We start from the raw sequence: 420,783 nt of genomic DNA on the forward strand, positions 1-420,783 counted from the left end.
CAAACGCTGTCGAAGAAATGCCTAGGAGGGTCATGCCCGACAGTGCCAGCATGCCGAGCACAGGCACGGGACGGAATAAGGCGGCTCCGAGGCCACCGACCTGGATGTAGAAGTTCATGTAGAGCAGGCCGTGGGCAGCAAGGAAGGAGGAGCTGGTCCAGCCGAGGGCTCTATGCCAGCGACTGATACGTTCGTGAGATGCGCCCAGAGCTAACGCGATGGGATTGAAGCGTTTTGTGGCCAGTAGGTACTGGATAGGGAATTGGGAGACGCCAATAATGCCGAATCGTCTTGCTAAATGGTGGTAGTCTGTAGGAAATCGTGCCGGTCAGTACATACACAGAACAAGACAAATCAGCATTGTAATGGAAATGTTAAGGCTTACCGCTTCCAGTACGGTGAAGGCACAAGAACAACAGCCAACCTGTCCAGAGAACGCTCAAGACCAACTCGTCTCTCTGGCCAATGCTGGTGCCGAAGCATTTAATGTTTTCGTCCATCCACCATTGGAGGCGGCACAACCTAGCCGACAATCGGGATCGATGAAAATAATGCTTCGGGATACCGGGCGATCTCGGCATCGATTCGGCATCGGACAACGCCCGCCTCGGCACCATCCTCCCCAAGGACTGCAGTGCCAGCCTCAACATCACGGCCAGGAAGAAGAGGATCAGCGCAGAAAGCTGGGCATACAGCCCATACTGGTCAAGGAGCAGGCGACGAGTATGTTGATCCTCCGGAAGAAGCTTCATGAACTGATACACCCAGCCCGTGGCTGCGCCCAGTTGTGACGCCTCATCCGCAGGGCGAACGCCCGGAGTGAAGAAGTGGGAGCATGCTGACAACGGAACACAGCGAAGGGACTCTGAACTAGCCATCTCTGTTTCTCTCTATTCGTTATGGCGACAAAGAGTTTGCAAGCGCGGCAACTAAACTGCCAATATCTGTTGAAATGATATGGTAGAGAATGGCGGATTGGATTGGTCTTGGAACTGGTGCTGACCATGGGCGGTGGAGGGCCCCTTCCTTGGCCGGGTCTTCACTTTAGTGGCCGTCGGACCGAGCGACTCCTCCACCTCGGCCATCTCGGCGTTGGGAAGATTGCGACATGTTTCTTTGTTTGGCAGTTCCGTCGGTCTCTCGGTAATCCTTCCAGGCTCGTTAACGGTAATTCAAGCATCACAGAACTCCTCGGGATCGTCACCGTGACTCTGATGGCCGCGACAGAGCTGGAACTGCGAGACCTGAGTCCAATCCGAGCCAGGACACATATAAGAAATGGACCATGTAGCACCGAAATGACCTGATCTCCAACTTGGGGTCTTCTCTTCCGAGTCACATAGCCGTCTATCTCCTTTAGTGACGCCATCACCAATTCCCTCCGATACTCAACTTTGCCGAAAGCAAACGGTCATCATGCGTTTCACCAGCGGCTTGATCATGGCCTCCATCGCCACCCTGGCGGTTGCTGCTGCCCTCCCTGCTGCCCATATGTGAGTGGCATGACCTCAGTGTTGACGATTTTAGTGTCCATACTAACAAGGGGCAAAGTGCCGATCTGGCTCTTCCAATTCTCAAGCCCCGCGAGGAACTCGTTGCGGACAAGGAGAAATATGAACGAGGTGAAGAGCTCGTTGTTGCGGACAAGGAGAAATATGAACGAGGTGAAGAGCTCGTTGTTGCGGACAAGGAGAAATATGAACGAGGTGAAGAGTTCGTTGTTGCGGACAAGGAGAAATATGAACGAGGTGAAGAGTTCGTCGTTGCGGACAAGGAGAAATATGAATAACGTGAAGAGTTCGTCATTGCGGATAAGGAGGAGTACGATTGACTTCTGTCCGTATGTACGACTCCTGTCCACATGTACGACATCTGTCCGGATCCATTGTTACAAACACTGAGAGGAAGAGAAAGGCGGACGTGTGTTGTGTTTCCTGTTGTCCTGCAAAGCTGAAGCACTTAGTCTTTGGTCTATAGGAGGGACAGGAACCGACTCGGGTTATGCAGGAAATCGGTGTTTTGAGGTAGCGAAAAGGACCTTGCGACGACGCACGCCTTTTTGCAAGGCACTCAATTCTCCCTGTCAAACACTCGTGAGATTTTAGGTATAAAAAATCTGACTCTAGTCGTTCATTACCATCTTCTCATTCATGCCTTAATATACCGTCGCTGTGGCTGGCAACAAATCAAGTCACAACCGGTCCAATCTGATCCGTTAGGCGCCTTATGAGCACCTGTCTTGTTTGTGATTTCGCGTAAGGAGGACTATGGTAGGGGGTAAACCAGGTTGTCACTGTGTTAGCACAGTTCCAAACTTTTGGTACCATACCAATACCGTTCCAAAACGTACCAGGCGTTCCAATGTCTAGCGACCTACGACTTCCAATATTTGGTGACAAAGCCGTACCTACCAAAATAACCAGCTTCTTTTTCATCCTAACAATTGATTAATTACCGTAGTTAACTCTTATTCTGTAATTTTGTGAACTCGTAATTCGAAACTCATAGAATCTTGATTAAAAAAATTCAATTCAATTCAAAATTAATTGGTAGAATAAAATAGAAGAAGGCACGAATTATTTCCCCGCGGGGGGGGGGGGGGGGGTTACTTTGGTACCCTTAGTACGGTCTGGCATGGCTGCGCAACCATACCGATTTTGGTACTGTACTGAGTTTTGGAACTGTGCCAACACCATATCAATACCGTTCCCAGCCCACATACTAGTCTGGTAAGCTTGAGTGTAGCTTTGCAGAGCACTCGACTTTAGTGGGGGTTGGTGGGGCCGTATACCTGAAACACCACTATCCAACCTGCTAGTCACCTAATGCCTCAGCCCCCTAGAGCCTGTAGACTGACTGTCGAGGTGGAGCAAAAGGCTCTGCTTTGTCTGTCACTTCTTAATCCGGGGCTCGGAAACTACCAACAGGTAACGGTCGGACCCGGACCCAGACCCGGACCCGGACTCGGTTTCGGTTTCGGACTTGGAACAGGACCTTTCAGATAAGCACCAAATTCTTGGCACGATCTCTAGCATTCTTTCGGCGTTAAACATTTATAGGCAAGATGCCAACAATTTGCGTCGGTTCCCGCCTTTCTTCTGCCTTAATTTGCGTCTTTCGCCTTTTGCTCGTCCCTTTCTAAGGCGCAGGCAACCAATTACTTTTGTGGAGGCAGGCGACAACCAGAATGCCCATGATGTCCAAGTTCCAGAAGATACCAATATCACCGCATGACGAGGAGAATCACCCCAGCTTTGGAGTAGAAAGCGAAAATCTCCTCCAATACGGGGATGCCGATGGAGACGCCAACACGGAACACGATGGCCTCTCTGACGAGCAATGGAACAGGAAGGGGGACCGTTACACTACGGCAGGAGAGCGTCGCAGACTAGTGCCCAGGCCATCGACGCTACGGGGATGTGCTCTACTTGCTGTTGTAGTAGCATTGGCCTGGGCTCTGGGCGGGACGGTTGGATTCTGGTTCGCGACAGCACAGAAATCGTGCACCGTGCTCGAGTGCGTCAAGATGACTTCGGCCTACTCGCCACTGCTTGAGCAAGTAGAGTATCACGACTACCAGTTCCAGGGGGACTTGAGCGATACGAATGTCTTTAAGGGACACCCGCGGCCAGAACTCGATGCTGCCTGGGACCGAATAGTAAAATGTGTGTACCTTACCCTTCCAGTGCCTTACCTTGCAGGACTCTTTGACACGAGAGACTTACCTTATATTCATCGACGATCCAGTGCACCCCCTTTCCATGCCAGAAGAGCATCGCGTCGAGCTGAACAAGACACACTCTGGCATACTGTACCCTCCGGAAAAGGGCGGAGGCATCATGGTCGAAATCGAAGCCATGCACCAGCTGCACTGCCTCAACCTTATGCGCAAGGTCATCTACGCCGACTACTACTCGAGACCTGAGAACTTGCCCGTCGAGTTCATGGTGTCGGACAAGATGTTCTTCAACCACATCGATCACTGCGTCGACAATCTCCGACAGTTCATCATGTGCAAGGCCGACATGACCCCGGTCCCTTCCAACTGGGTGCACGGCCACCACAGCCCGATCCCGGACTTTAACACGATGCACAAGTGCCGGAATTTCAACCACTTGTTAGACTGGATCGAGAGGCATGATAATGGCGGCGTCCCGCTGCAAACCCCCAATCCCAGCTGGTGGCCTAAGGAAAATCTCGCCAAGACTATCTTTGATTACGAGCCCAATTTCCCCATTCCGCCGCATGGCCCCCACCCGGATTTTGACAGCAATAGATGGGGAAGTAACTGATTTGCAGTTGAATTGGGCCTTTTTGGCATTCAATGACTTCCAATCTGAGACCGACGCCACAGCTCCGGAAACATGTCATATATACCTGCAGTCTTCAGTCACAGTTGTCCCCAAGAAAGTATATGACTAGGTGTGCATATGTATACAAAAGCAACACTTCAGCTAGGTAGTCTAGTAAATTCGGGCAAAACAACAGTTCTTTCAAGACGACCTCAAAACATCTTCGACAAGCCCCTTTTCTCCTTCCTATACTAATTGCCATAACACACCAACTGCCACTGGAGATTTCAGTTGCATTCAGGCATGAAGGAGCGGTTAAGGCGTGATGACTCTTGAGACAATAGTGCGCCGAAACGAGATGAGATCTCTCGAAAGAAAACTAAAGTTTATAGTGAGAGAGGAGTAAAAAGTAAAAGAGGAAATGTTGAGGAGAGCGGAATGGCAGGCACCTCTTATATGGCCAGAGCTAGATAGTAACTCACCATGCATCCTCTGATTTACGTCCAGTAAATCCTTGCGAAGTAATAGTACGTGTTCATGTTGGGGTCCAACCAATGCCTCAAGGTTGTCGTATGCGCCTTGATAATACATCCTCGACTCAGGTAATTTACCTTGATCCCGTAGTAGGGCCCCATATCCCGACGTCGTATTTATTGCTGGCCGGAATGTGGCGATATAGCCAGAAGCATCGCAATCAGGCTCACCGTATCGCCAAAATCCAGAAGTCTGTGCAATGCGCCGAGTTCGCTCGGCCATGGCTGTCAAATATGAGCGAAGCGTAAGTATCACCTAGCTGATACTGCGACGAAGCTAATGGTCGCTTCCCGTGCTTGGCAGCATCGAGGACGTGTCTACTTTTAAAAAGTCATCAATCCCCAGGCCCACTCCCATAAAGCATAGATCTAGCCCTTCTACTCCCGTATGCATTGTACATTTCTAGGTCTCATGCGCTTGTGAAGATACTTCAGTAATTAGTGGCAAATTTACGTTGTACCAGTAGAATTATTGACACTAGTAATAGGTTCGAATTACTGTACAGTATATTGGGTTAGACCTTCACTATCTCACATGTGAACCGGTAACAGTGGAGACCAACACCAGTACACATGTGAGCCCGTGACTCTCTGCACTGGGGCAAGTCGCTGTCACCCCACATATGGATATGGGGTCGGCCTTTATATGCCAATGCGAGATGCTCACGATTTCGCCCCCGCTTCTCGAACTAATGTCTGTTGAAGCAGCACCATCGTCAAATCAGTGGTCGACAGACATACCATGACTACTAAGAACACCGATCTCTCCGTTCCCTCAGAGTTTGATGATGAGGTTGACGACGCTCTCCTTCCTCCCGGGCGCATGTGGGCCTACCCGTGCAAGCTTGCCTCATGTCCTGACTATGGCAAATCATGGCAGTTGCGAAGTAACTTCCTCCTCCATTTGCAGGAGCGAGAGGCACATATAGGAGCGACTACACCTACGGCACGCCGTGCAGTTGAGATAGAATGGCGGTATCCCACCGATCCTGATTTGCCGCCTCGTGCGCCGCCAGAATTCCGCCCTCAAGAAGATGCAGATGAGCAGGCGTGGACATATAGTTTTAAAAATGGTACTGGCAGGGCGATACATGGCACATGCACACAAAGTCAAATGGAAGCGGCTATGGCCTCGCGACGCCGGTAAATAGAGGAGATGTGATGCCTCAATCTTATTTGTAGAGCGCATTACAGGATGTCTTGACGTATCCTACAATCGAAGTAATTGATTTAGGACTCTGCCGATGGAAATTATATAAAGCGTTCTACTTGACCTTTGAACAATCCTTCATTAGTGATGGCTATTACCAAGATTCATTACTGCATTAAGCTGCAGCCAAGGGTTGATTACATACTACTAGCTATTCGCCTCTGTTTATTGCACTTTGTTTTAGTTGAAAGGCGGTCGCCATGAATTATGCCTGGAGTGCCATAAAGTCGAGAAGAAACGTCCCGCAAGTACTGCATTGAGTTTTTATATACCGATATACCTACCAAGTGGTTGTCGGCGAAGAGGCGTCGGCAAACTACACGAAAGCGGTTGTTCCACCAGGTACTTAAATTGGAACTGCTATCCTTATTTGCAACATTTCTTTATCCGTCGCCTTTTACTGTCTTTCCTCGATCCGCGATTCGTTCCGATCGCCTGACACCCTGCGGGTTCTTGGCCTTACACCCAGCTGTCTGGTGTGATCTGGCATTGCGATGCTCTAAAGACGTCAGAAATTGACCGTGGTTATTCAGACGAGTCTGCATACTTTCACGCAATTCCAGCTCACGCTTGATAAGAACGCTGAGGGCTGGGAACGCCCCATCTGGACCAAACTCGGAATCAGAGCTCTCGTCGATGTCTTTAGGCGGAATAGAAGTATTAGTGGCAATAGCCATCTCATTACTACAAAGCTGTCAATTAATGAATGCAACGATAAGAAGAAATAGACAGAGCAACGCACTGTGAATTCGAGAAATCAAGAATCTTTGTAGTTGTTACAAAGGAATTTCTACCATCGTCTCTCATACTAGGCTGCATTGCTATTTTGCTCTATAAAGTCGACAGGTTGATAATGAGAGGAGAAAGAAGAAGTAGAAGAAGAAGAGGAAGATTGAGGAGATGGGTGGAGTTACTACGGGATTCTCTCGCTCTTTTATATTGTGTTGCAAGGCAGAATTAGAATGAAATTAGGTCTGAGCTAGGACTCCCCCGTACAAGGCTCAATGTGCATCTCAGCTTGCCAACCGTGATCCATTCATCGAATAGATCATCACTAAAACGTCGTGGTCATCGTAAGAATAAGTCTCTATCCAATCTTCTTTTCATAAACAGCCCCCCGCCCCCTAACTTGTTTCGAATTGACATCTAAGGTCCTATTCCTAAACATCGGATAATACCTAGAAATAGTCACAAAGGACACCGACATATACGCATTTCGCGGGAACAAATATAACTTAAACAACTCTAAATGCTTTACTGGTGAGATAAACCCGATATGGCCATGGTTTGAAACAAGTCAAGTAACACAGTCCTGACAATAAGTATTGCTAGATGATGTAAGCGATATATGAGTTCCCAACACCTCCCATAACATTTATCATCACTACATCAGTCACTTGAAGTGTCTTCCCGTTAATACCCTCTGTACCTTCGAATAAACCGGACTCGTCGTTCCATGTGACTCTTATAGGAAGCCAGTCCGCATTCGCCCGAATCTCGATGGACAACACATCAGAGAAGGTGAGGAGATATTCTCCATCTACTTCTTCTTTTTGGCTGATAAACGTGCTCTTCCATCGCTGCTTTCGTTTACCACGCTTTGGCTCCATGACATACTCGTGGGTTTCGTCGTTGATTTTCAACCAAGCTCGTGTTGCTCGGATATTAACTTCGTGACCAGTGCGTTGGCGTTTTGAACTAGACTCCAGGCAATTATCTCCACCCCTCTTGATTCCCGAGGAGGGTATCGGTGAAGCCCAGGGAATTGATCTGTAGAAGAGCTCTGCCTCGAGTCGCTTCAAGGAGGCACGGATTTCAGCCAAGTCTTGAGCGATCTGTGATATATGAGAAGTGGCAACGGTAAGGCACTTGACAGCAGCAGTGTCTGTAGACATGTCGGGCTGAAAGTCCCTTAGAAACCCCTAAGCTAGTTCAATATCCGTATCTTCGAACGTGAACATGTCACTGCTGCTGAAACTATTGCTACGAGAACAGACAACGGGCCTAAACGTCTCTGTACTGGGAGCATCTCTATCAAAGGACGTAGTAGCGCTGACTGCATCACTCGCGTCGTCGAGTGCTTCGAATTCAGTAGCAATGGTAAGAGCATTAGGGTTATCGGATGCCGGCGACACACTGGCTGCGTATGTGCTAGTGGAATTTCTGTCACTAAAATCTAGTTCGACGTCTAGAGTGCCTTTGCTGATGTTATAGAGCGTAGCATTATAGTCTTCGTCACCGCTTTCGTCGCTGCTATCATCACTAATGTAGATGATGTCGGGTGAAGAAAGAGGATGGGGGTTGTCTGTGAATCTCGAGATGGCCATAATGAAGGTATTGTGTAGGAAACGATGGAAGAGCGCTAAGATGAGAAGGAAGAAACCACGATGGGGAAATGGGCAGCTGTCCACCCTTTTATATTTTGATTTTATGCTTGGAGGGAGCCGTCGCACCTTGTCCTTGATCTAGGCTTCCTGCGCCGTTGCATAGAGTTCTCTTCCCATGCTATCCAAGGCCCGTTTTTGCCTACTGCTTCGTCATATCACTCAGAGATTATGAACGAGGCCAAGCGTTTAGAGCTAGCACCTCCCGATTGATTAAGGCCGATCCTTAAACACTATGTCTTGATATTACTCTCACTTTTCTCCAGTTTCCCGGCCATCTATTTTAACTCCTTTTGCTCTATCATGTAAGACCTAAGCAGCTCTTCTTCAAAAGCTGTCCACTTCCTAGTTCGGCCCCTGTGTTGGCGGCCTGCTTTCGCAAGCTGCTGTGAAGCATTCGCAGGCGCACTGCCATTTTCGGTGACCGGTGAACCTGATCTGCTGACATCGACGGATGACTTTGAATCAGTGTCCTCTTCACCCGGCGGTAAGTATTGTGGTGCGCCTTCATCGCTTCGACATGGGCTTTTCAATGTCGAAGGCTCCATTTTCCCTTCATTTCTGACAGCTTTCTCCTTGCGTAGGATGAGGCCTAAGGCATAACCGCAAAGCTCTTCGAGGTGAAGCCGTAGCATCAAATCGCTTTTGTCGAATTCGGATAACTTAGTATCAGCATTGATGTTTCGCTTTAGGCGTTGGTTACTTCTGCCACTCCACCACAGCGCCCTTTCCGTCAGTTGTAGAAGGCGTCCAACATCGAAACCGCACGTATTGCAATCGCGCGCCGGCAACTCTGGCTCCAAGTTCAGGCATTGACTTCGGCTAGGCTCAAAAATGGGAGCACTATCCTGGCATAGATCGTGTAATCGTCGCATCGTGTCCATTTCTGGGCCGTTTATTGACTTGTCGCCGATTGTACGTGTAACAGAAGGCAGATTAAACGATAGTACTGTAGAAATCATCTACTCGGGATATCCTCCTAATGAGACTTCTACGCAGTCTTTACCTATAGTGTCGTATTTCGCAAAAGGTAGACCATTAGAGGCAAGCTGTGATCTACGTCGCTTGGCATTCTGTGAACAAACATTATCGTCAAATAAGTTCAAATTTTCTTGGTACCGCCGTTTATTGGTGGAAGGCTCCTGGTTGGCGCCTGCTTGCGGAATGGTGCTGTTTAACGTCAAGTCCCTAGCGTGCGTAGGAGACAAAGTGATAGGCTGTCCAAATGAAGTACCTCTCTCAGGTAAGCGCGGACTGGTAGGGCTGGTTGGAGTGAGTAACTTCTCAGCAGGTTTGGTCGTGGTGATTGTGGTGGAAAGCAAGGGGCTCGGTGCAGTAAGAGTGTCAACCTCCGGTGTATAGACTTCAGCAAAGGGGCTATCTGTACTGCCATCACAATAACTAGATCTTGTGAGAGTTTCAAAGTCATCTGAGACTATTCAGTATATCTTCTTCTACAAATAGTAGACCTTTAGGGTTACCTTGAGTCGAGAGGGGCTCCTGTAGCTCTGCCATTAGTATACCCATTGATCCAAAAATAGCATCAAGATCTTGTTCTTCTGTACTGCTTCGAAGTTCCAGATTATTGTCCTCCTCGGAATCGCAGTGTTTAGTGACATCATTAGTAAGGCTTGCATTTGAATTACCTGAAGACAATCAGCAAGAATCCGGAGAATCATCGTGGCTTGTATACGTACTGGTCATCTGTCTTTCTGCGGAACTATCTTGCATTTGAAGGAAATGTTGCAATGGCTGTAGTTGTGCTGTTCCTAGGCGTGGGTGGTACTCTTGTAGTTCCGACTGTTTTTCCCGCTCGCGCTGTTCACGTTTTTCTTCTTGTGCTGCAAGCTGTTGTCCCATGGACATTACTTCAGCAAATTTGAATTTAAACTTAGCCATTTGAGCAGAAAAGAAAAAGGCAAGTGGCGAGATGACCAAAGACGTTACCACCGATCGAAAGGAAAAAGATTTGACCTTGAAATAAGGTCGAATAAGTTGTTGACTACAAAGCAGCTGAATTTATACACATGGATAAGCAGCTATCCGTAAATAGTAATAGTAACCGAAGATTGGATTTGTCTCCCCCATCGCAGTAGTGGAGAACTTGATCTTCTGACTCCTCAACTCCTTCAAGGATACACCAACTGGTCCTAAATGCCAAAGCCCTGCCCTAGCACTTGTTTCGAAGCCACTATGGTTGCAAGGTTTACCTTATCAAATCATCATTTTTCCTTGCCGCTGGCGCTAGGCTACCAAAAAAAGGATACCGAGATGCACGCCGTTTAAGCGTAAAAACGAATCAGAACCAAGCCTCCAATCGAGGCGTGGCTCCTAGAGATCAACATATGGAGAAACGCGTATAATAGCCTAGGGAGGGAAGCCCACATGGCCATTCTCTCGTATTCTGCCCTGTAAGCCCGCACCTAAACGATAAGTGACAAGGAGACATAGGGTGATAAAGGGTCTGCCTAGCAAATTGCTGAGACATCGAACGGCAGACTGCACCCAGGCGCATAGCGGACAACAAAGTCTCTATGACAACCACCAAATTAGCGGCGATTCAGGCATCGGCAGTCCGCAATCTAGTGGAGACACAGACAACGGCTAATGAGCAACGCTTGTGATACAGGCATAGACAATCCGCAGTTTAGTGGAGGTGCAGACGACGACCAATTTGGCGATGTTGATGGTCTAGGCACGGGTCAAAGCATCAGCAATGCAAAGTCTAGTGATTTTCAATACTCAGCTACGGACGAAAAGACGCCAGTCGCCGAAAACACCTCAGTGGCCCAAACGGCCAACACACCAGTCATCACTGTTAATGCAGGCTGTTTTCACCTCAATGATAACACATACATCCCTTCTGCTTTATTTGGTGCAGAGTTTTTAATGGCTGCCATAAACTTGAACATGCAAACAACCCCGCAGAGCACCTCTCAGCATGCTCATTTCCTTCCTTATACCAATATAGAGTGCGTCGTGCCAACATCTGGGATAATATAACACCAGGGAGTAGAAGACTTGTACGGATTTGGTTAGAATGATTTCATGAATCTGGATTTCCATAATACCAACAATGGCCCTGGCGGTCTTGTATAGCTAGCATTTCTCGTCTGACCAGCTTTCCGGTCCGAACTTCTCTATATACTGCTCCTTCAGATAGCATCGTATCCGCAAGCAAGGCAAACCGTTCTGAGATTCTGCCTTAGCTAATCTTACGTGTTGGTCAAGGTGAACACCTGAGGTAAAGTGGTAGTAAAGTGCTGGCCTTATTGTCTCAGATCGACCATAGTCTCTTTATCCCGCTTGACGATGATGCTAAAACGGGTCCTCGAGTCAAGCAACCCTCCACTTTGAATTAAGAGAGCAGTTGGGACATAATTCAGAACCTTCGGTTCATGCTCCTTGAGCAGAGGGCTCTGCACATGTTAGTGTCTTCCAGACAAAAAAGAGGTTAAACACGTACTGCCTGGCCTACTACTGAGCGACCACACTGTCGAAGTCAGACCGCCAAGGTATCTGGCGGACATCAGGTTGTCCAAGTGGAGACAGTGAGGATTCATTGTGCCTCGACCAGTCAAGGCCCGCGATGATGTCTAGTAGTTCTTCTGTTGTGTTAGGAAGCAAAGCCATGATGAGTAGTGCTTGGTCACTGGGAAATCTTTGAGAAGCGTGTAGAGCGAAAAATGGTGCCTTTTAAAGTCACGACACGAGGATGGTGATTGGCTGTTATACCACTATGGATCGTTGCGAAACTTTCATGCAAAAAAGAGCACAAAGACATTAACGTGTCTGGCCCTGACTTTGAGAAAATGGCGCGGATTAGTATCTTCCCGAGGCCGAGCCTGAGCCAATCATAGTTCGTGACATATCCAAAAGTCTTGAGAATTGTCTGCACCAAAGCATAGAATAGATTGCTCAGGATAAAATACGATAGGAAGCATCCGTATAGACAAAAAAACTCTAATTTTTGATCAAACCCTCGTTTGGGCTCTACCTGTAAGCTTAGACAACTCCGTGAGGCCCATTCTCAGTCTCTGTTTCATCGAGATTAATAATGCCACCACTACTAACTAATTCGCCGCCGCCTCCTCCTCCTACTAGCCCAGCAATAATTGGGCGTGGCTGGGGCTCTTTCATATCAAGCATGTCGATAGGTCGGGATGTTTTTTACTCTGATAGTCTCCTAGCAGTGTGAATGAACCTTCCCAGTTAGCTTTGGTACTTTACCGCGTCAAGTTACCATGAATTTATTCATATACGGCAGTGCGCTCTCTTAGATTCAGTGCGGAGTTCTTGTTCGACACCTTGAACAAGGGCAGTGACCTGTTCTTTGGTGAATTGCCTGTATCGAGTGAGAGGCGCCATACTCAATGCTTCCATGCCCCTGTATGTGATTGCTGCGGTTTGGAAGAATGTTCCGGCCTCCTTAAAACTTTTATCACGGGGCCACGGATGGCATGGGATTTCTTTAATGTTACACCTTATGTCAACGAATCCTGCTTCCTCGAGCCAGGACTTTGGTGATGATTTAAGGCTAATAGGCTGTCCAGCATCTTCGTAAGCCAAGTTGACGTCATTGAACTCTAGCCGGAATTTTGAATCCGATGGTAAACTGTTGTTATCACTCAAGGGTTCCCAATCAATTTCCACGTGCTCGATTACCCCTTCGCCGGGCTTTAAATATCTGCAAGGGGAGTTGTAATTGGGTTAGCATTTGTACAAACATCAGCTTTAGGCAGAAGCAGCGTACTAAAGAGCATTTTTGTATAAGCCACACCAGTCCCGGATACTTCCTGATAACATTCTAATGTGACTGAGATTAACAGAGTCTGACTCCATATCCCATTGGCGCTCTTCGATATTTTGGCGCTTGAACACGGTATTGGGTGGGATGCTTCGCTCAAATCAGCCTTTGGGTGTTTGCACATTCTAAGTCGATTTTGTTTACCTTTCCGGTTGCCAAAAGTTCAAGTCTAGCCCAATGACTTTGCCGTCTGGGTACTTGCTATGTCACTGTCAGCCCTTGATCATAAACACTCGATTTCCACTAAGTTCAATTTACGCAGCCATATCCAGTGCCCAAATTCCGGTGCCGCATCCCAAGTCGAGGATCAATGGTTTTCCTGTATGAAGTCGAGCTTCATATAGGCCGTACGTCGTATCTGGCTTACGCATGATGCAGAAAAGTTCATGCATCATGTCCATTCGATCCTTTTCCTCCTATGTACGGGTCAGTATTAAGAGGTGACCAGCTCTGGGCAAAGAGGAAGGAGTTTCTACTTCGTCTACGGGAAGCATGTTGCGCCCGGTGCAGAAATTTCCATAATACCGGCCGTTTTTCAAAAACCATGGCTTCCGTTCATGTGGTTAAAGGCTTTAATCCGGTAGAGCAGATGCCTTGCTAAGATAAAAATTCCAGTAGCTTAGCACATATCATCACGGCAAAGTTTTGGTGTAGATTTAGCTTACTAGAGTAGGCAGAGAATGTTGTCAGACATCATTCGTATATATGCCGGGAGTACAATGATTTGAGAAAGAAGGTCCAGTTTCAATAAAAGATCAAAGCGACATGAAACCAGAGCTTATAATGTTAATCTAACGTCAAATTTGTAAAAGGATTTGTTAGCTTATAAATAATCTTAGTAATGGAGGAAGAGACTACCACTGGCTAATACAATTTAAACTTAAAGAACACGTTGCATTAGCCTAAACAAGGATATTCAGCTCAGGATTCTTTAAAGTAAGTACATATAGTTTTGTTTTAACCAAGTAATAAGAGGAAGGAGTGAGACTACGACGTTACAACGTGTCGAGATCACCTAGCATGCAACGTCGTTTTACAAGAGAAGATGCAATTTCTTGGTAACACAGAGACCAACGAAAGAGTTACCTGATCGAGTCAAGCCATAAAAACCTTACATAATCAGCAAAATATAGCGGAGATGCTTGTACTAACGTACATATACTAGCCACGGAGTTTACTTAGCGCCTTTAACAATTCAATAGTGCTAGGAAGGGAGTAAGATATTGTCGACACGACTAGCTATGCCAGCTTCTAGCAAGTACTACAACCTCTGTGGTTCCTGCACCAGTCATGCTCTTAATATGAGCTACAAAAAGAATTCCAGCCAGTGAGGGCCTTGGTTTAACGAACTATTCTGTCCAAAGGCCCTATATTACTTTTTTATTCCTCCATCAACCACGTAACGTTAGAAATGCAGTTTGTGCCTCGTGAAGTAGCTAGGTCCGTTACCGTTAGGCTTAGCAGTCCATCAACGTGGTCCAGCCTCTATCTGTCACCGGAAGCATAAAGTGCGAGAGGTAGAGTTCGTAGTACATCAATCATAGCGAGATTGCAGTCGGAGATATCCGGTATGTAAGCTTTAATCTCGGTCAAGGATTCAGAACAGTCTCGTACAGTCTAAAGTCGTGTGGAAGACATCTAACGTTATATTACAGAACGGAAAGACAATCTCGGTGCTAACCCTAGTTAACCGCCCGTCTCCAGAACATCCTTGATCACTACATGTATTTACAATCTCCCTTATAAAACAAGGGTATAGCACCCTCAAATGAATTTATGGGTAACAGTTATTACGTAAAATCGGATAAGAAATCACGATTCGAAAACAACAAAAGCGGTAATAAGAACTTTAAGAACCACCGAGAAAATTAAGAAAGAGAATATACCCGGAACTACCCTACCCGGGAACGCCATTCTCAAAACGGATATTTAACCTCTTATTGAAATAAGAACTCCTTACCCTAGGGAACAGAGAATAATTCGAGAAAAATGCATAAAAACACTTGAATAATAAACTGTTTAAGGTTATATATATATTATATAACGTAATTAGGCGGAAGCACTTAATTCGAAGTAATAATCGGAGGTAAAGTAAAGAGAGTATAAGTAAATGTATCTTATAAGCTTGTTTAAGGAAAGCGTTTAGAGATATCGAGGATATCACTTTATATATACTAAGGAAAATACCTTAGAATAATCTAGAATAATCTTATTAATCCATTGGATTAATAATTACTTAGATTATAAATCGTAGTGGATTTATAATAACTGTAAAAGTAAATAGAACGTAAGAGAACTTTGGTGGCGAAACCATTATAAGGTAGTTTCGCCTAAGTGGGGAAAAGAGTATAAGTGTTGGAATATAGTTATCCGCGGTCTCGCACGACCATATAGTCTAGCTAGTTACCGGCGTACTGACGGCAAGCTACTACAGCCACACCGTGGCTGTCGGCAGCTTACAGCCGTATAGGCCAAACCCCTATCTGTAGATCGCATACGATAGGAAGAATCCCTTCTTCCTTTCGTATAATAGCGCTGAATAGATCTATTTGTCGCCCAAACTGTACGGAAAGAAGTGAATGGAGAAGCCATTCTACAAAAAGGAACATTTAGAGCTCTTACTAACTATATAACGGATAACTCTATGAGTTTTAACCGTATACTACCGGTAAAATATGCATTTAAACGCTAATTTCTCACTTAACAAGATGCCGTGTTAATATTCTTATTACAGTTTTTAACGTAAAACATTTACATTTATATTTTAACTCTTCTAATTAAAATATCTTTATAATTATAAGTTTAATCCGGAATTTAATAAGTCATTCAAAATCATAATAATTAGACTACTTATTTATTAAAATTATAACTTGTTATAATAACGGGAATATTAGTTTCCTAGTAAATCTATATACTTATCCTTTAAAAATTCGTATACCCTTAGTTAATCCTTAGCGCTAGTTTTCTATCACTAAATTTAGATCCGTAAAGGGTATACGGCGTAATATATACTTATAAGGGGAAGGGGGTCTCCTTATCCCGCTAAAGGCTAAAGGATACCCTAATAACTATATACACCCTTCCCGTGTTATCTCTTATAACCGTTCACTTTACGTAAGGACTTAAAAGACTAAGGCGGAATAGCTTAAAACCGATTAGCTGGCCGCTCTCTTTATAACAGCCTTAACTACGCCCTTTATAGTAGAAAGGCAGCCCTAAATGTATGTAGAGAAAAAGTGGTGCGGAACCACCCTCTCGACCAATGCTTTGTCTTGTTCCTTTCGTAATGACTGTCGGCCTTCGTCTTCGACTCAGAACTGTCTTCGTGCTTGTTCTTACGGGGTGATCGCAGCACCTACACTCGAGTCGAATAGTCATCCATTCCATCATGTATATAAGATGCAGTGGGTTTTGTGTACTATCGCTTCTAGTTCCATAGAAAGGCCCAGAATAGCATTAATTAGCGCTAGTCCAAAAATAGATTCAAGTCATTTTTGAGATTAGCATCCAACCACTGTACAGTACAGTACCAACGTTAATTGTCAGTGGACTTTTCAGCAATAACAAGTAATGCAATATACACCCAGGAATGTCACTGGTTGGATGATACTGGGCTATGGCTAATGTACAGTAGCCGTTGGTACTATGGATCAGGAGTAGGAGGAGGCATGGGTTCAGGCTGTGTCGCAGAAGTAGACGGAGTGTAACGACTATGGACACTAGCTGCTATAAGGCTCGCCGATTCTTGCCTGTGTAGAAAGCTGGCGTCTAATTAAATTGTTGGCAACGACAGAGGGAAGTGGTCGCCACACGGCAGCTTCCGTTTCCGTGCTACATCTTTGTTCTTCAGGAAACGGCCACTGAAAAGATGGAAAGGGATAGAATTGCTTTCCCTGAGAGGTACGAATGCGGGCGAATGGCGCTAAGATGCTGCTCGGATCCCTGTGTTCAGCTGCTTGGAAAGGATGCATGTAGCTGAAGAAATAGTACGGGTGGGGTTGAAAGCCACAGCCTCGTCTCGTAATACCTCATCACACCGATCATCGATCAAGGCTATTAACAAATTAATTGGCGCATACCATATATCTCATTTCCGGCACAGTACATATTGAATCGGTGATCTTGCCAATTTGTTCTAGTGGAAGCGTGTAACTCCTGCTTGATCACCCACCACACCGTAGTTAGAGTTTTCGCAATCCTAAGACTGGGCTGAGAAAAGACCAGGGCCTTTGCAGAAAGCTTCTTTTGTACATATAAAGCTAACCGAAACCCTCCGAACCTCTTTTCCCCCCATCCGTCGTTCGTTATACACGCCAATTGCTCCCAGTGCCTGCCTATTTTCATAAGGAAATGGAGAATGCTTCGTTAGTCGACAAACCATCAGAGGCGGAAGGTGTGAACAGAAAATCACATCATGCTAAGCGACAGACACTTGTCCGCCTGAAATTTTTAGCGACCACACTCTTTCTACTGGCATCTATCGTCCTCATTATAATGATGTTCATTGCATTGCCGGCCCGCATTTTCAGTGTAGCTGTACCTGATAGAATATGCACAGATAACATCAACAAGGTGGCCTCAATCTCATTCGCCGCTGCTTACAACGAAACAAACTTTGAAAATGATTCAACTACCGACCAATGGGCAACTGTGATGAGACTCATATTTCAAATGAATCCTTTGAGTATCACAATGGCTTGGGGTCCATTGACATTTCCGAATGCGAAAGCTATCGATACAGTGTGGAATTTGGTTGTCAGCCGTATGGGTCAAATCGTCTTCGGCATCGTGAGTTATAGAGTCATCATCACTTGGCTAATCGAAAGAATGAGATCGCAGAGCGTGCCATATCAATTGGTGAGAGAGACTGCCTCATCTAGAGGTTATTCTATCGTGGTACTTTGGCATCTTATCAACATGAAACGTGGCTTCAAGCTTTGGAAATAGCACAAAGTTCAATTGCTCAGCTTTGCACTTTGTATTTCTTTTGTTTTGATTTATCCCATATTGACAGATGCAATGACGGGCTACAAGGCAGAATCCACGATGTATTGGCGATCATCAAACGGCGATTTGTTGCCTTCAATAACTACTAATCGAACTGCCAGGTTTTATTTTAGTATCGACAACGGGCATCTGCTAGGTCTATCAGACCCGACGTACGTGTGGGCTACGGGCAATGGCCATAAGAGCGGTCTAATGCAACCAGGATCTCCACCGAGACTTACTACCTTTTAAATTCTAGCTTTGCGTACGGAAGTTAATCGATGTAGGTCATCTTAGCGCATACTAGAAATTGGCTAATCAAGGATTAAAGTATACCGCAACTGTACTCAATCTTGCAATGTCTTCCATTGGCCAGATGGCGCCAATGCCACTCTAAACGATGGCGAAGAACTGATTATTCGATATTATGAATCATTCGATGACATGACAGAACCTTGGGTCATTTTTGACGGAGAACCTATCACACTATACGACGCATACATGTACCGTTTGGTTTGTTCGGCACAGGGCTTATACTTGTGGGGGTTTTCATGGCATTTACTATTGCTGTGGTCCATATTGAATGTCCTTCCAGCATCTATTTTGTGGGTGACTTGGTACAGAATGAAGAGTTACACCGGAATCAGAAGATTTTATGGGTTTCATCGCGCTGTAATCGATCTGGCAGATATGACTAGGGACATTATTGGGGGGGGGGGGTATGAATCTTATGACGGAGAGCGAAATAAGAGATGCTCTTGACCGGGCAAGAGCGGGACTAATAACTTCTCAGAACGACGAGGTTATTGCGTCGGTTTGCCAATCCGATGTTAACAACACGCGTAGACGGCGTTAGAGACTATATTTGATGCCAAATGAGAAACGACATATAGCTGGATTTTGTCACGCATGTGGGCAAGGCTCCGAACAACCCAACGAGATCAACGAAGGAGAAAAGAGAGAGAACAGAACACCGGGATTGTCTCGGTGTTATTATAATCGAAAATGTAATTCCACCGGTTTCAAATCAGTATAAATGCGAAGCCCCAAGTTGTTGATACACGTGACTAAGATACCTCTGTTGAACTCGACAGCTATGCACTCCTTTGACCCATGTGCGAGATTGTAGCTCACGCATGCTCGCAAGCAATCTTGCAGAGTATATACCGCAACAGTAAAAAGATCGAGGCTTACACTACTGGGAGTGACGCGCTCGAAGTCGGTACCACAATGCTGGCTGAAAACATATGTTGTATCATTGAAAACAAGAGGCTCAGTCTTGCCGTCCCGGTTTTCACAATCTAGCGCTAACGTGACATCTGCTGTGGGAACATTGAATGGTGCAACCAATGTTCCAGATGCGGTTGGCACAGAGCTTGTTTGTGTGCCGGCTACAACTGTGATCGATGTTATAGTCACAACTTGATACTCGGTTTGGTGGCTATGGTTTAAAGTTACCAGTTTGATTTCCATTAACTGTAATCCATAAGAACGAGTATTGCTTACTGCAAAGCTTGAGTGCTCCCGACTGCACCACCCACTGAAGCGCCAATTACCACGAATGCAATAGTAACGGAAAACGCGACTGTAGACCAAGGAATACCGAACAGCTTTCTTCTTGGCCGAGGCGTGTTGACAAGTGCACCATCAGGATGACTCTGTAGCGGCTGCGACATTGGCATGACCTGAGGTGATTCATGTGGTACGACCTCTATATATCGATCATCTCGATGGTTTAGTTCTGGGAGTTCGCTGTCGATAGTTCTGAACGCCATTTGCACCCAAACATAACGTGATTGTTATTATGACCAAAACTCTGCGATCATAGCCTAGTCCGCAAACTGTGTACCACTACAAACGTCCTAGACTTTGAGGTTAATGTTGTACAGGAACAAGATTCCAACAACGGTGCACTGCTCGAAATTTTTGCCTTAGCCCCAATGTCTCAACCATTTTGGACATCTAATAGCTAGCTACGGGTACTGACACATATTTTCTCAGTTCAAAGCGCAGGCTGTGCCTATTGGATAGGGGAAATGTAGAAAGGTGGACGGCGATCTTTCAATAGAACCTGAGGCGAACAGTTTTGGCTCCGGTCATCCAACCAAATAATGCCACACGGTCATCGGGACTAGCCGCCCGAGGCGCCATTAGGGGGGCAGCCAGGGGCCACCCGGGGAAGGGGGGGGCATTGCAATCCTCGAAAATCCACTTTAGAAACATGCATATCTATTTTTAGGACAAATAGCTGCCACGCCTTCCAGGTAAAAGCGCGATATTTTGTGAGGCTTTCTTAAGGTTGATCGCCGACAATCGTATAGTTTCGTTATTTAATAGCCAAATCGTGTTAAACGAGGCAGCCTGTTTCGAACGAGTTGTGTGGAGATAGCGTGTAAACATGCATATATGGCCAGTCCGACGTCCTGCAATTTTTACTATCAACAAGCCTTACCGGTATCTACACCAAGGACCACTATAACGCTACACATTGTTTGTGGCTTCGCGAATTTCGACACGAGATGATAGCAAGTGGCTTGCTCCCATTGACAGTGCGCCTTTGGACTCTATAGATGCTTTTGGTCGAACTGTTCGTTTTTGGGTGAGGAAAACGGGAGACTCGCAATTGGTGAATGTTATCAAGCATTATACTGATTCAGCATCTGCTCAATGATGCAGAAAATGAAAGTAGAGATTTTAGGCCGGCAACACTGAATGATACCTCAGGCTGGTGTGATGTCTGCCCATTGGATATTTGAGAGATACTGATTACTGTATCTGCATAATCTGTAATAGTGGTGGCTTTTGGATCTGCATGGAATGCTGTGAGTTCGGTGTGCAGTATGCGCCATGAGTGGGAGTTTGGGAAGAGAGAAGAGGAAACATCTTGAAGCCGGCTTGTGTTTTTCTTACCTCTTTAACTCGATCAATAGTATATTACAATTGGTAATGCACATACCCCCTGTGCTATCATTTTGAACTTGGCGCAATAAGCTTGGTATTTCCTCATTAAATTCGAACTGACAATTTACGGAATGGATTCGACCATGCTAGGAACACATATACCTTGTATAAGGATGCATACAAGGTAAGGTCTGGCAAAAAAACAAGCTAGCAAAGGTTTTTACCATAGCGCCTGTTTTTGGTATTGATGCGTAATCCAGCTAAAATAATTACTCTTATTTAGCATAACAAACACGTAGCTATCAGCCTCGATTATGGACAACTAGAATGTGTATCAAAGTAAGTACAGTAGGTGTATGCCTTAGCCAAAATTCTGCCTTCGCATGCAGGTCAAATCTCTACTTCACACCGAAAGTGGCCGCATCCAGGGGTCTGTTTGGCCGTTCATAAGGGCCTGGAAGCTTTGGCATGATTAGCGCTGATTGGCCATGGGGTAGCATAGAGAGGTGTGTCATGGATCCGTGCTGGGTCGTCATTGGCCACGCCCATTCGGCCAATTGTGCTAATGTTTTGCCCCGCGATTAAGCCCTTTGTCATTGAGAATTTCTTACGCATTCGAGAATAGCCTAACGTGTCTCAGCATCATCCACAAATCCGTATTTACCTTTGTCGTAGGATTGCGTTGGAGTCCTCCGTCTCCTAGGTGCGATGCTTGGAGCGTTTTCGATCGACGTTAAGAGTGGAGGCGGTGTTAACGCTTCCCTTCAAGAGCCACGTAACGCTGGAAAGCATCTTGTTTTCAGCTAACAATTGCACGGTCCCATGCGGAAAGTGGTTACGCTAGAGAAAGGTACAGCTCAAAATAGGTTGTTCAAAAGCAAGATGCTGGTACCATGGGGCTGCATTAGGAGCAAAGTTTTGTTGCCTACTGCGCTGCCTCTAGTGAGCCTTGTGCGACTGAACAACAATTGCATGATTGATTGATTGATTGATTGTATTTAACGTGGGGACCGTCCCTTACTAGGGCAAACCACGCCTCCCAGAGCCATACATCGCAGGGTTTTGGAGGTATCAGTATCTACATACATTCCAGCCTGCGCACGTGCCAGTCCACGCTATTGCAGGACCTGAGTGAGAACACTCACTCAGTCCGTCAATTCAAACGGCCCTTCATCTCGGGCATGTCCTTGTGAAAAAGTTACTCCTCTCTACAAAACGCGCCCACTGCGCACTCTTCTCCCCCAAATATTGTGTATAAGCCGCCCTTGGCGTGTGCCTCGGGAGCAGTCGGTGTCCTTGCAATTTCCTACAGAAGAAAATATGCTCTGGTGTCTTTCTCTCTCCGCAACTGCAGTGGTTATTGGAGTCCGTATGCCCGAATCGTTCATGATATGCTGCAAAGTCGCCGTGGCCAGATCTTGCCGCCAGGAGCCTGTGCAGCGTAGCCCTTTTGAATGAGACGAGGTTCTTTGACACCGCCGCATATGAATGCACATCTTCATATCTGGCTTCGTCTTGCGCCGCCCACCAGCGGGCAAAATCGTCTTTTCTCTTTCCTTTGAGATGTCGCCGTACCCATGCAACCGTAGGCAGACTGTCTATCCTCGTCTCGAGCATTGCGCCTTCCTTGGCAAGTTTATCAGCAGCTTCGTTTCCTTCGATGTCTTGATGTCCCGGGATCCACTTGACCGTCACCCCAGGACTGTGCCCTGATGCAAGCTCCTGGAAACGTAGAAAGATGGCTTGCGACGATTCCGGTGGTGATCCATTTAGCCCGTCCACCACGGATGTGTTGTCCAGACAGACAAACAGTCGTTTATTCGGCCCGATCGTCCTCGCCGCTGCGAGTCCCTGCAACGCTCCGTGCACTTCGGCGTCGAAGACCTCTGCCCGGTGCAGCCTGCCTCGGTTTCGGTACACTTCTTCGGTGGTACCGCCTTTCCTAATGGTAAACCCCCAGCCTGTGCGCTTGTGTCCCTTTTCCTGTAACTGCGAGCCGTCCGAGTACACGATCAGCTCTTCTTCCTCATTTCTCTCCCGGAGCCATTCTTTGAGCAGCTCAGCTTCTCCATCCTTGCCTCCCCGATGTGGTGGTTTCTTGAAAGATGGCCGGACCAATTCTGGCCTCGGAAATATGGGGACTAGCTGATGGCATCTCTGGAGTCTTGTGGGGTCCTTTCGCGCTTGTAGTGGCAGCCGCCGCACTAGTGGATGCTCTTTGTCGACCCGCCCAAGCCGGAAACCGTGGCGTCGGCGGATGGACTCTGCCAGTATCTCAGCCGGCGGCATCTGCGACTCGAAATGCAGAATATGGCTTGGGTGCGTTCTCCACACAGGCAGAATGGCTCTCATTGCCGTTCGTAGAACGGACTGCATCTGCTGGAGCTGTTTCTTGACACGGCATGACGAAGTCGTGTTATCCTGCCTCGTCCTTTCCCGTCCTGGGTACCAGACCTCAAGGCCGTGCGTGAGGACCGGGATCACACAGGACGTGACGGCTTTCCTTGTCGACGCTACCGGAAGACCTCTGACGGTGTTGCATAGACTGCGGATGTGGTTCGCCACTCGGCTTGCCTTGCCCGTCCAGTGCTTGACATGGTCTCTGAAAGTCAGTTTCCTGTCGAGGAATACTCCAAGCCAGCGCATCGAAGGCTCTGCCCTCTTTCGGGCGGTGCCATGGGTGACGATAGGATTGTTGGTGTCTCTTTTCCTGGAAAAGTGCATAATCTCGGTCTTGGCAGGGTCAAATTCCACGCCATTGTCTTGTCCCCAGTCGATGAGCTCTCTCAGTTGTTCTGTCGCCTCGACGGCCGTTTCTTGGAGTGTCGTCCCGACGTTGAGGATCCCAATGTCGTCTGCATATCCAAATCGCCGCCGTCTTGTACCCAGTTTTCCGCAGATGGGTTCCGTGTAGAGCATGTACAGTATGGGAGACGTTGGTGAGCCTTGTGGCAGACCGCAGTGGAGCGGTTCGACCTCGGTCAGGGTATCCTCAAACCGCACCCTGGCAGAACGCTCTGTCATAAACGACTCTGTCCATCTGATCAGAAAGTGGGGCCAACCCTGCTCCCTCATCCGCACAACCAGTCGACCCACGAGGGCTGCATCGAAGGCACCTTTGACGTCCGCTGTTACTAGTGTGGCAACTAAGCCTTGGTCGAGAGCTTGTTCAATATCATGGACGAGTGCTGCTACTAGATCGGTCGCTGCACGCTTCGGCAAGGCCCCGAAGTGTTGTGGTGCCAAGATGCCGCGTTCAATCACTGTCCATGCTAGCCTTTTGCCGACTAGTCTTTCAAGCCCCTTCCCAAGACATGATAGGAGAGAGATGGGCCGATAGGTCCTGGGGTCAGAGTAGTCCTTCTTCCCTGGCTTGGGGATCATGACCACCTCGGCTACCTTGAATGGCTTCGGGTGGTACCCGACCATCAAGCACCTTTGAAAGAGGTCCGTTACATGCTTCCCAATGATAGGCCAGCATGCCTTGAGTATCTTCACGGTAAGACCATCCACCCCAGGCGAGGTGCTGCTAACCCCGACCGTGCATGCCTCGGCCTCCTCTAGCGATACGTGCTTTTCGAAGGGGATGGGTGTCCGCTGTCGCACTGGAACTGACCAAGGATTGGGAATGTCGTTTTCCCCGTTGTTTCGCTCTAGCGTGGCCCTTCGCAGTGCGTTCGCCTTGTCTAGCTGTGTCTCAAAGATTCTGTTACCGGTTATGATCGGGGGCGCGCTCAGACCTGCTGTCATCTTGTGCCAGGATATGATTTTGAACAGATCACTCGGGCTTTTGGCTCCGTCAATCACACCCCGCCAATACTCCCTCTTAGCCTTCCTCACAACCTGGCGGAAAACTTTCCTTGCGGTTTTCTTGTCCCCTTGACTCGTATTACTTTTTGCTGCGTTTCTGTATTCTTCAACCGCGGTTCTGCATTCATCATTCCACCAAACCGTAGATCGGAATCGTGACGTCCTCCGACCAGCTATTTTGATGCAGCTAGAGATAATCTCACCCAGGGTCTGAGCGTAGCCGTCTAGCTCCTCCCCAGTATAACCTAGCGATGGAAGTTCGTGCAGCCTGTCATGGACCATTTCCACCAGCTCAGGTATGTTGTCAACTGGTACGGTCCATCTACATGGCCTTGTCACCCGTTCCAGATCCCTAGAAATTGGTACCACGACCCGGAGTGTTTCATGGTCCGACGTCGAGTGGAGTGCCTCGCTGACTGCCGCCTCTGCCATTGGAATGTCGGAGAACACCAGGTCCAATACATGGCCATCGTCGTGCGTCGGCACATCGGGCTCGGAGATCAAGTCTAGGCCATGTGCAGACATGATGTTACCCAGCATCTCCCCTCCATGGTAGTTATGGTTACCCGATTCCCAAGAGGCGTCGCCGGCATTAAAGTCGCCCGCAACGACACATCCAGACGGTGGAATCCACTCTTCCAAAATCCTGTCGACTTGCTGCGGGTCTGTGGTTGACCTGTATACGCTAACAAAAGTAATACCTCGCACCTTGACCCACGTCACGTCCCTGGTCTGGTAAGGCCGGAGCTGTTGGGCTTGAAGGTGCTTCCTCACATAGACCAGCGACCTCGGCCGCGTTGTATCACTGTCCCAGTTATCTACCGGGGAAAACACGTTGTAGTTGGGATGCGCCTTGACCATCATTCTCCTGCCTGGTGGGACGCCGATCCACGGCTCCTGCATCAGAATAATGTCCGCCCTCTCTCCTTCGTAGTCGGCCAGGTTAAGAGCTAGTTCAGTCGGATCAATGCTCCTCTGCCCCCCTGCCGCATTCACGCAGTGCACAACAAGGTGTCCGCGTCGTGTCTGTGTCTGATTCCTAGTTGCATTTACGGGCATACGATAATCGTCTCCTCATTGTTGTCCTGTTGGCTCTCGTGAGCCGTGCCTGTTTCATCTTCGACTTGCATCGCATCAGCGCTCTGCCTGTCATCCCTGGCTTCGGTCCTGCCGCTTCCTGGAGCGACAGTACTCTCTTTTGCAGAGCTAAATGCCTGAGACCTCGCACGGTCGCCTGCCTGCCTTATCTCGCGTAATTGCTCCGCGCCTGGTCTGCGAATAATTCCTTTCACCACTTTCGGCCGTGCCGGGCACTTCTCAAAAGTGGCAGCATGCGGGCCGTGACAGTTGACGCATTTGGGGATTGGCTTGCTACAGTTGCCTTCGTGCACTGGTTTGGCACAGGTTCCGCAAATTATCTTTCCACAACGGTAATTTCTGCCATGAAAGGAGAAGCAATCTCCACACTGGGGAACTCGGGGTTCCCGGCGTAGACGGTACGACGTCATGGAGTGTGCAAAGAGCCTGAATGGCCGATTGATTTCCCCCGTAAAGGAGACGAGCCAGTCTGTCTCTGCGTCACCATCAGATGTATGCTTAGACAAGACACACCTCACAGGCCTTACGCCTGTCTGAAGTTCTGCCTCGTTGGCAACAGCCGTTTCGTCGATCTCGACTGTAAGCCCCTCCGCTGTCATGACTTTTCGTGGACAGCCCCGCAGCTTGTAGTGGTGCCACACGACATGTTCTTCAATTTTCTGTGCTTTGAGAATGTCGATAATCTCGCTCTGGAGGGCCAGGAGTTTTGCCTGGGTTGGCTTGTCCCGTGGGTGCAGCGTAAAGCCGGAAGCGCACCGGGTCACCTCGCGGAGTTCCAGATAGTCGAGTCCGAGTCTTCGCACGAGGGTGGACTTGACGCCATATGGTTCGAGTCGGGAGTTATCCATGCGCACAAATATGCGGTTGTCTTCTTGCTCCTTGCGGCGTGGCCGGTCCGTACGGTCCATGCGGTCCATGCCTCTTTCATCAGCTGCTGTATTTCGCTGAGCTCTGTGCGATGGAGCCGAAGTGTTCTTCGAGGCAGCTACTTGGGCGTAGGATGGTTTGACATGTTCTCCTGTCGGCGCTGCAGCATTGGCCTTCCGCCGTGCCGACCTATGTTCTGTAAGCCAATCATCGAGGCGGTTAGCGAAGAAGGAGCAGAACTCCATTGCATCGAGGTAAAGGTCGGTGCCTGCTTTTTGGAGGACTTGATCAATTGCATGCGCACAGTCCTGAAACAGCTTTATCTTTTCTTGCTGGATGCGCAGGTCGCGTTCAAGAACTGCAGCGACCTGATTCTGACAGTTGCCAGGGCTCGTTCTGCGCTCATCATCGTCGGCAGTGTATCTTCTGTCGTTGACTTCAACGGTGATGTCTTCAATCCGTGGTCGCTTAGCTCCGATGATGCTGTTGATCTTGCCAGTACCGCCTCTGGTGTTGAGGGGGGAGGATGGTGTGTAGTCGGTTTCAGTAACCTGTGACGGGCTGCTAGCAATGTCGCTAAGTAGGACTTGGCGGAGCCTGCTCGGGGTAGTGGGGCCGCATGGCTTCCTTGGGGTGCGAGGGAGAGAGGCTCCATCGCTTATAGTCCCCGGGCTGGAAGCGGGTGTGCCAGGCGGCTGGTCTATAGGGGTTGTCATTCAGGTCAAAAAGAATTTTTCGAATGCCAAGAGATATTAAGGGTGTACTCCAGTGGTGCCACTAAACTAGCGTAGTTGCCTTGTCACGCCCTAACAGCGGGGCGCCAAGAAAAATAGTTGTAAAAGTTCGTTGATAGATGAACAACAATTGCATAATAGCAAAACTACGTATGTCAGTAAGGTTTTCTAATATTATTTCACTACGCCAAATAAATACTGGGGCAGCCTTACTTTTATAGCCTTACTACAAGCTTGACATCTCTTGACCGAGGAAAGAACTTTTATTTACAAGAAATTCGAGTTAATCGATACACCTCGACATATTTACGCTTCGCAGCCTCATGAGCCACACACTACTCATCTGACTTGCCGGCGTCAGCGACAATATTACATATGACAATGTGGTTGCTTAAGGGCGGTATTGGCCACTACCGAAGCCTTTCCACGAAAGCTTAGCAGCGAGCCTCGTAGTTTTAGAGTAAAGATATGTAAACAGGTTACTCTACACAACTCTTCGCTCTATTGTAATTGACGAAAGACTTGCTCGACAACGAAAGCGTCTGGCGAGCATGTCTGCCCCGCGGTCGCGATACTAATATCGCCGACGATATTATCTGAAGATAAGTGATAAAAGGCTGTTATGTACTTTGGCATCACCAATGATTTCTATTTTCCATGATTGTAAGGTAGAGGGCGCAATGGTATGGTGACCGTAGTTTCATGGATGGTACAGAAAGTCTTCGGTGAACGACGCGGAGCGGACAGCCTACCTACCCTAAGAACCAATATGCCTAATCCTCTTTGGGCCTTTTCTGTAGAAAATTTCGGCTCACGCCCCTAACTACTATCAGCCTTTGAACCAAGGTCCAACGGTCTCTAGGCGTCCTGGATCGATATTTTGGAGTATGCTATTACCTTCGAAATAATGGGTACATTTACGCAGATCGATAGTCTTTTCTTGCTCACTTTAAGTCAATTGGGGTCCAGTAATCGAGAATGATAAAAGATGGACATCTTCCATCAATTAAACTTCCATTTATTCTTAGCAGCGTCGATTTACGTGTTCCAAGCCATCGTTAATTCTTGCTGCATTGGCCGAGTCTGTAAACCGACATAACTTCGAATCCATAGCTTTTATCATATTCATCATGTTCTTAGCAAACGGATTTCATATCCAAGCGCCCCTTCTTCCGGAACTCCGGTACGCATCAGTTCGGACTTTTACAACTTGGTGCAAAGTACTCTGTTATCACTTATACACGATTTGGCTTTTCATCTGCAACGATGTATATAATCTGCCTACTGTTGGGGTTCTCTTTGCAATCTTAAATGGGACAGTGGCCCAGGAGCTCTACGGTCACCATCCTTTACCATTTAGAAAAACTTTCCACGCAGTCCCAATCATGATCTTATGGTCCTGGGGTCATCTCTTAGTCTTCAATCTACATAATCAGTTACGGAGCCGCGCAGAAGATGCCATCAACAAGCCATGGAGACCGATACCGAGAGGCAGAATCAGTGAACAACAGACTGTAGAGCTCTTGTACTTCCTCTATCCTCTTATGGTCTGCATGTCCGCATGTGTGGGCGGCTTAAGAGTATCCGTACTAGAGCTCGCTGCGTGCTTGTGGTACAATGAGTTCAAGGGCAGCGCTGACCCACTCCTGAAGAATCTTTTGAACGGAATTGGGATCACATGTTTCATGGCCGGCCCTCTCGAACTGCTTCTACAGGATCCGGCAACAAGCAACAATGGCAGACTTGGTCAATGGATTATCATACTTGCAGGTGCTATAGTCATGACAGTTCATGTTCAAGACTTTCGAGACATGCCTGGTGATGGAGCTGCTGGGCGAGTAACCCTTCCTATTGCAATGGGTGATACCAATGCCAGAATCCTTGCAGCTGTATCAGCTGCTTGCTTCACATATATTTCGTGTTGGCTTTGGGAGGCTAGAATGGTGGATTGTAGTGCTGCACTAGTTACAACAATGATGTTAGACATATCACTCTTTTTACATCGATCTCAGCGGTCAGACGACTTTTTGTGGAAGAAATTATGGTTCGTTTGGATACTGAGTTTGTTTCTGATGCCGGTTCTAAAAGTACACATCTGAGATTTCATTGTTCAGGTGGTGGTATGGTCAATAACTACAAAGAGAATAATCCAATCGCGAACAATACCTTCACAAAGAATACTGCTGTAGATCACCCACAGCAGGTATACACAAGGAGTCTTCGCCTACTTCAGCAGATAGAACTTACATGCGTCCTAATGTATTATTTTTCACCCACTCATTGATAATTCAACACTGTCATTCCTCCACAAGTACATCTATAAAGAGCTTATTAAATTAAAAGCCTAGTTACAGCCCGACGTCTAAATAGCCGTTCTCAGGAGAGATGAACTCCACGTCCTTTCCCAGACGCTAGGAATATACTTCACATTTCTGGAAACTTTCGCTCCATCTTCAAGGCTCATGTTAAGCACTGGACGGGTAGGGCAAGCAAAGTGGCGAACCACATCCGAAGGCTATGCAACACTGTAAGAGGTCTTCCGGTAGGGTCAACAAGCAAGGCCGCCACACCCTGTGTGATTTCGATTCTTACGCACGGCCTTGAGATCTGGTACATAGTGCTAGAGAAGGTCCCCAAGGTTCTACAACCTTACAGCCTCGGCTGGATATGAGCCGTCGCAGATATCCTGACATAGCGACAAGACGAACGGAAGTGTGTCAATGTGATATGACCGGAAGGAGAGGCGGTGCTTTGGACCTGTCCATCTCCAGCCCGGTAGGTGATCCATCTCTATTAGACTAATTATGACAGTTTCTACAGTTGATATAGAGGACTGTTCTAGTGAAGATCTGGTGTGATGCACTGAAAGGAAGAGCCTAAATCTACTAGAGCATAGGATAGTGAATACGGTGCTCGCCTAAGCATAGGATCGTAAGTGTAACGCTCTAAGCGTGAAATGATAGTATAGGTACTGTCAAGTAGTATATAGAAGTCTAAGAGTATAAAAGAGAATATCGGTGTACAGAAAGTGGGCATATACTTTTACCGGCTTAGTCACGTGATCACCACTTCCCAAGTTCGGTGATCCACGAGCTCGTCGCCTTAGTGTACGGAGTGCTCTCCGTACACTGTGGACATCTATAGTCATCCATATTGCCACACTTTAAGTTTAACCTTAAATAAAGCAACTAATTAAACTAAGACTGTTATCTTTCATCCCTTTAATTATAAGCCTCGCGACGAACTCGTTGATTTACTCGTGGACTAATTACTAAGAAATAAATGGAAAGGATAAACTTAGTGAATAAAATAATATTAATTAACGATAACGAGCCATTCTCGTTGTCTTCCGAATACACTGTTATAAAAACTAACAACTTAACTATGCCAAAAGTGAAAAGCATGCCCTAAGAGACCATCTACAAGTTCCATCCCTTAGACCTTATAGTGATCAGGCCGTGAGCAACTCCGACGAAGGTCGTAAGACCCACTTAGCCCCCTTGCTATAATAGTACAGCCAACACTCACTACTTCAGTATATAGCGCAATGCTTACTTATAGGGACAAGACAGTGGTCCTGGTTTAATAACATCTTCACACCCACGACCAGCCATAATAGTGGCCAAATGGGTTACTGTGCGGTATCCTTGCTGGCTTGTAGATGCAAGTATCCGAGGCAGTACTAGTTGATGTTAAAGGTTCGTCCGAGCATACAGGTTCTTTCGCGGTTGAGGAGCAGGCTTTGCACAAGCCATCACTATCGCAATGACATGGTTTATAGTTCTCATTCGGGTAGTCATCGCTCTCGACTTTGAATCCAGATTCATGGCCCCCAACAGGATGTGTCAGCGGCACTGAGGTGTCGTAGACTGTGAAGGGTTCTTCATAGTAGCATATGAACCGACTGGATGGAATTTGCCCCGTTGCGATACTAACTCTATAATCTCTCAAGAGCCATTGATCCACTGCCTTCGTTCGTTGCGTACCTGGAGCCGGTTCCTGTGCGCTTGAGTCCGCCTTAGTTGCCGCTCTTGTGGACAGGCGTGAAATTGTATCTAGTACATTAGATCCACGGTCTGCCAAGACCCTCAGACGATGACCCAGAGATTGGGGAAGCTTTACTTTCTCAATGTGTGATCGACGTTTGATTTCCGATGGTATATGGTATGGGTCTGCACCGTCTTTCATGACTTGAGATTCGCCTTGAAGTAAACCCTCCGCTAATGGATGCTGTAGTGGGGCATCTTGAAGATCAGACACGCAGATGATGGGTTCTTCACCTTCAGACATACTTGCTTCACCCTCATTGTCACACTCCTGAATATCATTCCCAGCTGGCGGTATTTTCCAAGCTCGCAAGGCTAACCAGACAGCGTGGCACCATCCTTTGAGTTCAGGCGAATCTTTATCAATGTAAGCTATTTCGGACGGCTGAGAGGGCATCTCGTAATGTGGTGGAGCCTCAGGTGATGGTGGCGATAGTGAATCCTCGTGTAATATCTCAGGTTGATTCTGAGAAATGACCCCGATACGATTGATTCCAGTCACCAACGATAGAGAAGACAAGTCTTCGAAGCTGGAAAAAGATATTTGGCTTCGTAAGGAGGCTTCAGAAGACTCCTCTGACTGGCTGCACACTGAGCTCCAGCTATTTTGAGATAATTGAGTTGTTGTATATCCGTCTGACTGTAGTGACAAATGTGAACTAGAACTCTCGCTCGTTTCGTCAACTAGAACTTCAGGATCCATTGAGACCTCTAACAGGTCAATTTGCGTTTTCTTTTCAGGTGTGGGTTGTGTTGAAAAACCTGTGTCTCTTCTTTCGGAAGCATCTCTACTGTTTGCCTGGTGGCCGGCTGCAACCTCAAGTGCGGGACCGATGCAGGGATTTTGAACATCTTTATTGCTCGCCCCTGCTGCAGACTCTATCGGAGTCATCGACAACCTGTCATAAGATTCGGGTCCCGTAATCGTAGGTGGTTGTCCTGCAAGTTCTATCGGCGTTGTCGACATTCTGATATAGGGGCAGCACTCTAGAATCGTAGCTGGTTTCTGTGCCGACTCGATATGCGTAACTTCATGAAAGCTTGGGTCTGTTTGAATCTCCTTGATATCCTCTGTAGTGCAAATATTATCTCGCTTCATTTTCTCATTTGACGCAGGTGTGTCGGCGTCTGGGATCTCAATAACCTCAATGAGTATTGCTGAGTCCCCTGGGAGCTTGAGTTCATGATCGATGGCGGTGTCTTCCGAACAGTCCACCAGAGAGGGTTTCTTGTAGTTGGAAACTCTGAGATGCTTGACGGGGTCCTTGTCGCTCACAACGTTGGGCTCTCGTTTGTCTGGGTCGAATAGCACAGTCATGGCCATCTGGTCCGTCTCGTTCATTGTGGCTTGGAAGAGGGTCGGGCTGTCATCCTTGACTCTATCGTGACCAAATAACTCTTCTGTACTCCAATCCTTGGATGCTCTTGAGTCCCATGTCCACGTCGAGGGCTCTGGATGTGGTACAAAAGACGGACTAGTAAATCTTCAGCCGTCTGTGAACCTTCCTATAAAGCTAATACATACCTGGGTGGTGTTTCTGGATCGTCGGATGGCTGCCTAGGGAGCCATGGGTGACCTCTCGCATGCTCAACGGTAAGACGGTCTTTTGGGTGAGGCTCCATCAGCTTGAAAATGAAATCTTGAGCCAACGTTGAAATGTTCGACCTTTCTAGTTCGGCTTTAGGGAACCTTTGACGCCTATAGAAGTATTTGAACAGCTCAGACTCATCCGGGAAAGCAATCGTATTGGTCAAAGCTGTGAAAACCAAAGAGCCGAGGGACCACATGTCGACAGCGAAAGTGTACTCACCGTGAAACATGCTCCTGTATACTTCCGGTGCAGCGAAGCCAGGAGTACCTCGGTTAAGAGTGTTGAAAGCAGTGATGCCTTCTGGCCTACGTTTGCTGATACCAAAGTCAGCGATTTTAACGAACCAGTCAGGGCCTCGCTCTACGACCAGTATATTCTTATGTATTGTCAGCCTTGGTTATCATGGAATGCTTGAGGGCAGTGATCATACCTCTGGTTTGAGGTCTCGATGAGCAAAGCCGTTACCATGCATGTAGGACAAACCTTCAAGAATCTGTGAGGTGATCTCGGCGACTTCCACTTCGGGCAGTGGTGGGAACAAGTAATCATGGAAGCTGCCATGTTCTAGGTATTCCATGGCAATGAAAAGAGTATCATGCCTCTCGAACCAGCCGAATGACTGCACAAAGCAGTGCGAGTACTGTATTGCTCATCAGCCGTAGCTCACAGAACGTATTGGAATATCTGCGGGCGCATTTACTTTCTTGTGAGAGAATTTGGCAACTGCCTCTAGCTCCCGCGCATATTCTCGCCTGTCATGCATCTTTATCTCCTTCACAGCTCGCCGTCGTCGAAAGTCGTCACTTATGCATCTCTCTAGATAGACGGTGCCGTATGTACCGCGTCCGATCCGATCTTGTCGCTGCCATAGTTCTTCCCTCCGGATACGTCGCTCTCTGGCTGATGAGCCGGAATCGTAAAAGACGTGTGTGAACTCATCTCCACGGAATTCAGTTTCGATCCTCGAGTCGCGGACAAGGTCAGATAGCTGACCGAAATCGGACATCGCGGTCAGGGCAGACGGAAACGGAGGGAGTTGGCATCAAAGCGGCACCGTTGCCGATAATTTGCTGGCTTGCCTCTGGAAATCAAATGTGGTTTCTTCAACCAGAATCGGCCAGGAAGTGAAGCAATGGATCAAGTTCAGCCTAATCAACTACGAGTATTCCAAGTGAATTGCACCTCGGCCCTGTGAAAGTGCGGGGGTTGTGTTGGGTGACGAATCATACGCCGTACAGCCTCACAACGAAATATGCATGAATGCCTAAGGTAATGGTCAGATCATCTGGCAGGACTACCAACTATCAGGGCAAGATAGTGCAGTACACTCTCACCTCTTGTCTTCCATATCTCTCGCATAACATAGCGCGATCTATAGGATGTCCGCGGAATTGGTGTTTGCAGTTGTTGGTGGCGCAGATCTCTGTCTCAAGTAGGCGAAAACACTTTTGAACTCAAACATATTTGCTGACTCTACTAGATACGGCAATATTCTCATACAGGCGTACCAGGATCTCAAGAATGCTGATGAAATTGTTTTGAGTAGGGTAGTCTGGCTCGAGGCATTCTGGAGCCGGACCGTAAGTCAGATTGAGTTCGTCAAACGCGTGGCTCAAACGATGGCGCCTGAGCATTGCAGGATTCACATTGAAGTGTTTGAAATCCTCAGAGCAAGACTTACGAATGCGAAATCTCGACTTAAATCACTGATCGAACCCTCACACCAAGGAAACCCTGTGAAGAAGTGGCGAGTACCATTTCTGAGATCATCTCTCGATGACATGCGTGAACAGCTCGAGATGTGGCAACGTCTGTTCGATCCCACATGGTACTTGATCCTAAGGATTGAGAATGAGGTGATAGATAAAGAGTTCTCCAGGAGTCTATCCACAGCTGCGAACACTATCAACACAACTCTTGTACACATAATGTCTAATCAAGCGACGGAGGCGGCAGGGAGCCTGAAATCGATTCAGGGCTTGCGCAATATGCTGAAAAGTGACGCCGGTAGCAGATCCCCTCTGTTTCTACCAGGAAATGGCCTTGACTGGACGAAAGCGGAGACCGTCGCGTATTCGACAACAACGATGGTTCCAAAGATTGGCTCCTCTAGGAAGTACGCTATTGATTCTATCGACTGTCTCTCAAGTGTAGAACTGGCCCAACTCCGAGCTGATACAGAACGACTAGCGCACAAATTGCAGCACGTTGATCCTGATGTTTTTGGCCTCTTGAAGTGTTATGGTCTAGTCAAGAGAAAAAGCCCGCTGACCCGCCAAATCTCGTCAATTGATATGGTATTCACTCTACCTCCACAATCTGGAACACCAATCAGCCTTAGGCAACAGTTATTGCAACCGCAAGTCTTCAGTCTAACACGAGTCCTAGAGCTAGCTCGACAGATCACGAGTGCAGTAAGCTTTGTTCATACCTGTGATTTTGTTCACAAGAACATACGGCCTGAGACAATTCTTTCGTTTGCCTTCAATGGTGCGAACGACGCCAATGCTTCAAGGGTTACGTACTTGCTGGGCTTTGACACATTCCGCAGCGTCAACTTCCATACAATGCGGACTGGGGACAATTTTTGGGAGCGAAATCTGTATCGCCACCCATCGCGCCAAGGTTTAAATGCGCATGACAAGTATACTATGCAACATGACGTGTACAGTATTGGTGTTTGCCTTCTGGAAATTGGCCTATGGTCAAGTTTCGTGGATTATGGAGATGGCACCGAAACGCCCGTCGGAAATACTACGCCATCTAAGGCTTTAGGTTTGAAAACTGAGGATTTCGAACCTAGAGCAATAGGATGGACGGTATCATACGGCCATATAAAGGATCACTTGGTTGACTTGGCCCGGTCTAGCCTGCCCAGGAGAATGGGTGATAAGTTTACTTCTTTGGTCATCACCTGTTTGACATGCTTGGATCATGACAGCGAAGACTTCAAGGATCAAGAGGAAATGCATGACGAGGATGGCGTCCTACTTGGTCTAAAGTTCATCGAAAAAGTAGTGTTCCGCATCAGCGAAGTCTCATTTTAATCCTTTATTCACGAAAAAATATCCCACATACGGGTGATGCCTAAAATTTTCTAGCCAGACGAATCTGCATATAGCTGTCTTAAGCCCGAAGATGAGGATAAGGATTATTGCCATAGAAACTCCAACGCAGATTCGAACGTAAGAGATCAGGGCTCAGGAGGAACCGGTGTATCTGCCGGTAATGCCCCTTTGGTGGGTTACGTATAAGATACCTCCAAAAATCACCCCATGAAAGACTATCGATGCTCTATACAGCCGACTAGCTCGAAATTGCCTGCATTATACAAGATATTGATTGCACTTGTGTGAAATATGTGTGATGAGACACCTCCAATCTATTGTACTGTGCAGTGCAGTACTTTGCTTTCTTTTTCCTTGTCTATGTATTCAGGCCGTAGCATAATCCATAACTCCTCTCGCTAGCTTCAAGTTTCCAGAGTGCAGCCCCCATTGTAAACAATACAATTCTGACAGTCAAACGTACTGTACTTGTTACTATACGTCTGATACAGGTTATAAAGATGTTCTGAACCGTGGGTCTCTGTCCCAAGTATTTATGATACGTATCTAATGCAATAAGAATAAGTTTTAATTTTCCGCTAGCTGTTCAACTTGAAGCATAGTCTCAGTGGCTTTAGGCGATGTCTCTAATCCATGCTCGCGGCCGCATAAATATTTGAAGATTTGGTGGTTCGTTCTGATTATTGTTCAAAGGATACTATTAGCTCGAACCTATCCAAGACTGCTGATTGGCGATTCCACTTACCTGCATTGATGCGTGACAATGCATAGTAGTGCACTGGCGTAAGGGTGGGCTTATAAATGTATGGCTGTGTATACAATGAATACTTCGCTGTACTTCGGGGAGATACACGGTCAATAGGAGCAGACCACAGCGGTCTTGATCGGGTCCGGTAATGTCAGGGTTTCTCCGTACGGACACTTTCTCCAATTGATCTTGCTTATCCCTGTATAGACCACAATATAATCATGATTATGGCTGATCCATCTGTAATCCAGGAGCCTACGAGGCTAATCATTTGTGGATACCATCTCGATTTGTCCCGGGGCTTGTGCCAGCATCATGCAAGCTTAGTGTAGGACGTGATTCCATTTCTATAATATAGCAAGATGATGGTAAGCCAACCTCAAGGTCCTCCAAAGGTGAGGATGTAAGAGAACTCCCAGACTAAGTTGTAAATGTTAGCGACATGCAGTTTATAAGGGAATTAATGCCGGTATCCCGTATCTGTCGTTGTAACATATCCTTGTGAAATCTGTTGTATAGCATCGAAGTTCATGTGATACTGCTTGTCGGCCAATGCAAATCAACTGATTACTAGGGTGGTGATCTCTTGGCTTCCATGGCTGTGCATAGATATCAGGAAGACTTCCATAGTGGCCGTTCATCAGACTTTGGTTTGCATCATGCGAAAGCGGGACACTCACAAACTAAACCTCCCGTCGAGTCCGTGGCTTCCAAACCCATGACAGCGTCGTATCTCATACTCAATTAGGATATTAGCTTGCGTATCTCTCATGATACCAATGCGTGCTGGCTATGTTCTGCACGCCTACAGGTATAATATTTCCTCTATTTCTCGCCGCTACTTCAGCAACAGTAACGCCGGCAGCACTCAAGGCAATTATCGATATAACTTAAGCGTCTACGTTCTTGACACTATTATATCATCTATATATTCGATTTTTGGCATAACTATTCAGCCATTCTGCCCTTAAACGTTTGAATTATTCCAAGATCCAATCACGGCATGCAGACTTGCTATTAGTCAGAATTTAAAGCCGTTATCTTCCCACATCCCTATTCGAGACACGGCTACTCAGTACAATCTCTCGGTAAGGTATACCAGACACACCGCCGTGGTCACTCGAAGTTGACTGATTATTCATCAGCTATAAAATTTTGCCTCGTATTCAAGCAACCATTGCGATCCATTATCTTACGGGTCAGACTACGTAATCTCGACAAGAGACGAAACCTGCTGTTCATCAAGCCAGAGGATACATCAAACGGATTGTCTGGGAGTGCAGGCATATCTACAGGAGACATCCGACCAACCTTAAGTATTATCAAGGGAGCTGTCAAAAATACGCCCAAAGGAGCAATCAAGAAGTAAGATTCTCTCCAAAGTTTGCGCCAGCGGAAATTTGGTGTCACGCTTCGTGGTTCTCTAGCAAGTCACTCGTCTCGGCGTACCATCTACTCGGCAACCCTGCTATAGGCTGCATGGATAAGCAGACCTTGTGCATTCCTTTTGACGGTAATCTAGCTAGTCCTTTCTATTTATTTTTCCAGTCAATCATTTCTTACTAAAGGCTATTAATTAACGAATTATCAATTAGCCGAAGATTACAAAAGGCATTTAGTAAGCGATGCTATCTTAGATAATTGTGTTAGTACGAGTAGCCGCTCGTCATTCACTACATATATTGCTCTGTAATTATTAAACTAGGACCACTGTCTTGTCCTTTAGTTACGGGCCTTACGATAAGCTCGTAAGCTCGCTCTTGGACTGACTAATAAGTAATGAATGGAAAGGGTAAGTTCGACAACTAAAATAATATTAATTAGCGATAACGAGCCATTCTCGTTATCTTCCGAATACATTATTATAAAACGCTAATAACTAATTATATAAAAATGTGAAAAGCATAATAAAGAAAACTATTTATAAGTCTTATCTATCAAACCTTATAATAATTAATCCGAGAATAATTCTAATAAAGGCTATATACCGTACTTAGCTTCCTTATCATAATAATATAATTAACACTAATGTAAAATGGCTTCTCCATTCAATTCTTTCCGTACAGTGTGGGCGACAAATAGATTTATTCAGCGCTGTCATACGAAGGAGAAGAAGGGATTCTTCCCCTCGTACGTGGTCTATAGATAGGGGTTTGGGGTTCACCCGTACGGCTGCTAGCTGCCGACAGCCACATCGTGGCTGTGGTGGCTTACTACCAGCACGCCGGTGACTACCTATACTACGTAGTTAACCGTCGTACGAGACCGCGAATAATATATTCCAACAACTTATTACTTTAATATATAACCGAGTTAAGCGAATTTTGACTAGTTTAAGACATAAAAGATAAAACGATTAGTTTTACCTTTTAAAATGTTAAAGTTATTAATTATTATATAAAATTATATAAATTAAAAGGAAGTTAAAAATGCCTCTTTTCGTGTGCTTCTTTCCCTTCCTGGTCGTCACTCGCTGGCGAAACTAGCTTCATCACTATTATTGAAGTCCTGGCGTCCAATGCCCGAACGGTCGCACATGGCCCTGAAGGTGCCGCCTTTCTCCCACAGCGCAAGGGGTGGGTCAAGCTCCACGATCTTGCCGGCATCCATGACGCAAATCTTGTCGTATCCGATGACGGTTTTCAGCCGGTGAGCGATGCATAGGAGCGTTTTGCCCTTGAAGCTGCGCGCGATAGTCCGCTGGACCCGCTTGTCGGTCTCGAAGTCCACAGACGAGGTTGCCTCATCGCAAACGATAATCTGCGAGCGTCTAACGAGCGCCCTGGCCAGCGCCATCAGTTGGCGCTGACCAAGCGAGAAGTTGGCGCCTTCCTCCTCGACAAGTGCATCGAGGTGGATGCGGCGGCCTTTGGAATTATCCTTCATGTCTCGATCTTGGTCAACCAAGTCAGCCTGGCTGAGGGCGGACCAAAGCTCGGCATCGGTATGCTTATTGAAAGGATCGAGGTTGCTGCGGATGGTCCCCTGGAAGAGAATCGGTTCTTGAGGTATAATAGCAAGACGCGAGCGAAGGTCGTGAAGACCTAACGTTGCGGTGTTTATTCCATCAATAGTAATGGTGCCACCACTTAGCTCGACTATCCGAAAGAGCGCCGATACGATCGAGGATTTACCTGCTCCAGTGCGACCAACGATCCCCACACGTTCACCTGGCGCAACACGTATGTTCAAGCCGTAGAGGATAAGCGGCAGATCTTTCCGGTATCGCATTTGCACGTCATCAAAGACAATCTCACCCCTCTCTGGCCACGTAGAACGCACATTGGCAGTGTGAAGCGGGGCCTCTTCTTCAAGCTTCGTTGCGTAGTAGTGGAGCCGTTCTGTCGAATTCATGTTATTCTCCACTTCAGCGAACTGGCGAACTGAATATTGAAGGTATTGCACGACGGAAATGATGCATGAGAGCACTAGACCGCTGATGCTTGGATTGACCGATAGTCGCGATGTCACGACCAGGATCCCAATGGTAAGAACCATTAGGTTTCCAATGGCGTCTAGGCGGACCGAGAGCCAGCATTGGTTAGCAAATGTCAAGAAATATGCACCGTCCATGTCGTCCAACGCCTTGTTTACCGATGCGGTAAACTCTTGTTCCAGTCCATAGGCCCGAATAGTCGGAATACCAGAGACTGCCTCCCCAAAGCGCGTAAAGACATGGCTTCGTAACAGAGCATCGTGTCTCTTTAGTTCCCTAGCAGAGGATCGGTAATACTGCACCGACAAGAGAAATATAATGGTAAGCGCCGCGAGGGCGACGGCAAAGTAAGGAAAATAAACCATTACCAAGATAAAAACGGCAACAATCTGCCCACTAGAGGTTAAGAAGTTGCGGAGAGTGTCGGAGAGGTTGTTATCCATAATGTCGACGTCTCTAGAGAATCGGTTCGTGATCCGGCCTAAGGGTGTCGTGTCAAAAAAGGACATGGGAGCGCGAAGCACCCGTGTCACTGCTGCTTGTAACATGACTCGAGATGCGCTGGTGCTAGCCCTGGTTAGGTGTATATAAAAAGCTAACGCGGAACAGATCTGAATAAATCCGAGGGCTACGTAGATCCCGATCTAACGATGCGGTCAGTGGCTAATACTCTGAGATGAGGTATAGATGCAAGATGACTAGTAATAACTGCTCCTTACATATGTCCCGAAATGGAAGCCAAACTTGTTCGATGTCCACCACGACAGCCACAGGCTTGTGCTGACATTAGATCCTTGAGCAGCGATAAGCAGGATGATCATCAAAGGCAGGTTGAGGATGGTCCCGGACGCGTGCACGTAGGCCGCATAAACGGACCAGCCTGCGCTCTTGACAACACGCTCTTCGGCCTGCATGAGCGCGGTCGCCGCCTGTGGGTTCTTTTTCATTGTCTTCTGTTTGCTTTTACTTTCCTCGGCTTTGTCCTCGTCTTCCCCTTCATGGCGTTCTCTTTGCCCGTCTTCGTGTACGACAGACGCCATCATACGTTGAAAGGAACTATTGTTTGCCATGAGATGATCGAACGTGCCATCTGCGATGATCCGGCCTTCGGACACGTACACGATTCTGTCACAACGGTGAAGTACGTGAAGCTGATGCGTTGCTAAAATGCGACACTTGTCCTTTAAAAGACCACAAATAGCGTTATCCATAATGTGTCGACCCACATGAGCATCTACCGCAGACAAGGGATCATCCATGAGAATCAAATCAGCATCGCAATAGATCGCCCGGGCGATATTGAGCCGTTGTTTTTGACCGCCCGAAATCGTAATGCCACGCTCGCCGAGCTCAGTTAAGTCCCCGTACGGAAACATATCCAGATCTGGCCGGAGGGCGCAAGCATCGAGGACATCGTTATACCAGCGGCTGTTACTGGCTTGCTCGGACTTGGACGACGTCGAAGTGTCTTTTCTTCCGAAGATGATGTTCTCCTTGACAGATGCATTCTGGATCCACGCAGATTGTGGACAGAATCCCCGAGAGGCCCCAAGCGTGATGGACCCCCCCGTCTTTCTCATATCTCCGGCTAGAGCCGAAAGAAGAGAGCTCTTGCCGGACCCAACAGTACCAATAACAGCAACAAGTTCGTGACGTCCTACAGTGAGGTTGAGATCTCTGAGGCCGAAGGCCTGGTCTTCAGCACCTTCACCTCTGATAGCTTCTTTATCCAGTGCCGAATTGGTCGGCGATTTTCCTGACACCTTTGATTGTTGTCTTTCCCCACCATAGTGCATTGCATGTTCTCCCATCTTCTTGTTCACCTTCTTCTGCTCCGCCGTAGCAGCAGCCTTCTCAGTCGTCGAATCATCAATGTCACTTTCCCTCGTAGCGTTCCGCTCCCAGGTAAAGCTCGCGTTTTCTAGGATGACGGCGTTCTCATTCTCGAACTCCCAGTTCACTGGGTCTTGTGCTTCTTCGGCAAGTAAGAACTCCTCGATTCGGAGGATTGATTGTGCCGCATCGGTGACGTGCCCGAGTATCTGAGGGAACTGGTTCAGGGGCATGCTCAACACGCCGAAGAGTGATAGGGACGAGAAGACGCGGCTTGACGTAAGCTCGTGACCTGAAAGCGTAAAAGTAATGAAGGCCAACATCGTCGCAAAAGTCGACATGGACGTGCCGACCGCGGTAATGACGTGGCGGATAGCAAGCACCACCCGCATACGGCTAATCTCTTGATTTCGAATTCCGGCTAGGCGATCTAGAAAAGCCGACTCCCAGCCAAAATACTTGACAAACTGCACGCCGTGTAGCATCTCTTGTGTAAATGATACTCTCTGGTCTGTGATTGTGTTGATCGTATTGCGCCTTGCAATCATTACCTTAATTGCCCTTGCAAGTAGTGGCACGACGATGATGAGTAATGCAAAGCCTGGCAAGGCACTATAGGTGATGTTCACCAACAGCAGTGCCAAAGCCAGAAGGATGGAGATGGGTGATGTCCAGAGAAAATGAATCATTATCGAGCCCTGGTTGACACGGCTCGTGTCCATAGACATCAAGTTTACGATCCTCCCGTTTGACCAGCCTGGTCGGACCGCGGTGGCGGCCTCGATCCTGCTGATATTCTTTTGCATCCATTCCTTCTCCTCTTCACTTCCCGGCTTCATGCCAGGTGGGGGTATCTCGACGGACACGCCTCCTGCTCTTGCTCGGCCTGACAGCTTAGTGGCCTTGTTAAAGATGAGCGCGATTAGGACTGCGCGCGCTTGACCTCCGACTATCATGCCGCGATAGAGGAAATGATTGAAGCACAGTGTCTGTACAATTTGCAGAAGAGTGATGCCGATAGCCCATGCTATACCGTGGGAGATGGCCGGAGCCTTGGAACCGCCATGAGAGGCCACGTACGCGTCCGTGGCGAACTGAATGAGGTATTGCAGCGTGAAGGGCGAGAGGACCTGCAAGAGCGACGCGATGAAAGAACAGAAGCCACCGAGCAGAAACTCTTTCTGAAACGTATCATAAAGCGCGTTCCTCAAAGGCGTCTTGTCGCCACTCTGCCTTCTTCTCTCGAACGAAGCTAACAGTCTTGTTTGCATCACGGGAACACTTCTCTGCGGATTGACGTCCCAGATGTCGTTCAGCTCGAGTGGTCTCTGATACCCGAGTTGCATGAAAGGGGCCATCCATTGAAATGTGAGGAGGCTGAAGAAACCGGCCTTGTGCTCCGGACTAGGTTGTCTCTCTATCGGCACCGGTGTTTCTTGTCTACTTCTCCTTCTGAAGGGATTTGTAATCTTGGTCCAGCGTCTCTTTTGATCTTCCTTATGACTAACTGTATCATTGACCTCGCCGGTGATAGGGACCGCTGCGTTTACCTGGGTCGAGTTGCTTTGCATTATCCGTATTGATGGCTTTTCCTGCTCTTTGGCTTTCCCAGAGCTATTATTGGTGGACCAGCTGAAACCTTGTGGCGTCCGAGCCTGCTCCGATAGTTCTAGATTAACTGGCGCCGACTCGTCCTGAAGCTGTGATGCTGGTGGCACGCCAATGTTGGTGGCCAAGCCGCTCTCCTCGCCTGACGTAGACATGTTCGGTTGATAGTATGGACAGGCGTGCAGAAGTAAGGAAGAGTCTGGGTGTCGGTGAAATAAGCGTTTGCAAAAATTAGCAGGAGTGTCGTCCAACCTTGATATCTAGAAAGGATTAGAGCGGCCACCCAGTAAAAGAATATTGCCTGCCGTGAGTCTCCCCGTTGTCTGACGGAGGTTTGAAGCATACAGCAAATTGCCCGTCTCAGTGACGTAGACGGTAGAGGGATTAATTGCGTAAGCAGTGTAATACGTGACGTGATGTCAGACCGACCTGTTGGCTACATGCATAATGAGAAGAGCCTGTTGGTTTTCTGGCCGACATGCTGTGAGCCCGTGAGGGACAAAATATACCATTCGCCAGCACATCCGGTCCGAGACAGGGAAATTGCAATGTTTCGAGCAAACCCTGCGGCGTAATATGTTGCATTGCCTGCCTAATCCGCATTCGCCCTCCTGGTGTATGCACGTGTTGATGCATGTGCCGCAATATGTGATTATCGCACGCCGGAGGTCCTAAGGTACTGTACTTAAGTACAGTTGACTTTAGTGTCCTCTTCGTTATATGTTATCTCGGTGGGGGGCGACCGTGCGGAGGTGCAGAACAGGGGAACCCCCATATAGAATAGCATTAAGGTTTAGTGCCCTTTAGGCAAATCGCATTCATTGAAAGCTGCAACCCATATCTCGCTAGTTCATCCTCCTAGCTGCGTTGCATTACGCGCAATCGTCATATTTTTCACTGAGCGCCTGATGCTGCGTGGTCTCGATCCCGAAGTCGACAACAACATCTGGCTCCAATGGACCAACCCCGTGCCTTCAATGACTGCTCTCGCAGTGCAGGGTTCTCAATCGTGGTCACGCGAGATGTCGAAGCACGTCCGCGAGATTCGCGCAAAAGATAAGGACGCCCTGCCTTGGCTCATGATCTACGAAAAGCCCGCGGCCGAGGGCGAACTTCCTTCAGCACTGGTTCCGAACGATGACTATTTTCGCACTGCAAATGGCAAGGCCAGGTACCCGGCTATTGACTTTCTCAATATCGACAAGGTCGGCGGGGCTGTGGATACGAGCAGGACTGTATCATTTGAGATTCTGTTGGATGAGAAGCGTCAAGGTGAGTAGGTAATCACATCGCCATCATCTATCATGATCAGAGAGGAGCTTCCTCCTATTGCAGCAAATGATGTCGTTCGTTGCGTCATGGTCCTACCGCTGATGAATTTACTGGCAGACAGAGGCTTGGGTATCGAAGTTCAACGCTTGATGTGTGATTATATATTCATGACTCTTGGCTATCGTCGTATCGAGCTCAGCGCCGATGCAACAAACGCCAGGGCTTTATAGAGTCTATCGAAAGCTGAGTTTTGCCGAAGAAGGGCGATGACGCAAACGATTCTGGCGTGAGGGCGAGTGGAGGGACGTTGTCGAAATGGCCATGTTGGAGGAAGAATGGTCCAGCTCGGGAAACTTAACGGCCAATGACACGCAGCATACTGGCAGCTAGTTAGACTCTGACTAATGGAAAAGCCCATAGCCCATTTACTATACGTAGCCAAGTCCATAGTCAGCGCAGTAAATCGATTCACACAGTACAGTACAGTACATAGCTGGGCTGGCCCCGCCAAAGATGGATCCCAACCTATATCCAAGCTGCCAAGCACTTTTTGAGTCTGCAAGGCAAGCACCCCGAGACAGTGGCTTAGCTGCCATAATTAACATTTCAAACAGCGCCAAGGCTTTCAAGGGAAGAAGGTGGAAATGTAGAGCCAAAGATAGCTCTTCATGTCCAGGGATCACTTATCAACACGGTACGCGTTTGCTGCTAGAACGAGAATCGGTCTGGGCGAGGGTATGAGGGATGGTTGATCGGGCCATGTCAGCCGATCATTGACAATAGGTACAATGAACGCAGATATATGAAAGGTTGTCTGTCCTCTGCATTTCGATTCTTCGGCAAGCTTGGCTTGCGCAAGAATGTTACTAGGCATATTACCGAAAAATGTGCGACCAAATAGGGTGCGTGATTCATTCGGGTATCACATTATGCACTCTCTGTAAGTCATATATAAGCCTTAATAGACCGAGTGTATTGCAGTAACTGTGTGACGATTGACTGAGGCTCTGCCAAGGAAGCCTAACATACCATGTGGTACTACTAGTATTTAAGTACCAATTTATCAGCCACCTATCTAAATCTATATTCACTTATTCTTGATGAGAGCTACTATTTACACCGTGTAAAACTGCTATTTGCGCTACGTGGTTAGCAACTCCCTTCTTGACATCTCATGCCTCATCTACACAGGCATCTTCGCCCTTTCGTAAGCGGACGGCGAACATGATAACAGTAAAAGCTGCCGATACTAGACCAATGACGAAAAATGGCAGACCAATCCACGTGCCACCTAACGACAAGCCAAAAGTGAAAATTCCGGCCAATACGAGCGAGCCTAACATGCTGCCAATCATCTCTACTATACTAATTATCCTGTATGCCCGAGCAATCTAATGGGATAGTAGTAGAGAACCCAGAAAGCTACGAGTGAGAAGAGTCGTGCCTCGGCCAAGGGCAGCAATAGCCAGCGACACCGCAGCAAAAGTAATCAAAATAATTTAATTTAATTCAATCATTGTTACTGTACTTATATAATATAATTATAATAATTACACGTTATAATTATAAAGGGTTATATGTTAAAAGCTTATTTTAAACCTTATTAAAATATATATTTAACTATATATACATTTTACTTATAAAGATAATAAAAATGAAAGAGGTAATAACCCGTTTAAAAACGTTATAACCTTTACGGGATCTTTTTCGAGAGATAAGCTTAACTCGGGAAATAAGCGAGTAGAAGCATGGCCCGAGCACATTAACCTAAATCATCTTTTATACCTTAGCAAATATGTTAGGTTTAGCGTAGACTAGACTAGACTAGCATCTCGTACTATGTTCTAGCGAGCCTTAGCAACTTTACCCCATATCTCGTTTCGTTCCAAGAAGACAAGAAAGGAGACAGTGGAAAGGGAAGTATGTACGCTGGTGTACGTACGCAATGTAACATTATAGTACGATACCGCGCCCGACGTGCCAAACAACCGATCCGGGCAGGAGCAAAGCTCGCTGCTATATGGCAGCGGCACACCGAGGTGGCATTCCGCGTGCGGAGGCGACGACCAACGACTAACGATCAACGACTAACATGGCTCTTCCATTGTTACCGGCATCGATATTTAGGCTTCTAACCATCGCATACCATTGCTTAATAACCCTATTACCTACACGATATCGTGTCCGGACTTTAATAGTATAGCCTATATCGCTTATGAATTGTGGAGCAATCCTATAACCTTATAATCTCATAGTCTTGTAAGATATTCTTTTATATCTATAACCTTGCAATTTCACAGTATCCTGCGATCCTACGAGGTTATATGGCTTACTTGTACCTACCTTACGCCGATCACAGTAAATGCTCTATATAACAAGTCCTAAGCTGTGGCCTATTGGTTTTTTATTCGAGCACTTAACTCCGTATTAACCAATACCAAAAGAATTAGCCGCGCTAGCTATATAGCCAATCGCTTTCCACGATAGCGTTAAACTCTTTATAACCGTCTAAATCGTCGACAGGATTCTTAACGGCCTTAGTTATGAGAATAACAAGGTTACGGGCGTTATTACTTTACGTTGCCCGGGTTTCATCGCCGTTAAGCCGGAACTGGCGAATCTCGTCTCGCCTTCCTTCGAGGGCGTCAAGCGCTAAGTCGTACCCATATACCCCGTGTTGCTACTAACTAGACCGGGCGGTTTAGCGTGTATACGACTTACCTCGCACCTAGGGCGGCTATTACGCCACGGACGTTAAACACGAAGGAGATCGGCGCGCTTAAGGTCGTCGTTAGCGGCTCTATCGAGCGCGGCGGTGGCAACCATTCCCTCACCTAGGGCGACTAGGTCTGGCTTCTTACCGGAAGGGAGTACAACTTCCGAGCCGAAGAGTCTAGCGCGGTACTATTCACGATTCTGCCATGCGTCGCAGACACCACTAACGTGGGCGAAAAGGTCGGTCTGCTAAATAAGCTTGTCGACGGGACCTTTATCACGCCCCGTGATGCTTATATTAAGGCGTTAGAGATTAAGCTCGACCACCTTGAGTATCACTTTTGAAATGGCTAATAGAGCACGGCGGGCGTCTCGTACAAAGCCTTTCCATTCGCGCTGCGTTTATTCCATGCGGTAAGGGACGCTAACGAGGAACCGGCGCGCTTCTTAACCTGGTTAGTATAAAGGAATAACAAATATACTTTATTTCGCTCCTTTTAAGCTTATTAACAAGTCTTAAAATCTTAATTACTATGCCATTATATTACATTTAATGTTATTAACCCTTAGTTATTCTCTTATTATAAATACTAGCTCTTATATATTATCGCTATTAATTGTTAAAGCCTTTATATTAAATGTCCGGCGCTTTAAATGTTTAAGCCCTTAACTAAGTTATATTTCATTCCATTAATACATTACATTATAAGTATATTTTATTATTATTAGTCTTATAACATAAAGGTAACTTAAAGATTTCTATTATAAAAGAGGTCGTTATATAATCTTACTAGTATACGCTAATTAATGTAAAGGTTAACAATCTTTAATACGATTACTATTTTATAACGACAATGACGAGCGAGTTTCCAAAGCGAAATGTACAGCGTCGAATTACAAAACTTAAAGATGGCTCATTACTAGGCATAATTATTACATATAACCACACAACGCTTTATGTCTTGCCCATTTAATAGACTAACATACACACTTAATTTCTACAATGCCGTTTTGTAAGAACATCCATTTACTATCTTACAATTTTATTACAACGATCTTTAGAGTTCTCCTCGTATCTATCTCAGATTCCCCAGATAGAATGGGAGTCGATGGCTTTAACATCTTAGAAGAGGAGTCACGATACCTAAAGCGAAACTAAAACCTTAAAGGAACTCTTCTCTAACATGTTCCCATCGCTATAATGCAAGGAGGGTACTAAGTTTAGCGTAAGATTCGGACAACAGGTATATAAGATGGCAATCGAAGCTAAAACGTTGTGGAACAGTCTTCATATAACTAGACCCGCTAAATCGAACACTTCTTTAACAATACAAGATCGCTTAGACAGATTACATAATCTACGAGTGTTAGTGCGACTGACGACACTCCGGCATTCGTTTATATCAACAAATCGAGATTGGAACAGCAAAGACGTAATCCCTGTACAGTATTAGGGCCTAAAATGCATCCACAATTATCCCGTCAATCATTTATCTAAGTTGCGATCCAAAAAGCTGGCCCTGAGAGACCTTAACAAAGACCCCTATCTAATGGCAACGATCATTGCACTAGCATAGAACGCAACGCACCAGGGTGTCTTGTTAGAGCCGACGTCTATGACTTGTGGTGTTGCTATTCGAAAATTGACTATGTTAACTGAGAGGAAGGTATTTATTATATCTATGGCCACAGTGACGGCTGTGGTCTTGGGAATTATCGACTAACCATAGAAGGCGCGATTACCCGGTACAAAACTCTAGATCCAACCCGTAGACATCCCTATATGGCCAGCTTTTGGGCACAAAGAGAGGCTGAGCCAGGTTCTTGGACATTGTATGGGGGGCCCTACTGCTCTGAAATCGACTAGACGTGTCTCCGATTGTGAAAGGGAGGCTATGAGTAGTAAGACCCATGTGGCCACGAAGCGTAACCGCGAAGATCTTGGACTAGAAAGCTCGGGTTCAGTTATTACAAATGGCAAAAGGCTATGCGTAATACAATCCCGGTGATAACAATGCAGGCAACTCGTCCAGTCAACGGGACGGACAACAGAGCGAGAGCTTCTAAAGCAGGTTCGAGTAAATAATGGTCTACTTTCCCGACATTTAAAGTTCCGGAAACGACACCCACACTGAGCGAAGACAATACGGCCCCGGCTGCACACTATGTTGCCGGCCGATCAATTCGACTAGGGCTTTGCCATTCAGTAATGGAAGATCAAACCAGTCCGGAAGTGACGGGGTGACCGAAGTAGCCCGAATACTATAGCAGTCACGTCACAGTATGCTTTATAAGGACATATACAAACAGGCGACAAGTCAGCTGCAGAATAGTCCAAGTAGTATTGCCGCTAGTAACTTAATTCTGGTCTTAATTCCCTTATAGAATAGCCGCTGTTTCTGTGGTGTTACGCTTGACTATTTTGGACGAGTATTGGTTATAACGTTAAGTATATTTATAGAAATATGTGATATATAACGTAATGTCTAGATTATGATGTTTATAACGGCGTATATTGAACCAGGACCACTATTTTGTCCCTTGGGTTATGAGCCTCACGACGAACTCGCAGGTTCACTCGTGGACTAATCACTAAGAAATGAATGGAAAGAATGAACTTGGTGACCAAAATAACATTAATTAGCGACAACGAGCCATTCTCGTTGTCTTGCGAATACACTGCTACAAAAACTAGCAACGCGACTCTGTCAAAAGTGTGAAAAAGCATGGCCCATAAGACTATTTACAAGTTCCATCCCTTTGACCTTATACTAATCAGACCCTGAACAACCCCGACGAAGGTCGTACGACCCACTTGGCTCCCTTGTAGTATTAGTATAGCCAACACTCACTACTTCAATATGTCTCGATAAACTAGGTTTAAGTAGTAATTATTATAGCAAATTTATTAGAAGCTTTCTTCTAACAATAAACGGCGGATCCTCTCTCATTATAGCTTTCTTACCTTTACTTTAAACGTATATATTTATTAAAGCCTTTCTTAACATTATAACGTTTCGTTTTCTTGTTAAAACCTAATATTAATATAATTCGAACATAAATAACACGTAGTTATTTATTACAGTACGTGCACGTACTGTAATAAGTGGTACCCCGTACTCGAGCCGAGCCTTTTACCTCCTCACTACGCGTTATAGCCAATAACGAGAGGTACAATTGGCGCGCTGAAATGGCTGCGCGCGTCAATTGGGAGTGTGCAAAGTGACCTAGGTCGGGGTTCGATTCCCCGTGTCGTGTTCGACACCCCGGAGGACCCGGGCTTCTAGCGGGACGCTGGTAATTCTCTATGTGTGGGGGGGCACATGTTACATAAGTGTGACGCCCCTCGGTCATATATAGTGTAATTACGCTATCATGGATAACCTCCGTGATACACACTTTTGGCTCGTTAGCCTAACGGTACGCTAGACGCACACGTACTGTAATATTATTATATTATTAAATATAAATAATAATAAAGCGCGTAACATTAAAGGCCGTTTATTTCATTTTCTTTATAAACGTTTCCAATGTTATTGTTAATTCAATTTATAAGGTGATATAATCTTTATTAGAACTCTTAAAAGTTATAAAGCGTATACGGACTGTAACGAAATCGGCTCCCGCCATTTTCAATAGAAATTTAGTTAAGGAGGTCTAGGTCTAGCGCTTACACAGTGTCATTATTTGCTAATTAACTGTACACTTCCAGTCACTAACGTATATATACTATACATACTTTACTGACTCTGGCAACAATCGCATGGCAGTAAAACCCTAGTACGCTCAATAACAGGTTAACCGATACACCCGGTATCAAGCTTCTCGTGGCCCAGCCAAGTTTTGGTTATGGATTATAGGCGCTGTACTATATGACTAGTAGTTCCCAAATGTTTTCACTTGCCAACCATGCTTAGGATGGGGCATTGCTAACGGTGCTTTATTCTCATTTACTTTGATGAGAGTACAAAAGGCTATTCACTGCAAAATTAACCCACCTAGAGGGATGGGAGCACTAGGGTTTTTGATTAATCCATCCACTGAAGGTCTCAGTGGATTAAAGACTAAATGTGAGCCGTGCATTCGTGCACGTGGCATCTTATCATCTGTGCCAGCCCGAAATCAATCACACTAGGAGGCTTAGACTGGTGGATTGATCAAAACCCTGCCGGGGAGCACGGTAGCAGGGCGATAACAAGCAACGCTTTTCTCCACATGTGTCGCCTCGATGGCTTCACTGCAAAATTAACCCACCCAAAGGGATGGGAGCTCGATAGCAGGGCGACGGCAAGCAACGCTTTGCAAGGTGTGTGGCATTACGGGCAAGGCGGGGTAGTAGTCCAATTTTGGCTGATAATATCTTTCTAGAGCATGACTTCTCTACTCTCTTCCCCGCTTGTTCTAAGCAGCGTGCCTACTCCATTCCTAGCAAACGCTCTCAACATTGATGGCTGAACCAATCGGCACTGCGCTTGGCGCGCTTGGTTTGGCAGGTCTTCTGTCTGTCTGTCTTGATTGCTTCAATCTTATCGACGATGCAGTGTCGGTAGGAAGGGACTTTATGGTATCGGAGTGCCAATTCAGCGCTTACCGAATTCGTCTTTATGCTTGGGGTAAGGCGTGTGGATTCCTGGAGAATGATGGATACGACAGAAGACTAGACCAACTTTCTTGGCGACAACATGTGCAGAAGCAACTAAACTGTATCTCATTGCTGTTTTTAGATGCAGCAAAGCTTATCAAGCGGTATGAGCTCATCGAAAGATACCAGCATCATGCTTATTGGATACCACCCATTGGTAGCTCGGACACTCTTGAAGAAGGATTATACGAGTTCATAAAGAGGCAAAAGCAGACCAAGCGGCAGGCTGGAGTCTGGCGTGCCTTACAGTGGGCTGTAAAAGACAAGAAAGCGTTCCAAGAACTCAACGGACAGTTAAAGGAATGCATTGAGGCTTTGGAATTAGTGTGCAAGAACCTGGATCTCTTCGAAATGCAGAAAAGTGCCGTGCAGTATGAGGTGGACAATGGCTCAGACATTAGCGCCCTTTCGAACATGATATCTTCTTCTCGAATGGTGAAAGAACCAGATATAGTATCCGAGGCATCTAGTCAACGACTAGCCTTACGAGGTGTTGGCTCGATCATAGAGAAATTAACGTTATCCGGTCGCTCACCGCACAGAGAGTCGAGTGATTACACATTTCACACCGCCGCCAGTAGATCGGTACTCACACCGTCAGGGCAGAACTCTTCTGAGCTATCGAGCGATAACCAATTTGAACAGACTGCAATTGCAGAGCTGCAAAAAGATTATATCCTTGGAAATCTGGTAACCCAACTCATATCAGCTGATCTGGAGATATTAACTATATTTGTGTCTTTGGAAGCATCGACTATCCAAAGAGCAGATACGGTGTTGAAAAACGTCTCAAAAACACTGCGATGCCAACCTACAATTTGCGGAGTACTTCATGCGGCGAGCAAATGGAATTTTCCAAGTTTCGATTACGGATTATTGGAAAATATGTTAGCTCGACTTGGTCACCCTTTAGTACAAGCATCATCACACTTGGAATTACCTGCGGGCGGAATAGTCGATCAAATGCATGCCTTTGCGGATGCTATCGATGCAGAAATGGTCAATTTGCGACTGCGTCTCCATAATTTGACTCGGAGAGATGTTACAGCTGAACAGCTATTCAATACTTTGGATGATTCGTTGGAAAGAGTCTACACAAGTGTCCACCGGGGTGGACGGGAATCACCATGGTGCAGCAATCTTGCTACTGGTCAATTATTACTATCCTCAGTGGTATCAGAATTGCACTCAGAACCTACCCAACTTGATTTGTTTCTGAAAAATGAAATTTACGATGGGTTACGCATTCTCGGCATCACATTAAGCAGCGAGAGACAAATAATCACCAAGATCCCTGGATCTTCCGAGCATACAGGAGGGATGTTAGCATCTTTAGAGGCGCCACATCTCCGCCATCCTCAAGCCCCATCGACCAGTCGTGATTTCTTCGCCTATTTATTATCAACTATTGATTACTCCGTTTTGTCAGACCACCGCCATTATTATGGGATCATAATAAAACTGCTCAATCTGATAACAATTACAGTTGTTTGGTCAGGCATAAGTGCACGCCTTGTAGAGAGGCGAAAAGAGGTAGAAAGGGGGACTTTGGAAGCCAAAGCCAAATTTGTTCGAGATGTTAATCCCTTCAGCCTCACTCCGAAACTGGACGACTCCGGATGGGGAAATCGATTGGCGAAACTTCAGCCAGCAGTCAACTTCAACCAGCTGATTCCAAGCTCACACAGGTACATAAAAAGGATATACGGGGACCTCAAGGGCGTCAATGAACATCGGTTCATGACTGTTCTATCTATAGGCCAGTCCGCACTTCAGCCTATCATGGTCGCATTTGAGGGCAGCCCTCAGAGTCCTTATAAAAAGGGGATTTTTCATCTCGAAATCGTCCTCGGGGCAGATTATCCAAGAGTCCCACCCAATTTGCGGCTTCTCACAAAGATCTATCATCCAAATATTGGCACTACTGGGAAGATGTGTCTCTCTTACTTAGAACCGTCTGGGTGGCCAGCTGCACTTCCCATGTGGGCACTTGTCCTATCGATTATTGCTCTTATGGATCAGCCCGACATCGGCGATCCGCTTGTTCCGGAGATTGCCGCTATTTATCTAAGGGATATTCACCAATATTATAAGAATGCACAAATGTATACTGAGAAGTATGCTAAGCTGGATCAACTATTTTCATACGGTTAGTTTGGAGACGGGATAACCAATCCTTACACCAATCCATAGATTTTCCGTCGAACTTTTTGAATTTGGTTATAATCAATAACAATTAAACTTGGACAACATGGTACAAAGAAAAACTAGATGCTACTGTATATATGACAATATAAGACAGCTTAGTTGCTTAACTTCGAACAGCCGAAAAGATGCTCGATCGTCAAAACTCGTTAGACTTTAAGCACAGCCAGGTGTTTGGCATATAAGACGATTGCAATGCATAGAGTACTGTATAACTCGAGTAGGAATACTCAGCTATTCAGCTCTTCATTTATCATATCTTTGCAAAAGAGAGCACCAGAATATCGGTTATATTTATCTTCGAACGTATGACTGTACCTATCATGATAGAAGGTTCTGCAACTTTCTAGAGACACTTCAAAGTGATAATATATACTGCGTACTTACAACAGCTTACTGCTTTGCGTATTATATGCTGCGTTACAAATGTAACAACGACCGAGCAAGCATCATAGAGAAGAAATCCAGGCAAAACAAAGAAAAGGAAATCGCGTTTGACGCACTAGCCTTACATGACACTACTATACTGGCTGACCTGAAGTACCTTATCAGTATTACCCCACATATAGTAGGAGCCCGCACTGTGTAAGCCCAAAGTCCCTAAATTGGCTGTACTACTGTAAGAATACATTCTGCCTCGCAACAGCGGAAGGCGATTTCGTTACTCACTGTAATTAAAAGTAACCAAGATAATCGTTATTATTTAAAGGTTTTACCAATTAAAGAAGATAATTTTAAATATATATTTCAGGTTATATATATATCATTTAACACTAATTAGGCGGAAGCACTTAATTCAAAGTAATACTCGGAGGTAGGATAAAGAGAGTATATGTAAATGTATTTATAAGCTTACTTAAGGGAAGCGTTTAGAGATATCGAGGATATCTCTCTATATATTCTCGACATTTTTTACCCAGTAGTTCTAAGACTTTCCGGCGCCAAAGATGTAGTCATTTGACATCCACGTCCCGACCCTTTCTTTAATACTGCAAAGGACGCCTTCAAGCCACAATCTCTTGGCTATGTCCTGTGGAACTTGAGATTGTAAGAGCACTCGGTGCGCAACGCGGATAGGGAAGAGTAGATAGAAGTTTCCGGGGGGTGACAATTGGAAGTCAACGCTCTTGATTATATGTATGATGGCTGCTGATGTTTGCTCAGATGCTTCTGCCTGCACAATGACATGGACATCACTGCCGGGGAGAAGTGAGAGTGACGAAACAACAAGTTGGTTGATCAGTATGACAACAGCGTCATATAAAGTGGCGACATTTGCAGCCTGGAGAGAAGAAAAATGTATCTTATCCTTGCAAGGATAGGGCGGTGTTGAAGTTTCGATGGCTCTAGACACGCTAAAAAGTTTGAACTTAGGGTTCGAGGCTGTCCAATACGCATCTTGAACGTGAATGTCGTCCCGAAGACTCAGGGAACGACCCAAAAGGGCTTGGACCGATGTTGATGCTTCTCGTCTGTTGATTTCACTGGTGGTTTGTCCGAGTAAGTTCGCGGATTGTCTTGATAAAATTGCATCATGTTCATGATACAGTGCTGGGATTTGTGCTAATGCGTCCAGCAAATAGGCAAGGGCCGACCTATGAGAAGGTGGGAAATAATCGTTTGGTACGCAAATGGCTCTTGCACTCCAGTCTGGTTGTGCCATTAACGATGGGCGGCGGGCATAGAGAGCTGCCACAATCATCATGGGCCGAGTGACCTCAAGTAGGGCGACGGCGAGTGGATTGCTTTTTCTGGATGTGGCCCCATGCATTGAGAAAAGCTGCTCGAGGCCGTCAACATGACGCAGCCAAGAGTGATCGATGCTGTGTGTCGGTGCGATGGCCTAAATCAAGATAGTCAATCGGGATTATTTTGCGCCATATTGAGAGTAATTTACCTCATGAAGACATAGTGCAACTACGGAACTGAGGGTTTCCGAAACTCCTGTGCTGTCACAACCGCTGATGGTTCTGTTGACCATGTTCAGAGCCTGAAGATATAGTCGTCTACCGTGATGTACAACAGGTGGCTGTGAATGAGCAAGTCCATAGAAACTTGTTGCTAGGGCTAGAAAACACTGTTTCCTGGCCATTTGTTCTAGGGAGTCTGCGTGATAGCTTGGTGAGAGCTGACTACGGCATATGGTTTCCATTGGGCCGTCAAGTCTTGCGACAAGGTAGGATATGAATTGAGTTTGTCGCATTGCCACTTCAGAGGGCGCCGACCAAATGGTAGTTGTTTCGTAATCACAGAAAAGACGGGGGCCAGCAGGCTGTGCAAAATGGCCACCGGTCTGGTACTCCTTGGTCACCTCTAACGAGGGAGTCTTATTCCCTAGCACCGACTGAGATGTACAGCCTATCCTTCGTAAGACTTGTGCTTTTGCATCGATAAAAAGCATCTCCCGATAACCCAGACAGACGAAGTTTGACCTGGTGCACCGAAGACATGCCGGGCGCTGTTGATCTGAAGCATGAGAGAAGAATCAGCTGCAAGCTAATCATTGAAGCGTATGGTCATGTACCAGTAGGACTGGCATGACTCTAACCCGTGCATCACCCCCCACCCCTCTATTCTCTTCTTTTTTTCCTTTCTTTCTGCGCTGGACTTACCACACATGACACGGCGCCGCAAGCATGTTATACAAGCCTTAGAACGACCCTTGTTGTTTCCCATCCTTGTAAAAGTAATGAAAGTAGAATATACTTTCAAAGCTGGCAGTTAATTGCTAATGTATGGTGATAGGCAATCGTGGATTAACAATCTATAAATGTGTATAAGTAGAGGTAACGTACTTGACAGGAAAATCCGGGACACATAATCCCTAGTCTGAAAAAGTGTGACATAAGATCACGCTAAGCCCTTCCCTTAAACTCTGTCGGGAAGAGGACCATTTTAGGATTAGCGTCAGCTGTACAGCCCGTTAAGAGCTTATCCGTGTTACTTTTCTTGCCTAACACAATTAGTATATAAAGTGGATTCAACAATTCTTGATATAATGCGAACTTTCCTCGCGAACACCCTCTGCTTTCGGTTAGCAAGATTACTAGTCACAGGCCGATCATCCACGATTGATAAGTTAGCAAGTATCTCTTCAGATGGGAGGTGCTCGCTCAGCCCATAAGGAAAACACTATAAGACTGACCTCGCTTTCTTTACCTTTGCATGCTCAGCTCTCTTCCTTTATCACTATCAACACCATATACCCTGTTATCGCCATACCGTACCAATCAAAAACGGCATTACCTCCATTACAGCAATGAACCTCATTCTGGCCATAAACTTCGCAGTCCTTGCATCAATAGGTACCTGCTATCCAACCAGCTGTCCGGCACCTAATCTGCAAGTCAAGACCGACAGTGGTCTGCTTCATGGTTTTGTCAAGTCATCGGCTCCTCATGTCCGTCAATTTCTGGGCATCCCATTCGCCCACCCACCGACTGGGCCTAGAAGATGGCTTCCCCCTTCGAGACTGCGGTCAAGTACATCGATTAACGCTTCCAGCATTGGACCCGCCTGTCCACAAATAGCCTTTGGCGGTGCAGAGTCTGGGATGAGCGTGTACTCGCCTAGCGGTGGGAATTATACCGAATACTTTCCTCTCAACTCATTCAGCGAAAACTGCTTAACACTCAATGTTTGGGCACCTTCTAGCTCCGAGACGAAATTACCGGTCATCGTATGGTTTTTTGGTGGAGGCTTCGTTCAAGGAGGAACAAATTCCCCATATTTCAACCCTCAAGCCTGGGTACAACGAACACAAAAGCATATCATGGTCACCGTCAACTTCAGATCAAACATATTTGGCTTCCCTAACGCTATGGGCTTGATGAAGCAGAATCTTGGCCTGCTTGACCAGCGTCTCGCTCTTGAATGGGTTCGAGACAATATTGCCAATTTTGGCGGAAACCCAGCGAAAATCGTTGGTTGGGGTGAGAGCGGAGGAGCAGAGGCTGTTGACTATCTTAACTTTGCATATCCTTCCGATCCAATCTACAGCGGCACGATCCTTGATTCTGCCACTGCTCTCTTCCCTCGAGCAGGAGGCCGAACATTCGATACAGCTCAAACAAACTTCACTGCTGTTGCAGCTGCTCTTGGTTGTCATAGCACAAGTTCAGAGATCAACTGCCTGAGGGGTGTAACGTGGCAGGCTATCGAAGCCGTCCTCTCAGCAGATCCAACCCTTAAATTCCTGCCCATTGTCGACAATGTCACCGTTTTTCAAAACTACAGCGACCGCTACGCAATCAATGCCATATCCTCGGTCCCCGCCCTCATCGGCACGAACCTGCATGAATTCAACGAAGGAATCCCCACTCCTCTCAGCCCTACATTCAACCAATCCGCCTCCGATAAGAACACAATTGAGATTTTCCTTTGCACGGCGGCGCTCACATCCCAAGCCCGTCAAAGCCACTCCCTCACCACATACAGATACCGGTATGACGGCAACTTCTCTAATATATCGCCGTCTAAATATTCCGGCGCATATCATGCTGCCGAGCTGCCGCTGATATTCGGGACAGCAGGTGATTTTCATGGAGTATCTACTGCATATGAAAACGCTGTGAGCAGAAGTATGCAAGACCTTTGGCTTGACTTTGCACGAGATCCAGAGTATGGCCTACGCATATCGGGTTGGGGAACCTACGACCAGGGTAAAGCTGTAATACTTGGCGATGAAGATGAGCCGGTTAAGGGTATTGATGTCTCTCAGCTCGATGGAGTTTGTGATATACTTCCAGTTGTTATTTAACTCTAAGTGTCTCGCCGTATAGCTTATATCCCGTAGCCCGCATCTACGGAATGACGGCCAGGTAATACGGTATCATGATCCGTTCGTAGTCAATACCAGTGAGTTGATATATACCTCAATGTTCGCGTACCCAGAGCTGCTGATTTTCATTGCATCGCTTGCATCCTGGTAATCCAGACCATTTGCCTTTTCCCACGCATCGGGGATGCCGTCGCCATCGGTATCGCTTGGTTTGGTGCCACTCATGATATATCCAGGGCCGTTCATAGGGCTGACGGTCTCGTCGCTAATGAGCTCGCCTGTTAATCCCCATGTCTGCACCTCAGAGACGAGGCGATTGTCAATGCCATCACGGGACGGGTAGTTTGTACCGACGTTGTTGAGAACCCAGGTCACGGCATTGGGCGCAGTCAAGAGAGTGGTTGGGCCCGGGTAGTCGTACTTGGTTGTCTGGATGTCAATGTCGGAGTAGCAAGTAGTACTAACACATAAAGCAGAGCCGTCGAGTGCGCCATTCTTGTCGCTATCGTAGTAGTTGCCCGAGACGTCTAGCACCCTTGTCAGCTTCTGCTTTAATAAAGCCCATCGAGTGGGGAAATGGTACGCGATTATCGCAAAACATGTGGTTGGTGGCTGGAGGATGGGGAACTTACAACCGTGGAAGTTTTCATTCCCCCGAGTGAAGGCTGTCACGCTTGTGCTAGGACCAGAGATGAAGTAGTTATTGACGATGTTGGCGTAGCTCTGCCCACTGCTATCGCCTGCAATATAGCCTCCGCCTCCGCCCCAATTGTAGACCACCTGAATATATGTTTAGCTGGTGAAACGAGATGAAACTGAAGCTCCATTTTCTTACGTTGTTCTGGAAGTCATTAATTCCCTTAACCTTGGGATTGCGAGTCTTGTTATCAACGTATAGATTGCGGAACAGACTGACACCGTAATCTGACTGCATGAGTCCGCCACAGGAGTGAGTCTCCAGGCCTTGGCCGATGATTGAGTTCTGGATTGTCACGTTGTATACGTCACCATTGATGCTAAAAGTCTCATCACGGCCCCATGTCACGGAAATATGGTCAAAAATGATGTTCTCACCCTCGGCAATTGTAACGCCATCTGTGCCATGTGTGAAAATTATTCAAATGGGTCAAGTAGACATGACATGTACTCACCTTTTCCAGAATCCCCACCTTTGCCCATGCGAAGCCTGATGTACCGTACGATGGTGTTGTCAGCGTTGGAGAACGATAACCCATTACCGTAGACGGTAATGCCCTAAAACCCTGTGATCAATACGAAATCATTGGCATAATCTCTGAACTGAAAAACATACGCCACCAGGAGCAGTCTGTCCAGCGATGTATATATTCTTTGAGACCACAACTCGGTCCGTAATGTTTATGGTGCCACCAACGTCAAAGACAACGATGCGGTTGTCTGCCGAGACAGCATCACGAAGGGACCCGGCACCAGAATCACTAGCGATGCGTCAATACCATAGATACACATGCACTATCGGCTCTGAAACCTTACGCAAGAGTCGTCACATGGTAAACCGATCCGGTTCGGCCTCCAACTGAGTTTCGACCGAAACCTTCGGCTCCGGGAAACGCTACTAATGCGGTAGCGTTGTGAATGAGTGCCGACACGGCGGCGAAAGACAGCCACTGATAAAGACCCATAGTGAAACGCAGTCTCTGGTTAGGAAAGCACAGGTTTTAGCTAGGGAATAATACGCAGGCAAAATAATGGCATATTATGCTAGATATATAAAACTGCTTTGAGCTGGAGAAGCCTACACATTTAGCGGACACAGGTTCTGGGTTCCGTACGAACTCGTTCCATGACAAAAATTGTTCCGGCCATAGATCGACTACACATCGAACGTCATATCTTGTCTCCGGCAAACATTTGTGCTGGGGATCCCAAGTCGGTGGGAGCTGTGTCATGTTGACCACGGAAACTGGGTCCGGTGTTCGAATTCGGATAGATTAATGGGCAGGGGAGTGAACTGCGGGGCGAAGTGTCTATAGTCAGGGTCGTATTGGAACTGCAATCTCCTACAACCCAGTTGCAATGGCATGTCGATCGTAATCGGGAGTCTCAGGTGTCTGCATTGGTGGGCATATGCCTCCGTGCCAAGCAGTCGGGCCAAATCACATCGCGCAATTGTTAAGTGCGAAAGATATAGCGCTACACTGTCATATGTCAAGGTAGCAATTCATCCCCAGCTGTCGCAGCCAAGTTTCTAGACTTTAAGGATGGATGACGTGGTGTACCGTGCCATGCACACAAAAGAGCAATTGATGGCGGTAAGGGGCATTTTGCGCGCTTACGATACCTCAAGCTTCAATTATGAGCTACGCCTAGTCGCCAGAATCGCATGTCCCGCACGAGCAATCTTTCGGTGCAGATGCATATTTGCATTGATAGATAGAATACACGACAAAAAGCAAAACCAATACCAGTGTCACACCAGGTAGGGAACTTTTGAGTCAAGAAAGACAACCAAACTCCACGATTACTCCGCAATGCGCCAAATTGGGTATCATCAAGACGGAGGACGGAAAACCACTAGCGCTCCTCAGCATCCATGTGGTCTCCCCGTCTCCTCTTTACACCGTTGATATGCTTGCCCTTAAGAACGGCTCCCTTCTTGCCTCGGTCGTTGATCAAATTCTTGATTTCCATCTTGGCATGCCGTTGTGCTTCTTCCACACGAGGCTTGAAGATCATGACCTCGGCCTTGTCTGTTTCGTATTCAACCAGCTTCTTGCCCAGGAAATGCTCGATCCTCAGATAGATCTCGAGGTCGTACTGTGTGACCAAGTTGATGGCGCGACCACTTTTACCAGCACGAGCAGTGCGACCGACTCTGTGAACGTATGTCTTAGAGTCTTGTGGCATGTCGTAGTTGAGCACAAGATCTACACCCTTGATATCTAGACCTCTGGCGGCGACATCGGTGGCGACGAGGATCTCGCGAGCTCCAGCTTTGAACTTGTTAAGAGCACCCAGTCGGGCAGATTGAGAGAGCTGCCCATGGAGGGGGATGGCGCCAAAGCCAAGCATGCGCAGCAGGATAGATATACGCTGGGTTTCGACGATGGTACGAGCGAAAACGATGATGGTGCGTCCGGCGAACTCGTTACATAGGTAGACAAGATAGACATCCTTTTGGACCAGGGGAATGAAGATGTAGTTCTGAATGAGGGTGGAGACAACCTGATGATCGTGGCTGCTGATGCTCACACGGAGAGGATCGCGCAAGGCGGCTCTCTGCAGGCTTTCGAGCTTGGAGGAGATGGTAGCAGAGAACAGGAAGGTGCGGCGCTCTCGAGGGAGACACTTGAGGATCTTCTCAATGATGGGACCAAAGTCCATATCGAGTAGTCTATCGGCTTCGTCCATGACCAGGTACTTGATGGAGCGCAGTGAGAAGCCCTTGGTCTTCTCCAGATGGTCGAATAGACGTCCAGGCGTGGCGACGACAATGTGAGGCTTCTTGCCCAAAGCGATGGACTGAGGGACCATATCGAGACCACCGACGATGACGGCGACGCGGAGTGATATAATGCTTCCCAACGCCTCGAACGATTGGCCGATCTGGTGGGCCAGTTCTCTCGTGGGGGCAAGAACAAGACCGAACAGCGGTTGAGGCTTGTCGAGGAGTGCCTGCAGGATAGGGAGTGCGAACGCGGCAGTCTTTCCACTTCCAGTCTCGGCGAGGCCGATGATATCGCGGTCCTGTAGGGCCAGAGGAATGGACTTCGCTTGAATCGGGGTCGGCTTCTTGTAGCCTAAAGCATCGCAGGCTTCGCATAGTGTGTCGACAACGCCCTGGTAAGAAACGGGATCAGCAGACGAGGCTAGCATGAAGACTCAGTATCAATGTGCATTACTCACGAGCTCTTTGAACGTCTGTGGCAGGTCTTCTGCTGCGGCCTCTTCTCCGTCGACAGCGTTGCCGGCGTCATCGGCCTCTGCAGGCTCTTGATCGCCATCCTCGTCTTCGCTGTCATCCTCTTGGATTTCGGGTTCTTCGGGGAGAGCTTCACTCTCGCTAGAGTTGTCCTCATCTTGCTGGGGTGGTATCTGCCGGCTTTTTTGTCCGGATTGTGGCTTCTTGGCTGGAGCGGAAGCAATAGGTTTGGAGGGTCTGGAAGGTGCAGAAGACACCTTCCTTCGCTTGTTGGCCAGCATCTTGGTGTGTGCAGAGGTGTGATTGCGCCCGTGGAAGCTGTTCGGGATTTTGAACAAGGGATGGAGAGAGAGAGAGAGATTTGAGGTTGTGTATTGTTCGCTTTTGCAGCTCCCGCTGAGTGACTCGACAGTGCCAGTTTCTACCAAGGTTTGAAAGAGCTATGGTACGGCCAACAGAGCAGTCGCTTTGGACAGCCTCTCAAACCAAACACTAGCTAGTCAAGTTGATTCACTGGACGCCGCTGGAAATTTTGACCGCTTTCAAGGTTATCAGCGGGGCAGGGGTGCTTATCGTGTCGCTAAGCTTGGTTCTGCCGCAGCGATAAGACTCTGATAGCGGGACATGCCCAAAAATTTCTTGGAGCTGCGGCGTCAGGATCGAATCAGACCAGATCAGAAGCTGCAGGCGCCAAACTTTTAACGTGTAAAAAAGTAAGTAAACTCGACGCCTAGTAGTTTGCACCCCGTTGCTTCATCTCCATCCGCCTCATAAAGTCCAATTATTACACCCTCAATTCTCTACAAACGCCATCGCCTTCTCTTTCCTGTCGTTCGATCCAACCTCAGACAATGGCCAAGAGGAGAACCAAGAAGCGCACCCATGTCGGCGCAAGCAACCCCGAGTCCAACGCTGTAAGTCTCGGCCATGCCAGCACCAAAGACCCCAAGAGCATGGTCATTCGCATGGGCGCAGGTGAGGTCGGTTCCAGTATCAGTCAATTGGCCAAAGATGTCCGTCTGGTCATGGAGCCTGGAACTGCCAGTCGGTTGAAGGAGCGTCGCGCAAACCGACTACGAGACTATGTCACCATGGCCGGCCCCCTTGGTGTCACACATCTCATGCTCTTCTCCAGATCAGAGTCTGGCAACACCAACCTGCGCGTCGCCGTCGCTCCGAGAGGCCCGACCCTCCATTTCCGCGTCGACAAGTACTCCCTGTGCAAAGACGTGAGGAGGGCGCAGCGCCACCCCCGAGGAGGCGGCAACGAATACCTCACCCCCCCTCTGCTCGTCATGAACAACTTCATCACCCCAGACAACGACTCCTCCTCCAATGTACCCAAGCACCTCGAGTCTCTCACCACCACCGTCTTCCGCTCCCTCTTCCCTCCAATCAACCCTCAACAGACGCCCATCAAGTCCATTCGTAGGGTTCTGCTGCTTAACCGAGAGCCCAAGGAGGACGGCAGCTTCGTCCTCAACTTCCGACACTACGCCATCACGACCAAGGCTGCTGGCCTGTCCAAGCCCTTGAGGAGGCTCAATGCTGCCGAGAAGCTGCTCAACGCCAAGAAGACAAGAAAGGGTGGTGTCCCCAACCTGGGCAAGCTGGAAGATATCGCCGACTATATGATTGGTGGCGAGGATGGTAACGGCTACATGACCGATGGCACGAGCGATGACAGCGAGATGGAGGAAGACAACCAAGTCGAGGTTCTCGACACGGCTACACGAAAGGTCCTCTCACAGAAGGCACGTGCCGCAGCCTTGGAGAACGGCCACGAGGACGGACAAGGCCACGAGAGCAATGTCAGAAGGCGAGCTGTCAAGCTGGTCGAGTTGGGTCCGCGCATGAAGCTGCGCATGACCAAGGTTGAAGAGGGCATCTGTAGTGGAAGAGTCATGTGGCACGAACATATCCACAAGTCCAAGCAAGAGATCCAGGAGCTGGAGAAGCGTTGGGAACAAAAGTCTAGAGAGAAGGAGGCACGCCGGAAACAGCAAAAGGAGAACGTGGATCGTAAGAAGAAGGAGAAGCCTGCCAAAGGCAGCAGCAAGGCAGAAGGCGAGGAGGAGGATGATGAGGACGAGAAGATGGACTACGACGGCTACAACAGTGATCTTTTTGACGACATGATGGAGGAAGACGAGGTCGATAGCGAAGGATTGGCTGGAGATGCAGAGGAGGCTAATGCTGCGCGCAAGGAAATGGAAGAACATGACTGGGAAGATGACGAGTAGTCTCGGGCCAACCTGCATTGGAAGATGGGGGGATGCTGGCTCTCTGCATTACATTTGGCGTTTGGCGTTTAGTTGACCGTGGGCAATGTAGGTTTCTTCATGAATCTACCACCAAGTTCTCAGTACCCTTTCCTGGGTGCGGATTATGATACCCTGTCAATGATACTCTGTCGATACATACAACACATATCAAACTGCTTCTGTTCTATCCTCCTTTTCCTGCTGGTCTGGTGCTTCAGATGAGCCGATTTCGGTGAAGCCCGCGCAGGGTGGACTATCACGCAGCCCTAAGAAACTTGCAACGGCCGCTACTAGTAGCAGTGCTGCACAGAATATAAATACGACGGTCTGGTGCTCGTCTAATGACAACATGAGTCAGTATGAGACGTCGATCAAACGAGTTGCAAGCAATTGATCCATGGAAACTCACCACTATCCTTATTTGTTGTCAAGAGTGCTATGATAACGAACACGAACAGTGGTATGTTCATCAAGCCGTATACGCTAGCTCTACCGGCATCGCTCACAATCTTTCCGCGTTGATACGCAATACCTGGCACGTATAAGCCATTGCACGCCTCGAGTACAAGGAAAGCACCAAAGAGTTGCGTTTCTGTCTTGGCAAGGGCCGCAGTTAGGAAGCTGAGACCGGCAAGCAACAATGCTCCGGAAAGCAGGACAATTGGGAGGAGCGATCTCGCTGAGTTCTCTAGGCCGCTACTCTCGTCCATCAGGATACCGAAAAGAAGAGCGCCTAGGGCCATGGATGCCATGAAGTTCGCGAAGATGACCCCGTACGGCGTTGTAACATCAACATCAGCGCCATCAAGGCTGTGCGCTTCCTGCAACGCACCTGGCCAGTAGAACATGAGGAGAAATATGGTTCCCTCGAAGCAGCATGATACCAGGCTTAGGATCAATATCTTTCTGTTTTGGAATAAGCTGGCGATCTCATGCAGCCACGATTTCTTTTTCATCCAGGTGTCTGCATTGAGTTCCACGCTCGAGGATAACTGAGCACCACAATTCTCGTTCCACGTACACAGCATCAAGACAGCTGCGACAGCATCCAGTATCAAGCCAATCATGAACGGGTCGGTCTTTGAGCCGAGAGCTAGGACCACGCAATGTGCAAACAAACCAGCCAGGATTGCTGTCATGCAGTTGGCCGTTGTCATGATCCCGAACATGGAGCTCATCGGTATTGAGCTCTGTTCTAGCTCACGCGATTTGTGTTCGCTGAGCATCCAGCTCTCAAATGCAGTCCATAGTAGAGAGAGTCCGATGCCTCCCAGCATCCGACCCGGGACAAGGATTTCGATGCGGTCGAAGAGAATGGAGACCGTTGCCAGTGAGTGTATGGCGCAAAAGCACAAGCAGGCTGCTCGTCTTCCGAACCTGTCGGTCAGGTAGCCAGTCCATGGTGCTGACGCCGCGGCGGCGCCATATGTTGCTGTATAGAGAATGGCCACGATGGCAGGAGAAAGATGCTTATCATCTCGAAGTAGGGAGTACATGTAAGGGCCCTGGTGTAGGTTAGGCTTGATTATCAGCTGCTTTCCTCGATCGCCTTACTTGGAGCCATTCTGATCCCATCACCAACAGATACACCTGCAGGAATGTCCATCTAAACGTCTTTGCATCTGCATCCCGTTTTGCATCCATCTCCATGACAGTATTGGGACTTCTGAATGGCCGAAGTACGATGTTACGTCCCCAGAGCAATACGACGCATAATATCAGAACGAAAAGGCTGACCCAATAGATATCCAAAGCCATTTCGAGCATGTCAAGACTTGTTACTGCTAACATTGTTTTAACCAGAGGATGAGGGTTTCAAGAGCATGCATGTCGACGTGCTGTCGATATTACCGCGTCGTCGATGTAAGACATTGGTAGCATTCCTGGTTGTCATTTCTCCCTGGCCGCAATCGTTTACTTTGATTATGACCTTTGACATCCTTCATTCTTCAATTTTTCATGATTTGGGACCCGTGTCTCAACTCTTTCGACTCACGGAATGTCGCCGCAATCTGCGTCCCATTGCAACGATAGGAAAACATGGATTAAGCTGCACTAATACTTTTGCCAAGCATTTTCCTACTTCATACTCCTTTCGAACGAGTTCATTTCATGCTGAATCGTTACCATCTTATTCGTATCAAGGTTTTTATTCATCTAACACATGATTTAAAACAGCCTGTGAGTCCTACTCGTTACGCGACGAGTGCTCGATGAATACCATAGTGCCTCTTATTAGCAAGAGTCAACCCCTCCGTCATGGAAACGGATATGGAAATGGATGTGCAACAGTGTTGGTCAGAACTTCGATGTCAAAACGTTTGACTTGTTCTTTAGGCCTGTTGCATCTACCTGCGCGTTGGTAGACTGTCCTCACATGCTCCTGAATCTCGACGCCGATCGCCGCGGCATGCAGGGATATTACCCCAGGTCATCCAGGGGTGCCCCGACCTGAGCTTCTGGAATGCTGAAATTCTCAACCAATTGCGCTTCATCATGATATAAATTCCGGCAATAAGCTTACAATTCGGCGACAGGCCTGCATTTAGAGGGTCACATCCAAATTTGCCGGCCTTTTGAGAATACTTGCGAGATGGACGATGCATATCAGCGTAGGGGCCCTGGAATGTTAGAGCGGTCGACATGATTGGCAGCACATCTTGCGATGAAGAAAAGTCTAGACCATCTCTACGACAAAGTACTATGAATTACTTGAGTCGCTTGAGCAGAATTACACATGATACCGAGCGGGCCTCTTGGGAGAGCAAGCTGGATTGTTTTACGTTACCGCAACTGAACACGACACATAAGGTAAAAAAGAAAAAAAGGTTTATAAACCGAACAGAGCTGCTTGTATCTGTGCAACAAACAAAATTTCGTAACACTTTTCTTCACAAATCCTGACTTGTTCACCTTGTATCTTGCCCTCCATAATAACAACAGAATGAGACTATCGTATAACCTGCTCAGTGTTGCTTCACTGGTGGGTGATGTGCTGGCCGACGGAGCAGCCATTGCCACTGCGCTCAACACCATCAACTCCGATACGGCATCTCTCAACTCGACCGTAGCTTCATGGTCGGGTGACTTGCTCGGTGCACTACCTATCACTGTCAAGTCCACGTCACTCCTAGTCAATATCAATAACGCCACCAAGACTGCAGACGCTTCTGCGGCACTAACCGATCTTGAGACCTTGAACGTTGCTATCATTACCGCCGGCTTGATCACAGACACCAACTCGACTCTTAGACAAATCGTGGCAGCTAAGCCAAAGTTCGACAAGTTGTTGCTTGGCCCTGTAATTTACTTGACCTTGGCAACGCAGAAGGATGCCAGTCAAAAGTTGAGCGCGGCTATTGCGGACAAGGTACCAAAGACATTCAAGGAAGCGGCAGAAGCTCTGGGCGCACAATTGGATGCGTCTTTCAGTGAGGCACTGGATAACTACTCTCTTCTATAAGGAGGGTACTTTAGCCATCCAAACCAAAAAAAAAAAAAAAAAAAAAAACGCGTGTCTGTGAGAGTTCTAGTTATGTATCAGCATATTAAATATGCTTGGCCTAGTTCAAGACAGCCTCTTTTCGACATATTCATTCCTTCACCCAGAACCATGATACATCAGAATAAATGCACCAAAGAGGACTCCGTACGTTGTGGGTAGCTCTCTGTTCCTAGCTTTGGGTCAAACCCATTGCCCCTCAACTATAAACTGTCCATGTAATTTCGGAAAAGAAAATTTGAAATGATGATATGATATGCTTTGAATTTCTGTCAATACTTGATGCCCTAGTAGCACAGGCAACGAAGCTGTCCCATCCTCAGTGCGGCCTAACTCTTTTGGCATAATTGGCTTCGGCTAGCAGCTGCTCAGAGATATCACCTTGAATGCTTACTATGTGAAGTCCAAATGCAGCTTGTGATGTTCAGATGTTTAAGTCATCAAATCAGTACATCAAGTGAAAAGGTTGCATTAGTCACGCGGATATGGTGAGACAATGCTCATATATTTAGTACCTGGCTAGTAGCTGAAATGATCATTAAGTTCGCTCCAAATCCCGGCCCCATAACTAATAAACTCCGCCACGAATAATGCGGAATACTTCAAATCTAGGTAACTCGAATTCTGGCTGTGACAAAACAACCTGGTAGCGATGTACCAAGGATTCAAGTATGATAGTCTGCTCTACGTTAGGTACCAATTTCAAGGCTCTCTTCATAGCCCAAGGAACGACGCTGGTATGCATCACTAGCTAGACAAACGAAAACTCACGCAGACAGACGTATGAATGCATCCTGAATCACAAATCACAAATCACAAATCTAGACAACACTTAGCAGAAGCCATGAATAACTCTAAAGCGGTCCGCTGGCGACGAATCTTGGCCATTCGCTCTTGTCATCTATTATGGCAGGACTGGAAGGCTACCCCAAGACTCCTTCTTGTGGTATAACTATGACAGATTCTACTGTTGGTATAGAAACCTGCGTGGAGGAAGATAGATCTGATGCACAAAAAAGGAGGTCCTGATTTTACTCGAGCATAAAATAACAAGTGTGGCGCTCTTAGAGCGTGGAATGATAGTATAGGTACTGTCAAGTAGGATATAGAAGTCTAAGTCTACAAAAGAGAATATCGGTGTACAGAAAGTGGGCATACGCCCACTGGCTAAGTCACGTGATCATCCATTCCAAGGGTTAGGTGATCCGAGAGCTCCTCGCTTTACTATGCGGAGTGCTCTCCGTTGACCGTGGCCCTCTATAGTCGTCCATATTGCCACAATAACTCAAATGTCGCTTACCCAGACCCAAGAGCTGGTCATAATTTTAGATATATATATATCTCGCTGCTTTAAGCTTATCACAATGTTAAGAGATTACCCAAAACTACTTGCTATCTGTCCAATGCTCGCCAATGATTGAGGCAATACATAGAACAGGTCGCCGGGATTTTCTAAGGTCGCGGTTGCCTTGAAGAAGCTTAACAGGTCTTCCTCGCACAATCATACACAACAGAAATGTATGAACACATCATCACACACAATGGGAATGTGTAGACACACAATCAGAGACGATGTAACACATTCTTGTTAGTCATAACAAAGAGCCTGGAATCTATAAATTCACCTCTTTCCCCTGATTTCATGGTTAACTTTAGAAACAATCAAGCACCGCTTCTACACTTGACAAACCTAGCTGTTTCCTCAAACGATTGACAGAACTTCTCGCAAACCGTCTAGCAGTCTTAACCGAGGCAGGGCATAATTTTCTTAAAGAAAGATCTATACCGAAACAACCGACTGTTGTAGCATTAGCGTGCTGTTAATGCTGTAAACTAAACTTGTGTATACAGACATCAGCAAAACCGAAAATATCCGCCTGTGAAATTAGAACATTAAAGGACTATCCAGGCTCCACTATGTCCTCAGCTCAGTCGCAAGTTTGGTATCAGTCCTGGCCAATAAGCTTTTACTACACGGCCGAGGACATCCAATTGGTTGATCCTAGTTATGATCTCGAGAAACATTGCTTCTTCAAACTCAACGTCTGCGAGATCTGCAATCAACCGTTAGATGGATCGACGCTGCCGGAGAGAAATCAACGCAAATCATATAATGCTGCAACGGACGCCACCAGCTTCAGACGCCACGAACGCCACGATTGCACCTACAGATGCAATAACTATATCGTGGGGACACATATTGAATACGGTGCAAAATGTATCAACTGTAAAGAGAGGCGTTAAGTGCTGATAGTTCTTATCGGCACAGTTGCGACAAATACACCATGTGGAGCAGCATTTTGACGTGGCGAAAGTATTTAGGTTTCTCACCTAGGTGGAAAGAGAGAGAGTGTGTGGTGGCAAAAAACCTAATTTGAAGACAGTATGTAACATCGAGATAGTACTAATATGGTGCCGGGTAGATAATACAGCTATTAGTTCTCCACTTTCCTAGTCATTATTATAGCTTTCGACGTTTTTAACGGACATATGTGTAAGGACTGGCGCGTCTGGATATAATGCCGGAGACGTCCTTTGCTACTCGTCGGATCTTGTCCTCAACACCGTATTAACCTAGTGCGCTTGTCAATTTGATGTGACAAAAAGGCAAACTCACTTTGGGTAAGGCGACCGTCCACGCTTCTAAGAATGTGTCCAACCGCTAGATATTGACCTCGAGTAATACATAAGTACGAATTTTCTTTTTTTGGAAAATTACAGGACAACGAAGGCGATTCTCATAATGTCGAGATATTTTATTTTTAAAATTAGTCTTAGACTAGCCTTGCGTTATATGTCGAATATTCTCATACGACCGATGCTATTAGACTCACACTCTGGATCTTATACGATACGATGAAGAGTCACTGTGTTATTTACCATTTAATTTCTAGGATGATACTAGTCCTGTAACTTATAAATGTAAAGCGCTATCATATATAGCGCTTAATAACCCATGAGTGAACTCAAGTCCCCTTGATAATAACTTCTCCACCGTACTAACAATGATATATCCGTTGCATGTCATAGTCGACGTAAGTCATGCTTACTGGTATTTGTTCCGTCGTACACGGTCCGGGCAAAGATCTATACTTACAGGACCTTTTTCTCCTTATACTCCTCTATACCTACAATATTCTCGTCTCTTACATTGCCCATTCTCTGTACGCCCACACCCTTTTTATACATTAGTTCTCCGCCAAGAGCAGCACTCAACTCCAGACCTGGAAAGGCCAGTGCAGATAACCAGATACTAGCCCATCCTGGAACGAATTGTGGAACCTTCCACCTCAAGAATATGGCGTACGTGCTTAGTCCGAACGCCATAGCGTTCAATATACCGTAAGCTGCTCCTGTATTAATGCTGCGGTTAATAATATTGTCTCTACTCTTGCCCTGGTTTGTGAGCTTTTTATTCTTGTAGTTAAGTCCATCCTTCTTATACAGCTCCCAGAACTCAACAGCCCCGCTTGTCATAGCTAGGAGAAAGGTAGGACGCAAGGCCGTAGACCATGTCAGGAGAATAGGCGGTGGTAAGGAACATGAGAGAAAAGTGCACGATTGAGGGATGTACTTGATGACTAAAGGATAAAAATTAGTAAATGTTAGAAGCCTTGACTAGGAGTGAGGGACACATCTATTGCAAATTGGCCATTGGAAATCGCTAAGCTCAATGACATTATAAATGTCGCTGACAATGTCCATATTGTAGATTAAACGTCGTAGGCTCTATACCTTCTTACTTGAAGTTTCGTCGCTGCGATCGGGTCGCTGGAAGTTGGCTGGAAAAGAAGCATCGTTTTTATGAAACAGTCGAAATGCCAAAGGTCGCGACGTGCTGTAACTCAGTGACTTATTTCATCGACACAGGAGTAGGTACAAATCAACGCCGGCTTATTGGCTGCGGACGCTCTGACAGCTCAAATACGTGTGACTCGATCGTGACAGAGAACCATCATCTCGGTGTCACACGATGCGAGCTCGGTCCGGTGCATTCAAGGAGCTAAGTATAAGCAGAAGCCATGATTTCCGACTTAGTATTGTTCAATTGTATGCTTAAATTGCTGCAAGGCTGCAGCCACTATGATCTGCAGACGTTGGTACAGAAGCAGGCACAAGTATCTAACCTAGCAAGTTGCTGCAATGGCTAGCGCTAATACTAGCAGATTCCTGTTCCCATGGACATGCACTAGCTTCCACGGTACTTAATTTATGTCCAGTCGCAAGGTGAGCCTCGCCGACACGACAAATAGAAGCAAAGTTGGTAAGGGACCCCGTGCAGATATTCGTGCTTGAGAAAGTAGCCTCAAAATGATGGAAGATGTTGTGTATATTTTTCATGGCTTCTGTCGGACGACTAAATAATTGCCGTGACGATAGGGAGGGTATGTAGGCATGGGCAGAGTTACCCCTGCGACAGTATCTCTCAGGCCACCTCTAGTACCACCATTTTTCAAACTTACGCTAACATGCGGAGCTCTGAACGACGTATGTTATGGAAAGGTCTCTGCTGGCTATTGATGCCGGCTGAATCAATCTCATGCCTGTATTCGGAAATTTCATACGTATGGTGAATGACCTTGCTTGACCGAACCTGGCGGACGGCGGCTGACATGGCCGATTTTCGCCGACATTGTGACCTGGAGTAGATATGGCGTCTTGGTTCATGGACTTATCAAGTCAATATATATGCCAACGTGCATGTGTAGGATGAAGATAGAGTTCGGAACTTCATGGTGTTAACGGAACTGTTGATAAGCTTACAGTATGAGATATTCAACCGACAACTGAAAGCCAGTATTCAGAGGCGGCGGTGTCTAGGACTACGATGAAGCCGAGCATACCCAACTACAAGAGCAGATGCTATAGAGACCCTCACGGTAGTGTTGGGTACAGTGCAGACGTTATCATTGGTCAGTTGCCAAGGTGAGGTGGATCTCTACTGTAGTGCTTGAGGGAATATTACCTTATAGTAACTTGGCAGCGACGGGGTAGTTATAGAGGAGTTGCATAGAAATTGTCAGGTTCAGGGCAAGAGCAGAGGCATTCAGCTAACCGAGAACTGTTGGAAGCTCATGCCCCTTACAAAAAAGCCTCAATGGCTCCTGATGACCAGGTTTTGATTTTCAGTACAATGAGTGGCTATCACCCTCCATATACCTGTCCGGTCCTACAAAGCTATAAGCATAATGGCGAAAGCAGAAAGGGACCACTTCAACTTTCAATTAGTTCTCGCCGAGTGCCCTTTTTCGTCATGACTCGACATAGTTGCAGAATGGTTACATGCAGTCAGGGAGTATGTGGGCCACATGACTGACCCCAGACTATTCAGCGACCTAAGATCGTCGGGCCGCAACAAAAGGTCGCATTGGCCTACGATCCACCAACGAGAGCTTTGACACTTGTCGCTACTCGAACGTCTCGCGACTAAGCATGTGGATAGCTCGGTGGGTCTATTTATATGGAAGCGAGTATATATCGTAGCGATCTGCCAGTAAAAAAAGGAAAAAAAAAAAAGAACAAAAAGAGAGAGCATCAACTAACGGAAGCGCGGCGTTCCTTGTTGTCAATTCGGGAGTCAGTTGAACACATCCAAAATAAAACGCTTCTCGAAGTTCAATTCAACGGTCTGGGTAAATGTCCACCTTCAATCAAGACTAAGAAGACACTGTATTACATCGACCCATCCTGGATGGTATGGTCACTGAGAAGTCATAGAACTTCTCTGCGCCGCCACAAGGTATGCCGAGCCGGAAAGACGCTGTCAATGTCTCAACTTCGAGTCAGTCTTCAGGCCCTGGACTGAGTGGTTGGCCGAAGCGACGCGCAGATTTGGACACCAACACACAAGAGAAGCTAGGTTTCTATACTAGTCTAGTCGAAACCCGGTTCGAGCGACTGTACTCCATGCGACTATGCATCCACTCTCCAGCCAGATTAGGGCACATTATAAAGGTGTAAGACAAAGTCAAGCTATTCCAAATGGGCAAGAATAGAGCTGAAGCACATGCAACAAGAGGTGACAAGAGGTGTTTTAATCCTCCTCATCACCACCTGCTCCGACGACTTCATCCTCGTCGCCTTCGAGATCAGCGACAGGAGCGGCGCCTTTGACTTTAGCCTTCACATGCTCTACGGCATCATCAGCGGCATCGTCATCGTCCTCATCTCCCTCATCATCATCTTCATCGACATCACCATTTTCCTCGAACTCCTCTTCGGGGTCCACCTCTTCTTCGTCATCGACCGCGGGGGCGGTTTCTTTTGAGGCAGGAGCGGTCTTGCGCTTCTTTGAAGGAGGTGCTTTCTCTGCTTTAAGAGACAGGTTAGCTTATGTTCAGGCCTAAAAGCACGAGGCACGTGGTAGAAGATGGAACGTAAAGAGCCCTGGACAATGACGTACGTTCGACACCGTTTTCGCCGTCGGCTTCAGGCTCAGCCTCTTCGTTGTATTCCTCTTCATCCTCTTCATCATCATCAATTTCGTCGTCATCGCCTTCTGAGATATATCTAGAGTCTTATTAGCCGGCACTGTTCCAACCACGCAACCACCATAAGCCAGCAGCACCAGGAACACTATATGCGCCCGATGGCTTTGCGATTGAACAGACATGCTTAATGCGACGAAGCTCGTGTCAATGCGCTCGCATGGTAAGGCCGTCTCGTACCGGCTCGTGGCAACAAGCAGGTTGTGAAACGGCGGTCCGAACCATCACTCGATGGTACGAACCAAGACTGGCTGTGTGAGACTTACTCCTCTTCTTCTTCGCTCTCGTCACTGGGGAGAGCGACGAGCTCTTCAGGCTCTTCTTGCTTTCTCTTACGGGAAGACATGGCGAAATGTGTAAGTTGGGGGACGATTTGACTTGTTTTGAAGGTTTAGAAGGAAACCCGAGCGGGTGTACGTGATGAATTTATAGACTACAGGTCGGTGACATGGGAAGGAGGAACAATGATATGTAGGGGAAAGGGGAAGAACTTGGCTGGTATGAGGGAAGCGTTGGCTACCGCGCCTGGGCAAGGGCTACGGAGGTAGGGAGATAGCTGGGGACGAAGTGGGAGGTAGATGACCGTACGCTGGGACATGGGAGAGCAATCGAGGATCTGAGAGGGGACAAAGAGGGGAGCTCTGAGCCTGCTTGCTGGGAGCTGACCATACCATTGTGCTGACCTCTCACTCATTCGGTGCAAAGAGCCGGGTGCCCGTGCAGTCTGGCGGTGCAAGCTGGGGGTCAATGGAGGATGGTGGGCTGGGCCGAGAGCTCCCTAGGGGTCATTCTGTCATTGTGGACCATTGCAAGAAGCCATCGAAGTCTCACTGCAAGTAATACTACACTCGGACCGCATACTGCACCTGGCTGAACCGGGGGAGCTTGATTGAAAAGAAGGGGAATCTGGGAAAAGACAATGGCTGGTAGGTTTGATGTCGCCATAACCTGAAAGGAAATAGTATGTTAGAGCTCAGACTCTTCTTTCCTCGAGCTTATCCCTGCTTCCCGCAGCTTATGGCCAGCCCTGCCCCGAAAGGGGTTCGCCTAGACAAGGTTCAATGTTCGCATCGCATCGCAAGGCAACGCGTCGCAACGAACCATATCGGTATTCTTTACTACACAGTAATTGCCGAGTCCTCGATCCTCAGATATCGCGACTTGACCCGAGCAGTACTGCTTAGCAGACTATAAACGGCCGACTTGTGCAGGGGAGTGCCTTCTACGCACGAAGTGCAGCCTGACACGAGAGTGCTATGGCAGAGGTCTAGTCTAGACTAGAAGCAATGATTTGTCTCTATAGCCGCCCTGTTGTTCTGCGTACGGCCTTTGCTGAATTGGCCAATACATGTGACCAGGCACGTGTGAAGCGCTGCAATATGTACCCTTTAATTGCAACCGTTCTCAAATCCCCGCAGCCTGAACACACGCCTCCCGTCATCCCAGTGGCAAGTGTTACCCCCGACCGACAAAGCAAACGGCATGCGCGACATCCTTTTTCTCCGTCCCCATTTCTTCTCCGCTCTATCATGTTCGCCAATCGAAGAACGCAATCAGCACATGTGGGCAAATCGAGTGATGGCATACTTATTGCTAGTCTAGAAGCAAAAGTAGAGGTTCTCACATCTTCAAACGGAAACCGATGCAACCGCACATGTATATTAGGTCTTTTGTTCTTCGTTGCGACTGCACACAATGTCTTGAGCTAGAAGAGTGTTGTTCGCGCGTCGGGCTAATGGCTCTTACTACGACCTCAGGCTCCTCAGCTGGAAACGGCTATTACTCAACGATGGAATGATGACCGGTGATGGTTTCCAAATCGTGTTGATGCGTGGTAGTAAACGCCAAATTGCATGTTAAAATCGTGTCAGGAAAGCTAGTCTTGCTGCGTTCTGATTGCTTATCTTCACCGGTCGTGTTTGCGCCTCATACTACATACATCCTGGAGATTGTCCTATACGGATCTAACATGATCAGAGTATAGAAGGAACCAACTACCAGTAAGTGGACACAGCCTTGGCTAGACAAAACGTTCACGTCACTTACATGGAAATAGAAATAGCTGCATGAATTCAAAATTGAGATATTCCTCCGGAGAGTGTTACTTTGATCAACCATTGTAAGTGATCTGAAGAGCCAGCGTGCTGACAGCCTGTGCAACATCATGATTGGTCGTTATCAGCGCGTCCAGTCACAATTCCAAAGTGAACTTGGGAATCAGCTAATCAAGCGAGACACCAGATGAGGTGATTCTAAAAACTAGCCATGACTTGTAAAGAGATCTCGTTGCTCTGGAGAACCAATGCATATCATACTCTCTGCCCGAGGCGTGCTTGTCTTGGCATATCTATTGCTGTAGGAGAGCTGGTGAAGGTGCCTAGTAGGGAAGTCATCAAAGTCGTCGTGGTCGACTTAATGAACCGTGCTTCTTGAGCGGCCGGTGGAGACTATGTATGAAGGCTGGGTGAAGGCTGGATGGGCACATTCGATATATGAATAAATACTCTGCCGACGACGGCCGCGTGCCGTTGAAGCTGATCGACTCTGCCGCAATCCTGATCACTAGAAATCAGTGCATACGGAGAAGCTGCGTGGTAATATGTAGTTCAATGATAAACTCAACGTCAATTGTTTAATCTTTTAGCACTCCCACCCAGACACGCTAGGCGACCGTGAATTATGGAGGAGTTTCTGGAGTAGTCTATGTAAATGACAATCCAACTGCGACGGCGTATCCTTTGCATTTAGAAAACTATATGCACCAGACACGGACAAAATACAGTGGAACCGAAAGGGTGATCAATAGCAGCAAGACAGCATGATCCCCGGCCGCCGGAAATGAACCGAGAACCTTGACACCATCATTGCAACATATCGAAAAGTCTCTTCTTCTATCTCTGTTTGCTTTCCCGCTTTTGTTTTGATTATGTATAGTTGTAGCCAATCAACAGTCGAAAGCAGATCTCACTTCCGACAATGATGCTGGCTATTCAGGCACGCCAAATTGACTTATTAGCATAACTCGGCAGGATTCTTAACGCCCGCAAGGCCAACTCCGGCAGCTTTGGCCAGCGGGAGGGCTCTGCTACGCAATTATGAAATTGCAAAATTGGTGAGGCTCTCAAAGGTGTACATTTGCACATGTCAAGTACAGTATAGGTATTTCGCATTGTGGCTCTTGATTACAATAAACTCGTCCGGGCGATCTCACCTCTACATTATGCGACGTAGCACTCTGCGAAAGAAATTTGTTATCAAGACCAGAGAAATGCATAAACAGCTTTGCGATCAGACATCCATTTATTCCCAAACTAATCGTGAAGCCGGACACTATCCGTGCGGTTGTGCATTTTGTGCCGCTCTCGCCGGGGTACCCAACATCCAAAGGTAATGTGGAGGCAGAGCGTTGAGAGTTTGAAACATAGTTGCTTTTGCTGATGGACATGCAACATACACGGTGGAACCATACTCCTCGATCTTTTCAGTGAAGCCCAAGCCCGAGACAAATCGCCCAATCCCAAAGTTTGCGGCGCACATTCCGTGTCGACCAGTAGCACAAAACTCGAGACATGCATAAAAACCTGCCTTTGGCGGAGGGGGAAGCGTAACCGCAACCTTAGCGTGTCGAAGAGTAACATCCGTGACGGCAGGCTTTTAGCATCAAGATATCTTGAACGTTGAGTGGCTGCTTTTAGGTGAGACCTCATTTGTCTGGGCTGTTTTGGTCTATATAGTTTGCCTGACAGCAATTTCAGTTCTTAGCCAAGGCAAAAGAGGTGTAATCGAGTTGGAATAAGGTAGAATACGGAGTACGGTAGTACAATAATACCATGCCTAGGTTACTATAATGCTTGTCCGCTGCCACGAATCAGGGTGACATTGACAGTGAAGCGGTACTCGATCAGTTCAGCAATTGTGACAATTCATCTTAATCACGGCTAAGGACGGGGTTACCGTGTGGCTCATGACCAAAAGTGATCCTCCTTTTCTTTTCACGAGCGAGAGGGGAGGGTGCGGGGGCCTGCCAGACAAATCAACAACACAAACAAGCCATACTTGCAGAGTTCAGGCCTCTTTGTCAGGGAATTCGCAAACCACGAGGTCGATTGTCAGTGACGGCTCAAGCTGCATGCTGCATCGCATTATAGTGGCTGCATCATATCTGCATTGTGCGACGCCAACGACAATCCACTCAGATATCTTTGTTTTAAAACTCGTCAACGACAAGCCAAGAATAGCGTCGGCTCAAGCTGCAAGCGAGCAAGGTGTACGAGCACGGGCACAGAGGCACAGGCACAGGCAACAAAGTGCAGGCATACAGTACACAAACAGGCATCGAGCTCGGCTCCAGAGATTGGGGAACACCACACAATCAACGTAGTGAGTCCCTCTCTCGGAAGAGTTTACATGGGAGCTGGGAGGGCAGAAAATAAGATTACTGCAGGTCCATTACGATTGGTTATAGATTTAATCAGTCACCTGCAGGTACTGTACAGTCTGTACCTGATTTACGGTGGGCAAGCGCACAACTTGCAGGAGTGACTATAACGAATTTGTGCACTACTGCAGCACGAAAGTCTTTTTTTTCCTGTGCTGCTTGCTGCTTGCTAACTGTCGCCTGAGACTTTTTTTGCCAATTTCCATTCCATTGATTTGATTGTTTGTCATCAGCTTTGGTACTTTGTCCAGTTGACGACGAGTCGAGCCGGAGCAGCAGGCTTTCTCTTCGGATCAGCCGATCTGGAACCGTCCAGCTCGCCTCTGTTGTAGGCGGTCGCACCGCAGGGACGAGAGGATTTGACGGAGATCATTACAGTGGGTTCTCGATTACCTGGCAGTCAGCCGAAGTCCCAAGTTCAGGCGCCCCAAGAACAAAACAATGGCTGCTTTATTTGACGAGAAGAACCAGAACCCTGTGGCCGTTACTAGGCAGTTTGAAATGATAGGGCGCCGTGGGCCTCCGTTAGCGGCGGAGGGGCAGGGCCTACAGGGCTCCCAGCGTCTAGGACACCCCTGTCGCAATTTGCAAGCTGCGACTTTGCCGGGGGCTGTCGAGAGTTTTACGTCTGTTCTCACACCACGCGAGCGGAGCATCAACTTTAGGGAATTTAGGGAGTTTGGACTTTACGCTTCCAAGGCCAAGGCTCATGGTGGGAGCCAGGGCAAGGTCGGAGCCAATTCTCATCATCCTCATCTTGATCCCAGGTTCGAGTTATTATCATCATCGTCAACAATCACGACGACAAAACCCACACCTGTCCCTGTCCCAGTCTCGGTTCCAGTTCCCAGCCCGGTTGCTGGATCCGCTTCCAATCCTTCAGCTTCAGCTTCTTCTCATCATTACCATCGTCGACGCCGTCAACACCACCAGCGAACCTTTGCACGTAATTCTTCTTTCTCTTTTTCTTCAATTGGAGCACAAAGCGACTTTGCTGATTCCGACGACTGGCCTTGTTACGCAACTTCAACTTCGGTCGCTACCAGCACAAACAACCCGGCTTTTCCGCTTCAATCCTCTCGTTTTTCGACAGCTACGGACTGCACCACCAGCTCAATTCCACAGCTGAGATACGGTTCTGATTCGCGGACGCCTTCACCGCCCAGATCACCGACCACACCCATTTCTCCACGATGGGATTCACTAGCTTATAGTTCTACCATCATAGACGATCACCTCAGACAGGAGCACTATCAGCACCAGCATCAGCATGCAAATTCGTCCAAGCACGGTACCTGTACCTCTATTCCTCTAGTTACCCACTTCTCCAGACCTTCGACGCCGACACCCGTCAGAGGACAGCAGCAGCAGCAGCACCCGAAGAGAGTGGATTCATTGGCTGCAGGACTAAACCACAAACTTGCATATTCATCCCCGAGCCCGATCAAGAAAAGAGGCAACAACATGTATTCTCCCGAGCCTGGCTCTGTCGCGGGTGACTCGATGGGAGTGGACAACTTTTCGCGCCCTCGACGACCTAGTATCAAGCATTCGTCCCCGGACTCGTACCGCTATCGTCCCGGATACTCTCCGCCACTGCAGTCAGACTCATTGCAGCATGAGTATTTGAACCACCCAAACCAGTACCTATTGGCCCGTGAGCGAGGACAATCGATTGCTTCAAACAAATCCACTTCGTCTTTTGCCTCATTGCCCGTTCGTCCTTCGCCAGATCTCAACTACCGCGACAGTGTTCGTGGTAGAAGCAGAAATGCACACCCCCCGTTTTCGCGCCAGCCCATGATGTACAGTCGTACCGATAGCAGTGGACATTCATTTCCTCGAGAGCCTTTGCCGCGCATGGCTTCCATGCCCTCAGATGAGCTCAGATCTAGTTACAGGTCACAGTTGTCGGCATCTACGGCGCCCGGTACCTTGCATACGGAACGGAGCAGTGTTTTGACCAAGAGTAGCTCCGTTACCTCCATCTATATACCAGTCGACGATGGTTTCAGCGTAGACGACGTCATGGGAATGTACGAAAAGGGCTTCCGCGACGACTCTCCCGCAGATGGCCATATTGAAGAAGATGACGAGTCGAGACCGCCGACGGGCAAGTCTGAGCTCAGCAGGAGGAAGACAGCTTTGTTGGAGGCCTTCTCAGATTCAATACTTGTACAGCGAGCATTTTCAGGTGGCGAGCGAGAGCTCGAAGAGGACTCGGCCGATGTTGTGCCTGATATCGATGTACAGGCTCCGGTAGTCAGCAAGGCTGAGATGGCCGCAATCCGCGAATCTACTGCCCTGTTTTCGAGCGTCGAGACGGCCGCTCTAGCCGAGGCCATAGTAGAGAACGAAGACTCGGAGAAGCCCACGAACCATGACGAGTTTGGGATGCGGTCGCAACAGTCACAACTACAGCCACAGCCTGCAGAACGTGTGAGCTTTGAGAACACGGACATCACCAGAGACAGATACGGGTTTCGCAAGGGCAACCAGTACGTCACGCAAGAGCAGTATGATAGCTGGAATGCGGGTTATTCGGGCTACCTGGAGCGGAGGAGAAGGAAATGGCAAGTCTTGATGAAAGAGAGCGGCTTGATCACTGATAACCCTATTCGATTTCCTCCGATATCCGCCAAGACAAAGAGATTTGTGCGCAAGGGCATTCCTCCAGAATGGCGAGGTGCTGCGTGGTTCTACTATGCAGGAGGTCCCGCCATTCTGGCCAAGCATGGTGGAGTTTACGATGAGCTTCTGGGTCAGACAGCTAAGGATATCGACAGAGAAGCGATTGAACGAGACCTCCACCGCACTTTTCCAGATAATGTCAAGTTTCGAGCTGCCAATACCTCGCCAACCCCGAACACGGAGAGCCAAGAGACAAGGGGCAGCCAGTCTACTGCCAAAGGACCTCCTGCGCAACCAGGCGAGACCCTCATGATATCATCGCTTCGCCGAGTTCTGCACGCATTTTCCATATACAATCCCAGGATTGGGTATTGCCAATCACTCAATTTCCTCGCTGGACTTCTCCTTCTCTTCTCCGAAACCGAGGAACAGTCTTTCTGGCTACTCAACATCATCACCCGGGTTTACCTGCCGGGCACCCATGAGACGAGTCTGGAAGGCGCAAACGTGGATCTCGGGGTGCTAATGACATCGGTCCAGGAAACCATGCCAGCTGTCTGGGCCAAGATCGGAGGGGAGCTCGACGGAACAGACGCGGTGAAGCCCAAGTCTCGAAGATATAGGAAAGGCACCATCCCCACCCGCCTTCCACCCGTGACGTTGTGCATGACGGCCTGGTTCATGAGCTGCTTCATTGGCACGCTTCCCATTGAGACGACCCTCCGTGTGTGGGATGTTTTCTTCTACGAGGGCTCAAAAACCTTGTTCCGCATGGCGTTGACCATCTTCAAACTGGGGGAGAATGAGATCAAGAGCGTTGGCGACCCTATGGAGATCTTCCAGGTGGTGCAAACCATCCCGAGAAAATTACTTGACGCCAATGCCATGATGGAGGCCTGCTTCAGGCGGCGAAACGGATTTGGTCACATCAGCCAAGATACCATCGAAGAGAGACGAATGGAGCGCAGGAGAAATGTGAAGCTGGAGAAGGAACGTATGGCTGCTGGACTGGCCGAAGATCCTGACAGCTTCAAGCGAAAGAACACGTTTTTTGGTAGGAAATAGAGACCCGTCGACGTGATGGAAGGTCTGATAGTTCACCAGAGCAGGGCGCGTATCGTGGCACACTCGACTCACTTAGCCCTCGCGACAATCACGCGACTACACCCATAAGCACCCGAGTGCCAAGACAGGTGACTGCAGCCGGAGTCTGCTAATCACACCACTATAAACACTATTTTCTTTTGTTATATTTCGTCACCGCCCTGGCAACCGCAACAATGAAGCGAAGTTGTGGGCACATGCCTTCTGGCACTTTGATCCAGAACCAATCACGATTAACGACTTGACGGCCACTTGCATTTATGTATTGGTAATGGAAAAGTTGGGGAGTTTGTCTGAAAACGGCACAACTCCTGGGGAATATTATAATCCGAGGAGATAGGTACTTGCATCTGCTGGCGAATGAGGGACTGGGTTGTCTAGATTCTGCATTTTTGGCGGCATTGTAGCATATGATACACCAGGGGAAAGGGCCTCGGCGGACATTTAGAGAGAACGAGGCAGCATTTGGCGGGAGATGATATAGGGTAGATCAGAAGGAGACAAATGGATACTAGAGCTATTTTCCTTGGGGACCTCTGCGTCTAACGTTGTTGTAATTTCCATGATTACTTGCTCGCGAGGCAAATTTGGTATGATCGTACCTGGATGGCCAGTCACATACCAGGTCTGATCCCGGGCAAAGATGTACAACTGGATGGACGTCCTTGGGCGCTACCTTGGATAGCTCATCATCTGCACACTGTTGACGTCTCTTATGATTCGCACTTTGGGAGTTTAGGAAATGGTATGGGATGCAATGGGCTTCTGTTTGTTCCTCGGGCTGAGTGGCAGCCAAGCCGAGGCTCTTGCGCTGGCAATTGCAACAGAAATCGATCTGAGCAGCACAGGCGCAAAATCATGGCGCTTTTAGCAACCAAAGCAGCCCCTTGATGCTGTCGGTCTTCTTTGGGTTCCCGCTGTCTCAATGGCAGCTTTGTTCTTGGATCATTCGTCTGACAAGGTACAAGCACCCGTTTGCAACAGGTATGGTTGAAAACTTATATGTCGATACAAGCCCACCGCTTTCTCAACTATGTCTGTGGCATGTGATAATAGATGTTTCTTTGATGGCAAAATCCCACGGCCTCACTTTGTATATGATCAAGACATGAACTACTATGACCCAATTACTCCCTATGCAGCGCTGCAATGCTCTTCTCTTCTCTGTACCCTGATTTATGTGAGGTGAGGTATTTGGCGGGGTAGCTCACCTTCAGACTTTAGTCTAGTCTAGACTAGCAGGCGCGAATTACAGTACCCCGCGGCTGTGCCTGATTTGATCTGGTTTGATTTCAGCTGCTGCAGCTGTGATGCGAGACTGATCATCTACGGTGACGTGGCTGGCTATTAACGTAAACCAGTCTAGAAGAAAGAACACTTCAGATTTATGTTCTTATTTATCAATTAGCTGCCTGAATCTGACACGACTGTTGCGACTTGTCTCATTCACCCCAGAACCGGTGCGCAACATTTGACAAAGAACCAACATACTTTAGTCTAGGACGAATGGGAGTGGAACATAGCCGCAAACCAGAGAATTGATCAACTGCTTTTTGAACGCTGTGATCTTGGTTGACAAACTATTGTGTCCACCTGCGTTGGTCGACTCGACTTGTGTGAGCCAAACCACTCCTAACGCTTTATTGGGATCTCCAATCGAGCAGTCTTCACCGAGGCACAACTACACACATACAACGCCACGACATAGCATAGTAGGGCATCTGACAAGTAAGACTTTCAACATGGCATCCAAGCGCATTGTCAAGGTACCGTACCTCATTCCCCGCTTGTCTGCTTTGGCACGGCCTCATGCATGTGCGTGTGAAGTCTCACAGCTAACCTCCATTTTCCTACAGGAGTTGGACGAATGCCAAAAGGCTCCACCGCCTGATACCTCTATCGCATATAATGAGTCCGACATTCACAAGTGGACTGTCACCCTCGCCGGCCCTGAAGGCTCTGTCTACCAAGGAGGCTCCTTTGTTCTCACCCTCAAGCTGCCCACCGACTACCCATTCAAGGCACCCGTTGTCACATTCGATACACGCATCTACCATCCCAATGTCACCAACGACAGCCAGGGCAACATATGCCTGTCCATCTTGAAGAGCGAGAACTGGAAACCCGCCAGCCGCATAAAGGGCGTCCTTGAAGCAATCCGCAATCTGCTCGTCGAACCCAACCCAGACGACCCCCTGGAACAGAGAATCGCCGAAGAGTATAGGAATGACCGCACCAGCTTCGACAAGAATGCGAAGCAATACGTAGAACGCTATGCCAAGGGTGACGCCAAGAAGTGAGGAACTGACTCGAGCAATCTTCCGGGGCTGTACCACCAAACCTCGTCGTTGACAACGAGGTTGAGGTCGAACTCTCAGGTATGTGGACCTTGAGATTGGCAGGACAGGCTACGAGAAGAAGGCTGTAAGAACCCTTGAGTTGCCTACCAATATAAATTCAAAGAGGTGAATGAAGAGCTTGCTCCGTGGCGTCGAGCTCAACAGTCAAGACAGCCCCGGCTCGTCAGATTGCGCTGGTCCATACGGCTCATCATTAGGAATCAGCGCCTTGTAGGATCGAAATAACTGGTTATGTTCTTGTATGTCAGCTGTCGAGGGAACTCTGGTTCGTACAAGTCGCTATCAAAATCCCGCTGGACGCCAGCCCTTATTACGTATTTATACACAGCAACGTGGCAGCATTAATTGTCTGACTCGTTCGTCTGGACCACGGCATATATGTTCCCTGCATGCGTTGGATATGTTCCAGTTAGCTTTACGGTACTTATAAGCAATGACGCCGCGACCCTAAATTTCTAATATGCAACGTGTCCTGTTAAATATGTCACAATCCAGTCGTTCGTGGGCAAAGTTGAGTACATCTCGTCGGGTTTCATTTTGATCACACTGATAATAAATGGTGAAACTGGACAAAGACAGAAATACGTCAACAAACTTTTTGTCATGTTTTCACTGGAGAGAGACACTGACTGTGTACAGGTCGAGCTTCTGCAGTCAGTAACGGCACAGGGTTGTTCACATTGTAGCTCACCATCACTCTAGGCTTGCCCGGATATGTCATCCTGGGCACAAGGTCAAAATAGCTGCGCTCGTTTGGGATCGGTTTGCCTTTTACATGCTCGATCTCCACCCCGACTTGGCCAGAGCCAAATTCAGCGAGGCTGCCCTATCACTTGATGTATCACGTCACTTCTATCGAGTATCACACCATCATGCGTGCTAACTATCAGGACCAGTCAATTGGATCCCACACAACCGGAACCGTTCGCGGTAGTCGGCCTTCGGCGAAAAGCTGACGAGTTACAAATATCCTCGGGGTGTGATAACAATACCATCCTATAGTATACTGCCTCTCGTGTGGCTCCCACCCAAACGGGATACATACCCCACGATGGCGATATCTGGGGTGTGATTGCGCAATTACATTGCACCTCATTGGACAACCCATTTGTGCAATTCCATGATGAGAGTAGAATAGGAGAAAGGCCTTTCAATATAATTACAAGCTGATTGACACTCTTTCGGAGTCCGTCATGTCCAAAGTTATCATCTCTGATTAACAAACTATTTGCAATCGTACACCATGGCCCTTTCGGCAACTGAGACCGCTACGCAAGTGGTGGATAGCGTCAAGGGAAAGGTTACTCCGGCGGTCGAGAAGCCTGCCAAGACGTCTGCTGCAGTGGGTGCCACGGAACTGCATGGAGAGCCTAGACTGGAGACAAACCATAGGGACCCTCTGCAGCTGAGGGGTGTCCTCGATCAATACGAGCAGTTCGATGTCACTCCAGTCATTGGACGAGAGTTCGTTGGTGTCGACCTTGCAGAATGGCTACGTGCACCGAACTCGGATGAGTTGATTCGTGAACTTGCGATCACCAGTAAGTTCTCCGTAGGTGCATCACTCTCGTCACAAGATTTTGACCGTTTGCAGTTTCGCGTAGAGGCGTGGTTTTCTTTCGCAAGCAGGATAACATCACCAACGAGCTGCAGAAGGAGCTAGTACAAAGACTTGGGCAGCTCACTGGCAAACCCGAGTCGTCAGGCCTCCATATCCACCCCGTTGCAAACTCGGGGCGAGACCACGGAGGCAATGACGATGAAATCAGTGTCATCTCCTCGGCGCAGGCCAAGCAGATATACAGCACAATCCTCCAGAAGACGCAGAGCCAGCGGAAGCAGTGGCACTCAGACATCACGTTTGAGCCAGTCCCAAGCGATTACGCATTACTACGTCTCACTCAACTCCCGAAGACGGGAGGAGGTAAGGGCGTCCATAGCTGACACTACATCATACCTATGCTGACATTCGTTCAAAGATACACTCTGGGCGTCGGGCTACGAAGTCTACGACCGTATCTCCAAGCCCCTTCAGGGCTTCCTCGACTCCCTCACGGCTTATTATGCCCAGCCGGGCTTTAACGAAAGCGCCGAGAGGAACGGCTTCAAGCTGTACTCTGGCCCTCGAGGGTCCCCTGAAAACATAGGAGAAGAGCTCGAAGCGAACCACCCAGTCATCCGCACCAACCCTGTCACGGGCTGGAAAAGCGTTTTTGCTGTGGGCAGCCATGTCCAGAAGATTAACGGGCTGACCGAGGAGGAGTCGCGCCACTTCCTTGACTGGTTTGTGCAGTTAATCACCGAAAACCACGATCTTCAGGTCCGCAACCGTTGGCAGAGTGTGAATGACCTTGCCATATGGGACAATAGGAGTGTCTACCATGCTGCGACGCCCGACTACATTGGGGAAGAAGGCCTGGGTGAGCGAAGTGGCTCCAGGGCCGTGAGCATTGGCGAGAAGCCTTACTTTGATCCAGCCAGTGTAAGTCGCAGGCAAGGACTTTCACAGAAGTAAAAAGATTGTGAATCAAGGCCCGGGCAACCAGATCGGATAGCCCATCGTTGCGGATATCACAGTTGACTGATGTCATCGTGTTGAAGTCTAACAGGACGTAGATTACGGTGGTGAATCTCGTAACGAAGAGCGATGGCCTTTGCATCTAATTAATAAAGCCTATATACGGCAATTGGGGTATACTAAAAACAACTCCGTTCATCGTAACAACATGACTCCGCGCTGTCCCTCTCCCTTAAACGTTCTGAGCGATAGCGTCAGTATACAGCATTCCAGCGATAGATGCCGAAGACAGAGTTGCTATGACACCCGCGACCAAAGCACTCACGGCGACGCGGGAGACGTCACCAGCCCTGCCGGGTGCGATCTGGGATAGCACACCGATTTGATTACCAAGAGAACCAATGTTTCCGAAACCCTGGGGCGTAATGTTAGTGTCTTGTTTACCATAAAAATATCGGAGGAACGACTTACACAGCAGGCATAGGTGGCAATGATACGGCCACGAGTGGTGAGGACTGTTTCCGGGTCGGAGAGTGTGTCGAAAGCGACGAATTCGTTGGTAATGATCTTGATACCGATAATTTCTCCCACAGTTCGGAGATCCTGGTTGGGGACACCAAGCAACCAGGCTACGGGGTACAGCAAGTAACCCAAGATCAGCTGCAGCGACAGGGGTGTCTCGATGATGTTCCAGTACGTTCCCCACCAGCCGAGGAAACCGTTGATGAGACCGACAAACGCGATGATACATAACAGTGTAGAAACGATCATGCCAGCGATCTTGAGACCAAGCCAGGCGCCGTTCGCGAATGCGTGGAGAGCATTGGCAGCCTTGTGCTCATCGTCATCAGGCACAACGACACGACCGGAAGTTAAAGTTTCCTCCTCCTCAGGGAATCTCATCTTGGAGATAGCGAGAGAAGCAGGGATGGACATGATACAGGATGAAACCAGGACTTGAGGGTTAAGACCCATCTGAATATAAGAAATCAAGACAGATCCAGCGATGGTGGCGAAACCGCAGCACATGACCTGGTGGAGTTCGGCTTGAGTCAAATGAGGAATAAACGGCCGAATCAACATGGCGGATTCACCCTGTCCAATAAAGGGAGTAGCAGCGGCGACGACAGCCTCGGCGCCAGAGACGCGGAGAGTCCAGTAGAAAAAGTGGGCAAATCTGACGATGAACCACTGCAGGATGCCCGAGTGGTACAGAAGCGACACTAGGGCAACGAAAAAGATGATGGGTGGGATGACACCAGTAAAGAACCAAGGCAGTTTCGGCACAGTATCATCAGTCAAAAAGGTAACACCTTGTGCTGCGAAACCAAGCAGCGTACGCGCCATCTCGGAGATGAACGCAAAGATATCGTAACCGACTTGAGTACGGAGAACGAAGACAGCGATGATGAACTGCGATAACATTCCACCGATGACGGTGTGCCAAGGGATGGCGGATCGGTTGCGGGAAGTAGCATAAAGTCCTGCCAACATGACGACCAGGCCAAACATGGAAATGGCGCGGCTTGCACGGGTGTTTTCGCCAGTCTCCTCGGGAACCATGCTACCGATCAGGAAGACCGCAATAGTGACAACAGCAGCGATGGGTCGGTGGAGCTTCTTCGGCGTCATCTCGTATCCCTTGAACACGGTGTGATCCCATACCCAACGGACAGGCTTCCAGAAGAAAGCCATGGGGACCCATAGAGTAAGAACGCGGATCGTGACGGCGAGGTAGAACAAGAAAGGCTTGAGCCACGAAAAGCCATCCGATCTCTTCCAAACAACAACAGTGACCAATCCATAAATCCACCAACTGTGCGCATTTGTTAGACAAGGGCTCTTGGACGACGACCATGCCAACGAAAAGAAATAGCATGCTCTGGGGGAGAATAGGAACTTACGCGGTGAAAACAAGCCACACAACGATGGGAATGAAGGGCCGAGCCTTACGATACCAGCGGTACGCCATGCGTGAGTGCTTCACCTCCTCCGCATCTTGAATGCCTCCAATATTGCCGCTTTCCTCGTCGACGGACTTCTCGTTGTTCAGGGTAGTGTCCTTGAGCTCATGAGAATTGTAATCCTGGGGAGGAGTATCCAACAGGTCTCGGCCCTTCTCAGTTGTACCTGTGCTGTAAAAAGCATCGTGGTCCTTTTCCTTTTGGTGTGCAGCAGGGCCGTGGTGGTGGGTATGGGCGTGCTCGTGCTCATGCGCATAGTCGAGAGCAGGGTCGGGATTTGGGGCGACTCCCACCTGAGGTGAGGCATTGTGACCCTTAAGCCCCAGGTTTTCCTTACTCGATCTGCTGGAAACCATTGTAAAATCGGCCGGCAAGTTGTCCTAGTCCTTTTTCTTGCTGCAGGTAGACTGACTGGAAAAAGAGACCTCACCGATTGACCCAGTGGCCGGGCGGGAACTAATGCTCACTTAGGGGACGAAAGTGAAAGCAGAGGAAGCCTGACCCGGAGGAATGGTAAGATGGGCAGGACAAGCACCAATTAATAGATATTGCAGACAGCGTCCCCGAAAACGTATGCGACTTCCGCTGGGTGTTGGACCGGCGGTGATCGCGTGGTCTAGACGATGCTGGTAGACCCTAGAGCGTGGAGATTTTCCCACTCTGGAAGGACGCCTATCTATGGCGGCTTGGCCGTCCGAAGCGGGGAGTATGTCCGACTGATGCGGGCAAGGGTAGCTCAACTAGGGTTCGGTAACGACCCAGGCATTTCATTGGAACACATTCGAGATAGAAACATGTAAGCGATACACGTCCTCTGGGGAGGATCGGAAATGAGATACTATTGGATCTTCAAGCAGAAGCTAAGGGCTGGTCGACTGTCATGATAAGGGAGCAAGGTTTCGATTTAACTTCGAGGTCACAGGATTTCTGTAAACGCATGCTGGCATGCTGCAATATTCAGTTATGCTTACTTGTGAAGGCCAAGGGGTAATTGAGGCTAGCCGACACTAGAGGTGCCAATCATGTACCGATACTTGTACTTGTATCCACTTGTTCATGGTATTTATTCTGCTGCTAACACTCTCAAATCTTCATCCAAACGGTGTTTCGTTTCCACCAAGCGAAGAGCAAAGCAAGTCGTAGATCTGGAACATGTTCTCCAGGCCACTGGATGGGGAACCACTGCCCCCCAGGAGGACGCACGCCTTAGCCTGTCGAATCTAAAGAAGATATCGCTTTAGCGCTGTGCGGAGAGCAGTTCGTCTGATTAAGGTAGAGAAGAGCCCCCAGTAAATGCCGACTATAGTGGATAATTAGGGGCTTCGGGCTCTAATCAATGGTCCACAGCCGGCGAAAACCGGCGGCAAACCCATCAAAATAATGCAAATCCTGGTCAAGCCTCTATCGTTACCAAAACTCTAGAATCGACGGATTCCGCTCGGTTATCCAGTCAGGATATGATCATTTGCAACATGTGAACAACTCCAAAACGGTAGTGTATGCGACATGCTTAACGGCTTCGAATTCAATAATTCTTCGCAACATAGGGCCCAGGGAATGTTCTGACACTACACACACTGGCGACGTGTCCTCCACTTTCCAACCAGGTCCATTTCGTGGAAGAAAAAAAAAAAAGAAGAAAAAGGAATTTACTTGCGGGCGTGGCAACGCAATTACGAGTCGTGATTCGTTGGCTGGAGAGGCACACGAACTTCCCGCACTTATAACCACGATTTACGCTAGCCTGCTAACCTGCCCAACATGCAGCCGGTTACACTAGAAGACGTCTAGAAATACCCTGGCTGCCTGGGCTGCCTGGCAGATATGGCCTCGCTGTGCCACCAGATCCTCGGGACACTCAACTTGAAATGATAGGCGTTCCACTGGCTATTGGTCAATCACTACCCCTTCAAGCCGACACCCTCTATCGAATCATGACCAAGAATATTCAAGGTTGCAAAGACCACAAAGCCAAGATCTAAAGATCCAAGCAAAAGATACCAGTGGGGCGAACCCGATAGCAACACCTCTTGTGCTTTCGGTCCGGCGGCATCACCGATTCATGTGGTGTCGCGTGCGCTGTTCCCCTCGTTCCCTTGCGGAACCATGTTGTCGTATGCGAGTCAAAACGGCTAGTTACATGGTATAAGATTGACAGGACATCTGGAAAAAGCACTTGGCGATATGCAGCTGTAACCTCAGGCACTTGTCTCTTGGCGGTATGAACATCAATGCAGCATGAAAACTCAAAGAGCCCACCAGTCTAACAAATAATTGACACATATTGAGAGGTTCAAAATCCTAATGAACCCCATCATGCCTTGTACTGTCAAGCAACACTTCATTGAAACCGGCTTTGATAGCGAACTCCATTTGGACAGAGCTTAATCGATGCCCGCCGGCTTGGCTGATGGAGCAAACGCGTATGCCGCGCTTTTTATCTGCTCCACCGTTTGACCCAGCTGATCGCAGTGGACACATATGAGGCGAAATCGTACAGCATTCCAACGGATAAGCTGACCCCTTCCACCCCTTGGCGATAACCGGAGATCGTCGTATATATTACACCGCGCACGCTGTCATTCACCTCTTCTGGTTTCCTGGCACCAGTTTGACAGCCACGCCTGTATAGCATGTTCAGCGGGCAGGCTCAAGCGTCAGGGCCTACCTACTGGGTATCTGCTGCAGCTGCAGCTCATCATGACCAAAGTGCCAATGAAGCGACTGGAGCATTTGGGAGTAGCCACAGCCCTGTCAAGGGAGCTGAAGAGCTGCAGACGCGCAAGTGCAGATGGGTGTACAGATCTGCGCAGGTTGGAATGCCCGCAAACTCTTGGCACCGTTTTGACCTTCCTAATCAGGTTCATGACTACGCTCGTCCCTGTGCGACCGACATCCGACTTGTGAAGATGCGCCACCGGATCTTGCCGGAGACTTGGCTTTGAGCGATTCGTTGGTCTCCTTGGCGCTTTTTCGAGATCAGAACATCTATTCGGCATGCTACCACTCACCTTGTCATTTTGACTGAATCACAGCCGTGTTAGATTTCGCTTCTTATAATTCAAATTATACCACACAGAGGACCCCGTGTGTTCATAAGTGAGTACCAATAGCGAGTCTGGCATACGTGCTCGACTAGAGTGTGTTCCTTGATAGCCTTCGCACAACTATTTGCATGTGATGGTAACGGGTGTTTACGAATTCTGCTATTGATATGTATTGTCGACAAGAAGAAGTCATTCTCCACGGCCACGCTATCCTATAATTATCGTCATTTCGTACTGCGTGTCACCGCACAGAGACTTCGTCTCGTTGCCTAGTTTGAAAATCCCATAGGTCGCTGGCGGTGCATCGATCTTGACCTGCAGCTCATCCGATGAGGTCATTTCCCACTCAACAGAAAGCAAGCCGGAGGGAGTTTTCACGGTGGCCTTTGCTTGTTTCAGTCCGATAGCCAGACCTGCATCTGGCGAAACTATCCAGTGCGCATAGCCGAAACCGGCAATACCGGCAGCCGGCTGGATGCCAGCGGCCCATTCTGTGAGTACGTAGGTTGCAGCACCTCCCCATGGGTGGGCAAGACTGGTAAATAAACCGAGTCCCGGATCTCCGTTTTGGTCAACGTATTCCCAGCTCGCACCAGAGGCGGTCCCGGGGTTGCTGATCATAGCTCCCCATAGAGATCTGACCAGCGAGACACCGGTTTCCCAGGCCTCCGCCTTGAACAGCGCATCTAGGAGAAATCCATTTGTGTTGGGAGATATGAGAACAGTTGGATCTGACGAGTTGGCCGTCGTCGAGTCTTTGTAGCCGGGCGACAGAGCAAGTTCATCAAGAGCAGCTAGCGTTCTCATCGTCTGGCTTGAGTTTGATACCCCCGATGTGATGCAGAAGGCGATACCAGCCACTGAGAAGTCTGTTTTCGCACTTGCTGACAACGAGAAGACCCCAAGGTCCTCATTCCATAGCTGATTACTGATAGCTTCCGAAAGACCGTCGGCCGCAGTAGTACACCTGGACTGCGTTTCTGTATCACCAATCGCCTCAGCTAGCTCTGAAAATTCACGTAAGCTCTGTACAGCGAGGCATGACACAGCAGAACCAGCGCTGGCAGCACCGAGGAATGCGCTCGGAACATAGATCAAGCCGTCAGTGCTGTTTACTTGTTCGATGATCCATTGTGCCTGCGATTGCCACCTGGGCCAGTTTTCTTCTAGCCAAACCAAATCGTTTGTCTGGCGGACGTAGCTGTACAGCGAGCCAAGCCCTAACATCTGGTAGTCAGAAAGGCCATAGGAGCGGCCTTTAATCGTGAATGGCAAAGTGATCGAGGGATCATAACCCATTGCTGGGCAGATATTAACCTCTCCATCAGCAATCTGCGTCTCCAGGAAGAAATCCAGTGTACCTTTGATCAAGTCGTGACGAGACGTGCTTGCACCAATGATCCTGGCAGTATGGTAGAAATCGCCGAGCCACACAAGTCGATCCCTTTTAGGTCCATCAAGGCATACGGATCCCAAGTTGCCCTGAGTTCCATGCTCTATCAGAACATCTGCAGAAGTCATCGGATTTGTGTAGAGCGTGGTGCCATTGGCAGAATCTGTTACTTCCACGTTGCGAATGTACGCTCCCTGGTCTTGCCATGCTCCAAAACCGAAGCTACCAGTAAACGAGATGGCGGAAGGAGTATAATACTCTGATAATGAAACGTCAATGACCTCCTCATCATTTAGAGTGACGGAAAGTCGGCCATCCGGGGAGAGAACCGTCTTGATAGAATGCCATACACCCTGAGCGACAGCCGACCGAAGTGTGAATGTGTTTAGGTAGTACGACGTCAACGTCGTTTGGTTGACAAAGTCGTAGCCCCATGATAGTAAGATCGAGTTAGCCGGTGTTAGACTATTGTTAACATTGAGGAACGTCGCGTCTTCCGGAAGTTCGCTGACTAGTTGCAAGTGGATGCCTTCACCGCGGCCCATTGGAAAAGCCTAAACCACAATCAGCCAATATGTTATAGAATTACGTTAGGTGAAACTTAAGTCGTACCACAGCCCACCATACACCTCCACGTTCGATCATAGTGTCGAAGGTCAAGGTGTAGTTCTCAAAGGAGGCGCCGGAGATAGCTTGGGATGCTCGCTGTGACCGAATATAAGCACCACTGGTACCATCGATTTCCCAGGTCGTCCTCTGAGTGCCTTCTTCTACGCAAGCAGTCGATGCTGCCGCTCCTCCCAGCTTCCAAATGGCATTGAGTTGTACGTCATCGCACTCGAACTGACCAGGATACTCCGTCGCTTCGGTGGTGTCAACCGTAGCATCGAAACCAACTTCTCCGAATGTGATGGTAGCACCCTCCGACAACAATTGAATCGACTGCCAACGCTGACCGCCTTGTATCAGAGGCGCAACGACTCGACCGGAAGAGGTGATGTTGAAAGTTTCGACGCGGAACGAATTCGACAATCCTGTCGCAAATGTGTATGGCCCATCAGCCCAGGGATGAGAAAGACCAATGAACGCTTCACTGTACTTGACTTCGATTTGGACTGGCTGTACTACATTTGTTATGGAGAAGAATGGGTATCCAGCGCGCTCAGTTCCATAGTCTATAGTAGCCAGTGGCTGGTCATCACTCAGGGTAAAAGCAGTGACATTGCCAGTGTTCATAGAGAGATCCGTCCCTACGCTGAGTCCTCGAGGCAAAAAGACATCTCCTTCAAACAGCCTATGTTGCTGTCAGTGCTTTCTCTAAATTGGCAATGACATTGGGCATACCTCATCCAATATGTGGGCACGGCTGCCGAAGAAGCCAGTGTAGCACTCAACAGGTAGATGCTTACTTTCCAGTCTGACGACCACATCTTTGAGTCGGCAAACCACTGTAGGGATGTCTCAATCAGAAGCATGTGCATAGTCCCATTTTATCGTTTTCTGCTCCATGTGTTTCTCTTGCCAAGAGCGGAACGGCAAGTGGAGGTGACTTCGGTGTAATACCCTGCTAAGCATTCTGATACGGCATCTATCTCGGCATCTGCCAGTAGAAGCCTTCATACCGGAATTTCCGTCATGGCTGGCTCGGCCAATGTGGATATCATATATGCAAGGCTCAGTATGTGATGAGCAGTTGCTAATGTACCCCACAAAGCTTCTCCGCATTTTCACTACCATGCTGCCATGGCAGCATGGTACAGTTTTCCGGTTGCAGGGTGCTCCGCAAATTGACAGGCATGAGATTGTCTTAAGTAATGGATCGATCGGCAGTTGACTCGGTCTAAAATTTAGAACGCCGAGCATAACAGTTGCTGGTTTTTCAGTCAGCCAATTTGTACAATTTGACTCGTACGACATGGTCGCTAATACCTATGGCCAAGGGGCCTCAAACCGTAAGCAGAGGCTATCGCGCACCAAGCAGAGCACGTCTAAATTTGCAAATAGTTCAATTAGGCAGTACTGATCCAGGAAACGTATTTCGGCTCGGTAGCCAAGACTACGGGGCCGCAGCTCGCTACACATTACCCCGGCTATAATACCGCTATAACTGGGCGATATGCCACCGTATAGCGCCGGGCTACAATAGTCTGCACACGAGTGGTCGCGATGAGAACCCGAGAGATCCGACGAACCGAATCTTTGGAACTAAGATACTGATCTTTACAGACTCAAGTGCTATGTATAGAGCGGCCTGGTCTCGGAGTGACTTAGGGATACAATAACATTCTAAATGTAGATGAATATCGTGACAACCTCCTTGTTTTGATATTCCATCGTTTGTATGTGATGTCTTCCGACTGCACGAGTTGTCAACTTCGGAGCGAAGGATGTGTTTACTCGCTGTTTGTCGAGCCCGAGCAGCCATCTGTTTGGTTTCCGTGATAGGGTCGTAGCCATGTGCGTCATACCCTCCAATTCCCAATACCTCAAATCAGGTGACTATTTGCAGTCTAACTGATGCAATAAATGTCCTGTTCTGTCATATCATGCCCATGTCGCAGCACTACCCCATGCAGGCAGCCTTACTGTACGCGCTGGCTATCCCTGCATGTCAGTACGTCAGACTTACCATGCCGAATTACATGAGCTTCTGTCATGCCTCGAGCGAACCGGCCAAATCCAATGAGAAGGTTGAATAAGGATGCTGGTTATGTTAGGCTATTGCATTGATACTCTGTCGGCAAACTGATGATCGGGGCTCTTGCCGGTCAGTTGTTATCATCAATATAGCCATTCATAATGGAAGCGCTTGCATTGGTATGAATATCTGTCAGTTGGTACGTGGGTCCGTGAATGGAGTCCTAGATGAATACCAGTACATCCGGGCCAGTGCTGACAGCCCATCAAGGTGACTGGACCTTTTAAAAGATCAACAATCAATGGAGAAGAGACTGGAGGAGCTTGTTCTTCAACTTGAACAGCTACGACAAGAGGTGGACATGAAGCAACAAAGAATTGAGTACCGTAATACTATGTAGGTGCCAGTGATGGGGCTGTTGTGACATTGTTGTGCTGATTTGTGCCAGTGAGCTATTCCAGGAACCAAAGATTGCGAACGATAAACTTGAGAAGGATGTGAGCGAGATAGAATTTTTGCAAAAAAGAACTATTGACATTGTTTCATTGAATTCAAAGTAGCCTTGAGATTACGGCTACTAATGGGCAGCCAGTGATCATAGGATCATGGTTGACAACGGAGTTGGTGCTACCTGGTCACAGGTTTGGACTGTCGCAATATGATTGTTAGATGGGACCCTATCTTTAACGTTATGCACTGTTACATATTCTGTTGATGTGCCGTCTACCTGAGTACACCGTTAAGGTCAAGGTCCGAGAAGGAGCAGGTATCCCTGGTATGTAATGTATGTGCTCGTCGCAATGATCGGGGATCAAAGTGGAAAGACGACGGCAATCTCGTGGATAATTCCAAGATTCGTACTTTGATCAGTACGGTGGATATGATGTGTTCAAGCGCACTTGTCTCTTGTTCTGTTATGAACAAGGAGCTCAACATTTCACTCATGGATTGCGAGAAGACTGCTCCAATCCTACAACAGATGGACCTAGAGATGAAAGATGCGCCGGTGAACAGAGCCGAGGGAGGTTTTAACTGGCAACTGAGATGGTCGCCCACACTGGCCTGTATATTGACAGGCTTGTGATATAGGATTGGCGCTGGGACTGATGGGCACATGTCGCAAAAGATCAGGAATTCAGGCGTAGTGCATGTATCATCAATGTATGGCTCTATTACGTAGGCGGGGTATCTCTGAGATCTGAAGAAGTCTCTTCTGTAAACGCCACAACTCCTGCCTATGACTGCATCTAGTACCACTCTTCTTCATCACCTTGATCATACTCATCATAGCCTTGATCGTCTGGATAAGGCTCGTTGTCCTCTTCCTCTTCTTCCTCTTCATCATCGCCTGCAGCACCTTCGGCATCCTTAGATTGTGCGCCTGTCTGCTGTTTGGCCTTTACTGGTGCCTGTCGAAGAGTATCATCACCAACTTCGCTCTCTTGATATTCGCTGTCGGCATAGCTGCTCTGCGCAACACTGCCCGGCCCACCTTCACCACTCTCACCGAAAAGGTTCTTGATGGCGTCGAGATTGATACGTGAGCTCATAGCAAACTTCTTCATGGTCGTGACGGCTGCTTCACCTGGTGTACTGGCAGCGCTGGCGCCTTCGCCGATACGAGGCTTCTTGAGGCGATTGCGCTTCTTCTTCTTGGGACCGAGTGCCTCCATCTCCTTCTCGAACAATTTGTTCTGCTGCTTACGCAACCAATCTTTGTTTGTGTTAAGCCAAATCTGTTCCTTGATTTGGATCTCCTCTGGGCCAAGCAGGCAGTTTTGTACCTCAGGGTCGTTAGCGAATTCATCAGGACCGATGACCTCATCCATCTTGGTCTCTTGAACCGGGAGTTGTGAACGGGCCCACGCTGCCTTGACACGAGCGTGCATGGCCGCTGTGGCTAGCGCTTTCCGATGAGTGTCGCTGGCAGGATCGTTGATGACTTCGTCAATCTGTTGCGTGAGCTGGTCTTCCGCCTCCTCCCACTCTTCGTTGAAGGTCAGGAGTGGCTCAGCCTGGGGCCGCTTGACTCGGCGACGACGTCCAGCTGGCGTCTCATCCTCGTTCTCTGCATATTCCTCTGCTAAATGATCGACTGCTGCCTCACCAGTAGGATCGTCTGCATCCACGCCTGCTTCAATGTCTTTGTCTTTGTCATTGTCATCGTCATTGTCATTGTCGTCAGCAGTCGTGACTCGTGGGGCAGGGGCAGGGATATTATCAGGGTCAAAGGCCTCGAGCATGAGCTGGCCTGTCTCGGGATCCTTTGACCTCTCCAGAAACTCAGTGACTTGGGGTAGCTTGGAGGTATCGGGCGGAGGTAAGGGCGGCGGAGGCATCGACTGTGTGGGCCGACGAGGAGGTGGCATGTCGCTGGGCAAGCTGCCGCTGTGATTCTCGTCATCTTCATCGTCGCCAATGTCTTCAATGATTCGTTTCCGCTTGCGACCAGTCTCGAGTTGACGTTGCTCCATCTTTTGAAGATACTCGGCTTGTTTTCTGTAGAACGAGGGTGGATCGTGGCGAGATTCGAGTAACTCTTGCTTCAAGAAATCCTCAATCGTCAGGTCACTGCTTTCGACCACCTTGAACTCGTCCAATCGCTGTTCGATCGTGTGCATGGTGACTTTGACAACATAAACGATCTCTCTGACAGTTCGTCGGAAGCCCCATACTTGGGCAGCCAAGAAGATACAGGCACCACAGATACCCGAAGGGCGTCTGCCCATGACCATCCAGTCAAGGCCCATGCGCTTGCAGAAGCGTGCCGCGAGCTCGGCAACGTCCCTCGTCATGTCGCCAAAGTCGAGCTTATCACAGAAACGATACATGAGATCCTCGGGAATGATGGCCTTGATCTTGTTGTAGCTGAAACTGTAGATGTCGTCAAGTGCTTTGAAGACATGACCGAGTTCGAACACATTGACCTTGACCAAGTCGGCAAAGTCGATGAGCATGACACGACATCTGTCCTGGCGACGACAGGCTGCATAGAGGCAGACAGGAACAACCTTGATCATGCCACGACCCTGGATCCAGTTCATGCTGAGGGCTAGTTTGAAGATCTGGATGCCTTCGTTGATGACAACATCGGACAACTTCAGCTGACTGGCATACTGTGTCATCATGGTCCTGGCTTCTCGAATGACTCGCTCTCGCGAATCGCCTATGACTCCTCCGATGCGACGCATGCCTGGGCCTCCCAGTCGAGCTGCGGCCTGATCTGCGCCCATGTAACTACCTTGGAGGACGGCAGCACCAGATGCACTTTCACCGAACTGGATTTCGTTGACAATGTCGATACTTTCGAGTTGTCGACCACATCCAGTACAGTATCCCTCTTCGATACCGGCTGAAGGATTGGGACATTGTGGGTTGGGACAAGTACGGCGATTACTAGGAACGACATTTGCAGATGCAGAAGAAAGAGGACCGTCTGGTGCCGGGGAGCCTCCAAGGCTGGTCTGGCGATCAAGTCGAGAGACAGCATCCCGGAGATGATTGCTGGTGGCACCTTTGGGCTTGAAGGAGAAGCCGCCCTTCTTGGTCTTGTTGGGTTTGAAAAAGGACATGGCTGCCTGCGGTAGGACAGATGGGACCTGTTGGGGCAGCCAGAGTCAGCAGGAGAGAGGTTAGTGTCCAATTTGGCATGTGTGACTGCCCTGGCGTTGGACGCCGAGTAGATTATATCAAGGCGCCAAGCCGTGTAAGTGATGGTCGCAATAGGAATAGAAGTCAGGACTGGCAATGCTGGGTGAATGGCAAAATGGATGCGGAAATTGGTGGTGGAGAATGGTGTTCAGAAAGTTTTGGCGTAGGTCTGTTGGTGCAGTGGGCAAAGTGGGGGGCTAAACTGCGCAAGTTTGGAACAGCGCTGAACTCTGAAGTTGAGTGAGTCAAATTCATGGCGGGGGGATTGGAGTTCGAATCGTTGGATTGGCTGCTGTCTTTTCACGTTTTCAACGACCATAGGTTTGAGTATTTACCTCAAATTAATCAATCAGCTAATCCCTCTTGTTCTGTGCAGTCAGAACAAGTGCTTGATCGAACGGTTTCCAACGTTCTTTCAATTCGTGACCTACCTTTGAAGCCAATCCGAGGACAATAAGATTGCTGTGGAAGCTCACAGCTGATGAGCAACAGAGCACCGAGTACCCAGTACAGCCAGCCAGCCGCCCCCATTATTTATGTATATAACCATCAGGTTGGTTGGGTTTACGCTGGAGCTGCTCACTGGCTTGCTCTGCTTCCCTGCAAATCTGCTTTAGAGCGATACCGCTCACCAAAATGCATATTCCAGCGCCCGCTTGTAGCATTTCGTCATACATGGTGTAGCTGCAGTAAATGTCGAGAGCTTATTAGCTCCATGCTTGTACACATAGATTGGGATAATCCAAGCATACAAACTACCATACAACCGTTTTATCATCGTTCCTTCTGTGGCGTATGATCGTTTTCATAGCATGGACGGCCTTGACGACTTTGAAAAGTCGCTAGCTGCAGAGAAGGCTCAGCGCGAGCGTGCCGAAGAGCGTAGCAGTCGCAAGCAGAGACACCACCACGGAGATAGGTCTCGCGACCAAGATAGAGACAGAGACAGAGACAGAGACCAAGACCGAGACCGAGGCCGAGAGCCAGACAGCCAAGGCCACCGTCACCGACGTCACAGATCACGAGACCGCGCTCGAGAACGAAGCGATCCTGAAGACGAGCATCGGCACAAACGCTCGCGACACTCCAAGGACAACCAAGATGATCCGGGAGAACACAGACGGCACCACCATCGTCATCGACACCGAGAGCATGGCCGAGACAGTGAAGGAGATGCGAAATTGACTCAGGAGCAGCACGGTCACCTGAAGGCGTCTGACCCAAAGGCAGATCTGCCCCTGCCCGACGAAGAGATCGCTGCCGAGGATGCGCAACCCGGGAAACTGGCCAGAGACGATTGGATGACATATCCATCCGCCCTCGGCATAGACTATACACAGAGAGGTGCAAAGCGCGAAAAGACACCGCCACCGTCGAAAGAACCGACGCGAGCCATACATTCGCGAGAGATCAATGCCGCCGAGCTACAGCATCTCAACCAGGGCAAGGCCTTGGACGAACTCGACAGACCTGCTCAGCATGACGTGGCGTATACTTTTGGGGACCAAGGTAACCATTGGAGGATGACGAAGCTCAAGGCCGTCTACAAGGCTGCCGAACAGACCGGTCGGCCAGTCGACCAGGTAGCAGCGGAGAGGTTTGGCGATTTACGCGCCTTTGACGATGCTAGGGAAGAGCAGATTGAAATGGACAGGCGCGCAACGTACGGCGAAGGCTATGTAGGCAAAGAGAAACCCAGCGGAGAGCTATTCCAGGAGAGGAAGTTGAAGATGGGCTCTCGCGAGGAGAGACAGCGATCAGCAGACCAGAGAGACCTTGACCAGGGCACCGTCATCCCCGACGATGCTATGATTCGATCTGCAACAACTATTGATCAGTCGGCGCTAAACAAGATGCGCGCTCAGATGATGAAGGCCAAACTAAAGAAGGCGCCAGATGCTGCCAAACTAGAGGCAGAGTACAATGAAATAGCGGCAGCTTTTGCAGAACAGGGACCAGGTGCCGTTGTCCTGGGTGTCATGGAGAACCGACTGCTTGCTGGTACCAGGGGCGAAGCCAAGGCTGTCGAAACCAAACGAGGAAGAGAACGGGGTCACATGGAGCAAAATGACGAGATGACGATCGAAGACATGGTGCGAGAAGAGCGGCGAACAAGAGGTCAGCGAGGAGGCGAAGGGTTGCGATTGGCTGAGCGCATCGCCAAGGACGGAAAGTTCGACGACGACCTCGACTACATGGATGAGAATGCAGAGAAGCTTGCTAAACGCATTCAAAAGTCCGAAATCAACCTGAGAAATACGGCTGTCAACGAGTTTCAGAAGATCAACAGCATACTGGACAAGTGTCAGCTCTGCCACCACGAAGACAAGAATCAGCTACCTGTTGCGCCCATGATATCCTTGGCTACCCGGGTATATCTGACCCTGCCTACTGAGCCGGAGCTGGCTGAGGGTGGCGCGGTCATCGTTCCTATTCAACACCGCACCAATCTGCTGGAATGCGACGATGACGAATGGGAGGAGATGCGCAATTTCATGAAGTGCTTGACACGGATGTATCACGACCAAGGTCGTGAGGTTGTCTTCTACGAAAACGCAGCTACTCCCCAACGACACATGCACGCTGCATTACAGGCCGTCCCAATCCCCTATGAGCTTGGCGATACAGCGCCGGCTTTCTTCAAGGAGGCTATGCTTTCTGCGGATGAGGAGTGGTCGCAGCATAAGAAGATCATCGACACAGGCGCCAACGCGAGGAATGGTATGGGAAAACTGGCGTTCCGCCGGTCCATCGCGAAGGAGATGCCCTACTTCCATGCCTGGTTCACATTGGACGGTGGTCTGGGCCACGTAGTCGAGGATGCAAACCGTTGGCCAAAGGGTGATCTCTTCGCGAGGGAAATCTTGGGAGGCATGTTGGACGTTGGGCCAGATGTGATCAAGAGACAAGGCCGGTGGCACAAAGACGACAGCAGAACCGAAGCTTTCAAGAAGAAATGGCGAAAGTTTGACTGGACCAGAGTGCTATCTGATGGTCAGTAGAAAGCATGCTGCATAATACCATCGCTATTACTATCGCAACCACATTTGACACGGGGCATACATCAGGTCCTGCTGAAAGGCAATAGCAAACTTTCAAAGGGGTATGGGTGTCTTGAGCAAATGTTGCTTTTGTAGTACTCCCACCTAATGATCTTGTAATACATAAAACGGATGCTGAAATCATTCCCGCTGTAAGACCACGAGCAGACCCATTATGCCCAGCATGACCGTCTTCAACCACGGGTGCTCACTTAACATGATGGTCACATAGCCCACGAAGGGAATGTAGCCAAACACGCTGCCGATGATGTCCTTCCTCTCCAAATAGTCCTGGCCCACAGCGTACAGTTCCGTGTCGTCGGCGGCATTGTTGTCTCCCTTGGTCAACAGCTTCGCGTGCTCGCCCGTGCCGAACTTGCGCACCACCCTATGCACGATGGGTATATCCTTGTCCCTGACGTTGTAGACGACCACCTCGCCGACGTCGGTCTCGGAAAGGAAGTTGCGGTTCCAGAGGAACAGGAGGTCACCGCGTTGGAATGCGGGCTCCATGGACCCGGAGAGGACAACGACGATGGGGCTGGGTGAGTCGGAGATGATGGAGAGCCCTTTCCACATCTGCACAGAGTATCAGTGTCAGGCGAGCAAAAGACCAAGCAGCGCTTGCGACGAATGGCGACGTGTAAGCCGGCGGCACGTACCATGAATGCCGTAGATAGGATCAGCCCGAAGTTGAGCAGTTGAGCAGCCGCTTGTCGCGGATTCTGTAGGCCGGAGAGCATCTTGGCTGTGTTGCAATCTGTGCAAGAGTCCGTGATGAGTGGGAAAGTCCAATGGGAGGGAAGAAGAAGTCGAATTCGTGGCCGCGCCGAAAGACCAACGTTCGTTCGTCGGAGACAGCTTATTCCAACTTTTGGTTTGGTGAGGTGGCCTCAAAGCTCCAGGGTGTGCACTGCACAGCAGGTATGTAAGCACTTTAGCGATGCAGTACATTAAAAGTAAGCAGACACCGCTCCAGTTGGAGGCTCTGCCACCTGCAGGCACAACTTGTGGTGGAGTTGAGGCTCCACTGGGGGATTGCTTATCGGCGATAGCAGTAGGCCGGCCGGCCGCTATTTCCAATCAGCTGTGCTGTTGCTAGCAAACAAACACCAACCTACTTAACTAGTTAAGTTGTTCGTGTTCGCGAGAGTGTTGACGGCAAAGAAAGTCTCGAATATTTGAATGCCAAATGCGGGTTGTTTTTATGACCTCTATATCGAGAAGATCTCCCATCGTGGTAAAGTCCTGGCGCGTTTCGCAACAGTGGTTCAAAGCTTTCATGACTTTTTCTTTTTGGTCCGAAAACATGTTGTAACATGCATGATAGGTGTGTTAGCTATATTCACATGATTCTGCTATTGCGGCCAGGAGCAGATTTCTATGAGGGCTTAGTAGGCGACATGAATAGAATAATTCAATAACTTTAATGTTCCTTGAATGTCAATTTGTTTAGGCGGGCTCGGTCTAATTGACACGTCGCCGGCCTCATAGAGTACTTACACTATCACCACTATCGGCCTTGCAGCGGACCCTCGGATAGAATGCAGTCACCTGCTTCCATGATACGTTTCCGACCACAACGTCACTCCAACCGCCCATGTGCTCGCATGAGTAGGTAACTAATATGTTCCCTGATTGCGACCGGCTGCCTACTGTGGGCTCAGACACTGGACCTATCCATAGGGGAAGTCGCGATTGTGTAAAGGATACCAGGTGAACACCGCCGCTATGTTGAGATGCCTCACTTGTAGTTTCACGATACATGATTTCTGCGACAACTCAAGCAGCTCTAGGAAGGATCGCGGATCACACAAGTTCGGAAGCTACGCCAACCTCAAAAGTCTCGTTATGGTTGTACACTAAGGCTCAGAAAGCCCTTACTTCGAGCAGTTGTTTCAACTAGTACAAACTATCGCAGTTTCCTTCAATACACTCCAGCCATGATAACGCAATGACTGCGCTATGGCATGTTTCTGCATCCTTTCCAAATCACTCCCCTCAATTGTAAATCCCTCTCCCAGACCATATTCTCAAGTTCAGCTGTCTTCAGGCATTTCATTCCTATAGAGCTCCTCCATGCGTTGTTCTGAACTAGCAATTGCCTAGATTACACTATTATATCCATACCCTTTCTCTTGAGAATCCATCCGGCAATTAGGTGGCCAGTGTCCAGGGAGTCTGGACTCAGCAACCAATCCTCAGCTCAATCGATGGACTATCGCCCTTCCACCCTTGCCACAATGTCAGAGAACACCCCCCTAATGCCGCGCCCAGCAAGCGCACCACAACCAGACAGCCATGTACGTTATGGACCTTCCCCTTCGTGCTTCCTAGGATTGGAGGGTAAAGCCGCCCACTGATACGATCAGCACATCTATCTTCGAGCTTGTCACTCATCATGGCGCTTTATCAGCCCAAAGCTCCTTACGCTTCTCCGTCTTCTGGTCACAGGCTACCTGATCGCAGTCGCCGGTGTCTCTTTGAAGTACAAGCTCGAAACTAAGGACAAACATACCAACTGGAGAATTCCTTTCCAGTTCTCCACGGTGTCATTCCTCACGCTCCTCGCATACAACCTTCAGGCCGCAGTAAGTCGACAACCTAGCCCCAGGACTACCGCTGTCGAACTCGAAGCCACCATGCTGACTCATACTACTAGCTTTGGACACTTATGCATCTGTTGTTACCAGAAGCTCCCCAGCAAGATCCGTCTCAGTGCGAAGGACATGTGATGAGAGCAAAAATCACCAAGGCATTATCACCTCCCGCACAAGCTAGTTGCCCAAAGCGTCGCTTCTTCTACAGCTTGTTCTACACTGTCGCCCATGTTTTCACCTTTACCAACACCATTCTCTACTGGGCTGTGCTTGTCCCATCAGGACATGGTGGTTTCAAAGCTCCGAAGTTGCCGCACATCCATAACCCTGGCACAAACTCAACGTTTTTCTTGTACAATCCAAGTATGTAGACATGCTAGACATCTACACTTATTTTATCCTTGTCCCATCCCGAATTTGGGGATACAAAAGTAACATCTCCTAGATAAAGGTCTCTTTGAAGAGGATGACATCAAGGCCTTCAGCATCATCAACGTCTGGACCATTACCTCGATCATAGGCTTTCTTGAGGTCTTGCTCTTCAACAGTATCAGACGCCAGACAGTAAGTTGTTCTACAGCCTGTCAAATCACATCATCCACTAACACATCACACAATAGCCTGTCGCAAGCCATTCTGTGGGTGTTGTGTTGGCTACTGCGGCATATCTTGCTTGGGCCGGTCTTGGAAAGCTTCTCACTGGCCACGCTGGGCTGTTCTTCTTGGACACCAAGATGATAGGCAGTACCAAGGCCAGTGTTGCTGCAACACTGGGGTTCCTCGCATTGACGCCTGGAAGTAAGTGAAGAGACCCCTTTAATGGCCTTACACCACTGATGACCGCTTGCTTGAACAGTCTTCACCTATCTATATGGGTTGATCGCCATGCGGGAGAGTATGACTGCACGTCAAGCAGCTCAGTGACCAAAATGAGGGATCATGCGCAAGACAACGCAATGCCAAGCAACACCAACGGGACACCTTCTCCTGTGAGTGTTCATTGGGTATAAGAATGTAGGCGCCGGCGTCAGATAGAGATGGCAATCTGCTGTAGCACATGGCATGCAGTATATCATGTGCTCCATGACCATGTTCACGACGTGGAGGCAAGTTAAGCTTAAATTGACCCACGTTCGGTTTTAAGGTTCCAACTTCGGTTTAAGGTTGTTTGGGTCGGGATGTAAGTTGGCAGAGTGTAGAAAGCATTAATTGCACAAAGATTATCAATCATCTTGTCTTCCTGCTGAAACCAATTGCAGTCCGTAGACTGCGCCTCCAGCTGCAGATCCCAGTGTCGCCCAACCGAATACGTGTAGCTAGACCTGCTGACAGCAGTTTCGTGGCTTTCTCATGGACAACAAACGCGAACCCGTCACCGCAATCGAGTGGCGCACGACCGTAGAAGCGTGCGTTTTCATTAGTGCCCAAGCCACCTAGTCTAAGTCGATAAAACTAAGTATTTGCCTAGGAAGGTGTACGGAGTATGTGCTCGCAAAATGTTTGGATATAGACGAGAGCTTGTATGGAGCATGTTCGATACTGTTCCGAGAGGCTCACTGAGAACCCCGCCCATCATCCACAAATCGCTGGCTCCATGTTGGCCCCCAACCACCGCCCGGTCGCCAAGACTTAGCCAGCGCATCCACAACTACGGAGTACTGATAGCGCTGTCGCTCTATTAACTTGTTCTACGATGACGTATTCTATCAAATGCACATCCTTACACAAACCAGACCTAAAATTTGCGTCAATTCAAAGGCGACATGAGTGAATTAAGCTTGTTACAACGCATGCTCTTTGAGTGCTTTGATCAATTCGGTTACCGACGCGCCCAGATCAAGAGGGCAGTGCTTGCTAGCAGTGTGTGAATTGGCCATTCAGAAAGATTCGTCCCAATGTCTAAATACCTAAGGTTAGTGCCACGAAGGTGGCCCAATCGTGCAACTAACTTAGTCTAGACTAGCACTAAAGCGGAGATCTACATATGTAGTTACTTGATGTGCCTCCAATGCCGTTCGCATTCGATCGCTATGTATCTTCTCCGTTCCAAGTGTTCGGTCCAGCGCACACACATTTGCTGCCTCAGTATACCTGACCACGCAGCAGCGACACCGCATCACATGGCTCATGGAAGCACTGTTGGTATGTACTCCATACACACTTGTATCCTTCAAGCTGTTCCCGGGTATAATTGGGCTGCATGTGCCGTCGCACAAGCGCCTCCATCGCAAAGCTCTAGGCCGCATGGAGGCGACCAGCAGGGCTGTTGATGCCTGTCCTAAGAGACAGTTCACCGTGGTTCACCAGGATTCACACAGCAGATAGGCGAAAGGACTAAGTCATGAGTGGCGAATCAACAGGCAGACTTGAAGTTCTTGGCACATGTTGCAGCGCCGCCTACACAGTCACAACAATCATCCTGGTCGCCCAGACCTCCCAGAAATCAGACCCCTGGCTAAATATTGTGACATAAATATCAACAACGTGCCCCTCCATTCTGCTCTCTCTTCCCTTTGCTCTCCCTCCCCACACCACAACCAATTGGGTCGCAAAGTACCAAGGATATCTCCAGTGTCATTCGTTTACCTTCGAACTGTACTCTGGAATATACCGCACGGGCCCGTGTCAATCATTTGTGTGTCAACTCACATTCACTCTCTATAAGGAAACCGGAGTCCTCTCCGAGCCAACAATTATACGCTCTTTTCGTCGCTCTCTCCAACGTCATACCAGAACATAAAAGACAGAAAACAGTCGGTCCTGCTTGATTTCCTGTATTCAAGAGTCTTTTTAGTTTCGGTTTTGTATTATTTCGAATCATCACGTCTTGATTTCTATCACCACTTCAATCAGCTACCACAGTCATGTTCAAGCGCTCGTTCCGGACCCAGGATCGGGTGGAAAAGGCGTCGAAGTTGAAGAAGTCGAACTCGATTCGAAATGATCCCCAGAAGCTGTCGAAATTGCAGCGGTCGCTCGAAGAGAGCATGCCTGTGAAGAAAACTCTCAGCTCACCTATCGTCACTCTAACGGTGGGCCGAGAAGGGCGACTGTTTGCGGCGCATGAGGAAGTTTTGTGCCAGTCGCCGTACTTTGAACGCGTCTGCCAGAATCAACACCTCAATGCGCAGAGTAAGAGGATAACAATTCCCGACGAAGAGCCTGAGGTCTTCTCGGCTGTGCTTGAATACCTTTACAAGGGCGACTACTACCCACGCTTGCTTCACAACAAGCACCGAAACTCTTGGGAACTTGAGGACGCTAGTCCAGCCACGGGAAGATCACCAGTGCCATCAGAAAACGGAGGCGGCCGCGGTGCCGTCGAAGCAACAATTTACATGTCCGGCGAAGGGCAACACCTTCTCAGGGATACCGTCATATATTGCTCAGCAGAGAGGTACGGCTTGGAGGAGCTCAAGCGGCTGGCTCTGCGCAAGCAAGGTCTCCAGAGCGGAATCGATGTCGCCACCATTCTGCGCTCAGCGCAATATTCCTATGACAACACGCCGGACTCGGATTCGCGGCTCCGCGCTCATTATCTCGCCCTGATCATCCGATGTCGCAAGACATTTAAGAGGAGCGGAACCATGCAAGCGGAGATGGAAAGGGGTGGTAAACTTTTCTTCGACCTGTTCGTGGCCATGTGCAACCATCTGGACGACGTCGTGGAGATGAGCAATGCTCGGACACCAAAGTCGATTTAAAGGATGTCAAGCGCTTTGTGTCATTGAACACTGGTCATTCGGGATACTGATTTTATGGGTGTTCTTTTCGCGAGGACTTGAGTTTTGCTACGAGGTATATGATGATTTTCGTTGTCTCTTTCCCCACTCAATCTCTCCCAGATTGCACTCATCAGATTGGAAAACCATTTGGGAGATTTTCATATAAACCTCCACTTCTCCAGAGGTTGGCCGACCTATTTGATGAAAAAGATCTTTCACGGAGAGGGGGCATGAACGTACACGAATTCTCTCATTGCCTACGTCTCTCTCCTATTCTAATGACCCGAATTACAACTCTACATTGTCTTTATCCATGGAATTTTTGGACAGGTTTTTATTTTATTGCACGGAAGGCTTGTACCGGGTTTTGATTTTCCGAAATCGGTTTGCTTGGCGGTAACACGACATCAGTTCAAAGATTGGGAAAGTTTACAACTGAAACTGAAGAAGTCTGTCGTTTAAACTGCGTTGCTTAAAAATTATTTTTTTTGGCGTACGTTGGATTCCACGGAGCGGCTCCTAGCGAGATACTCTTGGAAAATATCGTCGCCTTGGGCAGGCGGGGAGGACGAATGGACCACAGGCTGGCGCGACCTCTTCGCTGCCATGACATCTCCCATGTCAAAGATTGTGTGACATCTAGAACTCTTGTTGTGAGAGGAGGGAAAGATAATCGCTGCATTGGTTCCTGCTGTTGTGAAAGCGGGCAGTATGGATCGAGGATAGTCTAGACGGCTAGCTATAATCCTGCGTCATCCCTAGTGGATGGCTCCCCTGACTTGAACCCTCGTCAGGTTAAGGTAAAGAGAATCCGGCCACCTCAAAATATGTGTCTTCATGTGTCAATGCTCTTGACGTGATTTATCATGAGAAAAATATTCCATAGCGTCGATGGCGATGATTGAGCGATCATTAGGTAGTAGATCATATTGAGTAAGTTCGGCTTGACAACCTGGTCGTCCAATGGGGTCCAGATCACGCTAGATTACGGCACAGCATACCCATTTGGAATGTATATAATGCATCAGTGTGTCTATATAGACGATATCGACATCTCATAGTCATTATCATGTCCAGTAACACTTGATGTAAAGAAAAGAGTGTATTGACTGGCCTGTCTACATTAAAAGAAAACCGCGCAAGGGGCGCAACGTGAGGGGAATTAAATCATACGTCGTAACATCGTAGTTGGTTCACGCGCTAGGCTTTCGAAGTCCCCGGTTCGTCTTCCTCACTAGAAGCCCATCGCGACATTCATTTGTCCTGTATCTCCATTTGAGTAAACGTCCACCCAGCTATCCGCCTTCCAAATTTTCAACTTCATTGGATGCGCCCCATGATCAATTTCCACATCATGCTTAGGTCGAAGGGGAGGTAGGAGTGGTGATGGTAGAGTTGTCCTGGATGATCGAGTACCTGATGTTGTCAAGGGCAGTCGTTCCGACGACATTACCATCGTATTGTGTTGCCAATCGAAGGGTGCTAATGCCAGCACCGAAGGCGCCTTTGAGCACCGCAGGGGCCAAGGCGAATGGAGATGATGTACCAGTGGGGTTAAAGGTGAGGGTCTGGTAAGCGAGGAGCCTGTTAAATGTATCGTAGCCAGCAACTGCGACCCTGCAGCTTACAGCACCAGTGCCATCTGCGTCGGCGCAGCCGAAGAAGAAGGACGACACCCCAAAACTCTGGGTTTTGGATCCTGAGAATCTGGAGGTGATAAAAGGGTTGCTGTTGAGTGTAGTGGTAGCTGCTCCGTATGCAGCAATATTCACCGGTGATCGAGGCTGGAGGGCGGGTAGGAAAGCATTGGTGACAGCGGCTATATTCATTATTAGCTAGTCTGATTTCCTCTAGAAGTAATGTTGGAATACCAACCGAGGCCTTTGAAGAAAAGTCCACCATAGTATCCAAGCTCGGTAATAGTGGTTCCGCTGACATTGAATCTTTCGAAATCCGCAAAACCTGTCAGGTTCGTAACTACACGTGGAGCGATTTCTCGTGCGGCAATATCAACGTCACGCTCGCTGAGTGCAAGGATATCGCGGGCATCAAGCTCAAGGGGGTCAACGAGTGGCGCGCCATTGGCGAGAGCTGCGGCCAAGATGGTGTAAGTTACGATGTTCTTGAACATTTTGAAGGAGCTTTTGGGCTTCTTGGTATGGTTGATAGTGAATAACGAAAGACTTGTCTGGTGGCGAGTAAACTGATCTGCGAGCTTTCTGAATGGCCTTCCTTACTACAGATTGCAGCGCTCCTTTTATACACAATCTTAGGCTTCTACCATCTCATAGATCAAGATAGTAAGCTTGATAATGGTAACGCATCATGCAATGAAATTGCCGCGGGCACCATGCATCTCGAGAGTATTACCCGATGATCTGCACCAAAACGCCTTTCATACAGTTAGCATAATCTGATACTCCATATGGTCGTTGCTCGGGCGTTATACTCTTCGACTAACTTCAGGTCAGCATCCGTCATCACGATGGTATAAATGGTACACGGCATAGCCTCCTTGTAATGTTGCTAAAGTGAGACTTCATGCATTCCAGTCTAGGTGGATGGCCAACAGAAACAGTTGCGACATCCCATCTATTCGTATAAATTCGAAGTTCCCGTGGCATGTGATGGCCAAATAATCTATGATTCGATGCATTGTTCGTCTTGGTTAGACATATCCACATATCCGCATATAGCCACGACGCACATCCCGTGCTAGGAAAGGGTCAAGGTCCATGAATCTCGATGAGAACAGCTTTTCTAAGATTTTGTGGTCGGTCTGATGCCAAGGACCGTGTTCAGATTCGTGTACAAGGTGAATTGGGACGACAGTCATCGAGCGGTGAAGCACCATCATCCAAATTCATGCGGCGGCATTCGTTCTTACATCCACCATTCTACGACAATGGCTGAAATTGAGAATTTGGGCCAGAGACACGACACCAACGTTGGGGCGAGACATTCCCGCTTGTCAAAAACTCAGTCATGGAAAGAAAAGGCGCAGTCGCAACGTTATAAATATTGTTGGCTCGCATAGTGAAGAGGCTGCCTGGGAATTGGATAAAAAGAAATTGGCTGCAGACCAGCCGCGCGAGCTGAAAGCTTGGCAATGTTAGTGCGCCAGTACCCATTGCCACAAACAGCTTGACATTTATTGCCGCTCAACACTCCAGCGCACGACTGAGGAACGGCCGTAACAACTATGTGCTGAGTGCATTTCTCACGCCATACGGTCAGATACACGAACCAGGTCTGTTGCCTTTTGTCTCAATTATCATCTTCCATAGTGCAATCCTCAACAAAGACCACATCGAATCACTGTTAGTGTCAGAAGGGTGGTGACACCTTTGATGCTACAGCTTAACGTCACCCGGACGCCGCCCCGGTCCAATCTACTGTAAGGGCGAGCTCCATTTTTGCCTGCAGAATGCACGGCAAAGCCTCATCCCGAAGCTAAGAAGGGGCATATGTCAGGCAGGAATACTTTTCGAGGTACACCGACAATGACGTGTAAAAACAATATCAGCAGAAACATAGACTCCAATAGAATTAGAATTGGTATGCGAAACACAAATGTTAATGGAAATAGAAATTGCTTGTAGGTAATTAAATCAATTGGCAGTACAGAAGATGATGGACTATGCCGAGTCTGCAGTCACCTATCAAACATACCTGACGATTCAAATCATATTCACTCGTAGGGACTACTTTTTCTGTAATAAAAGCAAATTTCGATGGTTGTTTTGAACTTTAGGTTCAATGGTGAGTATCACACCCAGAGTATCCTTTAAAACATATCCTGAAAGCAGTTCACATTAGCGGTATCATGGCGCCTTCTGGCCTTTTTAAAATTTTTATATCTTTGGAAATACAACATATTTATTGTCGAAAAAGCAAATCCGCTCAGAACATGTCATCATACTCTGATGAAAACGGGAGTGGCTGAGCCACCGAGTCCCTAAGTCCACCGTATTAGCATGAGCTCCTTGTTTAATATCCAGCAAGAGACCCCAGGATACTCTGTTATTAACTTGAGCTTAGACAAAACTAAATATTTCCACAATAAACACGGGACAAAATGGATAGATATTGTCGTTAGGCACGTCCGCACTAGACTGGTAAGCAGGGGATGAAGGTGCAACTGAAAGGAAGCCGGATGTACGGCAAAGAGGAAAAGAAAGCGACACGGATTACAGCGTTCGCTCTCCAAGGTGACTCTTTTTCTCCTTTGGATGGCTGTAACTCATCAAACATCGACGAAATTTAGACTCTAGAAGCCTTCGTAATGGTACAAGGCACCATCAAGCGCCACTGTGAGTGTCAATACTGGCCTCGAGTGCTTCCAATAATAGCCGGTTCTCCTTATTGAATATGTTTGTGGTATTTAAAAATCATATTAGTCTAAATGACACACCGTTGTCCGGGTTTTGTCAATTCATGACCGACTGGAAGCAGGCAACGACAGCCCATACTTGACGGCATGACCACAGCCCGCCAGCCGCTCTAGTCATGCAGTTACCAGGTAATGCACCAAGGCATCCACCGCATCAACATCGCAAACTACCAGTCTCAAATTTAACAGTCACATTGCTAAGTCTTGCAGAGATATAGTGTTTGTTCGAATGTTACAACAATAGACACAGCTCCTACATACTCTTAGATGAGGATCATGTGACGGAGTCTAATAAAAACAAACTGAGCAAATTGCTGCGAATGGATTGTGCAAGGCTGTTCCTAGAACCATAATATACCTTTGATACTAAACGCGTCCTCTTCGTGAAACCCCAATCCCGCTATATCTGCCACTCCACTGCGAGTTACAAATTCGAGCGCGTTAAGAATGTGGTCAATGCCTGGTTATATCCACTATGTCTGTAATCCTCTCACGCATAGGAACTGACGGAATTTTCCACAATGGTGTTTCTTTTGTCTCATCTCACGTTTGTGGCGATAAGAAGCCATCGGGATATAAAGTGATGGGCTAGTAAGCAAACACTTCACTTGTTGCCCAGCTCGACTCCGTACACACTTTGTGCTCTGATTATCGACACCAACGTGACTCAATCGAAGCCAAGATACCCCCATAACTAGCTTGGTGATTCGGCAGTCTTCCGCTGGTTTTTCTCATGCCTATAAAAGACGAAAACTTGTTGGGTCGGCGGCCGTACTTTGAGCGACATGTCACCCGAGCTGGAATGCACACCTCCAACGCCTTTTTCCTCAAGGGAGAGTCTATCCCCCTAAGGTGACTGCATCTGATATTGAAATGACTCGACCATCTCAGCCAAAGTTCGAGGTGATGACGGTCACCTCCGAGAATCTCGTCATTAATTTTTGCCGAGTGGAAATTCCGAAGTGGGTGGATGAAGCCCACCGGGCTTTCCGATGCACTCCGCATTCAAAATTGTCTCCGATGCGGGGACCCCAGTTTGCAGGGATTTATAGTCCACTGTACTCTGCATCGGCTATTGATAAATTTCTCCGCCTCTCTAGCATCTCAACCCCTATTGGTAGCGTTTGCTCTTGATGGCTTGTAGAAGAAAGAGCTTGAGCAAGGGTTCTGGCTGAAGAGTCGTTATGATAGGTCAGACGTCGAACCATCGGATCCTGGCTTCCTCGTCAGGTATTTGGTGGAGCCGGCGACATTGATCGGCTCCGCCAGAACATAAAGATACTGGTATCTGCCTTGTTATATGAATAAGGCCTCTCCCTGGTTGTCTTGCGAACAACCTCGAGATGTGCAGACATCTCTGCATGACAAAGTGATGCATTCCATACTTACTTATGGGGCAGTCGCTGCCATGCTGCCGTGCGTGATCAGCAGCACGGTTAGGACCACGATGTTGGAAGTACCAGCATACCCATTACCCGGGGCACCGATAGTGGGGAAATCTTTCATATCATACTCAATCGAATTCGCTGACTTGGATGACTTTACCGGGAATCGTTCGTTCGTCCACCGAGTCTTATAGACCGTGAGAGTACGTAGTCGGGCTAATAGTTGAAAAGCACTCCGAATCAGCTGTCAGTCAATTTGATCAACAACTTGAAGGACGTCGGCGGATCCTACCCAAACATTCGTGTTGGTGGTACAACTGCCAATTATGCAGTATTCGTGAGCGATCAAGAGGAACCCATTATTCTCCACTACGCGACTCCCGGAGCAGATCAGCCTTACAGTGTAACATGGGGCCCAACATGGCTGGATTACTTTGATGTGCTCCCGGAGGGCATTGAGTATACACTTGGTCTCAGCTTCAATTCTAGCACTTTAGGACAAACTGAGACGATCCAGGAGGCGGCGGAAGCATATTCGGTGTTGAACCGCAGCCTTTATGCTTTTGAAGTTGGGAATGAGTTTGACGGTGACTACCCCTGATTCGTTCTAGAGGTATCGAAACTGATAAGATTGATGCATAGCATACCCAGTGGATCGAGAGACTCAAACATGGAAGTTGCAGACGTACGTGGATCAGTGGCTCGAGCGCACCGATGCAGTAGCGGCGGAAGTCATCGCTGACCAGGACGTCGAGGCAATCTTCCAAGCTGGTGTTTTCGTTGCACCCAACACGGTCAGCAATGATAGCAGTTGGAACCCGAAGGCTGCCTTCGAAGACGGCATTGCCACTACAGGGAAAGTAAAATCCTTCAGTATACATCAGGTTCGTCGGATCGTCTCCACACCTAAACAGATTTATTACATGGCTAACATCTGTACTAGTATTTCGGTGCTGCATGTAGACCAGTAAAACCAACTCTGGCCGATTCCCTGCTCAATCATACGTATTTAACATCGTACATGTCTTATCACGAAGAGATGTCAACCTTCATCACATCGCATGGAGTACGCTATGTGATTGGAGAGACCAACTCGATAGCTGTGAGTAAGCCAAGTGAAATTCCTTTTGCTCATGACTAAGAACATCTCGTAGTGTCAGGGTCTGGCAGGGGTGTCTGACGTGTTTGGCGCTGCTCTATGGTCCATTGACTACGCCCTATATGCAGCCTCGCTCAACGTATCCTCTATGTACTTTCACATGGGGCTCGGGTATCGATATGCAGCGTGGCAACCAGTAGTCAACGGAACCAATCAGGCCGGACCTCGTCCTCTGTACTACGGCAACCTCATTGCCGCATCAACACTCGCGGGCGGCGACAAGCAAGTTCGTGTTCTCGCGAACGAGACATCCTTCACCGCTTATGGGATCTATAAGAAGACTGAGACCACAGTTTTACTGGATAAGATCGTCCTGCTGAATCTGGTCCTGTACAACTCGACAGTAGGAGGTGAGCGGACCAGCCTAAGTGTGCAATTGCCGGAGAGCGTGCTCAATGGTAAGAGTTCTGCCGTTGTTCGACGGTTTACAGCTCCTGGCGCCGAATCGACTCAAGAAGACATTGAATGGGCCGGTAGGAAGGTCTCAGACGATGGGGTGATTGTAGGGCAAGAAGTTGTTGAGCTGCTCAAAGGCGATACAATTCGAATACCAGCGAGTGAAGCGGTCGTTATCTCCTTTCGAAAGATATGTCGGTAGCTTATATATTGTGCACGCTATTCAGCCCCTTCTATGAATGAAGAATTCCAGTTTTGAAGTAGTTATTCTCGAAAGCTACGGTGTTGTCGACTCGACGGAAGTCGCTCGAAGTTGGCTAATGACGAGGAACAGGAAGGGATGAGCATGGTTCATAAGCTTATTGAAATGATGTTGAGCGAACTCCAGCTGTAAACTATAAAAACCACCGCAGAACGGCACCATCAAAAAACGGCGTCGAAAAAAACGCAAGTGAAAGCCACCTAATTTTACTCTATACGATGAAGCCTTCATATAAATGGACGTGTCGACCTCATCGCGGAGGGGTGTCTGCAAACAATGCAAGAGCCATGAAATCAGGCCATTTAGCTCCAGCCGCAGCATTCTCAACCAATCCACGGATGCGTAAAATATCTTCTTGAGTGAGCTCCACAATACTGGCTGCCGTATTTTCTTCAAGGTACTTGATTTTGCTTGTTCTATGTTGCTATTAGTGGACGCTAGCTCAACCCTGCCGTGTACTATGCTTACCCTGGGATCGGGAAAATATCATCTCCCTGGCTAAGCAACCAGGCCAAAGCCAACTGCCCAGCCGTGCAAGACTTGCTCGCAGCAATCTCCTGAAGGACCTTGACTATTTCCAAGTTCTTAGGAAAGTTTTCCTCTGAAAAACGTGGGAAATAGCGGCGAACGTCAGAGGCTTCAAAATGTGCACGACTCTGGATCTGGCCAGTCAGAAGGCCACGCGCCAGTGGGGAGTAAGCGACGACTGCAACACCTAGTTCGCGACAGGCTTCAAGAACACCAATCTTGGGGTCCTCTATGTCAGTTGTGAAGGGACTGTACTCCATTTGAACGGCGCTTATGGGATGGACTGCGCATGCCCGGCGTAAAGTTTCAGCGGATACTTCAGATAGACCCAGGTAGCGGATTTTGCCTTGCCTTGAGGGTACGTCAGATTAAATATCCAATAAGCATCAGCATGTGATGGTGAAGCTTACTGTTTTAATTTGACCATTTCATCAACAATATCTTCTACCGGAGTCGAGCCATCGAGGCGGTGGGGGTAGTATAAATCGATGTAATCGGTCCCAAGTCGCTTCAAGCTTTTATCACAAGCTTCCTGTACATACGCGGCGTCTCCACGGAAAGACCAGTCGTTTGGACCATACCAGATAGCGCCGAACTTAGTGGCAAGGAAAATGTCCGATCGCTTGCCGGTCTGGGCGAACCACTTTCCCAGAAGATCTTCGGAATCCGCCTAAAACCCCCTTCTGTCAGCACCGTAGAGTCCTACATCATGTAACACATACATAAACGTCGCTGCTGTCCCAAAATGTTTCACCGATCTTGTGGGCATGGTCTAGGACAGCAAGTCGCTGCTCATCCGGCCTCGGTGCGCCGTAAGAGTAAGATAGCCCCATGGTGCCGAAGCCGATGCGCGGCACCATGGGCCCGTTCCTACCTAGCGGCCGAGTCGAGACTTCAGGCATGTTGCAGATGAAAGTGTGATAAGTTGTCCTTGATCTGTGTGTGTCGGCGTTTTTAAATTTTAGGCGGACGTGATAGCTAGTGACGAGTCTTGCAATGGAGTGGGACGGTCATCTTTCTGAGAGACAGGTCTCAAGAAATAGCCGCCTTAATCCGGGAGGTTGAGGCTTATATACTGTTCCTCGTGTTGCTTTCAGCGTTGTGAACGGCTTGCGGAGTTGCGGAGTTGCGGACCATATACCGTAGAAGTTGATGTTCGCGGGAATCGCTTCCTTCCGCAATTCTCGATTAACTAGACTCGAGCAGTATGGTTGATTTGACCTTCACTATCTTCCGTTCGAGCGCAGAAAGCTTTCATCTCGCTAACGCCAAAGTAGCTGTTCTAAAAGTCAGCCTCAAAGTTGCAGTCCAAGGCTGTAGAGTACTAACATTGTCAGAAAGAACCGAGCAAAGTCGTCGACGTCTTGTCCCTTGCCAGTCTCCAGAAAGTGATGAAAATTTAGCGCTGAGATGATATAGAATGGTTTATTATTCCAGGCCTGGAAGAAATCGAAAGCATCTTTGGCGTTCCACAAATGAGTTGAGAGTGTCCATCGATGGATTTGGGCCCACACACCCGGATCATCTGTCACGGTCAGCGTCCTTCGGTCCAAGTGATCAAGCAGCCTCACCAGACTTCACGCGACACTTTAATAAGTTCCAGAAAAATATTTGAGCATAACCAAAAATGCAGGTCCTGCGAACACTTTCCGCGAATATCCAGCGCTAGTTGTGCGGATTTAGTCAAGGCGAAACGAGTAAGCTATGGAACTGCGGAGTCTTACCTCCCAAGACTCAGGTGGTCGACTACGGATGATGGAATCTCTCATCCCGCTCTCTTCTTTGAGATTGTCGCGGACTGTGCACAGGTCATCGATCCACGACATAAGGATAGCCACATCGGCATCCGCTTGAGTACCCAAGGTTATGTCACCATCGAACATCCTGATTACCTGGTATAACATCAACGCATGGACTCTAGCTATTTTTTGCTGCGGGACCAGATTTGTGCCACTCGCCGACTCGAGAAGGTTGGTCACGTTCTCGTGTAGAACTCGCAGGACCATGCCTCGATTGGAGCTGTTGACGTGGGTATAAAGCACACAAGTAGAGAAAACTTGAGTGATCCAGGGGCTAACATGGGTTTTATACAGATGCCGGTGGAGGAAAGGTGTAGAGCTTTGATTGGCGAACTGAGTAAGCTGTCAAGATATTTCAGTAAAACAATCCATCTGTAGCATAACGCAGATTCCAAATGAATGATTGTAGTGCAATCTTTGCTTACCAAGTTCTTAATGAACCCCATTCCGAAAGCTGCTTCTGTATTAGGATCACTAAGTTGCCATGGCTCTAGAACAGGTCAGATTAAGCAAATTGCCCATGAACAAAGTACTTGCGGTAGCCGTCCTGAAAAGTCAGCGCAGAAGGGCTTCATAGCAAGTAAAGCAACTTACACATATGTGAGCCATTTTCCAATAGTCCTTGCTAGTCAAGACCATCTCACAATGCTTTGGACCGTCTTGTAAGTTTTCTGTGAACGCGGTATTGTGCCAAAATCCGTTGGGCAAACTGGTTTCGGCTATTGTGTCTAGCAGAGAATCAAACAAAGGCTCAATCTGGATATGTTGGCCATCTAGATCCAAGTTCAAGTCATAGCCTCCTGTGAAATCAGGGAAGCTAGACTCTAAGTGATCTTGGTGCGGACTTGCTGAGGTTGGAGATTCGTCCTCCGCTTGCATTACCGCATTGTTGAGGACTGGTGTATTTCTATTAGGCTGGTTCCTGTAGAGGCATGAAACCCTCTTCTTGATGCATTGAGAGCATGCGGGACTCCGCTGGTCGCAGCGACGCTTACCGCGGACACATGCATCGCAGCTCTTGCGCCTCGAGGTGACAGCGTGGGGAGCCATCGGGTAGAAATGGTGCAACTGCAACGGAAGACCGCGAGTGTGCCTTCGTCAATAGTCTTGATTGCTATACTTAACAGGTATTGCCGCTGTGAAACAGATTCTCCAGTCTTTTACCCACGGTCTGGCTATGTTATCACAGTGAGTAAAGTCAGCAAGCTCGGCGCTCCGCTCCGCATTTGCTGACATTGCGGAGTTTCGGATAAGTCGCTATTATGACTTGCCTTACGAGGACTGCAGAATTAGCACTAGTTAGGCGTTATGGCTGCAACAAATCTTCGACCACTTTTGCAATTCAACCTTGAATAAGCTTGACTATGTTACTCGTCGCATTTATTGCAACCATTGTGTGTATAGTGACATTAAAAACCATGCAGCTGCCTTGCGGCTCGAGTCTCGTAACTCAGTGCTACCGTTCTACTATTGCTGTACGGTACGGTAAATGACCTATTGGGTTAGCTCCATCCACCCTGAGAGTTGTGAGCGGCCTTTATGCAGAACTTTACACACGAAGCCATGTTTAGACGCTTCTAAGATGACTACCGCCAGTCTTACTTGATAAGACCACCTGCATCGCCTAGGTTTTCCGGTTCGTGCTACCTTGAATTTTACAAGACCAGACATACAATGATGTATATAGTCGTGCGTGATGAAGGAATTTGGAGGTCACATTTTCAGGAGCCACCACGATGCCTCAGGTACCGAGGTGACACTGCCAGGACGATAGCCTTACAAACCACGTCTGAGTCTCAGCAGGCACATTGATATTGCGAGATCGTACGGCACATAGACGCCAGTCGTCTTGGTCCTGCCGCCATAATCGCCCTGCCAGTGCACTAGGTGTCTTCAGCAGCTTCGAAGAAAGGGATTCGATAGTGAATATTACGGCGAACACCGGTTACCAAGAAGTTGATGTGTAGGCAATCCGATGCAAAACGCCGAAAAGCTCCAGAATCGCCCCCTCTCACGACTATCGTGCTGTGTTTCCAAGAGTCGTAGCATTTTTTGGACTTTTACTGTGTCTCCGCACACTCACGTACGATGATCCGGACCGACTTGTTACGCCTAACTGGGCGGGCGGTCGTGCGATGAGATCTCTTTGATCGTTCGAGCATATTCATCGTGTTCCACCCTTGGACGCTCCACAATCTCAGTGATGCATAAGCTTGGCCATGTTGCGAGAGAGGAGAGAGCACAGGTACGTGATACAGTTCCCTTGAAATCAAACATCTACGGGAACCCGCTCCGGATAAGCAGGCGCTGCAGTGGAATATATACATGTATTGAATCCTCCAATCTCACACATACAAGAACAGCTAAGCCGTTTCAATTGAGCCAAGCCAGTTCGAACACATGGACACACTGGACCTCGGATCAGCGCTCGGCTATGCTTGGCTACCAACCCGCCTGGCCGCAGCACAACCCCACGATCAGACGATAGACGATCTTCTCCCCGCTAAAACCTCGTCCCATGGGCGGACCAATTTATCAGTACCAAGTACCCTCAGCCCCCTGATCAATGTTTCCAACGCAGGCTAAACAAGCCAATTAGCGGGGCAATTAGGAACATTTCGGGTATCACTTGGGCACATCACTTGAAATGCTTCTTGCGACAGATGCATGTCAATAATAGATTACGGCTAAGGTGGTAAAAGATAATTGGACCTTCGCCGTGCTTTCTGACGAGGGCCTTGAGCTGTACTCATGTTGCAAAAAGCTTATATGCCCGGTGATCGCCTCACTCTCGTTCGATCCCAGGTTAAAGAGACGAATAAAAGTCTAGGCACAGTTTCCGTACTGACCACTCATTTGCACGTCGCATTGTTGTAACTGCATATCGACTGCCCCCGTGAAATTAAGAAAACATCTCCTCGCTACAATGTCCCAGCGATCAGTCCGGCCTTTCTCCACCATTTCGGGTGTTTACCCGGCATATCTGCCCAGTCTACACAGAGCTAGTCGTGTGGAAAAGAAGTTGTACGTTTCTTTCCCATTTACTCCCGCTTGGCATTGCATGTTGCGGTTTTCGAGAAAGTCTTCCAAGTCCGACATGTTGACGTTGAAAAGAGTTCCTGCTGCAGTCGCAACAGTTGGCATTGGTGAGTAGCTCCGCCGGGCGAGAGACTCGGGCGTAATTAACCCCCGAATAGGCTACGGTCTCGCAAAGTACAAACAGACTCGAAGTGAACAACAGCATGCGCAACTACCACAGTCAGCAGCCCAGCGACAGGCAGAGCGACGACAAGAAGAAGATGCAATGTTGACTGCTTATGGAGATCGCTCAAGTTTAGCAGAGCTGGAAGCCGCGCTCGACGCTTATGAGAAACAGCGAACACAGCGCTGATGAGATCGTTAGCGGCGCTTTCAGGCCTCGGTTAACAGCCTGAATGATGGTTGAACGCATTTTCTACTGCAACCAAGAAAGCATTCCATGCTATCTTGTGTATGAGCAATAGACGATTACGTCTCCGCTGCAGGAAACGGCGTTTGGGCCTTATTTGACAGCATGCAAGGAGTTCAGGAGCAATCGAAAAGGATTTCGCACACGAACATGGAGTTAAGGTGCACCGGATTGGGATCCTGTTGGACGGGACATTGAGGAAATGGACTAGGACGATCAAGGTTGATATGCTGGAAATTTCTGTTTGACAGCCTCTTTGGTGTATGGAATGAGCAACATCAGCTTGAGCGGCTGGACACCGGTCATGTGGTGCAATTCCACAAGAGTCGCCTATCCCCAGATCGTGCAGTGGACCACCACTCCAAGTCCACCAGCACGAGGGGCGTCGTACGAATCTACGGTTATGTGCCGAGGCTGGAAAATCTTGTCAGGCGCAGACGGTCCAATCATCTAGATCTGAGGCTCCTTTGGGCCCAATTTCGAACCCATGGAACATGGCTGAATACATGTACTCGCTCCCCGCCCGTTCAGTATCGATGAGTATTTGTATAGACAGCCCCCAACTTATCTTGATACCTGATGAAACACCGCTCGTAGAATCGAAACCAGCTATTTCCACCAAATTACCGCATTCCATCATCCATCTTCATATCCATCACTCAACTAGCGTGATACGGAAGGATGTCAATCGACTTCAAGCCTCCAGGTCCTTGACCAGGACCTCAAAATAAAGATCATCCCTAAGACCTCTCCCGTTGATAAGCGCCAGAAGCTCGTACGGAAACGGCCTCTGTTCCCCAGTCTTCTTGAACCCCCTCCTCTCGTAGTAGGCAATGATATCTGCCCTGGGCCAGATGACCGTCATTTCCATCCTCCGCGCACCCCACTGGCGCTTCGCATAATCCTCCGCATACAACAGGACCTGCTTGCCCACACCACCGCCCTGGCGCTTGGGGTCGACGGCAAACAGGCCGAAATACCCGGCGTCGGCATCGGCGTGCCAGACAACCTCGCAGCACGCGAGCAGGATGTCCTGCTCGTCCGTGACGACCAGCACTACTGAGTCTGGCGTCTCGATCTTCTGCAGCAGACCCGTTGCGTCGATGCGCTCGCCTTCCACCAGGTCTGCCTCGGTGGTCCAACCCGCGCGGCTCTCCTCACCGCGGTAGGCGGAGCGGATGAGCGGGAGGAGTGTTTCCACGTCGTCGCGTGTCGCGGGGCGAAACTTGAGTGCCAGGTCGGGCATGCTTGGGATGATAGATCGAGAGGGTACAAAACTGGACACGATATTCGGGAAGCCGAGTTATGTTAAGGTCGATCTGCAACCTCTCTTTTTGGGGTGTTTTTTTTTTTTTCGTCTTACTCTCTCTCTCTCTCTCTTCTGCTTTTTCCTTTCTTTTGAGCTTCGAGCGTTAGTGGGCACGCGGGCGACAGAAGACAAAGGATGTTTAACTATTGAAGACAGCAACTCAATAATCGCTCTGCCCCTAGGGAGAGAAAATCAGCAAGACTTTATGGAAAAAATGGTGGACCACGGTAGCTTCGCATTATCAAACGTTCGGAATACCAATTCCCACTCATTAGCTCCGGGTGCTCCACAGGCTTGGGATGTCTAGACTTCTAGAATAATCCGCAGCTTTGCCGCCGAGTCAGTCCGAACTCAAGCATGGTTCAATTCGACAACAAGTGGTATGGCATGATCGTGGAGCCTAGGGAGTTACATGTTGTGGGAGCTGGGGCGACATCGGCTTGTCAGATGTGTCGTTGCTAGGGCGCGATAGACAAGTACTTTGACATGGCGCATCTCTCGCAAACCACCTTCTCAAATAGTGTTGTCGACCTTCGATGATGGGAGGGGTTTCGCGTGGCAGCATAACAATATTAGAAAAGAGATCATCACACGCGGCCGAGCTCGATGACATGGGAGCATTGGGTTCAAATACTGTGAGCCGACTGAACACGCTTGGCATCCAGAGCATGATGGGTCTCTCAATCTACTGCAGAGCCGCTACCAACCATGATGCGCTATAGTGTAGATCGACCAGGCGAATCCGAGAGAAAAAGAAAAATAAGCGCAGGGGATGTAGGTCTTTTCCCCCCTCCAACCTCCACATTTTATGCCATCATAGTAGTTCAGGAACCCTATCCATGACAGCTTATTGGCGCGGCAGAGGTTGTGGACAGGATGAGGCAAAATCGCAACTGGGGCATGATGGAGGCATCCGTCTGAAGGAATCGGTACTCGGTCCGAATTGGTCAGTATAGCAAATGGGGAATCTCGGTTTTATTGGCCTATTGATACAGCGAATAGTCCAAGTCGATTGGGTGAGGACCTTGCAGGCGAACAAGCAGACCAGATGCATGGTGGGGGAGGGGCAAGGCAGTTGACCCGCAATGATGACGATGTAAAAAGATTATGCGACATGATGCAGAATCGCCATTTCGCTTGTGGTGGTTGATTTGCGTGTGCCAACACCCCCGCATAAGTTTGTTCGTAATCCCCATTACATTAAGCTGCCTTTGTTCTTGTTCTTTATATCAACTGTTTTCTCCATCTCTTTCTCTTTGTTCGTCTCTGATAGTAAATCAAACTCTCTATATACAATAAGAATACTTTCACAATGGCTCCCGAACACACCAAGAAGACCTACACCCTCGCCTCTGGCGACAAGATGCCCGCCATCGGTCTGGGTACGTGGCAATCACCACAGGACGCAACCTCCAAGGCCGTCAAGGCCGCCATTGACGCTGGATACCGCTACATCGACACCGCCTACGCCTACGGCAACGAGTCTGAGGTTGGCAAGGGTGTTCGCGACGCTGGTGTTCCTCGCGAGCAGCTCTGGATCACTACGAAGCTGGATAACCCATGGCACAAGCGCGTTGCAGAGGGCATTGACGCCTCTCTGAAGAACTTGGGCATGGATTACGTCGACCTCTACCTCATGCATTGGCCCAGCAGCACGCGGCCGGACGATCTGAAGAAGCACTACGATGACTGGAACTTCATTGATACATGGCGTGAGTTGCAGAAGCTGGTGGGCACTGGCAAAGTGCGCAACATTGGTGTTTCCAACTTTGGCATCAAGAACCTCGAGAAATTGTTGAATGACCCTTCTTGCAAGGTACGTTCTGACCCGCGGTTTACATGCCTTCCTCATTGAACATAGGTCACTAACACTTGACCATAGATCAAGCCCGCTGTAAACCAAATTGAATTGCACCCCAATAACCCATCTCCCAAGCTGGTCCAATACTGCAAGGATAAGGGCATCCACGTCACTGGTTACTCGTGCCTGGGTAGCACTAACTCGCCTCTCTACAAGGACGAGACCCTGTTGAAGTTGGCTGAGGCCAAGGGCAAGACGCCACAGCAGTGTATGCTCCAGTGGGGTATTCAGCGCGGTTACGATGTGATTCCCAAGTCGGTGACTGAGGAGCGCATCAAGGGCAACTTTGCTCTCGACGGATGGGAGTTGACAGAAGAGGAGATGCAGAAGCTTTCGAGCCTCCCGGATCGGTTCAAGGTATGCGGCGACGACTGGTTACCTGTCAAGGTCTTCTTCGGCGACGACGAGTAGGCATTACCACGACGGTACTCGAGGGCAGGCCATGGATAGAATGGCTGCCATTTCAGGTCGAGATAGCAGCATAATGAGCCCAGGCGGCTATTCTGGACCGTTGAGGCGGATGTTTGCTCTGAGTGAAGTAATGTTTCTGGTGTGATATTGTGACCATGTCATAGTTTCCCTCTGGCGGCCTCCTCCTGTAAAACTTCCTTGACACACTGCCGTATCTTGGCCGCGAGCTGGACGGCTTCATCATCATCGAGCTCTTCGCGCTGACCTCTTCCAAACATTGTGAAACTATCACGTAGTTTACCGCTCGCTCTGATCTCGGGGCGTGGGATCAGATGGTAGTGAACGTGGTCGACGACTTGGGCAGCGGCTGCGCCATTGTTCTGGACGACGTTCCAATCGCCCACGCCAGTGGCTCGTACCAGAGCCTTGCTAAGGACTCTCAGATGCGAGCCCAGTTCGGCAGCTTCGCTCGCGGTCACGTCGGTCAACTTGGATGCATGCCGCCGCGGGCACAGCAGCAAGTGGCCTGGGGATAAGGGGAGGATATCGAGGAATGCTAACAGCGTTGGTGTCGAGAGAACAATGAAGCTAGTAGGTGCGAGCTTTTCGGGATCTATAAGGGGTGAATCGATCGCAGGGGGTGTTAAGGGGTCGAATGAAGAGTAGGTGGAAGCGATACTGCAGAAAGGGCATGGCGCTGCTGGGGGGAGGACGGTGGGATCGAAAGATTGGGACGACGCCATGATGTTTGTATATGATTCAACCCCCAGCCAGGACCGACCTTGAGAGTGCAGTCAGGCACGGTACGGAATAGTGCAGTCAAGTAGAGTACAGTGTAGTCTAATACAGGTAGGTCGATGCGGTGCTCTCAAAACATCTACCGGGCACGAAATCGCGAGTGGACAACTGCAAGCGCACGCGCGCGTTGTGTAGGCGCTGTTGGATCTGAGTGCGAGGTATCTTCAGGGTGCTGCTATTGCGTCATGGCGAGTTGCAGACTGAGCCGTGTATCGAAGATTGCAAAGGATCTATTCCGTACTCTACAGGATCACCAGTAAAGGGTCTAGAGCTCTAGGTTAGAGGTCTGGTGGTGCTGTGGGATGTTGCACAATGTTCCGAACTGCGCCAAGCTGATGGCGAGAGAGTCCTAGGCAATTTGGTTGACTTGCTGTTGAAACCGGGACAAGAAGATGCTCGACTTTGGCGATAGCTATCGGCTGTCAATTCGCCGGGTGTCAGGTCAGCTACCGAGGTTAGAGCACATAGTTACAGTGATGATGAGTACAAAGCTTGCTTGGCACGGCCGGAATTAGGTACTAAGGTTAGTTAACCCAAGGTTAGTCTACAGTGCAGTGATACACAGTAGTTACCTAACTAGGTTATGTACATAAGGCTGGGAGACGCCAGAACCCCACCAGAACCCCACCAGACAGACTGGTTGGCTGCTTGACTGGCAGCCAAAATTCTGCCACCCGCGGGGCGCCTCACCGCCTCAATTTCTTTGAATGCCCTCTCGAAGAGGGCATGTCATAGCAGCATTCCGGCATCACGAACCCAAACGCCCGCTACGTCAACAGCTTCACTTTCCCCCGAACGACTTGTACAACCTGCGCATCCCACGATCTCAGACTGCCCAAATATACCCCCCACAGCGCATTGTCGTATTTCCATCACCCCCAACATGTCCCGCGAATCCTACCAGATCCCCACCCAGGGTTCCAGCGCGCCCGGCGCTGGCAACGCGGCTGCCGCAAACAACTCCATCTCCACCGAAGGCCTTCCTATGCTCTACATCTGTGGTGACTGCGGCACCAAGTTCCCCCTCAAGCGCGGCGACACCATCCGATGCATTGAGTGCGGCTGCCGTGTGCTCTACAAGGAGCGCACCAAGAGGTGAGTCAAGACGCCGCGTGGCCCCAGGAAAGAAGAAGCTATCAGTAGAGGACTTGAGTGCTAACGATGCATCACAGAATGGTTCAGTTCGAGGCGAGGTGAGGTGGACTGCCATTGTAACCGTATCAGAAACGCACCACCGGGTCCAGCGCAATAGCTCCACGAAAACCCGCGCGCTGTCTTCCACCCGGATTCAAACACTCTGCTCATGACTATGCAATGCACAACTCGGGAGAAGCATTGGAACATCTTGATACCGGGTCGCATAGCGGCATGGGGGCTCGGAGCCAGCACATAGGGGGTGGGTCAAGGAGTTCAGGAGTTCATTTGATGTTGCAACCACAGGGGCTTGGTGGACCAAAGGAAACGAAAAAGAAAATAAAAAGAATCAACAGTGGTATCATTATTACGCCGCCCAAGATTTTCCGCCGTTCTTTCTATGCGAACATGGGCTTTTCTGCTTTTATCATGTTTACTCGTCCGTACAGATTGCCGATTCTGCGCCCGGCCTCCTACTGCTGCCTCTGTGTATGTAGGAACTTGGCAAAGCTCGCATCTGCCGCTGTCGAGTCGGCATTGCCCTGCATGGCTGCCTCATACCTTGCCTGCAGCCCTTCCCTGTCCATCTCATCGTCGTCGCCGATATCGTCGTCGTCGTCGCTGGGTACCAGGACATCATCGTCATCATCTGTTGGTGGTTTGATGACATCCCTTGAAGCGCTCCCTGAGCCAGAATCCATACCCATTCCCTTCATCATCTTCTCCAGTTCCTTCTCTCTGGTCTTGCGCTTGACGTCCTCGCGTTCCGCCCGCTTCCTCTCCAGCTCGGGCTGGTAATCCCGGTTGAATTCCTCCGTCTTCACCTGGACTGCCGCGAAGAAGTCATCCACACCTTGTCCCGTCATGGACGACACTCCCACCACGCTCAGATGTGTATAGAACTCCTCCAGCATCAAGCTCATTGAGTTGAGAAGACTGCTCATGTATCCGCTGCCTCCTCCCTCGCCCTCGACACCGCCAAAGGCGTTGTTTGCCTCATCCTCCTGCAGCGCCTCCGTGAAGGCATCGTAGTCCGTCATCCATTCCTTGACAAACGAGGGATCCTTGACGTCGGCCTTGTTGAAGACCAAGATCATGGGCAGTTTCGTCTTGTAGAGAATCGAGCATGCGTAGAGCATGTTGGACATGAAGGTGCTCGTCGAGGCGGTCCGCGGCGTGTCGATGATATAGGCGATGACGGTCGGGAACGACGAGGCGAGCGACTCGAGGAGGATCTGGCCCGACGCCGACCACACGAAGACCTCGATCTGGCCCGGCGTGTCCACCAAGATGTTCTTGATGGGCTTTTTCCCTTCTTCTGGGTCGGCCCTCTTCTCCAGCAGTCCTACGATCTGGTCCACCTTGGTCGCGAACAGGTTCAGGCTGGTCAGGATGCCACCGTTGGGCCCCAGGTTGTACTGCTTCATGACCTCCTTATAGTTCACCGAGTCGCGGATGTCGATGTTGGACTCAAAGGGCACGTTCAGCACGGCCGGGTCGAGGTTGATGACATATGGCGGCTCCTTCTGTCCGTGCAGATGCGCATTGATCCGTTGCATGAATGTCGTCTTGCCCGAGCCCGCCATGCCGACGCAGACGATGGCGGTGGGCTTTGCGCCGGTTGCAGGCGCGCTCGCACTTGCTGAAGCCATCTCCTGTCGTGTGGGCTGGTCGTCGTAGTCGTAGAGTCGTAGTCGGATCCCGTATATTGGGGAACTACAGGATATTGTGTACGTTCAAGAGTAGTAGCTTGGTGAGATAAGTAAGGTCTGCCTGCGTTTGCGTCTGTTGGTAATGTGATGAGATGAGCTCGACATCGGGGATCGCGGGGCAATCAGAGAAAATCAATTATCAAAGCCCCAGGCGCGGATCAAATTCCGTGCCCCACCATGATAGGGAAAGCGGAGCATTTCCAGTGCACCTATATCCATTTACCGGATGCCACAGCAAAACTATTAGTGTATGTAGACGTAGCCAAGCCGTTCAAGAGCTGCCTATTGGCATCAGTATACGTACAAGCATCCCAGAAGCTCTTTACACTATGCACTTATTTGAAGTCATGCAGAGATGGAACCAGCCCTCCTCCTCCTCAACCACAAGGCGAAGTAGCCAACAATCAGGCTTTCATCGTCATGCCTAGAATTGTCCTAACCCTGGTTCTCACTCCTCAGCAATGAGGATTACTGTTCTTTTGTTTGTTCGTTTTTTTTTTGCCCTCATCTCCGTCCGAACCGACACAACAATGGGTTCCTGCAAACTCGATGGCAATCCTTGGCACAATTTTCACCCTAAATCGGCGGCGTCGAGTTCAATACCACATCTTGACAAAACATGGCCAGCTTGTTCACCTTCCCTACGTGCTGTACACCACAGTTGCTAGTAGCTAATAATATAATCCTATTCATGCCAGCAACAACCAAGGTCAGTATACACATCTATACATTATATACACACATAAATTTGAGTCGCATACGCAAGGCCATTTGTGCGATCATGTGCATGCTCATAATCCTTTGAACGAACCCGCCGTCTTTGCCACCCTTTTTCTCCTTTGCAAATTTATCTGTGAATCGTGGCATTGGCCATGCGACCTGCCGCTACCCTCGAATTGAAAGTGGGTATGAAAAATGGGAAACGGTTGGTGGCTCATGATCAGGAAACTTTACAGGGTACTACACCACGAGGCTCTTGTCAAAATGCCATTCGATGACGAAGTAGTCGTAACAAAGATATAGGTAATGTAGAGAATCATTATTGACTTGTTGCACAGCTATTGTCCGTTCGTTTGTCATGAGAACAAAGGATAAGTTTTCAGTATTATAATTGAGGCAGCAGCTAAAATCTCGGTGTCATCGGGCAGCGATGGGCATACAGAATGAAGTATCACAACACATGTTGTGATGTGGGAATTGCAGCCAGGTCTCAAAGTCATGACCGTATAATTTCCCCGGCCGATGGAATTAGTAGTGAAGTCTCAACTCTTCAAGCGACGGTGTCGGGACCTATCTCGTAGAGCATGAATAATTACTCTGCATCATACGTTTTAGACTTATGGCTAGTTGGATGAAGAATTCTGAGCCTGACCATGTGTAATATAGTAGCTCGCCGTTATCAATGACCAAGGAAGGGGGCCCGCATTCCAACTTGCGACTCGTTGACACTGATCTCGGATGCATCGTACCTTCTTCCATAACTCAGAGTCATGTTGCACTGAGCAACGTCTGGGCACGGACAGCCGCAACAAACATGAAAAGATTTTATCACCTAGTCAACACCCCTTTATGTGGGAGAATACCTTTTGTATCTGCCAAGACGGTGAAGGAAACCGCCACAATAATATTTCACAGATAGGGCAAATATATCACCATGTAAATTTCCCATTGTAGATTAGGTTTGGGAGAATGCGATCTAATCGAGGGAAGAAGGAGCATATTCCCATCATAACCATGGGCTGGGTGGCGCCTGTTGTGGTCGATGGCCTTCTATTGGAACAACCCAACTGGCTTGAACGGTTTCATGGGTCGACGACATGGAACTTCCGGGACCAGGTAAGAGAGTTCGACACAAGCTGCGGAGAAAATACCGACGTGACATACTTGGTACAGACATTTTTCCGGTCTCGCTGGCACGGGTAGCATGTAATCAATGGATATAATTGCGCAAATCATCATCATGTCTTGACTGGGACTCAAGGAACAGCTGAGATGCTGCCACAGAGACAATATGAAACTGCTCGAATCCGGCGGTCGGGGATAACGGGATTCCAGAGAAGAACAGCTAGCATCTGCGTGGGTGTCTAGAGCATGTAGTTTAGCTTTACGCCTTCTCTAACCTCAATGCACCGCTCCTAATTATTCTTGTAACTTCTTACTGTGATAATTAAGATCAAGCTCCTATATAAACATAAGCTTACGATGCATACGGCGTAAGCGCAAAAAAATGACCAAAATGAAGAGATCTATGTAGGTCGACCGATCATGCTCACTTGTACAATATGATGGGGTGCTTCCTGGCGATGCTCTATGTTTGTTTGACAAGGGTGTTGATAAGGACCTGAATATTCATGGCTTTTTTCTAGTCATCTTTTGCTTGGTGGTGGTAAGATGGATATGACTTAGTCCTAGTTGTGCTTATTATTTTACTTGATTTCGAGCAGCCGTAATTAGACCCTAAGAGGCCCTCCTACGAGGCTGTTCAGTCATTCACGGCATCGATGATTATAATCTGTTACGGCATGCATATCTATGGATGTAGGTGATGTGGTGCTGCCGATCTTGTTGAGCTTCTACACTTTAATTACCTTATACGCCCGTGTCTTAGTGACTTGATCATTGAGTGTATCGTATCTTCACTCGATTAGGCGCTATCTATGAAACCCTTCTCATTTCTCCGATCCCACAGAATCTCGAAGGTATCGCAACAAACTCTCCACAAAAATCTTCCTTGGCCCAGCTTGGTCATCGTCGCTCAAGGCGTGGGAAGCGCCAGGTACCACCCCACTGTGCGTTGAATCCCAGAATTGGAATTTACACCCGTGGTTAGTGGCATCCTTCCAGCGCCGCAGGTTCTTCTCTACATCGATCCAATCGGGGACTGATTGGTCCGCCCCTGACGGTGCCACCATCAACTTGCCCTTCAGTAAACCTTGCTTTTCTATAGCCCCGAATGTTTTCGCAAGCTGCTCGTCGCTCAAGTCAGAACTGAAAAGATCGTCCTCTTCGGGCGTGCGTGGGCTGTCAGGACTTGCAAGGCTCATAAATCTTCGACAGCTGATGGGTGTGTCGCCTCCAAAACCAAACACAGAAGTTAAAGATATAGGCAAAATAGTGTCGTAGCACTCATCAAGACTGGCAGCCTTTCTGGCCAGCTCAAGCGCTTTCTCATATGCTGCACTGCATTCGGCTGACGAGTTGTCCCCAATACCATCACGCAGGACAGACTGAACAGCTTCTCTGTCAGAAACAGGAGATTGCATGATTGCTCCGTCAAGTATCGGCCGTTGCTGATGCTCCAGATCGGGATCGAAGCGTGAAGTACTAGTATGAGGATTTGGCCGATGTAAATAATGCAAGACACACTGGCTTCCGGTAGAATGGCCCATCAGTACAATCTTGCAGCCGTTGCCATATTTGCCGGTCTTATACTCCTTGATATATTGTAGACATCGCGCGATCTCGTCCGTATCTCTGTCAAGATGTCCGAGACCCCATGATCGATATGACGACGAGAGATTCAGCGTGAAGAATGACCACGGTGTCGACTGTAAGGCACGTACAACGTCGACCGTGTATGATGATGTTCCCAAACCGTCGCTCAAACCGCCGACAAAGAGGATACTATGAGGTTGATGGGCGCCATGTGACGCATATTCGAACGTGACAAGACTCTCCGTCTACCCGACGGGCACGTTAGACGTTCCACTATCAAAGCAGCAGACCGACAGCTTACATAATGATGCAAAATCCCTGGCAGCCCGCCTTTGGGCCAGAACTTGGAATACATATCTTTCCGAAAGGATAGTTTGATAGCAAGGCAATCGCAATGGTTAATGTCTACCTCGTTCAACATCCCATGAGATCGTATATGTTGTGAGTCCAAGTATCATTACCAGATCGGACATTGGTGGGTTGAGTTCAACATCAATTTTGCTCAATTGGCTATACTCGACATAGGCTTGCGTATTCGTACTACTGAAGCGGTGCCCTGCATGTCTTTGTGGGCTTATATCACATCGGAATTCGATGTTGTCTATGTCTCTCGGAGAAAGCAGTGACAAGATCAGACAAATCGGTGCCGAAAGCATGCGGGAACAGGAAGGTGGATTTACTAGGTCCACTCAAACCACCAATTTCCAATGGTTTCTTGCAAATTTTGTCCTCACCGCAAATCGCGCTGCAAGCTACGGTCATTATGCAGACCCGTATGTCCTTGATCTGGTCCTGTACGAATCCGTATCATTGGCTGGGTCGTGTACAGTAGCGTAGAATCTAGTTCTTGGTCATCAATTCATAATCACGATAATCTAATCAGATGAGATCAGAACCACTGATTGGCTCTCGGTACTCGGCACCGAGGTAATATCCGCCAGAGTTCCGCAGGGCAAGTTCGGGACGATCTTCTGGTCGCTCGGCCTTGCTGGGCTATCTTTGGCTTGTGTCAAAAAGACGATGACCGGACTGTCCCCATTCAGATATCTTCACAGAATTCAAACCAATGATATTTTGGATGTGTCACGCGCAAGCTTGGCTCCCGCGACTCTGATCAAGTCGGACCCACGGCCTTGATTTTAGCCACTATGTATCGATTTCCCAAAACTGAATTCTCGATGTTGTAAAGAGCTAAGGTTAGTGCAGTGCACATGGCGTTGTCGGTGATGTTTAACACGATGGTGGAGCAGAACCGTCGCGCTGGGATTGTCGCCATTGCACTCTAAAAGACAGAAGAGCATGCTATAACTGTCATTCCGATCAAAGTTTGTGGTCCACAATTAAACCCAGTCTTGCAATGCTCTCTCTCTATCTTTGAGCAGGTCTCGATTTGAAGAAAATTCGCTCTTGAGCAAGTTTAAAGATTGGCTGGTGGTCAATCCCAGCCATTATTGCGTACACAGTATGATCATGTGAGTAACACTCGGTGGGCATCTTGTGGAGGTGCGTATGTAAGAAGACGAGTTTCTAGCCATATTATTAAGGAAATGCTGGGTTCGGGTCCAGTCCCACCGGATGCTGCATCCCTCCCAAGCCTCCTACAGTACTTCTTGATTTTATCAGATGGAGTTCACCATTGAAGGATCAAAGTGGGCAGATGGTTTAGCGCAGATCCCACGGACGAGTCTTATGGGCTCTTCGAGACACTTCAATGACTAGACTAGGTTAGGTTAGTTAGTGTAAAGTCCTTGACTAAATACCTTCTCGCATAGCGATCAAGCTTCGATGAATTCGGAACGCCCAGCTTTACATCTACCATAGAATGCCATAATAAGATAGTAGCCGAGCTACTTCTGACATACGCGAACGGCCTTGAGTCTAATTTGCCGTTCTGTCTATTTTTTATAACGGTGCTGAATGAGGTACTGTTGTGTCCATCGCATACTAATCCTCCGTAATTCGAGCGCGACAAGATGGTGTGATCAGGCCGAAGCAAGATCCACTGACTCGATCTTAGTGATTGCTAGCCTCTTGGCAAGACGGATCTGATAACTTTCCTCGTTCTTGGAAGGGAAGGTAGACTCTATCTGTTCTAGCATCTTCACATTTTTTTCTGTCCTCACCACATCTGGCTCTGGTCGGGCGCGCTACCTCGGCTCCGACCTGTCTCTCCCGAATATAATTTGTGTTATTTCATCTGAGGATTTAATTTGAGCAAAGCTAATAGGTGAGTGGTGTAAAGAAAGAAAAATTGGGTCAAAAAATCAGTTCTCAGTGCTATATGCCCACTTAGCATCGCATGGAGGATCGAGACTACTGATTGACGTTGAGCGATCCTAGCCCCTACCCTTGCCATAATTCCAAGCAGCCGAACTCGGAGGACCACCCGGTGGTATGGGTTAGGGTCCCACAAGGCTCATGAGCCTGCATGAGGTTTCTGTTTTTATACACTGATAGCCCCGTTGGCTCCTGGACCTGGGTTCAGCAACATTGACACTCACGAGTCACAACTTCTGTTGCAATGGACACCACTACCGAAGACAAGATTGTCCGTAATGCCGGCGCCAATGAGGCCAACGACGATGAGCCTTACAAACCGGACGCAGAGCTCCCTGACTTGGACGCACAGCGCGGTGTTCAAGATGTAGAGGCTGTAACTTTGAGCTGGTCGAGAAATGCTCTTATTGCAGTTTTTATGAAGTATCTGATCCCTGGATGCCCATTGACTAAGTCGATGTTCGTTCGCTAACCATGTGAAACTTTTAGCATCTGGTTATTATACTTCGTCAATGCGTTTCAGTCCTCGATCCTCTCCAATTTGCTACCATATGTAACGAGCGATTTCGAGACGCATTCACTTCTGAATGTCATTTATATCGTCGCAGATGCTGTCACAGCAGCATGCTACATTCCTCTGTCCAAGATTCTCGATGTCTGGGGCCGTGCTGAAGGCTTTCTCATTATGACATGCTCTGCTACGCTTGGCTTGGTCCTTATGGCAGTGTGTAGGGATCTCCCAACATTCTGCGCCGCATACGTAAGTGCCCTGTGATATACTTTATCTGGCAGGAAGTATAAATTAATCAGACTTGAAACTAATCATGCTCAATCCCAGGTCTTCTACAGCCTTGGTTTCGGAGGCATGACATACTGTGTGGATGTTATCACAGCCGATTCGTCGAAATTGAAGAACCGAGGCTTGGCATATGCTTTCACCTCTTCTCCATATATCATCACGGCTTTCGCAGGCGCCAAGGCCTCGGAAGGCTTCTACTATAACATCAGCTGGCGATGGGGGTTCGGCGCCTTTTCTATCATCTTCCCAGTTGTTGCTGCTCCGCTGTACTTCATCCTTAAGTCCAATCTCAAGAAAGCTGAGAAGCAAGGTACGCTCGTTAGAGAGAAGAGCAACCGGACAATACTTCAGAGTGTTTGGTACTACACTGTACAATTTGATGGTAAGACCAAAAGCACAAGCTTATTATTTACGATGCTAATCCTGGCGCAGCACTTGGAGTTATACTCTTCTCGATTGGCCTCGTTGTTTTCCTGCTTCCGTTCAGCATCGCCGACGCCGCACCTTACGGCTGGTCAACTGGTTATATCATTGCTATGATTGTGATCGGGTTCTGCATGCTCTTTGTTTTCCTCCTCTGGGAGAATTTCTTTGCCCCCGTGCCACTGCTGAACTTCGAACTTCTGAAAAATCGGACTGTAATTGGCGCATGTCTGCTTGACGCAACGTATCAAATCTCATACTACTGCTGGGCCAACTACTACACGTCATTTTTGCAAGTGGTCAACGACCTGACTTTGGCTGAAGCTGGATACGTCAGCAACACTTTCGATGTAGTTTCTGGGTTTCTACTGTTGCTTGTCGGCTACCTGATTCGCAGAACAGGCCGCTTCAAGTGGCTTTTGTACATCGCAGTGCCGCTTTACATCTTCGCACAGGGTCTGATGATCTATTTCCGACGCCCCAACCAGTCGGTCGGCTACCTGGTCATGTGTCAAGTCTTCATCTCTATTGGTGGAAGTATTTTTATTATAATCGAACAGCTCTCCATACTTGCTGCTGTCGATCATCAGCACGTCGCTGCCGTTCTCGCTCTGCTCAATGTTGTCGGTACTGTAGGCGACGCTATGGGTGCTACCATCTCCGGTGCAATCTGGACGAATACGTTCCCCGACGCCCTTGGTTGGTACCTACCCGAGGCGGATCTACCTGATCTAGACACGATCTACGAGGATCTTGACACACAGCTGAGCTACGCTGTTGGAAGCGACGCAAGATTGGCAATCCAGGCCGCGTACGGATACTCTCAGACCAGAATGCTTGCTGCTGGCGTAGGTGTTATGAGTTTGGCCCTCATTTGGATGCTCCTAATTAGGAACATCGACCTGAGAAAGGTGGCCCAAGTCAAGGGCATGGTCTTCTAGACTAATATCTTTGATAATGAAAAGATACAGTAAAAGAAAACTTAGTTTCTAATTAAACTACAATAGCTTTTCACCTAGATGAGAAACCGAAGCCGACAATTGCCTACCAATAGCAGTATTCATTTCTTTGAACGTTGTGAACCATGATCCGGTAATATATGCCATTTTTGTTTGTTTGAGCTTTATCTGGTTGCCACCCCCAGCTCTCATCATAACCATTGAGGTTCTCGGGAGGCTCAAATTTACGGTTCACGGAGATGATTTAGTCGAAACTCGGAAAGATTTTGATAATTTGGTGTTGAACGACATTGTACAATATATTGGCTGTTGTGTTATAAATCTTCTCACGCATGTTCATGCAGGTTTCGTCATGTTATTTGTGGACTTCTGGGCTGACAGGTTGTCGGGCTCAAAAGATGGAGGAGTTTCTGAATCGAGTTTCGTTGAAACTGAGGCTTTCATCGCACTGTCGGCTTCTTGAACCGGGATTAGGGGAGAATCGACAGCTGATAATAACGTCCATTACTAAATGACGTTGTGGAGTTTCGTAATCCTGTCTGCTGACAAGATAGCTCTAAAATAAACGCCGAGGTTATGCAGTAAGCACCATGACGTCCAGGCGTAGTCCATCATGCCGATTCGTACAGAACAGTCTTCGCCCTAACATAACTCTATGTATATGAAAGCGTTGCATCTGGGAGGAATGGTAAACTATATTTGAATAGTAATCAAAATGCTCTCACGAGATATGTTCTACGAGAAGTCTTAGAAATAGCTACAAATATGGATCTTATGTTTTAGATAGACCGGTTTCTTCATCCACTGCCCCTAATAAAATATATTGGAGTCTTCTTTTAACACAATCGTTCAATGAGCAATCCTTCTGTACTGACGCAACTCGAGGCGCTTTCGAAACACTAGATCGTCACTTTGGGCCAATTCACCAGAAAAGCTTATACAGATTTATATCCAGCAAGTGGTCCAAACCGAGCTGAGAACTCACTCAAGGACAAGATAGCAGTTGTGGCTGGCGCCAGACGCGGGATAAGTGCACAAGGTATCACGCCGGCTTTTGTCAGGGCCGGCATCAAGGCTTTGGTTCTCATTGCTACAAATTCTAAAAGACTAGTAGAGGTTGAGCATGAGCTGAATGAAATCAACCCGGATATCGAAGTTCTTTTTCTTGGCGTGGATATCACCTCTGCAGTACAGGTGAATATGCCCTTGGTCAAAAAATGCACCTCAAGTACACCAAAATCGATATCTTAGTCAAGAATGCTGTTGTAAAGAGTAAAGACAGCGATAAGGCCCATGAGAAAGACCCAGACGTCTTCTTCCAGAATTGTTAATTATGACCACGACATCCGTCCAGTTATATCGTAATAGAGACACATTCGTATTTAATCACTTCACATTTAGGAAGCCAACATGAAAGGAACTTATGCGATGACACATCATTTTCTCAAGGCCACAACGCAGTGGCCTACGCCGAAAAATCCTGCAAGGCTGATCAACATGACCAGCTCAAGCACCTGGGGTCTGTGGCCGTTCTTGGCGGCATATTCTAACAGCAAATCTGCCTTAATTCACTACACAGCTACGCTGTCCACATCCTACCCTGGTACGGTACTTGCTTTTGAGGGTAATTCTGGATTGACTGACACGGAGATGGTTTCAAAGACGACTCAAACTGCTGGGTTTAACTTCAACAACCCTGGCTTAACCGGTGCTATCCTGGTGTGGCTGGTAGCGGACCCAATAAGGAGCGAGTTCTTGAGTACAGTGCTAACGGTTGAATGGGATATAGAGGAATTGGTAGAGAGAAAGAATGATATCCTAGGTAATGGTTTGTTGACTATATAATTAAATGCCCAAATAGGCGCGGAAAGTTTTGATAAGTGAAGCTCACTTGGTTGCCAGGAAATAAGACAACAAAGAAGGAGAAAGTGTGAATAGACCCTTAATTCAATGTCACATATGGTCATTCTAGATCACAGTAGATTCATACTTATCAGAACCAATCTGTACTGTTGTTCCGGTACATGGAATTTGCTTTATTACTACTGATAGACTCGTGAAGGAGTCCAGGTACAGTGGCTACTATAGATATCATTAATATATACTCAGTCACAAGGGCACAGTCGAACCACACTTTGTTGATATGACATACTCCTTCCTTGATGCCAATCGTGTGTTCTGAGCCCGGCAGAGGTAGCCTCCAAGTTTCCACCGCACCGTGGTCAGAAGCGCATTGCCTTTCGTCCAAATACAAAGAGTTTCTACATTATCAAGCCGGAACAAAAACCCTCCTCGGAAAAGATCACCACTAAAATGGTTGGCGAGCTGGCTATATCTTTCTACATTTAACACACGGGAAACCTTAGCGTTAACGAGGTGTTCAAGTGAGGTTTTGAAGGTTTCAATTCCAGTCCATCAGAGCTGTAAGGCCGTGTACACACATTATCTGAGGTGATATGGAAGTGCTTAATTAAGTCTACGGTCATCCTTGCCAGGCACCGCCGCTGGAATTCGCATGTGTTCCGTGTTTTCAAGTTCATTGAACTATGACATATACATTGGTATTCGACACACCGATGTTGCTCATCGCGAGATCTGGATGTCGATGGTTGTGGCAGAGAGCGTCATGTGGCCTGGGCAGTCCAGGAATTGCACCATCTTTCCCTCTATATTCATATGCCAAGGTGTTCTGCAAAGTAGCACATGGACAGGAATACAAGGCCGAAAGTATACCTTATAGACTCTAAAGCCGGGGCAGTCCAGTTAGCCCCTATATGTGGGGCTCCATGGTGGATTCCCTTTCCTCAAAAGAACACGGAATAAGAGTGAGCTGGGACGGTGTCGATCCAAACTTGAATATCTCCTCGAGGGAAAAAAAATTTGGAGGATTGTTTTTATCACATCTCTTTGACGCATCGCTTGGTTGGCCCTTATTCAGTGTATGCACTATTTCATTCGGTAAGAACACCTTTTTGCACATGGCAAAGTTAACCGCTAGATTGTGTAAGTAAATGCGGGCCGATTTTGATGTATATACGTCTGGATTCGATTCCAATCAACCTCACAAAAAGATCGCCATCAACATCTCAAGGTTTTATTGGGTTGTGCGGCGATCATGGCCGAATCCGTACAACGTGCCCGTGAACACGTGTAAAATAGTCGGAGATCAACCCCGGTAACCAACGATATGGCCCCTATAAACCAATCGGACGGCAACCTAGACCCTTGTGTAGAATCCTCTGCGGATCCAAGTTTCCACTTCATTGCTTTTGTTCGGTGGAACTTGTCAGGCGACAATGCGCATGCTTTCTACCTTACGCACGATATATGGGTTGTACACAGATCGAACCTTTCGACGGCAGTTTGCGAGCATCACGTGATCTTGCGACAATGCCAAGAATTAACCCGCGGGTGAGCATGGAAAATGTGACGTGGAGTCCGTGGACTAGTAGCAATCAATATCTTCAGTGCTCAAGGAGAAAATCTCGGATTGTCTCGCACAACCTCTTGGCACGATCGAAGTTGCCGCAGCCTTTAGAACTCAATCGGCAGTGGTGAACCAATTATGAAATATGCCGCGCGAGTCAGGCTAGATGATAGTGGGCAGGCATCCTTGGTGAAGTGTTAACCAGAGCTGAGGTTCCTGATCCTGTTCCATGGAACTAACTAGTACGCGCTAAAAACGAATGGTTGAACTCTAAAAGACTTTATCTGTTTCGAACTCGTAGGTTTTCCGTTAAGTAGTGCGTACTCCGCATTTTAGGATAAACATGTGGTTGTCGATGCACTTCAAGTGCTTCGAATCTGTTCACCATATATTTACTGACACGTAAATATCACTAGACAACGAGAGCCTCAGATAAAGCTCACGATGGTAGACGATGATGGCACGCTAGACGTCGTTCTGGTGACCCAGTTACCTCCGGACTCCTGGTGCGAAGGATTCGCAATCCGCCCAAACAATCATGTCTTGGCCGCACGGCTTGACGCGCCAGTGGTTTACGAGATAGATCCAGAAGATCCAGAGGCACAACCTCAAACAGTATTTGAGTTCCCAGGCGTCGCAGCGGCTCTCAACTTAGCGCCTATCCCTGGGCGGCCAGACCAGTATAGTGTCATCACTTCAGAAGTCAGCGACCTCACATCGACTAGGTGGGAGGGGTTCGCAGTATGGCATTTGGATCTCAACACGGGTGGCGAGCCTAAAGCCACGAAGAAGGGCGAGGTGAAAGACATCATTCTCGTTCTTGGGCTCTGTCCGGTGACAGAGAAGTTTATTCTCGTAGCGGATTCCGCACAGAGTTGTATTCAGGTATTGGACGTAACGACGGGCAAGAGCTCAGTACTGCTGTCCGACAAGCAATCGATGGACCCCGAAGGCGAGGATGCTTTCTTCGGTGTCAACCGGATGTGCATCGTGGGCAAATACATCTGGTACTCAAATTACAGCGCTGGCACGATCCACCGGGTGCCTTTTGAGTTGGATAATTCCAATGCTCACGCGCCAGTACGCATTACCGGCTCCGTTGAACGAATAGTGGACGATCTTGGGCATTGTGATGGGTTCCAAGTAAAACCAGACGGAAGTGCTGCATATACTCTGAACTGGAATACCGGAAGCTTAGTTCGAAGCGATCTTACGAAGGCTTTGAGTGGGAGCGCAGCATCGGAGCCGGTCTTAAGCATGCTCGTCAACCCTACCTGCGTTGAACTAGGCCCAGAGATCAATGGCAAACAGAAGCTTTTCGTCGTATGTTGCGGTGAGATCGATGTCGGTTGGATCAACGACACCCCCACTTGGAAGGATATCGCCAATGGTATTGATGCGACAGTCGAGATAGAGGTACACTCCGACCGAGGTTCAGTGATAAGTCGAACGTCTCAGCCAGTCTAGTGCGAATAGAGTATTGTGGGATAAAGGATCGTCACGTGGTTGTGCCAGGTTCCTTTTCTCTTTTCCTTTTTGCGCTTGGTTGGGTGGAATGGCATGATGTCAGACATGTAGAATCAGTTATGAACTTGATGAGCTACAATAGAGAGGCTGTTTTCCATGGTGTTGTTAGGCAGGAATTCCGAGTCTTCGTGTATCCGAATTGCTGCACGGCCCGATGAACTGAACGGTGCATGCAAATGCCCGGTCACTCACCATTATAATCAGCAAATCGGTACATTACGACTTTGCCTTCTGTCAGGAATACATTTATCTTGACCCCTCACTAAATTCACTAAATTAGGGACTCGCAGGGAATTCTCTTCATCAACTGTCACCCGTACAAATCGAGCGAAATGAGCCAAGAGGACCAACAAGCGGCGGTCAGGAAACTTGTACAGCGCCTCACCAGTCCGAAGAGTTTGGCCAAAATGACTGCTCCGAATTGACCCACCGTCAATAGGAAGTTCTGGGTATGAATGCCACTTGATGGGAGCGGCGGCCATTCATTTTAAGGGGCTTGATGTTCATGGATAGGGAAATTTATACGAAGCCCCGTATGAAGCACGACCATGTGTACGAGGCAAAGCCATCCTATAAGTATTCAACACAGGTCAACGGCGTAAACATTCTGATCGTCTACAATCTAGCAAAGACACTAAATCACCTCTCACCCTAGAGCGGGACCAGGGTTCTTGTGGGTCGATGCATTCTGTATCGATCAGTTTGACAACGAATAAAAATCCAGAGTAGTCCTTCGCATGAGGACTATTTACCCAGAAGCGCATCGTGTGATAGCTCGGGGTCCACATTGGAATGGCTCCAAGAACAAAGCCTTTCCATCCATTATCACCAGGATCTCGTATTTCGACGAATGGTACTGGGGTCTCATATATCGAAGACTACTTTTCTAGAATTCCCGTCTTGTACGACCTCTGCAAACTAGCCCAGCGTCCTTGCCTTTGCAGAAGAGATTGGATCAGACAGGACATATTCAGTGTTCAGGACCTTAAACTGCAGTCTGATCAATTTGAGACTGACTAAAGAAGTATGACACAGAGCGAATGTTTGAAATTCCTGAGCTATCTACAGTGGATGTGGATGATCTTCCCCATACGTGGCATGGTCTCAAAGTGTTCTTCGACAACCAACAAAATAGATTAGGAAAGAAAGAAAAATATGGATGGTACGAAAAATACTGACTAAAATTGAGCTGTGACACCACGTGCAACCTTATGACTGTTCTTGTCTGTACACTTTTACTTACAAGCTACAGATGCTCGAGATAAACATTAGCAGCGCCGAGTCTCACCAGCGTCCTTACGAGATATCCTGGTTGTCCCCAACCTGTGAACAAGCAATATCTGCCAGTAGATTACAGCCCGACTCTGACGGGACTGTACGTAACAGTTGTCATGTACCTGTTAGAAAGCATGATGATCATGCCCGTTGCGAGTTTCAGGCCAAGCGTACCAGAACCAGCCATTCCCAGAGGGGCCGTGGTCACACGGGCGGAGAGCTTAGCTCTGCCTCGAAAACCTGGAAAGTCAGTGATTATCGCTTGTAGGACAAACTTCGGCTCGTTGATCAGCGGCTCAACTGTTCAGACTTACAAAGTGTTCGCCCTTCAGAGATCGGAAGAACATAAGGCGGTGGAGTGACCTTGGCGCGTGCGGGCGAAAGCACCGAGCCGGACAAGGCCTGGTGTCCATTACTTCACCTGCACGAGTGCTACGGGTACTCAGTACAGACGCTTGCTTTAATGGAAAACATCGGTCATGGTACAAAACAGTGGCTTCCCATCTGGTGGAAGCAGCCCCATGAACAAAGGTCTGTTACTCAAAACTGTGCATGCACGCGAATGAGTCAGAAGTTGTTCAACAGCCTCATCCATGAATGAATACATGGGCCCTTTGGTACACCTGCGGAGTTGAGATGGAGCCCAAGATTAAGAGTATCAGACCAGACCATGACAAGAACCGCAGTAACCGGGAGGCAAGGATGAGTCGGCGCTTGCGATCTGGTCACATCCTCGGCGTTAGTACACCAAGCGACTTTGGAAGAAGACGAGCTTCTGCAATTAAAGAGTAATTCCAGTACTCATATGCTACGACGCTATGACAACCAATGAAAACTAGACTAGGTGGAACAGCAATGTATCCACTTTAATCAAGTTTCGGGTGGGATGTCAAGGAACAGTATAGTATCTTCAGAGGTCTTCGCGATACAAACTGGGAGATGGCATGACCGGAGGAGAAGTTCAGATTTAAACTTCTAGGCTTGAAAGATTGTCAGATCCACGAGGATAATCTTAAAGGCAAATTTGCAAACTCAGATTCGATGTAGGTGTCGATTACGAGAACCTTCGTCTATTGACTCTACCAAGCGTTTCTGACCTACTCTTGTCAACTCAGCGTCAGATTGGGAGAAGTTCCTTGCAAGAGAACTTCTTAACCGAGAGGCCGCTGTTATATGAGCTCGGTACAGGCTACCCAAGGCAGGAGACAGTGCGGAATGTGGATTGGGGTTGAAATTGTCGATCTGGTTCTCATCAACAACTACGCTGTTCTAGTATTCAGGGTATTCAAACCTTCGTACCCTGATAACCGTGTTATCGGTTGACATGGATGCAACTAGTAAAACGACCTTCGTTGTTACTTGTACTCGGTCAACGCTTAACTGCCACAGAGCAAACGGAAATGGTCTCAACCACTACTTTACAGTTTGTTACTTGTTGTCATAGCACTGAAAGACTAAGTCTTTATCCAAATATCAGCATGCATTCCGTGCTGATCATGTAGGAAGTGGTTTATGCCATTTAGGCTTTCTTCGCCAACATCCTAGCAGCATGCTGGAAACCCAAGACCTTGTACTCGGTCTCATTATAATAAATAGAATTGACATCCCCGAACTGCTCACCAGGGATACTCAAATCATGCGTACCGAACTGCCAGACCTGATCAGCCGCAACCCCGCTCTCATACACGGCGTCCTGCCAGGGCTGATATACTGCGGTGTGGTTTCCCGGGAACGGCGCGCCGTACTCCTCGAGAATAATAGGCTTGCCGATCTTCCTGGCCAGCTGGTCGTGCTGTTCTATCCACTCGCTGCCCCATTCGTACTCGTAGCCCCACGAGTCCGGGTAGAGATGAAAGACGCCGTAGTCCAGCGTCGGGATCTTTAGGTTCGCAACCCAGTCGATGCCCTCGGCGCCGCTGTACGCGTACGAGCCGTCGCCGACACCACTGTCCGGCACCAGCCAGCCCTCGTCGCCAAGGGTGACCAGGTGGTCCGAGTCAAGACTCTTGATGTATTTTGAGACGTCAGTCGCCCACTTGGTGATCACCGAGCTGGGACAGCCATTGCAGCGCGGCTCATTGGCCAGCTCCCAAGCGAAGATGGCCGAGGACTTGCGGTAGCGGGCCACGACGGTCGTGATGTAGTTACGGTAGACCTGCTGCGATGTCGCGTGTGTGTACCACTCGGTGGCGTTGGTGCCAAAAGCCCGGCTGTAGGCGGCGATGCCACCGTAGTCGCCCCAGTTGTTGATGAAGTTCAGAACTAGCTTGACACCGTACTTCTCGGCCGCCGACACGACGTAGTCCAGCCGCTGGATCCCGTCGGCGCCGTAGTTGATGTGCGACCCCGTCGCGTTCAGATACTGGAACCACACCTTGTTCGGGTCTGTGGCCGAGGCATCTGGGATCGTTGTCACATCTCCGAAGCCCCAGACACGGAGAACCTTGTACTTTGTCTATAGTGTGGGTGTTAGAGCTTCACTTTGTTGAGTTCTGAGTAGGGTGACTGAACTGACTTTGGCTACTTCCTTCAACGCGGTATCAACGTCTGAGTTCCTGCTAAGGTGCCCAAGCCACCAAGCGTTGCTTCCTATGAAATATTAGTCCCAAGGTCCAGAGGGATATAACCAAAGGCTGTTCTCTTACCTGCAAAGTAGCCGACTTTGCCGTCAATGTTGAACAGCCTTCCGGCAACCTTCGCGTTGGCATTTTTGGATGTACCGACGGGGTATACAGACACAGCCTGAATGTCCCGTGCAGATTCGGTCGGCAATGCTGCTGTGCTAACGGCCCACGCAGTGGCGAGGGAAACGAGCCCGGCGATCTTCATGGTTACTATCGAAGAATTTGATCCGGCCTCCCACACTTGCGACTTGGAACCTGTAGCTTCATACTGGATCCAACAAGAGGGACATATCGAGGGTATTTATCACAAACCCCACAGCGGTGGCCGTGATGGTCGGTTAGTTCTCATCGAACGCTCCAGCGCTCTAGGCTAAGCGAGGCAACGACGTGATTTTCTTTGTCCCCAACACAGAGCACATGATGCAGTTACATGCCGTCGAGCCGGAATTAGGTACCATGTTTACCCTCGTCTGATCTATTTCACTATTCCCCGCATCAATTGCGTTCTCTGTCATAACTGGCGTGCCGAGGAGAACTACACAAGACCCCTGGTCGGAACATTCCCGCTCCACGAATTGCGGAGAACCATGCAATGGAGAATCCCTGCCTTGGGGCCGGAGTATACGGGAAAGATGCCGTTGCACATGCCGTATACTGGGGAGAGCAAATTCACACTCGCAATGTGAAAGGATCCTAATATCTGCATCGGTTGTCGTGCCGATTTTCTCTGCATGCCCTAACCTAGTAGGTTGCTGCATAGTTGTGTTCAAGTTGTAAGTTCATCGATGCATAGCACCATGGTGCACTAACGAAGCGCGACAACAGTAACGCTCTGCGGCAGATGGCCCAAACCATGCTGTGCTTTCGCATCTCAATGCATATGATGTAGGCTGATGACGAAGACCATGTTTAACAGAGCCCACGTCACAAACACAAGAGGCGATGCGCCATCCACAAGTCTTCTAGATTGCGAATAGGTGCGGCATATGAGTTGCCTCGACCTTGAGGGTTTATACAGAACTCCACCCCATAGTCCTCTTATACCATCTCAGCGTGTCCATACCGGTCTGAACCCTCATGCCTATCCTGGCGTCTAATATGTAGCTTCCCCAGGCTGCGCACTTGTCTAACCAGTTCTGACACTCGTCTGTCTTCTTGCGACGCCACACATCTATATCTGTTTTGTTTGCATTTCTTGATGATGTTGTAGGCCTCCTCAACCCGGGTTGCTCTACTTCTACCCATGCCAAGACGCCCATCTCATAAGCAGCTGCCGGCTGTGCCCAGTCATCGTGGATCTTGCCGTCAAATGCGGATCTATGCGAGAGTCAGTAAACATGATCCAGAGGCATGTGTGCGGGGTAAAGGTGATCGTACTTATCAATGGCGAGCACCGTCTTCAAGAGATCTGTGGCATCGTCCAGTCTCCCTAGCGCTCTGTAGGCCGCAGCTAGACAAACATCCGATACAGCGATCTCATCATTCTCGGCCTTGATCTTCTTGGCAGCTTCTTCCGGTGCAGTCAGGCGAGTCCAGCTTAGCATACCAACAGCACGTTCCAGCTCCACAGGCTGCATCTTCTTGATACCATTCCAGAGATACACCATCTCCTGCAGCGGACTTGTGCCAACAGCATCGACCAGAGATATCTTCATGTCAACACTACGCTTGTCCCATTTCTGAACCTTTCTGCGGACGAACTCCTCAAACGGTAGTGGTCGCGACATGAGTTTCTTCTTACCTGCCAAAGTTGGTGCTTTAAGGAAGAGCTCTTCCGCTTTCGTCTTGTGCAGACGGATCTGTACCTCGTCTTTCGGTTCAGCATGGAATGCATTGCGATAGAGCTCGAGCTCAGCACACCCCGCGAGGAAGAAGTAGAGCGAGTGACTCCAGTCGTTTAACTCAGTGCAGCGGATGAAGTTGTCGCGCATAGCCTCGAACTGGCCGACATACATGGTATCGAGTGAAAGTTCGAAGTTGTTGAGGGCAGTAACCTGCCTCATCTTGGAATCGGTATTTTTGAGCAGGAGTTCGATGGCACCAGGAAGGTTGCGACTGTTCGACAATCCTCGTGCTTCTTCCATGCGCCATAGTCTGGATTCGGGATATGACTTGACCATTCTTGCCAAAAGGTCTCGGCACCGTTGCTTCGGGTATCCCACTATCGCACCCTTTTCCGCCTCATCTTCTGATGGCAATATGTCGGCGAAACCAAGTAGACCGTTGTAGTAGGCTAGTAGCACAAGTCCGGCGACGGCTCCATTGATGTTGTTGAATCGCGAGCTTTGCCATAACATCCTCACGCCACGTTCCCGGTCGCCTCTGAAACCAATGATGCTTAATAGCTTCGCAAAGGATGGCGGAATCATTGAGATCATGAGAAGTAGTATGCCGAAGCACATGTTTGCACCACTGTGGACGAACTCGTCGACTGGATCAGTAAAGATTTCGGCCTCAGGTCCTTCCAGCGGTAGGACCTGTGAAGCAGAGAGGTCTTGTTGCTCCTTCGCTTCGGCCACATTCGACTTTTCGTCAATTGCCAAACCTGCCAGCTTCTTTTCTGCATCATCAGCTCCACTACTCAAATGTCCTTCGTACTGTAATGGCGTCGCTGTCCCAGATTGGTGATCTGGTGCTTCCACAAACTCAAGGTCGGCATCTTCGTCGTCCACTGCAGCTGGCTTTATACCCTCTTGTTCCAATGTTCGGGCTGGCGGCAACTTGTCCTTGCTACCACCTAATTGCAACCCTCTCTTCTTCAAAAACGCCTCTTCAGCTTGCATCATCCTGTCGAGCGTGGCATATGCACCTCGTAATCCCCAAAATCCTTTGGCAGCTTCGAGGTAGCTCTCGTGCAGCACGGCGACCATGGCACTCATGAGCTGGGCCTCTGCATAAACCAGAGCATATTCGCTGCCGGCCGGGTAGATCTTGTCACCTACTCCCGCCTTCTCGGCCTTCTTCTGTTCGTTCCACGAGAGTGTCTCGCATTCGCTCAACTTCTTGCTCGCCTCTGCCATGATCTCCTTCTCGAAACCGAGCACACTGCGCATGAAAGTGGTGATGCCAAGACCGAGGGCATGGAAGGCGGAGCTCCCCTTCCTGAGATCTTCCTCGGCTCCCTCAATGTCATCATTCATGATCTTAGCGGCGCTGGTCATGGCATCCTGCATGAGCGCAATCTCAGCGGCGCGTAGATCAGTCATCGACCCGGCTGGACTGGCATTGAGGCTCGCCTTTGCGCTTGTCTTGGCGCTCGAGCCCCGTAGCCAACCACCGATTCTGCTCATCTTGGCGAGTTTTTGTTCTAAGTCCTGGGGTATCCAGGAAGAAAGAAAAGAAGAGGAAAGAAAAGGGATGATAAAAGACAAGTGTCTCTCTTGCTCTCTCAAACGACTGAAAAGACGAAAGCCCTCACTGCCCTAGACTAATGCCTCCTTTAGTGTAAATTGTGAAATGTAAGGCGTGAAGTGTGAAGTGTAAAGTGGTGGGGCTAGGGGTCCTTCTCGATTCAAGTGTCCGGTAACTCCGCGCGCTTACATCCCGAAAGCGAGATGGAAGGAAATGTTGGGCGCCTGGAATAAAAGTCTGAGATAATGGCCGAAGTATCCGAATCTAGTTTGCCATGGTCAGGGAAAGGAGATGCACACGGGATGATTAGATGACGAAAGCTGTTGCGAAAAGGCTCTACAGCAGGAACTTTGTCTAGTAAGCGGGTGCGGCTCAGCAAACGATGGCGCTGAAACGGTAGGATGACGTCTAGTAGAGATCCGGAACAACGTCCAGCGGACAAGGGCTGTGGGTTTACAGCGGAGTTGGCAGTATCACCGAGTTACGTATATCCATTCGTTTCGATGAGACAGATTGGATTAGAATCAGACTGCCATTTTGAAGAGATCATAGATGTATAGTAAACGAAACAAAGCGGTCAGGCTTGGAAACTGGTCTCGTGCATAAAATGCTGGGGCGGATAAATCGATGAAAGAATGATGGTGCAGGAAACTGACCAACCAATATCTGTGATAAACTGCACAAAGGGGGGGGTGGGGGGCGGCGCAGAAGCCGGGTAACAGCCACAGCTACATACGAGAGAAGGTCTCTAACGGTTTGGAAAGGTGATACACAGCAGTATATTGTATTGTATTGCATACTTTGATACTTGGTACAATACTTTGGTGTGCCAAGGGACGGCAGGTGATCTGTAGAAATCCAACCCCACTCAATCCAATGTTGAAGTTGAATGTGGCTCACAATCGGCGCCCCCATCGACAGGAATCCTTGTCCCCATTTCCGTGAGCTTCCACAGCTACTGTCTGGATCCGTACGGAAGAGGTACATAACTAGGTTAGGTTACTGCAATGTGTGTACGGATTAAGTTACAGCTGGCAGCCTCACCTGCTAAGCAGCCTTGTCCGTCCCACCCCTCGGTCGCAGACAAGCAACTCATTCCGTAATCAAACACCACGCAACCAAATCAAGTCACCGTACGAAAAACATCACGTTAACGCTTCCAGTCAATCAATCTTTGCGCACATCCTGCAATCACAAAGGCAAGCAGCTACACGGGAATAGGCCACTGCACACTCGCCCATCATGGCCAGCGACAAGCCCCAAACCACCAGCGCAGAGAAGCCCGAGCAGGCCCAGACAGCACAAAAGTCGGCCGCCGCGCTGGAGGAAGACGACGAGTTTGAAGATTTCCCCGTCGAGGGTATGTATCCTTGCTGCGCCGTCCCTTTCCTTTTCCTCCTTACCTGAAGCTTCTACCTAAACCTACGACAAGAGCGTGCCCACCACTCCCGCACACGCACCCACCGCAGCTCTCGCACACTGCTTCTCTGACCCATCTCCCTTTTACCGCCTCCCTCACTCCCGCCTCCCCCGCTCCCGTGTCCCCCATGCCTTGGGGAACCAACTGACTGTTCCCCGTAACAGACTGGCCCGAAGACCAAACCGAGAAAGCGGCCCAATCAGCCGCCGCAGCCAGCGAGGGCGAGGGCGGCAAGGACGGCGAGAACCACCTCTGGGAGAAGTCGTGGGACGACGACGACACATCCGATGACTTCAGCGCCCAGCTGCGCGAGGAGCTGAAGAAGGTCGACGCCGCCAAGAGGAGATGAAGGGGGCCCGTAGGCGTCCTGAAACGTGTATATGGGATCAAAGCTTTGGGGGGGGGGTTTAAGGAAGGGGAGGACATCTGAGGACGGGTTTGGAAGTCAGATTCGCAGATGGATACATGGCGTGCATGAAGTTGATGAGGCTTGAGGCATTTGTCTCGTGACCCCGTGATATCACTACTCTTATCACTACTCGGATGAGGAGGCATTGCCTGATTGTTTGAGATGGTAGCTTGCCCCCGGCTGCAAAGATGTGGCTCCCAATCAAATGTTGGTCAGATGTGACCGGCGAGTACGGCCAGCAAACCTGAAATAAACTCGAATGGGGCGCATGATTCATCATCCGCTGTATGAAGTGATGTACACGTAGAGCACACATGGGCACATGAAAGCGTGGGCCTAACATTTGTACGATTCTTTGTTCATTTGTTCTAAGATATGGACATAATCCTTTTCAGTCCGACCTTGTCCATCCAGTCTACCCGTAAACCCGGCCATTTGGCGTATCAGTCATTACCGTTCATGTTTTCATGACGCAGGCGTTCTAGTGTCCGTTGAGGCTATCGTTCTCGCCATGCCTGCCGGGGCTCTGAACTCCTGGGTCGAATTATTTGTCCCAGACTTACTGTCACCTTCACGTTTACTACAGTTTACCTTTTAGAGTCGAACATTTATTTGCTGCTCAGAGCAGTGACACCAGGCAGCTCCTTGCCCTCCAAAAGCTCGAGGGAGGCACCGCCACCAGTTGAGACGTGGCTGCACTTGTCCTCAGCACCATACTTGGCAGCAACAGTAGCGGTATCACCACCACCAATGATGCCGATCTTGCCCTTGGAAACACCCTCGGTGAAGGCATCTAGGGTGGCCTTGGTACCGTTGGCGAACTTCTCAAACTCGAAGACGCCAGCGGGGCCGTTCCAGAGGATGGTCTGGGCATCATCGATGGCAGCCTTGTAGAGCTTGATGGACTCGGGGCCGCAGTCGAGACCCATCCAGCCATCGGGGATGCCGTCCTTGTCGGTAGCGGAGCCAGTGTTGGCGTCCTTGTCAAACTTGTCGGCTGTCACGTAGTCAACGGGAAGAGTGACCTTGACGTTGTTCTTCTTGGCCTTCTCCATCAGCTGACCGACAGTCTTGGAACCAGCCTCGTCGAAGAGGGAGTTGCCAATCTTGACGTTCTCGAGGGTCTTCTTGAAGGTGAAGGCCATACCACCGCAGATGACGAGGCTGTTGACCTTGTCGAGCAGGTTGTCAATGAGCTGGATCTTGTCAGAGACCTTGGCACCACCGAGGATGGCGAGGAAAGGTCGCTTGGGCGACTCGAGGGCCTTGGCAAAGTAGTCGAGTTCCTTCTTCATGAGGAAACCGGCGGCCTTCTGGGGCAAGTCAACACCGACCATGGAGGAGTGGGCACGGTGGGCAGTGCCGAAAGCGTCGTCTACATCCCAAGTCAATAACCGATTTGTGCGGTAGCCAACAAAAAAGAAAAAAAGTGTGCGAGATGCAACTTACTGACGTAGATGTCACCGAGCTTGGTCAGACCCTTCCTGAACTCTTCAACCTTGGCCTTGTCAGCCTTGGTCTTGTTGCCATCGGCGTCCTTGGCCGAGCCCTCCTCCTCAATGTGGAATCGCAGGTTCTCAAGGAGAACAACCTGGCCATTGTCGGCCTTGGAGACAATCTCCTCGACCTCGGACCCAACGCAGTCGGGTGCGAACTGGACGTTCTTGCCCAGAAGCTTCTCGAGCTCGGGCACAACGGGCTTCAGGCTGTACTTCTGGTTGACGGATCCGTTGGGGCGGCCCAAGTGGGACATGAGGATGACAGTCTTGGCACCATTGTCAATGGCGTACTTGATGGTAGGCACAGCGCCGGCGATACGCTGGTTGTTGGTGACCTTCTTGTCGGCGTCGAGGGGCACGTTGAAGTCAACCTGGAGCTCATGTTAGATTCGTCTAGGCAACGAAAGGAAACAAGTAGGAAACCACCCGAAGCTCAATGGCAGAGTAAAAAGGAATCAACACAGGGAGGAAGGAAGAGGAGGAGGGAGGAAGCAGGATAAGCTTGACGACGTGAGCATGAGCCGGTGTTGACTTACACGGATGAGCACCCGCTTGCCCTTCAAGTCGACATCAGTGATGGACAGCTTGCTGGAGAGAGACATGTTGATGATAGCTTTGATTCGTGTATGTTCTCTGTGGCCGAATGTAAAAAGCGAGTTCCTGACTAGCTTCGGGATGATAAGAGATATTCAAGAAGCAGCTTGAGGTTTTTATTCCAAGTTGTTGAGGGTAGCAGGGGGAGAAAAAAACACGCAGATTCTTTGGTTGAATGCTGGGCGCTCTTGGAAGCTTGGTCTCGTTGTGTGTCAGGAAGGAGGGGGGCCTTGGAGGGGCACTCCGATTTGATTGCATGGTGGGGGGGGGGGGGGGGGGGTTGAAAAAGGCCCTTCTTTCGTTCCCTCTCCTTGCCTACCGCATGATGCTGTCGGGCTTTCAGCTTCTGGGGTCCCTCTTTGCGCGGGTTGCTTGGAGCAGTGACGTTCTCGCGCAGCCATTAGCGTCCTTCCCATTGATTTCTGTCGAGCGAATGCATTACAGCTTGCCATAATTGTATGACCGCGGCAGCACTCGGCAACTTAAGTGGTGCTATAGTCGTTCCGCCTATAATTATTTTGTGCTAATGTTCGTCGTTCCTCCGGGACAATACGGAGGTGTAGATGGGACTCCGAGTTTTGCACTCTGCATCTCGCCCGATATTAATCTTACGATATGACATGGCTACTGGTTGTCGCACCATGTCACGAGATGAGGGACCAATACCAAAATGTCTAGCAATGCATGTTTAGAACATAGTCTACATACACAAGAGAAACAAAGCGAAACGCCAACCTATGATCCAACCTGGAAAAGCAGACCGAACGCCATGCCAAACAATTCGCATTACCGAACAAACCTCGCATGGGGACTGCTCAAACCCCACGACCTGACATGCGCGTCTGACTTTTGACATCCGGTTGTACCGAATCTTCTCGTTCGGCCAATTGTCACGTTGTCGTTGTACTGTACATTTTGAACAATAATCTAGGGGAGGCGAATGTCAGGCGAGCGAGGAGCATCGACGGCTTGAGGTACGTTCTCCGATGAGTTGCTCAGTGAGAGGTAGGCAGTCCACGCAATACCGATAGTCGACACAAAAGGCTACAGACACCCCGTTAGCCTACCGACTCGAGAGACAGCTTGTCATCTGCTGGAAACAACTTACCAATTGGAACTGTACGGGCATCAACCGAAAGTTGATCATCTGCACAGCCGGCCAAACCATGAAGTTGGCCTTGAGCGTCGGGATGTACATATCTCTGAGCTTGTGCGTGACAGCTCTCTTACCACCGCCCTCGGCGACCGTCATGACGGTGAAGAAACAAGCGATACCAAAAGGCGCAAAGACAAGCTGATCAAATGCCATCCTCTTCATTGCCGGTCCCATTGAAGCCGTCTTGGTGATCGGGAACGCGCGCGACAGAAACGAGAACCACTTGAACTGCACCGGCGCCATGGCAAAGCCGTAAGCCATGAAGCGGGTAAGGCGTTCAAAGTCGAAAGGCGGCGGCAGAAGTTTCGAGTCGGGGATCAGGTCGCGCTCGTACAGTGGGTTCTTGCGATCGAGCTCGTGGATTTCGACTGCGATGGAGTCGTCCTTTGTGATGCCGCCAGGCTTGCGGAGAGCTCGCTCTCGTACTGAGGTTATGGTCTGGGCGACTGTGTCGGCGATGCCACCGAGCACAGCGTTGGTCACCATCATGGTGAGAACTAGATTGGGACATCAGATATCCCAGCCGTAGAAGTAGTGACGGATACGACGAAGCAATGCATACCTGGTCGTTCGTCATAGTAGGCATTGAACCTCGATACTAGCCTCGCAACGATAGTCATTTCGATGAAGAATATTACAGCGTGGAGTAGAGGCTATATTGATAGAGAGATCAGCAAGTCAGTACAGCCGTAATCAAGTTCGCCTTATGATTTAAGGTTGAGAATTGTGCATGAACCATGCTTGGTAACTTGTGTTGCGATACACAGGCCGCAGGGGGAGGAACCAAAGACACAGAAGGCGGAACTGCGACGTCAGTTCGACGCAACTTACAATACGACCAAAGATGAACTTGCTGTTAACCGCACGGGCGAAGCGACGACGGTTGAGGTCCCAAGTCATTCTGGAAAGAAAAACCGCTTAGGTTATTTTGAATGACAGCTAGAACACTGAAAGATTTTAGGGGTCCCCGTTCTTTGCGACGTAGGTTGAAATGATGAGCGCTCGCGACTCCGCTCAGTCTTGCTCGAGGCTGGGTCGATGACGTTGAAATGGTGCAACTGGTGCCAGATAAGATGCGACAGATCTCGATACTGGTGGCTGTCCGTCGCACAAGCTGGAGAGAGGCCAAATAAAGAATCCGTGCGATGCGCTTGAGCTGTGACCAACGCAAGATTTTAGGCTGCAGTTGTTTTGAAGACCAGCCTCGTTTCTCCAAATTGAATAGATGAAGTAGAAGACGAAGTGCCTCACAACGATGCAGTCTGAGGAGCTTGATAACACTTTGCCTTCGTTGCCGGTGATCAGCATTGCGAATCCTCTCAACTCCACTTACAAGGCAGTGCAAATGTTTCCGGCTAGCCGCCAACCCGCCCAACCCGCCTGAAACGGCGCCGTGAGCGCTTATGGACTCTCTATAGTAGTGTTGATCTTGCTTTTATCCTATTTTCCTCATTTTATTGAATCCCAGTATAACATCATTTTCTGTTACATTTCACTTTTTTTTTTTTCATGACGTCGAAATGCTTCAACCTCTTCTTGTTGCATGAGTGTGCATGTGCTTGATCTGCGTTGGTAGAGCTCTTACCACCATGGTTTGCTCTGCTCCGCTGCATATGTACATCCAGTAAGCAGTTGTGTACGTATGTACTTTGGTCATAAGCCCCACCAAAACACACAGGCACTACAAAACTTCCTCATTCGGCCTCCAGACTATATGTTGCATAGTGTTGCATGTTCAAAGATTTTTGATACCCACTGCTCATTGGTTTGTTATGCTAGTCTTACATAAATCGTTCTAGCCACTATGCGGCATTGACGCGGGCCGAAATCACAGACAGCCATCCCAAGACGGCTGTGACATCTTCCTGCGCTGATTAGGCACGCAGCTGCTCTAACATAGCTAGTTGATATCTTCAGCTCTCTACCAATTCCACCATGCCATCCGTGTGTTCAATCACCAGCGTTTCATCTCGCGCCCGCACGAGCAGCCGTCTTGGATGTTCATAGGGATACAGATCACGTTAACGGAACTGCATATCTCCACGTGCATCTGACTACGTTCAAGATACGCCTGTTTAACATAGGCATCGATAAATATGGTAATGTGCATCAAGTTACTGCGACCCCCTTCTTGATTTTGTGATCTCTGCTCACAAGTGTCTCCTAGCATCGGCCAGGCATAGGCGCATAAGCCGCTTCACCTTGTAGCAAAGACAGGCTGTCGCTTTTCGAGAGTTATATGCATTCTTCGGACGGTTTAGCTACTGATCGAGGAACGGCACACTACCACGGTATTGAGCTGGCTCGCCAGCCTTCTCCTTGACTTTATTTTGACAGTGAACTCGACCACTACAGCACAGCAGAGCTTAAATAGGGATGATACCATACCTCCCCATCAATGTCAAATCTACTGAGCCGAAAATTCAGCTTCAGCTCCCATACATCGCCAATGTCACTTTAGATGAACAGCACGGAAGCCTTGTCAGATAAGTGTGAACAGTCTATCTTGCAGCCCGGGTGAGTGCACGCTTGACCCTGTTCTATTTTATAAATGGCTTGGTTTTATAAGGTTAGCCAAGATAAGTCTGTTGTTATTTACGATTTGAGCCTTATGAATAGATTTGACGGCTATAAGAAGTTAAGATAACTTGAAAAGTTCTTACTAGAGTTATGTGCCAAGGCTAGGAGGAAGAAAGCAAAGTCTTGGCCGGGCTTTTGGCCTGTTATCAATGTAATACTTATATAAATTATATATATATGATTGGCCAAAAGCTCAAGGAACACCTCCTATTCCATTTTATATAAACCTACTTAACAATAACAATAACAACAACAATAATAGCAACAAACAGTACTATGAATGTTGAGATAGGTCCTAACCACTTATATTTCAGGCTTTACTAGCCACCTATTTGTCATATATATCTAATGTGCCACCGTATGAATAGTCACCTACAAATACTTTACCAACTCATGAACCAATTTACTCTTGACACCTCATTTCAATTTGACAAATGTAATTCCAGGGAATTGACGCCGTCATGTTTAAGACAAAAAGTTCGATCCAGATAACCAGGGCTAATTCGAAGTTTAACGTTGGCCAGCTGAAATTGGTTAGAACCAAAGTCCAGCTCAGGATCTGACTAGACGGGAGATACGTCAACAGCAACGGCAAACAACAATAAGCTAAATGGGGCAGTGGCTCAGAGTGTAAGAGACGCTCTTACGACTGTTGCTAATCCATTTGGTAAAACCAATCCTAAATCGGATCATATGTCTGAAAGTCCTCGTATACAGACTGGCTCGCGGGACGAGTTCTTTGGCATCCGCTGTGGTTCCTTCTATTAACCCTTTTACTTCACATATTATCGTGTCCGATACATTCCCAAAGAAAGTTCCGCGACAAGTGGATGAGTAGATAATGACCGACGATCTTAGGGGAAATGCTTGAGTCTCACCTAGGCGATAAGTTAGGTAACAAATACAACCTCGATAGGCAGCGCTCTTGAAAATATAAATTTCCGGGATCTTTGTGAAACAGAAGAAGAGGAAGATGTATATGATTTGGTGGATGCAGTTAAGGAAGAGATCTCAGAATATAAGTCTGGCAACAATAACGACGAAGTATCAGAACCCGGAGAAGAGGATAAATCCACGTGCAACCAGAGGCAGTTGTGGGATTAAGGACATAACAACTTTTCTAAGTACGATCATGGGTATATGGAGGCATACCATACTAACGTACCAAGCTTTTTCAACGAACAGCCTTTGTATATCATATACATTGACGCCAATTGGTTAGCAAGAGCGAGTAGCTTTGACATAGAAAGCGTGCCTCAATATAAGACTAACAACACCTCCTTGTCATATTACTCAATACATTGATTCATAGTTTCTGGCGATGTACAGTATTAAGGCGCATTTTGGAGACAGATTGCGCTAAAACTACATTTACTAATTCGGTAACCTTCCAAACACCTCACCAACACGGAACGTATTAATAGCATTGACAACCCCGCCGATTTACCAGTAGTCTACTTTTTTTTTTTTTTTTGCCTTAGAGCCACCTTGACCAATCTGTCGACAACAGTTGGTTTGCAATGAGTTTGAATGTGCTTAGGAAATTTTACGGTGACCGATCTTCTTCGTTTTGCAGAATTACCGAGTCCTCTTTTTGTTCGTCAATCTTACTAATTTATGGTACGACATCTCATTTACGACGGTGTAAAGACGGCGCCGTTCTTCTTTCAATCACCAGAAAGTCACCGAGATCTTCTCTCTTTTCACCCATTTCACCCTTGACTAGGTTGAAAGTTACAATCCCCACCCTTGGACCGTTAATCCTGACGCTGACGTGGTCGTTTCTCGTCGCAAAGCACCAATTCGTAAGCTGCTGTCTACCTAGCTATTGTATTTTAGCTTATAAGGTGAAAGACTTCTTGGCTTTCGACATCAAGCTAACCAACAGTCTTTAAAACAAGCCACATATGGAATTGATCCAATACCCAACTCGTCCTTTAGCACATCATGGGTTTCGTTGGTGATCTCCTCTACTCTCAATTGTTTGTTACGCCGCCCATTCCTACTCAAAATCTCACAAATCAGGTGGTGATCATCACTGGTGCAAATCGCGGTCTTGGCCTTGAAGCAGCGAAACATTGTGTACGCTTAGGGGCGGAGAAAGTCATTCTCGCTGTCAGAGACACAGCCAAGGGAGAAATCGCCAAATCTTGCATCGATGCCACCTTTCCCGAAAGGAAACACGTTACAGATGTTTGGGCTGTGGATATGTGCTCTCCTCGATCAATACAGGCATTCGCTGATCGGCTCCAAACCCTTGAAAGACTTGATGCAATCATCCTTAACGCTGGAATGACAGTTACAGCATGGGTTGAAGTCGAGGATATGGAGATCACTCTGATGACTAATGTCATTGGGCCGTGTCTTTTGATGCTCCTCACTCTGCCAAAGTTACGTGAGACCGCTGTACACCAAGCAGTAACACCGCGAATCAGCATTGTGGTGAGTGAATCGCATTTTGTGGCTCGATTTGTAGAGCAAGAATCAAATCGTATTATGGACGCACTCAATACGAAGTCCTTGGCAGACATGGACGACAGGTGGGAAATTCACTCAATCACGTCTAATTATCTACCACTGATTGCTCCTAGGTATGCCACCACAAAGTTAATTCAGGTATTCTTCGCCCGCGAACTAGCTCACAGAATTGACGGCTCAGAGAAGCCGAATGTCATAGTCAATTATGTCACTCCAGGTGCTTGCCGTACTGACATTCATCGTGATCTTGGATGGTCAAAAAAAGCAAGCATGGGAATATTGAAATTGGTGATTGGAAGAACAGCGGAAGTCGGTAGCAGAACTCTCTTAGGCGGTATTCTTGCCGGGGAAGAGAGCCATGGACAATATATGGCAGATTGTAAAGTAGCAAGGTACGTAATCAAACATGCGTCCATCCCTCAGATTAATTGCTAATTCATGTGTACCTAAGACCATCTTCACTTGTGGAAAGTAGGGCAGGAACTCAGTTGCAATGCAGACTTTGGCATGAAATTATGGAAAAGCTCGCTGCCATTTGCCCAGAGATCCAGAAATTGCTGTAAAATTCAAGTTCACATACGCATTGAAATCGTTTGTTATAGAAGGCTTTCAAATTTAGTGGATTTCGAGATGCACCAATATTGGCTTAGCTGCTAACGTGTTTTAATACATGATTCTTTGTTCATACCTTATTTTCACTTTTTTGATCTTTTATTCCCTCTCAGCTTTCTTCGATTCTTTGCCCTTTCCCCTTCATAGCTTGACATAATTTCGGCCAACTAAACTCACCTCTCAAAATGGTTCTATCTACACCATGCTTAACACCCTGTGGATCGAACGGATGAGCTAGTCACCCTACTACATCTTCTCGTCCGCAATTAAAATTAGTATTCGTCCGTTTCTCTGTCAATTATTGGTATTCTCTCTTCTGTCTCCTATCTGATAAAAGTCTACACCGGGAATTAAACTCTTCCGACTATTCTGATTTCAAAATGTAGCGGAAGTATCAGGAACTCTTGGAATATACAACGGTTACGTACCGCAGTGGAACAGACTACGTGGTGGCTATATGCTGTAAATTGTCAGTTGGCAAAATGATCTCCTCGTGCAGTTTGATTGATATCTGGGCCCGCACAGTTATAGGAATGTATAGCGGCGACTGTCTTTCTGCAAGCCCTTTTGTTTATTCAAGGGAGTGGAAAGGCAGGAAAGTCGGAATAGTATCACCCACCCATCGGTTAGTAATTGTGTTGACCTGGCCCAAATGGCCTTTTCAGCTTCCCTTGTTGTAAAGCATTACAGTTCCTAATTTGTGGCCTTCAATGTCCGCATCAACTGGACCAACAACATCCATCACAACAACGCCAACGGCACGCTGCTTTGCCTTACCCATCTCCACATAACAATATTCTCCTTCTCGTTGCCTCGAATTGCTAGAGTTTGTTACCTTACTGCATCTAGATATCAGCAACTCACAGGATCTGGCGTTCGATCCAGCGCATGAAACAAGGACTTTACGGGCTGCCCTACACTTTTCGTATCTCGACCACTATACCGTTGCGATCTGTAGTTCAAAATCCTCTACACTCATATTGCCTTCGTATTTCACTAAAGTTCCGTCGAGCTTTAGACTATGCCAATTTTTGTTTTTGTCGTGGTTTAGCTGAAGCTGAGTTATTGGCAAGCACTTGGCCAACAATCTATCACAGAATCTTCTCAGCGTGGAGATGGCCGATTGGCCCAGGTTGGGTTTATCGCAGTTCTTACAGTTAAATATGTGAAAGAAGCCGCAAACGGTGTCAACCGCATATGTGATAACTCAAGGCTATAAGGTTATGACTTGCCGATAAGGTTATAAATTATATTGAAAACCCTATTATTAGAACTCCGGATATCTTATCGATTACCCGTAAGACACCTTAAGAATAGCCAAATCCCTTGAGATTCGAAGGAGGCAGGCTGTAGAGAATTGACCTATCCGCTTACACGTTGCCACTATCACTATAAACCATCCTTGAATCCTTCAATATATTTAAGCTTAAGCAGTTTCCACATTTTACCGCTTGTCAATAAATGTGCATTGCATAACGCGGCCAGATGTACTAGATACGTGCTTCCATTAATTCACAGATGTAAATAATTTATTTATCATACTCACATGTTGGTAAGCGACGAACGTAAGAGGTCAAAGCAGCAAACTCTCACAGAACCATCTACTTTTCGCCCATACAACTGTTCAATTCAATAAATGTTAACCTCAAACTAGTCCTTCTTCCCATTCCTTCTGCTCCTCCTGACACGATCAACGCCATCCTGCAGCAGGTTCCCAGCATCATCTGCGGCATTCTCGCCCCTTTCCTTGAGCTGGTGCTTTTCTGCCTCATCTTGGATGTCCCTGATGACATTCTTACCAACACTTGTCCCGTTAATCCAGTCCAGAATTCCAAAAGCCCCAAAATTGCCTTGCCCTCCACTCGCGTAATGCGTGCCTGTACGGCGCGCAATGCCGCCCATTATGATACCCGGCACGATGCTGTATCCAGACATAGACATTGTCTCCTCAATCGTAGTGAAGATAGTGAACAGGAAATATGTCAACAGATGCGGGCGGATGAACAGCGATGGCAGGTAGACCGGCAGCAAGCGGTGCAGCATCAAAGGCAAGGGGTGGTCCGCATAAAGCATAAGTGAGTACGGCGCGCCGCGGTGGCAGTGTCCGTACCTTGAGTGCAGATTCGTTAACAGACCGCGCGAGTGCAAGAAGTGACGATGGATATAATATGTCAGGAACTCTCGGCTGACGTAGAGCCATCCGATATGCTTGATCATCTGCCAAGGCAGCGGAAGTGTCGTCGATGTCTTGAACAGCGGACCTTTAAGCAGTGTCGTAGCGCCTACTGACAGAGCAGCCTGCACGGCCGAGAACAGCAATAGATTAACGACTGCGAGAAGCAATTGCTTGGCCAAGGTTGTCGCATTGCGCCGGGGTAGCGATGTAGATCCATAGAGTTTGATGGATTCCGAGAGGCTTGGTATCCCCGCATCAAATAGGAGGAACACCAAAGACGGGATCAACCATAGAGCAACGCGTACGGCGAGGGTGCCGACGAGCTCGATCTTCAACGGCGAATAAGACAGGACGAGGGTCATCCATGTCATGTAGAAAAATAATATGTTCAATGAGGTTGACCATGATGTCAGGGCTGGCGCAGCGAAGTAGGACAGTATAGGAAGGGACATGAGAACGTCCAACATGATCAAGGATTTTGCGACTATGTCAAGTCGCAACGAAATTCAATCACTGAATCGGACAGTTTAATATGAAACAAATTTGATGGCCTACAAGCACATATTATTGAAGATAATATTTTGCGATGCGCTTACAGAGCTCGATGATTTTGGTTTGTCCTGCCTTGTTTCATGCTGAGACTTGAATTTTGGTGGGTATGACGTAATTACATCAGACGCTACTACAGTAGTGGTGGGCTGGGAAGGACAAAGACTGTTGAGTCTGAAATGGCTGAATAGCAAGACTTTCCATGGCGAAAAGTATTGCAGTGGACAGGGTTGGCGCGCCAACTCCCGTGTGAGTAAGGACTATAATCGGAAAGTTAAACATCAAATGTTTAAAGCGTCGCATAAACTCAGATTCGCCAATTTTGCGGTCACTTGGGTTGTAGCTTGCACGTGCGGCGACCGATCTATTCAAGATGAATTTCTTTTTCTTTTTCTTTTACCTCGGACGCAACAAGGATTCCCAAGGTTGTGATATACTGTTACTAGAGATCAGTTTAGTTCTCAGAGAATGCCTTACTGGGCTCGCTTCTTCTGGGTTGATGCTATGCCATTGCACAGAAATTAGGAGTCTATGCTATCACGATGGACTTGAACCAAACCAGCACTGATAAGGATAAGACCTACTTATAAGGATAAGACTCAACGAACCAAAACGGAAGAGGCCAGAGCGCCTCAGCAGCTATTCGGGATCAATAATCATGAACCCAACTCAACTGACAGCTATGAGACAGGCCGTTGTCTGAGATCAGAATTGTTAGTCGTGATTTACGGCGAGGACTTTATCCCCCACAAAGCTCTCTAAAGCTCCCAAGATCTGGTCAAGAAGCCTCTTGCCTGTTATGTGCAGCTTGATCATAATAATATAGGAGAATGGTAACATTCGTTGGTGGGGAAATCAACTTGATAATAAGCGTATTCGAAAGATCCGAGTGATGGTACCCACCTGGTTCGGAAGATCTGGAAACCATTAATTAGCTCTGGTCATCACGGCAGCATTGCGAGTTCGACGATGTAACACGACGCGAGTCACTGCAACGCTGCACAGGAGCGATGCGTATCATCTGGCGACGATTTCGAAGTAACAAAATTTAACGGCGAATGCGTCGATAAACTACAGTCTCGCAGTGGGTTCCTCTAGATTACTCCGCAGTGTAAAATGGGAGTGCAGTGCAGGCCGACTACATAACTTACGTCGTTGACATGATCGAAATATTCGCCCTTTGACAACTCGAGTGTGTAACTTACTAATCTGAGTGGCTCAGGGGCTTTGTGTCGGCGAAGATAAAAAAGTAGCGCCGGGATCCAGCAGCCCGGGAGATTGGGGAAATAGATGAAGGCCCCGCTTGGGGACCCGAACAATGACGCTTGGCCATATTCAGAGTCAATTGTTCGCATGGAAAGATTCAGCAGAAAGTATCCCTGGAGAGATGACTGGAATCAAGACGCACAACAGACATGGCCAACCCAGAAGCAATCGATTCGCGAGTGGTTCCTCGAAGGTTGTTCGACTCTCGGTACTCGGTCCTCGCCTGTTGATTGGGAATTCCGCACGGATGTGACAGCTGTGCTGCCTTTGATGTCCGTCGTTGGTCACTACACGTGTAGTCTAATGCCCTGAAAGCTGATATTATAAAATCCTATTTTGTATCCATAGAGCCCACATGGTTCAGTTAGCTTTGACCTTGCACGATCTACAGTCCCCGCTGGCGTGCATGACACCTGCTTTACATTGTATGATTGAATGGAGGGCCGCACCTGCATAATTTGAATTTGTTTCCTCTTTCCCCTGACTTGGAGCATTTCTAGCTGCATATCATTCCCTCGACGCCCAAGCCAAGGCAAATTACACCCTGGATTTGGGGCCTTACACGAAGTCGTACTGGTGTTTCCAAACTCGAATCAAGTATGTAATCTATTATTGCAGCGCGGCGGGTAGATCTGGGAGTTAGCTGTCCGAGCTACTTGCCTTATCCCACCTGCTCTAGCTCTTCTGGGTAGCTGGAGCTGCTGGCCCAGCGCTCATTTAGTCAATCAAGCATTCCTTTCCATTCCCTTCCTTGTTCGTTCGTCTAACCTCAGTACTAACCTAGGTTAACCAACCTAAGCTTGTCCCGTTACAGCCAGCGCCTTGGGCACTGGACACTGGACAACGAAAACTGCAGGACCCCTACAGGCTCGAGGCTCAAGGCTCGCAGGCAGGGCAGGGTCATTTCCGCCCTCAGTAATACATCATTGCACCGCATGTGTTCGTCGGAACTTCCAAAACTCTTTTGCATGCAGGAGACGCGGTCAGGCGTCAGACACGCAGGACTAGTCGGTCGCAATTAGGCAAATTCGGCCGTCGCATGAGCAGAGTTCAGTACGTACATACATACAGTACACTGCAGTCTACGAACTACAAACTACAAACCGGTCAAGCTTGCACAGGTGCTTTACCTGCAACCAGAGCCATGGATTACGCGCCGTCCAGTTCGACTTCCGCCGCCGGCTCTTATGTACCTGCACCCCCTATCCCCCGACAATCCCATCACCGATCAGAACGGAAGCCGTTTCGAGTTGACGCTCGCAGTAATGGTGTCGATGGCGGTCGCACTCATCTCACTCCCGCCTCCCCAGAAGTAATTTCCTCGTTGATCACAAGTTTATCCGTCATCTCCCAACCCGCCAACAACCTCTTCGAGAACCAGAGCCTGGGTGCGCTCTCCTTACCCACTTCGCCTGGGCAAGGAAGCTTCGGCGTTGATTACGGTGCATACAGATCCCCCTCCCTCAGGATCAAGCAGGAAGACATTCCTCTTGACGAACTGGCAGCAAGCCCGCCCATCATCCGCACAGCGCCTCCCCCATCCGGCCTCTCCCCATTGACCGCGCCCAAATCGCCAAGATCCCCGCATCGCGAGTCTTCCGGTGGGCTCAGGTCCCTCTTGCGATCGTCGCGCCCCTCGTCCAGAGGCTCTGCATCTTCGTCCCAGGATGATACGAGGAGCATCGGCAACCTCTCCATCGAAAGGGGACTACCTACACCAGAATTGCAGCGCAAGGGATCACACGATAGCTGGGGCAGGAAGTCGGGTCGCAACTCCAAGGGGCTCATGTACATGAGCTCGAAGGAGAGACTACGTGCAACTGAAGCTGAGCGCAAGCGTTCAAGCTTTGGGGCCGCCGGACCAGGCTTTGACTATTTCGGTGGCGCATTGTCACCACGGCAGGACCCCTCTCTCGTGGATACATCCATTAGCGAAGAACCGGCGAACCTTGATTTGGCCACGAGGGATAAGTTCCCGGAAAGAAGCTCATCTCTCGACCAAAGTCAACAAAGACCAATTCCCGTGCGAGATTCCTCTCTGCGTAAGACGGGATCAAATGCGAAGAGGTCTTCTCACCGATCGACCAAATCGAAGAGGGATAGCGAGAACGGTGTCAACGACAGCATACCAGAGACCGAAGAGCACGATCGGTCTTACGACATGTCTTCATCGGCACGGCGGCAGCCAGTACGGTCCGCCTCGGAAGCCGACACCCGGAAGTTGAGCGAGGGTATTCTACGATCAGAAGCCCGAAACTCGAGCAGACTAAGTGCATCGACCAGCATGGCCTCGCAGCATGCAAAGAGTATGAATGACGGCAAAGACACATTAGAAGAGCTCGACGATGGCGCACCATATCCAGCTGTCGCCTCTAGCAGGCGCAGAAGCACTCGCAGCGCTGAAAGGAGGAAATCAGGGCGTACAACACCCGAACCAGCGGATGCACTCAAGACGAAACGAAGCAGCTCTGGTCTCAAGCGATTATCAGCCGGCCTCAAGATTGCCGAAGAAGAAAGACCGGGTCCATCTCCAGAACCAAGTATTGGTCAGGACAGGCCATTGAGCACTGATTCGGTGGACGATGCAGTCGAGTCTTACCTTTGCTCACCACGTCTGTCTCAGAAGATTAAGCACCCACAAACAGGTAGAGTCATCTCGTTTTCTGAGGTTGGTGATTCGGAGGGGTCAGCTGTGTTCTGCTGTGTCGGCATGGGATTGACGAGGTACATCATGGCATTCTATGACGAGCTTGCTCTGACGCTGAAGCTACGATTGATTACGCCGGATCGTCCTGGTGTAGGTGACAGCGAGCCATATGCAGATGGTACAGCCACTCCTCTGAGTTGGCCTGGTAAGTTGCTCAAATGGATGCCGTGGAACCGTAGGATGCTAATAATTGAAACAGACGATGTTTACGCCATCTGCCAAGCATTGAAGATCACCAAGTTCTCCATACTAGCTCACTCAGCAGGTGCTATCTATGCTCTCGCAACAGCACTGCGCATGCCACAACATATTCGAGGGCGCATCCACCTACTCGCACCGTGGATACCACCATCACAAATGAATGTCTTTGGTGCGTCGCAGGCGACGCCGCCAGCCAACGCTATTCCTACCTCTCAAAGAATCCTTCGCGCGTTACCAACCCCCTTTCTCAAGGCAGCAAACAGCTCGTTTATGACCGCGACAAGCAGCTCCATCACAAGCTCCCTGCCAAAGGACAAGAAGCGATCCAAGAAACGATCATCGGCTGCAACTTCAGGACGTCGCGATGTGACACCCACACCTGACAAAGAGAACATACCCCACGACGTGTTAGAAAATGGCGGCAAGTCAGCGCCTTTGCCAACCGAGAATATGGACCAGATCCGGCCTGAGGGTTCTGATTTCGATCGCTCGCAAAGTGCTGTGGCCAATGCAGGCACAGATGCCTTTGCGGACAAGGAGCGCCAGATGACGTACGATACCCGGCTTACCTACGCAATCTGGGACCTTGCAACAACCGGCGCGAACCCTGCCGTGGACCTTCTGATCTGCCTTGAACGGCGCCATACCATCGGTTTCCGCTATGTGGATATTACACGACCAATTGTGATTCACCACGGAAGCAAGGACAATCGAGTCCCGGTGGAAAATGTAAAATGGCTTGGTAAGACGATGCGCAAGTGTGAAGTCCGTGTGCTCGAAGGCGAAGGCCATGGTCTCATGGCCAGCGCAATGGTCATGGGCAACGTGCTCATGGAGATCTCGAAGGAATGGGAGGATTGGAATAGGGCCACCGGCACTCAACGGGAAAGAGGAAGAAGTTTCCGGGCTGGCGTACGATGAGATGCGACCCTTTTGTTTTTGTCTTTTGCTTATCACTAATTGTATCGGAGCTTATTGGACTAGGCTCTTGGGATGGGAATGGACATGATACCAGCCAGTCGGCAGTTTCTCGAATGTTAATGAAAAGTGGCCTACCTCGGGTGAGGTTGAGGCTACAGGGATGATACCACTTTTCTATTTACGCTCTAATAACAGCAGTCGCTTACTAGATTGTCGTTCGTTTGGACGGGATTGGAATGATAGGATGAAATTCTCAGTTCGCGACACATAATGTATGAATACTAATGACTTAAATAAGACTTTTGCTCTTGGCTATGTCTGGTCTCTATGACATAAGTTAATATGTGCTCTCGAATTGGTGACGGTTTTAGCTATTGATCTTGAGCGAAGTTCTCGTCTCAATTTAATCAGTCTCAATAAAGTACAACAATGAAAAGGCCTCCGGTCATATCACGACATATGCAGGTGATGCTTCATAGACAGGCCGTAGGGATGCACAGATTCGCAAGCAATGCTTGTTCCCGTAGCTAGGCGCCTTACTGACGTCTCATCCGAGCTTCAGACGACTCCATGTTTCATGTATCAGGGTAAATTGAACGAAATCACCGCAGGAAGTCTATACACATCCAAGTTGGGTGGACTGCATCGAGCAGGAATGCCTCGCAAGCGTTGCTGTTCGCTGCTACGAAGCCTGAAAGATGCAAAAATCGGCAATCGAGATAAAAGCTCCGTTGCATACAGCGCAGCGCAGCAACACGAAATACTTTTGGACTATTCTGTAGGTGCTAATCTTTTACGCATCTATAAAAACTTCTACCGTCGCCAAGCCGGTTATGTACATTACTAAGAATTATTCGATGGCCCGCTTTTTATATAACACAAACTATACACAAATAAAAGGCTAGTCTAGTCTAGAGCCTACTTCTGCTCTATAGGCTGATAATGCTAGCTTTTGCGAAAAACGCAACTGGACTAGAAAGGATTACCATTGGTTCTTCCCTCGACAGTGTATAACAATCTCACAACTATTGACATCATGGTCACCGGTTGCAGCTTCGCAGTCATTACGACGGGTGGCCTTTTACTGATATCTCTTGCTTACCTAGCTCACAGGTCAGGTAGCGCAAAAGTTATACAGCATTGTGCCACCATCATTGGGTAGTACTTTGCTCGAATGATCCTCGGTTCTGCTCATCCATTGCCATTAAAACTTCTCGTTGAGCAGAGGTCGTGGGTAACGTACGTAATGTTGTGAGTTATCGTGAAAATCCATCATTGACCCAGTGACGACCCTTTCAACAGCATAATATTCGACCCGACTGTGGGAGACTCAGTACGAAAGCATGGGCACGACCGGCGAAGTGTACCGTAGCACCATGGGGCCAGTTTGCCTCACGAGCTGATCCCATTTCCCAGACGAGGTATCATTCATCTCCAAGTCAAATTCTGGGAACAATAGCCCCGGAATTGCTCAAGACCTAGCCGTCGATTCAGTTATCTACCAGGCTGGAAGAATCAATGCCTTCGACTCAGGAAATGAACATAATTGATATCCACTCGGCCGATGGAATTATGATGCATGGAAAGTACGTCAGCCAGTGAAAAGGCTAGACTGTCGGCATTGATCCTGCCGTCGATGGAGTCATTGAGGCAGTCGGGTTCTCTAGATGGAGAGGTGGGTAGCCTCATCTTTTACAAAGGACAATACCACTCTCGTCGCGTTGTCGATAGAAGCAGGGAATATAATCGCCATGAAAAATTTCAACAAATGACGGCGGGCACCAAGCATCGCTTTATAGCCGTCCTGATGACAGGTAATGTTGAATGCGACGCCGCCATCCTTCGAGATCGTGGACCTATCAACTTCTAGTTTGACGTATCGCCAGATCTCAAGACCATGCTGTTTGATTGAAAACAATCGTAGAGCAGAGACGGGATACAATAACAAGCTTCGCTTTGAAGTTCCTAGATTTGCCACGAAGTAATTTCGCCCAGTGTAGGGACGTGACCGTCACGCTTCTCCAATGCTTAAATCACCAGTCGTCCATGTCTAGCAGCTCTCCTACCTGGGGCTAGATTCCTATAATGGTTACTGCCACCCTGCAGCTCGTAAGTCCTTGTCAAGTCGTTCCTGAATTGTTGTTTTTGCCCTTTTCTTACTTGTCTGTGTAATTTCACATCGTCTCAACCAACGATAGAGCTGAAATACCTTTTTCTGCACTGGTTGAACAAGAAGGCCAAGAGTACCGCCGTCTAATCGGGAAAGGCGTGATTAGGATGTCTTCGCGCTTGCCTATTATTACGAGCGATCCTTCGTCTCCGTGGCTGGTCTTAAAAAACGAGCCAGAGACGCGGCCTATGATATACTGAAGGTAGCTGATGCTTACCATAAGGAATATGGTTAGATATAACAGCTATTCTATGGTCGCCTACCTTTTAAAGAGGGCGCATCACTAAATGCTATCACATCTGATGGGATGGTCTGTTTTAACCGTTCTGTGTGTCGATGGAAAATGTCCGCTTGGGAACAAAAGAAAAATTGGAGAAGCTTCTCGACATGCGGTGCATTTCCAATTAAATGTTTAAAGGGCTTTGATGGCCACACTGCATTATCTATGGCATTATATATGGCATTATCTATGGCATTATCTATGGCAGTAAGAAGTAGGATATATGTTGTGGATCACTTACTGCTGAGAGAAGACGCGCGGATGGACTTTCTAGAGGTGATGACACGAATGTACACCGCCACGCTACACACAGCAGCTACACTAACAAGGCTTCCCACTCGTGTCATTAGCATGAAAACACCCTATTTTCCCGGTTGGACACCAGTCCAACATTTTAGAATGAATGAACATAAAAAGTATATGACCAAATAGCATCGTATCAATAACAAATTCGTAGCCTCAACTGTGTACGGAATAGACAATTAACACTCACTCATCATAGATCTAAGACGTATGTAGACATACGGTGTACCAATAGTAGGGGCTAGGTTAGTGTTTGGCTACCTACTTGACTTATAGTAGTCAGCCTAGGTAAGCATCTAGGTTAAGCCATCCCCACACGACCATCATCTCTCATCTAGTTAGACTAGTTTCGCCAACAAATGTAACTCGTCCTAAACATTTTGAATACAGCTGAAAACGACCGACTAGTCGATCTCGCAGAGTATCATGGCCTGTGGCAGTGGTATGTGATCTATCGACATGAACTACTTGGCTCATCTCGCAATGAGTTGCCTAATGGCATGCCGAGAACGCCCTAATAAATGCCTCGGAAAGAGCCCAACCGCAGCACGTTATATATGACCAATCGCGAAATGAGATCAAGGTATCACATTGCACTGATTGGCGACGGCACATGCAATTGTGCACTTCTACTCAGCCCCTTCAACCTCAGCGTCATTTAGCTCTCTTTCGATATAACGCAATTCCCCCGCCTTTGATTTCGTTATAAAGGCATTGCGGACAAGTAACCCTCAGTCATTACGGATCATGTCAATTGTCCGGCAATGCGCTTTGCGCTAAACGCTGAACTCTTCAAAATCATCTCATTCAAAACGAGATGGAGGTTGTAGGGGCTGCCGCGAGTTTCATTGCCATTGGCCAAGCCCTAGCTAGCATCCCGAAGCTTATCAGCATCATCCAGACTGTGGCTAATACTCGAAAAGAGTTAGCCGAACTTTCGTTCGAGGTGAGTCTGATGTTCATTTCTGTTTGTGGCGCCCGATACTGACTTGTTTATAGCTCAAAGTCCTTACTGCGCTCTCCAACGATGTTCAGAATTGTATTGATATACTGCTTTCAGAGAGCCTGCCGAACGGGATTAGACCCACCGAACCTGCCTACATCCAGCAATCTGAAAGCGAACTTGAGGGACTTTTGCTGGACTTAAAGAAGTTAGCAGCCGATTGCGAAACAGCTTTACGGCAAGATCCTTTCAGAAAGCTGGGGACTAAATTGAAATTGGCATGGCAGAAATCGAAAATCAAAGACCTCTGCAGCAGGGCGCGGCGGATATTCGGGTACCTGGAAAAGGCCATGATAATTCTAGCCATGCGAGCATCAATGTGAGTACGATCATGTATATTTTATGGCATGAGTGCAGCGCCTACCATGACTGGCATTCCAACTTGGGTGACTTGCGACCGAATAGACCGAGCTGTGAAACGGTACTCTCCACAGCATTACACTCATGTCATCGATCATTGTCAGAGATATACTAATTATACTTCTTGTATCTAGATACGAGAAAAATTGGCATACTAAGGTACTGTTCGAAGCTCATGCTATTGCCACCCAGAAATACCCGGTGCCGAGCAAAGCCACCAAGGAACCAAAAGATCTGACCTTGTCCGGAGCTTTTGATCCGCCAAACAGCACCCGCAGGGCCCTTCAAAGCAATCCTCTTGTTTCATGCGGTTGCTACTGCCATTTGGCTTCGAATCGAGCGATGGGAATGCCGTCTTTGTTGTCTAGCTTGATCTTGCCACGAGGTCCATGCTTCTGCAATTGTGCTTTTCGCGCGAGAGGAACAGGTTTCAGTTTTGACATTTCGTATTGGCTGGCAAGACGAAAAGTTCATTTCACCATCTCTTTTGCCACCAGAGGTCTTGAAATATGTCTGAGTGTACCAATTATTTTAGAACGATCAAATGCTTGGAGCATTATCGAGACTGAGTCCGAAGAACTTGCATCAAAATGGTTGATTCGTAATGAGATTTCTCCGAGATATCTAGCCACAGATGGGTGGTCTGTCATTGAGGTGAGTGGCCTATTAATAGTGATCGTATATGTTGAAGTGCTAATTTCGAAGTACGCCGTCCACAAACATCAATGGGAAATTGTACTTTACTGGTTAAATCACCAGAGTAGAATACTCATCGACACACCGATGTTAAGGTCAGTTTAAGCATGCCAAACAGCAACCACTTGTGTAAGTAACACCCAACAGACAAGCAGCACTTCGTGCAAAATTTTTTCAAGGCACAACAAGAACTTTGACTGCGAGAGAGTCGTATACTTGCCAACGAATAATCCAGCTAGCGGGACAAGAGGATGAGATTCCCGCGATTCACCAGGCCCTCCATGACGGGCAGGACCTTCAACTAGCGATTGCGCTTCAACCCACTACAATCAATGAGATCGATGGTGCAGGCGAAGCGCCACTACATATTGCATGCCGTATGTGCGACGTTAGTGCATGCACCGCTCTGATCAGGGCGGGGGCTGATATCAACCGTAAAGATCCAGATGGCGATACACCACTTCACGTAGCTGCATGGTCTGGAGTGCGACATTTGGCTCAACTACTGCTGGATGCAGGCTGTGATATAAATTCTACCAACAAACAGGGACTTACACCACTAGTGGTCGCAGTCGCTTTTAAAAACCCATCCATGGTGTCGTATTTGATACGAAGGGGAGCTTCGATACACTCGGCAGATAACCACCACAGGACGGCATTGCACTATCTCTGTATGGTAGAGCAGACACCGTCCACAGTCGACGGATGTTTCGAAACCCTAATACTCGCCGGCGCAACATTTTACTTAGAAGCCAAGAACATAGACGGCAAAACCCCACTGTTGTTGGCAGTCGAATTCGGAAATCCTGCCATGGTGCGTTTGCTGCTGCAGAAGGATGTCCAGAAGGATGTCATCGATAATTATGGAAACAACATTCTCCATATTGCCGCGCTATATGGCTCTCATGAGTTATTTTCAGTTCTTCTACATGCGAAAATTACCACCCTTGACATAAGGACTCCAAATGACCATGGATGGACGCCATTGAAGAATCTCAGACACGTTATATACACCAGGGACCAAAAACCATTGGTAAAAAATCCTTCAGATGAAGGAAACAGTACATTTGAATATCTCCTCCGAGATATCAGAGACCAGGGTATCAACGCTGAATGTGTTGAGCTCCAGCAGCTCATTTCCATTTTGCGTGGTGGGAAAAAAGACGACGCACGGGCTGTCTTGCGGGAGCTCGTCAAGAGGAAGATACGAGCCAAGATAGGATGGGAGGCAGAAACTTTCAGAGCCATTGAGCTGGATGTGCGGAAAGGAGATCTCGTCCTTGCGATCGAAAGCATTCAAATTTTCATGATGGCATCCAAGGCAAGGCTGGAGTTATCTCCACTCCACGAAGAAAAGCACCCCTACCGTGACAGCGAGTCCGATGGCGACTATTCCGATAGTGATGATGAACAAACGGAGGATGAAGACTATTACAGCGTTCTGAGCGACGACGATGACAAGTGCGAAGGTCGAAAGCGTGGTAATGCAAACGACATTAATAGACATGTGTGCGGCGCTTGAGGTATCCGGTCTAAAACAACTGAAACAATACCTCTGGACTACAATGGGTGAGCAAAAGTCTCCATAGACATGTACTTTCCCCACAAAAAACCTTTCACTTTTATAATGGTATAATATATCATACAAGAAGGGCAAACGTATATACTATTGACTTTTGCAAACTCTTTTAGTATGTGTATCGTTTCCGGGATGGTTTAGTCATATCTTATCTGTTGGAAGCTTTGTATACACATAGCTTTCAGAAAAAGGGATTTTATATTCACTGTGTATACTTTGGCACTATTCGAAAGGCGTTCACTCACACGCTCCACCAGGCGCGTCCCACATCCACTTGGAGTGACTTGATTGACATTCCGCCAAGTATGACTCAACTGACATGCCGCAAGTCGCAAGTATGACTCGCTCAGCTTTCTATAAAAATAGTTTAACTTCCCAGTCTTCTGATATTGGTATTGTTCTTCAAATGTAATTAAAGCGTAGACATGCAACAATCTGATATGGCTGAGGAAAGTGCACAGCGACAAATCATCCTCCATGGATTCTGGACTAGATACTCCAGTAAGTGCAGGATTGCGATACCTCAGCACACGAAGACTAACTTATTCTCACAGGCTGGACGGCTCGAGTCGAACTTGTCCTTGAGCACTTCAGGATTCCATACACGGCGCGATACTACAGCATCTTCAACCCAGCTGACCGGCCACGCGATGAACGCTTCAGGGGTCGCTTGTACCCGATGCTACAGCCCGACGCGCAGGACGCAGACTTCCTCGTCGACGAGTCGCTGGCCATCTGCGAGTATCTCGCCGAGACGTTCCCCGACCGCGAACTCTGGCCGAAGGATGTGAAGCTGAGAGCACTCGCTCGTGGCGCGGCGGCGCAGATGCACGATGGCTTCTCCGAGCTGCGGAACAGTTACGACACCAACTTCATCGCCAGATACACGGGGAAGGTTCCCATCAGTGACGCCGCACGGGTTGAGATATCGAAGATGATCGGCATTTGGGATCGCGCACGATCGCACACTAAGCAGCGGCTCCAGGAGCTCGGACAGGACGATGCTGGCTTCTTGTTCGGCAATTTCAGCATTGCTGATGCATTCTTCTGGCCCGTGCTTTGGGTATGCATTGCAATCCCTCTAGTCCCTCCTTTCAAGCTTTCGTTTGCGCTAACGTGGAGTACGATTAGCGATTCAGAAGTTACCAGCTCCCGCTTGACGGCATCTCGCAGGATGCGCTTCGGTGGATGGCCACAATGTGGAATGATCCGGTCATGAAGGAGCAAGCCGTTTGGTACTTCAAGCAAGCTGAAGACCCTGCAACGTGCACTCCAAAATACGACGACATCTTCAAAGGCAACCCCGATGTCCATTTCGGCCAGTTTGACAAGAACTGGGAGTTTTCGCCATGATGCCGGAACGGACGGAGGGAGGGAGGATACGGACACGGAGCGGCAGTGCACCCATTTAATTGAGTTTAGGTGAGGGCTCTGTAGAAGGCGCTATCGTATTCAGATGTGTCAGCGGATCGTCGGGCTTGGGCTCAGGCTTGGTCTTGGGGGCGGCTCGCCGGGGGTTGGGGAAGAAGTGTTCTAGAACAAAGCACTAACTAACATAGCGTGCCAGGATACATAGCTGTGCATCAGACAGAACAAAAGGCGCCACGTGAGGTTGTACTAGGTTAGGTCAACTGGCTGGAATCTCAAGCTCTCAGACCTTGACTTGTGTCAACTCGTCCAAATAAAACCCGACCAAGAGGTGTCACAGATCAGGTGTGTCTGCATGAAGAGATGAGAGACTTTGCCTACAAGGTTCCCCAGAGTGTCAGCCGTTGGTTGGAGCAGACACAATCAGAGTCGTATCGGTGTCAGTAGCACCCGGACTAATTTCAGGGTCCCTGAACGTGCTAGCCGAAACGAGAGCGTTGTGCCTGACTATCTCGCATTGCCCAATTACACGTACGAACCCCGTGGTCCTGGTCGATCCTCAGGAGAAAACAGGGCCCCTCGATTGGCATGTCCGACATGTCTCGACATGCTCCCATGACGGGATTGAAACTGTCGCGCGTTTTCATTTAGATTCACCTCGTCTTGTTCGGCCGCTATCTCTCGTCTCGTCTCGTACAGCACACTGGTGCCAGGGCAGGGCAGGGCAGTCAGTCGGCGTCTTTCTTTATCGAACCTCCGCCCTTCAGGGGAACACTCACCCATTCACACACACACACACACGCACGCATTCTTAGCATCCATCCATTCACTTACTCACTCATTCACTTATTCGCTCATTCATCCACCGCTGACTTGCTTTATTTTCTCTTCCCATTCATCGCCGACCGTGATCTTATTTTTTCTTGGAGGGGTTAGTGCTAGGTAGAGGTCCGCTTTTCTGTTCTACCATGGGTAGTTTTGCCAGGGCATAATCACACGACAGACAGCCGCACGTAGCCAAAGCGATTGAAACACGAGACACCCTCAGACGAGACACCCTCAGGCGAGGTCACCATCATCAGCTCTGCACTGGATACATACGGAGCCCTCAACTCGATCCTCCAACACCACAGCTTGAAACACATCCAAACTCATCCAGAAGGCCAAGGCCATCTCCCAGCTCCCAGCCAAATCACCGAAAATGTCACCACTCGGTGTGTTCGCACGCGACGACTGCACCAACGCCGGTGGAGGCAACTCGTGCGAAAAGCCATACGTTAACAGTCCCATCACCGGAATCGTACTTGGTAGCATGAGGTAAGTCTCTCTCTCTATTGCGACACGATCATATGGATCCTCGTTGCGCCATGTCCCAAAGCGGCCTTTACTGACTTTGTCCGTAGTGGTGTCCTCCTCGTCTGTCTCGGCATCACACTCTGGATATTCCATCGCCGCAGAACCCGCCGCGACAACGAAGAATGGACTAAGGATCCGCAAGAGTTGGACGACTACGGTGTCGGAACGACGACAACCACGATCAGGGCTGGCAACGTCAAGCCACCGCCCCAGGCACACCACCACGAGCGACCGAACAAGAGCACCGACGAGGGAGGCCTGGGGGTACCAAACAACAGATTATCGGTGGATTCGACACAGTCGCTGGCAAGACAGCTACGGCAACAAGAACACAGAGATAATGACTTTCTCACCAAGACGGCTCAACAGCCCCGGTCATTGGTCTAGAGTCCTAGTGGCACAAGGCTCTCGGTAGTCTACGAGTAGAAGGGAGAGAGCATGTGCATAACGCATCAAGTTGCGGTCAAACATTCGATATCTTTATGTCACGACTCCCCAGTTGCTGAGCATGAGTTTCGCGAATATCTGCAATCTCAAGACGGCACTCTTTGCGAAATGTTATGATTTTCTTAAGTCAGAGGTCGCTGCGACAGTGATCTTTTATGATTGGATGCACAATGCTGTACTCAAGTCCGTTTAGACTAATCAGCAATCAGCATCATCTTTCAAGGCCAGAGCCTGATGGTCGCTTTCCCCACAGCCTGGTGATCTGGATCGCAGGCGTTTTGAGACATAACAATTGACGCCAGCGGCCGCAGGGGATGATTGTGGCGGTGTCAATTACGGAGGATTCGCCCACCCGAGCAGCCATTGGCGAACGTTAGCAGTGCCAAGGCACCGGCGGCAGATCACTGACTTACTAGCCATGCTACTGGAGCTTCAGCTCTGACGGCAAATGCAGCCCTCGTCTAATTCTATACTTGAAACCAGCTGACTGGCGGCGGCGCAGGAATTTTGTGTGATGCTGTGGAACAAATAAACTTTTTTTTATTTTTATATATACAAAAATAGATATATACATATTTTCTCTCAATCTCGTTGTGTTGATCTGTGCTAATTTTCTTGGACTGGATCTTGCATTGCAGTCACTGTCTTGGAGTCAAGATATTCATGTCGAAGATGTATGGTGGTTACGCCCCGCCCCACGGCGCTGAACAAGTCGGCGTGCATCCCATCATCCCGAATTACGAGTACTCAAACACCGACTCTTCCACCTTCTCCGGTGATGCTACAACTACAGGCGCGCCGACTTTCCCCCAACGTGAAGTTCACCCAAAGTCTACTCCACGCACCGTAAGCGCAGCACGGATACTATGGTCCTGGAAATGGGAGATGTCGGCACTTGTCGGCGGTCTGGGCATCTTCGCTGCCATGGTCGCCGTCCTGGCCCGCCAAAATAATCACGCCGACGATGATTGGGTTTTCTTCCTTAACCTCAACTCGCTTATCGCATTATTATCAACGGTCTACCGGGCTGTTATGGTCGCCGTCGCTGCCGAGGTTGTGTCGCAGTCAAAATGGATTTATTTTTGGACTTCCCGGTCGCCCATCTCGTTGTTGCGGCTACAATACTTCGATAGTGCTAGTCGGGGAATATGGGGGGCGGCGAGGTTACTGCCCTATGCAGCGAAACGCAGCCCGGCCACCCTCGCTGCTGCCCTGATCATTGCCGTGTCGTTTGCTGTTGGGCCGTTTTTTCAGCAGTCCATCGGTACCGTCGATAGGAGTTTCGTCTTAGAGGACGGTACGGCATCTGTCCCAATCGCCAGGAACATTAACGGTTCAGACACATGGTACAGAACTCTCGCCGGGCCCGACTACGGCATGTGGGCCTTCAAATACGACGTACGAGCAAGCATCCTTTCAGCTTTATCCAATCCTTTCAGCCAAGACTCAGCGGTCTCGTCGAAATGTACTTCTGGTAACTGTACATTTCCGAGTTGGGAGTCTGGCTTTCCATCACAAAGTGAGCATGACATAACCCTCGCGACTGTAGGTATGTGCAATCAGTGCATTGATGTAGGGTCACTGGTCACGGTATACAACAACAGCCTTAATACTGGCAGTCCATCGTGGAAACTACCGACTGGCTTGAATGTCACGGCCTTCGATGGTGCGAATTGGATGAGCGTGGCAGAAAGCCGAAATCTTACCTGGGCTGAGAGCATAATCCCGTACGAGCAAGCGGCAACTTTCCGCTGGGCATTTGCAAATATTACCATGCTCGTTCTATCAAACTCAAATTCCAGCCAAACCGCCCAGGATTACAGGTATCAGGAGCAGACCCCAAACGCCGTCGTGTGCTCATTGTATCCTTGTTTACGATCCTACTCTGCATCAGTAACCAATGGTAAGCTGGATGAAAAGCTTATAAGCACCCAGCCCATGTATCCAGACCTTATGAGCTACACGGGATCCGATGTTGAGAAGAACATATCAGCTTTCCCCGAGGCAGGTACCTTGCCCGGTGATGAGCCGCACCTTGCAGCGCTTCAATCGCCGTGTTTGGTCAATGAGACCGTGTATACATCTTCGAATTTCTCTGCGTACTCCAACGCGTCTGACGTCCGAATCCTCTCGCCTTCTGCTGTGGCAGATAATTACCCGTCTATTAAAGCGCCGCCGCAATGCCTGTTCAAGTTCAACACCTTCTTCTATTTGATGCTCGCCTCATATCTCCAGGCGGGTGTGTTCTCCGGCAACTGCAAATGGGACAGCCGACAGGGCACCAACGTGTATTGTGCCGACAAGTACTGGCTGGCGCAGTTCTGGGAGTATCGACATGCCAACCTGGAGACCATTACGGGTCGATTTGACAACTTCGCTGAGGCGGTCACGCGCCAGTTTCGGCTCGGACTGGGCCTCGACCAGGCCCAGGACAACGTCGTTCGTGGCAAGTCGTCGAGGACAAAGCCCTTCACGGTCGTCAATTGGAAATGGCTTATCTTCCCTATTGCACTGTTGGCTATCGAAACTGTCTTGCTGATCTGGATGATTGCGCGGAGCTTGATATATCGTGGTGAGGAGATGGTGTGGAAGGGCAACGTGCTGCCATTGCTGTACCATAGGGACAAGTTTGTAGACGCGAATGGTTTACATCTGGGTGATGGGATACCAAGTCACGATCAGGCTGATGGGTTACATGGCGGCCAAAAGCTGATGACGATCGCGGAGATGGAGAACGATGCCAAGGACGTAAGAGTTACGCTCATCAGGAACGGTAATGGGACGAGCGAGATAGGCAATGTGAAGGATGACAAGCAGAGTCTCCGTCGGAGAAGGGATTGGGATCAAGATTCATTGCTTGGGTCATAGTCGGGAACGCGCTGACAGTTAATACCATCACCAGGCCGTTTTTTTTTTTTCAATGGGGACACTCTTCTACTTACTTCCCCAGGCACCAACACGATGAGCCAATCTCCTCGTGTTTTTATGCAAAGCTGGACTAATCCACGTGTACCGTAGAGGTATTACTGCACCCCAACGCCCGGATGGACATCCGCCAACACCGTCTGTAAGATACACCGTAGATTCCCAGCAACGTGCTCAAAGCGCCCGCTGGTATTGGTAAATCACCCGGCTTGCTAGGAGTGGCGTGTTAAATGTATTTTCAGCCTCACTCTAAGCGTCGAACCGATTTCAGGCCGCTGTGATGCTTTTCGCCCCATGTGACAGCATCGAGACTTTTAGGTGTGAGTGATGCTATCTTTGTACCATTTCCATATAGATATGAATAATGATGCAGAGCAAATCGAATTTGCGACACCCAGAGGTTGAGCAAGAATTTGCCGTCGGGGTCGTAATCCGAGCCATGATCAACAGCGATTTACGCGTGCAAGCACAAATGTGTGACCCTGGGAGTAGGCGAGAATGGAGAAGCTAGAACAGCGTCCTTGTTGTGTATCATCTGATATATATAGAGCACGTAGCATCGAAGATCGTCCTCCACGAATAACTGGACTAGGGTTCACGTGAGTGGCCTCCTGCGCTGTCCTGGACAGCAGTTCGATGCTGGACCATGACGGCGGAATGTCTAATGAGAACCCGGCTCTTCCAACGAGGATCGCAATTAGCGGTTAGTTGGAGTTCGAGTCACGTCGACTTGGTCAACATATTTGTTTCCGCGAATTTGATAGGACGGGTGGACACATGAAAATTATTTTAAACTAACTTCGCCTATACTATTTTTGATTTCCTCAACTGGTCATATCTCAGTACACTATTCAATATTACCTGCGAGCCAATCACGCAATCCTCAGGAGTCGTGTATTCCACCGGGTTGTGACTAATACCATCGCGACAAGGCACGAATACCATAGTTGTCGGGAACCGCCGGCTCGTATACACACTGTCGTGCCCCGCTCCGGAGGATATGTCTCGAACCAGATCTTCAGACTTGTCGCCGAAAACATCCACTGTGGCTTCCCTCACACAGCGAATGCAATCCTCATGGAAGACCGTTGCGGCGGTCTCGCTGTCAGTACTCCACGAAACTTGGAAATCATCTCGGCCGCGGGTGCAGTCTGCGTGAAGGCCGCCAATGTCTTTACCTTCCGCCAGAGCAGCGAAGTCGCGTTTTAATTCTTCCTCGACTGCCTTGACTGTCTCAGTGTTTGGGGATCGGACATCGAGCGACAACCTCACGAGGCCCGGAATGGTATTTGTGGAGCCGGGCAGTGCTGTGATGATGCCTGTTGAAGCAAGCGCCGAGTGTTTTGTGGCGACACGGTGCGAATGCAGGATAAACTTGCTTGCGAGAAGCATGGCATCACTACGATTTTCGAATGGTGTCGTACCAGTGTGAGAGTCTTGCCCTTGTATCTCGACGGTGAACCAGTTGTAGGCTTGGACTCCTTGGACGATGCCAACCTTCCTCCTCTCCGCTTCTAGGATAGGGCCCTGCTCGATGTGTAGCTCGAAATGCGCTGCGATCGGCATGCTTTGATAGCTTGCCGGCGTCTCGCCCAAGTAGCCAATACGTCTAAGTTCTGATTTGAGGTCAACCTTCTCGCCAGTGACGGATTTCAGGCCATATGCGACTTCGAGCGGAATCGTCTCGGCCCATACTCCAGAGCCCATCATGCTAATCGGGAATCGAGCGCCCTCCTCGCTAGTGAGATTAGCACACACACTCGCATCACTGGATGGGTAGCACATACTTAGTCCAGTTCACAACACCAACAGGGAACTCAGTCTTGATATCTTTTTCTTTCAAAACCTTGAGCATCTCAATACCAGCTTGGACGCCCAAGATGCCATCGTACCGCCCACCGGTGGGCTGAGTATCCAAGTGCGAGCCCACAACAGTCGCCGGACCATCTCGCTTTCCTGGCCGCACGGCCAAGATGTTGCCAATCGCATCGACGGTAACATTGCACCCGAGGCTTTTAGTGGTTTGGACGAACCAGTCGCGAGCCTCCTTGTCGGCGTCTGATAGCGTGAGTCGCGACATGCCCGTTTCTGTGGGATGGTCACCCCATCGCTTTCCGGGACCCCATTGGCAGGTATCATGTAGTGTATCCATCAAGCGGCTCTGGTTCACTTTCAGTCCTTGGATCTCATGGTCATGTCTGAAGAACGGTGTCGTGCTCAGACTACGCGACACTGATGATGGAAGACCGCGTCGAAAGCCTTTGCTGTGACATCTTGATGACTGATGTAGTAACCTGGCCATCCACTGGCCAGGGATACAATTCATCATGTCCTGACGCAGCGATCTCAGTCTCGAGTAAGCCTCAGGTTCGTAAGTGGTTGTATCCTTTGCCTATTCTCCACGGCCCGCACTGTTATTCGAACGACTGCAATGTCCAACTTCACCTGCGTTTTGCGAACAAACACAAAAGATTGAACTACGCGAAAAAATACTGAAGCATGGGTTAGGACGGTGGTACGAAGACAATATTCAATGGAAGGACTTGCACCTTTTCAATACATTGCTTCATAGATAGTGATGATGTAGCTAGAAGGCGTGACCCCACAGCGGGGATCCCGGCGGAGATAAGGGGTGAGGCATATCGAAGCTTGAGCATGTCTGAAGCTGATGCTATCTATTCCTCATAGAACACAATTTTGTAAAAAGTCACAGATATGGTTCTCATGTCTTATGATCCAAGTATCTCGCGACCAACAAAAAACATGCAGCACAAAAGCAGGCATCAATCTTCAAAGATTGACGGTGTGTAGACAGCAGCACGATAGGCAACGATGGTAATTCAAGGATTTGTTTGCCCGGCGATGAAACTAATGTAATAATTCTATCTTGATAGTCAACCTTTTTTTTTTTTTTTTTAATAAAAATGAAAATTTTAAAGAATGATGACGCAATTCTTACAAGCTCGTTGTTTCTCTTGAGCATCATACTACCCGGCACGGCGCAGATCAGAAAGTCGACATCATGATGCGTCATTCATGAATGCCACCAGACATAAAGACTTCCAAAAGACATACGCTTTGCTACGGACAAAATGTCCGAGTTGTCATCCGGAACACGGGCCAATATTATTTCGGGAAGTCTGCTGGAGCCGGAGCGCTTGCCTTTTGGGCCCATAATATGAAGGATACAGATTTTCTAGAACCCCATTCGGGCAAGTATACCGGGCAAACAATAGAGTTGAACGCAGGTGCACAATTCATGCACGCCTTGATAGCTGCCCATGCCCAGGGCCTTGTGGTGGCAAGCGGACAATGTCAGAGCCTTGCGGTTGCTGGCGGGTTTACTCAAGGCGGCTATTCCCTAATGCCACCAGTGATCGGCCTTAGTGCTGACCAGGTACTTGAATAGATGACCGTCACAGCCACTGGAGAATATCTTGTGGCCACTCCTTTGAATAACCTTGCCTATGCTGGCCCCTATCAGGTGGGGGCAGCGGTGCATATGCGGTGCATTGGGTGGCGGAGAAAACTTATCCAAGTCTTGAGGTAGCCATAGTAAATTTAACTGCACCATAGCTAAGTGTGTCTCACGTGAGGAGCTTTTTTGCTGTCGATAAGACCACTTTGAGATGGCTTCGTGACTGAAGTTGATCCTCAAATCCACCAAGACTGCAGCATAATGACAATGATTTCCATGTCTTTAGGTGTGCTAAATTAATACATCCTTTTGGCGCTGTATCTCCCTCGCCATCAGTAGTCCGGCAGACAGGCCGAGGACGTCTTTAATGTCCTCTCCCATGACGGTCGAACCGAGTACCGTTATAGAGGATAGCATCGTGATAAGGTGTCGGAAATACCATATTACGGTGAGAGGCGACGGGCTACGCCTACTGCGTCCTCACAACGCTTGGCATGATAATCAGATTCACGACATAGTAGTAACAGCATCAACAACGGCCGGTTCAAGCCCGCCGGGGCCAACATAATCTGTACAGCGATGACTTGTATGCCATGGCATAAGGTGAAGTCCGCTGACGGGTGCTCGGTATTTTAGCAAAAGTAGAGAATTAACTTTATAACACCATACAAGTGGAATCTAGCATTGGATCGAATTGGATAAATTATGAAAATGTATGGGCTGTATATAGTACTTGTGTTGCTGGAGGAGCCTACTATTAACTGGCCCAGAAAAGGGCAGTAGGGCTAGTTCTTTCAAATAGAAGTATGACTGGCTCGGGGCTTAAAATCGGGGGGAAACACCCATGTGATCGACTCGGTGCTTGCCCTGTTGCCCTCTCTAAACCCCCATACCATAGTAAGTGAATCACGGCTCAGGAAGATAGGAAACTGTGGGCATGGAGCTAGACTGTTGAATCGTCCGCTACTTAACGCATGCTTCGAATGCTGGCAAAATTATGACGTTATGTCATCTATGTTCGCCTAATGACATACCTAAGCTAAGTAAATTTTGCGATACTGTTATACTCTATACTCCGTGAAAGGAAGATGTCGATCTCAAGTTTAGCGCCCCGGCGGTTAAAGATATGCTTATGTGGAGGATTGTTCCGCGGTAAGTAGCAAGACCTAAGATAGACATGCTTGCCTAATTAGGTCCACCCCCACCGTCTTCTAACCTTAGTCTAGTCTTGCTGTACAAATTTGGTTGACATGAAGTTTCTCTTGTGTCTTTTCCGATGAACTTATACTCTCTTACCTTTAAAGTTCATACGCTTTTGGCCAAGGACACAGAGCGAACGGCATGTAATGCTTCGTCGAGTTTTAAATTGAACGGAGCTTTGAACTCTATCTTTGGATAATTAAGAACGACAGTTCGTTGCGAACGTAGGCACAAATCGGAGCAAAGCCACCTAACACTTCTTACATATTACGCCTAGGAACACGAACTCCTTCATCCGATTGTCAATTCATGAGCCGAAAAATACATTGGTACTTCATGTCGTCACAACCGCGCGTTGATGTTTTGTATGGACTTGCCTCCGAAAATGATTTTGTTATATCACTGGGGCCGTGTTTTAGTACACGAGGTCTATAAAATGTACGCTGTGCGTTCTTATTATATTTCAAAGACATTTCTTTTACCTTTCCAAAGAGATATTTTCCTGGTCTATTGAAATAATAATCTGTGCTCTAAACGCATTGTGAGGAAAAGAATGCACAAAGGTTGTGAAAATAACGCGATATAAAGCGAGGAACTGTAAGCGGTGCATTTGATTTCGAGTTACTGCTCCCAATGTAACAGCTACCACTGTGCTCTAATCAATCACAAACGCGGAGGATGTACCACCGTGTCCTGGTACTATGGTGCTGAGTCATTGGGGTAACGCAGTCTCATGATCTGGATCAACACCGACTTGTTTGGCTGCTTAGGCCGTGCTGACTTGAAGTTTATCTGAGTAATATTGGCTGCGGGTTGAAGTAGCACTTTTCAGTTTATGGGACCGGACTAGTAGTGACACGGATGTTGCTGACTCACGAACGTGACCAGTGGCGCCAAAAGTCAAGGATCAGATATTCTACATCGATGAAGCTATTGTCCCATATACTCTGTGACATATAAGCGGGCGACTGAGAGCAAACCTTTTTAAGCTTAGGAATGGCTCCTGCATAAACCAATATCATGCAAAAGGGTTGTACTACTACGTCTGCAAGCCAATTTCCATCCCCAACCCCTTAAGCCTGGATTGATCCATAGTGGTCTGGAATGTGAAATTCACGCACTTTGGTTGTCGGTAGCCGTCCCCGCGGCTTCCCTCTTCTTCAGCGACATGGGATATTCGTTAAACAAGGACAATAGGGTTACATCCAACGTCAGCTGAATTGCACGAGGCTTACGACCGGCTTAAGCACCTCGTCGAGGTAGCCACATACACAAGAACTATATAAATGATCTACACTCCCACTGATGTGATCAATACACATAGTAAATCACCAACTCCCAGATTCCAGTCAATTACAGTCTTGTTCTCACCATGAAGCTCCTCTCAACTGTCACAGTTTTGTTCGCACTTGCCAGTGCTTCGCCTGTTGATGTTATCGTGAAAGATAACGCAGGGTTACTCGAGAAGCGTGACACAGAGATCGTCTATTTAGCTAACTGCGTCAACGCTGTATCTTGCTGCAGAGACAACATTAACTACTCGCAAATAATTGCAAGTACAATGGCCATTTACGATCCAATAACAGGGCTAATGAGACACCATACAGTATTATCCTGCCAGCGCCGATTCGCAGAATGGTGCTCTTCCCAATAGCAACAACCGGTGTGTAATATCAACGTCCAGGGACCCCAACCTCCACAGATACCGCATTGATCCGTGACCTTTTGTCACGAGCCCCGGGAATTTGGAGCGTAACCTCTGACATATCCACATAGATGCTCTGTTACCAGCAACAACTTCGTAACCTGGGAGGGGTCGTCACGGTCCTGTTCGTTTCCGACCGGTGTGACTTTCACCTCCCACATCGACTCTGGAGCGCAAGGCTACAGTCTTTACGCCAAGTCAGGGTATGCTACCCGATTATTTCCTGTATAGGTCGAAACTAATGTTATGCAAAGAACGGGCAGCAACGGGTTCAAGAACTGGAACTGCTACAAGGACAACCAGAGAACACTCTTCAACCCTTACATGCCCGAGGCTTCGAACGCCTGTAAGAGTATCTATTACTGTCTTCCACAGTAAGTTGGCTGATGAGTGATGGTGTTGTTGTTCGAACGTGCCGCGGACACGAAAGTTAGGGGTTTGAGCATGTTGGTTCATCATGGATCCTTTGTCTAAAATATCGGGGTAATGAGTGAAAGAGTTGCGTATTGTTTGTTACATTCGTTACACTAAGATATTTGAGAAATAAAAGGTATTGTCTTGGCCCAGGCTGTTTGTATGACAGATGTCATGAATCTATATGAGAGGTGCAGATGCGGCACCTTTATATCCTGATGTCTTTCATCACGATCATCTAATGGTCTCAAAATCCCGAATTTTACATTAGTAGAATTATCTTGGACTAGAAATAAACTGACATGACAAGTAATCTGAGAGAACCAGTACCTCCTCGACTTAGTACTGGCGCTGAGCTAGAGTTTGCGGTATACTATGTCATTACCGACATGTTCAGCGACACGCCGAAATTCTTCGACGATGGGTTGCCTGAACCGCTCCAGATACCTTACCCAACTGAGACACCCGATGAATGGGATTTGAAAAAGTATGGACAGCGGCAGGTAGAAGGCTCTATTCGCGGAACGTTGACCAGGGCTGGCTTTCCAACTGGATCCTATGAACTTCGGTGGGCAAGCTCTTTGGTAAGAACCAATGAGAAATTGTCCGAGCATAGACTCGGACGATATCGACAGTGGGATATTGGTGAGGATGAGAGTGTAATGGGACTCCCTCCAAAGGTACAAGGCCACCTAAAAGTCCGATATGCTCGGGTAGAGATTACCACAGCTGTGGAGTGGGAATCGCTGGGTTCCTTCGAAGTTGTCAGGTATGCGGTTAACCTTTTGGCCTCGAAGTACCGCATCGAGGTTAACCCGTCGATGGGCCTGCATGTTCATGTCGGCAATGGTCCAGCTTGGATGCCATATCAATGGGTGAAGAGGATGGCCATGCTACTTTGGGCAGCTGAACGCCTTCTGAACACACTCAATCCGCCATCTAGATCCTATAGTTGGTATTGTCCAGCTATTCGTGACTTTAGCAATCTTGCAAACAACGAACACCGCGAAAATAAAGTACCACATGATGATAAAGAGTCATGGACAATGGCCTTTGTGCGTCGTGATCGGATGTGTGAGCGGTACCTTGCTCGAGACATTCGTGCGGGTGAGAGCTCAATCACGTGGCGCGAGATGCATACCGACTTGACAACAGTGCGTGCATTTGAAAAGACAAGGCAGCCGGGCCACTTAGAGCCTCTTCAAGATGCCACTGCCCCCATGACCGCTGGGCAGGAATTCGATCTAGGTGATGATGCCAGGGTTCTATTAGCCGAGTACGCTCCGAAACCAGGAGCTGTCGCTCCAGCTCCCGTATCATCGGCTGCCAGTACAGCTGCTTGGTCGGCTACGTCATCAGGTAATTTAAGTCCTCACACTACTGATGAAACAACCCCTATTCTGCCTTTGATGACACAAGCTGACCTTGCTCGAGGAATCGCTGAGTTGAAATTGAACCAGGAAATAGGGGGGCTACGAAAGCGATTGAACCATTTCCCGAGAATTGTGCTCCCGAAATGGACTGCTGATGAATTGAGAGAACTCAACGATATAAATGGCATGTACACAGGTTGTCTTATCGAACTTGATGAGATTGCGGAGGACCGTGGGGTCTGGTTTGGCATCGAACAGTTGGCCGAGACTAAAGCGTCGTGCGAGGTCGCACACCTGTTGGCGGCCAGGTACCGTCCAACTTACAACTTTCGGGGGTACGAATGCGGCATTTCTGGTGAGCCTATGCGCAGTACTAAGCGAACTGTTGAATGGAGACAAGGAGCCGCGTCGATGGATGCAAGTTGGGTTACCACGTGGATGAGGATTGTGGCAGGTGTGTCACGCTGGGCAGTGTACGCGCCGGTTGATGAGTTCTTGCGCATATTGAATTGCTGTGACTATGCTGAGAAGGGTGGCTCTTACGATGTCCTTGACTTTCTGGAGGATATTGGACTCGTCGCAGAGGCGCTTGTTGCCGGACAGAGGATTGAGGACTATGGATATGACTGGGGACTGAAATATGAGGGTGGGCTATAGAGAAGGATAAGAAGACCAGACAGAACTAATGTAAGAGGCCCGAGAAGGTTTCTAACATAAAGCTTTAGAGTTACCTACAGAGGTTTATTCATTTCCATTTTCATTCTTTCTTGGCTGGGCCCAGATTTGGCGTTCACTCTGAATTGTGAATGGAAGCAGACTTGCTATTACGGTTGTCAAGGCCGCAGCATTCGTCGGCATGGTTAGAACTAAACTGACCTACACACCAAGGGCGCAGCTGTTGAAGGACCACTAAAATAGACAACGTATGGAATGTGATGAGCATTGCGTGACCCACGAAATGCCTGGCAAATAGGATGGTAGAACAGCTGAAAGCATTTAAACTTACCTGCAGTCCTATGAACCGGGCGTTGGGGCTGAATCTCTTCGTTCTTGGCGAGGCGTTCTCGCAGGGGGGGGGGGGGGGGGGGGGGGAGATTTCCCGAAAAAATTTCACGAGTGGTAAGCGACGTAGCGATACAGATTTGTGGCGGTAGATTTGGCTCAGTAATTTGCGTTGTGCCTTATTGTAGTTTCACAAATTGTTGTTTATTCATCTATTGTACTCTAATAAAGGAACCCAGAGTCTCGGAGCTATTATGACGGCAGTCTCTATTAGTTTAGGTTCATCGTCCGCCCGGCATCAACCTTCATGCGCTCCAATAGCCCGGCTACTGCACCTGGCGATAAGGCCGAAAGCCAATTAAGTCATTGACTGCTGAGCTTAGCGTCCTTCCTCTGATCGATAGTGCAGGGAATAGTGCAAGGGGCGGTGTCTCTATGCTTAAATTTAAGTGAAGTTTAGCGTTGAGGCGTCTGTCTGTTTTAGCGAAAGCAAGCGTGGGGTAAGGGGTCGAGTGCTGATGATAACCCTCCGCCCCCCCAGCGATAGCAACGAGCGCTGATTCTACAATAGACAACCGTAGAAATTCTTTCTCTCAATTACATTTGATTGAAGCTCTCGTCCATAACAAAAGCCGAGCGGGTCACTTGAGCTGGAGCAATCGTGATATTACTACCAGCGATCTCGTATCATCGGAAGATTCGAAGCGCAGCCATATCTGATGCGATGGTAGTTGGAGCGCTGACTTTGGAATCACAAGCCTTTGGAAGACAAAAGGCACAATGGGCGCGGATCAGCAGCAAGTTCTACCGCAGTCGCATTCTCAATACCAACAATACCCTCAGCAATTCCAGCCACCACCGCGAGTAATTCCTTACAGCAAGCCATGGCTGATCACTAAAATCATTTTCTACTCGCTATCCATCATTTTCAGTATTGTTGTCCTCGGCATTTCTATCGCACTGGTTGTCGACCCAGGCATCTACCAGAGCTACCAAATCATTTGGGTAGCTCCTCAAGCCGGTGTCGCACTCGTTTGGGACATCGCGGAACTCATCACGATATGTGCTCGAGGCAAAAAACGCGGCATACATCCAGGGGCGCACGTGGCTCTGCATCTACTACTGTGGTTGGGCTTCTGTGCCGCTGTCGGGCTGTCAGCATGGTTAGTGGCGTTCGAGCTTGAATGTGACTATTACTGCCGGTATTACTACGACTATGAAGACAGCTCTGGATACCTTTCAGTTATGCAGGCTGAATTAGCATTCCTGTCTCTTTTGCTGTAAGTACATGCCTGATACTGTATCATCTGGACGTTACTGTGGTGCTGATTAGTTTCATGAAAGTTTGGTGCATTTCATCCTGTTTGTGCGCGCCTGTGTTGAGACGCATCAACGAAACGCGGTAGCTGGAACAGTGGTTATGGTGCCGCAACAGATGTATTATGCTCAGAATTCGGCGCAATATCCCGTACAAACCATGCCGCTCTTGCAACAAGGATATTCAACACTACCTCAACAGTCAAACTTGTCAGGTCACTACAACCAGCCACGAGAAATCCAGAAGGAATTTACAGGCTCGCCACATGTCTCGCAACCATCTGCGGCTCCCCACATCAGAGAAGATGGGCTGCACCCTCTTTCGCAGCACCCCCGGGTGTAGTAGTAATCAATTGAGGTGGTGTCGGGCCGTCGGGATGGAGGTATATAAATATTGTGTGTGGAAAACATCGACCGTTCGTTTATGTATCAATCCCATTAAAAACCTTTCTTCCGAGTGTTATGCTTGCGGCCTCGAATAGCCTTTGTGAGGCATTTGTGATCTTGACCACTGCGAGCCAAGTCCGCAAGTTGAGCCCAACATCATGGATCAGAAGCGCTTACTACACCAGGGTCTGGACACAGTTGGCACTTATAGCAGTAGTTGCGCTGGCCGCAATGCGTGAAATGAGACATCCTCCACGATATCATGAGGTTGTAAGCTAGAACATCCAAGATTAGCCCTGTTTCCAGTATGTTGCCTTTTTCTTCTTCCTTTCTTTCTATAACCACCACACAATCAAGATGTCGCGACTAGTATATAACGAAACTGGTAAGGAAAAGGGACCACTGAGGCTGAGCAGATACCCTGGAGCTTAGCGGTCTTCCCCTTGCCTTCTCGAATAGTTGTGGATCGAAATTTATCGAGTAATGATGTCTATAGTGTGTGGCAGGATTAAGGCTACATTTGAAACCTAGATGAATCAATTGACTGGGAATGTGTCGATTGCGCTCAGAATGTGCGATATGTCGGTATGGAAAGCTGGACTGAGCTCTGGATGATACGTGGCTGCATGATTATTATAATCACTGTGGTGCCAAGCCTTGCATATATCAGAATCATATTAGTGAGTAACGAGCTGCAGCCGAGAGACTCTACCGGCCGACCTCCCCTATTACGTTGGTGCCACTAACGGCCAGAAAAGACTTATCGAGATCTAGACTTTGACCTAGCACGGGGAGGACGGAAGCGGAATTGTGACATTAGTCTAATTACGATTACAATAGGCTCGCTAAACAGCGGCATCCTTGTTGTTCGCTCTGATAGGATTGGGCAATCTGAGATGCGTTGATATCTCAATATGCAACCTTGTTGCAAACGACTTGTGCTCATCTCATCAAGTTACCATAAGATTCAGAGAAACACCAGCGCGTCTGACCTTGACCCCTCTAGATTGATGGGTTCGAACGTGAAAATAGTTTCCTCAAGCCAACGTTGCCAATGCCGTTGTGAGAAGGTCGGCTAATATTATCATTACTAGGGAAGACTGCGGGTCAGCCAAAAATGCAACGTTGGTGTTGTTGCTTGTATTTCTTGGTCCTGGAAGCTGGCTGCTAGAAACTGCATTATTTGCATGAACGCACGATAGGTCCGAGGTGGCATTGGATCCCGATGCTCGCAATCCCTATACAACCATGAAGGGCCGGACCATGCTACCAGTGGCGTTGTTGATTGCAATGTCCCCTTTCGCTGATGCCAGCCCACCATATTGTTGTGCCATGAATTGACCGTCGGACTAATGCCACGGCGCATGGCGTGTCGCTATTGATATCTGTTGCACTAAAATCTGCAAACTATTTAGTAACTGGTACAAGTGCTTGGTAGGACACAAGAGAAGGCCCCGAGACGTTACTCATGACTTGCAACACAGCATGTACACATGTCTATCTTGATAGCCTGGTGTTAGGCTGGACTAGCATAGGGCTGGCTATCTTTTGGGAGCCCAACGGGTGTCGACCTCCAACTTATTGTCGCATCCCCGGGCGAGGGCGACAATCGTGGCTTCGAACGACCAGGATGTGACCAAATGAAGGCAGCAGCCACGAGGATCCCAGCACTTCAACAGTAGCTCGAAACTATGGATCCATATACAATTCCTTTGGATACTGATGAGGAACTGTCCGAGGTAGACGCATCGCAACGTAAGCGTAGGAGCGAACCTATCCGTAAATGAAGCAATTGGCTGAAGACAATGGACAACCTAAAATTACGCGATAGCGAGGCTGCTCGACATGGACGTGGAGGAACGATTGGTGTTGAAATGGCTCGAAGAAACTGTAGCTCAAGAAAAAGCAGATAAGAAGGAAATGGACATAAACACCTAACCTTAGTTAGAGCTACTCTTTTCCCCAAAAGGGGAGATGTTAGGCTAGACTAACACATAGGGCTGGCCTCAGGCCAGCCATGGCATTGGCTACGCCAACATGCCTAACACTGAGGCAGCTATAGTTCTTGCTGCCTTAAGCAACCTTAACAGCTTGACCATCTTAGCTTAGGCCCTATGACTCCCACATAAGTACTGCATCAGACCTATGAGATATTAAGTATAATGTGGCTTATAAATTAGTTTGATATAATTTGTTCACAGCTTTATGGAATCCTGTCCTTTACCAAGGATATGGAATTGTCTTTCGTAAGAAGTTAGCGATAACATAACGGTAAACAAATTAGTCAACCCTTGCGGCACGAATCGAGTGGTCTATCTATCGAAGATGTTAAGAGCAATGGGTATATCATTTGAGGCACTATCTGTCGCTGACTTGTGAACACTGACCTAATACAGAAGTTCCAGTTCTCTAGAGCATTTCATAGCTACTAGCCGCCTAGATACATCTGCTAAGAAAAATAATGAGAATATCATCGAAATACTAAAGTCTGGTCGAAGTCATGGCGCCTTACTGACTGACGTGTCTAAAGCCTCTATGACACACCTCAGTGGTGGTCTGCGTCAGACCCAAACCTCCCCGCAATGAACGTGCCCAAGAAGATTCCGCTTAAAACTGATAAGAAATAACCTACATTCATCGTCATGACAGCAAGCATTCTGTGTTAGGTGAGCATTAGCGACGTGGTTTAGGCAAAATAATTCAAGACGAGAACATCCAAAGTCATGAGATCACACTCACAATAGGTAACCGATCCCACTAACAACAACTTCAACCAATGCACGAATTGTTTCGTCAGCGACTCGGAAAGGGTGCTGATACCATTCCGACTTCAACTGCTGGGCAACACTTTGCTCAATCTCTGAGTCGTCCACTTTAGACCCTAGCGTTGCGCGTCCACCATGCAACCTTCTATCGAATACGGTACATTTAATCGCGTGGAGGATTCTGTGAATGGTTGCCAGAGCGACAAGAAATACACATGTGCCGGCGTAGGGACCATCGCTGGTGGGAGTCCAGGCGCTAGAGTAAAGAGGCGTTGTAACGGACTGAAAGAATACCATGGCCATTTCTGCCGAAGTCATCGTTGTCGATGAATGGGAGGACATGTCCATACCGTCCATGTTTGTCGAAGCCGACATGGCGCTCGAGGAGGTCATGGTCATGCCGGCCATCATTGTCGATGGGGTCGTTGTCATACCGCTCACATCCATTTTGCGGTCACTGTTATAGGGTCTCTTTTTCTTTTGCAATCAAAGTTTAAGCAGAAGGTGCGGAGTTACAGGATGCAGTAGATAAGAGAGGGAGAAAATGAAGGGTGTCCGTGGGGCAAGAATCACAACTCCAGGTGGTGATCAATCCGTATGAATGCTTGCTACCTGGTTTCCCCTTTTGCCCACAGACCTACTTAGTGATAGCAGGAATTAGGGTGCATGGCCAAGAAATATAAGCTAACCGTCCAGGTCGTTTGATGACAATACAGTCACTTGGATCTAGTTTTCCGTGGGGTGAGCTAGATTTACCAGGTTTGGCTGTACACGGCCCCCGCTCAATATTGCTCATGTACGGCAATTGCGCTGAATATAATGCGCGGATATCTTCACAGGGGTTTGGAAGACCAATCGGAGCACAAGAAAACTTGCGCAAACGTGCGCAGCGAGTGGGTCACAAGTGCGCGTTGGCTCTCCTCATGGCGTATTTGATACTGTAGTTGAACCGCCCGAAACAATGGATTTGTTCGCATGCGCATGGGTAACTATGGGAAGCTATTCAGTCAGCCCGTATAGAGTGATGTTGAGCGGCATGGGTTTTACTTATCTCCAGTGCTCACTCAGCCTGGAAGCGGGCATGTGGAGGCCTTGGTATCCATCTCAGTTGTAACCATCTGGCCACGCAGGAATCCCTCTTCGTTCGCCAACTCGTCCTCATACATAAAGGCCATCGCAAAAATCAGGAACAATTCATCTATAGTCTGAGTCAATCTGAGTATTGGCATAGACCCAGCAATGCATAGCCTCATTGAGCGACGCAAGACCCCATGGCTTGATATGCCATTGGTGTTTTCAGGAAACTACAGAGAATATGAATGCATGCTAGACGAGACCTGGCAGTGCGACTACCAGCAGGGCTACTGGAGATTCTGGTATGCCGAGAGGCAGGTGCAAAACGACTTGATAAATAGAGCTAACACGCTTTACCAGGTACGAAGCCGATCATAGATATGCTCTACCGACAATCGCATTCTTCCTTGCTGTGATCATCGTCTTCACTATAGCATACATCGCGAGCCATGTCTTACCAAAGAGAGTGCTCCGGACGCGACCCATGATCAAGACGAAGGCACTATTCCGATATCTCTCTTACCGAACCATCAGAATCAAACTACTAGATTGGAACTCAGCGCCTATTGGCCTTTTGATGTTAGCAGCTATCGCCATGATATTCTTCTTTAGCATGACTCTTGGCCCAAGACCATACTACTGGCCCGTCACGGCAGATTTTGGATCGTCCCCTCCCATCGCAACCAGAGCAGGATGGATGGGGCTGGCTTGTATGCCGTTCGTCTTTGCCACAGCAGGAAAGGCTAACCTCATAACCTTCTGTACTGGCGTGTCACATGAAAGACTTCAGGTGTTCCATCGTTGGATTTCCTATGTTTTCTTTATCCTTGCGCTAGTTCATACGTTTCCCTTCATCATATACAACTTCCAAATGGGAATGATGTCCGACATGTGGAATGAGACAGTCTTTTACTGGACGGGGGTCGTCGCACTGGTCGCCCAAGCATGGTTGACCTTTGCTTCATTGAGTCCATTGCGGTAAGCAAAAACTGCACCTGAGCGGCTGTTGAATTCCTGCTGATAGCAAAACAGAAACTTGTGTTATGAATGGTTCAAATTTTCTCACTTTTTGGCCGCATTGATATTCATTCTATTCCTTTTCTTCCACTGCGACGCTACATTAACGGCATGGTAGGCTTTTTCTAGCTTCTTCAAACATCCCGAAACAAACTTAAATTGAAAAACAAACCAATAACTAATGGCTTTTAGGGACTATTTTGTTGCCACAGGCGTGTTGTTTGCCCTGTCATGGCTGTATCGTCAGACTCGTATATATTTTGAGCATGGCCTCAACCATCGTGCTGAGTTGAGCCGCACCTCGAACGGCTTCATCCGAGTCAGCATACCCACAAAGGCAACGTGGACAGTGGGCCAGCACTATTTCGTCCGCTTTATGGCACTTGGCATGCATGCTTGGACAATTCATCCTTTCAGCGTGTGCTCTGTCTCTTCACATGATATGAATCTCTCCAAAGAAGGCAATGAATTGTTGTTCTATATCAGGCCTCGTGGTGGATTCACATCTCGTTTGGCCGACTTTGTTGGATCCAATCCGAATATGAAGGTTAGAGTACTTCTGGACGGGCCGTATGGTGGTGTATCGCCCAAAACTATTACAGGTCGCCGGCGTCTGTTAGTTATCGCTGGCGGATCGGGGGCTGGTTGGACATTTCCCTTCATCTTGGATTTCTTGAAGCAGTTACCTAAACGAGAGTCCGTGGTGGATATGGGACCATATATATCTCTTCGAATTATCTTGGCCACACGAGAACTTTCAACCGTGGAGTGGTTCGAGAAAGAAGTTCAGCAAATACTTGACTCGCTGTCGGTGTTTCGAACTCCGGGCCTCGAAGTTGAGATTTATTACACAGGATCTGACGCAATTGAGCAGAGACTGGTAACCGAGCGACTGCCAGCTACACAAAATGATCCTGAGAAGGCTCATGAGCTCCAACGAAATCAAGGAAAGCCGATGTCGAACTCAGATGTGTCAAAACCATATTATGCACAAAACGTCCAGCACGTTCAACAGCATGATTCGAGACCTGATTTAGCGACCATAGTAGCAGAGGAAGCTAGAGCAATCAGTCAAGCCCAAGACTTAAGTGTGTTTGTGTGCGGACCACTGAGCATGCAGAACGACGTCTCCAACATTGTAGCTCAGGAACAGCTGGTTGTGGCAAAGAGAGGCACAGGAGACATCTGTCTTCATTTAGAACATTTCTCCTGGGCATAACTACATGTTTATTGGGTCTTGAAGAGGCTGAATATTTTAAAACGATCGGTCAGGTCCCTTATGTAAATGTTAATAGCGGAGTTATACCTATTGAGTGACTATGTCGAAACCTTTATATTCATAATATCTTGACGATTTATATTCAAGGATGGTCTGCTAGCCGTTTTGCGACTTATTGAGTTCGTCCTGCCTACCTATAGTCTGAGTATTGCTCCGGAGTCCGAGGTGGACATGTTTTATAGAAGCTTTATTTTTCGTAAGATTCACGGTACACGGCCACATGGAGACTGTTTGAGCTCTCATTTTGAAGCCAGAGCTGGAATACGTGATGACTATGTGCACTGGTTACTCTTTGCTCGCTGGAATGGGCAGAATTGCCAGCAGGAATGTTGTGATTAGCAAAGGCAGGGTTTTATTGTGTGAGGGCTTTGGAGCATTCCGAAGAATGTAATGATATTGAAAAAGCACAATGGGATGTTAACCGCCATCTGCGTGCTGGCTCGGGCATCGGTGTTGGCAAGAATAAGACCGACGCACAGGGGTAAAGAGGAAGTTCAGTGCTTCGGCTCAGGTGGACGATCTATCCACTTAGATTAACGGTCTTTCCCTGGCTAGTCTGGATGAAATTACCAACATACCTTCTGATATAAACCGAAATCTTGTTGCGATATTGGATGAAATGACGGCTTTTATGACATTTAGTACATCTTTTCAAGTCCGAGCTCAGCATGCCTAAACTACTGGAATAGTTTCAAACATTATCAAGTGTGCTGACTGGTTTTGATTAATAAGCAATTACTTAGGGGGGACCGAGGAGAGTGCAAGCCTTTTACCCAATCGAAATAGCCCGTCCAGCGCGGAATTGAATGCGAAAAGACGAGATTATTGCAACGCTATTGACCCATTCTGTAGTCTATAATTCAGACTACTGAATACTTCAAAGTTCAGATGATATGTTTCTATGATTTGGTCAACTTTGCGCACGTCTACGTCTTGGCAGAGCAGTACCACGCCTCACCATCAATATATCCTGCTGTAGTGGATGAAATTATTGCTAAGTGTGTAGAACACTTGAGCTGGGGCATGCATCTCGAGAGTTTGACAAGCAGTCATCAAGATGAGTGCCAGGGTCGCGGTCATGAGCGAGAAGAGATATCCCTCGGTACGGACCCAGCTGTCCAGGGCTTTGGCGAAAGTAAGGCGTAGCACAGCGTAATAATACTACTGGAAATACCAGCATACGCGAGTACTCCACAAAAGCAGATGTAAAAAATGAACAAGTGACCCCATAGTGTCTTCCTACAGCATCTAGCAAAAGTTTATTGACCAGATCATGGCACAAGTGGCAATGGGAGAGCGGGTGGATCATGTTGGGTGCCTGCTTCAGCTCTCAGCACGCCAGCCTGAACCTCTTTTTGAACTACGTCATCTCCCTTGACAGGGGAGACGGGTTCATGGCAAATGTGTATGCTGGCAGAGCGGGCGGATTTCGATCTCTGTTTTGACGGTGGAATCCGTTATTACTGTCTGAGGGTCATAGTTTGTCGTTGATTTTTAATTACTGGGTCCCATATATCAATAGAAAACAAAATAGACGATTGAAAGTAAATAGAACGAGCCGAACGAAACGACCTAAGGTCGTTTCGTTCGGCTTCTAAGAAGGTAATACGGGTAATAATCAAATAAAGGGTTGTGCGGGTCCGTATTCAAGTGGTCATTAGCGTTTAGATTTCATAAAATGCTCTCGTCTCGGAGGGATCTATCCACCCCGAGGAACAACAAGAAGAGTAAATCGCACACTCCGTCGCGCAGCCTAGAACAGGCGTAAAAAGCCAGGAAAAGCTAATATCTATCTAGAGGCCGGCTAAGACTTCCGAACGACACCGGGGACGTGGCGTGCAGGGCGCCAAGGAGTCAAGCTGAACCTTTTTTATACTATATAATATATAAGATGAATACAAAATGAGGATGATCGAATGGTTGGTACAGGCTAGGAAACGATCAGACCAATCGTGCTCAGTGAGACTTCCGGATTGGCCCGGGGAGCTTGGCAACCTGTTATACAACACGTCGCGTAGGGACTATCAGTATTGTTAATTTGACCAATGCACGTTGATGCATTACCATTAGCTCTTTGCAAGTGTTTGAGAGCATTCGTAGATAAAAACAAACTGCACCATAATAATGACCTCAAACTTTCTCATGTAATGCCAAGAACATACCCCTAGCCGCAGCACTTGCCGGGACCATTTCAAAATAGCGATGCAATTGGGTCAACCGGAGTGTGTGGAAGAATCTTTGTCCACAAACAACGGGTTTATGAACGAACCGCTATCACCGCCAAAGAGGACCTGATATCAAGCATGCAATAAATGCCTCTGCAATCTGTACAGTAGTGGGAATTTAATTCCGGCCAGAGCCGCGCCACAGTTCTAACCTAGTGCTGTGTAAGGCCACAATGGGATGCCTCAGGTATCCACCTGATCTAGCGCCTTGATACTCCGTATCCGCGTGATGCCTAGAAAAGCAGTGGGGACCGGCATTTTGACAGAGGCACAATCGATTCAAATACACCTGCTTAGAATGTTTGGGACGGATGAAAGGATACGTCCGAAAGAGAAGAAAAAGGAAACGATCAAGCTCAGTTACCCCATCACGAGTGGTTCATATCTCTCATTCCATGTACTGTATCGAGAAGTCAACCCTTCGGTGTCGGATTTGTGTGCTACAACGTAACAATCGACGATTTGGGCAAAATCGGCTAACCTAGTTTATAATGACGGAAAAGGCTTCGTTCAAATGCACCGCGCGACTGAATTCTTGATCTGAATTTTGCACCACCTGTGTCTAAGACAATTCCTTTTTTTTTTTCAAAGTATAAATACAAAGATTCAAACCAGGCTGCTTCACAAGTAAAAAAGAATAAACGGTCTGAAGCATCATGCAATAGACGCAGGATGTCCACAACGACGAAGACCTCTCAACAATGATTTTCCTCATATAATGCACTATTGGTCGCCAGGTTCCCCAACACGAAAGTACCCAGAAACACACCGGCTATAACTGAGAAGAAGTAACCAATGTTCATTGTCATAACAGCAAGCATTCTTCCAGGTGCGGTTAGTGGTCTGTCGGAAGACATCGAAAACACGGACGCTACTCACAGTAGATACCCAGTTATACTTAACAACGTTTCGTAAAGAGCTCGCGATACGCTCGGCTTAAATCTCCAGGGTCGCCACCGCTTTACCATTCCCTGGAGGATGCCATATAAGCCTCCAATTGCTACATCGCCATCTCGTATATGACCATGATGCTTCATATAGTCGATACCCTCGCTGCAATCTTCTTCTGAAAGAAGCATTTCATGTTTCTTTGACTGAAGCTTCCATATCGCGTTCTCTATTACTGGTTTGATGGCTAGCATGCCACGCATAACAGCACCAAGTAGTAAAAGAAAAATGCAAGTGGCGATATAGGAAGCTGTTGTCGATGGTGTCCATGCCTGAGAGAAAAGCGAAGTATTCTGGGAGGAGAAGAATGTCATGGCCATAGGCTCCATTGGCGATATGGTCATATTGCTCATATTACCATCGTCCATCATCATTGGGGCTGATGATGTATTTGTTAGAGCCACAGCCACTTCCGCTGACGTTGTCATAGCGGGGGCCATGATCAGATCCCGAGATAGGAGCTCGACGAAGAGGAAGTACAAAGAGCGCGCCGTGCTCCGCAGCTATGATATCAATCTTTCACAGGACGAGACGCTTTATAAGTCACGAAGGACCACAATCCAGAGATTGGGCTATCGAATATTGAGCATATTAACTCAAAGGCTGATCAGGAGTTGATTGAATACGAAGCACCGAGATTGGAATGCACCCGGCCAGTTACAGAATACGTGTACACTAGTTTAGCGAAATTTTGAATACAAATACGGACTCATAGTCATGTCAAATACTTAATTAAGATTAAAGTATCAGCAAAGAGGCAATTGCTTACTTTCAAAACTTTAGAGTTGTGAACTTGCGCAAAGCTGCTCGTGGTTGTTTTCCCACTTTCGTCGGCCCCCGGCAGGCGGCTTTCTTCCGTCGTGCATCAGCCTACGCAATCCCGCAGCCGTGTACACCTCCCTCAATAATGTCGACAGCTCTTACTGCTTCTTCAAAACAGCCCGATGCTGTGTGCGCTGTCTATGCATCCCAGCTCCTCCCGTCGTGGGCTCTGCGTGGCTCGGAGTTTAGCCTGACGCTCCTTCTTCCCTCATATGGCCTGGCTCGACCACTGGCAGCAGTGATTTTCGTTCCTTCCATAGGCATCTTCAGCAATGATCAGAACTGACTTGATGCCATGCGCATGTCGGTTGCATATCAATGGCTGGTAGTCATATCATGCCTATTACTCGTAATTATGCGTCAACTTCCAAATCCTGAAATAGAGTTCGGTCTACCACTGCTGTCTCTCACTGACTTTATCGCTCTGATTCTGCTTGTTTCCGTAGAGAAACTGGCATTCGTAGCAAGTATGATTGCTCTGGAACGGGACTGGTAGTTGTTATCGCCGATGCACAGCTTGAAGCGAGAAGAGTTTAATGCGTCACTGTGCAGGATTGCCATGGCCTACAAGCTCATCAGTCCGACTATTATAGGGTTCATAGACTCTTCTTCACCTCATTTGGCTATTTCAGGAGTCATGATCTGGAATCTGGCTTCTTTTTTTCGTTGAGAAATGGTGTATTCGTCAAGCGTACAGCATGCGACTTCCAATCGAAGTAGCAATTTTGACAATCAAAAACTCTCGCTAGACTACCTCAACGAGAAAAATAGTTTTCGTCATTCCTGAGAGACGGTTGATGCTAAAATTAATTGCTCGGCGTGAATATACGCGCTCGCCCGCCTTCTTTGCCTCATTCGCTGGTTGCATTCTTTGGTGGGCCGTACTGTACTTCGCCGGCTAACTCATTGCCTACCTAGTCAGTTTCGGTTTCAATTCTTCTCATATTACCGGTTTACGCATGGCTTCCATCGTGGCTGAGTTCGCTAGCACATAGCTCGCACCTTCTCTTATGAAAAGATTCGGACCGTCCAAGACGGGGTTGTACTTCCTTTTATGGCAGGTCCTCTGTGCTACCTTACTTGTCGGGCCCGTCATCGTTTTCAATTGTATCTACGACGTTGACCGCCACTACCTTGGCTATAGGTATCATTTGAAGCTTTTTGGGAATTGGGAATTAGATTTAGTTATCCAATTTATGGTGCAGGAGGGATGCCCTTTTTGCCATCCCGTATCTATTATTACGTGATATCTAATGTAGTAGTAACATATAACGAATGCCGCTTCGAGGTCACGCTTCTCTTCTCCAGAGGTTGCGTGTCAGCAGATATTAGACATAATATCCTGTCAAACGACAGTAGTCTTCTCCCGTCCAGAAAAGTTTTCTGATCCGATAATCATCAGTGACTCTAAATACATAATAGAATTCATAATTCTTATCCAGTGTTCGAGACGTGGCTTCTCGCCAAAGCCTCGTCAGGGTTTGAAGTGGCGATCATGCCAGTTTCTATTTGAGGATCACTGCTTGAATTTGACAAAACAACTAATAAGATTTCCCGATGGTATATATGTTCTAATGTGTCACTTCTACTTTTCTACTCCGTCCCGCGCAGGTCACAATCGGATCGGCTAATGACCTTGACGCCACCACGCCTATGCGTCATCCATGAAAATATGGGCCCAATGTCAGCTAAAAGAAGCCCAATTAACATCATCGCCTTCTTAAATCATCAAGTCATATGGACGTGCCATTATTACCGAGTCGTGTGATGTAGTACACGATGACCCTCCTGGATCTTACCGACGAATGCCGCACCAATGCTCACCCCCCTTCCCATCTTTTGTAACATTTGCAGTTAATGTAACCTAAAATCACACAACTTTCCACTTCTAAATAGAATATTATAAATGCTGCTTAAGTTTGTAAGTTTGGCGTTTGATTCTCATTCAATCGAGGGGTGAAAAATTCACAGACGGTCCAGGGTCGTAGGTGTTGAAAAAGGTTACCAACCACCTACCATATATATAACATGTGTGCTACCGCACACATAGCTACTCACTGATCCTCAACTAACTACTCAATCAACCTGCTCCTCATGACTTCGTCTCATTTTGACAATTGGGATAATATATGGGCGGATCGGCTAATTCACTAAAGCCTGCCGACCTCAAATTTCAGGGACTTTCACCGTTCTTGAGGTGTGCTATGGATATTCAATGGATTTTTCAGGTTATATACGGAGATAGAGCCGTCACCAGCACCATATACATACCTATATGCATGGGCGTGACTGTACCGGCAGATTAGAATTTCATGGTGCATTGCCGTTCATGCATGATTTAAAAAGGTCTTAGGCACTTGTGAGCACCATGCTCAATTACCTTCGTTTACAACAGCTTACTGAGATGATCAAGCAATAACATGCTAAAGCCGATGGTCCCTGTTTCTTACCACATGTGAAGGATTAAATCCATCAGCACGAACCCAAACCTATCGATTCCATTGCTACTTGTATCCATGCCTGGAATTATCCACCAAAGCGCTCACCACTTTGTAACAACAAGCACAACATAGGAAATCCCTCGTGCTTCAGATCATCTTATAAGCTCCTACTGATCTGCGTTCTATAACCTCTTCGATCAGTCGTTGACGACTGTCGCCCCAGAACCTCAGTGGATTTGCTGCAATTCATCACTGAGAACCTTCTGAATGTGGCCGCGCTGGCGACCTTCTTCGCTAAGTGGTCTGCTCTGGCAGACCGAACACAATCACGGAGTACTATTAACACCATTATCACCGCACCGAAAATCTCGTTCATGCGAAGGCCATAACTTGTTTCCATTTTTACCTCTGGCTCGGTCTGTGTTCTCGTTCCATCCATCACCACCCTTACCAAATCGCATCCCGCACGGCTTTCATATCCATCTAGCTCCATCAGAACTATGGTTAGCTGTATTTGAATCAAAAGCAATTTCACCCTCACAATCCAGCCAATACCCATATCGTCGTATGCTTTCTTCTCCACGGAATCTAACAATATGACGTTGGCCGCAACACCCAGACGGTACCTTTCCACCCTTATTGAATTGGGAATGCCGTGGTAAATGGTATGCTGCCATCTGTCAGGATGGTACATCTTAACTAGCTTTTGAAATCGTCTTTTGTTGTATTCTGGGCTTTGAGCCTGGTTGATAATATCATACGGAGTAAGATTTGGCGTTGTTGGCGAACGTGTGATGCCTACGTTAGGTGTACCATCTTCCATTGGGTTTCTACTTTGCTTGCTAAAATTGTTGCATATCCCCTGCACCATGGTGATTCCTTGATGTTCACCGTGTGGAGCTTTATGGTAGGAAAGGATTCAATAAAAGGAGATGACTCATGTCTACGTAGATCAATTATCTTTTAAACGTTACATTTCTTGATAAGAATGAATGTTTCGGTATCATTCCACATAGTCGAAATTTTAAAGAGTATTACCTGTGCCCAGTTGAGCGCGTTCAGAAATTTTGCGGTCAATCGTAGAGAATTGGCGAAAAGAATGTGAGAAACTCTAATCCTGGCTGATGGATATATTTCTATACGAACTATCAGAAACTGCCTGAGGTATTTCTGGTCAAAATTCAAATAAAACAGCTTTTTGTGACTCGCTCATCGCATTTTGCCATGCTTAACTTGGCCAAACTTGTACTGACCTAAAATACTTTACCAGCTTTTGAATTGGATGTTTTTCTCGTTGCACTTTCAATTTCTCTCACCAAGCTTCCCGTCATCTTCTTCGAAATCAACTGATCGCCGCTGAGTACCATCTACGAGCTAGCTCCATCTGCCATATGGTGCTGTAGTATCTAGTCCAGTCATGTGTCAATAAGAGTAACCTAGATCACACTGATCCCAAGTCGTGGTACTTGCAAGTGGTTGTACCTAAATAGATTAGTATATTGCGTTTGTAACGTTGCCAGGACATCTTTTGAGGCATTTAATCTTCTTAGATATGGGTGATCTTTCAAAGCCCTTTCTTTTCTTTCCCGGCCGTGTAACCGACTACAAAAGGATATTATTTCTTGATAGCTCCGTCTTTGCCATTCTGCACATTTCCTACCGGTGTAGAGCATATAATAGGGTACACGGCTATTAACAAGACGTAGTCACAACTTTTGTGTTACAAGAAATTGATATCGAGGTCATGGTCGCTGAAATCTTTTGTCTCTGTTTGAAGTTAAAACACTAGATATACAACATGAGAGTCATGATAGCTTTATGGGAAGGGCTTACTCAGCTAATTCTGCAGACGGGCAATATACATCTTCATACAAGCATGTAATGTGCCAGGCTCTCAACATTTTTCGTAGTTTCTAGCTATGGTAATTCTTTTTAAAAAAGAACTAAGGGAATGAATTGATCTCAACCAGTGGTTAGCCACCATTGAACCTCCCAAAAAGCAGCAGTTTTATTACCGCACCAGTCCTTTAAGACGAGTTTTATATGTACACTAAGGCTATGAGCCTAGTCACAAGCTGAAAATCACCAACTAGCTAAGCTCATAATCTGAATGGGAACTCGAGTCTGACGCTTAACTTCTGGTCCAGCACCAAGTTTGGGATTTGATTTACTTGTCCATGTAATGGCCAAGGCTAATATTGTCAGTCTTCTAATGCTAGCTACCTACAAAATACTGCCCTGATGATTTCAAGGACACGATACAAGCCACTCACTTCACAGATGAACTCATCTACTCCATCAATGAATTCATCCTATGATCCCGAAATGTATGGTGTCCCACTGGCTTGGTGGCGTTTGAATCACACTCCCGGAAGCCATTATAAATATTCTGCTCCGACTGTTTCGTGGGGCCACGGCCTTTGGTATCTAACGTCTCCATGAGCCTAGGCCTCTGTCTCTTCTTCATAGTCATCCTCTTCTTCACATTTGAAACATGTGTTAACTTTCAAAAATTGAGCATCCCCGTCTTCCCTATTTTCGCAAAGCTCGGCGTCGTCAATATTGTCCGCAAAGCTCCGATTGCACGGGATCCATTCTTTGTTTTCTTCGGAAGCTTCCTTGCATTTTCTACACCAAGTCGTCGTCCAGTATATAGTGCACATCTTCTACGTGGTTTGACGGTGGTCGCAGGATTGAGCTCAATATGACGCGATTATTGACTAATTGACTCTATCTGATGTGCTTGAGAGTGAGAGACAGATGCCAGTATATTTTGCGTGTTGTTAATGTGTTTATACCTAAAAAGAATTGGAATTGGTTTATGCGCTCGAGATTCGACTCGCTTTATACTGATATTTGTTGCTTGATACATTGATCGATTAACTGGAACAAAGAAGGAGGGTGAAAGGGTTAGAAGGGATAATCACACGCGTTATCCCACACACCCTTTTCTATGTTTTATTGGCTTATGTGTACTGTCTGTAAAGGAATTTGTTCTTGGAGAATCGACACGTTGCTACCACCAGGCATTGGATCGCATACCTCAAGGCATGCAGTTTTGTTACACATATCCTTTCATGGCAGTAAACAATGCAACAATAACATGTTACACGTTATTCACTTTACAGATTTTCATAAATTGTGAATTTTTACACTCGGCATTCGTTGGAGGTTTTTTGAAGATTTAATGTTGATGGTTTGTTCACTCTTATGTTGACCTTTTAATCGCATGCAGATCCAGCCAGATCCTCACCTCTCCATTTTTGATTGTCTTGATTACACACTTTGTCGCCGGCTATTCTTATAATGGACGACTTTTCTGTTAGACTTGAGTAGTTTGAATTACATGAACAAATGTTTTGGTTTAGCCATCAGATAGCAAAAGATGTTACTCATGTTAACCGAACAATTAGTATGAATAACTAGGCTGAACGTAGCTCTATGCCATGACTATAGTTGTATTATGTATTGCATTACAGATGTCAAACGGCGAGGCGACGTTTGCAAGCTGGCCATGTTGTACAGGACATGGCAAAGGTTACACACAAACGTCACCTGCATAGCCTGAGGCATAATAGGCTTTTCATTTGAATCTGCCTAACTGGTTCCACGAATCAAACGTCTGTAGCAGAGATTACATGCTTTAGATCAAGTCGCCACGTCAGTGAGCCATCGAAGGTATTTATCTAGCGTACGGCTCTACTGTCAAAACTCTCTGGCCATTCCCCGCGCTTCTCGCTCACCATTTCCTTACAATATAATCAGACAAAATCAAGCGGCTAGCCGTGATTTTGCACGCTTATTTTTCATGTAAAATGATGTACAACATACAAAGAGATGAACGAGGCTGATTGAAATTGTATTTTAGTTCTACCACTTCGACAAATCTGCCCGATACTTCAACATGACATCGATTTGCGAGAGCGTCGGGCGCTTTTTTTTTGGGCAGCTTCGAGAAGCAGATGTTCAAGAGAAGGACACGGAAAGAGCTTGGTACCACGACCCCACTAACGAAGAGGTTGCAAACAAAGTTATTTCTGTTTTATTGCAAGTCAAAAGTAGCCGTCAGATCAAGAAAACCGACTTGCTGGACATTGTCGATGGGCAGGGGTGGTCGGAGGATATTGCCAAGTCTATACTCGAACAACTAAGCAAGATCCTGAAAGATGGTGCGGATTTGAGTGAAGAGTTGAAAAGAATATCGGATGCTGCCGAAGAATGCACTCATATGTTTTTCGAGTTCGTTGAAAAGCATCCTGAGGCGGCGACCATCTTCTTCACCCTTGTGGCGATTGGTGTATTATCTTTGCTAATGCCCTGGGTCCTCGAGACGTTGGGGTTCACTCTGGAGGGGCCCCTCGCAGGTAAGACAATAACGGTACATCTATAATCCACTAAGCTGACTATACGTAGACTCATTCGCAGCCTGGTGGCAATCGCGATACCTGGGTTACGTTCCTCGTAATTCCTGGTTTTCATTCTTTCAACAACTGGCAATGAAGCATTGAGAAGCCATATGTACGGGGTTATTTGACTGGCCAGTAGATTGTTTTGACAATGGCTGTGTCGTAAGCTAGAGAATCAAGACATGTCGATCAAGTTGCTTGTAAAAACACCACAGAGGTCCATTTGTAAAATTACCTATGCGCGTATTGACGATATCGATTGCTTTACACCTAAAGACTGGACAAGAGTTAATCATCCTAATTAATGTGACCTGTTCACTCTTTGCTCTTAGATTCAGTGACTCTTACTCTGTCCTCCTGTCGGGGTAAGATGTCATCCTGTCGGTTATGCTCTGAAGTTCCCGACTGACCCAGAACGGTGCCCCGGCTGGAAGGGCAAATTGATTGAAATGTTAATGATTACCCAGCGGTGGCGAATTATGGTTAGTCACTCCTGTGTGTCGTGATGAACGTTTTGAAGAATCATCCTTGATTTGCTTTCAGCTGACAAGTAGTTAGTAACGCTTGTGGCATACAACGTAACGCCACGGAAGCAAGACTGAAACTCAAAGAGGTAGTATCAGACGCCTCTATGAATCTACACCATGAGGCAGCGCATACGTCAAATCGTAAGCTGCCGCATTAGTGACACCAATTCGACACATAAAGTTCTGGAAGAACCATTATTCGAGTGAGCTATCGACGCCAGTTTCAGAAACGTTCGAATCACACGCTACCCAGACCCTGCACTTTTAAGGATATGGATGGCCAGAACTGGCAGGTTCACACAGTGATAGATTTTCACGGCAAAAACAAAAGTAACATCGAGTTGAAGTTCTAACTCACAAGAATTATGTGCCGAAATTGAACTTTCTCCATGGTTAGTCATAGATCAAGCTAGGTAAGTCTATCACAACCACACAAGTCATTACACCCACGTCACTTGTCATATCCACACGTTGCATTGATTAGATGTGAACCTGTGTCATTGAGCGGGATATTCTTTAAAATTGATGTCGAGTTCTTAGGCTGGAGTGACGGAAAAATGCGTACGCATAAGGTTGGCGGTATGAGAGTTGTACTACCTGTCGCAAAAGTTCTCTCGTCACAGCCGTGACTACGTTGAGTCAGGGACCTTCTTTCATGGACGAAAACTGACGGAACGAACACTAATCAGCAATTATTAACGAGGAGAAGCCTCCGCTTTGATCTTTGCTCGGCCCTACCAGGATACAACCAAACGCCTTAAAGGTTGGGTGATCACGTACTAAGAGCTGCTGAGGGATAGTTGACTGCAGGCGCAATGGGTCCTGGGCTGGAATACTTTTTACAGTTGTTCTTTGCTTCGTAATTACAGAGCAAGTATTGGTCATGTTTTGACTTGGATGTCCTCGCAGATCAGCAACAGCACAGAGACCTGACCGTGGAAAATGCTTGACTGCCGCCACTACAACAGAGTCATCGAGATGGATGATTCTTTGTAATCACACGATCAGTTTTAATAGTATGGATTATAAGCCGGGTGAATATTTAATCGTAAGCGGATTCGAAATAAACCTCCGATTGGTCAATTCGAACAGTATTCGTAAGCCGCAATCCGTAAGATTACGTGATTCAACGTTCCATCGCTTGCTGTGCCGCTGCGATTAGTTCCTATACAAGTACAATTTGGCGATCCGAGACATTGGGCCTCCACATATCGACAGTATCAACGCTCTCCCTGATACTACGCGATCTACCAAGATGAAAGTGTTTATCATTTTTGCTCATCCGGAGCCGCAATCCCTGAACGGCGCCCTTCTTCGAGTCACAGTCAATGAACTAGAATCTCAGGGCCATGAGGTTCAGGTTTCTGACCTTTACGCCATGCAATGGAAATCACAAGTTGACCGTGCTGATTTCCCGCAGGTCCCGGCCGATGCCCGTTTAAGGGTGGCAATGTCATCGGGAGAGGCTACTGCGTTGAGCACACTCACGGATGATGTCAAGCAAGAACAAGAGAAGCTCTTATGGGCAGATACCATTATTCTACAATTTCCACTTTGGTGGTACGCAATGCCCGCAATCTTGAAAGGGTGGGTCGACAGAGTTTTCTCGTACGGCTTTGCATACGGCGTTGGGGAACACAGCGATAAACGATGTGGCGACCGATTTGGAGAAGGGAAGCTATTTGGGAAGCGTGCCTTCTTGATCGTAACAATCGGAGGCTGGAGAGAACACTACTCCCCCCGAGGGATCAGTGGCCCTATTGAGGACATACTTTTCCCCATAACACATGGAATGCTTTATTATACCGGCCTTGAAATTCTACCGTCATTCGTTATATATCAGGCCGATCGGGCAGATGATGCAATCTTTAAGGCAACAAGCCATGATCTTCGCCAGAGATTGAAAAACCTGCCCATCACGAAGCCCATCGCATATCGTCGCCAAAACGGCGGAGACTATGAACTACCAAGTCTAACTTTGAGGCCGGGACTAGAGGACGACGGCGCAAAGGGGTTTTCGTTACACGCCCGCATTACCAAAGATACGGCAGGCTGTCAGTGATGCTATGACTACAGTGAGATAAGTGAGATAAAATGCGAAGTCGTCTGATTTTGCGTTGGCATACCATCATATTGCTAGTTTAGTATTGACGAAATGTAACCACACTGGTATTACTAGATAGAAATAAATCATAATACAAGCAAGACAAGACAGTCTCAATCGTACTCTATATGCTTAAATCATAAAAAAGTCTGATAAGCTTTACGGATATCTTTTAACTTTTCCTGTTCATACTATTCTCTAGGAATGGGGATGTACGCTTAGTCTGGCTGGACCTATCCACGCCATCATTGGTAGGATTCCTCTAACCCAAATTAGAAATGGGAGCCATCTGAAATCCTTGATTAGAAAGTCTCTTTAAACTGGTTTATTAGGGTTGTTGAAGCGAGCTGTGGCGGAATTTCACGAATTTAAGCTACCTCCTGCTTTTCACAATGTCATTTCTAGAGTTCAGGAGAGACCCACTTATCCTTTTGCACAACCTACCCCGATCTGCCAGTACCTGCTTCTCTAGAAATGCTCACTCTATCCGAGCCCAATCTTTGCACGCGGACCTCCAATATATACAAAATGCCTATTCTCAAATCAATGATATCTCGACAGGATCTGTCAGCAGGATTCCAGTTGAAGAAGAAAGGGCTAACCATGACACTTGGCTACGTACCGTACATACCTTATCTGTTCAAAGCATATGGTTCTGGGATTATTTAGGACATGAGACTCGTTTCCGAACGAGAGGTTGAATTTATCATGGAAGTTGTATTGACCTTCAAGTAATCGGTTCAAAACTTATGGTATGAATGAAGAGAACGTAAACGGAATACATGACCTAGCGTCTTATCAATAAGTCTTTAATATCTTACAGAGATGCCAAGATTGTTAACGTAGGTAATAGAATTGTTCTCCTTTAGCTATAGCAATATGTCAACGTATACGGCTCCTGCGTTGAGTGAAAGCAAACGTCTCTATTTGACACGTCCTGGTTCCTACTACATAAATACAGGAGAATATGAATAACATAAAGTTATATACACAAATATATGGCACAAATGTGCCAGTATTAACGCTCCCAAATGTTTTGGGGATTATCAGCTGACACAAGCTCGCCGTGACGTTGGTATCGTGCGTCATTGGACTCTGCTACAACGTCGGGATGAGATCTGCTCTGGAACGTCCTCTGGCAAGATTCAAATTGGACGCATTATGCACCGTACAAAAGCTCTAATATTAAGGGCGAGTACTAAATCGTGTCAGCAAAGCACAGTAAACTCACTGCCGCAGATGCCAGTCAATTTGTCAAATAACGCCGTATAGCACCAACCATCACATAGTAAATCATCTAGGCTGTCAAATCCAAGAGCGGCAATATAAACGAGCTCGGAGAGATTTGTATGTTGATTGTGACTGGAGAGGGGTGACGGTTTTGAACGACTTTCAAACCATTGCTCATAAATAGGAACGTCTTTAGGTGTAAGTAACAATAAGAAGAGAAATTGTGTTCAAATTAAGTTGAGGCATCTAAATATCAAGGGTCGTTGTGCACCGAATCACATCAAGAGACATGTGTTGAGGTAGTTGTAGTTAGCCACGGGTCTTGTGATGCTCGTATTCTGTTTTACCCCCCCCCCCCCCCCCCCCCCCCCCTTATTAAAATAGAGTCGCTGCGCGTGAGAAAAAAGATTAAGCAGTGTATCTGGTCGACTCACATCAATGACGTCGGGCTGGAGCTTGTCAAGAGCACCTCGAGTGCATGGAATAATTACACTCCTGTAGTCCCCTGCAACTGTGCGTTTTCGGAAAAATTTGACGCGTTTCGTGAGCATCGCATGTGGCCCTTTTGGAAGACCGGGCCGGTTCTCCACAGCGGCCCTGTCCATCCCTTGGTTCCTGCACATTTAACAAAGAAAGATGTTGCGACAACGCTCAGATAAGGAGAAGTTAAAACACTTGGGTCTTTCTCGTCTGGAGTCTATTACAGATAGATGGCATGAAGTGGTTTTCGCGACTGGAGCCGCAACCTAGCCTCAGTTTGGACCGCAGTCTGGACCGTAGGACAGCCACACATGGGCAGAGGCTAATGGCGACATTGCTATCAGCCGGCATACATAGAAGCCTCCTGGTATATTGCTTCATAAAATAGATCGTCAACATGATTACAACCTCTGCCGCCACATTTCGGCAAACTAGGATCAGGGGTCGACGCTCCGGTGCGGCTGTTGTTGATGCTCAGCCACTACGTTACGTCCTGTATTACAGATAAGAATATACACGAACTGCCTCCAACGCTGATGAGCGCATAAACCTGAGGCCATGCCTTCCCAGGAGTAGACAAAAGAGAACCGTGCGATAGAAGGGCAAACAAGATAGTGCACGGGCATTGGCATTGGCACACATTTCTACCGGATAAATCCTGTAGAGCTTGTACAAATGATTTTGAGCTAGAAGTTCACAACCGTAAATCACGACATATTTTATATGAATGAACCGGCGGCCAAAGTGAGGCTAGACGGCGATGGGCATGTCAGCACAACACAGGAGGTGTGAGGGCTGAAAGGGTCATCGCAAGCTAGCGACGGATGAATAAAACGAAGTCGGGTGTTTCGTATTTCATCTGGTTGACGTTGTTTGCCATGTGTGATATGCTATCTGACTCAAAAGGGACCTGCAGACAAGAAGTAATATTCACCCGAGCCGTGTGCGGGAGTTGAGAAGCGAATGCAGGTCCAAATTGAACCGTCCCGCCGGCACGAGTGCGTTAAACAGAATGGCCATGTCATAGTGCAGTTGGCGGATAAACAGTCGCGCAAGCGAACGGTGAGTGTGGAATATAGGACTCGCCAGGAGTATTGATCAGATCCTTTGATGCGACACAGGCAATCCGGGTATTTGAAGCGAAACCACACGGGATATTTACCATGTGGGTGCCGAGCCCTGAGCACTCAAAGGGGCCATAAGGCGGATCGGTAGGGAGGATGTGCGACGGACAGATGCACTGCGACCTCAGCATAAGCTTCAAATACTCTAACTTCCGGACGAGTGGTGGCTCGTTCGTACGAACGAGCCCCGGACATGGCAGAGCCAGGATTATGGGCAACAGCGACTACCATACTAGCAATGCACCCGATCGCCAGAACGGCGGATTGACTACATTCCATATTGGGTACAAGGACTAATGCAACTCTCAGACGAAGCACTGGGTGTTGCTTCGCAGGTATGTGGGTAGGGTTGTATGACCGAGAAATGCCAACCTATATGGGATTCCTTGCATAATAATCAGGGTACCAACATCCAAGTTCGGTCGAGTGACGGACGACAAGCGACGAATGTCATAAGGATGCGCCCAAGACAAAGACCACGCTGGCATCAGAAGCCGCTTGTGAGCAAATAGTGGCACGTAAGCTCACATGTGAATTGCCCGAAAAAGTCGGCCTGTCGTGTTGGAATATTGAAACCCTCTTGATAATTATGGGAAGGATTTCTTGGCAGCGGGCTCTAGAGGCAAGTGGATCGTCAGGGTCAAAGGCCAAGGCCAAGGTCGGTCAAGGTGCGGGCGGAGAAGAGTTCAATTGATTTGAGTTTTTTTTTAGGGGGGTTTACTAGGGCGCTCAGGTACGTGACTAGGAATTTAAGCCTCAACCAAACGAGACCTCCAGCGGCTTTTAATGGGTCGAGGTTAACGCACAGCCCCAGACATTTAGGTAAGTTCTCCAAGGTACCATCACATCGTTTATCGTCTAATATCAGCCAAGCAATTGATTGACCGGTCTAATCTAACCTCGGACGACGAAAAATACAACCGGAAGCATGAGCAGCATTGCGCGGACGATCCCTTGATCTGCCTTGATCAGATGTCCTAACTCAAAATGTTCCGCTCGCCGAACAGTGACTCCATAGCGAGGCAAGCCCCCCTGTGTTGGTCCCGTCTCGGCTATCGCTCCCACTTTTCTTAAGCGAGGCTCTAGAAGACTTCCCTGTTAGGCTGTTAGGCGAGCTATCCGCCAAACCAAACGGTCAACAGCGCGACTCCACGAACTGCACGCTAGTCTCGGCGAGCAAGTTTGATGACAATATCACAAACACAAACAGACAGACATACATTCACAAGCTACCGGAAGATCGACGTACTGCGCCGTATATGGCCGAGGATGCAGCAAGTCGGCCAGTAAGGGATTGGCATCAACATACACAATACAACGCCGTCAAACAAGGTGGTCATATCATGCGTGTCAATAGCAGACGCCAGAATCCACATACTCATGCAGTAATCTCAGCCTCCGTGGCCGCATGTTTTCTCATTTCATCAATGCACCTCTATGCATGCAGCAAGCGTCATCCCGGGCGGAGGATATAATCAATTGTCGTTCAGCAGGCACCAAGAGAAAAGGGAAGAAAAAAAGGAAAAGCCGCTTTGCCATTGAACAACCTGGCACTTTGGTCATAACAACGGATCAGCAAGTATACCACTCACATCGCTTACATTACATTTCTGTCCGTGCTTGCTTACCAGGAACTGGCTGCCGGCTTAAGGCTATGCTTGCGAGGAGTCCATCGCGTCTATTAGCGACCGCTGACGGGCGATGTTTATACTCGGATAGGAAAGGCTCATAACGTGCGCAAGCCATCCATTACCGAGTTACCATTTTACAGCGTGTCCTTCCTCAGTCGTCTTCGGCCCCGTACTGAACCGTAACCAACGTCAACACCTCCTGCTTTGAGTAGGCGAAGCATAGACGCTGGGCAACTTCAAGGAAACAAACTTACGTAGCCCGTATGATTGATGATAGCTTGGATTGACAGCTGCCCCTGTTGTTTAGCTCATCCCTAAAATTTGCATCGCCTAACTACGTGTATTTGTTTGCCAATCGGTACAGAAACGATTCAGGATCGTCTAACAATTTCATCTACCGGAATGCGTAAAAAGCGTAACGAGATCAGACGAACTTGACGCACTTTTCGTCTCCTGGATGCCCAAGCATGCGAGGGATTATTGTCGGTCGTTTCTTGTTTCCCTCCAACCTTAACATTGTACCCTGTATAGTTGGGGTCGATTGCCAGAATAACGCATCTCGTCTCATCATTGTGTCTGCATTCTCATTCAATTCCATCCCTCGCGCCCACCCACCCATCATTTCGTTCAGTTGACTTGCATGGTGCATACATACGGCCGCGCCACAATACATAGCCAAGTCACTGCTGCGCGCTACACACTACTGACAGTACATCCCAGGACACGCCATTTAGTACCCTTCGCCTAGTAACTAACACTCACACCAAATACACTTTTGACACGCGCGCACACACCAGAACCACGCATCCAACGGCTTTCCGTTGCGCTACCAACCTTACCATATTATTTACCCTTTGGCTGGTCTTGCAACTCCTCAAGTCCCACCGAATTGGACGAGCTGCAGGGCCTAAGCACAGCACTAAGACCAAAGGAGCAATAGCCGTCACTTTCTCGGCGGATCGAGGCGCTGACTTCAGGCCGGGTCCGTAATAATTGGGCGCGTTAGCTTCAACGCTCTTTTCGGAGAGGGGTGGTTTTTTTTTTTTTGTATTTTTTTTTTCCCTCTTGCACGACACGGGGCGTTACTGGGGTCTTGGGTTACTGTTCCTGCTAGTTTACTGTAGGTCACTTTAGCACAGGAATCTCGGCCCAGGGTCGCGTCGGCGTCCAACACACCTCTGCCCAGACACTCCACACAAACTCACGCACAACCACCACTGATCGCAACGCTGGCTGCTCCCCCAGCAAGCGCAAGCAGCACGCAGCAAGCAGCAAGCAGCAGTAAGTAGGTAGCGCCGCGTGCCCAGCATCGCATCGCGTCGCATCCCAGCGCCTGCCCTGCCTGTCCTGCGCCTGTGTACGGAGTGCTAGCTGGCCCCCCGTCCCTTGTTCCCTACTTCCAAGTGCGCCAGTAACAGTTTACCTGCCCCGGTCGGCCCTCGTTTCCCTTGTCCCCTTGGATGCGCGCCGGCCTCGACTGACGTCCCCCCTGCTCGTTCCTGATCTGGGTTCCATAAATTCCTCAAATTAAAATCAAATCAATATGTCAGAGGCACAGGAACCGCGGATACAGCCATTGGCACAAGCTCAGGCAGAGGTACAGATACAGGCAAAGGGACAGGCACAGGCACAGGCACAGGCACGCACGTCGTCTCAACCACAACCTGTCCTTGCTCTTCCTGATATTGTTAACAAGGACACAAGTAGCAGTAGTCATGGCACCAATTTACCTGCTCTTGTGAGTAGTAATCTGCCTGCCATTTCCGCATTGGACAGAAACCCGTCACAGCGGTCACAAGCCCCCGGCGAGAGCGAGACACATACGCAACCTTCACCCGCGACGCACGATCAAGCTCGAGCACATGATACGAAGCCAGAAGAGCACTACTATCAGCAAGAGAACCTGCGACTAGAGGGGGTAGGCTCGGTAACCAATCCACAAAAGTTGCATGGAGTGATTGAGGCTGTCGGAGCAAGAGAAGCAGAGAAAGACGTTAATATCCCGGCGGCGGACGTGAACAAATTCACTCTGAAGATATTTCCATCATTGCCACCAATCTCTGAAACGATTCCGACCCCGACTAATCATACTACACTTCTTGCACCTACTGTCTCTACCGACCCCTCCAGCGCAAGCTCAGGCTCGGCCCCGACTTCAGACCCGACACATTCCAACGTCGTGCCTGCTGAAGTCCACGGCACACTGCAGACGGGCTCGGCGCCATTGCCTCCTAACCCACCACCAGCCATGTCGAACCCGCCACATCATCCAGGTCATGGAAGACCGCCTGTCGGGTTTCCGAGCCCAACATACGGTTCGCAGGGCATATATGGCTATGGAAGCCCCTCTGGCGCCACTGGCGATCCATATCGTGGTCATCCGGGCGGTCACCAACCTATGTCACTACCGAGCATGCGCACCTTCGACCCGGTACAGCAGCAGCAGGCGCAACAGGCCCCGATGGCACAACAAATGATGCAAGTGCAGGCCAGCATGCCTCCATACTACGGACATGCGGTTCCTCTCGCAGGGAATCCGTACAGCTTGCCGCCAGAAGCCATGGGGTCAAGATACGCACTGCCACCGTCCGATCCCAGGTTTCTAGGCAATCCCCGCAACAAGAAGGTAGGGTCCTATAGCGCACCCCGATATCACTATTCAGGGAGGGCTTAACGTGAGCACTGGCTGACCGCGTCAAATCTTCTGGATTATAGGAGATCAAACGTCGAACGAAAACGGGCTGCTTGACATGCCGCAAGCGCAGGATAAAGGTATGTCGTCATGTTTCATTCATCGCACCCACTTTCAAGCTCTTGCTCCTCCAGCACTCGGTACCATTTCCGACATCTGCTGCCCGCCAGTGTTTATATTTCACATGTGATTCGCGTCGCAGAAGTTGAAATAAAGCGATCTACCGCTAGAGTTTCGGGGTGGATTTTTTTTTCTTTGGCTCCATGCAATTGGGGGGGGGGGGGGTTTTTTTTTTTTTTCCGCGTGAAGATCGCTTGCCTCAAGCTACTGCGAAGCGAGTGAATGAGCCCGAGCCGTGGAGTGTCAAAAGCGTGGATTGTCACTGCAACCACAACCGCCTAACTTAGAGTAGCCGCTAAGTTCTGCCACTGCTCAAGGCTAAGCAAGCATTTTGTATGCGCCCGCCCAAAGCCCACACTCGCGGCTTCGGAACCCCCCCCCCCCACCCCATCCAAAGCCTTGCCCGAGTCCACTGAAAGCTTGAGCTTACGAGACGCGGTTGCGCGGGCTGACGTCGTGTCGTGTCGTGTCCCGACGAGACTCAATTGCGGTTTCTGGGATGTCTATTCCCAAAGTCGCAAAGCTTGTCTCGACTCTGTCACAACGTCAAAGGTGCTCTTAGCTTCAGTCTACACCAATTGGATTTCTTGTGTTGACCTTGCTTTGTCCTTTTTGTGGTTTCCAACCGGGGCCAATGTGCTCCCGCGTACCACACTGAAAACTGACCTCAATCTGCAGTGCGACGAACAGCATCCTGTTTGCAAGAATTGCCAAAAGTCTAAGCGCGAATGTTTAGGTTACGACCCAATCTTCAAGCAACAGCAGCAGCATCCTAGCAACATACAACCAGCACTAAATAGCAGCCATCCGGCACCTGCTACCTCTGTTCCTTCCAACGGTCCTCCGCTGCCGTCACCATCGGCGTCGACAGCTCCAAGCAGCACCGCTACGTACGGCTCGCTGCCTTCTGTCCTGCCCAGCTCCTACAACTCTGGCGCATCATCCACAAGCAACACCCCTGCGAACGCATATGAATCAAGCCATTCCGCCCCTCCCCCAACTGTGAAGAACGAGCCCTTTGAGTACGGCGGCCCTGCCATAGATCCTGCCTTGGATAGTGTGGGTGCACCTCCGAGTACGTCGACACCTCATCTACCACCAGTCAAGTCAGTTGCGCCCATCATTAGCCCTATTGCCCAGCGGCCGTCAAGTAGTACTCTCAATCTGAGAGGTGGCGGTTCCTATCCTCATCCATACTCTGCTCCGCAACCCGCGGCCCCATCTCCGCATTGGACTTCGGCTTACTATAATTACCCAGCCAAGAAAATGCGCGTCGATGATCTCATAAACTGGAGTCATCCTCCGCCTCCTAAGCCTAAGGTCTTTCCCGACCAGCCTAAACTGGATGAGATTCGCGGTCTGTATGAGGAGATATATGCTTCCGGTCTGGAAGGTTTCTTTGAGACGAAGTGGTATACTGAAGAATGGACCGGCAACCGTCTAATGCTCCAAGATTCGACTCTGGAAATGCTGGCAGGATTTCTCAGTGTTGTGGGGAAGGCAGAGCAGAACAACCAAGCCGCCATGAACGAGCCCGCCAACGTTGAGTTTCGTGTGGTCTGGGATTTAGCTTGTCTAGCCCTTACGAGCGAGGCCAAGATCAATCCGCCTAGTGTCATTCCTCCGGACAACGATCCAGCGGAGGCACGAAATCGCGTCGTCGTTATTGATGCGTTACTGTCTGGCGAGATTCTCGGAAATAATCCATTGGTGCGCCCACCTCCAACTGGCGATTATCACCGCGTCAGAGAACTCGATTTCTGGTATCATTTAGGCGAGTTTTGTCGCGTTGAGCCGGTTGGGGACCCACCCAATCCAGATATTCTATCTCAACGCGATCAAATCCTGAGCAGGATACGCATGTTGCTTGACGGGAGGGAGAATCGTGACGTCCTTTATTCCATCGCAATCATGCGGGCTCTCTCGCCAGATTACCCTTCAGATTTTGAGAGCACGCTTCCACAACACTTGGACGAGAACGACCCAAAGAGTAAACTATCAGTCGCCCGTAAATTTGTACAGGACGAAGCCAAGGTCACAGGCGGAACTACAAACATTGTTCGACGATTCTCCGAGCTGGCAGTCATAGCATTCATCAGTCCAGGCGCCAATGTCGCGCGACGCAGATGGAACACCACGGATACGTCACCTCACTAATCATGCCGTTATTGCTTCATTCTTCATCACCGCAGCGTTGCATTCCAGCAGCTCCAGTCTGCATTATACCATTTGGCCATTTTCCTTTGCGACTGCCTCGTTTTAAGGCTTTCATGACCTTTAAATTCTTGCAAGGCGCACACTCGAGCCTGGATGTTTCATCACGATTCCATCAAATCCCAGTCATCGACAGATCTTTACGACTTTTGTGTCATTCCATCTCGACACTGTATGATAAGCTTTTGTATGTACGACATCTAAAATTTCGGCGAGATAGAGCTTGAGGTTCCCTCTAATGTGGACATTTCAACGGCCGCAGTGGACATTTAGCAAAGACGACATGCGTTGGAGATCCGATAAGGTCGCAACACGTGTGGATGGAGATTATAGAGAAACTGTTGCATAGATTCGCTTGAACTGTATTATCACTTACTTAATACCAAGAGAAATTGAGATGCATACCCATGCTAAATCGTTTTGTTGCCGTCCTAGGTAGAACTTGCTACTTATCCTATTTCGGAATTGAAAATTGTACCTTATTCACAAGTTGTCAAATAGCTACGGAATGCATTCCGTAATGGTTAGCAACACAGCATATACATTGAAAGAGCGAGCAATCTCATAAGAAAACCGAAGGATGGCATGAACCAGTTCTCATCCAAAAAGAGAAAGTCATCTAGTAAGATTTGGTTGCCACAATGTTTCCTACCTAATTTACAGCGGTTGACCACCATCATTCTCTGGGCTACCCCGAGTTTCTTTGGCCTGGTTAGCCCTTGCTCCACCAGCCCTCTTCCCGAGGACGCATCACTGGCGTATCATCCACTACGAACCCCAGGTTCCACCCCTGTACTGGCTTCCTCGGAGAATTGGAGGATCAAAGCACTATTGGTTTATATTCTTGTAACATATCAGATCTGCAGCGTTACACTGGTCTCTATTACTGACGGGGTTCAATGCCCATTGCCCCTTATCCCCACGAAGAGGATCAAAGTATGCCTACACGTTTGCGAGAATCCTCCGATGCAGTTTAGCATGATCGCTGCCGTTATCAATGGAACAACCAGTGTTTCAGGCCAAATTAAGTATGCAGTGCTACATATTTCGACAAAGAGCCAAACCGCCTTCCTGGGTATAGGTTGCTCCATGAGGAGTGGAGTTTCTGGGCTGAGAGCTGCATCCTCTGCAACAGAATCAAAAGGTTGCGCACAGGGGCTAATTCTGCCCGACTAAGATCATAGGCACAACTAGGCAGCCATCACCTTGAAAGACATGTAGCAAGTTTGCGGCTTGAAGTTTCACAAGTCGAAGATGGTGATCAAACGACACGCCGTCAAGGGGTGTCCAATTGGAGCGCATATACAGTCAAGCAGGATTATAAAAGAGCCGCGCCACAAGGTCCAGACAGCCGCAGCTTTTGCTGAGTCGGGAAGCATAAATGGAGCACGATTCAGTCGGCGAAGACAATATTAATGGGTAGCGATCGTATTGGGAAACCCATATAGCTTTAGAACCGAGGTCTCAGCGTGACATCGGTATGAGTAAGATATGATTTGCGATTCTATTGGCGTTAGAATACAACAGAATGGTAACTCGAACAGAGTGGAGCAAATGTCAGCCAGGTCATAAGTCTCTTGCCAATCTCTGTAATTCCAGTAATCGCCAAGAAAAAGAAAAAAAAAAGATGTGTGAATTCAGGTTACGGAAAAGTGTATTACTATACCAGTCGATCTTTTTGTCTCTTCTATGATCTATCTACGCTTCTCAGTATTCAAATTCTATGCTGTAGAGTTCAACAAGTACAAGCGTCCTTCATATCCCTCCAGGTTTTCGTCATCAGGATGGTCATGTGTCGACATGACCAAAATCAGTTGCGCACCCGACTCAGTCAATGGTAAACGCCATGCCTGCTTTTTCTGTGTAAAGTTGAGTACTACCAGAGCTTTATCGGCTCCGTTCGTCTTCCAGTACGAGTACAATTGCCCGTCTTCTTCATCGATGACTTCATAATAGCCATGGACTAGTATTTCCGCATAATCCTTGCGAGTTTCTAGCATTTTCTTCCAGAATGCCAGCACACTCCTGTCATCAGCTTCCTGCTGCGCAACATTGATTTCATGGGCTAGATCGTGCACACGCATCCAGGTTTGGGGATTGGTCGAGAATCCGCCCTGTGCCGAGGAATCCCAAGACATGGGGTATCGCGCATTGTCCCGGCAAAGATGTTGCAAAGTCACCTTGGCCTTGGCGAGAGCTTCTGGGTTGTTATTTGTCGCCTTCGCAACGGACTTGTAGTAGTTGGTCGACTCGACATCCTTGTACTCTTCGATCGGCCACTCTTTCGGCATGTTGATCATACCGATCTCTTGACCTTGGTAGACGAAGAGGGTGCCAGACAATGTGGTATTCAACATCGCAAGCATCTTTCCAGATGACACACGGTGCTCTGGGGCATCAGATGCGAAACGGCTGATTGATCTCGCCTGGTCGTGGTTCTCCATGAATGCTGTCGTCCATGCATCCGTGCCGATGATCATCTTCTGACTGCTATAGATGGCCCTTTTAAGATCTGGGAGCTTCCAATTGAAGGGCGCCGTGTCATATTTGGTCTCTGTCCCCATTCCAACGTCCACGACGTCGAACTGAAAGACCATGTCCAATTGCTTTGCGGCCGCCGAGATATATTGCAAGACTCTAGAGTGATCAGGTGTGCATGGACACTCGCCGACAGTCATCGTGTCATAGGGCGCCAAGACCTTGTTCATCTCGGACAGGTACTCCTGCATCCTGGGCCCATTGCAGTACAGGCTACCTGCGACCTGATGCTCTGACTTTAGGTCAATGACCGGCGCGTCAGGCAGGTCCTTTGGCTTGCTGTACATGTTGACTGTGTCGACGCGAAAACCGTCCACTCCACGTTTCAGCCAAAACTCCATGGCAGAGGCGTAGATGGCTTTCCTGGTGTCCGAATTCTCCCAGTTCAGGTCAGGCTGCTCCGGGCAGAAGAGATGCAGGTAGTACTCCTGCGTGGTCTCGTCCCACGTCCAGGCGCAAGTGCTGAAGTTTGAACGCCAGTTGTTTGGCGGCTTGCGGTTGCCTTGTGCGTCGTATTTTGCGGGCCGCCATATGTACCAATCCCTCTTGGGGCTCGTCTTGGACGACCGGGATTCTTGGAACCATTTGTGCAGATGCGAGGTGTGGTTGATGACAAGATCAACGATGATCTTCAATCCGCGTGCATGACATCCGTTTATCAGGGCGTCCATGTCGTCCAGAGTTCCGTAAGGCGGGTAGACTGACTCATAATTTGAGATGTCGTAGCCTAGGTCAATCTGCGGACTGTCGTAGTGGGGACATATCCAAACGGTGGTGGCACCGAGCGATTTGATGTAGTCGAGCTTGGAAATGATGCCGCGTATGTCACCCAGCCCATCCCCATCATAGTCCATGAAGCTGGCTGGGTATATTTGATAGACGATACCCTCCTTCCACCATTTCTGCGCCCTGGTTTCGGTCATTGTCACAGATACAGACCGAGCGACAATACGTGTGCTCGGTCAATTCTTAATCTGGCAAAAGGTTCGGAATCGGCTGATGTAGATGATGGTGGAGCTACGAGTAGTATATGCCCAAATAATTGATGGGAGTTTGGTTGTGTGCCTAGTTGAAATTTCCGCATGAACCTAATGACGGCTCTATTTATACTTGGTGCCAGAATCAAACGTTTCCCGAAGCGTAGCAGACATGAAAAGAGCGAGAGTTCGAGCATACCCTGCACGACGCTATCTCTTCATTTGCGCAAAGTCGTCCCGACACGCACTGGAGTCGCTCCTAGAATAGTCCACATAGTGCTCTCTCCTCATTCGCTGGGAGTTGCTCTAATTTGTATCAATCCGCAAGACGGAATGAGAAACCAGGACAGTTTTCTTTGTCCCCAGCTTTGGCGACCCCGCATTCTCGACGCGACCACCAGCCGGCCCCAGGAGCCCAGGACCAAGTTAGGAAACCAAACGTCATATTAACACATCTGATTGGCGATATGTCGGTCCGAGTTCGTGGGGTGTTCTACTCCTGCACATTCATTGAAAGTGACCACCCCAATTGAATTGCAAGCGGGCCAAGAGGATACCGCACAGACCGCGGGGAACAGGAACAGCCCCATAATTCACAACCGAGCTTGCCAAGTCCAGCCCGGATCTCGCGAAGGAACAGTACACTATTCTGATTGGTGTAATGTCGGTCCGGCTTCACCAACTCATTATGCACAGACTGTGTTTGGGAGAAAACCCAATCGATGCATCTTCAGTGAAGTCGAATACAACTCACTAATTGGCCAGTGTATATAATAATCGGGTTTCCGCTCCTTCTCACCATGTTACAGAGCAACTTATCCACTCACGCAGGATATACAATCTTTGCTCACTCCAGTTTACATCCAAACCACTGCCATCCTGGCAGCATCAGACAACGATGAAGGCCAATGTTTCCCATCATGGCGAGCCAGAAGTTGAGCAAGCCAAAGCATCAATTCCAAGCCATCAACCTGCCGCCGACGTTACGTCGGCAGACATCGATGATGCAGCTCAAGCTACACATCTTGAGCATGAGATGGGGTTTCTTGGGTCTCTGAAGATATATCGCAAAGGGGTGGCCTGGTCAATAATGTTGTCAACCGCCATTGTCATGGAAGGCTTTGATCTCGTCCTTCTCAGCGGCCTTCTGGGGTTTCCCGCGTTCGAAGAGAAATACGGTGCTCTCCAAGCAGACGGCAGCTATGAACTCTCAGCTCAATGGCAGACTGGCCTGTCCATGGGCTCAATGGTTGGCCAGATCATTGGTCTTTTTCTCAACGGCTATATCGCAGACCGCTTTGGATACCGCAAAACCATGATGGCAGGACTCGCGTCAATCGCTGCGTTCATATTCATTCCGTTCTTTGCGCAAAACATTGTAACGTTCTTCTTCGGTCAGGTCCTTCTTGGTATACCTTTTGGCAGTTTCCAGGCTGTAGCTTGTACCTATGCTGCCGAAGTCGTTCCAACACAATTGCGAGCCTATCTGACCACGTACATTAATCTTTGCTGGGTTTTTGGACAAATCTTAGGATCCGGTATCCTCCGTGCCCTTGTACACAGGACTGATACTTGGGGGTACAAAATTCCCATCGCTGTGCAGTGGTTCTGGCCGCTTCCCCTGTTCGTAGGCTGCATCTTCGTGCCTGAGTCGCCATGGTGGCTTGTACGACAAGGACGAACTGAAGAAGCCAAACGTTCACTCGGTCGACTGACCAGTGGGACGGATTCCACCTACAGCATTGAAAAGACCGTAGCTATGATAACTTACACTATCGATTTAAACAAGGCGACGTCTAGCGGTACTTCCTATCTCGAATGTTTCAGGGGTGTCAATCTCCGCCGCACTGAGCTGGTCTGTATGTCATGGATGATCTCAGTCTTGAGCGGTTCGCCTTTGATGGGCTATTCAAGCTATTTTTACCAACAGGCTGGGCTTGATGTCAGCAACTCTTTTACCATGACCGTTGCGCAATACTGCTTAGGAGCTGTAAGTATAGGAACATACGGTTTATTGTCTTTTCTACCTTAATATCTTCTTTTATTAAACTAAGTCTTATCATTGCATATTACATACTAATATACTTCCACAGATAGGTACATTTTGTTCATGGTTTCTGATGGGCCGGGCCGGTCGACGCACTATCTATTTATATGGCTTGGCAACCATGTGCGTTACATTGCTCACGATCGGATTCACCTCTCTGGCGGGCAGATCGAACATCGCCGCGCAATGGACCATCGGATCATTACTCCTGGTGTATACTTTCCTGTATGACTGCACTGTCGGGCCGGTAGCCTACACGCTCGTGTCTGAGTTGCCATCGTCGCGTTTGAGGACGAAATCGGTCGTCCTGGCAAGAAATATGTATCAGATCGTGAATATCATTTCAACCATCATTACGCCGCCCATGTTGAATCCCACAGCCTGGAACTGGGGCGCAAAAAGCGGATTTTTCTTTGCGGGAACTTGTTTCCTGTGTCTCGTCTGGACCTTCCTTAGGTTGCCAGAACCAAAAGGAAGGACATTCGCCGAGCTAGATGTGCTGTTTGAATCCGGAGTTCCTGCTCGGAAGTTTCGAACTACCGCGGTTGCGGAGGTCGATCCGGCAGGCCTGGCTAAAGAATCCTTTGCCGTCCACGTGGAGAGAACTACACCTAGCCCTTGAGATAACGCAGTATGTTTGAGAAGGACCAAATTTAGTCATATCCCCAATGCCAACTTCGCTCCTGTCAAACATCATAGATATAGAGGCCAAGAAAAGCGCCTCCTAATAAGAGACACGACTGATGTAACGACGGATACACACACCTAGGTGCTTAATCAACGATAGAAAAAATCCATCAGTGGTAACCCGTTTGTTGATAGCAATAGTGAAATGTATCTACTTGGCACAAATGTTCGAGAAGTAAAATGAGAATGCGGTCGTGAACATCCCGTCACAAACCCAAAGGGACAAAGTGCGCCTAGGGGTTTGACACCACAACTCCACCGGCTGGGTATTCTCAGCGCCGTCACTTTTAGGCTCTTTCGTTCTTCGACTAGATCCTCTCTATTACGTCGCCCATCAATGGCCAATCAGTGGTTACCGAGTTAAATGTCTACTATTCATTCATTTTAAATCCGAAGAGTGCCGATGATCATTGTGGTACATGATATGATATGATACATGATCGCTGATAGTCTCTAAGGAACAACAACAGATTGTGAAAATATAATTGCTCGTGAGGACCTGACGGCTGTCCACGTATTCAACTAACATAATGCCGATGCCGCACTGCTTTGACAGCGAGACTCTTCTCACCCAGTATCCTCATTTGGACTTCATACAACGGAAGCGGAGCACAGCCCTGCAAGAATTCTAACAAGAAAGTGAAGTCGTTTGTCCTCTGGGAAGTTTCCTCATCACTGTCTGTGAAGACATGTAGAATAACGTCGGCTAGGGAGTTGGTAATCTCGAAGAGTTTCTTGATGATCGAGGAGCCATGTCTTTCCACGCTCTGCCTTCCCAAAGTGACGACGACTTGGCGGAGCTCCCGTGTGAGCCGGGCGGGAAATTGCAGGGACATGGCCATCGGCTCGTTTGATGCCGCGTGCGACGCAAGCGGCAGGTTGGATATTGCCAGTTGCCAAAGCATCATGAGTAACCACTGTCGCGTGATGATGAGGTCTGCTTTCTGCAAAGTGGTAAGTGTGAATTCAGCTGTGGTAATATCCCCGTGGCGCGATGCCATTGTTTCCGGCGTCTGGTCATCAAAAGAGTAAGTTGCGCCGCGGCTCGGTTCTAGGTTTCCATCATATAGACCAGCCAAGTAATGCATTTTCGCCTGGATCCAGCCTGCAGTAACACTTCTGGGTGCTACGGTGCCGTTTCGGATCCAGCTTTCGATGAATTCATCATCCAGCACAGCCCATAACTGAATAAGATATTGCCAGCCAATGTTGACATGGCTTGATATCGAAGAATCATCGATTGCCAATGATACCTCTCGCGGTAGAGGCGGGAGAATGGGAGGGTAACAAGCAACAACAGCGAGGAAACGTTCGTGAATAAACGCTTCCCAGTAGAGTCGAATTCGCCTTGATCGTTCGGCAGGTGAAAGTTCTGAATTGGCCGCAAATCTCTGGCTAACCCCGAACGTGTTTTGTCGTTGCTCTCCGCTGACTAAATGGTCCACTCCCAGCAACTGTATCATTGCAATCGCTTCTCGGAGGATCATGAAGGCTTCCGAGAACTTATCAACAGCCATTAAGCAGATTTCTATGAAGATTGCTGTCATGATAAATTGTGCCGACAAATTAGGATGGATACTCGGCCCATGTAGACTCATCGATCGTCTCATAAGTGTCTCACGCCCTTTCGAAGCAAGCCCGAGAAGTTCATGGATCCGAGAAGACTCTGCTTGGTCAACTTGCCAGTTGGGCTTCGTAAGATTAAGTGTGACGGCTGCACAAGCATGAACGAGAGCGTAGTCAACCAGATGGTCAGGCTGATCCATTCTGTCGATTGACAGTAAAATCTCCTGAGGAGTAATGATAGGATTTACGACGTAGACATAGTTGGTATAGTCGTCGACCAGCTTCCTGAAGAACTCCTTGGGGTACGTGACCTCGGGTGCTACTTCTGAGGATGTTGCATGAACTTGGCCGCCACGTTCGACAATGGTCGAGGTGAGATTATGTCTATCATGCGGTGTCGCAGCACCATCTACGCCACGATTTTCTCGCGGCGCAATGCGGACTTTAGAGGAAGGCTTGTCCCTCAAGTGCGAAATCACGGACCCTCTTGCTACACCGTTACGTGAGCTACCCATAGTCCCAGTCGAATAAACGCACCGCAGGTCGAGATGGTTACATTGTTGGCAGCCATCAGGATCACCATTGCATTTTACTCTGCGAAGTCGACAACAATCACAGGCACGGCGAACGCGCCGGGTGACGCGATGAGAGTCCTGGTTTTGTGTATCCATTTATATTTCAGATTGAAAAGACAGAAAGGATAGATCGTGAGGTTGAGGTTTTATTAATCACAGTGATAAGACGCCGGGATGTACGACTCCATCTTCGACGTTGAGCACTGATGAGGAACACATCATATGGCTTGTTGTTTCTGGTGCTGTGGTATTGCAGAAAAGTGGCGATGCGGCTCCAAGCACTGACCCGACTGCCCAATCTGTAAACCTTAGGGTGGTCAAAATAGCGCAAGCCCCACAAGATACAAAAAATGGCGTACATCTGCTCAAACGAAGCTCGAAGATGACATGGAAATATAGTAGGAGATGCGGATCTGAGACTCAGTGATAATCACGGACGAAGGATCGGTACTTGAAACTGAGTACTGTTTGTTCCGATCCTTCAGGCCGGGCATGATTCTGTCTCTGATTCAGACCCACCACCATGACACTTTTGAATGTTGCCTATCGTGGTTGACTATGCTCACGTGCCGGCTGGTGAGCACGGCTTTCGCATGTATGAAATAAAGAAATGATTAAGAAACCAGAGTGAATGATGTCACTAACGTGGGAAAGACACCCGTTTCATCGGGCTCATCTGAATCACTATTGACTTATTACCATTCGTGAAATCTGGGTTACATTCGATGCAGTTTACACAGCTGCTCCCCAATAGCCGAGAATGCGGAGAAAAGATCGCCACATCCTTGCGACAATGCGTTCGTTGCGGGGAGAAGACCCGCTTCTCCAAGTACCGGCGAGTCAGTTTTCTACCGCTCAACCACTACGAACGGAGTTGAATGCAAGCCGACACATGTGCTACTCTACCAAACTTGTATCCACGTGTTCCAAGCAACAACATTGGCTTCTCTTTGTCTCGCCCACTGCTGCTTGGAGCTTTGCCCCATGGCGACACCGGTCATGAACATGACTACCACCACCACTTCCCGAAAACGCAGAAACCCATACACAACCGTGGCTTGGTAGGTTTTTCTTCCCGCCAACTGTGCGACTTGAGAAATTATGGAATAGAAACTTGACGTGTTCTGTGAAGCCAAGAATGTAAACGACGAAAAGTCAAATGTAGTGGCGAGAACCCCTGTGCGGGTTGCCAGCAGGTACAAGCGATATGCCTCTACGAGCGCAGCACACGGTTCCGGGCCGGCCGGCGCGGCTCCGTGGTATCATCGCGGTCTGATGTGACTGCTGCTGTTGCTGCCGTAAGGAAATCGAGCGGCAACGAAGATGCGTTGTCCACCGTCGTTGTTGACGACGTGGGCGCGACTGCGAATCCGGATGGAGCCGAGTTAAGCCCGCAACCTATTCGGCCCGGTAGTTCTGATTACTACTTCAATCTTGCGCAGCAGCTTCTCGTCGATTCAAGCACGGCCAATGCTGGCCATGATCAGGCCAGTGCAAGTCGGCGCTTTCCAAAAATCGCACAGGATCTGCGGGTGCTTATTCAAGAACGCGCTGAACGCAAGCCACAGCCATTGTTGTCGATAATTGCGATGTCGCGATGGTTAGAAATATTGGATTTCTACGAGGAAGAGATTGGCTTGTTATATCCATTTCTCGATGTAACCGACATTCGCAATCAGCTGCGGGATGCATCGTCGCACCTTCCCAACCCCGAAGACGCTGGACAAGATATCAAGCTTAGTCACAAGCTGGAAGAAGTTCTCGTCCTAGTGCTAGCAGTGATGGCTGTACTCGAAGAGCCGGATGTTAGTGGCCTATGTGACGAGTTTGCGGAGCGAGTCATGGTGGGTACCTGGCGGAGAGCACATACAGGCAACGTCAGTGATCACGATGTGAACCTCAGTATTCTCATGGTATGGCTCGCAGTTCCCTCTCTGATCTTGCAACCATACAGCAACTGACATGAACTAGAGCATCTATTATTTCATGACAGATAGAGAGTCACTGGCTTGGCGAAATATCGGCTGTGTAGTGAGAATGCTCCAAGAGCTTGGCTATCATAGTTCCACGGTCATGCAGCATCGCTTCAAGTCTAGAGATGCTAGAGAAAGAGCGAAGAAGGTTCTGTGGTCTGCTTATATGCTTGATCGACGGTGGAGCTTTGGGACAGGATTGCCTTTTGCGATTCACGATTCCGACATTGACTATGATACTGACTTCATGGTATGTTAACAACATGCCTGGCTGTGTTACTAGATTATCGATGAAGCTAAGCGTTCTAGGACGAGTCCCTTTCCTCAGCGTACCTGAAAGCTATGGTCACTTATTGTCGCATCGCTGCGGAAGTCCGTGACTCGGCACTCGGCATGCCCTCGCCGAACCATGCCAAAGACTCTGCCCGAGACTTGCTTGACTTCAAGATAGGGGAATGGCGCCGTAACTTGCCCTCATGTCTGCACTTTCAAGCCGACATGGACTTTGATCCTCTTGAGGGCACAAGAGGCCAATATCGTCTCCGCCTACTACTATACTTAAGGGCGAATCAAATGCGAATCATTATTCATCGCAAATCGGCACTTCGATCAGGCAGTGACGCTATCGATACCTCGAGCATCAATGCCATGGTACAAGTCGCTCAGGACACTATTCGTGTACTGGATAAGCTGAGTCAAGCATCTAATATCTACCATGCGCAGCAAAAGACATTCAACCACTTTCTGGAGTCGGCTTTATCGGCTTTGTTGTTGGTTACATGCCGGTCAACAGCAATGTCTGATCGGTCTTGTGCGGCCGAGATTCAACTCGCGTTAGAAGTCATAGAGCGACTGTCGACGTCGTCATCTATAACACGGAAACTTGCCGACAAGCTCAGGTGCTTTGCGACTGCTAATAGCGATGCAAGGCAGCCGCCACAAGGATCGAAGCGGAAGCAACCCACTACACTATCTGGAAGAAGTACCACACAGGCAAGCAACCCCGGTCTAATCACAAGCCATATATCAAACTCGTCTAGGAAACTGTCAGACTTATCAGCAGCCCGCAATGAAAATACATCCCAGGCTATGCATATTGACACTGCGGGTCAAGTTCTGTTCTTACCGAGAAACGAACATCGTCAAAGTCCCACTAGCCAATCTCCCAATAGCTTTCCAAACACCTTTACAATCCCAAATCAGCAATTGCTCCAGCACGATGCACAAGCAAACTCCCTTGATATGGTCCCCAGTGATCCGGTACCATCTCTACTATATACTACTGGATCTGGTAGCTCTGGAATCTCACCATCCAATAACATCCTTATCGAACCGTCTCTGATCGATGTAGTAGACGGGCTTCAATTACCGACAGTGGAAGATTGGGATGGTCTACTGCCGGATCTTGGGGACTTCTGGATGGACTATGACAAGATGATCACATTCTGATCCTGGCATCGCAATCTGAGATTAATATTGAGAACGGCCACAGGAAAGTTGTTGTTCACATGGCTGTTCATTTCATATCAACTCATCTGCTTTTTGGGCACTGACTAGTTGCCCTTGATTCCTGGCGCGTACCTAAGCTCCGCTGGTGTGTCTTCTTGATGCTTCCAGTCTGCTTGAACAAACTCTGGCAATACGCGTATCCTCTCAAATACACCATTCAGTATCGTAAACTGACTAATATCAATCCCCCATCGCAGAGCGCCTTCTAGAGCTGGCGCCAGAGCAATGTCGGCCAATGTAACCTCGTCACCCACACAATACATGCCAGCGCAGGCTTTCAGAATGTCCTCGAATGCTTGCAACACCGGTGGCATTTGCTCCTGACACCAATCCTGGGCAGTTACGCCGTACTTGCTGACACGTTTGATGATGCAGAGGTTCGTCCGGGGCTGGAAATCCGCCGCGAGTATGTTGTACAGCTCTCTTACTTGGGCTCGCCTCGCTGGATCTTTCGGCAGGAGCGGTACGGAATCTGGAAAGACTTCCTCGAAGAACTCCAGGATCGCAGTCGATTGACGGATCACAACTTTACCCCCATCGTTGGATTCTACGATGAGGGTGGGTACCGCACCCGATGGGTTGAGATTCGTATAGCTGGTGGCACCTTGTTCGCCTTTCAGGAGATTAATGTATTCAAAATGCAGCTTGATTCTTTTCAGGGCGGCGGCGGTCCGCACTCGAGCCGAGCAAGAGGATCGGAAGTACGTGTACAAGGTCAACTTCGCGTCGTGGTAGGTCATTTTGTATCAGTATGTGTAGGAAAAGGATGATAAGCGTGGTAATCATGCCATGTCTAAAGTGCTATTATCTAGGAATACCAGGTATTTTTTCAAACAACCTGAAAGCTTATACGGGCTGCCCTCGATCATACCCCAAGTTTGGGGTCGCACACAAGATCCGAGTCCGTAGTTAACCGACAGTTTCCAATACGCCAACCATCCACGGGCGCGCCGCTGGCTGCCATGAAGACATTCCGTGTACAGCTTGGCGGTGTTAGCGGAACGATTCACATGCTTACCCCACAAACTCAAGCGCAACATTCCCCACTTTGCCATGGAATCGGAAGACCCCAACATGCATGTGCGGAATAGATCATGCCGGTCGTTAAGGAAACGGTTTATCGCGGCTCAGTGGGCTCGTTTTGCCTTCTTGGGTAGTTTCATGTTGTTTTAAGTTCGTAACAAGAACACTAACGGGGTTGTTTACTGCAATGGTATTCCATACTGCCGTTCTTCCCCCATCTTACTTTTATCATGGCTGCGATCTCCTGCTCATAATGGCATTGCTTGCAGGTGCTGTTCTTGAAATGATATAAAATCTTTGCCTGGCGTGCGCCTGTAGATCGAGCAGCAGGTCCTTTGGCGACACAAGTTCCATAGAACGTGCCGAGTCAGATATTATGATAATCAGTGTTTATTGCTTACTCGCTGCACCTGACAGTAGCAACAATGCAAATATAAGTCATAACGCCCTTTGACTTAATGTTCTCAGATACTAGACACTAAACAGACTTGTAATGATGGCCTAATTTCACGCGTCGATATTTACAAATAGTCTCACGGGATGTAATAGTGCGAAGTACGAACATTTTGTGAGTTCTGGAAAGCGATTGGCAAACGACATGCAGCTGCCCTCTTTCAGTAGTTTAGAATGGGAGCATGAGACTCCAAATAAGTTTCAGGTTGGCGGATACCACAGTCACATTGTCGGTATTATATCCCTGTGGTGACTATCCGGCGCCTTGGACTCAGATTAAGGAAGCCTTTGATGTTGCTGCCTGGCAATTCGCGCATACCATTCGTCGGATCGGAATGATCGGCTAGTCCGCCCTGGGGGTGAGGTCCTGTGGGCGGTCACGCTTTAAACCTTATACTCTTTTTACCCACGAGGGTCAAGGAAGCCTTTTCATGTGATTCAAGGAAAACATTTCTAGACCTTTCATCAGGTGATGCAATTAGGGGGGAGTGATTCGGCGTAATATTGTACGTTGAGGAGATCAATGGCTGAAATGGTAAGCACGGCGTCTGCGATGCTCGCAGGGATTTCATTCCTTCCGAATTTGGAAGAATGTCGATCTGCACTATATCAGGTTGATTCAATATAAACCACATCGATCCCCCGTGTAATAAATAAGAAATTACTTTTACTCCATGGCGACCACGAAAGAGGGAGAATCTCAGAGAGATTTTCTATAACTATCTTGGATGAAGGCTGCCGTTATGGGTTGGAAACTACCTACCAAGACTTTAATATTATCAAGCAACGACAATCATAACAGATCGCATAGTACTTGTGGTTGATGGGACATAGCAGAGGCAAATAATCGGCTTACACCGGGACGGGTACCAATATTGGTGGTTTCCTTGTATCGTATTAACCTGTCGAAATCTATCACGGTAACCGAAACGACATGCGGAGGCGAAAAACACGGGCCCTATTTTGAGTATACAGCAGCTGGAATTTCTCTGGCTGCTTTGCAGCTTTTAAAGGTGGCTTTTGACTTCCAACAGGATCTGCTTTAGGCAAGCAATGATATTGCAACTTCGATCTCAAAAAGATATCATATAAGCCACCTTTTTACCCGAGGTCACTTGAGATCCTGATCAGGACCAATCATTCCTATCTACACTTTAAGCAATGGAATGTGCTACTAGATATGTTCCGCTTCATCGCTAGGCTTCTGTTTCCCCATCTCTCTGATAATAGGCTCAAGTGGTATCTATTCACAGAGGCGAAATTTTGGCTACCGTACACGGCCTGAGTGGTGTTGAAACTGAGATGAAGTAGTTATAGGTATAGAAAACCCGCTATTGTAAGTTAATTCTCTTGCCCAAATTCTAATACTATTCCCCTAGCTAAATGGCTGGTGATGGTTCGGCGTCTCCATTGAGCTAATCTAGTGATATATCAACTCCTACAAGATTCCATACATCTATCTAATCGGTTAGCTGGTAGTATCATATGAATCAAAATACAGCCTAGTCTGATTCGCTTTAGGCAAGCATCGTGATTTGACTGTCTCAAGGTAGCGGCTTGGTTGTCGACTCGGCTGGGCGCTATAACTTCTCACCCTTGCCCGCTAAAAACAGCCCCCGGTGCTGTATCTTATGGGCTCACTCACTAAGGCGCACGGCTGGGCCGCAGTAATTTATGAACTCGCCCACTAAAATCAGTTGCCAGGGTTTAGCATTTACTCACTAGACTAACGATAAGTTACGGACAAGCACCGTGTAACCTGGTCCATGAAATTCTCTTCCCGTCTAACCTAGACTAGGGCATCCACGAATACCAATTAAGTATGCCATATGGAACAATATTTTTTGCTTTTGAGTTTGTGGAATATGAAAGAGGCAAGATGCGGACGAAGGTGATGCTATTGTTGTCAGCTTTGCATTAATATAAGAAATTGCCTCTGGCACATAATCGGAGTAAGAGCTTAAAAGTAGTACTTATACACACAATCATGCCAATCGCCGCGGGTCAACGTGATTCATGGCACGACAATTAATAAAATATGTTTAGTCGAGTAATAGTCTGAAATCTTTCATACTTTGAAATTGTATATACAGAGCAACTCAATTACAAATGAATATGTAGTCTGGTTACAAATCTTTCGTCCTTTCCTCCGCAGCGGCCACCCAATGCCGAAGCTTCATTTCGTCGCGTGCCTCCAAGCCAATCTTGAACGGCTTAGGCTCAGTCGTCAATCCTGTCGGGATACTGTTACATTCGATCGCATCAATGATCGGGGCATCGGCCCGGTTTCTCGCAGGCAGGATCTTGAAAGCCGTGATCAGACGGATGTAGGCAGTGTACAGCTCCCGATTGGCAAGGTGGGAGCCAGCGCACATGCGAGAGCCGGCGCCGTATCCGTAATGAGGAGTACCGGCCTCGGTGTCGTCAATGAATCTCTCCACGATGAATTTACCGGGCTCCTTGAAGCGCTGATCGTCATAGTCTGCAGCCCAAGCATTCTGTAGTGTGTGTCAGTCTGCGATTCCATCCTGTTCGCTACCAGCTTGTATAACTCACCATGAAAAAAGTTGATCCTGCAGGAATCACCGTGCCTTTGTAAGGGATGTCTTTGATGCTAGTGCGTGGAAGACAAATTGGAATCACAGTCCAGAACCTTAGGGTCTCCTTGACCAGAGCTGTGACATATGGCACTTTCTCTTCCACCAAACATTTCTCCCAGGCATCTCCATTGGGATATACTTCTTCGATTTCTTTCAGAGCTCTTGCCTGGATATCTTGACCATCGGCAGTAGATAAGTACGCCAAGCCCATGATAAGGTTTCCCGGCACGGTATCAAGACCAGCAGAGACCATAGTTAAGCAGATAGATTTCAATTCGGCTAGTACCATCTTAGCAAACTCACTTCCAGAACCAAAACGTTTACGTACCCTCGTTCAGTTTAGCCTCGGGGTCCTTCAATATGTTTCCCGTGATACATGGTTTGTCAGTTCCGTCGGCAATGCGCTGTTGCAGGTCCTTCAACATTTTCGTTAGGTATCTGTCTCGGCGCTCACGATACTCCTGAGCACCGGCGTTCTGCTTTCCCCACAGCCGTAGCAGGGGAACGTAGTCTTGCCAATTGTTGCTGGTCGATCTAAAGTTGGAGATCTCGCGCTCGACATGGGTAATCTCCTTTAAAAGTTCGCTCTGGACATTGCCGTCGATCCGGAAACCGTAGTTGAGGGTGAGAGATGTGTTCAGCGCAAATCGGGCAAAATAAGGTGTAGGGTCCAGGTCCACTGTGCCCTTTTTGGAATCGAGCAGGAGTTCCTTGATACTAGCCATGGACTCTAGGTCGAGGATGGGCATGTAGGACTGAACTGCAGGTCTGTTCAAGGCAGTACCGGCTGCCTTTCTCCGACGCTTGCAAGATTCATCCCATGGCGAGGTACCGATTGTGAAACCCTGGGAGGAGGAGACGACAGAGTGGAAAGTGTGAAAAGTTGGCCGCGAAATGAGTGCTGACTGGTGGGTGATCCAGAAATGCTTGACACTGTCATAAGAGTTGACGAAGATGATTCTCTATGATTTAATGAGTGGGAAGGACATGATAGTGCTTTTCGTAACTTGAGCTTACCTTGGTCCCCAATCGTGTTTGGAAGACTGGTCCGTACTTTTTCGCCCATCTTGCTGTTACACGGGCGTGATCTGTTCCAAGTTGTATCAAGTTGCCGAAGATAGGTACACCTGGTATTTCAGGTAGTCCCTGAATCTTAGGGACATCAGTCGCGTTGAAGAATTTGATCAAGGCACATATGGCCGCAATCACAGCAAAGCCTAGAAGTTGGTACGACATGGCCGCTTATCGTTCAACTCAGTATTATGAACGGTGTAAAGTGAGAAAGGACAGGTTCAATAGTGTGTATCGACAATGGAAGCGCATATATATCTTGACCTCTGCCCCTGTGGTTTGTTCCATTATTGACCGGCTTCTATTCGGCTTACAACCACTGGCCGTTGACTGGCGGAGAACCATGGAAAAGGATTCCGGCTCCGCATCAGACCTATTAACTTGCGGGGTAGCAAAGCTTTCGCATCGATACTGAAATGCTGTGGGCATTAGCAACGCCCTGGGAATGTCTTCCTTGTGTGTATCTACGCTCAAACATCTCGAGCTACTGACACTTGGGCAATTCCAAGTCGAGTTGCGTCCGATTCCGATTCCGTGACCACGAGCGGGTCATCTGGAAATTGGAGAAACGTAGGAGTGGGGCGCTCCTGTTCCAATGGCGTACTGCATGTGCCCTGCGAATTTGGTTGCATCCAACAAATCTGCCAATTGAAAAATCACTCACGTCGCCTTACACGTATTTACAAAGAGAAATTGACAATGTATAGACCTACTCCTTATGACACATTGTTTATCCAATGTTTACTTACGTGCTTGCATGTTAGTCTATGTCAATTCATGCTTTAGATTTCCGCGAATCCATTGCTTTTTGCTGTGCCTGAGGAGCATGATTCCATCTGAACATTTGCAATTTATGCGCAGCCTAGCACTCCATTAAGTCTGATGGCCGTGAAGGCACTATGCATCTAGTCCATTCTTTCATTCTAGACGAAGTGCACATTCGTGGCATATCGCCCATCTCTTCTTGAGCATGAACCGGACTACTCTTTGGAGTAGAAAGATTCCTATTACGGACGATCCGTGGAGAATTACGACGCTGGTTGATGTCTTACATACTTCTGCGCAATTCCACCGTACTCGAAGGGATGATGCGTGATTACGCGAACAATGACATTTTATGAGAATGCGTATTGTAAGATTTTATAGCTTTTTCCGAGCAATTACGGACTAAGCGCCCAGAGGTAGCAGTAGCGCTGGACAAGGGGCAACAGGGCCTTAAGGTTAGTCTTCTCCTACCTGTAAGCTGGAAGTGGCTTAAGTCGAACGGGAAGCCTATGTTCTCAATGAAACCGATCGGGAGTCTGTACATAGAATGTTCGAGGACCGCCCTGGGATTTCAGACTCGGAAGACTAGTTCATTGGCAATAGCTGTCGGCGGCTTAGTGTGCGCATCGTTATATGTTCATCGAATTAGGAAATTGGTGCGAAGACTTTCATTTTTTTTTTGAAGAAATACACAAACCGTATTTGTCCCCAAATCAACTGTATAGTAATGGTAATCTCGAATTGTAGCATCCCAGAACTGTAAACCACCGGGTGGAAATGTCACGCATCCTACCTTACCAACAAAGACTCGTTGGAGACCCGAAGCTTAGCTTCGAGAGCCTGAGCTTGAGCCTGCAAGCCTGTGTTCGTTTGAAACGAATCAGTGATCGTAGTCCCGATATTGCTAACCTTATACGTCTATCGATGACATACATCCTTTCATGCCATATTTAACACCTTTCTTTATATATATCGACCACTCGTTGAGGAAGTGGAAAGATTTGGAATCGTGTGAACTTATGACAACTGTTACACTGGGCAACGATCTTCGAGTTAATACTACGCCAAGTATAGTATACTCCGTGTCATCAGCGAACGTCTTCAATTCAGTTACAAAAAATATATCAGTAGGACAAGATGGATCGCCCACTCTTGTAAGAGTGTTTTTAGTACTGGCTTCCTAGCTCCAGATTCGAGCGTGTCGTCTTAGCCTCCAGAATGTGATCCCCTGATCCAGTCCATGGACTCCGCCTCTACCGCTTGTGTTCAGAGAATTGTCATCGAGGCACCCCTGGCTGTAATGTCCAGATGCAAGCTGCTTTTTCCGAGAAGATAAGTAGTGACGGGCGGTATTGGATCCAAGCACGTCATTGTTGCGTCTCTTTATAGAGTTCTTATTTTCCGGAATTTTCGATACAAGCAATGTCACTGAAGCCCCGTTTCCGAAATATCAAGCGGATGGTAATGCCGTAGAAGCTGCCAGGATCTACTCTGGGTTCAGCAGTGCATGATCTGATGTTCCGCTCCGTCACGCCAATCTAATTATTGCCGTCAAGGACTCGTTCGCAACGATCGAGACACGATTCCCAGCCATACTGGCATTGATCCGCTTGACAATGTGTCCTCTGGCGCCAAGAGTCCTCAAGCAAGACTGGACCGGCTAAGCGCTCGGTAGACTGTTTATGACACTAGTATCGACGTACCTTTTGTCAGAATAGGACGAGATGATGCACAGTAGTTTGATGCATCAGTTGGTTGATATCAGTAAGTAGCTAGGTGCGCAATAGCACAGCATATGTGGGACAATGGGTCGCGGGTAAAACCTGAAATGCAGGTGGTTGGGAGCTATATCTACACTTTCCCTTCGAGCATCTGCTTAACTTGCAGTCGGCTGTGCGGAATAAGTTCCTTAGGCGCATCGTGTTCAATTACCTTCGACACATTTATCCTGGGACCTACGGCCATTGAACAATTGCGTGACCTAGTGAGCAAGTCTGCTACAATGCGGCGTGCCCTCTATCTCTCAAAGATAAGAGGTCACCAAAGTTCTTGAGAGAGGGGAAATTTGATGGAATATTTTGGCGGTTATGTATATCTGGTGGTTGGTATACAGTAGTGATACTGAAGCGCGATGTTACAATAAAATACGGCCTTTAAGATATTGATGCCTCTGTCCCCATCGACAATGGTAAAATTTGCTGGTAGCCCTGGTATCACCCTCTCGAATACCCAGTCTACTTCATTTGATGTTGAGTACATATTGAAGAAACGATTCTCCGCTTCAACCCATCGCACATGAGCTTTATCAATTCGATGTTAGTCCCAACTGCATGTTGGTCTTCTAAGATTTTGGTATTGGAACAATTAGAAGCGGGGTAAGCGAAACAAAAAGCCCGAGCACGTCTTATCAAAACAACTTAATAACTCATTGAGGTATGAAAATCGTGAGAACAGTAGTGTATCTAGGAGTGGGGGAAAGGTTAGTCTTGAAGATATTATCGCCACTAAAGGATTGATCGTATCTTACGTGGCTCCAGCTACGAATAGGTCAACCAGTTTAGCCGACGTCAAACTAGAAAGTATTACGATGAACGTGGCTAAGGAGCAGATCGTGATGATGATCCGCGATGTAGGGGTTGTGATGTAGCTGCAGATAAGCAACGGCACCGATACTGCTAGAATAATAATGATTATCGCGACAAGTTTATTGAACCGCGCCATTGAACGCGCTGAAAATATGTGGACATTCTTATCCCTGGACACATCTCGTTGTGGCTGTCTCATCATTAGCTTGGTACTGTGAAGGGCATGTGTAACCGGAACAATGAGAGCACAAACATCTCGAAGTCTTTCGAAGAACCGAACTAGCACTCCCTCCATCCAGGTCTCTATTGGGCCAGAAGTTTGTGTATCAGTCGGTGCCACACTGAGAAGATCGTTACACCGAGTGAGATACTCGGTCTCTTCCCAACTCAGGCATCCGTTATTATTCACCCAGTTTGCTAGGCTCTCTACGTCTCTTCGGCTGGCCGGAGGGAAGTTCAGCATTTGCTGGTTTCTAATTAAGAAGTTGTCTGATCCAGAGTTAGTGACAATTGTCTGTCGGGTCTATCGCTTCGAATGACCTCACCATAATCTGTTAATGCACTGTCTAATTCTGCGAGAACATCCTTTCTGTCGCTATTTTGATCCTCGCGATGACTTCCCAGGAACAGTGGTGCAGTCTCCCCCTCATCTATCTTTTCTAATCGTGATTCTAATCTGGCAATTCTGTCTTGTTTCAAGAGGAGCAGTCTGGAGCGCACATTGGAAAAGCGGCGGCTGATATATAAAGATTTGTGGGCGCCAATGAGGGCCGAATAACGTGGATATCCTGGTCGGTAATCTTCAACTGTGAACATGATCAGTTCAATACGTAACTGATAACCGTCCCAAAGCGCAACATACTTTGTTTGTGTTGGCAGTCATGTCCACAGCTGTTGTGAATAGAGGGCCGGAGGTGTTTTACACAAGATGCGACAAAGGCCTGCATTCTGGCTAGAAGCAAATTCAACAACCCTAAAATCGAATGAAAGCCGTCCTTCACTGCCTCGATGATCTGGGACATTAAAGCGTTGAGATGCAGACTCGTCTACGCGTAGGCCTTGGAGGCGTGATACACTATACCTGGCTAGAGTAAGACACGTGCTGTGTGATAACAGACCAGAAATAGAACTTCTTTACACACAGTGAATGAGGCTCGAGGCTGAATTGCACGATTGACTTTCAAAATTCTCTGAGTACGTTGTGGATCTCGGATCTTGCCCCCGCGTAGTGGATGCTTAGTGAGCAGCGCGTGCATACTGCATCGATTTCTAGGCCACCAAGAAAAAGCAATGCATGTCTACCTGATGGTGGGCACAGCCTCATAGCGAGGGGTTTGGTTTGCCTCTCGGTAACACTTTGGCCAACATCCTTGCTGGGTGTATATATTATTAGCGCGGAGTATTGAAAAAGAAATATAGCTACTCACTGTTTGTACATATAATATATATGCTTGCATCTTTCTGGGGGATTTGTTTTAGTTTATTCTAATTATGGATCGAAGAAACAAAATGATTTTGTTTAGGTTTCTCTGGAGAACACGACTTTGTACAGTACCAACCGAGAAACCGATATTTCTGGTGGAATATTGACTCACAGACAACTCATACCCCTACAAGTTGTATGTACTGCCAGCACATTGCCTCGGCAGCATTCTCCGAAGCGGGCGCTCCGCTTCCTACAGAAAAGCAGCTCAACCCCACTGTTTTGTACACAGTCAAAGACAGCTAGGTTAGGGAAGTTAGCCCCTCTACAACTACCACAACTCGTCTGCTCTCGATTTTAGAGTTTGTACACAAATTACTTCGTTCTCCCCAACAAAATGGCAGACTCGGATAAACGAGAGCGGTGAGTCTTTCTATTCTCCCATCGCGAAGATATTCATTGTTGATGCCGTGACAGGTCAGCGAGTCCTGAGTTTGAGATCCCTGATGACAATGGAAGACCGCTAATCCATAAGAGCGGCGTGGTATGCTAGCTTTGCCAGGGGCCTAACAACGTTTTCTGTGACCATAAGTGACTGAGTTGCAACAGGCCTACAAATTTCGCCCCGGACAATTGGTGTATTTGCGGGTTCCCGGTTCAAGACAAACTGAAGGTCCTTATAAGATCGAATCCGCTAGAGGTGCCGGAAAGTATACGATATGCCACGCAAATGGCCAAACAGCCCGGGGAGGCGCGGTAGTCGACGAAACCGACTTGACAACAGCTTAGCCACCGTGCGCGGGGGGCATCACAGGGTATGGTCACGTTCCGCACAAAGTTTATAGTCGGTGATTTCGACTATAACATTATACTTAGATAGTCTTTTCACCATGGTTTAACTTCGGAAATGAAATTTTGAGTTAATACATTTTGCAACCGGAACAAGGCTGCCTAGTTCAAAGTTTGCTCATTGGTTTCCCAGGCTGGCCGCCGACCTAGATTATCAGCTGAACTGCACAGAGTTCCTTGCCTGACTCTTGCCCGGTACGTAAGCGAATTGTGCAAGATTTCTTATGAGAACTCGAGTCAACCGTACGGAGTAGTACGGAGTAGGAAAGCATTGAAAGATGAGTGGCCCTGTCAGTACCTGACAAGGGTGCTGAATTATACGCCCCAACCACTACAGCAGATACCTCATGAACCCTGCCGATTAGCCGAGCCAAATATCAGCATCTCGTGCGTGACCCGCCGCCTTACGGTTTCGGGAATCTCCTACATTAGTCACGGCATTTATTACCGAGCTTTAGATGGAGTCATTGATCTGGGTTGCTAGTTAGTAGTATACTGGTTTCATACATGTAAATATGGACGATTCAACTGCAAGATATTTCGCGATCTTGATCGGGGTGAACTTCTACCCAGCCGAGTATTCATCGTTGCATGGATGTGTGGGCGACGTCGAACAAGTCGCCCAAGTCCTGAGTAGCGCAATAACCAGATTGCACCTGCACAAGTTCACGGCAAGCTCAGCGACGGATGCCCATCCTCACCGGCCACCCGAAGACCGGGAGTTCTGGCCGACATACCATCATGTGATGTCAAGCTTCGAACAAGTATCTTCGCTTGCTAAAACCGGAGACTATGTTTATGTACATTACTCTGGCCACGGCACGACCACCCCATCCGTAGATGATAGCTCTGGCTCCTTTCCTGAGGATCTAGCTCTTGTACTTCTGGAGGAAAAGGATGCTATCGGCATAAGGTATCTTCGTGGAGCAGAGCTAGCGAACTGTCTCAAGCATCTGGCTGATAAAGGGTTGATCATAACGCTTGTCCTCGACTGCTGTTTCTCCGGAGGAGTTATGCGTGATGGCGAATTGGTGCGATACCTTCCATATGACCATGAGGTCGATAAGGCACACCTTTCTGCCCCAGGCCCGCCATCGCGAGATGCCTCGATGCGGCTCAACTGGCTAGTGGACCCAGACGGATATTGCATCCTCACAGCGTGCGGGCCAACGGAGACGGCACGCGAGCTTATTGTCAAGGGCGGTCAGAGGCATGGAGCACTGTCATACTTCCTTTTGAGGACACTCGCTAAGTTTGGCGGGATTCGCGGGCGGCAAGAGCACATCTACCATCACCTCTGCGCTAGGTTCCGAGGTGCGATTGGATACAAACAGACCCCCATGTTCTACGGCAACAAAAGCCTCGGCTTTTTTGGGCATATCGACAGGCAGATTGATTCAGCGCCCATTCCAGTCATCAAAATGCGGAATGGTGTTCTTCAGTTGCAAGCTGGCCAGGCACATGGGATCACCGAAGGTGATGAGTTTATTGTCTACCAGGTAACAGATATGGATGTGAATTTCAAATTAAAGAAGAATGGGGCAATTGCTAGCATCGCTAACGTGAGAGCTTTTGACTCTGAATTGAAGCTATTTGACGGCGCCTCGGCTAGAGTCGATACGGGGTGGATGGCCACAGCGCTTACGTGTCTCAGAATGGGTAGCCATTCTGTCGAATTCGATGATAAACTCATATCAACCTATCCGTGGGCGACAGACGTTGACGAGCGGCGGTTCTTGGGCCTTAGTGGTTCCGAAACCACAAAAGGCGAGGAGTCGGTCTCATTCTTCGTGATCTCAACCAAGGACGGATACGAGATTCAGAATCATCTCCACGAGACAATTGTTAAGAGAGCCGTCGGTAATGTTGATAGGCGAGCCGCAAGTCAGCTACTAGACGAGCTTGAACATGCTGCCAAATTTGGATTCATGAAGAAGTTGTCCAACGAAGCATCTTCAAGCGAGGGGCATCCGCTTAGCGATTTCACCGACATTCAACTAGTCAACGAAGTGGGCCATACTTTTAACCCTGGCTGTTTAAATTTCGGGCCTCACCACACTGCATGTACACATCCTGAGTGTACAATCACAGTCAGCGACGGTGGCAAACTACAGTTGATAGCCAAGAACAGTCTCAGTGAGAATCAGGTCCTCTATCTGCATGTCTACAACTTGAGCCCATCCTATGAGGTGGAAAACATCCTCAACGGGGACTACTTGGTCGTTCCGGCGCGTGTTAGGGGCCAAGGGCAGGAAAGAAATTCATACTCGCCAGGCACGTGCAAGAAAAAGATACAGTTTAATTTACCGATTGAAATGAAGGAACAAGGCCTCCAAGAATGCGAAGATATCATAAAGGTTTTCTTGACTACAAAACCGGTTTCCTTCCTATCACTAGAATTGCCTAAGCTGGGGGAGAGGGTTGAGCATCCATCCCAAGGAGAGGCTAGAGGTCAAGAACCGAATTCGGTGTCAGATGATTGGATCGCGGTGAACTTCCGTATAAAGACGAAAATATTAAGCTAAGCTGAAGTTGACCATGGCCAACAGCCTTAGAAATCAAAACCTCAATACGTGGAGTTCCGTGATATCTAAAAATCAGACTCCGAAATGGACATAAGGAGCCCATGATAATGATGATGACAAGGCGTCGCCGTCTTCGTCGTCGGAGCTGTGATAGACGGCCTTCCTGGGGCCCCTTTCATCGTTCTCGTCACCCGCATCCGCACTCCCTGGCTCGGCCTTAGCCACAAGGATGCTAGCAGATGATGACCTGAGCCAACGGTCCCTCAGGTGTCTCGTTGCTCTGTGTATTCCGCGGCACACTGAATCGTCACTCATGAATCCATCGACCAGTTCTTCGTATGTGATTCTGGCCACGTCAACGCACAACTCGTCGCTGACCTCCCATAATGTTCCGATAACATGACGAAACCCGGCTAGCTGGCACGCGCCAATGAGGTGGAAGCTCTCGTCTGCCAGCTTCTCCTCTTTATTCTGACCGGTCCCGCATGCTGACAAATACGCGAGAAATGGCGAGTTCTCGCGGAGGTTCATGTCAAACAAAGAACCCACTGTCAGCGGGTCTTCCTCCCAGTCATTTAGGAGTAAATAGCTAGATGCCGGGTCTTGGCTGTCTGTGTGCCCATGGCCGGCGAAATGAAATATTTCGCAGTTCTTCAGCTGTGAGGAGACATGGTCTTTTGTCCGCATAGGCTCCGAGTACTCGATGGACGTTGCTTTGCAGATATCTCGGACTATAGCTACTTCTTTTGTTGCGAAAGGTAATGTGCCATAGCGGGGCGTTTGAGACATGTCGACGAGGACTGCTCGTGTTGACGACTGCCCGGACAGCTGAAAATTATGTTTTCGTCGCCGCCGGCCGTGTATAAGGGCTTTCACCGAAGACACATAAGATGACATGACTCGGTCAAGAACGGTTTCCATAGAACCTGGGGAATACTTTCCCGCCGCATGAATGGGGAAATTGACGAGGGCGCCCGTAAGAACCCACCAGAGCCGGGGTAAGCATCCAGAAGATGGTGGCGCCATAAATCCGAGGGCATCAAGAACACTACGTGCAATCGAATCCCACAGCCAGGTTAGTGTTTGAATACTTCCAAGATTACCTCTCTGAACCCTCTTCTCGATTTCCTGGTTTCTCAGTCTAGGGAGTGGTAAAACCCGTATTCCGTTTTGTTCGATGAGTATCGCATCGCATCGATCGTCGCTAACATTAACTACAACAATCGGACCAATTCTAGCAGCTGCTCTCATGTCGGCTTCGCTGGGTACCCCGAGGAAGTCCTCAAACATTGGAATTTGCTGAATCTCCGCAATGAGCTTATCGAGCTCTTCATTTGCCTCGTAAATTCGACCCCCCTGGGATCGGTGCGAGGAGCTCAAAGATTGCTTCAGGCCGGCGGCTTCATTGTCCTGGGGAGGTTGAAGTTCTTCCCGGAGATTCTTAAACCGCTCCGCCAATTCTTGGTGTTCCTTTTCGAGGTTCAAGATGTCACCCCGCATGTCCTCTAAAGAAGCTGCCACGATATTGCGCCCCTGCTCCAACAGGGCAAGTACGAAGAAGGGCTCTGACTTTGCTCCCAAGGCTGCTGCTGCTACCGTGGAGGCTAGACCAGCAATTTCTCCCAGTTGCTCCTGCTTGTCCGAAGTCTCGAACGATCGCGGCGTAAGCTTAGGAAGCAATGGCACGACAATGCTACCAGCCTCGCAGGCGGCGGCCCAGTTCGAAGTCAAGGAGTGATAATTGACCGCCAGCATACCAGCACGTACGCGCTGCACGATGAAAGAATTTTTCTGGCGTAGAGCCTGATCGCAGTGTAACGCGGCTTCCTTTATATCCTCCTCGTCCAAAGTAGTCAAACACTTGTCACCAAGCCGCAAACCTAGATTGGTCAAGAATATCGTACGATCAGGGTGATCTTCTGGGACCATTATAACGACCTGGCGGGCGAGATTGATGGATTCCTCGATATAATCCATGTTGTTCGTCAATTTATACTTCTTGCTCAATGCTATTGCAAGGACGTTGAAGCTCGTAGGGCGCGCCGGATGATCTAGTGGAGTTAGGTCGATAGCACTCCGTAGAGTCTGGATGGAGTCTTCGAGGTCCTTCGCATCCTCCAACTCTTCGAACTTCTCCACGAGCACATGCCCTAGGTTACTCAGTGCAGAGGAATAGCTTGGGTCATCGTCTGGCAGAAGATCAACAACTTCTCTAGAAGCTTGAATCGATCTCTCAAGATAGGACATGTCGTTTGATCTCAAATATTTACTGTATAACTGAGTGCTAAGGTTGTCAAGCCATGCAGGCAAATCGGGATGGTTTTTGGGAGTCATGGCAACTGCTATTTGGATGTTTTCGATAGACTCGTCAAGATCAGCCATGGCCCCTAGTAACGCGTATCTCTGGCCAAGCGTTGAGCCGAGGCTATCACGATACAATGGTAAGTCCAGAGAGGTTTGTGGGCAAATACGCACACACTCGCGTTTGGCACGTATAGCCTCTTCAAGGTCTTGTAGGAATCCTGTTCTTAAATGTCGAGAAGAAAGCAAATCTCCAATATGGTTCAATAGTCCCGCTCTTCCACGATAATGATCAGGAATGTCTTTCTGAGCTAGTTGTGCAATCTGAATTGCTTCGTGGAGATCACTCATATTTGCTAGCCTATCGAATCGCAATCCGAGTCGGACACTCAGTGAGTGTAGTCTTCCTACCCGATCTGGATCGGTATGCCGTGTAGTGCTTAGCACATTGCGACCGACTTGTATAGCTTCTTCAAGATCCTTGATGTCTCCCGTTCGTGAGTATTGAGTGCTGAGACGCGTTCCAAGTATTTTCCAGTACATCGGACTATCCACATGGGACTCCATTGTGTTTTGAGTAGCATATTGCGCTAGTAAAGTGCTCTCGTTGAGATGTTCTCTATTCCCGGTCCGGCGGAAGCTATCAGCCAGTACACCTCCGAGGTTGGTCACTCGTGCCGGCCGTTGTGGGTCGTCTTCGGATGTTTTATCCACGGCTTCTCGACCAGCTCGGATAGACTCTTCTAGGTCGTCCACAGCACCGACTGAGTGGTACCGTTGGCGTAGCTGGGATCCAAGATTACTAAAATAGTTTGCCAAGTTTGGATCACTGTCCATGCCTGTGTTCACACATTCTCTGAAGGCCTTGATACTATGGTCGAGGTCTGCCTTCTCCTCGTTTGCCATGTATCGATGGCTCAGTGCAACCCCTAGATTGTTCAGCCGCGTTGGCCTTTCCGAGGAAAAGCGAGGAGTTAACTGAAGAGCCTCGCCTCCGATCTGTACTGCCTCTTCTATATCTCTGACGTCTCTTATGCAGAGGTATCTTTCACTTAAGTGACAGCTTAGGTTACTGAGGCCTGTTGCTTTAGAATCAGGGTCAGACATTGCAGCAAGAGTCTGACGTCCAATTGCTATTGCTTCATCGAGGAAAACAGTGTTTGCTGTTCTCTGATACCCTTGAGCTAGCTCAATGGCTAGGTTATTGAGCCATCCTGCACGATCTGGGTGATCTTTTGGCAAGATCACAAGGGCGATTCTAGCCTCCTGAATCGCGTCGTCGGAACCAGACATTGTGTTGCTATACTAGTCAGTATCGACCACAATAAGCGCTTTGAACGATGTAACATCTCATGGAGAAGTTTGAAATAGTAGGATCAGAAGAATATAGATGTCTCCTTTCGCAGGAAACCTCGCGCATTCAAGACAATTGGGATAGGGAAATAATCAACATTCGAGTAATCTTGAAGATAGGCCAATATAGTGTACTAGCGTGCGGATAAGCTCGGAAGTCAATTAAAGTACGTCCCAAGCCAACTGGAGGTATGTAGAGGTAGTTACATACCGACAACAACTATTACACCGTCATTTATATTGGGCGCATAGACATGTGGCAGCACGTAACAGAGGAAGACATATGTACATGGGGTGCGAACCAATGTAACGATAATATAGGGAGAGGCAAAGATCCCTAGCGACTCCCAACTTGCATACATAAGTGCCTAACCTTGGAACCTGTCTGGTTTAGGTCAAGTGCTATGGGGTAATCTGACAGCGGACGTACTTATGAGATTGTGCGAGGGGGCGCAAGAGGAACTGCTGAGGAATGCCTCTCCAAAACCAGCACATGATGCGCAACAGACGCGGGGCCAACGCCAGTTCTGGACTCATTGTAATGAAGATACCTTGCATACACTGACAGGGTCGCTGTCGCCTATCGGTCGCGGATGTGGGCGGGGCAGACTCCAAAAACCAGTTCGTTGGCCTGTCAGATACGCTACCCTTCCAATACTACAGGACTGGGCAGGCATTCAGCCTTCTACATTGCTTATTCTTCCATCCTTGGTCGCCTCCGCGCGTAGTGCCTACCGAGCAACGATAAAATGCCTGGGGCTTGGTTTATCAGCCGTAAACTTCATGATGCATAAAAAGCCTCGGTTCGCCTTCCGCAATCGTGCCGATCCCCTCACTGAGCCAATAGTAAAGCTGACATTACATGCAAAGCATTTTTGTCTTCATGGTTATCAGGTGACTCGTTGGCCATCATTTGGAGCCTGGACATAGCCTCATCTCAATGGCTTCTATAGTAGCGGAGGTATATAAGTCAAACGGCCGGCACTACCTTATCAAAGCTCCAACGACAACCAGCCGTTCACGTCATCCATTATGAATACATCAAACTCGCCAAGACTATTTGCCCTCCTGGTCGGAGTTGATTTGTACCAGGCCGATGGATCGAGAGGGTCCACAGGCAATGGTGCTGTGTCTTTAAACAGCCTGCAAGGGTGTGTTAACGATGTCAAGCTCATCCACGGATTTCTTCAAACCCACTTTAAGCCGTATGAAGAACGCATTCTTACGTGTTCACCGTCCCAATACAACAGCAAGAACCCCAAAGAACCAGACGACCGCTGGCCTACCTTTGTCAACATCAAAAGGGAGTTCGACAGTGTGATCGACCGTGCCCGACCCGGAGACATATTCTTCTTTCACTTCTCGGGTCACGGCGCCTTGCTCCCACGGATCCCTGGATCGCCTGTCGGGCGCGACAAGGATCCCTCCCTCATGACCACAGACTACTGCTGCGGTAAACGCGCTGTGCGCGGGTGGGAGCTGAACAAATGGCTGAGAAAAATCCACAACCGGAAGGTCCAGGTCATTGTGACCCTGGACAGCTGCCACTCGGCTGGCGCATGGAGGAACGACGGCGACATCCGCAGTCCAAAAGACTGGTCGCCTCACAACCTTCCGGGTGATGAGGATGGCATCGAGCCTGAGCCTGAATCGTCAGACCTCGAGGAGGCACAGGACATGCGCAAGGCGCAGCTTCCTGAGTCATGGGATATCAATCCCACAGGGTTCACGTTGATGGCTGCCTGTCAGACGGACAAAACCGCGACAGAAAAGATGATAGATGGCCAGATAAACGGGGTATTTACGGCCACGCTGTCGAAATTCTTCAAGGAGCAGCCAGACGCGACCGTCTCCACATATAGAACCATCCGGGACTATATCGCACGAGTCATTTCACCACAGAAACCTGAGGTCTTTGGCCAAGACAGGCTGGCGTTCCTGAGAGACAGAGAACTCTTCTCTGCGACACCAATCTGGGCTGAGGTCAAATCAAATAGTGTTATTCTTCCGATTGGAAAGATCCACGGTGTTACTGTGGGTGCTGAGTTCACGACGCGCTCGGTGACACCCGATTTTACCCTTTCGATCTCCAGCGTCGACGACTTCGAAAGCAAAGCCAAATTGCCGCAAGGAATGTCCAGTGCCGGACTCCAGAGCATAGATATTTTGTCTTCCCGGTGGCGCATGACCACGCCAGCTCATATATCCGTTGGGCCGGCCTTCTCGGACAGGTTCCGAGAGAGATTCTCTGAAGCATTGCAGAGAAGAATCGCGGGCAGCGAGGTTCGCGTCACGGAACAAGCCGTGAGCGGCGGGTTCACGCTGGCAAGGAGGGCAGGCGGCGAAATCGAGGTCCTCGCGCCGGTGTCCTTCACCAACCATGAGAGCCCTGTGCGCGGGCTGAGCCTGACTTACAAACAGCCTGTCGGGTGTGCTATTACCCTAGCCCATCTGCTCCGGTATGACCAGTTGCGCAGGCTCAGGAGCGAGGAACATCTGAACTTCAAAGCATCACTGAGTCCTGTGGGTAACGAAAGCGGTGGGGATCCGTATCCGGAGATGCAGAAAGTGAAGTACACATTTGAGAATTATGAGGATGAGGACCTACACGTCGCCGTCATAAGTCTCGGCGCTGGGTTCGATGTCGCGCAACTCTTCCCGACGCATGACGCTATGATAACCGTGAAGAAAGGCAAGACGCGCTCATTTTCATTCCATCTCACAATACCAGACGAGCTCAGGGGCCACGGACGAGTTCATCGCGACATCGTGCGCACGGTGGTCACCAAGCAGAAGGAAACTCGATTTAAAAGTATGGAATTACCTGACATCTGGAACACTGCTCAAATGGAATATATGGATCGGAACGGCACCGGGGGGCAGAGGAAGCCCGTGATAGTAAGCGAGGCAAGTTGGTGCATTCAGGATGACGAACTGCTTTATTCTTAGTACTGAAGACCCTACATGCTGGACATAAACACTGAATCCCCTTAACAAACTCGCCACACAATCCGATTTTCCATTGATGCCCAGCAACTTTTAGATGGAGACCTAGTTGGTCATACTCCACTACTTCGGTCGATGGCTTTACCTTCCATGCTGAAGCAGTCAGACGTTGCTCAAAGGGAAAACACGCGTCGCTCAGGCTGAGCCAAGCTTAGGTCTCCCTAGTAGAAGACCAAGCCTAGCAGTGGCCGGGCAGTGCTTGGCTGGATAGAGTTTGCACCATCTATACTAATTAGTCTATACACATGTTTCGGTGGAGTTACCTCAAGTGGGGCTAGAATAGAACAGTAGGATGGAGCGCCTATAAAAGCCTAACTTTAGCGCCCGTGGGAATTGGAGGGCGGCGCTACTGTAGGGGAACTTGATGCCAAGGCTTACATAGTCGCCGGCGAACTGTAGTGTCAGCGCCTGTAACTAGGGGATTTGATGGCAGTTTGACGCTGGCGAAATCCGATCGTAGCGGCCTTGCCAGGTGACCATAGCCTTGTCTCCTAAACGAATGTGCATTTTAAAACGTCTACAAATCATCACATGTAAATTGTGCAATCAATTCTGCTCAAGTCATGTAAAGTAAATCCGAAGTTCTGAATGCTTCGATTCATGGGCGCCATATTGAACGCTACGCTGCTAGCAAATCATTTAAGTACTTGAGGCCGGGTATACTGGGGTTAACTTCATCGCTCAAGCTACCGCCGAAGAGGTTCGGCTTCGATAGCATCCCCAATGACCTCTTCGCCCTCCTCCTCTTCATCCTCCTCCTCTTCCTCCTCTCCCTCCTCCTCTCCCTCCTCCTCTTCCTCCTCCTCTTCCTCCTCCTCTTCCTGCTCCTCCTCCTCTTCTTGCTCCTCTTCGTCTTGCTCCTCCTCTTCTTGTTCCTCTTCTTCTTCGTCCATGTCCAAATCATCTGCATCTTGTAGCTCACCCTCGTGTTTGACACCTTCCTCGACTTGATCATGGTCGCCGACGACTTCTGTGTCGTCCATAATGTCGTCTTCTTCTGGCTCGCCATCCTCGTTGTCGACCAATTCTTCTTCTTCGTGCTCGATGGTCTCGTCGCCTTCATTCTCACCATCCTCTAGTTCTTCCTCTTCCTCCAGATCTGACTCGTCTTGTTCATCTCCGCCTTCCTCTCCACTCTCATCGTGATCTTCCTCTTCAAGTTCTTGATCGACACTGCGTCTGGCCAGGCCAGGAAACATGAGCGCAGCCTCCTCTTCGTCCAGTAACTCGGAAGCCGGAACATCGCTGAGGTCGCTTTCGTCGTCCGCAGAGTCATGTATACTACCAGGTGCACTGCTATCATCGCCGGCGCCCTCGCCCATCTCCGCGTCGCCATCCCTGCCATCCTCCCCAACCGGTGTCTTGCTGCCTCTCGTTCTTCCACTAGAGACGGACCCTCGCAGCGACTTGGAGCCGATAGCTTTGCTTGGTCCATCGATGCTGCGTGTTACAGCCTGTTCCGCCTTACGCAGAAGATCGGGCTTCCTGATCCCGATACGGCGTTGACGAACCACTCCTTCTTGAGCTGGAGCTGCAGGTCCAGCCTCGGTGCCAGAGTTGGCCTCAGATTGTGGATTTAGCAGCATGCTGAAAGAATTGCCGGGCTTTTCAGGGCTATCTCGCATTTGTTTTTCTTCGTCACGCGCTTTGGCTTCTGCACGCTCCTGTATAAGTGATTCGGGCGAAGGGCCGGGTAATGACTTCCCAATCTGCATGTAGAGGGCGGTGTAACAGTCCGTGATGAGATCATCTATAGCTCCAGCCTTCATGAGACCGGAGTTGAGCTTCTTCAGTTCAATAGCCTCCTTGAGACCGCCTAGTGCAGAGGTTTCGCCAGCTGCAGAATCAATTGACCACTCATTGATGCGCTCCGAAACAATCTCGAACTCCTCCAGCGACACATTCTTATACACATCCTCAAGGACGGGCTCGATCTCGAAATGAGCACGTATCAGCCGAAGATATGACACGCAGCATGTCTGCCAAAGATCGTTGAAGTGATAAAAGTCTGCACCCTTCTTGCGTATACGTCGTAGCAGACTCTCAAAATTAACCCGATCCTTGAGTACAATTAGGATTTTGACCATGAATCGCACGTATTGTTCCGTATAAACGTGATGGCGGCCGGGTCGTTCGGCATCGCACTTCCATACATTCATTACCATGGTCTTCGTGAACATGGACTTCTGGAGGACACTGAAGGCTGCCGTTGCTTGAGTATGATCGGGTTCCTCTGCGGTCTCATCGAATAGAATTCTGGCGTGGCGCATGATTATGCGATGCTGCCAGTTGGACTTATCCTTTTCACGTATATGCTGCAAGGACTCGATGACATACGGTCCCCATTCTTGAAGTGTTTTCACTTCTACTTCTGATCCTTTCCTGGTAGCGAATGGTTGTCGTTGCAGAATGTCTGCACCCTCATGTGGTTGCAAATGGCCGCAGATGACAAGTTTATGCACAACAGAAATGATTTTGTAGTGTGGCTCCAGAATGTATTCGCCAGACCGTGGTTTCGGCAACGCAGCCACAACCTCGACAGACTTCTCCAAAGCTGATACAACATCCTCAATCATTGGACGATTTTGCCTATCTTTGTGATCAAGCGACGTGTACGTCTTGTTGTACATCTTCCAAATGCATTTCGCGTACATGTAGGAGTTCCTGTCCTGATTTAGTACCATATCGCGACTTTTCAATGTTGTAGCACTTACTTCCAGTACTTGGGTTTGACCGCCATGGCTTTCTTAAACAATGTTGCAGCGTACTTCCAGACCTTGTAGTCTTCCATCTCTTCGTGTATCTTGCGCTTGAACGTTCCAGCTCCCATGTTTTGTATAAAGAACCGTTCTTGATCGGCATGCTCGAACGGCTCCATCTCAAACGGTTTACGACTCGATGCGTACATGCGCATGGCGAACTTGTGGTATAATTCATGGATCGCCTCCAGTGCATCTCCGTCAAAGTCGGGCCCAGCTCGCCGGGAGTTTGACAGCGCCAGGGCATAACAGTGAATAGCATTCCGCTGGTATTTCACTAATTCCGCTCGTTCTTTGTTCATCTTGTCGGCCGACCACAGAACAGATTCATCCAGCTCGTAGTCGAAGCACTCGGCCAATCTGAACCAGGCATTCCACTGATCTGGTGTGAACTGCAGTTGTTGCCTAAGGAATGTTGCACCCATGCGTAGGTCGTCAGTAGCGCCTGGAGTTTGTCTTCGATTGAGATCAACTCCTTTGAACTTGGTGAATGCAATCATGCCTAGAAGGAAAAACCACTGATGATTGGCCAGGACACTGTCTGGGGTTGTGACAGCGACTGCATCGATGGTGACATTGCCCTTCAACGCCTGGTATAGTCGGAGTGGATGAATAGGCTTTCTCAAAAACTCTGTGAAGTTCCTGAGATTGTGAATAGTCTGCTGGTTACTCTTGGTCTGCCCAATCGCTTGTTGCATAGTTTCGATGGTCGTTTTCAGGTCCGACTTGAGCAGATCCTTCATCGGCATGCCATTTGCCAGTGCGGAAACTTTCTCGACCAGGTTTATCGTGTTGCGCCTCTCGAGTTTCTCGGCCTCACATCCATGATCTTGCACTTCCCACACGCCAATGCCCTTGAGACCGTAGAGATCATACAACACTTGCCCCATGTAGTCTTCCCAATTATCAATCAGATTATGTTTGAGAAATTCCAGCCGCATCATCTTGAGGAAAATCTTGTTTGAAGCCTTGCAACACTTCCTAACACCAAGTACCTGATGCACTGCGGCGAGATAATCAGCCAAATCGGCTTCGGGGGTGGCAAAAGCGGAGTTGGCCTGCAGTATACAAGTTTTCAGTAGAGTATACAGCAGTGACCAATTCCTAACTTGCAACTCTCGAATCTTGTTGAAAAAAGACGAGAAAGTCGCATTGTTAGAAGGTGCGGAGGTCATTCCAACACGTACTTCGTCTTCGAACATAGGGGCTGTATGCAAGATACAAGCGAGCTTGACCAGTGCTGCGATACTGGATTGCAGATGGCCATCGTCTATAATATCAAAGGCGCTAGTATCATTCAGCGCTATTGAGAGAGATTTGACAAGCAGATCATCAATGAATTTCAACATCTTGAAGAAAAGAGGTCTCCTGTCTTCGATCGGCATGCTGAGGTAAGGATCGCGCTCGAAATCGCTCACAACCATCTCAATAGCCTTCAGATTGCATGAGAAAACCTTGGTGGGGTACTGAATGGCCTGATATGCTTCTCCAAGCCGATTCCATAGGAAAAGACGCAGTTCTGTGCTAGCCCCCAATAAGAATTTCCAAAGATCAAGCAGACCTTGGCTAGCAGTGTCAGTAATTGGCTTTGATTGTGGCACTTCACGTTCAGGTGAAGCCGATCTCAATTGCTCGCTCGGGGTAGGTGAGCTAGATGATCGTGGTGTGTCTGTCTTGGCACAGACAGCGGAAGGGTTAAGCACTGGTTCCAGGCTGTCGATGACTCCGATGGGGTCGCTTAGATCATCTTGGAACAAGCCTAAGAAAAAGTCCATAGTTGTAAGCTTGCTAATCTCTCGGTCTGCAGCAAATATGGAGATTTCTGGCATGATGGCATTGTTTGGCAACGCCAAGGCGACGCCCTCAAACTCGGACGCGAGGGCTTCACGAAGGCTCTGCCAGCACTGGAGCACGTGCTCTCGGGTGACCCCTTCAGTGAGAGTAATGACAAATACAGCTGCCCACAGAAACCTGACCGATAAGGACTTGTCGAATGTGGTAGGTCGATCCCGGCTCATTTGCGATGCAAGAGAGAACCATCTGCCTAGTCTCCCTTTGACCTCGACACGGATACCGAAATCAACGGCACTGTTTGGGTTGGTGATCCTTTCGTATACATCGAGGTGAAGCTCGAAAAGGGTCTGGATCATGTGGTCAAGAGACTCTAGGTACTCGTCGGTATCGTCTTGCTGGGTACAAGCTTCAATCTCGTAAACCGTCCGACTGTAGATTTCTTCATCTAGGTGGCTAATAACTTGTACCACGGCTGTCTTCATCGGATCTGACCACTTCGACTCTGCATATGTTTGAACGACAGATCGGACCCATTCGAACGCAATGTCTGCCAGTCCCATTCCGCGACCATTGGCTAACTTGGCGAAAGATTTCAAGTTCTTTGTCTCGTCAAATGGCAGCGTTTCGGTTTTGAGTTGAGTGCCAGGCTTGGCATGCTCAAGAAAAGATGAAAAGCCTATAGAAGCTGTCTCGTGTTTGCTCAAAAGAATCCTCGCTATGTCTTCGTCAAAGTTCTGAAGGGCATCCCGAAGGTCTATCATGGGCGGCTGGGTAAGCCTGGACGTCCTAGTCTCCAGACCAGAAAGCTCGATCATCTCGGCAATATATTGCAGTGTCCCGCTGTCGGTCACACCGAGGGTTTCCGCCATGTTCCTGGTCGTCTGAAAGAGGTGCTTGTCGGCGGCCTGAAAAGGTTCCAGTTGGGTTGCGTAGTGTATTTGCGCATCGGTGGTATCTTCGAAGCCGGTTTCTCTTCGTCGGGTCCTTTTGCTCCGCTTCTCTACCATCTCCTCACCCTCAGCTTCAGGAATGCCTGCAACCGAATGGGACCTCTTTCTCGAAAGGACGGATTCGCTGCGCTCCGTTTTCTCGACTGTCATGGGCGCTTCAGTTTTGGTGTCGACAGGAGATTCAACGGCATGTTCCTGAGGAGAGGTGTGAGCCGCAGGGTCAACAACTTCGTCCTGAGATGTAGCACCGTCGGCAGCTTCTGTTGGGCGGGACCTCTCGAGAAGTACCTGCTCGGCGGCTACTGGACTCTCAGCAATGCCGGGCAGCTCTATCAGCATGGCCTTGGCACCCCCGCCCGTCGCAGCCAATGCGTGCACAAGTGACATGCCCAGCTCTGCCCAAGAAGACCCGAGGACTGGTAACGGTGTTGGCACAACATGGCGCACGGCAGGCCATGGTCCGCCATGAGGTGTGGCGAGCGACTTTGTCGGGTTTGGAAGATAGGAAATAGGATCCAGGTACTTCTTGAGAGCCGCAGGCATGTCTCTTTTGAAGTATGGAGCCAGAATAGGGTGCGACTTGGCAACATGATCGCCGAGAACGTCCAACTGGTCCTTGAGTTGTTCACCCGCGAAGCCTTCTGCCAAGGAAGGCGGTTCGACCTCTTCCACTGCGGGATCGTCGTCCAGCTCAATGGCGGCTTCCAGGCAGTACCTGCTGGTTCTCGTGCTCTCGAGAAAGGCGGCAACCCGTGCAGCCCGCCTCCATAGATCGGCATCTGAGGGATCGTGATCGAGAGCGATGGCGAAATTCTCCAAGGCTTTGCGGGCCTTCTGGAGAGTGTCGTCTTGATCGAAGACTGCCTGTCCGTCGGCTTTTGCTTGATGTTTGATGCCGTCCAGCAGAAATTGGCCATGGTTCTTGTATGCAAGATAGAGAACCTGTGGCAAACTGCTCCCAGTCTCGCCAACTTCGGCGTGTGCAAGTTCGAAGGCATGTGCCAGGGGGGCGTCGGCATGGATATGTCGAGGATCATCGTGCTCCTCAGCGCGCTCGAAATCGGTAGTGGCATCAGGATAGCGAAAGATCTCTGAATCGAAGAGCGAGTGGTACGCTTCTTGGGCTTCTCGGTAGTGTCTGGGGCCCTGAGCATGGAGTTTCAATGCTGTTTGATAGCGCTTCAGGGCTTCTTCGATATGAATCTCGCGGGTGGTATCGACCTCATCGTCGATGTTCTCTTCGGGCTCAACGTTGAGAGCTGTGAATGCAGGCTTTCGGTGTGTCAGAAGACTGAGCAGAACGGGACTCGTGTGGACTTACCATTATGGCGATTGGTCAGAAGTAGTATTGTGTCAGTCCCGAGTGGTAACACAGGTAGCTGGCAAGGGCACGACAACAATATCATCGAGGGCGCAAGTTGGTGAGATGCGGGTTAAAGCTCGCCATCGGGGGTGTCGGTGGCCATGGATGAATTACGAGGCAACGAGTGAAGGAATGGAAGACAAGGCAATATCAAACAAGAGATGCGCCAGTAATTACCAGAAATCCAAGTTGAGAGACAATGAAAAGAAGTGAATTGCAGGCGCAACCTTTCCCACAGGTTGCATGTAACGAATCGGGGTGTTTGAGGGAAGCTGGGGAAGATACAGCTAACTTTAGTCAAGACTAACCGCAGACTAACTAGAATTTCGATTTGCTGCTGTCGCTGTCGCGTGGCTTCCTGGCTTGAGACGCGACAGCTTAATTACTAACCTTACTAAGTACCACTGGACAGCGCTTTTTGGGCTGCGCTAGCATTGGAGCTTAACTACATGGCAAGGCTTGGACGAATGCCGAAGTGATGGATAAAAGCTCACTGATAACTGGTCGCTGGTGCACGGAGCCAAGTACATGCGGAGTGGTAGTGCGCTGCAAGGCTGCGACTCCAGCTGCAGCACCAGACCGCAACAATCACTATCAGTGCCAGCTAGGTCAGGTGTGTACCTACAGAGGTACAGATCTATAAGGGCTGAAGGGCGACGATCGTTGAGCGGGCCAGGCTCCAGGCTCCAGGTGGCTGAAGCTCCACTGTCGGTATCTGTGCCCTTTTGGATAGAATTCGAAATTAGATCTGCTGTAAGTAATCTCCCAGCGAGCTGTACCCGCAGAGGAAACGAGGTCTGCGTACTAAGTTGTGTACCGTTGGTGTGCTGCAAAGGTTAGTCTAGGCTGAAACAATTGAGACTGAACACAGAGAGAGAGAGAGAGGGAGAGAGAGAGCGTCATCCTATTAAGCTAAGCCCAAGGCCCAGTCCCAATCCCAGTCCCAGTCCCCGTCACTAGTCCAGGCACTTGGCGCCGCTTCGACGAGAATCTGGGACACGTTGGACACGGTTCGATATCGATATCGTACTCAAACGACAATTAATTCACCAGGGACAACCCAAAACTCCGTCACTGAATGGTCGGCCCCGGATCTCTTCTGCACCTGTCTTCCATCGCCGTTTCCCACACGGTCCAGTCCAATCCAGTACAGCGTTATTGAAACCCCGTCCACGAAACAAACCTCCTGAGCTACCCCTGTTGCTTCACTTGCTGCCAACCTCACCATGCCTGCGCCAGCAGTGCCAGAGTAAGTTTGTCCGACACTGGTCGCATACATGGTGCATACATATTGTGAACTCAGCTCATGTCATGACACCCGCAGGATCACGGAAGACGTCCTCCACGAGTCAATTGATGCCCGAACCGAGTGCCTCGTTTCCCTGCGCGAGCTGGGCCCCCCAGATCTTGTCCACCTTCTCAAGCAGAACCGCAGCAACCCAGCCCGCCACATCGGCGTTTACCACCATGTCACCGGCGTAGATGCTTCCTCTTCCGCCAGCTTGGCCGCCTACATCAACACTTTGACGTACAACAAGGAGCAGGGTCCCACCGCCGGCAACAAGATCACCGAGGGCATCTACAGCTGCTACAATGCCTTCTCCCGCCTCGACATGCGCGTGCACGTCACCATCCCCGGAACCGTCGAGAGCTACTGCGTCGACGAGCGGGGCGAGAAGCGCAAGGCCACCGAGGAGCTGTGGCTCGAGACCTACCTGTGCAGTGTCCTACGGGCCTACTCGTATGCAGACGACGGCAGCGGCGACACCATTCGTAAGATCATGGGCGTCCGCCGCTTCAACCCCGTCACCAACACCGAGACCGAGCACCGATTCCTCAGCGCCGCCGAGAACCTGTTCTTCAGGGGCTGGCAGGTAGGCTCAGATTCCGTCGTCCAGGTCCCCAACAACGTCTCCAACCACCTCACTGCGGGACTGCTCAAATACTTCCACACCACCGGTCGCTTCGCCTCGGCCATAAACCTCTTCGAGAAGCTGCGCTCACAAAACGTCGAGGTCTCTTCGCTACTGGCCAAGGTCCTCTTCATGGGCAACGAGGAAGTCCAAGGAGTCCGCATATTGTATGAGGCCCTGAAGGAATCCCCCATGGACTATGTCATGCTCGACACCCAGGCCGATTTCCTCATGAAGAAGGCGGTGACCGCTGGCACCGCTGAACAAAAGGAGGAGCGCCTCAACATGGCTCTGGGCTGTGCCGATCGCAGCACCATTGCCGCCCCCAGCGAGTTCGGCACCTGGGCAAGACTGGCTCAGATCTATGTTGCCAAAGAGGACTGGGAAAATGCTCTGACCATCCTGAACTCGTGTCCCATGTTCACCTACCAGGACAAGGATGCACCTTTGATGCCTGAACCCAAGGACGTTTACCTGCCCACTCTCGCAGAGACACGACTAGACGAGATCGACAGCGAGCCCGAATCGCGTCAGTACGAGCAAGTGGATTCCAGCCTGCTCAACCTCAGGGCTGCTGCCTACAAAGGCACTTTCAAGCAGGCATATGCCATCCTGACCGAGATGACGGCAAAGATTGGCTGGGATCAGCTGCTCAAGATCCGAAGCAACGTCTTCGTTATGGAGGATGAGTACAGGACTGAGCGACAAGACGCCCCTTCGGCTGCGCCGGCAGATCGTAACCCCAGTATCGATGGCTTGCGCGGGTCTCCTGAGCCCACCAACGGCGAGCAATCGGACCACGAAAACGGAGACAAGCCACCCAAAGCTGAAGATGCCGACTCCACTGCGCCGCCGTTGACGAACGGCAAGGAGGCCCCCGGTGTCGAGAAGCCAGAGCACGCCATTGACCCAGGCGAAGTCAAGTCCGATGCCGCTCAGTCGGACCCTAACAATGTAAGTTGAAAACCTGCTGCCTCGATGTTATCCGGATTGCTAACGCTGCCACAGACGGCAACGACTGAGCAACACTTGTCCCGGCTCAACAATAAGCGACTTTGTGAGCGCTGGCTCGATAGTCTTTTCATGGTGCTCTACGAAGACTTGCGCGTCTACACCATCTGGCGCACACAGATGGCACAGTACCGCGCCCAATCTATGCAATATAAGAAATCCGCCGAGGAATGGGAGATCCTTGGCTCCCTGGCCGAACGCCTGCAACATCACGAGGAAGCCGTGGAGGCATACCGCGCATGTTTGTCCCAACGCTTCAGCCCCAAGGCCCTATCCGGTATTCTCCGCGTCTTCGAAAAGCAGAAGAACACGAGAGAAACGATCGCCAGCGTCATCCGTCTGGTCGCATGGCAATACCGCTGGTACAGCGAGTTCTCCCCGGAACTACTCTACACTATCCGCACCCTGATAGAAGACGAAGGTGCGGTCAAGGTGAGGAGTATCATTCAGGCCACAAGTCTGAATCAGAGCGTGTTGGACCTGACGCATCATTACGCCGCGTTGTGCCACACTTTCAGGAGCAGTGGGACCGACGGCTAGGTGTCAGCGGGCAGTTCTCAGTATAGGTATGGGAGGTTGCAGATTTATGTCTAATGAAAAGTAAAGGGGATGGAGTCCAGGTGGCATTATATCCGACTGCTTCTTGTACGTAACTCTAGGGAGCGTGAGCGCGTTGGTGCTTGCGATATAGAAGTAATATTTTCTTTTCTTGAGTCGCATTTGTTTCCTGTGCGGCATGGCCCTTTGGCTCTGCTTTTGTTGCTTCTTGTGTTGCCTCCCACATGTCACGAAGTGAATAGCTTGCGAAGAACACGGGTTTTCGACTTTCCAGGCATTTTAGGCATGCAGCTGTGACTTTTATGTAGTATAACTCCTAACCGGGAGTATAACAAGTGACACAAACTTTATTCAGCTATGCAACACCTCTAAAACCATGAAAGGTACATATACTCCTTGTACTTAAGTACTCTTGTCCCCACGAGACAGCTGGACTACACACATACTCCATGACAGCCCTTGGCATTTTTAGGGGGTCCCACCCACTAAAATCAAAGCAGAACCATCTCCGCAACACAACTTATCGCCATAACCCACTATCGTACCAATGTCGTCATGCACAATTGGGCGTGTGTACTTGGCACTATCCGATTATCTTTACGGAGTATGAACCAACGACTGACTGCCGCCCAACTGTTCCCATAAGCTGACATAGAAGGAGCAATTAGGAGGATTTTCGCTATAGGACAAACGAAACACCAATTTCCATTCTACAACCCTCGCCGAAACAGACAGAACAGATGATCTGCAATGAGCGGTAGCTCAAATCGGGATGTCCTGCTCGTAAGTCTTCTCTATCGTTATCACTCGCGACTACGGGGGAAACTCCAAAACCAAAACGAAGTCCCCTCCACCATGGATGTATAACTCTTGTGGATTCACAGGGGAGGTGAAGCGACGCATCTTCTACTCACAGTCATATTCCTCGCACACTGAATCGGTCTTTACTAACCTCCCTCCCTTCCACAAAGGCCGGCGCAGCAGCAGCCTTCACGGTGGACCTGCTCATCTACCCCCTAGACACGCTGAAGACGCGCAAGCAGTCGCAGGACTTCCTCAAGACCTTCGCGGACCCCGCCAAGCCCACCAAGGCCCCGTCGCCGCAGCTCTTCCGCGGCCTCTACCAGGGCATCGGGATCGTGATCGTGGCCACGCTGCCCGCGGCGGGGACCTTCTTCAGTGTGTACGAGGCGGCCAAGGGCTTCCTGGGCCGGCACGCGCGGGACCGCTACGGCCTGCCGCAGCCGCTCGTGCACTCGGCGGCGTCGGCCCTCGCCGAGTGCGCGAGCTGCGTCGTCCTGACCCCCGCCGAGGTCGTCAAGCAGAACGCCCAGATGCTGTCCGGCCGCGCCGGGCCCGCCAAGTCCACCAGCCTCCAGGCCCTCGGCCACCTCACCGCCGGCCGCGGCGTCGCCCACAAGCTGCTCAGCGGCTACACGGCCATGGTGGCCCGCAACCTGCCGTTCACCGCCATCCAGTTCCCCATCTTCGAGTATGCGCGCACGCGCATATGGCGGCGCAGGGAGGGCACGGGGAGCGACGGCGCGGGCTATGGCGCGAGAGAGAAGCGGGGCTTGTTGGAGACGGGCGTCATCACCGGCACGAGCGCCGGGTTGGCGGGCAGCTTCGCGGCCGTGGTCACGACCCCCATGGATGTGGTTAAGACTAGGATGATGCTGATGGCGGGCGGCGAGCAGGACGGAGGCAGCGTTGCGCGTGATGGACAGGGAAAGTCAAAGGCTGAGACGACGAACAGGAATCAGAACGGGCTTGCGGTCGCGCGTCAGGTTATTAAGGAGAGAGGTGTGCCTGGACTATTCAGGGGGTCGGTGCTGAGAGCTGTGTGGACAGCTGTAGGGAGTGGACTATACCTGGGAATGTATGAGGTCTCGAAGGTGTGGTTGACGAGGGGGAAAGATGCCGAGGATGAGACTTTTCCTTAGATGCATTGTGAGGGACCAGCGTTTTTATAGATTGCCCGTGGCTCACGCCAAGTTGATAGACCCGTCGATGTAATATAGTTTTGAAATTGCACAAGCGTTATACAGTTAATGGCAGGCGATGCAAAAACAGATATACAAACGGGTGTAATATTATATAAGCGCATGGTAAGGTACCCCTGCTCATTATAGGGGTCTGATCATGTGCCGATACCTAGGTATTCTAGTTCCCGTAGCATTATTTACGAATCCAAGCAACTTTACGGAGGCCTTTTCTTGTATATACATTTTTCCCTTGTTGGCCGATTGCTCATCAGGCCTATACCTGCGGCTCTAAGACCAAATACTGAGGCCTACTTCAGATGCCCTGGTCAACATAAACTCGCGATACATAATTCATAAGTAATGTGCGCTTCTTAATTTGTCTTTTCTTACCTGTCTCAAGCTAGACAAATCCACTACCGATAGATTGGTTTTGAAGAGAATGCAAACATGTTTGCAACTGTATTTGGGACACGCGAGCTACTAGTCAATCGTCATGCGGTCGTTCAACAAACCGTCCTAATCGAAATTGTGAGATCCCAAAATAGTTCCCGAGATGTCAATAGCGACGGTGGTGTAACGGTTAGCATCTGTGCTTCCCAAGCCTAGGACAGGGGTTTGACTCCCCTTCGTCGCAGCTATTTTTGTGCGTATTTATGGTGGTAGAGAATAGATTTTTTATTAAAAATCATAGTACAGCCTTATCATCACTTATCAGTTAGGATAACCTGCTCGATTCAAATAATATATCACTGACCGTGGTATGCGGAACCCAAGATGACTAAATACCTGGGGTACTAGGTCGTTTTACAGAGGTAATGAGGTAGATGAATGGTTCTGCTTGAATGCATATTTCCAAGTCTGGCACAGGGTCTGTGGATTGATGCGTAGCAATCTGGGCTTATGTTCCTGGCTGTCATAGTTGTGATTCCGACGTCGTTACTATCACGGCTCGAAGGCATGTCGCGACGTGCCGTAGTTACGAGATGAGAACAACTCAGAGTTCTTACCTGTCAATTCAGAGCATGTCGTCATTTTAGAAAGAATGTAGCCAAGCAACTAAACAGTTCTTCCAGCGCTTGAAATTATGGTCATGATCCTCGTTATGTAATGGTTGGTCGTGTAGGTCTCCATCACAATTACCGGAAGAAGGAAGCGTTACATAGGCTTAGACAGTACATCGCAATTAATGTCCTAGGCCACGTCAAATATGGTACCAAATGATCCTATTGTTCTTTATAGCCTAGCACGAGATGATTCAAATTGCACAAACAAATCGGGACCCTTATATAGAGTACTTCGCGTTGTTTTTGAGCGTAAATCACCCTACAATCAGCACGATGTCCATATCGCCCACACTCCCGCCCTTGAGGTACAGCAATCTTCTCTGCGCGGTGTTAGAAGTTCTCGGCTTCCTCGGTTTATGACTCGGAGCGCTCGGGAGATTCCCGTCGGTCCTCGAGTATCGGATGTCGCTCCTAGGTACCCCAGCTCGTTCTATGGCAACGCCTACTCGCTCCTATTACTGCTCCTGGGTGTGCTGCAGTGGTCCTATTTTCTGGACCGATTAATATGAGATTTAGGTCCACGTGGTATGACGACGAATTCGCGGACATCGTACGTATTACACCGGTGGAGCTTCTTGAGACGCAAATCATCGTTGAATTCGGGAATATCCTCTTGTTTGATGATATTGTCATCGGAGCCACAGCAGTTTGTGGAATACTTGTCTCTCAAAATGCACTTGGAAAAGCCAATGACGGGACCCTCAACGAGAAGCTGATCAACGCTTGAAATTTCCGTCTAGTCATTAGGATAAATCTTTTTTGCGAGATGCAAGTTGCTAGGTGTATTAACAATAGGTGTGATAGAGATTAAGCACATTTGATTACGAAAATGCGAATACGTAAGTATATGTACGTAGAAGAACTAACACTGCCACTTTGGCCCTTAAGATGAGGGAAGCACAATTGTGCTAATTGTTCAAGAGGGAAGAATTGACTGCCAGTTTAATGGGGAAATTTTTGCAGGAGAGCGTGTAACGGATCAACAGTGATATCGATATATGTCGATACCAGTATACCTCTGCGATAAACGCTTAGAATACGGGGGCAGGTCCATTGAAGTGAGCGAGTTACAGTCATACTTACTCTTTGGGAAATAACGTAACCGAGTGTCAGTATGGTCACTTGCGATACAGGCTTTTAGACAAGGATAATGTTATGATACGGTTAAAGATTTGTCCTTGCGTTACATGAGAAGCGAGGAGAATATCAGATTCTTGTTCGGAGATGGAATGACGACGAGAAGGTGGAAGGTGGAAGGTGTTTGTTGAGGCGGAGGGAAAGCGAAGTTTATACGCAAGTCGTTGTCAAGAGAACTTATCCGAGTTTAATCGATAATTTGAATTTGTACATTTCAAGTAGTGAGCTGATTATGAAACTGCGTTGTAAATAGTTAAAGCTGCCTAGATGTCGCCTAGCTTAGACGGTCTCAAGATAATAGAAAGGATCGTGTGATGAGTTGGAAAGATTGAGTTGATTTGACGACTGTTCCGAAGAAAAGTCCGCCTTCCATCGACCTCAAACGATTCGTAACGGTTTAATGCTTCAAATCATCTCAGAGGTCTGGTATTGTTGTAGAATGAGTGGGATGAGGAACTGATAGGGATGCTAAAGAATTGTTGTAATGACTTTGAATACCTCTCTTGATACGCGGGTCACTTTCTCTTTTAGACATCTATCGCATGGCTTTTGCATGCCATAAGCCCTTGATCATATAAGAGGATAGAACTATGTGATAGTGATACTTCTATAGGAAATCCTAGTACACGATCGAAGGGTTCGTTGCTCGTTCAAACTCTACTGCTCCATATATCTTCAAATTCCACGCTAATTCCAACTCGCATCTACTCCAAACTCCGATTTATCCACCGTCTAGTCCTGTAAGTCCTTCTGCTCCGGCACGATACTTTTCAGCTTGCCCTGCTCCAATGCCATCCGGACGTTCGAGATGGTCCACTCTTCCATCTTGGTTTGCGTCTCGACCGAGTAGGTGCCCATGTGGGGGACAATCAACACTCGCTCGTTTGCCAGCAGACCCGGGTGCACCTCTGGCTCATTCTCAAACACGTCCAGTCCTGCTGAACCGACACGACCCGAGTCCAGCGCGGCAACGAGGGCCGCTTCGTCTATAACGGCTCCCCTCGCCGTGTTGACAATAACCACACCCGGCTTCATCATCTCGAACTGCGGCGTCGAAATCGTATGTCTCGTTGCATTCTACCTCACGTCAGTATCACCACTCATCCGAGAAAGGGGGGGAAGGGAAATGATTTATGATAAAATCAAAACAAGACCACTCACATTCAGCGGCAAATTCAAACTCAACACATCACACTCCCTCAACAACTCCTCAAAACCCCTATACTCGACCCCGACCTCCCTCTCCATCTCCTCCCCGAGCCTAGTCCGATTATGATAAAGAACTGTCATGCCGAAAACCGCTGCCTTGCGCGCCATATTGCGGCCTATGCCCCCCATGCCGAGGATGCCCAGGACCTTGCCCTGGGGATCGTGGCCGAGCGCAGGGGCCGGGCGGCCGCGCCACTGGCCCTTGCGGAGGCTGAGCAGGGAGGTGTTGAGGTTGCGCAGCGCGCCCAGGACGAGCCAGATGCCCAAATCGGCGGTGGAGTCGTCGACGGCCTTTGGGGCGTTGGAGACCCGGATACCGCGCGCCGTGCATGAGGGCACGTCGATGCTGTCGTAGCCGGCTCCGTTGTGGCAGATATACCGCAGGGACGACGGCAGGGCCGACACGAGCTCCGCATCGACGGGTCCCGTCACGGAGCTCGAGTCAAAGGTCCGGTAGGCCACGGTGGTGCCGTCGAGGGAGCCGGAGCGGCACTCAGCGATGAATGAGGCGCGGTCTTTGGACGCTGGAGTGATGAGGTCTGCGATGCTGGATAGGGAGGTCCAGGTCAAGTGGGCGCTTTGTGGGTGGGGGTGGATGTTAGTTTGTTGAGGCTTTGGTTCGAGGTGAGGCGGTAAGAGGTGGAGAGTGGGATGTTGGAAGAAGATAGACACCTAGGCGAAGCCCTTGATGTAATGAGTTGTCTCGAAACTCTCGAGACATGATCTTTTGGATGCTTATGAACAATGGGCCTAGCGCTGGCGTCTGCTCTCAGGAGAATATGAGGGAAACGATAGATTATGAGAATATGTACCTACTGCTCTATGATCCCGAGCAAGAGGACCTTGGGCTTACTCATCACGACTAGTATACTATGACGGCTGATCGCGCGGACCACAGAATGTTATATATAAGAGCGTGGAGGGACGTTAACCTGTCAGATCCAAGCAAAGCTGAGACGTGGGCGAGGACGATGATGGAGCACTAGGAGCTATAATGTAAGTTCAGCTGATCAGGGCCTAATCTCTTTTCATATAGAGTCAGTGATGAACGAACGGGCCTGGAACTCGCCGTATAACAAACAATCTTCTTTCCAGCGCAAGTGAAACTAAGGCCGAGCTGACGAGCTTGAATTTTACAACTGGGTATAGTCCGCTTGGTGATGATGAATAAAGTTGAGCCCAGAGTGATGGACCGCAATCTGAAAGCGGCACCACTGGGACTTGGTTGGTTCCAAGCTGCGGCTGGAACCGAAAACGCGGGGGCGCGGGGTATATAGATATATTTTTTTCGAGTGGGGATAAGTGCAGGAAGCACGGCAACCAATATTCTGTTAAATAGGATAGATGGTGTAGTTCAGATATCTTTACGAAGGACCACTTCAAAGTTCGGTGCAGGCTTAGGGGAGAAGTTTTCGAGTTAAATGTTGGCTCAAGAAAGACAAAAAACTGGTGAGGGACGAGAAGCAGATCAATCTGCAGCTAGCCGGCCTTGGGAGATGAAGAGGCACATGGGTCACGGCTCCAATATGATCAACGATCTTGTTCATCCCGAGGCGATCGTTGAAACTACGTATCGCGATAAAATTAGCTTCGGTTATATTGCTCAAGTTCTCCTCAGGAAAGGCCTACAATTGGCTGCAACAGTCCAGCCGCCCGGACAAGAGCTCTTTTTTTTTTTTTTTTTTTTTTTGGAATCTAAAACATGCGACATATACGAATCCGTAGCTTCCCCTTTGAACTTTGTTCAGGTTGGTGGGGCGCATGTGCAGGTTTTGAGTGGTGATGGTCCGGCTATAGACGTTGCGCAGCATCATTAAATTAAGCACAGGCAAATGGAAGGTAAATGACAGGTCAAATTCGGCGACAAACGTACCACACGTACACCTAGAAGACCGCCATCACTCGTCCAGTGCTTCAGTGCATATCCCATGCTAGATGGCATAGTTGTCGTGGTTGGAAAAGTTTTACAGGTAGACAACAACGCCAACATGAGGAAGAAAAACGAAGTAATTACTCATTCATAAACTTTTTTATTGTTTATCTTCTGACCCGGTTGAAGGGTCATGGCTATTAGGGCCAAACCAGCTTCTAAACAAGCTGTTATCTGGTTAACCAGATTTATTATCAGATCTTTCGCTTCCAAACCACAAATAAAGAACGCCATGAGGGGAATCATCATGCATCATGTCAACGCCGTTTTGTTGAAAATCGTGACCCAGCTTTATCCGTACTTTTGATTCCCCAAAAGTTGAGCCCCTATCCTATATGCCGATTATGCCGCAGACAGTATGCATTGTTGAAACATAGCCTGCCGGTATCTATGAGAAGCCCAGCAGACTGCAGGTCGTGAAAGATATATCAGTCCTCCTTGTTGAGGGTGGACATGATATGGATGGTGTACACGAAAATTAGTATCGGTAGTGGTCAGCCTTGAAGGGACCCTCGACCTCGAGACCGAGGTATTCACCCTGCTTGGGGCTGAGGGTGCTGAGTTCGACGTTGCAGTGGTCCAAGTGGAGACGGGCGACCTCCTCATCGAGGATCTTGGGCAGGACGTAGACACCGACGTCGAGCTTGCCAGCCTTGGCGAAAGCAATGTACTTCTCGCCGAAAGCCTTGTCCTCAGCCTTGAACAGCATGATCTGGGCAAGGACCTGGTTGGCGAATGAGCACGACATGACGAAGGAAGAGTGGCCAGTGGCACAACCCAAGTTGACGAGACGGCCCTCGGCGAGGAGGATGATGTGACGGCCGGAAGGCATGAGGAAGCGGTCGACCTGGGGCTTGATGTTGGAGACGCTCTTGGCGTTCTTCTTCAACCAGGCAACGTCAATCTCGCAGTCGAAGTGACCAATGTTGCAGACAATGGCGTCGTTGGGCATGTTGGAGAAGTGCTCGCCAACAATGATGTCAGTGCAGCCAGTAGTGGTAACGTAGATCTGACCAATCTTGGAGGCCTTCTCCATGGTAGTGACCTGGTAACCGGCCATAGCAGCCTGGAGAGCGTTGATGGGGTCGATCTCAGTGATGATGACACGGGCACCCATGCTGTGGAGGGCCTGGGCGCAACCCTTACCGACGTCACCGAAACCGGCAACGACGGCGATCTTGCCAGCAACCATGACATCGGTGGCACGCTTGATACCGTCGACGAGGGACTCGCGGCAACCGTAGAGGTTGTCGAACTTGCTCTTGGTGACGGAGTCGTTGACGTTGATGGCAGGGACGAGGAGCTTCTGGTTCTTGAGCATGCGGTACAAGTGGTGGACACCGGTGGTGGTCTCCTCAGAGACACCGAAGCAGTCCTTGAGCTGCTCGGGGTACTTGTCGTGGACAAGGTGGGTCAAGTCACCACCATCGTCGAGGATGAGGTTGAGCTTCTTGCCGTCCTTGAAAGCGGAGAGCTGCTGCTCCAAGCACCAGTTGTACTCGTCGTCGGTCTCACCCTTCCAGGCGAAGACGGGGACACCGGCAGCGGCAATGGCAGCGGCGGCGTGGTCTTGTGTAGAAAAGATGTTGCAGGATGTCCAGGTGACCTCAGCACCGAGAGCAGTCAAGGTCTCGATGAGGACGGCAGTCTGGATGGTCATGTGCAAGCAACCAGCGATACGGGCACCGGCGAGAGGCTGGTCCTCGGCGTACTTCTGACGGATGGCCATCAAACCAGGCATCTCATTCTCGGCGAGCTCGATCTCCTTGCGGCCGAAAGCGGCAAGGGACAGGTCGGCGACCTTGAACTTGGCGGCAGGAGCAGACATTTCTGGGTCACTTGTTAGTCCTTTCCTTTCTTGAGGTTGATTCTCCGTTGGACACGGTAGAAAGTGGGAAGTTGAAGATAGAGAAGAAAATAGGAGAGAAAAGAAAAGGGGGAAAAAAGCGTAGAGACTCACTGAATGAAGCGGTGAAACTTGAACGATTGGATCAAGTGCGGGGTGAAAATGAAGAAGAAAAACCCCGGAAGGCTGCAAGATTGACTGTCAGTAGCTGAACAATTGAAATGAATGTAAATGCACAGCTTGAAGCGGAAGTTGGGCACCTACAATCTACTCTGACCCTTTTACTTTTTTTTTTATAAGAAAGATCGGAAAGCTGGGAAAATGTAATGAAGAGTTCAAGGTAACAGACGAGGCGGGAAGAGAGAGGAAGAAGTGTCGGATGATAATAAGCAGGACCCTGAAGGCAATAGATTCAAATTTTTACCCCTCGCGTCGATGGGCCCCCAGTTTGAACTTTTGGCCTCCATCGAGGTTGCCAGACTTTGCCATGTCCCTGAGCAACCGAGGGGCATGTGGACCTGTCATTGGCTGTAGAGCTGCCCAGGTCTAAGCACTAGTATCATTCAAGTATGGCGTCCATGCTATCGATAACTAAATCGGTGAGTTCCCCTCCAACAACACACCATTGCCCCACTTACAAAGACTTCGGCACCTGATTCTAGTAGACTCAGTCTACTGGAAATTCCGTGAGAACATGCACTCTCTGACTCTCTGGCACTCCACTGGTAATAATGCACAGCAAGATTGTACTGGAAGAGGTTGGTCAAAGACACCTGCGAACAAATACATTGGTAATGCTACTGCTCAAGGTAGAGAAAGGATCGGATACTGCATTTTCCACAAGTGAAAGCCTCGATCTGACTGATGCTTCGAAATCATTCCAAGCGGGCTTCGTATCTGGTTCGCTGCACAATTAATCAACTAATCCATCCATCAATCAATCAATCAACGCATGGTTGAGACCCCGAGTATAGCCGGTAAGCAAACGATCGACACGTCAAGTCATCTCTGGCAAGCGTGCCAAGGCCACATCTCTGCGTTGTCTTTCTCTTCTCTTTTCTAACGTTTCCTTTCCTTTTTCTGGCTCAGTATACCTTCAACACGCCGTTGGGCAAGACAGACAGGAGCAGCAGCAGCAGCATCATTAACATTGACAAGTATATTTTATATGACTTGGTATTGCGCCGTTGGGCCCAACAGGAAGTCAAGTCTTCATGAGTCTATGGAAGGACTATACACTAACAAGCTCAAAATGAAGACATGAGCTTGAACCATGATCAAGTCTTTCACAACCAGAAACCCCAAACGCCAGGCCAGATGCAGACCACTTTTTAACAATCCCAATCTCTCCTAGATATCCATCATGACGTGATGTGCCCTTTCGCTTTGCTCTGTTCTGCTCCGTTCTGCTCCGCTCTACTCATCAAACGACGAGATCTCACTGAGTAGAAGGCATCAGGTTGCCCCTGACTGCGAACATCTTGGCACTGACGTTGGCGGTGAAGCCATCGATCTGCTTGCTGTATTGGTCCACTTGCTTGGCGTTCAGCATGCCCTCCAGCCGACTAGGCTCCTGGGGCAACTTGAACAGTCTCTGCCACTCATCCTCGGGAAGAGGTTCTTGCTTGGAAGCCGCACGACCCGCATTCTCTGCCTTGCGCTTTGCTTGCCATGCTGTGATCTTGGTCTGCTCACGGGCAAGTTGTCGCTGGTAGTACTGGTGGTTGTTGAGCTCGGTGTAGTGGGACTCTATGCTCTCGAGGAGGAGATCGCAAGACTTCTCGAGGAATGGGTCGATGGAGAGGTCCAGAGTCTCGATTGATGGGTACAGGGGCAGCTTGACCTCGGCCTTCTCGATGTCGGCAACCGAGGTGGGCAAGTCGGCCTCGGCCTTAGTGGGAAGGCCCGGCAGTTGGTGGATGTAGGAAGCGAGCAGGTGAGAGTTGTGGATGGTGACGGGGAGCTCGACGAGAATGTCCTTAAAGCTGAGCTTGGACTTTTGCAGACTGCTGAGGGGTTAGACAGCTGCGAATAGTGGGGTTCGAAGTGAAGACAATACTGACCTCTCGGTTGTGAACTTGCCCTCCTTGAATGCGGCCATGAAGCTTTGCGACAGCTTGAAGGCGCGCAGGTTCAGGGCGCCCTGTGAGCTCCGGCTGACATCGTGGACGAGAGCGACGTTGTTCTCGCTCTCCTTCTGGTACTGGTACTGGTTCTCGATGAAGTTGAGGTTGACAAAGTTGCCCATGGCTGCGGTGGTGTAGAAACCAACGCCGTTGGCATCCACGTTGACCTCCTTCAGGTGTCGGATCATCTCGGTCTGGTAGACGAGGTTGGACTTGGCTCGAGGAGCAGCGGCGGCCAAGGATGAAGCATCATTGCTGTGGTGTTGGTGTGGGTTGTCGGAGGGGGCGACCTCGGCGGTAGGGAAGGGAAAGGTGTTGGTGATCTCGAGGGTTCCTTGCACATCCAAACCCACGATGGCTCCAGTTGCGACGGTCGGGAAGGTGCTGGTGGCGTGTCTGACTATTTTCATCACCACCTAAGAAGTACCACAACTTGTCAGTATTCCTGCTCTGCTCTGCTCTGCAGTGTCTCTGCAGCGTCTCTGCCGGCGATGCTAATGAGGGGCAATTTTGGACTGGGCTTTCAGAGAATTGGTGGACGTACCAAAGCCTCGACCTGCACCGCAGTAATGGGGGTATCGTTGATGACGGCGGCCATGATTGCGATGTTTCAGCGTGCTGTCGATAGGAAAGCAAGAAAGAAAAAAATATGCTAAATTCGGTGTAGTCGTTCGGCGCGATCCTTCTCTCAGCCGGGACCTTGTTGCGAGCGCGTTGACGTTGCAAATGACTCTTGAAGGTTTTGTTGCGAAATTGCGGAATTGTGGGCGGGGCGGAGAATCACGGCGAGTAAGCCCAAAAATCACTGAAGAAGTCGAAGCACCCCAGGCACCCATCGGGAAGTCGGAGCTTTGCTGTGCTGAGATGCAGCCCTTTGCCCCTCCTCGCCCCTCCTTTTGTTCCTGTACTGTCCCGTCTCACTGTACGTACACCCTAACCTTAGAGGCTGGGCAGCCAGCATGCACGGCACACCACACCACCCATTCTGAACCTCTCTAAAACTTACCTATTACTTTGTAAATCCATGCTCAGCTGAGAGAATCATCCCGCGTCTGCCTCCACGCCAATTTGTGACCATGACGAGGCTTCATTCGACCAATATCCCACATCAACCCCCACGTCTTCTGTGTCGACTCTAGTTTAAATCCTGACGACATGCCACTGTGAAGAGCCTCAATTTGAACTTCATCTCTTCTCGTCCAATGTGTTTTTATGACTTCCTCTGTCATACCGCTCAAATTCCACCTGTGCCACCTCACTGGTTTCATCGCTTATCTACCACCAGTGATGCTGTGCCTCACCTCAGGTTGATCACTCCTCTCAATCGAGAAAACAACTAGCAGATAAGACGAGTTCTATTGAGCAAGTTCCCCAGGTTACAGCATTGGCTCGGATGAACTCCTCTCTCGCTCAGGTGGGACATAACTTGCTCCAGATGCAGCGACCTTGCACACTTATCACCTCAATGACGATTGCCAGCATTATCAATGCAACCTTCGCTCCACCTTCAACGACCCTGACATCTAATCTACACCAATTTTATTTCCATCTACCATTTTTGAACACCAATATTCCTTCAGTCACACAGGACGACACATAGAGATTCAGTTCCAAATTCATTCCATTATTCTGTACCCGATGACGCCATGCTAAACGAGGAATCCAGACAACGCAAGGATGAGACCCAAAACTTTTTCTCCCTGGTCCGATGCCCCCCCCAGATTCGTTCTCTGCAACATGGACAAGATTGCCCCCTCGGGGATTTCACATGTCGGCTCAGTCGACCCAATTGACAACCTCCCAGCTCTTCAGATCATCACGGATGATAAGACGGTGTCTATCGATTCGCCATTCCGTGTACAGATGGCGCGCCGCACCTGCAGCTTTGCGGTGAGCCGGGCCGACACCACCCTGTCTCGCATCTTCCTGTGAGCGCCAGACGCAAGTAGCAAGGTTCCTTCCGTCCTTATCTGGCGTACCAAACCAGTACCTTCGGTTTGGTCAGTAGGTGGTTTCCGTTGCATGAGTGGATGAGTTCACTTACTTGAGGAATCCACCACTTGCTGTCGCCTCGGCGTGCGCTGCTTTGTCCAAAACACCGAGCTCCGAATACACCGTAGTCGGTGGGATCTGTGAGCGGAAAGCGACAATGTAGAAGGAAGTCTCCCTCCACCGGTATCCCTCCTCACGCACCAACCTTGTCAACTCTCCAATGACCTCATCCCAATTGAAGGTTTCTGTGTAGGGGGCCGTGGCATAGTCGGGTCGTAGACTCCTGAAGTGCACCAATGCCCTTGCTAAAAATGCGTTCTCCTTGTCCAGAGTTCTCAAATCAAGAAGGTGTTCTTTCTCTGTATATGGTGAGACCACCAAGTGGTGGTTGCTGTTATTCGATAGGATGTCGGTGGCCTCGAGGGAGACATCTATTGTCGACACGACGATATCACTCTTCTCGTCTAGAAATAAATTGGGGGCAAGTGTCTGTCCTGGATGTACTTGTGCAGCAGCCATTGTGCAGAAGAGTGAAGGAAGAGCTATTGCAGAGAATTGAGAATATTTGGTAGGTGGGAAGAGATTCTCGCGACAAGGGGAAAGCCTTTTGTTGCCAAACCATGGGACGATCAAATCTACGGGTAGGAATTATTGGGGGATGGCTTGAGATAGCTCTTTGTCTAAGCAGTGTCTTTTCAAGCCAGACTGACTCAAGGGGATCCAGCAACAACGGAAGAGCCCTTTTATGTGCTTTCGGACCATGACAGGCAATATTGTTCACCGCCGGACAACGCCATACGAATTTGGATGTCGCTATCTACAACCGGTATTGCGAACGAATTGAGTTTTAGATGATTTCCACGCAGGGTCGATCCATACATACTATGGTTCAAGGCATATTAAGCACCATAGTACAGACTGGAAACCTAGCGTCCCCGTACCCTTAGCTCGATTGCGCCATCCCGTCAGAACCTGATACCATCATTTGCAAACAATACATGCAGTGTAACATGACTTCACGAATCAGCGTCATTCCGGTGCCACTGACGGCGCGGTTATATAGTACACAATGTCGCCATATGCGCACGTTCCCAATCTACTCGAATATGAACCACAGTTCTTTTTTTGAATTGGGGACTGCGGGAAATCCCACAACTATCTCAGTAGTGCCGGCTCCACTTCCCCGGGGCGAGTATGCAGCATGTTGCTGTGGGCAGAAAGATTGCAAGGGCCACAATCAGCGAATCGGAGGAGACCGGTCCTACTCATCTATCAACGATGACTGCGTAACGAGACGTGCCAACCTTCTGGTGCGCCTCCTTGATTTGTATCCCATCCAGTCGGAGTTCCCGCCATGTAGACTACAATACATCCAGTTTTTTTGATGGGACAATCGGTGTAAAATCCTTCGTTGGAGCCGGCACTTGCAATACCATGACTCGGGCATTAGCAGATTTTATAATGTTATAAGAGGGCGACATGAGTCGCAGGCTCCGGGAATTTTCTGCAGCGCCAAAAACCACAAAATTTTGACATCTGACACCGCGCATAAAAATACACGAGGGCAGTTATGATCGTGACTCGGAAACTCCAAAGCACACATCCGAAACTTTTATCTCACGTAGGAGTTTTAGTCATTTGCAGAGACGACAGGACAGCAATTTGATATATACCGTATCGAACTGGGTAGTTGGGCAGTTTTTCTTCGCGAGTTATCAAGCTGGTTGACATTCAGTCCAGGATGCAATGTAGTTTATGATCTCGAACCAGACAAAAAGGACAATTGACGCGCAATGATCTTCCCAGTAACATCAGTGCGGATAGTAATTGTGTTACAGCCCAACCTTACCCCGTTCCGTGACTATTTATGGACAGGGTTGTTGCAAAACAGCGTTATGAAAGTTACACTATTTTCTCACATCAAATAAAACGACAGATGAGCGCTGATCAATATAACTGATGCCAAGCCACCGTGTGGAAAAGCAAAGAATGGGATTGTGGTAGGTATAGAAAAACGGGAGCACTTTCAACACGTTGCAAGGTGAATGCGCGGTTGCTAACTGTCCCTGGCATATACGCCTTGGCCGACCAAGCCATAGTCCGTCAACTCCCAACACAGTACCTTTTCATTTCGCTAACTGGTAACATATCCACTCAGTACATGAGCTGCCTTGCATCGCCTTCCGAGGCAGAGGTAATGAAATCCAAGGGACTACTTGGCCTCGGTTCCCTCACTTGACATGTAGTGAAACACGTAGCATGATATCACCGAACCAGGGATACCTGTAGCAAGTATCATGCGCACCCTTTGGTAATCCAAACATAATTATCCCGGTTAAGGTTCTCAAACAACAGCTATTCTAGATAGCATCTGAAGGACGTACTTAGTAAATTCTACAGGTATCGTGTGATTGCCACTTACCGGTATAGCTCCCATATCGTCATGGTCTCTGTTAAAATAGCTTTAAGAAGTCGGTAAATGTAGTTCAGACGTCGCCTTTATGTGTATTAATATTGTCTTGAATAGATAATGTAACCCGTCTCCGAGGTTACCCTCGTTCTAAGGCGGTAGTATGGTTTTATGAAGAAATAAAAAGAAATCACGGGAGAAATGTTTTAATTATCAACACTAAAAAGGGAATTCAGAAGAAATGTGGTGTCCTTTTAAATATTACAGGATAAGTAATGAAGTAAAAGCTTCAAGCTACTGATCCGTAGTCACTTGTGATTTCCAAGCCGACGTCAACGGACAACATGCAAGAGCATCTTCAACTGCAAGTACATTAAGAAACTCATGTGCTGTGGTGGCTGGTCGAAGTTACACTAGGACTTGTCGCTTGATCTTCATATGTTACTAACGCAATTACCTATTAACTAACGAGGTAGGTAGGACCAAGCGTACTAAATCAACCGCGAGTAGATGCGTAAAGCTACCTTATTACACTGCTGCAATAATAATAATCGTAAACCGTTGTTTATTAACGTCTGGTCGTCTTGCCTCATACAAGTCTGATGACGTGGGCCATCGTTGCATCTATACATGCGATGCTGTGGCTTCGCCATCCGATCCATCGGCCACCTTCTCCGTGACTTTACCATCGGCCTGTACGATGACCTTGTCGACCTTTAGGGATGCCTTGACAGGATTGGGCTGACTATAAACCCATTCCAGTTGCTCGAGGGTACGGCCCTGCGCCTCGACACTACAAAGATACGGTGTTTAGCGAGACGTCCATACTTGAGGATATACGAGACTTACCAAAAGAAATACCATGCGATCGACTCGATCACATCCCAGCCCACGAAAACATATATGTACCGGTAGCCGATGTTGTGCAGCGCGATAGGCCCTGCGAACTGGTTGATGAAGCCCATGGCGCTGACGATGACGCCAGAGGCGGCGAGACCCTTGGCTCGGATAGTGGTTTCGAGCGCTTCCGTCACCACGACAGCCTGAAGAGGAGTGTACGTGAACGAGAAGATGATGTTGAACAAAAAGTAAGCGGCCAGTGCACCCTGGGCGTATGAGGTAGTAACATTTTCGCCCTGCGAGTCGAGAGCAGCCGAAAGTCCAGAATTCGTTGCAAGAGCGCAGGCACAAACTAAAAGGCGGAAGTTAAAAAATCAGCGAAAGCGCTCCATGATGATCATAACAAACGCCATACCAACTTACCAAAGGTTCCAATAACCAAGACTTTACGACGCGGCATTGTATCAGTCAAGGCCACAGCCGCAAGAGCACCGATCGCAGAAAGGATAGAATTGAGCAAATTGTAGGCGAGCTGTTGAGAGGAACTCTCAATACCGAGCTGCTGGAAGATGACCGTGTTGAAATATCCCAGACCGTTACCGGAGAACTGGCCAAAGATGGAAATCATGAGGACTTGTGCCATTCGCCAGCGTCCGCTGTGAGTGAACAATAAGGGCCGATCTAGTTCCTAGTTAGAACAATTCGACTACATGAAGTCGAGTGTAACTTTAGAAACTTACAGTCGGCGTAACTCTTGTCAATTCCATCCTGTCGGATACCGTCTCTCATCTCCTCCAGCTCTAGGAGCACCAGGCGCGAGTTGGGATTGTTGTTGCCGTGGTATTTGACCAGGAAATCCAGTGCGGCGTCCTCTTTTCCGTTCGCCATCTGCCATCGAGGTGACTCGGGTATGAAGAAAACGGAACCCATCACGACGACAGATGCGAAGCATTGCAATAAAAGTGGAATTCTCCACTGGTAGTTATTGTTGATCGAGTTACACCCGAATGTGATGGCAGCCGCCGGGATTGAGCCGCCGAACCAACCGCAGTTATAGAAACCTACAAATGGTCAATGAGGATTACCGCATTGGATTGATAGCTAGATGGATATGCTATAGCATTAAGCTTAGCTATGGAAATTATCTTACCAGTGCATCGCCCACGCCAATGAGGTGGCGAGATCTCAACGGCATATGCGGGTGCGGCCACCGTCATGACCTGGATACCCATACCGAGAATAAACCTGCCCACTACGAATTGGGCAACGGTGTTGGAAGTCGCTACAATAACTGCACCGACGATGATCACGACTGCACCGCAGAACATGGCGATTCGCCGTCCGAATTTGTCGGACAGGACTGCTGCAACCGGAGCAGCGACCATCGATCCACTATAAACAAGGTCAGACCGGCTTTGGTACAGGAGTTGTTACTAATCTTACACTGTGTAGAGTGAGTACATGACGGCGATCTTAGTGCCTGTGGACTCAGTATCGAACGTTGATTTGAAATGGTCCATAGCAATGATTCCAGTCATTAGAGAACCATCATAACCGTTGGCACAAGCACAACAGAATGCGACGAAGACAGAAACTGTAAGCTCGTTAATGCCCATGCTACGAAGCTATTTCGTTCACAACTTACAGTATAGGTGAAGTGTAGCCTTGCTCCATTTCTTAATCTTTGTCTCTGAAATAGCTGCGAACAACTCGGCCTATGACACTATACGTGAGCTAATGTTTCGATTCATGAGACCTTGCGTCGGAACTGACGTTATGGACTGTCTTGGCTTGGGCTCCTTCCTGTTTGGCAGTTTCGCCGGTGCCCGCATCAACAGCAGGATAAAGGCGATCCACATGGGCACCCTCACTAGCGACCACAGCGATCTTTTCGTCTGCCATTATACTAAGAATTCTAAAAAGCCGTCTCAATATAAATGAAAAAAGAGAAACTGTTGAATACGATTCGTATAGACAAGATCTAAATGATACGGACTTTGCGCTGAAATATAAGAGTTGTCGTATACGCCAAGACCACAATTCGTACCATTCCCGAAAGTGCTCCTGGAAGTCGTGCCCCCGCCCCCCCAGATTAGGAGATGATTCTCCGCAACCCATGTCTACCCCAGATCTTCGCCTATCTCCACCGTTTCTGAGCCGTCTGGGCAAGCCTGCCGCTTCGTCATGCTTTCCTATTGGTGGACAGTAGACTATCATGGGCTGGGGGTGTTCCCTTGCACGACTGGGGTGGCATGGCGCTTTACGGGCAACGTATGGTCCCATACGAGAAGCACACGAGGGGTGGGTTCACCGAGGATTGGATCCAGACTTATGGTTCGCGTTGGGGGGTTTGTGCATACACAGAAAAGGTGCGGTCGACGAGCTGTGAGCTGAGCTAGGAATGTGGGTGGTCTCGACAAGTCTTTTCCTGCATCTTTGTCTTTTTTTCTTTCACTCGTGCCACTATAAGGCGATGTCGCCTCCCCGGCTATGTCAAAGACCGTGCCCAACTATTTGCGTTATAATGTAGGTCGAGCCCCAAAACAAATCGTTGTGCGCGTGATCGCAAGCCATGGTGAATAGTTTTTCACCTGCTTATGCCTAAAGGGATTTTCTCTTTCTGATAATCGTTCGACTGTGCCGGCGCGATAGGCCCGTATCTCCTAGAAGGCAAAATCTCCATTTATTTCAACAATGATCTGACTGACCTAGATGGCTGTTGGATCCGAGTTTAGATTGTTAGGTGCACAAATAGGAAACTGATCAACCATCAACACATCAACTTCAAATGCGAGAACGGCAAGCTGTTGGGCAGTCTGATTAACCACTAAATGGCCATCTTGTTTATATCGGTCAATATGTATTCAAGTCGTTCCTACTTGGATGCATGCTGCTTGCAGTACCCAGTTCTTCGACCCAACAACCACGTAATCCACCATTGAGTTGCCTTTCATTATTATAGGTCCACAACATACCACAACAGCGTCAAAGGAATGAATTGCCATTATCATCACACTTCTTTCTACTGCCCGACTCTATGCGACTCTACAATCACCACCGAAATTCTTGCGGCAATAATAATCCATGCACGGCACGATTAACTGTAGGGCTATAACTGAATCATATCATGAAAGCTTTGTTTTTCCACCGTTGTGCTACCAACTCATACTTCAAGGCTTTGTTGTACTCCACACGCTCCACTCCCTCGACGACATCGTCGCCGACCACGACACATGATATTCTTTCCTTATTATACTAATATGACATCACCACGTTTCAACAAGTCAAGTAGTCCACACCATCATAACTTGGAAACTTGCCCTATGGCGCAATTGGCAGCGCGTCAGACTGTTATTCGGTTTCCAATCGGACAGTGGCATCTGGAGGCTCTGAGTTCGACCCTCAGTGGGGCAGCAATCTTTTTTATTGTGATATGTATTTTTCGTCTGCCATATCGATCATGGCATCCTAATCAGGGTAGCAGATCTCTGTGTGTTGCCATCTGTGCAGACATGTTATATGTACAGATCCGTAGGTGTGAGGTTTTGTGGATGCTTGTGGTTGGAACTATAACGGAGATATTTCAGTAATTGACCACCTTCCCCTAAATGGATACATATATTGTTAAACTGAGTCACGTTATGAGAAATATAATTACTGATGTATTGGTTTAGTATCAGGGAGTATCTATGTGTGCGGTAGCACACACACTCTACATGTACACAGTACGGGGAATACTTCTTCAGATAATTTAGCTATAAAATGCAAAACATCGCACAGGCTACTTGCCAGTCCTCATTCGTGTAGATCGTAAAATAGTGCACGCAAATGGCTTTGGTCGATTCCTGAATTTTCTTTCAGAAATAAATATGCAAGGCTGGTCTAAATAGAGGCTTGGGACCAGCTGATGAAGCGAAATTTCCAGTGAATTATGGAGAATAAACATACGACAGCATCTTCGAGTATGACTTTATAGACGAAGAAAGAAAGCTGAATGCAAATGTCTTGCAATCTAGGGGTCTATGGAGGCGCAGTCTCACCAAAAGACTTGACAGAATCTCCTAACTACGTCATCTAGCTGTGCCGTACTAACTGCAAATACAGCGTTTACACCCAGCAAGAGTGCAGCACTTCCCCTATGTGAATCATTGGCTCTTAGAACCAATACATAATGATTGTATACACCATGTTGAAATAGGCTCACATTGCAAGGCGTCTAGTACAGCTTTAAAGCGATCATGACATTGTATTAAACTTAACCTCTATTGCGTCTGATCCTGTTTATTAGACAACTTCGAACTCGGTCTTGACGCCTATATGATCGGTAATCCAAGGTTTCTCGAAGCCCAGGCTAACCAGATGCTCTCTTTGTTTCGGATCTTGTAGTTGCAAATCTGCGACAAATCTCTCCATATCCCTAAGCTCGAGCTGGCCATGAAAGTATACCTTATCCATCCTCGAGCAATCAAACCTCTCTCTCAAGTTTGTTGCAGCTTGCTGGCCCCAAGTGTATCCATCATCGCTGTCCTCCTTCCCGCCGCGCTCCAAGTATGCATCCTTCAGCCCGTTCTCGCTGTGCAAGTTGCGATCAAAGTCCTGGATTGCATTGAAATCGCCCGCCGCGATTCCAGCATGCACATCGCCATCTCTCAGATACTGCGAGATCAGCTGCACCTGTGACGGGCGGTATGGGGGGTCAAAAGCAAGAGATTCCAGGTGCGAGTTGCAAAGCCTGACCCTCTTATCCCCAGCCTGCCCCATAATGATATCGACGAAGAAAGCATCGCGCCCCATGCGCGTCTTCGCGTAGTGCACCCTGAAGAGCTTCGCGATGGCGAGGCGCCGGTCGACAAGCATCGTGGTCCCGTAGTGTCCCGACGCCCAATTGTTCACCGTAGTGTCCGTGATCGTGAAGCGCTCCCTGATCCATGGCTGCTGGGAGATGGTAGCCAAGTCAGAGCGCACGCATTCCTGCAGGAATATCACGACCCCCGTGCTGCCCGGTAGCCGAGATGCGAGGTCCTGCAGTGTGGTTAGGCCGGCTTCCATGCGCGATTCCGCATACGGCAGCATGAAGTCGATGTTCCAGGTGAAAAGTGCTAAACGGCTGAGGCCCGGACTGCCGGTCTTGGAGGATTCTTGTTTCGCCGCTGCGACCGGCTCTTGTGGCCCCCATTGCTGCTTGCTGTGATTGAAATGGAAATACTGCTGTTCGTGCGGCTGGTCTGCCTTCCAGGGCGCGGAGGTTCTCTTTGAGGCCTCGCTGTGGGCGATCGCTTTCTGGATGATCTCGTCCATGCCCTTTGTGCTATTAGGAACTATAATCCTACCGATCGTGTTTTTGGACTTTCGCACTGTCTTTGATACATGCGTCCCCATTGATTTGTGTTAAATCAAAGGTGATATATATTCATTACTGACCGATCTCAGATCAGCACTGCAGCTCTTCACCCTTGTCTAACCTAGGTTAGAACGTCTACATGCAGCTCCAATACTACTTGGTCTGCTTGGGCTGTAGGCTCTTAGTGAGGGGCATGGCGGGGCTTGGACAGGCCCTGGCTGCTGGCTCTTATAAGCATAATTCGACCGCTTGGGTCATTCATAGATCTCGATACATCAAATTGGGAGAAGTATTATTCCGAGCCCATACATAAGAGTCATCCGAGCACCAATACCTGTGTCACACAAGTTCGTTCTGGGGCAACATTGAGCCACGGTTCGGCACACTGCTCACAAGCAACCTTGAACACAGCATGATGGAACTGACGCTCTCCCAAGTTCTGACCTATGCATCATGCTTTCATAACGTCCAAACCATTGGTGTCCCATGCACATGTGAGCAGTGTATTGTCCCCGTCGCCATCCCCTGGCACCTGGTAGATTAGAGCGGTAGCCGTCGCTGTGTTACGATATCAAGCATAGGGACCCATTCAACTGTATAGAGTGAGGTGCATTTCTTGCAGTGTAGTAAGACACGCTTCGTGTGGATTAAAATCGCAGTGGAAAGATGTTGTGACGACCGGCAAAGCCGGGCGTAAGCTAGTGTGTGCCTACGTACAGGATATGAAAAGTACCTTGTCTGTTGAAACTATGGTAGTTGTCTGTTCGGGCTTTCTTACTTCTCGCACGATGCATCGCAAGCCTTGCACCCTGTATCTGTGCAGATCCTACGATATCTCTAAATGACATAAGTATCTGAGTTCCCTTCAAGACGCACGATGCCCTCTACCTGTACTCCATGAAACCAACTGATGCGGTCCTTGGTAAACTGTTCCCACTGGGGCTTCAATTTGGTCTCAGCCAGACTGAGATCATCCACAGAGCCCAGTCGTAGGATGGGTACGTTTGGGAAAGCCGAGCTGATACGATACATGAGTGTGCCGCATGTGAAACAGAAGTAATCCGTCATGCTCGTATCAGGCCTGACGGGAGTCACGGTGTTGACCCAGTCCTTGAGGTTGTCGCGACCACGGATGTGTTTTAGGTACTTGTCGTCAATTGCGAAGTTGGATGCGAACATGGACGCCGTGAGCTTGCGGCAATCCACGCAGTTACATACGAAGCTGTTGACCAACCCTGGTCCATCTGTGGGCTGTTTGAGATTTTAGCGCAGTCAATCACAACAAAACATGCTGTAAAGCAGGATATATTTCATGGGAAGCCCGTTCTTCATGTCTTCAGTGCAGACTTACGAATGCCAATTGGACGGCGCCACAGAGGCAAGTAGCAGTTGCTTCACCATCCTTATACCCGCGGTCTTCAGCTACAGAATTCAGGGCGATGTAGGGTTTGGACTTATCCGCGGCCACAAATCCGTCAGGCATGGCTATATTCGGCAGTGTTGATCTTTGTGTATGTATCAGATTAGACAATGTTATTGAACCAAGTAACCATCCCAAAGAGGACAACAAAAAGCCGAATACTGGAAAGCAGAGCTATCATGTTAGCTTAAAAGCTCCTACTTATATGACATAGTGGTATGTAAGCAGCGGGGCAGATGTGATTTGGCGGGGAAGTGCGGGATGCTCAGGCACGAATAGCGATAAGATGGACGATGCTGAAAGGCCGAAGCATGTTGACGCCAAAGTACCGACATCTAGACCAGCGAGAGACTTGCTGTTCTGCGTTATCTGCATTTAACCTTCAGTCTAGTCTAGACTAGCAACAAACTTTGCTGCCGAGACCCCCTCTATTTGCAAAATGAGGCCAGCACAATTCAAACTAACATGTTGAATAGCAAAGTTTCTCGCCTCTAATAGGTCTTCCCTATTATGTTAAAGCTAAAACCTCACGTTAACCGTTGACTATTGGTATTTTCCGAACACGAAGAGCTATTACTATCTACCTAGAGTACAAGAGACTTTGCGGCGTCAAAGTGGCGTCTGATCTTGCAAACGTGCAATAGGTGAAAATACACAAGCTATAGTCGTCCTTGTCTGCTATTATCCATACCAAACACGCAGTCGGCATATTACTACGGCTTATACCATAGTCCACAGCCGATACCAATACAATTCATGTCCGTTTTTTCTTCTTTTTCCTTTCTTCCCTTGTCTTTTCTCGTTGGCAGGACTTTTTTTCTCTTTCTTTTCCAGCTTCCTATGCCTGATATCCCCCACCCACCCCCCCAAATTAACAACCTCTCCATGATTTCTGTCAGCTCTCGTAAACACATCTCCTTATCCAGCAACTACCATAGCACACGTTGTGCATTTTTATTGTATGTTGTCACCCGATACGCTAGTATCGGCGGTGTTGGATAGATATGTTTGAATCACGATCGGTTGTATCACAGCGATCTCCACTGATCGCAGCTCGTGTATGATCGCCTGATTTCGGAAATGTTTGAGGGGGGCTATTGGTGGTGAATCGTCGAATGATGATATGCCCCATGATGATCGGACTGGCTTACCTGAGCCACGCGTTGCTGCATGATGCTGGACGCTTCAAGTTGCGGCGCATTGTCATTGTTGAACCATCCTACTAGTGTGCCATATATGCTAGAGTTCAATTCATATTTCGAAGCGTTAGTTGGCTTGCGATCGTTGAAACACTGGCCAGGATATCCACGATCGGGAATATGACCTGGTTCAAACCCAGACTCTCGAAGGCGGTCTCGAATCATGATACGGACACTTTGCGCTTCAGTAATTACGGTCGCTATCTCTTTCCGGCATCCATTTGATATCTCCCGTGCTCATCGCAGCTCGTAATCTCCGATGATGTAATTCCAGAATATGGAATCTCATGGCTAAGTCGTGAATGTTGTAGAAATTGGATAATGGTGCTGGATGAGTAACCGGGTGCTTATAAGTCGCTGGCAGAGATTGCTGAAGCTGTTGGACTCTGAAGTTTGAGCAGATGGCAGTGTCGCCAGGGTTGTAGTAGATGCGCCGCTCCGGGCTTGAACGAAGACTGAAATCCTAGAGGGCGCCGCTAATACAAGATGATTCGGGCGGATTAATCTTGAATATCGAATTTATGTCGGTTTCTCCTTGACCAGAGCGTTGAGCCTGCTCCTGGTCTCTACCATCGATAGGATCGGCCTACCATTCGTCTGAGATACTGAAGGTCGAAGGGCAACGCTTATGTAAGCTCTCTCAGGAGCCTTGATTTTGTGTGCCAAGTTATTTGTCGGCACATCAGAGTCAAGTTCGCGGTTGATCTCTAGTACCGATTGGGTAGGCGGGTTATTCATCCCCTGGCCCGAATCTCTAGCAGCGACATGATCTTTGGCATAGGTGTTAGGGAGCTGTGACAAATCCAAAGTGTTCACATAGCTTCGGGTGTCCGGACTGCCGTGAACGCCATTGGTACTCTCGTCAGTGTCGGTGTTGTCGTCACTGTCTAGTAACATTAAAAGCTTTTTGGCCTTATCCGCAAGTTTTATTTTCTTGGTTGTCTTAGTTGTCTTATCGATTTCCCTGGCAGAAGCAATGTCTTCTTGTCCCTCTGCTTCTCTAACAAAGATCATCTGCTCAGAAGGTCCTGTTGGTGGCTTTGAGATAGGGACAGTAAAGTCTGCAAGGGCGGACTTAGAAGTAAAGGTAGCTGCTTTGGCTGTGTTCGCATCAGTGTCGGAAGGTGCTACGGCTCTTGCTAATCGAGGTTTAATATGTGCCTTGGAGGCTTCGGCCTTTTGATCATCAATAACTTGTGCCGAGTTGACTGGCTGCTGCTTGCAGGTTTCTTCGTAGCTCACCTTGTAACCACCTGGATGATTATATTAGTAGTGTGACATGCCACGTGAAAGGTGTGACATACCAGTGAAAACGTCACACAAGCCGTAATCACCGTCACGATAGCGTACAAGCGCCATCATGACGGGTGAATGATGCCTTTTGCAGGTGTAGAAGGAAGATCGCGTGGTTAAAAATGGAGGGAAGAAAAAAATAATGGGAGGAAGGAAGAGAGGAAGAAAGGAAAGAGCAGTGCTGGAAAACGTGTAGACACCGAAAAAGAGGGTAGTGCAACTGTTGCAAGATCAAAATCTTTGTATATTTCTTCCACGTAAAACAGTCAGAGCCACTACTATTGAGGGATGTTGTGGACAATGACATCCAAAAGTGGATAGGAAATGGACAGTTGCGATGTCGGTATAGAAACTGAATATTAGGGTTCTAGCTCAGATTGGACGTGGTAGCTTGATGTGTTTCCGTAGGGAAAATGAGGAGTTATTATGGCAGAGACGATATGTTAACCGAATAAGAATGAGGTGGTCTATGTTGAGTTGTTTTCTACTACATATCATAAGCATGATACTGTCAAAACTACTCAGTTTCATGGACGCCCCAAAGGTTTCCCCTCAGATGGTCCTGAGATGATATGTCAAGGTTAATGGATTATAGGCACTCGCAGACCGTCCATTGAAGTCGTACCTGGTATTCTTCATAATAAAGCGTAATTTGATATTGTGGGCAAAATTGTCTGTTAGCTGAATCTGAGAGACCCCACAGCGTAGAGAGGCAGGTAAGACCTTCATGAATAGGCCACTTGACAGACGTATGGTCCTCGTGACTAGCACAAATTATAATAAAAGGATCGAAGAAATGAGGATATGTCAAGAGATCGTGGGTGGATGTTGCACCTGATGTTGCTATTACAGAGGTCGTGTAATCTTTAGATTGGGAACGGGTCAGATAGTTTTGGGCGAGACTTTCTGAGACTAGGGCGATACGATGGCAGTAGCTGATACTAAAACCAATAAGAATCTTTACGATATGTTTTGTTCTGGAACCTCTCGCTCCTTCTTAGCAAGGTTGCAGTTCCGGGTGCGGTGTCTGCCAAAGGTCGCGCGCGACCAGTGAAAGCAGCTACGAGCTTGCGTCGCTTTAACATGTGTTTGTGCGCCGCGTTCGACAAGATCGTTTCGCCGTCTGTGCCCTGATCAAGTTCTACGATAGTGTCTACACGACTCGACAACGCACTTGCTTTACTTCTTGCATTGAAATCGTACCAGCCCAAGGCAGAGTGGAAGTTTTGACGAGACGATGGCCAATCCATCCAAAACACTCGAAAGCCCAGCAGATAACCTGATGAACAGTTGATAGAGTTGTCAAACAAGGAGTCCATGGTGGCTCCGCGAGGATACGTTCGATGCACACGAGATCTATACTCGGACATCGCACGTTTCTTGTGCCTCGTATGCCAGATTCCTAGCGCCATGAGGGCGGATCCTGTACAACCATCTTTCGCCAGCTCGCACCCTTCCTAAGAAATGTAGCTATCCGGGGTTCGTCGAACCAAGGCAATTGTTCGAGGGCTTCCTCGACCGTCCAAGGCCTGTAGAGAAGCAGTTCCACTCTGACACACCATGCTGGGAACAACTCGGCTAAGGGCGGGTTCCGGACGGCTCGACCGCGTTCTCCAAGAGACTTCGCCGTCACAACGGCATCATCTGTTGGAAAGAAGAGGCGTCTCCGTAGCGTTTTTGTGTTTATACTGGTACTATAGAACTGGCGATTGACACCCTGAGCCAGCGACAGAGTGCGCACGTCAAGCTCTAGCAGAATCACGACTAGGAGTTCTGGCAAAAAAGCAGAGGTTGTATGAACGACTGAACCCATTGTGTAGAAATGTATTTTCGCAGTCAAGTGAGGCAGACACAATACAATTCATTGCTGTGCACGCGGACTTATAAAGATGCTTTGCCCCTGGATCAGTTTAGGAATACATACATATTGATGCAGCTTCATGCCCCGCAAAGTTCAGGTGGCAGTCACAGGTTCATAGGCGAGGTAAAGTAGGACAAAGTACTAACACAATATGCAATTTTATGTTGTGATTTAGGGAATGATGTTGTGATGCATAAGAGGTTACCTTCGCATGGCCAGGCGTAGGGATTGACGGTAGTTTACTTCATTTGGATTGAATATGTGCACCAGATTATTACGAATCCGTAGTATTACTGAGACAAACGCCTAGCGCTAGAGGTATGAATTCGTGCGGGGCATCTTTGTTAGGTCGTATCTTATGGGCACGCAACTGTATACTACAGCATGTACTCTTGTATAGGGCAGTAGTAAAGCCATGCAGGCGCGTGGACACCGGATCGAGTCGAGGTTGTTTGTGGATCCATGCTAGACTAAGGTTGTCTTTCGCAAACTGCGCAGACTCGAACTCGATTGAATTGAGAATACCCCCCAGCCTTTCGATGAGTCATAGGCACGATCCAGCCACCTTTTGCTTGAATTTGAAAACATTTTTGATTCATGCCCTATTGTGATTGGCTCAAGCACTGAGAAAATGATTCGGCAGGGTGGTTGGGTGCCCATGTCGGATTTCGGCATGGTTACATACAGGGTTTACCGCAACATCGAGACCGTGCCCCTGGCGGTATTACAAGGATGGCAAACCTGGAAGTGACCTTCACGCCTTGGAACGCTCTAAAAAGCTGGGTTGTTTGGGCTTGGCTGACGCGCCAACGCAACTGGACCTTTTTGTGCCTGGCCAACCGTTGCAGTAAAGCAGGGAACTGATTGAGCCGAGCAGGGATACCGCAAATGAGTTCGAAAATGAAGTGCAGGTCGATTGCGATGACGATGCACGATAAGTTGTCTTGATATATGAAGGCCCGCCGGTCAAGATGAACCGGCAGCAAGAAGATCATCGCCGACTAATTCTCCAACTCAACGCAGACAACCCAATCCACCAGATCACCGACATCCAAAGTCAATATGCGCTCCAACACTGTCGCCGCTCTCCTCTCCCTGGCTACCGTCGGGGCTGCTGTCACTCTGAGTGCAGCCGATTTCCCCGGCGCTTGCTCGGCACAGTGCAACGACGCCGTCAGTCTGTCGACCAAGTGCGCCGACCAGACCGATAGCCCCGCCGAAGAGCGTCAATGTATCTGTGGCGCCGGTGCCCGAAATGAGCTGATGTACTGCGCTGCATGCTCTATCTCCAACGGCCAGAACGAGCCTGACGGCAGTAAGTTAACATCTTGATGACTTCTACGATATGCGAGTCCTGCTAACTCCCTTCGCTTGCTAGGTCTTGGAGAGATCCTAACATCGTGTGGCTGGAACTATGCTGACGCTGCCAAGAGTGGTGCATCCTCCGTGGCCAGCGAGGCTACCTCAGCCGCTGGGGGCGTTGTCACAACCATCACATCGGGAGGAAGCGCAATCGTGTCGACAATCACTGCCGGCGTTGGTGGTGTAGTCACAACTTTGACCTCGGATGGAAGCGAGATCCTCTCAACCATCACCTCGGGAGCTGGCGCAGTAGTCTCAACCATCACATCTGACGGTAGTGTGATCCTCTCTACCATCACTGCCGGTGCCGGTGCCGTCGTCTCCACCATCACATCCGATGGCAGCGAGATCTTGTCAACCATCACTTCGGGCGCTGGTGGTGTGGCTTCCACAATTACTTCTGGTGCAGCTGGCGTTGTTACTACCATCACTTCTGACGGCAGCGAGATTCTGTCCACTATCACCTCTGGTGCTGGCGGTGTTGTTTCTACCATCACTTCTGACGGCAGCGAGATTCTTTCCACTATCACCTCTGGTGCTGGTGGTGTTGTGTCTACGATCACGTCGGGCGGCAGCGCATTCTTGTCAACCATCACTTCAGGCGCCGGTGGAGTTGCATCCACTCTCTCCACTGGTGTTAGTGGAGTTGTCTCCAGTGCTACAAATGCCGCTGGAAGTGCTGCCCCATCAAGTGGCAATGCAGGTGCCGCCGCGGCGACGCCTGTGATCGGTGGTCTCTTGGCCGGATTTTTGGGTGCTGTTGCATTGTTGTAAATATAATGCAGATAATGTGTTGACGTATCACGGGACATTTGATAACTCAGTGTGGAGTTTGGATAGGACAGCCTCTTTATGATTGCTGCATTTGAAGCCAGCGTATATAACCTTAAACATTTAATGACATAATGATATGATATAGTAACCACAACTTGTCTCTTCTTAAGCTGAATATGATGGGTGCTGATAGATTTTGATATCGACTTATGTCTTCGAACCTACAGAAATAGTAACCTATTACCAACTTTAAAAGCACGAAGCGAAATGTACTGAGTTATCAGCAACTGTACATGATCCCCACTGGCCGACAGATAGTAAACTATCACAGACAGTGAAAATATGAACCAACAGGTAGTAAACTGCCATACCCGTAGAAAAAATAAATGTGAAGCAACATTAAATCCAGCACGTGACAAATTCACATGGTTCCTTCAAGCACCCTGCATCGAATCCGCTGATTGCAACAACCCAGCCGGATCTAGCATTGCTTGACAACGCCCTTCGATCAAGAAAATCGTAGGTCTCGACCCCTTCCCGCGTATATCTCTCCCAGCGAAGCAATTCGAATATGTCAGCACTGAGCCGCAAAGTGGTGGCGCGCACCACAGGTTCGAAGGCAAGTGCATAATCGAACTGTGTAACTAGCACTTTGCCACGCAAGCGTTGTACCAAGCAAGACAGACAGACTTCTTGGTACCAGGTGTCCAGAAACATTTCTTGTAATAGATCGTGCAAGTAGCTAAACATGCGACGCTGCGGCCTGATAAGTGATCCGTATCAGTTGGCGCGGCAGATGCGTCAAGAACCAAGCCCGCCAGAATGATATAAGAAAGGTTGAGCTTCATACTGGCTGTGGGATTATGAATACAGCCCAGGGCGCTTTAGCAAGGAACTGGCAAACTTGTGGAACTGTAAATCTTTTTGTTAGAGGTTTGTCAAAGCTCATGCATTCTAACCAGCCAGATATGAAGCATCGAGCTACTATATATGTAGAAATGTTCGTCACAACAACATTGGTATACTAACGGACCTTGAAGAAAATGGTTACCGCTGAGATTGCGATCGTCAATGGCTAACACGCATTGGGCTGATGGGCCGTCCTATTTGGAAAGCCACTTGATAAAACGTTCACGTATTCGCGGACCGCCAAAAGCATAAACCATGAACTTTGCGAAACGCTCAAACAGCTGGCCTAACCAGTACTCAACCTCGAAATGAGATGATAACTGGCATCGCGTTTTGATCATTCTCGTGAATGAGACAGTATTCTGAGCAAATACTGAAAATGTATGTTATGCGAGGATGCTACAAGTCTGGAACAGTTTTTATATTATTGGGGCCGAGTTCGGGTATCGGTCCCTTCTTCGGATTTTTTGTTGCATCCGCCGTCTCTCACCCCGGCCGGAAGATAGCACGTCCCGAACCTTCGAAGCTCATTGGTTGGGAGCATCGTAAGGTGTCGCGTAGACCTGAGACACAGTGTATGGAAGTCACCAGATGGCTGAATGGAGTGTTTCATCGTGAGACATTATACACCCGTGGCCGCCTTTTTGATTATATTTTATCGACTACTCCCATATCAGAATTCCCGTGAAGTCCTGAATTTACTACAAGGCATGTTCGGACTGGAACTAGGTTGCCACTTGACGCGGATAGCGCTACATGATACTAATCAAGTCCAGCACTTCCCACAAGCCGGGTGATTAGGTGCAGATATATGGGATAAACCTTTCCGCAAATGGCTGCAATGGACTGCCTGTGTAATTATGCGCCTTTGTATTAATGGAAACATGATATGATTGAGTAAAGATGACACGATGAAGAAATTTCACTCACGCAAAACCCCCTCGATTGGCTTCAAACTTACTAAACCGTGTAGTGCACAGCTTCGTGGGCTGTACGGTAGCCAATAATGCCTGCTATGTTTATTCAGCTAGTAGTTGAAAGAGCATCAATTGCGACTTGTACCTCAGTCTCGGAGAAAAGATCGCCAAACGCTGATCCTTGCGTGATGAAACGAACATCTTCGTGTGCAAAGGCGCAATTGATTCTGGGGCAGCTTGGCAGCTAGGCCAGGCTCTAAATACCAGTATACAACTGTAGTCATCATGAAATCTTACAAAGTATAAGCAAAGTCCAGCTTAGCTCTTGGGACCCTAGCACGCCACGTCCCCTGTGTCGTTCGGAAGCCCTGACCAGCTTATTAATGGTGAACTAGAAACCGCGACTGTCTAGTTAGTTCATTACAATGCACGCTGACATATACGTGGCTGATCATGAGTATGAGAACATATGTGTGAATTGCTTGAGAACTACTTGCTTGCTTGAAACTAAAAGATGACGAGGCTTCACGACTTATATGATCGTGATCGAGACCATTCTTCACACGCCACACCTAGGCAACCACATTACACCACTTTGTCACGGTCACTAGAGCACGAAGACTTGGCTTGCTGTTTGCCTTATACATTATGAAGATAAGAAAGCTGAAGAACACAAAGAGTTAATCGCGAAACAAGTAAAAATACGTTGTCGCGTAGCTTTGCCCTACTACGTCGTAGAGCTTCCCTACTAGCTCTCTGCCCTAGCCGTCGCACACTTCAATAGATATTAGCTTTTCCCGGCTTTTACGCCCGTTCTAGCGCTAGAGCTGGCAACGAATCCGTAGACTCGGCATGGTTTGGCACTTGATCGCCATTACGGAGGTCGCCAAGACTTTCGGTACGTACCTCAACAACTGGTTGACAGCTTGCGACAACGAGATATCAGCTGCCGCTAAGTATGATCGCTAAGTATATTATATATATCTATATCTGTACAGGGCTATCCTCAGCGGAGTAGCGATTGGCTTATAGCTGACTTCTAGCGGCTTCACTGCTCAATGCCATATCAGCACTCTAGCTTCCAGCTAGTTGCGAACCGCCAGCAGCTGCCTTGGCAGACTAGAGCTCGACCGTTCTGCCGTAACCTTTCGCATCCGAAAATCAGAGAAGTGGGGACAAGACCAACGCAGAGTCAAGCACGTAGGCTAAGTTAGATAACTTAACTTTTCCGTCCAGCGCAACTTAGAGGTCGGATCGCAGGGGTGGTCAGGTCTCAGAACGCTTAACTCAAAAGGCCCCCGAGACTGGTAAACACCCAGCGGCATCGTAAACGTTAGATCGGCAAAGGTTAGGTGCGTTAGATTCTGGTACGTTCTGGGCAGGTATCTGAGCTGATGATTATGGTGCTGGGAGGAGAATAAGCCTTGACAGCCGCATCAGATGGGTCGCTTTGCAATGATCGAGTAACTGTCACGACTTGCAGAAAATCTGGATTACACGCTCCAGTGTAGGTAGTTTAACGCATTTATTGATAGGCTAATTCAGGAATCACTATTGTCGCCGCTGCATTATTGAAGACCACCAAAAGTCCTGTGCATTAGGGTACTGCGGGGTCGCTCGATCTCAGCATCTATATCCGCATGCGTCGTCTGACTCCACGAAACCACTACGGATTACCTAATCCTTCTGACTCTGCTGATATCGGGCGTGATTCATACCCCAATCCAGAGTCTGCCTCGAAAAAAGATCCCGCTCATGACGACAACGACTCCTCCTCCTTCGTCTTCAAGCACTTCTCTGCTACAAGTTCCCCTCGCTTTTATGAGGAGCTGGTCGGCGTCAAAGCTAAAGGTCTGTCACGCTGGGTCTTAAACCGATTATGGCGGCAGACGACTTGGCGCTCATCACGGCATCATCGCACCGCTGTGTTATGCATAATTATGAAACAGGGCGCCTAGTCGCTGCTAAGGTCTGTAACTAATGGTTACAGGTTGATGATCGCAATATCACTCAAGGCAGGCTGGATCAGATTCACCCCCATGTGGTAAATGATCCTAAGTTGCCTAAAAGTGCTTCACCGATATCAAACGCCCTGTAAGCCGATCTATAAACAGACCTTCCAGAGCCTATTCCAAATCATACTTATGACGCGACACGTTTAGCATCAAAACCCTGGAGACTGTTCCAAAAGACGCATAGAGATAAGTAAAGACCAGAATCATATTTTGCCGTGAATCATCAACCTATAAGAACATGGAGATTTCAGAAGAGACCAGCATAATTAGTCAACTCAATGATAGAATTGAGACGGCACGCCAGGCCGTCGACGCTACTTCTCGAAACCATTCTGAACTGGCTTTGCGTTTAAGCGACCTTGGAATTCAACTCGGTGAAAGATTCGACAAAGAGGGGGCTATAGGCGACCTTGAAGCGGCTATAAATGCAATACGACAAGCCGTCGAGGCTACTCCTCAAAACCATCTCAATCGTGCTGCATTATTAAATAGCCTGGGAATCTTTCTTGTATTGAGATATAACACGATAGGATTTGTAGCTGACCTCGAAACGGCTATTGAAACAGCACGCCAGGCTGTCAGTATTACTCCTCAAAATCATCCTAATCGGGCTATTTACTTGGGCAATCTCGGAAATCACCTTGGGGACAGATTCAACAGGACAGGAGCTATAGTTGACATTGAAGAGGTTATTGAAATAGCACGCCAAGCTGTCAATGCTACTCCTCAAGACCATCCTAATTGGGCTATTCACATGACCAACCTTGGAAATCACCTTGGGGATAAATTCAATAGGACAGGAGCTATAGCCGACCTTGAAGCGGCTATAGATGCAACACGACAAGCCATCGATACTATTCCTCAAGACCATCCCGACACAGCTGATTTCTTGAATAACCATGGAGAATCACTCAGGAACAGGTTCGACATGACGGGGGATGTGGCTGATCTAGAAGAAGCCATAAATTTAACACGCCAAGCTGTCATAACTACTCCTCAAGGTCATCGTAACCGGGCCGTATATTTAAGCAACTTTGGGATTGCACTCGGAGTCAGATTCGACAGGACGGGAGCTATAGCCGATCTCGAAGCGGCTATTAGCGCAGAACGCCAAGCCGTTAATGTAACTCCGAAAGATCATACAGACTATGCTAGATATCTGAACAACCTTGGAGAAGTACTCAGGAAAAGATTCAGCAGAACCGGGGCTATGGCCGATCTTGAAGAAGCCATAAATACAACATGCCGAGCTGTCAGCGCTTCTCGAGACCATCTTGACCGGGCTCTATATCTTTGCAACCTTGGGATTCAATTTGGGAATAGATTTAGCAGGACAAGAGCTATGATCGACCTTGAAGAGGCTATAAAAATAACGCGCCTGGCCGTCGATGCTACTCCTCAAGACCATCCTAACTGGGCCTTTTACTTAGGTAACCTTGGAAACTACCTTGGGGATAAATTTGGCAAGACAGGGGCTATAGCCAACCTTGAAGAGGCTATAAAAGCAACATGTCTGGCCATAGATACTATTCCCCAAGACCATCCCGCTTATACTTTTGAGTTAAGCAACCTTGGAAATCGACTTATGGCCAAATTTAAGAGAACTGAAGCTCCAGCCGATCTTATGGAGGCTATAGAGACAGCACGCCAGGCTGTCGATGCCGCTCCTCAAGACCATCCTAATCTGGCTATTTACTTGAACAATCTTGGGAGTCACCTTAGGGACAAATTCGATAGGACACAAGATACGGCCGATTTGGAAGCGTCTTACCGTCACTTTGTTAACGCTCTTTCTCAACATACTGCTCCTATTTCGCAACGCGTTATTGCTGGCCGTAGACTGCTTTCATCCGACTGGGCCTTTCAAGATACGCCAGATATCGAAGGATATGCCAGAACGGCACTCGAACTTCTTCCTCAACTAACGCCTCACTCTCTCCAAAACGCCGACAAACAGCACCTTCTTCTTCAAGCTGCCGGACTCGCATCAGACGCGGCTGCCATTGCACTGCTAATGCAACAAGCTCCAGCGACGGTAGTTCAATGGCTCGAGATGGGCCGCGGCGTCCTTGTTAGTGGCCTTCAAGATCTACGTACAGACATGTCTATTTTAAGCCAAAAGTACCCTAGATTATCTGACTCTTTCAATAATTGGCGGGCCATTCTGGACGCTCCAGCCGAAGCAGACGCTCCAGTCGAAGCAAAAGGCGCAATCTTTCAAAAAGCATATAAATTACGCATGCAATCAGAAACGGACAAACGTCGACATGCCTATGAGCAGCTCCAGAGAACTATACATGAGATCAGGAAACAGCCCGGATTCGATCGCTTTCTCCTCTCCCCAGCCAAAAATGAGCTACTACAAGCTGCAGAGAACGGTCCTGTGATTATTATAAACATTAGTCGGCACCGCTCTGATGCTTTGATCGTCTTAAAAACAACGATCCAATGTCTTGAGCTACCGAATATGAGATATCAAGATATCAAGAAGTATCGCCAAGCTCTCTCGTTGCCGTCATCTGCCATGTTAGAGTGGCTTTGGGACTGCGTAGTCGATCCTATCCTTAACCATCTAAGCTTCTCACAAACCATATCCGAAGAACCATGGCCGCGGGTATGGTGGATCCCTATCGGACCACTTGTCGGATTTCCCTTGCACGCCGCCGGATATCACTTGGAGAATCAAGGTCGAACCACTATAGATCGGGTTGTTTCTTCTTATGCGACATCGCTACGTTCAATGATACATACGCGTCTACAGCCATGGTTGAAGCAGGCAATGAGCAATCTTGTTGTTGTTGCGATGGAATACACTAGAAACAAAAGCCAACTGAAATATGCCAGCAAAGAAATCGAAGCAATCAAGACAATAGGCGAATTGGTAAAGATAAAACCGATCTTCCCCGAGAAAAGAAAAAGTGCAGTTCAGTTGGCCTTAGAAGACTGCGAAATCTTCCACTTTGCTGGTCACGGTAGTACACATCCAGTACAGCCGCTACAGAGTCAGCTGCTGCTCGATGATTGGGAAGATGATCCTTTCACGGTGGGAAGCCTCTTGCAAATCAATCTGTCTCGTCGTATGCCGTTTCTTGCATACCTTTCGGCCTGTGGAACGAGCCAAATCCTCGACGAACAATCAGCCGATGAGAGCATCCACCTAAGTAGCGCATGCCAGCTGGCCGGCTTTCGACACGTGATAGGCACACTATGGAGTGTGGATGATGAATTGTGTGTTAAGATGGCAACACCGATATATAACACCCTAGCGAAAGAAGGTCTATGCGATGAGTCTGTCAGTTACGGGCTGCACCTGGCGAGTCGGCAACTACGGGACGAGTGGGTGCAGAGCATGATATGGGAGAAGGGAAACGGTAGAAATGAAGCGAGTAATGGACAGGATTCATCCAGAGATATAGAGTTCACGATGGAGCCGGAGTTCAACAGGCTGCTATGGGTTCCTTATGTTCACTACGGGGTTTAAGATGTTACCTTGGCTCAGGATAGCATGCTGCATTTACGCCTGGGTAATTGCGAACTTGATACCTTCTTTGCCGCACATCCAGCTGGACCCAAAGAAACATGGTGATAATGTTCTCGACAAAGATATTTTGGCATTGCACAGCCCTGGCTATGCAAGTGAGCTAAGGTAGAAATATATAGATTGATAAATTAGCAGACTCTTCGATAGCAAAGTAATATTACTATTTAAAAAGTAATTATCATAAATGATTGCTCTAAATGATTAATTGTTGCGATGGCTCTGATTTCCTGCGTCTCTGATGTCAAACGTCAGCACCTTTCACCATGCTAGCGTCCAGCAAAACATCAAAATTGCTGTCTAGCGCTTGGCTGGGGAGCATTCGACCAAACCCAAACTGCTCAGCTCATTGAAAATCCTTATATTCCTAAGCCTCTCTGCTCAGCATACCTTGCAAACTCCTCATCTTTTTCCAGCTCTGCATAGCAATTCTCCTCCAACCCAAAGCAGACCTCAATGCCTTCATCCTCGCCGGCATTTCTCACATTCGCCCTTGTCGGAAGTACGAAGAAGAAGCCCTCAAAACCAGGATGGGGCCACCGCAGCGCTGCCGGCCCGCCAAAGCCGAAGTTGTGGTCCCGGTACGACTTCATGGTGTGCCAGTCGAAGGCCATGCAGTCGAGGCCCAAAATCCAGTTCATTTCCAGCTCAACCCAGCGGAGATCATGAGAGCCGGCGGCAAACTTGACTAGGTCGTCGAGATACTCGGATGTGATGGAAGCGGTGCTAGCGCGGACGGTACCGGCTAAGACGGGCAAAGTCGCCTCCAAGTCACCGAGTACCTCCGCGATTGTCAGGACCTTGGACTGCGGCAGAGTAATGACGGCACCGATGTAACGATCGCTGATGGGCGGGTCGGCGCGGCCGCGGCCGTTGACGGCATGGACAGCTTTGGACGGCGCGCTGGGGTCCGGGTTCAAAAGCGGCGACTTCGCCCGTACGGTAGCCCGCCACATTATAGCGAGGATGGCATCATATGTCGAGATCCAGGTGCCGCTCTCAAGTCCTTTACTGCACTGTGCTTTCAGTAACTGCAATTTGCTCTTAGGGAAGTGCCAAACGCGCGTCTTGACAACGGGCATCTTGAAGTCTGCCGGCGGCGGAGCCGGGGGGCCGTCGCGTGCCTTTATGGTAGGGAACTTGTCGCCGAGCTTCTGTAGGTCCTCTAGGCTGAGGCTAGGCTTGCTCTTTGCTGCCAGGATACTGCGACTGGGAACTTGGGATGCCGAGCTGGCGAGGTCGTTGATGGCCGCCCCATTGATGGCGGCGGATGCGTACCGCGCCCATGTCGTAAGGAGACGCTCGAAACCGGGTCCATCGCACACTTGATGCGGGATGGCAAGACCGAGAATAAGACCGCCATCAATGAAAGTGACCTGTGCACCTGCAACTGCAGGGCCGTCACTTGAGATGTCATTTCCAGGTACGGGGTTCCAATGCTCAGCGACAAACAGTGAGGGTAAAACCTTTGGCGAATCAAGAAGATGTACGGGGAAATCATATTTATCAAGCACGGCGAAGGAGGGAATGTCGTTGTCGGTCGCCTCTTTGACGTACAAGCCAAGGGATGAGCTTGGTTGCTTCTTTACCACAATACGCCGTGCCTCATTGTCAAAGTGTAGAGTTCCCGTCAGGATAGGGTAGTCGACAAGAGTACGTTCCAGGCCTTTGACGAGATTGCTGACAATGGTGGTTCTGTCGGCGTGTTTTGGCAGCTCAAAGATCTCGACCATGTGCACGTAGAGCTTGGGCATGAGATGGTCTAAGTCGGATAGCTGAAAAATCTCATCCTGGCTTCCAATTGCAGCGGTCAGGGGCCTGACACGGATTTCTTGTATGTTTGCCATGGCCAACCAATGACGCAGCAAACGCAATATTGGTTATGCTTATGTACTAGATGGCGGTGACTAAGGTATTTTATGAAAAGCCTTAACAAGAAATCAGGAAAATAAACGACTTTGGTACTCCGAAAAATGAAGGGCTCATTCGCATACTAAAAAGTCCGATTGGATTTTATCGTGTCACCCATATACGACTAGGATAGTAATTTAAGTGATATCAGGATCACCCCATTTTTCATGCGGATCAAGCAGTCCAGACACTTTTAGATCTTTTCGTACTCAGTCTCATCGCGACCCATTCCTTTGCAGCACCGATCCACAATACCCGTACGTTGCAGCTCCATAACATCCCGGTATAGCGTAGAAACTAGGCATTACCATCCCTACATACAGCCGGCAGGAAAAAAAATGAAGCCTTATTCCCGAGCTTGTTCTCATGCTACAGAATGCAGGTGCTGCGATTATGATGCGTCGACAAGACGGTCTCACCGTCACCCTCACACCGCGTGACCTGGTGGCTAGATCGCTTAGAAACTGCAGATCATGACCCAAATCGTTACGAATCGAGTTGCGCATTGCGCCAAAGAGACGACTTGGAGAATGGACAGAGAACCATATAAACTAATTAGTGTTTGGGGGAGGAAAATCTATATAGGTTGGTAGGATATTTAGCCGCAACTCTTTGCTCCAATATATCCTTACGCGTCAGAGCTTTCCTGGAGTAAGTTGGAGTGATACTGGAGTAACACTAGGTTCTGGAGCGGCCCGCAAGATCGTACTAAAATGCCTAGCGACCAAAACCTCTGGACTAAGGTTAGGCGTTGAGTTTCCAGCTCAACTTGACACGAGACTCGGTTTGGAAAAGGCTTGATCAAGAACTCACTACGGGAGAATACAATCCGATCAAGCCTGTAACAATCTTTTTATCGCTTTGCTTCTATCTGTTTGGAGGGCTCTTATTGATGAACGACACAAGGCAACTTTGAAGCATGTGGGTTCCAGTAGGGCCCTAAGGGAACGGATGGTTTCCCGAAATGAATTAATAAACGGATCCGTAGCACGCTGTGTCATGCTGGCGAAAGGATTCGCGTAGGGCGGTCTCTGATGCTAAATCGCTCCATAAAATTATGGAGCCTATACTGCCCTGAGAGCCAATCGGGTTTGGCAAGATGGTACGCTGTGGGTCGGCCTTGTAACACGCAGTAATGGGCGGGGATAAGGGGAATGGGCACTGCTAATATTCAACATTCGGCAGGCTGCTACCTTGGAACCGCTCATCCTGATGACCTGTGAGCAGCTTGGCTGTATTCAAGTTCATCTGCTGAACCTGGTCAAGCTGTAACTAATAAACCAACTACCCTAGAGTAACCATCCTCACGTGCGATATTGTTGTGCCCCTTTCCAGGATGGGACACTTACGCGGAAGTCGGTGTCCAGGCAGCGAGGGGATGTGTTCCAAGATGGGAACTTAATTGTGGGAAGAATTTTGCCTCGAAGGCAATTTGATGGAACGGCTGGTAGTAGTGTGAAAACATGAGACGGCGATCTCTGGGTGCCAAATTGTATATTTGGAGGCTCATAACTCTAGTACACCGAAATTATTAGCATTTTAGCAGGAAAACTCTGCACAAATTGATAAACTCAACAATACTCTTGCGATTCGAGATGTTCGGGTAGCCTGGAGTTCACTCATTGTTTTCGAACATCATCCCTAATCTATCCGAAGCCCGTAGATATTTCTGTCCTCAGTATGGCTGACGCCAACGCCAGGTCTGTCCCGCTTGAAGGTTTCCCACTTGCTATCATCTTGATTTCACTGGTATTTCTCTTCTTCGCTATATTCAGCGTGGCGGTCCGCACCTACATCCGGCTCACTGACAAGGTGTTCGGCCTGGACGATGCATTGATGCTGGCCGGCTTGGTAAGTTTCTCATTTGCACTATTTCAGACATGCCCTCGATCCAGAAACATACCACTGATACGATTATTCAACGCAGTTCGTCTACATTATCGACACCAGTCTCGCGGTGCGTGGTGTCACTGTGGGTATAGGCTCCAAGAACGACCGCCTCAACTCATGGCTGCAGGCTGAGGCGCAGAAGTTCTACATTATCTGGATTACGATATACGTGATCGGAGTCGCCTTAATCAAGTCGTCCGTGTGCACCACCCTCGTACGTATTGCAGCAAAGGCCCATCGCGTTATGCGCATTGCCGTTTGGGGGCTTCTCGGGTTAACATGGGCGTCGTTTTGTGTCACATTCTTTGGCATCCTAACTTTCTGTCGACCCGTCGAGGCCAACTGGAACACAGCCTTGGTTACAGAAGGAAAAGCCACCTGTGCGAGTACAGAAACGCTGATCGGCATAAGCCACACAAACACTGGCACCAGTATTGCTACCGACTTTGGCTGTATGGTTTTGCCGGGCTTGTTATTGTGGAAGACGCAGATGAGAACAAGGGCCAAGTTGCGAGTGTTTGGTCTTTTGTCTGTTGCTTCGGTGTAAGTGCTCTCTTGACTGATCTTCTGGTTGTAATATAGCCTTAGTTAGTAACTGATATGACTACGTAGTGCATCCCTTACGACAATTGCTCGAGCTCCCTTCATCTCTCGTTATAAGGAGCCAACTGACAATCTCATGTGTACGTTTGCATTAACTCTCCCATCACATCTCGACGACTATACTCATCATGTTTTAGACTACATTGGTTTTATCGTTTTTTTGTCTTCTATCGAGACTGGCATCGGCTGCATTGCCGCTTCCTTGCCCTCTGTCCGCGGTCTCTATTTGCGCATCCGTGGGAAGCAAGACACACAAAAGTCAGCGAGCACTCCAAACGCGAAATCCTTAGTGACCATCGGTGGTGGTATTGCAGGAGGCCATAATTCATCGGGCAACAGGGGTGCGTTCGCCAAATCCACTGACCGAGCCACTACTACAGCGTGTGTTGGCGGTGGAGCGGGTGACTGGGAGCGTCTACACGACGACGATTCAGATAAAGGCATATTGCTTGATGGAAGGAGTGCTGGAATTAGAGCTGACTATAGTTACTCAGTTGAGTTGGAGCCGGTGAAAAGGAATAGGCCCGGAACATCTGATTACTAGCCAAATTTAGAGAAAAGCTGCTGCTCAATGACCATAAAGAGCATTAGAGTTACAAAATTATACTTAATCCTTACTTGCATTCTTGAGGAATAAGTTCAAATCGTTTCGCCAAGGTTTTTATTCACCGAAAACAACTGTTCTGAGAAGAACTGAGGCAAAGCAGAAACCTTCCATATTAATCTTTTTTTTTCGACCCCACACATCTTCTGCTACATTTGGCGTAATGCGGATACAGTCATTACGCTTACTTGAGCTCTTCAAATGCAAATTGGACATATGAAACATACACCGGTCTTCAGTCAGCCTGGTGATAAGACTGGGCGAATGCGCTAGATCCTAAAAGTGGCCTTCTAAACGTGCTGGACAAAGAGTGCCTGACTCCCGATACTTTGATTGGAGCACCTATAACGAGTCCGTGGCACAATTACCTTCTTACCGTTGGCCCCACACAAAGCTAAGTTTTATGTCTCCAATATACGAAGGTCGCTACCAAAAGTCTTCGGTCGTCAAGACTTCGGTACGTACCTTAGCAACTGGTTGATAGCTTGCGACAATGAGATATCAGCTGCCGCTAGGCATGATCGCTAAGTATATTTTATATATCTGTATCTGTATAGGGCTATCCTCAGTAGCCTTACTGGTCAATAGCAATCAGCTTATAGCTTGATTCTAGCAGCTATAGTGCTCAAGGTCCAATCAGTACTCTGACCTCCAGCTGGTCACGGACCAATAGCAGCTGCTTGTACAAACTAGAGCAACCGAAGACTCTTGGCAGCGACTTCCGTATAGGCCTTACAATCATGAGAGACTTTGCTAAAATTGAGAAGGAATGGCTCATTTTGAACTCCGCATATACTGGTAGATACGTGCATGAAAAAGGTGGTATCAACACAGACCACTCGAACCCAATCCAAGTGCTGAGAGTTTGTACGTTCGCGGTCATGTGGACCAAAGGTAAGCCTGTTAAAGTGCCTCCTCAGGGCTGAGGGATAGGAGTCTGCCATTCATTGATCAAAGCCCCATATTCTAGACATGACCACGATCTGCATGCACACTACCTTCGACGAAAGCCACAAGGCGCATTACGAGAACCAAACGGAAAGACGAAGATCATGGACACTGGTGTTCTATGGCAATGATATTGCTGTTCAATGTAGATGGTATGCTTGATTTATCATAACATGAGTCATATTGTTCGCAGCTGAAAGCTCCTTCAAGAAAATCTAAATAACAGGGGCAGTTTATTTCTTTACCAAAGGGAGCAGTATTTCCACACCTTCTCATACCTGCCTCCGTCACAGTCTTGCTTTCTTCGTCCATTTCACTTTGATTTTGCGAGTTTCGTTTACACTCAGCGGTTACTCCCACACCTCGGTAACGATCATGTGGACAATCTCCCGAGGCTTCCCATACACCGCTCAATCGATCCTTCCATGTCCTGTTCAGACCACTAGTCATTTGCTGGGAAAGCACATTGGCAGTGTTGACGAGACGATGGCGCGGGTCCAAAAGGTGAATTCCTTAATAACGCATGGGTCCCGTGCTTGTCCCTTGGGTGAGTTCAACTGTGATCCACTTGTGATGTGATGGATTTGGGTATACGGATCCGTGTTGCCGTTCGACCTTGATCAATTCTCACATGTCCCAATTCCTATAGAGCATCACCACCCTCTAGATGGTCGTACTCGGTCTCGAATGTTTCCATGATCTTGTGGAAATTAAATCCGCATATGGATATTCTGTTGCATCGAGCTCTGCTTCCACTTTAGTCTAGTAGATAGCAATTTTCATGTAATCTCTTTGATATAAGAAAACATCAACAACGTCGTCACCAGATTCTGGTTCAGAAATCCGTTGATCTGCAACCCAGTCCCTAAATAGATTGGAGCCTCCCGATTCACGTCAAGGCTGACAACAAGAATGAACACTTGCAAACCGCTGTCCCTGAAATTCTCTCGGATACTGATTCCATGAACTCATCGTATAGTAACCCAAAAAAAATGGTTCCTCTCATTTTCTTTTCCCGGGTGGAAGCTCAAATGATTGTCTCCATTCCTTCCACCAACAATAGGTCTTCCCGGCTGACCGTTTTCCATTCGCTGTATGTGAAGATGTCACCTGGCTCAGTATTTCCCAATTATATCGAGTTTGGCAATTGCCTGTAGCTCGAAACAGGCTCTGTTTTTGATATCCGTTGTCATAACCTATTGTACGGGACTCTTCATGGTCGAGTTGTTTTACATACTCGACAAGCCCGAGCATCTTTGAGACTCTGGGCTAGTCTTTTTCTTGTATTTTGTCATGTTGTCAAGACGAATCAAAAGGTTTGTATCAGCTTACGAAGGCATCTCAAGCTCCTACTTTACTCCATCGGTTCGTATACACAGCGGCGTCCTAGGATTGCCTGTATACGCCAGGACCTCGTTCAAATGTGCTATATTGAGCGATATACCTTTTCAATCACTCGATAAAACTATTGATGATTCTCTGGGTGGAGACTGTTGATATAGGACTGGATCTCCATCCCGCTTTGGTTGTCGCTCACGAGTCGCTCGAAGGAGCGGGAGAACCCGGTATTTTGTAGCATTATCTTGCAAGTGCCCGGCCATCTCGCGTCGGTGAGTTTCGCACAGTTCTTCAGACCAAAGGTCATCTGGAAACGTCGAGGAAACTACTTGATTAAATGCCGATTCGTAAAACCTGTTGTACTACTCGTTTTACAGCTTCGTCACTCCTCAATGGAGCGTTGCCAGGATATGGGGCGATACGAGAATATCAGATTTACAGACATGGGAAGAGCTGTCAAAAGTTGTGATAAATTTGTTAGCCGATATTTGTCTATCGAACCCAGCGTTTCCCAGCGACATCATCCCCATGACGTTTCGGTGACAGGTTTCATCTTGGAAGCATCCTCTAGCACGGATCAACGAACGGAGGCATGCCCCGTTCACAAAGGTTGGTCAACTGGTTCATTATACGGAACATCTGCAGTTCACACAATGTCACGCATGGCTGCGATCAATCAGAGTCCCCGTGAGTAAAACGTTCGGCATCCGGTCTCTCTATACAGATAGAATAGCCGTAGAGCCCAGGCACATATAAAGGCTGCTGTATAATTAAATCGTCATTGATCCTGTTTCTGGAAGCAGTGATTATTGGGAGCCAAGCAATAGGATCGAGCCATGGCAATCGCTCTGGCAAATCTGATTAAAATGTAGCCGTCATTATTACAATTCTGCAAGTGAGAATGGTGCACTGCTTCAGGTGCGGTTGCTGACAAGGCTTGACGTATTGATGTCGCTTACAAAAACCATTATCAATGACAAGTTCAGTTTTAGATCAAAGAATACTAGAATATTAAGCGCTCGTTATTGGAAATCTGCAGGCTTGGGATTTGTTGTACTCGAATTGAATCTCAAAGTGTGGTCATCAATTTTCAGAATTTAGAAATTTGGCATCGCATCAGCCAATATTTGACCGTTCGACAGCTTAGATAAGGATGAGTGGGATAACGCAGGTTAGACAGATAAAGAACTATATGACACATTCAGACTCCAATGTAAATGTATGTACAATATGTAGTGGGAATATAGAACAAGGAGCACAATGTTCACTCCAGCTTTGATCGAGGCAACTCAGGCTGGAAACTAAAATACCGGTTTAGATGGCCGGTAACGTGAGAAGCCATTCTTCCATCAGGGCAACCTGGTCATCATGCGCAATGATTAGAGGACCCCAACCATCACCAAGTTCCTGTGTTACTGTCGTAGAGGCGTTCACGCTGTCCCATTGAACCAGGCCAGCGCCGTTGGGGTCGCCGGACTTGATGAAATTAACCCAGTAGTCGTTCATCTTGGTCGCAATCTGGTAGTCCTCCGCCTCCCATTCACCATAGTACACGTTGTATAGGTTATTCTGCGTGTATTGGATTTCAGTCATGTGGGCGGCACCTGCATTTTGTCCTGGCGGGGCGTGGTCCCAAAGGTAGGTAAAGACTGGGCTGGTCCTGTTGCTCAAAAAGTAAGCCGCCCAATTTTGGGTGCCGATGATGGATCTGTCGGTGTACTGGGCATTCTCAGCGGCCGAGGCGGTGGCCGAGTCATTAGCTGGGTAAGCAGCCAAGAATTTGGCGGGGAACTCGTCTGCGTAAGTTGAGTTGAGATCGGCCAGGTATTCAGCAAGAGTAATGTTCAGACCATACGAAGCACCGCTCTCGTCCTTGGTGTTACCAGTCATAACTGGGACATCGTGAGCTAAACCTAGCTCCAGCGTGTTTAAATAGGTATCGGGCATGCAATAGTAATCGAGAGTGGCCTTCCAAGACGCACTGGTTGTTCCAGGGGTTGACGAAACGTCGAGAGTCTCCATGGGCAAAGACCTCATACAGGCGATATCAGTGCAATTCACAGAGGCCAAGAATTCCAAACTGAACTCCTCCGAAACGCTGTAGGTTTGGTAGCCTTCGGCCAAGCTTACGGCAGACGGATCATGAGGATCGCGAACACCGCTCTGAATGATAGCTCCGACGATCTTTCCCTTGGTTAGAGGACTGTTAAGAATGTGGTATGTAGCGGCAGAACCAGCAGACTGACCCATGACCGTGATATGATCAGGATCACCACCGAAAGAGGCAATGTTGTCACGGATCCATTGCACGGCTGCAAATTGGTCCAGCATACCATAGTTTCCAGAACTGTTCACACCGACGGTGGCCAAGTTCTCCTGAGTCAGCTCGGGAGTGACAAGCCAGCCAGTTGGGCCAGTACGGTAGTTGTAGTTGACAAAGACAACTCCCTTGTCAGCCATGCCACCACCGTCAAAGCGAGGATCAGCATTAGATCCTCCAGCAGGGTAACTCCACATGACAACAGGGAGTTTGTCGTCGGTAGAATTTGCTGCGCTCCAGATGTTGACGTTCAAGCAGTCCTCACCAATAGTCGCATATGTGGTACCAGACGATGGGCAAGAAAGACCATAGTCCTTAGCATCGAGAGTCTCAGTCCAAGCGGTAACATTCTGGGGAGGTCTGAAACGATTCTCGCCAGAAGTGTCGGCTGCAAACGGGACGCCCTTCCTAAGGACGTTGAATGTCAGCATCAATTTATCCAAATACTATTTCTTGAATCGGTAAGTTCTCATGAGTACTCACCAAACAGTAACATCACGCCAGTTGGTAAGGTTCATATTTGCCGGACTGGCGTTAAAGGCCTGGTAGCCCTGAATTGGGCCATTGGGAGTCTGGAGAATTGAATCATAGAGCGCTGCTCTGGCCACTGGCAGCAGAAGTGCCGAGGACCACGCAGAGCCAACTATCCAAGATGGCATTTTGTAAATAAAATCCTGATCTAGAGAATGATCTGTAACAAAGAGCGAGCAGATCGAGGACTTATGATTACAACGCCAAGAGAAGGGTACATTGTAGATGATTGATATAATGAGGTTGCCCTATATGCGAACCAGACGTACGTCCCACCATAGCTCGCTCTCGCTTTACTAGGATCTTCATTACGCATGCAAGTCACACTCGCCTTACCCGTGACGCGTCGTCAATGGGCTATAACCGACGCTACTTAGAACGACTCGGCGGTCGAAACGGCGGCTTAAAGAGCTGTTCCTTTTGGGTGGCGTTTTACTCTCCTGGAAACAAGTGCCGAGGTGACATGTATCTACTCATTAGTGCGAAACCCCACAATTTCGCCTCAATGCCTAAAAAGTGCGCGGAGCTAGAACTCGGACATATCGGAAATGTAACTACGCCAAATAGGGGACGTCGTAATTGATGAGGATTGTATAGCCTTTTAGTAGCCTTATAAGGTAGGTGCTACGTAGATCATCGTTTCAAAACATTAATTCTACTCATACGATCACCACAGAATTTTAAAACCCCTGCATTGCCCGACAACAAATGCTGATATGCCGAGCTCACGCGGCGTGCAACTTAGTCAACATTTGAAATTATTAGTAACTAGTATAAAGAACTGGCCCTCGGCCACGTTATAATTGGGGAGAAGTATGCCAAGAAAGCTACACCAGTCACCATGACCCGTTTTCGTGAACTTTGTTTGCTCGGCGGACTGCTGTTTTCTTTAGCTTCCTCGGAGCAGAATCCTGTCGTCGCTCTCCACAATGGGCCCGTCCGCGGCACCGTGTCTGAGTACGTGTCTGCGGTCAATGTTTTTAAAGGCATCCGCTTTGCAGATCCCGCAACGGGTGACTACCGCTGGGCGCATCCTCCGCACCCGACTTCATGGAACGACACATTTGATGCTTTTGAATTCGGCAATGACTGTGCCCAGCTGGGATTCAATGGCACCGTCGAGGGCTCCGAGGACTGCCTCTTCCTGAACATCTGGACACCGGAGAACTTCACGAACGAGACCAACTATCCAGTCTATCTCTGGAGCTATGGCGGCCGCTTCAGCGGCGGCTCGGGTTCGCAAGCGACTTACGACGGCTCGGGGCTTGCAGCCAAAGGCGCTGTCGTGATTACATATAACTATCGGCTCGGTGTGCTTGGTGGCCTTGCACATCCGGAGCTGAGCGCCGAGGCTGAAGGCAACTCTACTGGCAACTGGTTTCTACAGGATCAGATCGCAGTTTTGCATTGGACAAACGAGAACATCCAACTGTTTGGAGGCAATCCGAGTCAAATCACCCTTGGCGGCCAATCTGCCGGATCCGGAATTGCCCTCAGCATGGTTTACTCCCCTCTAGCAGCCGGTCTATTCCAGGGAGCCATAGCAGAAAGCGGCGCACGAGCTCCCCACGACCCCCTGACCGGTTCGCTCGCTACAAGCCACCGCAACAAAACCGATGCCGAGGCTGAAGGTGTTGAGTTTCTCAAAGCGCTCAATGTGAGCTCCATTGCGGAAGCACGACTGCTCCCGGTTGAGACACTTCTGGCCGCCAGTCCGCAGTCGGATCCCATTTTCGTTGGGACGCCGTTCGCAAACAATTCGGCCTACATGGCTCCCCCAGTATTCCGTCCTGTAATTGATGGCTTTGTACTGCTAGATACCTACGAAGCTACTTTGGCAGGCCATTTGCAGAACGATGTGCCGATTCTCACAGGCAATAATAGAGATGAGAGCGGGGCAACGCCTGATCCGCGCACCATTTCCCTAGCCGACTACAATACCAGCAACAGCGCCATCTTCGAGCCCATTGGACTTGAGGACCGGTATTTCCAACTTTTCCCGGCGTCGACTGACTCCGAGGCCGGCACCCAGACAAACAACTTCTATCGCAACCAGAGTCTGGCCTCGGTCTGGAATTGGGCGAACGCTTGGGCCGCAGGTGGCGGCAATAGTAGCGTCTATACCTATTACTGGACGCACGCGCCGCCGGGCCAGAGTTCAGGTGCCTTTCATGGCAGTGAAATCAACTATGCTTTCCATAACATCCCCTGGGGCACAACCCTTACGGGACGGGCATTGAACTGGACTGCTGAAGATTATCTTATTCAGGACACAATCTCCCAGTATTGGTACAACTTCATTGCAACGGGCAACCCGAATGGTGGTAACTTGACGGAGTGGGAACCAAGTAGTGATGCATCTAAAGCAACGATGCAATTGGGTGATGGATACGGTGCAATTCCGGTGGCATCAGATGATGTTCTTGATTTTATAGCAGAGTACTTTTCCCAGGAAATCGCGTGGTAGGTGGGAGTGGAGTGCCAGTGTATGATGGTCTTGTCTCTCTCTGAGAAGTTGCTGTTGTGGTGGCGCATTGTGGCCATCCCAGCTATTGTATATCGTTGCAGTGGCAAGAGAATCCGTGGACAAGATCACAACTGGTGGCTTCCATCACACCATTAGTCTCTTTCTTCCCATTATGGACATCCAATGATATTTGCGCTGTTCACTGCCATACCCATCTTCTTACTGAGTAGGCTGAATATCTCATGTTGAAAATCTTCCAAAAATCCTTAAGATTAAACATAGTTACGATGTCTTCTTCATTTTCAATTCACTCATACGGTCATTGTTGATCCTCTGCTATCCCCTGTAACTGGGCTGCTGCTTATATAACAGCCGGTTACATGCAATGGGAATAATATCAACACTAACGTTGGCTGATGGTACGAACCACATTAAGGATGTTCCTTCAATATAGTTATTAGCCAATTGATTGCTACTGCCAGCTCCTTCTGACCAATAGTGTACTCGTCGCTTTTTGCCCTCACTAAGAAACATAGCAGCACCTCAAGCGACTCAACCCGGTTTGGCTGTGGCACGGTTTCAAGAAGAAGAAGAAGAAAAAGAGAAAAAGAAAACGTCTGCATTAGCAGCAAACAGGCTATCGCGTACGTGATGGTTTTGCCTCAGCATATTCGTTCTCCGGCTCATTGACAACACCCTCCAACTCATCACTTGATGTTGCGAAGGTGCCAGAAACTCGTACCCCTTTAGCTCCGAACGACGCATAATTGAAAAATCAATCCTCGGACTCTCGGGTACGGTTACTTAGGACCGTACCAGACATTATGCAAACGTCGCCCAAGATGGTTGGAAGACATTTCCTCTCGGCCCCATCTCAGAGCATCGGTCCTGGGGCAAAATTAGATTGCCGATAGATTTACAAGGGAATCACGGTCCAGTGTGGGAGCTTCGCCTTCGCCTAGAGTATTTGTTACCGTCTGCAGACCGAGGAAGTTTTCGGCCTTGAGGTCGGCAGCTCCAGGATCATTTTTCACCGGGACTCATCGTCCGCGGACAACGCGAGGGAGGAACTATTGGGCCGTTCACCCGACGAAGCGATCCATCAGAGTTGGGCAGAGCATGACGCCAGATTCGAGTAATATTCGCCAATGTCATGTAGAATCCAACGAAGAGGGACTGCTCGGAGAGTTGGTCTGGTTCGACCACGAATGTCGCTCAAATGCACAGTGGGAAAAAGGTGAAGAACAGGATCTACGTTTGGCCAGTCTTGAAAACCAGGCGCTAAACAATCTAAACTTTTTTTGCGAGCGGGAGATGACACAGAAAGGGGGGGGGGAGGGAAAGAGAAGAAAAGAAGGGAGGAAAAGTGAAACAGACGAATAGAAAAAGAGATCTAAATACTAAAGTCTAGGTACTATATTATTCTTTAATTTACAGCAGCGAGATCCCAGGCCAGCTAGTGCATGGAGGGTTATTGAGAAGGCATATTCCTCACCATCCTACCCCTGCCCCGAGAATTTCACCTCTGAACAGAACCTGGATCTGCATTTTGTTCCAAATCTTGCTTACATGAGTAATTTGTTCTTTCCATTATATTACTCATGGTATCTCTCGATTCATACAAAGCTGGGGGGTATCTACGTCAATCATCATCTATACACAAATCAATCAATCGATCAATCAATCCAGTGGTACAAACCCCTGATCCCTCCACTCGTTTCCGTCGAACCAGACCTCCTTCAACCTCCGCGTCCCCTTCTCCTGGAAGAAGCAGCGATTCATGTCCTGGCCCCTCCCGACCTGGACGCTGACGGCGTCCCACGACCCCTGCGTCAGGCACTTGATATCGGTGCCCACCTCCGCGCCGTCCAGCGCGTCATACGTCTCTGGACCGCGCCAGCCGTCGTCCCCGTCCTGCCAGACGACCTGTATGACCCCGTCGTCGTCCTGGTACAGTATGTACGTGTTGAGGTCCTCGGGGGTGTAGGGCCTGCCGACCGCGAAGGCTCCGATGGCCGAGCCGGCCGGTATGACGGGGGCCGACAGCGCGCCCTTGGTCCAGGAGTACGCGCTGGTCGCGTTGCCTCGGAAGTCGTAGTCCCTGATAGCGACGGCGAGTCGGCCGCTGCCGTCCCGGTACACGAAGCCGGCGTCCTCCCAGTACGTCTGCGCGACGGGCAGCAGGACTAGGCCGGAGCGCGGCGAGCCCGCGACGTGCACCGAGGTGTCGTTCTCCCAGTACCACCGCGACTCGTCGGAGCCGTTGCCGATCATCTTGCTCCAGCGGACGGTGGCGTCGGCGTCCTGCGAGACGACGTGGGGGAAGTAGCAGGATATGCTGGAGTTCTCCGCCACCTTGAGCGGGAAGTCGTTAATATTGCTCGCCTCGCCCTTCGGGGGCTCGCCGATGTTCCAGAAGTTGAACTTGGCACCGCGGATTATGTTGTTGGTGTCGACGTAGAAGAACTCGAGTAGTTGCTGTAACACCAATAACAAATCAGCACGACTTCATAATGACATGGCCGATCGGCAGCCGCAAACAACCGGAACATCAATGACTTACCGGATCATGGCCCAGGTACGACCCAACGGCGATAGACCCGTTGGGCATGGGTTTGTAGTCCAGCGTATCCAGCGTGACGGGATCCGTCCAAATCCCGCCGACGCTCGACTTGTCCATGAACCGCAGCTGGTTGTCTGGGTCTTGGAAGAAGAGTCTGAGCGTATAGTTGCCGCTGGCACCCCGGTAGCCCGTAACAGCCAGTCTCGAGTTCTGCCTAATAATTTTTGGTGTCGTGATTGTTGTGTTTCCGCTGGGGGGTGTCTGGCCGCCGCCGACCATCGAGTCGGCATTCTTAAGGGCATTGGCCCCAACAACTCCTCCCACAACGGCGCCAATCACAATCAGCAGGCCGAGGATGCCGCCTGCGATCCACCATTGGCGACTCTTTCCAGGCGCTCCCGATAGCCATTTGTTCGGACTTGTCGATGCCATGTTCTCCTTTATCAGAGGTATATCAGGACTTCCGATAACGGTCGGTCGCCCGTCTGTGCCGTGGGTCCATGCGGATGCACGGCCGTCGGAGTATTGTGATGAAATCTCAAGGGACCAGTATGAATGCTGCTGGCCGGCACCGTTTTGCGTAGCGTGGCCGTACGGATCATGGGACTGCGCCCAGTATGTTTGCTCGGGATAGTTACTGGGCGCCAGTGCAACACTCGGCGCGACTGCAGTTGTAGAACGTGACCATTGCGAATGAGGTTGGGGACCGGGGTCAGCGCCGGCAGAAAACAAATAGGCCTGATGTGAATTTTCTGCTATTGAATGTTGATAATCATGTTGTGGTTCTGTCGCTGTCACTGGTTGCGGCCATTGGATTTGTCGTTCGGGTGCAGTGACTGGTTGCGACCAATGTGGTGGAGGTTCTAATGTTGCTGGTTGTGACCAGGCCTCGGTCTGCGACGATGTCAGGAGCTCTTCGTCGTGAGATGCAACCAGCGCATCGGCTGTATGTGATTCATTCTGAAACGATGCTGCCTGCGATAGCACTGGAGCCGGTTGTGGAGATAGAAACGCTGGGGTGATGTAATTTCCGTATAATCCTTTGTCTTCGTGGACCGCGTACTTCTGCTCATTAGGCACGGGTTGTAGGCCGGGTGTCCCATGCTCCTCGTCTCGAAGGGCCGACACCTCCAGCCATGGCTGCTCCTGGGCGCGCTGTTCTCTGACCTTGGCGGCGCCCTCGGGGAAGAAGTATTTGTTGTTGTCGAATAACGACTCCTCATGGGACACCATCGTGGTAGGATCTGTGCCTCATAGCACGACTGCTTCGACGGAGAATTGCTCTCTCGAAGGAGAAAGAGAGATGACAGCGCATTGCCAACCCTGGCCGGAAAGCCAATTTTGAAGAGTGATCAGCGCCCGCTGGCCCTGACAGGGGGTCATGAAATCCTTACTATGCAGAAAAGGCTGCATGTTGGGAGCTGCGCCTCTGCTCTTCTGCTTGGCCAGTCCACAGATTGCTAATTATAACATTGGTTTCATTGGACACCATGCTGAAGCAGTTTGAAGAGTGGCCCCAGAGGATCCATGGACATGCAGCACTAACCACCCTAGCGGCGCACCCAGCGGCCTGGATGCATGAGTTTCCCCCTACCCGAAATAAGCATAAGCGGGAAACTCCGCAGACGTCAGGATTAAGTCATCGAATCTTCTTAAAAAGGCCGTGGTCATGAATTAAACCAAATATCTAACTTGGACATGGCAACCTCTTGGTACGTTGACACATCGTGGGTGTAACCTCAACACGCGCAGCATGGTCCGTCCAGTTGCGACTAACCATGGGAAGGATTTGGTCACGACCACCAAGTTCAGATACCCAACTGTTGTGGATGGGTTTGAAAGCCTTACTCCCCAAACCGGATGTTTCAGCTTTACTACACTCTTGAATCCACCGTAATACTGATTGGTGGCCTGGCAGCGATCTTGGGTCGACTCGATAACAACACACCATGCGCAATGTCGTTCCTGGTCGACGGCGAGCCCTGAGAACAGTTGGGTGAACCTCATTTCATTGTCCATGTTCTGGTTAAAACACCTACGAAAAGCTATGGCAGCTTGCCGCCCTCCAACTTGAAGACTGCGCTTCCATTCATCGGACGACTAACGACAATGGCAGCCTCCAGATCTTCCTTGCTCAGATTGCGCTTCGAATAGTACTTGTCGTGGAAGGCCTTCTTGATATCATCGACCTTGTTCTCCGGTACGAGATGGACACTGCATCCACCCCAGCCAGCACCTGTCAATCGACTACCATAGCTGCCAGCATCTCTAGCAATCTTGCACAGCTCGTCAATTTCTGGCGCGCTACACTCATACAGCTCGCGACACGAGTCTTGAGTGTCATTCATCAGATCGCCGAGCTTTTGGTTGTACTCAGTAGTGTCAGTAGCAGTTGAGTGATGCGACTTGTCCTCAAGCAGTGATAGAAACTGCAACACTCGAGCAGCTTCCGTGAACACGTGGAGTGCGCGCTGCCTCAACTTGAAGCGCTCACCACGAACTGGGAAGCTCGACATGAATTTGGCCTTGATGTCGTCCACAGTCGTCCCCACAGCGGATGCGACCTCCTCAAGCGTATACCCGTCTTCCTGGGTAAGAGTGGACTTTGTCAGCTCTATGAGCTCAGACAGTTGCTCCGGCATTGACTTCTGAGTGTCTTTGAAATAGTTGGAGTGGAAACCGCGCAGAGATACGCCAAGCGGGCCGGCGTCCTTGGGGAGCTCGGTACCAGAAGCTAATTTGGCATTTAGGACGGCAGCTGCCATGCTACATTCCACCACGCGGAGGTTATAGTGGATTGGTCCAGTCACCTGCTTGTTCGACGTGACGAATGACTGTGCAACGACGAAGATGAGTTCTGGGTTGGTCTTGGGGAAGAAGACGGGTCGCGCTGATAGCGACGGCGAGAATGTAACAAGCAAGGCAGAACCTCTTTCTGAGAAGACGGATGCGGATTGGTCCATACTTGAATTAGGTCAGCACACGTTTTCGCCAGGAGACGATGCTAGGAAAAAGCTTACCCGCCTGAGTTGACACCGACCGCACGCTCGCTCACGATGGCGACCTCTGTCAAGTCCTTCTTATCGACATCTTTCTCACCGTTGGCGATCATGACAGCCAGAGCACTGGCACTCACAAAGGCGGCACTGGAGCTGAGACCACCGCCAGCAGGGACAGTTCCGTCCATGAGCACCTGCATGCTCTTGGTTTTGAAATCGGGACCATATTTCTTCTTGAGCAGCTGCAACGCGCCCCTCAGACCAGCCTTGAAGTAGTTGGTCCACTCATGTTTCGTCGCATCTATCTCAACGTCGCCATGCGCGAGCTCGAACTCCCGGGTGGGGAATCGGGCCTCGTCCAGGTTGGCCAGCTTCAGCCTGTATGAGCCCTCGGCGGCGGGTGTGTCGACTTGGGTTGAGACGGCGATGATGACATCGGGCGTTATACCCATGGGCAGGACCGAGTAGAGGGAATAGTCGATGTGCTCGCCAATAATGTTGACACGACCGGGCGAACGAGCGACGAACTCAGCCGGGCTGCCATAGGTGCTCTGGAACTTTTCGAGAAGCTTGTTCCATCGCTTGCCCTGGTCTAGTAGCGAGTGATCGGTGTAGACCTCCTGCAGCGCAGTGACTTCTGGCACTGGTCCTGACATGTTGACGGTTGTGTATGGTATGTGGACGATGATGATGGGAGTTGCAAATTCTTCGTCTTGCCCCGTCTCGTCTCGTCTCTTATTGTTTGCGCTCGTCGCGTGATGTGATTCGAGTTCAAGAGGTTGATCACGATGCTCGGCCTTTTTGGACACCCCGCGGAATGCCCCGCTCGTTTCTTGTTTCTCCAAGGAGTCGGTCGATGAACTAACGTTAACCCCGCTTCACTTCACGATGGCACGTTTCCCCCCGACGACAGGCTTCCCGCAAAGAATTCCGCTTCCCAAGAGCAGATATCGCGTCGAAGGAAATCAAAAGTGTGGAAAACTTGTTAGGGCAGGCCATCATATTTCGAGTAAAGTGCGAAACCCCGGTTTGAGGCATTTCTCTGGACCGTGAAGCTCTTCGAGACTCCATGTCTGGGGGTTGCGCTAAGAACAGGGAGGAAGCTCGAGCTCTCCAATGCTGTCACTGCTCCATACTCCCCCGCCATAAATGGGCTCCGGTTCCCCCGCTGCTAATTTCTAGAAATTACACCCTACAAATTACCTTAAGAGCCCGGTGGATATCCTAGCCTAAAATCTTCCCTTTCCCACCCAGATGAGCGCACCTCTGATAGTCGTACGGGCAACGAACAACACAACGTGAAGTAATGAGACTCGTGATCCGTCACCCGGTCAATGCCATAAAACACAAGATGCAGTACGGCTCAACGTATGGATTGCTGTTATCCAAGGCCTTTTCGATACGAGTGACTACTAGTTATTATGTAGGAGCATGCACAGCATAACTAGGTCCCATTCGCTGTCATCCACAGTGGACTAGGTTAGCAAAGCTGCCGAGGTATCTATCGCTGCCAAAGAATTTGCAGTTCTTTGCGACAGCAACCCTGACACTCAGCACATTCGAAAGTGCTATGAACTTGCGTGTCCTATAATATCCCCATAAATCAAATTTCATTGAATAGGCCCATGCACCTGTTAGTGTTCTCGGACCAAATCGGTGAGATGGCTTGATGACTATGTTTAGAAGACCATGCAAAGCTGCCAGGGCCGCCGACACATGTCAACAATAAAAGTAAGATCGACCGAAGGGGCGCCCGACTTTGTACTCCGAGTTTACCTCGACTACGTTTTCGAGCCGGCCCGGGGGCTCAAGTGCAATGCTTCGATCTACACTTCGTCGGCTCGGGGCTTAAGGCGAAATTTACTCGTCCATTTTGGAAATCGCCGATAAGAATTACATTCACGACCGACCATGTGCGCGACGGCAGGTCGGAGAAGAACCTCTGCTGGATGGTGCGTGGTGTACGGACTAACCACTGGAACTTTTAGGAAACGGAACCGCTTTGTATGATAGACGGGACACAATAACCGGTGGATGAGTGTGGGTGGCAGCAGCCAATGGGCCTCTGCAACTGCCTCATGTGCACCACCAAGAATCTAGACCAACCCGGGCAATCTCTCCGATCGGGCCCGGGGAAGCCCTGGCCCACAGCTAGCAGAGCCGGACTCAGCTCCTTCTTCATTGCCAGATCTGGTAATTCGAATCTTTACTGATTGGTCGAACGGAGTGCATAGCTCGGAGCCCGTCGGATACGCTACTGGTCAGATCCAGAATCCAGCTTGAACTCCGTATTTCTGTCTGAGCGTTCACGGTCTTCGCATGGTTTTGTACCGCCGTAATTTCACATTTCTTGCTTGCAGCCTATTCCGCGATGCTCTCTGCCTACACGACAGCCTTGGCTTGTTGGGCTGGGCCAAGAAGAAGTCCGAGGCCGTTTTCTGGGCCAGTTCCGCCATTTTACCCGTTTGGCTTGCCTAAGAAGCCGCGCCCGCCGTGGTGTGATCGATTATGTATTTAGGGGATGCCTGAATGTGAAACAGTAGAAAGCCACGAGAACGAGGACATGTGTTTTACTCTAGATATTGAGACATGATGATCGGCCATCGCATTCCTCGAGCTCTGGGAAGGCTCGTGCAAGGAGCATGAAATGAGCAATGGCCAGTCGGATGAGGTTTGGAAGTTTCTACATCGGAAGGCTCTGCATTTTTTTTGTGATGTTCTGCGCGGTGGTTCAGTCAAGCCGATCACTTGCTTCTGGGTTCTTTCTACGCATTGTACCTTGCGTGAAGATATCATGCCTGGTTAGGGTTTGCATTCTGGTTGGCATTTGCTCTATGCTAGGAGCTCTCGGGCATTGAATCTGTGGTCTGTCTGTTGAAATGGTAATATGACCAAATCTTGCAGTTGACTATTGCAATGAACCGATGCTAGATACATTCGCTGATTACCGTGCATGATCACTTTCTCTTTCAGTTGCTGTTTCAGTTGACACCACTTGCTCTGCTTAAATTACCCAGTATCGGGAGTTTCCATGGTTTGCCGAAAGTCTATTCCGCAACACTGCGTAATAGTCGTGGGGCCTACTCCGTAGATGTTGTGCACAGTTGGTAAGAGATGGAGACGAACAATGCACAAAGAAAAGAAGAAAAGAAGAAAAGAAGAAGAAGAAAATGAGAAGAAAAGAAAAAGGAAAAAAAAAAAAAGGGGGGGGGGGGGGGGGGGGGAACGACTGCACAGGTCTGGGAGTCTGGCTGACGTTGTGAAATGCGAGTTTTTACCAGTGTGACACACCCGAGAGTCGTGTATACGCAACACAAGGGCTAATGCGCATGGATATTGACGTATGTACGCAAGAGTAACAAGGCTAGGACCGATCGGAAAGACAAATATATTCATGAATCAGTCAATCAGATTATGTGGCGTGTCAACGAGACGAGTTCGAGGTTCGTCGCAGGAATTGGCCTATGGTATCAACATCCCTTATGGCGATCGCGCAGAGATGTACCTTGGAGCGTGTGGGCTTGACATCATAAAATCGAACAACATGCCGATCACGAGTGGCGGAAACAATGGTGAATGCCAGGGCCTGTGGTGGCAAAAGTCCTGGGATAGTAGTAACTTCCATCTGAAATAATACGAGGGGCCCGATCCCAATGCATGTCATGTTGTAGCACCCTCCATTTCCCCTCGATAGCAGTCGACAGCAGAACATATAGTGAATAATATAGCTTGTTTGTTTATACACCTAGGGGCTGTACGTAAACATGGGGCCCGTTGGAGAAATGGTCTGCTTGATTGGGGGGCTTCTTCGCATGACTGCATCGTAGAGTGGCCGCCTAGATTAGCGCCAGGCGGTGGACACAAGTGAGATGGGTGGCCGCCACGGCAATTTTTGTGTCTACCACCCTGTAGAGGACGAAATAAACTGGACCTCTGGTTTAGGCTCATACGAAACCATATATAACAATTTCAGAAGTCAATAAACTTAGGGCAGTAATAGCGATTGGTAACCGAACACAACGATACTTTCAATTTCTGTAAAAGTCATTATTATGTTGTGTTATTAAAATAAATACGAAAGGGTAATACTACGAAACGAGATTTGTCCGGTTCGTTTTGTCCTCTGCGGGCCGCCTGCCTGCCACTTTAGCTATGCAGCTGCCATGATGAGCAGGCGGGGCGAAATGATGCACAAGCATCGTAAATATACGTCGAAGGCATGTCACAAGAAACTGGGTTCGAGTACGAAATGCAATGGCAACAGACAGTCCTGCCGTCCAACACGATAATTTACCTATCCTTAATCTTCCAACCCATACCGAACTAGTTTCTCTTTCATATTTATCTCCCTTTTTACTCTCGCAATCATTTTGCTAGGAATGACCCTCATTGCCGACTCCCGCCCAATGATATAGGACTAGTTTATCAAGTCGCACTGTCTCATGGAGTTATCGCATGCCGCCATCACAACGTATACCACGTCTGATCACACGATTCCAACCACACAAATCGGTCAACTGACCAGCTGCATACTAACATCAACCTGGATTCAACCAAGGCGATATCAGTGACGAGAGTCTGATAGGTAAATGGTGTTTTTATTTATTTATTGACAGAAGAATATACACGCCTATGTTGTTTATATTCGCATCTGCGTCGATTGGTTCTTCCCACCACATCGTGGGCTACTCGTCGACTCAAAGCGAGGTGCAAAAGCATGGATGAGTTGTCCACGACACGTGGGAACAGGGAAAAGAGTCGCTTTTCAATATATCGTCAATCGTCACATAAACCATATCATCCGCGCCTTGCCAAACGCCTGGAAAGCAAAGACTCCTTCGGTATCATCCCATTTCCATTTCCGCATCGGTGCAAATTCAAGCTCGACTGAGGAGCATTCCAGGCCCCGCAGCTTCCGAAGCACAACATTTCAGGTTGACGCAAATGCCGGCAGTACAATATCAATAACAAGTGTGCGACACGCCAGCGCTTGGATGTGTCGACAACAGTGCGTTTTACACGTGGGCAAGAGCATCTCCAAAATAAAACCGCGCACCGCAACCCGGTTGCGATGTCTATCAGCACAAAGATTCTTATCGAAGTTGTGATGCGGCCTGCTTGATATAGTTTTGGATGGGAGGATAGTCGCAAGTGCCGTGCTTCAGGATCTCATTTTTCAAGTGCAGCACCTCATTGCGGAGTTGTGCCGCCGAGTCCTGGAGTATGGCATGTTGTACTTGGAGCATTCGACGACGCTCCTCAAGTTGTTGTTCCTCGACCTTCTTCTTTCTTCGGCATTTGCTTGCGGCTATTCGATTCTTTTCTCTGCTCAGGTCGGTTGACGGACCCATTCCAGAGCTATCAGTCGACGCCGAGTTGTTACGCCGACCCTTGGCTGATCGTACTTTGCGGGAAGCTGCCGTGAACAGCAAGTCGGAATCGGGTGTGACATCTGAATTGGGTGTCTGTCAACCGAAAAAGAACATTAGCATGAGCAACAGTACCACCATGGGAGAAGTCAAAATGTGTGGCAATGTGGTATACATACACTGCCAGCCCGCATATCCCAATCAGGCATCTCACTTTTGATGTTGTCCATGCCAGCCATGCCAGCCATATCGGTGAAGAATTCGCTAGGCGGCAAGGAATGTTGCATTGCAGATGGATCGGAGGGTGGTAAGACGTTCATCCCGTAAGGGTCAGAAAATTCATTGTCAGTGGTGAATGCTTGTAATCGCTCAGACTGGTCGTGATTGCTAGTGGAAGAGTCGGGAGACCAGTAATTCATGGTGGAGGTGAGTTCGCAACGAAAAGGCACGGCAGCGGAGGCGTGGGCAAGGTGCTCAAAGAGCTGACCGAGATTTTCTAAGAGACTGCAAGTCGTTCAACAAATGAGGACCAAGCTTAGAAGGGCGTGTGGTGTAAGAGTTTGTGGCAGTCTGCAGAAACAAAACAAGTGGATGGGTTCGTGGAGATGTGACGTATTTCTGTAGGTGCTTTATTGAAAAAGAGAACAGAGCTGAGGTGCCTGGCGTGTCAAGATGCCAGGAGCTAGTCTAGGAGCTGGGAGCTTGGTTCAAGTCGCGGGGGCCTTTGGTACTTTGATGCTTGCCGTGTTGTGCATTGTCCAGGCAAACGATGGACGAATTGATTGCAGAAAGTGGGCAGCTACGGTATGTTCTTGTGAGTTCTGCAAAGTTCGGGGCGTGGGATAAGACGGGAATTGGGGGGAGGGCAGTGGACGGGAGGGGAGGGGGGGGGGGGCGAGGGCGCTTGATCGTGATGCGTTCGGGTGCGCACCTTCTACCTCCACTGCAGCAGCTGGGGTTAGAATATCTAGTTCTAGCTCTGGGGATGGGATGGGTCGGAATGGTGAAAGTGAATGTGTATGAGGAATGCTGGTATCAGCGATTCTTTTGCCTCCGTAAGTGGGGTGCAACACGCCTTTTGCTTCTCGTGGCGGGCTGCCAGTGTTTCGTCCGCCAAGTTTACCATTGAAGAGGAGCGGACCGTCGAAAGAACCCCCGGCAATGACCAGGCAAGCCAGGTACGACACACACCAGCGATCAATGGTCCCTATTTAACGGGTCCTGGTGATGTCAACTATGGGTATACTCAATCAGGAAAGCTTCCAGAGCTAAGTATGCACCATGATAGAAAGGTTTCTCCCAGTCACCAGGATGCGACGGATGCTCGGTTGTGGAGGGGAGTCGTGGGGAGCCAATTAGTTCTTTCTCAACGTTTGGTCGAATTTTCACTGACATACCTTGTTTGCCTTGGATACCCTCAGTACTAGGTATGGTGTCAGGACGGACGCTGGCTTCAACCAGCGGCGCGGCTGAAGTTAGCAGCGAGTTTAAATTCCAAGCAGAACACCTCGCCATCCACGAGCAAGCCCGGACTTAGAGCCAAGGATCATAAGACGGTACTGTGTATGTACCCACGTACATGATTATGCGGCTGAGCCGTACTTGACACAAAAATGTATTACTTCCCTATTATTGCTGCTAGACTAGTGTACTGTAGGGAACTTGTGCTGGGCTAGGCACTTCCAATGCATTTCTGTTCTGTCAAATCCTAACGCTGATAGGCTGCAATTTATGCGTCGGTGAAAACCCACTTGCAGGCGCTCTTAACTAAAGCCAAACATCAATCCAACCCGGACCTTGATGGTCATGTCGTGTAGTCTAAATCAGCCAAACACATAGCGGAAGCAGGCTGAAGGGCGGCGTGGCGAGTATTTACCCTGCTTCGATGTCGGGAACAAAAGCTGTTCGTCCTCGTCAATTTTTTTTTCTCCCTCCATTGTTTCCTGAATTTCCCCCCGCGGAGACATTAGTCCGCTCATTAGGGTCGGAATGCTACCGGAAGAGCTTTGTGGCATTTGATTCGTTGATTATTTTGTAGATCAGGGACAACCTGCAGTCCGCTGTTCTTTTCGTCATGTACCCCGCTCTCATATCCACAAAGGCCGGAGTATTAGCTCCCAAGTTGTGCTCGGAGCATTCTCTCCGAGCCCGGCTTCTATAAGCGTAGAAAGAATGCTCGCATGCGAGATCTCGATTTCCTGTCTTGAAATGCGGTTTCCATATGAGATTTCGATATGGGATTCTGATTTAGATCCACATGCATGCACCCTGCCGCCCAAAAAAATTGGAAGTTAACCAGTTTGGGCTTTTGAGGAGATAGGTGAGGTTATCAGAGTATTCTGTAGATCCAATCAGCTTAGGTTGGTATGGTGAATCAGACAACTTGGGTCCCCCTTTGTAATCGTCAGTTATAAGTGGGGCGCCATAAGAATTCACACATTAACCAAGCCATAGTGATCTGTGCTATACCGTAACTAAGCTACGCTATAAGGGGGTTACTAAGATTTTAATTAGCTATAATTATTGCTTTTAAATTGCTTGACATTTTTTGCGATACATTTATGTAAAAATAAAGATACCTTTATTACGAGTAAAATGTAAAGATCACTAAGGGTACGTTAAGTGGTCAAGGTTGCACAACGAGGTATCTCTTAGAACTAGACTGACTACCAAACTAAAACTTACGAAAGGAAGGGGGTAGGTTGGGCTTGTATGTAGTCACGTTTCTATGTGAGGTGCCAACTTGAGCATACTTAGTAGAGCCTAGCATAAGTGGCATGTCAAAGGGTCCAATGCTCCAAACGGCCGACTCCACCTTGCTCCGTTTGCGTAGCGGCTAAGAGGGGCAAACTGGTTTTGTGCACCCTAAGTTACACTTTGAAATATCTAAAGAATAATAACAACACAACTCAGACCAATCAATGCTATTAAAGGACTGCCTAGCTCTTACCATCAGCTTTACGATGAGCTGAGGCTCATGTTGGTCTGAACTGTGCATAGTATGTATGGTCTTTGTGACAAAAAGTGGTCAACAGATCTTCTAGTCCTTGTATTTTACTTAGACTAGCGTCTATACAGCACGAGTAATCATCTTCAAAGGAACCAGATGTTATCTGTACTGTAAAAACATCAGATGCAGAATTTCTCGAGATAAGACCAAAGTGATTCGATCTCCCGGACCCGGCATAAGCCTTGATACTGTTATTATCAACGCACCTACACAGTTCTGGGCCCTGTTCCGTCAGGTGTGGGCTGTTGCTGCCACATTGGTAACTTTGAACCAGTCCGAGCTATGGACGGCCCTTACAGGCTGTAGAATTATGATACCCATTCGGCATTGTACAAGGCGGCACTGTCGTCAAATCTCAGAAGAATTTGTGCCCAGTATATCAACTTGCCAAGGAACCATACATTACCTGTAGACGACCTTAATTGGACTTATGGCTATCCTAGACGACGGGTAAATACCGCCTGCATAGTTGTGCCAAGGGTTCAATACACGTATACTGTGCTTGAATGGTTAACACATAGGTGCGCGTAAACCTGAAAGCCCTCCTAGACTAGGCCAAGTTCAAACCATCCACTATCTGGGATGGCGCAATGGTACTCTCTCAGGAGGCTTCTGCTAACGTTCTCATCAACTCGTGTTAGCACGGTTTTCTAAAGTGCCTACGAAATTAAAAAGAGAACAAGATATGGTAAATACAAAATTGCTCATTTCTGAAGCCATAGCCTACTATATCGAATTTTGGAAACAGAGGTTTTAGAATTATTTGCAAGTTCCACGCGCACCTCATACAATCCATACTACTGTAGGGGAAAAAAAATTACCTGATGACCAATGATTTTCGGGTGTCAATCTCCGGCTGACTATACCACAGTAAGTGCTATCGGCCCCATCTTTTGGATTTAGCTTTTGGATTTAGCTCCCGCTTCCAGGCGTTCAGAATGCAGCTCATCACATAATTTCGTCATACCTTGTGGCTGGGCTTTGCCTCATTGTAGGTTGGTGTATGGCCCAAGGTATGCCTTTTTGGGCACCTTTGGATGTGACAACAACCAATCGCATACACCGACTCGCTCTGTCTTGTTCGTTTGCGTCATAGGATATTGCTACAGCGTAATCGCAATCTGCAATTAAACGCGTTGGCAGTGTGAAAACACAAGAGCGTCGGGCCCTGTACGTGTGTGCAAACCCCCAGAGCTGAAAAAAGAATAATAATAAGAAAAAGATATTTACGGCACTGTTATATTACACACTGCTTTCATAATTATGTCTAGGGTCCGAGGGTTATTTATAGAGGAGCTTATCTTCCGAAGTAGACGAGCTGTCAAGCTTGACACGGTCGCTTTCTTTGAGCTCTTCATCTACTCAACCCCGAAGGCTAATCATCGATCACGCCGTACACCGTGCCAATATTCGGCCCTCGAACTTGTTTCTTCGACACCGACGGGCAGGTGGGACGACAGCCCTATCGAGACCATACATACACCTAACAGAGGTGGGACCTCAGCGCAAAGTCACAATAAGTCGCGACAAATGTGGGCGCAACCTTCCGGAGAAAATTGCCCGAGCGTTTCAACACCTTGGCGTAGATTTTTGAACCGATTGTAGCGCCGTAAATCTTTTTAATCTCGGCATCAGTCTCTGCGCGAAAGAGAACCAAATCTGTCGTGCTTGCATGTGGATAAGATATGTCGTAGGATCGAGATCGAGACCTGTTCAGGAGCTGTTATATTGGCCCCCGATGATCGATGGAGGTGCCAGACCTTGAGGTTTGTCAGGCAACGTACCAAGGGATCTTCGCAGTTTCGCCGACCTTTCCAACCCCATTTTCAACAGGGTGGTCCAGCTCCGACCACTAGGTGTCGCCTTGGGAAACCCCTCTCTGTCAACCTGCCACCATGCCATTTATATGATGTGGGACTCGTTGCAGAGATCGTGGTCGCTTGTTTCTAGGTCCTTCTACCAGGATGTTAGCTCATAAGAAGCACGTTACATCTGCTGGGATATGAACTCCGACATGAGGCATTTGACTTCCGGCATCGCCTATTGAACCAAGAAAAAAGGTGATATCGTCATGACAGTTCCAATCCAAACTACGAAGACACCTATCCGGAGGCAATAGGAGTCTTTGTCAAATTGTTCAATTTACCCAGAAGACTGGCTCTAGAGTATGCCCAACCAATCCCGCAACGACAATCGCAACCACGATTGTGTCTGTCCTGCATCGCGCCTGCCGTAGAACAGGTGGCCTAATGCCGGAATGGCGAATTGGACAGTGTCATACTACCAACATGTTGCACTACATTTGTATACATTGTTTTAGGGAGACAAAACCGACCCTGGTCATTCCAGAGCCTCCTGTTTAATTGTTGTCTTTTATTTCATCTTAGGCACTGACCCTGGGCCTTGGAACCTCGTATACCCTGTAGTAAAAAATACTAGACATCTCACAACAGGATTCTCACGAATTTGCGCATCGTTTTGCCATGAAACCTGGCTTTGCAGTGTTGGACACCAAGAAACAATCGTCAAACTTGCTTCATCCTCGAGCTTTTCATTTTCTCTGTGATCAATGGGGAAAATATGGCGTTAGGTGCAACTTGAGCTTTCATAACAATTTCGACAAGACTCTGTTAGGCTCGCTCTCGTTGGGCTCACGGACATCGCCTAGTGGCTCATAAATCTTGCATCTAGCCAGTGAAGAGATAAATTAGAACTATAAAGTTTTCCTTCACGCCGTAGTCGATCTGGTGTTCATGCGAAGGTTCAGTGTCAACGACGACTGGCTTACAGTGAAGAAAGTCCTAGTTTTACTTTTCTTTTTAGTCAAATAACTCTTTTGTTGGAATATGGTTATCCGCGGTCTCGCACGACCATATAGTCTAGCTAGTTACCGGCGTACTGACGGCAAGCCACTACAGCCACACCGTGGCTGTCGGCAGCTTGCAGCCGTATAGGCCAAACCCCTATCTGTAGATCGCGTACGATGGGAAGAATCCCTTCTTCCTTTCGTACTATAGCGCTGAATAGATCTATTTGTCGCCCACACATTGTACGGAAAGAAATGAATGGAGAAGCCATTCCACATCTTTTGATAATCTTTAATAAATGATTATTGTAAAATTGATTAAAAGCTCGTTAATAAGTAAATAAAAGGACAAACGACGTTAGAAAACGAAGAAGTATTATAGTTCGGCGAGGTATTAATCATTAAAGAAATAAATAACTAAGCTAAGAAACGTGTATAACGCGACAAAAACATAATAAATGAGAAGAACCGGAACGCTGCTCTTCGTGGTGAGGTCGGCTTCGCCAAACTGGTGTGGAAGTCCCTTTCAACTGAATGGGATATATTCGTGTAATCGCGCCGTATATAGTCTCAGAACTCGTGAATCGCAACTTCATGGTGTAACATCCGTGAGCCTCACTAACGTTGAACAAGCAGCTGAGCCAAACGATCTGCCGCATGCTTATCCCCCCATTTGACGATCCCTGGATTCCTGCTCTCTTCTATCTTACACGCCACAAACGCCTTTATAATCTATTTCTGCGACTCGGAAAGAAGCTCTAGCCGGGCTTTGATAGTATTGATTCTAGTTCGACCCGAAGTAGCTCTCGTCCAGGAACCTCCACCAAATGAAATCAGGGGCCCAGCCTTTCCTGGCAACGTAGTTGCGCATTCACGCCCGTTTCTCTCGGCTCTCGCGCATACGCTGAGAGAGCGGTACTTCCGTCTTTCCATCGCCGGCTGGCGACAGGCGGCCGACTTTTTTTTGGCGATGTTTGCAGCCACCATCTTCTTCTCCTCCCCTTCCAGCACGCACAGAAACGTCCGCAGCCGAGGCTTGTAAACTTACACCCACGCGCGGTACCCGCCGGTCCAGTACTCGGGTTCTTCCAGGAGCAGCCACCAAGGGAGATCGAAGCTAAACTGCGTGACGGCGGCGTGAGCGAACTGCCAGTCGATGACACCAACGACCCAGAGGTCCTTGTCGAGAAGGATGTTAGCCGGCCTGAAGTCCTCTGAAAACCGCGTGAAACCGCCCTCGGACTCCGGCTCTGACGCGGGGCGCCTCTCGGCAGCGTATTTATCGCGGGCATCGCCCTCGTCTTCTACGGCATTGTTGTGTTGGAACGCTAGCTGGGATATGTGCATGTCGGCGAGGGCCCTGTACCACTCGTCCGCAGAGGCGTAGGTCTGAGATGGCAGGATGCTTGCTGGTGCGTTGGTTTGTACGACGAGGTCGTTCATATCGACGATCGAGGGACACCCCTCGACGGAAGTAGAAATCCCACCCTCTTTCTCGTCGAGCGAGCCGATTCGAGGAAACTTCAGGGAAGATAATTGAAGTAGGATGTTAGCTATTTGGGAGGACAGAAACTCGAGTTTCTCCTCGCCGATATTTGGGTACAGGATAGGGCGGTTGTCCGCCGCGCGTTCCGGGTCATGATACCGATGTAGGAGGAAAAAGCGTCTCCGTGTCCGGTGGCCAGAAGCAACACATCACAATTGCGCGCGCCTTGATTCGAGATCCTAATATCCTTCTATTGGACGAAGCTACGTCGGCTTTGGATTCAGACTCTGAAAAGATAGTGAAAAGCGGCATTTGACAACATGCGTCATGGCCGTACAGCTATTGCGGTGGCCCATCGACTCTCGACAGTCCAGAACGCTGATGTTATCTTTGCGTTTGACCAAGGATCCGTGGTGGAGAAGGGTACGCATAGTGAGCTCGTGCAGAAACGTGGCAGCTATTGGGATATGGTAAGTTCTCCCAGCTCGACTTTCCAGCTCTTTCTCGGGTGCTAATAACTTCCAGTGCCAAAGTCAGGCCATCGATCAGTAGTTAGAGACTTGCATGAAAAGTAGTGTAGGGCACGGATTATAAATTCTGTTCCATTACGCTGTGTAGAATACATTGGTATTTTGTGAATACGAAACGGTTGGTAGAGTTGATTTGGTTGTGACTATTTTAGAATTCAATATGACGATTATACTATCGGGTTGCAAAACCACATCTAATATAACAGGCTAGGTTTATGTTTACAAGGCATGCTAGCCCCAAAGGTAGAACTACTATGAAGATTGACCTTAGAGTTTACTGAATGAGATAACAGACGACGACACAATCCTCGCCATACTCGAAAAGGAATTGGGAAGTAACAACCGACGCTATTTCTCTAGAGGTGTACTCGCCTGTATTGGCTCGCTTCAGCTCACAATTTCTTTGAACTGGGTGTAAAGACTACGCATGTTCCACAATTTATCTTTGCCAGGGTAATCTCTCAACATCCACATAGCCTCATCGTGCGCGTGGAGGTCACGACAAAATAATGATATTATCAAGAGATACCACGCCAATGTGCATTGCAAAGATACCTGGTGGGCTGGGTTGGTGATCTCTTGTCTAGCTGACTGAATGGCGATGCCAGTCAGAGACAGGAACTCGTGGTATTTTGGCGTTTGTGATTGCAGCGACTCGATGTTAAGCATTTGTGGAGGGTTCTCAAAAAGTTGAACCCCTAATAATCGTAGACATAGATAGATTGATTTCAGGTAGCCTGAAGATCCAACATCGCCCATGATGATTCTGTTAAACAGGGTAAACAGGGGCAAAAATGCGGTGTACAGCTCTTATATTACCCTTCATTTGAGTTCCTACAGAACTTTTGGATCCGAGAATTCTTGCACAGGTCGGTGTAGAAGCGGTTGATATAGTGATCATCGATTGGTCCGGGTATGTCGGAAGCTTGCATGACTTCTAGCATGGTCAGGGTCATCCCTTGATTAACACGATCGAAGGCGGCCTTCCTGTTACCCCCAAGCAACTCAAACAGGAGCAGCAGTACCGACAATGGAATCACACTTTGTGAAGACATATGCTGCTAATGTAGCCTTAAGGCGCGGCAATAGTAGGCAACAGCTTGGCAGCTTCTTCTTCTTCTTCTACTTCTTCTTCCACTTCTTCTTCTACTTCTTCTTCTACTTCTTCTTCTACTTCTTCTTCTACTTCTTCTTCTACTTCTTCTTCTACTTCTTCTTCGATCTAGTGGCATACCCTTCGTAGTATCCTCGTCTCTTCAGACAATTGGTGCAATGCGGTCTAGCTTTGTCACATTTGACATGGCGCTTTTTGCATGTCATGCATCCTGTTCTCGTTTTCTCCGTACTGTCCTTGAGAGCTTTGCTTTGCTGAGTCGAATCGGTTCCATTTGGAAGAAAAAGGCAATGGTATCTTTTTCAGAAGGCTATTGATGCTGACGTACGTTGCCATAACCGCAGAATCAAAAGGGGATTTTGATTGCTGAAAATGTGGGGAAACGGGGCTATATATACATAGGCAGACATAAAAGAACAGCCATTGCCACTTTGGGAAGTTTACGAGCCCGTGCACTCTGAGATACCCGCCAGGCTAAACCTAGGCCGGAGCCAAACAAATGCAATTAGGGACGGGAGGACTTGACAAGGTTGACAGATCCACACCTGCTGCTCCCATAGTCTCGAGGCAGCAACATACATCAGCCATCACGCTGGAAAGAAAAGAAAAGATTTTGCTTCCCACTCGAGATATGGAAACTCTGCCTTGTAATTACCACGACCTGACCTCTTCCCGCCCTTCTTTGTGCTGTTCCTCTTATGGCCGCTAAATCCCCAAAGGCGGTACCCATCAGCGTCTTCGCCCGATGGCGACCGCTTTTACCGTCAGAGGCTGGGCTTGCAGAAATTGATCGCAGGACGCTGTCAGATTCTCATCCCCTGCTGTCCCTGTCTATAAAGCCTCAAGCATCGACTCAAGATCGTCCGTGGACAAGTTCAGCCGCATTTCATGCCATCTTCAACCCAGAAGACGTTAACCAAAAGGTGTACAACGCCGTTGTAGCGCCTAATATCCCTAGGATCTTATGTGGCGAGAACTGCACTTTCTTCGCGTACGGCCACTCCGGCAGTGGCAAGACGCACACAATTCTAGGCTACGACGCCCGGCATAGTCAAGAGCTGGGATTGTGTCTCGCCGCGGCAAAGCAGCTGTTCGATGCATTACTTCGTATCAATGAGGAGAACAACCAGGAGATGGGCATCGGATTCAGCTTGTTTGAATTGCGCAACAAAACAGCTTTTGATCTCCTTAATCACCGCGCTCGATGCTATGTTCGAGAAGGTCCCGATGGCGAAGTCCATATCCGCGGAGAAACCGAGATTCTGGAAGAAGGCAAAGTTCGAGTTCGTCCCATCGTTCAGCGACAGTGCTGGGAGTTTGAGTCTTTCAGACGAGATCTTGTCCAAGCCCTTAGCCAGCGCACAACAGGCTCGTCGGGCGTCCACGACCAAAGTTCTAGGACTCACGCCGTGCTTGAACTAGAGGTTATAAACCGATCATTAGTCAATGCGCGGCATGCATTGTTTGACCGACAGTCTGAACTCGTACCTGTTGGGAAGCATGTGACAGATATTATGGTAGAAGAGGAGATGAAAAGCATTATACGCACACCAGATGGTAATTGGGCACCCAACCCTGACTATCAGAAGAATCACGAGCGGATAAACGCGGCCGAGACGGAGAAGGCTCGATTTGAGGCTCGGGTAACAGCCGCGGAAGCAGAGATTGAAGAGATTCTTAAGTCGAGTACCTCTCCGTGCCTGGGGGCAAGGATGGTGTGTGCGGATCTTGCTGGTGCGGAGTATCATGAAGGGAATGGATCTCGACTGCATAGCACAAAACAAACTCCCCAGGAGCGCCAAGAAGGCCGCCAAATCAATACTGACTTGCTGGCACTGAAAGAGGTAATGCGAGCTGGGTCTCAAGGTAAAAGCAGAGTACCATTTCGATCATCCAGTTTGACAATGGTGCTGCGGAAGCACTTTACGAGCACACAAAAGGGGACCGCTGCTATCATTGTCACAATCTCACCCGCAGCGGAGCAGTACGCAGCGACACTCAACTCTCTTCGATATGCGAATCTTGTCGGAACTATTAATGCTTAATATTACCTCGATATAACGTATACCCGGGCGTGCCGTATTTGACATTGACGCCTGTGGTTCCAATCTTAGACCCGTTCCGAACATGGCGAAGTGCTCCATCGATGGGCGGGCAGTGCAGCTGGTAATTGGATATATCTCTGCAGGTGGGCAGTGATGTGTACGTTCAAGGCTTACACGTTAATGGGGAAACTGGATTTGTAAAAAGGACTTGAATAATCGGGAGGATCTGGCCATCTCACCAATAGTGAAGCATACATGAAACGATTGGAACCAATGACACAGGTGCATTCAAAAAGATGTGCGTACCTGTTGTCACAGAATAAATTCAAATTTTGTTCTCCTTCCCCGAGTAGGTAGACATGTGTCGCTTGCCTGCCACTAGTATAGCTCGTGGAGGCTGGCAAACCGTACCGCGCAAGCATAAACAAAAATTTCTTTTCTCCCATTCTTGTTAGTCATCGCTATGCATCACTTCTATCGACCATCGGCTTTGCCCACCGTCAGCTTTCCTAAAAGTTAATGGGATGCTCAGGTCCGCCGTCTTAGAGGAGAACCTCAGTCGGTACTGCCAAGGCGGATATCATGCTGTCAGAATTGGAGATGTCTTTGTGAACTGTAAACATAAGGTTATTTGTAAACTCGGGCATGACCTTAATTCAACTGTTTGGCAAGCTTTCGACTCGGGGTAAGTCCCCAAGCTCGCTTCTGCATCCTTGCGTGCTAATAGTTCCCCTCATGAAGAGCATATCAGGGCGCTTTTGCTCGCGCTTGCTTTCCTTCACGACACCTGCCAAATTGTTCATTCGGGTACGTTTCTGCCTTTTATATATTCATGATATGCCTATCCTGAGATGAGCTTTAGAAATCAAAGCCACATATTGTTCTAATTGACACTGCAAATATTGATGAGATGCTCGGAAACGCACTACCAGAGGCGTTTCTTGCGCGGCGTCCCGTTTTAGATGCACCGAGCGACTTCTAAGTTGAATCGTCACCAATCTTTTCGGCAGAGGAGGACCTATCGCATGTTATGGATGTCTCTGTCAGACTAGCCGATTTCGGGACAGGTGACGAACTCAAGGCCTTAATTACATTTCCCCTTATCAATAAGAGTTGCAGCGAGCTGGTCCACACGTCAGAATTGAGTGGATACAACCTCAGCTGCTTCACGCTCCTGAAGTCATCTTGGGGGCGGCTTGGGTGTTACAAGATTGATACCTGGAATCTTGGACTCATAGTAAGCATCTCAGGCAGATACGAGTTTAGCTGACGTGTGCTAAACATGGTCTCACTAGATCTGGGAACTTTCAGAATGAGCTCTCGTGTTTGATGAATCATGGTCAGCCTCGGGACCATATACGGCTGAAGCTCATCTCACTTAGATGGAAGCCATTTTTTGCAAGATGCCGCAGTCTGCCGTGGCGATTTCACTGCGTTCCTCGCGTATTGCTTGCGAATTGAAACTTGATTGGTTCGAGAGTTGCATGAGGTGTGTGCAGGGTAATAATTTATTTCGGCTATCGATGATATACTCGATGACCTCGTGTATTGAAAACATGACATCACCATCGTTGTCTGGAGATGATATGCAGTCTTTGTTGCTATCCGGTATGAATGTCTTGCCCTCTTGCCATGTATGGCTTATATAGTCCGAAATGAAAAGGCCGTCTTCGTTCAAGTAATTATTGGGACCATTATATATTAATGAATAAACCTTCCAAAATAAATGAGAAAGCCCTCCGTGAACACATCATACAGGCTGAAGGCGTGCCTGGTCTTCTAAGAGCTTCTAAGGTTAGAGCTCTTATTGGGACTACGAGCAGGTATTCCTGAACCTACTTTGAATATGTCATCCGGGCAAGACATGAGGATATAATCGCAACAAGTAATTATTGTTTGCTTTAGGAGAAGGTTGGACCTGAAAGCTAAATTGACGGACGACTCGACAGCACAGCTACTGCTACTGCTACTAGATGAGTTAGTCAGCCCGAACGAACGCCAGGCACAGTGGTGACCATAAGATTCAGACATGATATCGTGGGATACTCGCATTTTCCATGGTCCGAAGTCATTGATCTTAGAGTCATTCCTCATGCCACTGGTGTTTGTTTGATTTGCGTTTGACTATATTGCAACCGACACATCTCGGCGTAGGGTTGTTTCGGCAGCGCGTGTGTTGCCTACTCGAGAGTTGTTGACTGTTGAACTACGTTTCGCCGTAATTATGATTTATTGGTAGTTTCGAGTTTCCATACTGCCACTGCAGGTGTCATGGTTTGAGTTTTCGACAACCGTGGTTCAAATTATGACAGTCGCCGGACTACTGAGGCACTACTATAGTCCAATGTGATCACCAGCACCGCGTAGTCTGCCTTGAAAACTTTGATGTCGCAACAATTGCGACGTGTACAGCTATTTATAACAGGAAAGATGCGTGACAATGCCGGAACATCATCTTTCAATCAATAGCGGCGATCTTCAAGTAAACAGATATCTTGTGCCGAGTATGGCGTGGCTGGCAGGGGCGGAATCAGTCACCAGTGGGTGTTCCTTGGTAGCAAAACCGAGGATCGGATCATGTCTGCCGCGATTACTGGTCACGAGAAGAGCTAAGTATTGCATCGGGAGTTTGTTGGGTACCTCGCTGCTGTCGCTGTTGTTTAAAGCCGGCGATCTCTTATCCGACCGTCGCCGTGTGTGTACACGCAATGCACGATTGTACTGTGTAACGTTACCAAAAGAGTTACCCCGCTGTTTGCTTGGACTCCTGTTTCCCTTTTGGGTGCACTGGGTGGAAGCAATCGAGGTCAGTTTGGCGTTTGATTGGCCACCCCACAACATCAACGGTTGATAATCAGAACATGGGGTTTCACTTAATATGCGAGCTTGTGGCATGGGCATCCAGGGTACCTTGGAGATCAACACAACGTCGGGTTCCATTGATACGGCCCATGCTTATCGAATGTGATTTCCCAATACCGTAGGATATTTCCCCGCACCTTGTATATACTATTGTTTGGAACCATTTTTGCCACCGATGGTTCAAAAAGGACGTGAATTGTCCCCAGCTCTAATGACCTGGGAGTTGAGTTCCTACAAGTCTTGGCAGCCAAGAGCTTGCGCAATACCGGCCAAGAAAAGATGGACTCGATCGGTGACGTGAAGGTCGTCGATGTCGACGAGAAGACAGATTCGCTACCCGACCAATGGACGCCTCCAAATGAGTGGCTCTTGCGTCTTGTGGAGGAGTACAGCGGGAGGCATGGCGGGGATACCGAAACGTTGCCAGCCGGATCCAATGCCAATCGCGTCGCTGCAGCGGTTTTCACCATGAACGAGGAGGAGTCGATCAAGATACTGAGATCTATCATTAATGATCACCATCAAGACTATACCTTTGATCATGCCCAGATGCAACGCCTCAAGGAGATTGTTGAGGGCAATGAGGCATGCGATATGGAATACGGGGAATGGGCTTATCTAACATGCAAGACTGCAGGCCTCATGTACAACTGGTCTCCCTACGCTGAAGTCCGAGCCGTAACCCTGCCATATGATGATCCGGAGGAGCCTTGCGAGAGTGTTCGGGCTTATATACTGGGGTTCTTTTGGGTTTGTGTCTGCACAGCAGTCAACACATGTAAGTGGTCCGATTCGTGCAACCGGGTTGCGTACGGAGTGATGTGCTCAATTGCTAATCCTCAACAGTCTTCGCCCCTCGTCAACCGGGCATATCCATTCCTAACCAGGTGGTACAGTTGCTTCTTGTTCCCATGGGCCGGGCGATGGCCTTTGTGATCCCGGACTGGGGGTTCACCATTCGCGGCAAGCGCTACACTCTCAATCCCGGTCCGTGGACGTCGAAAGAACAGCTCTTCGCCACAATTATCTTCTCCGGTGCATCGACAATTGGCAACTTTACAGGTCTGCTAGTCATGCGACTGCCCGTGTTCTTCGACCAGAAGTGGGCCAGCTTTGGGTTCGCTATATGCCTGGCCCTGGCGAACCAGATCTATGGCCTCGGCATGGCTGGTATCCTCCGTCGTCTGACGGTTTATCCTATTGAGGCGGTCTGGCCCCAGGCGCTCCCCATTCTGGCACTCAACCGGACCCTCATCAATAATGACAACAAGCGCGAGACCATCAATGGTTGGGCCATTACCCGGTATATGTGTTTTGTGATTTTCGGTGTTGTCTTCCTCGTTTACTACTGGATCCCAAACCAGTTTTTCACTGCCCTTAGGCTGTTCAATTGGATGACCTGGATATCACCGGGTAACACGAATCTCGCAATTGTCACCGGATCTTATGGAGGTATGGGGTTCAACCCGTTCTCGAGCTGGGACCCCAACATTTCCGGTTCCCTGGCCATGAACTCGCCGTTCTTTGCGTGCGTATTTCCATTTTGGTCAGAGCACTGAAGAGAAGCAGCTGACAACATGCCAGTCAACTCCAACAATATGTCATGCGCGTCGTCGCGGGCATTCTCATTCTCATAATGTACTACAAGAACGCGTTCTGGTCCGCATTCATGCCCATTAACTCGAATGGCGCCTTCGACAACCAGATGCATGCGTACAACGTGAGTAAGGTGCTCACTGCGGACAACGAGGTCAATGTCGAAGCCTACAAGGACTACGGCCCACCCTACTACGCGGTTGCTAACCTGTTCGTGACGGGTGCCAACTTTGTGTATTACACGTTCTCGATCGTGTACGTTTTCGTCAAATACTGGGGCGCCCTCAAGAAGGCGTTTGTCGGCATTGTGGTCAACACCATCAAACGCCAGTCTGTCTACACCGGCTTCGAGGATGGAAACGCGCGAATGATGCGGCGTTATAAGGAGGTCCCAGAGTGGTGGGTAAGTAATTGTCCAAGCCCCTAGCCTTCGCCGGGCCGGCTTTCCAAGTGGAAGGTCGCCTAGCTGGACGGCGCGTACTGTTTCCAAGTCACATGGTCTGTTCAAAGAGAGTAAGCAGTGACTGACCTTGAACCTCGATTAGTACGGCATCGTGTTTGCGTTTGGATTTGTCATATCTATTGTTGCGGTGACTGCGTGGCCAACACAGACACCGTGGTATTCGATTCTCGCCATCACCGGTATCGGTGGCTTACTGACAATTCCCTGGGTCATCATTGAATCGATTGCAGCGACTGGTATCTCGCTAAATGTGATCTGGCAGGTGCTCCCTGGTCTTTGGTGGCCCGGACGGCCCATGCCACAACTGGTCATCCTGATGCTTGGCGGCGCCTTCGAGCAGATGGCCGGCGGTTTCACGCAAGATCTCAAATACGCTCACTATGCCAAACTTCCTCCTCGAGCAGTATTCCGGGGTCATGTGGCATCATGTATCGTCAACTGCTTCATCTACTGCGCCATTCTCGAGGTCATGATGATCTACTTTAACGAGGACAACACCCTATGTCAGTGGGATAACAAGGAGCACATGGTCTGCAACTACGCGAACTCGGTCTACTCCTCTGTCATATTTTTCGGGGCGTTTGGTACGAACAACATGTTCAGGCTGTATCCGGGCCTACCTTGGTGCTTCCTGATCGGCGCAGTGCTCGGTGCAGTATGGGTGCTTGGTGAGAAGGTGGCGCCCCGTATCCGCCGAAATGTCCAGGGGCGAATGGAGGAGAAGCAGTTCTCCTCGTTCGACAGGTATGTGTGGAAGCCGACGGCCAGCGTCCTCGCCTGTATCAACCCCGCAGTGGCCCTATCAGGGGCCCTGAACTGGGCAGGAAACACCAACCTGACGTACGCGACGCTGGGCATCTACATTGCCTGGTATTTCCAATTCTACCTCAAGCGTCGCTATACTGCGTGGTGGGGCAAGTACGCGTACCTGATTTTCGCGGGCCTCAGCGTCGGTATCGCCATCTCGGGTCTGATAGTCACGCTGGTCTTCAGCTTTGGTGCAGGCCAAAACGCGTCGTTCAGCTGGTGGGGTAACGACGTTGCCACACGGGGCGTCGACTACCAGCTGTACAACAATAATGCATCGCTGTTGCCTCTGCCGGGCTCGGGCTACTTTGGCCTGTCTCCCAACCAATACCCACTCAATTGGTAGAAGCTGCGGGTGCTCCGTGTCGTGGAGTTTGCTGGTTGCTCGAGTGCAAATCCCGGAGCTAATTTATACTGAGCAAGCAGTTATAAGAAACCCGCGGGCAGAGCTGCTAGGTTTCAGGCGTGGTAATGAACAATATTGGCTACATGTACCTGTATTTCCGACTTACTTGGCTGAGTACCCCTTTCCGTGATTGTTGCTAAAGGTTTCGTGACGCGGCATAATCAGAGTTGTGAGTGATAAGTGATAACTACATGGACATTGCAAGTGATTGGCGAGGCTAGCATGAAAGCATGTGGCGCAAGAGCGATGTGGAATTGAGTGATAATAACAACCTGAAGGTTGATGAGGTGGCAGGCAGTAGCAGCCCAGCAACCAGTAGACAAGAGTTTGTGGCGTCGCATGGAGCTGAGTACGGTACCTACCATGTACTTCCGCATCACGTCTTTTGCATTCTTATCTTGGAGGCCCAAGACGCTGGTTCCAGCAGCAAACGGTACGGCAACAATCAGCGTTGACGTTGCATCCAGTGCTAGAGCCCATGAACTGTGGATTTTTGCATTGATCGGCCTCGCAGGAGGCAGAAGGCAGAAGGCATAGATAGCCTGGAGGACTTGGGATCCGGGATAACTACCACAGTACAGCTCGCAAGCAGGCAAGCATCGGGGATTTAGCGTGTTTGGTAGCTGCTGCCATTGGCTTGTTCCAGTCACGTCACTAAGCTCATCATTAGTCCAAGCAGCATGATTATTAGCCGTTCCCCTCTAGCGCGCCAAGGAGGAAGGGGCGGCTCACTGCTGGGTGATAAGAGCGACGATAAGAACAGCGATAAGATAGGGACCCCCCCAAGGGACAAGGGACAAGGTACAAGGGACAAGGCCAAGAAGGGCCCAAGGGACTTGAACTTCAAGGGACCCCTACCAGACCCAAGTTACCCACCCTGCCACCCCAAGGCTCGAGGTTCAAGGCTCAAGCTAAAGACAGTCGCTGGACTAAGTTTAAGTCGAGCCATGACATGACCTGAGGCAGGCCGGGCACTACGAGCACTCCACCGCGAGAGGAAGCATGGAACATCAAAGCACGAGCAAGAAGCACAACCACAACGCAATTCTCTTCTCGTGATACGTTCTCTTCACTTTGTAGTCATCATCTTCTCTTTCGCTTCTCTGTGATCCTTTCTCACTCACTCGTAATCTTTCTCCACCGCAAGTCGCTATTCCACACATTTGCTGTGGGCAAGGAAGCCCCCGCCCTCGCCCTCGCCCTCGCCCTCTCCTCTCCTCCAAGTCTGGTGATAGTGGTGGTAACCTCTTACTCTTGCCTCAGCCTCCGAGTAGCACTCTGCCGCGAATACAGTCCGATGGTAACCCGTCACCTGTCGGACCCGGACCCCGCAAGCTTATCTTGAGCTGCGTTGACCCAATTTCCCACCTCTCTTTCACCGAGATGGCGAGCCATCTCGATCGAGGCTCGCCATCTAGCCTCGGCAGTCAAGACAGCAGCACACGGACCGTCGAGGCCGAGACCGACCAGCCGAGAACGACCGTTTACGAGCCCGAGCCCGAGCCCGAGTCCGGGTCTGAGTCTGAGTCTGGTAGCTCATACGACGGTACAGCTTCAGACACGAGGAGCCCCGTGTGTCAGTTTCGAAACTCACAATACTACGACGACGAGTGTTCGCTTTTCTTCGACTGCCCAACACATCAGATCCAACGGGCACCAGCAGATGCTGTCGACACCAGCCACCAGAACTTGGACCCTGCAGCTAATCTGGCCCCCAACAACGAACAGCCTTCCGACTCGGACCCAAGTGCGCCTCTTCGAAACGATGCTGACCCCTCGAATCAAGTTTCGCCTGTTGGACCATCCACACGCCACGAGACAGTCGCTACTACGAATGCACAACAACCCAGCCCGCCCACGGCTGTCAATCTCACGGCCCATGCGGTTGTTTCGAATGATTCGCATACAAGCGACGACGTGTTTACTGCACTTGAGGCGCTGCGAATGCTAGGGACCAGCACAAACAGGGCCACGGACACAGCTACAGCTACCCACGGCCAGCCGACTGGCAACAGTATTGCCCGGAACACTCACGGATCAGCCTCGAGTTCCCGGGCATCTTCACGCCTTAGTTTGCGCCCAGAAAACCCCATGTCTCGCCCCGATGATGCGCACCCGTTGAGCCCCGCAAATCCACACGCCCTGGCAAGAGATGGCAGAAGACGGGGTAACGATGTAACTCTGCCTGTTTGGCAAGACGATTCAGATGTGGCAAGTTGCCCAATTTGCCGTACCGATTTCACCCTGTGGACTAGGAGGCATCATTGTAGGAAATGTGGTCGAGTGGTCTGCAACAATTGCTCACCTCATCGAATCGTCATCCCAAACCAATACATCGTGCGGCCCCCCGGCGAGATGCCGTTGGAGTTTTATCTGGGGGAACGTGGCCTAGCTGACTTTGGCCATTCTCTTGGTGGTGGTGAAAGGGTCCGACTATGCAACCCGTGTGTGCCGGATCCCAACACGACGCCTCCTCAACCCCAACCTTCCCCACTTGGCTCTTCTGCCTTTCATCCCAGGTCAGGGCATCAAAGGTCCCAAAGCAGTGCTGATGGCAACGGTTATTTCTTTCGGGGAGCTTCTGGTCTACACTCACCTCCTCCCGCGGGAGCTACGAGATCACTTATTGGTACCCAGCCTAGGAGTCGGAGTGCTACAGTTGTGAGTCATCCCATCCACTGTTCGATTCCCACACCCCACTGACTTATGCCAGAACCACCTGCCTTCACAGCAGCTGCCCACGGCGGTTGCTAATCATCATCTAGCTTCACGTGGGTATCGCGAGCCTCCGATTGCGTCTGGCTCCTCTTTCTCTGCCCAAAGCTCCACTGGTAGCTTCGGTAGCAGGCCATCTGGACTGACGTTTGGATCGTTTACAAGCGCTCAACGTTTTGACACCCCCCGATCCCAGTCGAATACCCAAGCAGCCCGATATTTTCCGTCGGATTACAACTTTCTGAGCCCAAGAAGTGGAACCGCACCACGTGCCAGGGACATTGACCGTCCCTTACCACTGCCGCCGCATCCTGCACCTGACATCCCAGAAGAGGACCAATGTCCCATTTGCCATGATGAGCTGCCTTCGCGGCAATTGTCAGATTTTGAGAGATTACGCGAGGAGCACATCACATCATGCATCGAAGAGCATAGCACGTCCAGGCCGCGACCTCCAAACCCTGCCGGCCAAGCAGGCGCACCGGGTGTTGCACCTGCACCTGCACCTGCACCTGCACCTGCACGCGCACAACGTTTGACCGGTATGATCACGTATGTTGCGACTGAGAAGGACTGCAAGCGGGACACCAATGGTAATGTAGAGGAATGTACCATCTGCTTCGAAGAATACAGACCAGGTGTCAAAATGGCGCGATTGGAGTGCTGGTGTCACTTCCATTATGATTGTATCACAGAATGGTTTAGACAGAGTGGTCCCGGTCATTGCCCTACACATCAACATGGTATGAACAGTCCCGGATATTAGCACTATTGCTGCTGCCCCACTAGAAGGTCTTGTGGATTTCTCTCCCGGGTAGTCGAGCTAGGACGCGGCGCAGATATGATATGGACGAGACCGACATCGACGAATCGGTCATGATGGGGGCTCAATATTTTGTGGCGTTCCATCACTTCGAATCTTGCAGCATTACAACTCTCATACAACATCACTCATTTATGGCGTTAGGAGAAAAATTGCTTTGTGGGATCATTTGCATCTTGCATTGGTCAGCGTGGATCTCGGTCATTCTGTAGACACATATACCCTCCTGTAATGGATAGCGTTTCATTGAATAGACTTCATTGCTTTTGTTCACTTCGATGAGAAATCCGTGTCATTCGGCGCCATTGTATACATCCACACTAAGCATGCTTCTAACTCAGAGCACAGCTGTCTTTTCCAGATGCTATTAATGAATTGTCCAGGTGTATCATTGATCAGATGGCTCCGAAATGAACCTTGACCGCACAATCCGCGGGTAAGCCTGACACTCCATCTTGACCTGTTTCCCACCCACGATCTCCCCATCCCCAAGAGACTGCCGCCTCTCGATGACCGCCGCCGGATAATTGTACCACCCCGGGACACCCGCGCAGGCTGCCAGCCCCAGCGTGTCGCGAGACTAAATACCCACCGAGCTCATCGCGTGGGACGGCGCCGCGCCCAAAACATGACGCCGAAGCGCCCCGGCTTGCTGTAGGGCCTGGCAGGCGAAGAAGCAGAGGCTGGGAAGCAGGCTTGAGATGCCGAAGAGCTGAAATAGAGGCGGTGGTGGTCGGGCTTGGGGTGCTTTTCATGCCCGCGGGATCCCGCGTCGGGGACTGCACGGCGGACCAGAATGATAGCAGGGCGAGCACGGTTGGTGGGGCTTTCCTTGGTTACGAAGCATATGTTAGGAACTGGGCTAGGTCGAGGAGGTTGCGGCTGTGAGACTTTTGAAATATTCGGGTGATCCTTTGTTTTACATTTTCCTTTTTGTGTACCTACTGATCTACGTATTTCTTTTAAAAAGATTCCCAGCCTCATGATTACTTTCATGGCCATACTAGGAAATGCCTTGCAGGTCCTTGGGATTTCGCTTGGGTCCTAACCGGGATATAGTAGCGTGATATCAGCATTATGAGCAAATGATGGAGGTCTGAAAAATGGGGGGCTTGGGGCCCTATAGTCGACTGCACTGTAAAACGCGCACCCGACACGTCGATCCGTACTATCTTCTACCCTATACCAGGCGTGTCTATATATCATCTCCTCGTTCAATTTGAATACGAGAAATGGTGAATGGCGTTCCTTTTTCATCAATTCCCATTTCCAAAGCCCAGGTGAGATATCAAGCCGATTCATCTTAAACTGACGATATATCCCACAGAGCCCAAGCTTTTACAAACACCAAATACAGCTTAGCGTTGTGTTTAAGGGCAGCCAACCAGGCTTTGAATGCAACCACAGACAGCTTTGTCCCTGGACTAATCTCAACATAGTCATTGACATTTCGTTAATAACCTCACTCGACCTCAAGCAGCCTCAGCGTAGCATCACCCTGACGTAGTGATTTGCTGATAACATCGAATGCCGCCTCCTAGTAATTCCCGTCCGGAGTTCCTCGTACTTGAACCTTGTCTCAGTCCGCTGGATTTGAATTGGCTCCTCCAAAAGAGCGTATCTGCTTTCCTTGTTGGAAAGAGTTTTACAGCAAAATACCTAGAGTTGGCAGACCGTCCCCATTGAAGGTTTTCTTTGGATGTTTATCCATATATATCTGTTTGGACTTCAAAGGCCAAACCTTGTTGTTGCGTATGCTGTTTATTGTACTACGGCGCTAAATCTTAAACTACGATGGAAAAGTGGCCCGAAGTGGATAAAGGCAAAATAAATTCGGAATGTACTATAGAAGGAACTTAGAGAGAACATTTCACAGATGTATGATTCTATGGCACTGGAGCAATTAAAGGGGAGTATCAAGACCTGTCATGGATTCGAGGCCACCTAAGTTGGAGTCCTGATTTTCTTACTGTCTGGCTGACATTTTGGTTATAAAGCATGGCAATACACAGCACGATTCGAAACATGAGGTTTCAAGAAGTACAACAAAACGAAAGAGGTTCCCACGGTCACGCCTCTAGGACTTGAGGCGACCACATCAGATCAGGAAGGCTATCGAAGCATGGGGGTGAGTCCAGAACGACGCAGAAGCATACAAGAAGCCACCGGTCGAGGAAGTCAAGGCTCAGTGACCGCATTTATAAGGTACAAGAAACTCAAAACTACTGAACAGCAAGCGAAAATGGACATCATCGGTTGGCTAGCGCCAAATGACCACAATCTGGCAACATACGGTTCTATGGGACCTAGAGGCACAGCAGGTCTTGTTTCGAACGCCGATCCCTTCAGTCCACTTAACAAGTATATTATAGTATAAGAACCTTTATAATAAGTCATGACTTCATATATTAATGGTCACCATCTCACTCTAGCAAATGCTATAAGCGACACTGGTGTAACTTTTCACAATCTTACAAAGCTCAGGCCGGGACCACTTTTTCGTACGCATCATCAACGACGGCAAACGACCGATCGAGGCCTCTGAGACCGGGCCGACCGACCTCGATACCCGGACCCGATGGTGGTTATCACCAATGCCTGCGAGTCTGAATTTCTCCAGTCAGTGCGGGAAGTGAAGCTCCTCGACACGCTCTGGCTCAAGGGCCAGCCCTACTCGCTTCTCAACATGCCGGACGGTAACCAGAGGGCCCATCACTTTGCCTGCGGCAGTGTCTACCAGGCGCTTCTGAGCGTGCTGAGCTACCACCGGTGGCATGCGCGGGTCAGCGGGTGGGTTGAGTCGATCGGGGTCGTGCAGGAGACGAACTAGTCCAGAACTACTTCGAAGGTTGGATCAGGCGACCCCAAACTACTCGCAGCCGTACATCAGCGCCGTGGCCTCGCGCGCCGTTTTCTAATCCAGGCTCGTAACCCCAAAGATCTGCCTAATATTCATGGCCTTCATTGGCATGGCTGAGGTGTCAAGCTGCGAGTTCACCGTCAGCCCCGGTGCTGAGCCCACGAAGGGTGACCTGATTGCCATGTTCCACCTTGGTGGCAGCTCGCGCTGCATTGTTTTCGACCGGGCATGGACGTGCGCTTCGTCAACCCCGAGCCCTTGGACATGGATACAGAGCCCAATTTAGCTGCGAACAGTGCTTTAGCTGTTGTCGTTTGGCACATGTGATAGATAGATGCGACGACAAGTATAAATAGCAAACATGCATCGGCGAGAATTGACCACGGGCAGGGTATGGATAGATTTCTAGTATCTGCCAGAGCAGCTTGTTCGCGATATCTGACCGCAAGATCCATTCAAAGCAATAGCTTACCGACGTCGTACCCCCCTGCAATGCGACTTGGCCCGCCCCGTTGTGACTACTCTTATCCAATAAGGACAGACTCCGTCCGGGAATGCCATAATGCGTTGACGAGGGTCGATTCTAATGCGTGAATCGGAGCATGAAAAGCTGCTTTAATTCAATCATATGACCTCGGTTCGCATCATGCATGTAAGATTCAAAAGTCGATTATACACCTCATCCTATGCCAAGAATCATTTCAAGAAGGTCTGACATGAATCCAAGGTTCCACAGTATTTTCGCCGGACCTATAATCGCGCAGGTTCGGCGCAAAAATAAACCAACTGGAAACTTTTTCCGAGCTGAACTGCAAACAGCAGACAAAGCAGTTGCAGAATTCAAGTCACCGATGTAGCCTCCTGTATTTGATTTGTAATTGAAGTATTTGTAATCGAAGTACTCCGTTCAACAATTGCCAGCTATTTAAATGCCATGGCCATACGATACCAGAGGCGACTTGTTCTAGAATCAATTTCCAAAGGAAACATTACTCACTATGTCAACATACGTCATCGCTGGAGCCTCGAGAGGGATAGGGGTAGGTTCAGCCAAGTGTAGCATTCCGGGTCCAGTCTGATGAATACCTATCAATAGTTTGAGATGCTTCGCCAGCTGTCGAGCGACCCCAAGAATACAGTCGTCGGCTTGGTTCGAAACCCGTCCAGCACTAAGGAAAAGGTGTCGGCGGAATTGTCTGACCGATCCAATATTCACATCATTGCCGGTGATCTGACAAACTACGATAGTCTGAAGGTGGGAAAGCCGATGCCAACGGAGACCGATCCACACATATTTGCTGACTCATCTTCTTCCCCAGACTGCTGCCGACGAGACTTCAGCCATTACGGGTGGCAGTCTCGACTACCTGGTTGCGAACGCCGCTATCATATCACAAGTTGATGGATTCTCCCCGATTGGACAAATGTACGTCCCTCGCCCCCTCAGGCCGGGAGTAGAACTGATATGTTGAGCAGATCGCCTAGAGACGCAGCGAACGCCTTTCATGAATCAATCGACACCAACGTCATTGGCAGTATTTACCTTAACAATGTGTTCCTGCCTCTCATTCTTAAAGGAAAGGCCAAGAAGATCATAGCTATAAGCTCCGGGATGGCGGACGTTGACTTTATCAATCAGTTCGACATAGAAATTGGAGCTTTGTATTCGGCCTCGAAAGCAGCTTTGAACGTTATTGTTGCCAAGTTCAGCGCACAGTATAAGAAGCAGGGCGTACTGTTCATTGCTATCAGTCCAGGAGTGGTAGATACGGGCAACTTTAACCCTGCAAGTCGTATGAATTATCCCTCCCTTCTCCTCCTGTTTCATTCTTCTTGCCTCTTGTATTTGAAAAAGAAATGGCTCCGAGTCTGACCATATGATATTTCTACAGTATCTCCACAGGAGATTGAGGGATTGCAAAGCATGTTTGCAGGTTTTCAGAAGTATGCACCAAACTTCAAGGGTCCAGTAGCCCGGGAACTAGCCGTGCAAGATGTGATCAAAGTTTGGGAGAATGCCAGTCTTGAGAAGGGGCATGGGGGCGCATTCCTGTCTCACCTGGGCAACAAACAATGGCTCTGATTAGCATTGTAAACTTGCGTCTGCAGCGGATTTCTCCTGACGTTCATGATAGTAGTTGACCAAACCTATACTACATTGATCCATAGGTGCTATTCGGTAGAAATCATAGAAACTCAAACCAAACGTTGGGGTATGTCTAAATGTGGACGGGGGCTGAGATGAAGGGCAGGATGTGCCACAAGAAAGTGACTCATCTATTCAAGCTTGGCGATGTTTAAGACGTTCCAGTTTCATGTCTAATAATAAAGGGACACATCCGTCTCGTAACAAAGTAACTGTGCCTCTCTCGCGACCTCATGGTGATATAAATTTTTGAATAGCATTAATTTATTACTGCGAAATTTCAATTTGTCGCATGTGCTTGCATTGTCATTTTACGGCCTGTGACAAAGGTCCTGGTATCGTAGACCCGATGTGTGAGATGGAGTTGTTGCCGTCAAACACCGATTGGCTTCCACCCTCAAACCTACTTTCTTCTCTCGCAGCCTCAGAAGATATGCCCTCAAGTCCTTTTAGAGGTTTAAAACACGTGATTCTCAAGGATTATTGATAATAGTAATTATTAACAGTTCCTCGTTTACGCATGAGAGCTTGCGATGACGAGCACGCAACTGCTACTCAACGAGACCGCTCGGAGTTTTCGAGCCCGCATATCGCCCGAGGGCTCTCGTGTTATTGGAATGTTCTAATGGTATTGACATCACGAGGGCCTAGTCGCCTATCTTGGCCGTCTGGACATGAAGCCCAGCTGAGACGTCAGGGCGGCAACGATGGCATCGAGGCTCTTAAACAGGTACGAGTTGACCGATCACGCTCAAGTACAGGTTCTATCAGCTTAGTGCACTGGTGACGGAATATTGACAATTGTTTGTACCACAACTTAAATGCGCTACTCCTCATCATCGTCATCCATACATAGTCATGGGCGCAGCCTATAGAAACGCTAGCTCGCACTGACAAATGACATAAGGGAATTTGCTTTCTTCGAACATATCACCAAATAAGCTACGCTTATATGTAACAGAACTATGGCATCGGATCTTATGGTAGTGTTAGTAAAAGGTTTGCGTAACAATCATTAGCGTACGACTACCGCGAAACAGGATACACGGTAACGGGCAAATGCTTTCAAACGGATTTCTCAGATATACCTACATGGACTAATAATTGGACCGCGCTTCGTTCCATAATCATAACATACGATGCCACGGGGCTGTTGCCGGACGACTTTCAGAAGAAAACAGCTTTGACGGCCCCTGCTGGCCGATAGGTCTTGGTGTTGGCTGCATGGGAAGCAAGTGTAAGGTTCTAATAGCGAGAAGAGACACGGGGTCCAGCACCTGTAGCTTACGGTAACATTGAAAATCATACATGTTCTAGGACCGGTGCGATCTTGTAAATGCTCGACCCCAGGTTTTGCAAGTCTATAAAGCCAGACAAGGAGACGCTTCAAGTGAAAATAAGCTCCGCCGGCGAATGGCTAATCAGTCGTAGCTCCTAGCCTTAAAGTTCTTGAATACTGCAACACATTGTTTCGAAGTAGGTTGAAATAACCGAGTGTGACGCTATCTGCATGGATCTCATCCCGTCAGTGAACATAGAATCTGCCGTGATTGGATGAGTTTTTGGTGTGTAGCATTTAAACTCCGTACTCCAATCTAACTTGCAGTCGCGCGGGGAATCTTTTATGACGATAGTCCTCGAAATAGTCTTGATAAACTGTCTTAATCCCTAACCTGCCGTTTCGTGACTTTCCCCACCCGCCATACTTTTTGAATTGCATCTCAGTAACTGAATGATGTTTCATTGGATAGTCTCAGTTATTATTTTGCCCTTACTTCCTGAGGCTACCCAGGGAGTAGGCATTGAATTGCGTAAGTGCCGTACCGATCTTGGGAGCGACCTCCGTCAAATCGCATATGGTGTTCATGACGCGGCTAATTCTGATTGTTTCGTTAAGCAATATCACAAGCTGCAGAGTACATCCCTAATGGAAGCGCATCATCTGGGGTTGGTTATTTTGCGTACGAGTCTGCTCAGCTTACTCCAAACGTGGTAGCCAATCTTAGCCGTTACAACATCAGCGATCCATCGGTGTTCGATTTCCCAAGTGCAGATACGGCAGCTAAAAGCAAACGTGTGGGCTTGAAATGCAAGGTGATGCCTGGGGATCCTGAATGGCCATCGGAAGATCTCTGGCAAGAATTTGACACCTTGCTCGGAGGTGCGCTGCTCGAGGGTACCCCTTCGGCTTCGGTATGTTATCTTGACTGGCCTGATTATGACCAGGAGAGGTGTGATAAGGTCACAGAGCTCTGGCTAAATGCTACCTGGCAGTACTCCTTCCCTTTCCTCGATGCTGTCGGATGGAGAACGGGCTAATAAAATGCTAGAACAAATCAGCCCACAGGCCTGAGCTTTCCCATCTTCGAGGGTGTGACTTGTATTCCCCCAATATATGCACGGGCAAATGCAACGTGTACGCTTGGTGGCATGCCAGCCTACATCGTCAATATTACGACTGGTAGGTTATTTACACCAAAATTCTGTACATAAGTTGATTATGATCCTCGATAGTTGCACAGATACAGCTCGCGCTTAACTTCGCCCGGAATCTAAATCTGCGCTTTAATATTAAGAACACAGGTCACGATTTTAGCGCCAAGTCCACTGGTGCAGGGGCGCTTTCTATCTGGACACACAACCTACGTGACATCCAGTACCTGGGCGAATCTTATGCAGATACGTCAGGTCGGGTCGGTGCAGCATTTAAGATAGGCTCTGGAGTAACCGTGGGTGAGATGTACAAGGCTGCTGATGCGCAAGGACTTCAAGTCACAGGAGGACTTGTCAATGTATGTTCACCGGTACAAAATTTTCATGTTAATCGTCGCTGATATGCCGGTATATGCTAGACGGTCGGAATTGGAGGTGGATACTCTGCTGGCGGCGGCAACGGACCGCTGATATCCAAGTACGGAATGGCATCCGACCAGGTCATTTCCATGGAGGTTGTTCTTCCAGATGGTCGCTTTGTCTCTGTTGACGAGGACAACTACTCTGATCTGTTTTTTGCTCTTCGCGGGGGAGGCGGCAGCACCTGGGCCGTCGTCACGTCCTTAGTCTTCCGGGCCTATCCCAGAACACCCATAACTAAGCTCGCGTACACATTTGGGTCGGGAGCATCGTCCAACTCCTTCTGGGCAGGGGTTGGTGCTCTATTTGCGCAGTTTCCCCATTGGCCCAAAGCTGGCTTATACAGCTATTGGTCAATCAGTTGTGCCAACACGACTGGTTGCGTATTTTCTATGACATCCCAGTTTGCGCCAGATCTACGTGCCAAGGAAGCAGAAGCATTATCCAAACCCCTGTTCGACAGACTAGCAGAGCTTATTGTTGCTGTGGAAAATTTAACAGTGACCGAATACGATACCTATCTCGCGGCTTTCGACGATACTTTCCCGGAAAGTACCAACCAAGCTGGGATTTGGAACTTCCATACCGCATCGCGCTTATTTCCCGTGGCTAATTGGGAGAATCCGCAAAAGTTATCTGCCCAGATGATTCTATTTCGCCACGATGCGGAGACATATGGTGAAATCTTTGGCTATAATCTGCAGCCCGCAGCCAACTCTGTTGTCAACCAGACGAATGCCGTCACGCCCGCCTGGAGAGACACATGTTTATTCCTAATGGCCTCCACAACATATACCCAAGAAGCAACACCTGCCGAAATCGCTGCGGCTAACAAGGCACTCGTCGACAGACTGCAACCATGGCGCGAGATGGCCCCTGACTCTGGCGCATATCTCAACGAGGCGGACATCAATGAGCCAAATCTGCAGCAAACGTTCTATGGTGACAACTATCAGTACCTGTACAGCCTGAAACAGCAGTATGACCCTTGGGGTGTGCTTTATGCAGCGACAGCCGTGGGTGCGGAAGATTGGTACATCACAGATCAGATTGATTACTATCCAACTCAGAATGGCAGGTTGTGTCGAGTATGATATGCGATGGGTAGAGTATTAACTCAGCATGTAACAGAAGGTCATTCGTTCTTACGATATATAGTTATCAGACTGAAACATGTAGCATAACTGACAGCGTAATCTCCAAATACCCGAATTATTATAACATACACATATAGTCTTTCGATTAGACTAAGAATGCTGGTCTCTATTCGAGGTTTGTCTGGTCTAGTAGATCAAGGCGGAGCACTGACTTTCCGCTGTTTATGATACCTATGATAGCAATGCGTAATACTCTTCTGACGACCATATTGTTTTCCGCCAAGATCGGCCTTTTCTTCTCCTACAAGCTGGACCACTAAGAGGACCTCAGTCACAGTATGCAAGGTTGGGCGGGCTTGTAACACGTCGTGGTAAACAGACACATACATGATCCTACAGGCATGTCAAGAGTCCTATCGGACAATCTTTTAAACGATTGAGCGCTGAAATGGGGCTCCAGTCATCGCCGAAGGAGACGAAGGGCTTCAGATTCGTATGAGAGCGATCTCGAGTAGAGGCAAGTCACTCAAGTTGGCTTCCCGCTCAGGACCCGTGGGGACTAGGAAGGCCGCCGATAGAATGCACCAGAAGCCCAATTGTTTCGTAACGACAATGATTGCAAAAGGCGATGAATGTGCTTGGAGGCAAAAGCGCAGGAGGAGTTTAGTAGCCATGACCAGGGGACGTTTATGTAAGGTATGCAGTCACGTCAAAAAGCTCTATTCTAATACTGTCGGCTGACAATGGCTGGGGTACGATGACTTTGACTGACCATGTGCCGGTAATTTCGTTATAGCAGTGGAGTAATTGGATAACAATGCTCTGAAACCTGGCTGACCTTGAGCTAGTAAACTACTAGCTTAGGAACCCACGACTGAGTATAAGATTTAGGTTGTAATTTATTATCTTGTGTACATGTCGATCATGAGCTGGGGGGCTCGGGGAATCTTTTTCATCTAGCAGAGACCCCCTTGCCGCTTTGGCATAGCCCTGGCTGTCATCATTGTCTTTGATTAAGCTTGACGAGATGGACGCACTCTCCTCATCAATTTTCCGTCTAATTGGCTGCGAGACCTGGATGAAGGTGGCTTATCGGAGTAAACTTGCGATTTATGGCACAAGAACATGCCATATTTTCTCTCGAAACACAGATTGTGCCGTGGGATCCGCTTCGGAGCTATCCACGAGCATGGGCTGATCCATCGTGATGGTATCTGTCACCTTTGAAATTCAGTGAACACGTAAAATTGGGGTTTCGGTGGTGATGCATACCCGCCACGCCTTTTGACAGAAGCCACATATCGATTTCACCTCGTCACACATGAGTTTTCGCTGACGGCATGGCTTATTGTTCACCGAGAGATTTGTTAATCAGCCCGTCCCGCAGATGCTCCGTTACTATGATAGATCATGATTTGATCAGAGTGATTATAGCAAACGTGACCATGTATATTGATGGTTAGCTAAAAGCTAATCCGTAAATGCCTCATAGCGGAGACAAACAGGTATCTATACTACCCAAGTCCCACCCCACAGTCCCACTCTTGACTAGTCCTTCTGATCTGATAGTATATACAGTATGCACGATTCATCACTTGCTTGATCGAAGCTAAGCCCAAGTGAACTGTAGCGATCCACTGGCATGGGACATAGATTCGACACTCTCCTTCGGGCGATCTACAGGTGCTCCATTCGGCTATGAAAACCGCCCATATCCGCGCCGCTGATAACAACATCAGAGCTCTGTTCGGCAACCATTCATTTATACATCCAGTAGTCAACGAATTGACCAAAATTATGCGGCTTAGACTTTGCTGACCATGTGTGAGCGCGGGACTGTTCCGTTTAAGCAGCTGCTGGACATCGTCCAGTTTGGACCTGGGCTGACGAGCTACTACTCCGGCGTTGCTATGTATATCACGTATAGACCTCAGGCTAACCGAGACGATGACAGTGACTGAACAGTCGGCGCCTTTGGTCGTACCTATAATAGCACCCAACTATCATAGCCACATACTTGCCGATCTGTGTGTTGCAGTCTTCGCGCTGCATGCACACTAGTGCCACTAGTGCGTCCTAACCCTAGTAGATAAGAAGGTACCAAGATCTTGGTACGGATCTTGGTATCTTATCTTGGAACATAATCCGTGCCAAGATAAGATCAAGTTTCCTCTTCCTCCCTAGTACAACAACGCCTATAATTAAAGACCCTTACTAGTGCCGTTCTATTAAATCGCCTTGATGGCAATCAGTCCTTTACGCCTGTGAAAGCCACGAGAGAACGTGGGGATCATGCAGAATCACTGATGACGCGCAAAGCTTACAGTACTAAGGTTATGCATTTCCACAGTTCCGTTCAAGTCCGATTGAAAGCATAAAAGTTAGCAAAGCGCGGAGTGAGGCAAAAGAATATGTAAATTTTGGTTGGAAATCGGTCAGAACCTGCTAAACGAGTGGCTTGAGTAATACTCCTTCACCCTGTGACTCTCCATATCCCAACAAAGTGATTCGTGATGGATCGTTCTCCTTATATACGAATATAGGCTCTCTGTCTCATAAATAATTTAACAGTTTCCGCCAACGCATTCACAACGCAGGTTGACGCATATTCCCTGGCCACCACGGCACTAGAGGTATAACGTTAGTATTTATCCCTTTCTCATTGAACCATGATGCCACTGTTTCAATTACGGTATCGATTGATACATGCCCGGATCTACGAAATGAAATGAGGTGAATCCGTGAACTTACGGCGCAACAGATCGCAGGGTCGTCTGCACCGCAGGTGAATGCGCGGCCAAGCAGAACTGGTCCGTTCACATCTCTCTCAACAATGTTGAGGGGCTCCGGCTCAGGAACAGCAGCAGCTGAGACAAGACCGAAGACAGCGAAGAGAGCGAAAGTGGCTGCGGTGATTTGCATGATTGCGGTATTAAGATTGGGAGGAAGTATCTAAGAAATATTGGTGCGCTCAGCAAGTGTATGATAAATGTTTTTGCAAGTTTGAATTTGGACAGACTGTTACTCAGACGTCAGAAACTTTCTTTTATATATGTCTTTTCGTATATTGGTGGCACAAAGCCGCTGCGATATGACATAATAGTATACGTGTAATCCTGGTTTCTCAGGCCCCTGAGTGAAGATGGGGTCAAACGGGTGGAGTCCCCAGTATACGAAAGGCGCATATACGGATGGCTGCAATCAAATTCTTCACTTGTCACCTGCACGGGTGCTACCATGCAGAAAGAGTACGGAACAGAATGCGCAATCACAACTCATTGTCAGGTCGAATATGACCTAAAATCACAGCAGTGAAGCCGACCAATGCACCCACTCTGACTGGTTTGAGCCTAAGCAGAGTACGTGGATAGACGTAACGTTCGCATACATGTAGATTCTCAACAGCACATGCGCTGTCTTACGTACGCCTTCTCAGTGGCTATTTTGTGTATTTATTTCTTACCTGATCTCTAATCGAGTCTCTACCTGTAGACTTTGGTTTTTTAGCGGGTTTGATCCTGCCCTGGATGCCCAGCTTATTAGCCTGAAATGCTATATGCAAATTAAATCCTACAAATCTTGGCGATCGAATTTCGTGCCCAGGTCTGACCCACTTTGGCTTGTGATCATTTCGTCCTGCACTCAATCTGGAGGAATGATTCTGTCATCTCGCGGAGAACAAAACTGCTAACTGCCTCATAGAACTCCAGGGCTGCCGAAAAATAATAAGTCATCACAAGTGGCTGCTATGAGTATATAGGTGCATGAAATCCCCACATTTTGATCGTAGAAGAGCAGTCTAGCAAGATCTTTCATACAAGACTGATGTTATACTAAGGATAATGTATCCTTTCTGATAAACTTTTAAGTAAAATACACAATTCTATCGAAGGTCTAATTTGACGGGGAGACAGCCTTCTTTGATCTAACTTTCCGTGAAGCTAAATACTCTAACTAATATGCATTACGTATTCCGTAACCTTCGGGTGATCGATTCATCCCATGGTGTGGGTACGAGGAGCAAAGATGTTAATAAGATACTCTACCGATGAGCTGTTTCTTATTCCATATTTTACGGATTTGCAAATAAGGCTTACTAGATACCATAGTAAAACTTAGCCTCATTATATGTATCAAAGGCATCTCTGATGGTGACATCGGGTATCAGCTACTACGCGGTGATATAGTATCTAGTGTCGATGGTAGGCAAGCGTTTTTACTGTCAATACAACCGTTGATGTTGATCTTAAGAGAGCCCGCTAAGTTTTCCCATATCCATAAATTGTGATGGACGAAAAGTTGTTGGGCAAAAAAGCGATTGAAAGAATGTAAAATCCTGTGATAAAGATGAGGTAGGATTGTAATCGATCAAATCAGGCGGGTGATAAAGCCATCGCCAACCACGTCGATCGGGAACCAGTCGGCTACCCGATGAATCGCACGAGAGATTTATTGGGTGTATCGTATTCGTGGTCCTTCTCCCTAGTTAGCTGAGCATGCAGCTATGCCGATACTTAGATATTAGGAAAACCCACTGACCTACAGTCTAAGCCCAGATCCCCAAAGTTGTTTTCAATATGCATTGGATTCAGCAGCCACAGTAGCAATTTGGGTGCATAATTTAATCTGAAGTAATGAATTCCGTCATCAGAATGGATAGCAGTATTACTTGAGCGATAAAAACAAGGACTCATATGATATGTAGCGAGCAAATTGGCGATTATGGATCTCACGAGAACGTTGGCTCACGTATGAGAGTCAAAGTCAATAGCATCATGACTGAGATTATTGCAAATGAGCAACAGAATAAGGGAACTATTACACCCGAGTGCAAATGTTATGTCTAAGAACGATTCGCAATAAATATGATATTGAAACTTGGGGAAGTTGCGATATTAGCGCTTTGGCTGGTTGTAGATGATAGTTTAGGAGTTGAAAATCAGAGTTTTGTAATTGATACAGGTTGGATCTGACTACGTATATACATTCGCAGTCAATATAGATCAGGTGCTCTATAGAATTGCAAGTCTTCTATTAATTTTTCAATACCTTTTAATCATTAAAAGGCTGAGCGTGCTTTCAAGCCGTGAAGGCAGCAAATAGTAAATGACGGCACTTTGCTAATTTTATAGTGATTTCCTGGATGATATCACAGATCTTGTGTACCAGTCCCGCGTAATAGTGCTAAAGCTGTCATGAGGTTTGAATCGACCTTATAAGTGGTCAATACGGCAGAGCATCTCCAAGCATCCCGGGGAAGGTCTGAATGGTCATGGACAATATGTGATACCCCTAGAGGCTCCTTTGCTTTAGCAACATAAGAATCAGGTTCTTGAGACACGCACAGAAGCCTTTATCGCGATCGCCGCCAATATTATGAATATATCCATCAGACAACCGACACGTAAGATGAGGCTGCGGTCCATGAAAGCTCGATACCGATTCAACAGATTTCCACAAATACTGAGTGTGTTAGAAATTATCATCCTACCATGGCATTTCCGTAGAGATTTTCTCCAGTCGCAAGCGAGTGATCGATTGGTAAGAACATATCTAGCAACTATGCCACAAGAAATGAGGAAGAAGACAGCGACTGTAACATTTGCGCATGAGTAGACTGCTTCACTGTAAGAAGGGAATTTATATAAACTGCGTCACAGGTATATGCCTTCCATTTGACCGAGTCATTATCTCCGATGGCATCAACATGACGTTTTCGGACTTATCCTTGCTACTCGAGGCTCAAAACTTCGTAGATGCACACGTGTTGACTCAACCTCGAGCAATCTTCCAGAAGGCCGACGTGTGAAACTGGTTGCAAATCTTCACTTTGTTCGATACAGATGATGAGGGATTCGAAGGCGTCGACAAAGTTTGCCCAGAGCTGAAATTTATGAGCTGACTTCTCGAATTTTTGGATTCCACCAAGCAAGCCCCATTCTCGAAACCACCTGGATGGCGTGTACCACTCGCTACTCAATATCAGCATGACCCATCCTATTCGCTTGACACGCCTGGCGATTTCTCGCTTCGAGGGTTCCTCATCGACTACCAATCGGAAGTATGTTCTTCTCACTTCATCAGCCGCGGGACAAAAACCCGATTAGCAGCACCCATGTATACTGCTACGAAAAATGCAATTAATGATTATGTGACTAGAAAGCAAAGTTGGAATTCGAGTGAGTGCTGGTACCCCCGAAGTTATCAGGACACCACTGTGAACCGAGGACACTTCCAAGTCTACAACGGCACAAGACGGTACAGATCAATGGATAAAGCCTGAGGAAGTGTCTAGGTTACAGTTATGTCTGGATTGGTTGTAGAAGATAGTCTTCAGAATAAAGACACAGCTGAGCCTATCGTTACCTGTAGCGGTAGGATTCTGGAGGTTACTGCGGGAAGTGTTAGAAATGTAATAGCTTTTAGTAGTTCCGGACCGACTGGCAGACTTGGAAGTACTATTATCAATATGTCGTTGTCAGAAGACGGAGTATAAGCCATATAGAGTACCAGGTTTATATGGATAACCAGATATAACTCTGCCCTCAAGGACTTTATCATTTTTCTTACATTGAGAGCGACCTCCACAGCCTTCATAATGCTGACAATAGAGCGTTTCGGCCAAGACATTGTACAACAGAGAGCTACTAGAGCAAGCAGGTCTCATCTCAATGCGGTGTACCACAAGACTCACCGGCGTCTCCAATAGTATAAATCCCCTCTACAGAATTTCTCTGTGGAAAGCTGGGCACAAGGAGCCAAGCCGAGTGGCGAATCACATCCGCAGTCTGTATAACACAGTCAGAGATCTTTCATCGGGGTCGACGAGGAAAGCCATGATATCTTGTGTGCTAACAATACTTATGCATGGTAAGGGATAGTATTCTAAACATGGAAAAGACGAAGAGACACTACATCGCGACCTCATCTTGTCGTGTCAATAAATTGCTCCGGTAGATATAATTTATTCTACAAATAGCAATAAAAAGTCATTCCACCCCTGCCGCAAACGCATCTAAGGCATGTAGTACACTTCGAGTAACAGATTCCATCCGCTAAGATCCCAGCCGAGTTTCTTCCACCGACCTCTGAAGTAGTGAGCGTTGGCTGTACTATCACAGCGGAAAGGCTAAGTGGATCGTGTCGACCTTTGTCAGAATTGTACTCGGCATGATCAATATAAGGCTCGAGATATAGGCCTTTCAGATAGTTTTCTTTCTCATGCTTTTACACTTTTGGTACGGTTAGTCGTTGATTTTGTAGCGATGTATTCAAGGACAACGAGAATGGCTCGTTGTCGCTAATTAGTAATACTTTGGTCATCGAACTCATCCTTTCCACTCTTTATCATTCAATCAGTCCAAGAAAGAGCCTGCGAGCTTATCGTGAGGCTCATAACTAAGGGACAAGACAGTGACCCTGGTTCACTTCATGGTTTCCGGCGTGGACGGGTCGACAGAGAACATCCACGAGTGCGGCGACTTCCACTACAAGCAAGGAAAGACCAGGAAAACTCCAGAGATGCTATCAAGTGGTCCCGACGTAAAGATCAGACTAAGTGTGACCATCTTTCAAGGAACCGCCTCGCAGGGTGAAAAAAACCGAGAAGCGGAATTTGATCGAAGGGTCTTGCAGTGGAAATAAGAAGAATGAATTGGTAGTATATCCAGATAACTCACAGATTCAAGTACAAGCGCGGCTCCGTACTGACTGAGGTTGCGCCGTAATGAGCGGTGGAACCACCTAAAGGGTCTATCGGAGCAAAGATGGGCTGCACAGGGCAGAAGTCGTCGACACCGAAGTGTATAGTGCCCTGCAAGGGTGATCATACCAAACAAAAGACTGCACGTCTGTTTAGGTAACACATCTGTGGTTGACGGGTTGACTAGAATACCACTGGAATCATTGCAAGATAGGTTCTGCGTTTCCAGGAGTTTGTATTAGTGTAAAGTCCAAAGGTGATAGAAAAGTAGACTTCGGGACACTAAGAGATCGAAGGAAACGAAGTTGCTAATAATATTACCATGTTACTAAGCAAAGCGCAACGCTAGAAACAAAGGCAGATAGACTACTTACGGTCGCATGGGCTTGGCTATAGTTAACGGAAAAGAGAAAAGACGAATTTTCCCGTTAGTGGCAGGTGCAAGGGGAATCTTGATACAAAGATGAACACTTATATACGGCGGTCTCAAAGAACCTTATCTTTTTCAAAAGAGGACATGAATGGTTATTATATTTCAGGAGAGAGAAAGACACCAAAGCATGCTTTTATTGATAGGTAATTGAAAAGATATACACTACTGCCCAGGCATTAACGCCAAGGGCGGCTTATAGTCTATATTTGGGAGAGAAAACTGTATAATGGGCGCGTTTTATAGAGGTTAGTGGCTTTTTTACAAGGATATATCCGAAATGAGTAGGCGCTTGAGTTAACGGACTAAGTGTTTCCAGTCAGGTTCTGCACCAGCCTGGACTAACACGTGCGCAGGCTAGAATGCGATGTATGGCTCTACGAGGCGCAGTCTGCCCTATTAAATGACGATCCCATGCCTTTATCCTGTCCAAACCTTCGGCCCGGGCACCGTGTAGTTCTGATAAGGTAGTTAGAAGATGAGAACTATTTTCGAAGGGATGAAATACCAACCATTGTAACCGTGTCTCCATAAACTTTGCCAGATATTGCAATACCAGGATCTGTCCTCCCATCAGCTTCCACTAGGCTTATGGAAAGAAATAAGAAGGTACGTACCGGTCACCGAATACTCCCCGGGGAACTTGACCAAATACTCTGCAGTAGGCACGCCGGAACCTGAGCCGTTGACCTCCAGTTGCGCACAGTCCGGATAAAACTGGACGGGGTTCAGCGCCAGGTTGATGATCTCGTGGCGGATCATATATTTCCCTGGCTTCAGAGTCGCCGGCACCACAACGTCCCAGTGGTCCGTAATCTGATTCTCCCACAGGTCGTCCTGGAACCAACCAGTCTCGTCCCCTACCGCATGGCCCTCCCGCAGTCCTTCCTCGGCAATCTTGAACCATTCCAGATTGGCTATATCGGTTATGGCCGTACAGTCATCCCCGCATGAGGCCATATAGGCCATGATGGGTCCGACGGTGTGTGGCCAGCCATACCCATCCTCGGACCAAGTGACCGAGATGCTGCTACCGGCCTGGACCGGCGCATGGTACGCGCCCTGCACGGCCGCGCCCCTGAAATTGCACGTCATGTTGCTAGACGCCGGGTCGGTGATCGGGTAGGCGTGCCAAGATCGCTGAATCAGGTCAGTCTGGCCTTCATACGGTTCGAACCATTGGTAACTAGATTTCCTATTAGCATTGCCACCGGTGCAATCCGAAGGAGCATAGCCTTACCCTGAGTAGGTTACGCTGTCAATAGTGTAGTTCTGTACACCACCGTGAGCCAGAGCATAGCCGGCGAATGAGACGAGGCTTGCAAGGAGCGAAAATCTCATTTTGTTGATTGCAGAACGGTTGCTGAGAATACTAGTAGTTGTGCAAATGTGTCAAAAATATGGTTTTTGCCATATATATATATGTACATGAACCAAGGGCCCAGTAGGTGATAACATCATTCAACAGGCTGTAGATTGAATACGAAGCCAAGTCGAAGCAATACAACATCAATTGCGGTTCGGCCTATCACGCTCATCAATATCTTCTTCTTAGGGCTCTTATTCGATATAGGCCGCGGTCGTTATGTAACATCGGCTCGTATTGTTCGCAACTTCCTAATTTGGGATCGCTCGGTACGGGACGAACTAAAGCGTCGATGATGGAACCGATTAGTGATAGGGCTATATTTCGGGCATTCCTGCCGCCTAGGCGGCTATAACTACTACAGTCAGCAACTAGGCAGGCCGGATTGTTGCATGGACTTTGAAAGCTTTTTGGAAAAGGCGACATGCGCCACAGTATGCAGAACATGCTTTCGTAGATCAGGGTTTTCTGGGCTGGGGAAAACTAGCTAGCACAGGTGGACGTGTAGGGCAACCCAATTGTACGTACTCTGTGTATCAGGTCACGAAGATATCCCTGTAATTTCTTTCTCGGTCATTGGAGGCTGGTTTTGCATTGGTGGAGGGGTGCGGCGGACATGAATTGACCCTTCTGGGTGTGGCAATAATGGACTTGTGGGACCTTGGGCAATGCACCTCTACAAGGCCCTGAGGGGTCACCACCATGTCCTGGTTAACTCCTTGTCTATTTTATCTATCCAATCGTGCGACAAGAACATTGGCACTGTAATCTGATTCGAAGGCCATCTTCGAGCCACAATACCTGCCAAGTCTTCGTGATCTGTTGCACCCGTAACAATTTCCCTTTATTCCTAATGCTCGTATTCTGTTATTTTAAATGTGTATACACATGCTTTTACCTGCCTAACTGAGAATAGCACACTAAGTTTTCTATAAACTTCCACGACGAGTATAAAATTAGACAAATAGTGTCATATAGTGACTGCACTACCAAGTCAACCTTTTCGGTGGTAGATATCGAGATCGGCAATGGGTTGAGCTGGGTTAGCTAGTTGGGTTTATCGGAGCCTTGACCAAAATTTCATTTTCTACAGGATGATGATGGATTGGACCCATATCTATCTGTTAGTACCGAAGGTCTGAGGGGCTCTTGACGCGAGTCACGCTCATCAGCTTGATTTTTTACAATTCCAAAAAGAATCATGGTTTAAAGCTTTCTGATGTTATTGTAGGCAAGGTGTTAACCTCAAGTAAGCTCAGTAAGATGGTTATTAAACACCTGCAATTATAAATTCGAAGACATCTTGTCTACCTTTCTTGACCAGTTCGAACGTGTCTTCGGTCTGCTCGACTTTGAACCTGTTTGTAATCAGCTTCTTGACATCAACCTTGCCACTAGCAATAAGATCAATGGCTGCGGGGTAGCATTCAGCTGAATATCTGGTAGATCCTATGATAACCAATCCCTGAATGCACACAGCAGTGATGGGAAAATTGACAACCTCTTTGCCCATGCCAGCCTATCCAATCATGCCTCGCTTTTTGGTAAGGAAGACACTCATTTGAATACATGCTTCCGCTCCCGAGTATTCCAGATAACTTCGGCACCTTCGCCCAAGTCCATCATCTTTTTAATCTCACCGGCAGTGTTCTCGGCATGGTCTATTGAGTCAACAACTGGTCCAGCCCGCGGAAGCAAATAAGTTCCGTCGGCACCGTATCCTTGAGCAAGATCTAACCTGGATTGAACCACGTCAATAACGATCACTTTCTGAGCACCATCGGTCCGCGCAACGGCTTGGGGAAGGATTATGATTGGCCCGCATCCCATGACTACTACGGCTTGATGGGCCCGCAAGTCAATGGTCTTAGCAATTGCGACTACAACGAATAGTGGCTCAACCATAGCACCTTCCTCCAAGTCCATTGAGTCAGTAGTTTTGTAACAAAAGTCAGACGCATTAACATAACACTTCGCAAGTGTACCATCTCGAGGCAAGTATTATATTACATCGCTACCGCAAATTACTGTTTGCGAGACGTGTACGATCACGTCGTCCTGATCCCTAAACTTAGGTTTCGGTCGGTCCTCGACAACGACGTCTTTAACGCCACGAAGTACAAAAGATGAGTTCTCCGTGCAAGAGAGTTAGTTATAATTTGTTCTTGAACTTTCCACCATCTCCGGGGGGCGACTCACGGCCATGGTGAGTAAATTGTACTTATCGGATTGTTGAGTGATGGTCGAGCAGAAATCCTGATGCTGGTATACGCATGGCTGTATTTATTTCTGTGGTTCGTGAAAATCTCCATCCCATCTCCTTGTGTTCCTCCCTTCGTCCCTTTCTTGCTAGGCTGGCCACCGAAGCTTTAGGGGCCACTAAGACAAGCAGACTGAGTCAGCCAAATGACAAAGCCTAGGGCCATTCGACCGAAACACTATCACGTGCAAGCCAATGCATGAACGCTATACCCCCTACATACATAGATTTGATGACAAGCTATACTCTACTCCACCACAGAGTCTCACTGCCAAGCATCGAATCCTAAATCAACATCCCTGAGCCCTACAGGTGTTACGGTCGGTCGTCCCGCCGATCCATAGTCGGCGAAATCCCTGAGGTTCACTAATTTTATTGAGCAAACACCCGACGCCCCGTCAACATTCCAAGTGGCAAAGACACTGTGTGACTACAATGGGTGATTGGGCGAGTTGAGCCATATTGTTAAATCGTTCCACTGAGCTGAAAAAAGCACAAAAACTAGCGTGCATGATTCCAAATGCCTCAGTCTGAAAAACAGCTATCAGACCCTGTGGCTGTCAATTAATTAACCAAATCGCAAGTGGGCTAACATGAAGCTTATTGTCTTTTCGACCTTGCAACACTGGACTAAGGGGCAGCAAGGGGTACTTGCAGATGGTTTCACCCTCCTTATTACATATCGGGCCAATTGCCGAAACAGCGGGATCTTCCCAGAAGCCTTCGCTGAAAATTACTAGGCTGATCGAAGTTTATACTGGCGAACGAAACTCTGACACAGGTTATGGAGAAAGCCAAGCACGACCACCATATGGAGCGTATATAACTACGCTTATTGGGGTACTGTAATCCAATGGCTTAGTAGTAATGTTGAACCTCCTCACCCATGAAGCCTCTCGACTACTGCACTGCCTCTTGAGATGCGATCTTCACTTTTGGAAGGGAAGCACTGACCATTCCTTGTTCTAGGCAGCTCGCCCAGGCGAGAAAAGACCCACGACTATACCAGTACGCATGGCAGAAATTCGTTCCAACCATCGATCCTTCTGATGCCTTCCGTCCAATCAAATTAGCTGAAATTAGCAATCCTATGAACCCAATGCTGCTCGAACAACAACCTCCCGATGCAAGTTTGATACTCACCCTTGATGGTCGGGTTAAAACATGGATGCATAATGTACCTTCTTATTTCAACCATCTTACTCTCAATGCCGAAACTGCATGGTTCGATATACCTCGAAAGGTTCTTTTGTGGCGATCGTGGCATCTTCATATGGTTATGACTCGCCCATTTTTAATTGATGTCGTAAAAAGCGCAAGGTATTGGATGCAAGTGCTGTCAGAGATATCGTTGGCAAATGCATCGGCAAATGCCTCGGGTCTGCTCGAGAGTGTATTATGTCTATCACTGACTTCTGCCGTGGACGCAATGACAATAGGCTTTGTATGGTATGCGACCTACTCCTCTCGGACATGGATATATCTTACTGAATGATCTACAACAAAGGTTTCGTACCAAATAGTACCGACTCAACAATGTTCTCCTACAACGGACCAGTGCGGATGGAAATTGCTGATGTCTGGAGCTAATCCTGGGATTTTCCTCCTCCTCATAACCGCAGTTTGAGGATATTATCCAAATGCAAAGAGAAAACGTTATTATGATGGAGTGAGCCTTGCTAAAATGTTCGTAAAAGTCGATCTCAGGTGGCAATGTCAACTCTAATGAAAAGGCATCCTCAGATATCATACTACAAACGGTTCAGTAGCAGTTCTGGTCCATGCAGACCACTAGGACCGTTACAGAGGACGCTTCGTATCACGTACAAGGATTACGGAACACCCCCTGCTCTTACGGAACAGCATGATCGACTTTTGTAACTATGATACCCATCATTGAATACACGGCTCGCATCTGACCTCAGATTTGAATCAATGATCATTCCTGAGATAGGCTTTGACGATCTTCAAAAAGGTAATATTTGTTGTGAATTTGTGCTCTTAAATTTGATGTCCTCCATGCTGTTGAAACTGAAGCGATTAGGTGCTAGCCGCACAACGTTGCCTTTTTCGACTTTTGTTTAGTTCCAGAATACTGCGAAAGCCTTGAAAGGATCTCATTGACTGTATTTCTCGTGTAGCTGGGTGAGTTCCAAATTGTAATTTCCCCAAGCAACAGTCCACAACTCCCAAAGGCGTGTGTATCTAGCCAGGAATGGCTCAGGCACTTTCTTCAGTGGGTAGAAGAACAATGTATAGACCGGATATCCGATTGAATACGCAAAAAATAAGGTGGTAGCTATCAAAACTATTTTGACTCCAACCTTCGAAGACGGTGTTGAGACGAAGCTCGTGGCCATATTGGTGAGGATTAGAGGTGATCTGTCAGACACTGTTATATTTCCATTGGACTAATGAAGAGTGTGCCTATGAATTTCGGTCGGGGCCGAGCTTAAAGGCACTTGAAAAACTGTGAAATCCATAAAGTCACTGTATTCACCGTCGGTTTTGACGAAACTTTCCGCTGACTGATTGAGCATCATTGATCAACAAGTGGACCACCGGGGCTGCTGCAGCACCGTTGAGGAATTTTGCCGTCCCTGGAAATCCAGATCTAAGCTGAATCTAGATACACTAATGGAAAACCAATTTTTCCGTCACCGATCTTATCTTGTGTATTTGTGAGTATCATCACACGTTTGCCATATCGGGGTATCCTACCACCGACTACCGATAATGAAAGGAGGGGCATCTTGCCGTAAATTTAGTCTCCATCTGAAAGATATACCTTGGGCTTGGCAAAGAACTATCGGCATGGATGCCGGGCATTGGCCCCCAATTCGCGAGCGAGGCCATGCGCTAGGAATTCACAGTGGAAAATATGTCAGTAGATTAATGGACTCAGTTTCATGCGGATATGTGTAATTCATATCAACTAGAGCGATTTAGTCCGTCTCAAACAAAGGACGCTTTTGGCAAAATGGGACAACTACGAGCACTACGAAATCATTCAAAGACAAAGCCTTATAAAAATGAGATTTGGCACTCGTTTCTAGAAGATTTTCCACCATGAACAACAGTAAAAGCTTAGAAGTTGGAGGCAAGAGCCCATTGCTTATCTTTGAGGACGCCGATATTGCAAAGGCTGTGTCCTCAGCCACGCTCTCTATTCTCCCAAACTCTGGCCAAACGTGGATGACTACTTCAAGAATTTACGTCCAAGAGGGAATTGCAGCACAATTTATCGAGACAATCAAATCCGCCATGATCCAGCAAGGTGGCGAATCGGACCCTTCTAGTCCTGGAGTACGAAGGGGCCGCAGGCCGACAAGCTCCAGTTCGAACGAGTCTAGTCATACGTGGACTATACCAAAGATAGCAGCTTGCACGTCGTTCTCGGTGGCGGAAGAATTGGTTCAGAGGGGCTACTTTTGTGAGTCGACCATCATTGTCAATGCCCCTGAAAACTCTAGAGTCATGAGAGAGGAGATCTTCGGTCCTATGTTGTGTATCAATACATTTCGTAACGAGGACGAAGGTCTGAAAAGGGTGAAGGATGCAGACTATGGTCTCTATGCAAGTGTCTTCACTACTTATCTATCGCGATCCATGCGCGTCGCTAAAGAGCTGGAAGCTGGAGCCGTTGGTGTGAATTGCACAAGCCCTACTATGTTCATTGGCATGTCGATGGGCGGATGCAAGTAGAGTGGTATTCGTAGCAGGGGCTTCAAAAAGCATTGCTTGGAAGATGGAACTGAGCTGAAGCGTGTTTTCATTTCTTTGTAATATCAGCCACTCAGAGTTCTGGTTCAGCTTAGCCTAATTCATCGTAGTTGAGCCAGTCGGTCAAGCTTAACCTTTTCATCCATGCAAACTTTCCTAAATAACGACTTGTACTTATTGAGATGATATATGTTGAGAATCATTTCTAAGTCGACTAGTTCCTTGGTATAACCCAATTTTCCTACTACGGTTACTGACGAAGTTGAGTATGGCGAAACTTTGAGGAATATGAGCGGAAACAAATGATCTGAGTGAACTTTTTACCACAGTAGACTGAAACTAAAAATGGGGACGTGTGACGCAGGCAAGTATTGAGATATTGCATGCATAGGCAAACTATCGATAGACGGCATGAGTACTTTTCAAGGCGTATTACATGGCAATCAAAGTAACGATCCGCACTTCACTGCCGTTTCTCTGTCGCGCGCCAAAGTGCGAAGAGATCCTATTGCTCGGGTGGCAAATACAGGCCTCTCTGGAAGAGTCGATTAACGGCTTCCTTTACAATATACTTTGAAGGCTTCAGATCTCCGTATTGAAAGTACTCACACTAGCTCAGAATATACCGATCTAGAGTATATACGGGATTTCTGGGGAAGTGGGTATGAATAGCCTGCTGAATTTAAGGCAAGCTCTTCCACAGGTCGCTGTTCCTCTACTCATATGCATTCCAACGCTTTTGGAGCAACAGATCTGGAAAGCTGGCGACAGAATGGGGGGTTGTTACCTAAAACGCGTCATATGCAGTAGTCTAGGAGGATTAAGACCACCAAAATAATGAACGCCAGTGGCGGTGCAGAATAAGTAGTCTGTATTCTCATCCAAACTCTGCAGCAGCGAACCTGCCAACGTGCTCGCGTAAATGATCAAACCAGAGGATGGCAATTGTTCAGTCACGGGAATGTGTATGCGCTTGCTATATCTAATATAAAAGGATTATGCCCTTTTTGGTCAAAAGATTTGTTCCTGCTCTAAGTGACTCGCGATAAGTAGCCTTTATCCTATATGACATCACATATTAGAATAAAAGAAGGCTAAAACTAGATTGCCTAATTAGGAACGGAAAGCGGACGTAGCCGTACTATAAGTTGCGTACCGTTAGATTACTATTAATGATTCGTTATCGACGTAAAACATTCAAGATTGTGTAGCTCAAGCCATACTTAAAGTTTTGCTAGTACTGTGGTATTCCAGCCGAAGTATATCTTTATGATACCCATTACCACAGTAGTTTGCTGAGTAACGCCTTACCCTATTTAGTGGTGCTTGTGTACTTGATATGCTATGGCCTCTAAAAAGCTTTTCGCTTTCAATCATAAGATTGTTAAGCCCGTAATTTCCACCGTTTAAACACACAAGTTAGAACGGCACGTATGAAAATAAGTTTATCAAGTCTACAAATAAAGTTTTTAGCCTTGAAAAGTGTATTTTTTTTAAGCGTAGATAAACTTAGAACCAGTTATTCAAGCTCAAATGTAAAGCATATAATAATCCGAAGCATAGCTATTGCTTCACATGTACATCATCATCGCCAAGCGTGGAGACTCTGCGCTTGCTGCCCATTTTCAACGGAACGCTTCTTTTTGGCTCCGGCGACATGGACGGATCTCGTAACTTCTTGGATTGGAATGCTTCTCTTGTATTTTAATTGCTTATTTGTTAAAGTTTCCCTCAACCTCAAACTCGATAAAAGAAATGTATATCCTCTCAAGTGAGAAAATAACGAGCTCACTAGTCAAGTGGTTCAAAACGATGAATTCTTACTTTCTTAACCCTCTGTCAAACTACAAAACGTAGGTTTGCGTTTTATGAGGAAGGTTAGCTCCGTCCTCTGTAACTGAATATCACTAGTCTAAGTTAGCTAATACTGATGCGTATCTGTTCAGAAAGATTATTATTATTTTGATTAGCATATGATTTACTTTATAATGATTGTGTACGTTGACCATTTAGCAGTGCCACTCGGCAATTACTGCATGGTTAATGATATAGAACGAAATGCGGTATTATCCTCACACAATTAAAACACAGCAGCCAAAGCAGCTTATCGTGACTGCTTTCTTTCATTAAGCATTAGTCCAGTCCCACCCCTTTGCAATGGTCAACTTCCAACAGTTTATCATCGTGGTGGCGGCTCTGTCGCCCTTGACTTCCGCCGTACCGAAACGGCAGCAGCAAAAACGCGAAGTCATTCAAGACAGATATATTGTCACTCTGAAAAACAACATCAGCACTGCCGACGTCAGGAATCATTTAGACTGGGTGGATAGTATGCATAGTCTTAAATTTGGCAAGAGAAAAGCTGCCGGTGTCGACAAGACTTATAACATCCAAGATTGGAACGCGTATGCTGGCGAATTCGACAGCGATACTATCGAGGAAATCAAGTCTGACGCCGCTGTGAGATTCCCTCTGTAATAATTATTTATAATTATCCATTGACTGATTTCAATTCAAGGTAGCGAGTGTGGAGGAGGACCAGGTCTGGTACATCTTCAACGGATCGAGCAAGACAGATCATATCGCTCGTGCGTTGGCTACTCAAACTAACACCACTTGGGGTTTGGCAACTGTCTCTCATCGTGAGCCCGATTTTACCAGCTATGTTTATGACTCAACCGCCGGCAGCGGAACCTATGCATACATTGTAAGCGCCTGAGGAGCCCTCGACTGAATATCAGTCATCTCTCGGCTTTAACACATAACAAAACTTTCTGTTTGTTTATCTGGGATGACCACTGACTCGTGTGATAGGTCGATAGCGGGATTCTGACTACTCACATAGAATTCGGGGGTAGAGCCTCATACGGATATAATGCTGTCGGTGGTCCAAATGTCGATAGTTACGGTCACGGCACCCATGTGGCCGGTATTATCAGTGGTGCCACTTACGGAGTTTCGAAGCTTACTAAAGACATCGCCGTCAAGGTTTTCGAGGGCGAATCTACTCTTGTATCCATCATCTTAGACGGCTATAGTTGGGCTGTAAATGACATAACGAGTAAAAGCCGCCAATCCAAATCCGTTATCTCCATATCTATAAGTAAGTCAGTTTGTTATACAAATGTTAAGTGGGTCTATAGCTCAAATCCGTGTTATATAGGCGGTAGATATTCTGCCATTTTTAATGATGCGATCGATGTCGCTTATAGCAGTGGTATACTAACTGTGGTTGCTGCTGGCAATGAAGCCACAGACGCTGCCATTGTGTCGCCAGCCTCAGCCCCTCATGCGCTAACCGTGGGAGCCCTCGATTCCAACTGGTCGGAGGCTGATTATAGCAACTATGGTCCAATACTCGATATTTACGCTCCTGGTACGGAGATATTGTCTGCTTGGATCGGCTCTGATACCGATACTTACATCGATTCTGGTACTTCCATGGCCACGCCTCATGTGACTGGCCTTGCTTTGTACCTGATGGCTCTTGAGGGTCTGAGCGGTCCGGATGCTGTGATTGCAAGAATCAAATCCCTCGCTACTAGTGACATGATTACGGGTCTCAGTAGCGGAAGCCCGAACCTGATCCTTTGTAATGGTCAGGGCACATGATTGCAATGCTCATTCTCCCCGAGCAGCCGGGTCTGAGCTATTATGGAGGCTACGGATTGTTCGGGACGGCTTGTATACAGTTGAAGATATGTCGATTTGTGATAGGTGTTTGCCATAAGTTAATCTGGCGGATACTGTTAGTGTTATAGTTGATGAAAATTCCCTTTGGTGGGACGTTAATTGTAGAAACAGAGTAAATTTGTCACAGAGGCGGTAGGCCAGCTTGGTATCCAAGTCTTTGGCTTGGTGAAGGTCGGTGAAAACTTGACCCTATGACAGTGGTAATAGCCCCAGATTGGGACAAGGGTACCGCTTTCTACTATGTCCCCTTGATGTAAACAAAATGAAGGCGTTCTCGGCCAATTACCTCTCAAATAAAGTTAAAGTGTACGTTAGCACGTCTGTCAGTAGTCAATCTAGTTAGCTACACCACTCTGAGGGCTATACACGGCTAGTTCTGATCCAAAAATGGACGCCTTAGTGAGCAATGTAGTGAAAGAAACACTCCATACGTTGAGATAGGTTTAAACCAGTCGTTTCCTAAGTAAAGTTGTGGAGTGCATTACTAAATCGAAGTATATAAGATGCATCAAATATTTGAAATCTTGACCGAGCTTGCAAAGAGTCCATCAGTAGCTCTACAGACTCTTCTCGACCAAGTCTGCCAAGACATACTGGCATGATTGACATGTAATGGTGTGCGAACATCGGCTGAACTTGTCGGTCATGTGTTTGATCCTCCTTTTACTAAGATACTCGTAGTTACGAAGCCGTTGATTTGATTTATTGTAAACAGTTGACTTTCGTAAAAGGACGTTATTGGGGTTGATCTTTAATTCGCATGTGACTCACTCCAGCACCCACACCTGCATTCGGCTGATTCACCTTTTCACGACTTCCCTCTGTTTGATGCTCTCGTTCAGCGGCCTAAGGAAGCAACTAGAAGTCAATTTTGTTCAAATCGAGATGATAGATATCTTTTTCTATTATTCTGAACCCACATTCTTCTGATTACTTCGCAAGGTATATTAATTACCTCTCTCGCCCCAAGTCTCTTCTACGTCCTTCTTCAAACATTCTCTTTGTCATCTTCAGTAAGACAACTCCTACTTAGAGGAATATATTGAATCTTGACAACATGCGCTCCTTACTCGCTTCCCTCATCCTCGCAATCCATTGTCTCCAAGTTCAAGCTACCCCAGTTGAGGCATCCCGGGATGTGACTGGCACGTTACTGCGCTGACCTATAGCATGCCTGCCTCATTTCTAACAATCAAATAGACGTCATATCCACCTTAGAGAACAAGTCTCTCGTTCCAGCCAAGGCTGGAGACGAGAACACTGTGCTCGCAGCCGGTATGCTCTCCCTGACCCGATGCCTCCACGGCAGAGTGTAAAATAACACTTATAGACTGCAACTATTGCAACAGTCCTTGTGCTGGGTATTATTGCTGTACTCCGACCTTCAACTGCGTCTACTTCACAAACCTCTTCATCTGCTTGTGCTATGGCTGAGCAAGATGCTCCTATGTCTTCGTACTAAGCCGGCTGCTAGTGCTTTTTTGGGAATTCGCGGTTCTAGGTGCATTTGAATATGGCAGATATTACTCGTGGTAGCTAGATTCAACATCTAGGCAATCAGATTTATATTTTGTGTAATATGACAAGAGTGTACCTTTTCTGTTTTTAAAAGACTTTCATGAAAAAGCTTGGAACCACCGAGCATAATCCTCCACGTTGTGGCCTGTAGCGTACCTAATTTTGGTCGGCTACATTGGCACCGTTGATATCTCAGACACAAGATGATTGCCACAAATAACAGTACAGATCGTGGTGTTAACTATGAACCATCTACTGCAAGAAAAGGTGCATTAATAAACCTTGGTTTATCATCGCTGCCGGTCTTCTGTTGGTTGAAAAACGACACACTTTCACGAAAGGCGCAGCGCCGTGCCTTACGCGATAACTGTACGATTTATCGTGATTTGTCAAAGAACTCACATTTAATCCACGCTGCTGAATTGAAGTTCAATGAGCGCGGTATAGGATGCCATCGTGAGGAGTCATAACGCCGCGCGAGGCAATACAAAAGGCGTCCTATCCGTTGCGCTTTTACATATATATAGAGATACATTTACGCTAACCGAGTCACCACGTCGAATTTCTCAGAGTGTCACCGCTTGAGCATGGCAGCCCCGTACAGGTACAACTTTAACCGCAGGCTGCGCTTGCCTTTCAGATCTAGGAAGCATCAATGTGCCCTTCACCAAAGACAGCATACACCGAAAAAGTCGAAGACTAAATATTAATTGCTACGCCGTGCAGCGAAAATCCGCACTAAGGCAAGCTATGGAGGAATGCAATGAAACGTTCAGCTATGTTGGCTTTGTGCAGATTCTGCGTTGTGGCTGGGTGGATCTTGAGATAGGAAAAGGTTGCTACTAATAAATATTCTGCCTATTGCAGCGCGTACAGATTCCTCAATCTTCGATCGTTCTGGTTTCAATTGTAATGGTTGAACGACGTCTAGATAAACTTCTCCGGGCTGGTCGAGTCGATGTGGTCCTCGACTTCTCTAACCTAGGGAAATGCGGAGGTGGTTCACAAGGTTACCACCGGCGCAATACTTGGTAGAGCGATATGTGCGGCTTAGTAAGATCGCCGTTCTGCCTATGGAACACTTCGAGAACCGCATAGTAAAGCCTGACTTGGCGTGGTGCACGCTCTAATCAGTTAGCATTGCAGCCCCGCCAGCACACTTCTGGAGCGCTAATTCATCGAGATCGATCAAGACGAGCAACCAATTAACCTACCGGATGTCCCTCTACTCTGCCCCTCAACGCGTCTCCCCAATTCAGCGCACATAGGCGCCAGTGTGCGCAACCTGCCGACGCTGACCAAACGTCCTGTGGTCTTTTCATTCTGCCTCAGTTCATGTCGCGCACTTATCAAGCTCCATGCAACGATGTCTTTTCACATGCACGCCTAAAAAGGCCAATTATAACGAAAGGGATATTCAAAGTTCAGTGGACTTTAGCGAGAACACAAGATTTGATGAATATACGCATTCCCGAAAGAACAAACCGCGGCAGGCGCCATACTAGACCTGCGACACGCGATTCTGTCTAAGTTGCCTCAGGATCCTGATGTAGACACATAAGAATCGATTGGCAGCCAAGACGTGCAAATGATTTGCTTGCCAAAAGGAAAAGTATAGCATCATCTCGGCCGCGATGGTGACGATGCATATAACAAGCACTTTGCCTGCGATTGGAGTCGGGCTAATGACGAGCACTGATGTAAACATCCCGCTTAAAGCTACGTCAAAGATTGTGGCGGTTTTGAGAGCACCCCCAATTATGTAAGATGATCACCGTTGAAAACAAACCACGATACAGAGGTTCGATGCTTTAACGAAGGTATATTGTCAAAAATATGGTCAGAAGAATAAAGCCAAGTTAGCGGGTGTATAAGAGCTCCGCTCCCGTTTTAATAAAGTCCCCAAACCGATCAAGTTGGGCCATAAGGGTTGCGCTCCAGACCTACGTCACAAAATAAAATGTTTCCAGTTTAATATGAATTATCCTAGAGACATTGGAATTTGTCCAAAAAAATCCTAATTCCATTTGTGCTTCAAAGTCTGTAAATATATCATTCATGCCGCCGCGTAATTGAATGTATCTCATTCAACAATGTCGCGTCCTCAAGACTAAGAACTTGTAGAAATAGCTTGGAACTGTTCGCCACCTAGCCATGGTGGTGGTGACCATCATCCCCTGACTCGGCAGGGAAAGGCGGATCAGCCCCTTCTAATGACGAGTCCCAAGAAGGGTTTGGGCCTGCGTCGCGCCAACGAACAGCTCGTGGTCCTTCTTTGTTCCACTTCAATATGGCGTCAAAGTCACGGCAGGTGTGTTGTGATGACCAGTCGGGTAATGCATCTCGACGTTGTGGTTTATCAACTGGATCGTAAAATAGTGCCGGCGTCACATCTGCAGTGCACATGAGGCTAATGCGTAGCATGTCTATGCAATGATCTGGGATGATCATTAGAACCGCTCATCGAGGAAGCCTGCTATGATGTGCAATATGCTTACCAAAGTGGGTGTAAAGATTCTCATCATGAACTCCTTCGTCGAACTGCTTATAGTACTTATAATTATAGAACAATCCCATTCTTAGAGTGTTCTAACGATCCTTAGTTGAGTATGGCTTTGAGTAGCATGATATGATAATGTTCGTTACTTACTAAACAATGCATTAGATGAAAGACCTCCAACATGGCCAGATATCCCCCACCATATTCTTCGGGAACCTTGTGCCACGGTTGATCTGGTGACTCTGTCTTATTCAAGGCAAGCATTTCTTCTTCAGTAATTCGGATACCCCCGGCACCAAGTTCAATGTAGTGCCAGGCGACATCAACCTCATCTGAGTGCACGCCCGGCTCCGCTCGCCATTTATTCGTTTGTCTGAATGCTGCATCATATAGTTGAGGTTTTTTGTATTCCACTGATGTTAATGCCGGGGCTATATATCGTTAACATGTTCCGCGTGACTCGGACGGAACTCGTTGACCTACAAGGAGTAGAGTAATGCCTGAGACATTCTTGAGCAGTAGTTTTATATGTGGTAGAACCCCATAAGCTGTACAAAAGCGCCAGGAACGTAACGGTATTGGTACACAGGAGAATGATGGTCAAGTGTTGATGTACCCTGAACTTCAACTGGGAGAGTATTGACTGGACACCCACCTCCCTTCTATAACTGCCAAGTTCCGATTGAGGTAAACTTTCGTACACTAATCCGAGCTTCGGCCACATCACGACGGCATGGAATGAGGGCAATTACTTGAGAGCCTTTCCACTACGCTGTCCTCTACCTCGTTGGCTCAAATCGAGATTAAGTCTGATTTCGCTTTAGACATTAACGCAAGGCGATTGCTTGTCCTGAGCAGCACTTGAAAGAAGCGTTGGATCTTTGTTCAATGAGAACGAACTAGTTTCTAGTCTGTCGGAAGCCCAAGAACCGAAGGTGTGGTGACATTGAATATCAAACCCTGGTTGAAAACGTCACATCTTCTTGATAGCATTCAGAAGGATGCGCTACTCGACGTTTTGGGCGGTAAACTTGTAACCTGCTTCATTGAGTTAGTTGTTGTGGGGGCCGCCTTACAGGTACCCAGTAATATATCGGAACGACAAACTCGTTCGCCAGTCGCTGAGTAACGCAAATTAAATATCTCGCAACCGCTGTACTTACATGCATCTTGCCCTGTCTTAATCTATCAATGTGCTTAGTGGTCTCGAGGCTTTTCTGAGCTCGCCAAAATGCCAAGTCCTCGGCTCACGCCATGGTGGGTGTTGAGCTAGTGGTGTAAAGGTCCCAGCATCGTGCTTCAGTGATAAAATGGAACCTTACCTGCATTAGCTTGGTGAATAGTTACCGGGGATATGGTACGATTAGGAGTATTAACCGCGATATGGTGGTGGTTCGAGAGTACAGTGATTATAGCTAGGGATGTGAATCATCAAGAGGAGCATTTAAGAAGTCCAGATCGTCCACCGCCCTTACCTACAGGTTAAGAAACCGCTAGATTACTTGGTCTTTCTCACACTCAGCACTACCACGAAGCTCAGCTCCTTCAAGATGCAACTCTCTAACCTCGTCATTGTTGCCGTTCAGGCTGCTGCGGTTTTGGCTGCTCCTGTCCCCGATTATGCCGAGCTAGCCAAAGACACACTTATCATCAAATCATCCAACTCGTACAAACGCGACGGAGATAAGCGGGACTACGCTGAGTTGGCCAAGGACAATCTCATCATTAAATCATCCAACTCGTACAAACGCGACGAAGATAAGCGGGACTACGCTGAGTTGGCCAAGGACAATCTCATCATTAAATCATCCAACTCGTACAAACGCGACGAAGATAAGCGGGACTACGCTGAGTTGGCCAAGGACAATCTCATCATCAAGTCTTCCAACTCCTACTAGAGTATAGGGTTAGTCATGACCCAAATTCAATGTTCCTCCTGAGCTGTCGGCTCCTAACTGAATGATAGGTTGCCAATAAATTATGGATGAATCGGCCAAGGCAAGTTTGTTTGACCAACTGCCAAGCCAGTGAATAATAATTTTGCCAAGCTGGACAAACATGGGGATGCGAGATGTATCATGCACAGTGGAAAATAAACTCAATAGAATCGTTCGCTATAACAACGCTCTGACTTTCATGTTGTCGCGTAATCGGTGACATGACAAGTAACGAAATAGTGCGTGATAAAGGGAAAGAAGCACCACGGCTTGCGAAGTCGTGAGACGAAGCAAATCTATTCGACATCGTATGGATGAACGCAATTATGAAGGATGCAAGATCAAATTGGATGCAAATTTTGCATCATGGCATGGAGGGTCAGGGATATGATCCTTCGCCCAGCAATTGTCCTGGGCCTACAATACTAGAGGGGCTGCACAAGCGACGCTTCGCATCCTCTAACTAGGCTAGTCAAGACTCGGGACCGAAATAGAAACTGCGGGGTCATTCGTTCCCAGAAAAAGAGGGTTTGGCATGAAATGGTTGATTAGAACCACTATGATTCAGGAATAGAGCGCGCGCGGCGACATTCGAAGCGAAGAAGCTTATATGGTCCAAGCACCTGCCTGTTGTGGACATAGCCAGTGTGGACTATCGATGCCCACTGATGCTTTGCTTATGCAATACGGCCACCGGCATCCTAGTCTAGCACGTAATAAAGCATCAAATCGGTGAGTTGTGAACCATGTCAACCTGTCCCTCGATCCATCCAACGACGTTAGAACTGATTGCCAAGGGACAGAAGTGAAGCACGACACTCGTGGTTGGGCCATCCACGATTTCCAGCGTTAAGGCAGCACCTATTTTGTATTATATCACATAGATAGTCTGCAACCATGAAGTTTGCCTCATATACAAGATCGTTATTTGACATAGTTAATCTTTGCATACATGACCAGCTTCCACATGACAACCCCATCGTAATTTGAACCGATTGTCATCACCGCCCTCACTTTCCACCCTTTTCTTTTTCATACATCTCTTTTTCTTTTAAAAAGTAATCCCCTTATATCAATAATTTCAAGTTAGGCTGTTGATAAACTGTGATATAATAATAGGAGCATATCCAATCTCCATCGCAACGCAACAATGCGCCAAGAGGGAGATACTTAAACGTGGAAATTGGTTAGTCACCAGTGGTATAAACTGGGGTTGCTAAGAGTGCTTTTTCAAAACATTTTCAGCGTAATCATGTAATCTATCGATGACGATAATTCACTTCAATCTCAATATTTAATTTAAAGTCAAATTGGACACGGCCGAACCATTCTTCATCCAATTCTCGATCTTCTCGTTACCCCAAAGCATCTTTAGTAAGAGCTCCGAGAAACTGTCAACTCTACCCGGCTCCGCAATCATCAAGAGTTGGTTCGCGTGGGCGCATGAGAAAAACCAGGGGTCATGGGTACCAAGCAAATTTGCCCACGCATCTGAAGAGGACGCGTCCCATAGGCCCTGCCGCGCCGTGAAGCAGACACCCCCGGGACAGTTTGTCCAGCCATCTCTCATTGTGAAGTACACGGACTGTGTGAAATGAGTGATGATCCACATACGGCGAATGCTTTCGCTCAACACCCACTTTCTCCAGAGACGAGCGATCGGATCCGCTCCATCAAATGGACTACTCGGCAGTGAGAAATTTTCGCTGTCTGCGTGTAAAGTAGCTGATTCCCAGAGTGCTCTGCACCAACTGAACAGAACAGGTATTTCTTTTTCTGCTAACGCTCGTTGTCGGATATTCCCATCAAATAAACGGATAAACTGGTAGACGAAGAGCGCCTGCACCCGTGCTAGATGCTCGACAGTTCCGAGCAGGGACATTGTGGCCGAGCAAATTTCATTATGGCTTTGTTGCACTATAAGCTCTTCAGCGCGAGCTTGTATCATGCTCATGGTGGCAACTTCATTTTCGCGAGTTTTGAAGAAGTACGCCGTGAGTGCAGCCCAGGCGTTCTGCAAGCAATGTGGAAGACCTGTGACCGAGTATAAATGTCCATGTATGAATCCGTTCTGTGTTTCTTTGATCCACTGTCGCAGCCACGCTCTCATTTGGTCAACATAGATTTCCATTATGGAGGCAGAAAGCGGAGGAAGTGGACAGTTTATTGACGAATGATCGATCGACCATGTTTCAGGTCCTAGAAACCAGGATCCGGTCAATAGGGAAGGATCTTGGGAGAAAGTTGTCGATGATGTTTCAGCCATTGTCCCGTGTACATGTCCACTTTGATGGGCGAAACATGGCGACACCACTGGCGTCCGTACATGCGGAGAGTCGTCCCGGGTGCTCACACTCACGCTTTCGCGAGCTTCCAACTGAGCTGATGATGCTTCGTGTGAGCTTAACGCGTCGCTAGCAGGCGGGCTTGTCTGAGGTAGCCTTTTTACACGGGTATACGGCCGAATGTTAGGATACTGGCATATCAGGTCTTTTTCTAAGCAGCGCTGGCAAAATGGTGTTCCCTTGTCGCACTTTCGCTTCGATTTGGTGCAAGCGATGCAGGCTTTACGATCGCGCAGGCCTGTTGTTGCCCTGTCACTGTTCATTGTAATGCTCGTTTGCGCTCGTTTTCTCGATGCAGGTCATGTGATTTGAATATTGAGACTTGACCATTTTCTCTCGCGCCATCTGAAGCGATTGCCACGTGATCCGTCACGTGGATCGCACGCTAGAGAAGATTGTCTGAAGGAAGGCCTCGAGAAGACGACCAAAGTTCAAACAAGGACAATTATTCTTTTGCTCAGGCCAAGGATGCCGGTCCAACCCGATCCCAAATTGTTTCCCTGTATAATTTACTGACCCCACCGCAGTCACGTACACAGCCATCTCACTAGAAGCATGGCATTTTTGATTGTTGGCGCTGTTGAAATGCTTGGACGATCAGCCCCACCTGGGCCGTTACAGTACGTGTCAAAAAGTTTGCCACCCTGTCAAGTATCGCCAAGGCGCCAAACCAATTCAGGTAGTATCGAAGGAGTAGAATCGTCTTCTTTAGCTATTCACGGTTACAAGATGGCGCGCGGTCCAAAACTTTCAGAATGCATGAAAGCCCGAATCTTAAAGCTCGTTCTTTGGGCTGATCGCCGAATCGGACCCAAAAGAAGCACCTCGAAATCAAGCTCTCGACGATTAAATCTCACGTCGTATGAGAAGCTCGGCGAGCTTCAAAAAAGAGTGTTGTTATGGTGAAGTGGTATCAGCGTTTAGAATCACGCAGATTGCCCTATCTGGTTTGGCGCCTTGGCGATACTTGACAGGGTGGCAAACTTTTTGACACGTACTGTAGCTGCGGAACTTAGACGGAACAGTTTGTAATAAAAGCTCCGCAAATGTTCCGTCAACACATCAGCATCTTTTGGAAGCGCAATGCTGGCTTTTGCATTTGTCCCAAATTGTATCGACCATGAGTTGGGTTTGGAGTTAAAACTCTTAATGCCGGGCGCCCGCGCTGGGGTTGTACCAGAGTTTCGTAATGGCGAGCACAAGTTCCAATGCCTCTAAAACCAGCGGAACATTGCTTAGAGCATCCTGCGTTCCATCATAAAGCTCACGGAGTCCGTTAAGCCCGTAGACTCCCTGGTTCTTCGTTATATAATGTGTAGCATGACCCATGAAAGCATTCCTACAAGAGAGAAGATAACTCAATCGAATTTCGACAGACGTTACATAACCCATCTCAAACAAATACCAAACCCATAATGTCCAAATACTCAGCTGCTTTTGCAAGCCCGCAAGGCCCCGGCGATGCTCGACCTACCGCTTTACAGATTATCAAAGACGAGGGGCTTGTCGGCAAGTTAACAAACAAAACCGTGTTCATCACCGGCGCCAACCAGGGCATCGGTCTAGAAACAGCTCGGGCTCTCAACGTAGCTGGCGCCACAGTCTTTCTTGGCGTTCGAGACTTGAAAAAAGGACAGAAGGCCATCGACGAGATCCGTTCTTCTCCCGAGTCCAATCAGAAGGCACCTTTGCACCTGGTCGAGATATCTCTCGACTCACTTGACTCAGTGCGCTTAGCGGCCAAGGCTCTACTTGCTAATTGTCCTAAGCTCAACATTCTCATTCTCAACGCAGGCGTCATGGCTACCCCCGAAAGCCAGACAAAAGACGGTTTTGAGACCCAACTTGGTGTCAATCATTTGAGCCAGTTCCTCCTGTTCCAACTCCTCAAGCCAGCCTTGTTGGATGCTATCACTCCTATGTTCAACTCACGCGTTGTTAACCTCACATCTATGGGACACCGTGGCGGTGAGATCCGATTTGAAGATATAAATTTCGAAGAGCCAGGTTCATATGATCCTTGGGTTGCCTACGGCCAGTCGAAAACAGCCTCCATCTACATGGCCAACGAGATCGAAAAACGATACGGATCTCGAGGTCTGCACGCAATCTCAGTGCACCCCGACAGCATCGCTACCAACCTAGGCCAATACCTTGATCCGGAGGTGATCGAGGTAATGAAGAAAGACACCAGCTCCTTACGGTACATGAGCGACATTCCTCAGGGTGCAGCTACTTCCGTGTTTGCGGCCATTAGCAAGGAGTGGGAAGGACGGGGTGGCCGCTATCTGGCCGAATGTCGCGAACAAGGACCGATGAAAGCCGGAACTTCCCCGTTGAGCATGGTGGACCTCGGCTATGCTCCGTGGGCATATGATGACGTGAAGGCTTCAAAGCTATGGCAAGTCTCGTGCGAACTAGTCGGAGTTCATGACGAGTAAAACGTTTCAGTCGAAAGTGTTTTGATTGCCGCAAGGAGATTGTGACGTTGGGACGTCTTAAGCAGTGTTTTCCTGTTAGTTGACGACACTCACTGTCTACTGAATAAAGAAATAGACGCGAAGTATATAAACTCTTCAATATACAGCCAGATTATCTCTAGTTAGCTCGCAAGTGTACATTTTGAGGTCCGAGAATAGATATATATACGTATATTGGTATGTACGGCTTTCATATAAATCATAGATATCCCGCAGTCGTTCTATTTATTAACACTTTTATAATCGAAGCATTTGAACTGAGCGTACCCATTCTTAGTTGATGCCGTAACAACATTAATGGACCTGAACTCAATCTAGTGCTGCGAAAAGTGTTCCTGACCCGTCCCGAAGTCTGGATTTCCCAGCACCCACTAGCAAAAGTGATCCAACCATCACCATTACCATCAACATGGAATCTCAAAAGGCCTTATATCTTAGTAAACATATGATCGTATTCGGAAAGACTGTCGACTCCTCCGTTAGGCGTCTGGCATGAACACAATATTATCTTATATGCAGTGTTCTCTTGTTCCATTAATCACTCGTGTACATCACCCTATATTAATAGGTTGTAAGTACGAGTTCTTCCATCTATGCATACCGCTGCTTTCATAATAGGAGCGTTACTGAGACATAGACTTGGTCTGAACAAGTTCTGTAGGATTTGTTCGCGACTTGTAACTAAACTTCGGTTGATCACAAACTAATATTTGCAAACTTTTTGTGCCATTTGTTCATTAGCTCTAAGTGTCTTTTCAATTTACGCGTCAAACTTGACCAGATTCTCGCCATGGCCTTTGTCAATCGTAGGCACACGGCGACGACGCGGTGTATAATGTGAAACACAACCGCTGATTTGCTCCTATACTTTGTAATAGATGCGCCTCGGTAAATGCGGAGACTTTAAGTGGGCTAACCTTAGTGAGTGGGTTTGGGTGATTGCGGCGTGGTTCCGCAATGCCTAGAGTGCTACTGGATTGAGGTGGCCATAGCCCACCGTTATGATGACAATTTAAAACAGAGTTTCTAGGGAATAGCCAAATGGCGATTATGGCTAATTTCCGAGAGGCTATGCAATGAAGCAACATTCACGTCTCTAGATATATGCAATTCTGCAAGCTTATCATAGGCCCACAGATATCCAGGCAACCATGCCCCTAGCACCGATTTAGTTGCGTCTAGCTCAGTGAAGCTTGGCAACTTCAGTGTTATATAATTTGACCGTCTTGGTGCTTGAGAATGGAATTTATTCACTGAATCTACCTTCGCTTCACTACAACATGCCGCGCACCGCACCAAAGGAGTCTGTTTCCAACAGGGCTCTCCGCTCCACTCGGAGTTTTGGTGTTCAGAAACCGAGCACACCACCGACTTCTAGGAAACGTCGCACCAGAAACATTCGCGTGGAAGGTCAATACAAGGAAGGTCATGTCCAGACACAGCCAGGTGCTGGTCGAAAGCCAAAGAAGGCCTTGGCTTCATATTTTCAACCATCCCAGAATGAAGCCTCTGACCCAAACCGGCGGGCGGCGTTATTTACTGTGCCTGTGGAGATGTTGCGTGCAATATCATCCCACCTTCCGCCTGCGTCTGCTGTCTGTCTTACCTTGACATGTAAGCTCGCCGTCCAGACCTTAGGCACAACATCCTGGAACGATGAGCGCGTCCGCCGGCGTCGTTACTTGGACTATCACATGGGAAGACACCATCGGTCGTCATTGATAGAACTCCTGTTTCACGACCTCAGACCTCTAGATATGATATATTGTGAACGATGCACCACGATTCATAGACCCCTGAAGAGGCCAAGTGCACACAGAGAGACAAAACTGACCAAATACTGCTGGGGTCAAGATGCGATTATCGACTACTACCCAAAAAGCGAGCTTGGCGGTTATAGTCTCGTGTTTGATCACATCAAACATGTTATAGAAACCACCTCTCCTAACTCTAGCTGTCCAATCGAGTACCTTTCTGGCTCCTTCCAGATCCCAAATCCCAATCTTCATTACACCCTCTCTACCTCCAGCCGCCGCATCAATGGCAACATCATCATCCGACACGACTACGTATTTCGAACTTCTTCGCCTAAAATGCCTCTGAAAGTAACAGATGTCCTGGGTCTTCCACTGAGGATTTGCCCGCACCAATCTACTACAACCATGACTCCACCTTCCGGACGGTATACCAGGAACCCATCACCGAACGGTCCCCTATTTACTCATTCCATCGCGTATGCCTTCCCCGTTTCTCAGAGAACGGGTGTCCCGCCGAACAAGATTTTCCGGAAACCGACGCCGCTCGAAGAGCAGATGCTTCGTTCCCTTGATTTAGGAGAGGAGAAGATCATGAGGTGCAGGTGTTGTCCCACAAAGTGGGATGTCAACTATTCAGAAGCACGTGCCTCTAGTACAGCAGGACGTGGTGAGCTTACGATTACAGTCTGGCACTGTTTATACAGCCAACTTTACATGGCAGCCAGGGTCTGGCCTTGGTTCGTCAGACGCGAAGGACAGCTTCTCGGGAAGTCGAAAATGAACACTGAGTTTTGGAGCCAGACCAGAAGCTTCGCAGATTTCAAGACTGACTGACTGCCTACACAGCATGTACTCTAGAGAAAAATACCTGTCGTTTAACTGTTATCAAGAACTACATACTTATCGCATAGTGCTCTAAACTTGTTTTTAAAACTGATTGATCCCATAACGTGCTATTATGACAGAGAAAACCCAGACCTGACAGATGGCGTACTCTAATGCTGTCTTCTGGTAGGATCATTAGTACGTTACCGCTACCTAGTCGATATTGTTTCTCTAAAAGCTAGTGCACTACCTGCGGAATTGTTCCTGTCACATTATGACTAGCAAGGACTATTCGTCTCTAGCGAGTAAGGCATATCCAGATCTACGTGGTCTAAAGATGAAATCTATGGTCTGCATACATCACGTCTCGAAATACTGCCTACCTAAGGATACCTGAGTTACACGCGTGGTGCTATACTCCCAAAGCGTGCATCCATATTAAGTTCGTCACGATCCCAAGTGTGTGAGAGGATAGCGTATGGTGGAGTTTTATCAGGAAACCACGCCAATTCCACTGTGGCACAGTTGATTAGCCACATCAAGTCTTTTGTGCGATAATTCGGATTATGCCGAAATTTGAAAATTGACATTCTGCGAAAAACAAAGAGTGGCAGAGCTCCAGTCCAAAGTTTAGTATATACTAAGTAAAGTGAGGCTTCAGATGTGTCGTAATTGCGGGGTTACCCCAATCACTTACACAACTTGGGTAGCACAAGATTACACAGCCACTTGATTGATTTATACTTCAAAGTACCTGGCTGGTATTACAGATCAGTATTTACTTACAATATATGATTACGTGAGTAATGGTTAGTCGTGGTCCGTCGTAATAAAACTGTTATTTAGGGTATACTATGGTGTCTTATTCGGGTACAACTATAAGGTTGCATTTAAAAGTGAAGTAGCTCTTAGGCTCGAAGCACTCCCAGATGGGATCACTGATGGTAATAAGGAAAAAGAAGAAGGAAAACATCAGGTCCGAGAAGGAAAGATTGAAGCTTACACATTCGTTGAATGTCTGTCGTCCCTGCGTCACCCCGTATTCTCGAACCAGGACTCATAGATTGGTGGACAAACTAAAACAATTTTCATGTATGTCCTATTTAGAGTGCAAAGCAGAAGCAGTCTAGGATCCTCAGTGGCAGTGATTTTTCGGCCTTTGACTAGCTGTGTATGCAATGTATCAATACTCCGACCAGATTGCTTAGCCACTAGCCAAAGTTTCGGATATATTGAGCTAAAATCGGCGTTTCTAACTCCTTCTTTAATTGTGCGTGGATTTTGTCGTGCGCCAGACCAACTGCGGGGTCACCCGGGATGTGTTGAATGAAGTATCTTGTATCCGCGGGACTCTCTGGCTGCAGCTGCGATATGTCCGGGGCATCTGCCTTTGGAAGAGGTACCATATCGATACACTAAATATCTCTGTTACAGTACAGTATCATGTGGTTATAAATCTGATCGATCAGTTGAGTTTTTCCATCCGTTTTCAGCCGTATGCCCTAGGGGTCCCCTTGCCGTATCGCATTAAGATTATAGCGATCGTAACTCATAGTGACAGACATTATAGTCTACATAATAATAGCAAGATATAATTACAATGTCACAAATGACTCCAATATCATATTGTTCAGTGTTGCTACTACTTTATTGTACTGTATTATATCGTATGTGGCCCTAAATGCTGTGTTCGTTTTGGAAGTGGGTTATTGACACTGTACGGTACGACTGCGGGACAAGTATCGCAATTAGTTAATCCATAGAGTGGTACTGTGTCAGCCTAAAGTTCCAAAATTGGCTGTCAGGAATTGAAAATCTGCTCCGCAAACCGGAAGCCAATAACGTTACCGACTGTACAACAAAAGCCGGGCAAAGTACAAGCCGGTTAATGAAGATAAAGAGAAACCCGGAAATGGCTTCAAAGTCATCACAATTAAACATTTTACAGTTTGGAAGTACTGCGATCAATATCGCGCCCCGATAAGATCATGGATTATTTGCATGAGCTCTTGTATATATATAAATATTTTGACCACGTAATTGTCAGCCCTGTGAACCTTACATCGTCGGTAAAATCGACTCCGAGCTTGAGCCGAGAGTCAACCCCGCTTATTCCTCCCAGCAGTGGAAATCATTTCTTGACCTCATGTCTCGGTAGACAGAATACGCAATATGAGCAGTACAGTTCACGAGATTGATCCAGATGGAGATGTTGTGTTGATCCTGCGGAATCCCAACGCACCTTTCGCGGTTTGGGGCGAAATTGTAGAGCCGCTTGCCGCTCCAGCATTTGATCCATCTGACCTTCAACTCCTGACCTGGGCGTCGGGGGTAAAGAAGAGTAAGAATAACAAGAAGAAGAAGAAGAAGAAAAACAGAGGCATCCCCCCATTCAAGTCACTGGATCCCGGTGATGAACCTGTGCTTCTATCTAAAGAGCCTGCACCCGCGGAACCTCCGCTTGAGGACGTAACCTTCCCGGAAGACGCAACCTTCCCCGAAGATGCACCCTTCCCCGAAGATGCACCCTTCCCCGAAGATGCACCCTTCCCCGAAGATGCACCCGAGCCTGAAGACGTACCCGCCCCTGATGCTACTACTGCCGACAACGATCCATCTGATTCTATCCCTGAGGAACTTCCTTCAGAACAGGAAGTCGAAGTGCGTATACGACTTTCCTCTAAACACTTAACATTGGCTTCTATATATTTTAAGAAAATGCTTCAAGGCCCATGGAAAGAAAGCGTTGCTTCGCCCGACTCATGCCATACGATCGACGCGTCTGAGTGGGACGCTGAAGCAATGTTGATCTTGATGAACATCATTCATGGCCGTGCCCGAAGGGTCCCCAGAACTATCAGCCTAGAGATGCTTGCTAAGCTTGCCGTCCTCGTTGACTACTATGACTGTCATGAAGTGGTTACATTGTTCGTGGAGGTCTGGGTCCAAAACCTGGAAACCATTCCAAAGGAGTACTGCAGAGATCTTATTTTGTGGCTTGTTGTTTCCTGGGTTTTTTCCCTAGGAACTCAGTTCGAGACTATAACGAAAGTTATTCTAAAAGAGAGCGACGAACCATTTCAAACATTAAATCTCCCGATTCCGCAACGTATAATTGGTAAGTGATAAAACGAAAAATTGCTTCGCGGAGCTAACCAACCTTGTAGAAATCGTTGATCAACAGAGACAAGAACTCGTAGAACAGATTATCTTTGGACTTCATAACCTTGTCTCATACTTCTATCGACGAGACAATTGCTCATTCGAGTGTTCTTCAATGTTATTAGGCGCACTTACTAAGGAGATGCATTCTAATGGTCTTCTCGATCCAAAGCCTACAAGACCGTTTCTAGGGTATAGTGTCGCGAGGACAACAATGACTGTACGAGATTTCACGTCGCCGAAATGGTGTAGTCTTAGGACATCGAACGGTTTTGGGAGATCTTTTAACAACGCACACCAGTGTACTCTTGCTGCCTTTATGGATCCCACTGTTAGCAGCTTGGTGGACGGCATAGAAGGACTGAAGCTGAAGGATTTTCAGTCCTGATGGGGATATTTTGTATAGCTTCTCCAGACCATTTTCCTCTGCGTGTTTAAAGTCAGGGAGATTCAGGACTTCATCTACCCAAGAAACAAAGTACGGATATGTTACGAACATGGTGTAAGGAGTTTGAAGCAGAACTGTACGACACAGACTACTGGAGGGTCTAGGATCACGTGATATATCACGATATATCACCAAAAGTGCAAGAGTGATCCAAATGATCCAAGTGAGCCAACACCTGGGATCACGATGGATCACCAAGGATGCAGAGTGGTCGAAGGTGATCCAGGAGAATAGTGAAGAAGACGGATATATAAGAATGGTTATTTCCTATGTATATTTCCTACCTAGACAGTCTCTACTTCAGTGATCAATCTAAGCAGCTGTCCTCTCCTGATAGATGGAGAAATCTCTATACACTGCATAGTTAAATACTCTGGGACGAGACCTCGAAAGCCGCTGCCGTTCCTTGGTCTTTTTGGGCAACCAAGATTGCACCTTTTTGTGTACCCGGTTCTAGGTCCGTGATACCGACCCTCGAATCATTAATCACGATATTCACGCTGAAACTCGACGCGAAGTCGATGTACTAAACCAGGACCACTGTATTGTCCTTTGGTTAAAGGCCTGACGATGAGCTCTCAGGCTCTTTCGTAGACTAATCAATAGATAAGAGTGGAAAGGATGAGTCCGACAACCAAAATATTATTAATTAGCAACAACGAGCCATTCTCGTTATCTTCAAAATACACCGCTACTAAAACTAACGACTAACTGTGCAAAAGTGTGAAAAGTGTCAAAAGGAGAGCAATCTATGAATCTTATCTCTCAGGTCTTATAATGATCAGTCCGAGAATATTTCCGAAAAAGGCCGTCATAACCCACTTAGACTTCCCGCTGTGCTGGTACAGCCAACACTCACTGCTTCAATTATAAACTTTCAGAATATTTATTTTTTAATATATAGTCCTTAGTTATAACGGAGTGGTTGGTAGAATAAAACCGGGATTATAATTATAACAAGGTATAAGAGCACTTATAAGCATTGACTACAGTTAAAAGTACAACGTAAGAGTTGAAGAAATGGCGAATAAAGGTGAGCATAGAAATCCGTAATTATATATATTGTGTCTATTGAAGAAAAGTCCTGAATGACGGAAACTGAGCCTAAAAAGTATTTTAGATTGCTCGGCACCTACTGACCCATAACGGCTGTCAAGCCATTTGCCCTTGTCTCTAGCACCCAAGTATGCTAAGCCTAGGTAGCCATCGCCTCTGCTTCCCAGATTTCCGCGTCACCTCTACAAGTTTCTACTGGCTTCCAGCCTACAATATTACACAAAATCACCACCGATGAATCCAACAAACTTGAACAATTTTACCGCAAGCACGACCACTACATACTCCACTATGGATTCATCATTATATGGATGCATCGGAAGAGACATTCTATCTATCAACATGCTCTTCGCCACCGTTTGTGTTCTTCCATGAGCCAGCGTAATGATGAGTTATCAATACCTGGCCAGATTTCTTGTCTCCATACTGTTGATTCATTGAGTTGGCAAATGCAAAGTCCGGCAACACCAAAAGATCTCCGATAAGCCGTGGTTCCGAAACATGGGATATCTCATTATTCCCTATCTCTTCGTTGAGTTTCTTACTCAAGCTTTTCAAAACCCCACGCGTCAGCCTCCGCGGCCCCGAGACATCGACAATGTCATCAATCATATTGAGCTTTAGGTCATGTATTCCGACGTTATACTCCTTAGCCTTTTGAGCAAGGTATTCCAAGCAGTCCTCGACGACAGTTAGCAAATGCGGTGATTTTTGCTTTGCCATAATCGTCCAACTAGCGAATTGTCGAACCCATATGTCAACATCAAACTCCAGGCCGACGACTACACTTGCGTTGCCATTATATCGGTTTGGGATCCATTCAGTAATAGGTACTTCGCAAGAGACATCCAGATCATTCCAAACCCCACCATACTCATAGAGTACAAGGTAACGAAGCAGGTCCGCTTTGATGATAGGAACACTTATAGCGAGAAAACTGTCAACTATATCAGGGCGAGAGGCGCCGAATTTGTCTTTGACAAAGTCGTCGCCGGAGCTGTCCGTCATAAACTCGTGTCGGAAGGTTGGGTTCATAGTGATGCAGGAATCGGAATATCTTCGAAGCTGCTCACTCAGGCCGTTGGGCCCAAGTTTGTACCACAGTTTCTTCGGTATTGTGTCTGGTGTGGGTTCTGGTTTCGCAGTGGGAGTGGTTTGTAGGGGAGGTGTCATAGCCACCGGTGCGGGCGCAGAAGGATCGCGGGTTTGAAGCTGAAGGACATAGTAGCAGACTGCAAGGATGCCAGCACCTCCAAGGAGTTTTGATACTATTGAGTGACGAAGAGGCAAATGCATATTTTGATGTTGAGATGGTGCAAGTAAGAATTGAACATGGGTCGCGAAGACGCGCACTCCCCAAATGGTGTGGGTTCTGGAGTGGTTCCGGAGGAAAAGGGTTTTCTGGTGCAATCGAGGAACCATCTCACTTCGAGTTATAGGACATTTCGCCGTACGACCCTAGACACCACTAAGACAGAAAGGGTGAATGAAAGCAAGAGACCTGCAGCATGGCCAATCAGCAAGCAGTTTATGCATCGCGATTTCACCACTCAAAGGAGAGAACCGAAACGACCATTCTCAGGCAAGTCAAAGCACTCCACTGTGGATACTGCCCTAGGGATCCCCACGGTAAACCACATTTATACAGACATGTTCCTATTATATAAGGCCCTGAAGGGATAAATCTTAATACCAATTGACTTTTGATTGTCTATATGCATATTTATAGCCGGACTCTGATGTTTGAGCTGGTAAAGCATAATATTTCTCAAGCTCTGACTGATCTAACGTGCTTATCATTTCGATGTGGTGGGTTGTGAAGGACGGCGCCTAAAAAGGGGGTTCCACCCCCGGTCCATCAATGATGTGATATGCGCCGCATGGGCGCATTTGGAGAGGTTGTTATTCCCTGCTTTCCGCTCTCGGCTAGGATATGAGCGGCAAGCCTGTCGGTTCGGTCGGCCCAAATCCGTCCAAATCATAAGCCTTGTCCAGATCTCCTTTCTTTGGTGATTTGTTTTCTTTCGCTCTTCCCCAGGTGCGGGAAACCTACAAGAGATCTCACATAGCTCCGACATACAAGATCGACTTTTCTATTCGATTTTAGCGATCTCAGGCCAGAATGCGTCAAATTTTCAGCTTGTTGTTGCTTCTTACAGCAGCCATAGTCAGTGCAGACGAAATATTTGTCAGCCCAGGTCCATCAGTCTCTCAGAACAATCCGACAACTGGAAATGCTATTCACCCTTTACGCTCAAGATTTCATGTTGCCTGGGAGGGAACGAATCTTACAAGATCCATATCCGTGGTTTTGTTCCAGTACCACGGGAAGGAGCTAATATATCCATTTGAATATGTCGTGCGTAAGTGTCCTCTACATTCTTGCCTCATAGTTCCCCGACCAGCCATCATTTGTGATATCCCTTGGACATAATATGCTTACATATTTCCCCGAAAGCCGAACAAATATAGAATCAACGGACTGGACTGTCAGTACAGACAAAAACCTCTCATTCTCGCATCTGTTCCTCTTCAATCTCTTCTACGACGGAGAGATCAACCCTGTTGCCGTTAGCGAGACCTTCAACATTACAGACACGAGCTCAACTTCCACCACTAGTTCGACGAGTTCCACAAGCAGTTCCACTTCTGCGGCTAGCACTAGGATGAGTTCCACGACATCAAGCACAGACGGATTCACGACAGCCACGTCAAGCACAGGGCCGGCTTCAGACAGGAATGAAAACGGCGGGCTGACCACTGGCGCGAAGATTGGTATCGGCGTCGCCGTTCCTGCAGTTGCTCTGCTTGGAGTCGTCGCAGGCTGGTTCCTCTTCAGACATCGAGCGAAGAAGCAACTTACCCAACAACAACAACTACAACAGCAGCAGCAGCAGGCGCAGTATCAACAGCAGCAATACCAAGCCCCAATGTATCACACTCAGGCGCCCGATTACCAGAAATCTATGGAGGGCCATATACCGGGACAACTGTCCGAGTTGAACGCCGCGCCGCCTGCGACGCCGCAAGAACTATACGGTGGTTCGGCGAGTCACTGACTCGCCATAAAGGGGAGAAGGGAAGATAGAGTTTCTACGTATTAATATCATGACACTTCTCATCGCATTGATCATAGCCTATACAGCGACAGGGTTTGCCAATGGAACACTGGAAGCCTTTGTCAACCTCCCTTGGTCATTGGGCAAAGAGTGGCGGCTGGCTTGATTATGCAGAAAGCCGGTTGCATGCTCATGACAGATGATAATTGATGGTGATGGTGACGAATATCAATTTATCGTCCGACGCAAGCCTGTAATAGGCATATGAGGACCGGTCCTATGCTATGAACTATTAAAATACACTCCTGCAGCGCTTCAGTGGCCATCCTCCAGCGCTCTTCTAGCGCACGTCCCGTGCACAGTCTATTGAGCCCTTATAACTTCAGGCTCTGCCCACGGTACATCATCGGCTTCCTCATATACACGGATTAGCCGGCCATCACTATTAAGTCGCTTAGTCGACCTACTTTATTGAATCTGCAATTAATTTAAATGAGTAAGCTAAAGCTGACAAACGAAGCGAAGTGAATGTGATCGGGATCTTGTTGGTGGTGGTGGTGGTGGTGGGGGACCCGTGACGTGGTTCAGCGGGTGTTCTGGGGGATGGTACGCTGTATATGGCGGACTTCGTGGACGTTCTGGACGCGTATGTCGAAGGACCTCAGGATTACCACTACGGTTTGGCAGCCGCAATTGCAGTCCAATGATGGGTGTATGTGATCAGCTAATAAACAGCTGAAAGCTGGCTTTTCTAGTGTGCTATAAACGAACAGTCGTCAGTGTGCCACTAATGGATGTTGTTTTGGTGGCCAGGGGGGGCTTCGTATCCATGTCCGACAGGCCGACAATCAACTGAACTAAATCGATCGATCGACAACAGCCCCGAACATAGTGGGCAGTTTCTTGGCTAGTGGATGTGTCTTCGTATTGATGGCTTCCGTGTTCTGTAGTGGCTCCTATTCACCGTGTGCTATTGCATTCAGGCCCCTCAGACCTGCTTCCGGGCACCAGGAGGCATCTTGGGGGAAATTCCATCACAGCACGTGTAAACCGTCCTAGAAGACCGGTGTGGAGCACGAAAATGGTAGCGGTTTTGATTCTTTGCGCGAAACCCCCAAATGTCCTTTGTGCTAGTAGGGGGTGGGCTTCGGTCTAGCTAGGCCTTTGGCCAGACCTGACATCCTCCGAAGCCCCCTATATTTTGTACAGTCGATAAGTATATAGCTCTCGATGACCTTCTTTAACTGTAGGCTTCGTATGCATGCCATCTGCTGCACCGTCCGTCGACTAGCTTTTTCGCCATTATATTGCACGTGATGAGCCTCCGTTGATGGAAAGACACAAACAAAAGTGCTTGCAATGCACGCTGCGACAGGCGAACCGGATCTGGTCACAGTAATGCTCCATCCTTGGAGTGACGAGACGATGATATGAGATAATTAAAAGTGCTAGTGGGTGATACGTTGACCTGGCGAGGAATTGACTGATACCTGTGTTGTTGAACGCCATTAGCCTAAGTGAATGGATGTTTTGGGGCTGCTTCAGGATACGACAAAGGCCCATGGCGGTTCTGAGAGAAGGAGTTAGGCTCGATTACTTTATATACGTATGCAACCCACACAAGCCCTCTGGTCCTGGATCACCTGAAGTAGTTTCAAGCTAGCAAGGTTCCGCTGAAATATATGCAATATGTGTCATTTTGATGGAGACTTTCAGTGATTCAACCCTCTTCTGTGCTAGTTTTGAGTCTCCCTGTTCCACTCAGCTAAACACGTATGGCCAGTGTGAAAGTAATTATACCCTTCTGTTGTATGTTACCGGGTCGCACGATGGGGTCTTCATCATCGAGACAGTCAAGATCAATATCAATTTTTCCATCATCACGGATAGCTAACTTGTATCTTCAGAAGGTTATCTGCGGCACCACAAGCAGGACACCTACGGCTCGATGCAACTCCATCGCCTTCATTCTTGACCTTCTGGTCACCATGCTGCGGTTAGTAACTGAGAAGCCTTTCCAAGATATATACTTCCTAACTTCCTCTATCCTCGTTCATGAGTACAATACGGGCGAGCCGACATAGTTCATCAAGGGACATACAATCCGCGACATCAGGCCGCTCAAGAACCCCTCCTGATATCGTCCCTCTGAATAGATATCAGCGGTAAGTCGTTAGATATCTTAACTGGATATCTTCCGTTCGCTGGTGAATCTGAGCCCAGAACCAGTCCCGTTCCCCTTGAGTTCATCGAGCACTTGCTTGAATGCAAGATAAGACTTGCACTTAGACACTTATTAAAGCTATTTATCTTATATTGTATCGCGCGCCTTTGTAGTTAAACGTGTAACGAACGTACTAATATCTACTTCCTGCGTCTGGTAGATAATTGTATATTCTCGACTTTTTGTGGAATGGCTTCTCCATTCATTTCTTTCCGTACAGTTTGGGCGACAAATAGATCTATTCAGCGCTCTCGTACGAAGGAGAAGAAGGGATTCTTCCCCTCGTACGTGGTCTATAGAAAGGGGTTCACCCGTACGGCTGCTGGCTGCCGACAGCCACATCGTGGCTGTGGTGGCTTACTGCCAGCACGCTGCGTGACTACCTATACTACGTAGTCAACCGTCGTACGAGACCGCGAATAATATATTCCAACACTTTTGGAATTTTTCTTTATTATAATTATTGGGCCCGCATACACTTTCTTTCTTTTAACCCTGTTAGTATTACACAAAAATAAAAATAACATTATAATAAAATAAGAAGCTCGGATAAGTCTAACTAGTAATTAGTTTTAATATTATGCGACATATATAACTTAAATATAACGAATAAAAGGGTTATCTTCGAGGAGTGCTTAATAGAAAGGGTTTTCGTAATTACTTAAGCGTTGAATATTAATACAATTTCTCGGCGGTAAGGACCCGACGACATCCACCACAACCGGGTTGAAGGTCACAAAGAGAGGGTAAACCAAGGAAGATGGGTGTTCATAGATCGAAATTGGCTACACCTGGTCCCAACCACGACTCAATCTAATTAATTAAATTCTTGTCTGCGAAACGGTGTGCCAACAGAATGCCCCGAAACTTTATTACAGAACTTTTGATCGGCGCTAAAAAGCCAGTAAAATGAAGACCACGCCCGAACGTCGAAATGAGTCAGCAGACCCTTGTCATGCTGTACTGGGCGTTTTGCATTGGATCTAGGATGTGTATCGGGTTGTTGAACGTTCTCACGGCATCGAAAGTTCCAAGAAGAATTGAAAGCCATAAATGTATCCGGTCAAGTGCTGACAGTTCGAAAACATGTCTCTTGATTACGATATTGTACTTGTGCCAGCTTCTGCACACCGCATAGCCAAACTTAAAAAGAGTGCTTCATTCCGCGATCGTAAATGATCGTGCCGACACTGCTCCGAAGCTTGACACCATGAAACATGTTGTACTGACCAGAAAGACCTCCAGGGAAAAGCAAACATACTGGATGAAATAAATCGTCTTCTATCACTGTCTCTCTCTGGTTGTGAATTTCATATATAGAGGGCCCTTATCCCAAATATTGAAGGTCGTCTGCTTTGCGTGCCAATCATCCTGTCCAGGTAGTGCCTCGACATCGAATTTGTACAGCAAGTGTGAAACGATCAGTCGCATCTCAGAGTATGCCAAGTTCTTGCCGATACAATCTCGAGGTCCATGGCTAAATGGCTTGAACACGGCATGGTTGTCGTTGTCGAACTTGGGGTCATAAAGCGAGTGGTCCTTCCTCAACCAGCGTTCTGGGTAAAAAGAGTCGGGAGCAAAGAAATGCTCAGGGTTGCGGAATGTTGTCCATTGGGTGACATGAACGACAGTCTATTGTCACTATCAGTACATGAGGCAAGGCTTTATTGGAATGACTTACGCCTTTAGGTACAAATTTGCCCTCAATCTCGGCACCAGGTGAAGCGCGAGGTGGTGTGCCTGCAGCCGGTGGGTATACCCTTAAAGTTTCCTCTAAGGTAGCATGCAGGTACTCGAGTTTGTTTGTGCTCACCATGGTGATTTCTGACTCATCGTCAAATGCGGACCGAATCTCTTCCACAAGGATCCGCTTCACCCGAGGCGTCTGGCTCAAGTAGAAGAACAACCCTGATAGTGCACTGGCAGTGGTTTCGCTACCGGCAACGACAAGCAAGGGCGCATTAGCCATGATCTCGTCCAGCGAAAACCCGGAATGGCCGTCCCGGTTTGGTTGCATCATATACGTTATGAAGTCCCTTCTTCCCTTAGGTTCCAGGCCCTGCTCCATTCGTGCTCTTCCCTTCTTCCCAGACAAATCTCGATTTTCATCACCTTTGTTTGAGTTCTTGTCGCCAAAGACGTATCGAAGCAGAGGTTCAAGGGTACGGTAGTTCCTACAAGCTCGCTGAAAAGAATCGCCCTTGATACCTTGGAAGATGCTTAAGACCCATGGATGATAATTACTGCTCTCCAAGCTACCAAAGGACTCCCCGAAGGTGAGGTCGCCAATAATGTCAAAGGTAGTGAAGTTTAGCCACTGAACAATGTTCATCTCTTTTCCGGAGGCTGCATGCTCATGGATACGATCGCCCAGTAGCCTAACATACTGCTCGATGATGGGTTCTTGCTCATGCATCGCTGCGTCGCTGAAGGCATAACCTAGTTGCCGTCGCTGTCTGCGATGGACATCTTTTGGGGATGCAATGATTGATTTACTGAATCCTGGCGCAAAGTGACCGGGCGCTTTCTCAAATTCTGCTTCCCCTGCGGAGCGACGGGCATAGACCTGCGGCCAGCCTACACTTCCGTCCATAGCTAGACGATTAGGACCAACTCGAACAACTGGACCATACTTTCTATGGAAGTCCGATATCTGGCGAATGCCAGTCCCTGTAATGTTGGCTGTGTATATGTAGGGAAGATCTGACGCAGCCCATGTTTTTGGCCCGGGAAACCGTCGCAATGGGTGGAACCAAAGTCGATACGCAACAAGCCCAACTCGAAACAAGAGAAACTAATGACATAGTCAGAGCCGTTACACTTTCTGAATGACAATGGCTCAACTTACCGAGCTCAATACAATGATGGCAGAATTGGCGTAGTTCAAACGAAACGAACCTAACTGGCCATGTTGCGTTTGAAAAGAAGCATAAGAAGACATAGTATCGTATTGAAAGACTGAATTTCTCATGAGTAACTTTCAATCAGGATACTTCGAAAGAAACCAGAAGCTTTTAAAGCGTGGGTTGCGACGGGAATTCCGCTCGTCTTGAAGCTTTGCATGGCGTCTCCATACCATAGTTACATCAAAAATGCTGCAGATAATACACGAGATCTCATTGGCCACTTCTTAATAGACCCGCCTTATACCCATGCAGGTAGTGTATAATTGGGCATGCTCGGCAGATTTTGATGCCGGATTTAGTATAACTTACACCGAGGACCCACGCGTGCGGCAGTTGAAAATAGGGGATCAGAACTTTCTCGGCGCATGCTTTAGCGGTCAATCGGATTTCGGCTTGTGTTAGATTCCGTTGGCCGAAGAATACGGATCCGACACTATCAATGAATGTACTGCTTCAGTCCTATGCCTTGGCGGCCTGGAGACGACCTGCTAGAGCTGGCAATTAAACCGCTTGAAAAAACCAAGTAATGCACGACTTTTGTTACGCGTAACATGGTGCATTTATTGTTCTTCGAGAATGGTCACCAATCTCTTTGATATTTACTTTGATGCCTTTTTGCGCCGTTGCCATAATTTCCGATAATGCTACAGAGAATCCAGTATGCTGTACTGCAGAACAATGCTGGTATGTCGAGGCGGGTTTAACGACTGCATTGCCACAGTATGGGATTCGCGCGCAATGACGGGATTGCGAAGCGCGAGGTCTTCAAAAGGTCTCAATCCTTATTCCTCCATGCACCACTTAGCATAGACGGATATGGTGAGTTCCGGATCTTCTTCATAAAGCACGCTACTCAAATTAACGAATATCGAAGATAACAACAGCTCTGGCTCTGGGCTCTGATTCCTAGCCGTATCCCGGGTATAACGTAATGGCTGTGAGAAAAAGAAAGAAAGAAAGAAAGAAAGAAAAAATACTTCATAAGTCGTCAGTAATGGGTCTGTTCCTCTTTTTTTTTTTTATCTAGATGCCTCGAGGTTTTATGTCATCCTGTTACACATTTGATACAAACTAGGAGAATTGAAGCGCCCACTTGTTATTAACAAGCCTGAAGCTACTTTGCCTTGATCGTTATTTTGTGCATCTTATGATTGTTATTTGCAACATGAAATTGGCGCCCAAGAACTTAGGTATGTTCTTCCACCTATTAAATAAATTGGGTTAGCTCCAAGTTATGCAGCCCGGAGCGGCTATAACTAGCACGTTCTTTAGCAATTATGTACAGCACGTCACAAACGCTGGCTCGTGCTTGCGTAGATCTTCTATCGTTTGGTCTCGGTCAAAGCACCCGGTACGGTAGGGCCCCGTAGATCATTCGTCAAACTAGTACCAGGATGTTAAATTATCGAAAACAAAAATGCCAATCGAGCATGGTCTGACATTTTATAGCGATTGAGCCGCGGAGCTTTATGCTTGGTAGAGGTTGTGTCCATAACTTTTCATTGTGCTAATACATTCGCATTGTAAATATGCGTAGAGCTCTGAGCTGCAAGTTTAGTCAATATGTCTGTGGACAAAAGCTTAACGGAGTCGCTTAGACGTGATGAGACTAACATAGCAAAACACGATCATTGAATTGCAGGGTTATTTTTCGTAGATTGGCTACTCAAATTCTATCAAAGTGCCTTGACCACTTCAATTGCGAAGGGTCTCAAACTACTTTTAAAGAGGACATTGCCCTTTCTGCCCATCATACTGAGCACTAGCATTGTCTTGTCCATTGTACCACCCTCTGGTGTAGTATTCATCCATGTAATTGCAGGCTTGAAGGTACGTATGGGAGTTACACGGGAAAACCAAGGGGCAATATAACCATGGAAGCGGCTTTAGCGACTAGACCTCAATCTGAACTCCATTTACAATACGCCGAGCTTTAACAACTTGTGCATCAGTGTATGTTCAAGCTTCAGGCTAAACCCCTGCTCTCTAGGTAGTGATATACAAATGATATATGCTGGATACACGTGCAACGATCATATTATTCTGCATGATGGGGTTGTTCATATACTTAGTGTAAATTTCCCAATCGTGCAATTTTCACTGCACAACTCGGAAATTGGGGCATAATCACGAGTACGGGTCGCGATACCTAAACCCACTCTTGTCGGCATCTTTTCTATGGTAATGGCTAGGACATATATCACAAATACGTCGTTGATTCCGACTCTTCAATAAACCATTCTGAAGGCTTTGATATTGCCCACAGCAATGGGTTTTGATAATCGGGCAAATGTCTCTAGTTCCCTATGCCCCAGAGTCCACACCACATCTCCTTGGCCGCCGTCAGATAATAAATACTAATTACAGGGTGCTTCTGTTAAGCTGATTGTACCAAGTTAAGGAACGCTACACTGTTTTTGTTTCTGTGTGGAGTTCTCCGCCATTTGACTTGGTGGATTCTTTTTAAGACCAAAGTCCTCTCATCCCAGAATGTGCTTGAAATTTCAATTCAACCCATCGGGCTACCCAATTTTAAATTCCCTTCTAGACTAAGGTTAGCGCCATCGACACGACCACATTGCTGAGGGTCTGCAACATGTGCATCGAAATGAACACTCAGATGATACAACTTGTTCTGTATATCAATTGCCTCAGACCGAAACTACGCTCGATATTTATGCGGGTCACCGGGGCGAATAATTAGAAACACATTGCAGATATGATGGCTGTTTTAATTCTGGTACAAAGGTCTCTGAAAACAGGCAAACCGCAGTCCGTCATATTGCCGACACCGAATTGACTGCCTGCGATGTGTTGATCAGCCACAGCGGTCGACAATAGGCCATTATCCTTGGTGCATATATGCTCTCTTTACCAAAGCCGATGAACTGGTCCTGGCACTCAAAAAGGGGGCGGGTGAGGAATCTGGCATCGATCTCGTCGCCATGACAGTATAAAGGCACTTTTTGTACCCAGGCGCTACCTTCTTGCACTCAAGTCGTATCGCAAGCCCAAATTCCTTTTTGAAACAAATATTTATGTTTCAAACTAACTACATTATTTGGCAGTAGAGCTTTTCAAAGAGTTCCATAACCTTAACCATGCCTACAGCAAATCACCAACCAAGTCCATCTTAATCTAACCTAGTTCTGCGCCAGTCATCGCTGTGAGGGAATAAGACGCACTGGTTGAATAGTCAATTCTGGGTTGTGATAAACGTCTCATGTGCGACCTGAGAAACATGACTAGATCATCAACGCCCTCCGGTTCCACGACCCAATGCTCATTCGACTCGTACTCGTGCCACTGTATTGCGGATCTGCTCTCCGAGAGGTAGTCTCGAAGGTCGCGCCCGTTCTCAACGGGGACCACGCCGTCACCTTTCGAGTGCCCAAGGAAGATAGGCGTTTTCATCAACGTCAAGGCATATGATGCGCGATCGGGTCCCTTGGAGGCCTGGATGGCCTCATACGCCCGCCTCGGCATCCACGCGCACAGGCCTACGAGCCCTGCAAAGGTGCCCCCAGCCAGGAGAGCGCCCGCAACGGCGGTGGCGAATCCCTGGCTGATGCCAGCAAGGAAAATTCTCTCCCGCGGCAGCAGCGCTTCCTCCCTCGCAAGAACCTCCCTGAGCATCTTCAGACTCTGCCTCAATCCCTCCACCTGGGACTGAAACCGTTCATTTGGGTTTTCGACGGCCCACATGTCGAACCACTGGGATTCTGTGCCGCCAAAGCGCTCACAGTGTGTCTGTGGCGCCGAAGGAAAGACCCAGCGGACGGAAGGAAACAACGTGTCGAGAGTTCGTGGTTTCTGCGGCGACAGCTGCTCCGAGACCTCACTTTCGAAGAGCTCACTGGCAAATTCGTCGCAGTCGCTTCCCTTTCCATGCAGGAAAATGATCGTAAACCTGTGATCGAACCCTTCCGCGGGACCAACGTTATGCGACTCTTGCGCCATCTTGCTAAGGTTAGTGTGGATTGAAAACAGATTTGGGGATTAGGCAACGAGTTCTGTCAAGTTACGATCCTTTCATGCGCCTGTGTGGCTTGCGCAATTTTTACACGATAGTAGATTGACGTCCGCCAGTGCTCAGATCGGTTGAAAACCAGCAACATCGACCGAATAGCCAGCGAAAAGGCTGGAAATGATATGTGCCTTGTACCCCATCTAAAAAAGTGATTGGAAGCCAAACATGATCCATGGGTCACTTCGCGCTATAATAGTATTTGACAGGTTCCACGGGTGCTGGTGTTTTAGTGGTATAGCGGAGGCCTAGCTCGTGCCCCGTAGCCCCCCTTTTGTGCTTACGGGGAGACAGGTGCATGTACAACCGCAGGGTGGTTAACGTTAGTCCGACTTGGAGCATCTCGATGCATAGTGTTTTTTCCAATCACGGCTCTATCCGATTCTTGTGAACGGTGTCCCGAGTTCTATCGGCGAGTACGGATGATGTCAGTCATCACGAAATAAACGAGTGCCAAGCCGGACCTGGCTAGACACGAACCAACACCACGAATAAGTGGCACTTTTATAAACCTAATGAATTGGTGCAGTGAGAAATGCATATTGGACACTTGCACATCAAATACCTGCTGCTATATAAATGCGTGCATCGTCCCATGGAAGACATTGACCAATTAAGTAATGGCCCCGCACGCCTTTGCCTGATGAACCAAATCTTGGCAGTCGGCATTGTTTATTAACAATGACGTTTTACAGTGGTGTCCTGATTTCGCGGTCATAGCAGAGTTGAACAGTGCATCACAGGGGCATCTTGGCGAAATTCAGCAACTTTAGCTCAGCCATAGGCTTCCATAACTTTGGTAGATATAGCTTGAACTATCTACACAAACGACAAAAGGATTACTCGTTGGTAAAACTACAGCCTCCAGGCAAGTGCAAGATCGGACATAGGTGTGAGCAATGCACAAGGTGTCAATTCAATCAAGTGCTCAAACTCTCAAGTTGCTGCTGATCTATAAATGCAATGTCATGCAGTATATGCTCACGAGCGGGAAGATTACTAAAGCATGATCAGTTGCTAACCTTGTCTGCAGTTCAATTGCGCGTGCCACGTTGGTTATATCTCTTGATTTCTTCACCAGGCTTGATATGGCTACTTTACAATGCCCAATATCAAAATCAAAAGTAGAATAGGGAGTATATCCAGATGATAAAATACTGTGTTGCTTGCTTCAGGTGGGACGTCATTCTCCGCGTCCACGATGAAATCGCAGAGAGGATCTCGAAATCTTGATGCCTGGAAGGGAACTCATAACTAGAGCCTGCATTGTTTCTGCATTGGGATAGAGAAGTGTTCATTACTCCGGGGCTTCAACATTTCAAGAGTTGACAGATGGGGGTCAAAATTAAATTTCTCATGAATTGCTCATGGACCCATCCTAGTATTGACAAAGAAACCTCCAAAAGCGCTAAAGTCGTTACAGTTCAAGTTCGACGCGTTCAATAGATATCCCACCTTTGAGTCCCAATGGCACAGATCCTGTTAAACAACTCATCTCTGAACGCTATGGCTGTAATGACGTAGTCATGCCCCATACTGTCTTCGATCCTGATACTGTCGCGCGTCTCACGGTTGGTGGCCCAACTTGAGAAAAGCTTAGATTTGAAACCTGTGCCAGAGTGCTTTGTCAAACTAATAATGTCATTGATCGGCACGGAAAAGTCGTCAGGAGATCCAGCCTTGTCTTCAAGATGCATTCGTTCCTTGGTACCATGTGTTTCTGATTGGAATGAGATGCGTGGTGTAGGGCCCTCGAGATCCAGATGAACGGTTCCCAGTCTTCCATTTACTCTACCCTCGAACTCCGTTCGGGAGAGAGTTGGGTTATCGTTCTTACTTGTTGGAACGACGCCGACACGCTGCTTTGCACTATCTGTACCTCTCTTTGCTCGCATCTTATCAATCGCAACGCCTGCTTTAACAGCTCCTTTGGCACCACCCTTAATGAAACTCAAGAATTTGCTTCTCTTGCCACTATCTGTAGTGGTACTTGTCATCTCGTTTGTTTGGCCACCGGACTGGTCGGTTGCGTCTTGACGGTATTTTGCTGCGTCACGAAGCTCATGGTCGGAAGCACCCAATGGCTGGTCTCCCATTCCAGCATTGAGAATATCGCCTGTTAGTTCTAGTGTCTGTGCTGAGGGAACCTCACATTTAACTGGCGGAGGCGGCAGTGGTGCCTTGTTCGCCTCACCAAGTCGCAAGAGGGTAAGAGCCAATTGGGCGTCGGTCGGAATACCCTTGAAGAAAGTGCTTTAAATATGGTCAGTGGGTATTTCATAACAAGAGCTGATTTCATACTTGGCCATGTGATAGGTGTACTTCCACTCAGGTTCACGGCGCTTGAACCATTCAAATGCTCTGCTCAAGATGGGATCGCCGAACACGCCAATACCAAATAATAATGCTGTGAGTCTGTAAATGAAGTGTGCGGTGAAGAACCAAGAAATAACAAGCAGTGGGAGCAACATGCTAATAGCTCGAAGTCTGTTTTTGCCTTGAGAAAGAGGGTACACGGGATTTAGCATACTGGTCACTATTAGTGTTCTGTTAATTACCAAAGTTATTTTGCGGGGAAACTTCTTACTGTCCGCATCGCTCCCATGTGTCGTTGAGAAGACACAACAAGTGCATGAGTGGCTTCATCTGTGCCCACATTGTTTCCTCCATAGGTGCCTTGGACTTATCCCCAGATGGATCCTTCACACCTTCTGCTTTGTCTTTTGCTGTCGCGATCATCGTAGCTACTTGATTGGGTTCTGGCAATTTATCCATAAGACCACTTCCCTCACTGTCAGGCTGGCCATGAGGATCACCACCAGCCATGACATTGGCAGCGATCGCACCAATACCTGTAACAAAATTACTTGCCTCGTTCTCTAAAGCTTCACCACGCAAGTTCTCAGGCGCTCCAGTCGTCGTGCCAACTGAGCCCAGTGTGCCAGCTTTTGGCTGCGCAGGTCCACCTGTTTTATAATCGACCAGTGCCAATGGTGCTGGTGGAAAGAATAACTTTCTGGTTGAGGGCAAAACAGCAAGGACGACGAAGAAAATTAGAAGCGCTGCAGTCAGACGATCCAAAGCCCAAGCTGTGAAGTATATCTAGTATGATTAGTAGAGCATGGTGTATGCAGATGGTAGATTTACTAACCGTGCACAAAGCAGCCGTCCTCCGCGTTTCCCTCCATGAACGAAGTCTTGCAACATGCTTGCAGAAGACAAGAACGCCCACGATCTATGTAGGTATTAGTAAATGAGCACATGGATGATTTCTGAAAAGTAGCATACTGGTCCCATGTAAAGCCTCTCAAACTGACTTCGTAATTTGTTGGGTGAGAACTCTTCATCTTCTGCGACGTTCAAATCCAGGCCGCCAATGAGTGGCTTAGAGGTCCGTTTAAGACAAAAGATTTGCTGGTTTTTTGTTAACGGGGCTTCGCGATGGAAGTTTTCATTCTTGGGGACTGACTTTGTTAAACCGTCTGATCCACAGCCAAACATCTTCATTGTCGACACCTTCTATGAAAGGTTGCGTGATCTTTTCAGGATCTGTGCCCCAGCCGATGTCCATTTCGTGAGCATGCTCGGTCTGCGCTGGTCCTTTCGGACCATTATCATCAGGTGCTGCGCCAGCTGCACCAAATGCACGCACCGGTTGATGTCTGTCATCAGCACGCGAGTCGGGATCCAAGGAACGATCTTCGTTGACCAAATCCCGTAGGACGACTCCTTCAGCCGCCATAGTCTTGCTACGATTGATAAATGAAAATCTCAATATTACTAACAACTGAGCGAAAGATAAAATGTCGTATGAGTGTTGCGTATGTGAATAATCCGCACGCCGCTGGCTATTGACGTGGGTCTGTTCCGCCAATGACGACAACCTTTTGGTACAACAGTTACCTCGACCTAGGTGTGCGCTAAAGTTGCGCTCGTTGCAACTTTTTAAAGCTGATAGTCGCTGCCACTAAGTGGTCAGGCGCGAATGTTATTTTGGTGCAGTGATAATAACTCTCAAGCCTCTCGGTATTGACACTTGAGAATTGTGGTGAGTTTGAAGCATCGATTGCTGGCATATGGGCGCTCATGCAACGCAAATTCCAGGTCCTGGTCATGCGGTGAATTGATTGTCAAGAAATGACGAGAATGACGTTCATTGTACGTTGTTGCGGCATCTTTGATTCATTTCTCGCTACTACCCAGTTTCAGTGCTTCTGGGCCTATGAAATGGGGCTAATTAAGCCGAATATGACCCTCACAAGGAATGACTAAGCAAGCGCCAATCCTAAATAACATAGGTTACTAGGTTACCAACGTATACTATTGTCTAAGATCACAGCTGGAAACTGCCAAACACTTCACTTGTCAACCATTCTAGTAGTATTTCAGCGCAGGTAGCTTTGCGACTTACAAATAAATATATATCACTAAAAATAGCTCGCTACTGTCGTCATCCGTCATCGAAACGCTACATTTCTATGGACGAGAGTGAAATGATTACCGTACTGGTGAAAGCACTGCGACGGGCTGAAGGGCTAGTGCGTCGTGCGTGGCCGATAGATACAATACTTTTCCTTCAACTCTTTATATTGCGTGCGAAAAACGAGACACATTTTGGTACTTTGCATCCACTCAATTGCCATCATTACGACCATCACAATGAACCGCCAACCGCACATACTCGTCATCGTCCTAGTCCAAGGCGCTTTCCAGCTACCTCTCATATACATCAAGCTGGCCCAAGCTCTTGAAGTGTTAGGATATCATATCCCTCACCCCACAATCCCGAGCTTAACAGGACAGGACGACCCCGACCTTGCGACCAACAGTCTTGCCGATTATGCCGATACAATCCGGGGAGTTCTTGAGCACCTCACCAAGAAAATGGGAAAGACCGTCGTAGTCCTGATGCACTCATACGGCGGCTCGGTGGGCACCGAAGCTGTGCCTCGGTCATTGTCTCGGCTACACCGGAAGGTGCAAGGCCTTCCTAGAGGCGTCGCACACCTCATATACGTGGCAGGATTCATCACTCCCCAGGGGCAAATTCATTCAAGAGCGCATTTAACGAGTTACCAAACGACGATGTAGAAGCGGGTGGTCGGTATTGCCTCAAGAATGTTGCGGAAGTCCTGTGTCACGATTTCCCATCTGATGAAGCGGGGTATCAGGCTTGAAAAGCCATGGATCAGTCTTCTGCAGTACAAAAGACTGAAATAATGACTATAACTTATCGTTACGTACCCTCGACATATATAATTTGCGAAGCCGACCGAACCATACCACCTCAGATGCACAAAACGTTTGCTGCAGAAGCGAAGTGGGAAGTCTTAAAGCTCAACTCTGGGCATTTGCCTATGCTTAGTCATACCCAGGAGCTCGCAGACATTCTCGATAAGCGAATTGAAGTCACTAACAGGACTGAGGCATTGGGAAGGCTTGCCCAGCCAGCATCCAAGGGTCTTTAAGAATATGGTAGATCGACCAAGCATAGATACGGCAACAAACTGAGATGCTGTTCTCCACAGCCACAAAGCGCAGTATACACAGCACTCGTCATCCTCGCTGCATTTTTCATGGAGAGGCTCTTATCGCCACTTTAATTCAAGACCGCTCGCTGCATGTACCGAAAACAATGATTGTGATGAGTTGCAATTCAAAATGAAATAATCAGTTTACTTTCCAGAGTATAACAACGAAAGATTCGACGTGCGAATTCAGCTAGCCAGGCAGATAGAGGACTACAACTCTCATTGTACCTTCGTGGCCCGCCCCATCCTGTCCAATGACCAAGACACAATTGGTATTCTTTGCTTCTCGAACCCCGAAAATACACAGTCTATTCCGTTTGACTTAGAATATGCCATATTAGTGAGGCGTATTAGATGTTGCATCCCTCGGTTAGAAAATTTCCCGGCATATTCCAAAAATAATCTTTGATGATTAGAAATACCGTGATTATTAAACTTGGCAAATGTTCACTAACGATAATTCAGTACCCTCGGTGGTTGAGTTCTAGGGGGGTGGGGGGCAAGGTGGGGCGCCCCATGTTGCTCGAAAGCTGAAGATATGTAAAATGGTATCACCATATATTAAGCTATCTTTTGCTCTGCGTGCTAACTTCTAGGCAGCAGATCAAAGCGATCTACCCGAAAGAATTCAAAGCCCCATAATCAACAGAAGTCCTAACTAAGCCAATGAGTTCTCAATCCTCCCGTCGGATCACAGCGTCTACTTTGCTTGCAGCATGTAATAGTACTCCACTCCGAGTACGCCAGCCCCGCTAACGAGGTTAGCGGGGATCACGGAATCCATCCTCTTGGATTTTAAGTATGGGCTGCAAATTATCGGGCTGCACGCGATACCATAGATCACCTCTTCCAGACTCGACGCCAAGCTTTTGTTCGCGCTCCAACCATTGTTCCACTGACCGTATACGGTTGGGATGTATCCTGTCGAGCAATTGGTAATCCCTCCTGATGACACCCTGGTTCCCGCCTGAGTGTTGCCAAATCGTCCAAAATCCGCTGAAATTCTGCTTGATGGACATTGAAGCTGGGTCATCTATGCTAGCGCCGTATCCAGCCGGACTTTCAGCTCTATGATGCAGGGGGCCTTCGCGCCACCAAGTCTCGAGATCAACGTCGATGAATCGTGCAGGATGACCAGAAACTTTCTCGAACGCCTTGGCGAAATCATCGTAGCGCACGTGCTCGATTGCCACCTCCAGGTCCATGCCATCGGCTTCCTTCGCATTGTCGAACAGCCATCGCACGTAATATCCACAGTCTTCCAGAGAGACGTGTGCGACGGCGCCGTCTCCCAGTGGTGCTCTCCAAGTCACAACTTGCTCCCCTCCTCCGTTCTGTTCGATGCGTGGCTCAAGGACTGTTCCTCCCGAAAGAATCATCTCGAGATAGGGACCAGTCGTAAAAAGAGCAATTCCCATATTGGATGTCTTAGATCCACCTGGCAACTTGGGTGAATGAGAAAGGATCCATTCTCCAATCCTGCCCTTGCCATCATAATGGCCAGATCTAAATTCTGGACGATACCCAGACTTCTTGTATGTATAATCCAAGTTGCCATAGACGAAGAACTTGATGCCACCATTCTCTAGCGCAAGCTCGAAGACCCGGATCGCCCAATATGTCTCCCCTTTCTCGCCAGTATTGAAGCCGTCAATATTGACAAAGGCAGCATCGCAACCTTTATACGCATCACGCAAGGTTTGTTCGTTTTCAAACGAACCACCAAACAGTTCCACTCCAGGTAAAGAGCCAAGTGTCTGGGCTCTTTCCCCAGAGATGTCTCTTGTCAGCACACGGCATCGGTAGCGACCATCCTTGGTCAGGCTTCGCACAATGGGTAGACCTTGCGCTCCAGTCCCTCCAATCACCAGAATCTTCGTGAAAGGTAAGTCGAATGACATTTTGAGATAGCGACTAGATTAGTGGTTCCCGTCGTTGAAAAGACTCCAGAGTAGCGTTCTGTGCACAGTATAAAAGTAGATCGAGGTTGTTAGACTTATTTGCTCTTGAAGCTTTTTCTTCTCATTTTATATCGCTCCCGAAAGTTGTTTAGTATCCTTCAGTTCATCTCGAACCTCGGACCTCATAATTCAGTGACAGATCAGTTAACAAGAGTGGATCAGTAAACAAGAGTGGATCAGTAATCTACGCTGTATTTGGTACAGTCAGCGTGGGGGAGACGTAAGTCGACCAACTAGCGGCGTGACTATGCATTTTCTGTATCCTCAATTAAGTATGTTCTATCACCTTTTCAGAATGATCCAATCAGTATTCCGCCACAGTTAACTAGTGGATCACCTTGAGTAGGAGCCTCCCTGTTTGGGTATTTACACCAGGTAGCATCATCGTAGCGTGTGATTACTCAACAATACCCCATGATAGAGGTAGTACATATGCGCCCGGTAAATCACTTCTAACTCAAAGTCCGAGCAGCTACTTGGCCGGGATGTGACCATTGCTCAATTACTCAATCCTAGGCTGTCGTTGAAATACACAATGGTATTGCCTTGAAGCTTGATTGGACTACATCTCACTCCCAATCTTTAAGGCTCTTAATCATGACATCCGTTTCGGGGAAGTATGGTTGTTGGTTCTTGTCTTGACATGAATAGAGCTCTTCATTTTTGTTTGTGCAAGTGCTTTTGTGAGAAAATGGGAATCATTTACGGTTAATGTCTTATTAAGACTTCTCCTCTTGTTTCTGGTCTTTTTCCGGCTTTCTCTTTGTCTATCGCTCGCAACTTATGAGTCTGCGGGGCAGCTACGAAAATTGGTACATTTTTATGTTCTGTGGGCGCTGGTGGGAGCATATTAGCAGTGTTCGCCACTGTTCTGTGTTACGAACGCAGGCCATGCATGCGACCTTAAGTGGCACAGCTGCGGGCACGCCATATGGAGACAGCTGGAGCCTCAAACGGGAATGAGACAAAGGATTCAGGTCACGTGACGAACATTGGATCACTGCCAAGGACAGTGAGCCATACTATAAGGATCACTTGGGATCACGGTGAGCCAACCGTGAGCCTCACTGCCAAGGACAGTAAGCCAGGACATCAGTAGTAGTAGCTAGTAGTAGCTGTATTTAACGTCGTGGCAGGCTCGTATAACGAGGCCCGCGGGCCTCCCTTGGGGCACTTGACGTGCTAGGCTAGAGTCTATGGTATGCTACTTGGGAGCCTCTATCTGCAGTCGACTTCCTCAGCCCCCTTTTCACCGACCTCGTCTATCTAGCAGCTTCTCCGCCTTATGACTTGTGTTCTCCGTTCCTTCTGTCCTCGCCGGTTAGGGCAGCGTGGCCCGGTTGTTCTGCGCAGGCAGGACCTGTAGACAATGGCTATAGGCTATCGGCTAGGCATTGTTGTTTCCTAGCCTATATAAGTGCCTATTGCCCCGGTTTTACCGAGGGCATATCTCGCTGTAAAACTGTGTTACGTCGAGTAGTGTTTTAAAGGCTTCCGGGGTCTTTATAATCCATCCCCAGTACCTCATATGGTCTCTCTAAGTTATAAGCTCCGGGACCGGCGGTGTCCTTGGGGGTTCCCCGTCTTCTACCCGCACCGGTGGCCTCGGCCAGTCCTCTATCGTCTTCTTCGCTTTTACGCAAAAGACGATGTGCTCTACCGTTTTTAGATGTCGGCAGGAACATCGTAGTTCGGCATCCTTGTGGTCGAACTTTCTGTGGTACTAGGCAAAGTCTCCGTGGCCCGACCTCATTGCCAGATACCTGTGCAGCCCTCTTCTTGTCAGGCTCTTCAGCTCTTCTAGTGGCTTCCCGGGCGTGTACCCGAAGCCGATCGACTTATAACGCTTTGGCTGGTACGCTTCCTTCTCCCACCAGTCATCTACTTGGTCCCGGATCGCCTTTCTTGCAATCGCTTTGATTCCCGACGAGGACGTTTCCGACTTGTCGTCGTATGGTCCCAATTTTGTTCCGCTTTTGGCTAGCTTGTCGGCGGCCTCGTTACCCTCGATGTCAGTATGCCCTGGGCACCATCTTGTCTTGACTTCGTGTCGCTCTGCTAGTGCGTGTATCCTTCGGAACACGTGCTACGACGATATTAATGCATCTTTCTGAATACACCACAACACCGCCGTGTTGTCGATACAGAGCCAGATTGTCGCCGTCCGGTCGATGTCTAGTGCGCGCTCTAGCCCCCTCAGGGCTCCATACGCCTCTGCGTCGAATACCTAATTGCCGTCTGCTATCGAGGCTTAGGCTGTTGCCACCGCCTCTCCTGCTTGGTATATTGCGTAGCCGTAGCCTATGCCATCTTTCGTCCTAGACCCGTCTGAGTAGACGAGGAGCTCGTGGGCGCCTCTCTCTTTCGCCCAAGCCTCGAAGTCCTTGGCCGCATCTTCCTTAGGGATCCCCATGGTGGGCTCCCGTCTCGATCCCGGGCCGTACCTGGGTGCGTACAGCACTGGCCGCCTAATGTGAGGCAAGAGCCGGGCTGTCCGCTACAATTTCGTCCTAAGTCTCTGGTATTCCCCGCTACCCCTGCCTCTGTGGTTGAGCCTCGGTTCAATCCTTGGCGCGAGCGGGTGTGTTTCGTCTACCGTCCGTAGTCTGTAAGCAAATTGATATCGTCCCTGGTCTAGGGCCATCTGGGCCGTAGGCAGCCCGCTATCTCGGAATAGAGTGTCGATCGGCGTGGTCGCCCAGACCGGGAGAGTTGCCTTCGCTGCCAGTTTAAAGACCCTTTCCATCGCCTTAACGTGGGTCCCTATTCTGGTACGCACTTCATTCATTTTCCCGTCCGCCTTTTGTTGTGCTACGTTTTTTGCCAGTGACGTTCTGCCTCCGTACCACACTTCCGCCCCGTAAAGGGCCGCCGGGAGGACACATGCCAACGTGGCCTTGGCGATCGAGGCCGCTAGCGGCCCGTGTACTGTATTTGCTAGGCTTCGTAGATGTTGTGCTACTTTCATGGCTGCCGCGGCCCTCTTCTCTATATGGCCTTTAAAGTTGAGCTTCCTGTCGAACCATACGCCGAGCCACTTGAGAAGAGGTGTCACACCTTCTCCTTCCTGCTCTCCGACCGGCGCAATCGTGACGTGTTTGGTCGTTAGTCTTGGGTTATGTCCGCCCCTCTCCCTGGTAATATGAAGCATTTCCACCTTGTCCGGTGCGAAGTGAATCTTGTTTGCCAGTCCGTACTCCCAGATCTCGTCCACTTCCGTTTCGAGCGTAGCGATATTGTCGTCTAAGGACCTGGACGCTTTATAGATATAGATATCGTCCGCATATCCAAACCAGCGTTTTGGGTTTTGTTTAAGTAGCTTTGCTAGGTAGAGCATATATAGCACTAGCGACAACGGCGACCCCTGGGGGGTTCCGCAGGCCTACACCACGTAGCCAGTCGTTATATCTTCCAACCTCACCCGAACCTCCCTATCGGACAGGAAGCCCCGTATCAGTCTGACTAGGCCTATTGGCCAGCCCTGCCGTATAAGTCTTTATAAGAGTCGTCTCTTAAGCAGGGCATCGAAGGCTCCCTGTACGTCGAGGGTTATCATCGTCACTTTCTCCCCGCTAGCCAAGGCGAGTTTTGCGTCGTGGCTGAACGCTACCACCAGATCCGTCGCAGACCTTGTGGGCAGCGCGCCGCAGTGTTGCGGGCTGAGCAGTCCGTGTTGTAGCGCTACCCAGGCCATCCGTCCTACGATCAGCCTTTCGAGGCCCTTGCCGAGGCAGGACAACAGGGCTATCGGCCTCCACGACCTGTAGCTTAAGAAGTCCGTTTTGCCTGCCTTTAGCAGCATTACCACCTCGGCTTTCTTCCATTAGCGAGGAAAGTGGGACAAGTGTAGGCATTTTTCGAATATGATCTTGACGGGTCCTCGCATATGCTCCTAACAGGCTTTGAGCAGCCGTGCTATAATGCCGTCTACTCCTGGGGACGTGCTGGCGACCCCGATCGTGTATTTTTCCACCTCTTCCTCGGTGGTCGTGGCGTGCCAGGGTAAGGTCTCGGGCGCCTGCTCCGTTTCTATAGGGTTATACTCTAGGTCATCTCCACTCGAGAATCTCTGCAGAACTAGGCGGAGCAGCGCGGCTGCCTTCCCCTCCGTGTCCTCAATCAGCGCCTCCCCGTCCCTTAGGGGAGGTGATTTGAGTCTTGGGGTGCTCTTGTGCCAGTTAACCACGTTCCATAGCTTAGCTCCGTCCGTCGCGGCGTCTATCCTGTCCCGCTAGTACTGCCTCTTCGCCTGTCGGACTGTCTTAAGAAACTCCCTGTGCTGTGGAGAGTATTCTCCAAACTCTGGGACCCAGTCCTTCTCCGGGTCGTCTTCCGCCGCTCGGTATGTTGTCCACGCCTGGTGGCACTCTTCCGACCACCACGGCGCCGATTGCCCAGTCGTCCTGTCCTGTTCTCCCACCGCGCCGATCGCCATCTCTATTATCTCCGTAAGGGCGTCCACCGCCGCCTCTAACTATTCCGTGTTTTTGATCTTGTCTAGTTTTGGGAGTCTTGCCGTTCCTATCCCGACCAGCTCGGCAAAGCTTTCAAGCTTGTTTTCTAGGACTCTCCATCTCACTTGTTCGAGTGCCTCCTGTCCACGCCCTAGGATTATGATCAGTATGGGGTAGTGGTCTGACCCAGCATCCAGTTCTTTATCGACTCTCGACTCCGCAAACGGCACGTTGGAGAATGCCAGATCGAGGGTGTGCCCTTCCCTATACGTAGCTTCCCCAGGCCTACCTATAAACGGTATTCCCGCCGCCACAGACCAGTCGGCCAGGCGGACACCCCCTCCTGCGCCTATTACCCCTGGTTCGAATGTTACATGTTTAGCGTTAAAGTCCCCTACGACCAGCGTGTTAGGCGGTGGTTGCAGGTTGGTGACGTATTCTATAACCGCCTCCATTTCCGGTTGTTTATATGCGTTTAGGATTATAATACCGTTAACGTCTAGCCATAGCATATCTCGGCCTTGTACCGGTCTCCTTTAGGTAGCTTTGAGCTTTTTCCCCCGGCGGATATAGGTTAGAACCCTTGGTCTGTCTTGTATCGTGCTCCAGTGGTCTACCGGTGCGTACATATCCCATGCCGGGTGGCTTTTCGTCCGGCTACCATCTTGCGTCCACGGCTCCTATACGACCGCGAGGTCTATGTTATTCTCAAAGCATTTCTAAAGAAATGCGTCATGTGAGCCACCGGACCTCCGCGTGTTGAGAGATGCAACTCGTAGAGCTTTTGGTGTCCGATGTCTTCGCCATCCCTGGTATTTCTGTTTTTGTTTCCTATTCATTAAGTGTCAGATTCTGATAATAGCCTAGGCTTTCGCGCATTCTGGTTTCCGCCGTCTGGCTTGACAGCCTCTAGGGCCTTCGCGACGAGGGGCCTTTTGTGTTCTCCGCCTCCCGCATCTCGGTGTCTGTCTGGTTAGGGGGCGTTAAGTCTGCTAGGGTATCCCCTTCCATCGCCCTCTTCCTGCCTCGCAGTGCTCGGGCGTCGGTGGTCGGGCGCCCGGCCACAGTGCGTTCCGACCCTGTTAAAGCCTCTTGCGCCTCTTGCGCCTCTTGCGCCTCTACCGGCTCTGCCGACTCTGCTGTCTCGATCATTGCGTGGAGATCGACGAATCTCCGGCTTCCAATCTTCCGAATGGCCTTAACCTGGCTCTTCGTCTTGTGCAGGATTTTGCCGTGTACTTTCTGTGGTCTAGCCGGGCATTGCGGATTGTCCGCTCTGTGTGGTCCATAGCAGTTCGCGCATTTAGGCGGCTTCTCGCAGGGGACTCCTGGGCCGTGCTCGTCCTTCCGTCCGCTACAACGGCCGCACCTAGCGATTCTTGTGCAGAATCTTCCGCGGTGGTGTCCTTAGCAGTTCTCACACCTGATTATTGTTATCTTCTTTTCATATACTCGTGAGAGCTCGCTGGCGGAGAAGAGCCGAAATCTCTGGGTTGGTTGTCTAAAGCTGACATGCCATGTGGCCGTGCCTTTTGCAGGGTCTACTCCGTGGCGGGAGATCCGAACATCTGCCGGCGTGCTTCCGGTCTGCGCGATCACCTCTTCGATGACCATCTCGGGTGTGACTATCTGCTGAGTTCTTTGTAGATAATCTACTATCGCCCCCGGTACTCCTGGGACGATGTAGCTAGCCCATGTTTCTGGGAGTTCTACTGCCTCCGCTTGGAGGGCTCTGCTGAGGCGGGGCTTGTTCTCTGGCCCCATGACTTTGTCCCGGAGCTCTGCCGTGGCTAGCTTGATCGCAAAGCCGGTTGCGGTCGGTTTCGCGTCCGGAACGTCTTTAAGCGTTAGCTGGAACTCTAATACTACCGCCTGCCGGACGGCATACGGCTGTATAGCTCGCGCAGTCGGTGTGGCAGGCATCCTGATCAGGATTCTTAGGTCCTCTTGTGGCGCAGGCGCTGATGTCCTGGTCTCCGTGGTCTTAGCAGTCGAGTGTTGGCTCTTCGTGTTAGTGGTCGGAGGCGTTACCCTCGCTCGTCCTCCCTTTTTCGGGCCTTTTGCCACCGTGGCCCACGTCTAATTTGCGGGGGTTTCCTTTGGTCGGTTGTGGCTTCCCAAACCTGATTCCTCGGACTCTTGTGTCTGCTCTGGGCTGCTCTCGACCCTGATAGGAGCGTATAGGTGCCCATCGGTCTCTGCAAATACTGCCGTGTTGAGATGCCTCGCTAGGACGTTGACGAGCTCTCTTGCCGTCCTGCGCTGGGTGCTAAGGTGATCTCCCTGAAAGGATTCAACGAAGCCGTCGAGTGTTCCTGCCAGCTTCGTGATCACTTCTTTCTTGACTCTGAGGTCTCTCTCCACTTGAGCCAGTTGGCCTGTCATCATTGACTGGACCGTCTCTTCCAATCTAGCGGCCTTCCTAGGTAGTTTCTCGGGGGCCCTGAAGCTCAGGGTCTTGGGCTTCTTCCGCTGTTTGATGTTTTCATTTGATGGCGTGTTTGGCCCTGTTTCGCGGGTGTGATGGGCCTGTTCCTCGGCCGGCGGCCTTATTGGGGTGGTGATGTCGACGTCCATCGCGAGATTTTCGTCTTGGTGTTGATATTTTCGGGTCCCACTATGGGCCCACTGTTATGGAGTTGGTGTGCTATGCGCCGAGTTGCTAACAGTTGCTTGCGCTCGGACAGTAAATAGAAGGGAAGGTGCCAGGACATCAGTAGTAGTAGTAGTAGTAGCTGTATTTAACGTCGTGGCAGGCTCGTATAACGAGGCCCGCGGGCCTCCCTTGGGGCACTTGACGTGCTAGGCTAGAGTCTATGGTATGCTACTTGGGAGCCTCTATCTGCAGTCGACTTCCTCAGCCCCCTTTTCACCGACCTCGTCTATCTAGCAGCTTCTCCGCCTTATGACTTGTGTTCTCCGTTCCTTCTGTCCTCGCCGGTTAGGGCAGCGTGGCCCGGTTGTTCTGCGCAGGCAGGACCTGTAGACAATGGCTATAGGCTATCGGCTAGGCATTGTTGTTTCCTAGCCTATATAAGTGCCTATTGCCCCGGTTTTACCGAGGGCATATCTCGCTGTAAAACTGTGTTACGTCGAGTAGTGTTTTAAAGGCTTCCGGGGTCTTCATAATCCATCCCCAGTACCTCATATGGTCTCTCTGGGTTATAAGCTCCGGGACCGGCGGTGTCCTTGGGGGTTCCCCGTCCAGGACATCAGTGAAGGAATGAATGGATATAATAAGTAATGGGCACGTCCTTCCTGATTGTAATAGACTCGAAAGATGACTTCTGGAATATATGTACTGTTCTGGCTCTCGCATTTGCCACTCGGTCAGCTTATTTTGTGCAAGGCAGAGGGCATCTCCAACCACAAAATGCATGTGTGTCGGATGTGAGAGATATTTGATAGTATGTGATCATAAGGTGCTTCTATGGGCTTACGTTTGCGTCGCTTAAATTGCCTCCAGGGTAGCGATCAGGCCAAAGGAAACGCAATGCTGACACCGCCCCTTACACAGTCTTGGCCACCTGTTGGCACAAAATCCATGTGCCCAAACACGGTTCTCATCCTTATTCAAGATTTCACCGCGACTTCCATCCATCTGCTATATACCCCCCCCCCCCCCCCCCCCCCCCCAAGACCAATCAAAGGCCATATTGCCCTCCAGCTACGATGGCTCGGTCGCCTTCCTGTTTTCTATTCTACTGATGATGAGGCTTTCCAAGCCAATCAGGCAGCCTTGAGCTTCATCCGGGAACAACTGGGAGCAACCAGAGTCAGCACTGCTCAATTCATTCCCCCAGAGGTAGCCCCAAGACGACTTGTTGAAATGGGGTGTTTTGATCCAAACCGTTGCGCATGCTTCTGTTACTCTAGATGAGAACATCTACCAAGAAATTGGCAGCTTACCCATCTAGAAGAGAGGAAAAAAACTCACGTGTCGTTCCGAGTCCTATATGAATTTGGCGGTGCTCAGATTCCATGGGTCGGTGAAGAAAAGTTGCCTGACGAAACGAAGTTCCCGATGGTTCACCATCCCAGTTTTACGACCACCGCAGGCCAATATACTAACTTCAGCGTCGTATTCATATCTATGAACTCGTGATACCGATCGAAGCCGGCGCCCTCGAATAGAATGCCAGAGCACCGTCTGGCTTATGCAAAAGGCTCAGAATCACGACGCACTATTAATGGTTGGTACCAAGCTATGGATCCTGACTCGTATGCTCAGACAGATGATCATAACATTTATGGTGTTTCGTGATGTTGTCAGCAGGGTTACCGAAATTACTATCAGTATTTAAGAAAAGAAATTGGCTTTATTGCCGAAACCAGGTCGTATCGGGTTTGCGACAAGGATTGCCCGAACTACACTGAGCCATTGCTATCAAAACGCTTTGAGAAACACTCTAGGAGAGGCC

The 420,783-nt window shown here is 48.4% G+C and overlaps 133 protein-coding genes and 2 non-coding genes across 135 annotated transcripts; 65 read left to right on the forward strand and 70 right to left on the reverse strand.

Annotated features, from left to right (window-relative positions):
• Positions 1-41: 41 nt before the first annotated feature.
• Positions 42-878, reverse strand: BKA67DRAFT_662930 (uncharacterized protein; the record flags this gene model as incomplete). The annotated part of the gene is made up of 2 exons (XM_046108095.1): positions 42-309; positions 386-878. Coding segments are annotated over 2 exons (761 nt in total), but the record flags the coding sequence as incomplete, so codon positions are not given.
• Positions 879-1,416: 538 nt separating this feature from the next.
• BKA67DRAFT_662931 (uncharacterized protein) lies at positions 1,417-1,789 on the forward strand (the record flags this gene model as incomplete). Its single annotated transcript, XM_046108096.1, has 2 exons — positions 1,417-1,493; positions 1,552-1,789. The coding sequence occupies 2 exons, from the start codon at positions 1,417-1,419 to the stop codon at positions 1,787-1,789; spliced, it is 315 nt and encodes a 104-aa protein (XP_045953031.1).
• Positions 1,790-3,019: 1,230 nt separating this feature from the next.
• Positions 3,020-4,739, forward strand: BKA67DRAFT_579886 (uncharacterized protein). Its single transcript, XM_046103801.1, has 2 exons — positions 3,020-3,665; positions 3,748-4,739. Exons 1-2 carry the CDS (start codon positions 3,188-3,190, stop codon positions 4,290-4,292), a joined length of 1,023 nt encoding a protein of 340 aa, XP_045953032.1. The 5' UTR covers positions 3,020-3,187; the 3' UTR covers positions 4,293-4,739.
• Positions 4,740-5,459: 720 nt separating this feature from the next.
• On the forward strand, positions 5,460-6,128 carry BKA67DRAFT_579887 (uncharacterized protein). Its single transcript, XM_046103802.1, has one exon. The coding sequence runs from the start codon at positions 5,568-5,570 to the stop codon at positions 5,970-5,972; it is 405 nt and encodes a 134-aa protein (XP_045953033.1). The 5' UTR covers positions 5,460-5,567; the 3' UTR covers positions 5,973-6,128.
• A 1,235-nt stretch (positions 6,129-7,363) lies between these two features.
• On the reverse strand, positions 7,364-7,930 carry BKA67DRAFT_662935 (uncharacterized protein; the record flags this gene model as incomplete). The annotated part of the gene is made up of 1 exon (XM_046108097.1): positions 7,364-7,930. The coding sequence occupies one exon, from the start codon at positions 7,928-7,930 to the stop codon at positions 7,364-7,366; it is 567 nt and encodes a 188-aa protein (XP_045953034.1).
• A 27-nt stretch (positions 7,931-7,957) lies between these two features.
• Positions 7,958-8,362, reverse strand: BKA67DRAFT_662936 (uncharacterized protein; the record flags this gene model as incomplete). The annotated part of the gene is made up of 1 exon (XM_046108098.1): positions 7,958-8,362. The coding sequence occupies one exon, from the start codon at positions 8,360-8,362 to the stop codon at positions 7,958-7,960; it is 405 nt and encodes a 134-aa protein (XP_045953035.1).
• Positions 8,363-8,697: 335 nt separating this feature from the next.
• On the reverse strand, positions 8,698-10,318 carry BKA67DRAFT_540035 (uncharacterized protein; the record flags this gene model as incomplete). Its single annotated transcript, XM_046100723.1, has 4 exons — positions 8,698-9,368; positions 9,426-9,848; positions 9,901-10,065; positions 10,117-10,318. The coding sequence occupies 4 exons, from the start codon at positions 10,316-10,318 to the stop codon at positions 8,698-8,700; spliced, it is 1,461 nt and encodes a 486-aa protein (XP_045953036.1).
• A 2,355-nt stretch (positions 10,319-12,673) lies between these two features.
• On the reverse strand, positions 12,674-13,627 carry BKA67DRAFT_683739 (S-adenosyl-L-methionine-dependent methyltransferase; the record flags this gene model as incomplete). The annotated part of the gene is made up of 4 exons (XM_046108976.1): positions 12,674-13,106; positions 13,224-13,316; positions 13,371-13,427; positions 13,485-13,627. The coding sequence occupies 4 exons, from the start codon at positions 13,625-13,627 to the stop codon at positions 12,674-12,676; spliced, it is 726 nt and encodes a 241-aa protein (XP_045953037.1).
• Positions 13,628-17,528: 3,901 nt separating this feature from the next.
• Positions 17,529-18,238, forward strand: BKA67DRAFT_579890 (uncharacterized protein). Its single transcript, XM_046103803.1, has one exon. The coding sequence runs from the start codon at positions 17,577-17,579 to the stop codon at positions 18,171-18,173; it is 597 nt and encodes a 198-aa protein (XP_045953038.1). The 5' UTR covers positions 17,529-17,576; the 3' UTR covers positions 18,174-18,238.
• A 682-nt stretch (positions 18,239-18,920) lies between these two features.
• On the reverse strand, positions 18,921-20,299 carry BKA67DRAFT_579892 (uncharacterized protein). The gene is made up of 3 exons (XM_046103804.1): positions 20,200-20,299; positions 19,719-20,125; positions 18,921-19,653 (listed from the first exon to the last, which is right to left on the reverse strand). Exons 2-3 carry the CDS (start codon positions 19,985-19,987, stop codon positions 19,206-19,208), a joined length of 717 nt encoding a protein of 238 aa, XP_045953039.1. The 5' UTR covers positions 19,988-20,125; positions 20,200-20,299; the 3' UTR covers positions 18,921-19,205.
• Positions 20,300-29,007: 8,708 nt separating this feature from the next.
• Positions 29,008-29,721, forward strand: BKA67DRAFT_540039 (UbiA prenyltransferase family; the record flags this gene model as incomplete). Its single annotated transcript, XM_046100724.1, has 1 exon — positions 29,008-29,721. One exon carries the CDS (start codon positions 29,008-29,010, stop codon positions 29,719-29,721), a length of 714 nt encoding a protein of 237 aa, XP_045953040.1.
• A 1,403-nt stretch (positions 29,722-31,124) lies between these two features.
• Positions 31,125-33,174, reverse strand: BKA67DRAFT_410344 (uncharacterized protein). The gene is made up of 2 exons (XM_046096745.1): positions 31,903-33,174; positions 31,125-31,842 (listed from the first exon to the last, which is right to left on the reverse strand). The coding sequence occupies exons 1-2, from the start codon at positions 33,008-33,010 to the stop codon at positions 31,217-31,219; spliced, it is 1,734 nt and encodes a 577-aa protein (XP_045953041.1). The 5' UTR covers positions 33,011-33,174; the 3' UTR covers positions 31,125-31,216.
• Positions 33,175-34,266, reverse strand: BKA67DRAFT_525306 (kinase-like domain-containing protein; the record flags this gene model as incomplete). Its single annotated transcript, XM_046098650.1, has 3 exons — positions 33,175-33,636; positions 33,691-33,900; positions 33,961-34,266. The coding sequence occupies 3 exons, from the start codon at positions 34,264-34,266 to the stop codon at positions 33,175-33,177; spliced, it is 978 nt and encodes a 325-aa protein (XP_045953042.1).
• A 373-nt stretch (positions 34,267-34,639) lies between these two features.
• BKA67DRAFT_525453 (uncharacterized protein) lies at positions 34,640-36,307 on the forward strand (the record flags this gene model as incomplete). Its single annotated transcript, XM_046098667.1, has 3 exons — positions 34,640-34,692; positions 34,741-35,190; positions 35,275-36,307. The coding sequence occupies 3 exons, from the start codon at positions 34,640-34,642 to the stop codon at positions 36,305-36,307; spliced, it is 1,536 nt and encodes a 511-aa protein (XP_045953043.1).
• A 3,235-nt stretch (positions 36,308-39,542) lies between these two features.
• Positions 39,543-43,916, reverse strand: BKA67DRAFT_524590 (P-loop containing nucleoside triphosphate hydrolase protein; the record flags this gene model as incomplete). Its single annotated transcript, XM_046098586.1, has 2 exons — positions 39,543-41,156; positions 41,232-43,916. The coding sequence occupies 2 exons, from the start codon at positions 43,914-43,916 to the stop codon at positions 39,543-39,545; spliced, it is 4,299 nt and encodes a 1,432-aa protein (XP_045953044.1).
• An 880-nt stretch (positions 43,917-44,796) lies between these two features.
• On the forward strand, positions 44,797-45,597 carry BKA67DRAFT_410378 (uncharacterized protein). The gene is made up of 2 exons (XM_046096746.1): positions 44,797-45,225; positions 45,343-45,597. Exons 1-2 carry the CDS (start codon positions 44,862-44,864, stop codon positions 45,453-45,455), a joined length of 477 nt encoding a protein of 158 aa, XP_045953045.1. The 5' UTR covers positions 44,797-44,861; the 3' UTR covers positions 45,456-45,597.
• Positions 45,598-51,903: 6,306 nt separating this feature from the next.
• Positions 51,904-54,905, forward strand: BKA67DRAFT_579921 (uncharacterized protein). Its single transcript, XM_046103805.1, has one exon. The coding sequence runs from the start codon at positions 52,388-52,390 to the stop codon at positions 54,734-54,736; it is 2,349 nt and encodes a 782-aa protein (XP_045953046.1). The 5' UTR covers positions 51,904-52,387; the 3' UTR covers positions 54,737-54,905.
• An 807-nt stretch (positions 54,906-55,712) lies between these two features.
• On the reverse strand, positions 55,713-57,463 carry BKA67DRAFT_594900 (uncharacterized protein; the record flags this gene model as incomplete). Its single annotated transcript, XM_046105102.1, has 3 exons — positions 55,713-56,567; positions 56,685-57,253; positions 57,400-57,463. The coding sequence occupies 3 exons, from the start codon at positions 57,461-57,463 to the stop codon at positions 55,713-55,715; spliced, it is 1,488 nt and encodes a 495-aa protein (XP_045953047.1).
• Positions 57,464-58,340: 877 nt separating this feature from the next.
• Positions 58,341-59,546, forward strand: BKA67DRAFT_524826 (Alpha/Beta hydrolase protein; the record flags this gene model as incomplete). Its single annotated transcript, XM_046098616.1, has 1 exon — positions 58,341-59,546. One exon carries the CDS (start codon positions 58,341-58,343, stop codon positions 59,544-59,546), a length of 1,206 nt encoding a protein of 401 aa, XP_045953048.1.
• Positions 59,547-59,618: 72 nt separating this feature from the next.
• On the reverse strand, positions 59,619-61,228 carry BKA67DRAFT_524736 (pectate lyase C; the record flags this gene model as incomplete). The annotated part of the gene is made up of 6 exons (XM_046098605.1): positions 59,619-60,094; positions 60,200-60,347; positions 60,403-60,662; positions 60,719-60,821; positions 60,880-61,024; positions 61,080-61,228. The coding sequence occupies 6 exons, from the start codon at positions 61,226-61,228 to the stop codon at positions 59,619-59,621; spliced, it is 1,281 nt and encodes a 426-aa protein (XP_045953049.1).
• Positions 61,229-62,120: 892 nt separating this feature from the next.
• BKA67DRAFT_662946 (P-loop containing nucleoside triphosphate hydrolase protein) lies at positions 62,121-63,749 on the reverse strand (the record flags this gene model as incomplete). Its single annotated transcript, XM_046108099.1, has 2 exons — positions 62,121-63,386; positions 63,453-63,749. The coding sequence occupies 2 exons, from the start codon at positions 63,747-63,749 to the stop codon at positions 62,121-62,123; spliced, it is 1,563 nt and encodes a 520-aa protein (XP_045953050.1).
• A 373-nt stretch (positions 63,750-64,122) lies between these two features.
• BKA67DRAFT_410431 (Brix domain-containing protein) lies at positions 64,123-65,907 on the forward strand. The gene has a single exon (XM_046096747.1). The coding sequence runs from the start codon at positions 64,320-64,322 to the stop codon at positions 65,709-65,711; it is 1,392 nt and encodes a 463-aa protein (XP_045953051.1). The 5' UTR covers positions 64,123-64,319; the 3' UTR covers positions 65,712-65,907.
• A 232-nt stretch (positions 65,908-66,139) lies between these two features.
• On the reverse strand, positions 66,140-67,340 carry BKA67DRAFT_500545 (uncharacterized protein; the record flags this gene model as incomplete). The annotated part of the gene is made up of 2 exons (XM_046097081.1): positions 66,140-67,237; positions 67,287-67,340. Coding segments are annotated over 2 exons (1,152 nt in total), but the record flags the coding sequence as incomplete, so codon positions are not given.
• A 1,258-nt stretch (positions 67,341-68,598) lies between these two features.
• On the forward strand, positions 68,599-69,243 carry BKA67DRAFT_579929 (antigenic cell wall galactomannoprotein-like protein). Its single transcript, XM_046103806.1, has one exon. The coding sequence runs from the start codon at positions 68,677-68,679 to the stop codon at positions 69,193-69,195; it is 519 nt and encodes a 172-aa protein (XP_045953053.1). The 5' UTR covers positions 68,599-68,676; the 3' UTR covers positions 69,196-69,243.
• Positions 69,244-69,749: 506 nt separating this feature from the next.
• Positions 69,750-70,337, reverse strand: BKA67DRAFT_579931 (uncharacterized protein). The gene has a single exon (XM_046103807.1). It carries the CDS (start codon positions 69,977-69,979, stop codon positions 69,803-69,805), a length of 177 nt encoding a protein of 58 aa, XP_045953054.1. The 5' UTR covers positions 69,980-70,337; the 3' UTR covers positions 69,750-69,802.
• A 1,990-nt stretch (positions 70,338-72,327) lies between these two features.
• Positions 72,328-72,711, reverse strand: BKA67DRAFT_662950 (uncharacterized protein; the record flags this gene model as incomplete). Its single annotated transcript, XM_046108100.1, has 1 exon — positions 72,328-72,711. One exon carries the CDS (start codon positions 72,709-72,711, stop codon positions 72,328-72,330), a length of 384 nt encoding a protein of 127 aa, XP_045953055.1.
• A 2,520-nt stretch (positions 72,712-75,231) lies between these two features.
• BKA67DRAFT_410471 (uncharacterized protein) lies at positions 75,232-76,267 on the reverse strand. Its single transcript, XM_046096748.1, has 3 exons — positions 75,989-76,267; positions 75,638-75,744; positions 75,232-75,546 (listed from the first exon to the last, which is right to left on the reverse strand). Exons 1-3 carry the CDS (start codon positions 76,066-76,068, stop codon positions 75,269-75,271), a joined length of 465 nt encoding a protein of 154 aa, XP_045953056.1. The 5' UTR covers positions 76,069-76,267; the 3' UTR covers positions 75,232-75,268.
• Positions 76,268-81,624: 5,357 nt separating this feature from the next.
• BKA67DRAFT_594905 (rab-GTPase-TBC domain-containing protein) lies at positions 81,625-84,008 on the forward strand (the record flags this gene model as incomplete). The annotated part of the gene is made up of 3 exons (XM_046105103.1): positions 81,625-82,597; positions 82,631-83,785; positions 83,896-84,008. The coding sequence occupies 3 exons, from the start codon at positions 81,625-81,627 to the stop codon at positions 84,006-84,008; spliced, it is 2,241 nt and encodes a 746-aa protein (XP_045953057.1).
• A 1,629-nt stretch (positions 84,009-85,637) lies between these two features.
• On the forward strand, positions 85,638-86,195 carry BKA67DRAFT_662953 (ubiquitin-conjugating enzyme; the record flags this gene model as incomplete). The annotated part of the gene is made up of 2 exons (XM_046108101.1): positions 85,638-85,661; positions 85,752-86,195. The coding sequence occupies 2 exons, from the start codon at positions 85,638-85,640 to the stop codon at positions 86,193-86,195; spliced, it is 468 nt and encodes a 155-aa protein (XP_045953058.1).
• Positions 86,196-87,185: 990 nt separating this feature from the next.
• On the forward strand, positions 87,186-88,932 carry BKA67DRAFT_410567 (uncharacterized protein). The gene is made up of 3 exons (XM_046096749.1): positions 87,186-87,796; positions 87,850-88,179; positions 88,235-88,932. The coding sequence occupies exons 1-3, from the start codon at positions 87,499-87,501 to the stop codon at positions 88,768-88,770; spliced, it is 1,164 nt and encodes a 387-aa protein (XP_045953059.1). The 5' UTR covers positions 87,186-87,498; the 3' UTR covers positions 88,771-88,932.
• A 73-nt stretch (positions 88,933-89,005) lies between these two features.
• On the reverse strand, positions 89,006-90,745 carry BKA67DRAFT_525309 (NupC family nucleoside transporter; the record flags this gene model as incomplete). Its single annotated transcript, XM_046098651.1, has 3 exons — positions 89,006-89,188; positions 89,245-90,589; positions 90,678-90,745. 3 exons carry the CDS (start codon positions 90,743-90,745, stop codon positions 89,006-89,008), a joined length of 1,596 nt encoding a protein of 531 aa, XP_045953060.1.
• Positions 90,746-93,991: 3,246 nt separating this feature from the next.
• On the reverse strand, positions 93,992-96,607 carry BKA67DRAFT_594909 (alpha-L-rhamnosidase; the record flags this gene model as incomplete). Its single annotated transcript, XM_046105104.1, has 3 exons — positions 93,992-95,731; positions 95,790-96,471; positions 96,522-96,607. The coding sequence occupies 3 exons, from the start codon at positions 96,605-96,607 to the stop codon at positions 93,992-93,994; spliced, it is 2,508 nt and encodes an 835-aa protein (XP_045953061.1).
• A 2,350-nt stretch (positions 96,608-98,957) lies between these two features.
• BKA67DRAFT_579951 (uncharacterized protein) lies at positions 98,958-101,590 on the reverse strand. The gene has a single exon (XM_046103808.1). The coding sequence runs from the start codon at positions 101,385-101,387 to the stop codon at positions 99,063-99,065; it is 2,325 nt and encodes a 774-aa protein (XP_045953062.1). The 5' UTR covers positions 101,388-101,590; the 3' UTR covers positions 98,958-99,062.
• Positions 101,591-102,095: 505 nt separating this feature from the next.
• BKA67DRAFT_629685 (CwfJ C-terminus 1-domain-containing protein-like protein) lies at positions 102,096-104,468 on the forward strand (the record flags this gene model as incomplete). Its single annotated transcript, XM_046105581.1, has 2 exons — positions 102,096-102,354; positions 102,505-104,468. Exons 1-2 carry the CDS (start codon positions 102,279-102,281, stop codon positions 104,466-104,468), a joined length of 2,040 nt encoding a protein of 679 aa, XP_045953063.1. The 5' UTR covers positions 102,096-102,278.
• Positions 104,469-104,648: 180 nt separating this feature from the next.
• On the reverse strand, positions 104,649-105,250 carry BKA67DRAFT_525405 (microsomal signal peptidase 18 kDa subunit; the record flags this gene model as incomplete). Its single annotated transcript, XM_046098660.1, has 2 exons — positions 104,649-105,086; positions 105,170-105,250. The coding sequence occupies 2 exons, from the start codon at positions 105,248-105,250 to the stop codon at positions 104,649-104,651; spliced, it is 519 nt and encodes a 172-aa protein (XP_045953064.1).
• Positions 105,251-106,750: 1,500 nt separating this feature from the next.
• BKA67DRAFT_662960 (uncharacterized protein) lies at positions 106,751-108,031 on the forward strand (the record flags this gene model as incomplete). Its single annotated transcript, XM_046108102.1, has 6 exons — positions 106,751-106,810; positions 106,880-107,098; positions 107,170-107,470; positions 107,553-107,671; positions 107,728-107,905; positions 107,964-108,031. 6 exons carry the CDS (start codon positions 106,751-106,753, stop codon positions 108,029-108,031), a joined length of 945 nt encoding a protein of 314 aa, XP_045953065.1.
• A 1,940-nt stretch (positions 108,032-109,971) lies between these two features.
• BKA67DRAFT_594914 (uncharacterized protein) lies at positions 109,972-110,811 on the forward strand (the record flags this gene model as incomplete). The annotated part of the gene is made up of 1 exon (XM_046105105.1): positions 109,972-110,811. The coding sequence occupies one exon, from the start codon at positions 109,972-109,974 to the stop codon at positions 110,809-110,811; it is 840 nt and encodes a 279-aa protein (XP_045953066.1).
• Positions 110,812-111,922: 1,111 nt separating this feature from the next.
• Positions 111,923-113,125, reverse strand: BKA67DRAFT_649851 (uncharacterized protein). Its single transcript, XM_046106028.1, has 2 exons — positions 112,708-113,125; positions 111,923-112,651 (listed from the first exon to the last, which is right to left on the reverse strand). The coding sequence occupies exons 1-2, from the start codon at positions 112,961-112,963 to the stop codon at positions 112,191-112,193; spliced, it is 717 nt and encodes a 238-aa protein (XP_045953067.1). The 5' UTR covers positions 112,964-113,125; the 3' UTR covers positions 111,923-112,190.
• Positions 113,126-116,672: 3,547 nt separating this feature from the next.
• BKA67DRAFT_540064 (uncharacterized protein) lies at positions 116,673-118,367 on the forward strand (the record flags this gene model as incomplete). The annotated part of the gene is made up of 5 exons (XM_046100725.1): positions 116,673-116,782; positions 116,842-117,197; positions 117,253-117,494; positions 117,554-117,712; positions 117,765-118,367. The coding sequence occupies 5 exons, from the start codon at positions 116,673-116,675 to the stop codon at positions 118,365-118,367; spliced, it is 1,470 nt and encodes a 489-aa protein (XP_045953068.1).
• Positions 118,368-118,437: 70 nt separating this feature from the next.
• BKA67DRAFT_410910 (aldo-keto reductase) lies at positions 118,438-119,972 on the reverse strand. Its single transcript, XM_046096752.1, has 4 exons — positions 119,678-119,972; positions 119,366-119,625; positions 118,896-119,306; positions 118,438-118,843 (listed from the first exon to the last, which is right to left on the reverse strand). The coding sequence occupies exons 1-4, from the start codon at positions 119,855-119,857 to the stop codon at positions 118,678-118,680; spliced, it is 1,017 nt and encodes a 338-aa protein (XP_045953069.1). The 5' UTR covers positions 119,858-119,972; the 3' UTR covers positions 118,438-118,677.
• Positions 119,973-120,167: 195 nt separating this feature from the next.
• On the reverse strand, positions 120,168-122,023 carry BKA67DRAFT_411295 (uncharacterized protein). The gene is made up of 6 exons (XM_046096753.1): positions 121,349-122,023; positions 121,180-121,242; positions 120,680-121,096; positions 120,532-120,620; positions 120,285-120,480; positions 120,168-120,232 (listed from the first exon to the last, which is right to left on the reverse strand). Exons 1-5 carry the CDS (start codon positions 121,802-121,804, stop codon positions 120,477-120,479), a joined length of 1,029 nt encoding a protein of 342 aa, XP_045953070.1. The 5' UTR covers positions 121,805-122,023; the 3' UTR covers positions 120,168-120,232; positions 120,285-120,476.
• Positions 122,024-123,680: 1,657 nt separating this feature from the next.
• On the forward strand, positions 123,681-124,145 carry BKA67DRAFT_662966 (uncharacterized protein; the record flags this gene model as incomplete). Its single annotated transcript, XM_046108103.1, has 2 exons — positions 123,681-123,900; positions 123,952-124,145. The coding sequence occupies 2 exons, from the start codon at positions 123,681-123,683 to the stop codon at positions 124,143-124,145; spliced, it is 414 nt and encodes a 137-aa protein (XP_045953071.1).
• Positions 124,146-124,896: 751 nt separating this feature from the next.
• BKA67DRAFT_524593 (acetyltransferase) lies at positions 124,897-125,448 on the reverse strand (the record flags this gene model as incomplete). Its single annotated transcript, XM_046098588.1, has 1 exon — positions 124,897-125,448. The coding sequence occupies one exon, from the start codon at positions 125,446-125,448 to the stop codon at positions 124,897-124,899; it is 552 nt and encodes a 183-aa protein (XP_045953072.1).
• A 1,375-nt stretch (positions 125,449-126,823) lies between these two features.
• BKA67DRAFT_525211 (NADP-dependent oxidoreductase domain-containing protein) lies at positions 126,824-127,783 on the forward strand (the record flags this gene model as incomplete). Its single annotated transcript, XM_046098645.1, has 2 exons — positions 126,824-127,327; positions 127,394-127,783. The coding sequence occupies 2 exons, from the start codon at positions 126,824-126,826 to the stop codon at positions 127,781-127,783; spliced, it is 894 nt and encodes a 297-aa protein (XP_045953073.1).
• A 158-nt stretch (positions 127,784-127,941) lies between these two features.
• On the reverse strand, positions 127,942-128,526 carry BKA67DRAFT_524678 (HIT-like domain-containing protein; the record flags this gene model as incomplete). The annotated part of the gene is made up of 1 exon (XM_046098601.1): positions 127,942-128,526. The coding sequence occupies one exon, from the start codon at positions 128,524-128,526 to the stop codon at positions 127,942-127,944; it is 585 nt and encodes a 194-aa protein (XP_045953074.1).
• Positions 128,527-129,057: 531 nt separating this feature from the next.
• BKA67DRAFT_410900 (uncharacterized protein) lies at positions 129,058-130,038 on the forward strand. Its single transcript, XM_046096751.1, has one exon. The coding sequence runs from the start codon at positions 129,289-129,291 to the stop codon at positions 129,886-129,888; it is 600 nt and encodes a 199-aa protein (XP_045953075.1). The 5' UTR covers positions 129,058-129,288; the 3' UTR covers positions 129,889-130,038.
• Positions 130,039-130,194: 156 nt separating this feature from the next.
• Positions 130,195-131,361, reverse strand: BKA67DRAFT_503940 (uncharacterized protein; the record flags this gene model as incomplete). Its single annotated transcript, XM_046097109.1, has 1 exon — positions 130,195-131,361. A coding segment is annotated over one exon (1,167 nt), but the record flags the coding sequence as incomplete, so codon positions are not given.
• Positions 131,362-134,096: 2,735 nt separating this feature from the next.
• BKA67DRAFT_683778 (uncharacterized protein) lies at positions 134,097-135,217 on the reverse strand (the record flags this gene model as incomplete). Its single annotated transcript, XM_046108977.1, has 2 exons — positions 134,097-135,107; positions 135,164-135,217. The coding sequence occupies 2 exons, from the start codon at positions 135,215-135,217 to the stop codon at positions 134,097-134,099; spliced, it is 1,065 nt and encodes a 354-aa protein (XP_045953077.1).
• A 2,166-nt stretch (positions 135,218-137,383) lies between these two features.
• Positions 137,384-139,302, forward strand: BKA67DRAFT_629702 (major facilitator superfamily domain-containing protein; the record flags this gene model as incomplete). The annotated part of the gene is made up of 4 exons (XM_046105582.1): positions 137,384-137,562; positions 137,629-137,899; positions 137,978-138,320; positions 138,371-139,302. The coding sequence occupies 4 exons, from the start codon at positions 137,384-137,386 to the stop codon at positions 139,300-139,302; spliced, it is 1,725 nt and encodes a 574-aa protein (XP_045953078.1).
• Positions 139,303-142,985: 3,683 nt separating this feature from the next.
• BKA67DRAFT_411342 (uncharacterized protein) lies at positions 142,986-144,344 on the forward strand. Its single transcript, XM_046096754.1, has 2 exons — positions 142,986-143,063; positions 143,164-144,344. Exon 2 carries the CDS (start codon positions 143,192-143,194, stop codon positions 144,212-144,214), a length of 1,023 nt encoding a protein of 340 aa, XP_045953079.1. The 5' UTR covers positions 142,986-143,063; positions 143,164-143,191; the 3' UTR covers positions 144,215-144,344.
• Positions 144,345-146,971: 2,627 nt separating this feature from the next.
• On the reverse strand, positions 146,972-148,458 carry BKA67DRAFT_411395 (glycoside hydrolase superfamily). The gene is made up of 3 exons (XM_046096755.1): positions 148,195-148,458; positions 148,065-148,138; positions 146,972-148,004 (listed from the first exon to the last, which is right to left on the reverse strand). The coding sequence occupies exons 1-3, from the start codon at positions 148,376-148,378 to the stop codon at positions 147,069-147,071; spliced, it is 1,194 nt and encodes a 397-aa protein (XP_045953080.1). The 5' UTR covers positions 148,379-148,458; the 3' UTR covers positions 146,972-147,068.
• Positions 148,459-149,183: 725 nt separating this feature from the next.
• On the reverse strand, positions 149,184-151,463 carry BKA67DRAFT_594924 (breast cancer protein; the record flags this gene model as incomplete). Its single annotated transcript, XM_046105106.1, has 2 exons — positions 149,184-149,490; positions 149,551-151,463. The coding sequence occupies 2 exons, from the start codon at positions 151,461-151,463 to the stop codon at positions 149,184-149,186; spliced, it is 2,220 nt and encodes a 739-aa protein (XP_045953081.1).
• A 1,303-nt stretch (positions 151,464-152,766) lies between these two features.
• On the forward strand, positions 152,767-153,293 carry BKA67DRAFT_540076 (DSS1/SEM1 family-domain-containing protein; the record flags this gene model as incomplete). Its single annotated transcript, XM_046100726.1, has 2 exons — positions 152,767-152,884; positions 153,109-153,293. The coding sequence occupies 2 exons, from the start codon at positions 152,767-152,769 to the stop codon at positions 153,291-153,293; spliced, it is 303 nt and encodes a 100-aa protein (XP_045953082.1).
• Positions 153,294-153,689: 396 nt separating this feature from the next.
• Positions 153,690-155,703, reverse strand: BKA67DRAFT_579989 (phosphoglycerate kinase). The gene is made up of 3 exons (XM_046103809.1): positions 155,389-155,703; positions 154,803-155,223; positions 153,690-154,728 (listed from the first exon to the last, which is right to left on the reverse strand). The coding sequence occupies exons 1-3, from the start codon at positions 155,452-155,454 to the stop codon at positions 153,962-153,964; spliced, it is 1,254 nt and encodes a 417-aa protein (XP_045953083.1). The 5' UTR covers positions 155,455-155,703; the 3' UTR covers positions 153,690-153,961.
• Positions 155,704-156,373: 670 nt separating this feature from the next.
• BKA67DRAFT_525462 (uncharacterized protein) lies at positions 156,374-157,502 on the reverse strand (the record flags this gene model as incomplete). Its single annotated transcript, XM_046098669.1, has 4 exons — positions 156,374-156,490; positions 156,555-157,099; positions 157,165-157,255; positions 157,434-157,502. 4 exons carry the CDS (start codon positions 157,500-157,502, stop codon positions 156,374-156,376), a joined length of 822 nt encoding a protein of 273 aa, XP_045953084.1.
• A 3,627-nt stretch (positions 157,503-161,129) lies between these two features.
• BKA67DRAFT_525593 (uncharacterized protein) lies at positions 161,130-162,223 on the forward strand (the record flags this gene model as incomplete). The annotated part of the gene is made up of 3 exons (XM_046098681.1): positions 161,130-161,722; positions 161,774-162,052; positions 162,112-162,223. The coding sequence occupies 3 exons, from the start codon at positions 161,130-161,132 to the stop codon at positions 162,221-162,223; spliced, it is 984 nt and encodes a 327-aa protein (XP_045953085.1).
• Positions 162,224-163,568: 1,345 nt separating this feature from the next.
• BKA67DRAFT_411519 (sterol desaturase family protein) lies at positions 163,569-165,142 on the reverse strand. The gene has a single exon (XM_046096756.1). The coding sequence runs from the start codon at positions 164,913-164,915 to the stop codon at positions 163,923-163,925; it is 993 nt and encodes a 330-aa protein (XP_045953086.1). The 5' UTR covers positions 164,916-165,142; the 3' UTR covers positions 163,569-163,922.
• A 2,265-nt stretch (positions 165,143-167,407) lies between these two features.
• BKA67DRAFT_594929 (uncharacterized protein) lies at positions 167,408-170,092 on the forward strand (the record flags this gene model as incomplete). Its single annotated transcript, XM_046105107.1, has 2 exons — positions 167,408-169,115; positions 169,170-170,092. The coding sequence occupies 2 exons, from the start codon at positions 167,408-167,410 to the stop codon at positions 170,090-170,092; spliced, it is 2,631 nt and encodes an 876-aa protein (XP_045953087.1).
• Positions 170,093-173,277: 3,185 nt separating this feature from the next.
• BKA67DRAFT_611172 (uncharacterized protein) lies at positions 173,278-175,575 on the forward strand (the record flags this gene model as incomplete). The annotated part of the gene is made up of 5 exons (XM_046105393.1): positions 173,278-173,791; positions 173,845-174,167; positions 174,343-174,862; positions 174,914-174,999; positions 175,052-175,575. Coding segments are annotated over exons 1-5 (1,581 nt in total), but the record flags the coding sequence as incomplete, so codon positions are not given.
• Positions 175,576-176,908: 1,333 nt separating this feature from the next.
• BKA67DRAFT_540083 (glutamine amidotransferase subunit pdxT) lies at positions 176,909-177,836 on the forward strand (the record flags this gene model as incomplete). The annotated part of the gene is made up of 3 exons (XM_046100727.1): positions 176,909-176,984; positions 177,038-177,546; positions 177,615-177,836. The coding sequence occupies 3 exons, from the start codon at positions 176,909-176,911 to the stop codon at positions 177,834-177,836; spliced, it is 807 nt and encodes a 268-aa protein (XP_045953089.1).
• Positions 177,837-179,052: 1,216 nt separating this feature from the next.
• On the forward strand, positions 179,053-179,594 carry BKA67DRAFT_662985 (uncharacterized protein; the record flags this gene model as incomplete). The annotated part of the gene is made up of 2 exons (XM_046108104.1): positions 179,053-179,168; positions 179,255-179,594. 2 exons carry the CDS (start codon positions 179,053-179,055, stop codon positions 179,592-179,594), a joined length of 456 nt encoding a protein of 151 aa, XP_045953090.1.
• A 799-nt stretch (positions 179,595-180,393) lies between these two features.
• On the forward strand, positions 180,394-182,572 carry BKA67DRAFT_580007 (uncharacterized protein). The gene has a single exon (XM_046103810.1). The coding sequence runs from the start codon at positions 180,540-180,542 to the stop codon at positions 182,520-182,522; it is 1,983 nt and encodes a 660-aa protein (XP_045953091.1). The 5' UTR covers positions 180,394-180,539; the 3' UTR covers positions 182,523-182,572.
• An 811-nt stretch (positions 182,573-183,383) lies between these two features.
• BKA67DRAFT_594930 (uncharacterized protein) lies at positions 183,384-184,731 on the reverse strand (the record flags this gene model as incomplete). Its single annotated transcript, XM_046105108.1, has 2 exons — positions 183,384-184,317; positions 184,367-184,731. The coding sequence occupies 2 exons, from the start codon at positions 184,729-184,731 to the stop codon at positions 183,384-183,386; spliced, it is 1,299 nt and encodes a 432-aa protein (XP_045953092.1).
• Positions 184,732-190,040: 5,309 nt separating this feature from the next.
• On the forward strand, positions 190,041-191,455 carry BKA67DRAFT_580011 (uncharacterized protein). Its single transcript, XM_046103811.1, has one exon. It carries the CDS (start codon positions 190,138-190,140, stop codon positions 191,344-191,346), a length of 1,209 nt encoding a protein of 402 aa, XP_045953093.1. The 5' UTR covers positions 190,041-190,137; the 3' UTR covers positions 191,347-191,455.
• A 740-nt stretch (positions 191,456-192,195) lies between these two features.
• BKA67DRAFT_695160 (uncharacterized protein) lies at positions 192,196-193,667 on the forward strand. Its single transcript, XM_046109295.1, has 2 exons — positions 192,196-192,971; positions 193,036-193,667. Exons 1-2 carry the CDS (start codon positions 192,472-192,474, stop codon positions 193,349-193,351), a joined length of 816 nt encoding a protein of 271 aa, XP_045953094.1. The 5' UTR covers positions 192,196-192,471; the 3' UTR covers positions 193,352-193,667.
• A 2,094-nt stretch (positions 193,668-195,761) lies between these two features.
• On the reverse strand, positions 195,762-196,607 carry BKA67DRAFT_695161 (Ctr copper transporter family-domain-containing protein; the record flags this gene model as incomplete). The annotated part of the gene is made up of 2 exons (XM_046109296.1): positions 195,762-196,052; positions 196,135-196,607. 2 exons carry the CDS (start codon positions 196,605-196,607, stop codon positions 195,941-195,943), a joined length of 585 nt encoding a protein of 194 aa, XP_045953095.1. The 3' UTR covers positions 195,762-195,940.
• A 792-nt stretch (positions 196,608-197,399) lies between these two features.
• BKA67DRAFT_525167 (ferric reductase like transmembrane component-domain-containing protein) lies at positions 197,400-199,470 on the forward strand (the record flags this gene model as incomplete). The annotated part of the gene is made up of 4 exons (XM_046098642.1): positions 197,400-197,536; positions 197,595-198,212; positions 198,267-198,365; positions 198,444-199,470. 4 exons carry the CDS (start codon positions 197,400-197,402, stop codon positions 199,468-199,470), a joined length of 1,881 nt encoding a protein of 626 aa, XP_045953096.1.
• A 2,980-nt stretch (positions 199,471-202,450) lies between these two features.
• On the reverse strand, positions 202,451-203,143 carry BKA67DRAFT_695163 (Ctr copper transporter family-domain-containing protein; the record flags this gene model as incomplete). The annotated part of the gene is made up of 2 exons (XM_046109297.1): positions 202,451-202,577; positions 202,635-203,143. The coding sequence occupies 2 exons, from the start codon at positions 203,141-203,143 to the stop codon at positions 202,451-202,453; spliced, it is 636 nt and encodes a 211-aa protein (XP_045953097.1).
• A 2,980-nt stretch (positions 203,144-206,123) lies between these two features.
• BKA67DRAFT_540092 (uncharacterized protein) lies at positions 206,124-206,837 on the reverse strand (the record flags this gene model as incomplete). Its single annotated transcript, XM_046100728.1, has 1 exon — positions 206,124-206,837. One exon carries the CDS (start codon positions 206,835-206,837, stop codon positions 206,124-206,126), a length of 714 nt encoding a protein of 237 aa, XP_045953098.1.
• A 3,033-nt stretch (positions 206,838-209,870) lies between these two features.
• On the forward strand, positions 209,871-210,474 carry BKA67DRAFT_662993 (uncharacterized protein; the record flags this gene model as incomplete). Its single annotated transcript, XM_046108105.1, has 2 exons — positions 209,871-210,330; positions 210,380-210,474. 2 exons carry the CDS (start codon positions 209,871-209,873, stop codon positions 210,472-210,474), a joined length of 555 nt encoding a protein of 184 aa, XP_045953099.1.
• Positions 210,475-212,065: 1,591 nt separating this feature from the next.
• Positions 212,066-213,106, forward strand: BKA67DRAFT_580023 (flavoprotein-like protein). Its single transcript, XM_046103812.1, has one exon. The coding sequence runs from the start codon at positions 212,155-212,157 to the stop codon at positions 212,959-212,961; it is 807 nt and encodes a 268-aa protein (XP_045953100.1). The 5' UTR covers positions 212,066-212,154; the 3' UTR covers positions 212,962-213,106.
• A 5,185-nt stretch (positions 213,107-218,291) lies between these two features.
• Positions 218,292-218,902, reverse strand: BKA67DRAFT_411644 (uncharacterized protein). The gene is made up of 2 exons (XM_046096757.1): positions 218,645-218,902; positions 218,292-218,586 (listed from the first exon to the last, which is right to left on the reverse strand). Exons 1-2 carry the CDS (start codon positions 218,791-218,793, stop codon positions 218,442-218,444), a joined length of 294 nt encoding a protein of 97 aa, XP_045953101.1. The 5' UTR covers positions 218,794-218,902; the 3' UTR covers positions 218,292-218,441.
• Positions 218,903-222,669, forward strand: BKA67DRAFT_411671 (uncharacterized protein). The gene is made up of 4 exons (XM_046096758.1): positions 218,903-220,094; positions 220,184-220,240; positions 220,959-221,355; positions 221,539-222,669. Exons 1-4 carry the CDS (start codon positions 219,012-219,014, stop codon positions 222,435-222,437), a joined length of 2,436 nt encoding a protein of 811 aa, XP_045953102.1. The 5' UTR covers positions 218,903-219,011; the 3' UTR covers positions 222,438-222,669.
• A 1,436-nt stretch (positions 222,670-224,105) lies between these two features.
• On the reverse strand, positions 224,106-226,324 carry BKA67DRAFT_580029 (glycoside hydrolase superfamily). Its single transcript, XM_046103813.1, has one exon. It carries the CDS (start codon positions 225,953-225,955, stop codon positions 224,216-224,218), a length of 1,740 nt encoding a protein of 579 aa, XP_045953103.1. The 5' UTR covers positions 225,956-226,324; the 3' UTR covers positions 224,106-224,215.
• Positions 226,325-226,907: 583 nt separating this feature from the next.
• Positions 226,908-228,678, forward strand: BKA67DRAFT_525418 (general substrate transporter; the record flags this gene model as incomplete). Its single annotated transcript, XM_046098662.1, has 2 exons — positions 226,908-227,999; positions 228,103-228,678. The coding sequence occupies 2 exons, from the start codon at positions 226,908-226,910 to the stop codon at positions 228,676-228,678; spliced, it is 1,668 nt and encodes a 555-aa protein (XP_045953104.1).
• A 292-nt stretch (positions 228,679-228,970) lies between these two features.
• Positions 228,971-231,424, reverse strand: BKA67DRAFT_411703 (uncharacterized protein). Its single transcript, XM_046096759.1, has one exon. The coding sequence runs from the start codon at positions 230,978-230,980 to the stop codon at positions 229,262-229,264; it is 1,719 nt and encodes a 572-aa protein (XP_045953105.1). The 5' UTR covers positions 230,981-231,424; the 3' UTR covers positions 228,971-229,261.
• BKA67DRAFT_411722 (uncharacterized protein) lies at positions 231,425-234,358 on the forward strand. Its single transcript, XM_046096760.1, has 4 exons — positions 231,425-231,945; positions 232,017-232,797; positions 232,856-233,107; positions 233,167-234,358. Exons 1-4 carry the CDS (start codon positions 231,869-231,871, stop codon positions 234,304-234,306), a joined length of 2,250 nt encoding a protein of 749 aa, XP_045953106.1. The 5' UTR covers positions 231,425-231,868; the 3' UTR covers positions 234,307-234,358.
• A 52-nt stretch (positions 234,359-234,410) lies between these two features.
• Positions 234,411-235,106, reverse strand: BKA67DRAFT_524805 (maleylacetoacetate isomerase maia; the record flags this gene model as incomplete). The annotated part of the gene is made up of 1 exon (XM_046098613.1): positions 234,411-235,106. One exon carries the CDS (start codon positions 235,104-235,106, stop codon positions 234,411-234,413), a length of 696 nt encoding a protein of 231 aa, XP_045953107.1.
• A 2,725-nt stretch (positions 235,107-237,831) lies between these two features.
• On the reverse strand, positions 237,832-240,020 carry BKA67DRAFT_580034 (cytochrome P450). The gene is made up of 4 exons (XM_046103814.1): positions 239,460-240,020; positions 238,771-239,404; positions 238,399-238,721; positions 237,832-238,340 (listed from the first exon to the last, which is right to left on the reverse strand). Exons 1-4 carry the CDS (start codon positions 239,676-239,678, stop codon positions 237,969-237,971), a joined length of 1,548 nt encoding a protein of 515 aa, XP_045953108.1. The 5' UTR covers positions 239,679-240,020; the 3' UTR covers positions 237,832-237,968.
• A 2,315-nt stretch (positions 240,021-242,335) lies between these two features.
• On the reverse strand, positions 242,336-244,232 carry BKA67DRAFT_580038 (uncharacterized protein). The gene is made up of 5 exons (XM_046103815.1): positions 243,726-244,232; positions 243,409-243,669; positions 243,117-243,352; positions 242,806-243,053; positions 242,336-242,740 (listed from the first exon to the last, which is right to left on the reverse strand). Exons 1-5 carry the CDS (start codon positions 243,883-243,885, stop codon positions 242,704-242,706), a joined length of 942 nt encoding a protein of 313 aa, XP_045953109.1. The 5' UTR covers positions 243,886-244,232; the 3' UTR covers positions 242,336-242,703.
• Positions 244,233-244,304: 72 nt separating this feature from the next.
• Positions 244,305-245,420, forward strand: BKA67DRAFT_580044 (uncharacterized protein). The gene is made up of 3 exons (XM_046103816.1): positions 244,305-244,709; positions 244,764-244,830; positions 244,896-245,420. Exons 1-3 carry the CDS (start codon positions 244,684-244,686, stop codon positions 245,073-245,075), a joined length of 273 nt encoding a protein of 90 aa, XP_045953110.1. The 5' UTR covers positions 244,305-244,683; the 3' UTR covers positions 245,076-245,420.
• A 230-nt stretch (positions 245,421-245,650) lies between these two features.
• On the forward strand, positions 245,651-247,660 carry BKA67DRAFT_524451 (uncharacterized protein; the record flags this gene model as incomplete). The annotated part of the gene is made up of 2 exons (XM_046098573.1): positions 245,651-247,199; positions 247,257-247,660. 2 exons carry the CDS (start codon positions 245,651-245,653, stop codon positions 247,658-247,660), a joined length of 1,953 nt encoding a protein of 650 aa, XP_045953111.1.
• Positions 247,661-247,732: 72 nt separating this feature from the next.
• Positions 247,733-251,254, reverse strand: BKA67DRAFT_525227 (CHAT domain-containing protein; the record flags this gene model as incomplete). Its single annotated transcript, XM_046098646.1, has 2 exons — positions 247,733-249,130; positions 249,215-251,254. 2 exons carry the CDS (start codon positions 251,252-251,254, stop codon positions 247,733-247,735), a joined length of 3,438 nt encoding a protein of 1,145 aa, XP_045953112.1.
• Positions 251,255-252,346: 1,092 nt separating this feature from the next.
• Positions 252,347-254,263, forward strand: BKA67DRAFT_525125 (caspase domain-containing protein; the record flags this gene model as incomplete). Its single annotated transcript, XM_046098641.1, has 1 exon — positions 252,347-254,263. One exon carries the CDS (start codon positions 252,347-252,349, stop codon positions 254,261-254,263), a length of 1,917 nt encoding a protein of 638 aa, XP_045953113.1.
• A 621-nt stretch (positions 254,264-254,884) lies between these two features.
• Positions 254,885-261,430, reverse strand: BKA67DRAFT_411908 (uncharacterized protein). Its single transcript, XM_046096761.1, has 4 exons — positions 261,145-261,430; positions 257,035-261,095; positions 255,146-256,984; positions 254,885-255,089 (listed from the first exon to the last, which is right to left on the reverse strand). The coding sequence occupies exons 1-4, from the start codon at positions 261,145-261,147 to the stop codon at positions 255,068-255,070; spliced, it is 5,925 nt and encodes a 1,974-aa protein (XP_045953114.1). The 5' UTR covers positions 261,148-261,430; the 3' UTR covers positions 254,885-255,067.
• A 982-nt stretch (positions 261,431-262,412) lies between these two features.
• On the forward strand, positions 262,413-264,650 carry BKA67DRAFT_663007 (chaps-domain-containing protein; the record flags this gene model as incomplete). The annotated part of the gene is made up of 3 exons (XM_046108106.1): positions 262,413-262,435; positions 262,511-264,053; positions 264,108-264,650. The coding sequence occupies 3 exons, from the start codon at positions 262,413-262,415 to the stop codon at positions 264,648-264,650; spliced, it is 2,109 nt and encodes a 702-aa protein (XP_045953115.1).
• Positions 264,651-265,909: 1,259 nt separating this feature from the next.
• BKA67DRAFT_580048 (mitochondrial carrier domain-containing protein) lies at positions 265,910-266,865 on the forward strand. The gene has a single exon (XM_046103817.1). The coding sequence runs from the start codon at positions 266,003-266,005 to the stop codon at positions 266,609-266,611; it is 609 nt and encodes a 202-aa protein (XP_045953116.1). The 5' UTR covers positions 265,910-266,002; the 3' UTR covers positions 266,612-266,865.
• Positions 266,866-267,215: 350 nt separating this feature from the next.
• BKA67DRAFT_t151 lies at positions 267,216-267,287 on the forward strand. The gene has a single exon. It is a non-coding gene; the product is annotated as a tRNA-Gly (tRNA).
• Positions 267,288-269,092: 1,805 nt separating this feature from the next.
• On the reverse strand, positions 269,093-271,226 carry BKA67DRAFT_411957 (D-isomer specific 2-hydroxyacid dehydrogenase). The gene is made up of 4 exons (XM_046096762.1): positions 271,118-271,226; positions 270,880-271,045; positions 270,016-270,640; positions 269,093-269,931 (listed from the first exon to the last, which is right to left on the reverse strand). Exons 2-4 carry the CDS (start codon positions 270,918-270,920, stop codon positions 269,587-269,589), a joined length of 1,011 nt encoding a protein of 336 aa, XP_045953117.1. The 5' UTR covers positions 270,921-271,045; positions 271,118-271,226; the 3' UTR covers positions 269,093-269,586.
• An 849-nt stretch (positions 271,227-272,075) lies between these two features.
• Positions 272,076-274,277, reverse strand: BKA67DRAFT_580068 (Adenosylhomocysteinase). The gene is made up of 2 exons (XM_046103818.1): positions 273,954-274,277; positions 272,076-273,823 (listed from the first exon to the last, which is right to left on the reverse strand). Exon 2 carries the CDS (start codon positions 273,819-273,821, stop codon positions 272,472-272,474), a length of 1,350 nt encoding a protein of 449 aa, XP_045953118.1. The 5' UTR covers positions 273,822-273,823; positions 273,954-274,277; the 3' UTR covers positions 272,076-272,471.
• A 1,000-nt stretch (positions 274,278-275,277) lies between these two features.
• BKA67DRAFT_663011 (uncharacterized protein) lies at positions 275,278-276,563 on the reverse strand (the record flags this gene model as incomplete). The annotated part of the gene is made up of 3 exons (XM_046108107.1): positions 275,278-275,845; positions 275,903-276,381; positions 276,510-276,563. 3 exons carry the CDS (start codon positions 276,561-276,563, stop codon positions 275,278-275,280), a joined length of 1,101 nt encoding a protein of 366 aa, XP_045953119.1.
• A 1,178-nt stretch (positions 276,564-277,741) lies between these two features.
• On the reverse strand, positions 277,742-278,395 carry BKA67DRAFT_496603 (uncharacterized protein; the record flags this gene model as incomplete). Its single annotated transcript, XM_046097038.1, has 2 exons — positions 277,742-277,955; positions 278,010-278,395. Coding segments are annotated over 2 exons (600 nt in total), but the record flags the coding sequence as incomplete, so codon positions are not given.
• Positions 278,396-280,802: 2,407 nt separating this feature from the next.
• On the reverse strand, positions 280,803-283,254 carry BKA67DRAFT_649888 (lactose permease). The gene is made up of 8 exons (XM_046106029.1): positions 282,981-283,254; positions 282,853-282,922; positions 282,651-282,801; positions 282,358-282,599; positions 281,948-282,268; positions 281,631-281,888; positions 281,217-281,559; positions 280,803-281,160 (listed from the first exon to the last, which is right to left on the reverse strand). Exons 1-8 carry the CDS (start codon positions 283,107-283,109, stop codon positions 280,992-280,994), a joined length of 1,683 nt encoding a protein of 560 aa, XP_045953121.1. The 5' UTR covers positions 283,110-283,254; the 3' UTR covers positions 280,803-280,991.
• Positions 283,255-284,524: 1,270 nt separating this feature from the next.
• Positions 284,525-284,621, forward strand: BKA67DRAFT_t152. The gene has a single exon. It is a non-coding gene; the product is annotated as a tRNA-Asn (tRNA).
• Positions 284,622-285,432: 811 nt separating this feature from the next.
• Positions 285,433-286,694, reverse strand: BKA67DRAFT_580078 (Endonuclease/exonuclease/phosphatase). The gene has a single exon (XM_046103819.1). The coding sequence runs from the start codon at positions 286,584-286,586 to the stop codon at positions 285,492-285,494; it is 1,095 nt and encodes a 364-aa protein (XP_045953122.1). The 5' UTR covers positions 286,587-286,694; the 3' UTR covers positions 285,433-285,491.
• A 447-nt stretch (positions 286,695-287,141) lies between these two features.
• Positions 287,142-288,126, reverse strand: BKA67DRAFT_580080 (Mss4-like protein). The gene is made up of 2 exons (XM_046103820.1): positions 287,900-288,126; positions 287,142-287,799 (listed from the first exon to the last, which is right to left on the reverse strand). The coding sequence occupies exons 1-2, from the start codon at positions 288,029-288,031 to the stop codon at positions 287,386-287,388; spliced, it is 546 nt and encodes a 181-aa protein (XP_045953123.1). The 5' UTR covers positions 288,032-288,126; the 3' UTR covers positions 287,142-287,385.
• Positions 288,127-289,686: 1,560 nt separating this feature from the next.
• Positions 289,687-290,526, reverse strand: BKA67DRAFT_663016 (uncharacterized protein; the record flags this gene model as incomplete). Its single annotated transcript, XM_046108108.1, has 2 exons — positions 289,687-290,420; positions 290,472-290,526. The coding sequence occupies 2 exons, from the start codon at positions 290,524-290,526 to the stop codon at positions 289,687-289,689; spliced, it is 789 nt and encodes a 262-aa protein (XP_045953124.1).
• An 875-nt stretch (positions 290,527-291,401) lies between these two features.
• On the reverse strand, positions 291,402-292,273 carry BKA67DRAFT_540117 (uncharacterized protein; the record flags this gene model as incomplete). Its single annotated transcript, XM_046100729.1, has 3 exons — positions 291,402-291,739; positions 291,913-291,989; positions 292,020-292,273. The coding sequence occupies 3 exons, from the start codon at positions 292,271-292,273 to the stop codon at positions 291,402-291,404; spliced, it is 669 nt and encodes a 222-aa protein (XP_045953125.1).
• A 1,110-nt stretch (positions 292,274-293,383) lies between these two features.
• Positions 293,384-294,457, forward strand: BKA67DRAFT_540118 (uncharacterized protein; the record flags this gene model as incomplete). Its single annotated transcript, XM_046100730.1, has 2 exons — positions 293,384-293,636; positions 293,700-294,457. 2 exons carry the CDS (start codon positions 293,384-293,386, stop codon positions 294,455-294,457), a joined length of 1,011 nt encoding a protein of 336 aa, XP_045953126.1.
• A 3,898-nt stretch (positions 294,458-298,355) lies between these two features.
• BKA67DRAFT_412174 (CHAT domain-containing protein) lies at positions 298,356-301,991 on the forward strand. Its single transcript, XM_046096763.1, has 2 exons — positions 298,356-298,377; positions 298,446-301,991. The coding sequence occupies exon 2, from the start codon at positions 298,537-298,539 to the stop codon at positions 301,777-301,779; it is 3,243 nt and encodes a 1,080-aa protein (XP_045953127.1). The 5' UTR covers positions 298,356-298,377; positions 298,446-298,536; the 3' UTR covers positions 301,780-301,991.
• A 204-nt stretch (positions 301,992-302,195) lies between these two features.
• BKA67DRAFT_663020 (transferase family-domain-containing protein) lies at positions 302,196-303,683 on the reverse strand (the record flags this gene model as incomplete). The annotated part of the gene is made up of 1 exon (XM_046108109.1): positions 302,196-303,683. The coding sequence occupies one exon, from the start codon at positions 303,681-303,683 to the stop codon at positions 302,196-302,198; it is 1,488 nt and encodes a 495-aa protein (XP_045953128.1).
• Positions 303,684-305,223: 1,540 nt separating this feature from the next.
• Positions 305,224-306,784, forward strand: BKA67DRAFT_683826 (uncharacterized protein; the record flags this gene model as incomplete). The annotated part of the gene is made up of 4 exons (XM_046108978.1): positions 305,224-305,598; positions 305,675-306,180; positions 306,250-306,320; positions 306,378-306,784. Exons 1-4 carry the CDS (start codon positions 305,428-305,430, stop codon positions 306,782-306,784), a joined length of 1,155 nt encoding a protein of 384 aa, XP_045953129.1. The 5' UTR covers positions 305,224-305,427.
• Positions 306,785-310,287: 3,503 nt separating this feature from the next.
• On the reverse strand, positions 310,288-312,422 carry BKA67DRAFT_611239 (Alpha/Beta hydrolase protein). Its single transcript, XM_046105394.1, has 2 exons — positions 311,934-312,422; positions 310,288-311,858 (listed from the first exon to the last, which is right to left on the reverse strand). The coding sequence occupies exons 1-2, from the start codon at positions 312,107-312,109 to the stop codon at positions 310,445-310,447; spliced, it is 1,590 nt and encodes a 529-aa protein (XP_045953130.1). The 5' UTR covers positions 312,110-312,422; the 3' UTR covers positions 310,288-310,444.
• A 211-nt stretch (positions 312,423-312,633) lies between these two features.
• Positions 312,634-314,714, forward strand: BKA67DRAFT_580092 (carboxylesterase). The gene has a single exon (XM_046103821.1). The coding sequence runs from the start codon at positions 312,823-312,825 to the stop codon at positions 314,446-314,448; it is 1,626 nt and encodes a 541-aa protein (XP_045953131.1). The 5' UTR covers positions 312,634-312,822; the 3' UTR covers positions 314,449-314,714.
• Positions 314,715-315,855: 1,141 nt separating this feature from the next.
• On the reverse strand, positions 315,856-318,372 carry BKA67DRAFT_412212 (uncharacterized protein). Its single transcript, XM_046096764.1, has 2 exons — positions 317,012-318,372; positions 315,856-316,926 (listed from the first exon to the last, which is right to left on the reverse strand). Exons 1-2 carry the CDS (start codon positions 318,242-318,244, stop codon positions 316,129-316,131), a joined length of 2,031 nt encoding a protein of 676 aa, XP_045953132.1. The 5' UTR covers positions 318,245-318,372; the 3' UTR covers positions 315,856-316,128.
• Positions 318,373-319,056: 684 nt separating this feature from the next.
• Positions 319,057-320,666, reverse strand: BKA67DRAFT_663025 (ribosomal protein S5 domain 2-type protein; the record flags this gene model as incomplete). Its single annotated transcript, XM_046108110.1, has 2 exons — positions 319,057-319,975; positions 320,032-320,666. 2 exons carry the CDS (start codon positions 320,664-320,666, stop codon positions 319,057-319,059), a joined length of 1,554 nt encoding a protein of 517 aa, XP_045953133.1.
• A 4,437-nt stretch (positions 320,667-325,103) lies between these two features.
• On the reverse strand, positions 325,104-325,798 carry BKA67DRAFT_663026 (uncharacterized protein; the record flags this gene model as incomplete). The annotated part of the gene is made up of 2 exons (XM_046108111.1): positions 325,104-325,475; positions 325,559-325,798. 2 exons carry the CDS (start codon positions 325,796-325,798, stop codon positions 325,104-325,106), a joined length of 612 nt encoding a protein of 203 aa, XP_045953134.1.
• A 6,268-nt stretch (positions 325,799-332,066) lies between these two features.
• BKA67DRAFT_540127 (uncharacterized protein) lies at positions 332,067-332,638 on the reverse strand (the record flags this gene model as incomplete). The annotated part of the gene is made up of 2 exons (XM_046100731.1): positions 332,067-332,196; positions 332,244-332,638. The coding sequence occupies 2 exons, from the start codon at positions 332,636-332,638 to the stop codon at positions 332,067-332,069; spliced, it is 525 nt and encodes a 174-aa protein (XP_045953135.1).
• A 363-nt stretch (positions 332,639-333,001) lies between these two features.
• Positions 333,002-334,650, forward strand: BKA67DRAFT_695192 (uncharacterized protein; the record flags this gene model as incomplete). Its single annotated transcript, XM_046109298.1, has 3 exons — positions 333,002-333,151; positions 333,207-333,229; positions 334,289-334,650. The coding sequence occupies 3 exons, from the start codon at positions 333,002-333,004 to the stop codon at positions 334,452-334,454; spliced, it is 339 nt and encodes a 112-aa protein (XP_045953136.1). The 3' UTR covers positions 334,455-334,650.
• A 373-nt stretch (positions 334,651-335,023) lies between these two features.
• Positions 335,024-336,589, forward strand: BKA67DRAFT_683836 (kinesin-like protein; the record flags this gene model as incomplete). The annotated part of the gene is made up of 1 exon (XM_046108979.1): positions 335,024-336,589. The coding sequence occupies one exon, from the start codon at positions 335,024-335,026 to the stop codon at positions 336,368-336,370; it is 1,347 nt and encodes a 448-aa protein (XP_045953137.1). The 3' UTR covers positions 336,371-336,589.
• A 578-nt stretch (positions 336,590-337,167) lies between these two features.
• On the forward strand, positions 337,168-337,837 carry BKA67DRAFT_580105 (uncharacterized protein). The gene is made up of 2 exons (XM_046103822.1): positions 337,168-337,607; positions 337,666-337,837. Exons 1-2 carry the CDS (start codon positions 337,401-337,403, stop codon positions 337,684-337,686), a joined length of 228 nt encoding a protein of 75 aa, XP_045953138.1. The 5' UTR covers positions 337,168-337,400; the 3' UTR covers positions 337,687-337,837.
• A 1,674-nt stretch (positions 337,838-339,511) lies between these two features.
• BKA67DRAFT_594955 (oligopeptide transporter 2) lies at positions 339,512-342,444 on the forward strand (the record flags this gene model as incomplete). The annotated part of the gene is made up of 4 exons (XM_046105109.1): positions 339,512-340,010; positions 340,079-340,760; positions 340,817-341,231; positions 341,374-342,444. The coding sequence occupies 4 exons, from the start codon at positions 339,512-339,514 to the stop codon at positions 342,442-342,444; spliced, it is 2,667 nt and encodes an 888-aa protein (XP_045953139.1).
• A 1,230-nt stretch (positions 342,445-343,674) lies between these two features.
• Positions 343,675-345,549, forward strand: BKA67DRAFT_412461 (FYVE zinc finger-domain-containing protein). The gene is made up of 3 exons (XM_046096765.1): positions 343,675-345,165; positions 345,218-345,275; positions 345,385-345,549. The coding sequence occupies exons 1-3, from the start codon at positions 343,888-343,890 to the stop codon at positions 345,462-345,464; spliced, it is 1,416 nt and encodes a 471-aa protein (XP_045953140.1). The 5' UTR covers positions 343,675-343,887; the 3' UTR covers positions 345,465-345,549.
• Positions 345,550-349,900: 4,351 nt separating this feature from the next.
• Positions 349,901-350,985, forward strand: BKA67DRAFT_594956 (uncharacterized protein; the record flags this gene model as incomplete). Its single annotated transcript, XM_046105110.1, has 5 exons — positions 349,901-349,942; positions 349,999-350,157; positions 350,222-350,328; positions 350,379-350,695; positions 350,795-350,985. 5 exons carry the CDS (start codon positions 349,901-349,903, stop codon positions 350,983-350,985), a joined length of 816 nt encoding a protein of 271 aa, XP_045953141.1.
• Positions 350,986-352,676: 1,691 nt separating this feature from the next.
• On the forward strand, positions 352,677-355,125 carry BKA67DRAFT_580118 (uncharacterized protein). Its single transcript, XM_046103823.1, has 5 exons — positions 352,677-352,859; positions 352,946-353,321; positions 353,379-353,509; positions 353,563-353,840; positions 353,901-355,125. The coding sequence occupies exons 1-5, from the start codon at positions 352,781-352,783 to the stop codon at positions 354,993-354,995; spliced, it is 1,959 nt and encodes a 652-aa protein (XP_045953142.1). The 5' UTR covers positions 352,677-352,780; the 3' UTR covers positions 354,996-355,125.
• Positions 355,126-357,562: 2,437 nt separating this feature from the next.
• On the reverse strand, positions 357,563-357,920 carry BKA67DRAFT_663034 (uncharacterized protein; the record flags this gene model as incomplete). The annotated part of the gene is made up of 2 exons (XM_046108112.1): positions 357,563-357,625; positions 357,750-357,920. The coding sequence occupies 2 exons, from the start codon at positions 357,918-357,920 to the stop codon at positions 357,563-357,565; spliced, it is 234 nt and encodes a 77-aa protein (XP_045953143.1).
• Positions 357,921-363,325: 5,405 nt separating this feature from the next.
• BKA67DRAFT_629807 (glycoside hydrolase) lies at positions 363,326-364,501 on the reverse strand. Its single transcript, XM_046105583.1, has 4 exons — positions 364,371-364,501; positions 363,748-364,316; positions 363,643-363,692; positions 363,326-363,589 (listed from the first exon to the last, which is right to left on the reverse strand). Exons 1-4 carry the CDS (start codon positions 364,469-364,471, stop codon positions 363,551-363,553), a joined length of 759 nt encoding a protein of 252 aa, XP_045953144.1. The 5' UTR covers positions 364,472-364,501; the 3' UTR covers positions 363,326-363,550.
• Positions 364,502-365,766: 1,265 nt separating this feature from the next.
• BKA67DRAFT_540136 (uncharacterized protein) lies at positions 365,767-366,701 on the reverse strand (the record flags this gene model as incomplete). The annotated part of the gene is made up of 3 exons (XM_046100732.1): positions 365,767-365,961; positions 366,066-366,467; positions 366,696-366,701. 3 exons carry the CDS (start codon positions 366,699-366,701, stop codon positions 365,767-365,769), a joined length of 603 nt encoding a protein of 200 aa, XP_045953145.1.
• Positions 366,702-368,771: 2,070 nt separating this feature from the next.
• BKA67DRAFT_580122 (uncharacterized protein) lies at positions 368,772-369,329 on the reverse strand. The gene has a single exon (XM_046103824.1). It carries the CDS (start codon positions 369,114-369,116, stop codon positions 368,874-368,876), a length of 243 nt encoding a protein of 80 aa, XP_045953146.1. The 5' UTR covers positions 369,117-369,329; the 3' UTR covers positions 368,772-368,873.
• A 496-nt stretch (positions 369,330-369,825) lies between these two features.
• Positions 369,826-370,461, forward strand: BKA67DRAFT_540137 (aldehyde dehydrogenase domain-containing protein; the record flags this gene model as incomplete). The annotated part of the gene is made up of 1 exon (XM_046100733.1): positions 369,826-370,461. The coding sequence occupies one exon, from the start codon at positions 369,826-369,828 to the stop codon at positions 370,459-370,461; it is 636 nt and encodes a 211-aa protein (XP_045953147.1).
• Positions 370,462-372,595: 2,134 nt separating this feature from the next.
• On the forward strand, positions 372,596-374,298 carry BKA67DRAFT_649906 (alkaline protease). Its single transcript, XM_046106030.1, has 4 exons — positions 372,596-372,939; positions 372,998-373,186; positions 373,294-373,582; positions 373,643-374,298. The coding sequence occupies exons 1-4, from the start codon at positions 372,637-372,639 to the stop codon at positions 374,089-374,091; spliced, it is 1,230 nt and encodes a 409-aa protein (XP_045953148.1). The 5' UTR covers positions 372,596-372,636; the 3' UTR covers positions 374,092-374,298.
• Positions 374,299-377,838: 3,540 nt separating this feature from the next.
• BKA67DRAFT_683856 (uncharacterized protein) lies at positions 377,839-378,968 on the reverse strand (the record flags this gene model as incomplete). Its single annotated transcript, XM_046108980.1, has 4 exons — positions 378,674-378,968; positions 378,341-378,621; positions 378,189-378,279; positions 377,839-378,128 (listed from the first exon to the last, which is right to left on the reverse strand). The coding sequence occupies exons 1-4, from the start codon at positions 378,912-378,914 to the stop codon at positions 377,839-377,841; spliced, it is 903 nt and encodes a 300-aa protein (XP_045953149.1). The 5' UTR covers positions 378,915-378,968.
• A 656-nt stretch (positions 378,969-379,624) lies between these two features.
• On the forward strand, positions 379,625-380,088 carry BKA67DRAFT_649908 (uncharacterized protein; the record flags this gene model as incomplete). Its single annotated transcript, XM_046106031.1, has 1 exon — positions 379,625-380,088. The coding sequence occupies exon 1, from the start codon at positions 379,741-379,743 to the stop codon at positions 380,086-380,088; it is 348 nt and encodes a 115-aa protein (XP_045953150.1). The 5' UTR covers positions 379,625-379,740.
• A 1,333-nt stretch (positions 380,089-381,421) lies between these two features.
• BKA67DRAFT_524611 (uncharacterized protein) lies at positions 381,422-382,735 on the reverse strand (the record flags this gene model as incomplete). The annotated part of the gene is made up of 2 exons (XM_046098589.1): positions 381,422-382,359; positions 382,483-382,735. 2 exons carry the CDS (start codon positions 382,733-382,735, stop codon positions 381,422-381,424), a joined length of 1,191 nt encoding a protein of 396 aa, XP_045953151.1.
• Positions 382,736-382,881: 146 nt separating this feature from the next.
• On the forward strand, positions 382,882-383,412 carry BKA67DRAFT_412575 (uncharacterized protein). The gene has a single exon (XM_046096766.1). The coding sequence runs from the start codon at positions 383,028-383,030 to the stop codon at positions 383,376-383,378; it is 351 nt and encodes a 116-aa protein (XP_045953152.1). The 5' UTR covers positions 382,882-383,027; the 3' UTR covers positions 383,379-383,412.
• Positions 383,413-383,483: 71 nt separating this feature from the next.
• Positions 383,484-385,106, forward strand: BKA67DRAFT_580127 (uncharacterized protein). Its single transcript, XM_046103825.1, has one exon. The coding sequence runs from the start codon at positions 383,888-383,890 to the stop codon at positions 384,911-384,913; it is 1,026 nt and encodes a 341-aa protein (XP_045953153.1). The 5' UTR covers positions 383,484-383,887; the 3' UTR covers positions 384,914-385,106.
• Positions 385,107-386,028: 922 nt separating this feature from the next.
• Positions 386,029-387,620, forward strand: BKA67DRAFT_580128 (uncharacterized protein). The gene has a single exon (XM_046103826.1). It carries the CDS (start codon positions 386,233-386,235, stop codon positions 387,541-387,543), a length of 1,311 nt encoding a protein of 436 aa, XP_045953154.1. The 5' UTR covers positions 386,029-386,232; the 3' UTR covers positions 387,544-387,620.
• Positions 387,621-389,453: 1,833 nt separating this feature from the next.
• BKA67DRAFT_695206 (uncharacterized protein) lies at positions 389,454-391,482 on the forward strand. The gene is made up of 2 exons (XM_046109299.1): positions 389,454-390,652; positions 390,702-391,482. Exons 1-2 carry the CDS (start codon positions 389,707-389,709, stop codon positions 391,082-391,084), a joined length of 1,329 nt encoding a protein of 442 aa, XP_045953155.1. The 5' UTR covers positions 389,454-389,706; the 3' UTR covers positions 391,085-391,482.
• A 1,048-nt stretch (positions 391,483-392,530) lies between these two features.
• Positions 392,531-393,496, reverse strand: BKA67DRAFT_594965 (initiation-specific alpha-1,6-mannosyltransferase; the record flags this gene model as incomplete). Its single annotated transcript, XM_046105111.1, has 1 exon — positions 392,531-393,496. One exon carries the CDS (start codon positions 393,494-393,496, stop codon positions 392,531-392,533), a length of 966 nt encoding a protein of 321 aa, XP_045953156.1.
• An 826-nt stretch (positions 393,497-394,322) lies between these two features.
• Positions 394,323-395,259, forward strand: BKA67DRAFT_540146 (uncharacterized protein; the record flags this gene model as incomplete). The annotated part of the gene is made up of 2 exons (XM_046100734.1): positions 394,323-394,563; positions 394,673-395,259. The coding sequence occupies 2 exons, from the start codon at positions 394,323-394,325 to the stop codon at positions 395,257-395,259; spliced, it is 828 nt and encodes a 275-aa protein (XP_045953157.1).
• A 3,508-nt stretch (positions 395,260-398,767) lies between these two features.
• On the reverse strand, positions 398,768-400,424 carry BKA67DRAFT_540147 (cytochrome P450; the record flags this gene model as incomplete). The annotated part of the gene is made up of 3 exons (XM_046100735.1): positions 398,768-399,115; positions 399,165-400,277; positions 400,332-400,424. The coding sequence occupies 3 exons, from the start codon at positions 400,422-400,424 to the stop codon at positions 398,768-398,770; spliced, it is 1,554 nt and encodes a 517-aa protein (XP_045953158.1).
• A 3,060-nt stretch (positions 400,425-403,484) lies between these two features.
• On the reverse strand, positions 403,485-404,472 carry BKA67DRAFT_412619 (Alpha/Beta hydrolase protein). The gene has a single exon (XM_046096767.1). The coding sequence runs from the start codon at positions 404,347-404,349 to the stop codon at positions 403,528-403,530; it is 822 nt and encodes a 273-aa protein (XP_045953159.1). The 5' UTR covers positions 404,350-404,472; the 3' UTR covers positions 403,485-403,527.
• Positions 404,473-405,855: 1,383 nt separating this feature from the next.
• On the reverse strand, positions 405,856-408,158 carry BKA67DRAFT_663049 (uncharacterized protein; the record flags this gene model as incomplete). Its single annotated transcript, XM_046108113.1, has 6 exons — positions 405,856-406,669; positions 406,718-406,945; positions 407,004-407,518; positions 407,568-407,651; positions 407,705-407,830; positions 407,886-408,158. The coding sequence occupies 6 exons, from the start codon at positions 408,156-408,158 to the stop codon at positions 405,856-405,858; spliced, it is 2,040 nt and encodes a 679-aa protein (XP_045953160.1).
• A 917-nt stretch (positions 408,159-409,075) lies between these two features.
• On the forward strand, positions 409,076-409,507 carry BKA67DRAFT_663050 (uncharacterized protein; the record flags this gene model as incomplete). The annotated part of the gene is made up of 1 exon (XM_046108114.1): positions 409,076-409,507. One exon carries the CDS (start codon positions 409,076-409,078, stop codon positions 409,505-409,507), a length of 432 nt encoding a protein of 143 aa, XP_045953161.1.
• Positions 409,508-410,484: 977 nt separating this feature from the next.
• BKA67DRAFT_580141 (uncharacterized protein) lies at positions 410,485-412,177 on the reverse strand. The gene has a single exon (XM_046103827.1). It carries the CDS (start codon positions 411,846-411,848, stop codon positions 410,709-410,711), a length of 1,140 nt encoding a protein of 379 aa, XP_045953162.1. The 5' UTR covers positions 411,849-412,177; the 3' UTR covers positions 410,485-410,708.
• Between the last annotated feature and the right edge of the window lie 8,606 nt (positions 412,178-420,783).

Source organism: Truncatella angustata (genome assembly GCF_020726525.1).
Source record: "Truncatella angustata strain MPI-SDFR-AT-0073 chromosome Unknown BKA67scaffold_9, whole genome shotgun sequence".
Lineage (NCBI taxonomy): Eukaryota > Fungi > Ascomycota > Sordariomycetes > Amphisphaeriales > Sporocadaceae > Truncatella > Truncatella angustata.

Coding starts and splice junctions, on each gene's coding strand:
- BKA67DRAFT_579886 (XM_046103801.1), top strand. CDS start 3,188: ATGCCCATGATGTCCAAGTTCCAGAAGATACCAATATCACCGCATGAC. Junction 3,666..3,747: donor CTGGGACCGAATAGTAAAAT/GTGTGTACCTTA, acceptor TCGACGATCCAG/TGCACCCCCTTTCCATGCCA.
- BKA67DRAFT_579887 (XM_046103802.1), top strand. CDS start 5,568: ATGACTACTAAGAACACCGATCTCTCCGTTCCCTCAGAGTTTGATGAT.
- BKA67DRAFT_579890 (XM_046103803.1), top strand. CDS start 17,577: ATGGAGAATGCTTCGTTAGTCGACAAACCATCAGAGGCGGAAGGTGTG.
- BKA67DRAFT_579892 (XM_046103804.1), bottom strand. CDS start 19,987: ATGGCGTTCAGAACTATCGACAGCGAACTCCCAGAACTAAACCATCGA. Junction 19,654..19,718: donor GGGAGCACTCAAGCTTTGCA/GTAAGCAATACT, acceptor TTTAAACCATAG/CCACCAAACCGAGTATCAAG.
- BKA67DRAFT_410344 (XM_046096745.1), bottom strand. CDS start 33,010: ATGAACGAGACGGACCAGATGGCCATGACTGTGCTATTCGACCCAGAC. Junction 31,843..31,902: donor TGAAGCAAGTATGTCTGAAG/GTGAAGAACCCA, acceptor AGCATCCATTAG/CGGAGGGTTTACTTCAAGGC.
- BKA67DRAFT_410378 (XM_046096746.1), top strand. CDS start 44,862: ATGCTGCGTGGTCTCGATCCCGAAGTCGACAACAACATCTGGCTCCAA. Junction 45,226..45,342: donor GTTGGATGAGAAGCGTCAAG/GTGAGTAGGTAA, acceptor ATTTACTGGCAG/ACAGAGGCTTGGGTATCGAA.
- BKA67DRAFT_579921 (XM_046103805.1), top strand. CDS start 52,388: ATGGCTGAACCAATCGGCACTGCGCTTGGCGCGCTTGGTTTGGCAGGT.
- BKA67DRAFT_410431 (XM_046096747.1), top strand. CDS start 64,320: ATGGCCAAGAGGAGAACCAAGAAGCGCACCCATGTCGGCGCAAGCAAC.
- BKA67DRAFT_579929 (XM_046103806.1), top strand. CDS start 68,677: ATGAGACTATCGTATAACCTGCTCAGTGTTGCTTCACTGGTGGGTGAT.
- BKA67DRAFT_579931 (XM_046103807.1), bottom strand. CDS start 69,979: ATGCATACCAGCGTCGTTCCTTGGGCTATGAAGAGAGCCTTGAAATTG.
- BKA67DRAFT_410471 (XM_046096748.1), bottom strand. CDS start 76,068: ATGTCTTCCCGTAAGAGAAAGCAAGAAGAGCCTGAAGAGCTCGTCGCT. Junction 75,745..75,988: donor GAGAGCGAAGAAGAAGAGGA/GTAAGTCTCACA, acceptor ATAAGACTCTAG/ATATATCTCAGAAGGCGATG. Junction 75,547..75,637: donor CGGCGAAAACGGTGTCGAAC/GTACGTCATTGT, acceptor TGTCTCTTAAAG/CAGAGAAAGCACCTCCTTCA.
- BKA67DRAFT_410567 (XM_046096749.1), top strand. CDS start 87,499: ATGGCCCTTTCGGCAACTGAGACCGCTACGCAAGTGGTGGATAGCGTC. Junction 87,797..87,849: donor TCGTGAACTTGCGATCACCA/GTAAGTTCTCCG, acceptor GACCGTTTGCAG/TTTCGCGTAGAGGCGTGGTT. Junction 88,180..88,234: donor ACTCCCGAAGACGGGAGGAG/GTAAGGGCGTCC, acceptor ATTCGTTCAAAG/ATACACTCTGGGCGTCGGGC.
- BKA67DRAFT_579951 (XM_046103808.1), bottom strand. CDS start 101,387: ATGTCCTTTTTCAAACCCAACAAGACCAAGAAGGGCGGCTTCTCCTTC.
- BKA67DRAFT_649851 (XM_046106028.1), bottom strand. CDS start 112,963: ATGTTCAAGAACATCGTAACTTACACCATCTTGGCCGCAGCTCTCGCC. Junction 112,652..112,707: donor ACTTTTCTTCAAAGGCCTCG/GTTGGTATTCCA, acceptor TAATGAATATAG/CCGCTGTCACCAATGCTTTC.
- BKA67DRAFT_410910 (XM_046096752.1), bottom strand. CDS start 119,857: ATGCCTGAAGTCTCGACTCGGCCGCTAGGTAGGAACGGGCCCATGGTG. Junction 119,626..119,677: donor GGGACAGCAGCGACGTTTAT/GTATGTGTTACA, acceptor AGGGGGTTTTAG/GCGGATTCCGAAGATCTTCT. Junction 119,307..119,365: donor GAAATGGTCAAATTAAAACA/GTAAGCTTCACC, acceptor CGTACCCTCAAG/GCAAGGCAAAATCCGCTACC.
- BKA67DRAFT_411295 (XM_046096753.1), bottom strand. CDS start 121,804: ATGGCTCCCCACGCTGTCACCTCGAGGCGCAAGAGCTGCGATGCATGT. Junction 121,243..121,348: donor GGAAAATGGCTCACATATGT/GTAAGTTGCTTT, acceptor CCTGTTCTAGAG/CCATGGCAACTTAGTGATCC. Junction 121,097..121,179: donor TGGGGTTCATTAAGAACTTG/GTAAGCAAAGAT, acceptor ATATCTTGACAG/CTTACTCAGTTCGCCAATCA.
- BKA67DRAFT_410900 (XM_046096751.1), top strand. CDS start 129,289: ATGCCCTCTCGAAGAGGGCATGTCATAGCAGCATTCCGGCATCACGAA.
- BKA67DRAFT_411342 (XM_046096754.1), top strand. CDS start 143,192: ATGGTAGACGATGATGGCACGCTAGACGTCGTTCTGGTGACCCAGTTA.
- BKA67DRAFT_411395 (XM_046096755.1), bottom strand. CDS start 148,378: ATGAAGATCGCCGGGCTCGTTTCCCTCGCCACTGCGTGGGCCGTTAGC. Junction 148,139..148,194: donor CAAAGTCGGCTACTTTGCAG/GTAAGAGAACAG, acceptor AATATTTCATAG/GAAGCAACGCTTGGTGGCTT. Junction 148,005..148,064: donor CGTTGAAGGAAGTAGCCAAA/GTCAGTTCAGTC, acceptor CCCACACTATAG/ACAAAGTACAAGGTTCTCCG.
- BKA67DRAFT_579989 (XM_046103809.1), bottom strand. CDS start 155,454: ATGTCTCTCTCCAGCAAGCTGTCCATCACTGATGTCGACTTGAAGGGC. Junction 155,224..155,388: donor GCAAGCGGGTGCTCATCCGT/GTAAGTCAACAC, acceptor CATGAGCTCCAG/GTTGACTTCAACGTGCCCCT. Junction 154,729..154,802: donor GCTCGGTGACATCTACGTCA/GTAAGTTGCATC, acceptor CTTGGGATGTAG/ACGACGCTTTCGGCACTGCC.
- BKA67DRAFT_411519 (XM_046096756.1), bottom strand. CDS start 164,915: ATGTTGGACGTTCTCATGTCCCTTCCTATACTGTCCTACTTCGCTGCG.
- BKA67DRAFT_580007 (XM_046103810.1), top strand. CDS start 180,540: ATGTCGGCACTTGTCGGCGGTCTGGGCATCTTCGCTGCCATGGTCGCC.
- BKA67DRAFT_580011 (XM_046103811.1), top strand. CDS start 190,138: ATGGGCCTGCATGTTCATGTCGGCAATGGTCCAGCTTGGATGCCATAT.
- BKA67DRAFT_695160 (XM_046109295.1), top strand. CDS start 192,472: ATGGGCGCGGATCAGCAGCAAGTTCTACCGCAGTCGCATTCTCAATAC. Junction 192,972..193,035: donor GCATTCCTGTCTCTTTTGCT/GTAAGTACATGC, acceptor GTTTCATGAAAG/TTTGGTGCATTTCATCCTGT.
- BKA67DRAFT_580023 (XM_046103812.1), top strand. CDS start 212,155: ATGAAAGTGTTTATCATTTTTGCTCATCCGGAGCCGCAATCCCTGAAC.
- BKA67DRAFT_411644 (XM_046096757.1), bottom strand. CDS start 218,793: ATGCGACGCGATGCGATGCTGGGCACGCGGCGCTACCTACTTACTGCT. Junction 218,587..218,644: donor TGTGGAGTGTCTGGGCAGAG/GTGTGTTGGACG, acceptor AGTGACCTACAG/TAAACTAGCAGGAACAGTAA.
- BKA67DRAFT_411671 (XM_046096758.1), top strand. CDS start 219,012: ATGTCAGAGGCACAGGAACCGCGGATACAGCCATTGGCACAAGCTCAG. Junction 220,095..220,183: donor GCAATCCCCGCAACAAGAAG/GTAGGGTCCTAT, acceptor TCTGGATTATAG/GAGATCAAACGTCGAACGAA. Junction 220,241..220,958: donor GCCGCAAGCGCAGGATAAAG/GTATGTCGTCAT, acceptor CTCAATCTGCAG/TGCGACGAACAGCATCCTGT.
- BKA67DRAFT_580029 (XM_046103813.1), bottom strand. CDS start 225,955: ATGACCGAAACCAGGGCGCAGAAATGGTGGAAGGAGGGTATCGTCTAT.
- BKA67DRAFT_411703 (XM_046096759.1), bottom strand. CDS start 230,980: ATGGATACACAAAACCAGGACTCTCATCGCGTCACCCGGCGCGTTCGC.
- BKA67DRAFT_411722 (XM_046096760.1), top strand. CDS start 231,869: ATGGCGACACCGGTCATGAACATGACTACCACCACCACTTCCCGAAAA. Junction 232,798..232,855: donor TGAACCTCAGTATTCTCATG/GTATGGCTCGCA, acceptor GACATGAACTAG/AGCATCTATTATTTCATGAC. Junction 233,108..233,166: donor ACTATGATACTGACTTCATG/GTATGTTAACAA, acceptor TAAGCGTTCTAG/GACGAGTCCCTTTCCTCAGC.
- BKA67DRAFT_580034 (XM_046103814.1), bottom strand. CDS start 239,678: ATGTCGTACCAACTTCTAGGCTTTGCTGTGATTGCGGCCATATGTGCC. Junction 239,405..239,459: donor AAACACGATTGGGGACCAAG/GTAAGCTCAAGT, acceptor ATTAAATCATAG/AGAATCATCTTCGTCAACTC. Junction 238,341..238,398: donor CAGGATCAACTTTTTTCATG/GTGAGTTATACA, acceptor CACACACTACAG/AATGCTTGGGCTGCAGACTA.
- BKA67DRAFT_580038 (XM_046103815.1), bottom strand. CDS start 243,885: ATGTCCCAGATCATCGAGGCAGTGAAGGACGGCTTTCATTCGATTTTA. Junction 243,670..243,725: donor TGACTGCCAACACAAACAAA/GTATGTTGCGCT, acceptor TCATGTTCACAG/TTGAAGATTACCGACCAGGA. Junction 243,353..243,408: donor CAGTGCATTAACAGATTATG/GTGAGGTCATTC, acceptor ACTCTGGATCAG/ACAACTTCTTAATTAGAAAC.
- BKA67DRAFT_580044 (XM_046103816.1), top strand. CDS start 244,684: ATGGCAGACTCGGATAAACGAGAGCG. Junction 244,710..244,763: donor GACTCGGATAAACGAGAGCG/GTGAGTCTTTCT, acceptor ATGCCGTGACAG/GTCAGCGAGTCCTGAGTTTG. Junction 244,831..244,895: donor TAATCCATAAGAGCGGCGTG/GTATGCTAGCTT, acceptor GAGTTGCAACAG/GCCTACAAATTTCGCCCCGG.
- BKA67DRAFT_411908 (XM_046096761.1), bottom strand. Junction 256,985..257,034: donor GTCAAACCCAAGTACTGGAA/GTAAGTGCTACA, acceptor AAATCAGGACAG/GAACTCCTACATGTACGCGA. Junction 255,090..255,145: donor GAGCAAGAAGAGGAGGAGGA/GCAGGAAGAGGA, acceptor AGGAGGAGGGAG/AGGAGGAAGAGGAGGAGGAT.
- BKA67DRAFT_580048 (XM_046103817.1), top strand. CDS start 266,003: ATGCTGTCCGGCCGCGCCGGGCCCGCCAAGTCCACCAGCCTCCAGGCC.
- BKA67DRAFT_411957 (XM_046096762.1), bottom strand. CDS start 270,920: ATGAGTAAGCCCAAGGTCCTCTTGCTCGGGATCATAGAGCA. Junction 270,641..270,879: donor TTGCTCGGGATCATAGAGCA/GTAGGTACATAT, acceptor CCACCCACAAAG/CGCCCACTTGACCTGGACCT. Junction 269,932..270,015: donor GTTTGAATTTGCCGCTGAAT/GTGAGTGGTCTT, acceptor GACGTGAGGTAG/AATGCAACGAGACATACGAT.
- BKA67DRAFT_580068 (XM_046103818.1), bottom strand. CDS start 273,821: ATGTCTGCTCCTGCCGCCAAGTTCAAGGTCGCCGACCTGTCCCTTGCC.
- BKA67DRAFT_649888 (XM_046106029.1), bottom strand. CDS start 283,109: ATGGCAGACGAAAAGATCGCTGTGGTCGCTAGTGAGGGTGCCCATGTG. Junction 282,923..282,980: donor AAGCCAAGACAGTCCATAAC/GTCAGTTCCGAC, acceptor ATAGTGTCATAG/GCCGAGTTGTTCGCAGCTAT. Junction 282,600..282,650: donor ATGTACTCACTCTACACAGT/GTAAGATTAGTA, acceptor CCTTGTTTATAG/TGGATCGATGGTCGCTGCTC.
- BKA67DRAFT_580078 (XM_046103819.1), bottom strand. CDS start 286,586: ATGGGGACGCATGTATCAAAGACAGTGCGAAAGTCCAAAAACACGATC.
- BKA67DRAFT_580080 (XM_046103820.1), bottom strand. CDS start 288,031: ATGCCTGACGGATTTGTGGCCGCGGATAAGTCCAAACCCTACATCGCC. Junction 287,800..287,899: donor GCGCCGTCCAATTGGCATTC/GTAAGTCTGCAC, acceptor AATCTCAAACAG/CCCACAGATGGACCAGGGTT.
- BKA67DRAFT_412174 (XM_046096763.1), top strand. CDS start 298,537: ATGGAGATTTCAGAAGAGACCAGCATAATTAGTCAACTCAATGATAGA.
- BKA67DRAFT_611239 (XM_046105394.1), bottom strand. CDS start 312,109: ATGCCATCTTGGATAGTTGGCTCTGCGTGGTCCTCGGCACTTCTGCTG. Junction 311,859..311,933: donor TGGCGTGATGTTACTGTTTG/GTGAGTACTCAT, acceptor CAACGTCCTTAG/GAAGGGCGTCCCGTTTGCAG.
- BKA67DRAFT_580092 (XM_046103821.1), top strand. CDS start 312,823: ATGACCCGTTTTCGTGAACTTTGTTTGCTCGGCGGACTGCTGTTTTCT.
- BKA67DRAFT_412212 (XM_046096764.1), bottom strand. CDS start 318,244: ATGGTGTCCCATGAGGAGTCGTTATTCGACAACAACAAATACTTCTTC. Junction 316,927..317,011: donor CGTACCTGGGCCATGATCCG/GTAAGTCATTGA, acceptor TTGGTGTTACAG/CAACTACTCGAGTTCTTCTA.
- BKA67DRAFT_580105 (XM_046103822.1), top strand. CDS start 337,401: ATGGATGTCTCTGTCAGACTAGCCGATTTCGGGACAGGTGACGAACTC. Junction 337,608..337,665: donor CCTGGAATCTTGGACTCATA/GTAAGCATCTCA, acceptor TGGTCTCACTAG/ATCTGGGAACTTTCAGAATG.
- BKA67DRAFT_412461 (XM_046096765.1), top strand. CDS start 343,888: ATGGCGAGCCATCTCGATCGAGGCTCGCCATCTAGCCTCGGCAGTCAA. Junction 345,166..345,217: donor GGAGTCGGAGTGCTACAGTT/GTGAGTCATCCC, acceptor GACTTATGCCAG/AACCACCTGCCTTCACAGCA. Junction 345,276..345,384: donor TAATCATCATCTAGCTTCAC/GTGGGTATCGCG, acceptor ATCGTTTACAAG/CGCTCAACGTTTTGACACCC.
- BKA67DRAFT_580118 (XM_046103823.1), top strand. CDS start 352,781: ATGATGTTTCATTGGATAGTCTCAGTTATTATTTTGCCCTTACTTCCT. Junction 353,322..353,378: donor TGGCTAAATGCTACCTGGCA/GTACTCCTTCCC, acceptor ATAAAATGCTAG/AACAAATCAGCCCACAGGCC. Junction 353,841..353,900: donor TCACAGGAGGACTTGTCAAT/GTATGTTCACCG, acceptor GGTATATGCTAG/ACGGTCGGAATTGGAGGTGG.
- BKA67DRAFT_629807 (XM_046105583.1), bottom strand. CDS start 364,471: ATGAGATTTTCGCTCCTTGCAAGCCTCGTCTCATTCGCCGGCTATGCT. Junction 364,317..364,370: donor GACAGCGTAACCTACTCAGG/GTAAGGCTATGC, acceptor TAGGAAATCTAG/TTACCAATGGTTCGAACCGT. Junction 363,590..363,642: donor ATGGAGACACGGTTACAATG/GTTGGTATTTCA, acceptor CTACCTTATCAG/AACTACACGGTGCCCGGGCC.
- BKA67DRAFT_580122 (XM_046103824.1), bottom strand. CDS start 369,116: ATGGCCACGAGCTTCGTCTCAACACCGTCTTCGAAGGTTGGAGTCAAA.
- BKA67DRAFT_649906 (XM_046106030.1), top strand. CDS start 372,637: ATGGTCAACTTCCAACAGTTTATCATCGTGGTGGCGGCTCTGTCGCCC. Junction 373,187..373,293: donor GCGGAACCTATGCATACATT/GTAAGCGCCTGA, acceptor CTCGTGTGATAG/GTCGATAGCGGGATTCTGAC. Junction 373,583..373,642: donor CGTTATCTCCATATCTATAA/GTAAGTCAGTTT, acceptor CGTGTTATATAG/GCGGTAGATATTCTGCCATT.
- BKA67DRAFT_412575 (XM_046096766.1), top strand. CDS start 383,028: ATGGCATTTTTGATTGTTGGCGCTGTTGAAATGCTTGGACGATCAGCC.
- BKA67DRAFT_580127 (XM_046103825.1), top strand. CDS start 383,888: ATGTCCAAATACTCAGCTGCTTTTGCAAGCCCGCAAGGCCCCGGCGAT.
- BKA67DRAFT_580128 (XM_046103826.1), top strand. CDS start 386,233: ATGCCGCGCACCGCACCAAAGGAGTCTGTTTCCAACAGGGCTCTCCGC.
- BKA67DRAFT_695206 (XM_046109299.1), top strand. CDS start 389,707: ATGAGCAGTACAGTTCACGAGATTGATCCAGATGGAGATGTTGTGTTG. Junction 390,653..390,701: donor GATTCCGCAACGTATAATTG/GTAAGTGATAAA, acceptor CCAACCTTGTAG/AAATCGTTGATCAACAGAGA.
- BKA67DRAFT_412619 (XM_046096767.1), bottom strand. CDS start 404,349: ATGGCGCAAGAGTCGCATAACGTTGGTCCCGCGGAAGGGTTCGATCAC.
- BKA67DRAFT_580141 (XM_046103827.1), bottom strand. CDS start 411,848: ATGTCATTCGACTTACCTTTCACGAAGATTCTGGTGATTGGAGGGACT.